Source organism: Chiloscyllium plagiosum, unplaced genomic scaffold (assembly GCF_037043375.1).
Source record: "Chiloscyllium plagiosum isolate Xiang-an unplaced genomic scaffold, Cpla_swu_hap1 HiC_scaffold_2, whole genome shotgun sequence".
Lineage (NCBI taxonomy): Eukaryota > Metazoa > Chordata > Chondrichthyes > Orectolobiformes > Hemiscylliidae > Chiloscyllium > Chiloscyllium plagiosum.
Window position 1 is genome coordinate 107,894,753 of NW_028270140.1, and position 545,524 is coordinate 108,440,276.

At 39.6% G+C, this 545,524-nt stretch overlaps 1 protein-coding gene and 2 long non-coding RNA genes across 15 annotated transcripts; 1 reads left to right on the forward strand and 2 right to left on the reverse strand.

Annotated features, from left to right (window-relative positions):
- Window positions 1-31,236: 31,236 nt before the first annotated feature.
- LOC148151958 (uncharacterized) lies at window positions 31,237-38,851 on the reverse strand. Its single transcript, XR_015759168.1, has 4 exons — window positions 38,764-38,851; window positions 35,322-35,421; window positions 33,904-33,975; window positions 31,237-32,480 (listed from the first exon to the last, which is right to left on the reverse strand). It is a non-coding gene; the product is annotated as an uncharacterized LOC148151958 (long non-coding RNA).
- A 141,692-nt stretch (window positions 38,852-180,543) lies between these two features.
- mef2cb (myocyte enhancer factor 2cb) lies at window positions 180,544-483,435 on the forward strand. 13 transcript variants are annotated; one of them, XM_043708885.2, is made up of 12 exons: window positions 243,810-243,989; window positions 248,428-248,522; window positions 353,155-353,338; window positions 393,178-393,381; window positions 417,653-417,796; window positions 435,073-435,259; window positions 443,729-443,779; window positions 466,042-466,211; window positions 467,074-467,097; window positions 468,236-468,365; window positions 476,513-476,648; window positions 479,514-483,435. In XM_043708885.2, exons 3-12 carry the CDS (start codon window positions 353,285-353,287, stop codon window positions 479,833-479,835), a joined length of 1,422 nt encoding a protein of 473 aa, XP_043564820.1. In that variant the 5' UTR covers window positions 243,810-243,989; window positions 248,428-248,522; window positions 353,155-353,284; the 3' UTR covers window positions 479,836-483,435. The 13 variants fall into 13 exon arrangements, with proteins under 13 accessions (XP_087855522.1, XP_087855536.1, XP_087855565.1 ...); XM_043708890.2 differs by lacking the exon at window positions 243,810-243,989 and adding an exon at window positions 247,260-247,551; XM_043708877.2 differs by lacking the exon at window positions 243,810-243,989 and adding an exon at window positions 247,906-248,062.
- Window positions 216,850-250,229, reverse strand: LOC122559479 (uncharacterized). The gene is made up of 3 exons (XR_006314431.2): window positions 250,086-250,229; window positions 223,012-223,101; window positions 216,850-217,278 (listed from the first exon to the last, which is right to left on the reverse strand). It is a non-coding gene; the product is annotated as an uncharacterized LOC122559479 (long non-coding RNA).
- Window positions 483,436-545,524: the final 62,089 nt, after the last annotated feature.

Consider the following 545,524-nt stretch of genomic DNA (forward strand, 5'->3'; position numbering starts at 1 on the left):
ACTTGGTCCATATCCCTCTAAACCCTTCTTATTCATATACCTATTCATATGCCTTTTAAATGCTGCGATTGTACCAGCCTCTGCCACTTCCTCTGGCAACTCATTCCATTCACGTAACACCCTCTGTGAGAAAATGTTGCCTCTTAGATCCCTTTTATACCTTGCCCCTCTCACCCTAAACCTATACCCTCCAGACTGGACTCCCCCACCCCAGGGAAATGACCTTGCCTACTTATTCTATCCATGCTCCTCATGATTGTATTAACCTCCATAAGGTCACCCCTCAGTCTCCGATTCTCCAGGGAAAACAGCCCCACCCTATTCAGCCTGTCCCTTTAGCTCAAGTCCTCCAACCCCGGCAATATCTTTGTAAATCTTTTCTGAACCCTTTCAGGTTTCACAACATCCTTCTGATAGAAAGGAGACCAGAAATACATGCAACTTATCTTGCCCGGGGCTCTATATTTTTGATCTAAACTTCTGATTAAGCCTCTTCAGAAATGCAAAGTATACCTGTTCAGGAAGCCTTCCTGTGCAGCACAGGATCAGCAGTGGGGGACAAATCATGCCCTCTTTGCACAGCAGTAACTGCTGTATTCCAAGGCTTTAAGATCCAAAACCTCTTTGACAAGGACTAAAGGTAAGTGGGTGAGGGAGGAGGGTGGCACATCAGAGAATGAGGGGTAGAGTGGCAGGATAGGAAATTGCAGAGTGGCGATCGGAATGTTGATGGGCAGTGTGCTAGTAAGTTATGGGTAAAACGCTAGTTGAGTGAGGGCACAGGTTGTCAAGTGAACAAAGAGGTGGTGTGGCAAATGGGTAAGTAGCTAGGGTGGCAGGTAAGTAACAGGGTCAGGTGACATGTGTGCAGTAGAATAAAAGTGAAGTCACCATGGTGTGTCTGGACCTTAAGGCTACACTCTCATTAAGGAGAGATGTTTATTGGTGGTTTAATCTGAGGGTCACCACACCTCAGGTGAGGTGAGAGTTTGAGATGGAGAGTCCTTCATCATGGTAACCTTAACTTGTGTGGGAGTTTAACCCATGCTGTTGCAATGGTTCACATTGCAATACAGACGTGCAGCCAACTGAGGGGAATAATGTGGCAGGCAAAATAGATGACAGATTATAGGTGACAGACAAATGGCTGAGAGGCTAGATTGGGTCAGCTGTAAGTGAGGATTGGATCACGATAGAAGTTCATCAGGTAAAGGAAGTTATTGTGACTGAATTTGGGTGGCTATTGGGGTCAGTAAAATAGTTAGCCAGGAGTTGGAGCAGACTTGAATTTTTCTAACTTTTCTTAAGTTATCATTAATGTGAATGACTCAGCACCCTCCAAAGTATTTGATTCTAACTCAGATTGGGATAATTTTAGAAGGTTTCAGATGAAAGGTTATCACTCACCAGAATTTTAAAATTCTGGGCAATTATTACAAAAGGTAATGTCTCAGTCTTTTCCCAGGATTCCATTGCACTCATGTTAGGTCAGTCTCATCTCTGGCTATTCAGAGATGACAGCACCTGGGCCAATAGGAAATCTGGTTTAAAAGCAAAATTTTGCAGATGCTGGAGGGCTGAGATAAAAACAGAAAGTGCTGGAGAACTCAACAAGTCTGACAGCATCTGAAGAGAAAAAACAGGTTAATATTTCGGGTTAAATATAGCTCTTCTTTGGAATTTTGGGGTATTAGTGTGGCTCTTAATTTATCTATGATAATTTGAATAATTGACATATGACTTAAAAAAAGAAAATCCAGTAGCAAAATGGACTCATTATAGAACATTCTTTGTGTCTTTTTTTATATTTTTTTATCTGTGATGTGGGAACCTGAAGCAGTTAGAAAGATAAGCTATATGAAACACATGGCTAATATATTACTTAATTGAACAAAAAGATGCACATTAGAATAGTGCATAAACATTCAGCGATATAAATGTGAGCAATAAAATTTGAACCGTAGTTAATTTCATAAGAAGCATGCTTTGTCTGTCATTTTATGATACCAGTTCAGTTTTCTATCTCCAGGAGTCTAGTCTACCTTCCAAAGTCAGGTATACAGGACAATTTCAAGACAGCATCATGGTAACTTAGAGACTTGATTATACACCCTGCAAAATGTAAATAAAACGTAACAGGTAAATGGTTTAAAATCACTCAACTTCAGTTGTCAATATTCTAAGAAAATAACATCTGATTACTTCAAGTTTGATGCTTCACAATATTTCAAACATGGCAACAACACCCACTGCAATTCACCTATAGGTTATTGTTCCCTTATCAGTGTGTTATGTTTTGGATTAAGCTGCATTCCGTTATTAAAATTACATAAGTACATAAGAAATAGGAGCAGAAGACCCAATATTATCTTTGAGCCTAGTCCACTGTTTTGTATGATCATGACAGATCTTGGATTTCAATTCCACTTTTGTGCCTACTTCCCATATCCCTTGATTCCCTGTGTGATCATAAAACTGTCTCTCTGCATCAAACGTATTTATATTCAATATATTAAATGATGGCTCCGCGACAATCCAACCTGATCCCATCTGACGCTTGATCCAAACTAGCCTCTCATTCACTTACTTACAATTAGTCCATTTGCCAGCCTTGCTTGAAAATAAGTTGGGAAAAAGAAGCACACTTCTCGGACTTTTGTAAAAGCAAAGAGCTACCACATAATACAAACGTAGATTTGCCCTCACATTTCACTATGTCCACATACGTAAAGATTTAACAAGGTGCACAAAATGATGTACCTTTATGCCATATCATAAATAGAACTATTTCTGCAGAATATGAACTGGCCAAATGGTTGGGTGAATTGCTGTAACTAGTTTTGTACAGGTTTACCACATTTGCTGAGAATAATTCCCTCAAATTTGCCATGTCTGTACAGGACTTATACTTCGATAGCAATGCAGTGTTCATGTTTTCTTTGCTTATCTATCCCAAATGTACAATTCAAGGAAGTCATACATATTTGTACTACAACACTATACCATATCTGATCTGAGGCCAATGTGTGAATCAATATTAATTTAGCTTACGAACTTAACAGCTTGTGCAGTTGAGTGCAGTTTTAACAAAATGGTGTTTGCCCAAGTAAATGGTGTTGCCAACGTATCCTCACTAGGCTCAGCCCTCACAATTATCTTTGCTGGGTTCGGTGAGAAATGTATCTTTGATGCAATGACACCTAATCTCTCAGCAATTACATATTTTCAAAATATTCGCTCTTTTTGAATCCGCAGCTGCATGCAAGAATTTCCTTACAAGTCTTAATGGGCTGCATCCTGTGCTCATATTCATCTTTGAAACAGAGCAGTCAAATTCCTCACCTTGATGTTCCATTGTAAAAGCTCACTAGGGCTCCCTACTACTATCTATCCCAAAAAATATCTTCCCTGGTAAAGAAATGCTTTGAAATTCTACAGTGTCATGCATAATAAGATTGCCATTTGTTTTCTGTGCAAGCTTAATGTTAAAATGAAATGCATCAGAATCATCTTGCAGGTTAATGGTTACCTCAATCAGATAATTCTTAGCTACATATCAAAGAAAATGATACATCATCTTTGGTCCTCAAAAAGTGCTCAGTCTATGTCATATAAGATTCTGAAAAGTTTGAGCGACAGAGTAAGTTGGCTGGTTCACACCACTGCTACACAATAGCCACATGAATGGTGTTTGCCACTTTTAGAATTTGTTGTCAAGCCAAAAAGCTGTTCGTCCCACCACACAAAAAAAGTAATGTGGTCTACGAATTTCACACATACCTGCATGATGTTAGGTATGTGGACTGAATGTCTCAAAGACTGGTGGATTGAACCAAATTGCATATCCCTTCAGCTGTTTGAAATAAGCAAAGTACTAACTCTATCCATCCAGCTTACAATTACAAAACTCATAACAGTAATTCCACAATTGGCAATATTTGTTACATAATCATGAGTGTGCAAAAAATCGTGCTGACAGCCAAATTAGGATGGTCAGTCAGGCTCACCATAAAGTGCCCTTATGTGTACTTCCCATAATCCCTTATCAGAAGCTCTTTTCTGGTCTTATCTACAACAAGACTACAACAACAGATTCTTTGTCCTTACGCTTCATATTCCTCGCCTGCTCAGTCCCGAAACTAGGCATGAAGCTGGTAACACAGTCTTCTGAATTCATGCTCTCAATTGCAGAGAACTGAGCCTATTTCACTGACAATACTGTTATCCATGACATTAGATTTCTATTTGCTTTTTCCTCTTGAAAAACCTCCTGCTCGATAATATCATGGTTAGTTCATACTCCCACCTTACAACATATACATGCTGCAAGAACCTCAAACCTGTTGTAAATTAGCTAAGGATTGTCAATTTTTATCTTTTGTATTGCCACAACTGCTTCAGTTGCAAACATATGCCCTCTCTCTTTGACCTCAAACCAAATCATAAATGCTATACAATGGTTCAAAATCCTGGAACTCCCTCTCTAATAGCATGTGGGATTTGGACTCAAACCTATCACAAAGGAAGGTGTTTGTGGTTGCTGGACATCAATCATCTCAGCTCCAGAACACCTCAACAGGAGTTCCTCAGGGTAGTGTCCTTGATCCAACTATCTTCAGTTGCTTCATCAATGACCTTCCCTCCATCATCAGGTCAGAAGTGGAGTTGTTCGCTGATGACTGCACAATGTTCAGCACTATTCACAACTCCTCAGATACCAAAGCAGTTCTTCTCCAAATGCAACAAGACCTGGACAACACACTGACAAGTACAACTAACATTTGTGCCTCAGAACTGCTAGACAATGACCATCTTCAACAAGCAAAAATCTAACCATATTTCTTTGCATTCAATGGCATTACCATTACTGAATCACCCACTATCAACATCTTGGGCTTTTCCATGAATCAGAGACTGAAGTGAACTAGCCATATAAATACTGTGGCTATAAGAACAGGTCAGAGTGTAGAAATTCTGCAGTGTGTAACTCACCCCCTGACTCCCAAAGCCTGTTCACAATCTGCAAAGTAAAAGTCAGGACTGTGATGGAATATTTTCACTTCCCTGGAAAAGTGCAGATAAACAACACTCAAGAAACTTGACGATTCAGCCCAAAGTAGCCCACTTGATTAGCACAACATCCACAAATATCCATTTATTCCACTACAAAGTGTATTACCTACAAGATGCACCATAGAAATTCAACAAAACCCCCTAGATAGCACCTTGCAAACCCATGACCACTTGCATCTAAAAGGACAGGGCAGCAAATACAAGGGAATCACCACCTGAAAAATACCCCTCTATCCCGCTCACCAACCAGATTTGGAAGTGTATTGCTTCACTATTGCTGGGTCAAAATCCAAAACGTTCTCCATCGTGATGTGGGTCTACCTACACTAACTGGACTGTAGCATTGAAGAAGGCCTCTCCCTACCACATTCACAAGCAAAAATAGGTTGTCCAAGAAATGCTGGCCCAGTCAGTGATGGTCTACATCCCAATTTTGCCCTTCAGTGAATCAAATGGGTTTTTACAACAACCATTACATCGTCATTATTAGACTTTGAATTTCAGATTTTTAGTGAATTCAATTTTCATCATTAGCAGAGGTGAGATTCAAATCCTCATCGCGAGATCTTTACTTGGGTCTCTGGATTACTCGTGACACCATTACATCATCACCCCAATGTTGTAAATGGCTGAGCCCAGAAATGTCCCTGAGAGCCTGCCATCTTCAAAATGCTCATTCATTATATTATCCTTACTTCCTTCCCTCATCCATTATCTATGCTAAAATATCAACCCAAATTGCATCAGCTCTTACCCAAAGATGGGTAAAATGGTGGCAATCCTGAGCCAGAGCTGATCCACTCCATCCATTTCTCTTCTTTTTTCTCACTTTTCTCTCTTTTTTCAAATTATCTTTTTCATTTTAGTTTCTATCCTCAGGTCGCATCAGCAATGTCCAGGGTGAAAGACAACACAGACTTCCGATCTCAGCATGGACTCAAAATCCCAGCCTTAGTGTGAACTTGAACTCCTGGCCTCAGCATGGACTTGAATCCCGGCCTCGGCGTGGACTTGAATCCCGGCCTCAGTATGGACTCGAATTCCCAGCCTCAGTGTGGACTCAGACTCCCGGCCTCAATATAGATTTGGACTCACAGCCTCAGCATGGACTCGGACTCCCGGCCTCAGCGAGGACTAGGGCTCCTGGCCGCAGTGTGGACTCTGATTCCCAGCCTCATTGTAGACTCGGACTCTTCGCCTCAGTGTGGACTCAGAACCCTGGCCTCAGCGTGCACTTGGACTCCCAGCCTCAGCGTGGACTCGAACTCTCAGCCTCAGTGTGAACTTGAATCCCGGCCTCAGCGTGGACTCGAACTCTCAACCTCAGTGTGGACTCGAACTCCCAACCTCAGTGTGGTCTCGGACTCCCAGCCTCAGTGTGAACTTGAACTCCTAGCCTCAGGGTGGACTCGGACTCCCAGCCTCAGTGTGGATTTGGACTCACAGCCTCAGTGTGGACTCGGACTCTTTGCCGCAGTGTGAACTCTGATTCCCAGCCTCAGCATGGACTTGGACTCCTGGCCTCAACGTGGACTCAGACTCCAGGCCTTAGTGTGGACTCGGACTCCCGGCCTCAGTGCGGACTCGGACTCCCGGCCTCAGTGTGGACTCGGACTCCCGGCCTCATTGTGTACTCGGACTCTTTGCCTCAGTGTGAACCCGGACTCCCAGCCTCAGTGTGGACCCGGACTCCCGGCCTCAGTGTGGACTCGGACTCCCGGCCTCAGTGTGGACTCGGACTCCCGGCCTCATTGTGGACTCGGACTCCCAGCCTCAGTGTAGACTCGGACTCCCGGCCTCAGTGTGGACTCGGACTCCCGGCCTCATTGTGGACTCGGACTCTTTGCCTCATTGTGGACTCAGACTCCCAGCCTCAGTGTGGACTCAGACTCCCAGCCTCAGCGTGGACTCGGACTCCCAGCCTCAGTGTGGATTTGGACTCCCGGCCTCAATGTGAACTCGGACTCCCAGCCTCAGTGTGGACCCGGACTCCCGGCCTCAGTGCGGACTCGGACTCCCGGCCTCAGTGTGGACTCGGACTCCCGGCCTCATTGTGGACTCGGACTCTTTGCCTCATTGTGGACTCAGACTCCCAGCCTCAGTGTGGACTCAGACTCCCAGCCTCAGCGTGGACTCGGACTCCCAGCCTCAGTGTGGACCCGGACTCCCGGCCTCATTGTGGACTCGGACCCCGGCCTCATTGTGGACTTAGACTCCCAGCCTCAACGTGGACTCAGACTCCCGGCCTTAGTGTGGTCTCGGACTCCCGGCCTCATTGTGGACTCGGACTCTTTGCCTCATTGTGGACTCAGACTCCCAGCCTCAGTGTGGACTCGGACTCCCTGCCTCAGTGTGGACCCGGACTCCCGGCCTCATTGTGGACTCGGACTCCCGGCCTCATTGTGGACTCGGACTCCCGGCCTCAGTGCGGACTCGGCCTCCCAGCCTCAGTGCGGACTCGGACTCCCGGCCTCATTGTGGACCCAGACTCCTAGCCTCAGTGCGGACTCGGACTCCCAGCCTCAGTGCGGACTCGGACTCCCAGCCTCATTGTGGACTCGGACTCCCGGCCTCAGTGAGGACTCGGCCTCCCAGCCTCAGTGCGGACTCGGACTCCCAGCCTCATTGTGGACCCAGACTCCTAGCCTCAGTGCGGACTCGGACTCCCTGCCTCATTGTGGTCTCGGACTCCCAGCCTCATTGTGGACTCGGACTCCCAGCCTCATTGTGGACTCGAACTCCCAGCCTCATTGTGGACTCGGACTTCCAGCCTCATTGTGGACTCGGACTCCTGGCCTCAGTGCGGACTCGGACTCCCGGCCTCATTGTGGACCCAGACTCCTAGCCTCAGTGCGGACTCGGACTCCCAGCCTCAGTGCGGACTCGGACTCCCTGCCTCATTGTGGACTCGGACTCCCAGCCTCATTGTGGACTCGGACTCTCAGCCTCATTGTGGACTTGGACTCCCAGCTTCATTGTGGACTCAGACCCCCAGCCTCATTGTGGACTCGGACTCCTGGCCTCAGTGTGGACTCGGACTCCCGGCCTCAGTGTGGACTCAGACTCCCAGCCTCAGCATGGACTTGGACTCCCGGGCTCAGTGTGGACCCGGATTCCCGGCCTCATTGTGGACTCAGACTCCCGGCTTCAGTATGGACTTGAAATCCCAGCCTCAGCATGGACTCAGACTCTTGACCTCAGTGTGGACCCGAACTCCCAGTCTCAGCATGGACTCAGACTCCTGGTATTCCTAGCCTTGAGATGAAGCCTGTGTGGTCTGCGATGGAATAACTTATTCTAAACTCTTATTTCTTTACTTTTCTAAATTATTGCTGAAATTTTTATTTCTTCATATTTCTAGTATTTTTCCCTCAGAATGTGTACTTAAGAGTTTGTACCTAGAAACCTTGGTACCGAAGGTGGCGCCTTAATTGGTGACTTGTATTCTTTTTATTGTACTCATGTGAGTACATGTTCCAATAAAGCTAATTCTAATTCTAAATCCATATTGTAGCTTCAGTTATTTGTTAAATTATCCCAGGATTTTTGCTTTCCCTGTAAATCCACAACTGAAAACTCTTTGAACAATGAACATTCTCACCGATCATTTCGAGAACAGTCCTGTGAGCTGTAACCAATGAAACAAAGCAACAGGATGATTGACCATACCGATCCTATTCCTAATTCAAGCTACCCTATGCTGACACCAGTTCTTTCTTTATCACCGGTGTGCTGTTTACATTTGGGATTCATTACTGATCAGCTTATTATCAGCTTCTCGGCTGTGTGTTTCAAAGCTGATGTTTACTTCAGATGCAAGTGACACAAAATGCTTTCATGACACTTAAGTGTGAAGACCCAGCCTTTCCTTGCAAAACTGCAACCAGGCTGAGAAAATAGCCTTTTCACTGTGAATTTTCAGCATATGGCTGTGGGAGAGCAGCTTATTTGTCTAAAGATGTGATCTGTGGCTGTGAGAGAGCAACCCACTTTGTTCAAAGGTGTGATGTATGGCTGTGAGAGAGCAGCCTCTGTGTGAAGGTGTGGTCTGTGGTCTGCAATAACAGTGTCTTCAAACAAGTACAACGTCTTCTTCTGTGCCTTGACTTCCTTCTGTCAAAGAACAGATGGCACATTGTTAGTAATGTGATTAGATAACATAAAAAGCAGCAACACTGCCAGAATTGGTTGGATGATGCAAAGCTATTCTATCATAGATTAAGTGTTTCTTACAGTGACTAATGCTATCAACACAGTGTTAGAAAATTGTAGCGCAGGATCTTATAGTATCATCTTCTCCAAAATTCCTTTCTGTCGCTTACTGACTAATTATTGAATAGTAATACAGAGCCAAACAGAGAAGACAGCACTGAATGTATGTTGAGGTTCCTTCCTTCAGCAACTTCCTTTGAATTAACCTATAAATTAATAGGCCCAAAACAAAGCAAAGACAAAGGAAGATTGGTGGCAGCAAACTATCTCAAACAACCCTTACTCAGTACCATTTCCTGATAATTGGGGCAAATACCACAAAGCACCAGGAGTGCAAATCTGGAAAAGTACCATATGAAGCAGATCTCTTTTAGTCTTTATCCTGACAGCATGACATAGTGTTGTTTCACTCTGCTACTTTCATTTCTAATATACCTAATGTTTTTTGGTCATGTGTTTGCTCTTACAGAATCTAATGTATTATTACAATCTCACATAATTTCAAAAACTGAGAGTGGATCATGTTTTCTTTACATTTGTTCTTACGATATAATTTGCATGGTTCTGAGCAGCATATATTGCACGTGCATTGTTATCAATAACATTTTCCCTTTTTGCCTAGTTTATACAATTTCTCTGGATCATAGCTGAAACACAGTGCATACCACAAAAAGCATTCAATACTGATGTGTTAATTAACTAACAAGTGACCCCAACATCTTGACTTGTGTTATATTGCAACGTATCACAGAGTAACTCTTCAGGAAAAAAAAATAAAATAGATTTCTCGCTGCATTTTCACTTTATAAAATAAACACTTATTGGCCATTGGGTTATTCTTGAAGGCAAAAAGAACAAAGCATGAAATGTTCTGAAATCTGTCGCTCTGATGTTCTGGCACATGCAATCAATTTATTAATCATGAATGTTCGTGCTTTGAGTCCAGCCAGGCACATACTGCTCAGAATGCAAAATATTAAGATGTTCCCACAATCACTTACCAACAAAACAAATAGGATTCACCTTGACCCAAAAAGAGGGTTCTTTGCAGAAATAGGAGAGATTAACTGGTCAATCCTTCCTTTTCATTTCCCCAACTAATTCCAAACACCACTTTATCCAGTCACTATTCAAATTACAACAGTAAGGTTCTACAGCAAAGCAAGCAGTTATCATTAGTCACCACAATTTCTTGGAAGCCTTCTTTTAAAAAATATTCAATGTGCACAATGATCTTTCAAGAAACAACTCCAGCCATTTTCGCATTCCTGAAACAAACCCAATTTTTCACAGATTTTAAAACTTAAGCCTTCCAAGAAATATTAAACGTATTATCGCAGAAGAATGATGAAGGCTGTGGAGGGCACATGATCTCCTTTGGTATCAGAGGGTGGAATCTTCCCAGCCTCTAAATAACATGGACTATGGACAGAAATTTGAGTGAGAGGTTCAGCAAATCCCTCTCAATGCTGTTTTCCTTGATATTGGGACAAAGTTTTCTCTAGTGAGCAATGAGAGGTCTATTAACAGGAATTATTGCTCATTATCACCCTCATTATTACTAAATCTCACCTTACTAAAATGCACTCTTCCATTCTTCCGCCTACCAAATATAACCTTGATGCTGAGAAGTCCTGACATGAAAGTCAGAGCTTTAAAATGGCAATTAGGAATGACCAGCAAATGTCCAACCCAACAATATCCACGTGCCATTTTTTGTTTCTTTGTAAAGAAACTCCAGCTCACTGCTTGCTCTTCCAGAAACCCACCTCGGGTGTCAGTCATAGAGTCATAGAGTCAGAGATGTACAGCATGGAATCAGACCCTTCGGTCCAACTCGTCCATGCCGACCAGATATCCCAACCCAATCTAGTCCCACCTGCCAACACCTGGCCCATATCCCTCCAAACCCTTCCTATTCATATACCCATCCAGATGCCTTTTAAATTTTGCAATTGTACCAGCCTCCATCACTTCCTCTGGCAGCTCATTCCATACACATACCACCCTCTGCATGAAAAAGTTGCCTCTTAGGTCTCTTTTACATCTTTCCCCTCTCACCCTAAACCTATGCCCTCTAGTTCTGGACTTCCCCACCCCAGGGAAAAGACTATGTCTATTCATCCTTTCCATGCCCCTCATAATTTTATAAACATCTATAATGTCACCCCTCGGCCTCTGATGCTCCAGGGAAAACAGCCCCTGGCCTATTTAACTTCTCCCTATACCTCAAATCCTCCAACCCTGGCAACATCCTTGAAAATCTTTTCTGAACCCTTTCAAGTTTCACAACATCTTTCTGATAGGAAAGAGACCAGAATTGCACGTAATTTTCTAACAGTGGCCGAACTAATGTCCTGTGCAGCTGCAACATGACCTCCCAACTCCTGTACTCAATACTCTGACTAATAAAGGAAAGCACACCAAACACCTCCTTCACTATCCTATCTAACTGCGACTCCACTTTCAGGGAGCTATGAACCTGCACTCCAAGGTCTCTTTGTTCAGCAACACTCCCTAGGACCTCACCATTAAGTGTATAAGTCCTGCTAAGGTTTGCTTTCCCAAAATGCAGCACCTCATATTTATCTAAATTAAATTCCATCTGCCACTTCTCAGCTCATTGGCCCATCTGATCAAGATCCCATTGTAATCTGAGGTCATTAGGTATCTCAGGGCATTTTCCATCACCAGCAACTGCACGTAGCTATGACCATTGGCATTTCATGTATATTAGTCTCAAAATATCATCATTGCACATCTCCAAAGCACTTACAGTATGCTTCTGTCATTCAGTTTGCACTTTGTAGTACACGGGCAGCTGACAAACCTGTATGCTGCTCCTCTACACAAACATCCATGCTAACAAATTCTCTAATAGCTGACACCATGGATAGGATCATCTGACTGGGGCTAAGCAGATGCCTGGGCTCTGACAGTCAGCAGCTTGAATTGTTTGCCCAGCTCCGGAGGTGTGGCAGTGTCAGGGCTCCAGGCTCTAACTTAGCCAGTGAGGTGTTCATATCTAAGCTGGTGGTGGTGGACAGGAGGAAACCTTGCTGCTGATTCCTCTGAGGTGGAGGAGGTGATGTCTTCTGAGGAAGCCCTCTTGGCCGCAGAGACTGGGAAAATCCCACGGGCTCCTGCAGGAAACCAGAGAATGTACAGGTCAAGGAGTAGAAGCTGTGGTATGATGATAATGTATTCACGGGGGAGAGCACCAAACTAATAGAGGTTTCAGTATGAGTGGCACCGGTCCTTGTTGGCTAGGGTCATGATCCTCTCCTTGTAAGGGCTGAAGAGATGAATATCTGGCACCATGCCACCCATCCAGGCTCTTTTCACCCTATTACGGCATGTTTTCTCCTCAAATGAAGCAAAGACAGGGATTGATTGAGTGAGTGGCTTTGCTGTTAGTGCTGATAGAGTGGTAGGGGTGGAGGGTTGTAGAAAGTTGATGATAGTGGGGTGTTGGAATAATAATCATTATTCCTGAAGCCCGATACATTGATTCTCCTGCTTCTTGGATGCCCCTTGACCTGCTGTGCTTTTCCAGTACCCCACTCTCGACTCTGATCTCAGGCATCTGCAGTCCTCACTTTCTCCTGGTTGTCAAAAGTTGGTGAGGTATTCTAGGGAAATGAGTACACAGCACAGAAACCTTGCAGGGTTTGTAGTCTGATGGGATCCATAGGCAAGTGTTAGTGAGGAAAGATTTTGCATGCAACAGTGAGAAAGATATAGCTCTGGTTGGAGTGGATGAGTATCAGAGATTGAGTGAGTGGGAGAAAGCAGAGAGTAGATCATGGCACTTATCCTGGCAGAGCAGAAAAGGTCACTAACTTTTTTTCAACATTGCTTGTGTTTCTCTAAATGGTGGACACTGACCTGGGACTAGGCTGGCAGGATTTGATCTCAAGGTCTTCTCCATCAGTTATGGGGGGAGACTCTGCCATCTATCAGTCCCTCCAGGCCCTTGTTCACAAAGCTGAGGTCATTTTCCCTTGTCTGCAATGTTTCGGGTGAACGTATGCAACCCAGCAAGGCAGCTGTGGACTGCCATCGCTTAACCATAACACAATGGCCTTTTAAATAGGGAACTGGGGCCTGCAAGGTCAAGATATACCAAGCAACAGCAATTGTAACACTTTCAGCAAGTGGCAGCTTTGGGCTAGCATTAACTGAAGGGGACACTATAGGGATAAGGCCCATTGTTAATGATGATCAATCGTATGAGGAAACTCACTCGGCCTTGTGGAGAGAAACCCTCCATGAAAGTAATCTTAATCCTCTCTTAATCTTAAGCTTTCAATGGCCAAATAAGTTTATGGTGTCACCTTTAAATTGCATCTGTGTAAATAGCATATTTTATATCACCTAAGGCCTGGATCTTGAGACATAAAGTACAGAGGACATTACTTCCAACATGCTTGCTTAGGGCAAGAGGTATCTATTGCCTCCTTAAATGAAATAAAATTGTTGACCTTTTTGCTCCATGCTGCATCTGTGTTTGATTTGTCACTCAGATGGAATCTGTGGTGTAAATCATGGAAAAGGTATTGCTGTGGACTAAGTCACATTATAACAGGGTAAGAAAATCATCTTTGCAAGGTTGTTTTGTCCTTGTGTAAGTATTAGGTTAGATTACTTACAGTGTGGAAACAGGCCCTTCGACCCATCAAGTCCACACTGACCCTCCGAAGAGCAACCCACCCAGACCCATTCCCCTACACCTAACACTACGGACAATTTAGCATGGCCAATTCACCTAACCTGGACATTTTTGGACTGTGGGAGGAAACCAGAGCACCCGGAGGAAACCCACACAGACACGGGGAGAATGTGCAAACTCCACACAGACAGTTGCCTGAGGTGGGAATTGAACGTGGGTTTCTGGTGTTGTGAGGCAGCAGTGCTAACCACTGTGCCACCGTGCCGCCCACAAAGTTTGCAAAGTTAATTTAGGTATTTTGCTTTGTCTGCAACAAAATGGCCACCTGCCTTTGTTATTTCCCACTTGCTAAGATTAAAATCCCATTGAGACATCCATCTCCAACCTAGTTGGCACAGTTTACCCATAATCCTTATTCACAAAGAAGATATCTTGAGGGTCTTATAGTTGTAGGATTACTTTATGCCATAATTATGGCTCTGAAAGTAAAAGAATCCCGACTCTGTGGCTTGAGTCCACCCGTATAAAGCTTTTAAAGAAGAACTAAATGCACATCATAAATCATGACCACACCAGAGGACAGGTGTTATGAGTCTGAACAGCTGAGCATGATGCCTCTGGTTTTATCCAGCTAATGGCAATCATGTCCAACCACCTGCAGGCAGAGGGCAAGGAAAAAGATGGTGGTTTTAATTAACCTTTCTAACCAACTCATGTCCATTTTAGGCTTGAGGACATTTGCATTGGGAACCTTTGAGTAATACTTTGCTTTGTCTCCAAAGAACATTTTCTTGGAAACAATGAATTCTTAATCCTTTGTTCAGCATTTTAACACTGATGGAAGTACTTCGATAATCTAGAATTGTTCACTAACACATTTCTATCAGTAGGCTCCTACAAAAATAATATATATAGCAATGACCTTCTCATGGCCTTGTTAACGTCTCAAACAAAATGTTTCCTTTTTAATAATCATTCCCATTAAACAAATTGCATCAAATGTGCATTATTTGGTCATTTATCCTGAGCAGATAAAGCAGAATGAACATTTAACTGGAATTGTCTCTTCATTTCCTCAGGCCTGGCTTTCTTTCCTAGCAACATGAGGACAGCATGAGTTAAGCTGAATTCAGAGTGTTGTATTTAAGAAAGATTTCAAGGCCTTATACAGGATACTGAAGTAGTTTATACGAACGGTAGTAAGTATCGGGGACTTCAGTTTATTATATTGTTTTCTTTATAGCAAAGAAGGTTTGGAGGAAATTTGACGGAGACTAATTTTGGTGGAGGAGCTGTTTCCACTGGAAGCAGGATCAGCAGTCCAAGGACACAGATTTACAATTTTGGTAAAACAAAACACATAGGTGACTGGAGAAAATATTTTTTCTCCGGATGAGATGTTGGGATGAGGAATGCACTGCATGAAATGGCAACAGATGTGAATTCAGTTGTAACTTTGAAAGGGAAATAGATGATACCAAGGAGGAAAGAAATTGGGCAATGCTAAAAGATAAAACTGCTAATTGGACAGAGGTAATTCTATGAAATATTCACACAGGCATGATGTGCTGAATGGCCTCCTTCTATGTTGTAGTATTCTATGGTACAACTAAACCACATATTCTCACCCTGCTGCCTTGCCCCCTCCTTAGCATAATATCTCCAGTGTCCCAGTGCTTATCGTCCCCTTGTTTATCAAGAGTCTTTCTGGCTCTGCATTAAAAATATTCAAAGTCTTTGATTCCATCACCATTTCCGGAAGACAGTTTCAAAATCACACACTCATCTGTGAAAAATGAATTCTTTACATCTCTGCCTTTATTGGACCACGCTGTTAGTTTAAATGGTGACCTAGATTTTCTTATGAGTTAACATCCTTTTCACATGTCTCTGTCAAGACCCCTTGGGATCTTACATGTTTCAATCAATTCAGCTTTTACTCTTTTAATCTCCAGGGGAGATTAATCTAGCCTGTCCAATCCTTCCTCATAAGACAACCCATTCATTCTAGGAATGTCTAATAAACCCTTTCCCAACTGCTTCCAACACATTGACATTTTTGAAAAATAAACAGACCAGTACTGTTACAATATTCCTGAAGTGCTCTCATCAATTCCATGTGTAATTGAACCTTGTTATATTTGTATTCGATTCCCCTCAAATAAACAATATTATCCTATTATCTTTCTTAATTACTTGCTGTATCTGCATATTAACCATAAATGATTCATATACTGGGACACATGTCTCAGAGCTCCACAATGTATCATATTTTGATAACTTGTTCAATCTATATTCTTAACTTAACCAATCTATATTCCTTTCTAGCTTCCGTATGTCATATTCATGACTTATTTCATACCTGTTTTGTGTTACCAGTACATTTAGCAATCATACTTCAGTCCCTTCACCAAAGTAATTTAAAAAAATTTGAAACCTAAGCACCAATCCTCATGGCACACCACTTAATGTGACTTGCTCGGCAGAAAAGAAGCATTTAAAACTGTTCTGTTTCCTGTTGTTGATCCAATCTTCAATCCATGCTGGCGTGATACCTTCGACATCATAAGCTTTCATTTTCTGCAATAGTCTTTGATGTGGCATCTTATCAAATGTTTACAAGTCTAAGTCTGATTTCTAACTACAAAGCTGAACTGAAAAAAAACACGCTAAGATAGCATTCAAGGGAATGTTGGGTAAGGGCCCAGGGTCACATCAAAGAGGTTTTCATTCTTGTAACTTTACTTCCACTGTCTTCATCAAACACACCACCTGTCCTCTCTCTATAAATATTGATGGCTCTATTCCTCCTTCCAAATACTACCAGGGAGTTCCTGTAACATTCTACTAGTGAAACCTAGTCGCCACATGCACAGGAGGAAGTCCAGGTTCAAAAACATTCACTGTGTCAGAGAGATATGCCAATGAAAAGGATTAGATTATTCAGATGAGCGTATGTTGCTGTCTAAAAAAAAATACATTTGTAATATATTTACTGTAGTTGTCCTCAATTGTACTGGCGCTGAAAAGAAAAATATAGTGGAATATGATGAATGTTTATTAGTCTGTCAACAAACTGCTTGTTAAGTAGCAACTGCATAAAGTCTATGAAACTAGTTTATGAGAGGACATTTCTCTGCATGCTATGGCGAAGAGGAAGATTAACTACACCCTTTGAAACACAGAAATAGATTCAGTTAAAAGCTGGAGAATATTATAATAAGTCTTTGTCTAGTACAGACAGGAAATTAGGCCAAGGGGTTGGAAGATTTGAATTTTCCTGCAGAATTTTTTGTAAGTGCTAATCTTGTACCTGAAAAAAGTCTCCATAATTAAAGTGTTTTCAACCAATTTTCCGGCTTTTTTTTGCATGATTAATATTTCTTCCTTATTGTTATAAGCTTTATTTTCTGACAGATGGACAAACTAGTGACTTATTTTCAGGTCTATGTCCATGTTGCTCAGAATCAACCACTAGAGGACATTCTAATTCTTCCTCCCTCACTCCTCAGGGAGAGCAGCTCCGGTGCATTCACACCTCTCGAGGTGAAAATTGGGAAATCATCATGTTAAGAATCACAGGAAAGAACTGGTTTCCTGTCAGTCCACATTGTGCATCAATATAGAAATCTGCAGACATCAAAGAAATCATCAAAAGAAGAAATGCCTTCAGACAATCACACCTTCTTCTTCTACAGTGCTAGCATCTTTCTATACATTTCACCCAGAATATTTCATCACTTGAACAAAGGCTTTCCAGAGATTTGTCTTTGTCCCTTAAATATAATTCATACAAAATGCTAAAGTATGGACTTTGGGATCAGAGGTAAAATAATATTTTTTGTCACTGCTCGGATGCTGCTCACAAAACTCCAGACACCCCACTTGTCCACAGCTGCTTCAACTTGGTGCCATAGGATTTCTAGGTATACAGAAAGCAATGCTGTCAGCAAACAGGGTAAACACCCAATTTCATTGATACATTCTCACAGATAGCAAATTAGGGCATTGAAAGTGCTTAGTATATTTTTCACTTATACCATAAATGCTCAGATACCAAGATTAAAAATGAATATGATTGGACTTAAATATAAATTGTTCAAGATTTATTGTTTGAAAGAATTTATTTTAATATAAATGGAAAAAATTGACATTCCATGGATATAAAACTGACTTCTCAAAGCCAATGAGACTGCTTGGCTGTATGCAGAAATTAGAAGCCTGTTAAAAAGTCTGTTCACCCCATCCAACAAAGTGCAACTTTTTAAAGTGCTTTTACAGCATCGCCAATGGCATTTAAGTGGAGAGTTCTTTCAAAGAGCCAACTCACAGGCATGATGATCCACTGGCCTTCATTTATACTGTATAAATCCAGAGGACCTCAATCAGCACTGTCTCTGCAGGAGCACAGAGTCACTGATAGAAACTTCTGAATGCTGGCTTTAGTCCTTTAGTCTGGGCATGTGCAAATTCCCAAAGATGCTGTCAGTTTCAGGCAAACACTGACAGTTTTGTCATCATTACCACCAAAAAATGAGGTCCTATGTATTGAACTTTACATTTTGCATTATTCAATCTTTGCTCTAACTTCATGCCAATCGTATCAGTTTAGAAATAGTATATTCCACCAACTAATGGCTTTCTGAGTTACAGGTAGGCATGTAAATAGGATCCCTTTGGAGTCAAGTTTCTTCCACTGTGGCAGACTGTTACAGGTACATAATATTCCAGGACACTGTTGATTAATTACCAGTTAGCTTGACTTATCAAGAGGCTATAGAATGGTACAGCTGTTACTGCAAGCTACTGCACTAATGAGTAGGATGGGCCTCATTGCACAAGCAGCAGGAGCTTTGTGATTGTAGCTGTACATTAATAGGTTCAAATCCAGCAGTTTTTCTATGTATGCCAGGATGGCCTTTACTGCTTAGCTTTTGCAAACCTGTACCTTAATTTTCTGGGCTGAAATAAGCAGCACATTCACCTTTTATCAAGCTCATATGTACATACTTCCTCCTTCATTTTCAGGATGTGTGTACCCCATGTTTTCCTGAGATGGGAGTGATACATCATTTTTGAATGATTGCAGTCCATGTGCTACTTTCACAAATGCTCATTACGACTGAATAGTTTTCAAGGTAATTTCAAAGGTCAATTAAAAGTCAACCACATTGATATGAGAATTCAATCACATTAAGGAACCATTCTTGTTCATCCTACTCTTCATACTTACCTACTTCATGATCACACGATACCTGCAATTTGTTACTTTTTAAAATTGAATTGGAATTTTCAAACTGCTTTGGTGTGATTCAGATTCACAAGTCTGCACTATAGCTTGGAGATGGGTTGTGTGTGTTGTTGGGGGGTGTCATTGTGAGGCTGAGAAACCAAGAAAAGTTTCAGAATGTCTTGCGGAATCCAATCACGTGACTTCTTTTAATTTCTTTTCTCTGGGTACTTTGCACCCATAGCCAACCTGATTAGAAGGTTACAGACCTTTCAACATGAAGGTTGGAAACCTTTGAGGACATGTATCAGTGTTGGGTAAGCTGATGGCTTTGGATTCAGCTTACTATGGGGAGATGGTACTCAGATCTTGGGGGTTGTGCGGCATGGGGGAAACGTTTCAAAACTCAGTGGGGTCCAGATTGTAGGGAGGATCTCAATTGATGGACTGGGTTGTCTAAAGGTGATTATGAAGTGAAATGAGTGGTGATATGATCATAGTCAGGGTGGGACATTGCAAATAGTGGTTATGGAGGCAGCTGATGATCTTTGCGAGATGGAGCAGATGTTTGTTGCAGTTTGCATCGTTATGGGTATGATGGTAATTGGAGGAGAGAAGACAGGTTGCAGGGTCAAAGAATGCATAGCTTACTGAGTAGATTGTTAGTCTTAAAAGAACCATTCCTGATCATTCAGACCCTGTTTCCCATCAACATGCATGGTTTAAATACAAAAGAGGGCAGACAGAGTCTCAGTTTATTGGGTACAGTAGCATGATGGCTATGTTGCTAGGCTATTAATCTAGAGGCCGAGACAAATGATCAACAGGGACATGTCATGAAATCCCATGAAAAGTGGAGAATTTAATTAAATTGGTTAAGTAAAATCTATAATTAAAAGTTATTCACAATGATGGTAATCAAACTACTGCACAGTCATAAAAACCCATCTGGAAGGAAATCTGCATATATACTTGACGTTTACTTCAGACCGAAATAAATATTATCAATTATGAAAAGTCATTCATTTATATTCGAGGAGGGTTCTCAAGAGAATTCAGGAATAAATATAAGTCTGACTAGTGATATGAACATCTTGTGAATGACTAAAAACAGTTTCATGTTTTATCGGAAAGGTGGCACCGAAGAGTGAGCTCTGTACTGAATGAAACTGTCGGACTAGGTTATGTGGGCAAGTGGAATGAGCCATGAGAATGTGCTTTTCTCTTCTAACTTATCATTGGTGCCATTTGAATCCCTGTTCGAAATAGCTTGCAGTTCTGGATTAGTAGTCCAGTGATATTGCAGCTACAACATGTGAATTCCGCATGTGTTTCATAAATTGCTGCTTGCACATGTTGGAATACTTAGAGTATGTAAATAACACCGTTTGCCTGGGACAGGTATGAACTGCATGGCATTCCTAATTGGAGCAGACTACAGTGAGCTGCTACTTGACCAACGTGATGATAATCACTGGATGTGGCTGGAAATCTCAAAGAAAAATAATCAAGGTGATGGAGACTTTTGACAGTTAGTTAGCAGTGTTTTTTTTGCCTTGGAGAACTGGGGTATAGATCATCAGCCAGAAGTTGACATGTCAGATATCTCACCAGAGGTCTCTGTGGAACTGGAATTGTGAAGCGGGACAATTAGTATGAGAGCTAGCTGGTACGGGACAAGATTTGAGTTTGAGATTGATTTGACATGTTGTCACATGTACCAAGATACAGTGAAAAATAGAACATAGAACATAGAACATTGCAGCGCAGTACAGGCTCTTTGGCCCTTGATGTTGTGCCGACCTGTGAATCCGACCTGAAGCCCACCTAACCTGCACTGTTCCATTTTCATCCATATGTCTATCCAATGACCATTTAAATACCCTTAAAGTTGGCAAATCTACTACTGTTGCAGGCAGTGCATTCCACGCCCCTACTACTCTCTCACTAAAGAAACTACCTCGGACATCTGTCCTACATCTATCACCTTTCAATTTAAAGCTATACCCCCTCGTGCTAGTCATCACCATGGGCAAAAGGCTCTCCTTGACCACCTTATCTAACCCTCTGATTATCTTACATGTCTCAATTAAGTCACCTCTCAACTTTCTTCTCTCAAATGAAAATAGCCACATTTCCCTCAGCTTTTCCTCATAAGACCTTCCCTCCATACCAGACAACATCCTAGTAAATCTCTTCTGAACCCTTTCCAAAGTTTCCACATCTTTCTGATAATGCAGTGACCAGAATTGCATATAACATACCAAGTGCAGTCGCACCAGAGTTTTGTACAGCTGCAGTGTGACCTCATGATTCCAAAATTCAATCTCTCTACCAATAAAATCTAACACACCGGATGCCTTTTTAACAACCCAATCAACCTGGGTGGCAACTTTCAGGGATCTATGTACATGGACAACGAGATCTCTCTGCTCACTTACACTATCAGGAATCTTACTATTCGCCCAGCACTCTTCATTCCTGTTACTCCTTAAGTGAATCACCTCACGCTTTTCCGCATTAAACTCATTTGCCACCTTTCAGCCCAGCTCTGCAACTTATCTATGTCCCTCTGTAGCCTGCAACATCCTTCGGCACTGTCCTCAACTCTACCAATCTTAGTATCATCTGCAAATTTATTAACCCATCCTTCTACGCCCTCATGTAGGTCATTTATAAAAATAACAAACAGCAGTGGCCCTAAAACAGATCCTTGTGGTACACCACTGGTAACTGAGATTCAGGATGAACATTTCCCATCAATTACCACCCTCTGTCTTCTTTCAGCTAGCCAATTTCTGATACAAACTGCGAAATCATCTTCAATCCAGAATCTCCATATTTTGTGCAATAACCTACCATGTGGAATCTTATCCAATGCCTTATTGAAATCCATATACACCACATCGACCACTTTACCATCATCTGCCTGTTTGGTCACCATCTCAAAGAACTAATAACGTTTGTGAGACAGGACCTAGCCTTCACAAAACCATGTTGACTATTCCTAATCAACTTATTCTTTTCTAAATGACTATAAATCCTACCTCTTATAACGTTTTCCAACACTTTACCCACAACCAAAGAAAGGCTCACTGGTCTATAATTACCAGGGTTGTCTTTAGTCTCCTTCTTGAACAAGGGAACAACATTTGCTATCCTCCAGTTTTCTGGCACTATTCCTGTAGACAATGATGACATAAAGATCAAAGTGAAAGGCTCGGCAATCTCCTCCCTGGCTTCCCAGAAAATCCTAGGATAAATCCCATCCGGCCCAGGGGACTTCTCTATTTTCACACTTTCCAGAATTGCTAACACCTCCTTCTTGTGAACCTCCCATCTTGTCTAGTAGTTGTATCTCAGTATTTTCCTCAACAACATTGTCTTTTTCTAGTGTGAATACTGATGAAAAATACTCATTTAGCACTTCCCCATCTCCTCTGACTCCATGCACACCTTCCCACTACTATGCTTGATTTACCCGAATCTTACTATCGTCATTCTTTTATTCGTGACATACCTACAGAAAGTCTTAGGGTTTTCCTTGATCCTATCCACCAATGACTTCTCATGTCCCCACCTGGATCCTCTTAGCTCACTCTTTCGGTCTTTCCCTGCTAACCTGTAACTCTCAAGCACCTTAACCAAGCTTTCACATCTCATCCTAACACAAGTCTTCTTCTTCCTCTTGACAAGAGATTCCACTTTCTTAATAAACCACTGCTCCTGCGCTCGACAACGTCCTCCCTGCTTGACAAGTGTATACTTACCAAGGATCCACAGTAGCTGTTCCTTGAATACGCTCCACATTTCAATTGTGCCCAGTCCCTGCAGTTTCCTTCCCCATTCTGTGCATCCTAAATCTTGCCTAATCGCATTGTAATTGCTTCTACCCAGTTTTAACTCTTGCCCTACGGTATATACTTATCCCTTTCTACCGCTAAAATTAAACATAACTGAACTGTGGTCACTATCACCAAAATGCTCACCTACCTCCAAATCTAAACCTGGCTGGGTTCATTGCTCAGTATCACATCTAATACTGTGCAGGAACCCCTCCCCCCCTGCACATATTGGACAAAAACTGAACCATCTAAAGTACTCGAATTATAGTATTCCCAGTCAATATTTGGAAAGTTAAAGGCCCCGCAACAACTACCCTGCCACTCTCGCTCCTATCGATAATCACCTTTGCTATCCTTTCCTCTATATCTCTGGAATTATTCAGAGGCTGATAGAGAACTCCCAACAAGGTGACCTCTCCTTTCCTGTTTCTCACCACAGCCCATACTACCTCAGTAGATGAGTCCTCAAACATCTTTCTGCAACCGTGATACTGTCCTTGACTAACAATGCCACCTCAACGACCCCACCCCCTTTTACCACCCCCTCTGTTCTTACTGTAATATCTAAATCCCGGAACCTGCAACAGCCATTCCTGTCCCTGCTCTACCCATGTCTCTGAAATGGCCACAATATCGAAATCCAAGGTACCGACTCATGCAGCAAGTTCACCCACCTTATTCCGGATGTTCCTGGTGTTGAAGTAGACACACTTCAAACCAACTTCTTGCTTGCCAGTGCCCTCTTGCAACCTTGAAACCTTATTTCTGATCACACAACTCTCAACCTCCTGTATACTTTAACTACAATTTAGGTTCCCATCCCCCCCGATGAATTAATTTCAACCCAGCCGAAGAGCATTAGCAAATCTCCCCGCCAGGATATTGAAACTCTTCTGGTTAAAGTGAAGACCATCCTATTTGTAGAGGTCCCACCTACCCCAGAAAGAGTCTCATTTATTTAGGAATCCAAAAACCCTCCCTCCTGCACCATCCCTGTAGCCACGTGTTCAACTCCTCTCTCTCCCTATTCCTCACATCGCTAGCACGTGGCACGGGCAACAAACCAGAGACAACAACTCTGTTTGTTCTAGCTCTAAGCTTCCATCCTAGCTCCCTGAATTTCTGCCTTCAATCCCCATCTCTCTTCCTACCTATGTCAGTAGTGCCTCTGTAAACCACGACTTGGGGCTGCTCCCCCTTCCGCTTAAAGATCCCCCCCAAAAAAAAGATCAGAGGCACCACGAACCCTGGCACCTGGGAAGCAACACACCAACCGTGAGTCTCTCTTATTCCCACAGAACCTCGTATCTGTCCTCCTAACTATGAAGTCCCAATAACTAATGCTCTGCTCCTCTTCCCCCTTCCCTTCTGAGCAACAGGGACAGACTCTGTGCCCGAGACCTGTTCTCCATTACTTACCCCTGGTAAGTCATCCCCCCCAACAGTATCCAAAACAGTTTACTTGTTTTGGAAGGGAATGGCGACAGGGGATCCTTGAACTGCCTGCCAGTTCCCTTTCCACCCCCTAACTGTAATCCATCTACCTTCCTCTTGTACCTGTAACTCCTCTTAATAACTCCTCCGCCTCCGGTATGATCTGAAGTTCATCCAGCTCCAGCTCCAGTTCCCTAAGGTGATTTTTGAGGAGCTGGAGTTTGGTGAAGTCAGCAGGAACATTAGTGGTGACCCTTACCTCCCACATTCTGCAGGAGGAACATTCAACTGCCCTAACCTCCATTCCCACGATTCTAAATACCCAATGAGACCACTCAAAACTAAAAAAACTAGTCACCTTACCAATCTGGCACATACATCCTTTTTGTTTGGTTAAAGGAGGAGGATGGGTGGGAGACACTACTAAAGTAGTGTTTTCGGTAAAACAACTGCCCAAATATAAAGCTTCATTTACCCAACAATCCCATGTCCACTTTTGCTCAGCATGCATTTCATCTATACACAAGGTAAGTTTTTATACTTTAAAAAAATTATCTTCCCGTCAGGCCCCTGGTCCTCGCTGTCACTCCTCCCAGGGTAGCTGCCGCCAAACAAATGAAGACCGCTGAACACTCAAGATAAGTTTTTATACTTTAAAAATATTTTTTTAAATGTTGTTTTGCCTGCTAGACAGGTAAATCATATCGTGCAAAATATATTAGGTCAGCAGAACAGAGTGCAGAATACAGTTTTACTGCATCAGAGCAGGTGCAGAGAGAGAGAGATCAACATTTGAGAGGTCTGTTTAACATTTTGATAATAGCAGAGAAGAAGGTGTTCTTGAATCTGTTCATACTTGCTTTATAACTTTTATATCTTCTGCTCGACAGAAGAGGATGGAAGAGAGTATAGCTGAGATGGGAGGGGTCTTTGATTCTGTTGGTTGCTTTCCAAAGGCAGAGGAAAGTATAAGTGGAGTCAATAGAAGGAAGGCTGGTTTGCGTGTTGGACTGGGCTGTGTTCACAACTGTCTATAGTTTCTTGCTGTCTTAGGAACAGCAATTGTCATACTACACTATGACGTATCCAGATACGATGCTTTTAATAGTCCATCTATAAAAATTGCTAAGAGTCTTTGTGGACATGCAAAATTTCCTTAGCTCCTGAGGAAGTAGAGACATCATTTGGCTTTCTTGACAGTTGTGTTGATGTGGGCGGACCAGGACAGATTGTTGGTGATCATCACTCCCAGGAACATGACACTCTCAACCATTTCCACTTCAGCACCATTGATGCAGACAGGGGCATGCCCTCCACTTTGCTTCCTGACCTCAATTACCAACTCCTTCATTTTGCTGATGTTATTGGAGAGATTGTTATCTTTATATCATGCTGCTAAACACTCAAGCTGTTTCCTGTATTCTGCATCATCGTTGTTTGAGCCCTGATCTACAATGGTGGTGCCGTTAACAAACTTAGGGTGGAATTTGGGCACACAGTCGTGACTGTCTAATGAGTATAGTATGGAGCTGAGTATGTAGCCTTGTGTGGCACCAGTGTTGAGAACTATGATGGAGGGAAGTGTTGTCACCTATTCTTACTGATTGTGGTCTATGCATCAGGATGTCGAGGTTACGGGGAACAGTTTAGAGATGAGTTTATTTGGAATTATGGTGTTGAAGATGAAGCTGTTATCAATACGTAGGAGCCTGACTTAGGTATCCTTGTTATCCAGATGTTATGGGGATCAGTGTAGATCCAGGGAGATGGACATGCTGTGGACATGTTGTGCCTTTGGTGAATTGCAAAGGATTAAAGCAATTTTGCATGACTGAGGTACTGGCATGCTGAGTAAGACTCTTTTGGACTCTGAATGAGTACTTGGAACAAATGTCATGCTTTAACATGTTACTCAGACCTTCACTTTTTTGTCACTTATGTGCGTGTGTTTATTGCCAATTAAGAGTCAACCACATCGTTGTGGGTCCAGAGTCACATGTAACCAGGCCAAGAAAGGATTGCCTAAAGGGCATTTGTGAATCAGATGTGTTTTTCCAACTATCAACAATGGTGTCAGGGCCATCTGTGGACCCTTAATTACAGATTCTTCATTGAATTCAAATTCCTCTGTTGGCCAGGGTGGGATTTGAATACAGGTTCCCAGAACATTAGCTGAGTTTCTGGATTAATGGTCTATCAATAATACCACTGGGGCATTGCATCCCTTAGAGCCCACGTAATCTGGAATGTTGTGTTCAGTTCTGCGCAAGGCACCTCAGAAAGTGCCGTTTTTTCCTTTGGGTTGAGAAGATAATATAATTTTGGATGTAGGTTTGCTCGCTGAGCTGGAAGGTTCATTTCCAGACATTTTGTCACCCTACTAGGTAACATCTTCAGTCGGCCTCCGGGCAAAGCACTGTTGATAATTCCCTCTTTCTATTTATATGTTTGGGTTTCTTTGAGTTTGGTGATGCCATTTCCTGTGGTGATGTTATTTCCTGTTCTTTTATTCAGGGGGTGGTAGATGGGGTCTAACTCAATGTCTTTGTTGATAGAGTTCCGGTTGGAGCACCATGCTTCTAGGAATTCTCATGCGTGTCTGTTTGGCTTGTCCCAGAATGGATGTGTTGTCCCAGTCGAAGTGGTGTCCTTCCTCATATGTACGTAAGGATACTAATGAGAGAGGTTATGTCGTTTCGTGCTAGTTGATGTTCATGTATCTTGGTGGCTAATTTTCTGCCTGTTTGTCCAATGTAGTGTTTGTTACAGTCCTTGCACGGTATTTTGTAAATAACATTGATTTTGCTTGTTATCTGTATGGGGTCTTTCAAGTTCATTAGCTGCTGTTTTAGTGTGTTGGTGGGTTTGTGGGCTACCATGATGCCAAGGGGTTAAATAGACAATCACAATGCTGAAAGAAATATAATCAGCTTGAGTAGGTAGTACTGGCTGAAGAAGTCTAAATGGTGTGATGGCTGAAAAACAAACACCAATTTCTTGGAGGAGCAAAATTGTATCATCCTTAGAATTGGGCTTGGGAATATTTGTTCCATAAACATGCTAGTTAACAGAGACCTGAATGGAACCATTCACAGGAATCACTTACATGTATGCAACATGTCCTAGAAGATTTTTGTAGAAGTGTTGAAAGAATCTGACTGGTGGATTGATCCCATTATGAATGTTCAGAGTCTGTTTGCCAATCTACCACAGGTAAACTGGCAATTTCTATGCCAAAGGTTTAATTGGTAGGGATGCTGAACATGATGTGAATGTATTTCTTGAATATAACAGCAGTTTGAGCAAAGGCCTTGTGCTCAATTAAAGAATAAACCTGCCAATTGACTTTAATAGCCGGCATTTACAGATTTCTTTAGTTCCATTCAAAATCATGGATTTATTGAGGAAGAAGTCAATGGCAATGAGCATGAAGATTAGGCAAAGTTGAAGCTGTTGTCAGACAGAACATCATGCTGCATCTCAATAGAGATGAAAGTTGGACTAGAAAATTACAAAATCTGTGGCATGTCACTGAATTTGTTACAATGATATTGCATTAAAGTCTGCAAGAAGGCAAAAGACACCAGCATCCCACTAACAAGGGGTGGCACAGTGGCTAGCACTGCTGCCTCACAGCGCCAAGGACCTGGGTTTGATTCCACCCTCAGGTGATTGCCTGTGTGGAGCTTGCATGTTCTCCTCGTGTCTTCCATGTGCTCTGGTTTCCTCTCAGTCCAAAGATGTGCAGGTTAAGTGGATTGGCCATAGGAAATGCAGGGTTACAGGGATAGGGTAGTGAATCTGGGTGGGATGCTATTCAGAGGGTTGGTATGGACTCGATGGGCCTATGGCCAGCTTTCATGCTGTAGTAAATCTATGAACTGTCCTTAATAACCCGCAGTCATACTTAGTTATCTTGCAGGGAAATCTTACAGTTTTGAACATTTTCTGCAGTCAGCACTAAAAATTCCCAAACTCACAGGTGTTGGCTGACCTCAACGTGGTGCAATTTTCCAGGGGGAGGCCAGTTAATAGGTGGGTAGCTCTGGCTGCATTGATGCTTCTTCCAACAAGACTACCTGGAGATGGGATCACGTAGGGAGCTAATTGGATGTGTTGTTTTCAAAGTTTAGTGCTGCTTCTAACACTGCCTCTGTGAGACTGATAAGAATTTTCCCAATGTGTGCAATCCCCCAGCACAGACGAAATACCAGGGTAAAATAGGTTGCCATCACTAAAAACCAGGAAAACATCCATATGGTGCACACTTGTCCAACTTAAGCAGTACACTTCAAAATGAAGCTCCAGTATGACCAATACATTCACTTTGATGTAGTACCCGTCTTTGTTTTTTACTAGTTTTGTCCTGAGAGATCACACAAAGTAAGAAAATAATAGTTAGCACTGAATTTGTACTAAACAGTGAGAATGTGGAGAATATATTGTGACTGTAAAGAGTGAAAATTCATAACAATTGCGAAAGTATTTCTCAAAAAAAAACATTTCCTGGATTTACTTTATTCTGTGCTTGTCGATAATGGGCGAATGAAGTAGTTAATTTAAATCTTGAGAGCATCTGGTACATTATTCGTAGGATTTTACCTCCTTATAGGAATTGCAACTCTAAACTTAGGTTTGTCTGGTTGGTAGTGCAGCAGAAAAACGAAGCAGGATTCCTGTGGTGCCAACTATTATCTTTGCCAGTCCTTTCTTGATATATCCTCCCCTTCTAAATATAGAACCAATGGTATATTAAAACCAATTCCAAGTGTAGTCCATTTCCTGTCAGCCAGAATTCAGTGAGACAAACTGGGCACCTCAACAACTGAAGATCTGGCTTATGTGCAAATTCCAGTTTAAATACACAATGCAAATACATTGGATAGAGTTTCTAATTTATAAGATGATGTGCTTCTTTTCAATGAAAAATCAAATCAATAATTACCACCAGAACTAAGTAAACAAAATGCTTCACAACCTGCACTCTATCTCAACATTTGTCTGGCAATTTTAGAAAATATATAGAACAGGTTGGATACTTAAGCAGTACATGTTTTAATTATTGCCAGTGCAAGTTCAAGGCTAATATTTGAGCTATACAATAGGCAAGGAATATTTCTTTCCTTGTAAATATACCTGGGTATGTATGTTTATCTTTGCCATTTGGGCTTCGGCCATTGTTTAGGTAGACTGCAAAGTGAACATGTTGGTAGGATTGCTTGCCAATATTAGATCCTATCTGACATTCCTTTCACTGAAATGTATGGGTAAAATAATTAGATTATTGAGAGATGTTCACTTCTACCTATGAAATTTTACACTCTGCACTCCACCCTTCAATACAAGATATCCATGTAGCATATTCCAAATTTTAACATACTGCCTCCGAGAAGTTAAATGCATGAGAACTCAAGACAAGCAGAGAACATTCTGCCCTCTAACACATTAGAAAACTTAGAACCAGCAGCAGCAATTGCATTTTAACTCAGTTTTCATATTAAGTTGTACACAATTGTACAAAATTAAAATGTACACAAGTAATTTGCACTTTTAGATGCTTTATCATTTTATTCAAAGAAAATTAATACTAATGTTCAAATTCGCAGTGATATTTGCATGTTTATTTCAAGTTGTTGTATAACTCAACCTTTGTATATAAATAGCTTTGAATTCTCTGGTGCAGACAGTGTGTACCTGAAAGTTATGTGAGTTTTATTTTGTTTTCAGAATCCTGAAGAGAAACTGCATTATATATAATAGTAACATTGTACTGTCACAACTAATTAAGATTGTCATGCAGAATGGCAAAACAGGAATGCAGGCAAGTTAAAGAATGACCTTATTATGTCACTACAGTTTCCACTATACACTATATTGACTGTTAGGAATCAGACCAGAACCAAATTCACTCATTAAATTGAAAAATATCAGATCCATTGTTGTGGAAAATGAATAGCATTAATTACAGGAATGTGCCATGTTTCCTGATAACTTAGGAAAATTAACTCACTACCTGACCTCAATACAGCTTTGGACTCAAGAGTTGAACTCAAAAAATGAAACCAGTGGGGATATTGGGAATTCATACCTTCAGTTATGGTCAGGTCCACGCCCCCCTACAACCCGACAACCCTACAACCCACCCTCCCATCCTGGCACCTTCCCCTGCCACCGCAGGAATTGCAAAACCTGCACCCTCACCTCCATCCAAGGCCCTAAAGGAGCCTTCCACATCCATCAACGTTTTACCTGTACATCCACCAATATAATTTATTGTATCCGTTGCTCCCGATTCGGTCTCCTCTACATTGGGGAGACTGGACGCCTCCTAGCAGAGTGCTTTAGGGAACATCTCCGGGACACCTGCATCAATCAACCACACTGCCCTGTGGCCCAACATTTCAACTCCACCTCCCACTCTGCCGAGGACATGGAGGTCCTGGGCCTCCTTCACCGCCGCTCCCTCACCACTAGACACCTGGAGGAAGAATGACTCATCTTCCACCTCGGAACACTTCAACCCCAGGGCATCAATGTGGACTTCAACAGTTTCCTCATTTCCCCTTCCCCCACTTCACCCTAGTTCCAAACTTCCAGCTCAGCACTGTCCCCATGACTTGTCCTACCTGCCTATCTTCTTTTCCACCTATCCACTCCACCCTCCCCCGCAACCTATCACCTTCATCCCCTCCCCCACTCATCTATTTTACTCTATTCTACTTTCTCCCCACCCCCACCCTCCTCTAGCTTATCTCTCCACCCTTCAGGCTCTTTGCCTTTATTCCTGATGAAGGGCTTTTGCCCGAAACGTCAATTTTACTGCTCCTCAGATGCTGCCTGAACTGCTGTGCTTTTCCAGCACCACTCTAATCTTGAATCTGGTTTCCAGCATCTGCAGTCATTGTTTTTACCTTGTTCATATGAGTGCCCACACTGGATAGACTTAGAGTTATAGAGTCATAGAGATACACAGCATGGAAACAGATCCTTTGGTCTAATTCACCCATGCCAACCAGACATTCGAAATTAATCTAGTCCCATTTGCCAGCCTTTGGTCCATATCCCTCTAAACCCTTCCAATTCATATACCCATCCAGATGCCTTTTAAATGCTGCAAATGTACCAGCCTCCATCACTTCCTCTGGCAACTCATCTCAAACACTCCACCCTCTGCTTGATAAAGGTGCTCCTTAGGTCCCTTTTAAATTTTTCCCCTCTCGTGTTAAACCTATGCCCTCTGGTTTTGGACACCCCCACTCGAGGAAAAAGACTGTCTATTTACCCTATGCAAACCCTTCATGATTTTATAAACCTCTATAAGGTCACCCCTCAGACTCTGACTCTACATGGAAAATAGCCCCAGTTTATTTAGCCTCTCCCGCTTAGGTCAAACCCTCCAATATTGGCAACATCCTTGTAAATCTTTACAGAACTATTACATTCTTCCTGTAGCAGGGAGACTAAAATTGCACATAAAATGCTAATACTTTAGCAGTTAAGGAAGGCAGCTCACTATTACCCTCTCAAGACCAATTACTGTTGGGCAATAAAGGCTGGCCTTCAGTTTGCCCAGATTCCATGAATGAGAGAAAGTAATATAGTCTTAAAATCCTGTTTCTCAATACTAGTTAGGGACTATTGCTGAAAGAATGTACATGAAAACTAGTGAAGATGTAATCAATCTTTTCTGAGATTGTGAGGCTGCAATAATTCACCCATACTCATGGGCTAGAAATTTCCAGCAGGAGACAGGAAGCAGGAATTCAGATTAATTCTGACTCCGCAATCCCTTATCCCATCTTGGCAGTGAGACTTTAACCTCCTGGAGGGACCAACCACAGGTGGAGACCAAGCACAAACAGTGGAAGGAGCATGCAAAAACCTGAGCATTCTAGCCACCTGCCTCCTTAAATACAACCTGCTGCGCTAAAGGCAAAGTGTACGGATCCAAGATCGGATTGTTTAGTCCCACCAGGATCCACAGCTCCAGTCATCATCAGTCTCAAGGGAATGCCTAAGAAGAAGAGGAAGACAGTCACTGAACTGCTTGGACACTCTGTTTTGTTTTATGAACATAGAACATAGAACATTACAGCTCAGTACAGGCCCTTCGGCCCTCGATGTTGCACCGACCTGTCATACCAATCTGAAGCCCATCTAACCTACACTATTCCATGTACATCCATATGCTTGTCCAATGATGACTTAAATGCACTTAAAGTTGGCGAATCTACTACCGTTGCAGGCAAAGCATTCCATACCCTTACTATTCTGAGTAAAGAAACTACCTCTGACATCTGTCCTATATCTATCACCCCTCAATTTAAAGCTATGCCCCCTCACACTCGCTGTCACCATAATTGGAAAAATGCTCTCCCTGTCCACTCTATCTAACCCTCTGATTATCTTATATGTCTCTATTAAGTCACTTCTCAACCTTCTTCTCTCCAACAAAAACAGCCTCAAGTCCCTCAGCCTTTCCTTGTAAGGCCTCCCCTCCATACCAGGCAACATCCTAGTAAATCTCCTCTGCACCCTTTCCAAAGCTTCCACATCCTTCTTATAACGTGGTGACCAGAATTGTACACAATACTCCAAGTGCGGCCGCACTAGAGTTTTGTACAGCTGCAGCATAAACTCATGGTTCTGGAACTCGATCCCTCTATTAATAAAAGCTAAAAGCCTTCTTAACAACCCTGTCAATCTGGATGGTAACTTTCAAGGATCTGTGTACATGGACACCAAGGTCTCTCTGCTCACCTACACTACCAAGAATCTTACCATTAACCCAGTACTTTGCATTCCGGTTACTCCAACCAAAGTGAATCACCTCACACTTGTCCACGTTAAACTGCAAATGCCACCTCTAAGCCCAGCTCTGCAGCTTATCTATGTCTCTCTGTAACGTACAACATCCTTCGTCACTATCCACAACTCCACTGACCTTAGTGTCGTCTGCGAATGTACTAACCCACCTTCTACGCCCTCATCCAGGTCATTTATAAAAATGACGAATAGCAGTGAACCCAACACCGACCCTTGAGGTACACCACTAGTAACTGCACTCCAGGATGAACATTTCCCATCAACCACCACCCTCTGCCTTCTTTTAGGAAGCCAATTACTGATCCAAACTGCTATATCTCCCACAATCCCATTCCTCCGCATTTTGTACAATAGCCTAGTGTGGGGAACCTTATTGAATGCTTTGCTGAAATCCATATACACCACACCAACCGGTTTACTCTCATCTACCTGTTTGGTCAACTTCACAAAGAACTCAATAAGGTTTGTGAGGCACGACCTACCCTTCACAAAATTGTGCTGACTATCCTTAATCAAATTATTCTTTTCTGGATGATTTTAAATCCTATCTCTTATAACCTTTTTCAACACTTTACCAACAACTGAAGTAAGGCTCACTGGTCTATAATTACCTGGGTTGTCTCTACTCCCCTTCTTGAACAGGGGAACCACATTTGCTATCCTCCAGTCTTCTGGCACTATTCCTGTAGGCAATGACGATTTAAAGATCAATGTCAAAGGCTCAGTAATCTCCTCCCTGGTTTCCCAGAGGATCCTAGAATAAATCTCATCCGGCCCAGGGGACTTATCTATTTTCACACTCTGCAGGATTTCTAATACCTCTTCCTTGTGAACCTCAATCCCACCTAGTCCAGTGGCCTGTATCCCAGTATTCTCCTCGACAACATTGTCATTTTCTAGAGTGAATACTATCAAAAAATATTCATTTAGTGCTTCCCCTATCTCCTCTGACTCCACACACAACTTCCCACAACTATCCTTGATTGGTCCTAATCTTACTCTCGTCATTCTTTTATTCCTTAAATACCGATAGAAAGCCTTAGGGTTTACCCTGATCCTATCCTCCAACAACTTCTCATGTCTCCTCCTGGCTCTTCTGAGCTCTCTTTAGGTCTTTTCTGGCTACCTTGTAATCCTCAAGCGCCCTAACTGAGCCTTCACATCTCATCCTAAAATAAGCCTTCTTCTTCCTCTTGAAGAGAGATTCCACTTCCTTCGTAAACCATGGCTCCCGCACTCTACAGCTTCCTCCCTGCCTGACAGGTACATACTTATCTAGGACACTCAGGAGCTTTTCCTTGAAAAAGCTCCACATTTCTAATGTGCCCATCCCATCCTCTGCTTCCTAAATCTTGCCTAATCACATCGTAATTGCCTTCCCCCTAGCTGAAACTCTTGCCCAGTGGTATACACATATCCCTTTCTATCACTAAAGTAAACATAACAGAATTGTGATTGCTATCACCAAAGTGCTCTCTTACTTCCAAGTCTAATACCTGGCCAGGCTCATTACACTGTACCAAGTCTAATGTGGTTTCGCCCTTTGTTGGCCTGTCTACATACTGTGTCAGGAAGTCCTCCTGCACACACTGGACAAAAACTGACCCATCTGTAGTACTTGTACTATCATGCTCCCGGTCAATATTTGGAAAGTTGAAGCCCCTCATGACAACTACCCTGTCTCTCTCACTCCTATCAAGAATCATCTTTGCTATCATTTCCTCTACATCTTAGGAACTATTCGGAGGCCACTAGAAAACTCCCAACAGGGTGACGTCTCCTTTCCTGTTCTAACCTCAACCCATACTACCTCAGTTGATGAGTCCTCTAACATCCTTTCTGCAATTGCAATACTGTCCTTGACCAACAATGCCACACCTCCCCCTCTTTTAGCATCTTTTCTGTTCTTACTGAAACATCTAAATCCTGGAACCTGCAACAGCCATTCCTGTCCCTGCTCTAGCCATGTCTCCAAAATGGCCACAACATTGAAGTCCCAGGTACCAACCCATGCTGCAAGTTCACCCACCTTATTCCAGATGCTCCTGGTGTTGAAGTACACACACTTCAAACCAACTTCTTGCTTGCCGGTGCCATCTTGCGTCCCTGAAACTTGATTTTGGACCTCCCTACTATGAAGAATGAAAGGTACGGTTAATGATTATGTCAGTTAACCAATTATCCATTAATGATTTAGACACAAGAGAGAATTTTCTCTTGTTGGCAGGAGTCTTTTCTGCCCGTTGGAGAGTTCAGAAAGTGAAATGTGTAGTTTGCAACCATGCAGCTCTGATGACACTAAAATGCCTCCCTTCAATGCATTATCTGAGCTGAGATGGCACCTATTGTTAAAAGTCATCTTGAGAATATAACTTAAAAAAAGTTCTGGGATTTACATATAAAGGAACTGAAACTAACATGATCATTCTAAAAGATGAAAAACTCAAACTAAATTTGTTTCATATTACATTCCATGACACTGCAATCCTGTTGCTGTAAATTCTGGGTTGTACAATTCTGCTTGACAAGCACCTGATAAAGGAGCAGCACTCAGAAAGCTAGTGCCTTCAAATAAACCCATTAGATTATAACCTGGTGTTTGTGTGATTTTTAACTACACCTCCCTCTGGTATTCAGTATCCAGAGACAGATTTCCCACCCAACAGGAACTGCTAAACAATCAAAGTTTGGCATCTCCTGCACTTAATAATGCCACAGATGAGGCCCTCTCACAGATGAGTTACTCCTAGACCAGGGTAGAGGGACCTGGACAGTTGGAAGTAAGGGCAAGTGGGTGGCTGAAAGCAAGCTCCCCTTACCTGATGTACACACCCTCAACCAGACACTGAGTTCATTCAGTTGAGGATCTTCCACACCAAGGTGACAAGCAGCTTGCACTCTGCTTCCAGGAATGCCTTATGATGACTTGGCCTGCTACATCTGGGATAATCCCAACAGCAGTGGGACGACGCCCTTAAGTGGCCATTATTTGGCCAATTTCTGGCTTCAATTGGCAACAGGATGGGAAGGTAAACAATGAACATTCCTGCATCGAACTTAACTCCAGGGAGGCAAGACCACAACAAGGAGCAGGGACCCTCCTAACTCATCCAATTAAATGACCTTCCAGTCTGCAGCCTCTCTGCCTCTGGAAGCACACGTTTCCTCCCCCCGTTCAAGTCTTATCATTGCAGCTGGTTAATTTAATTCAAATAATCAAAAATAATCTGGAACAAAAATGGTTTTATCAGCAATGTTGTCTGTCATAAACAAAACACCTGGCTAATTATAATGACAGAAAGAGCCAGTGTTCTGTGAGAAGGACAATATGGACAGAGAAATCAGGGAGAAGAATTGTGATATACTTCAAGGAATTAGCATAGACAAACAGGAGCTTCTGAGTGGTCTCCCAGGCTTAAAAGTGGATAAATCTCCAGGGCTGGAAGTAATGTATGCCAGGCTGTTGAGTGAGGCAAAGGAGGAAATAACATGGGCGCTTGCACTTAATCTCTGGCCACATGACAGGTGCCAGGGAACTGGAGGACAGCCAGTGCATACTGTTATTCAAGAAGGGAGGAAGGTTGATCCAGGAAACCTGTCAGCATAGTGGTTGGCATCCCTGCCTGCCATGTGGGAAAACCAGGTTTCAATTCCCTGATAGGAAGTGGCTGATCTCTTTGTGATGGGCTGTGTAGAAATCAGGATGTGCATTTTGGGCTCTTGTGGCTCAGTGGTAGTGTCCCTATATCTGAGCAAGGAGATCTAACTTCAAGTCCCATCTGCTCCAAGAGTTTGTAATGACATCTCTGAACAGGTTGATGAGACTATACCAATCCTCAGTAACTCCTGCAGGAATATACTGGAGCTGAGAAGACTAGCTACCACAGCCATTTCCTTTTAAGAGAGGTGTGAGTGCAAGTTCAAAAGGGATGTGAGGAAAATAAAATCATCCAGAGGGGGGTAGGAATCTGTAACACTCTGTCTGTATGGGTGGCAGAAGCAAAACCCCCCATAACTTTCAAGTAGTATTTTGACGTGCACTTGCATTGCCAAGGCATGCAAGGCCACGAGCTGAGTGCTGGAAAATGGGATAGAAATAGGTAGGTGGTTGTTTATGACCAGTGCAAACCTGATGGACCAAAAGGCTTTTTCCTGTTCTGTAGACATTTATGACGATATACTGGCTCACTGATTCTGTTGATGGAAGGAAAATACCATTTTTCCCCCGGTCTGATCTGTATGTGATTCCAAACTGACAGCAATGTTCTTGAATCCTAACTGCCCTCTGAAATGGCCAAGCAAGTTATTCTGGATTCAACACGGCTGTTCACCAGGACCTTTCCAAAAGCAATAAGGGATGAGTAATATATGCCGCCCTTGCTAGCAGCATCCATATCTTGAATGAAGAGTTAAAACATGAATTGAAAAGGAGAAGTGCCTGGTCTGTTTAGAACAGTTTGTTTCGAAACAGATATAAAGACTCAGGCAGAGAGTGGTCTACAGCAGCAGTGTAAAATGATCTTGAACAAAAAGGCAGCTGCTTTTGCACCATGCCAGTTTTTTATTTTTCATTGACATAGAAAATACTGCCAAGATTAAGTGACAGTGAGCCTTGGAAATTAGACTCCAAAAAGTATTTGAGCTATTGTACTGAGAATTTTATTGAAAACAAAGGTTGAGGGGAATGAAAACTCAACCACTGATTCATTCAAGCCCATTTCACATAATTGTCATAGACCAATTTCATCTCCTAAATTCTAAAGGCTTCCTAAATATAAGTTGATGAGGCAACAAGATTTCACTTTGTTATGTTCTTGACAGACTGACACAAAAGTTAGGGAATTACTATGCCAGGGATGGGGAATGTTGACAGAGACTCAGCAGACATGTGAATGGCAGCAATATGTAGGAGAAAGGATTATAGTCAAGTACTGTAAGTTGACTCACTTTAGTGTTAGCTTTTTTTAAAGCATTTAAGTGGCAATAAAGCTGAAACACTATTTTCAGTGCCGTGTTCCTCACCTGTAACTAAATGTGGTACAATCTGAAATGCTGGACAGTAGCTGGAATTCAGACTCCTGCTATTATCAGCACAGCTGCCTCACTTCACACCTCTGAAGGATGCCAGCAATAACTGGAGGTTGAGTTTTCTCTGCCATGTTGTGCTTTGCCTCGTTCCATTCTGAGCTTCAGACACTCTACACTTAACCACTTCAGTACATGTTACAAGCACCTTTTGCCTTTTGGTTTTTTTTTTCAAATTCTAACAAATAAATCAGCACTGAATGTGTCTCTGCAAAGAAAACAGAATTTAAAACCACAAGGTAACAGAATCTGCATTAGGAAATATGTACGCATTACTTCATAAGAATAATTGAAATGAGATACACTGAAAGGGTTTGTCATTCATTGTTTTATCACAAAACAATGCATCTTTTAACAAATCAATAACCAGGAAAATCACCACCCACCTTCAGAAATTTGGTTCCACAGAACTGAAAGTCTGAACAGCGATATTTTAAAAAGTTCTATTCATTATGTCTGAGACTTCCATTGGTGCTTTTGAAATGTTCTTGCTACATACACAGGGAATATAAATTTTGCTTAAACTCCTCCTCACAGGCTTCTATAAAGCTGCAACATTCTTTAATTAGTAGCAAATGATAAGCCCTCTATGATCCTCCCTTTGGAAATAAGTGTGATTTCTAAAAATACAGAGATATTGTTGGAAGCTGAGGAGAATTCTAACAGTACTTAAAATTCATTAATCACAACTGATTTTATTTTTGCTATGCTTAGTACAGTCAGATTTTGAAGACAGAAGCAACCTTATACATTAAATCGGGATGTACCAACAGTAAATGACTTACTGGGGAAAATATGTTTCAGTTAATTAGAATAGCTTCCAAATTGTGAACAAGAACACAAAAACAGAACAGGCTTAATTCTTGATTCACTCAATATAATATGTACAAATACAGGTTGATATACTGAAGTACTGCATCTATATTTAAGTTCCTTCTCAGACTCTTGCTCCTTCGTATGAATGCAGACCTCAATGGCTGATGCCTTGGAGGTATATAAATGAAAGGAAATTCTTTGAAACTATTTTGCATCAATGAAGGTTAAGATTGTGAAATGTACTAGTAAGTTCATACTAACCGGAATGTTTTATTTAAGAAAAAAATGTCGCTACATTATGAGCTGGGAGGGACCTGAGAAAGGCATATTAATATCAACATATAAGACACATTTCTATTTTTTTTGAGAGATTTTTAATGACACATATTGGAAATTTTCCAATAATGTAGAAATGAAGTAGTAATTATAAAATTATTAAGTTAATTTCTCTAATCTTTGAGCGAGTGATATTAATAAATTGATTTTTGAGGGAAGATTTATGGACAATAAAAGCACGTGTTATTGAATCATGTGTTCAAATTCTAACAATTCCATGGAAGACTTTGGGTATGAATTTCTTTAGGTTTTCCCACCCTGCCACAACAGCTTTATATAAACATTAATAATAAGGTTTCTGCTGAAATTCTGCTAACATATGATTGTGGTAGAGGAGAAATCACAGTAACTTCATGAATATTAGTCCAGGGGATTGAATACTGTCTCTGTGCAATTTGTTAATTTGCCCTACAAAGTTGATAGAGATAGCATGACATTTGCCATTGCCTGTCCAGTCTTGTTTATGAGTAAGCAGTTGAGAAATTTCTAAAATGTAACTCAAACACAGAGACGTTCAGAATGAGGGTTTGGGATGCTAGAGGACATTGTCATTTTGGTGTATATCACCTAATACAGGAATTATTTGAACAGGAAAGCTTGAATGGAAACAGTCTTCAGCCACCACCCTCATCCATGAATTAATTGTAAGTTCTTGAACAGTGGTCTGCTTATCAGTTGTCTCATTTGCAGATTTTTGAGGCAGGAATTGATGGCATAGCAGCTTTCAGCTTCGTGGGTGTGTGCTGCTAACATACTCAGGATAGTTTTTTTATTGGGTTACATAAAGCCTGGCAGCTGTGACAAACAGCAGTAAAGTGTTCCTGACACAGGTGAACCAAGTGATCTTCAAATACAGATTTCTGCAGCTGGGAAAACATGATATAGAGGCTTCCTATTTGCTTCTCAGCCTGCACCTGCACTTCTTTTTGATGCATCTCATAGGGCCAGATTTGTAGAAACAGATTTCAGAATCCTCCATCCCTTAACCACAGTTAGGGACTTCATAGCAACAGGATGTAAAATGCTGCTTGGCCTTATATGAAATTATTACAGGGGAGCAACATGTTAGGATTCAAAAAAAGGCCTAGGCAAGATGCACCACACCACATGCTATTACTGAAGTCTGTCTTGTATGAAAGAAAGCTAATTTTTAATTTGCTCCCCATCACCAAGTCGATACACCTCCAACATTCAAATAAAACCAGTACCATTCTGACACATCATAAGGCATTGTTACTCTTTCAACACAAAGTAATAATCTTTACCTCAGTGAAAATATCAGTAATAAAGATGTGCACTCTTTCCTTTATGTCTCTACTGGTATAACTCAATGTCAAAGCATCAAGTCAGCACCTATTCCATTCCAAAATGTACATTATCAGCTTAATATCCCTTTACACTATGCTTTCGCCCAGTGCCTACATGTGCCTTTTTTTTTAAACCTGTCCTACTGATTATTTTAGATGGTAAGGCTATATTTGGAAAAGGTGATAGTCTGCTCATGCTGGTGAAATTGAGGTGCTCCTTTAGCATCCCATGATAGCGTGGAGTTGTCTTCTGTGTCCCGCTGGTATGGTTTTCTGAGGCAGGCAGATTGAGGCTTGCTTGAGAAATAGAAATGGCACCCAGCTGAAATTCCTGAATGGCTTGATTTTCATTATTCTCTCCTTCATCCACCCCTGTCACTTATTGCTGTGGCTGATCTGCCACATTAAGTAATGCAGAAGCCAAGAATCGGTGAATGTCATCTTCTTGAATTTATTAGGCAACATTTCATGCCTCCTTCTACTCTACCAGAAAGAGTGGATGAGTTGACTGTTTAATGGGGTGGAAAGCCACCTCTGTTACTTAGCCAGCTGCCAGCAGGAGCCCCATCAGACCAGGTAAACCCTAGGGGGATATGTCTTTGACCAGGTGGAGAAGTACCTTCTATTTCACATTCCCTGTCCAAAGAAGAGAGCTGCTGAAGGTGTTTCTCCCCCCACTTGCTCGAAACAGCAAGCTTTCTCTGCCTGCCTCACTATGGCTGTCCTCTCTGGCCCCAGTGAAACTGCCTCATTTACACTATTCCTGGGGTTCTGGCAATGATCCATCATTTAGGCTATCAGCTGTTCTTGCAAGTGGCCACTGCTCCTGGTAGCAGTACTGGAGCGCTCTCCTGGTCATCTAACCATCACCAGGCTTTCATAGAACATAGAACAATACAGCGCAGAACAGGCCCTTCGGCCCTCGATGTTGCGTCGACCTGTGAGCTATTCTCAGCTTGTCCACCTACACTATCCGAAAATCATCCATGTGCTTATATAAGGATTATTTAAATCTCCCTCATGTGAGTTGACTACATTAGCAGGAAGGGCATTCCACGCCCTTACCACTCTCTGTGTAAAGAACCTGTCTCTGACATCTGTCTAAAATCTATCACCCCTCAATTTGTAGTTATGCCCCCTTGTACACGCTGACGTCATCACCCTGGAAAAAGACTTTCAGTGTCTACCCTACCTAATCCTCTGATCATCTTGTATGTTTCTATCAAATCACTCTTAGCCTTCTTCTTGCCAATGGGAACAGGCTCAAGTCTCTCAGCCTTTCCTCATAAGACCTTCCCTCCAGACCAGGCAACATTCTAGTAAATCTCCTCTGCACCTTTTCCAATGCTTCTACATCCTTTCCAAAATATGGGGACCAGAACTGTACACAATATTCCAAGTGTGGCCGCACCAGCGTTTTGTATAGTTGCAGCATGATATTGCGGCTCCGGAACTCAATCCCTCTACGAATGAAACCTAACACACTGTATGCCTTCTTAACAGCACTATCCACCTGAGTGGCAACTTTCAGGGATCTATGTACATGGATTCCAAGATCCCTCTGCAAATCCACACTACCAAGAATCTTTCCATTGACCCAGTACTCTGCCTTCTTGTTATGCTTCCCAAAGTGCATCACCTCACATTTAGCTGCATTGAACTCCATTTGCCACCTCTCAGCCCAATTCTGCAGTTTCTCCAAGTCCCCCTGCAACCTGTAACGTTCTTCCACACTGTCCATCGACTTTAGTGTTGTCTGCAAATTTACTAATCCATCCACCTATGCCTGCGTCCAAGTCATTTATAAAAATGACAACAGCAGTGGTCCCAAAACAGATCCTTGTGGCACACCAGTAGTAACCAGACTCCAGGCTGAATATTTTCCATCAAGCACCACTCGCTGCCTTTTTTAAGAAAGCCAGTTTCTAATCCAAACTGCGAAATCACCCTCAATTCCATGCCTTTGCATTTTCTCCAACAGCCTACCATGTAGAACCTTATCAAAGGCTTTACTGAAGTCTATATATACCACGTCAACTGCCCTTCCCTCATCTACATGCTTTGTCACCTTCTCAAAAAACTCAATGAGGTTTGTGAGATATGACCTGCCCTTGACGAAACCATGTTGACTATCTAAAATCAAATTGTTGCTTGCGAGATGATTATAAATCTTATCTCTTATAATCCTTTCCAAAAACTTTCCTACAACAGAAGTAAAGCTCAATGGTCTATAATTACCTGGGTCATCTCGACTGCCCTTCTTGAACAAGGGCACAACATTTTGCAAACCTCCAGTTCTCTGGTACCAAACCTGTAGACAACGACGACTCAAATATCAAAGCCAAAGGCTCTGCTATCTCCTCCCTAGCTTCCCAGAGGATCCTCAGATAAACCGCATGCAGCCCAGGGGACTTGTCTACTTTCACTCCTTCTAGAATTGATAACACCTTCTCGTAATTAACCTCGATCCTTTCTAGTCTAATATCTCGTACCTCATTCTTCTCCTCTACAATATTCTCCTTTACCTGAGTGAAAACCAATGAGAAATGTTCGTTTAGCACCTCTCCAATCTCCACAGGGTCCACACTCAACTTCTCACTTCTGTCTTTGATTGGCCCTATTCCTACCCTAATCATCCTTTTACTCCTCACACACCTATAGAAAGCTTTAGGGTTCTCCTTTATTCTATTTGCTAGAGACTGCTCGTATCCTCTATTTGCTCTTCCAAGCTCTCTCTTTAAATCCTTCCTAGCTGATCTGTAACTCTCCATCACCTCATCTGAACCATCTTGCCTCATCAACACATAAGCATCCTTCTTCTTCGTAACAAGAGATGCAATTTCTGTTGTAAACCACGGTTCCCTTACCTTATCACTTCCTCCCTGCCTGACAGGGACATACGTATCAAGGACACACAATATCTGTTCCTTAAACTAGCTCCACATTTCTATTGTCTGCATCCCCTGCATTTTGCTACCCCATTCTATGCATCCTAATTCTTGCCTAATTGCATTATAATTGTCCTTGTCCCATCGATAACTCTTGACCTGTGGCATGTACCTATTCATTTCCATCGCTAAACTAAACATAACTGAATTATGGTTACTCTCTCCAAAGTACTCACCTCCAACTAAATCAAACACCTGGCCTGGTTCATTGCCAAGCACCAGATCCAGTGTGGCCTCCCCTCTTGTTGGCTCTTCGACATACTGTGTTAGGAAACCCTCCTGTACACATTGGACAAAAACTGATCCATCCGACGTACTAGAGTTATAGCATTTCCAGTCAATGTTGGGGAAGTTAAAGACCCCCATAATGACCACCCTGTTCCTTTCCCTCCTACCCGGAATGATTTTGCTAATCCTCTCTTCCACCCTCCCTGGAACTCTGCTGAGGCCTATTAAAACTCCAAGCAGTGTGAACTCTCCTCTCCTGTTTTAACCTCAGCCCACACTACCTCAGAAGTCGAGTCCTCATCATTTGTTCTCCCAGCCACCGTTATACTATCCTTGACTAACAAGGCCATGCCTCCCCCTCTTTTTACCACCTTGCCTATTCTTAATGAATAATCTAAATCCTGCAACCCGCAACATCCATTCCTCACCCTGCCCTATCCATGTTTCCGAAATGGCCACAACATCGAAGTCCCAGGTACCTATCCATGCTGCAAGCTCACCTATCTTATTTCGGATACTTCTGGCGTTGAAGTCGACACTCTACAAACCACTTCGCTGTCTGCCAGCACATTCCTGTGACCCTGAAATCCTGTCCTTGTCCTTCCTACCCTCATCCTCCTATGCACTGCAACTACACCTCCGGTTCCCATCCCCCTGCTGAGCTAGTTTAAACCCACCCAAATAGCACCAGCAAATTTCCCACCCAGGATATTAGTACCCCACTGGTTCAAGTGAAGACTGTCCTGTTTGTACAAGTCCCACCTTCCCTAGAATGAGCTCCAATTATCCAAGAACCTGAAACCCTCCCTTCTGCACCATCCTTGCAGCCACGTGTTCAGCTGATATCTCTCCCGATTCCTTGCCTCGCTATCACATGGCACGGGTAACAAACCAGAGATAGCAACTCTGTTCTAGCTCTCAGCTTCCACCCTAGCTTTCCCTGAAATCCTGCCTTACATCCCTAACCCTCTTTCTACCTATGTCGTTGGTATCTACATTGACAATGACTTGAGGCTGGTCACCCTCTCCCTTCAGGACCCCAAAGATACGATCTGAGACATCACGGACCCTGGCACCTGGGAGGCAACACACCAACCGCGAGACTCGTTCGTTCCCATCAAACCTTCTATCTGAACCTCTAACTATCGAGTCCCCAATGACTAACACTCTCCTTTCCTTCCGTGCAACAGGAACAGGCTCTGTGCCAGAGACCTGGGCTCCACTGCATACCCCTGGTAAGTCATCCCCCTCAACAGTATCCAAAACGATATACATGTTTTTCAGGTGAACGACCACAGGGGATCCCTCCACTGACTGTGTTTTCCCCCTTCGAACAGTCACCCAGCTTTCTTCATGCCCAGGAGTAACTACTTCCCTGTAACTCTTATCTATCATAGCCTCTGCCTCCCAAAAGATCCGAAGTTCATCCAGCTCCTGCTTCAGTTCCCTAATGGTCTTAGAGGAGCAAGAGTTGGGTGCACTTCCTGCAGATGTACTTGGATGGGACACTAATGGTGTCCCTCACCTCAAACATCATGCAGGAGGAACATTGCTCTCTCTGTACTGCCATCCCTGCTCATCCCCTAGTCACAAAGTAAAAAAGAAGAGATGCTTACCTGATATGTCCCTGGTTTTTGAGGTTATAGGAGGTGGTTGGGTGGGAGGCCCTACAAATGTAGGGTCTCGGGTTGAGAAAACACTGACTTATATAGCTGGACGGAAATATAAGTAAAAAGTCCCTCCTCTCCCAGAAACCTCTGCTCTCTGACTTCAAATTTAAATGCACAAATCAGTGACTCACCGCTCCCAGTAGGCCCCTGATGCAAGCTCCCACCTTTTGCGTTGCTGCTGCCGCTGAAAAACAGAAATGGAGGACTCCCGTGCTTGTGGTAAGTTTTTAAAGGTTCAAATCAGTGACTCACCACTCCCGACAGGCCCCTGGTCCAAACTCCTGTCCTTCGAGTTGCTGCTGCCACTGAAGACAGTCACCCTTCAATGGGGCTTGGAGGCTTGAGCTAAATTATTGTTTGGTGACTTAATTTCATTATGCCAACACTGTTTCCAGCTGGTGATGGGCCCACACTACAGGCATTAAATGTCACTTAAGAAATTAGTAAATGGATGAAATGTTATGATGGTCTGTATTCATGGGAGACCAGGACAAAAACATAGCAAATTAATTTGTAACCTAGCACTGACACAATGTGGCCTACATTTCTATGTTCCATAACAACAGCACTGCCTCTCCCCATCACAAATTGTACAACTATCAAAGGAGATGTGGTACTGACAATTGAGAAAACCTGCTGTGGATAACATGTCTCTACTTATCCTGCAGGAAGATGAGAGTTAGACTTGCAATCAAGGAGACTTTATCATTTTACTTAAACAAGCTGAGGTATGAGATTCTTAAATTAGAGGTTATTAGTCAAAGGAATTGTATTATTTTCTATGTATGTAGTGGTGAGAGCTAGATAACATAGGGTATGCTGAAGATAAACTACAAACCACCTATGAAGGGATGTATTTTCAAGTTAATCTGGCTCAGATACGATGAGTGGAATGACTTCTATCTATGCCATAACTTGCGTAGGGTTCTTAATAGATTACTTACAGTGTGGAAACAGGCCCTTCGGCCCAACAAGTCCACACCGACCCGCTGAAGTGCAACTCACCCAGACCATTCCCCTATATTTACTCCTTCACCTAACACTATGGGCAATTTAGCATGGCCAATTCACCTAACCCGCACATTTTTGGACTGTGGGAGGAAACCGGAGCACCCGGAGGAAACCCACGCAGACACGGGGAGAATGTGCAAACTCCACACAGACAGTCACCTGAGGTGGGAATTGAACCCGGGTCTCTGGCTCTGTGAGGCAGCAGTGCTAACCACTGTGCCACTGTGCTACCCACCACGGTTCTATGGTTCTAGAAAATGAAGAATGAGCCGGTGTATTGGCAGACCTGAAACAGAATGATGGATATGCAATGTCTTAGCACACCTGCACTGCTGAAGATTTGGAACTCATCTTCAATCTATGCAGTGAAAGAGTTGGTACTCGGTTGGTAGTATGACTAATATCTCTGTGTAGGTATGGTCACATCCAGAAAGTGAAAACAGAATGCTCTGCCTTCATTACCTGCTGAAAGAATTCCCCTTCAATGGCTTGGAGCCATTCCTTCTGCTTTTGTGTACACTTGGTGATTGAGTACAATTCTGTACAATCTTATTAAAAAGATTACTGACACTATTTTCATTCATTCATTGGATGCGCACATTGCTGTGGTGAACTGTTTTTTTGAGAAGGTGCAATTGTGGGAGTATAGGGACATCCACAATGCGTTAGAAAGGGAGATCTGAGATTTTGACTCAGTGACATTAAAGGAACAGTTATATAGATCCAAATCAAGTTGTTTGTGGCTTGGAGGCAATCTTGCAGGTGATATTCCTGTGTACATGCTGCTCTTATCCTTCTAGTTGGTAAATGTCATGAGTTTGGAAGATTCTGTTAAAAAATGCTTGGTGACTTTCTACAGTGTATCTTGTAGATTGTACACACTGGTCCGACTGTATAAATCTCAAATGTGTTGGATGGGGTGCTAATCAAGTAGATTGCTTTGTCTTGGGTGGTATCATACTTTGTGAGTGTTCTCAGAAATGCATTCAGCCAGACAAGTAGGAAGTGTTCCATCACACTGGCATTTTCATGGCATTATTATTACTTGCCACATATCAGTCCAGGTCATACTGCATTTGGACACAAACCATTTCAGCATCTGACGAGTCATGAACTGTGCTAAACTTGGTTCAGACATCAATGAATATCCCAACCCTGACCTTATGATAGGAGGAAGGTCATTGATGAAGCAGCTGAAGATGGTTGGGCTTAGACCATTACCCAGTAACATCCTAGAGATAATTGACTACCAATAACCACAACTATCTTTCTTTGCATGAAGCATGACTCTATCCAGTGTTCTCCCCCCGACTCCCATTGATTCCAATTTTGCTCCAACTTCTTGATGCCTTGATGTCAAGGACTTTTATTTCACCTTAATACATTGATATCTGTTGGTTTTCCTCTAGTCTGTAACTGAAGCATCAAGATCAAACATTATTTTTAAATGCTGCACAGACTTTTCCAGGCAGTCTAACTACTCTCACCCAAGTTACACAGGCTTGGACATCAATGGGACAGGAAATTCACAAGGTAACTCCCTCTGAAGGCCACCATATGCTGAATATTATTAAGGTGGTAAAAATGTCAGTGCAGAACTCGAGTTCAAAAATAGATTGATTTAATCCAGTATATAGAGCTATTATGGGCAAGTGTTAGTTATGTATTTTAGCCATTGTGAAAAGGAAATTCAAAAACATGCACAACTCCAGTCTCTGTCCCTGTTTTATACTATACCTGGTTTTACATTTCTTAAAAATGTTGGAGCGATTGTGATAGTGAGTAAGGAAATAGGAAGACAATCTCATTTCCCTCTCAAGAATTATGCTTAACCTCACATGATGAATCTAGAAAGCACTGGAATCTTTGCAAATGGATGCCAATGGCTTTAAATTCACCATGATAATAGAGTCATAGAGATGTACAGCATGGAAACAGACCCTTCGGTCCAACCTGTCCATGCCGACCAGATATCCAAAACCAATCTAGTCACACCTGCCAGCACCCGGCCCATATCCCTCCAAACCCTTCCTATTCATATAACCATCCAAATGCCTCTTACCACATCCTCTGGCAGCTCATTCCATACACGTATCACCCTCTGTGTGAAAAGGTTGCCCCTTAGGTCTCTTTTATATCTTTTCCCTCTCACCCTTGACCTATGCCCTCTAGTTCTGAACTCCCCGACCCCAGGGAAAAGACTTTGTCTATTTATCCTATCCATGCCCCTCATAATTTTGTAAACCTCTATAAGGTCACCCCTCAGCCTCCGATGCTCCAGGGAAAACAGCCCCAGCCCATTCAGCCTCTCCCTGTAACTCAGATCCTCCAACCCTGGCAACATCCTTGTAAATCTTTTCTGAACACTTTCAAGTTTCACAACATCTTTCCAATAGGAAGGAGACCAGAATTGCATGCAATATTCCAACAGTGGCCTAATCAATGTCCTGTACAGCCGCAACATGACATCCCAACTCCAGTACTCAATACTCTGACCAATAAAGGAAAGAATACCAAACGCCTTCTTCACTATCCTATCTACCTGCAATTCCACTTTCAAGGAGCTATGAACCTGCACTCCAAGATCTCTTTGTTCAGCAACACTCCCTAGGACCTTACCATTGTGTATAAGTCCTGCTAAGATTTGCTTTCCCAAAATGCAGCACCTCGCATTTATCTGAATTAAACTCCATCTGCCACTTCTCAACCCATTGGCCCATCTGGTCCAGATCCCATTGTAATCTGAGGTAACCCTCTTCGCTGTCCACTACACCTCCAATTTTGGTGTCATCTGCAAACTTACTAACTGTACCTCTTATGCTCGCATCCAAATCATTTATGTAAATAACAAAACGTAGAGGGCCCAGCACCGATCCTTGTGGCATTACTTTGATTTACACGTGCAAAATGTTTAAACTATTTTTAAAGATTATGTATACTCAACTTATCCTCAACGTAATTCCTCAATCATTTCTGTTTGTTTACTATTTTAAACAAATTGGAGAAACATGGCAGATCTGACAGAACAAATTACATTTCAAGTGCAATATGCCTCAACCTTTTTTAAATGTTTAATATCATTCTTAATGTGGAGTTGTATTGTTTCTGGAGCTATCAAAAAGGTAAGATTATCAATGCTGAAATATGAAAGAGAAACTTCTGAACATATCTATGTTTCATTTTCACCATCAGTACAAGAGAATTTTTGAAAGACTGAGAAAAAAAGAATAGGTTCATCAGCAGATTAAAAACTAGTCTCTGAATTATGTAATCTTGAATGATAAGGAAAACCTGTATCGGTCAGTGCTGCACTTGAGTTTTAGTCAGAGGTGAGTATCACACTTCAGTGAGGTCATGAAGGGTGAGATTATTGAAGATTTTGTCAGATTTCTGTTGCTTCTGCATTAATACTGAACAAGCTGTTTTTTTCACTGATGCACCAGAAACTTAAATGTGGGAGGACAAATTGTGGGTGAGGACTCCAAGTAAGCGTGAAAATGTTCACAAATGCATCTGAGCCAAGTCATTCAAAGCAAATGGCATTTTATTACAAAACATACAATTGAGTTTCAGTGGAATGCAGGAGAATAGAATTCTGTTCATTGTTGCAAACCTGTATAGTCAGGAGGCTTAAAGTAAAACAGAAAATGGCAGATTTTCTGGAATTAGAAGAGTATAGAGAGACAGCAGACAGGCTAACTAACAACCACACCCCACTGACCACATACAATTCTAGAAAAACAGATTGCCACATTTAGCCTTCTGAGTCAGCACGTGTGAGCTGCTTAATTATAACTCAAATACATTTAGATTTTAAAATTCATGATTGACTTTCTGTATTCTAATGGAATTTCATAACTGAAATCAGTTTTAAAGCTGAAAGGGTTCAGAAAAGATTTACAAGAATGTAGCCAGGGTTGGAGGATTTAAGCTATCGGGGGAGGTTGAACAGGCTGGGGCTGTTTTTCCTGGAGTGTCAGAGGCTGAGGGGGGTGACCTTATCGAGGTTTATAAAATCATGAGGGGCATGGAGAGGATAAATAGACAAAGTTTCTTCCCTGGGGTGGGGGAGTCCAGAACTAGAGGGCATAGGTTTAGGGTGAGAGGGGAGAGATAAAGAAGAGACCTAAGGAGTAACATTTTCACTCAGAGGGTGGTACAGGTATGGAATGAGCTGCCAGAGGAAGTGGTGGAGCCTGGTACAATTTCAACATTTAAAAGGCATCTGGATGGGTATATGAATAAGAAGGGTTTGGAGAGACATGGGGTGGCTGCGGGCAGGTGGGGCTAGATTGGGTTGGGATATCTGGTCGGCATGGACGAGTTGTACCGAAGGGTCTGCTTCCGTTCTGTACATCTCTATGACTGCGACTCTAAATCTGAGTGGGAAATTGAACATAATGCAACAGCTATTCAGTCTAGTGGTTGATGCATGCAGATTTAGAGTGGAGCAGAGCTAGACCTGTGCCTCACTTTTACAGCAACAATTGCCATAGTCCAATGTTTAAAAGTTCTAAAACCATTTTGACATTGACTGTGACAATTTAAGTGTGGTGTGAGTGATTGTCGGGGGAATGGGGGCTATAGTGCCAAAAAGATGAGTGGGATAGCATGTCTGGTGGGTGAGGAGTAGAGTGTCAGGTGGTTGAGATGTTATGGTGTCAAGGAGTTGGGTTTAGGCTGCCAACTAGATGGGGGCACTGAAAGATAAAGGATATAACATGAAGTGGATAAGAGGTAGTGTGGCAGGTGGGTAGGGGATGGAGTGAAATGTGAGTAACTGAGAGCTTAGGGTAGGTCAAGAGCATAGACTTGGGGTGGTTACTGTAGATGTTAGGGCAGGTCTGTTTGGGGATGGTGGCCTTGGGGGAGATTTCATTCAGATTTGGTCAGGAAGCGGAGAATTGAGGACAGGAATTGGTTGAGGTCAAAACCATAATGTGTCCATGGGGCAATCAGGTGCAGTTTGAGGGATGTTGGGAGAGGAGTGGTGAATTCAAGAGGTGGGAAGTTTGGTGCAGGGGGAAATCATGGGGGAGCTGGCTTCATGCACGTTGAGGGGATTCTTGGGGTAAAGTGTGGATATGGAGGGCAGGGCTGAGACCATGGGACCAGGACAGGTGATGGGGAGGGGGTGCTCAGGTTAGACATTGGGGGAGGAATGGGGACACTCTGTTTTTTATAGTTAGCTGGGAGTTACAGAAGCCTTTAGCTCCTTTAGTCTTCCTTTGGTCACTATTAAAAGAAGGAACATTCTAAAGCCTCCAACTCTGACTCAGAGTTGAGGATTTTGTGAAGGACTACAGATTCCAAGTAATTGCCCATTGGAAATACTGGGCAATGCCAGTGAATAATTCCAGACTACATTGCTGCAATGACCACTGTCCTATCGCAAGATATGGAGCATTACATAATTATGTCAAAGATAAAGCTCCAAAAGTGCAGAAGATCAGCCTGGCCTTTGAATACCGAGTTGATATCCAGCAGGACACTCACATTTAATAGAAGCTCAGTGGAGACACACTCTACAATCATATCAAACTAATCCTCCTTGTAGGGAGTTGTGAATCAAGCTAATTATCTGTCTATATTTTTAAAAATGATTTTATTACAAAAACAAGCAGGAGCACGATTTGCTGGATGTCAAGGTAACAGGGTTGCCTCATTTACTGCTCAGCTGAGAAGGGAGAAGCAGCTGCAGCAGAAGGAAGCAGAGAAGCAAGGATTTGGATAACCACAATTGTGATGAAAATACTTTCAAGGGCTGCACTAAGTATCCAATCTTCTCCTATGTTACATCTTTGATTGGTAGCTTGTTTTCCAGCCGGCAATGTTCATCCTTACTGTTAAAGCCATGGCATGACTTCCCACGTGCTAACAATTACAGACCACAACACACAATCTCTCTGTCGCCGCTCACCAGACTGTCCCGACATCAAATAATCAAACTCACCACCACCTATTAAATACTTTCTTTGAAGCATCTTTCTTTTTACTTGCTCCAGCTTCAGATCCTGACCTCTGTGACATCTCTCTGTGGTGTTTTCTAAAATTTTCCCCTGACCTCTTTTAATGGCTTGGGTCTTTCTATAATTAGTCTACTCCACTCTATAACTGGATAGGAGCTCAGACGTCAATGAGTACTAGTCACAGAATAAGGACATGATCTTACGTCAGCAAAGAAATGAATGAACTTTCAGCAAAGTAAATCCACTTAAAGATTTTTGAATCAAGCAGATAAAAAAGGACCTGGTTAGCTAAGAGTCAAATTTAACTTTTAAAAATTTTCATGAGATGTAGGCATTGCTGGCTAGGCTGACATTCATTGCTGATCTGTTTTCCAACTTATTACCCTGCTGTTGTAGTCACACAATTTATATGGCTAGTCAGGTTCAATTTCGGGTCAATGGTAACCCCACCCCCAAGGACGTTCACAGTGGGGATGTAATGGGGGTAATGCCATTGAATATCAAGGGATGATCATGGGATTCTTGCTTGTAGGAGACAGCGATTGTCTGCTACTGATCAGCCAGGGTCTGGATGTTGACAAGTAATCAATCGCAGTTTCAAATGGTGCAGAACATTATGGAATCGCCAGTGAATGTCCCAGCTTCAAACCTTATGATAGCAAAAGGAGAGGAGGCTATGGCCTCGTGGTATTACTAGACTATTAATTCAGGGATCTAGGCAATGGTTTGGGGACCAAGGTTCAAATTCCTGCATGGCAGATGGTGGAATTTGAATTCAACCATGAATCTGTGGTTGATTGTTGTAAAAGCACATCTGGTTCACTAATGTCATTTACAGAAGGAAATTCCATCCTTGGTCTAGCCTGCATGTGACTCCAGATCCACAGCAATGTCATTGACTCTTAATTGCCCTCTGGGGTGGGCAATAAATGCACTCATCCCGTGAATGAATTTTAAAAAAAGATCATGCTGAAGTAGCTGAAGCTGATTGGGATTAGAAAACCATCCTGAAGAATACCTCCAACAACCTCAATCATGTTTCTTTCTGTTAGGTATGACTCTAATCAAACTTTTTGACTGATTCTCATTCATACCAGTTTTGCTGTTGCTCTTTGTTGTCATATCCTATCAAATACTATCTTGAAGTTCCAACTTGGTGTAGTGTATAACCTGTAGCTGACACATCCCTTGGTCAATGGAACACTTCAAATTGACTCTGATTTCAGCTCGGACTGTAATGGACCAATAGTCTCTGCTCAGTTTGGAAGAGAGATTGTTTGATTGATTAATTGATTTATTGCTGCCACATGTACCAAGATACAGTGAAAAGTGTTGTTTTGCATACTATACAGACAGATTATACCATATAATGTGCAACAGGGCAGCAAAACAGAGTGCAGAATACAGTGTCACAGCTGCAGAGAAGGCGCAGAGAGAGAGAGATCAACATTAGCATCATGTAGGTCAGAGCCACTGGGCAGTAGTCATTGAGGCATACCGCATGATTTTTCTTTGGGACGGGGAAAATTGTGGTCTTCCTGAAGCAGATGGGGATTTCAGATCACAGTATGGAGAGGTTAAAAATGTCCGTGAATACTCCCTTCAGCTTGTTTGACTGCATGGTTAGGGACTCCACCTGGGCCAGTCACTTTCCATGGGTTCACTTTCAAGATACAATTCCTGAACTAATTAGTCCACTCCAAGAAGAAATTCTATGGATGTATGTGCTAAACCCCAGGATCAAATAGTCTGCTGACATTCATATGTAAAAATGAGCAAGCATTTGGTGTGGGGGTTGCAGTACTGCTGATACCAACAATACTGTAATTCAAATTAATAATTATTTTTGGGAAAGGATGGAAAGAGAGAAAACTGAAATCATTCTGTTCAACATTAGTAGCGAATAATAAAATTGATTCCATGCTGGCCAGTTCAACCAGTGTGGTGCTTGAAGGAATGCAATACATGAAATAATGGATCTTAGCACATGATTTTTCATGCAAATGAATGGACAGAAAGAAGCATTGAGCTGAATTTACACTCTAAGTCATATTTCTCTGTCTGGATACTGCTGATTAAGGAATTGATATTGATTGCCAGTATCAAGTGAAAAGAAAAACACGTGAAATATGAAAAAGGTTGATGGAAAATCAAACGATTGAAAAAGTTTTAAAAACTGACAAAAAAATAAAGTAGGAGAAAATAAACTTTGAAGGCAAACTAATGAGTAACATCAAAATGGTTCAGTAAGAGCTTATTTCAATGTATAAGAAGGAAGAAAGAGACAATAGCAAATGTAGGCCCCTTAGAGGATGAGACTGAGTAAATAATTGGGAGCCAGAAAATGGCAAAAAAGTTGAACAAATATTTTACATCAGTCTGCACACTAGAGGACACTAATTGTGTTTTAAAGATATTAAATAATCAAGGACCTAAATGAAGAGAAGAGCAAATAAGAACAGTTATCACAGGAGAAAAAGCAGTTGGATTACTAATAGGGCTAAAGGTCAACAAGCCGCCTGGATATGATGGAATGCATCCTCAAAGTTTTAGGAAATAGCTGCAGATGTAATGGATGCACTTATAATAATCTTACAAAAATTCTTTATTTCAAAGGGAATGAAATATTAAAATATGGAAATTTTGATAAAACCATACAACACCACAGCAGGAATACTGTGAGACCCCTTATCAAAGGAAACACATAGTGGTATTAGATGCAGTCCAGAACGGTTCAGTTAGTTGATTATAGGTATAGATGGATTTTGCTATGAGTAGACTGAGCTTGTATTCATTCGAGTTTCAAAGAAAAAGTGGAGACCTTATCAAATATGTAAGACTTTTAAGGTTCTAGGACCAGAGGACATGATCTCAGTGTAAGGAATCACCCATTTAAAACAGCAGTAAAGAGGAATTATTTTCTCTTAGTGGATGATAAATCTGTGAAGCTCTTTACCACAAAAAGCTGTCGAGGCTGGGTTGTTAAGTATACTGCAGGCTGAGATAGACAGGTTTCTAATAATTAAGAGAATCAAGGGTTATGGGGATAAAGTGAAGCCTGCCACTATCCTATTTTAAATGGTTTGGGAGCTGAATGTAAAGCTGATCCCACAACCCTGACTTATTTTAATTCACATACATTTTACATTAAGCATAAAGTAATTTAAAATTTCATCTTATAATTACAGGAGAATCATCGAAAGGCATTTCTCCAATACATGCTACAGTTAGAGAAGTTTGTGGGGAACTGGGTTACCATCTTCATAACTATTTCTCATGTGACTTTCTGAGTAAGTAGAATCTTTATTGTCTCCTATATTATATGGATTTTGTTTTAATTAGTTAGGTTCCAGCCTACCCCCATTCTTCATTTTTCAATCATTTAATGCTCCTGTTTAAGTTCCTTCCTCTGAAATCACACAGAAAAGCAACCTGTCTCCAGTTCTCTGCCAAATATTCTGCACAACTGGAATGAAGCATGTGTAATGTAGCCTGCGTTGTTCCAAATTTATGATCTGTTTTGATAGAAAGTACCTCATCTCTGCTCAGTTCTTTACCTTGACACATGGCAGAAATGGGGAAATCATTGTGATGACAATAAGAACATCTTGTTACTGCCTGGCACAGGATATATAAGTGGGGAGGTGAACAAAAAGATGTCTCCACTCTTCACTCCTTTGTACTGAATGTAAAAATGAATCACATTTGGCCACTGCTTCCTCAGGGCACCTTCATTAAAGGCTTGTTGATTCATCCTCTCCTGTTACACAGTACAAGACCTGGGATAGTTTACTAACTGGTTGGCTCAGAATGTATGAGTTCAAGAAACCATGCCAACAACATCCTGTAAATTCCTTATCTAAATTACCCATTTGATTTTTCTCATCTACAAGTTAATTAAAATTCCCCATGATTATTGCTGTGCCTATTAGCCAAGCTGTCTTGCTTTTTACTCTGTTTTGCTGTGTGGTTTCTGTTAGGAATACAATACTAACTGAATGCATCTTTCGTTTCTCATCTCTTCCTGAACTGCCTCGACATCCTGATTTCTCGAGCATTAGTCATCTGTCTCTAATGTAACATTAATTAACTGAGGTACACCTTCACCTTTTCCTACCTTCGTTCATTTCCTGCATATCATGTACCCAGCAATATTTAGTTCCCAATCCATGTGACCACGTTGCCATGTCTCTGTAATGGATATAAAATTGTAATTATTTATTTCTCTTTAAGCTCGGTTAAAACAAGCCTGAAGGAATGGGTAGTCTTTCTGCAGTCCCACTATTCCATTGCTCATAACATGTATTTGAATAATTTAGCAGTTACCAATACATCAATTGTATACCTTCTTTATATTAGGTTCAGAATGAAAGGACCCATCAATCTTGCTCCTTTAATTAAAAAAAAATTATTGATTTATTATGAAACAAGTATCCAGAGCAATGATAAGTAAGAAATGTTCCAGGTGGCTTTTGGTTAATGTCCTGGCACATTTATCCCATGTCACCAATGACAGTTGTTTGTTGTTGCTTGTTCAGGAATCATTGAGAGGAATCTTTTCAGCTGCTTAACGCAAAACAGCTGAATCAGGGTTTCATTTCACACATTGGATTCAGAATTAACATGGTTTCTCAGAAAGGTAGAAGGTGGTGTGTAGGTTGCAACCAACATCCCCTCTAAGCTGGTTTTGATGTTCTGAATGTGTTGCAGTAAAATGCAGATATCAGCAGATTAGAGGTGGCTTCCTAATGTGCCATTTTAACCAAAGGTGCAGCACTGAAGTGCAAATGTGTACTATAAATAGATTGCAGATGTGCCTCATTGGCCTTAGACACTGGCCATGACAGATGCTAATATGCTAAGGAGTTTATGCGGCTGGTGCCTCAAAAAGCATGAGATAGAGTCATAGAGTCATAGAGATATACAGCATGGAACCAACCCTTCAGGCCAACCCATCCATGCCAACCAGATATCCCAACCCAATCTAGTCCCACCTGCCAGCACCCCGCCCATATCCCTCCAAACCCTTCCTATTCATATACCCATCCAAATGCCTCTTAAATGTTGCAATTGTACCAGCCTCCACCACTTCCTCTGGCAGCTCATTCCATACACGTACCACCCTGTTGGTCTCTTTTATATCTTTCCCCTCTCACCCTAAATCTATGCCCTTTAGTTTCAGACTCCCCGACTCCACGGAAAAAACTTTGCCTATCTACCCTATCCATGCCCCTCATAATTTTATAAACATCTATAAGGTCACCCTCAGCCTCCGACACTCCAGGGAAAACAGCCCCAGCCTTTTCAGCCTCTCCTTATAGCTCAAATCCTCCAACCCTGGTAACATCCTTGTAAATCTTTTCTGAACCCTTTCAAGTTTCACAACATCTTTCTGATAGGAAGGAGACCAGAATTGCATGTAATATTCCAACAGTGGCCTAACCAATGTCCCGTACAGCTACAACATGACCTCCCAACTCCTGTACTCAATACTCTTACAAATAAAGGAAAGCATATCTAACGCCTTCTTCACTATCCTATCAACCTGAGACTCCAGTTTCAAGGAGCTAAGAACCTGCACTCCAAGATCTCTTTGTTCAGTTACACTCCCTAGGACCTTACAATTAAGTGTATAAGTCCTGCTAAGATTTGCTTTTCCAAAATGCAGCACCTTGCATTTATCTGAATTAAACTCCATCTGCCACTTCTCAGCCCATTGGCCCATCTGATCAAGATCCTGTTATAATCTGAGAAACCCTCTTCTCTGTCCAATACATCCAATTTTGGTGTCATCTGCAAACTTACTAACTGTACCTCTTATGCTCGCATCCAAACCATTTATGTAAATGACAAAAAGTAGAGGACTCAGCACCGATCCTTGTGGCACTCCACTGGTCACAGTCCTCCAGTCTGAAAAACAACTCTCCATCACCTCCCTCTGTCTTCTACCTTTCAGCCAGTTCTGTATCCAAATGGCTAGTCCTCCCTATTTTCCATGAGATCTAACCTTGCTATTCAGTCTCCCATGGGGAACCTTGTCGAACGCCTTACTGAAGTCCATATAGATCACATCTACCTCTCTGCCCTCATCAGTCCTCTTTTTACTTCCTCAAAAAACTCAATCAAGTTAGTGAGACATGATTTCCCACGCTCAAAGCCCTGTTGACTATCCCTAATCAGTCCTTGCCTTTCCAAATACATGTACATCCTGTCCCAGAAGATTCCTTCCAACATCTTGCCCACCACCGACATCAGGCTCATTGCTCTATAATTCCCTGGCTTGTCTTTACCACCCTTCTTAAACAGTGACACCACGTTAGCCAACCTCCAGTCTTCCAGCATCTCACCTGTGACTATCGATGATACAAATATCTCAGCAAGAGGCCCAGCAATCACTTCTCTAGCTTCCCACAGAGTTCTCAGGTACACCTGATCAGGTCCTGGGGATTTATCTACCTTTACCTGTTTAAAGACATCCAGCACTTCCTTCTCTGTAATAAGGACATTTTGCAAGATTTCACCATCTATTTCCCTACAGTCGATATCTTCCACAGTAAATATTGATGCAAAATACTCATTTAGTATCTCCCCCATTTTCTGCAGCTCCACATAAAGGCCATCTTGCTGATCTTTGAGGGGCCCTATTCTCTCCATAGTTGCCCTTTTGTCCTTAATGTATTTGTAAAGACTCTTTGATTCGTGGTTCCAACATTGAGATCCTTTGGAGCAAGCAACGACTTGATGTTGCCAGGTAACTGCTCCAACTTCTATATCGAGAACTCTGGACATCCAGTTTGCCCACAGTATAAAAAGCTGCCTATTAATGAGCTGTGATCTGAAGGTAATAACGTTGCTCACAAACAGTAATCCCTTTAATTGGGCAACTCACCACTATCTAGCAAGAATCTCACCTCACTGTCAAATCTAATTCAATGATGAAATGAGAAATGCCTCATTAAACTTTACTTGCAATTCTGCCACATTTCTCACCAAAGCCCATATCATTCACATCCCTATAAGATTCCACACTCATTTTCAGTTCGGTATACTGAATCCACAGAACTCCCCACAAGTTCTGAAGCAAGGACACAGATTTGAAACATTGACTCTGCTTCTCTTGCCACAGATGCTGATAGATCTGCTGAATATTTTCAACATTGTATGTTCTTATTAGGGAATATCTGTAGTCAGGATTATTAGATTACCATTAGATCTCCTTATAACCTGACGATCTACCTCATTTATTGTGTTTAGTATGACAAAGATCTGCTTTCTTTCGGAAGTTCAGCATTAGTTAAAAAAAATCAATTTAATGCAATTTCTTGCTGAAATATAACAATTACAGTACAGAACGTATTTAATTTCAGAATGTTGATTTGGTTTCAGCGGCAAGTGAAATATTGCCATTTTTATAATGATCACTTGCAATATATTCTGAACTTGCCATGACAGAAACCTCAGATAAGGTTCTCACATGCATCAGGAATCAGAGAAGGTTGCTGCTGCTGCTGACTTCTTCAAAGAACTGAGCAGTTTTCCCAGTACACCATCACAGAACTCAGGCAGACCATGCACCAGCTCAGGTTTTCACATTTCACTGCGGCCAGAATGAAAGATAATTGGGTTTTCACCTAGTAACTCCTGTTTCACAAATGTACATGGTTAGACTCTTACAAGAAGAAGCAAGTTGAAGGTGCTCTCTGTCATCAGCTTTTACCTCCCAGTATCACTGCCGTTCTCATGCAGTTTGCTCTTCCCTTGATGAAACTGTTGACCTGCTTTCCCACATTGCTTGAGAAGCTCACGACTGCTCTCTCTCTCTCTCTCTCTCTCTCTCTCTCTCTCTCCCTCCCCTGCCCTTTATGAAACTGCTGTCCCTTCTCTCATGCACTTCGTTAGGAAGCTGCTGTCCCCAGACGTCCTCATGCTGTTTCAGAAGTATAAGCTCCTCCTCCTTCTCTCTCATTCTCTCCCTCAGAGCAATGCTGTCTCGCTGTACATTCCTCCCACTCTGATTCAGTCATGCTGACTTGCTGCACACTCTTCCCTGTCCATTTCACAGCAATACTGACTCACTGACCACTCCTTTAAGGTCAAAGTGCTGAGCGGGCTTGAAAAAAGAGTTGAGCCCTCCAGCAGATCAATGATGATCATGTTGATTGAGGAACTAAATGACTGACTTCTGCTCCTATTACTTATGTTCTAATGTTCTTGTGAATACATTAATGACAGGGAGAAGTTCAGAGGTATATTTATTAAAACCTTAGGGAGCTGGTACAAATACATCTGCTCACTCCAAGGTTAGAGTAGAACTCCTTGTCTTCACTCACAGTCTGTGTAAAACTTTAATGGAGTGGATGGAGTAAGTGGATTTACCCTTCAGAAGCATTACCTTATACAATAACTAGCTGCATTGTGCTGGCAATGTCAAAAAAAATTCCCTGTAAGATTATAACTATGCAATGACCTGAAAATTATTAAAAGTTTTGCATTTGTATCCGTGATAAATTTTGTCTTAACTTAAAAAATTGAATGAGCTACTCACCACTCATATTGTTTGACCTGAAAACAGTGTGCTATTGTATATTGTTGATATCCAATATCATACAGGTTAAACTGTCTGAGTGTATCAGGTGACAAAGACATTCTGACATAAATACTACACAAAGCATAATCCACACTCATGTTACTTTAAGAAATTTTCTGCATGCTGATGGGAATAAATATTTAATGCAAGTTCTTTAAAACATTGTTAACTCTACTGTTTGGAACCATGTTCAGGTTTTGTTATTCTGCCAGAAGGAAGTTAGATAGCATTAAGTAATACACAGTACCACAGCTACATATTCTTATTCAGTCCAACAATGCTCAGTAAATTGTTTCACTTGAATCATGAAGAAGGGCTCATGCCCGAAACATCGATTCTCCTGCTCCTTGGATGCTGTCTGACCTGCTGCGCTTTTCCAGCAACACATTTTCAGTATTAACCATACTGACTTGGCAGGAAGGCTTTTGTTAACCGGACACCTAGGTCAGGTTATTGCTGGCCTCTGGGAGATAGAGTTCCTGGCAAAATTGAAAAGAAATGCATTAGGTCGACCGCTGTATGTAGGCATCTGCCAACACAGTTTAACAGAGGCAGGACTGAATTCAGAATGGCTGACCACTCCAAGGAAGTGGGCAGCCGATAATTAAAAGGCCAAGTAGAAGCTATTTTCCAAAAATGGTACAAATACCTGCTACCTGGGGAGGCTGCCTATTAAACAGAGGCAGCCTTTCATTGGTGATTGGTGGCATCAGGCTCAATGGCCCAGTAAAGGGCTCAAAAGCAGGAAAAGTATCAGCTCAATGAATCTTTTCTTTACTTACAACCAAACTCTCGGCAGCTCCTATATGCCTCAGCAACACCCATCTCTCCCAATATGCCATGAGGCTTCAGAACAACAGGCTGTCTGCTGGGCTGTATGTTTCAGCCTCCTGCCTGCCAACCTTATTTGGATGCTAGGCTCACAGGCAACAAATTAGGAGGCAGCACAATTGCCATTTTCGCAACAAGTTTTTAAAAATGTCTTCTGTCAATGAGCCAGCTACATTCAGACTTTAAACAGGAAGAGAATCAAAAGTTATGGGGAAAAGACACAAAGCTGGAGTTGAGGATTATTAGTTAGCCGTGATCTCATTGAATGGCAGAGTGTACATAAAGGCTAAATGGTCTACTTCTGCTCCTATGTCTTATGGTCTTATGCAGAATTGTCTTAGCGACATTTATATCCCTCACCAATGCACACAATTTGTATAGCTGAAAATGTGTTGCTGAAAAGCGCAGCAGGTCAGGCAGCATCCAAGGAGCAGGAGAATCGATGTTTCGGGCATGAGCCCTTCTTCAGGAATGAGGAAAGTGTGTCCAGCAGGCTAAGATAAAAGGTAGGGAGGAGGGACTTGGGGGAGGGGCGTTGGAAATGCGATAGGTGGAAGGAGATCAAGGTGAGGGTGATAGGCCGGAGTGGGGTGGGGGCGGAGAGGTCAGGAAGAAGATTGCAGGTTAGGAAGGTGGTGCTGAGTTCGAGGGATTTGACTGAGACAAGGTGGGGGGAGGGGAAATGAGGAAACTGGAGAAATCTGAGTTCATCCCTTGTGGATGGAGGGTTCCTAGGCGGAAGATGAGGCGTTCTTCCTCCAACCGTTATGTTGCTTGGTCTGGCGATGGAGGAGTCCAAGGACCTGCATGTCCTTGGTGGAGTGGGAGGGGGAGTTGAAGTGTTGAGCCACGGGGTGGTTGGGTTGGTTGGTGCAGGTGTCCCAGAGGTGTTCTCTGAAACGTTCCGCAAGTAGGCGGCCTGTCTCCCCAATATAGAGGAGGCCACATTGGGTGCAGCAGATGCAATAAATGATGTGTGTGGAGGTGCAGGTGAATTTGTGGCAGATATGGAAGGATCCCTTGGGGCCTTGGAGGGAAGTAAGGGGGGAGGTGTGGGTGCAAGATTTACATTTCTTGCGGTTTCAGGGGAAGGTGCCGGGAGTGGAGGTTGGGTTGGTGGGGTGCGTGGACCTGACGAGGGAGTCACGGAGGGAGTGGTCTTTTCAGAACGCTGATAGGGGAGGGGAGGGAAATATATCCCTGGTGGTGGGGTCCGTTTGGAGGTGGCAGAAATGACGGCGGATGATACGCTGTATATGGAGGTTGGTGGGGTGGTAGGTGAGGACCAGTGGGGTTCTGTCCTGGTGGCAGTTGGAGTGGCGGGGCTCAAGGGCGGTGGAGGGCATCGTCGATCACGTCTGGGGGGAAATTGCGGTCTTTGAAGAAGGAGGCCATCTGGGTTGTACGGTACTGGAACTGGTCCTCCTGGGAGCAGATGCGGCAGAGACGAAGGAATTGGGAATATGGGATGGCGTTTTACAGGGGGCAGAATGGGAGGAGGTGTAGTCTAGGTAGCTATGGGAGTCGGTCGGTTTATAGTAAATGTCCATGTTGATTCGGTCGCCCGAGATAGAAATGGAAAGGTCTAGGAAGGGGAGGGAGGAGTCTGAGACGGTCCAGGTGAATTTGAGGTCGGGGTGGAAGGTGTTGGTAAAGTGGATGAACTGTTCAACCTCCTCGTGGGAGCACGAGGCAGCGCCGATACAGTCATCGATGTAGCGGAGCAAAAGGTGGGGGGTGGTGCCAGTGTAGCTGCGGAAGATGGACTGTTCCACATATCCTACAAAGAGGTATAAATTTCATGTGACAGTACTCGAAAAATTATTGTATGTCAACTCACAGTTGGAATGAGGTCTATGACTCCATTGTTCCTGTTAAGAATTCAATATCTATTATACACATTGCTTCGTCCTTTGATTACTCTCTACTCATAACGTCATAGAATCATAGAATCATACAGCACGGAAACAAGCCCTTCAATCCAACTTGTCCATACCAACCAAGTTCCCCAAACTAAGGTAGTCCCATTTGCCTGCTCTTGGCACATATCCTTCTGAACCTTTCCTATTCATGTACTTGCACAAATATCTCTTAAATGTTGTAACTGTACCTGCATCTCCCACTTCCTCTAGTCATTCATTCCACATATGTACCACCCTCAGCATGAAAATGTTGTTCCTCAGGTCCCTTTGTATCTTTCTCCTCTCAACTTAAAATTATGTCCTCTAATTTTAAATTCTCCCACCCGAGGGAAAAGACCTTTGCTAATCACCTTATCTATGTCCCTCACGATTTCATAAACCTCTATAAGGTCATCCCTCAACCTCCTGTGTTCCAGTGAAAAACGTCCCAGCTTATCAAGTCTCTCCTTTTAACTCAAACTCTCCAATTCCGGTAACATTCTTTATATTAGATCTTTTATTTTATTTGTTTGTTCACAGAAATGGGTGTCACTGGTTAGGGCAAAACATATTGCCCAATCCTAAATTCCACTGAGAGATTGGTGGTGAGCTGACTTCTTTAATCACTGTAGTCTTTGGCATGTCGGGTTACCGATAGTGCTGTAGGGAACAGAATTCCAGGGCTTTGACTGAGACAGAGAAGGACGAGTGATATAGTTCCAAGTCAGAATAGTCTGAGGATTGATTAGTAACTTGCCGTTAGTAATGTTCCCGATTCAAGATGGTGGCAGAGTAGTACTCCTCGGCTGGAGCTTGTCTGCTCCATCCATTTCTTTTCTCTTTTTCCTTTTTTTCTCTCTTTTGTGTTTTGTTTCCCCTTTTTTTTCTTGAGGGTGGCCTGAACTTCCAGCCTCAGCATAGACTTGGACTCCCGGACTCAGCACGGACTTGTTTTCCCAGCCTCATGGCGGACTTGGAATCTTGGCCTTAACTTAGACCCAGCGTAGCAATCTCTCAGCCTGGCGTAGCTGTCTTCTGGCTCAGCATGGCTGTCTCCTGGCCCAGTGTGGTGGTCTCTTGGCCTGGCATGGTGGTACCCTGGCCCCGCATGGCTGTCTCCTGGCCCAGTGTGGTGGCCTCGTGGCCCAGTGTGACAGTCTCTCAGCCTGGCATGGTGGTCTCTCACTCTGGCATGTCTGTCTCCTTGCCCCGCATGGCTGTCTCCAGGCCCAGAATGGTCTCCCAGCATTGAGAAACTCAAGTTGAAGCCTGTCACAGTCTGGAGCCCACACCTGACATGGACTAAAGGCTAGGTGCATGGACTGGGTTGGAAGGACTGTTATTTTGAACTTTTATTTCTTTATTTCTCAAAAGTAAATTTTGTTTTAAGATTTTGCACTTAGGAATCCGTATCTAGGCTGCTTTGTACTAAGATGATACCATCAGTGATGACTTGTAAATTTTTCACTGTATTCACTTGAGTACATATGATAATAAAGTTAATTCTAATTACAACTTCACTGCCCATGTATCTCCTGCCATTTTCCTTTGAGATGGTAGAATTTGCCGATATGGAAGGTGCATTTGAAGGAGCCATGGTGAGTCACTGCAGTGTACCTTGCAGATGGTACACACTGCTGTTAATGTGCATTGATGGTGGAGGGAGTCAATGCTGAGGTTGGTGGACAGGCTATCAATCAAGTGAACTGATGTTTCCTAGATGGTGTGGTTGGAGTTACAGTCAGGTCGGTAAAAACAAGGACTGCAGATGCTGAAAACCAGATTCTAGATTAGAGTGGTACTGAAAAAGCACAGCAGTTCAGGCAGCATTCATGGAGCAGGAAAATCGACGTTTCGGGCAAAAGCCCTTCACCAGGAAAGGCCTGATGAAGGGCTTTTGCCCAAACCTCGATTTTCCTGCTTCTCGGATGCTGCCTGAACTGCTGTGCTTTTGCAGCACACTGTAATCTAGAATCTGGAGCTACAGTCATCAAGGCCAATGGAGAGTATTCCATCACACTCCTGACTTGTGCTTTGTAACTGAGGACCAGAATTTGAGGAGTCAGAAGGTATGTTACTTTTAGTGGAATTCCCAATCTCTGAGTTGCTCTCGTGGACACAGTATTTATACCACTGGTCCAGTTCATTTTCTTGCTGTTCCTTCTTACCCTTTGACTGCATGACAAGGCTGCAAAATAATTGTGTAACCAAAGTCATAAACCAGCACTGGGATTCCTGCAGCTGTGCTAGCCATCAGACATTTACCTCTTGCAGGCACTTTTTTGAATTAGTACCTGGAAGTGAAAGTAATAGGAATCAATAGATTGAGGAGAAGGGATAATGAAGATTACTTCTGGAAGTAACCAAAAATGCAATAAGAAACCAACAAGTGATTTCATGCAAGGAGTCATCAGAATTATTATATAAAAACTGAAAGAACTGCCGTTGCTGTAAATCAGAAACAAAAATAGGAGTTGCTGGAGAAGTTCAGCATGTCTGGCAGCATCTGTGCAGAGAAATCAGGGTAAACATTTCAGGTCCAATGACCCTTCCTCTGCTACCAGACCTGCTGAGCTTTTCCAGCAACTTTGGCTTGAGGTGATATTTTAAATGTAGCATAATTACTAGAGGAAGAGTAGAGTATAGTTAGAAAGAAGACCTAGCCATCTTTTTTAATACAAGGCATCTTTCTGTGTCAGAGTTTCAATGAACAAGTCAATACTATTTATATTCACAAGAATAAATAGTACAGGCATTGCACACTGCTTCAGGGAGCAGTCCTCCTGCAGTGCTTGTATCCATACATGAATGAGCTAGATTCTGTCTGTAATGTGAAGACAACTCACTTAAATTCACCTAAATTTAATTCATTGTTCTGGTGCTGAGAACATAAGAAAGCCATGGCCAGAAACTCAAATACTGACAATTGTAACTATTGAAGGCTGTTTGTGGAGCTTTGGCTGCTTTTTAATTTTGAACAGGACATAAGACCATGAGAACTAGGAGCAGCACTTGGCAATTCAGCCCCTTGAGTCTATCCCAAAATCTGATAAGATCATGGCTGATCTCATCTTGGCCTCAACTTTGCCAGTTCCTTTTATCATCTTACTTACCACAATTAAATCTCCTCCCATTCTTCTCAACTCCAGAAAGTATAGGCCTAATTTGTTCAATTTCTCTTCATGAGACAAACTCCTCACTGCTGGAATCAAACTAGTGAATCTTCTCTGAACTACCTCCAATGTAACCACATCCCTCCTCAGGTACAGGTACCAAAAATGAATGCAATACTCCACATGTGGTCTAAGTAATCTACTGTACAGTTACAGCAACACTTCCCTAGTTTGATATGCTGTTTCTTTGGCAATAAGTGTTAAAATTCCATTTGCCATTCTTATTACCTGATATTTTTACATACTGGGATTTTGCAATTCCTGCACGAGGACACCAAACCCCAGTGCACTGAAGCACTTTAATATTTCTCTCCATTTATAGATATCCTATTTCTTCACTGCAACTTACTTTCCCACCCATTTTATTATCATTTCCAATTTGGCAATAACATTCTCTCTCCCTGAATCTGAGTAATTAATATAAATTGTAAACAGTTGAGGACCAAAACCTATGGCATACCACTAGTTATATCCTGCTAACCAGAAAAAGACCCATTTATCCCAAATCTCAGTTTTGTTTTGGCTTGTTAATCTCAGCTAATAAATTACTCCTACGCCCATGTGATTTTACCTTATGTATTCATCTTTTGAGTATGACACTTTATCAGATACCCTCTGATAAGGTACCTTATCAGCTATAGCATCCCCATATCTGTCATGGTCTTTTGAAGTCAAAGGGCAGAAGAGAGCACAGCATCATGTTCCTTTAAACAGTTAGGGCTGTCCAAGCAAAATTATCTTTTTTGGACTCGCATCAGACATGAACTCCAATCATGTTATATAAATGTTTCCCTTGTAAGTTTTTGTGGAGCAGTGGTAATGTTCACGGCTCTGGACTAAAAGGGTCGGCTTTAAGTCCCTTTTTCCCCTGAGGTACGTCATACATTATCTGAATAGTTTGGTTCAAAATAACAAGAAATGCTCCTTAATGCATCTAATTCCTTTGAGCATAAGAAGCTTTGCACTGGTTGACTACAGTGGATGCACTGAATTTCATAGCTAGTATACTGGGGCAAGCAATTCATTATCAGCCACGCAGAGGCAACTGTACATTTATAATTCTGATGGAAGAAACATCAAAGGATGGCCCCATATAGACCTACCTTTATTGTTTTTATTCAGTATTTGATTTCGACGTTCATGCCACATGAAATAATTTTCAGTAAGTGAGACACACAGTTCTGCTGTCCTTTCAACTGATATTAGTGTCATTGTAGGTCTGGTGAACTAAGGTATTGCTAATGTAGCTGCTTATGAGCCAGAAACTCATAGAATTAGATGGCCAAGGAAAGTGCCTATGTAACATAGCTAAACAGGTTGAGTATCAACTTGTAAACCTTTTCGACTTAAATCAATGGCAGATGTCAAGAATACAAAAAATATCCTAGGTCAGCTATTTGATAGAAATAAATTTCAAGCCTTACCATTGTTATCCATAGCTCAGAACCACAAATGCATTGAAAAGTGAATTTTACCAGAGGAACTCAAATTCTTTGGGTATACTGGTAGGCCCAGGTGGCTGGATGAAATAATGTGGACCAATTTGGTGCCAACATCATGAGGTTTTATGTCTAATCTTGTGGGGTGGATTCAAAACCTCCTCCTTGCATGACCCATTGTGGAAGTCATTCTACCCGATATGTCAGATCTGTCTTTGGGCCCAGATCTGGTGAAGAAGAATAGATAATGTATTTTGCCATCTATGTGATTTTCAATGGAACCACAAGCTTCAATGACTTTCAATGCAGGGGGTCAATCGAACGATATATGGAGACAAGACAAATACATGGACACTCATCACAATGAAGGGACATAGAAAAAATTTACAAGAATAGTTTTACTTTTGTGCAACTGTGTGAAATGGGTTAAAGCCTGCCTACTTCTCTCAATCTTTACAAAGCTTAACTTTAGGGGAGATATTAGCATTTATTCAAATTATTGTCAGCAAGATTATTCCTCAGAATCTAATTGAATAGACGTTTAGCTTTTTCCCTTAGATATAAGCACGAACCCATAAATTATGAAGATTTGAAGTTGAAGCAACCATATGCAGTTGTACAACATCTGAATGGAAAACATAGTCCCAAACATCCTTTTACCTTCAATTTATATTTGTCTGTGATAATTCTAGAAAAAATAAACGTTATTTAGCAAGCAATGGTCGATGCAGAACAATAGAAGGAATTGTACATCTTTTAAAAATGCATGTGACTTCCTAGCTATGTCTTACAGAGTTCTAGTTGTATAAATACCATTTGATATCATGATCCATTGATATATTTTGCATAAAAGTGCATTAAACAGAAAGGCAACAAATGGTATGTCTGTTTGTGCATAGTCAGAATCTGCTTCGTTTTCCATTATACATCAGAATACAATTCTTGATGTTTCAGTTTGTGTAAAGACAAAATACCTATCTGGCTTCTGCTGCCACTTTTATTATTCACAATGCTGAGAGGTGAGCTGGCTCTCTAGGAACGACTGCACCTTCTCCCTTTCAGGTTGTGGTATTGAATCCTACCCTTGCCTTTCCTGGGAGCTAGCATATAACAGAAGTATTGCTCAGTTTCTACCAAACTCAGGGATATTGCACGTTGAAAACAGACTGCTCTACAGATCTGCAGGTCCAGAACAATCCACTTTGAATTCATTTTGTAGTTAGTATTGTCATGGGAAAGGTGTAAAGATGTAAGAGATTGTCATGAGCCCTTTTCGTATTTATGGAAAATTAAAAGTTGGTAAACCACCAGAACATGGCGCTATGATATCTTCAGCATGGTCAAAGGGATAATTAAATTGATTGCTCAGAAATGACAATTTTAAAAAAATGCTGTTATTACATGGTGTGTGTGCTAAAATACAGTTAAAGGATGAAATCGTATAAGGGCAATGAGAAATGTGCGTTATGACAAGATTTGTGGCAAATTGCTCGAGAGGTCCAATTTAAGCCTGTCTCAGTGTCAGGACAACTCACAACATCTTTTATGTATTTCCCAAGCGCAAGGCACATTTCTCACTAAACCAGTTAAATTGGATTATAGCTTGTGTAACACATCATTAATATTCAGCATTCTTTCCAAACATACCAAATCAGCTGATTCTCTGGAAGCTAGATCAGGAAGCTGTTGGCTTTTGTTCACTGTTGGTTGTGAGGACCCTCCATGATGCTCAGCACTAAACATCATTTCCTGGCGTGATCCCTGGGCACCAGCCACATGTGACTCCAATCGACATGTGACTCCGAACCCTTGCAATCGTCACAGCAACTCTATGATTCATTTGCAGGATGCGTAAGAAGCACAAGCCTGCACTGCAAGGCACACTGACAACAATCATGAAACTATCACAGCAGGGACACTGTCCAATCATGGTCAGGCACCCAGATTGCAGAGTGGACCAGGCTGCATGTTAAAGCTGCTCACTTACTCTCTTAGTGCTCACTCAGTTGGCACCTACTTGCATGTCTTGCCACATTTTGTCTTGCCAAGCCGAGCCAATTTGTGTGTTGACGTTTCAGCCAGAGCCACAGGTTACCATGCAGGGGTGGTAGATAATCAGTACTAGTAAGACCACATCTGGAGTAATATGAATGGTTTTGGTCCTTTTATTTAAGGGAAGATTTTTTATGAGCAAAGTATGGGACTCTATTATTCCTGTTGAAGGGCTTATGCCCGAAACATCGATTCTCCTGCTCCTCGGATGCTGCCTGACCTGCTGTCCTTTTCCAGTACCACCATCTCAACTCTACTATTGGTGTTTGGAAGAATGAGAAGTGATCTCATTGAAACACATAGGACTTCTTAAGGGGCTTGACAGCGTAAATGCTTATGGTCTTATCAGCCCAGCTCTTTTGCTGCTTGTCAGTAAGGATCTGTCTGGTGTTAGGGGATTGAAGGGTAACATCTTTATGAATGGCGCACTACGATGTCTATCTAACAATTACAACATGTACCATTTGCTTGCACAGCAAATACACTATATATTTATTCATCCAAATGACCATGTCTGAAACATAGTGGGGTATAGCACTCAGTCTGATCAAGAGGACTACTGTAGGTTGTGGTTGTCCTAATACTGCCAGATCCAGACATATTCCACACACAGTCCAGGGACGAGGCCACAGTTATTCATCATATTGTGCAGGAGGTTGAGGGGTGATCTTATAGAGATTTATAAAATCATGAAGGTTTTTGATACAGTGTATTTTCCCTAAGGTGGGGGATTTTCAACTAGGGGGCATATTTTTAAGGTGGGAAGAGAAAGATTTATAAAAGACATGAGGGACAATTTTTTTTTTACCTGGAAGGTGAATCGTGTGTGGAATGAATGTCCAGAGGAAGTGAATGGATGTGGGTACAGTTAGAATGTTTAAAAGACATTTAGGAAGTACATGAATAAGAAATGTTTGGAGGGATAGCGGCCAGGCACAGACAGGTGAGACTAGTTTAGTTTGGGATTACTGTCAGCATGGACTTGTTGGATCGAAGGGACTGTTTCCATGCTGTATGACTCTATGATTCTATAATCCCCTTGAAATAAGTGCCACCATTTTATTAGCCTTCCTGATTACCTGCTGCATCTGTGTGCCAGCTTTCTGTGTTTCGGGCACAAGTATCCCCAAGTTCCTTTGTGTTTCAGCTTTATGCAGTTTTCTCCATTTAGGTAATATTCTGTTCTTTTGTTTCCCTTCAGACTGATCCAGCTTCCTCAGAGCCAATTCTCAGAGTGACCAGAATCTCTGACACCTCTGTTTTTTTTTTGTTTTTTTTATTAACCCCCACACTACCGCCTAACTGCGGTAGTACTTATTTTTTCCACAGCACCCATGTTGTGTGTGTGCAGGTGGTGAGACACAGACACCTCTGTTTATATCTGTCAGCCAGGGCTCCCTGATTGGGGTTGTTAAACTGGTCCAATCAGGGAACTCATATTCTATTAGATTCACCTGGCTCTGCTTGTTACAATCACGACAAAGTGAAACAACTACATTACAATAGCTAAATGTTTCATGACACATATTTGATCTTTCACCACGACTATCTTGGGCAGGTACATTGCCGCCAATCTTTCTTCATGATGTTAGTTTAAGTTAGGGCAAGTTAGTCTATGTTACATCAAGTGTAGAAGGATGCTCACTCAAGAATTTCAGTGGAAGAGAAAGCTCAGCCTTGTTGACCAGGGTAGGGTTGTTTCATAATGCTTAATAGATGGTTAGATTGTGTCTGAGTTAAATGATAGTCTTCTGTAAACCTCATGCTAGACTTAAGAATAAGTACATATTACTGTTCAGCTCCATGGAACTTAGATCAACGACTGAATTGGTAACTGGTTAGCTCCTCCCAGCAACAATCTGTTGTATCCCAATTGGCAAAATATATCTTGTGATGCAAGTTAACCCTTGCAGGTAATATTTACCTTATACAGGTTATGATCTATGCATCCTTTAAAAATGTCTTTTTCTTTCCTGATGATATGTCATGTAGGTATCATTAAAAGGAGTAGCCAAATTTAGAAGTATCCGCAATAGCATTAGTTGATAATTTTAGTGTTATTCTGAGTTTGCACCTTATATAATTTTTAGCATAATGGCCGCATGCAAAAAAATTAACTAATTAATTATTATCAATAAAGCTCTTAACAATATCTGTATTTTCTATTTGTGAAATAAGTTCTCCACTGTTGCTCATTGAAAGATTGTTTGATTTGAATGATTGTTTTTTTCAGAATGGGAAAAGCCTGCTAATAAGCAACACAGCTGCCATAAATGTTGGACTGCAGAGCCATTGGAGACAGAGGGCAGAATAAGATCCAAATGGAACAGCAGTGTGCACAAATTCTGAGGATGGCCAGGAAGATTCCTATCATCTTTTACCATCTGCTGAACAGAAAGTTGGATTAAGGGTAGACCAAGTATTAGTCAGCTCTCACCTTCATAAACTGATCCAGGTAATGACAGTACTCAGTTTCCTTGCCACTTCCAAACAGTTGATGGAAACTTCCAAATGACATTGTGGTATTTCACAAGGCAGAGTTATACTTCTGTCCAAATACTGGTAGCTGATGCACTGTGTGTGTCAAACCCTACAACATTGTTTTTGGCATGAAGCAAGACATATAATCCCAAATGCTGCATCTGCAATTTAATTTTTGAAATTTTCCAGGTGTTAATGAATTTAGAATTCTGTACATATGTAAACGTTTTGCAGCAATGTCATGCCTTATGACAATTTTACACATTACACTCTTAATACACAGCTGATATGTGACCAGTAAATTAGAATAATGTAAGCTAATGTCAATTGGACTTACTTCACAAGTTTTACAAAGCTTTACCTGGGTCTTTCAAGAGTAAAGTCTGGTTGGCTGATGGAGATATGGATTACTTATAGCAGTTGTAACTCATGATGTTAATCTGTGTTCCAAACTAAATAAGTACTGAGGTACATATATAAACTAGGAGGAATATAAACTAACTACCTGGAATACCTTAATGGCTCCTTCGTTTATGATGCTGATTAAGTCACTCCATGCTGTTTAATACTGTCCTTGGCATCAGCAACTGTTCACTGATTCTCACCCTTAAAGGAAGAAACTTGTACCTATGTACAGCTGAGGTCATACCAGAAAGCTTCACAACCAATTAATTATTTTAAAAGTTTGACACTTTGATGTAGATGTGTGGAAGTCAGTATTCATAGCAAAGTCATACATAGAGCAATGAGATTTATTGAGTGTATATTCGTTCAAGCCCAAAGTGACCGAATGTGGATTAGGATAGAATCACAGAGCTGAATTTTATGTTTTATGCTGCATCCAGGTTTTTGCCATGTTTTTACACAACAAGACCTAATGAATTCTCTTGTCATACCTTACAAATACGCCATATTCGTTGTTTACCCTGCCACTATGGCATCTCTCATTTCCAACTCCAGCATTTCCTTAATATTTGCCATTCTGAACATTTGCCACTCAATGGATATCCACGAAAAGTATGGATTAGAGTGGTGCTGGAAAAGCACAGTAGGTCAGGCAGCATCCAAGGAGCAGGAAAATCGACATTTCGGGCAAAAGCCCTTCATCAGGATTAGAGGCAGAGTGCCTGCAGGGTGGAGAGATAAATGAGAGGGGGAGAAAGTAGCATAGAGTACAATAGGTGAAGGGGGGTGGGGATTGAGGTGATAGGTCAGAGAGGAGGCGGGGGAAGGTAGCAAAGAGTACAATGGGTGAATGGGGGTGGGGGTGAAAGTGATAGGTCAGAGAGGAGGGTGGAGTGGATAGGTGGAAAGGAAGATAGGCAGGTGACACAAGTCATAGGGACGGTGCTGAGCTGGAAGTTTCGAATTGGGGTAAGGTTGGCGGAGGGGAAATGAGGAAACTGGGGAAGTCCACATTGATGCCCTGGGGTTGAAGTGTTCCAAGGCGGAAGATGAGGCGTTCTTCCACCAGGCATTGGGTGGTGAGGGAGCGGCGGTGGAGGAGGCCCAGGACCTGCATGTCCTCGGCAGGGTGGGAGTGGGAGTTGAAATGTTGGGCCACAGGGGGGTGGGGTTGAATGGTGCAGGTGTCCTGGAGATGTCCCCTAAAGCGCTCTGCTAGGAGGCGTCCAGTCTCCCCAATGTAGAGGAGCAGCGGATACAATAAATGATATTGGTGGATGTGCAGGTAAAACTTTGATGGATGTGGAAGGTTCCTTTGGGGCCTTGGATGGAGGTGAGGGAGGAGGTGTGGGCGCAGGTTTTTCAATTCCTGCGGTGGCAGGGGAGGGTGCCAGGAAGGGAGGGTGGGTTGTTGGGGGCGTGGACCTGACCAGGTGGTCACGCAAGGAACGGTCTTTGTGGAAAGTGGGAAGGGGTGGGGAGGGAAATATATCTCTGATGGTGGGGTCTGTTTGGAGGTGGCGGAAATGTTGGCGGATGATGCAGTTTATGCAAAGGTTGGTAGGGTGGAAGGTGAGCACCAGGGGGGTTCTGTCTTTGTTACGGTTGGAGGGGTGGAGTTTGAGGGCGGAGGTGCCGGATGTGGATGAGATGTGTTGGAGGGCATCTTTAACCATGTGGGAAGGGAAATTGCGGTCTCTAAAGAAGGAGGCCATCTGTTGTGTTCTGTAGTGGAACTGGTCCTCCTGGGAGCAGATACGGTGGAGGCGGAGGATTTGGGAATACGGGATGGCATTTTTGTAGGAGGTAGAGTGGGCAGAGGTGTAATCCAGGAAGCTGTGGGTGTCGGTGGGTCTGTAAAAAAAGTCAGTGTCAAGTCGGTTGTCATTAATGGAGATGGAGATGTCCAGGAAGGGGAGGGAGGTATCAGAGATGGTTCAGGTGAATTTAAGGTCGGGGTGGAATGTGTTGGTGTAGTTGATGAATTGCTGAACCTCCTCATGGGAGCACGGGGTGGCGCCGATGCAGTCATCGATGTAGCGGAGGAAGAAGTGGGGAGTGATGCCGGCATAACTTCATATGATGGACTGTTCTACATAACCGACAAAGAGACAGGCATAGCTGGGGTCAATAGGGATTCCCATGGCTACCCCTTTGGTCTGGCATTTCATGTACATGGAACGTCTTTGAAAGGTCACTGTGCATCCAAATAGCATTGGCAATCCAGTACTGCCCATCAGCAGCAAGGTACAGCAGTCACAAAGCCACACTGCTGACATTACATATTAGTAACAGTTGCACATACATACAACCCCATTCCCTCACCCTCCTTAGTGTTCAACTACCGGGCACACGGTTTATCTGACTGTAGCTGCAAGTTATCTGATTATCCTCTCAAAATTAGCACTGTCCTGTCACCAGTGCCCACTGTAGACCCACAGCTTGATGTTATCCAGGAAGGGCACATCACATACAGGCAAGCAATCAACTAACTGCAAACAGAAGCATTTATTTACAGAAAGCAAATGGAAACATGAACAAAACTAACAGAGGCTGATGTTTGTCCCAACAATGCAAAGCAGATTTTATAATCATGACCAATAAATATTTTTCACTTTCCAATTGTCTGCTTTACCAAGCACTCATCTATTGGAAGTGGGACTCAGTGAGGTTCTGTCTGCCTTGTAGCCCCTGATGCAGCTGACTTCTGTCATCAGCTTTTTCCACCCTGATGTCTCCATGTCTGCTCTAATTGTGAATAGCACAGCACACCAGACTGATGTGGTGCATTCAGTCTGGAATTCCTTGCGGGACTCCCCACACCAGTCCAGGATATACAATCACATTTGCAGCAGTCTTACTGTCTGCTCCACCATGGCCCTGGTCAGAGCATTCTATCTGCGCTCTGTGTCAGTGAAGGGATTGTATGATGATGTCATGGACCATGGTAAAAGTGGTAACTTTGTCCCCCATCAGACAGCCTTGTAAAGCATCTGGACCTTCAAAAGCACCAATAAGCACAGGTGCTCTGTAGCATACAAGTTGTGCTAGCTGCTATGGTAGTGGGCATATACCTCCAAGGAATGATAATAGTGATCATGTAATCTGAAATTGATTGAATGGAGTCCTTTTATGTTGTGATATTGCCCTCTGAGTGTTACGTGTGTACAGCCAATGTACAGTCCTGCACCTAGGGGAAGCCAGTTACATTCCCAAACTTTACTGCCCAGGCTGTAGCACAGACCTCATCACTAGGAAACCAAATGAACTGGTGTGCTGGTTGCTGGTTTCATAGATGGCATTGGTCACTCCCCTAATGCATTGTGAGTGTATGAGATCCCACACAGATCATCCATCACACCCTGGAAAGAGCCAGTTGCATAGAAGTTTAAAACAACAGTGGAGTTACAAGGAGAGAATAGCCTGTTCCTCCTGCAGCCCTCAAGTTCTGCTCCAGTATCTGGTACAGTTCAATCACAGTGTCCAGAGTATTACAACTCTGTATTGACACTACACCCATTTCATGCAGGAAATGGAGCCAGAATTAGAATAATCTCAGTTCCCTTGCACACCTCACAAATTTGTAGTGGCTCTGCAGCTATGATGCTCCTTGAGCTGGGTGCCCCTCAACCTAAGCAGTGCCCTATGGCTTCTCCTCAGCTTGCCATCATTCATGCTCTTTGGCATCCATGTTTACCTTCTTAGGTAGGCAGCCACAGTGACCAACATATCTCTAGTGTCAGCCCTTGGTGGAATGAACCTAAAATGGGAACAGAAGGAGTGAAAAGCTTTCTTCAATCCCAGAAGCCTCAGTGATGGCAAATGCTGCAGATGAGAGCTGAGTCCATTTCTCCTTACTGTGAGAAATGCTGCAACTGGATAACAAGAGACTTTCTCCGCCATCCTTCTTTATTCCGTGTCAAATACATGCAGTGACTTGGTGAGCTGCACCACCAGCTAGTGATTACCCAATGTCAACGAGAAGAGAATGTCTAGAGTGCATTGAAATCCTTGCTACCCCAGATCCACATCAAGCTCAACCTCTCACTGTAGTCATTATAAACCATCTTAACAGTTATATAAACAATGAGAACATGTAACTTTGTAACTTTGAAGTAGGACAAATAGTGACTACCCTATAACCACCTCTATTGGCCTTTTGTAACATCAGTGCTGATAACTTTCCCATTATTGAGATGCCCAAGTTCAATTTTCAAGGACCAAGTGCATGATGCAAATTCTCTTTAACCAACCCCCACTAAGCATCTTCACTCTGTAAGATTAACAAATGTGCAATGAAATGACTTCAAATGGAATGTATCTGGGCTTTGATTCACTTATCTGTTGCTATAATGTTATAATACCCACCAAAAATAGATCCCATCCTCTTCCCAATCCAAATGACAATTATGCCACCCACCTCGGATGTTACCCCAGGCATTTTCTAGGAGAAATTCACATCTACAGAACGTCAAGTGGAGACAGGGAATACAGCTCACAGTGGACACTGTCAGTCCCAAGCCCTGCCTGGTTGACAGGTAATTTCCACTCCCACATCCTGTCACCCACCCCACTAACCCCCCACTCCACTCACCCCCGCTGCAAACCTCCATGGCCCCTGATGCCAATAGCCCATTTCCACCCATGCCCCCCATGTGGACACCTACTTCATTGAACCTCACCTCCAGGTGTCCTCTCTAGTCCAAACCCCAGCATCACACAATAATAATGATGTTGATGATGCCCTGTTCCTTTATACTATCCCCTATGGAGGTCACAGTGGTGATCACTGTTAATAAAAACCTCGTTGTTGATGCTATTCCATATAACGTCCATGCACCTTGAGCTTCCCCCATCAGCATAGTTATCATTCCCCTCTACAAATGCCTCTATATCTCCTTGTTCTCCCACCCTCAGCTGTGACTCCCCCCATCCCTTGTGACAATAATCTCCATGCTGCCCCTACAGGATCCATTATCACCTCCCAAACCCCGCCCGCCACTTCATGAACTGTCCTGAAAGAGTGACTAACAGACACCCAGGACTGCATAGGTTTTAAGGAAGAGTTCAATAGAGATGCAATAGCAGAGATTTAAGGGGATACTTCAGAATATCTAAAATTTATGCATTCCAATGAGTACAAAAAAACCAAGAAACAGACCCACCACTTAAAGTTAACTAAAAATATTTGGGAGAACAGTCATTCTGAACTTTGAGATCCACATTGTATTTTCCTTTTAAGAGCAGTTATAGGAGGCAGGCAGAAAAGTGGAGTTAAGGCCATAATCATTGATTGTATTGAAAGGTGGAGGAAGCTTCCAGATGGCCTACCCCTGATCCTACTTTGAAAACTGGGCAAATTTGTCAATGTGTAAAAAGACAGAAGATCTGCATGAGATGTTCAGAAAATAGTTTAACATGTTACAGAACCAGTTTACATCCCCAAGGGACAAGAGCTCCATTTGCAAAAAGACAGAATGCCAGATGTGACTTAACTGTGCAGAATGTGCAGAACAGATTATGTTCGGAAAAGAGGATAAATCAGCCCTTGGAAATTGATTATTGTAATATTGCCATTGGAAATACAGAACTGTGAGATATGTTGTACAATTTCTTTGTATGATTATTTACAGTAGAGGAAAAGGTTAGCATGTCAGACTAGTTTGGAAGGAGCCAAACAAATAAAATTTCGTGGCATAGCCATTTTCACAGGCCTTTGTTACACTGCTCTGAGCTTGCAATTGTGGCATATTTCAGTGATGACATTTTCACCAAGGCCCTATACAACTGCAGCAAGACATTCTTGTTCCTGCACTCAAATCCCCCACCCGGTCCAGAACTGAAATATCATTGATGTTAATAGAGGCATGGAGTTTGGGAGTGGAGGCTGCTGAGGATATCATACTAACTGTTGCATTGATGAACAAGAGAGAAATACCCCAGGCCACTGACAGTTATGAAAATAATTGATTTTGGAAATGAACAGTTGATTTGCACTGTTCATATTGTTGTCCTTTTGATTTCATTTTTGATTTGATTTATTGCAGTCAAATGTACCAAGCGCAGTGAAAAGAGTACAGGCAGATCATAGCAAACAAGGACATACAAATCATAGGTGCTCAGACAGAGTGAGGCACACAAAGTCACAGATGCATAGGAGATGCAGAAAATAAGATCAACATTATTTTAAGGTAGGAAGTGCATTCAGCCTGATAACGGCAGGGAAGAAGCTGTTCTTGAACCTATTAATGTGTGTGTTAAGCTTTTGTATCTTCTGCCTGATGGAAGAGGTTGGGAGAGAATATTACCAGGGTGGGCGGGGTCTTTGATGATGTTGGCAGCCTTTCCACAGCAGTGAGAAGTGTAGATGGAGTCCATGGATGGGACGTTGGCTTCTGTGATGGTCTAGGGTGCGTGCACAACTTTCTGTAGTTTCTTGCGGTCCTGGGCAGAGCAGTTGACGTATCAGGCCGTCATGCACACAGATGGAATGCTTTCTATGGTGCACCGGAAAGGTTGGTGACGGCCCCTATGGACATGCTGAATTCCTAAGCCACCTGAGGAAGAAGAGGCGTTGTTGTGCCTTCTCGACTGTCACATCGACGTAAGAGGTCCACGACAGGTTGTTGGTTTCTCTGTTAAGTTTGATGATCATTATGCCCTGCATCAACACTCCTTGGACAGTAATGAGAAAGTAACAATTGGGGGTCTACAGTGAGCAGCAATTTAATCATTTGAAGCGAGTGTAGCAATACATGTAGGTGACATTAAACTGCCTCTTCAATATTGTCAACTGTTCAGCTGACAGTGTGCACCAGAGTGTATATCTCAGTAAGTTCTTCAGCAGTCACAGTGCCAGAGGGGTGCAGCACACAAGGAGGGCCAGTGCCATAGGTTGGCCAGGGAATAAGCAATCTGCAAGTCTGTGTTGCAAATATATTATGTGCTTGTGGCCAGGTATGCTTTCCTTTATTGAGACATTGAGTATAGGAGTTAGGAAGTCATGTTCGGCTGTACAGGACATTGGTTAGGCCACTTTTGGAATATTGTGTGCAGTTCTGGTCTCGTTCCTATCGGAGGGATGTTGTTAAACTTGAAAAGGTTCAGAAAGGTTTTACAAGGATATTGCCAGGGTTGGAGGATTGGAGATACAGGGAGAGGCTGAATAGGCTGGGGATGTTTTCCCTGCAGCATCAGAGACTGAGGGGTGACCTCATAGAGGTTTATAAAAATCATGAGGGGCAATCATAGGATAAACAGACAAGGTCTTTTCTCTGGGGTTGGGGAGTCCAGAACTAGAGGGCATAGGTTTAGGGTGAGAAGGGAAAGATATAAAAGGGTCCTAAGGGGCAATGTTTTCACACAGAGGGTGGGACGTGTGTGGAATGAGCTGCCAGAGGAAGTGGTGGAGGCTAGTACAATTACAGTATTTAAAAGGCATCTGGATGGATATATGAATAGGAAGGGTTTAGAGCGATATGGGCCAAGTGCTGGCAATGGGCCTAGATTAGGTTAGGATATCTGATCGGCATGGACAAATTGGATCAAAGGGTCTGTTTCCATGTTGCACATCTCTCTGACTCTATGACTCTAAGTTTCTTCCCAATAAATGTCCAGAGACCACTTGCAGACACTGCCCCTTCCCCCACATGCAAGCCATCATGAGTGTGTTTGCAATTTTTCTGAACATTGTGTACTTTCCATATGCTTAATGATTGAAATGACGGTGAGCTATCCTCTCGCACTGCCTCTCAGGCTCAGTGCTAACCAGCCACTAAAATCACCTCTTTCCCTCCGTGATGATGCTGCCCCTTTAACAAGGTTATTTTGCCCTTGTTTTTTTTCGAGAGGGGTCGTAAAGGTAAAGGTGCCAATATATCTGAACTGGCTCCTTAATAATGGCTAACAGAAGCTGCCTGAGTCAACAGAGGAGGCCTTTTAGATTTTTTTTTAAACACTTTTTTTTTGCCAAGGGTGTGTTTATGGATGTTGCAGGAAATGTGTTTATGGGATGTTGCAGGAAATCAGAACAGCTCTTTGTTAAGTTGTGGGGCATATCATGTTGGTTGGGTTTTCAGATAGGTTAAGTTATTCTATGTTCTGTTTTCTTTTGCTTGTGCTTCATTTGGTCATCTCTAAATAAATTCTGCTTTGTTTAAAACTGAGTGGTTGGGCCAACTGCATACCTCCTGGAATATCTCCCTTACACTTGCTTAAAACAAGTGGAAACATTAGGGTTTGGGCTGCCTTCTTGAAATGTTTTGAGGGGGTCTGGCCTGGTTCATAACAGATCGGGGGCTCTGCGGGATTTATTCTTGTCCCAATATGGGATTAAGGTTGCTGGACTCAAAGGCAGCGAGTGGGATGTGTTAGTGTCTTTTGTTCTGGGTGTTGAGTTTGGTTGATTTAAACAGTCCTGGTGTAGTAATGGCTGTTTCAGACACTAAGGGTTTTCTGGGATGGAAGATGTGACTTCGTGAGTTTTACAAAAGGTGAACAAGAAAAAGCTGCTGGAGTTGGCAATCCGCTGGAGTTGGAAATGAGGGACAGAAATTGGGGAAAAGGGAAATTCTCACATGGTAAAGCAAAGGTAGATCTCAGTGAAGATCATTAGGATAACTCACCACAGGGTGAAAAGGAAAACCTTGAAGGGGAAAAAGAAGTTAAAAAGCCTCGGTGGGTTTTTACTGCAATAAAGTAGACCACATGAAATCACAGTGTTGGTAGGTTAGGAAAAACACTGGGAAGATAGATGTAGGAAAACAGGATAAGCCAGTGAATTTTGTTGAGTGGTAATGGAAAGCACAGTGGAGACTAAAAAGCTGTACCAGGACGTACAACTTTGTCATGCCATTTGTTATGAAAAATGCGCCAGCCACATTTTAAAAACACCCATTAAGGTCATTTCCGGATTACCCAATTACGTAGTTTATATTGACGACTTGGTGATTTTTTAGTCACACTTGGAAGGAACATTTGCAACATTTATCAGACTTGTTCAGTTGACTTCTGGAGGCAGACTTGGTAATAAACCTGGTTAAGAATGGATTTGCCAAAGCCCAACTCACCTTCCTGGGCCATGTTATTGGACATGGACAAATGGCCTCATGGAATGCAAAAACAAAGGTAATTAGGGAGTTTCTCACACCCTCGACAAAAAGAGCAGTTCTTGAACAGGTTTTATTGGAAATTTGTACCAAATTTTACCATTATGGCTGTTGCACTTATTGAATTTCTAAAGAAAGACAAGATGTTTCAAGGGACAGCAGACTGTCAAAAGGCATTTGACAGCTTGAAAGTGTCTTAACCCCTGCCCCAGTGTTAGCCGCAGTGCTAGCCACACCCAATTACGCGAAGCCATTCAAGGTGGCTATTGAGGCGAGTGATGTGGTTGTCGATGTGGCTGTGCTCTTACAGGAAAACAACAAGACCTACCGGGTATTTCTCCAGGAAATTGAATATTCAATAGCAGAAATATTCAACAGTTGAGAAGGAGACTTTGAACTTGGTATTGGTGTTGCAACATTTCAATGTTTATGTTACCAGTAATATATCTGAGGCAATCATATACAGATATCCCCCGCTTTTCACAAGTTCGCTTTACACTACTTTGCTTTTACGAAAGACTTACATTAGTACTTGTTTTCGATAATGGAAAGAAATCCGAAGAGGATTTTCGCTTTTACAAATAAAGATGAAATTTCTCCCAAATAAATTATTGCTTCTTCGCTTTACGCCATTTCAGCTGATGAAAGGTTTCATAGGAACGCTCTACTTTCGGATAGTAGGGGAATCCTGTACATTATTCATAACCCATTGAAGTTTGTGGAGAAATTTAAGTACAAAAATACAAAGATTGTGTAGATGGAGCTAGTTATTATAACCATCCAATTTGAAAAATTTGCATGTGCGGGACGAGAAAATGTGATTGCCGACGCATTGTCAAGACTTGGATGGAAATGGAGGCATTTGGTGCCAGGCGTATACAGACTGTAATAGAATGGAATAGAGCATGTTTTCCTGGTTATAGACAAAGTAATGTATATGTGTTGTGGTATACAAACAGTGTAAGACTAAAAAGTTTTAACATGAAGCCGTCTATGGATATTGATGTTTCATTTCTTTTTAAGGGAGAAGGTATGACGATGCGACCCCTTTAACAAGGTTATTTTGCCTTTGATTGTTTACAAGAGAGGTTGGAAAGGCAAAGGTGCCGATATATCTGAACAGGCTCCTTAATAATGGCTAACATATACTGCCTAAGTCAACAATCAGAGGAGGCCTTTTAGTTTTTTTTAAAACATGTGCACAATGAAAGGGCAGTGGCCAGTTCCTCCAGTTCAGGGTTGCTTCTAGTTTGGTTTTAGTTTTAGCTGGGAACCCAGAGAAGCTGCTGGAGTAAAAGAAGGGTCCTCTCTTTTTCTCTCTCTCTTTCTGACATTTCTGCTGTAAGAGCTTTTGTTTGATTTTACCTTTTTTGCCAAGATGTGTGTTTATGGGATGTTGCAGGAAATCAGAACAGCTCTTTGTTAAGTTGCGGGGGATATTGTGTCGATTGGTTTTCAGATAAGTTAAGTTACTCTATGTTCTGTTTTCCTTTACTTGCATTTCATTTAGTAGTCTGTAAATAAATTCTGCTTTGTTTAAAAATGAGTGGTTGCGCCAACTGCATCACTCCTGGAATATCCCCCTTACACCTACTTAAACCAACTAGAAAAGTTAGGGTTTGGCCTACCTTCTTGAAATGTTTTGAGGGGGTCTGGCCTGGTCCATAACACTTCCCACAGGCTTCACATTTCCTCAGGTCATCACTCAAATTGTGTACATGCATCTGTACCTTGCTACCTGAACCCCATCTACACCCACAGTGTCCCCTTGCTCCTTGGGCCAGGTGCTGGCATGTGGGACTAGACTGGATTGGGATATCTGGTCGGCATGGACAGGTTGGACTGAAGGTCTGTTTCCATGCTTTATATCTCTATGACTTAAGTGTGTGCAAATGCCACAGATGATGTTTTGGACCTTTAAGGTTACTCAGAATGCTGAGAAAATAGGCTGTGTACTTTGATGTTGTGTATCTTTTGCCTCCCATCTTACTATAGCCATTACTGAAGAGATGATAACACCAGGAACAGATAATGGGGATACTCCAACAATTAGAAAATAGCTAAAATGAAAAAAATTCAAAACGTTACGTCTAGCACTCTGCAGGACTAAAATGCAAAAACAAAATTAGAACATAGAACATAGAACATAGAAGAATACAGCGCAGTACAGGCCCTTCGGCCCTCGATGTTGCGCCGATCCAAGCCCACCTAACCTACACTAGCCCACTTTCCTCCATATGCCAATCCAATGCCCGCTTAAATGCCCATAATGAGGGAGAGTCCACCACTGCTACTGGCAGGGCATTCCATGAACTCACGACTCGCTGAGTAAAGAACCTACCCCTAACATCTGTCCTATACCTACCCCCCCTTAATTTAAAGCTATGCCCCCTTGTAATAGCTGACTCCATACGTGGAAAAAGATTCTCACTGTCGACCCTATCTAAACCCCTAATCATCTTGTACACCTCTATCAAGTCATCCCTAAACTTTCTTTTCTCCAATGAAAACAACCCCAAGTGCCTCAGCCTTTCCTCATACGATCTTTCTACCATACCAGGCAACATCCTGGTAAACCTCCTCTGCACCCGTTCCAGTGCCTCCACATCCTTCCTATAGTATGGCGACCAAAACTGCACACAATACTCCAGATGCGGCCGCACCAGAGTCTTATACAACTGCAACATGACCTCAGTACTCCGGAACTCAATTCCTCTACCAATAAAAGCCAGTACGCCATATGCCTTCTTCACCGCACTATTTACCTGGGTGGCAACTTTCAAAGATCTGTGTACATGGACACCAAGATCCCTCTGCTCATCCACACTACCAAGTATCCGACCATTAGCCCAGTACCCCATCTTTTTATTACTCTTACCAAAGTGAATCACCTCACACTTAGCTACATTGAACTCCATTTGCCACCTTTCTGCCCAGTTCTGCAGCTTATCTATATCCCGCTGTAACCTGCCACATCCTTCCTCACTGTCTACAACTCCTCCGACTTTCGTATCATCCGCAAACTTGCTCACCCAACCTTCTAACCCCTCCTCCAGGTCATTTATAAAAATGACAAACAGCAATGGTCCCAAAACAGATCCTTGCGGAACACCGCTAGTGACGGCACTCCAAGATGAACCTTTACCATCAACTACTACCCTCTGTCTTCTTCCAGCCAGCCAACTCCTAATCCAAACCTCCAACTCACCCTCAATGCCATACCTCCGTATTTTTTGCAGTAAGAGAAAACAATTTGTATAAAATGAAACAAGGGTGCTGATTGGTTGGGCTATGTTTGATAAGGATTTGTTGCAGGATCTGTTCACTGCCTTAATTAACTGGTTAAATTCAAACCATGCCAGTCAATTGGTCAGGACATTGCTATGGCAATGCAACAGGAATTCATCATCCCCAAGTCCTTTTCCCCATGAAAAAAGTGCAGTGTTTGAACATACTCTTTTTGTCAATGAAGAACAGGGCCCTGTCTGTGAAACAATGCAATTTACCTCATGAAGTCATCTTATTAAAACAGCAGAACATCACTAATCTCAACTTTGACTAAGGATTTAATTGGTAAACCAATTTAGTTAACAATAACGTGAATAGTAACAGCAATGCAACATACATTTCTGTATCTGTTACTGAACTTATCTCCTTGCATTAAACTATAACATAATCAGTATTCTCACATAATGATTCTTTCTATTTCTTCCTATGAATGGAAAATATCTGGCTTCACTATCTTTCATCGAAATCCTATAGAGTCATTGAGTCATACAGCACGGAAACAGAGCCATCGACCCAACTCATCTGCACTGACCAAACATCCCAATTTTAATGAACTCAAAAAGAAGTTGCTAATCAAGTACAATTAAAAAATCCCACAAAGTTTTTGTATTTCATTTGAATGGCTTAACCCCTGCAATCATGCACTCAGTGGGCATCTGAAGCCCTTTGAAAGCCAAGCACCTCATAGCAAAGACAAAATGGAATCCCAGTATATTGTTGCCTCTGTTCCTGTTGTCATGCTATGTCATACTTGTCTATTATGAATGATACACATGCATTCACTGTAGCTTATTTGCAATCTCTCTGCCTTGTCTGTCATTTAACTCTCTTCCTCAGGTATTCCATTTAAGTAAGGTCGAGGCTTACTATGGAGTACAGTTTGTGGCAAAAAAAAAATGAATAGAATATGGTAATGTGGGCAAGCTGTAGATACTTCACTGTTTTGATGTTGACCAAGATTGTCTACCACACATAGACTGACAGTAAGTATGTCTTTAGATAAATCAAAAAGAAGAGAGAAGTCAAAGTGAACAAAGGCCCCTTAGAGAATAAAGCTGGGAAAATCATAATGGGGAAATTGCAGGGGAATTGAATAAATCTTTTCCTTTATTCTTCACTTTAGAAGGCTCTAATGGCATTCTAAAATTACTAAAACATTCAAGGGGCAAAAGGAGGAAAGAAAATAAATACAGTAACTATCGCTAGAGAAAGAGTGCTAGGCAAACTAATGCTTAATAAGATAGTAATACGTAATAGGTCCGTAGTGTTGGAGTTAGTGTAATGGCATGGATAGAAGATTAATAGAAAGTCAGGGAGTTGGAATATTTTCAGGATGGAAACCTGTAACTAGTAGTGTACCACAGGGATCAGTGCTTCAGCCACAATTATTAACAACACATACTAATGATATAGATAAGGAAAGTAAATGTATTATTGCCAAATTTGCCACAAAATGGCACGGTGATACAAAAACAGGTGAGAAGGTAAGTGTTGAGGATTACACAAAGCATTTGAAAGGATAAAGGGATATAGTAAAATTTCAGCAGATAGGATATTGTGTGGGAAAATTTGAAGTTATGTGCTCTGGCAGGAAGATTAGAGGACGTAAATATTATTTAAACGGAGAAAGACTACAGAAAGCTGCAGAACACAAGATTTGTGAGTCTTCATCTATGACTCCCAGAAGACAAATGGAATTTTGGCTTTTATTTCAAAGGGAATGGAGTATAGAAGTAGAGAGGTTTTGCTAAAACTGTGCAAGGCACTAGTCAAACAACAGTGTGAATACTATGAACCTTTTTGGGTCCCTTCTCAAATAAAAGATATATTAGCATTGGAAGCAATCCAGAGAAGGTTCCCTGGGCTGATACCAGGCATGGAGGACTGTCTTATGAGAAGATGTTGGGTAGGTTGGGTTGAAAGGATTGCTATCTGAAAAGAGGCTGAGTTAACTGAGTCCACGATTTAACGAATTCAAAAGATGAAGAATGTTCATATTGAAATACAAGATTCTGAAAGGGCTTGACTGTGTCGGCATTGGTTGGTTACTTACCCTCGCTGGGAAATATAGAACAAGGGTTAAAGCCTCAGGATAACGTTGATCATTGAGAACTAAGGTGAGGAGATTTTTTTTTCACTGAGATGGATGTTAATATTTGGAATTGTCCATCCCAGTGAATCATAGATGTTCCAATGTTGAGTATATTTAAGACAGAGATAGACCAATTTTTGATCTCTCAGTGAAATAGGGATGAGGCAAGAATATGGAATTGGGGCAGAAGAGGACCCATAATAATGTTAAAGTGTAGAGCAGGCTCGAGGAGCTGTATGGGTTGTTGCTGCAAATATTTACCACTTCCTGAGAAAACTGGAATGGGAATTGTTGGGAGCATATTCTCCTCACAATATAATTTTCCTGGTTGGAAGTACACAGTTGATCCAATAGTCTAACATTGAGGAAAATCTGATGTTGACTCTTAATGACACTCTCCTTCTACAAAATAATGTTTTCTTTCTTTAGAAGATGTAACAACAGGAAGAGAGCCAGAAGGAAAAGTGCACGTAAGTCCTATGAAACAGTCTAGATAATCAATTAGAATAGATGTCTGGATAGAAAGTGAACAGTCAATCTTTATCATTAAGATTGTATTTAATCATTGTAATAGCAGTTATAAGGAGAGATGAAGCTGGCGAGGGATGCTCTCTTATGATCAAGATGCAAAGAACAAAATCAGAATTTTTATAAGATGCAGCACAATGACAAGCATAATGGAATGCAGATGTAGTAGAATATATGGCATATGAAATATGAAACATTTTATGCCATGTAGAATAGTGTCAGTTATTTAATTGGCACAGAGTGAAAGGTCAGGCAAGTGAAAGCAGTCACTGAATGATAGAAAGACAGAAAAGATGCTTGAAAATTGCCCCATATTGCTGATTTCTAAGAATAGATTTTACAAATTTGCAAACATGTTACAGAGCTTCATGCACCAAGCATTCATTTCGGGAATTCAGGCACAAAGGTTAGTGAGCCCCATAGGGTTTACAACCCATGAAAAAGTATCGGCTGGAAAACCATGTGGAGCCTGCTAACCCTTTGCATTCTAATTTTGAATATGTTCTTCTGACAAATTTGGAAACTCTAACCTACACTGTCAAACAAGGTGAGACTGATTTACAGAGAATAGTATGTTATCAGGTGTTTCGTAAAGAGATTATTATAAGACAAGAGTCAAACATGCCAAGTAGTGAGGAATTAAATATAATGCAAAACAAGAGATGAGGAACTGATCGTATTATGTCACACAGGTTTGTAATTTAAGAGTTAGTAATTTTACATGGCAAGACAGTGTCAGGATAAGAATGTGCTGTCATGAGAAAGTCACAAAAAATGCATCTTTTGGGAATTACTTCCATATTGGAATAGATCCTCCTGACATGAAGGGACTGTAAAGGGTTTACGTATGTCTACCAGTGTGCATTGTGTTGAGCATAATACAATGAGGAAGTATTGCCTAGCAGTAAGAACATTTAAGTACCAATTTTCCCACACCCCTGTAATTGTTTCTCCATCAAATATTTGTCCAATTACGCTCCAAAAGATACCATTGAAATATACCACCCTATCATATAGTGCATTCCAAATTCTAGACCTTGATTATTGTAAAATATTTTCTGCATGTTGCCTCCAATCCTTTCATCAGTCTCAAATGTACATTCTTTAGGGTGTACGTTTGCTCGCTGAGCTGGAGGTTTGATATCCAGACATTTCATTACCTGGCTAGGTAACATCATCAGTGGCGACCTCCAAGTGAAGTGAAGCTGTTGTCTCCTGCTTTCTATATAAATGTTTGTCCCGGATGGGGTTCCTGGGGTTTGTGGTGATGTCATTTCCTATTCATTTTCTGAGGGGTTGATAGATGGCATCTAGATCTATGTGCTTGTTCATTGCATTGTGGTTGGAGTCCCACAACGACTGGGACAACACATCTATCCTGGACAGGCTAAGCAAAGACATGCCAGAGAATTCCTAGAGGCCTGGCACTCCAACCACAACGCCATAAACAAGCACATAGATCTAGATGCCATCTATCAACCCCTCAGAAAATGAACAGGAAATGACATCACCACAAACCCCAGGAACCCCATCCAGGAGAAAGGTATAAATAGAAAGTAGGAGACAACAGCTTCGCTTCACTTGGAGGTCACCACTGATGATGTTACCTAGCCAGGTAATGAAACGTCTGGATATCAAACCTACAGCTCAGTGAGCAAACCTACACCCTAAACCTCAACCTAAGCTACAAACCTTCACAAACCTTGTGTACATTCTTTGGTTATCAACTTTTCATCCACTGGAAACAGTTACTTTTTTTTTACTAAACATTTAAATTTAAAATTATTCTACTGAATCTCCATTCAGCCTCCTCATGTAGAAGAGTCTCAAAAGATTAACACTTGGTCAGTGGGGGGGGGGGCGTTCAGAACTAAGGGACATAGGTTTCAGATGAGGCGAGAAAGACTTGAGAGGGATCTATGGAGCCAACGTTTTCATGCAGAGGTTGGCGCGTGTATAAAATGAATTGCCAGAGGAAGTGGTGAAGGTTGATACAATTACAACATTTGGGTGTATGAATAGGAAAGTTTCAAGAGATATGGGCTAAATGCTGGCAAATGGGCCTCGATTAATTTAGGATATCTGATTGGCATGAACAAGTTAGACCGAAGGGTCTGTTTCTATGCTGTACATCTCTATGATTCGACAAGTACAATAAGTACCATTCATTGTGATGATATCTTGAGGTTCTGCTGGGGGAAAAATGTAGGGACAGACCTAAGGCTAAGTCCTTTTATCAGTCTTTGTAGTAATTCAAAGCTGATCCTTATAACTTGTAAATAGTTACAGAGAGGCTACAATATACATGTTAATCATTCTGCAAGACTTTTCTCATGAAACTGGAAGGTTACTGCTCTCACAGACACGAGGCAACATAAGCCCTAGAAATATCCATCCGCATAGAGGATATGGATGGCAACAAACACAACATGGTGACCAGCATGGGATCTGATGAAGTGCCAGCTCCAACGAAGCGAACCCACTGGCAACCCAAGAGACTTCAAGGAAACCAGTTACTCCTGATTGTTAAGAGCAGTGGACCTGAAATACTTCATGGAAACACTCAATGGTTAGTGCAGGCTGCATGACAAGGAGGTGCTTTAAGTGGGTGGTCCTGAATCTAAATTCAGCCAGTGAGTGAAAAAATGTTGGAGAATATATGTGTCAAACTAAAAACCCTGTTACAAAGAGGAAACAAATGGCATAGGAATTCAGGCTGGAGGGACAAGAATTTTCTTTTTAATTTGCAACTCAGATTTGTTGTCACCACCATAGTGCCACAAGGCAGAACAAGAAAACAAACTGAACTCACAGAGTCGAGACTGAAACCTATACAATCTGTGAGCAAGAAGATGGTAATATTTTGAACTCAACCACTTAAAGCAGCTAAATGTATTGAAACATAAAGGAGTGAGCGATTCTTGTCTAACATAGGAAATGTTTTGGGAAATTCTCTCTAAAGTCGCACAAGACATGAAGACCTCTGTTATAACCACAAAAGGCATGAATCCTCCTTTAAAGTTGGAAAGGGCAGGATCCACTCCAGAAATTAGCAAAATGTGGGAAAACTGCCATTGCTGGAAAAAAACCCTGAAAATAAGATAAAATGCTGAACTATGTTAGGAAACCATGGCATTAGAAATAATATTGTCAGGAAGATTTCATTTCAGAGATAGGACAAGTAGAATACAAAATGTCATATCCCAGAGAAAACAATTCTTGAGAGGGTAGAATAATGTTTAAAGTGATACTAAGTCAGAAGTTGAACAAGTGAATACATTTCTGTGCATGGTTGGGAGCATAGAAGATGATGTTATTATTTGTCACAGGATAAAACTAGCAACAAAGACTCAAAGAGGTACTGAAAGCATTTGACAATTATTTTAGTGCCAGAACTAATAAAAGTCTGGAAAAGGCAAGATTTAACTAAAAAGCATAGTATCCAGGGGAATCAAAGGATAATACCATTAGTGATTGTTACAGACTAGTGAAGACACCCAACTACTGCAATTTAAAGTCATAATTCCTATGAGATTAAGTTGATGTACTCTGATGCATCTTTGTCAGATTATTGTTAAGTTATTTATAGTCACAGAAAATCTAACTCTAGAGGAGTCTGTTCAGATGATGACTGAATTAGTTATCAGAACCAACACAGATCAATCCTAAAGAGAGAAGATCAAACTTGGTATAGGAGCTTTTTAGAATCCATTTAGTTTGTAAGGTACAGAACTATTAAATACATACAAGATAAACCAATGCAACCATTACGGCAGACAGCAGGTGCCAACAGGCCTTGACAACACTGTGGAGCAAAGACACAAACTCACACCAGTAGCCATAACCTAACAGAGAAGTCAAATATGGAATCAGAATGGATTAGTAAATCTTGAAGAAGAATTTTGATTCCTACACAGCACTATTAAATTATAGATCCAGCACCATATGATTTATTGACGCACAGAAAGTTGAAGACTCAGTTTATTATCTTGCTTAAGAAACTGGCTTCATTCTGGTGATCTAATTATTGGCAAGCAGTACATTATAGAAAAACAAAACAATGAGAGCAGGAGTAGGCCATCTGGCACTTTGAGCCTGCTCTGCCATTCAAAATGGCGGATCATCCCACTCAGTACTCTGTTCTTGCTTTCTTCCCATGCCCTTTGATCCTTTTAACCCTAAAAACTATATCTAACTCCTTCTTGAAAACTATATCTAACTCCTTCGTGAAAGAATAAACCTATTATGTGCAGCAGGCCGCACATTAAAATCAATGTTACCATGTGAGAAGTTTGCCAAAGCTAGGAAGAGGACAACCTGTGTAGGACAGGGATTTTAACGGAAAATCTATGGATATGCAAATACTGGAGGTCATACATAATTCGTACTGCTAAAGGGGTTTGCACCTAATCCCATTAGGATTGAACTGTCTTCAGATTATTGATTGAGATGATATAAATGTCAAACCTGACAATGGATAACTATAATGGATAACCTGATAACTACAAAACTCAGACCATCAGGAGACAATCAAAGATAGCTTCTCTTTACCCAATAATCACCATTAATTAAAGTCCAAAGAGAGAACATTTAACAAGGATAGTAAAACCTCCAGAATGCTTGAATTTGTAGTAAAAGATTCAGGGGAGATTCAGTAATAGTAAATGTAATTTTATGAACACATGTAGGGCTCATGTAGTACAGTGGCCCTCCTACCTTTTGAACCAGAAGGCCAGGATTCACTTATCACCTGCTCCAGACCTGTGTCATAACAAAGCTGAGCAGAATCATTAAAATATTTACTACCCCAGGTATTCCAAAAGTCTGGGGAATATGTTATATGTGTGGTATACGTGTTTGTGTGTGTGTGTATATATATATATATATATATCTGAAAAGATGAATACTTGATTGGATCAAATAAGCATCACTCAATGTGATGATATCTGAAGGACCTGATAGGTGTGAAAAGGAGGATCTCATGGGAACATACCTGAGTCTAGGTCTTCCCTAGAATTTTGAGGTAATATACAGCTTATTCGTTTAACAAGTGAATGGTTGCAAAGGTACAAAAAACTACATCTTATGTGCTATACAGGATTCTTCTCAATAAACTGACAGGTAATTATCCTTACAGACACTCGGCCATGTAAGCCCTTAACAAGCCCATATCTTGGAAGATACAAATGACAGCATATTCCACACCTCTTCTGCTCAAAGGAGAAAGACATCATATTCTCCTTTTGCTTCTAAATGTTGTACTTTCTCATCTCTGGAATTATTCTAATAGACTTCTTTGTATTTCTTCGAAGCCTTCAAATTTTCTAAAAGCACATGGTATCCAAAGTTGGACACAATATTCCAGCTAAACTGGTGCCTGAAATATACCATGTGCTGAATTCTTCTTTGCAGTGTATTGAAAATTGCTTTATATATTTGAGTTACTTAAGGCTAACATACACATATACCATTAGAGGGAGTCTAGAAAGAGAATAAAGGAATCCATGTGTAAACAGTTTTGTGAAGTTATGATTCTGAATGCATCCTACTGTTTCTTCTCAAGAACTTATTATCAGTGACAAAGCTGGTCAGATCTATGAAACATTGCTTTCAGGTACTAACCTTTTTAAAGTTATTTTCACAGACAATGCCACATCTTAAATTGTAGATTTATGGAGCACATTTTGTTGTGTTAGACTCATGCATGAGTCACTCCAGTTTGTGAATAATAGAGAGGCCTACATGGTGTAAGTATTCACTGATCTTGCAAATAAATAACCATTCAAATGAAATAATAATGTCAGATCACCACAGAGCAATTTTTCTCTGAAAGGAACATGATCCTAGATCCCTGATCATAAATTTCACTGTATTGCTAATCAAGGTCTCATTGTTGATGTTCAGTCTACATGTTGATGTGCATTCTGAGTCAACACCCCTATTATCACATTGGCAAAAGTGGCTGCAAAGTTGCAAAGGCATGATGGCAGGTTTTGCAGTCCCAGAAGGTAAAAAGGAAAAAGTCCTGTTTTCTCCACTCTGGAGATAAAAAAATCATGTTGTTTTTGAGACATTTACACTGGAGCTAAATAATAATGATTGAATAAAAACTCATATCATGCACTAGAAAAATGCAATAAATAAAACAATTAACTTCGAATGCACTAAACAAGAAGTATTTGAGACATTAGGCCACTATTGATCCTCCAGCCACACAGGATCAATGTTAATTTCACTAGTTTCCTCATCATCCCTCCCTCCACCTTATCCCAGATCCAAACCTCCAACTCAACACTGCCCTCTTGAACTGGCCTATCTGTTCATCTTCCTTTCCATCTATCTACTTCACCCTCCACCCTGACCTATCACCATCACCCCCCACCTTCATCCACCTATTGCAATCCCAGCTACCTTCCCCCAGCCCCACTCCCACCCCCCCCATTTATCTTTCAGCCCTTTAGGCATCCCCTCCACACATTCCTGATGAAGGGCTTATGCCCAAAATGTCGATTTGCCTGCTCCTCGGATGTTGCCTGATATGCTGTGTTTTTCCAGCGTCACATTTTTTGACTCTCATCTCCAGCATCTGCAGTCCTCACTTTCTCCCAATATTGATTGCAATTTAGGTGGTGGTTTATCATTGGACTAACAATCGAGAACCTCAGGATTCACCCTCAAGTTCACCCATTGGGGTAGATAGTGATATCTGAGTTCAATAAAAAAGACTAAAAGCAAATTACTGCAGATGCTGGAATCTGAAACCAAAAAAGAGAAAATGCTGGAAAATCTTAGCAAGTCTGGCAGCATCTGTAAGGAGAGAAAAGAGCTGATGTTTCGAGTCTAACTGACCATTTGTCAAAGCTCTGACAAAGGGTCAGTTAGACTCAAAACGTCAGCTCTTTTCTCTCCTTACAGATGCTGCAAGACTTGCTGAGATTTTCCAGCATTTTCTCCTCTTTGGGTTGGATAAAAAAGAAATCTGGAATAGAGAGCTAGCAATCTAATAGCAATCACTGTTGATTCACATTAAAACCCATCTGATTCATTAACATCTGCTAGGGTGGGGAATCTTTGGCCAGCCTGTGATATCCATATTCCAAGAATAAAATTTTAAAAACAGCTAAATATCAGTGCAATAATGCTATGTCCTGCGAGTAATCAAAACATAAATGATGATGATTGGGTGTCTTGTCAACTAAACTATCATGGCCTCAAGAAAGACAGTGAGCTGTCATAGCTGCTGGAGATCACTATCTCTTTCAGAGCCCAGACTTGAGCTGAGGCTGTCAATATTAACTCTCTTACTCCAAGTTCAACCACAGTGAACTGTCCTCATCACAGATCTACCAGGAAACTACTTACATAATATCAGCAGCAGTTTCACAGAGTTGCAACTGTTCCAAAGAATTATGACTGTGTTTCTACACACCAAACAGAAGGTGCTGCAACTGGCAAAATGTCTAAAGCTGCAGTAGAAAGTCTACTGTAGAGAGTGACATTGCTAGCATTTGTCACTCATCTGCAAAATCAACTACTATGACTAATATCACTAGAAAGATCCCATCCCACCCATTAAACAACAGGGTGACAGAATGCAGCCAATGAAAAGACTGTGAATATACTTTTGTGCTCTATCTTGGGCACAGCAACCAGCCGTATGTGACACTGACTGTTGACTGCTTGGACATAGCTATATGCTCTCATAGATACAAGAACATATGTCAATGTCATGGGAGGCAATCCATTCAACAAGCACCAAAAGTTCTTTGCAAACCAGGGAATCTTTTCCCCTAACTTAGGGTGGCATGGTGGCTCAGTGATTAGCACTGCTGTCTCACAGCACCAGGGACCCAGATTCAATTCTTGCCTCAGGTAACTGTCTGTGTGGAGTTTGCACTTTCTCCCCGTGCCTGTGTGGGTGCTCCGGTTTCCTGCCACAATCCGAAGATGTGCAGGTCAGGTGAATTGGCCATGCTAAATTGCCCATCGTATTCGGTGCATTAGGGATAAATACAGGGTCGGGGAATGGGTCTGAGTGGGTTACTCTTCAGAGAGTCTGTGTGGACCTGTTGAGCCAAATGGCCTCTTTCCATACTGTAGGGAATCTAATCTAATCTAAAACAGTGACAGACCACTGAAATTTCTTGAGAACTTTGAAATATCTGCCCTTTCAAAGACACCTGAATGGATGGTGTAGTCTACACGATATCAAGAGAATCTAATATGCCAATCAGTTTCCACACAGCAACAAATCTGAAAATGATTGCTATATATTCCTACATAAATCAACAACTTTCCCAAATTGTATGCTGACTGTTGTGCTGTTATCAGCAAACTGAAGTGTTACATGAACAGGCTACATATAGGCTGAAATATGCCCCCAATTGCTTCAATGATTATGAATACAATTTCATGTCAGAAAGTGGACAATAAAGGAACTTCAACTTTGACTTGAAATTGACATGGTTGAAAACTCTGAGGATTCGCCTACCCCATGGATCTCACCCATTCAAGCCAGAATGGGATGTAAAGCAAGATATGGATTTAAATCTGTGGTGCTGCACACTTACCAAGCCAAGCCATACAGTGAGACTGACGCATTATACTGTCAGTGATATTATGAAGTACGTGATCCTCAAAGCTTTGCTGATCTTTGCACAAATTGATCTTGCAGAAGAATTGAGATGTTTTACAATATTCTCCACACACTCAGATTTTTAAATACAAGACCATTTCACTTTGGTGTCAAACCAGCAGGTGAAATAGTTCAGCCCATGATCCAGTCGGAACTGCAAGAACTTGAAGCCACTCTGAACATAAGTGATGACATTCCCATTGAAGTTTGCACTGAAATTAAACATGATCCATGCTTACATGTCTGTCTTCAATGGCTTAGAGATTGCAAACCTCACCTTGAAGAAAGAAAAGTGCCTGTACAATAAAATCAAAATAATATTATTTGATCATGGACTCATATATCACTTTATCCATGGAATGTTGAAGGGATTGCTAACACTTCAGGCTCTACAACTATACAGAAGGTCTGCAGAAAGGCTCATGGTATACTGTAGTTGCCTTATTCCTGACCTTGTTAAGTTAATTGCCACCTTACACAATCTGACAAAAGAGATGACAAAGCGGAAGTGAACATAATTATACAAATTAAGGTTTGAAGAGCAAATTGCTCAAATGTCTATTTTGACCCTGATTCCAAGTCTGTTTGGCTTATGTGCCATGCCCCTGTAGAATGACAAAACAGGTAACCCATCAGTTATTGTGATGGCAAGGAGATTATGGCATGCCTGCAGAGACTGAAATGTGGAGGGTGAGACAGAATTATATATGTATGTTGTGAGTTATAATTGAATTAGATTGTTGGTCAGCGATTGACAGAAGAGGTGTGAGGTGTGAGTTGTGTTTGAGGTTGGGGGTGAAATTTCAAGTATGGTTTTTGAAGATCAATTCACCGACCTTGACCAATCAAATAGGGCCATTGAACTTCTTGTGCCACTTGAATTCCGGTTCTTGGGCCTTGATTTCCTGCCATTGATCTCCAACACTATCTGTTCCACTATCTTCTGACAATTTATAAAGAGAATATCCTGATCCCTGAGGAGACAGCATATCTCACCTCCTCTGCTGGCCTTCTCAACCAAGATCTCAAATGCAGAAAATGTTGGAGCCTACACTTTCCCATGTTGTGCCATTGTTGTGTCTGTTTCACATCTGCTCTTGCTTCAGGCACAATATGTTTCCCCTTTGAGAGTTGCAGGTGAGATTCAGGTAATGCAACCCAACTTTAACTGATGCCAGCACTCAAAAATCTGGGACCCTTGTCAAAATGTACAGTCACTCAAATTCATAGGATCCCAGCAGAATCTTTGGAGCTTTTTGAATTCAACACTTATAGTATCAATTTAGTGTTGTTAGCCCAAATCGTCTGATCTTGGTTGGAATCCCTGTTTCCAGACTGGACCAGAATAAAAGTTCCTTACTTGCCTTGAGAAATTTCTGAAGAATTTCAAAGCTAGAAACCTTTCTAGCTGAAGCAATACAGTCAATCCAGGAATCCACTCAGGTAGCAACAGTGAGGATCAACATTGAAAACATGCTTCTTTTGCAATGATAGGTCTCAAATTCGGTGGTTTTAAAGGGGCTAACACAAATATTGACAGACACTAAGAGAAGATAAGTGGGTAAACTAGTTGAGATGGTGGGATAATGAATGGGTGAGAGGATAGGTTGCTAGGTGGGTGAGGGTACTGATGTCAGGTAGGTAGGTGAAAACTTAGGGTAGGTCAGGAAGGGATCACTTTGTTGTGGGCAAGGTTGTTGGGTGTTACTGGACAGATCTAGTGAGGTGTGGGGGTCATGCATATCGGGGGAAAGAGTTGGATCAGGTTTAGTCGGGGGGGAGTGTGGATGGAGACAGGGATGTTGTGGAGCCACAGTGATGGGCGGTCAGTGATCAGGAGTCGGGGGTAGGAATCGAAAGTTGCATATGAGAATTGGGGATTGAGAGTCATGGGTTTGGGGAGCAGTTAGGGTTTCAGTGGCTGAATCAGGGGATGGGAATTGTGAATGGAGTCAAGAACAGGAGTTAAAGAGGTTTCAGTCAAGAATATAAGAGTCAGGTCAGGTGGGGGAGTCAGGAGTTGGGAGTCAGATTTGGGGGAGGTAAGTGTGAATGGAAGGGGGATTCGGAGTTTGGGGTAGTAATCGGGGATAAGAATCAAGTGTGAGAGTTGGTAAGTGAGAGAAGGTGGAGAATTAGCAGTTGAGGAGTTTGTAGTTGAGGAGTTATGAGTTGTGATTAGGAGATGGGAGTTGCGGAGTGGGAATCTGGGAGTAGGGAGTCGGGCATACGATTTGGATCGGGTGGGCTGGGGGTTGGGAGATAGAGGGATTGGAGTCAGGTAGTCGGGATTTGGGAGCCAGGTTTTGAGGGGAAGTCAGTGTATGGGAGAGTCAGGGTGGTGAAAGGTGGGGTGTTTGGGATTAGGGACAGATAAAGGGTATAGGACTCTGTGGTTGGGGAATTGTGAACTGGGAGTCATAGGTGGGAGTTGAGATTCAGGGATAGGTGTGAGGGATACAACTCAGTGAGTGGGATTCAGATTGGGAAAGGAGTAAGTCTGGATGGGAGCTGGGATTCAGACAGTTTGGAGTCTGGGAGAACATGTCAGTATGGGGGGAAGGTCAGTGCAGTGGTGTGAAGGGTCAGGGGTTGGAGAAACGATGCTACAGAATTCAAGGGCTGGGTATTGGGGCAGGGGAAATGGGCTAGAAGAGCAGTGGCTGTAGAGAATCAATGAGAAGCGAATCATTGTGTATGGGAGGTAAGAGTCGGAGAAGTTAAGTTGGGTCAGAGAGGCATTGAGCATATGGGAGTTGGAGAGATAGGAGTTGTGCTGGGTGAAAGTCAAGTTGCGGGAGTCAAGGGTTGGCAGTCGGATTTAGAGGTAAGTTAGTGTTCATAGGGGTCAGAGAATGGGTGTTGGCGGCCAAACCACAATAACTATTTATCAGCTCCAGTGAGTTGATTTTGTCATCTATTATGTTTCTCCTTATCTTCATATATCTTTTGTTACTCGAGTACCTTTAAAATACTGAACAACTTCTTTATATATAGTTTGATATTTTCATTTTAGTTTCCTCCTTGGTTTCTTTTATTAATTCACTTAATTCATTTTTTAAATTTCTTCCTAAGCTCCTTTGATTCCTATTGTTCTTTATTGATCATCTTGCTGTCTCTGTTGAATATCTTTGAAACTCTGATCTTAACAATTTTGATGATTAATCTGTCATAAATTTTCACATTTCCAAAGTAGTTGGCACAGTCTGGCACAATGCATTTCTAAATAAGTTATAAACATATGTGGTTCCCATCCAAAGCTATATTTATGGCTGCCTACTTTCATCTCAAATTGCTCTTTCATGCTGTAATCTTACTTCTGACATGTAAGCCAGACTGGGGAAGGATAGAGTCTTCCTTTCCCTGAAGAACATAGTTAAATAGTTGAGTTTTATAGGAAAATTAAAAGCCTTCCTGCTTAGAAGCCAGAAATTACTAGAATTATTGAAATTAATTTGATATCTTGCCTAAGTGGTGTTGTGCTGCTAGGAATATTGGTATAGTACAACACTATTGCAACACTATACTCTCAGGATCCTGCATTGCAATGGCTGCTTCTTTACACCTTCATCATGCCTTTCCATGGAGCAAATAAGAATGTTGTTTCTTACAAATCTTCAAAAGCACAACTTTTTTAATGCCTTTCACATGTATATCCAAGAGCTACCACATTTTACTTCTGACAGAAAGATCATAAACCTGAAAAGGAACACCAAATTTTGGAAATTTCCAGAAGCTTACTGTGCTTCATCGAAATTCAAGACCTGAGCCTCCAGGATCCATTTCTGCTTCATCAAACTAACCCTAAAAACATTAAGTAAAACCATACTGTAAGGATCATAAACTGAGTAAACAAGGCACACTCACTCATGGGGATATTTACTGTATGTCACTGCTGTCCCTGGTGTATCCTCAATTCCTCCATGTTGCTTGGATGTATTTTGAAAACATTTATGTACATGAGCTATTGGACGAAATTTCAAAACCTTATTTAGTTGATTCAAAACTAAATTTAATAAAATCTTCAACCGCGGTGAATGACGTTTGATAAGAAAGATATGTCCAAATGAAGCCATGTACAAAATATCATATGCATATACTTTCCAAATTTAACTGTTCTGTGTAATTTTCACAGATATTTTAAAAACTGTCTCTTTATATATTACTGCAATCTTCTTTGATTTAGTGTAATTTATACCGTATGAAGTTTATGTGAAGGTTGGAAGATGTAAAGCAGGATTTTGTGTAGGTTTGATTTTTGATAGTTCTTTACATTCAGCCTATTTATGCCTACTGAACATTTCTTGAAGCACTTAAATCTGCACAATCAGTGTATTGTTTAACTGGCAGCTGCACAAATACATTTCATGACGACCAGACATGAGCAACATTTTGTGATGCAAGGAGTTATGAAGCTAGACCATGAATAGAATGTTATTAATTACCAAAAACAGCAAAGAAGGCTTGGATTCTGGTAAAAAAAATTGTTTAAGATTTGATTCAGTTAAGACAAATTAGTTCTCCAAAATAGAATGGGCATATTAATTACCTGAACAGAACAATATCATATAAACAGACCAAAATTTGGCGAATAGTTTAAGCAATTGTGTGTGCATATATTTATGATTTTCATTTTGGTCTTGAGCTTCAAGAGACGCATTAACTTTAAATTGAATTATTTGCAATGTTCTGAGTATTGAGCATCAGTACTTTTGAATTCATGAATAAATCACAAAGAAATGCGAATCAATGACGACAGAAACTGTATAGTGAAGTAAAAGTTGTAATAAGAAACAATATTAAAATATACAAACACCTGCTGGAAATAGCAATTAGAATGAATCAATTTAAGTTTTCAACTAAGCCTTGACAACTATTGAAACAAATACTAATTTGCTCTCCCTCACCAAGAAAATCTAGTTGGCTGAGAATTATTGTGTACTAACTGTAAAGTTTTTTTATGTTCACTTTAGCATGATACTTAGTTAACAGGAGACAATAAAATGCTGAATGTAACGTGTGTGTGTGTTTGTATATGTGTGTGAGACAGAGAGTGTGTATGAGAGAGTGTGTGAGAGAGACAGAGAGAGACAGACAGAAATAGTGAGACAGAGCATGAAACAGAAAGCATTTCCTTGTTTAAACAGACATCTTTTATCCAATGAATTACATGCATCCACCAGCATTCTCTCTCAAAAATAGTCAGGAGACAATATTATTCCCTCAAAAACATACAATTTGATATATCTTGTAAATATCCCTTTTAAATATTAATTTTAAATTGTTTAATAAATGCCAATTCTCTGAAATTTGAGATTATTTTTGTTTTCCAATGCGCAAATAGCATAGAGCTGTATTTTAAAATTGATTTCACCCAGAAATGTAAAATACAATGGAGGTGAATGGATTTTGAGGATAAATGAATTGTTGCGAAGATATGGAGGAATTTCACAATAAGAAGGAACACTTGGGCCTATGTGCCCTGTATTGCCTTTCAGGACAACTATATGTGATGAAGTGTTTTACAGACAATTAAGTATTTTTAAAGAGTAATTAGTGCTGTAATGCAAGACACACAGCAGACAATTTGCGCATAGAAAGCTTAATGTGATAATGACCAGATAATCTGCTTTAGTGATTTTGGTTGAGAGATAAATATTGAGCAGAATAACAAGGATAACTCCACTGCTTTGCTTTCAAATACTGTCATGGGATCTTTTACATTCACTCAGTGCAGTCAGGGCACAATTTAATATCTGATTTAAAAGACAATGTCTCCAAGAAAAATATACCCACAGTATATCTGACTGATATACCCACAATATACCCACAATATATCGCTGTAATCAAAATGTTAACTCTGTTTTCTTTTCACATGTGCTACCAGGTCAACTGCATTTCTCCAGCAATTACTGCTTTCATTTATTTCATATCTCCAGCATCCATAGTTATTTGTTTTATTTTGCTATATCCTTGGTACCAAAGGAACTTCCATTTCTCATCATTTCTGAAGGATTTTCAATGTATTTTAACAGGTGCCATAATAATGTTGGAGGCAAAAGTGAGGACTGCAGGTGCTGGAGATTAGAGATGAGAGTGTGGTGCTGGAAAAGCACAGCAGGTCAGGAAGCATTTGAGGATGCTGATGTGGGTTTAGTTGAATTACCTTTATTGTTGCATGTACTCAAATGAGTACAGTGAAAAGTGTATAAATTGCCACTGAAAGAGCCACCTTAGGCACAAAGGTACCTAGAAACAATCCATACAATGCAGATATTATCAAAGTTTTAAATCTATGTAACAGACAGTTGTTACTTCCAGATATGTCCAAACAAAATGATGTCCTATATGACTGCATGAATGTAATGTTTAATTCACTAACTACTGCACTATATGTTTGGTATATGTTTTGATGAATGTGAGAGGTCTGGTGAAACAATGCAACTGTTAATATTTTAGAACTTCCTCAAAGGAGAAAAACAAACATTCAAAGCTGTAAACTCTCCGGGACGATTTCACAGTTGAGGCCAAATTGATTTCAACTAATGCTACCCTTTTAATAAATTAACAATAAAGATAAATTGTCTTTCCTAATAGCTGCAATATCATCATTTGATGCTCCATTATATGCACCACAATGCCTACAGATAATTCTGCTGCTTTATATGAATTATTGACAACCTTTATTGACCATAATTAAGATAAGAAAAACACTTATTTTGTTTTTTTTTCTCTTTTATTGTATTGTCAACTACAGCATATCACATCGTGCAGGTTATGATTATACTACAATTGATTGGTGGAATGAGTATCTTTTGTGGCTATATTATTATTCAATTAGCAATGCTGGAAACTGAAACTGTTTTCCTTGAGCAGATGGAATAGCCCAGGTAATCATTGGGCTAAATTCACAAAAAAACCCGGTATCTACACTATTATCCTGATAATTCTGCACCCGGCATGAAATCTTATCTTTCCTATTCATCTTGCTCATTTTATTCCCAGCTTGGAAAGCATACAGGAAATCAATACATTGTAATAATAAAACAATAACATTTTCATCATATTCCCAAAAGAATTACAAAACATGCCTTTAAAATTATTATTTTACCGAAGTACAATACATATTTATAAGAAGAAAGTTTTTTTAAGAGCAGCAGATTGATGTTTTGCGATACTGTGCTGGTAGTCTATAGTTCTATATATACAAGAGTTTTTGAAGAAAATTTCCCTATTTCATTGAATATTTTGTTGTACCAGTTTTTTCCGTCCTCTAATTGTTGGACTAACTTGTGGCTGTTTTTAAAGTGAGCCTTAGCAGTGTTGTGGGATATTTGCCAATGGGGACATAATAGCCAGGCCTGATTCTTTCCTCACCCCAAACTCTACATATATTCACTTTCTAGCACAAAACGGTGACCAAGAACATGGCATGGCAACACTGACTGAGCCCAGGGACACTGAGACCACATCTACTGAGACCACTGCTACTGCCGTACACATATAAGTCAGGCTTGGAATAGCAGATCTGCTTGATATACATGGTTCAGTGCAAGAACAGCCAGCTACCTCACCTAATTAAGTCACTAAAGAAATATTTAGTGTATTTCCAAGGAATAACATTAATGGATCACATTTGTTGGAAAACAAAATCTAGAGTGCAGGTAATTTAATACTGAACAGTTACATTGGAATAGAATGAAGATGTACAGAGAAAGCAGATATAACAAATGCATTAGTGTTTCAATGGCCTCTGGCCAAGTCAGATTCCTTTTGATCCATTAGGAGTGCCAGAACTTTGACATACTTTTGCATGCAGCAATTATTTACATGGATGTTGGACTTTAAAAGGCATAGTGTGGAACTGTACAGTAATGTGATTTCTACTGTGGATTTGCCAGCAGGCTTTACAATCACAAGATAGTTATTTACAAAATTTAAGATTCCAAACATTGGTGGGTATTGAGTGGTTGGGGAGAGGGGAGTTTAAAAAATTCCAACTGATTTTTCAGCCAGAGGAAGACGCTCCAAGATGTTATACCAACATGGTTTGGCATGTGCACTGTACAGAAATGTGTGTGTATTTTTTCCCATTGAAGTTAGCACATCAACTCATATCATATGTTCCCAAGAGCAAAACGCCTATCCATGAAAGACTATATAGAGGGTGGGATAATATTTGCTTGTACTTTTTTTTATTTGAAAAGCAGCTGTAGGAAGTTTGGTACCTATGTCACCCCATTCCAGTGCTTTTCCTACAGATGGCCCTGACTCGCTTCCTTCTTTCCCATTGTTGTTGTATTCCATTACTTTCTCACATAAGACAGAAAGTTGTGATTTCAAATTCAGTTCAAACACAAAAGCTAAGCTATTACAATATTACAGCTTTGAAGGAATGTTGCATTGTTACTGATATTTTCCATCATATGAGTTATTTTATTGTCTAAAATCGTTAGTTAAGTGTCAAAAATGCCACAATACCAATAAAGAAAAACAAAGAGCCTTCTGATGGTCTGTCCTACAATCAATGCAGTCAATAACTTTAACTAACCCTTCACCTAATTATTGTTTATGGAATGTTGAATGCATAAAATGATTCATTTTTAGAATCTAAGCATTTATTTGAAATGGTGAACTGTTCCAACATTTAAAGTTCTATTTTGAAGAACTCAAGAAGGTTAAGAGCTAAGCTAAAATACAATGGAGTGTTTTGTATTCTAATCTACCATAAAGGTATTGCAAATTTAATAAAAGCCTTCTCACAATCTTGCTTTATTAGAAAAAATGTTTTAAAACTCAAATAAAAAGAAATCAGAATTAGAAGCACACCATGTACTCCTCGGTTATTTTTGGGAATTTAGTTTTTGATGAATAGGAACATTAAATAAGATCCTGCTAATCAGCTCTGTTTATAGTCCTTCTGCCCCAAGTAATACTTTATATTTCTGGTGAAAAACAAAGTTGATTCCAGTAGAGTTTTATTTATTTACATCAATGGAAGATCAGCAATTTAATCTTTAGAGCTTGTATCTGCTCTTTGTTAATATAACAGACAAGGCAGAACATTCGCCCGATGTTAATACAGGCACCCAGAAAAATACTCAATTCTTCCCATTGTCATATCCAATTGTCCTTAAATGATACCAGAGTTTTTACTTACATTGCTTTTATCTGGATGTTTGCTCTGCATAACGTTCATTTCTTGTGTTCTAAGTTGATATTTAATTAGGTTGAACCTGTGTCCCATCTGTACTCTCAATTTATTTGTTAAACAAATTTAAGCATCTTAATAAAATAATGTCAGTTACATTGTTTTAGGTTAAAATGTCCAAATTCCTCTCATCATTCTTCATTACTTACACGTTAGACAAGCGGAGCTACATGTTGCTCTTATCTGCACCTCCTCCAGTGCTGAAACATCTCCTTGGCAACAAAACCTGGTTGAATTTTCCAGTTGCATCCGGTTTCATGAAAGCATTGGGAACATAATCACCACATTCTCTGATATTTTTAATTGCTGTATTGAATTTGTTGGTTGATACTGTCCGAGAGTTGGGTATGTTTGAATTCTTAGGTCTCAGAATTGGATTGCATCTGAATTTGGACTCAGTATCACATACATAACACAGGCTGCACACTGTTGAGGCAGGACCACACTGAAGTGGTCTGCCAACCTCCTTTTTTTATGCCTATCGAACAGACATAAACAGAAATTGATCCAATTTCTAGATTTCAGGTCTGTATCAATGACAGTTTAATCATGTAGCATTTACCACTTAGCTATATCATGCTTCGCCTGCTGTTCGGTCCACCTACATTTCTTATCCAATGTATTTTATCATTTCTGAACTGGCTCATCAGATCCCACTGTCCTCCCAGTTTGAGATCATCTGCAAATTTTATCACTTTACTCTGAACATCTAAATCTAGGTTATTTAAAAGAGAAGAACCATTGGTCTGAAATCTGAGCCCTCAAGCACCTCACCTCAGTGGGTAGAAGTCATCAACATTTTGGAGATGACAGAGATTTGGAATCCCTTACAAAATGACAGTGAAATATACCAGGAGAGGAGCCTGACATCTTCTGTTATGACTGAACCAGTTGTAAGTGATAAATTATACTGACTAAGTGGCTAATTAATAGTCACAACTTTACTATATAGAAACATATTGAAAGGTCATCATGATTTACTTGGTGGTCTTCCCATATAGCAGGATAGGCCCACACTACATGGGAAGATCATAAAGGAAACTGTGATGACCTTTCAATAGGTTTCTGATGGGGGTGGGCCTTTCTTAATGGCTCAGTCAAAGCTATGGCATTGCTGGGTGGAGAATTCACCACTTTGATCACCACTGCATGCCTATTTGGGACATGGATGTAACATGTTCACAGCGTCTTCCTCTCCCTGCAGTCTCAGCAGTAACTACCTCTATTGGCTGCTAGTGCTACTGATTCTTCTATTAGTCCAGCACCTCTGAATAACAGACCTCTATCCGAGACCAAATGGAATATTCTGCCTTGAGTCCTGACACCTGTCCAAATGGACTTGAATTCACTTTTGGTCCGAACAGAATAGATTCTATTCTATTTAGGGGAGCAAAATGGATTTGATGCATTAATCTATGAAAATTCATTGTTTCCTATCCATCAGCCAACCTCTTATGCATTGACAAAGCTTACTTTGAATCTCTGCTGTTTATTATTTTGTTTGGAACTTTACATCAAGCCTTTTGGAAGTCATGAGTACTTGCCATAGTTCATTTGAGCTGACGCTTCCTCGTGACTTTGTTGAATTTATAAACTGAGCAGATTAACTCTGATTGGTGTGGATACATATTCTTTGTGTTGATATACACTATGCCTGTTTCAACTTTACAAAATAGGTGACAGTGATTCGCTGGTTAATTTTTCAGCTTAAAATCCTGACCAATCAAATCAACCAATCCTGATTAAAATGCTTAAAAAGCTTAGCAGTTAACTATCAAACAGCATTAATGGTTATGTTCTTCATGGAAACGGCTCTACCAATCAGAGTCTATTTACCAACCAATCAAGACTTGCCCTTCATGAAGTATAAATGTTGGTTTTCTCTTTGAATTGGATTCGCTACAAATTGTCTTGATGATTGCAAGACTAAAACTTTCAACAAAATGTGTCTTTTTGCATGAATACTCAACCTCGGTCTTAATTTTCCTTTGTTACTCCATTGATGACAACAGTGTTCGTCCCTTTTCGATCTTCAGAGTGCTGATGAGCTGCTTTCTCAAACCACTATAGTCAATCTGATACGGGTACATACACAGTGCCTTTTGGAGGAGATTTCCAGGGTTCTCATCCAATGGCAGGGAGCAATAATAGTGTTCCAAATCAGCATGATGTGTATCTTCACATGCAACTGCTACCTTTGTCCTTCTAGTTGAGTAAGCTCTTGGATTTAGAATCTGCTATGGGAGGAGTCTTGTATATTTCTGCAGGGTAATTTGTAGATTGTACGCACCATTGCTATTATGCACCAAGGTGAGAGAGAGTGAATGTCTAAGGTGATAAATGGAGTGCCCATCAAGTGCACTACAAAGATTTGTACATGTTGTTGAATTCTCATCCAGACAAAAAAAGGAGTGACTTCCATCACATTTCTAACTTGTACCTTGCAGATAGTGGACAAGTATTGGGGAGTCAGGAAGTACCTGCCATAGTATTTCCAGAATTCACATGCCTTTATCATCAATGGATTTATATTGCTGCTCCTATCAAATTTCCAACCAACGTTAAACTCCAAAATATTGATGGCAATACTATAAAATGTCAGGAGGACATTGCAGTAAGAATTCCCTACTTTCATACTCCTTTTGTTTGCAATTAAGACAAAAATTTAGTATACTTACTTAATAATTTGATTTAACCACATTCTGACAATTTGTGATACAAGTGCAAGGACACCCACCATCCTGAATTGAATTAAGATTCTCTGGACTTCAGGAGGCTGAAGTGGATCATCTAATCTGCATTTGTGATTGAAGGTTGTTGCAAGTGCTTTAGCGCTGTCTTTTGCACTGACAATCTGAGCTCCCACATTATAGAGGGTGGGATGTTTATGGAACCTCCTCATGTCAGCACGGCAGTGCTTTGATCTGTTGCATTGATTGTGGGATTGCTTAGTTGTGTCTACTTCATGTTGCTTCAAGTGTTTGGCATGCATGTTGTCCAGTGATATTATATCACCAGATTGGTGTCTCATTTTCAGGCAGAGCTGGTTCTGCTCCTTGCATGCTCCTCTGCAGTCATTTTATTTGTTTGGTTTGTAGCTCATTGTCAACCTCAACAGGCAACTAGGAAAAGGCAATTAATGCTGGCCCACATTCCATGAATGAATAAAGAACAAACTCCTCATTGAATCCTTCTAGATGGTTGTGTGTTTGGAAAGTGTTGTCTAATGAGCACTGGTGAATTTCTGCAGTGCATCTTGTAGGTGGTACAAATTGCAGCTACAATGCATTGAAGGAGGAGGGAGTGAATGTTTATGGATATAGATTAGATTACTTACAGTGTGGAAACAGGCCCTTCGGCCCAACAAGTCCACACTGACCCGCCGAAGCACAATCTACCCAGACCCATTCCCCTACATTTACCCCTTCGCTTAACACTATGGGCAATTTAGCATGGCCAATTCACCTAACCTGCACATTTTTGGACTGTGGGAGGAAACCCACACAGACACGGGGAGAATATGCAAACTCCACACAGTCAGTCGCCTGAGGTGGGAATTGAACCTGGGTCTCTGGCGCTGTGAGGCAGCAGTGCTAACCACTGTGCCAGCCACATTCAGTGTAAATCAAATAGGGTATGTTTTCTTGGAGGATGCCAAGCTTCTCGAAAGTTGCTAGAGCTGCAATCATTCAAATAGCCTTTGTAAAATAGGTACCAAATTAACCTACTTCCCATTCAATGACAGTGCCAAAGTTTCCACTAATTTCTCATAATGGCATTGTGATTGACATTGACCTAGTCTCTAAAATTCACCAAGTTGTGCCATTTTTAAAATGATCATTGGAGTTGCCATAGCATCTTATAGAAATTTTCACGACATTAACAACGCAGGCTGGAAAAGTTATAGCAAATTAAACTCAAATATTGTAATAAGATTGTCAATACTAAGGAATTTTGAGAATAGAGAGATGAGTTATGAGTTGCAAATTGACACAAAATGCTGGATAACTTGAGCCAAAGCTGTACTATATTTATAAAGATTGGGTCTTTCCATCAACTTCCTCATAAATGACAAATCCTTGCAGATATCCTACAGTAAATGCAAACTAAATTAATTGCAGAAAGATTAAGCTTATCTGGAATAAGGACTCAATGATAAAAAATTAGGTTTCAGCAATGCGATGCAACTTCTCCAATGCAGAATGAGAACAGTTGAGTATCATTTCTGCTGGAAGTAAATCATTTTGAGAGAGTTTTAAAATCTTTAATCACAATTTATTTCCCTTAATTTTCTGATTTTAATTCTCCCCTAAATTCAATATTTATTGCTCTTTAGATTCCTAGTTTAAGGATAGTTCACATTCTGTCCTTCTCCATTTTTCCTCTATTTCTTCAATTATCTTCATCTCATTAGCTAGGTATACAAATTGCAGCATTAATCAAGTTCAAAGAGTCATTTTGACCTCACCACATTGTCATTGTAAGCCCATCCAGCAAATCAAATCACAAGTTTCTTTTTGAGGTGAATGGTAGAGTCTAATGGGTTACATGGCAAGCTGTCTTCCTCCAGAAAGTTTTGACTCAGGAAGATTCTTCCTAGTTTTTCAAGCAATTGTGTGCCCCAATGAAGAGTGGAGACTTGACAACTATTTCTGAGGTTCTTGAAAAAAAATGGATCACTACTTGTTACACAGGAATATCTTGGTACTGAAGGTTCAGTGAGCAGACAGTTCATCCTAAAGAGCTACTGCAGAATTTAGATGGAGGCAGTGTCAGCTAAAATCTATCTGTATGGGAAGTATGAACAAGTTTAACCATAAAGAGTTCAGCTAACAAAAATATTCTTCTGTCTATGGGTCATATTTAGAGTGAAAGCATGTTGCAGTTTTAATATTTCACACATCTATTCTGAAAACAGTATTTCTACTATGCTGAACCGGATCCTATTTGTATTTGTTTTTTGCAAATATGCATTTTCTTTGTCTTGTCTTGGTATATTGCTTATGCCTTCTTGCTTCTATGAAGATTGGAAAATTCAGATCATCATTTTAGACTTATTTCAGTATCTCATATATAGCAAAAATGTTTTGTTAGTATCCCTCAGTCATAGTACAATTTATCTCAGTATTCAGCCATGAAGGAGCACACTATATTGTCAAGATCTTGAACCTTTTTATGGGAATGACCATTGATCTTGAGGCTGAGAATATATCTAATAAAACATTCGTGATTTGGAGGTGCCAGCGCTGGACTGGGGTGTACGAAGTTAAAAATCACACAATACCGGGTTATAGTCCAATGGGTTGAATTGGAAGCACTAGCTTTCGGAGCACTGCTCCTTCATCAGGTGGTTGCGCCCACCACCTGATGAAGGAGTAGTTCTCCGAAAGCTAGTGCTTCCAATTAAATCCGTTGGACTATAACCTGGTTGTGTGTGATTTTTAACTTAATATAACATTGACAGCCAACAAAGTAAATATTGTTTAGATACTGCCATGTGTAGCAATCCATCTCTGAATTTATCAAATGAATAGTACTGATATATTCGCAAGGTCTATCTGCACCTATAAGACCAAATTAAATAGGAATAGGAGTAGGCTTTTGACCCCTTGAATCTACTCCGCCACTCAATAGGATTATGGCTGATCCAATATTCCTCATGTCCACTTTCTTGCCGTTTCCCTTTAACCCTTGATTTTCTGACTGATCAAGAATCTATTGATCTCAGCCTTGAATATATACAAGGCCTCTGCCTTCAGTGTTTTCTCTGGCAAGGCATTTCAAAGAAATTCCTGCTTATCTCAGTATTAATTTGATACTCTAAGACGATGCCCCCTTTGGTCCTAGCCTCTCCCATGAGGGGAAGCATCCTCTCAGCATTTACCTTGTGAAGCCCTTAAGAATCTTATATGACCCAATGAGATCAACTCTCATTCTTCCCCAGTGAGTAGAGTCCCTTCATACTTAGCTTTTGCTCATAAGACAATCCTCCAACCCAGGAATCACCCAAGTGAACCTTGTCTGAACTACCTCCAATGAAATTATCTTTACCCTTAAATGAAAGGACCAAAATGCTCACAGTCCTCCAGATTTGGTCTCACCAGCACTTTGGACAGCTGCAGTAAGACTTCTCTATTCTTATACTCAAAACTCCTTGAAATAAGGCCCAACATTACATTAGCCTTCCCAATTGCCCGCCGACCTATGTGCTAGATTTCTGTGCTTCAAGTACAAGCATCCCCAACTCCCTTTGTGATGCAACAGTCTGTAACTTTTCTCTATTTAACTATTACTCTGTTCTTTCTTCTCCCTTCCAAAATGAACAACTTCACATTTTCCCAGATTGTATCCAATTTACCAACTTCTTGCCCACTTATTTAACCTATCAATATCTCTCTGTAAACCTTTTGTATCCCTCTTACAACCTGCCTTTTCACCTATTTTTGTGTTCTCTTCAAATTTGGCTACAGTACATTCACTTCTTTCTTCTAAGCCATGACATTATATTGTAAACAGTTACAATTCCAGCACTGATCCCTGTGGAAGTCCACTGTTTATAGTTTGCCAACCTGAAAAAGAACCCTTTGTCCCCACTCATTTCCTGCCCATTGGCCAATTCTCCACCCAGACTAATTTACCACATCCAACACTATCAGCTCTCATCTTATCATTTAACTTTTGTGATGCACCTTGTTGAACACCTTCTGCAAATTCAAAAGCAATGCAACTACTGGTTCGCCTCTAACCACTCTGGTTGAGACTTCCTTGGAAAGCTCTACTAAATTAGTCAGACATGATTTTGTTTTTATGAAGCCATGCTGACTTTGCTTGATTAGATTATTATTATCCAATTGTACTGCTATTACTTCCTTAATGATTGATTCCAACATTTTTCCGACAACAAATGTTAGGCGAATTGGTCTATAGTGGCCTACTTTTTGCCTCCCTCTCTTTTTGAATAGGGACATCATAACTTCTGAAGAATCCAAAGATTTTTTTTGGAAAATTATAACCAACGCATGTACATTCTGTGGCTACCCCCTTTAGGATCCTGAGATGTAGGTCATCAGGGAACATATTTGCCTTTACCCTAATTTGTCCAACACTACGACTCAGGTTTTGGTGATGGTACTTAATTTCTCCCCTATAATCTTTCATGTTAATAGGATTTTTGAAGTATCTTCCACCATAAAGACTGATGCAAACTATCTGTTTAACTCCTCTGCCATTTCCTTGTTCCCCAGAACCATCTCTCCAGATTCATTTTCTAAGAGGCATATATTCACTGTGATCTCTCCATTCCTTGTTTACATATTTAAACAAGTTCTTATTGTCAATTTTTATATCTCACACTCATTTGCTCTTGTAGTTTAGTTTCTCTGCCTTTACCATCTTTTTAGCCCTCCTTTGCTGGATTCTGAATTTATCCCAATCTTCTGAGCACTGACTCCTGCTTCCTTATATGCCTTTTCTTTCAATGTTATACTGTCCTTAACTTTCTTAATTAGCCATTGTTAGTTTATCCCACTCTTAGAATTTTTCCTCCTTACTCGTATATAATTTTGCTGAGAGTCATGGATTGACTCCTTAAATGACTACCACTGGTTGCTTACTGTCTTTCCTGCTAATAGATCTGCCCAGTCCACTTTAGCTAACTCTATCCTCAATTCAGTGTAATCCTCTTTATTTAAGTTAAACAGAGTTGCTTCCAACCTAAGTATTTTGCATTCAAACCAAATATTAAATTCTAACATGTTATGATCACTACTTCCTGTGGGTCTTTTACTTTGAGATCATTTCCTAAACCTGCCTCATTATCCTTTACCAGATCCAGGAGAGCCTGTTCCTTGGCTGCATGACATCTTTCTCCAGAAAAACTAGCCCTAATGCACTCTTTAAATTTGTTTTCATCGCTACACTTTCCAATTTGGTTGACCCAATAAACATGAAAATTACAATCAGCCATAACTAAATTGCTCTCTTCATTTGTACACTTTCCTACATTGTTCTAGGACAGGTAGATACTTTTTCAATACACTGCAAAATAACTTTGCATTTTTCAAGTCAAGGAATATTGAATTTCAGTCCTGCAAAATAAAATATTCGATGCTGCCAATTGAAGGATTCCTGTACTTATTTCAAGCACTACAATCAAGGGTCTGAAAGTTGTTTTATTGACTGTGAAAGTGCAAGATAAAGTCAAGGAGAGGAAAATAAAAATAAACATTTAGTGTGGTTAATTATGTGTATATATAAAACATAATATTTTAAAGAATATATAATTCAAAAATTATAAAAAAAGGACATTGAAAGCTGCATCAGGTGTGAACTTTGTCCTTTCACCCAACCTGAATTATAAGATTAAATGTCAGCTCATCATTACCAGCTCCCAAATGAGAAGCTACCTGAGTTGTTAGCTTAATTTCTAATCAGATATGTAACACTGGAGGAGAGTCTGCACACCTTCAAAATATGTATAATTCCAACCCAGGTCTGATTTCCAGAGCATAGGAGTTTAATCAGATGAAGGGCTTTGGCCCAAAATGTCGATTCTCCTGCTCCTCGGATGCTGCCTGACCTGCTGTGCTTTTCCAGCAACGCACTCTCAACTCTGATCTCCAGCATCTGCAGACCTCACTTTTCCCAGTTTAATCTCTCAATTATGCAGTGAAGTGCTACCCAAGACTATAATCTGAAACTTGCTTTCGAGTAGGGTTGTGGGAAGGTACACGAAATCATTAAATCCCCATGCTCACCTCATCTGTCTCAGGAAAAATGCCCCCAAAAGTGGGATATTTGTTTAGTAGGTAGTGCTACAGTTGCTCAGCAGGATAGCTCACCGATTCTCTGGGATTTTGTTCCAGTGGTTTAAATTAATATTCGCCACCTAGAGCTCCCCCCTCAGACTCCAACTTTCCTCCAACCATTCTCCATGCACATTCAAGCCAACATGCCTGTTCATGTCCCACTCACCACCTCCTTGCCCACCCCCATTCCCGGCCCCCTTTAGTTTCTCTATCAATAATGCTAAATCTTGCCCTTTATTCACCAACTTGTGCCCTTGCATCAACTCTTGCAAACTCATCATAAGACCATACAATAAAAAAACTGATGTAGGTCATTCAGCCCATCAAGTCTGCTCTGCCATTCAATTAGATCATGGCTGATCTGATAATCCTCAACTTTACTTTCTTGTCTTTCTTCCTAATTTGCTTACTGCTTAAAATCCTGTCTATCTCAACCTTGAAAATACATAATGACGCAGTCTTAATCGCCCTCAACAGTAAAGAATTCCACAGATTCATTTTGTCTGAGAGAAAATCTTTTTCCTCATCATGCCTTAAAAGAGTGACCCCCTTATATTATGCAAAAGTGAGGACTGCAGATGCTGGCAATCAGAGTCAAGATTCGAGTGGTGCTGGAAAAGCACGGCAGGTCAGGCAGCATCCGAGGAGCAAGAAAATCGATCTTCCGCCCCTTCCTGAAGAAAGACTCTGGCCCGAAACATCGATTTTCCTGTTCCTCGGATGCTGCCTGACCTGCTGTGCTTTTCCAGCACCACTCTAATCTTGACCCTTATATTATGCCCTCTGACCCTAAACTGTCCACAAAATGAAAACATTTCCATATCTACCGTAACAAGCTCCTAAGAAATTTCTATGTTTCTATAAAGTCACTTCTCCTTCTTTGAAACTTCAATGAGGACAAGGCCAAACAACTCAATCTTTCCTCATAAGAAAATTGCTCCATATCCAGAATCAGCCTAGTAAACCCTCAATGCCAGTATATCTTATGTCAGAAGTCACATGACACCAGATTACAGTCCAACAGATTTATTTGAAATCACAAACTTTCATAGCACTGCTCCTTCGTCAGGTGAAGACTTGAACTATAACCTGGTGTCATGTGACTTCTGACATTGCCCCACCGCAGTCGAACACTGGCACCTCCACACCTTTCATCAATAAGGGAACCAACTCTGTTCTCCCAGTGCCTTTAGAAGCCATGTTAAAATTAAGTAAAAAGTTAAAAACTAATTTGAATAAATCCATTCAATACATTTGAAATCCCTTCAGTACTTAATCAATTAAAATGTTTGTCTTCATAATCCTACATCAATGACAGCTAATTCTTTTCGCACCCAGTGTAACAATTATATGTTAGGCAAAACAGTTGAGGATTAATGAGGCTGTAATGATAACATTTAGGGTTGTGTCAGTGAATACCTATTGCAAGTTCTAATCACAAAGACACAAGTGCAGGAATTTTATGTTTTTTTTGTAAACGGCATGCTATTTAAATAGTTTGACTTTTCTAGTGAATTTATTCAGTCTTCATTGGCATTTACACTCGCGTTAAAGAATTACAACTCACACACTTTGGAACAAGTCCCTTGCTCCAGCTAAAATTATGTTTATTTCAGCTCAAACCAGGTTCAACTGTCCAATGACCCTGCTGAGTTTGGGTCTTACTTATGTGTGAGTCACATCCCTCCCTGATTCCATTATGAGTTCATGTAGAATCTATTCGAAAAAATAGGGGTAGACCATCAAATCCATGTTCTGGCCCCCATTTCTAAAGGTCACAGGATTTTCCATGATTCTATGAAAATCAAGGTCTTTTTGTCCAAGTGTCTGAAGTGGAACACAAACCACAATCTCTGATTCTAAGGAGAAGTTGAAGTTTAAACCATGAGGTGGAACTTTCACAGCTCCGGAAGGAAATGGGAAAAGGGCCCAATGATCAGAACAATCCTCGCTAATTTCATATTCCCTCTGTACATGCTATTGAAGCTGAGCATTGACAGAATCCTCAGTATATGGCCTGGCAGGTGGCAAATACTGCAAGGGCTGGGAGGATTACAAAAATGCAAGAGAAAATAACATGCAGACCTGTCTAGAAGAAACGATTTTCCAAGCTACAGCATATCTTAATAGAAGGAAAGTGAAAATATTGAAAGGAATGCAGACATGAACTGAATGTAAAAAAAGAGAGGAATCAAACAAATTAACCATGTGACTGGAAGTAAAAAGACAAGGAGCAAGGAATCCAAAGAGAAAAATATGGAATGAAGCAATTAAAAAAAAAGCAAAACATTAATGCTAATTTGGATGAATATTACTAAAAAAGAAAGCAATGACTGGAACTTTTTTTAGTTGCAGCTGTTCCCTGATCCTCCCTCTGGAATTCCTCAGCAGTTTATCCATTGGAAACAAATCCAATGTCTCCAGTAGCAGATTGATGTCATATGTCCTTGGTCAGAGGCCTGGCTGGGTGCCAAAGGTTGATACATAAACAAAGTTCCACTAAAACGTTCAAGGCCAATCCAGCAAACTGCGACAGCTGGACTTAGAACCCTCTCTCACAATACAATGAAGCTTCACTTATGGAGGACAATATTAAATCAAAACCTCTGCTGAGTTACATTCTTCACCAGCCTATTGAAACAATGTCGAACTTGAATGGTCCACTTATTCAGCATTATGCCTGCCTGCACAATTTTGATAAGAGTGTCTGTGCAGGAAGTACTTGTTTTACCCTCTTCACAGAGACATTTCAGTGCACTGTAGTGTCAGTATTTAAAGATTGTAAGTTAAAGGGATAAATCATATAAATCAAATTAGTCTGTTTGCAAAACAATGCTGTTTTCAGCTAGACATCTTGAATAGCTTTACAAAACAGAAGTTGAATGCTATTTGGTATCAGCAAGACATAGCTATAAAGTCAAAGTTGTTGCTATCTTGGAATTACTCACTCCTCTGTGTCAGAATCTCTGGGCCACATAAACAAATTAATATTATCACTTTCTGTGGTTGACTACATCTCAAAGATAAAGGTCCAGCTATTTTTAAGGCTTGTGGATACAGTGGCATCTTTATTTCATGACTAAAATCAGGGGCAAATATTCACTCTCTTGCATACTTTTTAATTTGGTATGTCACTGAATGTTCATTAATGCCAAAACATAGAGGGAAACCCAGAATAGTTGTTTTATTTGCTTATTAAACATTCCTTCTTTAAGTGCCTCATTATTTTGTTCCATATTCATGCTTATTTCTTCAGCCAATAGGATAGAGCATTCTAGACCATCACTTTCTGCATGTCTAATATAAATGATTCCTATTATTGACTGGAAGGAGGTAATAGCTTGTCGCTTTATTCTTAGGAAACCAATCTATTTTTATAAATTGCAGTTTTATTGTTTTTGTTAACTAGACAGCAGAGGGAAATTGATTGTGTGAGTTATGAAAACTACATATTGCTCCAAACCATTGTTGATATATTCACAGAGGCAGATGTGCAAATGGGTCTTCGGCCAAACATCTGCAAGACACAAATCCTTGACCATCTTGCTGCCACCACACAACATAGTGTCCTGATTATAAAGATCAATGATGGGCCACTGAACAACATGGATTAATTCCTAAATCTCTGACTCCTTCTGTTGATTAGGGCAGATATTGACAAAGAAATTCAACATCACCTGCAGTGTGCCAATGCACCTTTTGGTCAATTGAAGAAAAAAACTCAAATCCTGCCTAAGCTCATGGTCTACAAGGCAGTAGTGTGATTTGCTTTCCTGCCTATGCGTCAGGAACACGGACAATGTACAGCATTCATCTCAAATCCCTGCAGATGTATCATCAGTGAATTCTGCAAAATGCTGCAAATTCAGTGGCATTATAGATTCTCCAATATCAGTGTCTTTTCTCAGGCCTTGATCCCATTATTCAGACATTGGTTACTATATATCAGCTGCTTTGGGTGAGTAACAACATTTACATGGCTGACACAAGGCTTCAAAAACAAGCTGTCTATTCTGAGCTTTGTCACAGGAAGCAGTTACCAGGTCAGCAGTGTGACATCAAAGCCTCCCTGAAAAAAATGCAATAAACCCAACAATTCATGGGAACCTTTTTCTCAAGTTCACTCAAACAGAAGAAGAAGCATCCATGAAGCTGCTAACCGTCTCAAGCATCTGTAACAGGACCCCAGGAGAAGGCCAAATGCAAACAGGAGAAAACCTGAGCAGCTCACCCCCATTTCTCTTCAAACATCACCTGCTCCACCTGTGACACAATGCATGGCTGCATCATCAAATGGTTTTCTAGTGATCCACACTCTGGAGTGAACAAAATTCATTCTCGGTCTCAAGGAACTGACTAACAAGAAGAAGCATATTGTCTCTTCTTGAGGTTTATAAAGATGATACAGTGAATGGTCTATAACTGTGTCTGCCTTGATAAATAGTTTATTTTTAGTTTTATTTCAGTAAACAGCAGAGAGTTCATGTGGCAGTACATAATATAGCTAGTATATATAATTGTTTCAATCTCTGCAGCATGCTGTTGTTTAGCTAGATATTTTGCAAAGGAATTACCCTGGAGATAATCATGCATATGAAATCCTGTTATGGAATGCACGTTAGCATCAAATCAGCCAATATGTAGGGGATAACTCAAAAGTTGGAACAGATTAGTTCAATTTTACCATAAATGTAATTTGTTTAGTTTCATGTTTAATCTTTCTTAACAGAATAGGGACTTTATTTTTTTTTGTGCTTCTGGTGAGGGTCTCTCCCACCAAAATTGCACATTCAAAATGTGTAAAGTTTAAATAAACCATTTGTTTGGAGACTCATGCCTACCAATTCTTGAGATTACTAATATCTTTTCTCAACAAGCAGTTTGGAAAAAGGGCATGCATATACAGAGAATGTCCCTCACATAAGCAATGCACTATCAGTAGGGTCAAAAGGTAGACAATCAGGTCATTCAGAAACAATGGATTACCTTCACTGAAATTCTAATGATATAGCAAAGATCAAAATATCAACAATTGAATTTACTTTTTTTTGTTGAAATTCGACTTCAGAACCTGATTGTAAAGATTGGGTTTAATTAATATGTAGGTGGGCCTACATGGTCAACTTTAATGCAACAGTGACCTTAGTGGTTACATGCTCAAACTTCATTAGAAGGCTAGAACCTATACAGCACAGAGCATGATGATCTGTAGCCTTACCATCACGTGCAGCCTGCTAATAGACACAGTTTAAACTGATTTCACTTGGAGTACTATGAGTAGACCTGGGTACCAAACCTTAGGAAGGATTTATTGACCTTGGAGGGATACAACATAGTCAACAATGATGATTCCTGGACTTCAGGGGTTATGTTTGATGAGAGATTATACAAATTGTTTTCACTAGAATTTAAATGATTAAGGCCTGATCTGATTGAAGTCTTCAAGATATTAACAGGAAAATACATGATAAATAAAGATAAACAACTTCCACTAATTAGGGATTCTAGAATTAGGGAATCTTAAAACTGAGGTCAGACCATTCAGAGAAAATTTCAGGAAACACTTCCAAACACAAAGGGTGGTAGATGTATGGAACACTCTTCCAAAAATGACAGTGAATGCTAAATCAGTTGTTAATTTTACATGTCAGATTTTTTTTGTTATGCAAATATATTGAGGGAAATTGGCCAATGGAATATGTGGAGGTATATGGAGTTAGGTCACAGACCAGCCATGATCTTATTGTATGGTGGAATGGGCTTGAGGGACTGAATGGCCTACTCCTGTTGCTATGTTACAAAGTATGGCCTGAGCTTTTGTGAATATCCCATGAAACCATTCTAGAATACTAAGCTGATCATATTTATGTTATTCCTATCTTATTGTTTTTGACCTTGTTGCCAAGGAAGCAAGCTCTGAAATTCCCTTTCCAGAGATCTCCACCTCTCTTTTGCTGTTTCCTCTTTAAAGATACACCATAATACCTACATATTTGACCAAGCTTTTGACAACCCGCCCTCATACATGACTCACTGTCAAACCTTGTTTTATAATATTTTCATGAAGTGCTCTGAGATGGGTAATCATGTCAAAAGTGCCATATAACTACAACCTGGAGTTTTGATAATGCTTACCTTGTAGAATCATTATAAATCACTTAGATCTTGCCAAGATTACTTTTTATAACAGGTTCCCAAGATATACATGTGCTAAGTTAAAGGCATGTGATAGTGCCCAAGGTTATTAGATTAGATTAGATTTTTTTTTATTAGATTAGATTACAGTGTGGAAACAGGCCCTTCGGCCCAACAAGTCCACACCGACCCGCCGAAGCGAAACCCACCCATACCCCTACATTTACCCTTACCTAACACTACAGGCAATTTAGTATGGCCAATTCACCTGACCCTGCACATCTTTGGATGGTGGGAGGAAACCGGAGCACCCGGAAGAAACCCACGCAGATACGGGGAGAACGTGCAAACTCCACACAGTCAATCGCCTGAGGCGGGAATTGAACCCGGGTCTCTGGCGCTGTGAGGCAGCAGTGCTAACCACTGTGCCACCGTGCCGCCCACAACTGTTATACTCCAACTGTTTAAAAGTTGAATAAAGATCACCTAATTTTAAATCAAGCAATATTAATTGTTCATTAAGTAACTATAGATATGTTTAACCATCCACTCTCCTCGACAAAAATAAAAAAAACCTGCAGATACTGGAAATCTGAAACAAAAACAGAAATTGCTGGAAAACCTCAGCAAGTCTGGCAGCATCTGTGGAGAGAAAGCAGAGTTAACATTTCAAGTCCGGTGACCCTTCTTCAGAAGTGAATTTTTTTTTTGTTTTTGTTTCCATTCTCTGAGTTCCACCCTTGTTTACTTATGTATATTCTCTGATCACTATATTCCATATTGATAACCACAACTGTTTTTTTATGATTCTCTTTAATTTATGCAGTATCATTTAATGCATTAAACATGAGAAAAATCAATCTCTTGTTTCCTGTTATTGTATCCTGAAAAAATAATGTCTCTATTACCCATGGCAATATTTCTCTTTCAGGCCTGCTGCAGTGCTCCAGTGAAGCTCAATGCACATTGGAGGGATACCTACACCTCATTTTCTACTTGGCTACCTTAGGATCAACATTGAATTTCAGAGCATGAACAATTTTATCTTTATTCATTTCCAAGCCTACACCCCTAGGTCCTTTGCTGAATGCATTTCTCCCAGCACAGCTCGGTCATTTTCAACAATTCACACATCCTATTAGCACCCACTCAACGTTTATCACACACCTGGCTTATCATCAACAACCCCCCATTTTGTCTGTTTCTCCATTTTCCTGCCTCTGTGGGACATCATATCAACATATTCAACTCACTCCTATTCCTCCACCAGAATCTTCCGGCCCCGACCCCATCATCAGCATAAATACCACCAACTCCCAGCTGCTTTCATTTCTGATGAAGGGTCACTGGACCCAATGTATTAACTCTGCTTTTCTCTCCACAGATGCTATGAGAAAGTGAGCGCCTAAGCCCAAAATGTCGACTCTCCTGCTCCTCAATGCTGCCTGGCCTGCTGTGCTTCTCCAGCACCACACTCTCAACCCTCCACAGATGCTGCGAAACCTGCTGAGATTCTCCAGTAAGTTGTGTTCTGTTTCAGATCTCCAGCGTTCACAGTTCTTGTTTTATTCCACTTTACCTGCTCTTTTATCTTAAGCCATTTTAACTCTGTAATGTAATTGATGTAAAATGTAATTGATTGCAATATAGATTCACAGAACAGAAAAATAGAATTGAACCATCATGCAGATGTTGCCCCTTTCAAAGACCTGACAATTTCACCACACCCTCCTGTTTTCCCCAGTTCCACTGAAAATTAGTCCTCTACAAAGACAAATTAGATTGTCTTTTAAAAGATTCAATCATCATTTTAGATATCATGTTTCAGATGACAACTCACTTTATGAAATAATATATGCTCCTTTTTCTCTAATTCATTTGCCAGTTGTTTTAAATCTATGGCATTTGGTTTTAAACACACTTACTGGAGAAAACAGTTTCTTCCTACTTAGAGTCATAGATCAGATTACTTACAGTGTGGAAACAGGCACTTTGGCCCAACATGTCCACACCGACTTGCAACCCACCCAGACCCATTCCCCTAACACTACGGGCAATTTAGAATGGCCAATTCACCTAACCTGTACATTTTTGGACTGTGGGAGGAAACCGGAGTAGACCCACGGAGACACGGGGCAGAATGTGCAAACTCCACACAGACAATCACCTGAGGCAGGAATTGAACCCGAGTCTCTGGGACTGGGAGGCAGCAGTGTTAACCACTGAGCCACCGTGCCGCCAACACATACAGCACACTTCGGTGCAACTTGTCCATGCCGACCAGCTATCCCAACTCAATCTAGTCCCACCAGCCAGCACCTGGCCCATATCCCTCTAAACCCTTCCTATTCATATACCGATCCAGATGCCTTTTAAATGTTGCAATTGTACCAGTCTTTACTACTTCCTCTGGCAGCGCATTCCATACATGTACCACCCTCTGTGTGAAAATGTTGCCCCTAATGTCTCTTTTATATCTTTCCCCCCTCACCCTAAATCTATGCCATCTAGTTCTGGATTCCCCACCCCACGGAAAAGACTTTGTCTGTTTTTCCTATCCGCGCCCCTCATAATTTATAAACCTCTATAAGCTCACCCCTCAGCCATCGAGGCTCCAGGGAAAATAGTCCCAGCCTCCTCAGCCTCTCCCGATAGCTCAAATCCTCCAACTCTGGCAACATCCTTGTAAACCTTTACTGAATACTTTCAAGTTTCACAACATCCATCTGATAGGAAGGAGACCAGAATTGCATACAATATTCCAACAGTGGCCTAAGCAATGTCCTATACAGCCACAGCATGACCTCCCAACTCCTATACTCAGTACTCTGACCAATAAAGGAAAGCATGTCTAATGCCTTCTTCACTATCCTATCTACCTGCAATTCCACTTTCAAGGAGCAATGAACCTGCATTCAAAGGTCTCTTTGTTCAGCAGCACTCCCTAGGACCTTACCATTAAGTGTATAAGTCCTGCTAAAATTTGCTTTCCCAAAATGCAGCACCTCGCATTTATTTAAATTAAACTCCATCTGCCACTTCTCAGCCCATTGGCCCATCTCATCAGGATCCTGTTGTAACCTGAGGTAACCCTCTTCGCTATCCACTACGCCTCCAATTTTGGTATCATCTGCAAACTTACTAACTATTCCTCTTAGGCTCACATCCAAATCATTTATATAAATGATGAAAAGTAGTGGACCCAGCACCGATTCTTGTGGCACTCCATTGGTCACATGCTTCCAGTGTGAAAAACAACCCTCCACCACCACTCTCTGTCTTCTACCTTCAAGCCAGTTCTGTATTCAAGTGGCTAGTTCTCCATGTATTCCATGAGATCTAACCTTGCTAACCAGTCTCCCATGAGGAATCTTGTCGAACGCCTTACTGAAGTCCATATAGATCATGTCCACCGCACTGACCTCATCAATCACCTTTGTTACTTTTTCAAAAAACTCAATCAAGTTTGTGAGATATGATTTCCTATGCACAAAGCCGTGTTGATGATCCCTAATCAGTCATTGCCTTTCCAAAATCATGTAAATTTTGTCTCTCAGGATTCCCTCCAAAAACTTGCCCACCATCTACATCACGGTCACCGCTCTATAGTTCCCTGGCTTGCCCTTACCAGATTTCTTAAATAATGGTACCATGTTAGCCAACCTCCAATCTTCTGACACCTCACCTGTGACTATCAATGACACAAATATTTCAGCAAGGGGCCCAGCAATCACTTCCCTTGCTTTCCACAGCGTTTAGGGTACACCTGATCAGATCCTGGGGATTTGTCCACCTTTACACATTTCAGCACCTCCTCCTCTGTAATATAGACATTTTTTGAGATGTCAACATCAATTTCCCCCCATTCTATATTTTCCATGTCCTTCTCCACAGTAAACACTGATACTCGTTTAGTATCTCCCCCATCTTCTGCAGCTCCACACAAAGGCCGCTTTGCTGACCTTTGAGGGACCCTATTCTCTGAGGAGAAAGTGAGGTCCGCAGATGCTGGAGATCAGAGCTGAAAATGTGTTGCTGGAAAAGCGCAGCAGGTCAGGCAGCATCCAGGGAACAGGAGAATCGACGTTTCCTGAAGAAGGGCTTATGCCCAAAACGTCGATTCTCCTGTTCCCTGGATGCTGCCTGACCTGCTGCGCTTTTCCAGGGACCCTATTCTCTCCCAAGTTACCCTTTTGTCCTTAATATATTTGTAAAAACACTTTAGATTCTCCTTAGCTCTATTTTCCAAAGCTATCTCATATCCCCTTTTTGCCCTCCTCATTTCCCTCTTAAGTATACTCCTACCGCCTTCACATTCTTCTAAGGATTCACTCGATCTATCCTGTCTACACCTGACATACGCTTCTTTCTTTTTCTTAAGCAAACTCTCAAATTATCCAGTCATCCAGCATTCCCTACACCTACCAGTCTTTCCTTTCACCCTAATATGAATATACTGTCTCTGGACTCTCGTTTCTGAAGACTTCCCATTTTCCAGCTGTCCCTTTGCCTGCGAACATCTGCACTCAGTCAGCTTTTGAAAGTTCTTGAGTCAAAAGTGCAGTGCTGGAAAAGCACAGCAGGTCAGGCAGCATCCGAGGAACAGGAAAATCAACGCGTCGGGCAAAAGCCCTTCATCAGGAAGTTTGTGCCTCATACCACCAAAATTAGCCTTCCTCTAATTTAGAACTTCAACTGTTAGATCTGGCCTATCATTTTCCATCACTATTTTAAAATTAATAGACTTATGGTCGCTGGCCCCAAAGTGCTTCTCTACATACACCTCAGTCACCTGCCCTGCCTTATTTCCCAAGAGTAGATCAAGTTTTGCACCTTGTCTACTAAGTACATCCACATACTGAATCAGAAAATTTTCTTCTACACACTTAACAAATTCATCTCCGTCTAAAGCCTTAACACTATGGCAGTCCCAGTCTATGTTTGGAAAGTTAAAATCCCTTACCATAACCACCCTATTATTCTTACCGATAACTAAAATCTTCTTACAAATTTGTTTCTCATTTTCCCGCTGACTATTAGGGGGTCTATAATACAATAGACAATAGACAATAGACAATAGGTGCAGGAGTAGGCCATTCAGCCCTTCCAGCCTGCACCGCCATTCAATATGATCATGGCTGATCATTCCTAATCAGCATCCTCTTCCTGCCTTATCTCCATAACCCTTGATTCCACTATCTTTGAGAGCTCTATCCAACTCTTTCTTAAATGAATCCAGAGACTGGGTCTCCACTGCCCTCTGGGACAGAGCATTCCACACAGCCACCACTCTCTGGGTGAAGATGTTTCTCCTCATCTTCATATGATCCCCATAAGATGATCATCCCTTTCTTATATTTCATTTCTACCTAAAAACTTCCCTGGATGTATTTCCAGGAATATCCTCCTCACTACAGCTGTAATGCAATCCTTTAGCAAAAATGCCACTCCCCCTCCTGGAGTCACAGAGTCATAGAGATGTACAGCATGGAAACAGACCCTTCGGTCCAACCCATCCACGCCCACCAGATGTCCCAACCCAATCTAGTCCCACCTGCCAGCACCCGGCCCATATTCCTCCAAACCCTTCCTATTCATATACGCATCTTAAATGTTGCAATTGTACCAGCCTCCACCACAACCTCTGGCAACTCATTCCATACACGTACCACCCTCTGTGTGAAAAAGTTGCCCTTTATGTTTCTTTTATATCTTTCCCCTCTCACCCTAAACCTATGCCCTCTAGTTCTGAACTCCCCGACCCCAGGGAAAAGACTTTGCCTATTTATCCGATCCATGCCCTTCATAATTTTGTAAACCTCTATAAGGTCACCCCTCAGCCTCCGACGGTCCAAGGAAAACAGCCCCAGCCTGTTCAGCCTCTCCCTGTAGCTCAGATCCTCAAACCCTGGCAACATCCTTGTAAATCTTTTCTGAACTCTTTCAAGTTTCACAACATCTTTCCGATAGGAAGGAGACCAACATTGCATGCAATATTCCAAAAGTGGCCTAATCAATGTCCTGTACAGCCCCACGTGACATCCCAACTCCTGTACTCAATACTCTGACCAATACTCATACCAAACGCCGCCTTCACTATCCTATCTACCTGCAACTCCACTTTCAAGGAGCTATGAACCTGCACTCCAAGGTCTCTTTGTTCAGCAACACTGTCTAGGGCCTTACCATTAAGTGTATAAGGAGAGAGTGAGGTCTGCAGATGCTGGAGATCAGAGCTGAAAATGTGTTGCTGGAAAAGCGCAGCAGGTCAGGCAGCATCCAGGGAACAGGAGAATCGACGTTTCGGGCATTAAGTGTATAAGTCCTGCTAAGATTTGCTTTCCCAACATGTAGCACCTTGCATTTATCTGAATTAAACTCCATCTGCCACTTCTCAGCCCATCAGCCCATCTGGTCCAGATCCTGTTGTAATCTGAGGTAACCTTCTTCGCTGTCCACTACACCTCCAATTTTGGTGTCATCTGCAAACTTACTAACTGTACTTCTTATGCTCACATCCAAATCATTTATGTAAATGACAAAAAGAAGAGGGCCCAGCATCCGATCCTTGTGGCACTCCACTGGTCACAGGCCTCCAGTCTGAAAAACAACTCTCCACCACCACCCTCTGTCTTCTACCTTCGAGCCAGTTCTGTATCCAAATGGCTAGTTCTCCCTGTATTCTGTGAGATCTAACCTTGCTAATCAGTCTCCCATGGGGAACCTTATCGAACGCCTTACTGAAGTCCATTTAGATCACATCTACTGCTCTGCCCTCATCAAACTTCTTTGTTACTTCTTCAAAAAGCTCAATCAAGTTTGTGAGACATGATTTCCCACGCACAAAGCCATGTTGACTATCCCGAATCAGTCCTTGCCTTTCCAAATACATGTACATCCTGTTCCTCAGGATTCCCTCCAACAACTTGTCCACCACTGAGGTCAGGCTCACCGGTCTATAGTTCCCTAGCTTGAATTTACCGCCCTTCTTAAACAGTGGCACCACGTTTGCTAACCTCCAGTCCTCCGGCACCTCACCTGTGACTATCGATGATACAAATATCTCAGCAAGAGGCCCAGCAATCACTTCTCTAGCTTCTCACAGAGTTCTCGGGTACATCTGATCAGGTCCTGGGGATTTATCCACTTTTAACCATTTCAAGACATCCAGCACTTCCTCCTCTGTAATCTGGACATTTTGCAAGATGTCACCATCTATTTCCCTACAGTCTATATCTTCCATATCCTTTTCCACAGTAAATACTGATATAAAATATTCATTCAGTATCTCCCCCATTTTCTGTGGCTCCACACAACGGCCGCCTTGCTGATCTTTGAGGGGCCATATTCTCTTCCTAGTTACCTTTTTGTCCTTAATATATTTGTAAAGACCCTTTGGATTCTCCTTAATTCTATTTGCTAAAGTTATCTCATGTCCCCGTTTTTCCCTCCTTATTTCCCTCTTAAGTATACTCCTACTTTTTTTATACTCTTCTAAGGATTCACTCGATCTATCCTGTCTGTACCTGACATATGCTTCCTTCTTTTGCTTAACCAAACCCTCAATTTCTTTAGTCATCCAGCATTCCCTATACCTACCAGCCTTCCCTTTCACCCTGACAGGAATATACTTTCTCTGGATTCTTGTTATCTCATTTCTGAAGGCTTCCCATTTTCCAGCCATCCCTTTACCTGCGAACATCTGCCTCCAATCAGATTTCAAAAGTTCTTGTCTAATACCATCAAAATTGGCCTTTCTCCAATTTAGAACTTCAACTTTTAGATCTGGTCTATCCTTCTCCATCACTGTTTTAAAACGAATAGAATTATAGTCTCTTGCCCCAAAGTGCTTCCCCACTGACACCTCAGTCACCTGCCCTGCCTTATTTCCCATGAATAGGTCAAGTTTTGCACCTTCTCTAGTTGGTACATCCACATACTGAATCAGAAAATTATCTTGTACACACTTAGGAAATTCCTCTCCATCTAAACATTTAACACTATGGCAGTCCCAGTCAATGTTTGGAAAGTTAAAATCCCCTACCATAACTAACCTATTATTCTTACAGATAGCTGACATCTCCACACAAGTTTGTTTCTCAATTTCCCTCTGACTCCCCTCTTGCCTCCCTTTCTATCCTTTCTATAGCATTTGTATCCTGGAATATTAAGCTGCCAGTCCTGTCCATCCTTGAGCCATGTTTCTGAAATTGCGATGATATCCCAGTCCTTTGATACTAACCATGCCCTGAGTTCATCTGCCTTCCCTATTAGGCCCCTTGCATTGAAATAAATGCAGTTTAATTTATCAGTCCTACTTTGTTCTCTGCTTTATTCCTGCCCGCCTTGAATGTTTGACTTGCTTATTTTCTCAACTGTACCAGTCTCAGAATGATCTCTTTCCTCAGTAGCACCCAGGGTCCCACCTCCACCCACCCCCGCCACCTTACTAGTTTAAATCCTCCTGAGCAGCTCTAGCAAATCTCCAAGACCGTATATTAGTTCCCTCCCAATTCAGGTGCAATTCATCCTTCTTGTATAGATCACTTCTACCCCAGAAAAGATTCCAATGATCCAAAAATTTGAATCCTTCTCCCATTCACCAGCCCTTCAGCCACACATGCATCTGCTCTATCCTCCTATTCCTACCCTCACTAGCTTGTAGTACCAGGAGTAGTCCAGATATGACTACCCTCGAAGACCTCTTTTTAAAATTCCTGCCTAACTTTCTGTATTCTCCCTGCAGAATCTCATCCTTTTCCCATCCTATTCCATTGGTACCAATGTGTACAATGACCTCCTGCTGGTCCCTCTCCAGTTTAAGAACATTCTGCACTCTCTCTGAGACATCCTTGATCCTGGCACCAGGCAGACAATACACCATTCTGATTCTTCACTGCCGGCCGCAGAAATATCTGTCTGTGCCCCTGACTAGAGAGTCCTCTGACACAATCGATTGCTTGGAACTCGATGTACCCCTCATTACATTAGAATCAGTCTTGATACCAGAACGTGGCTATTTATGCTACATTCCTCTGAAAGTCCATCACCTCCTACATTTTCATACTTGTTTGAAATTGGGATAGCCACAGGAGACTCCTTTACTACCCTCCTACCTCTCCAACCTTTCTTGGAGTTAATCCATCTACCTGACTATATCTGTAGCTTTTCTCCCTTCCTATAACTGCCATCATCACACCCCACTAGCTCCTGTAATTTCCTCATTTCCCTTAACTGTTGCTCCAACTGATCCATTTGACTTGGCAGGATTCACAACCAATGATATTTATTGCAGATATAATCCTCAGGAACTCTTAAACTCTCCTGAAACCTCCACATCCGACAAGAAGAGCATATTATTTTACTAAAGGCCATTTTGCTCCTTCCAATCTACAAACCCAGAAAATAGCACCATCTTATTGCTCTACAAAACACTGCTCCAGGCTAACTTAATACTTATGGCTTATATTTTTAAAATTTAATCAAGAGACACATCCAAATAAAAGCATATAACCACGAAAGAGCCCACTCTCCTCACTATTGTAGATTTGCAGCATGGCTATACTTAAAACTATTTACTTATCTGTTTCTGTGTTGTGACATCTCCCAAACAGGTTCCTCCAAGATCAATTGTGAATTTTGCTGTTTGTTAAGTTTTCCTAGACACACTCCGATGTCCAGCAATTCATGAACTCAAATTGTAAAGGCAGTTACTGCGCAGATTCACTGCTGTGTCAGTTAGCAGTGTGGGGTTCTTTCTCTCTCTCCCTTACAGATCATGTGCTTGCTGCCTTTGTCTCTCTCCTTTTTAAAAGTGCTGCTGTTTTGACTTTTTTTTTCAAAGTTCCAAAACAATTGCAACACCATATAAAACTGTAATTGCTGGTCCTGAAATTCAACAGCTTTCATAAATTTGAATGCCTCTAATACGTTTCTCCTTGACCTTTTCAGCTTCAAAGTCAAAACATTCAGCTACTCTTCTCTTTCCACGTAACTGCCTACCCTTACTCATATTCTCATTCTGTTAATATCTTCTCTAAGGCCTCAAGATTTTTCCTAAAGTGTGAAGACCTGAACTGCACACAATAATTCTGTTGAAGTCTAGTCAGTCATTTGTAAACATTGAAGCTGTCCTTCTGTGTTTTTGTATTCAATGGCCTGGTTTTGTAACAGACTGCGGGAAAACATCAATGGACTGGTCAGGTGGTTGGAGAAATAAAGTGGTTCGAGCACAGAAGGAGACTATTCAGCTTGTCATACCTGTACACATTTGAAAAAGAAATTGGTTATGCTCATTTATATTTTTGTATTTTTCTGTCGTTGTTTGCCTGTGCCTTATCAACTTTCCCTGCTATCATTAAGAATTTTTGTAAATGCATTCAAGGAACACCTGTACTTGCTTCTACACAAAGACCCCTCAAGTTATAACATGTAGTTTGAACAACCACTCCATACAATTTATTCAAATATATATCACTTGACACGTATCCACATTGCATCTGCCATGACTCTGCTCATTTCACCAATTGTTTACATTCTCTTGAAGTTTATTACTATCCAGTTCAATATTGTCATGTCAATTTTTGCATCTTCTGCAAACAGTCAGTTTGTCTACCCTGTATCTGTCTATATAAAGTTAAAAACCTGGTTCAAATACCAACTCCATTGCAAATTTCCCTTCTATCGGAACTTTTGATGAAAATTCATCAATCTGCAAGTTTAGATCTGTTTCTCCCTCTACAGATACAACTTGATCTGTTGAGCATGTCCCGTATTTATTTCAGTTCTTTAGCATCTGCAGCATTTTATCCTGAAGACTGAAAGATTTAGTTTTGTGCTTCTGCTGTGTCCACTTTAACTTCCTCCAGGAATATTGGGTGCATCCCGTTTCTGCCAAGCGACTTGATTTAAGTTATTAACATTGAATGATGCCATACCATTCATCAATAGTGACTGAAACAGGTAAACTACCTCTTTACATTTTTGCTACGATTATGATCAAGGCTGGAAGTACAGTGTTGAATTGCACTTATCCACATTAAATCATGATGTTTTTCCCAGTTAGCAATTTGGTTAGTGAAATACCTTATCTCTATTAGATTTTAAAGTTAAAAATCTATCAACTAAGTTTGTTTAATACATGCAATTATTAGCCTATTATCAAAGTTAAGCTTATTCAAGGAAGACATAATAGTTGGTTAACAGTCTATTATATGGATGTCTAAATGTTTATCCATCTAATTAACGTAAAATGTGTGTGCATGTACACACACAAAGATTTTTTAAAAATTTCTCTTTCTAGGTATTAGGATTATTATTAAAGACAAAAGGGATAAAGCAGAGAATGTTCTGACGTTCCTTGCTCTGATGTTCTGGCACATGTGATCAAGTCACTAATCATGCACAATCGTCTCTGGTGTTTCAGCAGGCATAGAATCACAGAATTATAGAATCCCTACAGTGTAGAAACAGGCCATTAGACACATTGAGTCTGCAGCAACCTTCCCAGAGCATCCCACCCACATCAAACATCCCACCCTAGCCCACATAACCCTGCACTTGTTATGGATAATCCACCTAACCTGCACATCCTGACTCTACACAGCAATTAAACATAGCAAATTACAGTCCTAGAGATATACAGCATGGAAACAGACCCTTCGGTCGAACCCATCCATGCCGACCAGATATCCCAACCCAATCTAGTCCCACCTGCCAGCACCTGGCCCATATCCCTCCAAACCCTTCCTATTCATATACCCATACAAATGCCTCTTAAATGTTGCAATTGTACCAGCCTCCACCACATCCTCTGGCAGCTCATTCAATACACGTACCACGCTCTGCGTGAAAACATTGCCCCTGAGGTCTCTTTTATATCTTTCCCCTCTCACCCTAAACCTATGCTCTCTAGTTCTGGACTCCCCGACCCCAGAGAAAAGACTTTGCCTATTTATCCTATCCATGCCCCTCATAATTTTATAAACCTCCATAAGGTCACTCCTCAGCCTCCGATGCTCCAGGGAAAACAGCCCCAGCCTGTTCAGCCTCTCCCTGTAGCTCAAATCCTCCAACCCTGGCAACATCCTCGTAGATCTTTTCTGAATCCTTTCAAGTTTCACAACATCTTTCCAATAGGAAGGAGACCAGAATTGCACGCAATATTCTAACAGTGGCCTAACCAATGTCCTGTACAGCCACAACATGACCTCCCAACTCCTGTACTCTGACCAATAAAGGAAAGCATACCAAACACCTTCTTCACTATCCTATCTACCTGCGACTCCATTTTCAACGAGCTATGAACCTGCACTCCAAGTTCTCTTTGTTCAGCAATGCTCCCTAGGACATTACCATTAAGTGTATAAGTCCTGCTAAAATTTGCTTTCTCAAAATGCAGCACCTCGCATTTATCTAAATTAAACTCCATCTGCCACTTCTCAGCCCATTGGCCCATCTGGCCAAGATCCTGTTGTAATCTGAGGTAAGTCTCTTCGCTGTCCACTACGCCTCCAATTTTGGTGTCATTTGCAAACTTACTAACTGTACCTCTTATGCTCGCATCCAAATCATTTAGATTAGATTAGATTAGATTAGATTAGATTAGATTAGATTAGATTAGATTAGATTAGATTAGATTAGATTAGATTACTTACAGTGTGGAAACAGGCCCTTCGGCCCAACAAGTCCACACCGACCCGCCGAAGCGCAACCCACCCATACCCCTACATTTACCCCTTACCTAACACTACGGACAATTTAGCATGGCCAATTCACCTGGCCTGCACATCTTTGGACTGTGGGAGGAAACCGGAGCACCCGGAGGAAACCCACGTAGACACGGGGAGAACGTGCAAACTCCATACAGTCAGTCGGCTGAGGCGGGAACTGAACCCGGGTCTCTGGCGCTGTGAGGCAGCAGTGCTAACCACTGTGCCACCGTGCCGCCCATTTATGTAAATGACAAAAGATAGAGGGCCCAGTACCGATCCTTGTGGCACTCTACTGGTCACAGGCCTCCAGTCTGAAAAACAACCCTCCACCACCACCCTCTGTGTTCGACCTTTGAGCCAGTTCTGTATCCAAATGGCTAGTTCTCCCTGTATTTCATGAGATCTAACCTTGCTAACCAGTCTCCCATGTGGAACCTTGTCGAACGCCTTACTGAACTCCATATTGATCACATCTACTGCTCTGTCCAATCCATCTGACTTATATATCTTTGGACTTTGGGAGGAAACTGGAGCACCTAACAGAAACCCACACAGACCGGGAAGAACTTGCAAACTCCACATGGCAGTCACCCAAGGCTGGATTCAAACCTGAGTCCCTGGCACTGTAAGACAGTAATGCTAAGTTTCTCAAAATGAAGAAGTTCTTTCAGAAGAACAAATAGGTTTCATCCTAAGATGAACAAGTGGCTTCTTTTCAGAATTATGAGAGATTAGTTGGGCAGTCCTTCCACATCGGCTTCTTTCTCTCCAGCTAATTCCAAAATACCAAAGCACTGTCCTTCCAGTTCCTGTTCAAACAGCCTCAGCAGACGTCTACAGCAGAGAAAGCAGTAATCACTGGTCACATGATTTTTAGTAAGCCTTGTTTGAAAAAAGTCTCCAGTGTCCACAATTATCTATTTTAAAAAAACATTTGCAGCTTGAAATAAATCAAGTTTTTCAGAATTAATCAAATCATAAATTTGAACATAGGGAGCACAATTGATAAATTTTCAGATGACACAAAAATTGGCTGTGTAGTGACTAGTGTACAGGATTGCTGAAAGTTCCAGTATGATATAGATATGTTGGTGAGCTGGCAGGAAAATGGCAAATAGAAAGCAACTTGATAAGTGTGAGGTAATGTATTTAGGTGGTCAAACAGTAAAAGGAAATACACAATAAATGGGAACAAACTGAGAGGGGTAGATGAAGTGAAAGATCTTGGAAGTACAGGTAGATTGTAAAGAAATCATATGGAATTGTCTACTTCATTGGCATAGGTATAGAATACAATTAGGGATATAATGGTGAAGCTGTATTAGATACTGGTGAGGCCACAACTGGAATATTGTATGTATTTCTGGTCTTCAAATTGTAGGAAGGATATAACTGTTCTGGATAGGGTACAAAGAAGATTTACTAGAATGCTGTTAGGGCTGGAGAATTGTAGGTATGAGGAGAGATTGGAGAGGTTGGTTGTTTTCCTTGTAAAAGAGAAGGCTGAGGGGTAAAATGATTGAGATATGTAAACTTGTTCGGGGTAAGATAGAGTAGGCAGAAGGAACCTGTTGCCCTTGGCAAAAAAGGGTAATTGATTCAAGCTAAGTGGCAGGAAGATTAGAGGGGACATGAGGACAAACATCCTTTTTACACAAAAGGTGGTGGGTATCTAAAATTCACCGTCTGAGTTGGTAGTAGACAAGCAGGAAGCTGGAAGAACACAGCAAGCCAGGCAGCATCAGGAAGTGGAGAGATCAACATTTCAGGTTGTCTACCTTGGAAGCCAGCTTCTGCAGTTTTTTTGTCTAAGTTGGTGGTGGAGGCAGAGACCCTAAAGTCTTTCAAAAAGTACCTGGGTCTTCACCTTAAGTACTGCAGGCTACAAGGCTACGTACCATATGCAGGAAGATGGGATTAAAAAGGGCATCTGGGTGTCTTTGGGTTGGCATGGACAACATGGGCTGAATGGCCCTCTACTGTGATGTTTCATTTCTATCATTCTAAGGTTCTAAAAAGTATTAATGACCAAGTATCTTTGTTAAACTGTTTGCGAGACCTGTATACAAATCGGTTGTCACAGTTGCCAAAAATGAGTGACCACACAATTAAATTAATGGCTTGTCAATTGCTTCAGGGAATATTAAGGGCATTAAGATTGTTCATGTGCATATACATTGTGGTGATGTCCGTCTCCAATGAAAGAAGTTTCCATTGTGAAGAGAAGAATTTATATTCATAAGGACAGTGCAATAATTACTCATACCAATGTTTAGATCATAAGACCATAACATATGGAGCAGAATAAAGCTATTCGGTCCATTGAGTTTAGCCCACCATTCAATCATGACTGATATGTTCCTCAACCCCATTCTCCTTCATTCTCCCTATAACCCTCAGTCCCCTTACTAATGCATGTACAGTTACAACATTTAAAAGATAGTTAGACAAGTGCATGAATGGGAAAGGTTTCGAGGGATATGGGCCAAACACAGCCAAGTGGGATTAGTTTAGTTTGGAAAATTTGGTCAACACGGACGAGTTGGACTGAAGGGTCTGTTTCCATGCTGTATTACTCCATGTCTCTATAATCAATAAGTGATCTATCTCTTTCATAAATGCATTTGGTGACTTGGCCTCCACAACGTTCTGCAGCAATAGGTTTCATAGATTCACCACCTGCTGTCTGAATAAATTCGTCCGTCATCTCAGTACTAAAGTGTCATTCCTTCAGTGAGATCGTGCCCACAGGTCCTAATGTCTCCTACTAGCAGAAACATGTTCTCCATGTCCATTTTAGCCAGGCTGCTCAGTATTCTATAAGTTTCAATGAGATCTCCCCTTCTAAACTCCGGTGTGTACAGACCCAGAGACCTCAACTGCTCCTCATATGACAAGCTTTTCATCCTCAGATCATTCTTGTAAACCTCCTCTGGCTCCCCCTCCAAGGCCAGCACATCCTTCCTTAGATACAGGGCTCAAACCTGCTCACTATATTTCAAATGCAGTCTGACCATAGCCTTATACAGCCTCAGCAGTACATCTCTGTTCTTGTATTCTAGCATACTTGACATGAAGGTCAACGTTACATTTGCCTTCTTAAGTGCCAACTGAACTTTCATATTAACATTAAGAGAATCCTGAACTAGATCTCCCAAGTCCCTTTGTGCTTCAGATGTCTGAAGCCTTTTCCCATTTAGAAAATAATCTATGTCGCTATACTTCCAACCAAAGTACATCACATCGCATTTTTCCATTTTGTATTCCATCTGCCACTTCTTTGCCCACTCTCCTAGCCTGTCCAAGTTCTTCTAAAGCCTTCTTGCTTTCTCAACACTACTTGTCCCTCCACCTCTCTTTGTGACAACTTTGCAATAATGCTCCCAGTTCTTTGTCCAGACTAGTGTGGTCCCTGTAGAACTCCACTAGGCACCAGCTGCCATCCTGATAAAAACCCATTTATTCCCACTCTCTGCCTTCTGTCAGTCAGCCAATCCTCTATCCATGCCAGTACATTGCCCCTAAAATTATAGATTTCCACAGGCAGAAGTTACATTTAGGCTGGATAATATTTAGGCTGATGAGGGCAAGGTCATGTAGGTCACTTCTGTTGATTGCTTCACAATCTGATACACATTTGATATAGTATCTAAAAACTGGAAGAACTGAGGATGCTGTAAATTAGAAACAAAATCAATAGTTGTTGGAAAAGCTCAGCAGGTCTGGTAAAATCTGTGCAGAGAAATCAGAGTTAATGTTTCAGACCCGGAGACCATTCCTCAGAATAATATGGTATCTATGTCTTTAACAGGCTGCCAATTCAGTCAATGCTGGTATTAAAGGGTCATAAGGTTGAATTGTACAATATGGTGGCTCAGTGGTTAGCACTACTACCTCACAGCATTAAGGTCCCAGGTTCAATTCCAGCCTCAGGTGACTGTGTGAAGTTTACACATTCTCTGTGTGAGTGTGCTCCAGTTTCCTCCCACAATCCAAACATGTGCAGGTCAGGTGAATTAGCCATGCTAAATTGCCTGTAGTGTTAGGTGCACTAATCAGAAGGAAATGGGTCTGGGTGGGTTACTCATCGGAGGGTCAGTGTGGACTTGTTGGGCCAAAGGGCCTGTTTCCACACTGTAGGGAGTCTATTAATTTATTTGGTGGTGTCTGTTTCGTTGATTTTCACAAAGGATTTCTTGCAGCAGGGCTTAAGGAGTTTTCTTGCAATATCCGAAACTCACCACGTTAATGGTGTACCCCACCTTGATGACACTTCTCTTGTCCAACTCTAGCCCCATTCTACCATTCACTGTGACCAGAACAATTTGCTCCTGCCGAGGTATCCCAGAAAGGACTAACATCCTGGTATCAGTGCCTTCTTTAAAAGGCCATTATGCACCTGACAGTCCAGACCTGACTTGAATGGTTCTTGGCATTTGCACTAAATATGGCAAAGAAGAAATAATTGGCACCCCACTGTGTGGAGAAAGTGAGGACTGCAGATGCTGGAGATCAGAGCTGAAAATGTGTTGCTGGAAAAGCGCAGCAGGTCAGGCAGCATCCAAGGAGCAGGAGAATCAACGTTTCGGGCATGAGATTCCTGAAGAAGGGCTCATGCCCGAAACATCAATTCTCCTGCTCCTTGGATGCTGCCTGACCTACTGCGCTTTTCCAGCAACACATTTTCAACTCCACTGTGTGGGCAGGGATCTGGAGGTCTTGATGGATGAGGTGGTATAGAGATGGGATAACCTTTTCCCCAGACCAATGGTGGAGGCCATTACACTCACACTCACACACATTCACACACACACACTCTCCCAGACACTCATACCCAACTCCCCCACCCCACACACACATATGTTTCTGGGGTGAATTTGTGCTTGCAGAATTACATTTTATTTTGCTCAAAAACTGCATGAATCCACGTCAGATTCTGTAAATCTCTTTTTTAGAAACAGAATCAGTCTGAACATTGGGGCACAGACAACCTCACACAGGGCACCTCAAACATTCAGTGCATTATCTGGGCCAACGTGGCACCTATTGTTAAAGTTCACTTGTGAATGTAACTTTAAAAGAAAAGTTCTGGAATTTACATATGAAAGAACTGAAACCAATATGGTCATTCGAAAAGATGAGACTTAACAAACAATACTGGTCTTTTTCAATATCTAATTTCAGTTACATCACTGCAAACTTTTGTTATAAATTCTGTATCTTACAATCTTATACTCCACAACTACCTGATAAAGGAGCAGCGCTCTGAAAGCTAGTGCTTCCAAATAAATCTGTTGGACTATAACCTGGTGTTGTGTGATTTTTAACTTTGTCCACTCCAGTCCAATACTGGCACCTCCAAATCTCTCTGATACATCACACTCACTCTGAATACTGTACCTTCCTCCCACCAAGAGTCATACTCTTCTACTTTCACTATTACTTGCAATATCTTTCCTCATTCACTATCAGCCACCCAACACCACTAACCTTACATGCTTAAAGACTGCAAAGAAAAGTATAAGGAGAACCTATTCATCTTCATTTTGCAGATTAACTAGTGATGTCTAAATGTGTTACACTTTGAGATTGGCTGCAGACTTACACATTCCTGATGAAGGGCTAATGCCCAAAACGTCAACCCTACTGTTCCTCGGATGCTGCCTAACCTGCTGTGTTTTTCTAGTGCCACACTTTTTGACTTTTTCAATACTCAAAGTAGAGTTGACTTTTCATTACAATCTTTGTTATACCATTCCTACAACATATGCTGTGCCTGTTATCATATTATCAGACTACCATCAAGAAGGAGAAGTTGCAGAATGTATACCTAGTCACTGGTCTACAAAACCTGTGTGTGGTCCTGTTTTACAATTCAACTGTCGGCCTGCCATTATTCAGTGTGACAGCTTCTACTGATTGCAAAGTCTCCTGACTGTGTCAGTATCTTAAACTGCTCTGAAAGGAGATAATGGCAGATGACTCCTGCATTATCTTTATTATCTCAGATACAAAGTGGTGTACTGTCAAAAACAGAAACATAAATGCCACGATGCCAATGCTAAATAAGAGGCAAATGCTGGAACGTTGAGAGTCATTCTGAAATTGTTAATTGTCTATGACTCTACAATTCTAATTCCTTACTACTATCTGTTTTTTTTTAATTCACTCTTACTTTTGCGTGCTTGTCAATGTGAGGGATGTTACAAAAATAAAGCAAGGAATTGCAGATACTGGAGATCTGGAGCAAAAGCAGAAATTGTTTGGGACACTCAGCAGGGCAGCAACTGTGGAGAGATAGCAGAGTTAATGTTTCATGTCTGGTGAAGAATCCAATGAAGAGTTATTGGATTTGTAACATTACCTCTACTTTTTCCATACAAATGCTTGCAGACCTGATGAATTTCCCAAGCAATTTCAGTTTTTGTATGAGGGATGTCTTTCCTGGGATTTGAAACTTAGCTAAACCTAATCCCCACCATCTCACCAGCTCTACCATCTCACCAGCATCCCGTTCCTCTGCTGAGGTACAGCAAAGAGTCCAAGCAGATTAAAGTCTTACATCCTAGTAATATTCATTAACCCAGCCACAGGTGAGTATATTAACTATTCTTAGGTCAATTCTAAGTAAGAATATCAATTTAATACCAATTAACAATGGGCTATGTGCTTTAAATATAGCCCACTCTGCAAAGCACTGATGAGACAAGACAAACTCATCATGATTCATACAATGGCAAAAGGGAAATAGAATTTTCATCTTAACAGCTTGAATTGAATTGAAAGCCGTTTAATAATGTTACAAGTATTGATTTCAATTTTCCTTTACTATTTGCACATAAAATAACTGCAGTCACACTGTTACCTAACAAATAACTTGATCTTACATTGATTGATTTCAAATCTTGTTTGATAATATTCTATAAAGCATCTTGGGATGTTTTACTACATTGAAGTTGCTATATAAATAGTTTTTGTTGATGCTGTATACAACATTCAAAACTACAACTTGCTTAGAATATTGTATTCTATTCACCATAAAGGAGTGAGAGTTTATCAATCTTGAATGTTATTTCACTGGTTTGTTTCTGAATATTTCAACCTCTAGGCAGAATTTAACCTGAGCAATGTGAGTCTCGAGAATTGATGAAAGCACTTACCTAACAATGCTAGGCCTTCAGTAAAATGAAGAAGCCTGTGGGCTGAAATGCATTCATAGTCTGGCAGCTGCTTATTGCCTTCAGGAAGATGGGGGAATGCTGGCTGCTGCTAGGAATATGCACACCAGCATCAGCAAGGGACCCAGGCAACAACTTGGTGTGGGTGGAATGGATTTTCTTGCTAGGGTCTGGCAGGTGAGGACTGGAAAAAAAGATCATGAGGTGGTTCTCAAAAGGACCCCTCTCTCCTGATGCTGGCTCCCTAATTCAGGCACAGAGTGCATGACAATATGAGATCCCCTCTAGGAGGCAACGAACAAAATTCCATTTGAAGCCCCCGTGTAGTGACTGCTCCACCTGCCAATCTCGAGACTGGGAGAGAGGTGAGTGGGCAGAGGAAACGATGTGGTGGCGTTCGCACCTCCAGACCGATCAAATACCCTTCCCACTTCCTGCCACAGCTCAGGCCACAGCATTAAATAACACCCTATGTGTATCCAATTGCTTCCTTTCTTCATATTTGCTACAACAAATTTAAGTACTATATCTATATTCACAGAGTCAGTACTTCCTATAGAATGAGTGTGCCTTTTGTTAAATAAAACTTTCCCAAACATAACAATCAAAGTTGTGTAACTGCTCTCCAACTGAGCATAGCCCATTCTTTCCATGATGAAACCATAATGCTAAATAGCTTCACTCTTTAAACAATGTTGAAACGAATCCGGACATCTAATTCAAAATGCTGGATGCTGTTCAACTCTGCAGGATATCTATGAACAGGATATCGGAGAGTTTGCTTCTTATTTAAGCTGAAATGCAATTAAAATTTACAGCTTCAAGTTGTTCAAAATGTTAGCTATAAAAAATTAACCCAAAATTTGCACAAGCTGATAAAAGTGAATCTTTCAATCAGCTGAGAAAGCTGTATTGAATTGTGTCAAACGTGGAAATGCCCAATTCAACCATATTACTTCTCAAGCCTCATACTACAATGGAAACACATGTACATCTGCTTCATTGTTCTTATTAACAATCATCAAATGCTATTGTCTTCATTTCTTTCATGTTCAAGGGGAAACAAATAGAAATTCAGGTGCAAGCAACCTTGGTCTGTTTCTATATGCAAACTTGCTTTTATTACGCTGTGGTGAAAATATTCAGAGAAAATCATGCAAATGACTGTGCATTTGCACGCACAATTCACTGTCATTGTTATGTTGTAGACAGTGTAACTAAGCTCAAAAGCTAACATTTCCCTTTCCCTTTAATTCCATCTTGTTTTCTAAAACTTGGCTTATTTTTTAATTTGTTTATAGGATGGCCACATTTATTACCCAAAGGGCACTTAAACCACACTAATATGGGTCGGGAGTTATGTGTAATCCATATAAGGATGGCAGATTTCCATTGCTAAGGAAGATTTAATAAACCAGATAGGTTTTTGTGACAATTGACGGTGACTACCATAAGGCTAGCTTTATTTTTAAATTAAATTTAAATGTCACCATTTGCCCTGGTGAGATTCAAACTCATGTTCTCAGTACATTAGCCTGGGGATCTGAATTATTAGCCCAGTGACATTACCATAGTGTTGCTGCCTCCCGACTGCCATGAGCATGGTGACATGTTAGGCACTGGCAAACAAATTAGCTTTTTTAACCCAGTGACATTTTTCTGCAGTTCCAATCGAGGATCCTGTTTACAATCAGGAGAATAATGTTCCATTTTAAAAGGCACAATACATTTTTGTCTTTGTGTTTGCCACATTCTATCCTTTTCTATTAGGAATAGGGAGAAGAAAGAATAAAATTTAGGCAAATAAAATGTTTCCATTGATATGAGGCGATAAAAGTCTGAGGTTGTATTCATTTGAGTGGGTCAATCCAAAGTTTGTGATCTTTAGAAATAGTAGCTGTAATTTTCTTCACCACAATCAAACTGTAACAAGGTCAGCCAAATGGACCTGACAGAATATGAATTCTCCGATTGGGGCTGTTAATCTGGTCCAATCAGGGAGCCCTGGCTGACAAGTATAAGCAGGGTGTCTCACTGTGTCTCACACCTGCACACACACACACCATGGGTGCTGGGGAAAAAATAAGCACTACCGCACTTAGGTGGTAGTGTGGGGGTTAAAAAAGAAAAAAAGAAAAGAAAAAAAGAAAAGAAAAGTAAAAAAAACAGGTGTGCTTAAAAAAAAACAGGAGTGTAAGGGCAGAAAAAAAAAAAGCAGGGTGTCAGGGATTCTGTTCACTCTGTGAGGTGGCTCTGATTAAGCTGGATCAATGTCAAAGATTTTCCATGCATAAGTAATGGGTGACTTGGTGATGGGATACCGGTCTCTGTGGAGTTATTTCAAAACTACTGGATCAGAAAAGGAAAAAAAGAATGCACAAGCATACTCCACATTTGGAGTACCATGTGCAGTTCTGGTCACCGCACTGTAGGACACAATTGTATGTAAAGGGGGTGCAAAGGAGATTCACCAGGATGTTCCCTGGGAGAGAGCATTTCAGCTCTGAAGAAAGGCTCAATAAACTCAGATTCTTTTCTGTAGAGCAAGGAAGATTGAGGGGGGAATCTAAAGTGATGTATAACATTATGAGGGGCTTGGACAGGTTGGATAATACAGACATTTTCCTGAATTAAAGAGTCAATAACAAGTCGGCATTATTTTAAAGTGAAAGGTAGGAGGTTTAGAGGAGATTTGAGGAAAAATGTTTTCATGCAAAGGTGACAGGAATCTAGAATGCGCTGCCTGGGAGGATAGTTAAGGCAGGAAACCTCATACAATTAAAAAGTTTTTGGATGAACACTTAATGTATCGTATTATTTAAGGTGATGGGCCTAGCGCAGGAACATGGGACTAGTGTAGGTAGCAGTGTATTTTTGGTGTCTCAGACTCAATGACCCGAAGGGCCTCTTCTGTACTGTATGAATCTATGATTATATGAGCATCACCATTCTGATCATAAGACACTCAGTCCTCCTCGAAGTAGACAAGTGTGAAATCACAAAATGAATACAAATGGAAGAAATTATTAATTCATCCATTCACAAAGGCTCTACTGACCATTCACTTGAGCATGCAACAATTTCTTAAACAACTCCAGGATTTCAGCTCTATTTTTGTGTTTTAAGCCTACTTACTGAACATCCTCATTGTGTCCTGTATTAGCATGCACCATTATTTTATTTTACTTAAAGTAAGTTTCTGACATGCTACTTCACTTTTTACCTTATACTTCATTCTGAGGCTGAAGACGTCAAGTTTTTTTTTGGTTTGTAATTGTGCTTTCATTCCTCATGTAACTTCGCACTGAACTGCCTGCAGAACTTTAGAGCCAAGTTTTAAAAATCTTTCCAGGTCTGCTCAATTAGATGGAGACAATGTGTCTCAGAGGCCTATGTGCAAAAAAATACTATTTTGGAGCACTAACAATATTTCACAATTATGTCAACCTTTACAGATGCACTGCACAAGGTTGAAGAACGACTGAAGAAGTCAGTTTCTAGCATAAGTGTCATGATGTCTGTGGTTTGATGTCCTTATTTATGGAAAGGGTGGAATGCATCAGTTGTGGAAGGCAATCAAGTGCATATTGGTTTTCATCAATAGCTTGCGAACTCAAGACTATTTTCTTTAGCAGGGTTGAGGTCTTAGCCATTCAGTATCTCAAGTGAAGTAAGGTTCTCTCCAGCTATTGGTTAGCAGGAAAGTGCTACTCAGCTATGAGAGGAAAGCTGGAAAAGGCGATTCTACTTGATTTGTTTTCATTTTTGAGGCCTTGCCCTTCGCAGTTCCCACTTCCAGAGTTCCACTTGCTACCTCGTGTTCCTAAAGGTGATACAATCCAAAAGACACTGGCAGCTGAAGAGGAATATGAGAAGCCTGCATCTAACTCTGCTCAAGCCACTTGTTATGCAACTCATGTGAGTTGTACATAGAAGAAAACAAAGGATTTGTAATTTCTTAAGGATATTCATTCAGGTGTTTCACAATGTTTTAAAGTGATATGTTTCAGTTTAATGCTTTTCAGCCAAATACTTTATTTCAAAATTCCACTGCCATCTGCCAAATGACCTTTAAACACAAGCAGCAGGTGTCTGTAAGAGGAATGGATTGTTGCTTCTGGGATTATTTCATGCTAGTGTGTTAGGTGATTGCATTGCCTCACAGTGACTGAAACATGCCTGCATCAGTCTGCAAGAGTCAACCCTGGCAGCTGAGTGTGCGATTGCAGGTGCGCTCACCACAAAAGGCTCATTCTCCTCTTTCGCCTCCTGTTGCTCTTTTTTGGAAGATCTGTTTGGGAGGAGCCAAGAAACAGCAAGGGTCACAAAATATTGGTGAGAATTAATTATAGATACTCCACACCAAGGCAGATAGTAAATCAAAAAATTAGTGGTGCATGTAAAAAAGATACAACAATCAATGTGGAAACAAATTTGCTGTAATGGTGTGGAGGGTGACTTATGAAATGCACCCATGTTAATTTTCTCAATAATAATCTTGAGGACAGGTTATTTTAGGTCCAATATTGTGCAATGAGAAAGGCTTGATGAAGGGTGAGCTAAATTAGACTTCATGGATTAAAAGGGATTATCTTTGATATGAAATTGGTTGAGTAACAGAAAATAAAGTAAGTATTAGTTAGCATATTTTTCAGGCTAGGGGAAGGTTTATAGTGGAGTTCCCCAGAGATCAGCATTAGGACCTTTACTTTACCTTATATGTGTTAATAATGTAGACCTTCAGAGCATTATTTCCAAATTTATGACAATAAATAACTTGGAAACATTGCTAATTATGAGGAGGATAGTATAGAACCTTGAAAGAACATAAAAAACTGGTGGAGTGGTTAGCCATGTGGTAATGAAGTTCAATGCAGACAAATGCAGAGTGATACATTTTGGTGGAAAGAACATAAAAGATACAACTATAAAGGAGTGGCTGGTGCAGAGGGACTGGATGTATATTTCATAAGACATTAAAGGTGGCAGAGCTGAAAATGTGTTGCTGGAAAAGCGCAGCAGGTCAGGCAGCATCCAGGAACAGGAGAATCGACGTTTCGGGCATAAGCCCCCGAAACGTCGATTCTCCTGTTCCCTGGATGCTGCCTGACCTGCTGCGCTTTTCCAGCAACACATTTTCAGCTCTGATCTCCAGCATCTGCAGACCTCACTTTCTCCATTAAAGGTGGCAGAACAAGTTGAAAGAGTAGTTAATAAACCATACAGTATTGTAGGCCTTATTAATAGGGGCATAGGGTACAAGAACAAAGAGGATTTGTTGAATTATGTATGGTACACCCCTGCAGACTCAGCTGGAGTCTTGCATCTAGTGCTGGGCACTGCACTCAAGGCATTGAGGACAGTGCAGAAAAGACTTATGGGAAAGATTTCAGGGATGAGAATTTTCAGTTATGAAGGAGTGGCACAGTGGCTCATGGTTAACACTGCCACCTTGCAGTGCCAGGAACCCAAGTTTGATGCCAGCCAAGGGCAACTGTCTGTATGGAGTTTGCATGTTCTCCACATGTCTGCATGGATTTCTGCTGGGTGGTCTGGTTTCTTCTTACAGAACAAAGATATGCATTTTAGGTGGATTTGTCATGCTAAAAATTGCCCATAGCATTTAGGGATGTGCAGAGTGAGGGGATTAGCCATGGGAAATGCAGGGTTAAAGGGATAAGATAATGGGTGGGTCTAGGTATGGTGCTGTTTGGATGTTTGGTGAGGACTCGATGGGCCAAATGGCCTGCTTCCACACTGTAGCGATTCTATGATTCTATATCGGACTGTGCTCCTTCAAGGAGAGGAAGCTGCAGGGAGATCTGATGAAATATTCAAAAACATGAAGGATCTGAACAGAAAATATTCCCCACTTTAAAAAGGTCAAGATCGAGAGTGGCACAGATCTGAGATTGTATTTTTGGGCACCAATTCTGTTTGATGGAACAATGAACAAACATACACAGAAAGACAACATTGCAGGGCAACATTTTATTCCAATTATTTAATTCAGTCTTGCTTTAATCTAAAAGCTGAAATTAGTTGAAAGTTTATTCATCATTATTATAGCGTATTCCGTTATTGTACTTCATTCGTGTACTCTCAACCTGATACAGCAATTTTTTAAACTGTGTCCGCTGTCCAAGTCCATATTGTTTATGCAAGTAGTAAATAATGCTGTTCAAAGCATTGACAGCATCTTGAGGAATACCAGTTCATGCATTCCACAAATCCGAGAAAGTAAGTTTAAATTCTAGTCTTTATTTCCTGTTTTGTAGCCAGCTCGCTTTCCATTTTGCTGTATTCTTATGAGTTAATTGTTGTTTTCCCATCGCTCACAGTGTCTGTTCCCCAGAAGTGAAAATAACTTAATGCTGGCATGATGTCATAGATGTATTTACACATACATTCAGGATCATGGCTGCCATTTTTGCATTGGCAGTAAATACTCTGTTAAAGAAATGAGTTAGAAAAAGAAGCAAAAGTGGTTTGAGGAAACACTTATTTTATGCAGAGTGGTTAGGGTCCGGAATACACAGCCAGAAAGTGTGGTGGAGGCAGATTCAATCGAGGCAATTAAAATGGAATGAGATGGTTATTTAGAAAAAAAAAATGAACAAGATTAGTGCAGAAGGCTAGAGAACTACAGAAAGCTACTCCCTCACTTGGAGAGCTTTCATAGAAACAATGGGCTGAATAGACCCTTTCTGGATATTTTTCCAATCAACCTGTTCAGGGATGTTATGACACACCCCTGGAGCAGGTCGAACTTGAACCTAGGCTTCCCGGCTCAGTGGTAGTGATAGAACCTGTGCCTTTGTAATAAGCATATTGTAAAAGAGCCTCTGGGGAAAAGTTGCCATATTAAGCTGTAATTTTCTATCAAGTCAACATGATATAATTAAATCAAAACTAGAATTTTAAACTCAACAAAGCAAAATGCATCCAAACAGGGACAAGTTAGCCATGTTGAACTTGGAGACTGCAATAAAAGATATGATAGTAGACAAGCTATGGACAGCATCTAAAGAATAACTACATAATTTGAAACAAATATACATTCCTTTAAGACACAAAATCATGGCAAACAATGAGTTGCAATAATATTAGATCAAAGGAAGAAGTTTATGATGTTGCCAAAGTGTATAGTAATGCTGAGGATTGGGGGAGCTTTAGATTTCAACAAAGGAGGGCCAAGAATTGGTTAAGGCAAATGTTCTGATCTCAGTAAAGATGAATGATTTTGTTTTAGCATTCAAAAACTCAGATAAGAATGAATTCACAGGATTAATGGTATAATTCAAAAAATGTTTGCTACACAATAAAGTACATGAATATTAATGACTATACCTTAAATAATCATTAACTTCAAAGATATTAAAAATAAGATGAACACGTGCATGTACACTTTTAACAAAAATGCTTAACCCACCTTACCTTCCATTAGTGAGTGGTGTTATGGTGATGATGGTGTTTGAAGCCCAGGCTAATACTCTGGAGATGTGGGTTCAAATCCCACCATGACAGCTACTGGGGTTTAAATCCAATTAATAACGTTGGAATTTAAAGGTAATCCATTGATAATGATCTGAAACTATTGCCAATTGTCATAAAATTCCATCTGATAGCAAATGCCTCTTCAGAAAGGACATATGCTATTACAACATGTTTGGCCTCGATATGACTTCAGACTAACAAAAAAGTGATTGACTATTAAATGCCATCTGGTATTTAAAAATGCCACATATTGTTTTAAAATTGCAAAACAATGCTACAGAAAAGTCAATAAGGAATGAAACCAGACAGGCCACCCAGCATCAACATAGACACCGGAAATGACATCAGCATATCTACTCCCGTTGATCCTGTGAAGTCCTCCTTCGTACCATCTAGAGTCTTGTGCCAAATTTTGACAACCGTCCCACAAACTAGTTGAACAATAGCCTGACATAGTCTGAACTACAGAATTGTACCTTGAAGAGAATGCCCCTGACGTCACCATCACCATCACCAGTGGATATGTACTGTCCCATGTGCAGGGCTGACCCGCCAGAGGTAACAGCACAGTGGTAAACAGTTATATATTACCATACAGTCAGGAGTTAGCTTGAAGTCTTCAACCTTGTGTCCAGATCCATGAAGTTTCATGGCATCAGGTCAGACATGAACAAGTGCCAAAATTAGTGAGAAAAATAGCTTCTACTGAATGCTTATTTGTTGATCAATTTGCCTGTTAAATAGATAAATTTATACTTGCTATGTAAAGTTTATATTAAATAAATAGCTTAATGCTACACCTCCAAATTTAAGTTTAACTAATGTAGCCTTTTTAAATTATCAAATTGTTTTGGAGGTAGCTAAAGTACGGTGGGTGGCACGGTGGCACAGTTGTTAGCACTGCTGCCTTGCAGCACCAGAGACCCGGGTTCAATTCCCGCCTCAGGCGACTGACTGTGTGGAGTTTGTACGTTCTCCCCGTGTCTGCGTGGGTTTCCTCCGGGTGCTCCGGTTTCCTCCCACAGTCCAAATATGTGCAGGTCAGGTGAATTGGCCATGCTAACTTGCCCGTAGTGTTAGGTAAGGGGTAAATGTAGGGGCATGGGTGGGTTGCGCTTCGGCGGGGCGGTGTGGACTTGTTGGGCCGAAGGGCCTGTTTCCACGCTGTAAGTAATCTAATCTAAAGTAATAATTTTGACTGTGCCTTCGCTTTTTAAAATTTATGTACTTTTCACATTTTACATAATTTTGTCCCTGCCATGCAACCTTTCTCAGGAAAGATATTGTTGAAACTTTATTGCTGGAACAGCACAGCAGGTCAGGCAGCATCCAGGGAACAGGAGATTCGACGTTTCGGGCACAGGCCCTTCTTCAGGAATGCCCGAAGGAGGGCCTGTGCCCGAAACGTCGAATCTCCTGTTCCCTGGATGCTGCCTGACCTGCTGTGCTGTTCCAGCAATAAAGTTTCAACTTTGATCTCCAGCATCTGCAGACCTCACTTTCTCCAGGAAAGATATTGATCAAATGAGGATCAAATTAACCAACTATGAGGAAGTATGCAACAATGGCCCAACATTTTGCATTTCCCTCCCTTTTCATAGAGAAATGATTTATCTCCCTTCAGTTTCATTTCTTGGTTACCTAATGTAATGCCCATATTGTTAAAAGTTCAGCAAGAGGAGGTATTAGGAGAATTGTGATAATGAATTTAAGTCCTGCCAAATTGTCATATTAATTCCAGTGTATATTGCATTTTAAAATTATTTGAAAGATATCCTTCACATGGCAAATTTGAAGTGTTAGTGCTCAAACGTATTTAAAATGATTTCTTTTCCCCTGACATCTCTACTGACATGCTTCAAATATTAGCAAATACATCATAGACCATTTGGTGGTGGAAGAAATATGTAAATAGATTTATTGTTATATTGAACATGCTTTTGATCAATTATTAGTAACAGATATTTGCACATTGTTTTAGGTTCAATTGCGTACAGTAAATGTGTATTCATATTTTCATTATCCCCATTAAACAACTTACATTTATGTTGCAACACTTAAATAGCACAGCTCAGAGCATTTCATGAGAGTGTTATCAAATAAACATTTGTCTCTGAATTACTGAAGGACAGAGGAGTAAAGTAAGTTATAAGGAGCATCTTGGAGTAGCAGAGAGAGGTAAAGAGCTGGAGAGGTTTATAGAAGAAGTTTTAGGATTCAAGGTTATGGAGACAGTGGATATGATATGAATATTAGTGGGATGAAAACAGTCTATTAACAAGAGGCCAGAATTTGGAGGAATGCAGAGAACCCAAAGAATTTAAGGACTGAAGGTGGTTTCAGAATTGGAAAAGGCATGGCCATGGAAGAATTTGTAAAGAGGGTGAAAACTTTAGAAAGTGTTACCAGTCTGGGAGCCATTGGCAAAAATTTTAGAGCTCTACCAGCACGTTCGAAGGGTTGGCATATGAAATAGATTTGAGTGGGTGATCAACTATGTTCTCAATCACTCACAGAATCATTGCCCATAATATGGAAGGTGGGTAGTGTTTCCACTAGCCCTCCCACTCTCAAGCATATGTGAGCCATTAAATGACCAGTTAAGTGACAATTAAGAGCCTCAATTTGCTTCCACAAATATAATGTAAGCTGAGTAATGTCAGGCAGGAAAGGGTGGTAAGGCCATTTTCCACCAAAGTTGAAGAAAGGTGTAATGTCGGGGTGGAGGGATTACACTTTTGAAGATTGCCCTTTTCATTTGAAGTGCACCGTCCACACCTTTGTGTTTCCTTTACTGGCCTCTTAAACCTGTGCACCCATATCCCTTGCCTTCCCTCCCCCAAATATGTCCGCTGCCTCTTCATCATGAATCCTTGTACCCACCTCTTTCATGTCCATGACACTTCTTTGTTGGCCTCCTCACAGTCCATTCACGCCATTCTGGCACTGCTAGGAATGCGAGAGCTCTCGTCAACCAAGCTGGCTGGCTAGCAGCTCTCAATAGCAGAACATCCTTTCACTGAAAGGTGGAAGACTAACCATCAGCTTATAACCTCAGACCATAAGACCTTAAGACATAGGAGCAGAAATTAGGCAATTCAGCCCAATGGGTCTGCTCTGCTATTCAGTCATGGCTGATAAGTTTCTCAACCCCATTGTCCCACTTTCTCCCCGTAACCCTTGATCCCCTTGATATTCAAGAACCTACAGCATATTATCAATGCACAGTGGCCTTTGTTAACACTGGTCAGTCTGTGACTGACTTTTCCCCTGGGGGGTAAGGAGACAATGAATGTGCAATATGCCCCCTCAAAAGATCTAGCCCACTATATATCAGATAAGCACAAGAGTAATGGGTAAACAGGACCTGATGCAAGGTAAGGCATTGACAGTAGAGGTTTTGATGCATTTCAGCAAGAGTGAAAATTGCAAAGGCACTAGTCATATTTTCCAATCTTCCTTCGACACAGAGATGGTGCCTGGAGACTGGAGAATTGTAAATGTTCAAAATGTGAAATAATAACACAGGACAAAACCTAATGGTAAAAGTGGATCAACTAAGGAATTCCAGCACAGATTTGTTAAGTATAAATGATGCTTAAGTAACTTGCTTGGGCTTTTTGATGAGATAATGGAGGGGATGAATGGGGATTGTATTGTGCACATTGGCTTCTAATAGGCATTTAATAAATTTCTACTCAACAGACCAGTGAGTAGATTTGGAGGGGATGGAATAAAAGGGACTTAGGAACATCAATTCTAAATTATTTGAGTGACAAGAAATGGGAACTACTGGTGAATGACTGCTTTTCAGATTGGAAGAAATTCATAGTGGAGTTCCTATGCGATTGATTTTAGGATGGCTACTCTTCCTGACATATATTGATGGTGATCTTGGTATACAATTTCAGATTTGAGGACAATTTAAATCTTAGAAGAATTGTAAACTTGAAGGAAGCAGCAGTTATTATTAGAGGTTAATTTCAGTGGGTAGTCACTGCTAATTATGATCCTGTTCCAGTGAAGTGTTTGATTGTGGACTGGACAGTTAGCCTCTGCTCATGACTGGCAAGTGAGGTATAAATGGCCTGACTTCAGTTCAATAGGGTTATGGCAGATTTATGTTCTGCTACTGGAGTTGGGCCACACAATTTTTGCTAATTGAAGCAAGATGGTTTGGTTAAAGGAGGCCACAATATCTGTCAGCAAAGATTGGAAGGGAGATAATGTACAGGGGATTTAATATTTGCTTTAACTGCCTGAAGTGTTCCAGTGTTCCTATCTTGATTGAGGGACTGACCAAATGGTCATTGATTTGTTTTGTATATTTTAAATTATTTGTCAATTCAGTGTTTCTTTGGCCATCATATTTTTTACATTTTTAGCCTCTGGGGATCTATAGATACTGAAAACACCTTTTGTATGGGGCAGGTTAGGAAATTAGCCACAATGCTCATCCTGGTGTTTGGAAGGATAATTTCTTACTGGAGTAGATAACGCAGATTGTTTGTGACCTTTTATCATTCACGGGAGGATGTTTTATTTACAATATTTTATCATGTGACTGCTCTACTGAGGAAATACTTCCTGAATACTTTCTGATCACTGATTTTTTTAAAAAAAACTTTGTTCTGCTCATTTGCATGTACCTTAAGTGCATTATTTTCTATGAAATTAATACTTTAGTCTTTCTTAAGGCAAATAGAGTTCTGTCAAGTAACATTGCATGCTGCAATTGCAATCTTTCAAAAAATAAAATACTGTTCAAGTATAATTTCTAATGCAGCAATGATTTTTGCAACAAAAAAATTAACAAAGAAACAATTGAATCTTAATACTGACTGATAATGTTCCTCCTCAGCTCTTCAATAGCACTGAATTAATGAATTCTTTCTTCACATCCCATTTAGAAATTAAAATTGTGACACTTTGAACTTTCTTTAAGAGAAGTTTTCCTCTACTGTCTTTTAAGAAATGCTGTGCTACCAGCAAACGAAAACTGGGAAACAGAGAATCACTAATTGTAAAGATGGAATGTGCGCCATAATTAGAAGTGATAATGAAACTTTCACTGGTGAAAGTAGACTCTGGTAAGTGGCCTGTGTGGTGATAATAGGAGTCTGCTAATTGCTAAGGGAAAAAGAAAGGTTCATTTCACATTTTTCACATCCCACTTAGAATTTATCAATTTCACATACAGGTAAGACTGTACCTCACACTTACATTTTACAGCCTGATATAACCATACACAGATAATTTACAACATGGTCTTGTGCTGTAACACAGAATTCATAATTTTCTGCAGCATCTACAGGTTTACTTTCTCAAAGTAATAGGTTATTGAGAACCATTATGCATAGAAGCAAATAATTGTTGCCCTTCTATATGACAATAATTTATTCCATGGAAAGTAATTGACATCCATGTACAATAAGAAGGTTAAGAAGTTAAGGTGTAATTATTTTGCTGTTTACATTTGTTTCAATTATTTTCCAAAACCTGATTACTTCATCAAGTTCAGGAAATATATTGAACCATTCAAGACGGATTAAAATTTGTTTATCTTTTCCCATCCTTATATTCACTAGACCCTCCATTGTGTTGTGTGGTACCAAAATTATGCCAAATGGGATAGCTTTCCAACAAGGATGGGGGCATGGATTGGGCATGTTCAAGAAAAATAAAAACAAATTACTATTGATGTTGGAGGTCTGAAATAAAAGCAAGGTAGTACTGGAGAAACACAACAGGTCCAGCAGCATCAGTTCTGAACAGAAATATTGTTGGATTTGAAACATTAATTGTTTTTTTCTCCATGGATGCTGCCAGTTTGATGAGGAAAGGGAAGTGGATATAGATGAGAGTCTTCATGTATAATGGAATCAAAGTGTTTTTTTTTCAGGACAAAGGTGATAACAATAGATATAAAGGAAAGAGGAACAACATCTGAAGAGAATTGTTAACAATAGTGTCTAATATATGATCCGGAGGAGAAATTGAGTAATCACCGGTTAATGAAAGTAAGATTGAGAAAGCACGAGATAGATCTCAAAGAGCAGATTAGCTTAGAGTAGGCATAGGAGGAGATGAAAGAAAAACTGGAGAACGAGGAGGCATTTGATTAATCTACTATGTACCATAAAGAGGCAAGAGAGAAGGGAGGAAAAGGAACCATTTCCTTTCTCCACATGAAATATTACTGTGGAGAAAGAAGTGGAGACTAGAGAATGCAGAGAAATACACGTCGATGTTTTTAAAAACAGTTCACATTACTGAAGAGGAAATTTGGCAGGTCTTACAGAATATTAAGGTGGATAAATCTCTGAGACCTGATATAATGTATCCCAGAATGTTGTCAGAAGTAAGGGAAGAAATTTGCTTGGGATATTGGCATCATTTATCACTACGGGTGAGTTATCTGATGACTGGAGGGTGGCTGATGTCATACATTTGTTTCAGAAAAGTTGTAACGAGAAACCGGGGAACTACAGACCTGTGAGTCTGACATCAATTGTGGGTAAATTGTTGGAGGTGATTATAAAAGATAGGATTTATGGCTATTTAGAGAGGCAAAAATTGATTAGGGATAGCCAGCAAGTAAAATTGCAAGTAAAATTGTGTCTCATAAACTTGATTGAGTTTTTTTGAGGAAGTTAGTAAAAAGATTGACGAGGGCAGAGCGATAGACATTGTTTACTTGTACTTTAATAAAGCCTTCGACAAGATTCCGCTCGGAAGACTAATTAGTAAAGGTAGGTCACATGGGATTCAGGGTGAGCTTGCTCATTGGACACATAATTGGCTTAATGGCAGGAGACGGAGTGGTGATGAAGGGTAGTTTTTCAGATTGGAGGCCTGTCAGCAGTAGTGTTCCCTAGGGATCGGACTGGGTCCTCTTTTGTTTTTCATTTTTATAAATGATTTTGATGAGAATACAGAAGGCATAGTTAGTTAGTTTGTGGACAACACCAAAATTAGTGAGATAGTAGACAATGAAGAAGGTTTTCTAAGATTACAAAGGGATCTTGATCAAATGGACTGAAAAATGGCCCATCTGGATAAATGAGAGGTATTGCATTTTGATACAACAAGCAAGGGCATACAATTAATGGTAGGCCCTTGGATAATGTTGTAGAACAGAGGGACTTAGGGGTTCAGGTGCATAATTCTTTGAAGTTTGCATCACATATAGACAAGGTGGTTAAAGGGGCATTTGGCATGCTTGCCTTCATTGCTCAGCCCTTTGAGTATAGGAGGTAGGAATTTATGTTGAGGTTGTACAAGACATTGGTGAAGCCTCTTCAGGAATACAGTATCCAGTTCTGGTCACCCAGTTATACGAAGGATATTATTAACCTGGAGAGGTTTAAAAGAGATTTACCAGGATGTTGCTAGGTATGGAATGTTTGAGTTATAAAGAAAGGCTGGATAGACTGGAACTGTTTTCACTGGAGAGTAAGAAGTTGAGAGGTGACCGTAGAGAAGTTTATAAAATAATGAGAGGTATAGATAGAGTTAATGGTTGTTGTCTTTTCCCTAGATGGAGGTTTTCAAGACTGGGGGCATATTTTAAGGTGAGAGGAGAGAGATTTAAAAAAGACACGAGGGGCAATTTCTTTACACTGAGGTTGGTTCGTGTGAGGAATGAACTTCCTGAGGATGTGATGGATACAGGTACAATTGCAATGTTTAAAAGACATTTGGATAAGTATGAATAGGAAAAGCTTGGAGGGATATAGGCCAGATACAGGCAGGTGGGGAGTAGTTTAGTTTGGGATTACGCTCAGCATGGACTGATTGGACTGAAGGGTCTGTTTCCGTGCTCTATGACTCTATGTGCCTAAGTATATGTTGAATGAGAGATACCTTGTTTGGTAACATGAAGAAACCACGATGAAACTCATGATCCTGAGCAAATGTCATCTTTGAATGAAGGCACGGCCATCCAGTCTATCATGAAAATGAAACTATATTTATGAGAGTCCTTTAATCCCCGAATTTATTGTCACAATGCTGACATCTGAAATCTATTATCACATTTGTATATTGCTAAAAAATGACACATTGTATCAAGTGTTTTCATCTTGTACTCTACAGGACAATTTGCAAGAATATCAATTTTAGGGGAAAATCAACATCAACTCAAAATCAAAATTATATCTATTCATTGGTTCATTACTCAGGGCAATGCTTTGACCAATCAAATTTTGAACAAATTCTGGCAGTTTTGCCATTAATCATCATTAACTGATGTATTCTCCTTGGCAATATCTCCACTAATCAGAGTCTACTTGCTAACCAATCTGTAATCTCATCTTTTACAGTATAAATGTTTTTTCCACACAAATTGGTATTCTTGTGAACTGTTCTGATGTGTGCAAGACAAAAAACTTCCACAAAGTATTTATTTTTTCAGTAATACTCAAGTTCTGATCTTACGAATGACTTTTGCATATAATTAGTGGATCTCTCAAGACAGTTTTTATAACAACTTTAATGATGTCGTGTTGTTTTATGTTATTTAATACATATTATATCATCCTTACATCCAGAAAGAGGGGAATATATAATGGGGAGCAAACAGATGGTGACCAATTAAGTACACATTTTGGTTCTAGCTTTACAAAGGAGGATACAAATTATCAAAAATGTTATGAAACACAGGAAATCAGGATCCTCGGGAACTAGTGTTGGGGAAATTGATAGAATTAAAGATTAATGTTTCCCTCAGGCTCAAAAATCTACACCCCAGAGTACTTAAGAAAGTGGCCCTAGAAATACTAGATGCATTGGTGGTCAATGATCAAGATTTCATAGACTCTGGAACAATTCCAATGGATTGGAAGGTAGCTAATGTAACCCCATAATAAAGGGAGCCAGAGAGAAAACAGGGAAATATGGACTGGTTAGCCTAATATCGATAGCAGAGAAACAGCTACAACATATTATAAATGACTAAATAAAGGAGCACATGGAAAATAATGACAGGATCCGATAGTGGTGGCATGGATTTAGGAAAGGAAAATCACGATTGAAAATCTATGGGAAATTTTCAAGGGTGTAACTCACAGAGGTAAGAAGGGGAAGCCATTGGATATGGCTTACTCGAACTTTCAGAAGATTTGCAATAAAATCACACATAAGAGATTAAAGCTAATGTTAAAGTAGCCTTTGTCCTACTGGACTATAGAGATGCTTGTTTATTAAAGAGAGACAACTGGTGGTGGTTTAATCTGAGGTTCAGATTAGCATATAAATTACATTACATACAATTTAGGTAGTTTACTGACATGGAAAGAGAATTGATTAGCAGACAGGAAACAAAGAGTAGGAATATATACATTATTTTTGAAGTGGTGGGCAGTGATTGATGGCATAGCACATTAGTTTTGGACTCCAGTTATTCACAAAATATATCAATGATTTAGATGAGGGAAATAAATGTAATGCCTTCATGTTTATGATAACACAAATCTGAGCTCTGAAGAGGATATAGAGATGCCTCAGTGTGTTTTGGACAACCTGAATGAGTTGGCAAATGCTAAACAGATGAATTATAATGTGGGGAAATATATAGTTATTGACTTGAGTAGGAAAAACAGAATGACAGATTATTATCTGATGATAAATTAAGAAAGAGGGAGGTACAACAACACCATGGTCCCCTTGCTTAAGCTAAGATATTGATTTACAGGAGGTAGTTTTGAGATTGTTCACTTGGATGTCAGCTGTATGGAGGCATTGAACAAAGGTTTGTACTTTACTCAACAGAGAGATAAATGGACCTAAGGTTTTGAGCCTGGCATAACTTTGCTTCAGAACATGCTTTTAGACAAGGGAAACCTTATTTTTATAATCGGACTTTCAGAGAAGAAGGGCCAGGGATATGTCTGACATAATTAAAGGGCCTATTAGCTACATTGGAGCAAATCCTCATTTGAAGATAAAGGAGGTCAAGTCAGAGACACCCCAATGGAAGGTGGCATTATCAGAACAGATGTGATGCAGATGGAGTAACCAAATGAATGAAATGGAATCTATGCCAGAAGTAGGATGTAAGAAAATTTATTCAAGGTAACCAGGAATCAATGGACTTGATGAATATTTTGGTCATCCTGCCCCCACATATGGAAACAGTGATGTCAAGGAAGGGAAAAAGACATAGTGATTGACCAGATGGCAAATGGGAATTAGAATCAAAACTGACTTTCCGCTGTTGCTCAAAAGCTGGAAGCAGTGCTAATGATTCCATTGATATATCTGTGCAAGAATTGTGGGTGGAAACCCACGAGTAAGACTGGAACAAAGAATATTTCACATACTCACAAAGAGATGAGCATCTCTGGGACCTATGTGACTACCCATTGCCACACATTTGACTTGTAGAAAGTAGTGAAACTGAGCCTAGCCAGGGAAAGGAGGGTGGTGGTAGACAGACCTATTCAAATCCCTTTTTCAAGGAAGAACTGGAGAGTCTACAGACTTTCCTGGTAAGGAGTGAATATGTGGAACAAAAAATATAAATCAGAAGAAACTGAATAAGAAGGTGGAGCATTGGAAATAGAGTTAAGATAGGAAAAAATTGTTTAAGTGTTTCAGGAACATTCTAAAACAATGAATTTGCCAGTGCAGTTCTAGTGCTGTTTGTGGATTTTGGAAAGGAGGTAGAAGCGGGCTATTTAGGTTTGGAGGACTAAGACGTGGGAAGTTATAGTCCTGGAAATAACAGCCTGGTGTTCAGGGATGGGGTGTTCATAACCTGGTGAAAATAGGAGGTGATGTCTGAGAGTGATGCTCAGTGTCTGCAAGGTAGAGATTGACACGCCAGGCGACAACAGCATCCCTCTTATCAGCAAGTTTGATAACAAAGACAGGATTAGACCTGAGCTCCTGTTTCCAGAATGTTTGCCTTTATTCCAATGGGAATAAAGAATGAAAGTAGGGAAGTCTTGCTATAATTTTGCATGACATTGCTGAGAACATATCTAGACTACTTCATATTTGTAACCATATTAAAGTGCAAAATATACTGAAATATGAAATTGCTGTTAAATAGCCCAAGAATCATAAATGCAGCATCACGTACTTTGGTAGTACTGGGAGACTGATTCATTTGTCTGGGAGCAGCAGGATGAAGGTAACGGGTAATGTAGGAAATGTGAATTGTTGGGATCTAGAATCTTTGGGGAGTCCTTGTTTTTGAGAAATGTGGAAAAGATTTTAGAATTTGTGATTCTTAGGAATGATTAGTTGAATTAGATGTACTGGAAATAATGAGAGAAGGGTCATAGAGAACCTACACAAAACAAAATGGTACAGTACAGAGTTTATAAAAGTTCATGAGTACTCAAATTGTAATAACATTGTACGTACGCATTGAGAAGCTACTGAGTGTGGAAGCACTGTAAGAGAGATTTCCGAAGATTAAAAAACAATTAAAGGATTTCAAAGTACTCTGTAGGATATCTGCAGGATGTCTGCATCACTTCAGTCCCCTGTCTGTTATCAGGCCTAATCAAATTTTTAGACACCATGTTTTATCTGCCAGTTATCACTGAAAGTGATAAAAAAATTAAAGGATTGCAAAGTGGTCTATAGTACAACTCAGAGAAATGGAAGGTTGTAGAGATTTGAAAACATTGAACATGTTCTAAAGCTGGCAGTATTGGGTGAGAGGTAGAAGATTTGAAATTAGGAGCTGCTTAGAAAAGTACTGAAAATATATAGGAGGGTCTAGAATACCTGGGAGTCATGTGATAACAGAGAATTGAAGTGATGCAGGCAGAAACAAGCCATGTTAATGTCACATCTCACTAATTTAAGCCCAGCACTGAACCTGACGCTGACTAGCTGCATTCTCAACAGTGATCCCAAGAGCACATATGGTTAGCATGAGTTGCAGCTAGCCTGCATATCTCAAAGACTACCCAGTCCTCTTAAAGAGAGTGTGCATTAAGGCTGCACCAACTGCTGGAAGTCTCCAAAATTGTTTCAGAAGTGGAATAAAATGACCAATGAGGCAGCGGGTCAGGTTGAGATAGCAATGAAAGCCTTAGTCGAGGAAATAGAGAGGGCAAGCGACGTTAAGTATCTGCAAGGAACTAAGAACCTCATCAAGAATACTTAATTAAGGATAGGAGCAGGTAACCATGGAGACCAATTCAAGGAGTCCAACCATGAGCATCAGCTGTTTTGCTGCAAAACTTTCAGAGACGTCACCAGTATAGTCCAAGTTAATGAATGCATATGCACATGATATTTCTGAACCCTGACACCACCAACCTCACACATTGTGCAACATACCACAATCAAATTCTCAGCAATGTCTAAAATTCAGATGCTCCATCTCAGTCACACAGTGACCAAAACTGCCAGCTTAACTCCACATCTTGAACTTCCATTTTCTTCCAGCTATTCTTCTGTGACAGACACTGACATCCAACACCATGTAGCATTCTCATTGACATTCCTCACTCTCCTTTGCAGGACAGGGTTACACATAACAGCAGTGAATCACTATTGAGCAGCCAGATCTGCATCTCTTTGCCCTATAAAAGAGACTTGGGGAAATGTTGACAAAGCATTAATATACTATTGCACTGGTGTTGTAATCCAGAGATCTAAACTAATGTCCTCAAGGCACAGAATCAAATTGCACCACAGTAGCTAGTGGAATTTAAATTCAAATAATAAATCTGGAATATAAAGCTCATCTCAATCATGGTGAGAATGAAACCATTGTTGGTTGATGTAAAACAAAGGATCTGGTTCACTAATTCCCAGAAGGGGAGAAAATCAGCCATCCACATCCTCATATGGCCTACATACGACCTCCAGCTCTACAGTAATTATTTTGACTGATAACTGCTATGTAAAATAGCCCAGTAATCTACTCAGTGCAATGGCAATTAAAGTTGCTCAATAAATGCTGGCCTTACCAATGATGTCCACCTTTCATGAAAGATAATAGATTGAGCTATAAATTAATGATTTGGCAGTGAGTGAGAATATTTCAATCAGTGTTGCCAAGAATATCAGAGATGACAGTTTGTTTATATCTTGTTCACTTTCCCAAGTCTCACTTTACCCTCATTCTGCTGTCTGGCACAAGGTTTAGCTGTAGATGGTGTAACAATGAATCCTTTGCTTTCCACCTAAGACCCCTTGCCTTCCTCTTCTGCATTTTTGCTTTCAAATACACAAGAGTTGTTGACTGGCCAGCCTGGTAGCTACATCATGCAAGGTATGAGCAAGAACAAGTGCTTGATAAAGAGTAATCATTACCTGATCTGATATTCGCACTAGACATGCGTTAGAGGGTACAATAAGGATGGAGATTACAAGTGTGGTGCTGGAAAAGCACAGTCAGTCAGGTAGCATTGGAGGAGCAGGAGAATTGACGTTTCAAGCAAAAGCTCTTCATTAGGAATGAGGCTTATGGGCCAAGCAGGCTGAGAAATAAATGGTAGAGTGGTGGGACTGGGGGGAAGGTAACTGAGAGTGCAATAGGTAGATGAAGGTGGGGGTTGAAGGCGATAGGTTTGGAGAGGAGGATGGAGAGGATAGGTGGGAAGGAAGATGGGCAGGTAGGACAGGTCAAGATGGCAGTGCCAAGTTCGAAGATTGGATCTGGGATAAGGCAGGGGGACAGGAAATGTGGAAACTGGTGAAATCCACATTGATGCTATGTGGTTGGAGGGTCCCAAGGCAGAAGATGAGGTGTTCTTCTTCCAGGCGTCGGGTGGTAAGGGTTTGGCAATGGAGGAGGCCCAGGACCTGCATGTGTTTTTGGCTACGGGGTGGTGGGTTGGTTGATACGTGTGTCCCGGAGATGTTCTCTGAAGCGTTCTGCAGATAGGCGTCCTATCTCTCCAATGTAGAGGAGACCACATCGGGAGCAACGGATACAGTTAATGATTTGTGTGAAGGTGTAGGTAAAACTCTGACAGATGTGGAAGGTTTCTTGGACAGAGGTAAGGGTGGAGGTGTGGGCATAGGTTTTGCAGTTCTTGTGGAGACAAGGGAAGGTGCGGGGAGGAGACGGTAGGTTGATGGGGGTGTGGACCTGACAAAAAAGTCCAGGAGGGAATGGTCTTTATGGAATGCAGATAGGGGTTGGAGGGAAATATATCACTGGAGCTGGGATCTGTTTGGAGATGGTGGAATGCTTGCATTGGCAGAATAAGTGTCAGCATATGATGAGTCACTGAAAAGATAGCCCTGTGCCAGTTTCTTGAAGGGCAAAGTTACAGGTGATTATGCTGTTGTTGACAATTACATAGGCTAAAAAGGATGCGTGGTGCAGGCAAAGCTGACCTGCTGTCATTGTCAAAGAGCATGGAGGTGCCTGGCTGTAACTTGGTACACGGCTTTGCGCAGAGCTGGGAGACTGGACTTTCCAATGCGCTAGCACTGGCCAACAGTACTTCTGGGTCCAGGAAAGATCCAATGTCTAATTTTTGATGTCTCAAATTCTATCATAGCACAGGGAGAATCCATTCAACATCTGCCGGCTGCAGTCAAAGCTCAGACATGTGGCCATGCAGGCTCAGACTGTTTCTATCAATACCCAATTGGACATGCAGTCTCTCACAACAGTCCAGCAACCAAAATGCATCTCAACCTCTGTCCCTTCTTTTCCCCCATTTCTCCTTCCTCTTTTGATGTTCTTCACTGAAAGCCTGGTAATAAGAGCAATAAATGTGTTGCTGGAAAAGCGCAGCAGGTCAGGCAGCATCCAAGGAACAGGAGAATCGACGTTTCGGGCATAAGCCATTCTTCAGGATCTGCAGCCCTCACTTTCTAATAAGAGCAATGTGTTCATAACAGCCAGATTGTGTGGTATATGGCAGGCCAATACAAATTTGAAGATGTGCTCCAGTATGAGTTGTAGCTGCTACCCCAAGAATCCCAGGCAGAAGAACCATTTGAAATGCCAATAGTTTGCTTCATGGCATCTTTATGTTACATTTTACACAGGTTATTAACATTGTGTAGATGATGCAGGGCATTCATGAAACATCTGTAGAATGGGTAGACATTGTCATAAAGCATGCAGTGTCTGGTTTGCCATGCCATTTCAAATATGGTAGCAATGGTTGCCTGACTCAAAATGAAAACACTGTGGCTATTTTAGATAGCAAGCATTATTCGACATATGTGTATGAATGCTCCAACTGTATTTTATGGTTGAAATACACTTTGCATTTCTAGTACATCTCTTGATGAGATGTGATACCTGTGGAGTCACATGCTCCCTGTAGCAAAACAAACTTGTTAACCAGGCAAAGCCCAGTATCCACTCCTCCTGCATTTCTGTGGTTTGAGAATGGACTAAAGTTATCCTAATACAAGGGCTCTGTTACCTGCCTGATACAGCAATGCAAAAATTATGAGATGTTAGCAAACATCATTGAGAAAACCTGGATGCGTACAGGTCCAGAGAAATGGAGGCATTAATGGTCTTGAAAGCCATTGATGAAGGAGGCTTTGTCCATTTCTGAGAGAACAAGCCCAACTGGAATGGTAGCAGATTTCAATTATGACCCTGATAGAGGATTGCAACATTTTGATACTGTTTCTGACTGAGCTAGAAGTGAGAGAGGTGCTCCCTGGTTGTATTGGTGACCATAAGACCATAATACAAGTTGTCCATTCATCTTGAACTTTAAGTGTGATTCTAGGGAGTTGCATTATCAGTGCAAACAATGTCTCTGTGGCTATATTAGATTAGATTACTTACAGTGTGGAAACAGGCCCTTCGGCCCAACAAGTCCACACCGCCCCGCCGAAGCGCAACCCACCCATACCCCTACATTTACCACTTACCTAACACTACGGACAATTTAGCATGGCCAATTCACCTGACCTGCACATCTTTGGACTGTGGGAGGAAACCGGAGCACCCGGAGGAAACCCACGCAGACACGGGGAGAACGTGCAAACTCCACACAGTCAGTCGCCTGAGGCGGGTATTGAACCCGGGTCTCTGGCGCTGTGAGGCAGCAGTGCTAACCACTGTGCCACCGTGCCACCCACTATATATTTTAATATCCAAGGATGCATCCAATCAAGTCCAGGGAACTTATTGCCCTTTAGCCCCATTAGTTATTCTAGACTTTTTATTCTAGTGCTAGTTATTTAATTAGTTCACCTCCTCTTTTAGTCACTTGATTTTCTTTTGTATATTTGGAATGCTATTGTGAGGACTGATTCAAATCTATTTATTCAACTCCTGGGCAATTTTATGGTTCCCCTTTATTATTTTCTCATGCTCATTGTCTAAGGGGACTGTGTTCCCTTTGCTCTCTCTCTCTCTCTTCCTTCTTATATATTAAAGAAGCTCTTGCTCTCTGTTTTGATACTACTTGCAAGTTTAGCCTCAAAACTTCATCTTTTTCTACTTTTTTAAACATCTTTTGTTGGCTTTTAATTTTTTTTTCAATTCTCTGGGTTACTATTAGTCTTTGCCATGTTTTATGATTTTTTTTCTTTTAGCCTGATGCTATCCTTAACTTCTCTGGTGAACTATGTTTGGCTTATCCCCTTCATATAACCCTCTTTCTCACTGGGATATACCTTTGATGTGAGCCATGAACAATTTTCTCAAATCTTTGCCAATTTTCCTCAACTATTATTTGCTGGTTTCCCAATCCCAAACCCCAATGCTTTCCCACCCTCATTTCTTTCCAATTACCTTTATTTTAAATTAATATGGTTTTTTTTCTGACCAAAGTTCTTCCCATAACATTACTCATGAAAATTACTTCATATTCACCGAGGTCGTATGACTGAGGAGGTTCATCTGCAATTTAATTTATTAAAGAGATCCAAAATAAGCCACAATCATGTCTTGTTCGATAGCTTTCAGTTCTGAATCTAGCTGTCAGAGTCACTATATGTGGCTTTGCCTATAGCAGGAGACCAATATACTCCAGTTTATTCTATCAATGGTTCATTTTTACACGTCTGCTGGAGGAAATGCAGTACAGGTGAGAGGAAAGAGGAATGAGGCAGATGAAGAAGATTCTTCCTTCAAGACATTAACATCACCAACCCTACAAAACCTAAAGTGCCATGGATATGACATGAGTATTTCACAGAGAAACAATAATTTATTGGAGAAAACTACAGTCAATGAAATAAGCAACATTGGAGATATGCTACTTGCCATTGGTATTCAAAATCACTTACTTCAACAACTCCATACTAGTCAATTTTTAGGACATAGAACATAGAACAGTACAGCATAGAACAGGCCCTTTAGCCCACGATATTGTGCCGACCATTGATCCTCATGTATGCACCCTCAGATTTCCGTGACCATATGCATGTCCAGCAGTCTCTTAAATGTCCCCAATGACCTTGCTTCCACAACTGCTGCTGGCAACGGATTCCATGCTCTCACAACTCTCTGGGTAAAGAACCCGCCTCTGACATCCCCTCCATACTTTCCTCCAACCAGCTTAAAACTATGACCCCTCATGTTAGCCATTTCTGCCCTGGGAAATAGTCTCTGGCTATTGACTCTATCTATGCCTCTCATTATCTTGTATACCTCAATTAGGTCCCCTCTCCTCCTCCTTTTCTCCAATGAAAAAAGTCCGAGCTCAGTCAACCTCTCTTCATAAGATAAGCCCTCCGGTCCACGCAGCATCCTGGTAAACCTCCTCTGAACCCTCTCCAAAGCATCCACAGCGTTCCTATAATAGGGCGACCAGAACTGGACACAGTATTCCAAGTGCGGACTAACTAAAGTTTTATAGAGCTGCAACAAGATCTCACGACTCTTAAACTCAATCCCCTTGTTAATGAAAGCCAAAACACCATATGCTTTCTTAACAACCCTGTCCACTTGGGTGGCTATTTTAAGGGATCTATGTACCTGCACCCCAAGATCCCTCTGTTCCTCCACACTGCTAAGAATCTTATCCTTAATCCTGTACTCAGCTTTCAAATTCGATCTTCCAAAATGCATCACCTCACATTTATCCAGGTTGAACTCCATCTGCCACCTCTCAGCCCATCTCTGCATCCTGTCAATGTCCCGCTGCAGCCTACAACAGCCCTCTAACGACACCTCCAACCTTTGTGTCATGTGCAAACTTGCTGACCCATCCTTCAATCCCCTCATCCAAGTCATTAATAAAAATTACAAACAGTAGAGGCCCAAGGACAGAGCCCTGTGGAACACCACTCACCACTGACTTCCAAGCAGAATATTTTCCTTCTACTACCACTCGCTGTCTTCTGTTGGCCAGCCATTTCTGCATCCAGACAGCTAGGTTCCCCTGTATCCCATTCCTCCTGACCTTCTGAATGAGTCTACCATGGGGAACCTTATCAAATGCCTTGCTGAAGTCCATACACACCACATCCACAGCTCGATCCTCATCAACGTTTCTAGTCACATCCTCAAAGAACCCGATAATATTGGTATTGGCACAGTACCATGGCTTAAAAATGTGTTGCTGGAAAAGCGCAGCAGGTCAGGCAGCATCAAAGGAGCAGGAGAATCGATGTTTCAGGGATAAGCCCTTCTTCAGGAATTTTCAGATTTATTGTAGGTACTGGTTGTCCTGGTTGGGTCCAAATTTTGTTGGTCTGAACGTAGTCCGGAGTCCATGGGGATCAGTCGGTTCCATAGACAGTTGCTGAGGAAGGAGATGTGGCTGTGGTAGCAAGTCTGTTTGAGGACGTGGCTGAAGAGCTTCAGGGCAGAGGAGATGACCTGGGGGGTGCAGTGAGAGAGGGACTCACTGAGATGCTTGTAGAGGGAGGAGGAGACCTTCTTCAAGGAAGGCATCCTTGCAAGAGGATTCACAGTAGGTTAAAATCAACTAGGAGAAAGTGAGGACTGCAGATGCTGGAGATCAGAGCTTAAAAATGTGTTGCTGGAAAAGCACAACAGGTCAGGCAGCATCAAAGGAGCAGGAGAATCGACGTTTAGGGCGTAAGCCCTTCTTCAGGACACAGTACCAACTAGGATGTGGTCATGGAATGCTCTTGTTCAGCAACTATTACATATTTTATTAAAGTTGGAAAATGTGTTCTGTTCAGCATGATAGTACAATAGCAATGTGATTAAACCATGTAGCGTAATGATGAAGTTTAATGCAATAAAGTATGAAGTGATATCATTTCTTGAGGAGGAATGAGAAGAGGCAATATTAAATAAGTGATGCAGTTTAAACAAGACAAAGGGGCAAGAAAAGATAGAGGTCATTACATAAACTATCGAGGGCCTGAAAGCTTTGAATTAACATGTAGGATCCTTGGTTTTATGGACAAATGTGGACAATACTACAACAAGGATATGATGCTAAACCTTTCTAAGCACTGGTCAGGCCTCAGTCAAATTATTTTAATGATCAATTCTGGGTGCCACATTTTAGGAAGGATGTCAAGACACTGAAGATGGTGAAAAAGAGTTTAGCAGAATTACACCAGGAATGAGGAACTTCAGTTTTGTTGAAATTCTAGAGAACTTGGAATTGTTTTCCTTACAACAAAATATGTTCAGGGAAATTTGGATAGCTGTGTTCCTACAGCTATTTGTGGGATTTTAACAGAGCAAATAAGAAAAAAATGTTTTTTAATTAATAGGAGAGTCAGTAACTGAGGGATACAGATTTACAATAATTGAGATAAGAACCAGACGGGAGTTCTTTTTAAACAAATAAAATTCTAAGGAATGTGAGAAAGAATAGGCCGTTCAGCTTTTCGAGTCTGTGCCATCATGGCAGACCCACACACCCAAATGCACTTTCCTGCCTAATCTCTCGATCTATTGATTTACTTAAAGTCCAAAAGTGTATTGAGCTCAGCCTCGAATATGCGTCATGACTGAATTGTTTTGCAGTGAGTTGCCATGACCTGGAAATTACTGTCTGAAGAGTTTCTAAGGCACTTCACATGAATATCATCCGATTTTGTATAACTATAAGTGCCTATAGACTTTCAAAAAGATTGAAGATAAAAACATAAAGCTGCTGGACTCAAGCATTCAGTGAGTATTGAATAATTGAAAGGAAAGACACTGACACAAGTTTGGGATTACACATATAACAGTTTAGTTCCAAATAAGAGAAAGCATGCTGTTGGAAATCTGAAGCAGTTTATACAGCAATGGTCCTTTTGGGGCTTCATTATTTTAAAAACAGTAACACCTTACTTTTGGAGAAATCATGAAAAATGGTGAATCATTTTACTTTTTATCAATGGCTTTTGCAGTTATCATTCATTATTAATTTTTGCTGACTTCTGTTAGCATTAACGTTTTTATTCAGGTAAGTACAAGGTGATATATTTTAGTACAAAGAACAGAAGGAGACAATACAAAATAAAAGATACTATTCTACATGGTATGCAGGAGCAAATAGGCCTGAGTGTATGGGTACCTAAGTCATTATAGGTGGCACGTCAAGTTGAGAGAGTTGTTAATAGAGCTTCTAATAAGTATTCTAAGCTTCATAAATAGGGACATAGATTTCAAGAGCAGGGATGTTATGGTGAACTTATGTGAGACTCTGGGGGTTAGAGTTCAACTGCAATATTGTGTATAGTTTTGGGCACCACACTGCAGAAAGGATGTGAGTGCATTATAGAGTGTGTAGAAGAATTTTACAAAAATGGTTTCAGGGGTGAGACACTTCAATTATGAGGAAAAACTGGAGAATTATGACTGTTTTCCCTGGAGATGAGAAAGCTAAAAGGATGATCAAAGCTTTCAAAACCCTGAGGAGTGTGGTAGAACTGTTAGGGAGAAGCTGTTCCTGCTCATACACAGATTGATAACTAGTTTATGGGACTGTGATCTTTTGAAGCATTTTGCAAAGGAAGCAAATGTGAGGTGAGGACAAACTTTTTCACACTGCAAGTAGTTAGTCCAGAATGCACTGTCTGGAAGTGTGGTGAAAGGAGGTTCAATTGATGCATTCAAAAGTGCATCAGATGATTACAGAAATAGAAACAATGTGCAGGTTTACACGGAGAAAAGACAAGAAATTGGAGAAACAGTACAGACACATTAGGCTGAATGATCTCCTCCTGGCATAACAATTCTGTAATTCTGAGATTCTATTCTATTTTAATAGTTATTTCATTCATAAAGAAAAAAAACATGTCTTGTGTTTTGTACTGAACCAATTCAAAGAGAATGGTATTTTAGGAAAAAATTACAGTTCAGCAAATTATTACAACTGAGATAATTGTTAATCGTATTAGTTAGACTCATTTATAAAAACAGATCACAGAAAAGGTAAGTCTTTGGACAGTAGGGGACAAGATCTGCTTTAGGAACGCTTATGAGACAAAGGGTGATTTGGTAAAAATAAAACAAATCGAAAAACTGGCATCATGGCAAGGATTCTGAGATTTACTTATATTGAACGTCTTGGAAACCTTAATAATTCTGTTCATGAAATAAAAGAATAATCACAAAAAGTGTATTTTAAGTGAAATTCAGTATCAGGTGGACATCTTAATTTTTGGACCATTAATTGAAAGCCTTGATTGTCCAGTTCAAAATGGACATGAACACATTGTACATTCTATACAAGGTCACCACATATAATTTGGCAAGATGATAGGAAAATTTCCATGTGGAAATTTGAAACATCAGAAATTGACCTTCAACTTCCAGATACACAAGATCAGAAGTGAAATTCACATTGTATACTCAGTGTGAGCAAAGTTCAACAGCAAAAATAAAAGGCACAGGAATTGCAAGAGGAGATTACCTGAAGAATGTTGCCTCCAATGCAAACAGCAGGCTAACTTTCGTACTCCCTGTTAATTTAAGGTTAAGTGTTAAGATTTGAGGCTTGGACTGGGGATGGGAGTGGACGTGGTGATGTCAGTAGCTGAGTAATCCAACAACCCAGACTGATGTATTCGGCACATGGATTCAAATGCCAATATGGCAAATGGTACTTGACATTAATTAAAAAAAAATGAAATTTAAAAATAGAACAATGGTGACCATGTAATCTATGTCATTTCTTGTAAAACCCATCAGATTCATTAATGTCCTTTAGGGAAACAAATCTGCCCTTCTTACCTTGACTGGTTTTCATGTGACTCCAGATGCACTGCAACATGCTTGAACCTTAATTGCTGTCGGGAATGGACAGACATGTCAGTCAGTTGTACCAAGCTGTGACAAAGGAATAAATGAAGGAATACAATTTGACAGACTACCTGAAATGTCAACAGCAAGCACAGCCCTGTCGATCTTGCAAAGTCTTCCTTACTAACATTTGGACTTGTGCTAAAGATTGGAGAGCTGTCCCACAGAATAGCCAGACAAAATTATACACAGAATTGAATTGAATTGAATTGAATTTATTGTCACGTGGTCTGAGGCACAGTGAAAAGCTTTGTCTTGTGAGCAATGCAGGCAGATCACATGGTTAAGTAGCATCGATAGTAAATAATAGGTAAACAGCAGCAAAAGCAAAACACAACTACAGGCGAATGTTAAGAGTTTGTGAGTCGATTCAGTATTCTAACGACAGTTGGATAGAAACTGTTGTGAAACTGGCTGGTGTGTGTTCAGGCTTCTATACATTCTCCCTGATGGTAGAGGTTGTAGAAAAATATTGCCAAGGGTGGGATGGATCTTTGAGAATGCTGGCAGCATTTCCTTGACAGTGGGCCTGGTAGATGGATTCTATAGATGGGAGGTTGGTCTTTGTGATTGTCTGGGTTAAGTTCACCACTCTCTGTAACCATTTATGATCTTGAAAGGTCCTTCAGGGAAGCAAATCTGCCCTTCTTACTTTGACTTGTTTTCATGTGACTCCAGATGCACTGCAACATGCTTGAATCTTAATTGCTGTCAGAAACGGACAGCATGTCAGTCAGTTGTACCAAGCTGTGAACAAAACCATTCAGAAAATGCCCCAGACATCACTGTCACATCGCTGGCTGACATATCCTGTTCCACCGGCAGGAAGACCACAAGATATGGTAGCACAATAGCATATAGTCAGGAATGAGTGCATCAGGTAAAACATGGGCAAGGAAATCTGTTGATTACCACTTCTTGTGCTCCCCCTTGACTGATATATCAGTAGTCCTCCGAATTGTGTCCAATTTAGGGTGCTATCAGCACAAAATGTATTCTGATTGGGGGGACTTCAATGTCTATCAGCAAGCATGGTTCAGAAGTACTGCTACTGTCCAAGCTAGTCAAGTTCGAGAGGACATAGTTCCTTGACTGGTTCTATGGCAGATGGTGAGCGAACCACCAAGAGAAAATATTTACTTAACTGCATCTTTACCAGTCTACCTATTGGATACGTGTTCATCCATAACATTGTCAGTAGTAACCATTGCACAGTCATTATGATCCTGTCTTCATGTTGAGGCCACCCTGCATTGTGTTGTGTGGCACTGCTTCTATGTTTAGTGGAACAAACTTTGAACAGATCTAATAATGAAAGCTGACTATCCATGAGTTTCTGTGGGCCATCAGAAGTAGCCAAATGATATTCAACCACAATCTAAAACATCATTGACTGGCAACACTCCACTCTACCATTACCATCAAATCAAGAGATCAACCCTGGTTTAATGAAAAGTGTAAGATGACATATCAAGATCTGTACCTGGTATGACTAAAGATGAGATGGCAACCTGCTGAAGCTACAACACATGACTATATGTATGCTAAACAGCAGAAGCAGCATGCAATAGATGGAGCTAAACAATCTCACTCCCCAAGCCACCAGATCTAAGCTCTGCAACCTTTCCTTTGGCAATGAATGGTGGACAATTTAAAAATTAACATGAGTTGAAGGCTTCACCTTAGATGGTGCTGAGGTGGAGATGGCCGAGAGTGTCAAGTTCCTGGGAGTGATGATCACCAACAATCTGCTTTGGTCCATTCATGTCAGCGCAACGGTCAAGAAAGCATGACAATGTCTCTACTTCCTCAGGGAGCTCAGGAAATTCGGCATGTCAACGAGGACTGTTACTATTTTTATAGCTGCACCATAGAAAGCATTCTACCTGCATGCATCACAGCATGGTTTGGCAACCGCTCATCCCAAGACCTCACAAACCTACAGAGAATCATTAACACAGCCCAGTCCATCACGCAAACCAGCTCTCCATCCACTGACTCCATCTATATTTCCAGCCTGCATTGGGAAAGCAACTAATGTAATCAAAGGCCCCTCCCACATGGGTTATACCCTTTTCAATCCTCTTCCATCAGGCAGAAGAAATAAAAATTTGTATACACATATGACTATGTGCAAGACTAACTTCTTCACCACTGTTGTTAGACTTCTGAATGGACCTCTCAAATTTTAAACTTAATATTGATCTCACTCTCTGTGTGCCTTCGCTGTAGCCTCAACATTGTATTCTTCACTCTGTTCTATTGCCCTAATGCTCTTTGTATGTTATGTTCTGCCAATACTGCACACAGAAACAAGAGTTTTCACTTTACCTAGGTACATGAGACAATAGTAAATCAAATCAAATCAAAAACATCCCCATCCTCAATGATGGAGGTTCCAGAACTGGTCCAGGTTGAAGTATGTGCATCAATCTTCAGCCAGAAGTGCCAAGTTGCTGATCCATCTCAGCCTCCTCCTGTGTTCTCCAGCATCACAGATACCAGTCTTCAGAGAATTCAATTCACTCTACGTGATACAAAGAAATGGCGATGACACTATATACTGCAAAGGCTCTGGGCAACATTCCAACAATAGAGCTGAAGACTTGTGCTCCAGAAGTATATGCACTCCTAGCCAAGCTGTTCTGGTACAGCTACAACACTGGTCCCTACCCGTCAATTTGGAGCTGGTAAGCCAAAAGGAATTGTAAAACAGTGAGGATGTGATGAGCAGAAAGAAGGATTCGATACAGAAACAATATCACATTTTTGTTTCAAATCACAAATAACAGTGTCCTTTAGTTATGGTTTCCAATACCTTAAGTATCATATATTTTATCCAAACAAGAATAGGAAACCCTAACGTTCTACTATTGTTTCAGTTCTATTTTCGGTCCTATGAAATGATCTTACAAAGGCATAGCCCACTGTTGAAATCTTGTTGAGCACCAGTGGGACCACTTGAATCCTGACTTCATTACAGCCCTCATCCAGACATGTACAAATAAGCTGAACTCCAGAGGTGAAATATGTGTGACCGTTTTTGACAAAAGACATCAATCGACTGAATATGGCAATAAGGAACTCCAGTAATATTGAAATCAATGAAGATCAGGAGAAGAATACTCTCCTGGTTTGGGTCATATCTATCAAAAAGGAAGATGGTTGTGGTTGTTGGAGGTCAATCCAGGAAAGATCTGGATGATGTCAGAGCTTGGGCAGTGCATTGAATATAGTGACAAGTAGCATTCATTCCACACAAATCGCAGGCAATGGGCATCTCCAACAGGAGTGAATCTAACCATCACTCTTTAACATTCAGCAGCATTACCATTGCTGGGTCTATTACTATCAACATCCTGGAGACTACCATTGACCATTGACCAGAAACTGAACTGAACTAGCCATATAAATACTATGGTTCCATGAGCAGGTTAGGGGCTAGGAATTCTGCAGTGAGTAACTCAATCTCTGTGTCTCCACTGCCTGTTGACCATTCACAGAACGCAGTATGATAAAATTGTCTCCAGTTGCCCTGGTTAAGTACAGCTCTAACAACAAACAAGAGGCTTGACACCATCCAAGACAAAGCAGTCCAGTTGATTGACCACACCATCCATCACCAACAAAATTCATTGTCTTCAGAACTGATGTAGTGGCAGCAGTGTACAACTTCTGTAAGATGCACTGCTGTAGCACACCAAGCCTCTCTTAACAGCATTTTACAAACCCTTGACTTCTATTAACTAGCAAGTCAGCAGATGAATTGGAAATCCACTAACTGAGTATTTCCCTCCAAGTTGCAAACAATAATATCTGAGAACTACATTATTATACCTTCACTATCACTGAGTCGAAATCCTAGAACTCTATTCCTAACTGCACAGTGGATGTCCCTACACCCAAAGACAGCAATGATTCAAGAAGGTAGCTCACCATGCTTTTTTAAGTATAATTAGGGATACAAAATAATTGCTAGCCTAGCCAGTGATTCCCAAATCCCAAAAAGGCTCTTAATCTGCTGCTGAGTGACTGCATGCCTCTTTAGTGGGATCAAGTTCATGCAAGTCTAGCATCTCATCCTTCACCTGTGCGTTTTAGCTTGCACAGTGCCTTAAAGAGTTTGTCAAAGGGAGTTTACACAGAAAGGCGAATGAGTTATGACATGCCAGAGCTGATAAATTATTTTAATGGTCTCTAGCAATACAGTAGAAACCTTGCTTGATGAGGTAGAGAAATGAGCAGAAATTATCTTATCACATTTGGGGCAAAACTTGATAGACGCCATAAATAGGAATGAGGATTGTAACATGTGATTGACTGACTCATGTTGTTTTCATTAGACAATAGACGATCTCCAAGCTTCCAGATAATTTGTCAAATTGCTACTTTAACATTCAACATGTTGTGAAGTGGCTACACAACTCAGCAGAAGCCTCAAAGATATTGGAACCAGACACCACTGGTAACTAATACAACAATTGATATTTGAGAACATGGATGCAGCTTCACAAAAACTCTAACTTGAATAATCTTCATATCTCATTTTTCATATACTAAAACCCATTAACCTCTCAACCCATCACTCATCCACTAATAATTTTCACCAATCATGTCTCATACTTAACATTGCTAGCTTCACCTTACCCTCACACGCTGATCACTATTTCATGCCTAATTTCCAAATCTCACAAATTGCACACATATACCAGCCATTCAACCATGACAGCCACGGTCACCAAACAAACTGCATCCCACTCATAGACATACTAGCCCCTCTCTCATGAAATGGTGTGACACTGAAAGCAATAGGACCGTAGGACCGAAACAGTAGTAGACTGATTGGGCTTCCTATCCTTATTATCATAAAATATATGGTACTCAAGATATTGGAAACCATAGCTAAAGGACATTGTTATTTGTGATCTGATAAAAAATGTGATATTGTTTCTATACCAAATCCTTTTTTCTGCTCAACACATTCCCACTGTCTTACAATTCCTTTTGGTTCACAGTTCCAGACAGTGTAAGCATGCACCTCTTGCTTTCTGCCACTATCACAACCCCACCACTATTCTCCTCCACTACTGTCCTCCATAAAGCCACCCAATGTCAGTCACCTTCCAAGAACTTCCATCTGGCCAGGTAATAATGGAAGAACAAGTGGTGGAGAAGTAAAAAGATACTATAACTTGCTTTAACATTTGGAATCACAGAATCACAATGGTGCAGATGGAGGCAATTCAGCCCATTGAGTCTGCATTGTCCCTCTGAAGTGCATCTCACCAGACCCAGCCCCCCCATTGATCAGTGCAACTCCACACTTATCATGGATAATCATGGCTATGCAACTTGCACATCCCTCGCCACTAAGGGACAACTTAGCATGATCCATCCATCTAACCGGCACATTTGTGTCTGTATGGGGAAACTGGAGCACCAAAGGAAACTCACACAAACTGGGGAGAACGTGTAAACTCCACACAGTCATCCAAGGATGAAGGAGCAGCGCTCCAAAACCTAGTGCTTCCAAATAAACCTGTTGGACTATAATATGAGGTTGTGTGATTTTTAACTTCATCCAAGGATGGTATCAAACCTGGGTCCCTGGTTCTGTGAGGCAGCAGTGCTAACTGCTGTATCACCATGCTGACCTACTTGGTATGATCAACTTAGATCCTGACATTGCACATCATTTAGAGGGTAGTTTAGAGGCAAGATTGTTTTGTGCCTATGTGGCTAAAATTGTCCTTTGTTCTGTGCCTCATCTAAATAAGTAGTTGTTGCTATTGGAGAAGCAATATTCACATTGCTGACCCTTTTGCTGTTTTTGGTGTTTGTTTTTCCACCAACAACTTTCAGTTAGACTAATGATAACATGTCACAGGGCAGTTAAGGGATCAGAAACATGCTAACCTATTTGGAATTGCACCAATTTAATGAACTTGACTTTGCTGCAGATTTGGAAACACAACTGTGAAATTATAAACCTATCAGAAATTGCTAACTTTTATCCACAATGGATACCTTAGTAATATGCCTAACACTGTTGTTTCCAAATGTTGTTAAACCATCAGGAACATTACCAGAAGCTAGAAAAAATATCCCATAATTACTGTGACACAAACCACTCTGCTTGGATCATATTCTGATACTAAGAAAATAAATTGCTAAATTGGAATGACGTGAACTAACAATTTCAAGGGAAATACTGCACTCATTTTTCTTTACATGCTGACAAGGAAGGTATTAATAACCTATATTTACCTGCCAATTTTGGCAGGAGTTTACAGCAAGGTATTGCAGAAATCTTCATTAACTATAACATCAGTTGAAGACAAAGTATTTTTTGTAATAATACCATTTGACAAACGTTGCAGTTGCTCTCGCATCGCTGTTAAAAACGTAGGCGGAAGAAAGAAATTAAAGTTTTTTTTACTAGACATAGGTTGACGTCACCTATCTCTGGTAGAAGATTACATTTTCCATTTGATACCATTTTGTTCAACAATACAAATGAGCTAAAGTTGTGGGACTACATCAATTATGTTAAATGTACTTCCACAATCCCCTGACATTACGTTAATGACAACTGAATTTGTATGATGTTACAAGGCAATTGAGCTGAAAATTGTGCAGGGGGTGGCAGAATGTAAAAGATAAATAGATTTAGTACATAAAATCCAACCTGTAATGTTTCTTTTCGATTCAGATACAATGAATGCTCTAACTGCTGGATACTAGAATATTTGGCAGAATCACTTAAGGCATGAGGCAGAGGTTCCTGCTCTTATCAGATTTTATTCCTATATACAGCACAAAATATGCTGGAATGTTTATGATGATTATTATCACACAGATTCTAACATTGAGCTCCAACAGTTGTTCTTGTTCTTAAAACGCATGTATTTGTAATATATTAACACTGACTCCGTCGACCATGTAAGATTCAATTCATTATTTATTGAATTAAAAATCAATGTCAGGCAATGCAGTTTTTTTTAGTGCTATAGCTAAAAGTTCATTAAGGGAATAAGGTGATCCATCACAGTGATAAGTACTGTAAGATTCCGGGTCATTGTGTCAATCAATGTTTGACACTTGGCATGAAATTATACCCTGGGATAATGTATTTTCAGGGCTTCGAGAAAACGAATTTTAGTACAGTGTTTCTGATATGGTTACCTTTTTTCTCAGACCAGGAGTTTTCCAACCATTGTGATTGTCAGGGCTCTCAACCATGTCCAACCCTTTCCTATGCATTTGTTCTCACCCCTTCCCCTACTTTACTTCACCCCACCCCAGAATCACATAAGGATATTTGTTGTCCACACTTTCCAACCAATCCAACAGCTTCCATATACAAAGGATCAACCTCACCATTTCCATTATCTCAAGCACAATGTCACCACGAAAAACATCTTCCCCTATCAGCCATCTTCCATCCACCTTTCCCTTAAATCACAGGAGATGTAATACCCACCCTTTTATTTCTTCTTAATTCAGCTTATTTATTCTTTATTATTATTTATTATTCCCTTATTTATTCTTTCTTCAACATCAATGGCCTCAATGATCCTTCCAGATCAGGTGACAATTTACTTTCACTTCTTTCGTTAGTTTATTGTATTAACAGTGTACAATGAGACTTCTACTATATATCGAGGGAGACAATATTAAGAATATATGACACCTTTGCAGTCCACAGTATGACATAGAAATTCCAGTTGCTTGGCATATTAATCCACCATCATGCTCTCACACTCACATTTCTGTCCTCATCTTTCTGAAAATAAACACAATGCAAGCTAGAGGAACGGCATGTCAAATTTTGATTCAGCTTTCTGAGCACAACATCAATTTCAACAAATTCAGACTACGAACTCTTTTCCGATTTTGATTCTGTGTACCTATTTGATGTGTGTCAACTGAACCTTGTCTTTTCTTTGTTGCTTTAAGACAGAAATGTTCATTATTCTGGCCTTAAGACTCTGTCGGAGTAAACAGGAGTAAGACTAGCCTTCAAGCTTGCTCTGCCATTCGGTATGATCATGGCTGACCATCCAATGTAGTACGCTGATCCCATTTTCTCTCCAGACCTTTTGATCTCTTTAGAACTAAGAACTTTGTTTGACTCCCTTGTGAAAACAGTTCAATTTTTTAACTTTAACTGTTTTCTGTGGCAGAGAATTCCATAGGCTTAAACACTCTCTGGTGAAGAAATTTCTCCTTATTTCAGTCCTATATGGCCTACCCCACATCCTTAAACTGTAGTTCCTCATTCTGGACTTCCCGATCATTGGGAATATCCTTCTTATATTTATCCTGTTTAGTTCTGTTGGAAGTTTATAGGTTTCTGTGAGAATCCCTCCTCATCTTCTAAACTCTAGTGAATAAAGTCCTAACCAATCCAGTCTCTTCATAAGTCAGCCCTTCCATCCAAGGAATAAATCTGGTAAACCTTTGTTGCACCCCCTTCACATCCTTCATCAAATAAGGAGACCAAAACTGCACACAATAGTCGAGTTGTGACCCACCAAGGCCCTATACAATTCCATTAAGGTGCTCCTGCTCCTATGCTTGAATCCTAGGAGTTTGCACATTCTCCCTGTGTCTGCGTGGGTTTCCTCCAGGTGCTCCGGTTTCCTCCCACAATCCAAAGATGTGCAGGGCAGGTGAATTAGCCATGCAAAATTGCCCATAGTATTCGATGCATTAGTCAGAGGGAAATGGGTCTGGGTGGGTTACTCGTTGGAGGGTTGGTGTGGACTTGTTGGCCGAACGGCCTGTTTCCATACTGTAGGGAATTTAATCTAATCTAAAAAAAACCTCTTGCTATGAAGACCAACATACCATTTATCTTTCACCACCAGTACCTGAATGCTTAGTGTTTTTCTTTGAATTATACAGTAACGTGTTAAGCATTCATTTGCTAGTAACTTGCAGCAACAAAATCAAAGTAAATATCATTTTTTAGTAAATGTGGCATTTTTCAATCACAGATCATTAAAGATATTTTAATGACTTTATACAGGATCCAATGATTCAAAGCATTAGTATTTCCAGAAAAACTCACTGTCACATTAATAGTAAACCCTGAAACCTTGTCTATGAAATTAGAGGTAATACTCTGGTAGATAAATTGCTTCGAATCTTATATGAAGTATGGTGGAGACTTAACTGTAAGATTCAAGATGTCTGTCTTGCAGTTCCCTATATTTTTAATGTTTCATAAAACATTTTAGCATTAATGACTGACAGGGAAAGCATTGCTGTAATACATTGCATTTCATGTTAATCATTAGTCTGGTACTGACGATGAATATTTCACTGTAAGATAAGAAGTGATTCAATCACAGATTGAATGGAGGCAATCTATTTTTGCAATTATTAGATTGAAATAAACTAGAGTAGCTCAAAAAAATGCTATGTGCTGTTTAAATATGTTGTTTGAAATAATGGCACTAAAATCCTGATTGCAGTAATGGTGTTGCTAAGAGCCATGGAAGATGCAGGGTTAACATTTTAATCACATAGGGCACAATTTTCAGCACATAAACATAAGGTGTGGCACCATTAACTGGCAGAATTGTGCAGCAATGTCAGTTATTTCCTGAAGGAAGGGAACATGTGAGAATTTAGATTATTTTGTCTAGCAGCTGCTGCCTGTACTGCAAAACTAGCACAGCAGCCGATGACAAGGGCATATGGAACTTGACACCTCTGTTGGCGTTGATCCAAAAGTACAGAATTTTTTCAAAGAAATGGCAACAACTAAAGGTATGTGTGTGTGTATCCTTGTGAGTATGTAAAAATATATTATACATGATATGTGCATAAGTATATACAAATAATATATGTTTTTCTCTAACAGAATAATGATGCAATCTAAGCAGACTAAACTTATTTAACGACTTAAACCTGAATCAAAATGCTTACATTTAATGGAAGATGATCCTTTTTAAAAAAGATACGAACTGGAGACAGAAAACAAATCATTAAGCATAACACAGTGAAATCTGGAGTTAAAGGCCTCAAAACCTAGGACTATGCAGGTCATCATTTGAGATGTTGATGATGTAATCATTTATTTATCATCTAATTTGATATAAACCAAGACTGTTTGGTAACTGAATGAATTAAACCAAAGTAATTTATTCTACTTCTTATCAAAAGTCAATCTTATTTATTTGCAATTTACTAATTTCAAAAATACATTGCCTCCATTTAATCTGTGGCGTAATTAGAACACATTTTGTCTGGCAATGAAAAATTCTTTGCCAACATAAGATTAATGATTGATGTTAAATGCAGTGTATTAAAGCAATTTATTCTCTATCATTTATGAATACTAACATCTAGTATAAAACTAAATCACAATAAACTGCAAAAACAAAGTTGATATACTTAAGTCTTTAACCAATATTTCGAATACATTTCATTTTTACTCTGCAGGTGGTCACATTTTTTATTACAGTTACATTCGAGTTCTCAATAATACAAGACTGATCAATTAAAAATTGCACGCTTATAAATGTTTCTGTAGCTTGGCACTACTTACACCCGTGGATTGGATATAATTGTAAGAATGAATTGAGTTGGTTATTTATAAAAATATTGCCATCAAGTATGTATTAATAATACTTTTAATGGAGAAATGTATTTTCTGTTTAATATGCCAATGAACATTTGGATAGTGATCTGGCCCAATATGTTTTACTTGAGGAGATGAACTAGAACTGACATCAGTTCCACAGGCAGCAGGTCAATGTCATTTTGCAAGAAGGCGTACGCTAATAGTCATATGTTCACATTGCAATCCAACAGAATTTACAATCCATAATTCTACCCTAATGCTTGTTTGGCAATGTCAGAACCAAAATGTTCCCTTCATACATTTTACCTCTCATTTTTCCACCTAATTCCTCCTCCAATATGTCCTTTCTTGGAAATTTTAAATCATAGGAAAATACAGTTTTATTATCATTAGACTGTTTACGTGGCTATTATTATGTCTGGATAATAATATGGCATCATACTATGTCCAGCTTTGTTCTTTTTTGATATCCACGCTCATGGACTTCCAGGAAATCTTCTTCAACAGCCACATAAAGGGACCTTGCAACAAGTTGTGAACTCAGGGATGTTCAGCTGATGTTAGGAAAGTTGCCATCAACAAAATAGACATTTACTTCCTGAGCGCGCAGAAGCTAGATGATATGCTGAATATTTCCAACATTTTCTCTTTTTATTACATAGAACAATTCTGCACAGATTACCTTGTATAGTCAATTTAGTAATGAAATTATTGAAATTTGAATTGAAAGGTATAGATCAAGTCTGGGGAGGATGGATTGTCTTCTTAGTTCAGTGGAGAGGATCTGTGAAATGTAGAAGATTCCATGGAGAAGGAAAAAACTTAAGGTAATCATTGTGAATCAGCTGTGAACTGAAATTGCCTCTAAATAACCTGCAAAATACAAAACTTGAGGGAAAAAAAACAGGTTTTCCTTAGATTTCAACGTAGGAAGAAAGGACAATTGAAAAATAACAAGAATAAATAACTGAATTATTATACTAAAATAAAATATTGTATGTGAGGTGACTGCATGATAACAGTGCATCCATTCTGCTTTACATCAAGGCAGGTGGCATTTCCCTTCAAAAAAGAAACTGATAAACACATGGAATGGATTTCAATATCCTTTGTTACAACATTGATTTGAGCCAAAGATGGAATGTATTTCATTAAAAGTCTAAAACAGATTTCAAAAATGTGATTAAAGCATAGCTTACCTTATCAGTTAATACCATCACAACATACATTACTTAAAATTTTTAATGGCATTCATTCACATTCTTACCCAAATATAGTAACCATAATTGTGCAGCTTAGCACCATGAAAAATAAATGCGAGGAAGCCTAAGGCATCAGTAATTTTCAGCATCAAAGTTTCAGTAAAATTTCTTAACTTGTTGTAAATGTTGTTATAGAAACCAGAGTTTTGTCTTAATTTTAGGATAAAATTTGAGAGCTGCTGCATTACAATCTTCACTTTGGTTTAACTGGCGCTTTATAGAAAACAGAAAATTAGCAAAACAGGAATAGGAGCAGACCATTCAGCCGATCAAGTCTGTTCAGCATTCAACATGATTATCGCTGATCCTCTACCTCAATGCCATAATCCCGTGTTCTCCCCACATCCCTTGACAACTACAGCTTCAAGAAATCTAGCTATATCATTCTTTAACATATTCAGTGTCCTGGCTTCCACCGCCTTTTGTGGCACTGAATTCCACAGATTCACTAACCTGAGTCTCAGTCTACAATGGCCTACGGAGTATTCTGAGACCCTAACCACTTCTTCCCTTGTCAAGGAAAATTATAGTTTTGGTTTGCACCCTGTCCAGTCTGTTAGAATCTTAGATGCTATATGAGTTCACATATTCTTCCAAACTCTAGTTGGCAAGAAGGAACTTTTCCCCTTGCTGGACGGAGCAATGACCATGCGGCATAGATTTAAGAGGAAGGAGGTTTAGAGAGGATATAAGGAAAAGAAAATTCATGCAAATGGTGGTTGAAATCTGAAATTCACTGCCTTTAAGGATGGTAGCGACAAAAACCCAAATAACAATGTAAGAAGTATTTAGACATGCACTTGTAAAGCCAAGGCATATAAGGCTAAGGGCTAACTGCTGGAAAATGGGACTGGAGTAATTAAGTGGCTTTCTCTGTGCAGTAGATCTTTATGACTATAGATCTTTCCTCATATAACAAGTTTGCCATATGACAGCTTTGATCTTTTGTTTAAGTCTCCATCAACATTTCACAATCTATGATCTCCCAAAGTGCTTTATAACTGGATTAATGTTAATGTACATTTATGTTTCTTGCACACACAAATGCAATAACTAATTTTGTGTACAGTAAATAATAAATGTACAATAGCTGGATCATTAATTTATACTGGTCGCAGAATGAATGTTATTGAAATATCTCCTTTCCTCCTCAACGCTTAGTGAATTCTTTACATCCATCTGAACATATAGGGGAATGGATTTTCATCAAGTCAGGTAGTCTCAGGTGCCTTTTAAAAATAGTGATCGGATACCTAAACCCATTCACAGAATTTATGACTTTTAGACATGCCTTTCAAGGGCATGGGTTAGTTTAGGCTGAGAACCCACACCTAGCACTCTAGACCTGGCTGGATCCATTATTTGGTTCACAGAAGCTCAAAAAGGTAAATTCAAAAGGTTTTTCTCATGCCCCCTGCCAGAATATGTCCCTTCTTCCACCTCATTTGGCCTATTATGTGCTCAAACAAGTTTTGGCTTATATATGGCCATTCACCCACTATACACTGTGTCGAAGCAATGAATCACATAGTGAAGGTTGTATGTGTGCAAAGAAAGCTTTTAAATGAATGATTCATTTATAACTTTCCACTGTGTTAAAAGTAACTCGATGAGTGTCAATCATATATTTTCTAATTAACGTCCTTAGAAATTTAAATCCAGGTTCCTGGCTCAAAGGTAGGGACACAACCCTTGCACTACAAGAGCCCATAAGTGTCAATCATCCATAATCTTCCAAGTTTAAATACCTGAAGTGGTAAAACATTTGAAACCAATTAGATAGAACAATACAGCACAGAACAGGCCCTTCGGCCCACGATGTTGTGCCGAACTTCTAACCTAGATTAACTACCCATCCATGTACCTATCCAAATGCCGCTTAAAGGTCGCCAATGATTCCGACTCTACCACTCCCACGGGCAGCGCATTCCATGCCCCCACCACTCTCTGGGTAAAGAACCCACCCCTGACATCTCCCCTATACCTTCCACCCTTCACCTTAAATTTATGTCCCCTTGTAACACTCTGTTGTACCCGGGGAAAAAGTTTCTGACTGTCTACTCTATCTAATCCTCTGATCATCTTATAAACCTCTATCAAGTCACCCCTCATCCTTCGCCGTTCCTACGAGAAAAGGCCGAGAACTCTCAACCTATCCTCGTACGACTTCCTCTCCATTCCAGGCAACATCCTGGTAAATCTTCTCTGCACCCTCTCCAAAGCTTCCACATCTTTCCTAAAGTGAGGCAACCAGAACTGCACACAGTACTCCAACTGTGGCCTAACCAAAGTCCTGTACAGCTGCAACATCACTTCACGACTCTTGAATTCAATCCCTCTGCTAATGAACGATAATACTCCATAGGCCTTCTTACAAACTCTATCCATCTGAGTGGCAACCTTCAAAGATCTATGTACATAGACCCCAAGATCCCTCTGTTCCTCCACCTGACTAAGAACCCTACCATTAACCCTGTATTCCGCATTCTTATTTGTTCTTCCAAAATGGACAACCTCAAACTTGGCAGGGTTGAACTCCATCTGCCACTCCTCAGCCCAGCTCTGCATCATATCTAAGTCTCTCTGCAGCCGACAACAGCCCTCCTCACTGTCCACAACTCCACCTATCTTCGTATCATCTGCAAATTTACTGACCCACCCTTCGACTCCCTCATCTAAGTCATTAATAAAAATTACAAACAGCAGAGGACCCAGAACTGATCCCTGCGGAACTCCACTTGTAACTGGGCTCCAGGCTGAATATTTACCATCTACCACCACTCTCTGCCTTCGACCGGTTAGCCAGTTTTCTATCCAATTGGCCAAATTTCCCTCTATCCCATGCCTCCTGACTTTCCGCATAAGCCTACCATGGGGAACCTTATCAAATGCCTTACTAAAATCCATGTACATTACATCCACTGCTCTACCCTCATCCACATGCTTGGTCACCTCCTCGAAGAATTCAATAAGACTTGTAAGGCAAGACCTACCCTTCACAAATCCGTGCTGGCTGTCCCTAATCAAGCAGTGTCTTTCCAGATACTCATAAATCCTATCCCTCAGTACCCTTTCCATTACTTTGCCTACCACAGAAGTAAGACTAACAGGCCTGTAATTCCCGGGGTTATCCCTATTCCCTTTTTTGAACAGGGGCACAACATTCGCTACTCTCCAGTCCCCTGGTACCATCCCCGTTGCCAGTGAAGACGAGAAGATCATTGCCAACGGTACTGCAATTTCCTCTCTTGCTTCCCACATAATCCTAGGATATATCCCGTCAGGCCCGGGGGACTTGTCTATCCTCAAGTTGTTCAAAATGTCCAACACATCTTCCTTCCTAACAGGTATCTCTTCTAGCTTACCAGTCCATTTCACACTCTCCTCTTCTACAATACGGTCCCTCTCGTTCGTAAATACTGAAGAGAAGTACTTGTTCAAGACCTCTCCTATCTCTTCCGACTCAATACACAGTCTCCCACTACTGTCCTTGATCGGACCTACCCTCGTTCTCGTCATTCTCAGGTTTCTCACATGCGCATAAAATGCCTTGGGGTTATCCTTGATCCTATCCGCCAACGATTTTTCATGCCTCTCTTAGTTCTCCTAATCCCTTTCTTCAGGTCCCTTCTGGCTATCCTGTATCCCTCCACTGCTCTGTCTGAATCCTGTTTCCTCAACCTTATGTAAGCCTCCTTCTTCCTCTTTACCAGACATTCAACCTCTCTCGTCAACCAAGGCTCCCTCACACGACCATTTCTTTCCTGCCTGATAGGTACATACATATCATGGACACGTCGTATCTGCTCTTTGAAAAAGTTCCACCTTTCCACCACATCCTTCCCTGACAGCCTATGCTCCCAACGTATGCTCCTCAAATCCTGCCTTACAGCATCGTAATTTCCCTTCCCCCAATTATAAAATCTACCTTGTTGTGCGCACCTATCTCTCTCCATAACCAAGGTGAAAGTCACAGAATTGTGGTCACCATCACCAAAATGTTCACCCACTAACAAGCCCACCACTTGTCCCGGTTCATTACCGAGTACCAAATCCAATATGGCCTCCCCTCTGGTTGGACAATCTACATACTGCGTTAGAAAAGCTTCCTGGACACACTGCACAAACACCGCCCCATCCAATCTACTTGATCTAAAGAGCTTCCAATCAATATTTGGGAAGTTGAAGTCGCCCATGACTACGACCCTGTGGCTTCTGCACCTTTCCAAAATCTGTTTCCCAATCTGTTTCTCCACATCTCTGCTGCTATTGGGGGGGCTATAGTAAACACCCAACAAGGTGACTGCACCTTTCCTATTTCTGACTTCAGCCCATACTACCTCCAGAGGCAGATCCCCCTCAAACTTCCTTTCTGCAGCCGTTATACCATTTCTAATTAGCAATGCCACCCCCCTCCTTTTTTCCCACCCTCCCTAATCTTACTGAAACACCTGTAACCAGGAACCTCCAACAGCCATTCCTGTCCCTCATCTATCCACGTTTCCGTGATGGCCACAACATCGTAGTCCCAGGTACCGATCCACGCCTAATTAATTTGTATAAATAACTGTAATGAAAAGAGTTCTTGTTGTGCAGTGATAGTGTCCCTGTTTCTGAGCCAGTCCAATTTGCTCTACAGGTGTACCCTAAGTGAACAGGTTGATGAGGGAAAATACCTAACCTGAAGAACTGCTGCAGTTCTGAGACTGAGATTATTGACCAAAAACAACAACTAACAATTGTGAAATAATTCTTGTGACACAGTGATAATGTCCCTTCCTTTGGGCCAGAAGGCCTTGGTTCAAGTTCCACTTGCTCAAGAATTGTGTCATAATGTAACTGGACAGGTTGATTTAAAACAAAAGCTAAAATAGAACATACAAATGAGCTTTATCAAAAAGGAAAAATTAACAATCTAAAATTAATGTGCATTCATTTGTACATCAAACGTTCCATACACTTCCCTTTAAAAGAACTGTGAAATTAAGAGCAAAAATCATACAACGAAAGCTGTCAAACAAGTAGGGTTCAGATGATTAAATACTCTAATCAATGTCTGCGCTCTCAGCTCAGAATATTGAATGTGATGGAAATTGTGGAACATATATTTCATTTCAATTATTGTAAATTGCAATTCTGGTCTTTGAATTAGAATCATAGAATCCCTATATTGTGGAAGCAGGCCATTCAGCCCATCAAGTCCACACTGACGCTGCAAAGAGCATCCCAGCCAGGCCCGCACCCTGTGACCTTACGTTTGCTATGGCTAATCCACTTAGTGTGCATCTCCCTGGACACTATGGGTAATTTAGCACAGCCAACCCACCTAACGTGCAAATCTTGGGAAACCAGAGCTCATGGAGGAAACTCACACAGCTAACTGCTGAGCTACCATGCTGCCCCTGTAATGGTTGGGTGTGAAGTTAATAATCAACTTGGAATTGTATTTGTAGCCATGGTGATTTATTTAATAAAAACTTTTGATGCCTGGCTTTAGAGTCAATGAATTTTGTTTATTTTAGATTATTTTGCATCCCAGTAAGGTAAATAAGGCTCAAGGTTTGTTTGAGAGTTCTGGAATTTGAAATTTTTTAAGCTTGAGGGAAACACCCTGAGCTGAGAGAGGGAAACATTTAGTTTTACTTTGACTTTGAATTGTCTGTAGTTATCTGAATTCTTTGGTGTAGGATAGTTGAACTGATGCATGGTCCCAATAAGAGAATAGAATTAGTCAATTAAGTTAACTTAGAATGAAGATTTGGAAATGCTGGTGTTGGACTGGGGTGTACAAAGTTAAAAATCACACAACACCAGGTTATAGTCCAACAGGTTTAATTGGAAGTACACTAGCTTTCGGAGCAACGTTGCTCTGAAAGCTAGTGTACTTCCAATTAAACCTGTTGGACTATAACCTGGTGTTGTGTGATTTTTAACTTAGAATGAAGAGTTAGTGTTAGTCCCAGTCCTGAAATGTTCTGATAAGACCCTTGAAAGCTTACCCAAATCTGAAATAAAAGTGAAAGACCATGGTTGCTGTATCTAAAACTAACACAAAATGCTGGAGAAACTCAACGAGTCTGGTAGTTTATGTGGAGAGAGAAACAGAAATAATCCTTTGTGTCTGACAGAGTATTCTGGAGAAATTCATCAGCTCTCGGTGTGGCAATAACTGTGAAGAGAGAAACAGAATTTATGTTTCAAGTCCAACGTGATTCTTCTTCAGAACTTAATCAATTCAGCTTGTATTAGTCTCACTTAAACTTGTTAGATGTAACATACATTCATTATCAGGCATCTATTTTCTGCAAACAACAAGGATATCATAGAATCATACAGCATAAAGGAGGCTGTTTGGCCCATTAAATCTGTACCATCAAAAATGCACTAGTCCCACTTTGCTGCACATGGCTTATAGCTTTGTTATGAAACGTCAAATGTATTTTTTAAGAGTTGTGAGATTACCCACCCTCAATATGATTATCAAATGGCCTCTTTCTGTACTGTAAAATTCTATGATTCTATGTTCAAACCTTGTGCATTTCTTGAATTATTTTGGAGTTTGTGGAATCTTTAGTTGCCTGTCATGTTTCCTGTGGCAAAATCTTGGCCAATCAGACTTCAGCTGCATATAAATTGTTACGATTGTTTGAAATCTGGCACTGCCCTCATAAGTACAAGCCAAAATGCTTCAGCAACATCCCTCTTTTCAGCAATGATGAACTTCTTATTTGGCAATGGTTTGAATGGGATGTTTTCCAATTTACTAAAGGAAGTAAGAGTTTAAATTGTGGAACTCGATCCATAGTTTTTCAGTTCTCTTTAGATGTGGGAATGGAGATAGAGCAGTTAATAATTATGAAAGATACAGTCCTGTTTGAAAGAGGAGAAAGGGATAAACACACCAACTAGAGGAAAGTCAGATAACGTTAGTAATGAGGAAACTTTTACAACTAATAATCTGGGACAAAATTATTTGGCATCTTGAAAAGTATGAGCTTATGTGTCAAAGTCAGCATGAATTTATTAAAGGAAAATCTTGTTTCCCTAACTTCATTGAGATCTTTGATGAAGTTACAATGAGAGTTAAGGAGAGTAGTATAGTTGATATTGTGTATATAGATTTTCAAAGGCATTCGACAAAACACAACATAGCAGGAGAAATAAATAGAGAAGTGGCACTCCATCCCCCAATCAGACTTAATATCTCCTGCCCATTCAGACATACCCTAAACAGTTTATCACTTACTTGACCGTCTCAGCTTCTTCCACCATAGCAACCTCCCACCTGGCACTTTACCTACCTGACACTCTACCCCGACCCCTCAACCTTACACTTATGTATGTATCCTTTCACAGAAGCTGAAAAAGTGTCTATCTGATCCTGGGCCTCAAATCCCAGAAAATGGCAACTGACTGCTATGAAAATTGGGACATGGTTTGCCTTCTCCCATTTCTCTTCCACTACAAGGGACCCAACAGATTTAAATTATAGCCTTGATTGGAACCTGCTGTCAAAAGTACAGAGCCCCTTCTAAATATGAGAAGGAGAAGTGAAGTGGCAGTCTGCATATAATTTCAACTCCTTTGAATTTCTACTAAAAACCATCCATTATGGATTGTAACCATAACCATTTGCAGGGAATTCTTCACATAGACTTCCCATACCAGGGCAGTTATTGCAAACTTATTTTTCCTCATTGTCTCATGGCATAAGGGCTTTGTGGGTTGGGACAGCATTTATTGCTCATTTGTATTTGCCCTTATAAGGTGGTGATGAGCTGCCTTCTTGAGCTGTTGCAGTTTGTTTGGTATAGGTGCACCCACAATATCTATAGGGAGGGAGCTCCAGTATTTTAACCAAGTTATGATGATGAGTACTTTGGAGGGGAACTTGCAGGTGGTGGAGTTCGCATTTATCTGTAGCCTTTGTTCTTTTAGATGTTACTAGTTTTGATTTGGAAGATGTTGCAAAGGAGCTTTGGTGAACTTCTGCAGTGCATCTTGGAGATGGCACATACTGCTACTATTGAGTGTTGTTGAAGGAGGGAGTAAATGTTTTTGGATGAAATATCAATGAAGCAGGCTGTTTTGTTCTTGATGGTGTCAAGCTTCTTCAGTGTTGTTGGAGCTGCACATCTCCAGGCCAGTGGTGAGTGTTTCCTCGCATTTCTGACCTGTGCCTTGTAGATGGCAGACAGGCTTTGAGGAGTCAAAAGCTGTGGGATTACTAGCCTCTGACCTGCTTTTGTAACCATTCCATTTATATGTCTAGACTAGTTGAGTTCAATTTATGGTCAGTGGTAACTTCAAGGATATTGATAGTGGAAGATTCAATAATACTAATTCCATTGAATGTCTAGGGTAATGGTTAGATTCTATCCTTTGGAAAAAATCATTGCCCTGCACTTGTGTTGCATAAATATTACTTACTAACTGTCATCCCAATTGTTCTGGATATTGTCCATATTTTGCTGCATTTCAAGTCTTGTTTCAGTATATGCAGAGTCACAAATATTGCTAAAATTTGGGCAATTATCAGAGAGCATCCCAACTTTTGACCTTATGATGCAGGGAAGGATGTTGATGAATGAATTGAGATGGTTGTGCTGAGGATACTATCCTAAAGAACTCCTGCAATGGTGTCCTTGTACTGAGATGACTGACCTCCAACAACCACAGCATTTGCCTTTGTGCTAGGTATGATTCCAACCAGCAGAGAGGTTTCCCCAAGTTCCTATTTAATCTAGTTTTGCTGGGGGTCCTTGATGCCATGGGCAGTAACTTTTACCTCACCTCACTCTGTCATGATGATATAAAGCATAAAGTTTAATCTTTAAACCACATCAACTAACATAAGAAAACATTGGACTTTGTATTGACAGAAAAATGATAAATTTGAACATGGAATACTTTAAAATAACTGTTAAAGTCACCTGACCTGAAAATAGCCAAGTTGAATAGGAACTTGCCACGTCTAAATAATATTACTGATGCTCTCTAACACATCCTGAAAAGGCTACCTAAGGGTTTTGTGGACATTAAAATTTACCATCTGGAACGTATGATTACATCTCCAAATATCCCTGGAATGGGCCAACTTGATTACAAGTATTGCTGGAACAAAGACTTAAATTCACAACTCATGATGGAAAAAGGAGTATTGAAACTCCCTATCTATGTCAAAACATAACAGTGTAACATAAAATTGAACTGGTAAAGCTCCGACAGGTATTTGCAAAGGAAATGTTGGGCTAGGCGATATGGCAGTACACTGGTAAACTATTTCAAGATGCGTGCTAACTGGGGAATTCCCCCATATCACATTGTCACCTGCCATATCCAACAGTTCAGTAGAATATATGTGTAGATTATCAAATCAATTATCTTTAAGTGTTGAGCAAAGAAACAAACTTTTCACATTGTATGACTGCATTTTATACAAACCAATGGAGAAAGGTCTACTATTGCTATCACAACTTATACTAATGTGGTGAGTCTAAATTATCTTACCCAGCAACCAATTGTCTAATCATTCTGAAATGTAGGGCATTCTTCATCAAAGGCATTGAGACTGAAAGAAATACATGACAAGTGAATAGATAGACAACTGGACTGAAGTGTGAATTGGAAATATAAAGACAAATATTTGGATACCAGCAAAGTTTGCTTGAATATGCAATCAATGCAGGTCATACAGAATCCTTATGAATGATGGTGCTTCACCGTGCTGGAACAGAAGCAGGCCCAGAACAATGTATGTCACAAAAGTCGCATACAAGGAAAGTGATTAGGAACACTGATGATGATGATTGTGCAATGATGTTGACTGATAGAAACTAGCTTCTGGATCAGTGGTGCTGGAAGAGCACAGCAATTCAGGCAGCATCCGATGAGCAGCAAAATCGACGTTTCGGGCAAAAGCCCTTCATCAGGAAGGGCTTTTGCCCGAAACGTCGATTTTGCTGCTCGTCGGATGCTGCCTGAATTGCTGTGCTCTTCCAGCACCACTGATCCAGAATCTGGTTTCCAGCATCTGCAGTCATTGTTTTTACCTGATAGAAACTAGCAGCAAGACAACCAAGTTATACGCCATACAATTTTGTCACGGCAGACGCTGCAAGACATGTCAGAGTGTCGACATGAATACCACCATTACACATGGGAACACTACCCACCATGAACGTGGCAGGTACTTATGTGACTCGGCCAATGTAGTCTATCTCATACGCTGCAGGCAAGGATGCCCTGAGGCATGGTACATTGGTGAGACTGAGCAGAAGCTATGGCAACAGATGAATGGACACCACACAATAATTAACAGACAGGAATGTTCCATGCCAGTCAGAGAACACTTCAGCAGTCTGGGACATTTGACCTCGGACCTTTGGGTGACCATCCTCCAAGGCGGACTTCGGGACAGGCAACAATGAAAAGCAGGAGAAAGTGAGGTCTGCAGATGCTGGAGATCAGAGCTGGAAATGTGTTGCTGGAAAAGCGCAGCAGGTCAGGCAGCATCCAGGGAACAGGAGAATCGACGGAAGGGCTTATGCCCGAAACGTCGATTCTCCTGTTCCCTGGATGCTGCCTGACCTGCTGCGCTTTTCCAGCAACACATTTACAACAATGAAAAACAGCCAAGCAGAGGCTGATAGTCAAGTTTGGTACCCATGGGGTTGGGCTTCAACAGGGACCTTGGGTTCATGTCACACTACAGGTGACCTCATTGCACTACACACACACACAAAGACCCTCTCTCATGCACAAGCTCTCTCTCATACACTCATACATACACTCCCACATCACACATACCCTCTCTCAGACTTATACCCCTTTACACTCACACTCACACACATACACATACACGTACTCAATTCTCTCACAGACACTCCTACCCCACTCCCACACACACACACACATAAGTTTGTGGGGTGAATTTGTACTTACAGAATTACATTTTATTTTCTCAAAAAACTGCGTGAATCCATGTAAGATTCCTTTTTTAGATTAGAATCAGTCTGAACACTGAAGCACAGACAGTCTCACACAGAGCACTTCACATCTTCAATTCATTATCTGGGCCAACATGGCACCTATTGTTAAAGTTCACTTGAGAATTTAACTTTAAACATTTCTGGGATTTACATATGAAAGAACTGAAACCAACATGCCCATTCTAAAAGATGAGAGACTTAACAAACAATCCAGGTCTTTTTCAATATATAGTTTCAGTTACATCACACTGTACAATTTTGCTATAAATTCTGTGTCCTACAATATTATACTCCACAACCACATGATGAAGGAGCAGCGCTCAGAAAGCTAGTGCTTCCAAATAAACCTGTTGAACTATAATCTGGTGTTGTGTGATTTTTAACTTTAAAGTTATCAAACAAGTGTAACAGAGAACAAAGCCTACTTCCCAGATGGATTTTTGATCACCAGATCAGCATGAGTTGTCAAATCTCCAAAATAGTATGTTAAAGTTTTAACAGTTATTCTTCTCAACTCTGTTTTACCTGTTTGTACAATTATCAAACTGACAACATGTGCCTATATATAACAATTTATATCTGTTTGGAAAAGGAGGGACATTATGGTATATTTCACAATCAGTATGTCAATATAACTTTAAGAAACTTTCTTGTGATATCATCATGGTTTCATACCATGTTAACTGAAAACACATTGTATTTTAACCTGGATCACCTGAAGCCTGACACTATGTTGGAAGCAAGGTATTTTCTTGTAAACTAATAGCTTAATATTGTTCCAAATACTTATGTGTCCAATGAATATAATATGTGTACTTAATTGTAGTAAACGTCTGTTGGATTCTTCAATAACTCAATGTCCATTCCCGAATCTTATGTTACAGGAGATAACATATATATTCCCCATGTGTTGGAAGTAACCTCACAATGTCCCCATTGTGCACCATCTACCACATTATAATCTTCCTCTTGTGAGAAGTCTTGATTGTAAACTTGTTTTTTGTGACAGAAAACAGTAACATCCAGTAACATTAAGAAGGAGGGCTCTTAACAATATAAGGACTTGCTCTCTCTCTCCCTCTCTGTCTCTCTCTCTCTCTCTCTCTCTGGAAGTGGCATGCCTAATTCAGCAAAAGATGAACATCCATTGTAGAACCAAGATTTTGTAAAACATGCAAATCTACCCCAATCAAATACAACCAGGCCAACCCCAAAACAGCACCAGAACCTCAAGACCAATATCAGAAATGAAATTCCTTCATCTAACTTTTAAAAGTTCCACCTCCTCACATTCTTTGCTTTGCTCTGTTTGTGTATCTGTTAGTGTATATGCATACTGTGGAATTGAGGATGGGTTTTTATCCTTCTAAAAGGTTTAATATCTGGCTTGAGTGAATTTAATCACTTTGTTTTGAGCAACTAAAAGGGAGCTGTTTAGCACACACTTCATAGCGTTAACTATACCCTCAGATTATGGAAAAATCCCAAAGGATTGGAAAACTGCCAATATAATACTTCCATTTAAAAGAGGAAGGAGAGAAAAACAAGTAACTATATGCTAGTAGGCTTAAAATCTGTTATTGGGAAAATGTTAAAATCTATTATAAAGGATGTAATAGCAGAGCGTTTATAAATTTAGAAATATGATCAAGCAGAGTCAGCCCAACAAATCTACTAGAATTATTTGAAGAGGTAAGAGACAGGATCAATCTGATAAAGTAGTGCATGTAATATATTTGGATTATCAGAAGACACTTGATAAAGTACCACACATTAGGCACCTAAAATGATCAGACTCCATGGTGTTGGAGTTCATGTATTTGCCTGGACGGAGGATTGACTAAGTTATACAAGCAGAGAGTTAGGATAAGGGAGGCATTTTCAGGATGGCAATCTGCAGTTAGTGGGATGTCACAGGATTCAGTGCTGGGACCACAATTATTTGCTGTATATTTTAGTGAAGTGGATGAGGAAAGTGAATGGTCTTTAGCCAACTTTGCAGATGAAACAAAAATTGTTAGTCAGGCAAGTAGTGAGAATGATACAAAGAGCCTGCAGAGTGATATATATATAGATTAAGTGAGTAGGCAAAAATTTAGCAGATGGAATATAATATAGGGAAATGTGAAGATTTGGCAGCAAGAATAGAGGGGCTGAATAGAGGCTGCAGAAAGCTATAGAAGTGAGAAATTTGGGAGTCTTTCTGCATTAATCACGAAGACCCAGCCTCCAGGTTCAGCAGCTAATAACAAAAGCCAACATTTATTGCCCATCCTTAGATGCCCTTAAGAAGGTGGTGGTGAGCTGCCTTCTTGAAATGCTGCAGTCCATGACCCACAATGCCATGAGGGAAATAATTCCAATCTTTTGACCCAATAACTCTGAATCAACAGCATTATATTTTTATGTCAGGGTGGTGAGTGGCTTGGAGAAGTTGCATGTGGTAGTGTTCCCATATTTTGCTACCCTTATTCATCTGGATGGAAATGGTTATAGGCTTGGAGGGTGCTGTCTCAGGATCTTTGGTGAATTCCTGCAGTGCATCTTGTAGATAGCATACATTGCTGCTACTGAGTGTCAGTGGTGGAGGAAATGAATGTTTGAGGATGTGCAGCCAATCAAACAGGTTGCTTAACCCTGAATGATGTCAAACTTCTCAAGTGTTGTTGGAGCTGCACCAATTCAGGCAACTGGAGAGTATTCCATCATACTCCTGACTTGTGTCTTGCAGTTAGTGAACAGGCTTTGGGAAGTCAGGAGGTGAGTTACCTCCTGCAGCATTCCTAGCCCCTGACCAATTCTTGCCACCATTATATTTGTATGGCGATTCCAATTGAGCTTCTGGTCAATGGTAACCCACAGGATGTTGGTGGTAGATATTTCAATGATGGTAATGCCATTGAATGGCAAGTGATTATCTCTGATTTCAGATGGTCAATGCCTAGTATTCAAATGCTGCAAATGTTACTTGCTGTTTCTCTGCCCAATGCTCCTGGGATATTGTCCTGGTCTTGTTGCGTTTGAATACAGACTGTTTCAGTATCTGAGGTGTTATACATGGTGTTGAAAATCTTACAATCATCAGTGAACATCTCCACTTCTGAGCTTATGTTGTAGGGAAGGTCATGATGAAGCAGCTGAAGATAGTTGGGCCTCGGACACCATCTTCAACTTCTTCATCAATGATCTTCCTTCTGTAGAATTCTTTATAACAGAGAGCTGCCAAGATTGTGTCGTTAAGTATATTCAAGGCTGAGATAGACTGGTTTTTATTTAGTAATCAAGGGTTATGGGAAAGGAGTTAAGGATTATTAGATCAGTCATGATTTCATTGAATGGTGGCGCAGACTTGATGGGCTGAATGGCCTACTTCTCCTTTTTTATGGTAAGATATTGCCAAGTATTTATTGAATTGAAACTTAGAATTATTTTAAAAATTGTGACTCAGTCCTACTTTTCTCAAGAGTGGAAAGAGAAGAATTTATTCATCCTTCCAGCCCTGGTTGTAGTTACTATTATTGCGTAAAATTCCTGGATTGCCTTTTCCAACAATCCAGTGAGTACACCTCACCCCTTCACTCCACTAAACTACCCACCCCAATCTCCATGAACTGCAGTGATTTCTCTGTAGGAACTGGCATGGTCTTGGTTCTATTGACCTCTCTCAGTGTCATAAATTACACTGTAACTATGTTGGAGTTCACAAATTAAGAATGATTACATCAGGGATTCAGATGAAAAACACCAGGATATCATTGACTATTTCCCTAAATTCATGATAATATGATCCCAGCAGATTCATGCCAGAATGACAATTTGTAAAGTCTCCTTTCGGATGTCAGATCAAAAACACCTTAGTCTCAAAAGGTGATTGTCATAGCAGTTCAATTGCCTTAATTACAAGACTATAATCATACTGACACTGATGGACAATATTTTCTCTGCGCAGGTTTAACGTTGCACAATGAAACTGATCTGGAAGTGAAATTAAACTAAAATTTCACTTGGATGGGTAGAAAATTGAAAATGCTCAGACTATATTTTGAAACAGTAGTGATGGGGCTGTGTGGTCTGAGGCTGTACTCCAGTACATACTTATGCTTTTATATCATGTGTTTAGAACATCTTATCAGTAATTTATTCCAGAATTAGAATTTTAAAGTTCTCTACTGGTATGGATATTTGTAATCAAATGATCAAAACAACTAAGACTGAAACATCTCTAACCAGAAGTTTATAGCATAGTTGGTGAGCTCAGCAGTATTCTTGAAATTATTTTGACCTTACAGACTACAATAAAGAAAGACTAATTGAAAAAGAACAAGTGAGCAAATGGCCATTGCTGGTGGAAATAAAAACACAGATTCTGAAGTCTTTCGTGTTTACATAGCAGCTTGACTCTCAGCAGCAGGTCATATCCAGGGAAACTAGAGCTGTTTGAAATATCATGCAGAGCCCGCAAATGTTGGAATGCGCTTTGTGCTGCCAGGAGTGCCCCACATGTTCTGGATCAGCCAGCAATCGTGAGGCCTTGATGAATTTCATACATTTCTGAGCATGGTGTTTGGCCCAAGTCTGGTTCTGTGCAAGGGGAACAGAACAAGCACAGTCTGCATATTTCACCCCGAGCTCATACAACCACTGTGCGGAATCTATCTGAAGCATGCTGCATTATTAAGTACTTGCAAGAAATTAAATTCAATCTTGGACATAAGAGCCAAACTGGATACTTTACAAATGTTCTTAACATTTCTGCTATAGATTTGCTTTTCATTATTTAAAGATGCTTTCACCACAAGAAGATCATTTTTAATATATAAACATCACAGTGGATACAAAACCCTTTCCAAAATATTCCTATTTTTCCTAATATTCTGGCTTCTATTACACAAGTCTGTAATGTGTATTTTCTAAGCTGTCTAAAAACTGTAAAATTGGTCAATAATTAGAGATTTGTAAACCAGGCACAGCCGCTGATATGAAGTTGTTTGAGCTTTGTGTTAATGCAACTGGTGTGCATTATGATTCATACATAAATTCAATGGATTAGAGTTAACTTGTGGTGTGAGATCACTCAAGTCTTATAATTCAGTCAACTCAAAAACAGGCAGTTATTTCAAAGTTAAAGAATCTGATAAAAGTGTTTAAACTTAAAAGATTTTTCATTTTAATGTGTGCATAAAACCAATGAGGTATTGAAATCATTAACATTAACATGTAACTATCAATTGACTTTGAGTACACAGAGCTCCATTGATATTGTTCACCCTGACTATGGAAAACTGCTCAGTTGACAATCAAACTCTAATGCAGAGGTCTCTCACCAAACAAAACGGAATCTATGATATAATGGTATTTTTAATATTTCTCAGATAAATAGTTTGGGATCACTCAAAGTCAGCAAGTTAACTAAGCCAGCTGGGATGCACCCTCAATTGTGGAAGGAAACAATGGTAAAGATAATTAATTTCTAATTGCTATCTTTAATTTGTGAGGATAAGATAATTTGAAATATTTCACTTGATTCAATAAAAGGAAGAGCGATAAGCTTGCTACTGTCAGTGGAAGAAAACTTCAGGACACTGTTGTCAAAAACTAATTCTCTTTTGAAGATACATGAGTTAATAAAGGTACAGTCTGCATGAATTCATTAAAAACAAGTCATGTTTACTAACCTAAATAAACTCTTTGAAGAAATGATAGAGAGGTTCGATAAATGTAACAAAGGAGTTATGGTACTGTACATATGTGCAGTGGAATTTGCTCCTCCCAGATGTGGAAGGAGTAATGGCAAGCCAGATGACTAAATAGGCTGAAAATAAAAAAAGTTAGATACTTGACATTGAGTAAACGTTGCCCAATTTACCTTTCAAGTTTTAATTGGCAATTGTCGTCTTCCCCTTGAGTGGCAACTAGCTTATTTCCATGCATTTGCATCTCATTATTAGCCCAGCTTGCCTTGTTAAAATTGCACTTTCAATTTTCCGCTCCTTTTGTGAAAATGCAGCAGAGTTAAAACAGAGCGGGTGCCTGGCAACTTTTCTCCTCAGCATCTATTGCAGCTCTTTGAATACCTGTGCTAGCTATGCATCTTCACTTTACATGCAGGCACTTTTTTCTACACATCTCTGCATGGTCCATGGCTAGGAGTCTGCACTACCCTTCATCCATTTTACTCGTGCATTGGCAAACTGTGAGCCACATCACATCATCATGATTGCTCTCCTACCAATTCAGCCGTCACTTTACAATTTCAACCATCTCCTCTGGAGCTAGGACTTGCATGCTTTTGTGAAGTTGCTTTGCATGCAGGGACAGCCAGGATCTGGACAGGAGGCTTTTGTACTGTGGGGCTGGAAAAGCACAGCAGGTCAGGCAGCATCTGAGGAGCAGGAGAATCAACTTTTCAGGCATAAGTTCTTCACCAGGAATAAGCCCCTGATGAAACATCAATTCTCCCACTCCTTGGATGCTGCTTGACCTGCTGTCCTTTTCTAGCACCACACTCTCGACTCTGATCTCCAGCATCTGGAGTCCTCACTTACCCCTAGGCTTTTGTACTGACATGGACACAGGCATCTTATTGCTACTAGCTTGCATTCTTATCCCATACTGATTTTCATAGAACCATCATCATCATCATCATCATAGAATCCCGACAGTGTGGAAGCAGGCCGTTCAGCCCATCAAGTCCATACCGTGGAGTCATATGTAGATAGGATAGTGAAGGCATTTGGTATGCTTTCCTTTATCGGTCAGAGTATTGAGTACAAGAGTTGAGAGGTCATATTGCGGCTGTACAGGACATTGGTTAGGCCACTGTCGAAATATTACGTGCAATTCTAGTCTCCTTACTATCGGAAAGATGTTGTGAAACTTGAAAGGGTTCAGAAAAGATTTACAAGGATGTTGCCAGGGTTGGAGGATTTGAGCTATAGAGAGAGGTTGAATAGGGTAGGGCTGTTTTCCCTGGAGCGTCAGAGGCTGAGGATGACCTTATAGAGGTTTATAAAATCATGGATAGGATAAATAGACAAAAGTCTTTTCCCTGGGGTGGGGGAGTCCAGAACTAGAGGGCATAGGTTTGGGGTGAGAGGGGAAAGATATAAAAGACACCTAAGGGGCAACGTTTTCACTCAGAAGGTGGTATATGTATGGAATGAGCTGCCAGAGGAAGTGGTGGAGGCTGGTACAATTGCAACATTTAAAAGGTATCTGGATGGGTATATGAATAGGAAGGGTTTGGAGGGAAATGGTCCAGGTGCTGGCATGTGGGACTAGATTGGGTTGGGATATCTGGTCAGCATGGACGAGTTGGATTGAAGGGTCTGTTTCCGTGCTGTACATCTCTATGATTTTATGACCCTCGGAAGAGCATCCCATTGACCCCCCTAAATCTATCCTGTAGCTCTGCATTTACCATTGTTAATCCACCTAGCCTGCACATCCCTGGACACTATGGCAATTTAACATGACCAATCCACCTAACCTGCACATCTTTGGACTTTAGCGTTGACTTGGAGACATCCAACTACAGTGTGTGGCATTGCTTTTTGAATGCACGTGTCTTCAACATTGAATTACACGCTGACAGCATCTTTGTTTTAGCTTCATAACACAGAGGATGGGGCAGGTAGCTCATATTGGAAAGAAGCACTATAGGGATAGCCATCCCAGCTGGCTTAGTTAATTTGTTGACTTTGGGTGATCCCAAACTATGTATCTGAGAAATATTAAAAATACCATTATATTATAGATTCCAGTTTGAGACCAATATCTGTTTGGTGAGAGATCTCTGCATGACAGTTTCATTGTTGACTGTGCAGTTTTTCTACAGCCAGGGTGAACAATATCAATGGAGCTCTGCATACGAGAAGTCAATTGTTAGTTACATGTTAATGTTAACGAGTTCAATACTTCATTGGTTTTATACACACTGAGTCTTGGAGGGAATAGACACAATGAGAAGGGGCAATTGCCAATAGTATGTTGGAACCTCATAGTTAACAGAAGAGGACTGGAGGGTCATTGTCAAAGGAGGGTGGTTCAGGTAGGTTACAGTTATTCTAGCCTCAATGTGGGAAGAGGTAGTGCCAACATGGTCTGGGAATCTAAAGAGCCTTGGCTCTGGGAGTAAAGTGGGCACATTAACGGTGATATAAGGGGGTTCAACCAAAATGGAAGAAGCAGCACCAGAAAAGGGAACATGAAAAGTGAGGGGAAATTGGTCATGGGCAGAGCATGCAAGTCACTCCTAGGAAGATGCAATTGAGACCTTGCCGTATAGAATTGAAAATAAACTGTGCAGCATCCTAAAATGGCCACTTGCAAAGTGCATGAAGTAAGTTACTTCTTTATTCATCAGAATAATGAATTTGCTTTAGAAGCCATCCTGGGCCAATAGCAGCAATTATGCCTTTTTTTAAATGTATATACATCTGGAAGTGCTACCACATACAACTAAATGGCTTTTCCCATCACCAAATCACCTGTGGCAATTTTCCACCACCATTACTATCGCTAAATCACCATTACTATCATGTTCTCTTATTGATTAATCTACATGCAAAACCCATTAAATGCAAGGCTAACTACCAAAGGCGAGGGAGAGGTAGGTAGTTCCCACCTCTCTCTGAAGGTATCAAAAGTAATCATGCATTCATTCGTCCAATAAAACCACCCACTTGCCTTCAATTTACAATTGTTTGGATGGTCAGTAAGAATGCAGAATTGAAATTATGGTCTCAAGCAATCATGAACATTGCATTTTGCATAATGATAGTCTCTTTGTCGTGTGAGTTCAACAATTTTAATGATAACAAGGAACTTGAAAATATCGCCTGAAGTTCCTATTTGTCAGCCATATTCTATGGCATGTGCTAGAAGGCAACACATTGTAGCTGTCATGTTCTCACAGTGAAATGTAGGTATGAAAGGACATGGGTCGGGTTCTTGTGATGCGGTGGAAGTATTCCAGTCTCTGGGCCAGAAGACCCAGGTTACTCCAGAGGCATCTAATAATATCTCTGAACTGGTCAATTAGAAATATCAGAAAGGACATGGACTATGATTTGAAAGGAGCCTTTGCTTTTTTAAGACATTGACAGTTTCAAGGTGGCTTATGAACAAAAATCTGTAGAACATACACATTGGCTGGCAACTGTGTCATCTGAAATGGTCAAATTATTAAATCGCTTTATTGATGCATAACAATACCGTCCTTGGGAAGCCTCTATGCCACTCTGTGTGACAGCATAATATTATGCTTAATTGTTATGGATGCAAGGGATCAGGAATTCTCTCAATGAAATAGCATTATCTTTCTGATAATCTCCACAGATTATCTGCTCATGGAAGTCACATGGAGAAAGTCTTCATTGGAGTCGTGGTGGCCTTGATAAAACTCAGAAGACAATGCAGAGGGAGACAGTGATTAGAAAATCTTTAAAAGCCCAGCATTAATGATAACCTTAAATGGTTGCTGCACTGAGTCGAGAGGGAGAAGCTGCAGGACTAAATCCATTAAGGAGAATCAGGAAGCAGACAAATGAGGAGACTCACAATTCATAGGCCTCATGTAATTTTCTTTCACTGTTTGAAAGACGGGGCTGGTAATGAGTAATGATGTCCAACCCCATCATCTCTGATCTACCTCACCTGCTGGACAATGATTAGCACTCACAAGGATTGGGTGGCAAGTCCATATGGTGGATGCCAAGGTTGCAGCTGCCCTGATGACATGTGTGATGTCTCCTAAACCTCAACTCACAAGTGCGTTCCGGATGTTGCTAATGTGTTTATCCTCATCAGACAGCCCTTTGTACCCTTACCTGTGATGAGAAGAGTCAAGCAGTTCAGGCACTGAGATTCTCCACTATCACTGGCATCCCCCACGAGCTGGGCACCATTGACTGCACTCAGGTTGTTTTTCGAGCTCGCTATCACCATCCTCCGATATTTGTGAACAGAAAAAACTTCAACTCTCTCAATGCTCAAATAATTTATGGCTATTGACGCCAAACTTTGAAGGCCTTTGCCAGATATCCTGGGAGCTGCCATGATCTTTACATACTGGAGAGCTCATAGGTGCCTGCTTCCTCCTAAGGTCATTGGCCCAACCAAAGATGTCTGCTGGGTAGACAATGGGTAGCCTCTCCAAACATGGCTGATGACATCATTAAGACACCCTTAGACTGAGAGAGAACAAAGGTACAATGCAGGGCATGCTTCAACCAGGACCAAACTTGAAAGACCAAAGGCTTCCAGAAGATAGATTTTGATGTTTTGTACCACATTGGTCCTGCATCATTGTTGCATGTTGTGCCTTTCCACACTTGGAGGGGTCAAAAGGAGGGGCGATATCTTGCATCGTCTGGAATGAGGGTTTGACAGCAATTTTCTGCACATGAAAATGATCCAGTTGATCAAAACATTAAGCAACAGGGAGGTCTTTCAGGCTAGGATAGCACAAAGTGTAGCGGAGCGCATGGAGCCTGAACCTCTCACTACTTGCTTCCAGGATGAAAGAGCTATGCTCAGTCTATGTATTACTGTTTGTGATTCTTTTGCTCATCTGGCAAGTAGCCCCTGCAGATTACAAATGAAACTTTGTTATTTTTGCAGCCTTTCACCATTTGTGTTGCTAAATAGATGTCTTGCTATCCATGTTATTTTACATGTGCTATCATCAGATGCACAGCATGCAAATAGATCCTTCTGTCCAACTCGTCCATGCCAAACAGATATCCTAAATATATCTAGCCCCATTTGCCAGCATTTGGCCCATATCCCTCTAAATCATTCCTATTCATATACCTGTCCAGGTGCCTTTTAAATATTGTAATTGTACCAACCTCCACCACTTCCTCTGGCAGCTCATTCCATACATGCACTAACTTCTGCATGAAAAAGTTACTTCTTAGGTCTCTCTTAAATCTTTCCTCTCTCACCTAAACCTATGCCTTCTAGTTTTGGACTCCCCCACCCAAGAGAAAAGACCTTGTCTATTCACCCTATCCATGCCCCTCATGATTTTATAAATCTCTAGAAGGTCGCCTCTCAGCCTCTAATGCTCCAGGAAAATAGTCCCAGTCTATTCAGCCTCTCCTTATAGCTCAAACCCTGGCAACTTCTTCTAAATCTTTTTCAAACCCTTTCAAGTTTCACAACATCCTTTCTATAGCAGGGACACCAGAATTGCATGCTGTATTCCAAAAGTGGCCTAATCAATGTCCTGTACAGCCACAACATGACTTCCCAATGCCTGTACTCAATGCACTGACCTATAAAAGCAAGCATACCAAATGCCTTCTTAACTATCCTATGTACCTACGACTCCACTTTCAAGGAACTATGAACCTGCACTCCAAGGTCTCTTTCTTCAGCAACACTTCCCAGGACCTTACCATTAAGTGTATAAGTTCTGCCCTGATTTGCCGTTTCAAAATTTAGCACCTCACATTTATCTAAATTAAACTCTATCTGCCACGCCTCAGCCCATTGGCCCATTTAATCAAGATCCCATTGTAATCTGAGGTAACCTACTTCACTGTCCACTACACCTCCAGTTTTGGTGTCTAATGGACAATAAAGAGGAATGTTATCTGTGGAGGACCAAGTCTAATCTTGATAAAGTACCTACTGAGGTGAAAGTCTTTGTGCTGGTAGTGGGTGTAGATTATCACCTTGCTGATGCATTATTTTTAGGTTACACCGGCTTCTCCCTCAGGGCTGAAGATGGAGCTGAGAGTGATTGGCACTGGCCTCTTCGTTGTTCAGGTTGACTGGGTTCTGCTAATGCCTGTATGAGACAAAAGAGGAAATTAGCAGGAGAAGTATAAAACTATGCAGATCAAGAATGAGTTAGTGCTCTTGGTCAGTAACAGGAGAGCAGGAGAGCTGTTCTGTAACCTGTCAAGCTGCAGCAGAGGTTTTGAGTAAAAGTTGAAGGAGAGGACTTGGTCCCCATATCTTCACAGAATTCAGATTTTTTTTCTTATGATTTCCAAGCTTGAGGCTTGGGCAATTGTCAGCACTTTTCTCTCTATGTCTTTTCATGGGTTTGAGATTCACTGGTAAAGTCAGCATCTGTTGTCTTTCCATAATTGCCCTTGAACTGAATGATTAAAACTGGTCTTCTGCATTATTTGAACTCTGACACTCTCTTTCATGTTTGTGATGGATAAAGTTCTTGGTGGCCTCAATTTCCAGTCTGTCCTTGTATATCTGTGCAATATATTCAGTTTTAGTTTGACATTCAGGGAGAACCCTGCAGACCAGATAGTGTTTTAGCTCTCTTGTTGCAATTTAATTTGAAAGTCAAATCAGAAAAGTGCTAACTTTTTCTGTGCATAAGTATGGAACCTTGAGCACTTCATTACCAAGGAAGGCAATATTACTGATAATAAGAAAATCTGAGTGGTAAAGGCATAACCCTGGACTAAGACAGGGAAGGAACATGGGATGTTTTAAATATTTTCCTTGATTGGCCAATGCCTAGAGGAAAAGTGTAGGTAGGTTATGCCAGTGTTGTATAAAATACCATCAAGGCTGTACCTAGAAAACAGTGTCACCTCTGATCACAACAGAACAGAAAGGGTGTCAAAACCTTAATCAAAATTTTGTTGAGATTCATAAGTATATGGTCAGGAATGGAGAACTTCAGTGATGAGGAAAAATTGGATGGCCTTAAGGTCATAAGTCATAGAGGTGTACAGCATGGAAACAGACCTTTCGGTCCAACTCATCCATGCTGACCAAATATCCCAACCTAATCTAGTCCCACCTGCCAGCTCCCAGCCTATATCTCTTCAAACCCTCCCTATTCATGTACCATCCAAATGCCTCTTAAATGTTGCAATCGTACCAGCTCCACCTCTTCCTCTGGCAGCTCATCCCATACACATACCACCCTCTGTGTGAAAAAGTTGGCTCTTAGGTCTCTTTTGTATCTTTCCCCTCTCACCCCAAACCTATGCCCTCTAGTTCTGGACTCCCCCACCTCAGGAAAAAGGCTTAGTCTATTAATCCTATCCATGCCCCTCATGACTTTATAAACCTCTATAAGGTCATCCCTCAGCCTCCGACTCTCTGGGGAAAACAGCCCTAGCCTATTCAACTCTCCCTATTGCTCAAATCCTTCAACCCTGGCAACATCCCTGTAAATCTTTTCTGAACCCTTTCAGGTTTCACAACATCTTTCTGATAGGAAGGAGACCAGAATTGCACACAATATTCTAACAGTGGCCTAACTAATGTCCTGTACAGCCACAACATGACCTCCCAACTCCTATACTCAATGAAGGAAAGCATATCAAATGCCGCCTTCACTATCCTATCTACCTGCGACTCCACTTTCAAGGAGCTATGAACCTGCACTCCAAGGTCTCTTTGCTCAGCAACCTTACCATTAAGTGTATCAGTCCTGCTGTAATTTGCTTTCCCAAAATGCAGCATCTTGCATTTATCTGAATTAAACTCCATCTGGCACTTATCAGCCCATAGGCCCATATGATCAAGATCTCGGTGCAATCTGAGGTAAACTTCTTCGCTGTCCAGTTCACCTCAAATTTTGGTGTCATCTGCAAACTTACTAACTATACTCTCATGCTAACATCCAAATTATTTCTATAAATGATGAAAAGTAGTGGAGCCAGCACCGATCCTTGTGGCACTCCACTGGTCACAGGCCTCCATTCTGAAAAACAACCCTCCACCATTACCCTCTGTCTCCAACCTTTGAGCCAGTTCTGGATCCAAATGACTATGTTTTCTTTGAAATAGGGAAACTGAGGCGAGATGTATTGAGGTGAATTAAATTATGAGGAGCATGGGTTAAATGAATATGAAGAACTATTTCTGTTGGCAATGAAGTCAGTTAGCAGAGAAAACAATGTTAAGTGATTGGAGAAAAGATTAGAGAGATGGTGAAGAGAAATTATTTCACCCAGAGTGGAGTGGAGGGCTCAAATCCACTACTTGAAAAAATGCTAGAGGCAGAAATTCTTTTTGCATTTCAAAAGCACTTGGATATCCAATTTTTTTTAGACGACATTCCCTATAGTGTGCAAACAGGCCCTTAGGCCACCATTGCCCTTCTGAACATTAACCCACCCAGACCCATTCCCCTAACTTATATTTACCCCATACTAATGCACCTAACACTTAGGCAATTTAGCATGGCCAATTCACCTGACTTGCACATCTTTGGATTTTGGGAGGAGACCAGAGCAAACCCTCACAGAATAGGAGAGAATGTGCAAACTCCACACTGACAGTCACCAGAGGCAGGAATCAAACTCATGTCTCCAGCACTGTGAGGCAGCAGTGCTAACCACTGAGCTACCATGCCACCCTTTGAGATGTCATAATCAATAGAGCTGCAAAGTACTGTAAGGCAGGATGGACAAGATAGCTCCTGTTTGTACAGATACAATGGGCAAAAAGGCATCATCCTTCTGTTTAGTTAATCTTTCTATGGCCAGAATTTCAGCACATGAGTGTCAGCTGGAATTGCTCCCCTTCGGGCACAGGGAAACTCCATTGAAGTATTCAGAATTATGAATGGTTTTGTTAAGGTACCTGTAATTAGAGAGAAACTATTTTCCTTTGCTAAATGTGTTGATGACCAGGCAACAAATATTTAGAATGGCAATCAATAAAATTCTTCTTATACAGGGATTTGGTAAGATCTGGAATGCATTACCTAAAAACGTAGTGAGGTCAGATTAAATAGAAACTTTTAAAAGACAATTCAACTGTGTAATTTACAGGGTTTTAGTGAAAAAATGAGGTGTGGAACCAAATTGGACATTTTTTCAAAGAGCTAGTGCAAGCACAACAGTCAATTGCCTCTTTTATTGCTTTAGTATTAAATACCACAATAAAAATGCAGCATTTCTGATCCATTTTCACATTCAATGATTTTATAGCAAAATTGTTTGACATGGAATCAAGGCATTTGTTTCATTGTAGCCTTTCTGAGTCTCAAAGTTCCTTTTTTCTCATTTAATGGAAAACTTGTCAGTGTTAAATTTCAGTTAGAAATGTTGACTAGTTGTCTAGCGGAATCAAGGGTTATCGAGAAAACACAAGAAAGTGGATTTGAGAATGTCAGATTTGGCATGAATTAGATCAGAGGGCAGGCTCTGGGGCTGAATAATCCACTCTTAGTTCACATTTTTTTATAGTTTATGGTCTATGGTTTGGGAATGCATTAGAAACAAAAGAGATAAATGTAAACTTTTTCTTTTTTGTCACTAACTATTTTCAGATAAGTTATTTATGATAGTTGATAAATTCCTTGTTACTTATGATACTCTCTCGTGCCTTAATCATACCTGAACAATTTTATGTTTTTCTCAATGCATTTTGTTTGCCCCAAACTTGTTTTAAAAACGTTAAGGGTTTACCAGCTGCTCAGAAATCTCAGCAGATAAATGGTTAATGCACATTATGGCAAAGGGTAGTTGAAAAAAACAGATGACAGTCTTCAGTGAACTGTGAGGAAATAAAGTACACAACATGTGATAGAGTCATGACCCTGTGTTATTGCACATTTCTGGGCTGAACAGATATGGCTTGTCAGGTAATCTGTCATGCAGTTCAGTAGTGAACAGCAGTACAAGTCAGCTCAGACACATTTGAAAATTACACAAATACTAGGGTGGAAAGGTATAATTGAAAATGGCAAAAGACTAAACGGAAGACAGCTGAAATTGTTGCAGTGCCTTATTAAATGCAGTGGACTAGGAGACACGGCTTCAGTGTGTTAAATGGTTGCAGTCAGTGACTTTACACCAGAAGAAACCAATTAGAATGTCTTTGGGAACTGCATAGAAGATATTAAATCATATGTACAGCTGCAAACAAGTTTTGACATCAGTCAAGGGGAAAATTTCAAATCAGTTATCAACACATGATTTCACAGTGGCATGAGTAGTATATCTCCTAATACTGGCAATTTCAAGGTGAAATAAAATGATTGTTTTAATGATTCTTTCACTTTTTAGCTTTGATTCTAAATGTATGATTGTTATCTTTGGTTATAATTGTAGCATACAGTACATAAGTTAGAAATGTTTCATTTTCTTAAAATAAATATGTAAATCTATTATGCTTTCCACTAGTAAGTGGTGATCATGTGAGTTCACTTATAATCTGCAATGTCACTTCTAAAAAATCAATGCACAGTTATCACTTTAAAAGTGAGAGGTGTTCTGTGGCTTTGGTATCATTAAAAATGTAATCGAGCCGCAAAGAAGATGTCCCATAAGGGATTCATTACCGGACATTCCTACGGCAAGTGCATGTAAAAGCCTCCACATTCATTTCCAGCAAGTATTAGCTGAGGCAAAACGCATTCTTTGAAGTCTAAGTGATGTCAAGGAGGTTCCATGAATGACCTTGAATTTGCTGAGGCAAAGCCAATTGTTGCTAATAGACCAAACGATATTCCCCTGATGTTCAACTATAGATTATCTATCATCAAGACATGTAAGCACAAGCTGTCCATAATCCACATGGACTGCTTTCTGTGATGCAATGAGAAAAGAAAAACTGCTCGGAGACAATATGCTGGAAGTTACTGTGTCATGCAAAAAAATCATTATAACTTAAACTCCGTGAGATCGGTAGGGCTAAGGATCAAGAAGATTCACCTAAGAGAGGCTCAGTTGATGATGCCAAAAGGGTTACATAAATGTAAAGCTGAATGCAACAATAAATCTAGGAAAATTACACAATTTGTCATTGCTCAATGGGTCTATAGGGATTTTTCTTCTCACCTGCTTAAGTTGCTTGAAGATGGTTACATTTAATACACCATTTTCTGTTACAACCTAGTTTGCAACAAACATCCAAAATCATTTAATATTTGGAAGAAGAATTATCAGTCTTATTATTCTTAAATGAAATTGTTTCTTGAGAGTGGTTTTAGCAGTGTCAACTGTTAATGGCGACAGAGGACAAAACCATATTAATACCAATGATAAATCTGGATTTCTAAAATTTGGCACCTCTCAACTTTCTTTACTCAGTTCACCTTTTTCAGGTATTTTAAAAGATACACTTGCTTCTCATTCTGAAAATGCACTACTAATTACTCTCACTGATGTATTTATCATTTGGTAGCTCAGATTATTTGTTATTGATTCACCTTATTTGAAAGAAAGCCAATCTATTTTGAACCACTTCCATTTATACTGCCCCAATCACCATAACGTTACCTGCTCAATGGTGAATTGGATAAATTGAGATTTCCCATGAATTCTGCTTCTTAGGAGTGCCAACAGTCTGCAAATCTTTTTGAAGTGATCATGACCTCTCCTTTATTTCATCTCTGATAAGTATTCTGTTGAACTTTGTGAATATTTTTAAGGAAATAATATATAGTCTGTATATAGGGATCCCACAGACATTAACAAGTAGAGTTTAAATATATCCTGGATATTTGGACTCCATCTCCCTTGTGTGTCCAATTTAATTGGTATCAGAAATAAAAATATACAAAATTTCATATTACACAAATGAGAAAATTATGTAAACATATTAAATACATTCAAAAACTCAAATTAAAAAAATCAAGACCAAAAGAACTGTGGATGCTGGAATCAGAAACAAAAATGGAACTTGTTGAAAAAGCTCAGAAGGTCTGGCAGCATCTGTGGAGAGAACACAGAGTTAATATTTTGGGTCTACTACTCTTCCTCAGAACAGGACTTGAACTGTTAACTGTGCTTTCTGTCCACAGATACTGCCATACTGGCTGAGCTTTTCCAGCAATTTCTGTTTTTTGTTTGTGATTAAAAAATCAAGGTGCATCAAATGATAAGTTTGATTTACTAATATTCTGACACCAAATTCATTTTACAAATTTAGATCTAAACCAGGTCTAAATTAATGCATTTCAATGTAAAATGCACTTTGTTACTCATGGACAAAAAAAACAGTTTTTTTTGTACTTGTTTTCATTTTAGTTCCCTTTCCTGTAATCCTTTAAAAATTCCTCTCTAATTTCTTTCTTTGGCACTCGTTTTTCTCTCCCTTTCTGAATGGCTATGATACTTTCTTTTTATTGTGATGCATGTATATGCATATATTTTTATTGCTTTTGGTTTCTCACACTTCAGTAGACCTTCTGCAAATTTCCTATTTCTGAGTCCTTAATTTGTAAGTATTTCAAGGAGACTCTCAAACTCTATCCTTTACCAGTTTACTCAAAACTGGTTTTGATTTTAATTTTAATTTTCTAATCAACCTGTTAAGAGATGTTGTTATACTTCCCAGCTAAGGTAAAGCCACTATCACAGTACCATGGGAGCTCCTCCCCAAAATGTATATCTTTGGAGTGAAATTAAGTTCAAGTGCTACATAGCATTTTAAGGTTGTAAAAGAGCATGTAGCACGTACACTCAGGGTAAGGCAAACATCATGCATGGTAAAAGGGATAGTGGATGCATACTAATGTCCACTAGAATTATGTGGAGTAGGTAAATCATGACGAGTAAACAACAGTGATTTGACACCAGGACTAGTAGTTTGGAGTACTATGCTCCAGACGGTACTTTCTTTTAAAATTGCACAGCTGGATATGATGTTAACCAGGATGAGGAAACCTTTCCATCAGTAATATTTGAAGGGATCAACTACCTACAGGTTAGTGGTCAGATTTCCATTGGGATCAATAAACTCAAAATAAATTATCAAAACAATCTCAATAAGAAAACCAATGTACAAGATTATTTTATAACTTTAACAGTGAAATGCAATCAAAATCAGTGTAAATTTACCAGGAATTAGTAGGCAAAATACAGGCACTATAAATTATGAATTAAATGGGCTACACCAAATTGGCACATACCTGCAGAAACTTCCTCAACTCTAATCATGATGGTCTTGATGGCGTGATTCCAGTAATGTTAAATACGTAGCAGAAGTGGCTGCAGCAATTTTGTATTTGCCTTTATTCAGACCCTCTATGCTGCACTACTGGAATCTAAGGTTAGGGGACTCTTTGTCTTTACACAATTTTAACCTAAAATTTCCATGTCCATCGTTGTTTTAGTTTTAGTTTTCGCTTTTGTTTTAGAAGGTTCAATTTCCTTTTCAGCATGGATCTGATCTAGACAGAGAGCATGTTCTTAAATTACAGATTCCATCGTATTAGCCACTGGCTGATTCCTTTGCTTGAAATCTACTTGGGTCAATATATTTTTGATTTACAATTACTATGACACTAAATGCCTTTGGTATATTTTGGCAATCATTTTCAATTCTTTAAGTTTAAGAAATTTCAATTTTTAAAGATCTGCAGGTGGCCTGGGTGCTGAAGAACTTTATGCTGACTTAAAGGCTTTTGCGCAAGACAATTTTCCCAAGCATCAGAGGAAACTAGCAGGCTTTTCTTTTAGAACAAAACATAACTGGGAAAATGATCAAGGGCACACAGATCAGGCCAAACTTCTTGGAGACGGAAGAGGAGTGAGGAAAGGCTTTCATTGTGAAGTCCTATATATCCGGGGCAATTAGGCAACAATTGTCCTGAAAGCTGTTGAAAGATATTGGATGTTGGTATGAGTTATGATTGAGAGAGCTTATTGTTAGGTGTATGCTGTGATACTTGGTAAACGTAGCAGTGTGTGTAAAGGCAGTGGTACAGAGAATAAGATATAATTTTAGAAGATTGACCTTGACCACCTATGTGTGTGATCATTTAACATTTTTAACATCTAGACAAGGAACTTCAGTGCAAAATTATAAAATCTGTGAGTAACTCTCTGCCATATGCCATGAGTAAATGTTTCCTAACACTTTGAGAATGACTTGTAGCATTTACTTATGCACTCCCTTTCACAATATATGCACTTGCTTTCAGGAACGTGTGCTGGGAACTTTGATGAGATGCCGCAATTCATGTTGTTTTGGTACACAGTGATGTCACTGTGCACAAGTGGTGAAAGATTACAGAGAGTTAGGCAGGAATTTAAAAAGGAGGTCCTCAAGAGTAGTAATATCTGGATTACTCCCGGTGCTATTAGCTAGTGAGAGCAGGGATAGGAGGATACATCAGATGAATGCATGGCTGAGGAGTTGGTGTATGGGAGAAGGATTCACATTTTTGAACCATTGGAAGCTCTTTTGGGAAAGAAGTGACCTGTACAAGGTGCACGGATTGCACCTAAATTGGAAGGGGACTAATATACTGGCGGAGAGATTTGCTACAGCTGCTTGGGAGGATTTAAACTAGTAAATGGGGGGATGGAACCCAGGGAGATAATGAGGAAAGAGATCAATCTGAGACTGGAACAGTTGAGAACAAAGGTGAGTCAAACAGTCAGAGCAGGCAGGGACAAAACAGAGAACAAGGTAGGACTGACAAATTAAACTGCATTTACTTCAATACAAGGGGCCTAACAGGGAAGGCACAAGAACTCACGGCATGGTTAGGAACATGGGACTGGGATATCACAGCAAATACAGAAACATGGCTCAGGGATGGACGGGACCGGCAGTTTAATGTTCCAGGATACAAATGCTGCAGGAAGGACTGAAAGGGAGGCAAGAGAGGAGGGGGAGTGGTGTATTTGATAAGGGATAGCATTACAGCTGTACTGAAGGAGGACATTCCTGGAAATACAGGGAGGTTATTAGGGTGGAACTGAAAAATAAGAAAGGGATGATCACCTTATTGTGATTATATTATCGACCCCCTAATAGTCAATGGGAAATTGAGAAATAAATTTGTAAGGAGATCTCAGTTATCTGCAAGAATAATAGCGTGGTTATGGTAAGGCATTTTAACTTTCCAAACATAGACTGGGACTGCCATAACGTTAAGGGTTTAGATGGAGTGGAATTTGTTAAGTATGTACAAGAAAATTTTCTGATTCAATATGTAGATATACCTGCTAGAGAAGCTGCAAAACTTGATCTACTCTTGGGAAATAAGACAGGGCTGGTGACTGAGATGTCAGTGGGGGAGCAGTTTGGAGCCAGTGATCATAATTCCATTAGTTTTAAAGTAGTGATGGAAAAGGATAGACCAGATCTAAAAGTTGAAGTTCTAAATTGGAGAAAGGCCAATTTCTATGGTATTAGGCAAGAACTTTCAAAAGCTGATTGGGGGCAGATGTTCGCAAGTAAAGGAATGGCTGGAAAATGGGAAGCCTTCAGAAATGAGATTAAGAGAATCCAGAGAAAGTATATTCCTGTCAGGGTGAAAGGAAAGGCTGATATATATAGGGAATGTCGGACGACGAAAGAAATTGAGGGTTTGGTTAAGAAAAAGAAAGAAGCAATATCAGGTACAGACAGGGTAGATCGAGTGAATCCTTAGAAGAGTATAAAGGCAGTAGGAGTACACTTAAGAGAGACAAAAAGGGGACATGAGATGGCTTTGGCAAATAGAGTTAAGGAGAATCCAAAGGGTTTTTACAAATACATTAAGGACAAAAGGGTAACTAGGGAAAGATAGGGCTCCTCAAAGATCAGCAAGGTAGCCTTTATATGGAGCCACAGGAGATGGCGGAGATACTAAACAAGTATTTTGCATCACTGTATTTTGCATCCACCATTTACTGTGGAAAGGACATGGAAGATATAGAATGTAAGGAAATAGATGGTGACATCTCGAAAAATGTCCATATTACAGAGGAGGAAGTGCTGGATGTCTTGAAATGCAAAGAAGTGGATAAATCCCCAGGACCTGATCAGATCCCCAGAACTCTGTGGGAAGCTAGGGATGTGATTGCTGGGCCCCTTGCTGAGATATTTGTATCATCGATAGTCACTGGTGAGGTGCCGGAAGACTGGAGGTTGGCTAACTTGGTGCCACTGTTTAAGAAGGGCGATAAAGACAAGCAAGGGAACTATAGACCGGTGAGCCTGACGTCGGTAGTGGGCAAGTTGTTGGAGGGAATCTTGAGGGACAGGATGTACATGTATTTGGAAAGGCAAGGACTGATTCGGGATTATCAACATTGCTTTGTGTATGGGAAATCATGTCTCACAAATTTGATTGAGTTTTTTGAAGAAGTAACAAAGAGGACTGATGAGGTCAGAGCAGTAGATGTGATCTATATGGACTTCAGTAAGGCATGCAACAAGGTACCTCATGGGAGACTGGTGAGCAAGTTTAGATCTCATGGAATACAGGGAGAACTAGCCATTTGGATACAGAACTATCTCAAAGGTCGAACACAGAGGGTGATGGTGGAGAGTTGTTTTTCAGAATGGAGGCCTGTGACCAGAGGAGTGCCACAAAGATCGGTGCTGGGTCCACTACTTTTCCTCATTTAAATAAATGTTTTGGATGTGAGCATTAGAGGTACAGTTAGTAAGTTTGCAGATGACACCAAAATTGGAGGTGTAGTGGACAGCGAAGAGGGTTACCTCAGATTACAATGGGATCTTGATTAGATAGGCCTGTGGGCTGAGAAGTGGCAGATGGAGTTTAATTTAGATAAACGTGAGGTGCTGCATTTTGAGAAAGCAAATCTTAGCAGGACTTATACACTTAATTGTAAGGTCCTAGGGAGTGTTGCTGAACAAAGAGACCTTGGAGTGCAGGTTCATAGCTCCATGAAGGTGGATTTTGGACATAAGGCACTTATCACAGAATTCCATGCATTTGACCTGCGTTTGTAGCCATATCAGTACTCACATGTGTTTCCCTTGTAGTAATGTCATTTTATCCTGTTCACTCTTATTTACTGTGTTTATTTGGGTACTTCCATATTTTTCATTGGCAGGACATTTCATAAAATGTGCGTGTGCAAAACTTTCCACATGCACAAACTGAACTTTTCAGGGGTGTCAGGAGGCAAATGCCAAATATACACATTCCTGGTCTAGTTCAGTTTCTGGTCAGTTATGATTGACTATTGATGGTCAAATCTATTGATGGTAGGCAATTCAGTGATGATAATGCCATTGTGTGTCAAAAGGAGGTAGTTATATTCTCTCTTGCTGGATATGTTAGTTGACTTGCATTTGGCTGGCAAGAGTACTACTCACCACTTACCAACCAAGCCTGAATTCTGACCATGTCTTGATGCATACATTACATATTCCTTTATAATCTGAGGAGGTATGAATGGAACTGAACAATCCGCAACCATTAGTAAAAACTTCCGCAATAGACAATTTTAGAAGTAGAATATCCTTTATTGTCATGTGTAGTCAAGTACAGAAGTACAGGAATACAGTGAAAAGTTTACAATGTCGCCCCATAGGCTGCCATCTTAGGTACAAAGTACCTATTTTAGATATAAAGTACAGAAATAAAGGGAAACGAAAGGAACAAAAGTTACATTATTTACAGTTGTTCATCATACAAATTAGAAAAATTAGAATAAAGTTAAAAAGATAAGCATTATAGTCTTTCAGTAGATCAGGGTGAGGGGCTTCCACACATGGTCTGCCTCAGCTTGCAGGCCTGCACTGGTCTCCAGTCCAACAACTGTCCCTCATTGCTCAGGCCTCCAAGTCACAGCCCATCCCCACTCCACTCAGGGCCCACTGGTCATCTCCACTTTGTTCGGGCCTCTAGGCCTCTCTGCTCCATACTTCCAGCCCGCACTACCTCAGGAGAGAACACCAAGTGTGAAAAAAGGAGAAAAAAAAGAAGAAAATGAGAAATAAACAGAAAGAGCAGAGGAGCTTCCTATTCCACCAGCATTTTGACCACCAGTAAACTCTTAATTCCCATATTGATGAAAAATCTATCTCAGTCTTGAATATACTTCATGACCCAACCTCGATACCTTCTATGGTAAAGAAATCCACAAAATACTATCTTCTGCGAGAAGAAAATCTTCCTCCACTTCCGGTTGTCTCACTCATGTGAGAAGGCCATTAGTGAAGGCAGATAAAAATGGTTGAGCCTAGGATAGTGAACTGCAGCAATGCCCTAGAGGTGAGGTTATTCACTTCCAACAATTAGAACCATATTCTTTGTGCTAGATATGATTCAAAACAGGGAAATTTTAATTTTTGCTGATTCTAAATAATTTCAACTTTACTGACTGTTGTGTATTATTTGTTTCAAATCTATTTGGTTCATGTCTATTTTCAATTTACTGAAATTAACTCTCTTTCAGAGGGATATTGACACTTTTGATTACTCCTTGTGCCTATTTGTAACTAATCTAAATTTAATAATCAATTGATCTAGCAACATTTGCAAAGGAGAAACAAAGTTGATCACAAAGCCATCTCCAATTATTTTCATTCTCCTGCCCACATCCAATCAAACTCATTCTTGTGTCTTCCCTTCCAATAAATATTTCTGCGAAACATAAAGCCTGACTTCCAAACTCTCAACTATCTAAATCTTCTTGAAATCTATTTGCTACTATTGCGGTTGTTGATTTATTCACTCTGTACTTTCACCTTTAATGCCCTTGTTCCCTGTAATGTCTTTACTGTTTCCTATACACACCAAAATGAAGTTAATGCCTTTCTCAGGGTATACTCCACAGGCACCACCCTATATCCTCAGGTAATGGCATCCAACATGTGCCAGCCTCTAAGAACTCCCATGGTGCATCTCTGGTCCACTTACAGTATACTACTGCACTTCAATGCTGCACCTTGGATTTCAAAGGCAACTATTGTAATGCACCTGCGAGAATATTGTGTGCTGGGGCGTCCCACCTGATTAATGGACTGGACCAGGCTGCATCTCTGGGCTGTTCACTTGTTCTCTTAGTGGTCACTCACTTTGAACCTACCTGGATGCTCACAGCATTACATGGCCCCTCAGCCAGAGATTCTAGACTCAAAAGTATTGCCACATTTCTGTACCATACAGGCACAAAGCCAGGAAGCTTGTCATGGTTGTGAGCAGTCCTCAGTCAAGTCAAGGAAGATAGCGTTCACTCAGGGGGACTCAGCACAGTCAGTCAAGGACAGCTTTGGACTACAGGCAAGGGCCTTGGAATGGTCAGTCAGCCACTTGGGGTAATCAGAGCTCTCCCAATAAGAAGCGATGATCTGAACGTCAGACAGCTAACCTCTCATCTTGATTCTTTCTGCCCTAATAAGGACTTGTTTTCCTCCTGGAATGTAGGAGAGGCACGTTTTATGGGAGATTAAAGTGGGTATCACAGCTGCCAACCTGATGCAGGTAGGAAGACTTCCCAAGTGAGTCAGTAGGCCACACAAGAGGGTGTACAGGGTTAGTGGCGTCAGAGATTAGGTTGGGTGTGGGCAGGTGGTAAGGTGTTGCAAGCAATAATGAGAGTTAAAGCACATGAACCTTGGTGGAAGGTGAATGCAACCCACAGAGATAGAGTGACTTTGAGGTAGCAGAAAGAAAATGGTGGTGCTTAAGCTGATGAGTGGAGAACAATATTAACATTCTTAGCCCAAAAGAAATAGGAACAGGAGTAGACTGCTTGATCCCTTGAGCCTTCTCTGCCATTCAATAGGATCATGGCTGATCTCACATTCCTCATGTTCATTTACTCTGTTTTCTTCGTAGCTTTTGATCAAAAATCAAGAGATTTCAGACTTAAATATACACTAGGACTCTGCCCCATAGCTCTCTGTGACAAGGAGTTTCAGAAGCTCACAAACCTCTCAGGGAAGAAATTCTTCCTCACCTCAGTCTTAAATTGGCACCCTTCTATTCTGAGACTATGACCTCTGGTTCTGGACTCTCCCATGAGGGGAAGCATCCTGTTAGCATTTACCCTGTCAAGTCTCTTAAGAATCCTGTATGTTTCAAAGCAATTATCTTTCATTCTTTTATACTCCAATGAGTAGATTCCCACCCTGTTTAACCTTTGCTTATGAGATAATCCTCCATACCAGGGATTATCCTAGTAAACCTTCTCTGAACTCCAGTGAAACAATATCTTTCCTTAAATAAAAGGACCAAAACTGCTCACAGTATCTTATACTCCAAACCCCATGAAATAAAGGTTAATGTTCCTTCTTTTTTCTGGTAACCAACCTTCCTGATTACCTGCTGCATCTGTGTGTTAGCATTCTGTATTTTGTGCACAAGTAGCTCCAAGTCTCTTCGTGTTGCAGCTTTCTGCAGTTTTCTCCATTTAAATAATACTTTGTTGTTTCATTCTCCATTTCAAAATGACCAACTACATAGCAACATTTTGCCCACTTATTTAACCTATCAATATCTCTCTGTAAACTATTTCTGTCATTCTTGGAAACTTAGTTTTCCAACTGTGTTTGTATTGTTTGCAAAGTTGGCTACTATACAAATCTTTCTCCATTTGGGCTTTTTTTTGACAGTAAGGGCAACAGACTCATATGCTGCAGGTTGTCTTTCTTCTCCGATATTGGTTCCGAAGCACTCAGAGCTTTGTATCCCCATACAATGTCTCTTCCTTGTTCACAGCATAGGACTTCTTCCTACACTGCTGGGCGTTTCTCTAAATGGCTGCAACTGTACAGACCAAGATAGAAACCTCAGCTAAGTCTGGCATGATCTGATGTTGTGGCTTCCACTTTGGTCCTGGGAAAGAGGAGATCCTGTCTGTGCACGAACCTGTCCAGCAGGATCTCTAGGTCCCTGCATGCAAAGTCAGTTGCTAACTTTTCCTTTTCTTTTCTAGCTGAGGTAAATATCAGGAACTATACAGGGTAACTCTGGACAAAAAGTGTTTGTCTAGGTATATAACTAGCTTTTGAAGGTGGCACCAGGAACAAGGATCCAGCCAATTTTGGGATATCCTAGCAGCTGTGTTTTATTGAGTAAATGGGTTGGTAAATGGGAATAGAGAGAAGGCATAGGTTGGGGAATTTAGTTAATCTTTGGTAAGATATGGTTAGAAACCAGGCTAGGTCTCACAGTGAAGATTCCTTCAAACAGTGCAATGCCACTGACACTTAGCTAAAGAAAAAAAAATTCAACCCATTGGCAACACCTAAAATCACAAGTAATTTTCTTAATATTCTTCACCAGTTTTGTTTAGTCCATCTTACAAGTAATCCAATTTCAAATAAATGAAAATGGCTTTTAAGAATTACTGAATTGCTGATTAAAGGAGGATATAGATAGATTGGTCAAATGGCTGATCAGTGGCAAATGGGATTCGGATAAGTATGAGATGATACTGAAAACAAAAAATGCTGGAAATCACAGAGGGTCAGGCAGCATCACAGAGAGAGTGGAAGATAACATTTTTAATCTAGATGATTATTTGGGGGATACTTTGCTTTATTAGCCAAGGTATAAAGTTTAATAGTAGGGAGGTTATGCTGGAACTATATAAAAAGTTAGTTAGGCCGCAACTCAAGCATTGTGTGCAGTTCTGGAATCTACATTACAGAAGAGATGTGATTGCACTGGAGAGGGTACAGAGAAGATTTACCAGGATGTTGCCTGGGCTGCAGACTTTAAGTTATGAAGGAAGATTCAATAGACAGGGGTTGTTTTCCTTGGATTAGAGTAGACTGAGGAGAGACATGATTGAGATAAAATTATGAGGGGCATGCACAGAATAGACAGGCAGAAACATTTTCCCTTGATGGAGGGGTCAATGACAAGGTGCATAGATTTAAGGTAAGAGTGGTAGAGGTAGAAGAACACAAGAAGCATTTAGATATACATTTGCAATACCAAGGCATAGGAGGCTGTTGGCCAAGAGCTAGAAACTGGAATTAGCATAGATATGTGATTGTATTTGACTGACACAGACATAATGAGCTGAAGGGCCTTTTTTCCTGTGTTTAGACTCTAAGATTCATTGTGACGCACAATTGTCAGCATGCGTAATTTAAGAGCTGCCGAAAAGCTTACATACTGGTGCAATTAACATTACTTCACAATGGTGATTAGCTCAAATGGGACATAGTCAGGTTTGTGGGTCGGTGATGCTTTTTGAAGAACTGTAAGATCACGCAAACCCGATTTGCAGGTGAATGCAATTTGTGTTTGAAATCCTATAATTATTTAAACTGGTTTTGATGTTTTTTTTAGTGAATTTTGGTCAAACAAACAATACATATTAACAGGAACTCTTGTTTTTAAAGATCTATAAAATTTGTCTTAGGCATCAATGTTATTGGCAAAACTTCATTTATTGCCTTGTCAGCTGTTCCTCAGAATATACTGATGGGCATACTTCTTAAAATACTACATCTTAATGATCATGGCATTCTCATAATGGGATTAGCAAGAAGCTTTTTTTTTAAAAAAAGAACCAGCAAATAAAATTTTATGTCTGAAAACAAGCTGATATGTGACATGAAGCAGAACTTGGAGGAGATGATGTTTTAAATTTAATCCTATACAGTAGTTGAGTAAGGCAGTGATGTCCAAGTAAGCTTATGAGTTGTTACAGTGCATTCAGTAGATCTTTTAAAACTGTTGAACTGTTACACAGTGATGGAGGAGTTACTATTGAGTTGGTGATAGAGATGTCAGTCATGAAACCTATCTGAACTTTAAATGTATGATACATAAACAACAATTGTCAAGCATTTGGTAATACACTGATCACGTAGTCTGTTGTTTTTATCTGAACATAATTCTGTCTGAACAGCACTTCCTACAGATTTATTGGAGAGTTACAGGCAGAAGTCATTGGTTAATGATACAAATAAATTCCCTGCAATAAATTCTGCTCTGTCACTATTAAAATTCAGATTGAAATTTGAAATGGTCAGCTTGAAACGGTGTTTAATTATTGGGAGATTCAATGGTTTAATAGTAATGTCTAGACTAGTAAGCCAGGGATCCAGATGACTGCTTTGGGACCTGGGCTCAAATCCCACCATGATAGCTAATGGAATTTAAGCTCAACTAATTAATGTGGAATACAGAGTTATTTGCAGTAGTTCTGACCATAATGGCGATCATTATTTCTTGTTGAAACCCATCTGGCTCATTAACATTCTTCAGGGAAGGAAATTCACCAGAATAACCAAGTCTGTCCAAAATATGACTCCATACTCACAGTAATTTCCTGAAAACCCCTTTCAGTTTAAGGATAGTTAGGGATGCACAACAAAAATTAGCCTTGCAAGTAATGCCCAGATCCCGTGAATGAATATTAAAAAAAAGTTCACTAATCCATTCACTAAGGCCATAAGAAGCTTGTGTTTTCCTAAACTGCTGAACCTTTGTATAAAGATCTGTTTAAACTAGTTGTTCACACGATTAGGAAATGAGTTGCATAGTGACGCACAGTCAAGAACTTTCTTTGCTCTTAGCATTTTACTAAAAAGTAAACCCAATTTCTTTTATAGGATTATTGAATAAAAGCTGTCACTGGCTCAATATGGGGCTTCAGAATTCAAACAAAACTGACTAAATGTTATAATAAGTGAAGTGCTTACTTTGTTGCCATGGTGACTTGGTGATGCATATTTGGTCTATGTTTTACCTAAAAATGGTTCTCCTGTGGAGATAGATGTCTTAGTGAATACCTGTTTACATCCATAGAAAAGAATAAAAAGGTTGTTTATTTTTGAAAGTGCAAGAACACACTGAAGACTTCAGATCTGAACATATTAAGACAATGAAAATCATTAAGTTAAACCAAAAACAATGTAACTAAACTAAACAGTTTCACTGTAATAAATTTCATACATGCAAGTGAAACATTTGAATCTCTGATTACTTATAATTAATGTAACTTGGTACATGCTTGGCCTTAGCTTCAAAGACTGTATGTAAGTATCATTTTATAAATGAATGTGGCATTTTATTTATGAAAGTGATATCTTTACTACTGTTGCAATATATTTACCAACTCTATTTTAAATTACTCCAATGACTTATTTTGGCAGTTTATTAACTTATTATATCCCTCTGAAAAGATTATTTAATAATTTTCCTATCTGACCTTGCTTTTAACCAGAACTTCAGTACTCTATCAGTTAGTTAGTTATTATCACCTCCAAGAAGCACCTCAGTAGATCTTATTATGTTACTTAATACTGCTATAAAAGTGAAAATTATTGTTGGTAAAATAAATCTTTGGACATTAATGAGGGACCAAATAGAAGGTCAAAGATACTTGTTATCTAATCTAGCACTATTCTGAGGAATTATATATCTATGAATCAGATATTGCTGTTCATTCATCTATGAAACATCTTCTTCAGATTCAGGATTGCTTTAGTTTTGTCAACACAAGAAATTATATAATGGAATACCATTCAGCCCATTTAATCCACTCTGACCTCAGACTTAAATGATCACACCATATCGATGTAATCACCTAAGACGTTACCACAGAGAAGACTTGCAAGCAGACAGAACAATGCACAGTATTCTGACTCCTGAAAGTAATAATGAAAATGTAAGTACAAAATAGTAATATTTAATAATACCAATATTGATCAGCAGAAATTATTTTTATAGTTTCAAAATCAAAGGAAACAGAGCACGTTTTGAATAATATCATTTGTCATACTTCTCCTTATAGTGTTTGATTCTGTTATATAAGGTAATGATTATGAAAAGATTAATATATAAGACTGCATTAAGCTCCAACCAATCTGATAATATCATATAAGATCCCAGCAGAGACAGATGTGTCATTATTGCTACTCTATTATTTTCAGATACCACCACCTTCACTGGTATGTTGTATTCTGGTTTAGGTAGTTTGTCAGCAGTCTTATTTCTCTGCACTGAGTTGAATGCCACTTAATTATCAGTGATAGAGGTTAGACCACTGGTGAGTCTAAATAGAGGAGACAATTGTCTTTCATAACCTGTTAGTTCACTACATGATAGCAATAGATACAGGTTAAATTTACAGGGCATAATTATTGAGGACTCTTGGGAGCTGCACAGTGCACATCTACTCACTTTGATTATTCATGCAGCACTCAACTGTTCCCATCTAAAGGATGGGTGGAGCTTAACGCAACATAAACTCTTAGCCTTTGAGAACCATTGCCTTATAGCTCAAAGCTTTGTTTCCCATAGTTAACCATTATACACTCAAGTATAAAGCTATTTTTACATTTACCACTAATCCATTCAGCCCCCACCCCGCCATGTCTCTGATTTCAGAAATTCAGGCAAAATGCATGCTTCACAGTGTTCCCAGAATGTACTCTGTTTGGAATTGGAAGAATAGTGAATCTTTTGCTTGAGGGCCATTGACCTATATTCTGAACTTTTACAAATCAATTCTCCACTGAAGGACCTTTTATCTCTTGGATAGCCTTCACAAAGAATGTAATGTCTCGTAGATTAAGTTGTTGGCCCATTATCTAAGCTAGTGTACCTATACTCCCTTAGTTATTTTCATAGAGGATCTCTTCCCTGCTATCTCAGGTAATTGTACCATAAAATCTTTAAGGGGACCTTTAATGACAACTGACTTGCATTTGGTTGGCAAGAATGCATTATGCAACTTTTCAGCCAAGCCTAATTGTTGACAATGTCTTGATGCAGAGCTTTGACCTAAAACGTCGATTTTCCTGCTCCTTGGATGCTGCCTGACCTGCTGTGCATTTCCAGCACTACTCTAACCTTGACTCTAATCTCCAACATCTGCAGTACCCACTTTCGCCATGTCTTGATGCATCCGTGCTCAGATTCCTTTATTATCTAAAGAGGTGTGAATAAAACTAAACAGTGTGCAACTATTGGTAATTGTCCCATGATGGAGTGAAGGCCACTAATGAAGCAAATAAAGATAACTCTTCCTAGAACACAGATCTCGAGATCAATCTTCTAGAGCTGAAGGACAAATGACAACCTACATACTTGAAGCTATGTGGTCCAGATCAAATAACTCTCAAGGTTAAAGTAATGCTACATGTAATACCACAATATAAAGATTGTCAGATAGTAGAGAATGCTTACGAATTCAAAACAAAAATAACTCATTCTTGAGCAGGAAAGCATGTTTTGCCCTTAACTTTGTTCTAAAAATCTAAGACTCTGAACAACATAGGAATAAGTGTTCCTTTGACAAGGGGTCCTCTAAATTGTTCATAGAACTAGGAAAGCTCACCACTGAATACAGCATCACATTAAGTAAGGATGCAAGATCATCATGTGCATCCAGGAAGATTTCATTTCCATTAATGAATCACAGCTTGACAAAACGATTAGAAGGGGGGCACCTATGTGGTGAACAAAACCAAAAGAGGTATGTTTGAAATCTATCCAACTTTGCAATGGCACTACCACCATGGATAGATGGGATTGATTTCAAACATATGAATATACAAATCAGGAGCAGAAATATATCATTCAACCTCTTGAACCTGCTCCCCCATTAATTAAGATCATGACTGATCTGTTTGTGTTTTAAATTCCACATTCCCATCTACCCCAATAACCCATGGCCTCCCTGCATATCAAGAATCCATTCACTTCTGGCTTAAATTTATTCAATGGCTTTCCCTCCACTATCTTCTGAGGCAGAGAGTTGTATGTTGCAAAACTCTCTGAGAGAAAAATGAAATTCTGCTCATCTCTGATCTGAAAGGGCAATTTCTAATTTTAAAACAGTGCCCTCTGGTTCTAGTCTTACCCATAAGAGGAAACAACCATCTTGTCAAGATAATGTTGAATCTTATATAATTCAAAGAAGTCACCCCTTACTCTTCCAAACTAAAATGGAAATAACCTTTACGCAGAAAGTTGTAAATGCATTGCCAGCTGTGGTGATGGAAGCAGAGTCCTTGGGGACATTTAGACTACTTACAGTGTGTAAACAGGCTCTTCGGCCCAACAGGTCTACACCGACCCACCGAAGCACAACCCACCCAGACCCATTACCCTACATTTACCCCTTCACCTAACATTACAGGCAATTCAGCATGGCCAATTCACATAACCCACACTTTTTTTTTGGACTGTGGGAGGAAACCGGAGCATCGGAGGAAACCCACGCAGACACGGGGAGAATGTGCAAACGCCACACAGTCAGTCGTCTGAGGCGGGAATTGAACCCAGGTCTCTGGCACTGTGAGGCAGCAGTGCTAACCACTGTGCCACTGTGCCGTAAGTGACTGCTGCATATGCACATGGATAGCGGGGAGTTGAGGGGTGTGTAGGTTAGGTTACTATATTTTACATTAGGATTAAATCTCGGCGCAACATTGTGGGCCAAAGGGCCTGTTCTGTGCTGTACTTTTCTATGTTCTAACGTCTCTTACGCACCATCATAAAAGAATCTGTTCATTCCAGGTATGAGCCAGTAAACATCCTTAGAATCATCTCTAAAGCATTTACATCCTTTGTTACATAAGGAGACCAAAACGCCACACATTATTTGGGATGTGATCTCACTAATGCCCTGTATAACTGAATAGATCTAGCAATTCAAAATTGAGCATCTATTTTTGGCCATGAACAGTAGCAGAATTGTATTCCAACTCAATCTGAAACCTCGTGCAGAGCTGGTATACTTGATGAAATGTGGCAGGCAAAAGAGCCCATAGGAATCAGGGAAAAATGATTCACTGGTTAAAATCATTATTTACACAAAGGAATATGGTTGAGGCTATCGGTGGAATTGGCTATTTTGGCTCCAGAACAAACCTGCAGGAGATCCTCAGAGTAATATTCTATGTCCAACTATCTTCAGCTGCTTCATGAATAACCTTCACTCCACCATAAGGTCAGAAATGGAATGTTTATTGATGGCGTAGTGGTCATAGATCTCCAAGGCAATTGAGGACCGCATAGCTACTGTAAAATTTGTCTGAGCAGTGAGAGCTTCTGATCTGCATTACTTTCCTTAGGAAAACAAAGGAACAAGTGAGAACCAGCATATTGATGTTGAACAGACAATCTTACCTTGTTGCTGTCATCCATTTCACATTGGACACAAGTGTAAATGCTATATACCACCACCACAGAAGGAGTTGACAGGTTCATGTATGAAATACACCTCTTACCATGGAATATCTGGCGTGTTTGTGTTAGTCGGACAACCGACTGCAGTTTGCAAATGATTCAGCTATTTTGCAGCCTCTTTTGGACCTTTACATGTTAGTCACCTGAATACCCACAATAAAAATGGGGCAACTGCACATGGAGGCCAGGTAGTCAAATCCCTTTTAGTGAAAATGTTAAATTTTACATGGCCTGGTTAAATTACTGGTTCACTCCACATGAATTAGCATTAGAATTGCTGATGGGGAGAAAACTGAAGGCTCATGTTTCTAGCCAACTGGAGGTGTTGACTCCTCAGCTGAAACAAAAAGACGACAAAAATGTTTCTCTGAAAGAACAGTCTTATCAGAAGCACCAGCTTCTGTTGTTATACATATCATCATAGGCAAAAATGAATGCACGAATTATTAGAAATAAGAAGGATGAGCTTGAGGCTCTTTTGGAAATTGGCAGCTACCATATTGTGGGGATAACTGAGACGTGGCTTCAAGCGGACAGGGCTTGGGAAATGAATATTCAAGGCTATACGTGCTATCGTAAGGACAGACTGACAGGCAGAGGGGGTGGGGTGACCCTGTTGGTAAGGGATGATATTCAGTCCCTTGCGCGGGGGGACCTAGAATCTGGAGATGTAGAGTCAGTATGGATAGAGCTGAGGAATTCTAAGGGTAGAAAGACTCTCTTGGGAGTTATCTACAGGCCCCCAAACAGTAGTATGGATGTAGGGTGTAAGTTGAATAAGGAGCTGAAATTGGCCTGTCACAAAGATGTTACTACAGTTGTTATGGGGAATTTCAACATGCAGGTAGACTGGGAGAATCAGGATGGTATTGGACCTCAAGAAAGAGATTTTGTGGAGTGCCTCAGAGATGGAATCTTAGAATAGCTGGTGCTGGAGCCTACCAGGGAGAAGGCAATTCTGGATCTGGTATTGTGCAATGAACCAGAATTTATCAGGGACCTCGAAGTGAAGGAGCCATTTGGAGGTAGTGACCATAATACAATAAGCTTCAATCTGCAATTTGAAAGGGAGAGGGTACAATCAGTAGTGACAATATTTCAGTTGAATAAAGGGAACTATGGAGCTATGAGGGAGGAGCCGGTCAAAGTTCAGTGGTGCAATACCTTAGCAGGGATGACAGTGGGGGAACAATGGCAGATATTTCTGGGTATAATGCAGAAGATGCAGGATCAGTTCATTCCGAAAAGGAAGAAAGATCCTATGAGAAGGCAGAGGTGGCCGTGGCTGACGAGGGAATTTAAGAAACATATAAAGTTAAAAGAGAAAAAGTATAACATAGTAAAGATGAGTGGGAAAATGGAGGACTGGGAAGATTTTAAAGAACAACAGAGGATTACTAAGAAGGAAATACACAGAGAAAAAAATGAGGTACGAAGGTAAACTGGCCAAAAATATAAAGGAGGAGAGTAAAAGCTTTTTTAGGTAAGTGAAAGGGAAAAAAATGGTTAAGACTAAAATTGGGCCCTTGAAGACAGAAACAGGGGAATATATTACGGGGAACAAAGAAATGGCAGAAGAGTTGAATTGGTACTTCAGATCTGTGTTCACTGGGGAAGACACAAGCAATCTCCTGAGGTAACAGTGGCTGAAGGACCTGAACTGAAGGGAATTTATATTTGCCAGGAATTGGTGTTGGAGAGACTGTTAGGTCTGAAGGCTGATAAGTCTCCGGGGCCTGATGGTCTACATCCCAGGGTATTGAAGGAGGTGGCTCTAGAAATCGTGGATGCGTTGGTGATTATTTTCCAGAGTTCGATAGATTCAGGATCAGTTCCTGCGGATTGGAGGGTGGCTAATGTGGTACCACTTTTAAGAAAGGAGCAAGAGAGAAAGCTGGAAAATATAGACCAGTTAGTCTGACCTCAGTGGTGGGAAAGATGCTGGAGTCTATTATAAAGGATGAAATTACGACACATCTGGATAGCAGTAACAGGATAGGTCAGAGTCAGCATGGATTTATGAAGGGGAAATCATGCTTGAATAATCTTCTGGAATCTTTTGAGGGTGTAACTCTGAAGATGAACAAGGGAGATCCAGTGGATGTAGTGTACCTGGACTTTCAGAAAGTCTTTGATAAAGTCCCACATAGGAGGTTAGTGAGCAAACTTAGGGTGCATGGTATTGGGGGCAAAGTACTGACTTGGATTGAAAGTTGGTTGGCTGACAGGAAACAAAGAGTAGTGATAAACGGCTCCCTTTCGGAATGGCAGGCGGTGACCAGTGGGGTACCGCAGGGATCAGTGCTGGGACCGCAGCTTTTTACAATATATATTAATGATATAGAACATGGTATTAATAGTAACATTATCAAATTTGCTGATGATACTAAGCTGGGTGGCAGGGTGAAGTGTGAGGAGGATGTTAGGAGATTACAGGGTGACCTGGACAGGTTAGGTGAGTGGACAGATGCATGGCAGATGCAGTTTAATGTGGATAAATGAATGGTTATCCACTTTGGTGGCAAGAACAGGAAGGCATATTACTACCTAAATGGAGTCAAGTTAGGTAAAGGGGCAGTACAAAGAGATCTGGGTGTTCTTGTACACCAGTTAATGAAGGCAAGCATGCAGGTACAGCAGGTAGTGAAGAAGGCTAATAGCATGCTGGCTTTCATAACAAGAGGGATTAAGTATAGAAGCAAAGAGGTTCTTCTGCAACTGTACAGGGCCCTAGTGAGACCACACCTGGAATATTGTATGCAGTTCTGGTCTCCAAATTTGAGGAAAGACATTCTGGCTCTTGAGGGAGTGCAGCGTAGGTTCACAAGGTCAATTCATGGAATGGCGGGACTATCTTATGTTGAAAGATTGGAGTGACTGGGGATTGTATACCCTTGAGTTTAGAAGACTGAGATGGGATCTGATTGAGACATATAAGATTTTTAAAGGATTGGACAATCTGGAGGCAGGAAACCTGTTTCCGCTGATGGGTGAGTCCCGAACCAGAGGACACAGCTTAAAAATAAGGGGTAGGCCATTTAGGACAGAGATGAGGAGAAACTTCTTCACCCAGAGAGTGGTGGGTGTGTGGAATGCTCTGCCCCAGAAGACAGTGGAGGCCCAGTCTCTGGATTCATTTAACAAAGAGTTGGATAGAGCTCTCAAGGATAGTGGAATCAAGGGTGATGGAGATAAGGCAGGAACAGGAAACGAATTGAGGATGATCAGCCATGATCATAATGAATGGTGGTGCAGGCTCGAAGGGCAGAATGGCCTACTCCTGCACCTATTGTCTATTGTCTGTAAAATGTGTACTGCAGATGCTAAAATTAGTCGAGAGTACGGTGCTAGAAAAGCACAGCAGATCGGGCAGCATCCGAGAAGCAGGAAAATCGACGTTTCGGGCAAAAGCCCTTCATCAAGAATGAGGCTGAGAGCCTCGGGGTGGACAAATAAATGGGAGGGGGTGCGGCTGGGGGGGGAAGGTAGCTGAGAATGCAATAGGTGGATGGACATGGGGGAAGGTGATATGTTGGAGGGGAGGGTGGGAGCAGATAGGTGGGAAGGAAGATGAACAGTTGGGACAGGTCAAGAGGACAGTGCTAAGCTGGAAGGTTAGAATTGGGGTAAGGTGGGGGAGGGGAAATGAGGAAACTGGTGAAATCCACATTGACGCCATTTTATTGGACTGTCCTGAGGCGGACGTTGTGGCGTTCTTCCTCCAGGTGTCGGGTGGTAAAGGAGTGGCGATGGAGGAGGCCCAGAACCTGCATGTCCTCAGCAGAGTGGGATGGGGAGTTGAAGTGTTTAGCACGGGACAGTAGGGTTGATTGGTGCGTGTGTACTGGAGATGTTCTCTGAAGCGCTCTGTGAGTAGGCATCCTGTCACCTCAATGTAGAGGAGACCACATCGAGAGCAACGGATCCAGTAAATGACATGTGTGAAGATGCATGTGAAACTTTGATGGATGTGGATGGCTCCTTTAGGGCCTTGGACGGAAGTGAGGGGGGAGTGTGAGCACAGGTTTTGCAATTCCTGCAACGGCCCTCCCACATGGTGGATCTCATCCACATCCTGTATCTCTGCCCTCGAACCACACCCCTCCAACCGCAACAAGGACAGTACCCTCCTGTTCCTCACCTCCACCCCACCAACCTCCATATACATTGCACCATCCTCCGCCATGATAAATAGAAACCCTAATGTACAAATCTTAACATGAGGGAAATAGCTTAACACCAAAGTTAATGATGTTATCTGGTCTTGGGTGGAAATAAAAGGTGAAAATGTGTTGCTGGGAAAGCGCAGCATGTCAGGCAGCATCCAAGGAGCAGGAGAATCGACGTTTCGGGCATAAGCCCTTCTTCAGGAAGGGCTGAAGAAGGGCTTATGCCTGAAATGTCGATTCTCCTGTTCCTTGGATGCTGCCTGACCTGCTGCATTTTTCCAGCAACACATTTTCAGCTCTGATCTCCAGCATCTGCAGCCCTCACTTTCTCCTGGAAATAAAAGGTGCCTGAAATGTCAATTTTCCTGCTCCTCGGATGCTGCCTGACCTGCTGTGCTTTTCCAGCACTATTCTAATCTTGACTCTTTGCTCCTATGTCCAGACAGTCAATGTAACTTGTACCTATTGCTATCATTCAGAAAGTGATATCATGTCAAAACATGATGCTTTATGATTCATGGTGGTTCACTCTCTACCAAAATTAAACAAATAGGTCCTCAGACCTAGTATAGGATAATTAATAATATTTTAATTTACATTTTATAAGTTTCTATTCTAAGTTTCTGTTAACTTATTGATTTTATTGATCTTGTGTAAAGATTGCATATTAAAATGAGTAGAAAAGAGGATTGGTGGCAACATTTTAATCATTAACTGATCTTGTTAGTTTTGTTGCCCATACAATAATTCCATATTCAGATCTGGACCTTTTTTTACTGGAGATATTGACTTCTTTTGTTACCAGTATTACTTTATATTCTGCAAGCAGAAAGTTGAAATCCCCAGCCTAAAATTTGTGTGTCCTAGTTCATTAGAAGAAGTAGGTCATTTGGCCAATCGAGTCCACACCAACCCACCAGACAGCATCCCACCCACACCCACTATGCCTGTAACCCTGCACCTCCCTGAACACTACTGGCAATTTAGCATGGCCAATCCACCTAACTTGCACACCTTTGGACTGTGGGAGGTAACCGGAGCATCCAGACAAAATCCAAGCACACATGGACAGAATGTGCAAACTCCACACAGTCACCCAAGGGTGCAATTGAACCCGGGTCCCTAGCACTGTGAGGAAGTAGTGCTAACCACTGAGCCACTGTGCCACACCACATTTTAAATGAAGCAACTTCATTGCTTCATGATAATTCATGTTTTTCAAAAAATTATATATACATAGCATCTTTTAAAACATTAGGCTTTTCCAAAGTGCTTCCAAGCTGATCAAGTTCTCCTAAAGTGCCAAATAATGTGGGAAGTTTTCAACATTTTAAATTCTGGGTTTTTGTCCTCTCAGTCTACCAGTAAAACAATTTCACTTTGGTAAGTAAGTCCCTCCAACTTAAATCCTTAGTAATCCTGTTTGACTTTCTCTAAACACCTCCCCACCCCAAGCATTTTGAAGACATGGTAGCTTGAAATGTAACACATTCCAAATGTGTGTTCACCAGTTATGGAAGGATTTAAATAATCTTATGATCAAATGATTTCCAGATGCATTCCAGTATTTGATTCACATTGTAGAAAAGTTTCAAGTCACTGGTTGTTTTTCTCAATTGTTACGTTCTGGTGTTGCCTGTGATTGATTCCAATATGTCATTATACTGTTTCCTGTCCAAATGTATTGAATTCCTGTGGAAATCTAGGGCAAGTACAGGACACAAGGTGCACAGGTGATGTTCAACTTATTTTTTAAACAGTCTATACTATGGTAGAGGAGTCAGTCTACAATGACATGAAGAGCACATCATTGTATCCTTATTCACATGAAGCGATCTGGAATAACGAGCATTTCTTATACTCAGAATCATATCACAAAAACGTGTAGTTGAATCAAAAACAAAATACCGAGCTGCTGGAAATCCAGAATAAAAAAGAAAGTACTGGAAATACTTGTGCAGCATCTTTGGAGAGAGAAAGATGAGTTAATAGCTGAACTATTGTGCCTTCCTCTACGGCAAGTTTAGAGAAGGGGGCCATTTAGTCAGATGTGAGGTTGGGGATCCAACCCTGTCTGCCAAAATTAAGTTAATGGGGAAAGTCTATGGATAGCCTTCATACCTGGCCACTAATGGAAACCTGTAAATGTTAAATTAATGCCAACAATTGAGGTGTGTTACCTGTGAACACACCCTCCTAATTCATCCCCATGCATATCCTAGAAATCCTTTGGCAATATAAAGTGAACAGTGACGTGATGTAATGATTACCATACTTTTTTTCCCAAGATCCCATTGCAGTTGGTAATTGACCTCGGTTATGATGTAAATCTTGAAAGGGCTATATTTTAAAATTGCTGCAAACACAACTTACGTAGCATATTAACACAGCAAACAACAAAATATATTTTGCAAATGGGCAAGAGAGTCTGAATGGAAATAGAAACGTTAGGACATATAACATAAAGTTCCTGGTGCCGGGAGGTCTGAAGGATCACCTGCAGGGTAAAAAGAGAGGAGGAAACATAACTTTAATCCTTCAGCTCAATCATAAGACCATAAGACATAGGAACAGAATTTAGGCCATTCAGCCCATCTGGTCTGCTCCTCCATTCAATAATGGCTGATGAGTTTCTCAACCCCATTGTCTCACTTTCTCCCTGTAATCCTTGATCCCTGTTACAATCAAGAACCTATCTAACTCCATTTTAAATGTACTCAATGACCTGGCCTCCATAGCCTTCTGTGGCAGTGAATCCCATAGATTCACCGCAGTCTGGCTTAAGAAGTTTCTCCTTATCTCTGTTCTAAAAGGTCTTCCCTCTACTTGAAGGCTGTGCCCTCAAGTCCTAGTCTCTTGTACCAATGGAGTCATCTTCCCAACTTCCATTCTGTCCAGGTCATTCAGCATTCTGTAAGTTCCAATTAGATCACCTCTCACCCTTCTAAACTCCATCAAGTATAGACCCAGAGTTCCTCATATGTTAAGCTGTTTATTCCTGGGAACATTCTCATGAATCTCCTCTGAACATGCTCTAGGGCCAGTACATCTTTCCTGAGATACGGGGCCCTAAAACTGCACACAGTACTCCAAATGTGGCCGGATCAGAGCCTTATTGAGTGTCAGAAGTACATCCTTGCTTTTAAATTCAAGTCCTCTCAAAATAAATGCCATCATTGAATTTGCCTTCCGAACTACTGACTCAACCTGCAAGTTTGCCCTGAGAGAGTCCTGGACTAGAACACCCAAGTCTATTCAGACTATTGAATTTTCTCTCCATTTAGAAAATAATCCATGCCTCTATACTTCCTACCAACGTCCGTGACCTCACATTTTCCCACATTGTACTCCATCTGCCACTTCTTTTCCCATTCTCCTAACCTGTCCAAATCCTTCTGCAGTCTCCTTGCCTTCTCAACGCTACCTGTCCCTCTACCTATCTTTGTATCATCTGCAAAATTCGCCAGAATGCCTTCAGTTCCTTCATCGAGATTGTTAATGTATAAAGTGAAAAGTTGTGGCCCCAACACTAAGCCTTGCAAAACATCACATGTCACTGGCTGCCACTCTGAGAAGAGCCTTTTGATTCCCACTGTCTGCTTTCTGCCAGACAGCCAGGCTTCTATCCATGCTAACACCTTGCCTGTAACACCATGGGCCCTTATCTTACTCAGTAGCCTCCTGTGTGGCACCTTATCAGAGGCCTTCTTGATGGTCAGGTAGATAACATCCATTGGTTTTCCTTAGTCTAATGTGCTTTTAAATTTGAAGTCAGAGAGCAGAGGTTTCTGGGAAAGGAGGGACTTCTTACTTTGATTTCCATCCAGCTATACGTCAATGTTTCGTCAACCTGAGACCCTACATTTGTATGGTCTCCCACCCAACTAACTTCCTAACCTTAAAGACCAGGGACATATCAGGTAAGCGTCTCTTCTTTTTTATTTTGTGATAAGGGGACTAGCAGGGATGGCAGTGCAGGGAGAGCAATGTTCCTCCTGAATGCTGTTTGAGGTGAGGGATGCCATTAGTGTCCCATCCAAGTACATCTGCAGGAAGTGCACCCAACTCTCGCTCCTCTAAGACCATTAGGGAACTGAAGCAGGAGCTGGATGAACTTCGGATCATTTGGGAGGCAAAGGCTGTGATAGATAAGAGTTACAGGGAAGTAGTTACTCCGAGGCACGAAAAAAGCTGGGTGACTGTTCGAAGGGGGAAAACACAGTCAGTGGAGGGATCCCCTGTGGTCGTTCCCCTGAAAAACATGTATATCGTTTTGGATACTGTTGAGGGGGATGACTTACCAGGGGTATGCAGTGGGGACCAGGTCTCTGGTACAGAGCCTGTCCCTGTTGCACAGAAAGAAAGGAGAGTGTTAGTCATTGGGGACTCGATAGTTAGAGGCTCAGATAGGTTTGTTGGGAACAAACGAGACTCATGGTTGGAATGTTGCCTCCCAGATGCCAGGGTCCGTGATGTCTTGAATCGTATCTTTGGGTCCTGAAGGGAGAGGGTGACCAGCCTCAAGTCATTGTCCATGTAGATGCCAACGGCATAGGTAGAAAGAGGGTTAGGGATGTAAGGCAGGATTTCAGGGAAAGCTAGGGTGGAAGCTGAGAGCTAGAACAGAGTTGCTATCTCTGGTTTGTTACCCATGCCATGTGATAGCGAGGCAAGGAATAGGGAGAGCTATCAGCTGAACACGTGGCTGCAAGGATGGTGCAGGAGGGAGGATTTCAGGTTCTTGGATAATTGGGGCTTATTCTGGGAAAGGTGGGACTTGTACAAACAGGACAGACTTCACTAGAACCAGAGGGGTACTAATATCCTGGGTGGGAAATTTGCTGGTGCTGTTCGGGTGGGTTTAAACTAGCTCAGCAGGGGGATGGGAACAGGAGGTGTAGTTGCAGTACACAGAAGGATGAGATTAGGAAGGACAGGGACAGGATTTCAGGGTCACAGGAATGTGCTGGCAGACAGTGAAGTGGTTTGAAGTGTATCCACTTCAACGCCAGAAGTATCCGAAAAAAAAGTAGGTGAGCTTGCAGCATGGATAGGTACCTAGGACTTCGATGTTGTGGCCATTTTGGGGACATGGATAGAGCAGGGTGAGGAATGGATGTTGCAGGTTCCAGGGTTTAGATCTTCCATTAAGAACAGGCAAGGTGGTCGAAGAGGGGGAGGCCTGGCCTTGTTAGTCAAGGATAGTATAACGGTGGCTGAGAGAACTTTTGATGAGGACTCAACTTCTGAGGAAATGTGGACTGAGGTTAGAAACAGGAGAGGAGAGGTCACACTGCTTGGAGTTTTTATAAGCCTTCGCAGAGTTCCAGGGAGGCTGGAAGAGAGGATTAGCAAAAGTATTCTGGGTAAGAGTGAAAGGAACAAGGTGGTCATTATGGGGGTCTTTAACTTCCCCAACATTGACTGGGAATGATATAGTCTAGTACATCAGATGGATCAGTTTTTGTCCAATGTGTACAGGAGGGTTTCCTGACACAGTATGTCGAAGGGCCAACAAGAGGGGAGGCCACACTGGATCTGGTGCTTGGCAATGAACCAGGCCAGGTGTTTGATTTAGTTGGAGGTGAGTACTTTGGAGAGAGTAACCATAATTCAGTTATGTTTAGTTTAGCGATGGAAATGAATAGGTACATGCCACAGGTCAAGAGTTATCGATGGGATAAGGACAATTATAATGCGATTAGGCAAGAATTAGGATGCATAGAATGGGGTAGCAAAATGCAGGGATGCAGACAATAGAAATGTGGAGCTGGTTTAAGGAACAGATATTGCGTGTCCTTGATACATATGTCCCTGTCAGGCAGGGAGGAAGTGATAAGGTAAGGGAACCGTGGTTTACTACAGAAATTGCATCTCTTGTTAAGAAGAAGGATGCTTATGTGTTGATGAGGCAAGATGGTTCAGATGAGGCGTTTGAAAGTTATAGATCAGCGAGGAAGGATTTAAAGAGAGAGTTAAGGAGAGCAAAGAGAGGACACGAGCAGTCTTTAACAAATAGAATAAAGGAGAACCCTAAAGCTTTCTATAGGTATGTGAGGAATAAAAGGATGATTAGGGTAGGAATAGGGCCAGTCAAAGGCAGAAGTGGGAAGTTGAGTGTGGACCCTGTGGAGTTTGGAGAGGTGCTAAACGAACATTTCTCATTGGTTTTCACTCAGAAAAAGGAGAATATTGTAGAGGAGAAGAATGAGGTACGAGATATCAGACTAGAAGGATCGAGGTTAGTTATGAACAGGTGTTATCAATTCTAGAAGGAGTGAAAGTAGACAAGTCCCCTGGGCCAGATGGGATTTATCTGAGGATTCTCAGGGAACCTAGGGAGGACAAAGCAGAGCCCTTGGTTCTGATATTTGAGTCGTCATTGTCTACAGGTTTGGTACCAGAGGACTGGAGGATTGCAAATGTTGTGCCCTTGTTCAAGAAGGGCAGTCGAGATGACCCAGGTAATTATAGATCAGTGAGCTTTACTTCTGTTGTAGGAAAGGTTTTGGAAAGGATTATAAGAGATAAGATTTATAATCATCTAGCAAGCAACAATTTGATTTCAGATAGTCAACGTGGTTTTGTCAAGGGCAGGTCGTGTCTCACAAACCTCATTGAGTTTTTTGAGAAGGTGACCAAGCATGTAGATGAGGGTAGGGCAGTTGACGTAGTATACATGGACTTCAGTAAAGCCTTTGATAAGGTTCTACATGGTAGGCTGTTGGAGAAAATGCAGAGGCATGGAATTGAGGGTGATTTAGCAGTTTGGATTAGAAACTGGCTTTCTGAAAAAAGGCAGCGAGTGGTGCTTGATGGAAAATATTCAGCCTGGAGTCTGGTTACTACTGGTGTGCCACAAGGATCTGTTTTGGGACCACTGCTGTTTGTCATTTTTATAAATTACTTGGTCGCAGGCATAGGTGGATGGATTAGTAACTTTGCAGACAACACAAAAGTATGTGGAGTAGTGGACAGTCTGGAAGAATGTCGCAGGTTGCAGGGGGACTTGGATAAACTGCAGAATTGGGCTGAGAGGTGGCAAATGGAGTTCAATGCAGCTAAATGTGAGGTGATATACTTTGGGAACAATAACAGGAAGGCAGAGTACTGGGTCAATTGAAAGATTCTTGGTAGTGTGGATGTGCAGAGGGATCTTGGAATCCATGTACACAGATCCCTGAAAGTTGCCACTCAGGTGGATAGTGCTGTTAAGAAGGCATACAGTGTGTTAGGTTTCATTCGTAGAGGGATTGAGTTCCGGAGCCGCAATATCATGCTGCAACTATACAAAACGCTGATGCGGCCACAATTGGAATATTGTGTACAGTTCTGGTCCCCATATTTTGGAAAGAATGTAGAAGCATTGGAAAAGGTGCAGAGGAGATTTACTAGAATGTTGCCTGGTCTGGAGGGAAGGTCTTATGAGGAAAGGCTGAGAGACTTGAGCCTGTTCCCATTGGCAAGAAGAAGGCTAAGAGTGGATTTGATAGAAACATACAAGATGATCAGAGGATTAGGTAGGGTAGACACTGAAAGTCTTTTTCCTCGGATGATGACGTCAGCGTGTACAAGGGGACATAACTACAAATTGAGGGGTGATAGATTTAAGACAGATGTCAGAGGCAGATTCTTTACGCAGAGAGTGGTAAGGGTGTGGAATGCCCTACCTGCTAATGTAGTCAACTCAGCCACTTTAGGGAGATTTAAACACATGGATGATTTTGAGATAGTGTTGGGGGATGAGCTGAGAATAGTTCACAGATTGGCACAACATCGAGGGCCAAAGGGCCTGTTCTGTGCTGTATTGTTCTATGTTCTACTTCCAAGTATTCAGAAATCTCATCCTCCATGATGGAATCTTACCCATGACCAAGGTAAGGCTAATTGGTCTGTAGTTTTCCATATTCTGCCTTACTCCCTTTTGAAATGTTAGATTGTCCAGTCCTCTGGAGCTCTCCCTGATTCTAGTGATTCCTGAAAAAGCATCACTAATGCATCCCCTATCTCTTCAGCAACCTCCCTTAGAACTCTGGGGTGTAGTCCATCTAGTCCAGGTCATTTATCCACCCACAGGCCATTCAGTTTTTATAGCACCTTCTCCTTGGTGATGACCACCAAACTCAGTTCTGCCTCCCTCTCTCTCTTGAATTTTGGGAAATTATTCGTGTCTTCCACTGTGAAGACTGACACAAAGTAATTATTCAGTTCCTCAGACATTTCTTTGTTCCCCACCACTATCTCTCCTGCGTCATTTTCCAACAGCCCAATGTCTACTTTTGTCTCCCTTTTGCCCTTTATATATCCAAAGAAACTGTTCCAGTCTTCCTTTATATTACTGGCTAGCTTACCCTCATATTTAATCTTCCTTTCTTATTTTTTTTGCTGCCTTTTGTAAGTTTCCCAATTGTCTGGTTTCTCATTGTTCTTTACTACTTTATATGCTATCTCTTTTGCTTTCATGCCATCCCTGACTTCCTTAGTCATACATGGTTGCCTCATCCTCCCTGTATCATGCTTCTTCTTCCTTGGGATGAATCTCTGCTGTGTCTCTAGTTTTCCCAATCTACCCATCTTCAGCAAAGCAACAAGAAGCCAAACTTTTATCCTGGATTTACTGAGAGAGTAGAATTTTCACCTCAAACTTCTGAGAAGACTGTGAATTGCTGGGGGAGGTAAGCAATAAAATTCAAAATATATTATGGCCATAGTGGTTGATGATATAAGAGGGAAGAGAAGAATTTGCAGAAGGCAAGACCATAGGACAAGGATTAATTGTGGGTTAGAACAGTCTGCATATGTGGGGTGCATTTAGCTGTGGAAGCATTTGTAAATGAAGAAAGGTATTTTGAATTTAAGTTATGGTGAGCTGGAGAACCAGTGTATTTTGGTATATCTAGGGGTCGTGGACAATTGGGATTAAATGCAAGATGTGGAACATTGCCTCATTTGATGGATTAGAAATTACATAGAACATTGGCATTCAGTGAATATTTAATAAAATGGATAAAGATCAACAAAGGGTAAGTTAAAGTTAGAGGCAATCAGTGCTGCAAAGATGGAAATAAACAATCATGCTAAGGGATGTAGTAACAGGCAGAATTAAATGCCGACCCCTATGGCAAAGTTGCTTACGGGTAACAGCTAATCACGTGATAGGTTGACTTGTAGTGGTTCCACAGCCATGCTTCCACTTCATGTAGGTCTGTGGTGGTGACATGAATGGTCTTTCCATCTACAACAGTCAATGGCGAGCCTTAAGTAGACAATTACAGCTCATGAGGGTATGAACTTGCTGCCATTAGTACCAGTGACAGCTAAGGATGCTCACTTTGCTGGGAACATGACAAATAAACTCATGTGGAGCTGCTTACGAGTTCCCAGGGGTTTGTTTTTTTTTTGTTCAATGTCCTGATGGGGGGGGGGGGGGGGGGCACCTTACTCACCTGAGGCTTGGTGTTCTGTGACAATTCTACATTTTAGGTGGATGTTATATTGGCAACAGTCACTATATTTTCAGAGGTGCTGCTGTTCAACAGAGCTGCTTGCCTCCAATTCGAGGTGGGTGGGTTTTCTGTCTGCCACTCTCCAGTTAAGTGTCTGATTAATCATGGGTTAGAGCAGCCAATAGATGTGGGGCTAATTAGGCTGTGGAAAAATTTGTAACTGAAGAAAAAGAGTTTGAATTCAAGTTATGATGGGATAGAGAACCAATGGATTTTGATATGTATTGGGAACCTGGACATATGGGATTAAGTGTAAGATGTGGAACACTGCAACATTCGGTGGATTAGAATTTGCATGGAGCAGAACATTGGAGTTCAGTAAGAATTTGGTAATGTGAATAAGAATTAGCAAAAGGTGAGGTAAACTCAGAGGCAGCCAGCACTTCAAAGTCTGTAGAGACAGCAAGTATCCCCTAAAAGAGGTGACTTACGGCTCTCACTCATTCTCCAGGGAATACAGAAGACACCTATTCAGTCCACTGAATATTATAACAGTGTTTGAAAATCAACTCTGGATCAAATAGATCATTAAAGCAACACTTAAATGAACTATGCCAGTAGAATTTGGCTTAAAATGTCAGTATCTTGAATTTTGTTTTCATACTGGAACAGAAAATGTTAAAACTCTCAAGTTGTAGGACATTTTTATTCAACTGTCCTATGAGGCATATTTCCTGTCATGCATATTTGAATAATATCATTTGACGCACTTAGTGAAGTTCCTCAGTTATGTTTGTCAAATTGACAGAAGAATAATAAGACTGCAGCTTCATTTCAGCCCCATAGCATAACTGTGTCGGCTTAAATATCTTAGTTATTTCTCTTTCGATATAACACATTATCTGAACATGAAATTGTTATCATTATTCAGAAGCTGATACCAACTTAAATCACCATTTTGCCAAAAGTTATTACAATATTAAGTGCCAATATTATTTGGTGTCTGTCACCAAATAACTTGCCAAGAGCAAGTGATTTGAGTTAAATAATTCTCGTATTAGATTACATTAACGTAGATGTCTACAAATTTTTGTGACCCAGACTGAACACAAAGCAAGGAGTTGCCATTTTCAAAAACAGCTTTGTTTATACATTTAAAAGTACAAAGGAGACATTGTTACAATGGTAGTCTTCAAAATAAAACTTCCGAATGGTAAAGGCAATGATGAGATCATTGTGTTTGCACTGGCTGGACATGAGCACCTCAGAGCTGGTAATGGCCATAGTGTTTGCCAAAATGATGTTATTGCTATATTGATGTGAAGTTTGCTCCAGTAAAATTGTTACTTTTGAACCAAAACTATCATCATTGCATTTCCATGGATTAGGGGGTTTGATTTTAATGTCACATAGAAATGGGCTTGTCCGGTAATAGACTGGTTGTCAGTGAATATGACTATGGAACACAAAACTACTCTTGACTCACAGTTTAATAATAGTGCACTCAGTTTTATGAAGCAACTCTGAAACTGTGCTGGTGCTACTGTGCCTTCAAATGTAGACAGATTCACAAACAGATTCATATGAGTAATCTGGTTCAAAGTTCACTTCAGTGTACATCAGTTTGAGAGTTAAAAGTGTTAGCTACTATTTCATAGTATCATTCATTATATATGTATGTTATTTATTGATACATTGCACATTACAGGTAGCTTTATTAGTGCTATTCATAAATGATGCACGGTTTATTGCTAATGATAAAACATTATTCAGGTGGTATGATAATACATGCAATTTTAGCTTAGAAGTAATTTTCTTCCTGTTTAGGAAATACAAACCAAGAAACCATCCACCCATGTCTTAGGAGAACTTAAGTAAGAGGAAACCTTTGTGAACACAAGGCATATTTTTGCTTTCTTTGATATTATAGGTCTCTATCATAAGAAAAACATTCTTACTATAGAAGTTAAAACAGTACATTTGGCATGGCTTATTTATTGAAAATAAATGATGTAGTTCAGATTGTATCCAAATTTCATGGCTGTAACACACTTGTTTTGTTCCTGCGATAATAACCCTTAATTTATATCTTCAAAAAACACAAATTTCATAACCATACAGTAAGTATAAGATGTTACTTTTTGCTTCAATTATGTTAACTCTTCACTATTTCTCTGATACTCATGATGGAGAATTACATTATGAGCTTTAATTAGTGAGCTACAACTGAATAACTATTGATATGCTGAAGACAAAGTTTTCCATGTTTTAAAAAGGAAAAACTGTGACAGATTTTTTCTTCTGCAACAAATCCAACTTAGCAAGCAATGTTACCTTATGTCAACCCACAAGTTATAATGAATTAGCTACTAAATATAGTTTGCTGCTGTAAGACAGAATAATTTTCTGTTAAAAGTAAAACATTACTTTTTCGCATATGTAAGTAATTTAATTGGCAAAAAGAAATGATTTTTGGATAAGAATCGTGATTTCATTTTTCCATCTGAACCCTGTTCATGCTTACTTGGGCAGTATTCCTACTTCTCTTGCCAGAACTGACAAAGGTCTGACTGTTAGTGATACCTTCCATGGCTAAATTTACCCAGGAGTGACAGAGGCAGGTGGACCAGGGCAACCAACCACTTGTTCAAAGCATCATGCAACTATAGGTCAACATCGAAAGGGGAAAGACTCCGTCTTCTGTGTGGAAACAGACCGAAGCAAGCTCATCCCGAAGAGGGGGGGTTTCTCTTCAAAGCCAGCTGGTCTGGCTTTTTCTTCAGGATTTTTATTTTACCTGCAGCGTTTGATCATCCAAGCCTGCAGCAGGTGCTGCAGAGCGTAGAAGAAGGAAAGAGGACATTGGTGAGTTTTTGGACCAAAAAGTAACAAAACATCAAAAACTACATGTAAAAACTCTATTGCAATGTTGGCATAGAACCTTTGCCTCAGCGCAAAGAAAATTGTAGGAGCCTATTTAATAAATGAAATGTTATTAAGTTGTTCTTTAATATGTTGTATAAGAGTTATTATTGTGGAGTAGTAAAGTACAACTACTTAACGTTTTGAGGGTGCTGTCTGTTGCTGTACATGGTGAACAAGTCTGAAATCAGTTCACAATACCTCTAAGTTACACTAGCAAATATAATGTTTAAGACAAAAATTTCCAGTTTAAAAAAAAACCCTCTTGATGCACTTGCAATAACTATATTGTATTAGTTATGTTGATCGTGTTTTCTTTTAAAGCATCTGGTTAAAGCTCAATTTTCTAGTTATAAGCCCATTCAATCAAGCTGTAGGTGAAATTATCTTAAGTATTAACCCATGTTATACAGTGCTTCCTAAGAAGAGTTTTTGTTCTATAAAATCATAAAGTTTTCTTATGCTGATCCCGTTAGTACTGTGATAACCGATTAGTGAATTAAGGCAAGAGTTATAAATGCCCAACTTTTCACAAACAAGTATTCAATACTATAAATTTTTATTGAATATAAATTTCTATAAGTTCAAACTTTCAGTTTCACAGTTAAATCAGTTGTGACAGATGCCAACATGGCTAGATACTGGTATTAATATATGATCTGAGTAAATCTAACAGCTGGTTATCATATGCAGATGCCATTGCAATATATTAAAGCTTATGTTTTGATGTTTTTATCAAATTACATTTTTCATATATTGGTCAAAAATATTATGTTTATTAAATGGCAACTGCTAAGATATCACCAGTGAGTTGTTTAAATCAGTCCTATATAGACTGAATTCCAAAAAGCGGTTGACATAATCTTGACTTTGACATACATAATTTACAGCTGTCCTCTAGGTCACTCTTTAATGTAGGTTTCAGCAACACCCAGTTCTGTAGATACATTGCAAATAAGAAATTGATGTTTCATCGAGTTACATTGGAAGAGGGATCAATAAATAGGCTATATTCGAAATTTAGTAGAAATTTGAAATGAATGCATTTAATTATTTGAATAAAAAATCATCATTGAGATTAGAATACAAATACCTGCATCTTACACAGACTTTAACATTGCTTGCAAGGTCAACAACTGAAATGGCATACAGAGAAATGACTGGGTGGTGAATTGATAGATAACAGACTGGATTTTTTTCCTCCTTGGCCAATCAACTTGATTGTGAGGCCGCATGAAGGGGGAACATAATTCAACCACCTTATTGATCTCTATAGGCTGAGTCTGAATCTAAGGCTTCACATCAGAAACTGATGTTGCAACTCTAAATATTATATATGAAATCAGAAATCAATCTTTCACAAAAATAAATGTAATGGGTTTTACTATTTGATTAGGCATATGATTATTTTCGCAGATATTTATTTTGCTTTTCTATGATTTTACCATGTGATTTTGAGTTTGGTTACAAAGTAGCCAAATTATTATATAACTTCATGATTAATAACATATATAATAGCAATAAGCAATATCAAAGGCAGGTTTGCAAACATATTTGATCTCCCACACACGCACTTAATTACAGTGTTATACAATTCCATTATAAATGTGGGGCTTTTTTACGAGTGCGTTTCCACATGAGAAACAGAAAACATAATACAAGTGTTCCAGAGAGTCTATTTGTTTTGGTTTTGTTATAGAAATGGTTAAATTATAAAAAACGGTATTCCCTCTGGGTAGAAGTACTGCGTTCACTATTAATGGGAAAGGATAGACTAGTCGTGTACATTACCAGAAACTCTGGAAAAGTCCCTTGTTATTGTGCAATATATCTAAATTTGATGAAGTTAGCCACTACACAGCATTGGTGTTTGGTAGGGTGAAATATTTTCAAAACCATTATAAAAATTGGAGAATAACTTATCTGTGGATTTTTTTCCCCTAAGTGTTAACTGTTCCCCGTAATTTGGCTGTTGCCTCGTGATACATTCTGTCATGTACTTGATTTTTCTTTTTCTCGATGTCTTTTAATGTTCACAGCAGCCAGTGTCAAATGTATATGTCATCTGCCCTTCTTACATGTTTCCAGCTCCCCTAGTTTAGCTATTTGATATGCAAAGAACTAAAGAGGCAGGGATCCTGTGTCAGGATGTATGGTAGACTTTTTTTCAAAAGGTTATATAACGAATAACTGATAACCCTTTATACCAGGATAGGGATTTCGAAAATATTTTTCACTTCTTTAGACATGTTAATGTTATAGCCCCGTTAATAGTTTCGCAAATTAATTTCTTGCTTAGACGCTAAAATTAAAACGTATCTCTGATTTACCCATCAGTTACATTAAGCCCCAAAAGTGACAAGTAATATTTAGTATCTCCCAATAACTCTTCCATATACATGTAATTAAATACCGCTTAACATTTTGAGAAGTTCTAGTTATCTGGTTACGACCGTTATTGTTTTAAATTGAATTTGTCGAGCTCTAAAAAGAAATAAACTCTTGCCATATATCGTACTATTCTGTTTACCCCTATTTATAAAGCTGACGTGCTCATACCATATACAAGCATGTGGGCGACCACTGTATCTTGCGCATTGTGGGAATGTATTTCACAAAGAGCAAACGAGTAAATCAAGTCGAGTTGAAGAGGCTTTAAAAAAGCAGCGACATGTTTTGTATTTAACATGGATTCGCAAATAATGTGATTGGTGTGTGTGGGGAGCTGTTGCCTTGCTCTTAAGATTTCCAGGATCATATTGATGAGATTGAGTCAAAACTTGCGCGTTTTTTTTTTGCTTGATTCATATAACTGTGTAAGATTAAAATAGATGAAAATGAGGATTTTTTGAGTCAACGACTTCTACGCCTCCCTTCCCCGTACGTCACCTCGCCACACTCATTAGGGGGGAGAGAAACAAAGAGAAGAGCTTAATACACTCAAGTTAAATCTGTCCTGCACAGATATTAAAAGTAACAGTTTTGTTGTGATTGATCGGCTGTGAAATCTTTGCTGCTGCTGCGGTGGTGGTGGCGGCGATGGGAGGAATGGCAGCAGCAACAGCAACCAAGGTGCAGCTCCAGCTTCCACTTTCTGTACAACTTGTCTTTGATTGGCAGCTCGCTCCCTCCCTCCACGCGCTGACAGCCCGCCCGGGCACTGACGTCAATGGGGAGGGGTGGCGGGCGAGGTGAATCCGGGCACCGGCAGCAGGGAGGCCACTTGGACAGGCAGGAGGCCCCAATATTGTTCGCACCATCATGAAGATGAAACCACGCATTTAGTGCGCCGCTTCAAACTTAACTGCATCCGGGGGTGCATTGGCATATTTATTTTACATACACAGATCCCAATATATAACATTCCAACATTTTAACAGTTAATTCCCATCCTCGACAAACACCCTGCTCAAAGCCGCGTCAGTTTATATTCAAAACGCTTCGCCATTGACAACCGAAGCCGGTCTATTTTTTTAAAAAGAAACATACAGAAACACGCAAATAGGTAATTAGTAATAGAAGCAATTCCATAAATGGCGCCAAGGGGGACACGACTGTACCTGACCAGCCCCCTGCCGAGAAAAAAAGGACAGCGCGGGACTCTTTGCGAGTTGGGCGGCGGATGGTTACGCGGCCTCTCCTGGGTGTTGTGAGGCGGAAACGTCGCGGAGCGTGGTGCCGTGGCCGGGTGAATCCTTGCGCCGGCGCGCGCCCGCCCGCCCTCCCACACGCTCGTTCGCGCGAGCGCGCGCGTGTTTGTGACGTTCGTTTTCCGACGCGAGCGAGCTCAACGCCGGCCCCGCCTCCTCTCGCTGGAGCTGCTCCTCCGCTAAATATAGAAGCAGATACACACAGACAGGGAGACTGACTAAACCGAGCTGGGTTTTCTCTCTCTCTCTCACGGCGAAATGGCTCTATCTACAGTTCTGTATATGTCAGTTTTTTAAAGTATTGTTTTTTTAAAATTAATATATACAAATCTCAGTCCTCACAGTAGATTTGCCTTCATCTCACTGGTCAGTAAAAATAGAAACTTATTTTCTCCAAAAAAAAACACAGCAGCGCAATTTTAATGACTAGACTATATCAGTAATTGTTTAATGCTTCAAGCTATATGGCAAGCAAATTACGGCCTGCGCATGTTGCTCTGCTTTAAATTGGCTGGCTCCCCCTCCCCTCCTCCTTAAAACTTACGCTATACAAATCCGAGGAGGGAATTAAATGTTAATACTCTCTGTCATTGTTTCAGCCGTGGTTTTGTTTAATCTTTAATGTTCACATGGCTCGTAAACGTGTTGTTGTGGTGGTGAATGATGACGAGCTTTGCGCCGGCTGATTTGTTTGTAACATGGTCGATTCTCTGTTCTGCTTTTAATCCAAGGTGTCAAAGAAGTTGGGGCTTTTAAAGTAACTTTAATTCGTCTTCAAGAGGGGAAAAAATTAAGTCGAGAACACAGCATCGTCGAGGTTTTTGCGGTAAGTGATTTTTCAGTCCTACTGTGCGTATACTTTTCTCCTGTTCTGTGTTCTGTTTTGACATGTGCGGTTCGTGCGAAAGTACAGAAATCATACAGTGACTAAAATGGAGTTAGTATGCAATGTACCCTAGTGATGCCAAGGCGACAATGGACAGTAGCTCTTTTTCACTTTTAATTAACCGTTTTTATACTTGGTGCTTTCACTAATATTGTTACACGATGCAGTTCATGTTTTGGGTGGGTTTCCTTCCATCGTGATGAAAGTGGCAGTAAATATTTATTAGAGTTGGTTCAATTTTGAAATTGTATTGTAGACAGCACTAATACACTAATTTGATCAATGAATACTTCAAGTGCTGAGTCTTGCTCTCATTTTACTGAGTACTGTAATAGCAATAATACTGTACATACAAATCTGACTTTTCGTATGTTATAGTTTCATATTTGATAGTTTGTAGTGATGTGTCCGTGACAGTTCACTCTGAAAGTGGACACGATGCTGTGCATACTTTCCGCGCACTTAATGAGTGACTTTCATTCTGCATTTCATCTTATGTGAGAGTCATGTTACTTGAATTATGTTGGAACTGTGGCTGAGATTAGTCGTAATGGTAAAGTTGAGGAAATAAACAATCTTTATCTGTAGTGATTTACACTTCCTGTGTTGATGCTATCCGGAGAATTTGAAGTCTATCCTGCCTGGGAGAAGCTGCTTGTTTTAATTTCCAAATAGCTGTTCGGTCTAACAGGATTGTTTTAATATGGGCCGGAGTCTTGGCGCAGTCGGAAACACTCAGACGGTGGAATGTGTAGAACTGCTTTCCAAGTTAGACTGCTGCGCACTATACTGAACCATGTGAAGTCTCAATGTCTCTTCGTGCATCTACATCCCAACTGATCGTCATAGACAACCCTACCTTTATTCCGTAACTCCTTCTGCAAGTCACGGATATTCTTCTTCCTATCTCATCCCCACAGTTATTCCTTCTTTTCAAGTTTCTTCCCCATCGAAGCTTTTTTTTAGATTTTGATACACTCCCATTCATTTGGTTCATCGATGTTTTCTTTAAGTTTTTTTTAAATAGACACCCGATCACCCCACACCCTCTTTATTTTCTAGTCTTTCCCTGTAGTGCGAAGTGCTTGCAAAATTTCAGGCAGTTGATTGTAAAGGTGTCGGGGCATTTTGTGTTGATCTAATTCAGACTGAAGAACAGTGGCTTGGTTCTGGATTCGTGACAACACTAGAACAATAGTTTTACCGGTATAACACTCGAGATTGTAGTGTGCTTGGTATTATTTTCCTAGTTTCCTGAGAAAAGGCATTTTTATAAGCTTAACGAGGCTATGGGTATTCTACTGAAGGAGGGGGCAGTTATTTTCTGTCTTCCGTCCCTGTAGATTTTTAATGTATCATACTAATGGCTGTAATACATTACATTGTACGCCAAGTTACAGAAATAGTGCCAACGTGCTGTCAGACAAGGTCATGCTCAATATTACATTATCAAAACAAAATATGACAAATCTCTCACAATATAGACATGGAGGCGATACATACCTATTATGCAGAGTAAATGAAAGTGTGTTGTATCAAGGTGAAAAGGAGTGCAGTCAGCTTGTTTATCCCATGATGAGAATCAGTCGTGGTTAGTCATGTGTTATAAAGGAGTAAATATGTTTTCTGTCTTGTCTGGTGGCACGGTATTTGTTTTAGGAAAATGAAGATTTGATCCCGCCCCTTTGTTCAAGAATGAAACTGATAATAGATAAAACTGGTTTAGGATTGTGGGAGAATAATGGCCCTTTAACCTGTTCTTCCCTGCGCTGAGTGGTCTAAAGTAATATGTAGTGATTTTGTTTTAAATCAGTAGCAAATTTTCCAGAGTTCAGATTTTTACCAGCGGAATGCACCGAGAGTGGTCGATCAAGTAAGTTGGAATCCGAGCGCAGCACGTTAATCAGGTCCAGAGCAGTGAGATGGTAATTTAGCAGCCAAGGTTCAATCGCGTGCACACCTTCTGTTTGGAGAAGTTTTTAACCACGGGAGATTGTAAAGTGAGTGAAACTTCGTCAGCAATTAACTTACATTTTGTGTCCAGATATTTAACGTTGGTTTGATTTTCTCCAATTCTTCATGATTGTCACTTGCAAGCTAGTTGTAAACTTTACTTCGCTCCACGGTCTTGACATAGGCATTGTAAACTGTTGCGACCAGTTGTCAATATTAAGTTTTTTTGTGTGTGTTTAGGCGTTGTTGAGGTCGCGTTGTTTGTAAGATGAAACCTGTTACTTTGTGATGTCTGATATGTGGTGTTGTTCATTACATCCGAAATGTTTTGACCTTGTAGTGTGTGCTCCGTGTTCTCTATTTGACGTTAACATAAATGAACAAGATATTGGCCCTTTGTACTTGGTATTTCTTCTTCCGAAAGATTGACATCTACTTTCATGACCTGCTTTTTTTCAAAACCTTCTTTTTGTCAGGAAGAGAATTGACCGTGTAATACGCGCGTGCTCCCAACTAGTTTAGAAACGCCCACTACAAATCACTCCAATATTTGAATAAAACACACCATATCAGAAATATCTTTTTTACATTCAGTGACCAAAATCGAAATACACACATACTATGACTCGTCAGAGGTCGGAGTATTGGCTAAAAGCCAATATTTGGGTCTGCGTATAATTTGACTAGGTGGAGTGAGCATTTTGTCATGACAAACTTGAAGAATTATTCCTTGGCGTTGATTTTGGTTTTGAGGTTACTTCTATTTCCTGGTGTCCCTGAGTACATAGGTGAGCAGAAGCCCTGGCATGCCAGCCTGGGAAATGACTACTACAGTTTGTTTTTGCTGGCAGCATTTGTTGGATAGAGGAACGTTGCAAAAGAAAGATATTCATGTGGAGAGGAAATGCACTTTCTGTTTGTTCAGTGGAGCATCTTCAAGCTTATCTGCACATATATTCATGCAAATTAACTTTTTAAAACAATATTTTGATAGTTCTTGGTTTGTGTTGTCATATTTTGCTATTTACTTTCAGATACTTACTTAAAAACAACTTTCACACATTAATTTTCATAATGTTTCCTTTCTTTACTATTTTAGTTTGCACCAAATAATTTTTAATTTGATTTCCCTCCTCCCACCACCCAGTCTCCCCATTTTCTACCTGTGTCTGTACATTGAAGACATTTCTGGATTGACAATACAGTGGAGTTTGCACTAAAAAAAGGGATCAAACAACTTCTCGTCTGATTAACTCATAAAAAAATCCTTTGTTTCATTTAAGGCCAACAAAAAAAAACAGTAAACACGTACCCAGCAGACAAATGCTGTTTAGGGTTAATCAAGAAAGGAATTCACTAAACCATATAGAACAAACATGCATATGTATGTGACCTTTTTGATATTAGCATCAGATAGTTATATGAACATGAATATTGTATGCAGTGATGTTTTCTTCTATTGGAACAGTGCGGTGGAAGATTATTTTAATTCTTATAGTGGTAAATATTTTGATCAAAATCTAAAATAAAATTAGAACAAAATATATTTTCATGCATTTTTTAAAAATATAGCAATGTTGAATGATGGTAGCATCCTTGATTACAATTTATGTTTTGTCAGTACAAAATAAGTCAGTGGGTAACCAAAAAGCATGACTAGATAAACAAGATGCTGCTGATTGTTTGTTTGATACAGTGCAATTTGGTATCAATGTTCATAAGGTGGTATTTCAAAGTTGACATATACTTATTATTTAGATATTTGTTATGTAGTTCAAGAGCTTCAACATTTATCAAATAAAATCTCAACATTGAGAAATTATTTTATGAATCTGACAATACTTCCTGACAATCAAATTTTGATTTAACTGTTCACTATGGGCAAATTAAAATAAAATGCTAGTGTGCAGCATAATCTCAGCTGCACTGAGCATGAACTATTTGGTTTTATGTTGCAGCAGTTATATCTAGACTTTTTTATTGGATCAGGTAGGATATATTAATTTTAATAATTGCTTATTGCTTCTGTAGGATTAAATCCTAATCTGCTATGGCCTAAGGCAAATTTATAATGTGGACATGTGATTAGAGATCTATTCATTAGTACTTTAATCTTGTAGTCACACAGGCATTTGCACAATGGACAGCAAACATTCAGTGTGGCTGTCATCTTCAAGAAATCAGGCAGGCTTTCACAGGCAATTCATGAAAAACCAGCAGTGACAACAGAGTCTTGTGTATCGTACAAAGAAAGGATTAGGCAGTTCACGTGTCATCCTGATTGGCCAGAGACCAGAACCAATTGTTGGGGTATGGCAAGACACACTCCAGTTTCAATTGATTATCATGTGAGGAGATAGTATCCCTGCTGGTTGGCCTACATAGTTTGTAATCTAAAACTGCTAAAATCAAATCTATGCTGTACCTTCTTCAGTTTGCTCCAACTATTTTTCTGAATTTGATGCTTAAGTATCAAGCTAATGGATACAAAATTTTCTCGTGTCATATTATTCTAAATTGTTCTGTGACGAAAACTGATATATTAAAAATTTTTGAAACACATAGTCCAAAATAGACAATTGCAATGCATATTTAAATATTTGAATTTTAAGCTATTTTGCAATATGTTTTAAGTACAATTAAAATTAATTGCTTTATTTTATTTGAAATAGTTATCTGTGTGTGAAGAAGAATGCTCATGTGATTGCTAGCATTATTCCATTACAGACTTATGGCAGATACATTTGTACATTATGTTGGACAGACGCAATCCATATATATTATGTTGGAAAGCAGAATTATTTACTATTTCATTTTGACTTCAGCATAAACAAATCATTTTGCATGCATAGACATAAACTCAAAACTGCTCTTTGCATGGTCAGTAGAATCCAAATCATTATTTTAATGCTTAAAATAGAAATTATATGTAGGATCTCAGGAAACACTGAACAAACTCAAGATTTAGCAGAATCATTCAGAGAGTTAATGTACATGTAAGTTGTGATTTGTACTGTACAGCATAGAAAAACAGTTGGTGCAATACATTTTTTGAAGCTTCATGTTATTTTTAACATTTTCAAAGATATTTTACTTTTTGCATATTTATTCTAACAATCACGCTTTCTTATAATGGTACAATATGTAAAGCTTTCTCTGATTATTACAATTTTTTTTTCATTTATATTATGATGTGGCCTTTGTACTTACGCAGTTATCTAAGTTTGGCAGTTTAAATTGAAACTTGACATTTTCAATGGGTTGTTTGTTGGTGTGGGATACATAAAATCATTAACATTTCATACATGTTTTTCATCAGTATTAATGCGGATATATAGAACTTCATTGCAAAGTTGTAACTAATCAAACTGATTTTACTAATAATTTGCTGTCTTGTCTGTGATTAGTTTTATTATTCATGTGATCTGTAGAATAAAAACTTGAGATGAAACATATTATTTAAAATCCCATTTGACTCTCATTGTTATTCATTGTAATAGTCAATACCAGAATATCTGTTGTTAATATGGTCTTTCTATTGATTGACAAGCCAAAATCATTTTTATACAATGCATTTCAATTCTCTAACAGAGCTTACAAACTTCACCGCGACAATTCGGATACAAGTATTTTAAAAATTATTTTCCAAGGGAGAATAAATACCATTTGTGTCAAGGGCCAGAAAATTCTGTGTCTTTTCAACTGAACAGACAGCTTACTTTGAGGTGAATTACTGTTGTTTACCTTTGTAAGTTTTGTGATGTTTTCTTCTCCCTCCATATAGGCCTCCTTGAGTTATTTATGCCGTAGTTGAATGATATTAATTGGAATTCATCACCCAAGGTCCATCAGCCTAGGAACCATTTGCAAAAAAGAGACCATATATTACTGAAAATTCAATCTAGTAAAATGAATGACATGAAAAATTTATCTTTATTGGCATGATTCATTAGTTTTAAAATACTAAAGTATACTTTAAAGAAAGAAAGGCTGAAATGTTTCTTCCGATTTTTAACATCGCAAAGTTCATTGCTGCAGATAACCACTCTTCTCTTTAAGATAGTGCTTTGAGATCTTTCACATCCACCTGAGCAGAGAGAGAAATCCTCAGATTAATACCGCATTTAAGAGACAGCATCTCCTGCAATGCAGCACTCCATCAGTACTGCACTAGAAAGTCAGCCTGTATTTTTGTGTTCAGTCCTTAGAACTGAACTTAAACCTGGAACCTTATGATTTAGAGGCAAGTGTGCTACCAACTAAGTTGCAATGTAAAGTGTTCTGGTTCTGTGTTAGCTGGGCTCTGTATTGGCTCTTTCTTTTCTTAGTCAGTTTGAGCACAGGAATTACAAGGAAAAATAGAATAGCTGGTTTTGTAAATTTTTAGTTTTTATTTTAATATTTTGGGACTAGTTGCATGCAATAAAATGAAGGATTAATGTACTCAAATTATGCACAGCTTTGTAGTATTATCTAAAGTCATTGTTAGAAAGTGCTCCAGAAGCAAACTAAATATTTGAAACGTTGTTGCATTGTATGCATGATATACTATGATCTTTGTGTTGATCAGCACATTGACTGATCCTTCTCGTTCCTTCTAACTTTGCTACTTGTGACCAGCTTGTTGCATTGTGTGCTACCTTTAAGATTGGCACATGCGTGCACCTTAAAGGAACATTTCTGTGTGACACACTCCTGATTGCTGTGCGGTTGCCCATTCGTTCCCCTCCTCTATTTTAAGGAGGTCACAATGTATATGTCTTTTTGTTCAATAGCTATCCATACACATATCTGACAATGCTACTAACAAGCACAGAAACAGAAGCTGACTTTGTTTTTCTTAATCTGGCAGCAAGACCAATCTTAGTGCCCCTAATACTGCTCCAAATTTCAGTCAAATCTGTATGGACTACAGTCAAGACTGTGGTGCTGGAAAAGCACAGCATGTCAGGCAGCATCCAAGAAGCAGGAAATTTGACGTTTTGGCAAAAGCCCTTCATCAGATCTCCAGGTCAATTCTGGGACTTTCATCTGTAATGTTTAGCAACTTTCCATAGAAACTGGCTAAGCCATTAAGGGTTACAATTATTATACCACTTAAAGAAGAAGGAGGCTTTTGGATCAGAAGCCTTTATCTCTCTATCACTGTTCATATACCAAGGGAAAAATGGCATCATTGATGATTACTTAAGTTTAAAATCAACACTTTGGACAATGAACATAAGAACATTAAAACATAAGAAATAGAAAGAGGAATAGACTATCCAGCTGTTCAAGCTCACTCTGCTATTCAATAAGATCCAGGTGATCTATACCAAGCCTCAATTTCTCTTTCGTGCCAACTCATCATTGCCGTCAACTGCCTGATATTACAAATTCTATTGGCTCTATCTACTCCTGTTTGCTCGTATTCAAATGAAATCCAGTCCCAGTCAGTCTAACAAAAATGCTTAAGTGTTGTTTTTGTATGATTCTTAATATTTGCAGATTTATGTGCTAACTTTTATCTTGCTGAAATACTATAGGCTCATTATAAGGTTAAGAACACATAAAGGTATAGACCATGCTCTAATTTTTCAATAATAATTTGCAATTATAAGGCACAAACTGCATTGTTCATATGAATAATAATATTTATGAATAATAAGTAAATTATTTGCACAGCATTTGCAGAAATTCCAAATTCAAAGTGTACAACATTCCTGTCTCGTAACCTAATCACTAATCTCATCACTTGAGCAGATTTTTAAATTTAGATTTTGAGGAGTGTTCTGCTAATTGACTTTTATACAATAAATTTCAATGCTGTCATTGAAATGCTTTATATGGGTATCATAGAATACCATTTGGTCCATTATATTGGTGGCAATTCCCTGTAAGAGTAACACAGCTAGTAGAATTATTCTGTTCTTTACCAGTGGTGCTGCAATTTCATTTTTCTTCAGGTGCTTATCCAATTCCCTTTGAAAGTCAAGTTTGAATCATTCTCTCAGGAAGTGCTTTTTCAGATTTTATCTACTTGCTGTGTAAAAGGTACAGGAATACAATTTCCAAGTACTCTTTTTCAGATATTTTTAAAAAAGCTAGATAGTAAGCAGAGAATAAGATGTCAGATCTCCAAAACAGCATAATAACACAGCAATCAAGTGCTTTGTAGGACCTCATATCTTTGGTAACAAAAGTTAGAAACCTATAGGGGTCCTATTTTACTTCTGAAAATGGATGGATGTTGAAAAATTCAAAATCTCATTCCAAATCTGAATATATTAATATGATGTTGACTTCTCACTGACTTCAGTTCTACTATTCAATTTGTCTATTTTCAGTCAATGCCAAACTATTGCACACTAAGTTGTTCGCTTGTTTTTGGCTTACTCCTATGGTAGACAATTTTACCATTTCAAGAGCTACCAAATCCGAGATTAATGAAATCCTAGTTTGGCCCTGGCTAATTTATCAAATGATAGGACTGTACAGTTTACGGTGTTTCTTTCTGGATGTTACTGAACAGTAATATTACTATATTTTAAAGGCAAAAATGTTTCCATAACCACATCCATTTCATAACATTTTTAACAATAAAAAGTAATAGAAGTAATTTTGACAATGCAAACTTCAGTAGGATAATGTTCCTTCTCCTTTTCTGCCATTAAAAATGCTAATCTGCTGATTGTTTAAAAAGACTAGTTTACAGTCACTATTGATCAGCTACTGAATGCAAGGGCATAGTTTACATAAATGCCTTTTTATGGTTTTCTTGTCCCTTGTTTTTGGTCATTTTGATTTCCTTCATCAAGCGGCTTCTCTATTTATGGCCAACAGAGGAGGCATGCAATCTTGATTCTGCCAACTCTGCTCTTATCTGACTGCTAAGGCGTATGAGAGAATGGAGTGCAATCATCTTTCTGTTTATCCCTCCTTCTGTACCTGTGAAAAGTCCAGCCTGGGAGAGATTGAGATTTCAGCATGTGTAAACTGATACTTCATTTTGATGTATTGTTGTGCTGCCTTCCATTAATGATGTATGCATTTACAATGTGATACAGTAGCATAGTGACTATGATACTGGGCTAACATAAAAGTTGAGAGTTTAAATCCACATGGTAAGTGTAAATTTGAATTCAGTAAATCTGATATTTCATCAGAACAAATAAAATAAATATTGAAAGCTGATGGCTAGTCGTAAAATTTCTGTTGATTCATTAATGAGGAGAGAATTTTGCACCCTACCTGTTGGGAGTTACACGTGACTCTGGTGATTGATTCTGAAGTGTAAGTAAATAATACTACTTCAAAAGGTCCATCGTCATTGTGTCAGGGCAATCAGAATATGCTGAAACTAGTAAATACTGTGGTTGAATGCCAAAGCTGTTATATTAGAAACTTAGTGATAAAATGTTGTACAAATTCCATACAGGGAAGGCAAAAATAAACTACCTGCTGAATAGACTGTTATATACAACTGAATATTTATAATATTATATTTGAACAACTAGCTAAAATTTCACTGACTTTTTGGAAAAAAGCACTTTCTTTTTTGATATACTGTGCCCAATTACACTGTTGTCATTTAAAATCAACTTTACAAATCCTGTACATTCTGACCGTATATTTTAAAAATGTAATGCTATGTTGTAAGTACAATATAAAAGTATAATATTTTGCAACCTTTTGACAATAACTTACACTGTGCATTTTTCAAATAATTACACTACATAAATAGAATCATAGAAATGTACAGCATGGAAACAGACCTTTCGGTCCAACTTGTCCATGACGACCAGATATCCTAACATAATCTAGCACTTAGCCCATATCCCTCTCAACCCTTCCTATTCATATACCCATCCAGGTGCCTTTTTAAATGCTGTAATTGTACCAGCCTCCAACACCTTCTCTGGCAGTTCATTCTAAACATGCACCACCCTCTGCATGAAAAAAATTCCCTTTGGTCCCTTTTATCTCTTTCCCCTCACACTCTAAACCAATGCCCTCTAGTTCTGGACAACCCCCTCCCCCCCAAAAAAAGGGAAAAGACTTTGTCTATTTATCCTATCCATGCCCCTCATGATTTTATAAACTTTGATAAGGTCACCCCTCAGACTCCGATACTTTAGGGAAAACAGTTCCAGACTATTCAGCTCAAATCCTCCAACCCTGCAACATGTTGTAAATCTTTTTTGAACTATTTCAAGTTTCACAGCATCCTTCTGATAGGAAGGAGACCAGAATTGTATACAATATTCCAAATGTGACCTAACCAATATCCTGTACAGCCACAACATGACCTCCCAACTCCTACACTCAATGCTCTGACCAATAAAAGAAAGTATACTAAACACCTTCTTCACTATTCTACCTACCTGCAACTCTACTTTCAAGGAGCTATGAACCGGCACTCCGTGTCTTTTTTCAGCAACACTACCTAGCACCTTACCATTAAGTCCTGCTGTGATTAAGAAGTAATGTGCATGAAGTTACTATATAATGCTTTGGATAAGTGAGGTTTCATATGATAGCGTGAACTGTGGTTTAAAATTTGAACCATTTGTGTGCAATGAAATGTTTTGTCATTCTCTGTAATCTATACAAATTCAGCTATTTTTAAAAACTTGTGGTGCTGTCAGAGATTTTTAAATAGTTTATAAACTGTATACGAATAAATGCGCAGAACATTTGTGACCTATATGAACAGTATGATAAACTGTTGTACTTAACAATCGTTTGTTTTTTTGTGCTAACTGGATAATTACTGCATTTGTGTATTATATTATTAATATTCATAATGTATGACCAACTAGAAAGAATGCATTTTATGCAATAGGGAATCAGTTTTCAAAATCAATTAGTTTGTGTTAATTGGACACTTGAACTACTAACCTAAATTCTTGTGCAATATCTATGCTTTCTGTGTAATAATAATTCAGCAGCAAATGTTTTGCTTATTGTTCAGAATAGAAGAATTGTTGAATGCTAATTTTGTTTCATGGTACAAATTCAACTTTTTATTACTCAAAACATAGGTAACAACAAGCTTGATTTATTGACATTTACTTCAGAACTACCAAACAATGAGGAGCTGCAGGCTAAAAGATTGTGTTATACTGAGATGTCCAGAGTCTGCTGCTGGAAAAGCATAGCAGGTTAGGCAGCCTCCAAGAAGCAAGAGAATCGATGTTTCGGGCATAAGCCCTTCAGCAGGAACTCCTGCTCCTCAAATGCTGCCTGAACTGCTGTGCTTTTCCAGCACCACACTCTCAACTCTGATCTCCAGCATCTGCAGTCCTCACCTTTCTCCTTCTACTTAAATGTATGAGATAATACAAATAATGTAGGTAGTTAGTATATAACATTTCAAATAATAAAGAACTAAAACACTTCTTTACAAATCTGGTACAAGAATTAAAGTATGTTGTAAATACTCAATAGGTTAGGTACCATCTGCAGAGAGAAAGAACTGGAGAAAGATTTCTTGTTTCACATCAAGATGACCTGGTGGCTCAGTGATTAGTACTGCTCCCTTACAGTTCTGGAGACCAAGGTTAGAGTCCAGCCTTTGCTGACTGTCTGTGTGGAGTTTGCACATTCTCCCTGGGTCTGCATGGGTTTCCTCAGTCCAAAGATGTGCATGTTTGGCGGTTTGGCTATGCTAAATAGCTTATAGTGTCTCAGGATTTGTAGGCTAGGTGGATAGCCATGGGAAATGCAGAGGGAGGGTGGGTCTGTTTGGGATGCTCTTCAGAGGATTGGTGTGGATTTGATGAGCCGGATGATCTGCTACTACATGGTAAGGAATATGAGTTAGTTTGGAAATTCATCCAAATCTGAAACATTAAGCAGATGCTGTCTGACTTGTTGAGTATCTTAGCATTTTCTGTTTGCATTTCATCACTTAAAATAAGTATTGAAGAATCATGGATTCTGTGTAATATAATTTCTTTTTAATGAGTGAACAGATGTTCCTTGACCTATTGTCTAATTATTGCATTTACTGAGAATATTATACATAAATTGGGGGCTGTCAGTTAGCTTAGTTGGCTAGATGACTAGAGTGATGTACAGAATAAAGTCAACAATGCTAATTCAGTCCTCATACCAGTTGTGGTTGTTCATGGAAGTCTGCCTCTTTGCCTTACCCCACGCTTGTGGAGTGATTACCCTCAAGCTTTACGTAACCAATTACCTTTCCATAATGAAGAAAGATGTCTGTAGTCCTTTGTTGACTATGATTCCTTATTATACAATAATAATTGATGAACATATAAAGGGAAGAAGAACAGTTTCTGTCAATCTCTTTTCATTCAAATAAAATGTCAATATTTTTTCTTTATTCAATCCAATTAGAGGTGAGCAAATGATCTTCTGCACAAGCTGAACTGTATCCAAACTGCAACACTGCTGTTTTTCATCTACCAACTTGATGATAAATTGAAATCTTAGTATTTCCTTGTCAGGAAAGAAGTCTAGCATGAACGAAGCAAACTCTATTAAACCAAGTTCAAAATAACCTCAAATTTAAGCTTGACCCATCCCAGTTCTAATATTTAATTATCAGTGCAAACAGATGTGATAGTTATTGCGTGTGCAGTGAACATACGTGATACACCTACGGATTCTCATAATCATGTTTCATGTAGAGATTAAAATATAAGTCCACATTGACTTCTAAACAGTCCTCTAGGCATACACATTTTTCTGATGTGCTTGGGATGCTGATACTTTCAGTTCCTTGCAGAAACTGTTTCTTAGCATCACTTATTATTTATGCCATAATAATCCATATAATAGCATTTCTTATTGTTTGAGTTTAATTCCACTTTAAAACTGGTATGTTTTAGATGATCTTGCAAAGCTGTGACTTCCTGCAAGATCATTTATTAAGATTAACTTCAATACTAATGAGTATATTTGTACTCCTGTGTAATAATGGAAGCGTATCAAGAGATTAACCTTTTGGGAAATTGAATGCAGTTGCTCTGTACCATCTCCAATTAGCAGAATAGTGTAGCAGATGAGATGAAGCTTCAGCAACCATTTTGTTCTTTGTAATGTTATTAGTTCATCATTTGTTTGATCATATGTTCACAAAAGTGATATTTTAAATAAATAAGTTTGAGTAGAATAGATTTAATAAAACATGTGGCAAACATTGAGGTTCAACTGTCAAATTTTTCTTGCACTTTGAAAATGTTATTCCATAACGGTGATTATTAAATCTAGAACAACCTATATTAGATTTTAAGATTTTTGTCAATATGTTTTGCAGTGATTTTTCAAAAAAAGTGGAAGATATATCTGGGGACTAGTTTAATAAGACCACATGGTGATGTTTTGTAGCATCTGTTATGTAACAGAAGGGCATTCCAACTTGTGAATTTGTTTATTTAGAACTTGGTATGAATAAATTCTTTGTGAATATATTTAAAATAAAACATCAAACTGAACTGCCAGTCGACAAAATCCTTCCTTGTTTTTAGTCACATGAAATCACATTCGGCTATGAGACAAGTTTATTTAAATTAATTTCAGCACTCTTGGTAAAGACTTCAACTCTGTCTTTGTTAAGCAGTAAAAATCATTGATATGAGTTTAAATACAACACTCAATGTGAAATAAGGACAGAAGGAAAGTGCCTTGGTTCCTTTTAGTTAGTTTTTACCTGAACTCTAGAAATACTGGGCAGCATTTAATGTAGATAAGAGGAGAGCTGCACAAGAGGGGAGCTGGAGAGCTGATATCAGTTCCCTACCATCTCACTCAGGGGATGCCCACTGAAGTATGTGCCAGCAAGACAATTAACTAGGTCTTGATGGGCCTTTCCCTAATTCAAGAAAGAGAGTTGAAGGGTTAGCAGCTGCTTATTGTTTGGAGGAACCACCAGTGAAATAATGTCTGTTCCAGTATCACATCCACTTAAAGTCCAGGATTGCCATGGATCCAGGCACAAGTGAGTGTTGGTGGGAAGGATTCATTCAAACAGATGTACAGGTGGAAAGGGAGTTCGAGGAAAGAGCAGGGTATTAGTTCTCAGGCCTTTCCTGATGTTGGATTCCTCAATCTGGCAGGGCGGTGCCTCTGAATAAAGGAAATCATCCTGAAAGTTACCCTGCAAGCAAATACGCTAGTATGTATATTTCCTGCTTTCTGTCTTGTAGCTCCCTGTTTGCATCTGGGTCAATTCATCTGAATTTGGAGCAGGACAAGAAGTCCATCCATGAGTCACAGGTTCACTGAATTGTTTTGGTGTAGAAGGAGGCCATTTGGCTCAGCATGCCTGCAATGGCGCTCTGTGACTCTGGGGCAGATTTTACCAGAAATTGGTTGTCAGTTTCTGGGAATTTCTTGGAAGGTTTCTGTCTGTGAGCATTAGCTTTCCTTATTAGCTATACACCATGCCTTTATGGTGCCCTGCTGAAGCTATCATCATCTTCTTGCCGGCAGCTGAAATATTTGCTACAGTCAGACCTTCTGGAATTTCTGGTATCAGCATCATAATTAAAATGCAGTCATGTACCAGGTCAAATGCTGTCAGTTCAGAGTGCCCTTGCATGGTTACAAGCTCACTTTGCTGACAGGGTCTGGAGGATGGGGTGATGCGGAGGAGGGCCATCCTCTTTCCTCAAGACTGCCAGAGGAGAGCACAACACCATCAGGTCTTGCCAGCCTTTTCAACTGTGTCAGTGCTGTTTCCAAAACCTGAAGAAGTGCCAAACAATGTTGCAAGAATAATAATGACCTTCTACATTCTGTGAGGGTAAGTGCTACCATCTACATTTTGCCACTTCACACTCACTGTGACTCTGTTACTGCAGCCACTTCCCACCAAGGTTCATGTTCTACCACAGTCCCTATTCTGTACATCATCTGCCGTTACACAGTCACTCACTCACCTCACTGTCCTTGCTTGCATCGAAGCTGTCTACTCACTTACTCAGGACACCACTTTTCCCCATTTTACACTGACAGCAACAACTGCAGCAGCCACTTGCATCTTGCACAATCACTCCTTCTACCTCATTTCATGGAAAAATTTGTCAACGTTAAGGCAGGGAACCTAGACGGTTGATGAGATGATCGACATCCATCTCCTCACTCCCTACAAGGACAGAATCCTTGCCTTGGTGCGAGGAAATAGAGACCACTCATTATGCCGAAACTTCCATGTTCCAGGGACCAAGGAACAGTATTTCCAAGTTTTGCCTTGCTCTCTCCACTGTGAATACCTTGTTAACATGCTCAAATTTCAACTCCTATCTTACAACTCTGTGTCTTCTGTCTCCTGCAGGTAGTAGTGGCACCTGCAGAGTTGCTATCTTCAAGAGAACAGCCCTGCAAGATGTCTCATCCTGCATCTCTGAAGAAGGAGCCATATATCCCTCCGAGGATACACCAGCATGGCTGCCTATTGCACTTGCCACAAGCTCAGATACTGATACCTTGATGGGTATTTTCGTTAGCTTAGAGTCGGGGACACATGCTGGTGAGCACATCACTGCTACATCTCCTCACATCGTCAAGGGACTAACGTCCAAGGTCACTCGCATTCAGAAGACTGCAATAAACCAGCCACCTGCTCAGCCTCCTGCGGGAGATGACCTTATCCTGTCAGCCATTAACAACTTCCTCCAAATGCACTGGCAGTCATGGGAGCATTTGACTGGCTTTTTGAAGGCACTAGGCAAACAGATGCAAATTGTATACCACAGTGGTGTTTGTACTATGCTGCATCTGGCATGTGAGCAAATCGATGCCACGGAGAGCGTGGTTCCAGCGTGCTCGGTGTCTGCTGGATATGCACACAGACTTATACAAGGCAAGGCAAAGCAATGTGAATGGGGGAGTTAATGGGAGGACTTTGACCTGACCCCCGAATGGCCCTTCTTCACAAGGAGACATGGTGGTGCAACTAAGCATCAAGTACAGCACCTCTCCCTACCCAGCTGTCTCCTGTTCAGATACTCTAGAGGAGGCTGGGCTTTCCACCTTCACCTACCTGCCACACTGAGCCTTGTGCGGGCATTAAAGTCAACGAGGATGAAGTTGCATCTGGGAAGATCATACTCCTCATTTCTGGGCCCTCTAGTCACCTCTCAGGGTCACCTGCCCAAAACTCCAAGGTCAAACAACTCCACAATAGGGCAGGCTGCCTCCACCCCAGCAGTGGACCATGAGATTGCACTTAGACATAGTGGGAGGTAAAGGGAAAAGAAGACCTTACAAGGTCAAATGAGTGATACTTCATTGTAAATGCATGATCATATTTGTAAATATATTTTTACTTTTAATCATCGGCTGTGTGTGAGCAAATGTCATTTTAGCTAGAACAGCAAGAATGAAAGTAGATGGGCTATGACGCCGGTGTTGGACCAGAGGACAAAGTCAGGAGTCACATGACACCAGGTTATAGTCCAACAGGTTTATTTGAAATCACAAGCTTTCAGAGAGCAGCCCCTTTGTCAGGTGAAGTGAAGTCACCTGTCATAACCTGGTGGCATGTGACTTCTGCCTTTTGTAGATAGGCTAGTTATCCTTTTCATAATACCCATACCAGCTTGAAACTTCATCCTAATTGAATGATGGAACATTGAATGTTGTGAAAATTTTCATTCATTAAACAGCATGGACCACATTGGATGATCAATTCGTTTAACTGCAGTTGCAGTTGAGATGATACAGCAGACGCTGCCCTCCGCAGCAACAAGATGTTTGCAGTCAGTAAAATAAAATTACTTCATGCACCTCACTTCCAATGAATAAAGTGCACAAAGAAGTTCTGTCTGTATTCATTTGGCCGAATCCGCTGCACTGAAGGATGGTGAAAGTGCTGTTTCTTCTGAAGAACATCCTCATCTTCTTACTCAGCACAATGTGACAGCTCTCACTGATTATCATTATCATTCCATAACCTCTGATTTTTATCTATTTGTTTAGAGCAGTGGATCAAGTGGCATCCTCTATCTAGATGGTATAGCAATGAGGCCCCAGCCTGGACTGGCACAGAAACCTATTCTCAGTAGGTGATCCTTGGCCTCTTCTTGGCCCTATTGGAAGGGAGGTTTGCTTTCGAGGCACTTTGGACAGCACTACATGACTTTTTTTGGCCTCCCATCTCTAGACAGACTGTAGCACTACTGCCTCTCCCTCATCTGCCAGCATTCATGGAAAATGAGTGTCTCTGGCTGTCCTGAACTTTTGCTGAATGATGAAGGTATCTGTGCTAACTCCACAGCAGGGATCAGCTCCTCAACAGCTGCATGTTGATGCTAGTCCTTGGCTTGTGGAAGTGCCGGGTGATCACAAATTATCAATTTGATGGAATTTTCAAAGATGTGACCACATGTGTAGATAAGGGCAGTTCAAATGATAAAATTCATATGGATTTCAGCAAAGCCTTTGATAATGTCTTACAAGGTAAAAGTACCTGGCATCCAGAGTACTTTTGCAAGTTGGTTCTAAAATTAGTTGAGTGATAGGAGAAAGAGGGTGATGGTAGAAGGTTGCTTGTGTTACTGGATGCTGGTACCACAGTGATCAGTGCTGGGTTCTTTGATATATAATTAAACAATATAGATGAGAATGTGCTGGTGGATGATAATTTTGTTGATGATACTAGATTGGCTGGGTGGTCAACAGTGAGGAAGAAGGTCTCCCATTACAGGAGGTTATAAACAGATTGGGCAGATCAATGGCAGTTGGAGTTTAACCCTTAAAAGTTTGAGATGATGCACATTGACTAGTCCATCTTGTTTTTCCAATGACAGGACATTAGGAAGCTCAGAAAACAAAACATGATTCGGAGATGCCGGTGTTGGACTGGGGTGTACAAAGTTAAAAATCACACAACACCAGGTTATAGTCCAACAGGTTTAATTGGAAGCACACTAGTTTTCGGAGCGATGCTCCTTCATCAGGTGATAGTGGAGGGCTCAATCCTAACACAGAATTTATAGCAAAAATTTACAGTGTGATGTAAGTGAAATTATACATTGAAAAATTGATAAAAAACAGGTTTCAAAGTGCTTGCCCAAAGGTCCATTTAACATGGTAGGGCAGGTTAACAGGGTGATTTTTTTTTTCCTTTATCAATTGTAGCACAGATTATAAGAGCAGGGAGATTATTTTGGAGTTGTACATGATTTTAGTTCGAAACTGGAATACCACATTCTGAGTATAGGAAGGGATTACACTAGAGGTGGTGGAGGACAGATTCACCAAACTATTGCCTGAGATGGAACACTGTAGCTATGAAAAGAGGCTGGATAAGCTTAGGCTATTTTCTTCAAAGCAGAGAATGCTGAAACGGGGGACCTGATTGAGATGCATAAGATTATAAAGGGGCAGGAACAAGATGGATGGAAATCAGCTGTTCCCCTTTATTGAAGAGTTAGTAAAAAGGGGGTATAATTTTAAGATGAAAGGCAGAAGGTTTAGAGGGGATTTGAGGAAACCTTGTTCATTCCTGAGGTTGGTGGGAATCTGGAATGCACATCCTGAAGGGCAGTTGGGTCAGGAAACCTCATAACCCTTAAAAAGTGGGATGAGAACTTGAAATTTCACAACAGTTAAGGATATGGGTTTAGTGCTGGAAAGTGGAGCTAGTGTAGATTTAGTAGTTTTTTGGTGCAAACATGATGGGCCAACTGGCTTCTTCTGTAATATAAGATTTTATGACTGAGACTGCATTCACTAGCGTTTAGAATGATGAGAAGAGATCTGATTGCAATGTATAAAATTCTGACTAGATGCACAAATTGTTACCCTGACTGGGGGCTCCAAAACCCAGAGTCACATGCAGAGTCGGCCATTTAGGACTAAGATGTGGAAGCATCTTTTCACTCAGAGTGGTCAACCTGCGGAATTCAGTACCACAGAACGATGTGGAGGCCAGGTCAGTAAATTCAAGAGAGAGATACATTTTTAGATATTAAAGGTATTGAGGGGTATGGAGGAAAAACAGACATTGATAGAAGATTAGCTATGATTATATTGAAGGTGGTGTAGGCTCAAAGGGCCGAATGGCCTACTGCTCCTCGTTTCCATGAAATGGGTGCTTATCTTGTGTGTCAGCTGTACTGGCAGGAGCTCTACAATGAAAGGTGTCCATGTTCTTCAAAATGTTGCAATGGGTCAAATGGACTGTTCTGTGCTGTACGATTCTATGACTCAATGTAGTATTGGAGTGTTAATTGTATTGTAAGTGGGTTAGAGATATGCTATGGTGATGTGGTGAGGCTGATACATATCCAATGCCAACCTCCATCAACGGGGCTGTGGCCTGTCCATGCCCATGGTGTGTACCTTGAGATTTTGGTGACTGCTGTTCAAGATGGAAGCTCAGAGGAGGAAATGGCAAGCTGGAGTCACCAAGTACCCAGCCTGACTTTCACATCGACAAATGTTGCTGTCAAGTTTCTGTTTGGCATTTGAGAGAATAGGAAAATGCGTAATAATGAAGCAAATTAGATATTAGGATGTTAGAATGCAAATAGGTTTCTTATCATTCATGAGCGAGATACTCCTCTCATCATTTCGCACTTATGTACTGTTTCGGACTGTTTTCTCTTGATGCTGAGAATCTCATTCCTACTCCTCTTGCCATATTTTCCTAACTAAATTGCCATTGCCCACATCATTCAGGAGCTGGGCAAAATCTGCTCTCTGCATCTGTCCACCGCTGACTTGCCCAACTGCCTTTCTCTGGTTAACAAGGTCCTAGACCTGCCGCTCACCATCTCCCTGTGGCTGAACTCATCACAAGCCGCGGCGTTAAATTCTTCGCTTATGGTAGGTTTTTAGAGGACATCTTATCTACTGTCATGGAGAGTGTTATCAGAGTCCTGAATTGGCATGCAAAGCAAAACTTTTCTTCTTGATTGAATTATTGGACATAATGAAGCAAGCAAGATGACTGACCTTAATCAAAGGATTAGCATAAAAAGATGTACATGTGAAAAAATATCAGTCACTTCAGATCAAAGCTTATTTTAAAACAAACCAATTTGGTTTTTTAGTGTTATTCCTCTCTTTTTGAAAAGTCCTTTGCTACTTAATAGTGAAAATTACTAAAGAACATGACATCCATCTGATAAATGCAAAATATGTACTTTACGTAGATGTAAACGCAGATGTGTTTGGCCTAGTTCATTATATTGTAATCTCTCAGACAAGATGTGGTGGGGCAGAGGGCACGGATTGGAAAAGGGATGTTCTGTGCATTAGCCACCATAATCTTGGAAAAGCTATTCCTTCCAACCACTTCTGGTCATTATTTTTTGGAGAGGCTGATGGAATAAAACCACTCATATAACAAGTGTTTTTTCTGTTGGATTTTGTTTCTCAGTGATTTTAAAATCAAGACCTAATTACTTTCAACTGGAAAAAAGATTTACAACTGTACAATAAGGAAAACGATATTGAATTCTGAGCTGTTTACCATCACTATTCTACGTTTTATTTCTATTTCTATGCAAGCCACAGAGGTAATATATTCATAATGTCATAATGAATCTAGAGGTGTTAACACAATCTCTGGGTTAGCATCTAATCTAGTTCGTCATCCAAGACCTTTATTTTACACACTGTGCACTGGTATTGTGAACTATTTAATGGAAGGGTTATGTAAATCTCACTGTTTGGAAGATGTAGTGGACGTTGTAATCCTTAGTTTGAAGTTATTTTGGACATTGTAAACCATGTGTGATTACCTCATACATTACATAGTAACCTCTGTCTGACACAAATCATTAAATGTGAAACTTTCAAAACAAAATGCTGTACTCTGTTCCAGTTTGTAATTCATGTATCTTACTATAGGTTCAAAGGTAAAAGAAGTTTCATTTTTACACTTGTAATCGCATGATGTGGAGGTGCCAGTGTTGAACTGGGATGGACAAAGTCAGAAGACATATGACACCAGGTCATAGTTCAGTAGGTTTATTTGAAATCACACGCTTTTGGAGTGCAGCTTCTCTGTCAGATGAAGACTTCACCTAATGAAGTAGTAGCGTTTTGAAAGTTTGTGATTTCAAATAAATCTGGTGGTCATGTGATTTCTGACTGTCACACTTGTAAAGAACATATCAATTTACTTTCGGCATTTTTTAATTGCAGATTAAAATGGAAAAGATTGTTTTTAAAAAATACAATGGAAGGAAATGCAGCACTTTAAAGAAACAAGTTACTAAAACTCATTGTATGTTGTGTTTGCAGTAGATTGATTGATTTGCTTTGGTGGGCAGCACTGTGGCTCAGTGGTGACCACTGCTGCCTCATAGATCCAGGGACCCGGGTTTGATTCCATCCTTAGGTGACTGTCTTGTGTGTGTTTATACATTCTCCCTGTGTCTGCATGGGTGAATTGGCCACAGGAAATTGCTTATAGTATCCAGGGATGTGCAGGCTAGGTGGATTACCATTGGAAATGCAAGGGTTACAGGGATAGGTTAGGAGGGTAGACCTGGGTGGATGCTCTTCAGTTAGTTGGTGTGAAGTCGATGGGCTAAATGGTCTGCTTCCACATTTGTAGGGATTCTATTCTATGAGTGTTGTATCATTATGTTAAGTGACAACATGATAGTTAAATGATCAAGGCAAAAGTAAGGATATGAATTTAACTGTGTTAGTGTGATTTCTATACAAATTCAAACATTCAATTTTCATAACTTCATAAATGAGAATAGCAATTTATCAAATAAATAATTTGATTTCAGATATTTGAACAGATTTTGAATCAATTAAAGACTAGCTAATAAAGGCAGAATTCTGTTTCTTTGTGTAGATTTTTCATGAAGTTTCATTTAATATATAATTTCAACGGTGGGATGTATGCAGATACACTTTTTTTAAATATTAAAAATATGATTATATTGCCACCACAATCAAGAAAGTGTTTAAATATTATTAGATTGTTTGCTCATAGCTTTGTAGTATAAAGTATTGGCATTCAGTATAGCATTAACTAAGATGTTTGTATAATCACAAAAAAGCAATGGAATGAAAATTAAATTTAAAAGGAATGCTAAGCATATATCTGTATCTACAATATGTTGAACCAGAAAGACAAGAAAATAATTTACTGTCATCCAGCTCTTTCCCAGCAGATGTATGCAATCTGCTCTGCTGTCACTAACAGGGCTTACTTTGTGAAAAGAACATGTCAGAACATGCCGTTGTGTTTCCTCTTAGAAGCTTTTAAAATGGTGACCGGAGTTGAATATAAGTTGGCCTACTTTCAGTGTCATCATATCGTAGAATAATTGATTACACTTTAAGATAGCTTTTATCTTGATAACCTCTTCATAATTTGGCAGGCCTGACATATCCCTTTCCTGTCAGGAAAATAGGTGTTCAAAGCTGTCATATTCTTTGTACTAACCTAATCAGTTTTGCCCCTCCTCCATTCATTGATAGAGAATTCAACAACTCATTTTGACTCCCAATCTGTTGACATTGTTAATGATTCCATGTGCTCGGGAACTAATCTATTTCTATTCAAAGTCTCAGTGTTCAAATGGATTCATCCAGTCTGATTGAAGATCAGCCCATTTAGAATCCTCCTTCCTGCTACACAATCCTTAAGTGTATGGTCTGTAACCCCTCCCCACCCCCAATCTACATTGTGACCATTTTTCAAAACTCCACACTCATTTTGTATTGTTCCTGCTCTGTTGATAGTGTTAAGACTGCTCAAATAAAATCCCTGAGTTGACATTGTCTGTGATTATAGTGGCTTTCTTTTGTGCTCCTCTATCTCTTTGCATCATTTGACAAAGGGGTATCATTTTCCATTCTATAGCTTTGTTCCACTTCAATGTATCTGAAACTAACCAGCTTACCTACTGCAGTGGTTCCACTTTTGGGCCCAGCCACATAAATATCATCTTTTGGTTTCTTTTCTTTCCTCGCTGACATGCAGCCCTTCACTAACAGTAACAGTGACTGCAGGGAAGGGACTATAGCGTCACAGGCGTACAGCATAGAGAAAAGAACTTCAGGTAATTGAATTTGCGCTCATCAAAAACAAACACTTAATCACTTAAGTTGGGTCTGCCCAACCTTAACTCACCACCATTTCCTTTGACCTTATCAATTAGCTCTGTGCTATCAGATTTTCAATGTAATGCTAAGACAACATATTTTTTGCAACTAAATTTTGAAAAATAAATTATTGCTTTAGACCTGCCATGAAGTCTATTCCTTTATCAATGGTTCCATTGCCTTCTTTAGCAGCTTGCTCAGGCTAAACCCATAGCATCCCACTTGATTCAGAATTCCACATTTGCGACAGTGCCTACTTTCACTTATGCTATATTAATCACCTCACCCCAACTCAATCCACAAGCTGCTGACTTGCATATACAAAATACTCTTACCATGTGCAATATTTTCTATGCCTAGCTTCTATTGTTCATACATTTAAACTTACTCAAATTCAACTGCCAGATATTTACCTCTGCCGCAAGTTCTGCTCAAATAGCACTCTGCAAACTTGCATCAGCTCCCTGACCTCCACTGTATTTGAACTTATTGACCTCACTTTTGTCTTAAGACTCTCCACAGTCTCTCTTTAGCCTAAACTATCTCTGCTATGTTCTCCAACTTTATATCCCTTAACATATTCTTACTTTTGAGTTTTTTTTTTGTTTTCCCCTACTCTTCCCTGCCTCTGGTCTCAGTTCCTTGGCTTTACTCGCCAGAATTCCCTCCATAAAGCAATTCTTTCTCAACTTTGGAAGCATTTTGAAGACTCACCTTTTTAGCTAAATTCTCAGTCATTCCATCTGACTCTCCAACCATAGCTTGTTTCTCTTCATTAAGCATTTTACTTATTTATCCTACCCCACATTCTGCAAAGCAGCAGGGGCATTTTTCATGCTAAGAGAAGTTAAAGGATAGCTGGAGACAGAAAGAAAAGTGGCCAGATTAGCAATGGTGTCACCTTAAGGAAACAATTGTTTTCTGTAGGTTAGTCATTCTGTCTCATTGCATACAGAGGGACATTGAGTTTGGCACAAATATATAACTACTGAAAGCCTTTAATTTTTCATGAGATGAAACACTGCCTACCAAACAGTTTTTCAATTAACAGCTCAAAATTGACCAATGATGGAAGCATGTTACTTACAGGCTTTGAACTTGTCACCTTTTGCTTTGGTAACTGAGTGCTTAAACTGCAATGTTAATCTTGCCATGATATGCCATAAAGAATCAGATTCTGATTCTTTAACTTTTATTTCAGAGGGTAGAAATTTAAATCTGATTGAATTTGGTGACTTTCATTAAAGACTACAATCTATTTAGGCTCAGATTTTCTGTTAGCCAGACAGTTATTGATCCAGTGTAGTTGTGCATGGGGACCCTGCAGACTCCCTATCTTATCAGATTCTGATTGAAATGGATGTTTCTCCTGGGCAATTCCTTTGCATTTGGAATCTTCAAAAGGCTTCATTTAAATTGGAAAATTTGGAAGGTTCTGCAGAAGTCAAATAATTACACAAGAAAAGTTGGACTATTAAATACATAATCAAACTCCTGAAATATTATTCAGTTAACACCTTGCTTTCCAAACTAAATCTCCTTATGACTGAACCCTCTCATCCCTTGTTCCACTGTGGACCTTATCTGCTTCTGCTCACTCCCTGAATCCAGTCCTCTCTTTCCCCTGCTCTGAACTCCAATCTGCAACTTCCTTTTTCATGGACTAACAAGTCACACCCTCACTCCTTCTCCCCCACTCCCCACCAACCAGACAAGAATGGACATTCATCTTCTGCAAAAAGCTAGACCCAGTATCTCTAACCCACCCTGGCCAGCCTTATCTGCATCTATTACCTGACCCCTTCATCACCATGCATCCTGACATTTTATCTACCTGGCATCCTATTCCTTAATCTGTTGGCATCCTACTGACCTTGCATTGATCACCACTGCCTATTTCCTGCTTACTGTGGACTTTAGTCCATCTATACGCTACTCCAATGTACTTATTCACCATTCCCCTCTTGTCATCCTACATCTGGTACATAGCCCTTTATCACAGCATCCCACCCACCTATCACCATCCCTCTAAGAATGTGGCACCCTATCCCTTGTACTCTACTTTCTACCCACTTGGCACCCTACCCATATCCCACCTGGCACCCATTCCATATGGCACTCCATCCTGAAACCTTTCTTTTGTACTTACCATTTAGCAACAGCTGTCCAAGTCCCTGTCTGTTATTCTGGACCTTTACATTTTAGAATATGGCACCTGACTGCTGTGAGAAAGTGTAGTTTGCCTTCTCCTAAAGCCAGTGAAGGGAGAATTAGAACAGTTATTTTGTAATTATAAAATAATACATTGAACCATCAAACCAAAACACAAAGTAGAATTCTGCACTGCGAGAGAACTGCCAGAATTGAAGTACCACTCTGCCCTGATTAGAATCTCCTGTCAGAAATCTGCTTGTAGTTGCCACTGCTTCGAACGTTCAAAAGGTAATTTTTATTAAGTATTCAATCAATATTTTAAAACACTAAACCTGCAATTTTGAATCTTTGTCATGCATTGCTTTGCTGGGAAAAAATACTAAAATCTAGTGCTTTGTTAGAATATGTTTCTGGGTTACTGATGCATCAGGGTGTTGCATTCATGATTGGCAAATTGTCTTGTATAGAACATTAGAGTTGTTAAAAATAAAACCTGCATATCCAGAGAATGTATTTGGAACAAAGTTTGGTACTGATGGGTTTCTGTCTATTGGTCCATTGGTTTGTGAATATCAAAGCCATTTGTTTTGTCGTGGCAACTTTGGTGTTAGATCCTGTAAGGGAGTAGTACGTTCACACCAATTAATTTGCTGTCTATTTATAGTGTTTTTCTTTGTCTGCAAAAATAACAGGTTAAAAGTAGCATTTTATTTTGCCCAGGGACATTATCAAAAAGCAATGCTCAATCATGTGAATTGCATTGTAGTGGACCATTCTAATTGTTTAGTAATGGTGTCAGTTCTATTACATGTTAGAGCATCCTGATGATTTAACATAAAACCCAAACCCTTTGTGGCATAGAGCCTGTCAGACCAAAAAGATCTCCGGTTTAATTAAACAACCTAACAATATTCGCTTTCTGGACTCAAACTTGGTCAAGATGTCACAGTATTGACACAGTACAGTACCTGCGGAACCATCCTCAAGTAAGCATGTGTCACTAGTTTAAGGAGAGGAGTGAAAAGAGGAAATTCGTTATTGTGTACTGTTTGCACAGGAAAAGTTTAAAACTACTTAAACTTTAGAGTGCTTGTTTTTGCAATTTACATAGTCTGAAAATGTTATATTAAATAATTCTTACGTCCGAGATTGACATAAAGCATATCTTTCATCATTTATAATACTCACATCCATTTAACTTTTCTCCTGTTAACTTTTCTCCTGTTAACTTTTCAGAGCTTGTGTTAACTTTGGCTCCGTACTCTAGAAATACTGAAAATTGGCTTTGCCTTTTCTTTATTTTAGTGAAATGGTAGCTTGGTACTATCACAATACGTCCGCACATGTTAAATGAACAAATAAATGTTTATTTCTCCCACAAACTGCTGTTGTCGAAAGGTGCTTCCTAAAAATAATTAATTTAAATATTGTAAGAAGAGCAGGTTATTAGCTTAGTGTTTGGAACTACACCTATTTCTCCAAACTCATTTTTGTAAAATGATTCTTACATTTTTTCCAGTATATTTCCTTAAACTATGAATGTTAAGACGTATACAAATTTGCAGTTATTATTTGTGAAACCGGTTGTCTAACACACATTTTAACCAAAACCAGAGAAGGGAGAAATAAGGACTAATTTTTTAAATCATAAAACAATATTTTAAACCACCAAATTAAAATTCAAAGCGAAGTCTAGAACATTCAATCGCTATGGATTTCAGAAAATCTGTCTTAATACTAAATACTTCCTTATGAATAATGCTTGGTCAGGTGTTAAGGCATGCATTATAATGTTAGAAACTTGCAATTAATTGTGTGATGAATATTGAGAAAAAAAATCTTATCACCAACTATAAATGTCAATAGATCTACTTCAAGCAGTCTTTGGCAGTGGTTTTGCAACAGCTAGCCTTGAAGAATGTTTGTCCTTGAAATGGTTGTTGAAAGAACAATGCCAGAAAAGAGCCAGGAGAATTTTAGCAGAATACACACTGTACTATGTAAGGGAAATTTTATGAAACACAATTAATGTCCTTTAACATAGAAAAGCAAAAAGGTTTAATTAAAATATATTGCAATTTAGTGCTAAGTACACCAAATGGTTACAACCTCAAACTGAAAAAAATTAAGAGTTAAATGCAAGTTGAAACTATGATCAACATTTTCCATCCATGATTTTAAGTAGCAAATAGTAAACATACTTCTACAATGAACGTAACTAAAAATATTTTCAAAATTACCTTGAAATGCATGTTAAGGCTGAGAGAAGTGAAGAATTGCACTGTGTAAGTTAATTTGCCTATGTTCTTTTTAGAGAATATTTACTCTGCAGCAGCTTGTCTTATATCAGTAGTTATAGAATTAGTTACAGACAGTCCCAGCCTCATAGATACAGTCTGGCTCCAGTTTCAATATTCAGCAGTGTTGTGTGTGCATGCATGCATGCATGCTTATATGGATGTACAGTGCTTTGCTTCTAGCTATTAAATTTTAATGTTTTCAGAGCATGCTGGGAATGTCTGCTTTGAGAACATTTAGAGCAACTCGGAAAGTTTATAAAATTCCCAGGAGGTCCCTGAGCAATTTTTAAACCAGGTTTGACGCAGCACTGGAGTTGTATCTCGAGCATCATCAAACCCGAGAAGCTCAAGACTGAATCAGATTCAGGTCCAGCTCTGAAGTCAAATTGTCATTTTTACATCACTGCAAATTGAAAATCACAAAAACAGCAGTGTAATTGGACTCATAATGTAGGTCATGAAAAAAGAACATGGGTTCATGACCAATGCAGTGAAGTTCTAGTTAAAGTGCAGATTGTATTCATAGGATAACCCATTAACAATGCATATCTATTTGTGCAAAATCTTGGGTCTGTTTCAGTTAGAATACCATGTTATTTTTCTTGTCATATTGTTGAGCCTTTTGAAGTGTGCAGAGGAGAGCCACAAGTTAACCGCCCCCAGTCTAAAACAGCTTACTTAATCTGATGGGCTCAAACATCTTGATTCATAGTCTTTTAAAAAGTAGATGGGATTCTGTGGTGTGGAGGTGGACAGTTTATTTGCAAAATTAAAGGCCCATTTAAAAACTATTTTACTAATTAGTTGCTGCACAAACTTTCAGGCATTAATTACCCACTTAAGTGTCCCAGTTGATGTCAGGACAGGATGTCTGTCCATGGGTCTTCCCATCACAGACCATTTTAGAGGTGAAGGTAGGAAGTTGGCAGTGTCACCACTCATCAGCCTCCTGCCTGATTAAATGCCTATCATCATCAATCTCACCATGACGGTGGGATGAACATTCTGCCCCATAGGTTTATAGGACAGGCTAGATGGACTGTTGTATTTATTTTAATGTTTAATATGTTTTGAACAGTTTATAACCTATATAACTGTATAAATACTTTGTGTAATTGCACGTGTTTTATTGAGAAAACTTTATTGTGGGTGGTCAGTTTGTTGGACCTGTAGCTGGCAATGAAATAGATTGCTGAAAGTTAGCACGATAAAGATTATTTAAAAACAAGTATTTTGTTTAATGTGGCACAAGGAGCAGGAGTGCTTTCCAAGTTTCACATTAAAATTGCAGGCTGCTGTCAGACATTGTTTCGTTCGCCATCCAGTTTTCTCCCCTGTACGCTCACTGAGATTCAGTACCATTGTTGTCCTGCTCAACTTGCCCTTTGTCAGGGCTGTGAATGGGGAAGGGGGAATTTTGTATGTGGATTAGATATGTCTGTGAAGCGGGGGTGTTGTTGGAATATTTGAACAGTCTTGTTGATTTATTGGCAAACTCCTCCGCATACATCGCTGTTGCTGGGCCTTTGTAATCTGACAGAACACCTATCATGTTCTGATGATGTGAAAGGCCAAGTCTGATGATGTCTTGTGCCTCATTTCAGCCACAGCAGTTATTGCTGTCACTGGTTCACTTTTTGGTGTTCTGGCCCAATATACCAACACATTTCATTAATAAAATCAAGTATTTTATGAATACTGTGTGATTAAGTTCGGTCAATTATTGTTAAATATCATTTAATTACTGAACCAAGTGTCTGATTATGATTTTTGTGAGTTCTGCTGTGGCTCCACAGTGCAAGCATTTTTGCAGTATTCTTCTTTGGTGTACTAGGATGTGTAGCACAGTCAGTGACATGGGAGCATGCTACATAGCATTGTTTTCTAGTCAATCCTAACCTTTGACATCCTAACACAAAGTTAATGCTTTCTGGAATTTCTTTTCCTTCTTCTTTCAGTCTAATTTTGTTTCCCAGCCTTGGAAGTAGTTCCAAAGACACGAATATTTCAGTGAGAGATGTATGAATATTTTGTGATATAACCTATTTATAAAAAGAAGCATGGACTATTGGGGAAATTTCCCTCTTAACAGCAAAATTTGTGTTTTTCCAACTTCCTCCTCACTGCAGAGACCAAAGATTCTTCGATAGCCTATTTCATAGAAGTTGCTATGTAGTATTACAGCATTAAAGGGCCTATTTAGCCCATTATATTTTTCCATTATGTTATAGGAGTGAACATGTGTCATATGTAATTAAGAGGGAAGTGATACATTTTGGTGGAAAGATAAGAGGCAATGTAAAATGAAGGATACGTTATAAGAAAGTATATATGCAAACATCGTCAAAGATATTAGGGCACGTTAAGAATGCAGTTAATGAGGTACATCAGTAGAGTACAAAAGGAAGGAATTTATATATTGATTATTAATAAAAATATTAGTTTGACCTCAATTGGAACATTTTGATCAATTCACACATCAAGAAGACTGAGGCCTGGGAGTTGATGCAAAAAACATTAATGGGAACCATTCCATGGATGAGGGACTTCAGTTATATTGATAGATTAGAGAAGTTGCAGCTGTTCTCCTTAGAGAAGAAAAGGTTGAGTGGAGATTCTGATAGAGACAGTTTGAAATACCAAGGGTTTCCAAAGGTGATAAAGTTGAGATTCACAGGACACTGGTTTAAGGTGATTGGAAAAAGAATGAAGGGCTACATTTGGAAAACATTTTTGAGCTGTAAGTTGATGAAATTTGGAGTGCACTGTTTCAAACTCTGGTGGAAACAGATTCAACTGTAGCTTCCAAAAAAGAATTTATTGATTATGTGAAGACAAATAAAACAGAAAGACACAGGAGTCAGACATGCTAATTCTCTCTTGCAGAGTGCTTGCATGGACATGACAGGCCAGATGGCCTCCTTTAGTATTGTAACCATTTTCCAATAGCATGATTATTTGCTACAGTAATTCAAAACTAATCCTGCTGTCATGTTCTTTACCCAGTGTTGATTGCATTCATCCACATTCTCCTGCAAGATACAGTGGTTTCGGCCTCAACTATTCCCAATAACAAAGCATTTAATGCTCCAATAACTTTCTGTACAACAGTTTTTTTTCTCCTAACCCTTCTCATCACTCTTTTAACGACATTATTAAAAATTGTGATCTCCATCTATAGAGATTGCTTTTGCCTTGTCCATCAAATACGTCCATAATGTAAAAGACTCCTGTTAGACATGGCTGTAGCTTGCTCTGCTCCAATGAAAGTAATCTTAATTTCTAAAATCTCTTTAGTATATTAATGGTTTCCATTGCTGGAATCATCCTGTATTAGTCTTGTTTCTCTTGTAAGGCACTCAGGAATGCATTCAACACTCATAACTACTGCCTAATAAATATATTGTACATGTTTTTCTACCTCTAGTCTTGCATTCTATTCTCATATTTATAAAATCTTTTTTTCAGTCTTTAGCAAACAGCTGTCATATTTGCACGGAATTATCTATGTCAGTGCCTGAATCCCAGCTGGTAATCCAACTCTTCAGCTTTTGATTTACTCAAATATGTCCTAAAAAACCCCTCTCATTTCTCCCCTTTAAATTGCTTCACCTTTATGTTTTTTCATTCCAAATAATGCAAAGACATTCCTGAGGATGTTTTGAGACATAGCTTGCTAAATCCAAGTGAAAGATCACGGCAGAAGATAGTGGTTGTGGAAGATGATGAGAAAAATTTATGGGAAAAATGGAGAAAGAAAATGGTTTCAATAAGAATTTTCATGGCAGCAAGAAAGCTAGCAAGCTGATGCAGTTTTGAGAAAGCATTCCTGATCACATGCATTCTATTTAAATGATCAGCCTCTGATTGTTCAGTGGAAAGGAAGCAGCAATTTGATGTTCGAGGAGCACAGGATTAGTTCACGACACAAACTCAGGGAAGAGTGATCAGAAAATATCAAGTAAGTTAAGGGTAAGGATCCTGACACCAGTTTTTTTTCAAATTTGGGATGTACTTTGAGTTTAACAGAACTGGAGTGGCTAGAGTGCAGGTCTGTAAAGCCTATGTTATTTGGAAGTTCTGAGGAATGCAGATGGCAAAGAAAGCATTAGAGACTAATTGATTAGATGTCAGATACATGTATTAGATTCAGCATTGCAGGAAAAAGAAAGAGATAATTTATTAGCCATTCTGCAATTAAAATATATGCAATAACATCTCATCCCTCTCTGTTAGAGGTTCTCTATTTTCAGTTGATCTTTCTTCTCTCATTCAACAGACCTTAGTGGCCACTGCAATAAATTGACTTCTCAGGGATACCTAAGCATGTACTATTGTCAATTTTAACTGGAGTTCAAGGTTGAATTGTTAATACTTTTATCTCTCAATGTGCAGGAAAACTTCATTTAACATGCACACTTAATAGTTAAATAACCTTGTATACTTTTAGCACTGTTTAATGTGTTGCAGATATCAAAAATTGATGCAAATATCTGACAGGAAAATGAGAAACACTTCTCCTAGAATTATACAGTCATACAGCACAGAAACAGACTCTTCGGTCTAACAAATCCTTGCCAACCAAGTTTCCCAAACTAAACTAGTCCCATTCGTTTACATTTGGCTCATATCCCTCCAAACATTTCTTATTCATGTACCTATTCAAATGTCTTTTTAAATGTTGTAACTGTACTTGCATCTACCACGTCCTCTGGCAGTTCATTCCACATACGAGTCAGCCTCTTTATGAAAAACTACCCCTCGGGACTCTTTCAATTATTTGGCGTCTCACTTTAAAAATATGCTCCCCTAGTTTTGAACTCTCCCACCATAGGAAAAAGACCCTTGCTATTCATCTTATCTATACTCCTCATGATTCTATAAACCTCTATAAGGTCACCCTTCAATCCCCTATGGTCCAGTGAAAAAAGGTCCCAGTCTATCCTTATAACACAAACCCTCCAGTCCTGCCAAAATCCTGGTAAGTCATTTCTGAACCCTCCCCAATTTAATAGTATCCTTCCTATAGTAGGTTGACCAGAACTGTACGCAGAACAGCAAAAGTTACCTTGCCAACATCCTGTACAACCTCAGTCTGATATCCCAACTCCTATACTTAATGATCTGAGCAAAGAGGACAAACAAATTGCAGTAGACTGTTCACAGTTAAAGGGATGACTGACAAGTAAGAGACTTTCAAAAGAGAGATAATGAGAGTTCAGAGGCAGTATGTTCCTGTTAAAGTGAAGGGTAAAGTAGGGAACAATAGATGAATAAAAATATTGAGGCTCTGGTCAAGAATAAGAATGAGTCATACATTAGATATAAACAACTGGGATCAAGTGAATTTCTTGAAGAGTGTAAGGGGTGTTATACTTAAGAGGGAAATCAGGAAGGCAAAAAGGGGATATTAGATCACCTTGGCAGATAAGGTTAAGGATAATCCAAAGAGATTTTACAAGTACATTTAAGAACCAAAAAATATAACTGGGGAGAGAGTAGGGCCTCTTAAAAATCAACAAGATCATCTATGTGTAGAACTACAAGAGGTGGGAGAGATATTAAATGAATATTTAATGTCAATTTTTTACTGTTGTTTATTTGGATTTTAGTAAAACCTCTTACAAGGTTCCACATAGTAAACTAATTAGTAAAGGTGGTTCACATGGGATTTAGGGTGAGCTTGTCAATTGTATACATAATTAGCTTATTGGCTAGAGGCAGAGTAATGGTGGAGGGTTGCTTTACGGAATGAAGGCCAGTGACCAGCAGTGTTCCACAGGATCGGTTCTGGGTCCTCTTTTGTTTGTCATTTTTATAAATGAGTTGGATGACAATATAGAAAGCATGGTTAGTAAGTTTGTGGATGACACTAAAATTGGTGGCATAGTAGACAGTTATGAAGGTTTTCTAAGACTACAAAGGGATTTGATTGAATCTTGAAACAAACACAGAGAATGCTTCATAAACTGAGCATGTCTGGTAGCATCTGAGAAGAGGAGAAAGTGAGGTCTGCAGATGCTGGAGATCAGAGCTGAAACTGTGTTGCTGGAACAGCGCAGCAGGTCAGGCAGCATCCAGGGAACAGGAGAATCGACGTTTCGGGCAAGGGCTTATGCCCGAAACGTCGATTCTCCTGTTCCCTGGATGCTGCCTGACCTGCTGCGCTGTTCCAGCAACACATTTTCAGCATCTAAGAGACAAACGGAGTTAATGTTTTGGCTTGGTATGACTCTTCAGAGAGTGAAGAAGATCATACCAGACTTGAAACATTAAATCTGTTTCCATGTTTGTTAACTATGTGGCTGTGCAATATTAAATGTGACTATGTAGGGTAAAAAACTAAGGTTGGAGTTCATTCAAGCATTATATCTGTGTTGTGCTTCATCAAGATGTAAGGAGTAATGATGGAAGGTGATTGACGAGAAGGCATCTTGAATGATTGTCCCACAAAGTGAGTAACAGTTGATGTATCTGTGGTGGGTATGGAAGTTCTTGTACTGCTTGAAGTCGCATGTCTTTTCCTTAGTGGAGGGACATTTGAAATTCTGTGAAGATCCAGACTAGATTTGAAAATGGGAATTGAGATCTTAATCAGGAACTGTATTGATGGTGAATTAACCTGTGAATCTGACTTCAGATGATAAATAGTGATTTTCTTTTGTTTCTGAATAGTACTGTATCCCAAAATGAAATATGAATTTGTTTATCATTCTATCTTATTCTGCAGTGGGCATTTGGTTCTGTTTTGATATCCCTTTGAGTGTTTTGCTGAATATTTGTCCTTTTTGTTATTTTCCTGACCTTGTGCCTTGAAAATGGCTCTATCATTTAAATTTTTAAAAATATTTTGTTTCTTAACTGGGTGACAGTGACTGGGTAACTGGCTAAGTGACTGATTTAATCTAAACTTCAAACAGTGGTTTACAAGATAGTATTTTACTACTTGGGGAAGGGGTGGTGGAGGTGATTGTTGCACGACTACATTCTCAAGGTCAACAAATGCAGTCAGTGGCATCCCATGAACTAATGAAAAATAACACAACCTCTTATCATATACAATTCAGGACCATATCTGGTGCACCTTAAATGGGTGTTGGCTTAAGTAATCACACCATCACACACAAATGCAGTCAAGAGGTCCAGACCAATGTCATGGTCAGTCCTGATTTGAACTCTGACAAATTCTAACAGATGAGGCCAGTGCTGGAATTGGGGGCTGCTAGGTAATGGTGGTGATCCTCCATGGATTCAGGCCAGGAAGATGATGAAAATTGAGAAAGTGCATAGAAAATCTGGCAACTGGCTAGAAGATTTTTGTGGAGCCAGCTAGGAGAAGAATTCATTGCTACTTCCAAGTAGACAAAAGTCCCTTTTAAAACTTACTACCAATATTTCTGAAGTGGCATCCAGTGGTTGCATATGAACCTCTCTCATATATGACCACTTTATAGCTAGTACCAATTAGTGGAGAGTGCACAGTTTTATCTACATATTATTATTTAAAAATAAGACGCAAATCAAGTTTTCTGCTTAGAGCTCTGACTATTCAGCAAGCTTTACGTAGACATTGAAAATAAGATTTATTGTCTGAAGAAAAACACTCCCAATTGCTCCATTATTTGTAATGAATGGCAAAAGATTTGGGCAAATGTAAGCATCCTTTCCACGTCACTTCCTGCCCACGTCTTATGCCAAATACATTTGCACATAATTTTGAAAAACAGAACTGCTAAACACTTCTGTTGAGGTAAGGTTGATGATAAAAAATGTTGAAAATGTGTTGCTGGAAAAGCGCAGCAGGTCAGGCAGCATCCAAGGAGCAGGAGAATCGGCGTTTCGGGCATGAGCCCTTCTTCAGGAGCGATTTCCTGAAGAAGGGCTCATGCCCGAAACGTCGATTCTCCTGCTTCTTGGATGCTGCCTGACCTGCTGCACTTTTCCAGCAACATGTTTTCAGCTCTGATCTCCAGCATCTGCAGTCCTCACTTTTTCCTAATAAAAAATGTTGGTAGACTATCCCAGAGTTTTAAAGGGAGTTGGTGGGAACCATAATTTTCCAGACTCTTTCTTTCATATGCAAAGTATACTTGTAATTTCTTTTTAAGAAAGGCAGGAAAGGAAAGCCAAGGAATTACAGATTCGTTTACTTCAAAATCTATTTTTCAGAAGTTATTAGATTCTGTAATCAAGGAGAAAGTGAGTGAACACTGTGAAACATTTCAGCTGATCAGATGGAGCCAGCATAGATTTGTAATGAGAACCTGAATGTCACATTTAGATACTTTGTCAAAAAAAACACAATGTCAATAGTTGTTGTTTATGTGGAATTTCAGGAGAATTGAATATAATCCCTCATAAGAGATTGTCAGCTTAAGTTGAAGCTCATGGAACAAAAGACAAATTATTGATCATGTTCGGAAGTTGGTTAAATGTTAGAAGACAGATGATAGGAACAATATGCAAGCACTCTAATTGGTGGGATATGACTGGAGGTGTCCTGCAATCTTCTGTGTTGGGGCCTCAATGATTGTATACACCATATTGATTAAATATTCAGATGATAGGATAGAAAACCACATCATCATTTTGTCACAGCACAAAACTAAGTGGCATTGCAAGTTGTGTAAATGGAAGCATAACACTATGGATGCAATAGTTGTAAAGCATTATGCACTGGTAATATTGTTACCTAATATAAAGTTATTGGCTGCAGTGTACAGTTAGTAATTAGATATTGCTACCTGTGATGTTGAGGCTGCAAATATGACCCCAAGTTTCCAGTCCCCTGTTATCTTGGTTCTCTGCTGTATTCCGGCTGTGACCCCTCTATCTCAATTAATTTTACTGTAAGCTGGAAGAACATCATCTCCTTTTAGTTGCTTTATAATCTTTTGAACTCAGTAATTTCAGATCATTATGCTGGCACCATTTTTTTCCCTCAGACGGCAATTGACATTAATGATTCTTCTAGGTTCATCATTGGTTTGTTCATTTGCACCATTAACTTGCCAGTTATGATTTTCCCCTATTTCCCTTTCCCTGCCTCAATTTTTGCTTAAAACTGGTTGCATCTTTGAGCTTTTCCAGTTCTGACAGAATATCATTGACCTGGACACTCCATATGTCTTTCTTCACAGATGCTGCTTGGCCTGCTGAATATTTCCAACCTTTTCTGCCTTTGTTTCAGAGATATAGCATCCAAGTAAATTTGCTTTCATATCACTTTGAAATATTTTTTCTTTCTTTTTGTGGTCCTTTTGCTTTTAAAAGCAAACTTTATCAGATAAATGATCACAACCAAACTGAGGTTTCTTTCAAATGGCAGAGGTTTTGATTTTTAACAGCTGTGTTAGGCCTTTAATCATATATTATCTTTTAGAACCGTTTCCGAGCATATTTTAATTGGCTCTTTTCTGTGACAAATTATGAGCACTTACTTTGATGAGGTTCAACTGTGATCATGTTGGAGTCAAATAAGAAGACTTTCCAGCCCCTGCTGGTTCCCCAAACCACTACAAACCGCTGCACGTCACCGTAGTGCTGAGTAGTGACAGGATTTGGCCTGATCTGATTTATGTACAGATTTTCCACAAGATGTCTACAGTCTTTTAATATTAGAATCATGATCTCTTTTTCTTTTGTTCTGTAAAACATGATTCATTCTGACAAATGTCTTCAAGTTCATGTGTGAAATATGATGGTGTTTTATACTTCCTTGTCCAAAATGTTATCTGGACAAGTGAAATTAACAACAGTTGTACTTGCATTGTGCCTTTAATGCAAAAAGTCCTAACATGCTTCACAGGAACTTTATAAAAAACATTTACAATATGTGAATCAAGGATGTTATGACTGACCAAAGGCTTCATCCAACAGGTACATTTTAAGGAGTGCCTTGACGTTGTAAAGACAGACACGAACAGAGATTTGGGGAGGAAATTCAAGAGCTTAGGGCCTTTTTGTTTTCCATTAATAATGTGTGAGCATTTGTTGACTATCCCTACTTGTAGCTTACAAGGTGTTAGTGAGCAAACGTCATGAATTACTGCAATCCATATAATTTAGATTCACCCACAGGGAGGGAAATCTAGGCTTTGACCCTTCACCCATGGAGGTATAGTGTTATATTTTAATGTTGGGCTGGCGTATGACCTGAAAGGGAACATGAGTGTGCTGACGTTTCCCATCTGTCCTTTTAAGGTAATAGTGGTTGTGATTTTAGATGGTATTATTGAGGCAGGATTAGTGAATTTCTGCCCTGTATCTTGTGCACACTACAATTGACTTGAGGCTCATTGATGGGAGGTCAAGGGTTATGTGAGGTAAGCAAGAAAGTGGAATTATGGCCACAATCTGATCAGCCATGATTTTATTGAAGAGAGTAGGCTTGATGGGCCAAATGGTCTTCTCCTGTTCCTATTTCTTATGTTGTTCTGCCTCGTGAATGGAAGACAGACTTTAAGAACTCAGATGATATGTTATTCACTGTAAATTTCCAAACCTCTGACTTCATCATGCAGCCACAATATATATAGTTGTCCAGTTATTTTTCCGGTCCATAGTAACCCTCATTGATATTAAAGAATTCAGTGTGTTATTGCCATTGAAGGTTACTGGGCTTTTATTCTTAGCTTCACATTTGTTGAATATGATCATTGCCCTTGGCACGTTGTGGTATGAATGTTACTCGCCATTTGCCAGAAACATTTACCATTGACCAGAAACTGAACTGGACTAGCCATATAAATACAGTAGAAGAGCAGGTCAGAGGCTAAGAATCCTGCAGTCACCCCCTGACTTCTGAAGCTGGTCCATCATATTCAAGGCCCTTCCTGAAGAAGGGCCTGTGCCCGAAACGTCGAATCTCCTGTTCCCTGGATGCTGCCTGACCTGCTGTGCTGTTCCAGCAATAAAGTTTCAACATCATATTCAAGGGACAGGTCAGGAACATATGGATGAGTGCAGCTCCACCAACGTGTAAGCTTGACACAATTCAGGACAGTGCCACCTGTTTGATTGTTTTTGGATGTGATGCCATTCACTCCCTCCACCACCAATGCTCAGGTGCAGTAGTATGTATGAGTTTCAAAATACAATGCAGAATTTCACCAAAGCATCTTCCAAATTCATAACCACTTCCATCTCAAAGGAGAAAGGAAGCAGACACATGGGAACACCATCAGCAACTTCCTCTGTAAGCCACCTACCATCTAGACTTGGAAATATAATGCCATTCCTTCAGTTTCTTTATATCAAAATGCTGGAAATTCCTCCTAATAGTATTGAAGGTCTATCTACAGCATATGGACTCCAGTGATTCAAGAAGGCAGCTCACCACCACCCTTCTCAAGGGCAACCCAGGGATGGACAATAAATGCTATATTTGTGTATGTGATTTTTCTGTTTATTCATACATGTAGCTTCCAATCCATGGAACTGCTCCATCCTGCAAGCTGAACTGCCTACCCTAAATTTAGTTGCCATCATGGTAGTCATGTACTCTGGATTATTTAGCAAATGCAGTTGTGGAATCACATCTAACTGAAACTCAGATGGTTCGGTGGCATCTGTGAAGAGAAATAGAGTTAGTGTTTCAAGTTGAACATGATGACTCATCACATTGTAATAATGTTGGTTTGTTGTCTGGGTTATTTCTCAGGGTGATGCCTTGGCCAATCAAAATCCGCCTACCTGTTTTAAAACTCAAACAAAACTTGATCATTAACTATTTGTCATCATAAATTTGTACATTCTCCATGGGCAATGCCTCTACCAATCAGAGTCCCTTGGCCAGCCATTTTCCTCTCATATATAGTATGACTCTTGTTTTCCCTTTACATTGGTATTTCTTACAAGTTGACTTGAGTGCAAGATTAATAGTGTCGACATTCTTTTTTCAGTAATATTTCAAGTTCTTTATAACTAAGCAACTATGATAGTGTTTGAAGAAGAACAGGAATTTCTTAAGGCTAACATTCTTCCCTTAACCGATGCCACCGTAAAACCCCATCTTAAGTAGCCATTAACTACTTCTCACTTGATATTTGTCACAGTAACTGTACTCAAAAAGTAACACATTAGATGTGAATTGTTTTGGTATGCTCTGATAAATAAAGTATGAAATAAAGGCACATTCGTTCATTATACTGAAAATGAAAGAATGCGTATATCCAAAGCATTTATAAAATGATATTTAGTACATTGTGTACTGTAGACACCTGAAAAAGTTTCTATGCATGTTGGTAAAGTATGCAGGAATATTATGTATTCAATGTGTTTTTTCACATAGTAAAACCTTCTCTTCCTGTTAGTTTTGGCCCAATAATACTTTCGCTTATCACTCATAAGGTTGTTGGTTCAAGTCTCACTCCAGTAATTCAGTACACAATCTAAGTTGACAGTCAGTTCACGAAGGTGAATTGCTGGACTACTGGGGACTATTCTAGCTGAGATATTAGAATATTAGAATTCCCTATCTGTCTGGATTTACAAAATCCTACAGTATTATTTTGAAGCAGTGAAGGGAGCTTTTGCTTAACATTTTTCCTCAATTAACAATACTACAAGAAATTATCCACTTATTGAGCTTATTGCTATTCATTGTTACATTCTTGAGTGCAAATGAACTCATTTGTTTACCTACCTCATAACAGTGACTATATATCAAAAGTACAGGTGAGTGTCAACATGTCAAATCCATTCAAGGCATTTTATTGTTTTAATCTTTTGGTTTTTTGCTGTATCCTCATGATTAATGAACAACCACTTTTGAATTGAATATTATTAGAGCAGGTTTCGTATTTTGTGTTTTCTTTAATACACATTGTTTCTGTTTTGTTTACCAGTCCATAAAATCATCAGTTACCGGAAATATCTGTGTGAAGTTCCACACAGTTACAATTTCCTTTTGAATTCCTCTAATAAGGAGAAATGGCCAAAATATTCTGATATGGAGAGCAGCAAATGACTCAACTTAAGTTGCTGATGCAGTTTGGGACTTTGAGGATGCTCTGACACATGCACATGTGCAGTACTTATTACGAAGTTTAATCCTCCAATTATCCATTTTATGATGCCTGGATTGCTGCATGATTCCAGACGATAGTTGGATTAGGTAGCCAGAATGATGGAGACATGGGCTGTTTGTTCTATACTTACTCTGCATTAACACACATTTTGCTTAGAGCTTTTCCTAGCAACTGTGGAGCATGCTCAGAAGCACAACTTGAAGTAAATTAGCTCAGAAACCAGTGAAACCCAGCAATGCTCCCCTCCTGTTTGTCCACATGTAATGTCCACCACCTCGTGCCAGCAAACCGCGCCCCCACCCCATCCCAAATGCCACAATAGTGAAAATCAGTTCACCCCTCCTCCCCAAACAAGGTTCACTCCCTAATTCTGACAATATTCATCCTGCTTGTTATTCTCATTCCAGACTTCCAGGGTCCTGTCAGTTCGATGTCAGAAGATTTAGGCTTGTTGAAGGGTGGAATAATAAATTTTTTGGGGGATATATGTTGGAATGGTAGTGGAAGATGGGGGTTAGTGAGAGGGGATGAGAATGTTGGGAGTTGAGTGGTATCAGGAGACTGAGGGAGGGGCTGAGCACTGATTTGTTGTTGGGGGCGAGAGGACTTAGCATTTTTCAAGGGATGAACAGTGTCAGGAGGTAGATGGGTGATAAGTATCTTCAAGGAGTGAGGGAGTGGGGTGAGCACTGTTGTGTTTGAAGAATGATGTACGTACTCTGGGAACAATAGACATTGGGAGTGAGCATGGGGTTAATCATTGTCAGAATGTAAGATTGCTGTTAGATGGCAAAAGGGATGTGCAATCTCGAGTTGGGGAAGAGAGTATCATGTGGGCAAGGTTTGTTAACCTTTTCCTGGCATGGGTGGATGCAGTGAGCATAAAGTGTGTGTGTGTGTGCGCGCAGGTCAAGAGCTTTAAAAAATTGCTGGATGGTGATAAGGGAAGGATGAACATTGTTGGGGGGGCTTGATAGGGTGAGCTTTGGAGAGCAGTGAGGCTTCAGAAACCAAAACAGAAATGGCTGGAAAATCTCAACTGAAGAAGAGTCAGTGGACACGAAACATTAACTCTGTAGATTTTCCACAGATGCTGCCAGACCTGCTGAGATTTTCCAACAATTTCTGGTTTTGTTTACGATTTCTAGCATCCACAGTTCTCTTGTTTAGCGAGGTTACAGAGTTTGAGGTTGATCCACTTTAAAAACTCTGCAAATGATTGAAGTGGAGATGTGTTTGTAGCTCATGTCAAAAAGGAGTTGTAGTTCCACCAAAATTTTGGTTATTATTTGGTCTTCTCGTCTACTTCACTGGCCACTGAGTGTACCTGCTGCACCTGCTAACCAGAACTACTGGAATGCTAAGCTGAATGCTAAGCTTACTCCTATTGCATTTTATGTGACTGATGTCCTTGTTACCTCAGTGTCTCAAATAAGTAATTACAGTTGCTCACGAAAGGGCTTGGTTTTCAACTATATTGTTGATTCTGAAATTTCAAGTTAATCAGATTCCTTTTTAACATATAGTATCGCCTTTTTTTTTGATCCTCATTTTCTCCAGACTATCAGGCACCAAAACACCTTGAAGAATAACACTTTCAGCCAGAGGGTTGTGGGTATCTAGAACTCATACCTTGAATAAAGTGTGAAGAGACAGGAATCATCACAACGTTTATGAATTGTTTAGATACACACTTGAAAAACCAAAGACTTTAATGCTTCAGGCCAAGTGCTAGAAAATGGACAAAAGTAGATGGGTGTTTAATGAATGGCTTGAATACAACAAACTGAAGGGCCTCTTTCCGTGCTACAATACTTTATGTACCTGTGAGTATTTATGATTGAGACTTCTCATGAGCTAATTTAGTGAGGCTTCACTCCTAACACTGTAAGCCTTTGATCAAAGAAGCACCTTGGTTATGAAGGAGATGAGCAACTGAAGAAATTTGTACTTTTTGGAACATGGAGAATGAATTTATCCCAGCAGATACATGCCCTATATTCAGATATGTGAACGAATGTGTTTCCCATTTTTGTCTGTGGGCACAATTCCAGTGGGCTGGAGTGTTCATGATAATTCATGAGATGCTAATGAATGCAAAACAAGTTACTGACACGAAGGTCATGAAACCCAACCAGCCTGAAATGTTCTGAGAACTAAATAGCGAAACTTTAACCTGTTGTTGAGAAACTTTTTACCTCCTACCCAATTAAGTTCTCTTTGCCTGCTAAAAGCTTTGATCTGGTTTGGAAAGTTCTGTCCATTATCCAATACCAGCAGATCTTTGCTGTTTAAAGATAATATTATGCTGTCCAAGGATCTGATCCAAAATATTTTGTTCTTTCTACACATTAGCATTTCTAAAATAGCTTGGATTTGCTGCATTTAAAATAGAAGAATAATGCGCTGTTGGCTTTGTTTAGTGCTGTACCAGCACAGGCATCAACAACAACATTCAGACATTTATGGGCAAAGAGAAATTTTGAAAGAAAAATTCCCAGTTTTGTTGCAGTTGTAAAAGTCTTTGGAACAGACAACATTTTCAGTCTTTGCATGTAATACCATACCTGACATTGGATGTCTCTCTCTCTCACTGTTTTATACCAGTAATAAAAAAACCTTTCATCAAGATCACTATGAACACAATACAAGCTTATATTTTCTGAATTGCCATTTTATTTTTGATAATAGCAGACTTGATCTTACCTGTTTTAGTTCCCATAACTACAGCAGTGCTTTTTGCTCAGATGAGACTTTACAGATTGGTCATAAAGAAAATTCCAAACAACAATGTCATGCATTGTTAGTTTTCAGGGGAAAAAAGGATCTTGTATTTGTCATCTTCAAGCATATGCCTGTTTCCTTTATTGCCATGTTTCATTTGTGTATGAGTTGGTTTATCAGGCAACAAATGCATACACCATATGGGATTTACCCTTGAGTTGGTTGACTTTCAGTTAGCCTCTGACTAAATTCTCGTATCATATCTGAATCTATTCTGCTTAAGCGTTTGTTGTAAAAAGGTCTAAATTCCAATGAAAAGGTTGTGGTCATTCCATTCAGCTCATTATAGGCACCAATCATTATCTGCTTTTGCAAATGCTGGGAACCAGAAATAAAAACTGAAATGGTGGTAAAAGTTCTCTCCAGGTGGAGCAGCATCTTTAATAAGAGAAACAGTTATACTTCAATTAAAAGCTTTTTGTCAATGCTGGGAGAATGTAGAGGTGTCAATGACCTGAAACCTATGAGGTGGGAGCTAATTAAACTCTAAGAAATTTAAGTGCTTTCAAAGGATCTTCCATTTAGTTTTCTGATGACAGTATTGCATGGTGTAAAATACTTGGCAACAGGTGGGTGACACAGCTCCAGCAGGTTCAAGCTAAAGACCCCCTTGTATGGGAGTTCTTTGACACCATCCCTAGACATTGGGTTACTTTTTAATTTACAGTTTGGAAAACATAGTTGAAATGGCAATGCCATTTTGGACTGCCATGCCAGTTAGTTACCTTTTACCGTAGTGTGCTATTCCTATTAAGCTTAAAGGCTGGCCCTTCACCTGTGCTGACTTTCATGTTTCAAGAGTCCATATTCCACCCTTAATTGGATAGAGAACCTATTTCCATCCCAATATGGGGATGCTCTGGCCAAACGTCCACGCTAAGGGTGGTGCAGTGTGGTTTGGGATCCAAAACAGGTTGGAGTCCTGTTACCTGCATAAAGGCAATATTTAAACTCCACGATTATCCTATTGTCTCCATTTTCCAGTTACTACAAAGTATTTTAGCCTACTCCTGAGCATATTTGTTCTTTCTTTGAAATGACTCTTATAAAGTATGACTTTTTGTATGCTTTTGCACCTTACAAGCAGTCAATGTTATTACTTTTCATTGTATTGCACTTAATGCCATCATGGAAAAGAATCTATAAGGGCAAAGTATAATGCAAACAGAACTCTTCATCATTACTACTGTTTGGAATGTTATGTCATAGCTCATATAATTTAACAGGCAACAAAGAGAATTAAAGAACATTCAGAAATGTTTCTCATAAGGAAAAACTATGTTTTCTAATCAAATTTATTTCTGGTACTTGAGGATACCACAGTATTTCATACTTAGATGTTTCTGTTATTGTAACATCAGCAACAAGTAAGGAACCAACCAAACAATGGTGCTTATCTGACGGACTTGCTAAAATTGTCATGTATTTGACGGACTTACTGAAATTGTCAGATGACACTCATTTTTGTCAGAAATTACTTACACAATATTACTTACCAATCTGAACTCAAGGCAGTTGATGAAGTATGAAACTCAACACAGTTTTATTAATAATGGGTTTATCCACAAAATGAAACATTACAAATGCTTGCTTCTGACCTACCAATCCAGTGGCCCAGCAGACTCTCTTTGAATTATTTTTAATCAACCTATATGCATAAGTTATGACGCACCATCAGGCCGGGTGGGACTTGAACCCAAATATTCCAGCCAAGGAATATGACCACTGCACCACAAGAGCCTTAGCATACTCTCCTTGTATTACTTTGATTGAAATAATCAAACCAAATTAAACTAAATGAACAGGTAACAGCCTCTAAAATGGGCATTGTAATGAAGTAAAAGCCCGAAAGGAGACTTAAAAAATTTAAATTAAAATTTGCTTGTGAGATTTGATTATGCATGCCAGCCCAGTTTCCCGTCGTAAGTGCTTTAAGTACTTAATTAAATAATGCCCTTCACCTTCGTATCTTAGCAATATAATTAATGGACATTGACACAATGTTGTAAGACTGCAAAATTTCACAACTTGAAAAAAAGGATATATTTACATCTTTTCATATTTGTTAATTTAATTTTCTTACACAATCTTTTTGATTTTTGTTTTGTTTGTATAAACAGATTGTGAAAATATAATACATCAGTACTGGCATTAACCAAATGAGGCTCATTCTTCAAAATGACTGAGGTCTCAAGCAACAAGCTCTAGTAATTGGCACATGCATGCCTCCCATTGTCTGCTCCAAGTGTGCCCAAAATTAAAAACATCCTCCAACTGTGTAATTTTTTTTCTCCACCTATGAAGTGATTTACTTAGAAATACAGGATGTCACTTTAACATTACAGTCTAATTATTCAGCTTAAACCAGTTACATTGCACAGACAACATTCCCAAGGTCCCGCAGATTTATACTAAAGTATTCCGAAGAGTATTTGATCATCTATGTCAATACTTATCTTTTTAATCATCAGTATCAAATCCTAACCAGATAATTGGCCAGCTTCTTATTGAATGAGTTAATCAGCAGATCACTAATTGCTTTAGGTGGGTGTCCATATCACAGGGCTGCCAATATGCAGTAATAGAGAGTATGCTACTCTCTCGGCTCTTTTTTGCATTTGTGCAGAAAGAAATGTTCTCACTCAATAATGAGATGCCTACTCATTTTACTGCTTTAGTAAGACTCCTGATGCACAGGTAAGATCACCATGATCATGAGACATGGAATTATAGAATATAAAGTTTCAGCAGTTGATGAAAGACTGATAAATGTTTATCAGAATTTTTTATTGATGAAACACAAATTCTGCTAGTCTTATACAGCTTTGCTAATGTGTAGGAACTGCACTGCGAACCACCTTCTGTACCAATCTTAATAACTTTGTTTACCCAGAAGTTAGAGTAAAGAAAGGGTGACAATAAAAGGGTTACCCGTCTGGGTTCATTAATTCTAAATGGATGCATCATGTGTGGAGGGCCAACCTGATACTCGCATCAAATTATGGGTCAGCCCTCAGTTTCATCATTTTTTGGGTGCTTTAATAAGCCATGTGTAATAGGACCTGTGCCAGATGATACAAGGTATTCCTCCATGTAAGTCATAAGACAAATGAAAATTCTTGCAGGCGCTCAAATTGAAATGGAAAAAGCAGTATATAGAATGTGCATGCAACTTGTTTTGCTTTTTAAAATTATCACATACATGTACTTCAATATGATAGTATTCCATAGGGTAATTTCCAACTAATCTCTAAATACTTTCCTAATTATTTTAGCTCAGCAATAATAGTTTAACTTAAAGTATGCATGCCTCTCTTTTTTAAAAAAAAACTTTGATCTTGTTTAATCTTTGTCATCTGTGCAAAATTATCCTTGTCAGTATTCCCATTTACTTTGTCCAAGTTATTCATAACCTTGAATGTGAAGCGATGTACCATTCTAATATGAACCTTCTGATTACTTATTACTTTTGACAACATTGCATGCCCTCAAGAATTAACTGAGTTCTTATTGCCAAAAACTCTGGTGCTTGTTTCCCCTCTCTTCTCTGAGTCACACTCATCCATAACCAAAGTCGTCCCTGAATTGCATTGCTTTCCAGTACCATGGTGCTTCAAATTTGAAATTCTCATGTACCCATTTAAATTGCTTCACAACCTTATCTCTCCCTATTTCTGCAACTACATTCAGACATTGCTTCCCAGAATTCTGTTGCAGTGACATCTTGCACATCCCCACTCCACTGTGCACCTCCTTCCAAAATCATAGCTGATAGTGCCTTAGGCACCTACGGCCCACACTTGGCATTCTTTTGATGCCCTAAGCTCCTTCTCCTCTCCAGCTCATTTTTATTCTTTAAAATTCTGTTGAAAATTCAAATTTTTAACCAAACATTTGTTCAAGCTGAATATTTCCTAATTTGTTACATCATTCATTTCATTGTACCTTTGAAGTGTTTTAGGATATCTGTTACATTCAAGGTGATATGTACGTTGTTCCTGAAATGTAAAACCAATGTTTAAATTGTCTGAATTTGCACAGATGTTTAATTTTCGGTGATCTTGTTTGAATGTTAGCAGCTCTCTCCTTTGCTAACCTTGAATATCACTTAGTGCCATTTAATCACCTTATGCTAACCAATATAAACCTGTGCATCATTCTACTTGATCTTCCTTTTCAATAAGCCAAAATAAAGTTTCATGCATTAACAATGGCCACTAAAATAAGAGTGCAATATGATAGGATATGAAGGATGATAATGAAAAGAAGAGAATCGCTAAGTGCTAATCAATGTATTATTGTGGCAACATGCACCGTACATTGATATTTCATCATTGGTGGTGATTCAAGGGTGTTGCCACATAGACGGTGTGCAGGTCACCATGTTTCTGAGATTACAACACCTCTGAAAATATTATCACATCTTGTTGGTCTGAATAATTTTTATACCTCTCATTTTAACTGTAATTGCTATTTTAAATACATTTATTTTGAAAAATAAGTGTGAAGATATCCAGTGTAGCATAAAAATAAATATTAATTGTCAGATTTACATTTTCTAGTTTGTGCCTTCTATTGTGTTGTAAATTATATGCCATATTATCATTAATGTGCTACAAAATAAGCAGACTATTGTGAAGATGAACCATATGATAGAATTTAAAGTTCCACTCTAAAATTACTCTGACCTTAGCAACATGTAAATACTGATGCATTTTGGCTGACAACTTAATGCTATCAATCCAAGATTGCATTAGTGTGACTCAGGGCATCAACATTACATTTGACGAATCACTAACTGCTGGAGGCATCTTTAGTCAAGCTCATTTTGATTACTATGACTTGAACTAGAGTGACCTGATTTGTATAAAAATGTGTTTTACAATGGTGCCAAGTAGCATGCACTTTAGATTTACTGCTTCTGTTCATTGTAGATGATTTACTTTTTTAAAAAAAAGATGCTTAATGAGCCACTGTTACATCAATTCTTTGTGTTCTTCACAGCAATAGAGGGCGATTTGACTTTACAGGCAGGTGTTGAGAGTTCAGAATAAAGAGAGCCAGATGCGAATAGGAGTTACTGCATTCTCATGAGGATGTTTTAATTCATCTGTGCCCCTGGGTTAGCACAAATTCACTGTGCTCTAAATCCTGGGGCTACTTGGCTGACTTAGAGTTCTACCTCATTTGGTGACATGGGATAATTCTTTTCTAATTTACCATTCAACTTATATGAGGAAATTAGAGCAGAAATGAAGGGTACAAAGGTTAGCTCCATACTTTTGTTTCCTGCACACACATTCCAATGCCAACAGTACACACAACCAGCAATCCCCTGTCCACTTCAACACCTCCCTCTCCACTTCAACACCTCCACCCATCCTCAACACCCTCTCCCCTCCTCAGCACCTCCTCCTGTCCTCCATACCCCCCCCGAAACTATTTTCTTTAAATAATGAAGTTTTCATGCTCAGGAAACAAAACACACTTCTCAACATCACATTCTATTTTTAATTGGTTTATACTTCAGAACTATTTTTGATGCCCAAATTGTTGCTTAACACTAATCAGTGAATTAAAAAAAGTGCCAGTTGTGCAAAGTTGAACACATTATTCAGGTCGAGCAGTATCTGATAAAACTGTATTTTTCCAATGAACAATGTTCTGTTAGATCAGTCTCAATCTGATGCATTTAATAGTTTAAAGGTGTCTTGTCAAAGATTATTTGTTAAATACACAAGATTGGTGACTAAATAGGCCCATTCAGATTTATGGGAGTCCTTCTTAATATTTCTGTTCTGAGGCATCATAAATGCTTAATGATGGATTCTCGGTAGAGCTGGAATCTTGTTGCTCTCTTTTACAGTGCCTTAAACTGATGATAGTCGTGACTGTCAAGTAAAAATGTTTTGTTAATAACTCCTATGTAACTGGATGCTGTTGGATATCTGTAGAGTTATTACTTTGTCTGCATGTCTGTCTTCTAAAGGCATATGGAAACAACCTTAATAATACCAGAGCAGTTTTTTGAAAGTTCCTTCCATTTTGCTTCTGGCAAAATTATGTTCTCAATGGGCAAGATCCCAGTCACATATTTAATAACACTATATTAAAAGGTATCATCACAGAAGATGAGTTAAGTACCTACAGATTATATGTTAACCTTAGCAAACAATATACAGTCACCTCGTAAGACTGAAATACTGAAGTAAAATGCTGAGGAGCCTGGACACCTTTCTGGAGGGCCATACATGATTCATCTATTTTTATAAACACTTAGTAGATCTCAAGAAAGGGAAGAGTCTATTGAGATAAGAAGGAATATGGAAGTATAAACCCAGTATAATCATGGCAATCCAATCCAAATATTATTCCAAACAAGATTGACAAGATCTTAAAAGCCCCAGACAAAAAGTTAATTAGCTTGATATTTGCTCACCGAGATATAGTGTGGAGAGAAATTAGGCAGCCACTCGACCAATATCTAAACCTGTACTTAAAAACATTTGAAGATGTTTGGATATCCCTAGCCAAAGAAATCAGGAATACTTCAAATCAGATCTGCTGATCTTTGCTGCATCTTCAATTGTAATTTCAGAACACAAAGGACTGTTTTTGGATTCCCAGTATTTGAAACTTAAACTAGCATTGCATGCACGCAGTTAATCATTCTGGAATAAGGCAATATTTGCAAACAAGGTGACAGTTGTGAACTTTGGTTGAAATTTGGCTTAACCTTATTCCAAAATTGGAACACAATCTTGATTATATTCCAGTGCAGTTCTGAGGATGAACTATTTTTTTCACATGCTCTTTCTCAGATGATATTAAATGGATGTCATGTCTGTCTGTTCCATTGGATTAGGTAATGTTAAAGACTTTATAGACGTATCAAAAAGCTGTCAAGGGAATCCTACATTCTAGCCAACACTCCTCCCTTAATTAACATAACCAAAGACAGTTAATTTGCTAATGGATTTCATTTACTTTTTGTAGGATTTTATTATGTGCAAATTGGCTGCTTCATTTACCTACGTTAAGTGCATCAAAGTAATTCATTGTTAGAGAGGCATTTTAGTCATCCTGGGGGCATTTTAAGGTTTATAATTTCAAGGTATTTCAATTCTTTTTAAGCAAGAAGTTAATATCTGGTTTGACCAGTAAATTAGGTAGCACGTGTAAACAAATTAGTGAATGAAGCAGTGAAATTGACTTAGTTGTTTTGCTTGGTAAGTTAGGTGACATTGTGCCTGTATACAAATTATGCCACAGAGTACTGTCAGTGACCAATGAAATTTTTAAAAAGTGATACATTCAGTGGATTTTGTGTCCTGTAAGCCTTGTGACTTAATTGGGGCCAGTTGGGAGCATTTAGTAATTGCTGTCAGAAGATCAAATTTAATTCGCGTTTTCATCAAACTGCTGCAGGGTAGAGTTAAACAAATTGTCATCTGAGGTTTAAAAATGAGCAAAGGTTTAATAAGGCTGATTAGGATGCTCAAAAGGTGAGGTGAAGTAATCAGATTTAACTTTCAGTGCAGAGGTTTATGATCTTCTATAATGATAACACCCTGTCTAAAAATATCAATTTTTAAAGAATGTTTAACAATGATGCATTACTTACTTTTAAAATATTTGTTATGAAGCAATCCATGCATAAGTGACCCACTAAAAATGTGCACGATCTTTAAGACTCGACATAACATTTTAAAGTTCTGTGACTGAAGTGGCAAACTAGTTCACTGCTAAACAAACCTAACTTCTCTTTATTCTGTTTTTTTTTCTTCTGTTCAGCCAGCACAGTCCCATTACCTCTTTGTCTGCCTTGTTAGAACATAGAACAGCACAGCACAGTACAGGCCCTTCGGCCCAGGATGTTGCGCCGAGCATTTATCTTAATCTAAGATCAACCTAACCTAAACACCCCTTAGTTTACTGTCATCCATGTGCTTGTCCAGCAGTCACTTAAATGTCCCTAATGTCTCTGACTCAACTAGCACTGCTGGCAGTGCATTTCATGCACCCACCATTCTTTGCATAAAGAACCTACCTCTGACATCTCCCCTATACCTTCCTCCAATCACCTTAAAGTTATGACCCCTCATCACAGCCATTTCTGCCCTTGGGAAAAGTCTCTATCTATGCCACTCAATACCTTGTATACCTCTATCAAGTCACCACTCTTCCTTCTTCTCTTCAGTGTGTAAAGCCCTAGCTCACTCAGTCTCTCTTCGTAAGACATGCCCTCCAGTCCAGGCAGCATCCTGGTAAATCTCTCGAAAGCATCTACATCCTTCCTAAGTTGAGGCAACCTGAACTGGACACAATATTCCAAGTGTGGTCTAACCAGTGTTTTATAGAGCTGCAGCAAAACCCCATGGCCCTTTAATTCAATCCCCCTTTTTAATGAAAGACAAAACACGTGGCAAATTTGAGGGATCTACATATGTGGACCCCAAGATTCCGCTGTTCCTCCGCGCTTCCAAGAATCCTGTCTTTAAGCCTGTATTCAGCATTCAAATTTGACCTTTCAAAATAAATCACTTCTCATTTATCCAGGTTGAACTCCATCTGCCATTTCTCAGCCCAGCTCTGCATCCTGTCAACAGCCCTTGACACAATCTACAACACCACCGACCTTTGACAAACTTACTAACCCACCCTTCCATTTCTTCAAAAAACTGCAAAGAGCCGAGGCTCAAGAACAGATCCCTGTGGGACACCACTGGTGACCTCCAGGCGGAATACTTTCCATCCAGTATCACTCGCTGTCTTTTTTCGGCCAGCCAATTCTGTATCCAGACAGCCAAATTTCCCTGTATCCCATATCTCCTAACTTTCTGAATTTCTGAATTCTAGTTGTTTGTGAATTTTTAAAAGACACTTTTCAATCCAGCTCCTGACTATAATCCAGATTTCCGCTGATTGAACATTAGAATCAATCCTTGAGTAGAGATGCATAGGAACGTCCAATATGCAGTACTAGAAAGGAACATTGCAGTCCATTTGGCACATCTGAGTGGTATAAAGCATCAAGATTTAAAATTATCAGTGCAAACTGAGACAATGGTCTGAAAGGAGAACTATTCTTTTAACTATTATCAAGCTGGAGAAGTGGTTGGAGAGACTAGAACCAGGTTACATCAGCTGCTAAGAAGGTAATACTAGGGTGTAGGTTTGCTCGCTGAGCTGTAGGTTTGATATCCAGACGTTTCATTACCTGGCTTGGTAACATCGTCAGTGGCGACCTCCACGTGAAGCGAAGCTGTTGTCTCCTGCTTTCTATTTATATGTTTGTCCTGGATGGGGTTCCTGAGGTTTGTGGTGATGTCATTTCCTATTCGTTTTCTGAGGGGTTGATAGATAATATCTAGATCTGTGTGTTTATTTATGGCGCTGTGGTTGGAGTGCCAGACCTCTAGGAATTCTCTGGCATGTCTTTGCTTAGCCTGTCCCAGGATAGATGTGTTGTCCCAGTCAAAATGGTGTTTTTCTTTCATTCTTGTGTAGGGCTACGAGGGAGGGAGGGTCGTGTCTTTTTGTGGCTAGCTGGTGTTCGTGTATCCTGGTGGCTAACTTTCTTCCTGTTTGTCCTACGTAGTGTTTGTGGCAGTCCTTGCATGCTACAAACCTTGCAAAAAAAAGGTAATACTAGGATGGTTTTGCTGCCAGCTGTACTGGCTTTGGTAAACTTGGGAATAATGGAAATCTGAAGTGGGTTGGGGAGGTGGGGGCAACTGTGGGGAGCAGGTCTGATTTGTGTCTAAGACTAAAATCATGGCCCTAATTTGAGGCCTCAAACATTGTCTTGAATTTGTTCTCTGTGCATGTATATTTTAAACTAGTCTGGGTAAAGTAATATTTTAATATTATTCAATTTCTGTTCATTTTTCTCTTTATCATTATTATGGGTTTCATGTTGTTAATTCCCATTGTTGTAATTCCTTCATTCTTCTCCTTTACTCAGGATAATGTAATAATGTAGAGCATGCTTTCTGCAAAGTTCAACAGTTACCATTAGGAGAGCATTATTATCATCAATAATATCAATCAATTACACAAAAAGAATCCCAAGCCATTTTACAGAGACATCACTAAATAAGATGAATATTGAGTGAAAGAACGGAGCTTCAGCAGAGATGGTCAAAAACTTGATCAAAATTACATTAGAATTTTGAACTGTAGAAATGTAAGGGCATGAGGCTGAATCATGTGATTGCACAGTTGCTAATAGAAGGATGGGGTTTTGTTTAGCTCAGTACGCTGGATGGTTGGTTTGAAAAGTAGTGTGATGCTAATGGTGTTCAATTCCTGCACCACCTGAGATTTACCATGAAAGACTGTCCTTCACAACCTCTCCCCTCACCTGAGATGTGGTGGTCCTCCGGTTGAATCATCACGAGTCAATTCTCTCTTTCTAATAAGAGAGCAACCCTATGGTCTGGTAATGCTATGACTTGACTTGAATGAAGAACAAAGATGCAGATACAAAAATGGCCATGATCAGAAATGGAAAGTTTATGTGAGAGCTTGTGGAGGTTAGAGGGATAGTTAAATTTGAAATAGCGAGTCCTTGAAAGAACATATTTGAAGGATAAGAATTTACATTGGGTGGCACTGAGCGAGGAGGAATCAACAAGCAGCGTGCCAAGCAAATCAGCCAGCAGATTATTGGATGGCAGGATGATAGGATAATGAGCAGCAACGAATATTGCTGATCCTGTGTCTGTAGATTATGTTATCCTGAAACAGTATATGGATGAAGAAGAGCATGGTTAAGTGGGATCAGGGGTAGGCATGTAAAGGTGAAGAAATTATAGTATATGTGTTGGAACACAAATTCTGCATGTGCTGTGGCTGTACAATATGTGTATCGAGGTCCATGTATACACCAAGATCTGGCCAACAACATGCTTAGGCTGATTTGAGTAGCTACTTGCTACTTAAATTCCAGGAAGTGAGAATTTAATCATTTTCTCTGATATTTAGTGGCACTACCACCACTGAATCCCCCAACAGCAATAGTTTGGTGGATATCTTTGGCCAGAAACTGGACTTGACTAACCTTATCAATACAGTGGCTTCACTAGCAAATCAGAGGCTAGGAATTTTGCAGTAAGCATCTCACCCCCTGACTTCCCTATTCCTATCCACCATCTACAAGGCACAAGTCAGGAGTGTGATCGAATACTCTCCACTTGCCTGGATGAACGCATCTCCAACACCACTAAAAAAAAAGTCCTACCTTGGACAAAGTAGCCTGCTTGGTTTGCATTGTATTCACCACCTTTAACATTCCTTTCCTTCACTACCAACGTACCAGGGCAGCATCGTATACCATCCACAAGATGCTGTACCACAACTCATCACAGCTCTTTTGACAGCATCTTCTAAACCCACAAATCTACCACCTAGTATGTCAAGAGGAGTAACATGGTAGCACCATCACCTGCAAGTTCCTATCCAAACCACACACTACCTCAGCTGAAGTATAACTTATGTCTCACCTTCGGGCTTTTGCCCGAAACGTCAATTTCGAAGCTCCTTGGATGCTGCCTGAACTGCTGTGCTCTTCCAGGACCACTAATCCAGAATCTGGTTTCCAGCATCTGCAGTCATTGTTTTTACCTCACTTAGGTTCAGCATAACCTCTACTCTTTCTCTTTGTCACTCTTAATAAAGCTCAGGAAACTTTATGTTCTTTAACTGACTTGTCACCTTTAACGACTGTTGCACTGTATACCTAGGTCTTTCTGTTCTTGTACACCCTTTAGATAAGTACCCTTTGCCTTATACTGTCTGCATTTTCTTTCAAAATATATAACTTCACACTTATCTGACCTTTATCTTTAGCAAACTTGATTTGCCACTTCTCTGGTCACATCAACAACTTCTTAATGGTCTTTTCAAGTTCTACATTGTCCCCCTCACAGTCTGTAATGCCTACAAGTTTATATCATCCACAAATTTTGAAACTATGAGCCCTGCACTTTCAGATCTAGATCATTAAAATACATCAGAGAATGCAGGTGTACTGATAACAACCCTTGTGGAGCTCTGCGATAAACCTTCCTCCAGTCTGAAAAATACCCATTACTCAAAGAACTGCAGATGCTGGAAATCTGAAACAAAAACAGCATTTCATTTTCTGCTTGGGGATTTTGCCGCCTTCAGGACTCCATTAAATTCAATAATTTTTGGGCCTGAGCACCGACTTCCATGTCCTTCCCCCACCCCCACACATCAGGCCTTGTCATTACATGGACTGCTCCTACTACAGCCATTTTCACCCACTCATGGTCACCATTAGCTGCTTTTTTCTCTCCCCAGCTCACCATTATCCAATCCTTTGTCTGCCCAACTGCTGTTCTCTCTTTCTGGGCTCAATCTCCACCTATTGTTTACTCATTGCTGTCTACAATTGGTTCTGAAGAAGGGTCACTGGACCTGAAATGTTGACCATCCTTTCTCTCCACAGATACCACCAGACATACTGAGGTTCTCCAGCTACAAACACCCATATCCTCATCAGCCCTCTCTGTTATCTCTTCAAAGAATTCCAGCACATTAGTTTAGCATGATTTTCCCTTAAGAATCCATGCTGGTGTTGCTTAATACAGAACATTTTTCCATCTGCCTATTTGTTGCCAGTTATTGTTTGTAAAGGTTTCCCTCCTGCTGAAGTAAAACTGATTTATCTGTAATTGCTGAGCTTATCCTTACAACATTCACTAAATGAAATGATAATGTTTGCAATTTTCCAGTCTTCTGACACCACTACCTTAGTCCAGGAAAAGCTGAAAGGTTACAGCCAGTGCCTCTGCAATTTCCACTTTTGCTTCATATTCTTTCATTTCCCTTTGATTTATATCTTTTTATGTAGGGAGCTTTGGATTTGTTTGCCTTAGCTTTCCCTTTGAGGGAATATACCTTCATTGTGTTGAATTGTCTTCTTTCAAGATAGCCCATTATTCATCTATGGTATCTCTTGTCAGATTCAGGTTCCAGTCTATCTGGCCTAACTTGACACTTGACCTATTTTACCCATTTTGTTCCCAAGAACCAGGTCGAGGAGCCTCCTTTCTCATTTGTCTGGACACATACTGTTGCAGAAAATTAGACTGAACACAATCGAGGAACACTTGTCCTTCTCTGCTTTTAACATACCACTATCCCAGATTATATTCTAATAATTTAAGAAAAGCTCCTATTCTATGATGTTTGTACCTCTCTGGGTAATTTCCTTACAGATTTATTCTTCCTCAACTTTCCCACTTCAATCATGGAATTCTTACATACAGAAAGAGGCCATTTGGCTCATTGAGTCTGCACAGACCCTCCGAAGAGCATCCTACTCAGTCCCAGCCCCCCACCTTATCCTCATAACCTCGCATTTACTGTCGCTAATCTACCTAGCCTGCACATCCCTGGACAGTACAGGGCAATTTAGCACCTACCTTCACAGCCAGTTGTGGTCTGTAGACTATACCAAGGAATATAATTGCATCCATCTTGTTCTTTAGCTGCAGCCAAAGTGGTTCTGTCTTTCAACACACAGTCATCTACTATCTCCAGTAATGCAGTGGTTCTCCTTTACCAATGCTGCTGTCTCTCTCCTGTTCTATCTTTTTCCTGAACATCATGTAACCAGGAATTTTTAACACCTTCTCCTTTGCTTCCATCAGTCATCTCTCTCTTCTTACCTTTATTGTTTGCACAAAAGTCAACTTTCTTCTCTCCTGTACAGCTGGCCACCAATGGTGTGATATTCCTCATGCTTGCTGGAATGCTCAGAGGAGCTGTCATCCTTATCAGCAAAGAGAATAGAAAACCAATTCTTGATAACTGATAGTATGATTATAGTTCTGGCTGTTTTAGTGCTTTGGCAAGAATTGAAGTTTGATTGAAAAAGATTTAATTCAGGGTCAGGATAGAAACGGGTGTTGATTTGAGAGGTGACAAAATATTTAATGAATTAGAAAAGAAGGAATGTTAGCCTTTACTGAAAGAGGATTTGAATACAGGTAGTTTTTCTACAACACGATTGTTGCATTCTTGTGCAACCCTGTGTTATAGAAAAATTGCCGCGATAGAAACAGTGCTTCAAGTGTTGGCAATGTAATCACGTTACAGCTAATACATGCTTTAAAAGTTCACACATTAAAAACCGTGTCCCCAATTCGATAATCACGTTATAGCAAATTCACATTAACGAAATGTATTATAGCAAAACAGGAGTTATGCGGTCTTGTATTAGTTACGTAAGAACTTGGTTAGACTGCGCTTGTAGGTAATGTCCAATTTTGGTCTCCATATCTCCATATTACTGTGGAGCGAGTGCAATGAAGGTTCACCAGACATTTTCTGGAATGCAGGACTGTCCAATGAAGAGTGTGCAAACTGGGACTATATTCTCTCGTGTTTTGAAGAAAAAATAGTTGATCTCATTGCAACTTTTACAGTATGCAAAGGGATAGCAAGGTACATGCAGTTAAGACCTTTCCCCAAACTTAGGAGTCTAGAATCACTGTGGACAACTTGAGAATAAGGTGGATGCTATGATCTGCAATGAGAACTTTTTTTTGACACATAGGGTTGTGAACATTTGAATTTCTCTACCACAGAGGTCTGGGGAAGCTCAGTCTATATGTTTGTTCAAGGTAAAGATTGATAGAGTTTTTATTACGAGTGCTGTCCAGGGGTATGGTGATAGGTAGGAGAAAAACATTGAACTGATTGGTCAGCCATGGTTATACTAGATGGCAGGGCATATCAGACAGGCCGAATGATCTACTTCTGTTCTTGTGAAAATTGGAGGTGCTCAGTATTGGAAAGAAGGTATTGAGGGTGGAAGTTATTTTTGAAATGGGCGATGACTTAATTTTGAAATTAAGGGCATAGCGCCCAAGAAGATCGAATAACTTATAATGTCAGCTGGCATGTAGATCAAGAATAGAAGTTAGTAGCCAGCAGACTAATGAGAATGAGAAGCAGGAGATGCATCTCATTGAACAAGATTGATGTGAAGTATTTGGTGGTGTGAGGAAAAAGAAGCAATCATGCAGGGTAAGGATTAGATGTAGTCAGGGTGTGGCAGCCAGTAAATGGTTTGGCTTGATAAATGATACTCAATTTAGTGAAATCCATAATGTCCTTACTTGTTGGAGATGACAATGAGGTTGGGGGGAGATAAGTGTTATGGAGCCGGCTGGCACTGGAGAGAAAAAAAAGCTTCACCATTTCGAATAGTGCTTCACCAGTCAGGCTAGTGAGGAGTTAATATAACTCAGCAATTGCATTAAATTTGGAAAACAATTGAAAGAAGAATCAGAGTTTGATGTCTTAACTGAAAATTTGATGTTCTTTGGACAAAGTTACCAGACAAGACTGTTGAGCCATCACTGCATTTGGGATAAAATTAAACAGAGTTTTTACTTTTAGTTTATAAATGTGGGCAATGCAAAACAGTGACTTTTGTACCATTGACAATAAATGACATTGATCATTTAACGCTTTTGCTTCCATTGATATGAATAGCTCTTTTATCAAATCATGGGCATCAATGAATATCAGAACAGATCTGTCTGTAGAAACATAGAAAATATGAGCAGGAGTGAGCCATTTGGCCCTTTGAGCATGCTCTGCAATTCATTATGATTATAGCTGATCATCCACCTCAATAGCCTGTTTATCACTTTCCTCCATGTCCTTTGACCTCTTTAGCCCCAAGTTCTATATCTAATTCCTTCATGAGGTCATAGTATGTCTTGGTCTTGCCTGCTTTCTGTGGTAGTGAGTTCCACAGGCTCACCAATCTCTTGGTGAGACATTTCTCCTCATTTCAGTTGTAAAAGCTTTATCCCATTTCCTTTGACTGTGATCCCTGGTTATGGACTTCTCCAATATCGAGAACAGCCTTCCTGCTTCTACCCTATCTATTTCTGTTAGAATTTAGCAAGAATGTCCTTTCTTGTGTAAGGAGACCAAAACAGCACACAATATTCCAGGTATTGTCTCACCAAGGCCATGTACAATTGCAGCAAGACATCGGGGCTCCTGTACTCAAATCCTCTTGCTATGAAAGTCACCGTAGCCTTTGCTTCCATGTGCTTAGCTCATATCATGTGTGAGGACATCCAGGTCTCATTGCACATTCCCCTCTCTCAATTTATGACCATTTTGATAATAATCCACCTTTCCGTTTTTGTTCCCAAAGTAGATAACCTCACTTATCTGTATTATAACAGCATCTGCCATGCATTTGCTTACTCAACCAGCTTGTCCAAATCACACTGAAGCATCTCTGCTTCCTCCCCCCAGCTGCCCTGGAACCTAGCTTTGTGTCACATGCAAATTTTGAGATATTACATTTAACTCCCTCATCCAAATTATTTGTATATATATTGAATAGCTGGGATCCTAGTACTGGTTCCTGTTGTAATCCGTTATCGTCTGTCCACCATTTGGAAAAAGAGTCCTTTAATCCTACTTTTTGTTTCCTGTCTACCAGTGAATTTTCTATCCATTTCAACGTGCTTTGATTTTACATGCTAACCTCTTACGAGGGACTTTGTCGAAAGGCTTCTGAAAGTCCAAATAAACCACATCCACTGGATCCTCCTCATGAACTGAGTTACATCCTGAAAAAAGTGCAATTGATTTACCAAGTGTGATTTCCCTTTCATATATCAATGCCGACTCTGTCTGATCCTACTACTGTTTTCTAAATGCTGAACTATTAAATCTTTTATAATTAACTCTCATTTTCCCTGCTGCTAGCATCAGTCTGACTAGTCTATAATTCCCAGTTTTTCTCTCTGCTTCCCTTTATTAATAGTAGAGTTTCATTAACTATCTTCCGATCCATAGGAACTGTTACAGACTCCATAGAACCTTAGAGGATGACCATCGATACATCCATTATTTCTAAGGCCACTTCCGTAAGTACTCTGGGATGTTGACTATCAGGCTCTGGGGATCTTACTGTCTTAAATTTTCCCACAAACACTAATTTTCTTCAGTTCCTGTTTCTGACTAAACCTTGTGTTCCCCAACATTTCTGGTATGTTACTTGTGTTTACTTTGTGAACTTAGAACCAATGTATCTATTTAGTTGGTCAACCATTTCATTGTTCCCCATTATCAATTTCTCACTGTCAGGGGCATACATATGTCTTCACCAATCCCTTCCCCACTTACTGAAACTTGTGCAGTCCGTTTTTATGCTCCATGCAAGCTTTCTCTCCTCTCTGTTTTCTATTTTTATTCAATTCCTTAGTCCTCCTTTGCTGAATTCTAAGCTGCCCTTGCTCCTCCATTGTGTTTTTTTTTCTGGCCAGTTTGTGTGCATCATCCTTGGATCTAATTTCTTATGTAAGCCATGACTTGGCCAGCTTTCCCATTTTACTTTTCCATCAGATAGGAATGAACAATTGTTGCAGTTCATCCTGTATTCTTTGAGTGTTTATTAATGTCTTGTCCCGATCATCCATTTGAATATTGTCCCCCAATCTATCATCGCCAACTTGCACCTCAAAACATCGTAATTTCCTGTCTTTTGATTCAGAAACCTAGTCTCAATCAACTACATCGTTGTCTATCTTGATGAGGAATTCTAATTTGTTATGGTCGCTCATCCCCAAGGAGCCTCGCATAAGTAAATTGCCAATTATTCCTTTCTCATTACACAATATGCAGGCTAGGATGGTCTGTTCTCTAGTTGGTTCCTCAATGTATTGGTTTAGAAAACTATTTGATATGCACTCCAGGAATTCCTCTTATACAGTATTGCTATTAATATGAATTTCCTAATCTATAAGTCACCTGTAATTACAGATGTTCCTTCATTGCATGCATCTTTAATTTCCAATTTAGTGCCTTCCCCAACATCACCCCTACAGTTGGGGGTGTCTATACATAAACCCCACTAATTATTTTTGCTGTTAGTGTTTCTCAGCTCTACCCATTCATATTTGATATCGTCGGAGCTATTGCAATAATTTCCTCTTTTGCCAATAATGCAAGTCCACTGCCTTTTCCTTTTTGTCTGTCCTTCCTAAATGGTGAACACCCTGCATATTCAGTTCCTGTTGCTCGAGTCATGTCTCCATATTCCTGACTGTATCTACCAGTTTTGATCTATTTACATGATTAATTCATCCATTTTATTGTGAGTGATCTGCATATTAAGGCATAAGGCCTTAAGGTTTGTCTTTTTAGTATTACTTGTCCCATTCCCATTATTTTTCACCATATTTCTGTTTTGATCTATGCACTTGATTTTCCTGCCTCAGTTTTCTTATTCACCTTTCTGTCTATCACTCTTCTCCTTGATTCCCCTTCCTCTGACTCCTCGCACAGAGTCCCATCCCCTGCTATTTTAAGTCCTCCCGAACCACTCTAGTAAATACTCTGGCTAGGACATAACCACTGGTCCCATCTCCTCCAGAACCAGTCCCAGTCCCCAGGAATCTAAAATACTCCCCTTGCAACACCTTTTCAGCCTCCTGTTTATCAGTGTATCCTACTCTTTTTGCTCTGACTAGCACATAGTACTGGTAGTAATTCTGAGATCACTACTTTTTGAGGTCCTAATTTTTTGCTTACATCCTCATTCCTTATATTCTGTTTTAAGAACCTCACCCCTTTATCTTTGTAACCCTCCATCTTCCAAGTGATGGAAACATCCCCTGAGATTCTTGCAGTAAAAAGAAAATACATTGTTAGTGAAACGTTTTTGTGTCACTTTAATATAGGGTGTGATTTGTGATTGCAAGAGTCAGTGGAGCATTCCCATATATGTGGAAACCACCTGTAACTGAGCTTGGCCTCAGTAGTCAGGATGCTGTTTTCTTGTGGCTTATTGAGCAGTAGCAGATTGTCAATAGGTTTACCTCTGCGGTAACCAACCCCATGCTAGCCGAAACATAGCTACATGGTATTCATAATAAAAACATAATTAGCCATGAGCTTTGCGACAGCAACATACACATTCTGGAGACTGAATATAGCAGAAAATAGGCACCAATATAGCAAGCTAATGTTGAGTGCTGGTTTTAACTGTGTTGCATCAGTTGCTTCCAATTTTAGGTGCAGTGGTTCTTACGGACAACAGGAAATGTAAAAACTGCAGTGTGCACCTTGTATTTGTAAGTGGTCAGAAATATGTGAAATGTATCTCCTGTCAGTACCTATAATGCACCTAATTTTGAAAATATTGCTTGATTGATATTTTTGAGAATGATGTGAAAGGTGTAAAAATGTAAAACTATACATTGTATATAATTGAACTGTACCAAATATTATGGAAAACAAAAATAAGCTTTAATCAATGGAAATAAAGGAGGATGTGTTCCAAATTTAGATTTAATTATTTTGTTGTACTTTAATAGGAAGTTTCCAAATATTTACAAAATTACCAACCAAGAAAGGTTGTACCTCAGTACTTGAAGGAGTGGGATAAATATTGATAATATATCTTGTATGAAATGGAATCTGCCTTTGCATAATATACAATAGATATAACAATATGTGACCCTCTTCATTTATCTCCTTTTGAAACAATGTATTTGGAACGAATACAGCTACATAGACAAAATTGCAATAGTTTCATAAATAAAACAGTTTTCATCATCAATTACGTGAACCTTTTGCACAATCTTTTGTGTTTAAAATTCTTGAACTGTTCCTCCTCTAACAAATCCCATACACAAAATCAAATTATATATCATTCTTTAAAGATTAAAATTTGAAGCTGACAGTTTGCATTTAAGAAAACTTCAAACATTTGTCCTTGAGAAAAGTTTGATTTGTGATGGGAAATGTTGATGCACAATTTTCAGCAGTCACCGTCACCAGTAAAATTGATATACACCCTTCTGCCCCGCATTTTCAGACTTGCAGCTGTCACCACACAGGGGAGTAACAGTATGAGAGCCACCTACAGAGGCTTAGGAAAATAATAAATGTTTTTTTCCAGTGATGTAATCAGAAAATATTAGGAGTGCCTGTTGACATGGACTGGGAATGAACAACAATCTCTGCACCAGAACAGAGAGGCCCAAAATACACATGATATTGGTTTCTGACATCATTTAAACATTTGAGCTGCTGCTTTGAGAAAGAATCAGGGCTTCAGGGTGCCTTTGAGACCCCCACGACTTTGCGGCTATTTCACTACAGCTCTGGCCACCTGATGACTGTAAAGTGGTTAGTCCTCCAGAATGGTGACCCAAAAGTTATGGCCATTGTTTTTCTTTCAAAATAGTGAGATGTATCTCCCTCCATCTCCCTTCCTTACAATGGCAGATTGCAGCATCTTTCATGCTGAAATGGGCACTGTTGCCTTCAACATCAACAGCAGGCTGCCTTCCTTATTTGGATGGCATGTATGCCTTCAGCCAACTAACTGGCTAATTCGGGGAAAATCAATACCAATTGACTGCTCCTGACACAGTGCAGGGTCAGGGACCCTATTTAACCCGAATGTCAGAGCCCCTATTCAAAATACAAAAGCCTTTACCTATGTTTCAGCATTTACTAATATGGCCTTGACATGCCTCTTATCATCCTGTTAGACCCTTCGGTAATGTTTTCTGTCAATCTCTTTTTCTACATTTAATCAGTTTTGATTTTATAATTTTTCTATTTTTGTATTGCCAAAGTTGATATAATCATCTATCTTAAGCCAATTTAAAAATGCTTATTCTCTTCTGTCGAGCTATAAATATGTATACTATAAACCAAAACAGAAACATGGCAGCCATTTTGCTGTTACCACAGATGAAAAAGAAAGTGTTTCATTCATGTTAGCTTGATAATGTAGTGCTAAATATTGAGTTTGGGAGGGTAGCCAGGAATATTTTGGAAAAATATTTTGGTCCAGTGATACTGTTTAGATAGTACAAATGAAGAATGTCATAAGACATTAATTTGAGATACATGTGACACAGTTATGAACTTATGTTACTGATTGGGAAAAAAAAGCAACTTTACTGTGTAGTTAAAAACTAGAGATGAAATAATTTATACTTTGTACTGCTTTATTTGGCATTGTTTTTGAGTCCCTTTTATTACATGATTTGGAATCAGTAAAGTGAAAGGGAATGGTTAAGACCTGCTTTTATTTATTCGTTTGTGAGATGCGGATGTCACTGGCTGGCCACCATTTATTGCCTGTGCCTATGTGGATGATATAAAAATGAATTGTCATTGGAAATGAGAAAGCGAGCTGGAAGTTGATATTAGTATACTGGTAGAATAGGAAAAAAGATGGTAAATGGAATTTCTGTCTGGAGAGACATACCATACAGCATTTGGTGCAGGAAATACATAATAAATGACAGCTACTAAAAAATGAGAGTAACAAAGTGACATGACTTGCAAGAAGGTAGTAGAATAGGTTGATGAGGCATAGCTTACAGATCAAAATTTAAATTGATGCCAATTTTCAAATTTAAAGCCAGCCCAGACATAAAGTTCCTCGAAAAATATGTGGCTGGGAAGTCATGCAGGATACTTTTCTTTAATACACAAAGCATAAAAATTGAAAAACAACAAGGTTATGGTGTAACTGCATAAAACATGAGTTGGGCCCCCTACAGTATTGAGTATATTTCTGGTCTCAGCATTACAGGAACTGTGTGATTGCACTAAAGAACCTCCAGAAGAGTTGTATGAGAATGTTGACAGAAAAGGCAAGCTTGAGCTGCAGCAAAAAAATTAGCTGGTGGAGGTTGCTTTCCTTGGAACAGATGAGTTGAAGAGATATTTCACTGAGATGCATATAATTATAAAAGGCCGGGGTTTAGTGGATCAAAAAGACCTATTTTCATCTACAGAAAAATCAATAATCTGAGGGTTTAGATTTAATGTACCACAGATCCCACTGCAAAAGGGAACCTTTGAATCCTCCAAAAATCTTTTTGAAAATACACGCAGAGGGTGGTACATGTATGGAATGAGCTGCTAGAGGAAGTGGTGGAGGCTAGTACAATTGCAACATTTAAAAGGCATCTGGATGCGTATATTAATAGGAAGGGTTTGGAGAGATATGGGCCAGGTGCTGGCAGGTGGGACTAGATTAAGTTGGGATATCTGGTCGGCATGGACAAGTTGGACCGAAGGGTCTGCTTCCGTGCTGTACATCTCTGGGACTCTGTGACATGTAGATTTAAGTACCAAATTTAGGATGCGAGCCACCCATGTAGGTGGTTGCCATTCTGAAATTTTAAAAAATACAATCATTCCTATTAAACTAATGTGACATAGTTTATTGAATTAGTTGTATAAAAGTAGGTTTAACTATAATCAACCATGAGCAAAAACTGTCAAATTCATTGTCTTAGGATTCCAAAGACTTTCATGAACTCTTTACATTCTGTGTCGCTGTGGCTGTGGTACTATCATAAGGATCACACACGGGATCTGATAAGGAGCTTCCACTTTCATCACTGCACAACAGATCAACTTCCTCCCGTTCCAGTGAATTTTTGAATGGTCTGATAGATCTCGTACACTGACACCATACCTTGATGAAGCCACACAATGGATCAAGCAGGCCTGTTAACATATTTCCACTTCTTATACAGTTCTTTCTCTTCAATGGTCTGCTTCCATTCACGGAGAATGTGATCCTTGGATGACTTGTTGAGGCATTCGTTGAAAGGTTGACCTGTGTGTGTTAGCAAGATACAACCATTAGAATCCTTGGCAAACTGCAATGTGACTGTTACTTCTGCACAATGACCTCTTTATGGGATCTGAAAATACCGCAAATGAGTAAGCTATGCCACTGGGATACCTATTTCACACAATATTGATTCATATCACTCCACCCTCATCCATATAGCTCTTCTTCAGAACTTGCTCCAAAACCTCTGCAAGGAATGTTTGACATGGAACGTTTGAAAATTGCCATAAACCTAAACTTCTGTCAACTGAGCAGCCTTGTACATGGCAAAACATGTCTTCTCATATTCTGTCATTTTCATCAGAATTGCTTTTAAACCCTTCAACTCCACAGTTTGGTTTCAGAGCATCTCAAGATTCATGGGTATTTCATATGTATTCCTGATGTGCGTTAATGTTAACTTGTCACTTGAGTTTCTGGAAATTGATAATTTTGGCATTAAGGCTTTTTCATAGTCTATAAGTAATCTTCATCTTCTACTGCAATATCAGATGTTTATGTTACATAAAATAGCAAAACCAACTAGCTATTGTTTTGGAATCTTTGCTGGGCTCAGAGTTCAATGTAGCCTGCTAAAGTGAATATCGCTGTATTGCATTTTGAATGATTTAATCATTTTAAGGACTTACTTCAGTACATGCTTCTTAAAATCAAGCCACTGATCAGTCTCTGGTCTCCTACTGTATTGGTCTTGAACACTTTCTTCATGGCAGATTCTTCATTCACATCTAATTCTCTTGCAGCAGCACAGTTACGTGACATTAGCTAATGTTATGACATTTAACTTGAAAGCAACTTTATACTTCATTCGTTTTTCTGGAGGATCCATTTTTGTTCATCACTTAGTATGTTGTAAGTGGTCTGCTCTGATTGGTTTATCTTAAATTTCTGTACATCATCTTTGCAACATGTCCTATGGAAGAATAAAGAATACAGGATATCAGTGTTGCTGGCAAGACCGCATTTCTTGCCTATTGCTAGTTGTACTTGATTTGAGTGGATTGTTAAGGCTCATTCAGAGGGCAGTTAAGAGTCAGCCACATTGTTTGGGCCTGGATTCACATGAAAGCCAGATTGGGTAACGATGGCAAATGCCCTTTGTAGAGGGGTGATTAGCTAATAGAAAACAGAGTTGGGATAGGGGAACAATTTCAAGTTGGCAGTCTGTAACTAGTGGTGCGCCACAGGGATCAGTCTGGGGCTACAGTTATTCATAAAGTACTAAAGACTTGGATGAAGTCATTTCTAGGTAAGTTTGCAGATGGCACAAAAACAGTTGGGAAGGCAAGTCATGCCAATGACGGAGGATCTATAGATGAACGTTCACAGGTTAAGTGAGTGTGTAAATATTTGGCAGATGGAATATAATATGGGAAAATATGAGGTTACACACTTTGTCATGAAGAAATTTGTTTAAATGAGAAAACAAAATAGAGAAAACTGGAACTGAGGGATTTAGAAGCACTTGTCCATAAATCATAAAAAGCTAGAACCCAAGTTCAATGAGTAATATGGAAGGCAAAAGAAATGCTGGTCTTTGTTTCAAAGAGAATGGAGTATAAAAGTAGGGATGTTCTTGCTACAACTATGCAATCCTATGCAGCTGGAATACGAAGAACTATTTTGGATCCCTTATCTAAGGAAAGAAATACTGGCACTGGAGACAATGCAGAGAAGGTTTACCTTAATCCAGTGATTTAAGTAATGTTCTGGGAATCTGGGTTCAAATTCTGGTAGAATTTGCATTCCATAATTAATCTAGAATTTAGAGTCCAGTGATGACCATGAAACTGTTGCTGATTGTAAGAAAAACCTGTCTGGTTTACTAATATCCTTTACGGAAGTAAATCTGCTGTCCTTGCTTGGTCTGGCCTACATGTGACTCTCGACCCATTGCAATGTGGTTGACTCTTAACATTATCTGGGCAAATTAGGGAAAGGCAATATATGCTGGCCTAGCCAGCAATGTCCACATCCTGTGAATGACGTTTTTTTTCAAAAAAGGCTGATGCCAGGTATGGAGGGACTATTTAATGAGACAAAGTTGAATAGATTGGGTCTATATTCATTGCAATTCAAAAGAATGAGAGGCGTTCTTGTTGAAACATGCAAATATTTTAGGGGGGTTTACAGGATAAATTTCGAAAGGTTGTTTCCCCTTGTGTGAGAGTGTAGGAACAGAGGGCATAATCTCCAAATAAGGAATCACATATATTTAAGACAGATGAGGAATTTCTTCTCTCAGCGGGTGGTGAATCTGTAGAATTCTTTACCATAAGAGCTGTCAAGGTTAGGTCATTAAGTATATTTGAGGCTGAGTTAAACAGATTTTTAATCCATGTGGTGAATCCAGGGTTATGGGTGAAAAGCAGGAATGCAGAATTATCAGATCAACTTTAATCTCATTGAATGACAGAGCAGACTCAGTGTGCTGAATGGCCTACCTCTGCCCCAATGTTTTATGATATTAAAGGTTATGAGTGAGTCAGATAGGTTTTTGTATTGATCAGTGGTAGTTGTCATGGTCACTAACACTGACCTTGTATTCCAAAATTATTGATCACATTTAAAATCCAATAGTTGCCACAGTAGAGTGTGAATCCACGTACAGCTTATTAGCTTGTGCCTTTATAATAACTTCCATTACGGGACTTGAAATACCTGTTTACTTTCTACAGCGGCTACCAGACCTGCTGTGCTTCATCTGCACTCTGTTTTTGTTTCACATTTCCAGCATCCACAGTTCTTTGTGTTTATTTCCTTTGTTTTACTAGTCTGGTGACATGCCACCATCTCTCATATTACACGTGTACAGTAATTCTGTGTGCCAACTTTAGTTAAACAATATTTATGGGGTGATGATTTGAGGCTGGCTTATACTGTGGGTATAGAATTTTGAGGGTGAGTTGACTTGCATGCTAGGCATTTGCAAAAGCATAACTTGTAGACCATAAGACCTCTTTGCTATCTTCTCCCCAGCACCCCCTCCACCCCATTTATCTCTCCTCCCTGGATGCTCCCTGCCTCCATTCCTGATGAAGGGCTTTTGCCCGAAACATCAATTTTCCTGCTCCTCGGATGCTGCCTGACCTGCTGTGCTTTTCCAGCACCACTCTACTCTAAATACTTACAAAAGAGCAGAGTTAGGTTATTCAGCAATTGATCTACTTTGCCATTAGATCATGCTTGATATATCTCTCAACATCATTCTCCTGCCTTCTCTCCATAGTTGCATCTGTTTTCTTTGAAGAGAAGCCTGAGAGGAGATTTGATAAATGCATTCAAAATCATGAGAGGGCTGGACAATGTATTTAGGAAAGAACTGATCACACTCTTGAGAATTGAGGACAAGAAGACACAGTAATTGAAGTAATTATTAAAAGAAAACAAAGTGATCTGAGAAAATGCTTTTTCACGCAGTGAGTGGTTGAAGTTCCAAATACATTGCCTGAGTATGTGGTGGAAGCTCAATAGAGGCATTTAAAAAGGTATTAGACTTTATTTGAAAAGGGACAATATGCAATATTATGGGAGTGGGGACATGTGGATGGAAGAATAATAATAAGTTAAATGCTCATTTAAACAGTCGGTGCAGACATATTCAACCTCTTTATTACACAATTCTATATTTTGGGATAACAAAAATGGAACTATCTTACATGCTAGATTTTGCTTTTATTGTCTTAATGCAATCATATTCTCTTATGTGATATAATCTGTGACAGTTGAAAGAATAAATAAAGTGGAATTGAGGTGAAATTTTTACATTCGTTGTTGGAGATCAGCATATCAAAGACTGAAAAGGTAGAAACAATCATTGCATTTAAAGAAAATACTTGAGTATCGATTTGAAATGGTGTGACGCAGAGGTGAATTTTGCAGAGGCACCTAATTATGTGGCCACCTCCAAGAGCTCAATTTATATGGAAAGAAACCAAGTTTGCAAGAATGGAGGGTCAATAAGAGGGCCAGTAGGAATCTACAGAAATCTACCATCAAAGGTAGAAGATGCAAGTTGGAGACATGCGTCTGAAGTGTTTTGAATTTTTTTTTAAACAGTTGAGATAAAGGCCACAGCTGCCAGTTTATGCTGATGGAGGGACAACCTCTCTATTAGGTATCCAGTGGCTCAAGTCTACAATGGCCCACCAGGGAAAGTATTTTCATTAGGGGCTGGAATGCTTTCATAGCCTGCAACCCTTATATAGGTTACAGTGTCAATGGGAAGCTTGCATGCAGACAGGACAATTCCTGTCGATGTAGGGATTAGCCTTACAGGCCTTTTCACTTCCCTACTAGGCTAAGTCATAGGTAGGCTTCACCAGCTGCCATCCCCCTTCCCCTACTCTGATCTGCCCAAATGAAAAATTACCTGGAGATGAGATCATGAGGGGTTCGCTGGTCAGTAGCAATAATTTGCAGACCTGTCTTATCCCAATACAGATTGCAAAATAATTAGCTTTAAATTTGCAAACTTTATGCAAAATCATGAATTTATTACTATTTTGTCTTTTATTTCTAACATATTTGCAAAAGTAAAGTCTCTGAACTCCATTTTTGGGAATTGCCATGATGTTAATAAATCAAGTAAATTGCTTAGCTTCAGAGAGTTTTAAGAAAATGTACTGCTTGATATTTTAAGCTAGTCGGTTAATGTTCCAGCAAAATGTTCCTATTGTGGTAAGGTAGAGGCTGGTCATAGTAGAATTGTGTTTTAAAGAAAATTGTAGGAAGAAACTGCCTAATAATGGTCCAGTTGTTGTAGTAACAGGGCATTTAATAGCATCTGTCAATAACTAAACATGCCTCTGACCCTTCAGATCAAATCATTGTTACTCATAATTGTTGAATATATGAACAGGGAAATATAGCACCTGGCACCTGAGTGATTTGGGCAATCAACAGGATATCCCCAACTCCACTGAAATTTTAAAATTGGAAAATTAACAGGGAAAAATCTGAGGAGGAGAATGAATAAGAGATGATGAATTTATTGTCAAATCAGACAGAGAAAACATAAAGGAAAGGAAATAAAAATTGAAATACAGAGAAAAAAGACAAAGAAGTAGGAAGAATTTTTTTTAAAGTTTGACACTTGCCTTTCTAAAAATTCTGAAGGAATGAGAGTCTGCTTTTGCAAGAGCTTAGTTTTTAATTCCAAAGTGACTGGTACTTATTTCCAATTATCACATTGTTCAGTGACTGTGGGTGTCACTGAGTAGGCTAGGATTTATTGCCCACCTCTAGTGTCCTGGATAAGGTGTACGTAATGCACTGCCTTCTTGAATCATGTCAGATTTGGGATTTGGAGTGCTGCTGAGAAGGGAGTTCCAGGATTTGACCCTGTGACAATGAAGGAGTAATGATATAATTCCAAGTCAGGATGATGAACGTTCAGAGGACTTTCAAGTGCTGTGCTCCCAAGTATTTGCGGTCTTTGTCCTTGGTGGTGAAAGGTGCTGTTGAAGAAGTTTTGATGGTTTATTGCAGTGTATCTTTAGATGGTACACAATACTGCCACTGTCTCGATTAGAGTGGCGCTGGAAAAGCACAGCAGGTCAAGCAGCATCCAAGGAGCAGGAAAATCGGCGTTTAGGGCAAAAGCCCTTCATCAGTAATGAGAATTGTTCAGGGAATGTGGGTTCTCATTCCTGATAAAGGGCTTTTGCCCGAAATGTCGATTTTCCTGTTCCTTGGATGCTGCCTGACCTGCTGTGCTTTTCCAGCACCACTCTAAACCAGACTCTGATCTCCAGCATCTGCAGTCCTCACTTCCGCTTAATACTGCCACTGTGTCAGTAGCGAAGGGAGTAAATGTTAAGGGAGGTGGATGGGGCTCCAGTCTACTGGGCTGCTTTGTTATGGATGGTGTCAAACTTCTTGAATGTTGTCAAAGCTGTACATATCCAGGCAAGTTGAGAGGATTACATCGCATTCATGACTTGTGTCTTGTAGATGGTGGCATTGGGGAAACAGGAGGTGAGACACCACAAAATGTCTAGCTCCTTACCTGCTCTTGTAATCACAACCCTTTACATTGGTGATTCAGTTCAGTTTCTGATCAATGATAACCCTTGGGATGTTGATGGTGGGGTTTTCAGTAATGCCATTGAACTTCAGTGGTAGTTGCCAATGGATTAGATAGCTCCCTGTTGATGATGGTCATCTCCTGGCACCTGTGTGGTAAGAATATTACTTGCCGCTTATCAGCCCAAATCTGAATGTTATTTGGGTCTTGCTGCAGTTGGGCACAGAATACTTCAGTATCTGAGGATTGGCTAATGGTGCTGAACATTGTGCAATCATCAGCAAACGTCCCAGCTTCTGACCTTATGATGGACAGTAGCTTATTGATAAAGCAGCTGAAGATGATTGGTTCAAGGAAACTAACCCGAGGAACTCAATCTTTGAGTTGAGATGTTGGACATCCATCTACCTTTTATGCTAGATATGACCAAACAGCAAAGATCTTTGTCCCTGATTCCATTTGACTCCAGATTTACGAGGACTTGGAGCCGTGTTCAGTCGAATGTCATATTGATGTCAAGGGCATCTCACTTCTGCACTTTTGAATCAAGGCTGTAATGACGTCAGAAGTTGAGTGGTCCTGCAGAATTCAAATTGAGCTTCAATGCACAGTTATTTCCTTTGCAATTCCACTCAGTGGCATAGTGATGACCACTTCCATCACTTTGCTGATGATCGAGAGTAGGCATGGGCAGTAATTGTTTGCAAAACTGAAAGAACTGCAGATGCTGGAAATCAGAAAGGTCACTGGACCTGAACATTTAACTCTGATTTCTCTCTACAGATGCTGTCAGATCTGCTGAGTTTTCCAGAAACTTTTGTTCTTGTTGCTGTAATTAGTTGGGTTGATTTGCACTATTGTTTTGGGGGCAGGCCATCCTTGAGCAACTTTCCACGTTTCAGATAAATGCCAATGTTGTAATTGTACTAGAATAGCTTGGCTAGGGTTACGGCTAGTTCTTGAGCACATATCTTCATTACTGTTGTTGGAAAGTTGTTAGGGTCCAAAGCCTTTCCAGTATCCACTGCCTTTTTTCATTATTTGATATCCAGTGAAGGTGTGAAATGAAATTCATTGAAAGCTGACATCTGTGATGCTTGGGACCTTAAGATCACCCCTTTAGCATTTCAGGTTGAAGATCATCTGATGCATTTGCATCTATGTTTTGCTCTGATGTGCTGGGCTCTCCATTGTTGAGAATGGGAATATTTGTGGAGTCTCCTCCTTTTGAGTTGTGTAATTGTCCACCACTATTCACTACCGGATGTTGCAGGACTGCAAAGCTTAGATCTGATCCATTGGTTGTTGGATTGCTTATATTGCAAGCTGCATCGGCTATTTGGCATGCAAGTGTTGTCGCTTTATTTCATTTTCTATTATGTATGATGTTGCTTTTGGCATGTCCTCTGCACTCTTTGTTAAACTAGCTATCTGGTTAACTAACTGGTTATAGTAATAGTAGAGTTGAGGATATGCTGAGCCTGAAGTTACAGATTTCAGTTGAGCAGGATTTTGCTGCTGCTGGTGGCCCTCAGCACCTTTTATGGATTTATTCAAAATCTCTAGATTTATTCAAAATCTCTCCATTTAATGCAATGTTAGTACCCATAATATGGTGATTCTCAACATGAACATGGGACATCGACTCTGGGATGGTCACTGCTAATAATATTATTGTGAACAGATGTATCAGCAACAAGTCGAGCACAACGTCCCTCACCACTCAGTGCAAGTTGAGTCTAGTAGCTTGTTACTTTCATTAACCACTAGTGCTAAATATCCATGAAGGGTTGCATTAGCTCTGTACTCTTATAATTTCATTTAATTCAAGTAAATGGTAGGTAGAGAAATACCTTCTTTACGAAGCCAATGGTGAAGTCATGAAACTCAGTCAGCTATTGACTATTTGAATTCCTTCTCGTTATGTGTCTCTTTGCCTGAATTTGCTGTATTATTATAAGTTATAATAAAAAACCTATAACCCTCAATTAAAGTTTGTCATGATATTAACCTGATTATCCTGGACATAGTATTTGGGACCAGTAGAAGACACCTGCACTAAGAATGTACCTCTTGCTGCAAACATAATTTCAGCTTGTTTAGTTGTATGATTGAGGATAAATCAGTTTAATGTAGCACATATAAAAGAATTCAGTCATGTGGTTTGAGGCAAAGAGATTCAGGATTGGATAAGTCCATTAATAAGGCATACAGTTTCAGGTCTTGATAAGTGAGTGACCTTTTTTTTCTTTGATAGAAAGTAGTGTAAATGGATACTGCTACATTGAAGTCTCCCATTTCTGTCTTCTCATTTACCAAGAGACTGTAAAGCTCTGTCATTAATAAAGGGATAATGAGCACTAAGATAAGGTCCTTCGAAGGTCACATTTTAACATCATAGCTTATATCCCATAATTATTTGATCATTCATAATCATTCATGCTGACTTAGGTTAGCTTCAGCAGATCGAAGCAGTAACTTTACTTAGCTTTAATATACTGATGCTATTTTATACGATCCCTACTATAAAGGTGCTCAATGTAGTGACTTTTATAAACCTGTGCATCAGTGAACATATAAATAAGTGCCACATCGTTTTAACAAAAGCATTCGTAATTTTATATACATTTTAAAATTTTAATACATTTGCATTTTTATTAATTGTGTGCATTAAGATAATGAGCTCATTTAACAAAATATAGATCACATGAATGACCAATGATAAAAATTACAATTTTCATTTTCACTTTTCAAGTTTTGAAATTGGACTGTTTTAACTTCAGTTCAATCGAATGATCCAATTCTACCTTTGCCTTAGGCCATATGTTGCTGAAACTCTCATTCTTTTGTTACTTCTCGAGGTGACTATAACAATTCAGTGTTTAGATTAGAGTGGTGCTGGAAAAGCACAGCAGGTCAGGCAGCATCAGAGGGGCAGGAAAATCGACGTTTCGGGCAAAAGCCTTTCATCAGGAATCACTTTTGCTTATAACAATTCAGTCCTGTCTCACCTTCCATTTCCCACTATCTGTAATCTTGTAGCCATCTTTAATATTCCTGACCATGTCTCAAAGCTTCATAGATATATACAGAACAAAAGGACGTTACTTAGCCTTTAGTGTCCACAAAGATCTAAATATACTAATTCCATTGTGCAGCCTTGGAACATGTAGCAATGCAAATTAATATCTAAACACTTAAATGTTACAAGAGTTTTTGATTCAAACTAATCTTCAGGGAATGAGTTCAGAACTCCCATCGCTTTCTGGATGAAAATATTTCTCCTCAACTCCTCTCTTAGCCTTCTACTATTTACTTGGTAGAATTCCTTCTACCAAGTAAATGGCCTCTGACTATTCACATTTTGATAATGGAAAAAAATGCCTTCCTGACCACTTTATGTTCCTCATAATTGTAGACGTCTTTATCAGGTCCCCTTTCACCCTTTGCTGCTTCAAAGAAAACAATTCCAGCCTTTCCAATCTTTCTTCATAGCTCAGAACATCCAACCCAGGCAGCATCTTTGTAAATCTGCTTTACACGTACTCTACTCTAATTACATCCTTCTTCTAATGTGATGACCAGAACTAAATGCAGTATTCCAGTTGGATCAAAGTTTTTTTACCGTTCCAGTATAACCTCCTGGTTCTTGTATTCTATGCCTTGGCTATTAAAAGCAAGTATCCTACACACCCTGTTAATCTCCTTAACCACCTACCCTGCTAGGTTCTGGGATCTGTAGATATGCAGACCAAGGTCCCTCTGATCTTCCATACTTTCTAGTATCCTACAATTCAAAATATAATCCCTTGCATTATTAACTGTCCCCAAGTGTATTACCTCTCACTCTGCTGTGTTGAATTTCATTTGCCATTGTTCTGCCAATCTGACCAGTCTGTCAATATTCTACAGCAGTTTATTGCTATCCTCCTCACTATTTACCACTCTACCAATTTTTGTGTCATCCGTGAACGTCTTGATCATATCCCCTACATTTAAGTTCCAATCACTAATGTGTACCACAGTTAGTAAGGAAGAATTTCCAGGATGTCGTGACTTCCTAAAGCTATTCATATCTAAGGAAGCTCATTCCGAAGCATTATCGTGAAATGAAATATAGAATCCAATTTTGACACATCAAAGCCCCAAAAGAATAAATGAGATAAGTGGCCAAATGGCCTGTTTGTTGATGTTGACTGATAGATTTGGTCAGCACACCAGAAATAAAACCTTGCTCTTATTTGAAAAGGGCTATGACATCATTTTACATCCATTTAGGAAGGCATACAAAACTTCAGTTTAGTTTCACCCAAAGGGTGGCACCATCAAAAGTAGTCCTTCAATATTGCATAGATGTACCAGCTCAATTGTGAACTTGATATTTTGGTGTGGGACTTGACTTCGCATACTTCTGACTGCATGCACCAGTGTAATCAGTAAGTCACATTTGACATCTAATAGAAAAATTATCTTAAACCAAAATATAACGCTCTATAAACCAGCACTTCAAATGTTATCTACCCTTTGCACAAATGAAAATGAAGATTGTAAAATGCCAGGATCAGAATGCACTTCTTTCTCCTTCCAGGAAATAATTGAAAGGGTGAGATATTCTAATGAAAATTGTTCATGTGTCGATCATTTAAGAATCCGATGCTTTCCATGTCAATTATTTCTCCAAGGTAATTGGGTTTGCATGCTAAACTACTTTCAAATTGACATCTGATTTCTGCTGGCTTTATTTGCATTAGTAGTTGCAATCTAAAGAGGAAAATCAAAGTGTATCAGTAAAACTTTATTTCCATTCCCTTGTCTGATCTTTGTCATCTGGGAGGGGTGAAGAAAATAACTGACTAGCTATGACAAAACTGATGTCACAAACATAATGTCGACAAGGTTTCTTTCATCAGCTTTAAGCATGCTCAGTTAGGAAATTGACCCTTGTTTTCCAAATTCACTTTTGGCCCCACTTCTAATGTAAATATAGAAATGAATTATTTTGCACATTAAAAGAAAGACCAAATCAATCAGCCATTGAAAACACAATTGGTGCTAATATGGTTAAGAGTTGTGTTGATTTTCTTTCTTTGCAGGAACAAACTTATTTCGATTTTTGTTCCTGAAATTGAAAATAATGCAATTAAATTGCAATATTTAATCATTGTAGCGCAAATCCTGTTTACAAATTATTTGTGCTGGTAACTTGCAACAGTGATGCAACCCAACAATTTAAAGAGGCAATCTGCATTTGATCACGAAGATAGGTATGGTAATGATAATTCCTCAGCCACTGTTAATTCCAACATTATGAAATTCTTTGAGGAATTTCAGAGTCAACCCACAAACATTTGGCAGGTTATTTGTGACATTAGATTTCTGATATTCTGTCTGTTGCCAGTTTCCTGCAATAAGATGATGACACTGATTTCAGATTGTCCTTGCTAACATTTGGTGCGAAAAGCCAACTTTAACTGACATAATAACTTTTATTTGTATAGCTTCCTTAGTATAATGTGACAGTCGTTCTTGGAGGCATTATAAAAGGGAGCACGACCATGAGCCATACTAGAAGAGAGGGTGGAAGAGCACAAGTCTTATCAAACAAGTAGATTTTAAGAATTATTTAAATAAATAGAGAAAGTGAGTTAACGTACAGATGGCGGGAATTCTAGTGCCTAGACAATGAAAGCACATGATTAATATTGGAGTGATTAAAATGATGGTTACTAAGGAACTCAAACGAGAGGACAGAGAGATTTGAAAATAAGCAGAAGAATTTGAAAGTGGGCGTTTACAGTAGCTGAGAACCAATGCAGATCAGGTAACTAGGCCAGGACGTTCCAGATGGCCTCCTAATTCAAGGACCGCTATTTCCCCTCCAACATGGTCAACAATGCCCTCCAGCACATCTCACTTCCCACACACCTCTGCCCTTGAACTTCATCCCTCCAACCGCAACAAAGATAGAACACCCCTTTTCCCCCCCCCCCACCCCCAACAAACCCATTCCTCACCTTCTACCCAACGAATCTCCGAATACAACACCACTAATCTCCGGATACAGCACATTATCCTCTACCATTTCCACCACCTATAATTAGAACCCACACCAGAGATATATTTCCCTCCCCACGCTTTCAGCATTTCAAAGAGACCATTCCCTCCCGACTCCCTTGTTAGGTCCACGCCGCCCCCACCAACCCACTCTCCACTCCTGGCACCTTCCCTTGCCGCTGCAAGTATAAAACCTGCACCCACACCTCCCCTCTCACTTCCGTCCAATGCTCCAAAGAATCCTTCCATGTTCGGCAGAGATTTTCCTGCACATCCAAACACCTCATCCACTGTGTCTATTGCTCTTGATGTGGTTTCCTCTACAATGGAGAGGCAGGATGCCAGCTTGCGGAATGTTTCAGGGAACATCTTTGGGACACACGCACCAAACAACATCACCACACTGTGGCCGACCACTTCAACTCCCCTTCCCAATCCACCAAGGACATGCCAAATCCTCCACTGCCAAATCCAAGCCACCCAAAGCCTGGTGGAAGAACACCTCTACTTCCACCTTGGACCCTCGTACCATACAGCATCAATGTTGATTTCACCAGTTTTCTCATCTCCCCTCCCTTCACCTCATCCCAGATCCAACCCTCCAACTTGTACCATCCTCTTGAACTGTCTAACTGTCCAACTGTCCATCTTGCTTCCCACCTATCCGCTCCATCCTCCCCTCCGACCTATCACCGTTACCCTCACCTTCATCTACCTATTGTCTTCCCATCTACCTTCCCCCCCCCCCCCCCCCACCCCCACTTTCTATTTATGTCTCAGCCCCCTTATCCGTCCCCACGTTCCTGATGAAGGGCTTATGCCCAAAACGTTGATTCTCCTACACCTGGGATGCTGCCTGAGCTGTTGTGCATTTCCAGCGCTGTACTTTTTGACTTTGATGTGAATGAGGACAGTTAGCAGAGTTTTGAATGATCTCACATCTATGAATTGTGGAATATTGGAGACCAACCAGAAGCATAACAGAATAGCTTAAGAGGTAACAAGGGTATGTGTGAGGGTTTCAACAGCAGAAGAGCTGAGACAGGTTGGACTTGTGCAATTTTATACATATGCAAATATGTCGGCTTGGTGACTTGATTTGATTCTCTACAGTGTGGAATCAGGCCATTTGGCCCAACAGGTCCGAAGAGTAACCCACCCAGACACATTTCCCTCTGACTAATACAACTAGCACTATGGGCAATTCACCTGACCTGCGTGTCTTTGTACTGTGGGAGGAAACCGGAGCACCCGGAGGAAACTCACGCAGGCACAGAGAGAATGTGCAAACTCCACACAGATAGTCGCCCAAGGCTGGAATTGAACCCTGGTCTCTGGCGCTGTGAAGCAGCAGTGCTCACTAATGAGCCACCATGTCACTTTGTAGGTGCAAGCTTATCTCTACATCAAATGTGATACTGAATGTCAGGCCTCATTCCTGAAGAAGGGCTTATGCCCGAAACGTCGATTCTCCTGTTCCCTGGATGCTGCCTGACCTGCGCTTTTCCAGCAACACATTTTCAGCTCTGATCTCCAGCATCTGCAGACCTCACTTTCTCCTCAAAGATTTCAACCTACTGCGAATCCTCTTACAAGGATGCCTTCCTTGAAGAAGCTCTCTTCCTCCCTCTACAAAGATTTCAGTGAGTCCCTCTCTCACTGCACCCCCCAGGTCATCTCCTCTGCACAGAAGCTCTTCAGCCACATTCTCAAAGAGACTCGCTACCACAGCCATATCTCCTTCCTCAGCACCTGCCTACGGAACCGACTTATCCCGCACGGACTCCGGACTATGTTCCGACCAACAAAACTTGGACCCAACCAGGACAACCAGTACCTACAACAAATCCGAAGCCTCCAGCAACAGACCTCCCTCCGGATCCTCCGCTTGCCTCATTCCTAAAGAATGGCTTATGCCCAAAACGTCGATTCTCCTGTTCCCTGGATGCTGCCTGACCTGCTGCTCTTTTCCAGCAACACATTTTCAGCTCTGAATTTGTAAATAGACTTGCACAGGCTAAGACAATAGCTGTGGAGAGAAGGTGGATGGAGTGGTGAGATTGCATACTTTGTAATAGGGACCAAAAAGACAATGGCTTCAATCTTCCCAGCATTTAATTGGAGTACGTTTCTGCTCATCTGGTATTAGATGTTGGACAAGTAGTCTGGGGGAAGAAAGCTGGTGTTGATGGAGAGCTAAGTGGTCTTAGTGTGTGTGAGAAATTGATGTGTTCACAAATAGTGTCACTGGTATTCAGTCTATCGATGACAAATAGTTGGAGCTAACGATAGTTCCTTTGGAAGCACCAAGGTACTTCTGTGGGAATGGAATGGAACAAAAATGTTGGTGACGATTCTCCACTTTTGATTCTATAGATAAGAATAGAATGAGGTCAGTTTACTTTCAACCAGTTGCACGATGATCAAAAGGATTTGCAGGAGGGTAGTATGATCAATTGTCTCCAAAGCTGCAGAAAGTTGAAAAGAGTGAGCAGGGATTGTTCAACTTTACCTTCAGATGAAGATGTGATTCCAATACTGTTATTTTTTTAAAAGTTCTGAAAGTCTAATGTACACCATGCATAAAAGAATTGGTTTAGATATTTGAAACATGAAGATTCAATTCTAATTGTTTTGGGTTATTTGCCTATGCAAGGTCGAGATACAGTACTACAGATCTGATATTTACAGTAGATACAGTAGATAGATATTGTAAAGTATGACCGACAATAAACAATGATAGTGTGTAATATTCTTTTGTTCTGTTGCCCTCTGTTGTCACTCATTTTGGAATGAAATGAGTCAGCAGGCCGATAAAAGATCTGATACAGTGCTCTGTCAGACTAACATTGCCTTGGCAAGAACACAAACACTGAAGTATTGCTTTAAAGGTCAGAATGATAGCTAGCACCAAACAGTCACAGATCATAAATTTCTCCTTCAGTATAAGTTCTTCCTTTCTCAAAAGATATTTGAACTTAAAATTAGATCCAAAACTAAAGTTAGATTAAAAAAAAAATCCGTTTTTGAGCAATCCAGTAAACATCTCTGGGACTGTCCTTTTACATAACAAATACAGTTAATTTATGTTATAATTATTTGATTTCTAAATTGGCAGCAATGGATGAACTTGCAGTCATGCATGAACCATGCCCATCATGGTCAGGCAATAGCTGCATTTTGTATTTTGTTTTCTTTAGCTGTTGGTGGCTAATTCATAGCTTAGGAACCTGTTAATTAATAACTGTTGAAATTTTGGCACTAAGAGAGAAACTTTGGAATTGTTAACCAAACATGGAGAATGCATAGAGCTTTGTAGTATGAATTGTAGGGTACAAAAATTTTTGCACAATTTCATCTTTTTGAGACTAAGGTCACGATTTTCCTTTTCTTGGGATCAAGTGTGTGAGTAGGAGAGTTAGGTGACTAACAAGTCATCCCCTGAGAAATCTTGAGCCATCAGGCACCAAACCAGCTCGTTGAGAGCTGACTGGCAAACTTTGGCAAGTTTCTTGACCTATTGCAGATCTGGACAATGGCTTTCTAGGTTGCAAGCAATTGCAGACCAAATGGAGGCCTATTCCTCTGGGGATCCAATGTTGTGAGGGTAAGTTTTTTTGATCTAGACACAGGCTGAGGTTCACGGAGAGAGAGAAAGTTCAGAATGGATGGGCAATACAGAGCTGTGGCTTCTAAAAACTATCCATCCCAGTCTCCGATTGCCCCTAGATTGCGGAAATTGGAGCCACTGCCAACCAGCAGGCAGGTCACTCTGGTTACCCAGTAAGGAAACGAACTACAGACCAATAATCAGCCTGCTGGTAAGGTGGTGAGTGAAAGCCTTTAAGTGGTTGTTAATTGATTACGTAAGAGCTTTAATTGTCACAGGTCCAGAAAGAAGCCGGTGAACGTTCTGACCTGGAGCTTAATGAGATGACAAGATAGCAAGTATCTTGTGAGGGCCACTTTGAACAATTATTTCTCTGCCTTGTCACCTTTCTTCCCACTTTAATGGTGGGTAAAATTATGCTTCACGTGTGGAATTAGCTATATTCAGAGTTGAGTAGCTCGCCGTCCCACTGCTGACAAAACTTGACTGATCATGTGTTCGTCAACTTGTTAAAAGAGGATCGGCAAACTTTAGCAAATGTCTTGGTATACTGCAGGCCTTGGCCATAAGATTCCAGCTCGCTGGAAACTGCCAGCCAATCAGCTGTCGGCAACCTCTCAGGCCCTAAAGCCTATCGATGGAGATCTACTTGATATGGGATTCAAAGTCGAGATAGTGGGTGTTTTTCTTTTGCTTCTTCTGGGGTCAATTGTTGAAGGCAATTGCAGGGACTTGGCTTTCAGAGACTATCTTGCTCTCTCCTATCAAATTGGGACAATTGGAGGTCTCTCCTCAAAACTGATAGGCATGCTGCCCAGTTAGGAAACCAGCCACTTTCTCCCAATTACTCACCCTCCTTATCACATCCAGCAAGAGGTAAGTTTTGCCCCTTGACTTGTGTAGAGTTGCCTGACAAAATTCAGTTTAAAAGTTTGATGTTTACACAGTGATAACCTTATTCCTGCAGCAGCAGGGAAAACATCTTAAACACAGGTTGGTGTTTTACAAGCATTGAAAATTATTCAGATATGTTGCACATGGAATTATTTTGTTTTTTTTACAGCAGTCGCGGTTGTTCAAACACATTTGTCCTTGAGAGATTGCATTCCACTTCTGAAGTCCAGTTTATTCTATATTGTTCAAGCCTACCTCAGGTGTTCTTAAAATAACAATTTTTCAGTTCTTTCACAATGTGGGAACTGTTGGGAAGGCCAGCACTTATTGTCCATCTCAGACTGCCTTGCAATGGTGGTGGTGAGCTGCCTTGTTGAGTCACTGCAGTGCATCTGATGAAGGGACATCCACATGACTGCTTAGTAGGGAGTTCCAAGATTTTGATCTCACGACAGTAAAGGAATAACAATGTTATCACTGGTCAGGAATGTGTGCAGTTTGGAGAGGAACTTGCAGGTGATGTTTTCATGTGTCTACTGCTGTGGTCTCTCCAGATATTTGAAGGCTGTGTCAAAAGAGCTTAAGTGAGTATGTATGTTGTATTTAGTGCACATAGCTGCACCTGTATGTTGTCAGTGGAGAGAAATAATGCTTTAACTGATGAATGAAAGGCTGATCAACTGGATGTCTTTGTCCTGGATAGTGTTAAGTTGCTTGAGTATTGGAGCTGCATCCATCCAGGCAAGTGGAGATTATTCTGCATTCCTGACTTAACCATTGTAATGATGAACAGGCACTGAGGAGACATGAGATGAATTCCTTGCCTCAGAATTCCCAGCTCTGACCTGCTGTTATTGCCATAATATACAAATGGTTGGTCTAGTTCAATTCTAGTCAATGATAAGTCCTAGCCTACTGTCCCACCAGGCCTCACTGGAAGGCTACCAGGTTTCACCTGACGTTCTCACCACATGACAGAGGATCCTCCCAATTTGGAAAAAAATGTCACAAGAGTTAATGGACCCTTTTGTTGGGCATTCAAGTGACTCACCTGACCTGTGCCTGAGTGACCAACATACCTATTTCTGGGAAAATGACAGAATGGCAAGAAGACACTGACTCTCCCAATAACATCTCATATCCTAGCCTGTTCCCAAAGTTCCCAGAAATTGTTTTTTTTATTCTTTCTTGGGAAGGAGGTGTTGCTGAGCATTTGTTGCTCATTCCTAAGTCCCTTTGAACTGAATAACTGGGAGGAGCCATTTCAGAGGACAGTTAAGGGTCACTCAGATTGTCATGGTCTGGAGTCTCAAGTAGGCTCAACCAGGTAAGGATGGAAGATTTATTTTCCTGCAGGACATTAACGAACTAGATTTTTATTTTACAGCCATCGATGATAGTTTCATGGTCACCATTCCAGAGACTTTTTTTATTATTCTAGATCAGTTAATGGAATTTGAGCTCCTAACCCCAGAGTATTAGGCAAAAGTGAGGACTGCAGATGCTGGAGATGAGAGTCGAGAGTGTGGTGCTGGAAAAGCACCAAGGTCAGGCAGCATCTAAGAAGGAGGAGAATTGACGTTTCGGATAAAAGCACTTCATCGAGAATGAGGCTATGGGCCTCCCCCTTGGCTCACAGCCTCATTCCTGAAGAAGGGCTTTTGCCCGAAACATCGATTTTCCTGCTCCTCGGATACTGCCTGACTGGCTGTGCTTTTCCAGCACCACACTCGACCCCAAAGTATTCGCCTAGGCCTATGGCCATCACTACACCATCACTTCCACTCTGACTTTGGGCTGTATATATCAGACAGAAAGCACATTCCATCTCTCATTTGGAAGTCCAAAGCTAAATGTGACTATGTTTCGACATCCTCAGATTAAAAAGGAAGAAACAAATATATCAGCCACAATCTCAATGCTGAAATGTGGCAAAGTTTAAATATTTAGTGAAGATCAGATGTCAGGTAAAAACTGAGTTGTTGGCTTGTGCAACATGGGCATACAGATTGACAGGAGTTACTACATAAACCCATACACAAAGAATGGTCAAGTGAATTATTAGAATGATAATGTGTTCTATTTCAGTACGAGTCGTAAAATTGAAAAAGTGGGAAAATATATTACTTGTCATATGTCTGGCCCATCCACATTGCTAATGGGGCAGACCTAACACTTCAAAACTAAGCAGCAATGGACATAGCAGCAGCAGCAATATTGTATCTGGAATGATTCCTGATGAAGGGCTAATGCCTGAAACATCGATTATCCTGCTCCTCGGATGCTGCCTGACCTTTAGTGCTTTTCCAGCACCACACTCTCGACTCTGATCTCCAGCATCTGCAGTCCTCACTTTCTACCTGCAGTTAGACAGGTGCTTGGTCCAACCAGAGTCCAGGCATCTGTGTTTTTGCAGTTCGAGAATTGGGCAGTGAAGGGTTCTGCACGTCCAGTGAAGCTGTAGAAGGATTCAAGTAATGTGGAGACAGTGGTTAGGCCAGTTTTGCTGACAATGAGACAATGGGAGAAATTAATACATGGAAGTCGTTAATGGTGACGCATAAAGGTGGCGAGGTGTCCTCAGTGAGTGAGTAAAAGTACAGAAAGAGAAAAGGATTAGTAGTTAAGGAGGTTGAGGTGGGCAAAGGCTGTTGAATGGACAATGCATGTAGTAATGACATTTGTCCATGAGATGCCTGTGCATTAGCAAAGTCAGAATAAAGGGTATCCTTTTGAGTCTAAGGTAACATGGAATGGATGGAGTCCTTTACTCGTATGGAATATAGAAGTTTATTGAGCTTCTTTCTGTGGAAGTGGGAGTCCCAATTTACTTTGGATACCCCACTGCCCCAGGTGGCAATTTGGGTCAAGACTGGCTTGTCCTGATGGTGTGGCCCCATATGGCAGTCCACAGGAAAATGTACTCCCTCCACTTGATCATCCCATACATTATAACCTCCTGTTCCCTGCCCACGAAGCAGGGTATAAGCTTTTTTTTGTTCCCTCTGGATCATGGCCTTAGTGATAGCACTTGAAATACTTGGTCATTTTCTGCTTTCAGCATTTGAAATGGTGTCCAGTTGGGACCTGGCTACAGCATTATGGTATGAAGACAGGAAAGTCCCAGCAGTGATGGGCATTTCCACCTCTTTGACCATGCAATTCCCCAAGGAAGGTTTTCAAAAGACTCATAGGATATGTAATGTGGTGAACAGTGAACAATTGGATGAGAAAAGCTGCTGTGAACCAAAGCAGACCTTAATCAACAAAATCTTTTTAACTGAAAATGTGAAGGCCCTATCTATGTTTTGCAAATACTGCTTTACAAAAGTTTTCCAATGTTTGTTATGCCACATGAAAAATATTGTAACCGTTCCAGTTGGTAAACATTTTTTTTTCCTTCATTTGCTTAGTAAGTATAAATTAATGGCAAATAATAAAACAGATATTGGAATCTTAGTTATTGCTTAATGCTTATCTTAGCAGTTAATAATGGTTGTAGGATTTTTTTTGTATGTTACAGTTTCATTTGAAGCTTTCCTTATTCACTGTCCCTTCAGTGACTTTGTCAGAAGACTGTTTGTGTGGGGTACTGTAGTAAAATAGATTCAGACAGTTTCTGCTATGAGAAGGAAGTGGAGAGTTTTGGTTCCCATTTTGCACTTCTGGAACAGTTTAAGGAAGGAAGCACCTTTACACCTTTTATTGTTAGTGGTTGCTGACATCACATCCTTCCTCGACCACTCTCTGCGTGTTTCCTGCCATTCTGTCAGACCTTTGCAATGCAGTGAAGCGAGAGAGACCAAGAGGGAGGGAGAGAGAGAGAAATCTACAGCAGCTGCCCAAGTGCCTTCTTCCTAATTCACATTCAAATCACCCTTCCTGCAGCATGTTCTCTGTGCCAAATCATACAGTGATGTTAAGCCCGCCAAAACCAAGTTCCTTTTTCTCATTCAGCTACAGTACCAGATTTTTAAATTCCCATCTTGTGCCAATATGCTGTGTCTGTATGGACTGAACTATTTTTCCACATTACAAGCAGTTAACTCCTTCTCAAAAAAGAAACCCATCTCCCATGAGAAATATATTGGAGAAAGGCAAAGTCTGAGGGTTTACAATCAAAACTATTTCCAATTCAGATGACTAATTATTGGCATACACAATTAAATATACTTCTCCATACACTAAGCTTATTTTATTGTTTGTATTTGTATTGTAATCATAATCAATTATGCTGGTAGGTGCCTGTATGAAATGTGCAATTGGATTATTCTGAACAGTTTTATATTGCTCCTGTAGTTTAATATGTTTTTTCTGTGCTCTTCTGCGATGGAGAATGCGCTGTGCAAAGTCAATAAAATCTTCAGCAGAGGATAACTTGTTGTAATTTCTTTTTAAATTGCGTGTATAAGATCTGGAATTTTATGTTTGAATACTTGTCAAATTTGATATTCACACCCTGCCAAAATATAATTCCATCCTAAATAGATACCTTTTTCCTGTAGAAAATAAAGGAAATGGAATGATGGAAGGGTTTATTATGTTCTAAATATGGTATGGTGCAGTGTTACAGAACTTATGGTCTTATGTTCTTAATAGCACTGATCTAAAGCATGACCCCACGATATATTTGCTATCCAATCCTTAAAGAATTGTGCTCTTGTTAAAAAATAGAGTACTATTAAACATGGTATATTATTGTACCATCTGTTGGCTGATTCTGTGGTTTCAACAAAAAACTGTTCCAGTAAAAGCAGAAGAGGGTGTCTTTATAGCTTTATGCTGATCTGACTTCTTGCAGTATGGTAGAATCCAGCAAAGTAAACAAATCTTTTGCTTGGATCACAGTGGTTGTTATTGTATCTATGAATTCAGGAATGAAGTAAAGCTGTTTTGAGACCACAGCTCTTCAATTGGTTGCTTTCAGTGCTAGTGGCAGCACTTACTGTTCCCCACATTGTAAATGTGGCTGGCAACACAAGTTCAGGAACTATTCAACTGTTCATCATTAGAACTAATACAGCTTTATGTGTATTTTTCCACTTTGATATTAAGAAACTGTATAAAGATTTTCCATAAAATGAAATCCTAATTCAGAGTAAAATTATAATAGCTTGTAGCTGAGCATTTTTTTTTCTCTAAGTCACAGGGGATCTGAAACTCCTGGGGGCCCACTTCATTGTCAAATTGCAACGTGGCAAGCCTTGGTCTCGTCCCCAAATTGTCTGAAGGCAATTTACATAAAGGGGCAGTTGGTCCCATTGTTTACTGTTTTTATGGGGTTTGGGGTTGGGACAGAGATGTTGCTGATGCTGGTGGGACTTGAGGACAACTCTTGTTGTTCAGTGAAGGTCTTGGCCTTTCTGCCTAAAACTACTAGTCGTGAAGAAATAATTTTCAGTATGCAGTAGATGCTTTACAAATTGAACTCAATGATTCTGCTTTGGATTTGTGTTAATGTTTTGGGGCCCTACTCTCACCACGTAATGAGGCTTTTTGAATGGAAGAAGTTTGGTTTATTAATGTATTTCCTGCATCCTGCCTCCGCAGCATATACTGGGAGGAGACAGTTGATGAAATATCTGATCCCTTCTACTCCATGTTGTGATTGGAGCAAGATTCTGGCATAGATAGAGGATTGGCTGTCTGACAGAAGGCAGGCAGTGGGGATAAAAGGGTATTTTTCAGGATGGTAGTCAGTGACTAGTAGAGTTCTCCAAAGGTCAGTGTTGGGACCGCAACTGTTCACCTGTACATTAATGATATGGTTGAAGAAACTGAGGGCATCGTTGCTAAGTTTGCAGATGACATAAAGATTGATGGAGGAGCAAATAGTTTTGAGGAATCAGGGAGATAACAGAAAGAGTTGAACAGGTGAGGAGAGTGGGCAGAGAAGTGGCAGAAGAAATACAGTGTGGGAAAGAATAAGGTTATGCCCTTTGGTAGGAAGAAGAGAGGCATAGACTATTTTCTAAATGGGGAAAGGCTTTAGAAATCTGAAACGCAAAGGGACTTGGGAGTTCTCTTAATGTTAAAATACAGGTTCAGTTGGCTGTTAAGGTGGCAAATGAAATGTTAGCATTCATTTTAAAAGTGCTAGAATACAAGAACAGATTGTACTGCTGAGACTATAAGATTCTCATCAGATCGTGTTTGGAATTTTGTGAGCAGTTTTGGGCCCCATATCTAAGGAACGATATGCTGATATTGGAACAGTCTAGAAGATGTTGACAAGAATGATCCTGGGGATAAAGTGCTTGTCATATGAGGAGCTGTTGAGGACTCTCTGTCTGTATTCGATGGAGTTTAGAAGTATGAGGGAGGGATCTCATTGGACCTTACAGAATACTGAGAAGCCTGGGTAGAATCAATGTGGCGAAGATGTTTCCACTATTAGGAGAGACTAGAACCCAAGGGCGCAGCCTCAGACTGAAGGAACTTTAGAACTGAGATGAGGAGGAATTTCTTCAGCCAGAGGTTACTCTGGGGAACTAAGGCATTCTTAGACAGCTGTGGAGGCCTAATCATTGAGCATGTTTAAGACAGAAATAGATAGTTTTATGATTGGTAAATGGATCAAGGGTTACGGGGAAAAGGCGGAGAATGAGATTAAGAAATATATCAGCCAAGATTGAATGGTAGAGCAGACTCGATGGGCTGAATGGCTTATTTCTGCTCCTGTATCTTATGTTCTCATGGTAACACATTTTACAACCTTACATCAGGCAGAATTGTTTTTAGAGTCAATGAAGCAGTTTTAAAATGTACTCTGTTCCAGTGTAAGAGCAAGAGGAGATAATTTGGCCCTTTTCAATATGATCATAGCTGATCATCTGACTTAATCTCCTGTTTCTGCTTTCTCCCCATATCCTTTGATTCCTTTTACTCCTAAAAACTATATCAATGTCTTTTTTGAAAGGCTTCAATATTTTGGCGTCAACATTTGGGTAGAGAATTTCATAGGCTTACCGCTCTCTGGATGAAGAAATTCCTCCTCATCTCTGTCCTAAAAGACCTATTGCATATTTTTAGATTGCAACTCCTGATTTGGACACACTGGTCGTCATGCATATCTTCCTACATTTACCCAGTCTAATCCTGTTAGAATGTTTTAGATTTCTATGAGATGCCCCTCATTCTTCCAAACTGTAGCGAATATCATGTCCATCAATCCAATCTTTCTCTGGATGTAATTCCTGCCATCCGAGGTATCCGGCTGATAAACCTTCTTTGTACTCCCTCAGGTAAGGAGGCCAAAACTGTGCATAGTACTCCAGGTGTCACCTCGCAAAGGGCTCTGTACAGTCACAACAAGACATCCTGGCTTCTGTCCTCAAATCTTCTTATTAAGTAGGCCAACAGGCTTACCAACTTTCAGAGATTGGTGAACGAGGGCACCCAGATCTCAATGCATTTTTCCCTCTCCTAATCTGATGCCATTTAGATGATAATTTGCCTGCTTGTTTTTGCTACTAAAGTGGATAACCTTGCACTTATGCACATTATACTGCATCTGTTATGTATTTGCCCACTTATCTAATTTGTCCAAAATAACAAGTAACATGATAGATAACATAATGGTCAATAAATGCATACCAATTCCTATAAACAACAATGATGCAAATTAACAGATAATCTGTAGTGGCCATGTTGGTTAAGGGATAAATTTTGGCCAGGATATGTAAAAATGTAAGCAAGAAGAACAGTTGTAGACCATATGCCTCTTAAATCTAGTCTGCCATTCAGTATCATGATCGAGTTTAGAAGAGTGAAAGGGTACTAGATTGAAGCGTATAAACCCTGAATGGCTTTGACAAAGTGGATGTGGAAGGAATGGAAAGAATCTCTTGTGGGTTAGTCCAGAGGAAAGTGCACTGCTTTAGATTTGGGGTCACCCAATCAGGACAGAGATGAGGAGAATTTTGTTTTCCTCTGAGGGTGTGTCTCTTTGGAAACTTCTGCCCCAGAAGACAGAGGAGGCAGAATAATTAAAAACTGTTTAAAGCAGAGGTGGATAGGATTTTGTAAGGCAGGGAAACCAAGGAATTTTGGAAATGGAAGTGGGTTTGTGGAGGGAAGAGGGATGAAAGTAATATGAAAAAATGATCAGATGATTTTATATGATTATCACAATCATGTGAGATGACAAACTCAAATCATGACCATGAGTCTGTTCTGGTGAATGTATAAAGAGGGAGATATTATTCAAGCACAGGATAGAACTTATCTTCAAGGAGAGAAAGCATGATGAGTAGAGAGGAAGTTTGAAATCACTTAGGCTTTGAAGTAGCTCATTATTGAGGCTAACAGAGGAAACTAAGAAAACATCTTGGTGAGAAAATTGTCATGTTTGAATGGAATTTGTTATCTTTTCAACTCCAGTAAATACGGATCCATTCTACACAATTTCTCTGAACAAGACATAACTCCCACCCCAGGGAGTAATCTAGTGAAACTTTATATTGCATCCTTTTTCGGAAAAGCATATTCTATTCTACGGAATGAGACTAAAGTGTGTACACAAAGTAGTATAGAACTGTAGAACTTATAAAAGTTACAGCACAGAAGGGAGCCATTCAGTCCATCATGTCTGCTCCTGCTGGATAAACTAGCGAACCATTTTGATCCCAGTTTCAGCATCTGATCTGTAGCTTTAGAGATTATACTGGACTAACCCACAAGAGATTCTTTTCATTCCTTCCACATCCACTTTGTCAAAGCCATTGTAAACTTCAATCTAGTACCCTTTCACTCTTCTAAACTCGATCATGATACTGAATGGCAGACTAGATTTAAGAGGCATATGGTCTACAACTGTTCTTCTTGCTTACATTTTTACATATTCTGGCCAAAATTTATCCCTTAACCAGATCAAAATTCTTTTTAAATGGGCTAAGATCTTGTGCCTCAACCCCAAACAGGGAGGCAAATTAGATACTTTTTCATCTGAAGCATTGTGAGTATGTTCCCCCTCACCCTTTGATTAATCACCTTAAATCTGTGTCCCTTGTAATTGATCACCCCATTACGGGAACAGTTCTTTCTTGTCTGGTGTATCCAAGTCCCTTTATGACTTTCAGTTAAGTCACCCACTTGGCTTCCTCTGACCTTAAGATAAAATAATCCTAGCCTATCCAATCTTTCCTCACAGCTGCAATTTTCAGGTCCAGAAACATTTCTGTAAGTCTCCTCTGTTCTCTCTCTGGAGCAGTTATGTTCTCCCTGTAATATGGTGACCAGAACCGTGCAGAAATACATTCCTGCCCCTGTATTCAACACCTCAGCAAATGAAGGAAAGCATCCCATGTGCCGCCTTAATATCTTCTAAATATTCAGGGATAGGCATCTTATCCAAAAGACAGGCAGATGGGCAGAGAGAGTGTGATTGCCTTATTAGTGAGGAATGAAATTAAATCAATAGCAAGGAGCAACGTAGGACAAATGATGTAGAATCTGTGTGGGTAGAGTTGAGGAACCACAAAGTAATAAAACTATAATGGGAGCCATGTACAGGCCTCCAAACAGTATTCAGGATATGAGGCAAAAGAAACAGGAGATAGAAGAAGAGTGTCAAAAAGACAAGTATTTGAGGGATTTCAATATGCAAGTAGACTGGGAAAATCAGGTTGGTGGTGGATTGCAAGAAAGGGAATTTGTGGGATGTCTAAGAGATGGCTTTTTGGAGCTGCTTGTGGTAGAGTCCACTAGGCAACAGGCAATTCTGAATTTAGTGATGTGCAATGACACAGACTTAGAGCCATAAAATGATAGAGATGTACAGCACGGAAACAGACCCTTTGGTCCAACCTGTCCATGCTGACCAGATACCCCAACCCAATCTAGTCCCACCTGCCAGCACCCTGTCCATATCCCTCCAAACCCTTCCTATTCATATACCCATCCAGCTGCCTTTTAAATGTTGTAATTGTACCAGCCTCTACCACTTCCTCTGTAGATCATTCCATACATGTAGTACCTTCTGCGTGAAAACGTTGCCCCTTAGGTCTCTTTTATGTCTTTCCTCTCTCACCCTAAACCTATGCCCTCTTGTTCTGGACTCCCCCACCCCAAGGATAAAACTTCGTCTATTTATCCTATCCATGCCTCTCATGATTTTATAAACCTCTATAAGGTCACCTCTCAGCCTCCGACGCTCCAGGGAAAACAGCCTTCCGATAGCTCAAATGCACCAACCCTTGAAAAATCCTTGTAAATCTTTTCTGAACCCTTTCAAGTTTCACAACATGCCCCCGATAGGAAGGAGACCAGAACTGCACACAATATTCCAACAGTGGCCTAACCAATGTCCTGTAGAGCCGTAACATGACTTCCCAACTCCTGTACTCAATACTTTGGCCATTAAAGGAAAACGTACCGAACACCTTTTCACTATCCTATCTACCTGCGACTCCACTTCCAAGGAGCTATGAACCTGAACTCCAAGGTCTCTGTTCAGCAACACTCTCTAGGACCTTAACGTTAAGTGTATAAGTCCTGCTAAGACTTCCTTTCCCAAAATGCAGCACCTCGCATTTATCGGAATTAAACTCCATCTGCCACTTCTCAGCCCATTGGCCCATCTGGTCAAGATCCCGTTGTAATCTGAGGTAACCTTCTTCGCTCTCCACTACACCTTCAATTTGGTGTCATCTGCAAACTTACTAACTATACCTCTTATGCTCATATCCAGATCATTTACATAAATGATGAAAAGTAGTTGACCCAGCACCGATCCTTTTGGCACTCCACTGGTCACAGACCTCCAGTTTGAAACCCTCCACACTATCCTCTGTCTTCTACCTTTGAGCCAGTTCTGTATCCAAATGGCTAGTTCTCACTGTATTCCATGAGATCTCACCTTGCTAACCAGTCTCCCATGGGGAACCTCGTCAAATGCCTTACTGAAGTCCAAATAGATCACATCTACCGCTCTGCCCTCATCAATCCTCTAATCAGTCCTTGCCTTTCCAAATACCTTGATAAGGGAGCTTAATGTGAAGGAATCCTTAGGAGACAGTGACCATAATATAATAGTATTTACTCTGCAATTTGAGAGGGAGAAGGTGCATTCACATGTAATGGTATTACAGTTGAAGAAAGGTGACCACTGAGGCATGAGGGAAAAGGTAAGCAGAATTGACTGAGGGAAGAGCCACCAAGAAAGATAGTGGAACAGCAATGGCAGGAGTTTCTGGGAGTAATTCAGGAAACACAGTAAAAATTCATCTCTCAGAAAATGAAGCATATTAAAGGGAGGGTGAGGCAACCATGACTTACTAGTGAAGTCAGGAACAGCATAAAAGCAAAAGAGAAAGCATATAATGCAGCGAAGGGCAATGAGAAGGCAGAGAATTGGGAAGCCTACAAAGACCAAAAGAGGAGGACAAAAAAAGAAATCAGGAGGGAGAAGATTAAATATGAGAGAGAGCTAGCCAATAATATAAAAAGATTGCAGGAGCTTCTTTAGATGTATAAAGGGCAGAAGAGAGGTAGAAGTCAATATTGGGCTGCTGGAAAAATGATGCTGGAGAAATAATAATGGGAAATGGCTGAGGTACTGAACAACTACTTGTGTGTCAGTCTTCACGGTGGAAGACATGAGTACTATCCCAGAAATTCCCAGAGAGTTAAGTCGTGAATGTGGTAGCCATCACCAAGGAGAAGGTGTGGGAAAACTGAAAGGATAAATCACCTGATCCTGATGGACTCCACCTCCTGAAGGGGAAATAGCTGAAGAGATCTTCCTGGAATCACTGGAGTCAGGGAGGGTCCCAGAAGACTGGAAAATCACTAATATCTCCCCTGTTGAAAAAGGAAGTAAGGCAAAGATGGAAAATTACAGGCTGATTAGCTTAACCTCAATTGTTGGTAAGATTTTGGGTCAATTGTGAAGGATGAGATTTCTGAATACTTGGAAGTGCATGGTAAAATAGGGCAAAGTCAACATGATTTCATCAAGGAGAGTTCATGCTTGATAAATCCATTAAAACTTTTTTGAGATGGTAATGAGCAGGTTAGACCAAGGAGAGTCAAAGGATGTTATTTACTTGGACTTCCAGAAGGCCTTTGGCAAGGTGCCATACATGTTGCTGCTGAGTAAGATAAGGACCCATGATGTTAGAAGCAAAGTATTAGCATGGTTAGAATATTTGGCTGTCTTGCACAAAGCAGAGAGTGGGGATAAAAGGGTCCTTCTCAGGATGGCAGCTTGTAACTAGTGGTGTTCCGCAAGGGTCTGTGTTAGGACCATAACTTTTCATTTTATACATTAATGATCTACAGGAAGGAACTGAGGACATTCTGGCTATGTTTGGGATGATACAAAGATAATTGGAGGGATCGGTAGTATTGAGGAGGCGGGGAGGCAGCAGAAGGATTTAGGTTAGGAGAGTGGGCAAAAAAAGTGGCAGATAGAATACAACATGGGAAAGTGTGTGGTCAAATGCTTTGGTAGGAAGAATAGAGGCAGAGACTATTTCTAAATGGGGAAAAAAATTCAAAAGTCTGAAGTGCAAAGGGACTTGGGATTCTTATTCCAGGATTACCTTAAGGTCAACTTGCAGGTTGAGTCGGTAGTTAGAAAAGCAAATGCAATGTTGGCATTTATTTCAAGAGGACTAGAATATAAAAATAGGATGTATTTCTGAGGCTTTACAAAGCTCTGGTCAGGCTACATTTAGAGTAATGTGAGCATGTTTGGACCCCATACCCTAGCCCTGGTGCGCGTCCAGGGGAGGTTCATAAGAATAATACCAGGAATGAAAGGCTTAACATATGAGGAAAGTTTGAGGACTCGATGGAGGTTAAAAGGATGAGAGGGATCTAATTGAAACTTACAAGATACTGAATGGCCTTGACACAGTGGACATTGTGAGATGTTTCCATTAGCTGGTGAGACTAGGAACGAGGCCACAACCTTCTACAGATACCAGCCTTCCTCTTCCCTCTCAAACAGCCAATTTTCAAGTAATTTTGTTAATTTTGCAATCATGCCTTGCACATTTAACTCTTAAATCCTTAGAATATACCATAAACAGCAAGGGACCTAGAACTGAGCCTTCAGGAACGCCCTACTGGAAACAACTTTCATTCACAAAAGCATCAGTTGACCATTACCCTTTATTTCCTGTCACTGGATCCAACTCAGCACATTTTTCCATTTCCCATGGGCATTAATGTTTCTAAATAGTCAATCATGTGGGACCTTGTTAAATGCAGAATAAAACCCATATAGATAACATTCACTACACTCATCAACCCTCCTCACAGCCTCCTCAAAAAATACAGTTAAGTAAGACATGATCTTCCCTAACAAAACCATGCTAACCATCCCTGATTAATCTATCCCTTTCCATGTAGCATTTAATTTGGACACTCAATATTGGTTCGAATAATCTGCCCACCTCCAAAGTCGGCCTAAGCTGCCTAAAATTATTTGGTTGTCCCTTGCATCCTTTGAATAATGGAATATGTTTGCAGACCTCTGATGAATCTACCAAAGTTCTATTATTTGGGAAAATCCTCCTTACCTGGGTCTCTGGAAAAGAGTGTAAAAGTAATGTTCTGGGGACCTGAGTTTGAATCCCACCATGACTGATGGTGGAATTTGAATTCAGTAATGACCTGAAAATAAAATTAATGATGACTATGGAACTATTTTTAATTGTCTAGAAAAACCCAACTGGTTCATTAATGTCCTTTAGGGAAGGAAATTGTCATTCTTACTTGGTCTGGCCTACATGTGACATCAGACGCACAGCAATGTAGTTGACTGTTAATTGTCCTCTAGGCAGTTAGGGATGGGCAATAAATTTTGGCCTAGCTAGTGAAGGCCACATCCCATTAATGAATGGGAAGAAAATACAAAAGGCTAAAATACCAATTCCTTTCCTAACTTAGTTGGTGTACCTAAATGTTAACTTACAGTGATTTACAGACAAGGACCCTATCTGAATTTATTAGACTGTCACCATTTTAAAAAAATATTTTCCTTTTTTCTTCAACCAAAGTGGATAATTTCATGTTTCACCACATTATTCTCTATCTGCCTCCTTTTGCATATTCTCAGACACTGTCCAAATCCCATTGAATTATCTATGTCTGTTGTTCTTGGCTTGCTCGCTCACCAAATTTGTGTCATCAGCAAACTTGCATTATCTGTTCTCTTCATTTAAGTCTAAGCACTGATACTCACTGGTCCACTAATCACAAAGTGTTAACCTGAAAATGGATTGCCAACCTGAAAATAGCTGAATTATTTTTCCTGTTTGTTGTCTGCTCATTAAGTGAGTTCATTAATCCAGTTTATGGTTTGATGGGCAAAAAAAGTCAGTAAATGATTTCAATTTTAGATCATTCCTCAGACTCATCATTGAAAGAGAAGGCAGAGGAGCAAGATGAAGTGGTTTAAGAAGAAAGTTAGTAATTGAAGTCGACTCCCACAGCTACCTGGACTACACCTCCTCCCACCCTGCCCCCTGTAAAAACGCCATCCCATTCTCCCAATTCCTTCGTCTCCGCCGCATCTGCTCCCAGGAGGACCAGTTCCAAAAACGTACAACCCAGATGGCCTCCTTTTTCAAGAACCGCAATTTCCCCCCTGACGTGGTCGACGATGCCCTCCACCGCATCTCTTCCACTTCCCGCTCCTCCGCCCTTGAGCCCCGCCCCTCCAACCACCACTAGGACAGAACCCCACTGGTCCTCACCTACCACCCCACCAATCTCCATGTACAGCGTATCATCCGCCGTCATTTCCGCCACCTCCAAATGGACCCCACCACCAAGGATATATTTCCCTCCCCTCCCCTATCAGCATTCCATAAAGACCACTCCCTCTGTGACTCCCTCGTCAGATCCACACCCCCCACCAACCCAACCTCCACTCCCGGCACCTTCCCCTGCAACCGCAGGAGGTGCAAGACTTGCGCCCACACCTCCCCCCTCACCTCTCTCCAAGGCCCCAAAGGAAACTTCCATATCCGCCACAAATTCACCTGCACCTCCACACACATCATCTATTGCATCCTCTGCACCCGATATGGCCTCCTCTATATTGGGGAGACAGGCCGCCTACTTGCGGAGCGTTTCAGAGAACACCTCTAGGACACCCGGACCGACCAACCAACCCAACCACCCTGTGGCTCAACACTTCAACTCCCCCTCCCACTCCACCAAGGATATGCAGGTCTTTGGACTCCTCCATCGCCAGACCACAACAACACGACGGTTGGAGGAAGAGCGCCTCATCTTCCGCCTAGGAACCCTCCAACCACAAGGGATGAACTCTGATTTCACCAGTTTCCTCATTTCCCCTCCCCCCACCTTGTCTCAGTCAAATCCATCGAACTCCGCACCACCTTCCTAACCTGCAATCTTCTTCCTGACCTCTCCGCCCCCACCCCAGTCTGACCTATCACTCTCACCTTGACCTCTTTCCACCTATCGCATTTCCAACGCTCCTCCCCCACGTCCCTCCTCCCTACCTTTTATCTTAGCCTGCTGGACACACTTTCCTCATTCCTGAAGAAGGGCTTATGCCCGAAACGTCGATTCTCCTGTTCCCTGGATGCTGCCTGACCTGCTGCGCTTTTCCAGCAACACATTTTCAGCTCTGATCTCCAGCATCTGCAGACCTCACTTTCTCCTCCTCGTAACTGAAGTGACCTATGTTAATTAAATGTGTTTTTTTCTCATGGAGAAAATAAAATAATAAAGTAATGTTTATATTTTTAAAAAATAGATATTTGGTTTTGTTCCTTGTTTAGTTGTGTTCTGTTTTTAATACAGTCTTTCTACTTTTTTAAAAGAGTAATGGAACCTAATTATACCAATCACTAAGTTTTGCGAATAAACCAACTCTGTTTTATTCCAAAAGTTCTTCTCTATACTCCTCTCTTGAAGGACTTAACGTGCGCTCTAATTGTACTCTCACCACTTAATTTGAGGTATCTCACCTCCGTGTCCATTTTTGTTTGAGCATTGGGGAATGGTGGGCTATTTAACTCAACGAACTATCACATAAAGCATAATACTAACTTTTCATGATATCCATACTGAGCGGATATGGGAGTTATCATATAGGTTTTATTAGAAATAAGAACCCTTACCAGGTTTGTCTCCCGAATTATTTATTGTTGAAAGTAGATATATGCCCTCAGTGGCAACCCTAGCTGAGACTAACTAAATCTCCCAGTTAATCCTGGGATTTTCCTGGGTGTACAGCTCATCTACTCATTTGGATAAATTTGCTTAGTCATCAAGGCAGGACAAGGATGCAGTTTAATTGAAGTATTATGGTGATGTCACAAACCACTAGAGCAAAGCGTACATAGTTTATAACCATTAATTCAGCTGTGATGAAAGATTATAGCTTTGTATTCTGTTGGCATGCTGTATTACTTATATCCTTCTGTAATTTCTCTGTTGAATTGTTCCATCCCATGGAAAGTGTTCATTTCCATGTCACAAAATATTTATAAAAGGAACTAATGAGAAATGTTTTAATATTCAGAATATATTTTTGTTCATTAAGATGTCTTTATTTCCAGTATCTAGCATTTTTGTTTGTATGATACTGTTGGAAGATAGTTGAGAATTGTTGCTGATGTTAACTGGCTTCTTTTTCTTTGAGGATTTTATAATTAGTTAAGGCTTTATGTTAAAATAAAGTCCTCAATTTGCATTATGTTTTATACAGCATTATGCTTTGTACATGTGACATTCAAGTAAATTGCAGCAGCCAGTGAAACTATAGCAAAGTTTAGTGAGTTTTGTTTTATGAAGTATTGTTTTTCTCTGAGCAGCAGAGTGTGTTCCAATGTAAGGGTAGCATATGTAATTTAATGGTTTGCATACATTTAATGTGGTTTTGTATGCCAGTGCAGTTTTATAGTGTGTAATTCCATCCATGTTATAAGTACTTTGATGAGTAGTTGTTGATATGGAACAATAATTATTTTATAAAGAAATTTGCAAAGATTAGAATCTATGCATCAGAAAGAAAAAAGAAAATTGAACACATTAATAGTGTCAAAAAAATTGAAAATATGCAATTCTTAATAGAATTAGTGCCCAAAATGTCCTACCAAGACAAAGCAACAATTATTAACTAATAGATTCTTGAACATTAGTTCCTCTGACTTGTATTCTAATGTTAAAATTACACAGTACAAATGGCACCTCGAGTCTTCAATTCTGGTCATAGATTCAAGTGGTGACATTGAAGAATGGGATGTTCTTCATGCAACAAATAATCAAATAAGATACCAATTGGATGTTCTGTGACTTTATATTTCAGGGTCAGTCTATCTCGAAGAACTAGGATTATAAAATGGCTTCTATCATCTTTAATTATCTTATGATCCTGAGGAAGTCAACTTACAGCCAACCATCATATTCATCTTGTTCAGTAGTAGTGAAATTCAGTGACGATATTGCAGTAAGATGTCTTACAGCTGAATTTGCTATTTCTTATGTTTCCACAATGGCATTGTCCAAAAAAAAACATCATTTTCTCCTTCACTCCAATTATCCCTACTTCACCTTCATCATATCTTTAATCTTCAACTGTCTCAAAAATATCAGTCTGCTTATCTGACAACTGTACTGGAAAAGCAGATATTTTCTGCATTCTCCATCCTTCTCCCTGCCAACTGACTGAGGTTGAACCAGACAGTTTGCAACTATACTGTCTTTTCTCTATTTTTGGAAAGGCATGTAAGCATATGTAGAAAGACCAATATTTGTTGCACATCCCTAATTGCCCTTGATTGGCTCGGTGTGCTATTTGAAAGGGCATTTAAGAGTTGATTGCATTGCTGTGGATCCAGCATTACATATACACCAAAATTGAGTAAGATCAGCAGATATCCTTCACTGAAGAACAATACTAGTCCAGATGGGTTTTTATGACAATTAATGGAAATTTTATGATACCATTCCAGAGCTAATCTTACATTTTCTGATTTTTTTATTCATTGAATTTGAATTCCATCAGAAGCATGTTCTCAGAGTAATATTCTGGGTATTTGGATTACATTACCACTATGCTACTGCCTTTCAATTTTATTTGTCACCAAGGTCAGTTTGAGACCACGTACCTGCATCCTCTCTATTACAAACTATTTTCAACTTGTTTGTAGTGTCTGACATTGCCCTTGCCTCAGCTCACTGATGTGGACACCTTCATCCATACTGTTGTTATGTCTAACCTATTCAAATACACTGTTGGCTAGCCTTCCAAATTCTACATGCTGTATATTTTAGATGACACAAAACTGCCCATATCTTTACTTGCACCAAGTGCTATTTATCCACCTATTTATATTGACTGATTATATTATTCACTGATTTGCATTGGTTCCTAGTCAAGCAATGAATTTATTTTAAACTTACCATCTTTTTGAAATACCTCCATGCTGACAGAAGTCCCAAAATAGTTCACAAAGGTGTTGTTTCATTTTAAAAAAAACTGAAAGGGAACAATTGGGAGGGGAAGCAAATGAGCCAACTGTCATCTTCATCTGCAATTAGGATGAGATTTGTGAAAGTTCAGGTTTGTCTGCCAGACATCATATTCACCTCATTCAATAATTATGTACCTTCAATAGACCTGGTTTTGCTGTCAAAATAATGGTGAGGTGCTTTCAACAACTTGCTATGCAAAATGTTATAAAACTTAATTGCAGGGCAAAACGTAACAAATGCCAGATGCCATTATCTACCCCGCTTATTAATTGTTATTTTCTGCTTTATAGCATACATAAACAATGCCTGAGCAGAGTGGACGTAAGCGGAAGAGACATACCAGGTTAAAGAGGGACACATACCAGTATCTAGTCCCAAACCCAATACAAATAGTTATCCTAGAAATTTCTTTTGTAGAGAAAGCAACTAGATAAATAAAACAGAAGTTACAGGGAACCACCTAAATTGAAGAGAGAAGTGAAAATATAATTTAATGACATTATTCTTTGGAGGCAAAGACAAATGTTGCTCATTTTTAGGCAAAACTTACCCAAAATATACTATAGGATATTTAAAAAATAAATAACATTCTTGTGAAAACAGGAAGACTCAGTTATCTTGTAACTTTTGGTTCCTCAGAGTATTCATATTCAAATTATATTTTGCCTTGATACAATTTTATTAAAATTTCAAAGCTAAAATGTCTTGTTGCTGCAGAATTACGCTATTTGCCTAAGTGGAACATGTCATTATCTATAATGTCACGTCAAAAAAAGACAATGTTTTCCTTCCTACTTAGGGAACATTGTGATTTCATTAACTGTGATACAATTGTTACTTTACATATGCTGCAATAGCTGGTTATCTCTCAAACAATGGATGGAATTCAGTGTCCCACGGAAGTGCACAGAGAGATGGGGAGGCCCTAAAATAGAGTTAAAATCTCAAGATGAAGAGCTTGTTGTCTTCTCCAATCTCCCAATTATGACTGGGGCTAGAAGGTTATCTTGCCTGGAGTCCCTTAAGTGGTGGGTGATGGGGGGAGTGTGTGCAAGAAGAGAACACGTCAAGTGACAAACTTTCATGTCTTGCCAGGCAGCTGAGATCCCTCCTGCTCAAGTATTTGTGCTCACTCCCCACTGGGAGATCCATTCTTGCCCTTCAAACTGATTTCCCATTTCTCATGCCAGTGGCTGTGCTGGTAATGATAGTCTGCTGGCCTTTGACTAGCAGCAATTGAAAGTGGAAAACTCCCCCTGCAGTGTTCTGCAGCCTAACCTTGATCAGGTTCATACTTGATGTCTTAAAAATAATTGCGTGAAGGTGCTTGGGAATGGCCCCTGGCAGAGTTGCTACCATACCTCCAACCTTTCACCATGATTATTAAACCTGGCCTGGTTTCTGAACTTACAATATGGTAAATATGCCCCTTTCATATGCAAAAACCCTAACATGATACTAAATTTTATAATTGAGAACCATTATCATATACCTTCCTCAAGCAATTTTTCTTTGGATCATGCAACCAGTCTACATACAGATCAGATGGGAGATCTGAGCAATTTAGACAGTTTTCCAGAAAGTGATAAAAATCATGCGACCTGATATTGCCCCAGGCAGGTATAATTTGTCGCGGGTTTGCGGAACTACGAGAACATAGTACAGTCTTCTTAATTTGCTACATATGTCCCTCTTCAAAATAAGTCTCTGTACTATTATGTAATTTTATATGTTCAAAAGTAACATAATTGTTGGCACTACACGCACATTTTTTGCTTTTGACATCATTTGTTTTGGATTGTTAGTTTATACCAATAAAAGGTCAATTCTACCATGCCTGTCCAGCAGTCTCTGGAAGGTCTAAGGTGGTAATAGGAAGGAGATGGTGTGACATTACCAAGCCCACTATTTTAACTAATTTGTTTTCAGGCACAGGACGGTCCCAACTAAGTGAAGGTTTAATTTAAATAACAAACATACATCTTGATGCAATCATGGAGACCATTTTGATCATGGGCCGACTAAGCTATGCCACAGTGTGGGGCTTGCCAGCAGTATTTCAGTGACATCAAGCAGCTTGACCATTGGAGGTTTAGTTGAGACGCTCTTTTGAAAAGCTTTTTAAAGATTCTTTCTGCTTGTTCTACCAACATTAGGAGACCTTTGGCCATTCTCCAGCCTGGGATTGCTTCCTCCCCATAATTGAGTCCCCTGATTCTGCTTTTATTCCTGTCTTTCATTGCCAGGCTGCAAAAAGCATATATTAACGAGGACAGACATAATATTTTCTGTCTCCAAAATTTGGTGATGGAAGGTGGGAGGTTAGGTAGATGCCCTTCTCCCCTTAAATCATACCCTCCCCTCAGGTCACAATATCTGCATCAAGTAAACATCACAGGATGGATTTTTGCAGAATCAGAAAGACTTAGCAGACCTTTAGAAATAACATGCGGAACACCGACGCAGAAGTGTTTGCTCCATTTCCAACATATCCAATTGTTACGGGTAGGTAAAAGAGAGTGGGAATTCTTCTTAAATTCTGCCTGAAGTCAAGTCTGATCTACAGCATTGTGGTCTCTGCCATGGTCAGGGGAAAAAAGGCAGATTGTGAATTCACCAGAATGGAGTTCGAGCCTTAACTTTGACTTAAATGTGATCCAACAACAACCATCCAGCTTGGCCCCAAAAGAGTCTGAATTACTACTGTTTTACATGAATATTATAGTCTGCAGCTATGGGTAGTAATGGCAGAGGCTCTAATTTTGTTCCATCAAATGGCAAACCAGAAATCTCTTCCACTGTCACTGCTTGACATTACCATATATTGGAAAGACTTACAAGTTGATGCTCAACCTGTCTGGTCAGATGTTGGACATCGGGTCCTTGAGTGGAAGTTGAAACTGGCATTTCATGCTCGCAGGTGTCTATTATTTTGGTGGGATATCTGAATTTAGCAGGGTTATTTGAACTTGTTGCTGATCAGAAAAGAAAATAGCATCTGATCGTCCAGTTTCAATCGAGTTTTGTGTTAGCATTTCCCCAAGGGTTAGCATTATCCTTGTGAATGTATGGCTGAATTTCAAAAACAAATGATCTCAACACGAGGTTCACATTCACACTTTGACACAATTGACAGATTACCTGAATACTGAATAAACATTTGTTTCTCTTTATTAGAGACTAACAAGTTGAAGAAGTTTAAAATGGATTTTTGATGGATTTTATAGATCCATTTGTGATTTGTTTCTTTAAGATAAATTTGTTCATATTTCTTCAGGGTCTGACCTTTGTCTCTGGTTAACCACCTCACTTCCTTTCATTTATTTCCGGTCACGATTGAGCCAGTGAAATTGGAATGCTTAACATAAGTTGCTGCTTCCCAGACCTTTTGCCCACCTGCTCCACCATCACCCCTTTTTGGAGGTTCAGCCCTTTAGATCTGTAAAACAAAATCTCCTGCAAATGAAAGACCTGTATAAAAGCTATTGAATTTTGGTCCCATACATTTTACCTTGCTTTATAGTTGAGGGTATACTGTTTAACATAAATTGATTTATTTTTTATTAACAGGGACAGATGCAAGAATCTGTGAACTGAACGAAGTGAGGAGTGAGAAGAAAGTCTGATATTGAGAAAACGGAAGTGAGTTAAGGTCAAAAGTACAGGACTTAAAAGTGAGGAGAGAAGAGAAAAAGCAAGGATGGGGAGGAAAAAGATTCAAATCACGCGGATTGTGGATGAACGAAACAGACAGGTGAGGCTTGAATACAGATAGTTGCTATCAATCATTAGAGTGAATCTGTGTGGATCCTGTTTCAATTTGACTGATTTATTTGTTGCTTTGACTTTGTGGAGCAACTACATTTTTTATTCATCATTAGCAGTAAGCAGTGACCATTGCAACCAACTTCCAATGCCCTAAATACATTGAAGTGTTAGTTTTAACTTTATATTTTCAATTACCTAATGAGTATAGTCAGTTCTTCTATAACGTGATGGTTGCATTCTTGTGCAACCCCGAATTATGGAAAAATCAAGCTTTAGAAACATCGCTTAAAGTGTTGGTACTGTAATCGTGTTACAGCCAACACATGTTTTGAACATTTGTGTTATAGAAACAGCGTCCCTAATTCGTCAATCACCTGAAAGCGAATTTGCATTGATGAAGTGTACGTTATAACAGAACGACCGGTACAGAGAAACCTCAATTATCCGGCATTCGATTATCCAAATATCGGATTATCTGGCAAGATCGCAAGGTCCCGATGCTCGGCTAAACTGTGTTATCCGGCATTCGATTATCTGGAATTTGATTAGCCGAACAAAATACTCTCTGTCCGTGTCCTTTTGGATAATCGAGGTTCCTCTGTATATTGACATTTATCACTGCTGGCCCAAGAAACATAATGGTTTGCCACTGAACTGGTTATGGGAATTGATACTGATCAAAATAGTGCCTTCTCTCAGTTTCTGAAATCTGCATCCCAAATATCTGTCTTGAATATGGTTGTATGCACTAAACAAAATAACTGCTTTTTGATTGCTTAATGAATTTACTTAAGCCGTAACTTTTTTTCCAAATAAAGATATGGGCGGTAATATTTTATGCCAATGCAAATGGAAGTCTTCAGAACATATTAAAAATCATAAAGCTGTTCAATTTCCTGGCACCCTTCAATGGATTCCATTGAATTATATTAGTTTCAACATGCTGTAATTGTATTTGTGGATATCAGAGTAAATTGGAAGGGTAGACAATCAAACTACTCTCCAATAAGTCTTTTATGTTTTAATTAAAATTCTTTTTCTCCATTTTATTTTCATTTACTTGATCTCCCTGATGTTATAATTTTTATCTCTGTATCCTTGAGAACATTGTTTTGAAAGAAACCAATCAAAGCACAAATTTCAGTTCCATGTGTGCAATGATTCACACTGTTGGCTTAATAAAGCGGCACTTTTCTATTGGGATTAAATGACTCTGCAGGAAAAGTTATGCTGAAAGATCAAACCAACCTAGTATTTATGATGGATACATTTTATGTTTTTCCCTGTAGACTGGTATTCCTTGAAGCCAAGTCAGAAAGTAATAATGCTGCCATTATCTAGCTACCTCCTTGCTTTCTTTAAATAGTTTACAGTTTGAAGCTGAAATGGTGGTCTTTAATGCTAGTTTATAAATCATTACTTCTTTCCCATTGTGTGCAAGAATTTGGAGCTCAAACATGTATCTACTAGAAGTTATAGTGAAAAGAATTTGTGTTTATTTAGAAACTTTCCACATGTTCCTGTCAATGCAATAGCTGTTAGGTATCCGCATGAAGTTTGCACATAAAAATTGTATTTGGAATACAGGAGCTGTAGTTTATCTAAATATCATAGTGGTTTAGGATTTCATGGAATTCATTTTTATTGGTAGTAAATTCTGGAGCAAATGCAAACATAAAGAGCAAATTCATATTTTAAGATTATTCATCAAACAGCTTTGGGAGTTCTTATCCTTTATTGATAGTTTTGCCTCAATTTTATCTAATTGTTCACAATAGTTTTAGGTTTTTATGTCATGGGAGGTATTCCTGCCACATACAAACAATCCTGTTCTAAAAAATTAAAAGGTATAAAAACAAAATCAGGAATGAGTAACTTATAGACTTGGCACACTGTCTACACCTTGACTTCAAATCCAATCTAATTTACTGAGGGGAAAGTCTTGTCAGTCTACCTGTTACAAAGATCATCTGTTAAAAAAAAAAAAATGAAAATTTGGTCAACCAAGTTCATGGAATTACACCATTAGTGTATTTTCATTTATTTGTGAACTATTCATATGATCTCATTTTCCTCAATTCTCTATTAATTGGCAATCTGTCTCAACAAGTTACATGGATAATTCCATGCAAAAATTCATAATAGTGTCATGATCTACTGCAGGGAGTTTATGAAGGAAAATCATTGGGTCAGTGTTATATGGCTTTATTTCCAAGCACTTTGCACTGTACATCAATTTAAGTGCCTGATTGTGGGTAGCAGGCCATTACTGATCAAAACCATTTTTTTTTGCAATCCCACAAAAAATGATGCTTCCATCTTTGTATCATACGAACTTGACAAATTTCAGTCATGATTGAAGCAACATTTTGTGAATCCATGAACAAAGCCTGGATTTTTTTTCACTATGGCATTTTTAACAATGGGATTTGTTAGAAATTTTTAAAACTGCTGCAATTTTAATAGAGGCAGTAACGATTTACTCTGAAGTCTCTACACCAAGTCTGCTAACTCTGTTTCTTGGGAACCCTGAATAAATTTCTATGCTTCCAAAAACAACCGTTGGTTGGATGCAGAGAGTCTTAACATAGCCCAGGAATGATCTAAAAACAAAAATTAACTGTAGCTAAGTTTCCGTTTTTATCGATTCTCTATGTTCTTCTTCTGGTCTTCGAATTGTTGTGCTCTAGGCTTGCAGATGCATTCCTGTTCCCATCTCCTTGACTCTCATTTGCAATAAAAAGAATTGTTAGAGAATGGGCTTGCATTTTTTTCCCCTTTTATTCTTTCACGGAATCTGAATGTCACCATCAAAACCAGCAGTTTTTGGCCATAAATTACCCTTGAACCGAATGGCTTCCAAAGAGTGAGAAAATCGGAATTGCTGACCAATTAGCCTAACAACAGCAGTGGAGAGTATTGTAAAAGAAGTGATAACAGAACATATGGACAGTTTTAATGTGACTGGAGAAAGCCAACATAGGTTTATGAATGGCAGATCATGTTGAACAAATCTACTGGTGTTTTTTGAGGATTTAAGAAATAAATAAGGCGGAACCAATTAGTTTGGTGTATTTGGATTTTTAGAAGCCTTTGATCAGGTCCCTCATAAAAGGTTAGTGGACAAAATTAAAGTACATGGAATCAATAGGCTAGCAGAATGGGAAAGTTAGGGGAAGATGGAATTCAATACAATTCAGCAGAAGGTACAGGGAGAGGCTATATAAACTTAATGGCACAATTTAAAGAATTTTCAGGGAGAGAAGGACACAATGGGCTGAATAATGACCTTTGCTGTAAATGACTTACTGTATTAGAACTTAGTTGAAGGATAATAAGGTGGAAGAACCTAATGAGAGTAAATGGATTTATGTTGAACTTGTAAATAACATTGATTAGACCTCAGTTAATATATACAGTTCTGGGAGGCACCCTTTAGGAAAGGTGTGAATGTGGTGAAAAGGATGTTGAAGATCTTTGCAAATGATTCCAGAGTATGACGATAGATTTGAGAAGTTGGGGCTGCTTTTCTTGGAGAGGAGAAAACTAACAGCAGGTTCGATAGACATTTTCAAATTCATGAGTCCAGACAAAATAGGGAGAAAGTGTTCCCATGTAAAAAGCACAGTTTTAAAGTGATTTGCAAAAGAAGCAAATGTGTGGTGAGAAAAGCAAGTGGACTACACAGCAAATTGAATGGGTTTAGAATGTACTGCCTGCAAGTGTAGTGGAGTTTCAAATAAGGCATTCAAGGGTGTATTAGATGATTATTTAAATGACAAGAACTTACAAATATGGGGTAAAAAGCATGTGTTTGGCCCTAAACTAAAATTCTTTGCGCAGACACAGTCAGCCGAATGGCCGCCTTCTGCACTGTAACAGTTTTGTGATTCTGATACAATATTTTTCCCAGAACCTTAGAAAATAAATTTGAAATAAAATATTATATAGACTATAATCAAATGCTGAATAGGATGTAACATATCCTTTAAAATTATTACAAGGCAGTATTTGGGAGTGACTGATAGGAACATTAAGAATTAAGCACAGGAGTCGAATTCTCCAGACAAAACCACAGGATTGTTTCATTTGGATGTCTGAGAGTATAGGCCTGAAAACAGTTGGAATTCAGGTATGCTGATTTCCTACTTTAGCTTGGAATTTCTTCTAGGTATTGTAAGGAGTGAAGGAGGAATAAACTCCTTATGCCAGGATTCAAGCTATTAATAGACCATGCTCCACAACAGAAACTGTTTTTGTTTCCCCTGTAAAATCAAGCCTCTAGAGATTCTAGGTGGTCCCCACCATTTTATGACTTGCCGTCTAGCATAGAGGTGCTTGAAAGGGGAAGAAGCCTGGCAAACCACATACCTGCCATCAGTGTTAGAGGCTAGAATTCTAGCAGCAAGGGGTACAGATCATTGAGACATGAGAACTAACTTGTGCCTTTCTCAGACCCTGTAAACTCTGGAGGAGCCAAGACTGGAGGGCACCAACATGTGAAATCTAGGCATTGTTCAGAGGATTGCAGTCCACACAGCTTCTGGGCCAAGTATGTTATAACATTCATCTCAGCCATGAGATTCCATCCTTGAAGTCACTTGTTAGTGTCTTTTATCATTTATAGTAGACAATGTTTCCACTTTTTGTCAAGATCCTGTGCTATTTTTGTCAGCCTTACTGCAAACTACCAGTATGGCCCATGAACTTGATGCTAGATGCTGTTGATGCAGGGCTGAATGTCCATAGTTCTTCTAGTACAATTACACCATGACCCTAGCAGGTGTTCATTAGAAAATTCAGTAATTGGGGTGTAAGACAGATATATCTAACCTATGCTCTTCCAATGTGGAGCTTTCTAGCTGCTTAGCACAACATGTCCAGTAGCTGGTTGAGGTCAGGTATACTGACTGCTGAACAGTGAATTTGACACATAACCTTTCAAAAAGTTATGTATGTCACGTTATATTTTTAAAGTACCACATATCCAAGAGAGCAATTTTTTTTTGTCTGGCACAGCATGCTGCTGTTTCTTTCTCTCTACAGCAGGCTAGCATCTTCCTAGAACAAAGAACAATACAACGCAGAACAGGTCCTTCGACCCTCGATCTTGCACCGACCTGTAAACTATTCTCACCTCATCCCCTACACTCTCCCATCATCATCCACGTGCTTATCCAAGTTTTGTTTAAATCTCCCTAATGTGGCTGAGTTGACTACATTAGCAGGTAGGGCATTCCACGCCCTTACCACTCTCTGCGTAAAGAACCTGCCTCTGACATCTGTCTTTAAATCTATCACCCCTCAATTTGTAATTATGCCCCCTCGTACACGCTGATGTCATCATCCTAGGAAAAAGAGTTTCACTGTCTACCCTATCTAATCCTCTGCTCATCTTGTATGTCTCTGTCAAATCCCCTCTTAGCCTTCTTTCCTCATAAGACCTTCCCTCCAGACCAGGCAATATCCTGGTAAATCTGCTCTGCACCTTTTCCAATGCTTCCACATCCTTCCCGAAATATGGCGACCAGAACTGTATACAATATTCCAAGTGCGGCCGCACTAGCGTTTTGTATAGTTGCAGCATGATATTGCGGCTCTGGAACTCAATCCCTCTACTAATGAAACCTAAAAAACCATATGCCTCCTTAACAACACTATTAACCTGGGTGGCACCTTTCAGGAATCTATGTACATGGACTCCAAGATCCCTCTGCACACTACCAAGAATCTTTCCATTGATGCAGTACTCTGTCTTCCTGTTATGCTTCCCAAAGTGCATTACCACACATTTAGCTGCATTGAACTCCATTTGCCACCTCTCATCCCAATTCTGCAGTTTATCCAAGTCCCCCTGCAACCTGTAACATTCTTCCAAACTGTCCACTACTCCACCTACTTTAGTGTCATCTGCAAATTTACTAATCCATCCACCAATGCCTGCGTCTAAGCCATTTATAAAAATGACAAACAGCGTGGTCCCAAAATAGATTCTTGTGGCACACCACTAGTAACTGGACTCCAGGCTGAATATTTTCCAACAACCACCACTCACTGCTTTCTTTCAGAAAGCCAGTTTCTAATCCAAACTGCTAAATCACCTTCAATCCCATGCCTCTGCAGTTTCTCCAACATCCTACCATGTGCAACCTTATCAAAGGCTTTACCCCTGAAGTCCATATATACCATGTCAACTGCCCTACCCTCATCTACATCCTTGGTCACCTTCTCAAAAAACTCAATGAGGTTTGTGACACATGACCTGCTTTTGACGAAACCACGTTGACTATCTGAAATCAAATTGTTGCTTGCTAGATGATTATAAATCTTATCTCGTATAATCCTTTCCAAAACCTTTCCTACAACAGAAGTAAGGCTCACTGGTCTATAATTACCTGGGTTATCTCTACTGCCCTCCTTGAACAAGGGCACAACATTTGCAATCCTCCAGTTCTCTGGTACTAAACCTGTAGACAATGACAACTCAAATATCAAAGCCAAAGGCTTTACTATCTCCTCCCTAGCTTCCCAGAGAATCCTCGGATAAATCTCATCTGACCCATGCAACTTGTCTAATTGCTCAAATGTCTGATCAGATGTCCAGATATCCAAGTTCCAGGTGTTTACATACACTGATCAAATTTCCTTAGTTTCTGAGAATGCCTCTTAATTTCTCTTGACATAATCACTTCAAACAATCTATTGGTCTGATGTTGTGCCTTAACTAATCCTAAACACCTGGATCAGATCCTCTCTAAGTCTGGACTGTTATTCAAGTATAAGTCAAAAGAATCCAAAATTCCTGGGAATCTGTTGCACGTATGCAATGATAGTAGAGCAGAATGACCACCTTTGGTAGCCAGAGGTAAGAGACTTCATCCCAGATTCTAGAAATAAGATCGTCTTCATAGTAATGCTGAGCTACCAATGTCTGCAGGCCTGCATCAATGACACCTTATGAAGCTGACTGGAATGTCAAAGCAGTGTCATATGTTGTTCCTACTTTGATTAGTTTTTGAGATCTTTGTAATGAAGTAGACCTCTTGGGAAAGGTTAATTAAGCTTCTCCAGCCATGATTACTTTTCCCTTGTGGAGGTTTGGAGCATTAAAGTCATTCATGGCTCATCAGGTGTACTTTCACCTCTAAATTGGAATCTCAATCAAGACATTTATTTGAGCACATAAGCTTTACTGACAGTTTAATGCAGTGCCTTGAGAGTGCTGCACTGTCAGAGATGCAGTCCTTCAGATAAGATTTGATTTGGTTTGGATGAAGAAGAGTAAGATCAAAAAGGAAAATGAGGTTACTTAATAGGTGCCCAGTACCTTTTGTATCTAGGTCTGCAGTTTTCTTCCTAATCTTAATTACTGCTCATGACAAACTCTAGAAATAAAAGTTGTTACTAGTGACATATTTGGAGGTCAAGTGATTGTCTATAGTGTGTCAACTTTGGAGGAACCGAAATGAACAGCAGTGTTAAGCCTGCTAAAAACTTGTAATGTGGTTTCCTTTGGTGGTAATTTTTCCTTTCCTCTGGAACTATGGGTTGATTCTTAAAGAGTGATGATGTGAGTTGTGGCCCAATGTGTGGTAGAATCAGATGAGAACTCTGGCAAGGCTCATCTCAATGTCAGGAGCAACTCATACCATCTTTTATGCTTTTTTAAAGCAGCATGGTGAGTTTCTCATTGGGCAGTGGTAAGTTGCCAACTAAGGGGAATTATTTCTTGTTAAACGTTTTGGTCCAATTTACCTAACTACTATTCAGCTTTCTAACTGAACAAACTCGACAAACAAGCTCGATGTGGACAACTCAAAATGGAAACCAGAGATAGTACATTGCAAAGTTATCTCACTGCTTGCCTAAGTGACCTCCATGTTGGACATTGGGTGCCAGTATCTCAGTGTATAATCCATGGGCACCAGCCACATTCAAACCACGTACACAGACATTTGCATCCAGAATCTGATGGTGTCTCAAAGCATGGCACACCTTTGATCCACCTACAGGACACTTGAGGATGTCAGTGCACCTCTGGTGCACTGGCGACTATCATTATAATGCTGCACCAAGGACATTGTGCACTCGGGGGAATTCACCCAATTCACAGATTGGACAAGGTTGCATTTCTGGGCTCTTTACTTGGTGCTGTAGCACACACTCTCAGCACACTTAATGCTCACAGCATCCCTGGCATGCCTTGCCTTGTTGTTTTACACCCTCAGCCAGAGATAGGAGGCTTATGTTTCTGCTGTCTTGGCTTTGTTGTTCAGATCAGACACAAATGTAGGAAGCTTCTCACTGTTATCAGAGGCCTCCGTGAATGCAAGAGTAACAGCCTTCACTCAGGAGGTCCTGGCACAGCAAGTGAATGGCAGCATCCAATCCCAATACATGGCTAGGACATCATCCAACAGCCATTCAGGGCAGTCAGAGTCCAGATGCTTTCCATATAAGGAGTGAAGATTTGTATGTTGGGTAACCCCACCTATCATCTTGAATCTTTATGCTGTATTGGTGGGTGGAATGAGAGAGAGAGGGCAAGTTATGAAATGAAAGTGGGTGGCACAGTGGTTATTTTTGGTACAGATGAGGAGGTATCCCATGTGAGTATGTTGGCAGCAAAAAAGGGTTTGCAGGAATGGAGGTGTCAAGGGTTGGGCTAGTTGATAACAAGTAAAGGAAGATGTTGCATGCAATAGTGAGAGTGACAGAGTGTGAGCTTGATGGGAAGTGCGTACATTAGCAGATATCAAATGAATGTGAGGTATCGGTGAGAAGATTGTGGCACTTAAGCTAATTGAGGAAGATCTCCAAGTTCCTCTCCACAATAAGTGATGCCAATCTTTTTTGTCACTGTCTGCTATGTCCGGGACAAGTAGCATAAGGTATGCAGGGCAGCTTCAGACTGGCAGATTGTTATGTAGATGCACTATGGGTTTTTGAAGATGGCATGTTAGTGAATTCTGAGATATTCACTGACTGGCGAGTTGTTCTGTGAGCAGCGTGCGGAAAGATGGGACCAGACTCAGATGTGAGAGATGCCACGAAGGAGAAGTAGATAGTTAATGAGGTGAGTTTGGTAAGATATGGTGAGAAACTTGCTAGGCTTCATGTGAAACGTCCTCCAAAAAGCACAACGCAACTCAGACTTCGCCAAAGAAATCGTAAGTGTCAACCCAATAACTTTCTAGTTTTCACTATTACTCTCTCACTGTTACTTGATGACTATTTCTGTTCCTTTCCTATACTACTACTGCTACTCTCTCAGTGCAATAAACAAAAGGATAGTTAGAAGTCAAAGGTGGAAACAACGAGGTGGAAACAAAAATCAAAAACAACTTCAGAAAATCCAAATAATGGGGAAGAACAGAGTATGGTTAGGTTGAGTTTATGAGACATTAAAAACAACAGTTCAAGTTGATGAGACTTTTAAAAGAAAATTGAATATTAAGTTTTATACCAACTATAGAATATAAAAGCTGAGAAAAAAATGATGGTTCAATGTAAACCTTTTGCAAAGTACCAAAATAATCTGAACAGTTTTGGTCATCACAAGTTCATAGAAGGAAGCTTTTTGGAATGAAAAAAATAGAATATACCAAAAAAATGTGAAAGAACATAACTATTTTTATTAGAACAGAGCAAATTACTGGTTGCTTTGATACAAGTATTTTAAATTATAAGGGAATACAAAAGAATCAACAGAAGTAATTTTTTTCCAATTTAAAAAGAGAATGACTGTAAGGTTGTGGAACCTTCTCCCTCGCTTAGTGATTGAAGCAGAGACTGTCACACTTAGGAATATATTAGGTACAAATGATGAATAAACCCATAAGGTAACATGGTATATGGGGAGGCAATGGCCTAGTGGTATTATCGCTGGACTGTTAATCCAGAGATGCAGATAATGTTCTGGGGATCTGAGTTCGAATCCCACAATGGCAGACAATGGAATTTGAATTTAATAAAAATCTGGAATTGAGAGTCTAATGATGACCATAATTCTATTGTCAATTTATTGTTGGAAAAACTGATCTGGATCGCTAATGTCCAGCTGCCATCCTTATTTGATCTCGTCTACATTGGACTCCAGACCCACAGCAATGTGGTTAACTCTCAACTGCCTTCTGGGCGATTAGGGATGGGCAATAAAATGCTGCCTAGCCAGCAACACCCTCATCCTAAAACCAAACAACATCCAAAATAGAAATTGTTGGAAAATATCATCAGGTCTGGTGGTACCACCCTTCTTCAGAACTATATGTACGTGTAATAACTGCATTTACTCCAGTGATGTATAGAAGTAAAACTAGAGTTGGAGGAGAATGTTACTTTTATGGTACAGCCAACTGTGAGTGACATCAACTGACAAAAGTAAAGATCAACTGTAATATAACCCTTACAGAAGGGAAAGCCATTCACCGTATAGGATCAAGGACATCATGTCCTTTAGGTCATGTCCTGGAAAACAGGCAAAAGTCGGGATAATGTGTCATTTGCATTGATTGGGAACATTTGAAAAAAAGCATGGGATATTTTGTAGGGACAATTTTAGTGTATGTGAATCATTGCATTTGTTTTATGCATGATCTGGAAAACCCAGATTTGTGTGTTCTAATGTTTTACTTATGCCATCTTCCAAAGTTGGTGGGGCATGTGATGAAGGGTAAAATTATTTGTATAGCAGCAAGTTTTGCTGAGAACAAACACCAGCATCTGAGTGCCACATCATCTTCCTTCCTCCCAAGTGGGTATTCAAAGTGCCTCTGGTATTTCAACATCACTGTGATTACAGAGATACAATGGACTCAAAGACTTTTGCTTCCAAAAGCTGAACCAGTGAGTAACCCAAAAATTATTGGATGTGCCTAGCAAACATTACAATCACAATGTTCATTATGGAAACTTGGGAATTCAGGGGAACAAAAATTATCATTGTGGTCTTTCTGACCTTTCCTGGAGTTCAAGACTTATCACGCTATGCTCTGTTTCTCATATCCCTTCCTTTCCTGCTTAAACAAAATGTAAATTTTCTGCATGGTTTGTTTCTTCCATTCATTGATCATGTCCAATAGTTAATAAAAATTGTATAAGCTTGAAAATTGATTTATTTTATCTGTACTCTTTTTTTTTAGCAGTACAATGATTAGGACCCTTCTCAGTTTTCTTAACCCACTTGTGGTAAATATAAATCACACAACACCAAGTTATACATAATCTAGATTATGTAAATCGTCTTTTTAGAAGTAGAATCAGCCTGAACATTGGGGCACAGACAGCCTCACACAGGGCACCTCACCCCTTCACTGCATTATCTGGACTGACATGGCACCTATTGTTAAAGTTCCCTTGAGAATGTAACTTTAAAAATTTCTGGGATTTACATATGAAAGAACTGAAACCAACATGCCCATTCTAAAAGATGAGAGACTTACAAACAATCCAGGTCTTTTTCAATATATAATTTCAGTTACATCACACTGGAAACTTTTGCTCTAAATTCTGTGTCTTACAATCTTATATTCCACAACTACCTGATGAAGGAGCAGCACTCTGAAAGCTAGTGCTTCCAAATAAATCTGTTGGACTATAACCTGGTGTTGTGTGATTTTTAACTTTGTACACCCCAATCCAACATTGGCACCTCCAAATTGTGATAAATAGTAATGTTTATATTGGAAATTGCTTCACTTGATTATGTTTCTCTGTTGTATGGAAATATTAGCTCATTTGAAGTTGATAGGTGATACTTCAATTCAAATGGAAGATGGGGAACGTTGTGAAAGACATTAAACATTTGTATACTAATATCAGAAATAACTTTGCTTTGGCGTTTGGTACAGGGATTCCCCATCTCCATCTGCTGGTGAACTTGTGCTCTGCGTGAATGACTGCATCAATGGGCACTGGTTTGTTTATACTGTGACAGAAAAATTCAGTTTTATACAGTGACAATAAATATTACTCTCCTTTTTTACTAGAAGGCTTATGTATGATACATGTATTATAACACATGCAGCACAACTTATTCCCACATGGTTAAAACATTTTCCTTATAATTCATATGTCCCAAAAGTGTAATTTCATTTAATTTGTTTTGGAGCTTATAAATGCATTTTGCTAATGCGTCAATAATGTTATGTACATATTACACTTAACCATTAGCACTCCAGCCTGAAAGAAGCTCTGATACAGCATAAGGAGAAACAGGAAAACATGTCTTTGCTACTATTTTGCATAAAGTATCAATGCAACAGATTATAGTTGCATATATAATTCCCTATTGGTTCGCTCCTGTGTAGTGAATGAATAGTGGTAGGATTCATTTCAGGATTCTGAAAAATTCTTTACAGCTGACTTCAACTGTTCATTATTCTAAATTTGCACAGACAAAACCAGCAAGTGGAACATCATTTTATGACTGATGAAGAACACAAGCCTTATTGCATGTTTGACACGTCTTTTATTCATTTGGCTGTGTTTGTGATAATTATAAAATAATTACCTTTTATGAGCATATCCTGTGTTTTGTTTCTTCTTTTATCAAGTAGCATCTCTCCAGTATATCTCATGAGCCACTATGAAATCTGAAGATTATCTGACTTGAGAAAAGATACTATTTATTTATTTCTGGACATTCTTGGCAGTGGAGAAAAACACTGCAAAAGGAAATCAGAAGCTCAAAGAAACAAAAAGAAAGAGCTGAGACATAATTTGCAGCTAATGTGGCTAAGCAAACGCTAAACAAAATGTTGTGGATGCTGGAAATCTGAAATAAAAATTTAAGATGCTAGAAACACTTCGGGGGTTTGGGAGTATTTGTTTATCTCTTCATGGATACTTATGACCTGAAAATTTCCAGTATTTTCTCTTTTCTCACTACTGACTAAACTAATGTTAGGCTTTTAGAGATTTTATCTTCAGAATTGATTGCCTTCATATATGCTATCAAAGATATTGAGTGACTGTCTTTTACACAACTGCTATAGTCATTTTGCACTTTATGTAAAAGATAAATAAAAACAAAATTATAATGTTTGTTTTGTATTATAAGTTGTATTTATTGGTTACATTAAGTTTAAGTCAGTTGAACAATCCTGGTTACATTATGAGTGTGCTAACCAAGGCTCTTATTTGCCAGAAAGAATAATATGCTGCACAATTTGCTCTGTTCAGAACAAGATCCTTTCAATCCTAGGATAACAGCAATTCACATTTATCTAACCTTTTTAGTATAAAACGAATTCTTAGTGTTTCAAAGAGAATTAAGGAACATGTGTTTTATTCTTCATTCATGAGGTATGGGTATCATTGGCTGGGTCAGCACTTATCACCCACCCTAATTGCCATTGAGAAGGTGGTGGTGAGCTGCTTTCTTAAATGGCCTAATGAAGGAGAGGGGCTCCGAAAGCTTGCGGTTTCAAATAAGCCTGTTGAACTAAACCCGATGTTGTGGTTTTTGACTTTGTCCACCCCAGTCCAACACTGGGATTGAGGGCGATTTAGTGGGTTGAATCAGAAATTGGCTAGCTGAAAGAACACAGAGGGTGGTGATTGATGGGAAATGTTCATCCTGGAGTTCAGTTACTGTTCAGTGGTGTACCACAAGGATCTGTTTTGAGTCCACTGCTGTTTGTCATTTTTATAAGTGACCTGGATGAGGGTGGAGAAGGGATGAGTTAGTAAATTTGTGGACGACACTAAGGTTGATACAGTTGTGGATAGTACCGAAGGCTGTTGTAGGTTACAGAGGGATTTGGATAAACTGCAGAACTGGGCTGAGAGGTGGCCGATGGACAATGCAGAAACATGTGAGGCGATTCACTTTGGAAGGAGTAACAGGAATGCAGAGTACTGGGGGAATGGTAAGATTCTTGGAGCATTGTGTGCAGTTCTCATCACCGCATTATAGGAAGGATGTGGAAGCTTTGGAAAGGGTTCAGAGGAGACTTATGAGGATGTTGCCTGGTACGGAGAGAAGGTCTTATGAAGAAAGATTGAGGGACTTCAGGCTGTTTTTATTCGAGAGAAGAAGGTTGAGAGGTGACTTAAGTAAGACATATAAGATAATCAGAGGGTTAGATTGGGTGGACAGTGAGAGCCTTTTTTTGGATGGTGATGGCTAGCACGAGGGGATGTAGCTTTAAATTGAGGGGTGAAAGATACAGAACAGATGTCAGAGGTAGTGTCTTTACTCAGAGTAATAAGGGCATGGAACGCACTGCCTGTAACAGTTGTAGACTCGCCAACTCTAGGGACATTTAAATGGTCATTGGATAGACATATGAATGAAAATTGACTAGTATAGGTTAGATGGGCTTCAGATTGATTTCACAGGGTGGAAAAAGTGAGGACTGCAGATGCTGGAGATCAGAGCTGAAAATGTGTTGCTGAAAAAGCGCAGCAGGTCAGGCAGCATCCAAGGAACAGAAGAATTGACATTTCGGGCATAAGCCCTTCACAGGGTGGCACAACATCGAGGACCGACGTACTGTGCTGTTATGTTCTATGTTCACCTCCACATCATTCTTAAATGGCTGCAGTCTCTTTACTATACGGAGGTCCACAATGCCATTAGGGAGGAATTTCCAGGATTTTGGCCAACAACACTTAAAGAATAGTATTGTATTTCCAAGTCAGGATAATAAGTGACTTGGAGGGGATCTTGCGTGTAGTGGTATTCCTATGTATCTGCTGCCTTTGGTAGTGGCTATGGGTTTGGAAGGTGCTGTCTAAGAAGCTTTCGGTGAGTTTTTACAGTGCATATTGCAGATGGTATACACTTGCTGCTATTGATCATCGATGATGGAGGGAATGGATATTTCTGGATGTGGTGCTAATCAAGCAGGCTGCTTTGTCCTGAATGTTTCAAGCTTCTTGAGTTTTGTTGGAGCTACACTCACCCAGGCAAGTGGGTAGTATTCCCTCATGTTTCTGACTTGTGCCTTATAGATAATGGACAGATACTGGAGAGTTCCTTTTTGGGAGTTCACTTACTCACAGAGGGATTTCTAGCCTCTGACCTGTTCTTGTGGTCACAATATTTATATTGTTAGTCCAGTTCAGTTTCTGTTCTTGTGGTCACAATATTTATATTGCTAGTCCAGGATGTTGATGGTGGGGGTTTCAGTGATAGTAATGCCATTAAATATCAAGGGATGATTGCTAGTTTTCCTCCTGTTGGAGATAGCCATAGATTGGCACCAGTGTGGTTTAATTTTCCTTTCCAAGCTGCACTTGGACATGAACGGCTTTAGTATCTGAGGAATCACAAATGGTGCTGACCATTGTGCACTCATCAGGGAACCTCACCAGTTCTGACCTTTAGATAGAGGGAAGATTATTGATGACGCAACTGAAGATAGCTGAACTAAGAATATTATCCTGACAAACTTCTGCAGAAATGTCTTGGATCTGAGATGACTAACCTTCGACAACCAGAGAAAGATTCATGATCGAAGTGCGGAAGGAAATTCCTATAGATTGAAAGCTTTTCAGTTTTATCTTTAGTAGGGCCAGAAAAGGAACTTTGGGAGATCTGTAGTTTAGTGGAAATCATGCAAATAACTACAAAAGGTTTCATAGAGAAGATGGGCTCAAAGAAGGTATGAAATTAAATGCGAGAGAAATGAGAGAGAACACATGTTCAGAACTAGGGAAGGAATGAAATCATTGGGGATATAAGGCAAGGCGGAGTGGAGAAACAGCAGAGGGAACTGAGAGATGGTTGTTGCACTCTCTGTGCCAAAGACATCTTTGAACTAACTGCACCTGGAGTGACAGTACAGGAATTTAATAAGACAGTTAGTGGCAGAGTCTGCATTTAAACAGAGGATTCAGAGGGTTCCAATGAAATTAAATAGTTACACAGAAAACTTTAGACAGTTAATTCGTTAGTCTAACTCTCAAGTAGCTATTCTATTGACCCCATACACTCCTCCACACCATGACCTGACACTCCTGGAATCCAACCTGCTCTGGACCCAAAATCTAACCCTTTCCTACCCTGGACCTGACTCCTTTCACCCACTCTAGACTTGTTGCCCCTTCCCCTGCTTCTCCCTTTCCCCATTCCAGATCAAACTGTCTCTTCAACCACTTCTTCTGGGAAGGATGTTGGGTATTAGGGTTAAGGGCCAGAGGGATAGAAGATAATGAACTTGATGATTAGTGTAATCGCTGAGTAGGGTGTCAGGAGTAGGAAGCCAGATAAGTGGCGGGGGGGGGGTAGGTGTCAGGTGGATAGATGCTGTTGGAAGAGCATACAGTGCCAATTTAAGAGGATGTCAGGTGCAAAGTGGCAAGGTAAATGCAGGTGTTTACAGAAGGTCAGGAAAGGTGAGAGAAATCATGGCGAGCGGGTGTCAGGTCTGGGGGTTTCGTGACTGGGAAGGGGTTCAGTTCATAACCAATGGACTCTGAGTGTGCAGTGGATTGGGTTGGCTCTGTGGAATGGGGGATTTTGGTTATGCAGAATGGGATGGGACTGGTGGCATGTGGTGAGCTTGATTCCAAAAACTCAGAACCCTTTGAGAGAGAAAAATGTTTCCTCATCTCTGTCTCAAATGGACTACTCCCTATTTTTAAGCTGTGACCTCGAGTTTAAAGTTCTTCTACAAGAAGCAACATCCTTTGGACATCCACCTGTCAAGACCCCTCAAGATCATAAAAGTTTTAGCTGAATCACCTCTGACTTTTCTAAATTCCACAAGATACAGGCCTAGTCTGTTGAACCTTTCCTTGTAAGACAGTCTGCTCATTACAGGTATTAGATTTGTAAACTTATCTGAACTGCTTCATGCATGAATATCCTTCTGTAAATATGATACCAGCATTGTACACAGTACTCTAGATGCAGTCTGACTAATGTCCTGTATAACTGAAGCATCAACTTCTCACTCTTGCATTCAATTACCCCATAATAAAATATATCATTCAATTTGTTTGTCTGCTCATTTTTTGAAGGCAAAGAGAATACCTCAGTGGTGTCATCATATCCTTTTTGCTCCAAAATTCCAATCAAATGGATTCTGTCTTTTTCTTCTCCAGGTTTTCCTGCAGGCAAGTGTGCAGTATGGCTAAAATGAGCAAAGACTTTACTTAAATACTTAGACCCATAGTCCTAAATTTATTTTTCCTAGTCAAAATTTTTGGTGTCAAGTTCCAACAGTTAATTCCATTTCTTCAGAAGCCTTGGAAACAGTTCTCAAAGGGACTGCTTGTGGATACTCTAAAATGATCCAAAAACTTGTAAGATTATGGTGAATTTGAAAGAATAGGAATAATGCATCTAGTCCCAGAAAACATGTACCAGCAGCTTTCCACTTTCCCCTCCATTCCAAATCATCCCTAACTCTGGGCTTCAATGCAGTGCTGGTAGTTGATATTTAACAGATAACATTTGTTCTGATGAGAAGTTTCAGAATGTAGTTGCATATAGAACTGTAGCGCCCAATTTGAAAGCTAAGGAATTTAGGCCTCAATGTCTCTTCTCGAAAGAGTGAAATCAGAAAACTGCAAACTTAATGTAGGAAGCAACTATTAATTGATTAATATAGTTGAATCAGAATACAATATATTTCAAATTATGTTTTCAGGAATAAGCTGTCCATTTACATTCTAATGATTTCTTTTCATAACCCTTCTGCATAGTAACACAATAGTTCAATTTGCAGTACACTTTTATTGCATACAGTGATTATGAATTGTAAAATAGAGGTTTTGCAGACTATAAGTTACTCTTGGTTTTTAACATCATATTTTATACAAATTTCTGACATGAAAAATTTTAAACCCTTATCCATTATTATTGCCAACAATAGATTCAAGTCTTAAATTATCTTGGAATATTGGCACAGGAAAACAAAAACTTTAACCATTTTTTTTAACCTTGAGAATTAAAGATACAGTTGAAATGTATTACAGGAAATTGTAAAAGCTAAAACTGAACCAAAAATAAATAGTTTTCCTTTCCGTACTTTATAAAATGTGATTGACATTTGCATTCACTGTCATATGATCATTTATCATTACTAAAGGGCACCAGTCAAGTTGTTATAACTGAAACTGAAGTGATAAGCTACTCTAGGGTGAAGGGGAAGTACCCCGATCAGAAATGACCAGCGACAGGAAGATCTTGAGGGGTTCTGCTGATCCCCGATACCTTCTGCTGCTGGTTTCAGAACTAAATTCAGTGTTTTCTGCATCTATTTATATCTGAAAACAACTTCTACTTTAAAGGAATTAACGGTTCTTTTAGTGATAGCTGTTTAATCAGCAGTCTCATGTTCTTTGTGAATTTTGATAGAACTGTTTAAAATTAGCTCCACAACTAATGAGAGCCTTTGAATCATCTTGTCTGTTCTCCCACTTTTCTCCCACTTCGAACTGTTTCTTTTTCTTTACTGAAATCAAAATTTGCATTATTAATTTATAATATTGTGGCATTCTAACAACTTGCCAATGACTTTCTTCATTGGTCATTCATTTAGTGTCTTGCAATCCAACATGTTAATTGCAGAGATGGTAGCCCAACTGAAGTCTGATGGATTTTTTTGTTTTAATTATGTATGGTTATACATAGAAATATTTGGCACTTATAACAAAAAAACAAGTCCAAATAGGCCATGTTGTCATTTACTTCTCTATAAGTAAATATAGTCCTAATTATCTTTTGCTATTCATTCATGAGATGTGGGAATCACAGGCACAGCTAGCATTTCATCCTGGAAGAAGTAGAAATGTTTTTGGTGCTAAACTTATCTCTATAACAATGGAGCATTCAGTATCATTTAATTGTGCCTTGAAACTGGCTGATAGTTTTTGAGAGTGAGTTACTCACTGCATGATTTCCAACATCTGACCTTCTCTGACCTCTGTAGCTAAAATAGCTGTATTGTTGATTCAGTTATATATTTGGTTGATGGTGACCTACCAGGATGATGATGATGAGGGCTTCAGCGTTGATAGTGCAGTTGAATATCAAGGGGAGTTGCTTAGATTCTCCCTTGATGGAGATAGTCATTACCTGACACTTGAGTGGCATGACTGATAGTTCCCACTTGATCTTGTTGTAATTGGGAATGCACTTTATTTACTGAGGAGCTATGAATAGAACACAACATTGTGCAATCATCCATGAATATTCTGATCTTGTACTGGAGGGAATGTCTTTGGGACAACTGAAGATAGAAAAGGCCTAGCAGACTACTTCAGGGAATTCTTGCAGTAATGTCCTAGGCTGAGATTGGGCTGAAGCAACCAGAATCATCATCAAGTATGCTAACTGTGACTCCATGGAAATTCCTCCTGATTCCAGTAGACTTCAGTTGGACTCAGACTGTTTGATGGTGCACTTGGTCAAATGCTGCCCTGATGTTAAGGGCAATTGCTCCTCCCTTACCTCTTGAGTTCAGCTCTTTTGTCCATGTTTGGACCAAAGCTGTTTTGAGTTCTAGAGCTCAGTGGTTCTGGCAGAATCCAAACTAAACATCAGGGAGCTAAATACTGTTGGGTAAGTGCTGCTTGGTAGCCCAGCTGATGACAATACTTTGGTAAAGATTGAGGGGGACCGAATGGACAGTAAATAGCCAATTGACTTTTTATGGCTATTTGTGAATAGGATGTACCTGGACTTTTTTTTTCACCTTGTCAGGTAAATGCTAGTGTTGTAGCTATTCTGAAACAATATGGCCAGATAGACAGCTAGTTTTGAAGCACAGATCTTAAGCAGTAAAACCTAAGTTTTGATAGGTCCTATTGCCTTTACTGTATCCAGTGTGTAGTCATTTCTTGATATCATCTGAAACTAATTGAATGAGCTAAAAACTAGAATCTGAGGACTTCAAGAGGAGGAGAGATCCATCATCCACTCTGCACTCCTGGCTAAGAAACAAATAAAACAGCTTCAGCCTTTGATCTCACACTGATTTTACACTGACTTCACCATCAGTTTGGGGAAATTCATGAAGAGTCCTCCTGCCATTAATTATTTAAGTATCCATTGTGTTTCCAATTACCCACCCTGTTTCAATACACCTTCATTTCTTTTCCCTTTATCCAATAATCCAGTCCAGTACTAAAGGCTGACGCAACTTGTGTCTCAACTTCAAAACCCAGTTATGAATTCCACAGCATCCCTCTTCTTTATAGCAATAAGCAGCATTTAATGGTAGTGATAGAAGCCTTGCCTGTCAGCTCAAGAGCCCACAAAAGCTATTCTGCATGGCTGCTGCTTTAGATATCAATCAGGCAGTTTGCCTAGTAGCAGGAGAATCTTTCCCAGGATCAGGGATTTTGGAGAGGGCTGAATCTCTGCCCAACGGGATTGCCCACTTTTTGGAGGCCAACAGCTCTTCGTTGTTTAGCAGTGCCATGGGAAGGCAGTGTCTTCTGCTGATAATGCACCTACTGGAACATAAGAGGGAACTATTCCACAGGTGAGTGGTTGCTTGGAGGGGTGTCAGCAGTAAGGACAGGATGGATAGCTCCCAGCACCTATATATACTCATGTATGATAAAACCAGAAGCTGCAATACATGGTTAACAAAGGATAAATATAAGAAATTCAAAACGTGGAGTAAAAGAAACACATTTGAAATCTACCGTCCTCCCCTGTGTGAGTTTGGAGGTGGGTGATACATTTAATTAGACAGAAAGGTGTTCCGTGGGAACCTGCCAACTTCTCATATCTGCCTTGATTAACTCTGTGTGGTAGGAAGGCTTGTGAAGCCTTCCTGACCCACTGCATCCCCATTTCTCGATTCTGGATTCCTTGTTCATAGAGATGGAGAAGATAAGAGCAGGAGATGGCTATTTGACCCTTTGAGCCTAATTCAGCATTCAATGTAATAAGGGCTGATCATCAAGCTCAGTCCCCTTTTCTGGCTTTCTTCCAATACCCTTTGATCCCTTTACTCTTAAGATACTGAGAGCCTTTAAATGAGGCATTCTTTCCCTCTTTCCTCCCTACAGAAAGACTCCTGCCAAGTATTTAACCTTTTTGATCTTGTTGTACTCCATCTACTGGTTTTACTCGAGTGTACAACTGCAAGCAGTCAAGGGAAAAAAAGACTTTTATGATTTGTTTTCACCACAGCCACACACTTAGAAAATCATACATGTGACTAAATGTATGTTCCTGGAATTCCCTCTCTAAACCTCTCCGCAGGCCTGTGACCAGTGGAGTGCCACAAGGATCAGTGCTGGGCCCTCTACTTTTTGTCATTTACATAAATGATTTGGATGCGAGCATAAGAGGTAGAGTTAGTAAGTTTGCAGATGACACCAAAATTGGAGGTGTAGTGGACAGCGAAGAGGTTACCTCTGATTACAACAGGATCTGGACCAGATGGGCCAATGGGCTGAGAAGTGGCAGATAGAGTTTAATTCCGATAAATGCGAGGTGCTGCATTTTGGGAAAGCAAATTTTAACAGGACTTATACACTTAATGGTAAGGTCCTAGGGAGTGTTGCTGAACAAAGAGACCTTGGAATGCTGGTTCTTAGCTCCTTGAAAGTGGAGTCGCAGATAGATAGGATAGTGAAGAAGGCGTTTGTTATGCTTTTCTTTATTGGTTAGAGTATTGAGTACAGGAGTTGGGAGGTCATGTTGCAGCTGTACAGGACATTGGTTAGGTCACTGATGGAATATTGCGTGCAATTCTGGTCTCCTTCCTATCGGAAAGATGTTGTGAAACTTGAAAGTGTTCAGAAAAGATTTACAAGGCTGTTGCCAGGATTGGAGGATCTGAGCTACAGGGAGAGGCTGAACAGGCTGGGGCTGTTTTCCCTGGAGCGTTGGAGGCTGAGGGGGTGACCTTTATAGAGGTTTATAAAATTATGAGGGGCATGGATAGCATAAATAGATAAAGTATTTTCCCTGGGGTTGGGGAGTCCAGAACTAGTGGGCATAGGTTTAGGGTGAGAGGGGAAAGATATAAAAGAGACCTCAGGGGCAACCTTTTCACACAGATGGTAGTACGTGTATGGAATGAGCTGCCAGAGGATGTGGTGAAGGCTGGTACAATTGCAACATTTAAGAGGCATTTGGATGGGTATATGAATAGGAAGGGTTTGGAGGGATATGGGCCGGGTGCTGGCAGGTGGGACTAGATTTGGTAGGGATATCTGGTCGGCATGGACGGGTTGGACCGAAGGGTCTGTTTCCATGCTGTACATCTCTATGACTCTATGACTCTGTTTAATATGTTCCTTAAAGTCTCTGTCTTTGTCTAAGCTTTCATCACCTGTTCTGGTATATTCTTACATGGCCAGTTTAGGGCTCCAAGAACACAGGACAATGGACAAGTTTGCCCCTGAAAGTCACTTGAATGCCAAGGAAATTTCAATCACGGGGCTGACCAATTAGAAAAAAAACCTCTGTCAGTAGAATAGACAAAATTGATTTTCTCTTGAGTTTACTATTGCAAGTCAGTGGTGGTGAAGTAGTTGTATTAGGTAATTTTCTGAAAGGGCTAATGTTAATGTTTCATTGGCTCATCTCATTCTACTGATGTACAGTTTGTGGGTAGAAACGAGGGTTTCTGTTTCTTTTTTGTTTTTCGGGGGAGCAGATGTATCTAGCAGTTCCCTAATTACTGCCCTCTGGGGGATGGGAGTCCCCGTGCCTTTCTATTGATACGATGTGCCTTTTGCTGGAGATGATAGTTCATGCCTTTTTCAGGAGATCAGTGGGGCTGTCTGTTAGGGGGTAAAAGCAGCTGCAAGAAGGGTGGAGGGGGAAGAGACAGAGTGGAGAGGCTGAACGAGGGTTGGTTGAGGGGAACGCTGAGAATTTTGGAAAGGGAGAAGTAGCTTTTTCCCTTGTAGTAGAATATGAATCAATTCCTACAGGGTGAAAAATTGGGAACAAAATCTCTTCCCATCATTACCTAATTGCCTTATCAAATAGCCAGCACTTTCTTCAAAATTGCACTCAGTAAGAGTATATCAGTTATTTTGAAATACTCACTTATTGTCATTTTACATCTATGTCTTATATTAAGTACAGTAGTGTCCAGGAGATTGTTGTGTTAAATTAAATTTACTTGTGTTAAATTTAATTTAACTTAAGTTAAATGGGAGTTTGACAGTTATTGAGGATATTGATGAATTCTTCAAATTCTGCTTCTATGTGATTCCAGTTACTCCATATGTCAACACAAATTGAAAAGGTATTGTTATTCCGTGATTACATCACACAAAAATTTAAAATGAAAAATGGCAGCCCTTGAGAAAATCTCATGAACAGTCCTCAAAAATAAATATTTTGTGCACTGGCAGAGTCAAGTAATCAACAATATTGTAGAATTCCAGTGTCAAAATCTAGATTGTCATTTGGTGGTTCCAAATGCTGAATTAGGCTCAAAGGGTCAAATTTTTACTTCTATTTGTGACTTTTTGGTTGCAAATGTGGAATGATTAGTGGGAATGGGAAATAGCATAGGAAGATCTTTCATTGATTTGGCATTATCCAAAGACTGCAATATGGTTGTCTTATATGCACAATAGATTGCATCAATACAGTTTGCTTAAATGTACCTTTCAGGAAGGTTGCTGAACTTGCCCCCTAATTCTTATCCACTAATTTCAAGCTTGTAAGAGAGGTGAAGGCTCAATTTCTTCCATATTGACTGATCTTTGTATCTGTTGTGTGTTATTTTCTCCTTTAAAAACAATGGATGAGTAACTTGTATTCATATACAGTAGCCTATATAAGCCTGATTAATTGATATGAATGGGCAGCCAGCAGGAGGACTGACTGCACCTTTTCATTTCCTTTTCTTGCTGGGAATGCATCCCATCTGTTTGCCATTTCCTCAAGAGTTATCTGTGTTTTTTGTTTGGTATTCCCTTCTTTTGCACTGCAAAACTGCTAGGCCTCGGACACCATTAGTTTTCCATTTTTGTTGACTGGAAAATGTCTGTTATCTGTTTGACATGTCCCCATTTTTATATGTCATGCATCAATAATTCCTTGCATGGAATAGGCCTACTAGTCTGTGTTGTTTTTAATTGTTAAACATTTTCTGTATAGTGGCTTTTCACATTATATTTCGAAATGTAATTTGTTGTACCTATAAAATTTCCAAAATTAAAATAAAAAGCTTTATGCTCACTAGCTAGCTTCACAATTGAGGATGCTGTCTTATCACTTCCAAGGTTGACTCACTGAAACATATGTTTCTGTGCTCAACCTTGGTTCTCTCTGCGACCCATTGTTTTTAAAGGAACATGTGGGTGGAAGGCTCTGAGCCTATATGCAGTGCCAAAAGATCAAGTATTTCAACATCTCAGAAGTTTTAAGAAGATAGCAAGGTATAAATATTAACAGTACAGATGTAGGAATACATTTGAGTGCGTAAGGATAAGGCAGTTACAACATTTTATCTGAGAATATATTTATATAAGATGTTACAAGGGCTTTATTCTACCTGTAATGCCCAAATAAGTTTTGAGTGTGCTTTTTGTCAATTATGTTTCTGTTCAATGTAACTATGTACTGAAAAAGACACCTGAGTGACTCTTTGTTTTCTTTCCATTTAAAAAATGGAATGAATGTACTAGAGATTATCTTAATGAGCCCAGAGTGTATATCATTGTCAAAAACTCAAGAATATAGCTATATACCTTTATGATACAGAAAATAGATTACTATTGTATTTTATCCAGCATTGTAAGTTGAAATAATTTATACCATATGTATAGATCAAAACTGTATTTGTTTTTAGGATGACAATTATATGGGTAATAACTTCTTAATTGTGTAAAGCACCTTACATTTATATCATAGAGATGTACAGCACGGAAACAGGCCCCTTAGTCCAACTCATCAATGCTGACCAGATATCTTAAATTAACTTAGTCGCATTTGCCATCACTTGGCCCATATCCCTCTCAACCCTTCTATTCATATGCCCATCTGGATGTCTTTTAAATGTTGTAATTGTACCAGCCTCCACCACTTCCTCTGACAGCTTATTCCATACACTCACCACCTTTTGCATGAAAATGTTGCCCCTTAGTTCTCTTTTAAATCTTTTTCCCCTCACCCTAAACCTGTGCCCTCTAATTCTGGACTACCCCAACTCGGGGAGAAGATTTACCCTATCCATGCCCCTCATGTAGTGCCTTTCATGATTTCAAGGCACTTAATGAACTGTAGACACTATTGAAATGAAGGAAACACATGAGTAATATTGTGACTTATTTTGCTAGTAAGTTGTCTGATGCAAGTTGAAATGTATCATCACCTTTACTACTATATAATCTCCATTCACCTACAAGAACTATGTTCTCATTATGTTAGTGCACATTTTCATGTCATAGAGCTTAGGTAAAGGGTAACAGAACAAGGTTTATGAATTCCTAGGTTTATAAATATAGTGTAGCCAACAGCAGTGGTGCAGAGACTGGCAAGCTTGACTTTGTGTATCTGACCAGCCATTACTCTATTTATTCACTGGGGCACTGACTTAGTCGCTTATCTGGAGTTAAGTGGAAAGATTACCGGCCCCCAGCAATCTATCTCTAGATTCTAATAAGCTATACTGTCTAGTCAATCATTAACAGTGCTTTGGAAAGCTATGATGATTCTACTTCAGGTATTAGTATGAAAGTAGATTTAAGTTAGACTACTCTTTGCTGAGCAAAGATTAGTTCCATCTGTTGCATGGTATATACAGTAAAGTGAAAACGGCTTTAAAACATACTATACAAAAAAACTTTAAAATTTTACATATTCAAGAAAGGATTGTGACCTCGAAGTTAAATCTATTCATTTGCTTACAGTCTGTTTTTAATGGAAATAATTATTCAGTTGTATAAAATAATGCTGTGTTTAAAAATTAATGCAGCTTTTATTCTATGAAAATCAATATCACTGTAGAATTAGGTGTAGATTAAAGCCATTTCATAGAGTCATAGAATGGTTACAGCATGGGAGGAGGCCAATTTGCCCAACCTGTCTGTGCTATTTCTCTAAAGTGCCACCCTCTCCCTTTTCTCTGTAGCCCTGTGAACCTTTCCTTTTCAGAAAGTTGTTGAATTCCCTTTATGAAAGCCAACATTGACCTTGTCTTTTCAATAGTCCCAAACAATCCGTTCCAGACCCTAACCACTTGGAAAAGTTTTTTTTCTTATGTCACCATTACTCCTTTTGCCAGTTACTTTAAACATGTACTCCCTGGTTCTCGATCCACCAATAGGAGCAATTTGTCTCTGTCTACTCAGTCCAAATCCTACTTGATGTTGAATATTTATGTGAAATCGCTTCTTGAACTTCTCCAAGGAGAACAGTCCCAATTCCCTAATACTTACGTAGTGTTTATTGGATCAAGTGTAGGCCATTATGTCCCTTGTCCTGTTCTTTAGATGGATCATGATTGATGTGTGTCTTAAATTAATCTATCCAACTTGATTAAATAATCATTGAAACCCTACTATTTTGAAATGTTCAATTGACTTAGCTCCAGCAACTTTTTGTGGGGAGAAAATTCCAGGTTTCTATTATCCCTTGTGTAACCATATAGATTTTTACATCATTCTGAATAACCTAACTCTAATGCTAACATTCTGCCTCTTCTTCCGAGCCTGTTCGTCCAAAGCTTTGATTGTGTTAAAAGGATAGAGGAATATGCTTGATATGTGAGCAGAAAGAGGAAAGACCCAGTTTTTGAGAATTTGAAACAAAAAGAGAAACACTTAGTAATTTCTGGAAAATCTGTGGAGAAAACAAGTAAAACCAGGCATCTTTAAAGGGTTGGATAGGGAAAATTAAACTGGAAGTTGAGGAATACAGAATTAGGAGTCACAGTCTAAGGTAAGCCATTTAGGACAGAGATGAGGAGAAACTCTTCACCCAGATGGGTGAACCTGTGGAATTTTCTTCCATAGAAGGTTGTTGAGGCCAAAATATTGAATGTTTTCAAGAAGGACTTAGATACAACTCTTAGGACTAGAGGGATCAAAGCCGGAACTAAGTAGGGATGATCAGCCATGTTCATATTGAATGGAACATCAAAGTGCCAAATGGCCTGCTCTTATTCCTATTTTCTGTGTTTTTGTGGAATTTGGTTCTTAGTCATTTCTTTCTCATCATGGACAAATGAAATTGCAGACTGTTATGCCACCAACCTGAAGCTTGCTGGAGTCCTCTTTAATTGTGGCATCCTGAGCACTCGCTCAAGGTAATCTAAGGCCTAAGCAATAGAGCTCGACCATAAAACTAGAAGACAGGGTTGTGGTCATTTCCCAGCCAAGAGAACCTGCAAGAAAAGGCAACTCTGAGAGATACAGCAAAATAAGATGGGTTATGATTTTTTTTGTTTTCTTCTCTGGGTCAGAAATATCAAGAGTTTTTTTTTTGACACTTCACACAGAAACTTCCTGTACCTCGTCCCTCATTCAACTGGAATTCCCCTCCCTTTACAACTTTAGTTCCATCCCAGAGAATTAATTTTGTCAATCTCGACCTCTCTGGAAACACTTCCTTGTTCTTAGAATAATTTCCCTGGATTCCATGGCAGGAATTTATAGATTACATGGCTTTGAGTCCAAAGGATCTATGCCTAAAATGTTAACTACATTAATTTGTGTTAATGGGATTGCCAATGCTCGGTGCAACTAGAAAACTGTGACACTAAAAAACTTTTAAAAACATTTATTGGGCAACAGTAAGCTTTTGGTTGATCATTATTCAAAATTTATTTACTTATGTATACTCTCACAGCCTTCTTTATATTAAAACTTGACATTTTGATGTTGCTCTTAATTTGGGAGCAGGCTAAAGCCACCTTTTCAATCTCTTTTTGGAAAAATCACACCAATACCCTCATTCCTGAGCCAGAAATTGAGCTTTTAAACTCCTTTCTAATTTATTACCAATGCAGCATGCTTCTACTTGCAAAATATCACTATCTCTATTTCTACAACATCCTCCCCACCTCACTTCTAATCTCTTACCACTTCCATGTTTGACATTTGATTGTGTTATTTTCATTAGACTACACATCTGTGACCCCCCCCCCCAGAAATGTAATAATTTGCAATGTATGAAAAAAATGAAAAAAAGATTCTTCTTAACAACTGAGCTTTAGCAGCATTGTCTTTTTATTAAAGCTGTATTAGTTGTCAAATGTTTTGTTAGATCAAAGAGATTAAAATGTGTTACACTGTGAAATCTTAGCAGCCATGCAGTCACACTTCACATATAACTTCTATCAGTTGGTAGCAGACTCCACATACTCCTAATACTACAACTTCTTTCAGGAAGCCCTCAGGGATTGAGAGAGGCGGGAAGCAGAGCTAAAGCCATTGTCGAGGGGAAGAAGTTACATTCTTCCTGTTATGACAGGAAATGCAGACAAATGTGCTTCCTGTCCATTTGTTCAGGAGGGAATGAGATCTTCTTTGACCTTTAGCAAAGGTACAACGTGTCTTTTGTTGCCTTAGTAAACATGTTTTCCCCTAATGATTCCTATAATATATACCTGTCAATATTATATTTAAAAGAAAGAAATCGGAAAGTTCTATGGCCAGTTCATGATAGGTGGTCTGGAATGCTTCGTTGGTAAACACAGCAAATGGTACTTTGTGGTATTTCTTGGCTCCCAGTTTCAGTGTAGTTCTGCCATATAGGAAAACTCGTGAAAGCAATAAAATCTTCATTGGAGTAGGAAAACATGACAATTTTCAAAATTGTACCTAAATATAAAAAGAAGACTGATTAAAATTAATGCTTGAGAATTAACTAGCATTTTATTTTCTGATGATTAATATTGTAGGGTGGGATGTCATGATATTCACGTAATGAAATTGTCCTGCTGCTTGATAAACATTGGATTATTTTTTCTGAGCAAAATACGGACAAATAGATACAGTTTCTGAAGTTGTAGGGAGCTTGTAACATCTGCCAGCTGTACAACTTTGACCTTCAATGCATTGGCAGTACATTATGTTATTTTGCAAAAGTTCAAGTATCACTGAGGCACATAAATGGATAGAAATGAATATTCATTTGCACCAAAATAATTGATTTTGAAAACCCAAGTTCTTTGGTCTTCCAATAAAGTTAAGCAAGAATGTTGACAAGTCTAGATTGCTGGTTAGTCAGAGGCAAGTGTGGTATATCATAAAGGTATTAACCAACAAACATCAGAGTGATAGATTTTTTTTCAGCAAGTTAAACATAGAATTGCTGTTCAGGACTATATGTTAGATTTATAATAATGAGTATTGCCACTGATCCTGTTGAGCATATTTAACAGGAAATGTGAAACACAAAAATCAGCGTTCTTTAACACTGTGCAATTTGCTACTTGAGTTATGCACTTAATTTATCACCTCAAATTGCTCCAACCATCATGACAGACCTGTGTGTAAGTATTTCATTTCAGTGTTATGCAGCAGAAATTGTTCAAATAGCTTACCTATTCATTTGAAAAACAAAGTTTATATTTTTATTGCTGGATATTTTTGAAATTTAAAGTCGTAATAATATGAAGATTTCACTTCCTCACTCGTATACTTTACTGACGTCATAGTGATTTCAGCTATTCAGGCCTTAGATGCTGAAATTACCCGCATAAATATTATTGCATCTTGACCTCCCCTGCTCCACCTTTTGGAGCTAACTTACTCTTCTTCCACCAAGCTTTGATCACCCCTTATAATCTTTTTTGATTCACTGTCTATCCCTTCTTACCTTCCATTGAAGGGTATTGTAACATTTTACTCTGTTAAAACATCCAGTTGATTACAAATTGTTGCTGTACTTTCATTAACTTTGTAGATTGTTAAGTATTGTCACAGAATAGAATAGCAATTGCTTTTTGGTGGATTTACAAGGAGGTGGAATGAATAAATGATTCTCCTGGGATGTGCTCAGTTTCCAGGCTCTATGTAAAGGAAATGAATTATTAGAGCTGATAGGAATATATTTCTATCCATTTGTGAGTTCCCAATTCAGAAATGTTGCCTTTATATTTTATTGTTTTCTGCTCAGCCCTATCTTCCACATGACATAGTGTTCCTGCACTAAAAGGATACACAGGGAGCCTGCTTTCAGGCTGTCGACACTGCCAGTCTGGAATTGGTTGGAGGGAGGTGTGTACGAGTACAGTATTCTACTTTGGCTAGTCTGATTTTTTTTTTGTGATTCTCTTCCATTTAGTGATTCTCTCCCAAGTCCATAGTTAAAATAAAGACTTCAGTGTAATCAATTTAAAAATTTGCTGAAGCTTAAAGACCTTTTTTTGGTTCATTGTAAAATACGAACTTAGGATAAGAATTATCATCATATATTTCATTTTTGTCTGAAAAGATGTTTTTTGCAGAAATGTATAGCTTCTTTCTTCAAATGCAACTTGAATGGATTATTTATTTATGTATTATTAAAATGTTTAAGGTGCAATAATTCATCAGGGTAGTGCTATTTCAGTATTTATGGGTTGTTAGACACACAGCTTATTTGATTTAGCACTGGTTTGCGGTTTAAAAAAACCTACAACTGCTCAGTCACAACTGTTTTTTTAATACAGTAACAAAGGGTTCTGTACAGTAGGCAGCAATATTTTATTTTATTTGGTTTTGGTTGCTAATTTAGTGCAGAATAATGTAGTGTAAGCAAAAGTGTGAACTGAAAATAGATTGCAAGTCAAGTAATGAAATTTGAGCGAAACTGTTCATTTATAAAGTTATTGTAATAAGCAACCTAATTTATTGCTTCCTTGAATAAAAATTTATGCATACCTCTTGATAATGTAATTTTAAAAATTTCTGGTTATGCTTTCCCCTAAAGAAGCTCATTTCACTCAGTCTTGCTTTCTCAGTCTCGGGACAAAACATTCTGGAGATACCAGTAATACTGTTGTAATTATAAACAGCAAACCATCTGCACTAAGGCATTGCTTGTTCTGTGTATTTTTCTTTACTACCCTAACTCCAACAAAGCTCTCCCCAGAAGTTGGGTGAGGAATGGCAGATGGAGTTTAATTTAGATAAATGTGAGGTGCTATATTTTGGAAAAGCAAATCAGAGTAGCACTTATACACTTAATGTTAATGCCCTGAGGAGTGTTGCTGAACAAAGAGACCTTGGAGTGCAGGTTCATAGTTCTTTAAAAGTAGAGCCACAAGTAAATAGGATAGTGAAGAAGGCGTCTGGTATGCTTTCCGTCATTGGTCTGAGTATTGAATATAGAAGTTGGAAGGTTATGTAGCAGCTGTACAGAACATTGGTTAGGTCACTTTCGAATATTGCATGCAATTCTGGTCTCCCTCATATTGGATGTTGTGAAACTTGAAAGGGTTCAGAAAAGATTTGCAAGGATATTTCCACAGATGGAGCATACAGAGAGAGGCTGGGGTTGTTTTCCCTGGAGCTTTGGAGACAGGGATGACCTTATAGGGATTTATAAAATCATGAGGGGCATGAATAGGATAATTAGACAAGGTATTTTGCCTGGGGTGGGGGAATCTAGAACTAGAGGGCATAGGTTCAGGGTGAGAGGGGAAAGATATAAAAGAGACCTCAGGGGCAACTTCTTCACGCAGAGGGTGGTACGTGTATGGAATGACTTGACAGAGGAAATGGTGGAGGTTGGTACAACTACAGCATTTAAAAGGCATCTGGATGGGTATATGAATAGGAAAAGTTTAGATGGATATGGGCCAAGTACTGGCAAATGGGACTAGATTAGGTTAGGATATCTGGTTGGCAGGGAGTGAAGGGTCTGTTTTGGTGCTGTACATGCCTATGACTCTAAATAAATTACTGTAAAGAGTCTGTTGAGAACAAGCTGAATGTTACTGCAAAAGCAACTTATTACCGATGCTGCGATTCTCAAATCAAAATGGGCAACCTGGAAACACTCAATTGCTTAGGCAGCATCTTGTGAGGAGAAAAACATATTTAAAGGATGGAATCGGATAAGGATCTGAGTGACATAGGCTGCAGTGAGATTTGTGGTAGATTTAGACAAGAAGTCCAGTGAGGGTTATCGTGACATCAGGGGCCTCTTGCTCCATCTTTTCTGTTTTTGCCAAGTGGTGAAGTAAATTTCTTGTCTGGCAGTGGCAAGTTGCTAAATAAGGTGAATTATAGCTTGCTAAATGCCTTGTTAATACTGCAACTCATCTCATTAATAGCCGGCTTCCTATCTTACCAAACATGCCAAACAAGCTAAACGTCGAGTCTTCTCAGCATGGAAGTCAGAGCCAGTACCTGGAAGCATGAGCTTGCTGCTAGCTCCATCCAGCTGCCATGTTTGTCAGCACAAAATAGCATCTCTGAGTATGATCCGTGGGCACCAGCTGCATGCACTGCTTGTTCACAGACATTGGCATCTGATATTTGCCGATCACTCTCAACCATTGTGGCACCTCTCTGATATATACGCAGACCATTCACAATGCTCAGAGTTGCATTGCAGGGTGCAGCAGCGAATAGCATTGAGAGACTGCTGCAAGGATACATTTTTGTGCAGGCACAGGTGCCAGGCTGTCAGATTGAATCATGGAGCGTTTCTGGGCTGCTCAGCCCGTAAGTGAGGGATTGCAACCTACATGTAGAAGTCTTCCCATGTTCTTGTTTGGGAGTCCTCTGAGATCGCGAAGTAGGTCACAGTCAGTCCGATGGCTCCATAGCAATCAGTCCAGGGGGAAGGGTCCATGTGGTCAGAGGTCTGGCCACTCAGGGTGGACCGTTATCAATTCATTTACTCCATCCACAGAAACAAAGTTTGATTGAAGGCTCGGAATAAGGCATGGCGAGGTGGGGGCGGATTCCAGAGAAGGCAATTCAGGAACCTATTCTTTGGGATTGGGTGATGGAAGCTGTGTGGGTCAGGGTGAAGACAATAGAGCATTGATTGGAAGTGGCTTATGCAAAAGAAGGTTCGGCCATTTAAGGAGTACCCTGGCTGCAAGATGGTTAGTGTATTCATACGCAGCATGCTGATGCGACATATAAGCAGGTGTAGGCTTGTGTCGACAGGTTGGGTCGGGCTTCAGGGAAGTGTTTAATCCATGGAGTTTACAGGCAGGAATACCGGAAAGGTCTGGATGTTTGGGGCCTCAGCAATGTGTAGAGACAGGTGCTGGAAGCCACTTGCCGAAGAGCACTCACGTCATGCTTCATTGTCCTGGAAATCCAAAGTATGCAACAGGAAAAGAAAATGGCTGCACCCACACCCAAAGTGAGCAGGGTAAGTGATTTAATCTGTGAGGGAGGGGTCTGCAGGAACCACTGATGTGAGGCCCTTTAAAGGAAATCAAGATTACACATGTATGTGAGAACAGGATGCAATCCAGCAAAGTTCCTAATCCTTGAATGTCCTAATGCATTGGCTCCTTGTTTGCTGGAAACCTTCATTTCCAGACATCATTGAAAATATCGTTCACACTTGCACTTTTGCACACAAGGCAGAGAAGGAATAGGAATGTGATAAGATGTGTGACAATGGAGTCAGCAGGAATGCCCTATCTGTGCATTAGTTCATTTCACTTTCAAGTACTGCAGCAACCTCTCAATACACATCAATCCACAGTCCATCCTGTCTACATGTGAAGATTGGCGTCAGGGCTTCACAGACTCTAACAAACAGATGTAGAGACAAAACAATGAAATATAGTCAAATGTGACAATTCATGTACAGTGCATCAAAGTGCACTCAATTGGTTGTTTACTTTCTCTCTTTCTCATGAAATCTTAGTGCAGTCTCTGGTTCTACAGTTAGGGTGGAGGAACTCTTTTTAGCACTGGAGGCCAGAGGTTTAATGAGACAAACCTGGGTGTGGGGATTCTGGATGGCCCAATCATTCTGAGGGCTAAGGGCTTTTGCCCGAAACGTCGATTTTACTGCTCCTCGGATGCTGCCTGAACTGCTGTGCTCTTCCAGCATCACTAATCCAGAATCATTCTGAGGGTCAGCTTGGAAGGCAAGTGTACCCTCCTCAGCTTGAATTTCCAAGAGTTAGAGGAGATAGAGTATTCTGAGATGCCTCTGTGTGGTTCCTTCTCAAGCTGGGTGTCTTGTGACATTACCCTGACTCCTCATAAAGAAGGATGGATGGTTAGAACAAAGAAACAGTACAAGACAGGCCATTTAGCCCACCACAACTACATCAACATATGATGCTTTTCTAAACTAAAAACTTGTTGCTTCTTTGTGGTCTGTCTCCCCTATTTCCTGCCTATTCGTATGTCTGTCAAGATGCCTATTAAACATTGCTAGTATATCTGCCTGCGCATTCCAGGCACTGACCACCATCTGTGTGAAAAAAGACTGACAACATCTCCTTCAAACTCAGTCCCTTTTTACTTTAAACCTATATCCCCCTAGTAATTGACACTTCTATCCTGGAGAAAGACTCTGACCATCTATACTAGGCATGCCTCTCATAATTTGGTACACTTCTGAAGTGTTTTGAGGGAGTGATTACACAGCATGGACAGCGTGTCCTCCAGGATGCCCCTTTTTTTTTCATTATCTTCTCAAGTATGACTCTAAGTAGAACCTCAAATAGATCCTGTCTGAGAATTGCAGCACCATCTTGCCTTTGTCAGATACGTGTTCAGGTTCCATCCTTGACCGAGCAAGACTGTTTCAGGTGCTCATACAGTTGTGCAGTGGTCTTTTAAATATGGCACGGGTGTCCAAGGTTGCTGCTCTTTTGATAGCTATCTTGTGAATGGCAAGTTGTTCTAAGAATACCTCTGGCAGCTTATGCCAGAGGATGGAACTTAGTGTTCTGCCAGCAATCTACCAGGATCCCAATGCAGTGATGAGCTTGGTTAGTATATGTAGAGCTATTCAATTTTTTTTGTAAAAATCACAAAACCCAAGATCTAATCTAGTCCTCACTGATGAATAGCACATTTCAGTATAGAATTAGTAGGTCTTAGAACCATTCAACAAAAGAAGTAGTTCAGAGTTAGTAATGGTCCTTGTGATAAACTGAAGTTGCGTGTAAATATTTTCTCTATATAACAAACCTTTGCTGTTTACAAAGTTAAGATGAACACAGCTAAGGTATGGTTCAGAATAAAAGCTATATCTGGTAGTTTGCAGCAACAACAACTTGTATCATGTTTTTAATGAAATGAACATCACAAAGCCCTTCACAGAAGCACAACTTTCTATATTTTGGACAGAAATTTTGACAATTTAATGATGATACGGATTTGGGAAAGGTGCTGATGAAGCAGAGCTGGCTGTCATCAGTACACGTTTGAAACTGTGATTGTTTTTGAATAATGGCAGAAGAATGTGTGTAAATGAGAATGGGTTATGGTAGTGGATAAAGAGAAATTCTTTAGAATAGCAGAAATAATGATGTTGGAATGCAGAGAGAATCTGGTGAAGTCATTCGCAATTATGATCAAAAGGCTAAAAATTGACCCAGGTGAGTTCATCCATACTCAGCAGGATGATGAGGAGAGGCATTGGAGGAAGGTTATGTAAACTTTTGTCAAAATCATAGAGAGTTTGAGAAAGGCGAGTTAGCCTATAGTATAATCACATGGGATGTCAGTTATGACTTGGTGATAGCCATTTTGGTACTGTGGCAGAAATCTGAATGAAGGAGTTGAAACACAGAATTCTAGGAAAGGGGAGCATGAGTTTGGAAAACAACAACACATTTAAGGACTTTAAAACTTAAATGAAGTTTGGAAGTGGTATTGCAGTTTGCAAGGAAGAAGGTTAGGTCCGAGCAGTCCCAGTGGGGAAAGATTTGCAAGTCAGTCTGTGAATCAAAATCAGTACTTCAAGTTTGCATTATTCTCTGTTACAGTTTGATTCCAAGAAGGACTATCCTAGAGGGGTTTTCTTGAGTAAAAGAAAAAGTAATTTTATTACTTGCCAACATCAAGAAAAATAATAATACATAACATCAAATAGACAAACAAGCACAGATATAAAGTTTAAAAAAGAGGAGCATGTCTAGTCTTAAAAAAGATCAAGAATATGCAGTTTAAAACACTTAAAAGTCCCTGAGACTTCTGGCCTTAACCTAGGACCAGGGTTGTTTAATAAATGACTTGTATCCTACACTGGAGTGAAATTTGCAGATATATTGAAGTTCTCAATGAATCAATGTTTCTCCAATGTACTTTTCATTGGGCCGTGTCTTTAAAGAGGCTAAGCAAAAGGTAGGGGAGAGGAAACAAAACTTTCAAATCTGCTTTGACAAATTCATTATTCTTTTTCCCTGTCTCTGCTCAAAAGCAGTTGCCTGTAATCCAGTTCCTTGGTTTATTCACGTTTGGCTTTATTTACAAGCTGAATAATCAGAAGGTGAGTCTTCCATCCTAATTAGGTGAAACTTCCAGAAAGTCAAAAATTGATAGGTCATTTTTACCACTAAAATAACTCATGAAAATTCAAAAAGACATTTTGTCTCAGGAGATAAAATGGATGGATTGAAGCCTTACCAATGAGTTATCTATGTATTAACTTGATAAGCCATTTCTCATTCCTTGTTTTTTTTTACTTTATCTTACTATCAGAGACAATAATGGAAACTGCGTTGAGTAATTAAAATTGGTTCAGTCCAGTAATTACTCCTCCTTCCTTGTTGAAAAGTAGTCCAGAAAATTATTAATAATTATGATATTTTAGACAAAGTTATTTATTTATTTATTATTTACTACATTACAATAATAAGACTTTTTGATCCGGGAAATATATCTTAACTGCTGAAACTCATTATAGCACCATATGGCTCAAATGCATAGACAGTCATCATGGGCATACCATGTTGTATCCATCTATCCGTCACTTAATGTCATTGTGCACCTAATTAAAGAGTGGTTTGATAGCTTGTTCTGCTGATTAGCCAACTCCTATCCGAAAGAAAGTGCAAGTAACAGAAAACAGAACAGGCTTAAGTTAATTTCTGTCAATTAATTGGAGGTTTACAAATGTAAGCAAATGTTTTCTGCTGAGTTGTAACATTACAGGAATATTAACTTTAGAATTCTGATGCGCTCATCTTTTTATTTTAATCATTTTTTTCTGTAGACAAAGAATAGATTTAGTCAAATGAGAATGTGTAAACACTTGTAATTCAAAGGTTCTTTAATGATTTATCATTTTTGAAAAAAGTGTTTACAGTCTGTAGTAGCTATAACATTTATTGATTCAAGTAGTGCAAAGTAGTGCTTCTACATCATGTGCCTGTAACTTTTGATAACCATTCAAAAAAGCACAGGAAAATTAAAATAATATCCAGATTCATGAAAGTTTAGTTAATTGCTTTTCCTTTTTTATTTCCCTTCCCTGTCACGTTATTTACAATGTAAACAGTAAAATCCACTGTTTACTTTTCCAAAAATCTGGTTTATTTCCTGAAGATTAATTTTTTTTATCACTATTTTTCAAGTTACTGACTAATATATGCTGGATGATAGTCAATTACTTTTGTTAAGAATAAATGATAATGAATACAATCTATACTGCAGGCAGGAATTTTCAGATATTCTTTGAAGTTCATTTATATTGTCCTAGAAGTCACCTGTTTACAAAGTATGCTCTTTTAAGTTAACAAAGGCCAAGTTAATTGGATTAAATTCATTAAATATTGTGCACTGTCTCATTCAATGAGACCTAAATTGAATAGCTTCCAAAACAGATATGGTGGGAACTTGCCTTCATGACTCCCTACAAAAAATAGCCTTCTTACCTGGAAGTCAATTGAGAACATTAAGTCATCACTTGAAGGCATCCTGTCACTCCTTTTGGTATTCAACTAGTGGTAAGTGAGTGTGCCGTTATGTGAGCAACCTGCCAGGAAACTCTGGCAAGTATGACTGCAATCTTGTTTGATTCCCTTCCCTTGGGCAGCCCGTGCCCAAATTGATGTACTACCTCAAGACACCTCACTGGAGCTGTTCCATGCTCCACTAGCAATCTACCCACTTGCTGTACCAGTTGTGCTACTGCTTCCAGTGGGCCCAACCCCAACTGGATAAATGATGGAATGATGTTAAAATTTGTTGTGGTGGGTTGGGAATGCAGTGTGGAGACTAAATAACCGTGGGAGGGTTGATACACACTGTCAACCAGTGGATAGACCCATTACCAGCTCATTAGAGACTTGGAGAGCTACGACACAGAAAAAGGCCCTTCAGCCCATCATGCCTATGTCAGTCAAAAATGATCATCAAACTATTCTATTCCCATTTCGTAGCAATTGGCCGATAGTTGTGTATTCACTGAATTCACAAGTGCAGATCTAAATACTTCTTATTGTTACGAGGGTTTTTGCCTCTTGCCATCATTGCAGGCAGTGAGCTCCAGATTCCTACCACCCTCTTAATAAAAAGGTTTTTCCTCACTTCCCCGTTAAACCTTCTTTCTCCTTACCTGAAATCTGTGCTCCCTGGCCATTTGTCCCTCCACCAAGGGGGAAAGTTACTTCCTGTCTAACCTGTCTCTCATAAGTTTATAAATCTCAATGATGCCTGCCATCAGTCTCCTCTGCTCCAAGGAAAAGAACCCTAGTCTATCCGTTCTCTCTTCATAACTCAAATTCTCTAGCCCAGGCAACATCCTGGTTAATCTCCTGTGCATCCACACCAGTGTTATGGCATCCCTCCTATAAAATGGATTCCAGAACTACACACAATACTCTAACTGTAGCCTAATCAACATTTTATACAGTTCTAATGTAACCTCCCTGCTGTTAAACTCAATGCCCTGGTTAATAAAAACAAGTATACCATTTGCCTTCTTAACCACCTGTCCTGATACAGATTGGTGTACATGCAGACCAAGGTCCCTCTGATCCTTAGTGATTCACAGGGTCCTGCAGTTCATCACATATTCTATTGCCTTGTTTGTCCTGTTCAAGCGCATCACCTCACATTTATCCAAATTGAATTCCATCTGCCACTAATAGAAGCTGGAGTTGCTCTCCTTGGAGAAAGGATTTAACAGGCATTCAAAATCATGAGAGGCAGTCATGACAGATTAGATGGGGAGAACCAATCATTATTGGTGGAGGGATTGAGAACGAGAGACAACACTTTAAAATGATCAGCAAAAAAATGAAATGGCAACACATGGAAAAAAAATGCATCAAGTGGTAATGATCTAGAATACATATGAATTCAGTTGTAGCTTTCTAAAGAGAACTAGATATTTATCTGAATAGAAAAGAAAATTCATGGCTAATAAGAAAAGCTGGGATATGGAGCTGGTTGTTTTGTTCTATGGAGAGTCGGCATGAGTACAATAGGTTGAGAGTGGGCTCCTTCCGTGCTGTCACCATTCTTTGGCTCCAAGTGTTGAGCTCCAAAGTGACAGTGCTCATTACATGCTGTTTGTCATCATGATTTAATTTGACCTGCACTGTGACTGGCTGATGTCCTTACCAAATCAGATTCTGGTTTGTTTGTCTAGTATACGCACAAGATGTAAAAGCTATTTTGGAGATTTGAGGGCTGTTTTAGCATCCAGTTAATTCTAACTTCATGCCTAAATAGATTATTGCTCAGTCAACTGTAAGGAAAAATAATATCCTGATTAAAAGAAAATTAGGCCTATGGTTCAAGAATATTGTCTGTAACAGATCTGAGTGTAAAAGTATAAGGATACGCAGAAACAACATTCAGCATCACAGCTGTTGTATGTGATTTTCAATCATTGTTCAACAATGGACTAGCTTTTTCTAGGATGTATTTAACTAGTACAAAATAGTGCTAGCTTTCTGGAATTGCCTAGTTATGTATATATAGTGGTTTGAGAACCTATAATTATGATAACTTTGAACATGTATGTTCTCAGACTTCATCTGCTTTTTATGTCTTCTGCAGGTGACATTTACCAAGAGGAAGTTTGGGTTAATGAAGAAGGCTTATGAGCTAAGTGTACTATGCGACTGTGAGATTGCTCTGATCATCTTCAACAGCACTAATAAACTGTTCCAGTATGCCAGCACCGATATGGACAAAGTATTGTTGAAATACACAGAGTACAATGAACCGCATGAGAGTCGAACAAATTCAGATATTGTTGAGGTAGGATTCATCCTGAGATATTTCTTAATCAGTTGAATTAAAAATCTTATGTGACAAAATGTAGCAAAAGACTTTCTAAAGTTGACGAAGGAATTAGATCTGTGGATAGAACTGTTAAGTATGAAGTTGATTCAATGTAATTCAAAAGTTGTTCAATCGCAAAAATTGGTATGGAAGCAACGTGTTCAGATTTGCAAATTTATCTTATATGGTCCAGTCACACATTAAACTCATAATTAATTGCCCCCATGTTATTTTTGAATTTGGAGCACCAAATCATATCACTGCCTCTAAAATCTGATCTAAGTTTGATGGGTTTCATTTGTGTGCTACATAATCATATTATCACACGTTAAACAAAACAGTTTCATTCACTCAGAGACAAGCAAATGATGTTAATATTATTTCCAAGGCGGACTAAAATTTGTAGCATTATTAAGATATATCCTTTACCAGCCTTACTCAAGTCTACTCATTAGGACATGAACCAACAAAAACCTCATTGACAATTGAGAGATCCATTTCAATTCTAAGGTTACCACTTAAGATGAGAGTTCAATTTTTGGGATATACAGACTGAATTGATCCTGCATTGATCTCTTTTATACACCACCTTTAGTGTCACAGCAAAATGGAAACTGCTTTGTTGCTCTACTAAGAATGGAAGGTAAAATATACCCCTATATAAATTCCAGCATTATTTTTTCAGTATTTTTGAACTCTGTTTATGCACTTGGGAGCTCCTGAAAGCAACAAGACATAATTTTGCTTCATGTCAAAGTATTTCAGGCTGTAGAGAAGATTGCGATGCTTTTCCTGTTGAATACCTCATCATAATGTTCATCACTTAGAGAAGACTATGGCTATAATGCTTTATTTGAATTCTTTTGAACATAGTTTCCTAAAATGATATAATAAATATCACATTCTCTTTGTGAGAACAGAAAAAGCATAAAATATGAAACAGTATCTGAAGGAGAAAGATTAGTTAGCCTTTTGGATTATATCAATTTCATCCGGAACTATTCAACCAGAACCTTCTTCCACATTCAGATATTGATTGCCTGGCAACAAAATGCCATAAGTTTCAGTTCTTAGTTTCATGTTCCAGGCTTTGTTTGCTTCATTTTACTTATTTTCATCTATACAATAATATTAGGATTGCTAGTAGATACAGCTGAACAGACTGTTTGCTAAAGTGCTCACACAAGTAATAAAAGAAGTTTCAGTAATTAACAACAAAATTCAATTCACTGCTGCATTAATAGAGTGATGCTGTTTATGAAGTTTTCTTTTTTTAAACTGTAAGAAATAGATCTTTATTCTTTAACTGATTTGAGTGCAGTTTTCTTGTAAAACAGGCTTCTTCAGGTTCACAGCCAAAGACAGCATAGTTTCATGCCTGGAGGAAATAGCTCTGCAGTTGTGTGGGTGTTGAAAGCGGGTCTTTACACTAGCTGATGCTCTATGTAATTAGCATGTCTTTGCTTGATAATTAGTGGTGTGGCTACAATGGTGCATAGCCCCATGGAAGCTTCTCAGGCATGTTTAGACAGATTGAAAAAGTTTGTACTCTGGGGAACCTTACAGTCACAAAAATGCCACTTTGTACCAATTCCCACACTGAAGTTTAGAAATGTGACATTTAGGGGATGCAGCTTTCCAGAGTACTTAAATTAAAAAATGGCATTTATTTGAGTAGAAATGAGTGAAATTCACATTTTGCCTTTTCTCATAAACTTAGAACATTACTTGGTACTTGACAGGTGACTAAATATTTAAAAAAACAATATTGTCATAGAGCAGCCAAAATGTACAGCAAATTACCTCAAATAACAAGGAAGAATAGAATTATCAGAACTGTTCTAGTTATTGTTTGAGGGATAAATGTTGGCATGGATGTCAGGAAAATACTTGCTCTTTTTGAAAATAATAGGAAGAGAATTTCCATGTGCATCCACATACAGACATAGCCTTGACTGTGCATCTCATTTGAACGATGGCACCTTTACTAATGCAGCATTCCCTCATCTCTGTGCTGAAGTGTCAATTTAGATGATGTCTGAAATCCTAGGGGTGGGTCTTAAACCCGTGTCCTTCTAACTTAGAGGTGAGTTCACTTTCTCTGATATTAATAATAAAATAGTTCTCAAGCAACTTCAAAAATACACATAAAGAACATTCACAAAGGGACAGGAAGCTAGCCAAATTTTGTTAAAGAGAAAAATGTTTGAAGAGACTGAAGGGGTTAGAAAGGGAATTCTAGATCTTGTACGCTGAAGGCTTTCCTACCAAGTCAAGGTGACAAAAGCCAATGTCAAGGATTGAACGTTTTCAGGAAAACACAATGTGACAGGTAATGATCATAGGATCATGGTTTATAAAATGGGATTCTTGGAGAATTATGTAAAAAGATTAATTGGGCAAGAATATATATTTGATACATGGAGGGGCTGGTATAGAATTTAGGTATATGTAAAAAGCAGAGTTTAATGTGGGATAGCATGTAGATAGCAAAGTTTTGGACATGTTATTATCAGAGAATAGTACATTGAAGACCAGCAGGAAGAATGTTAGAATTCGGTTGGAGGTGGTGAAAGTATTAAGGGTTTCAGTATTGCTGGTGTTGAGGTAGGGGTTAAACAGGCAGGCTTGGTGCACCAGTAGAACTAAATTGTCTTTGTGACAGAATATAGGGAATCTGATACCTTAATGTCAAGCATTAAGATTAAGTTGCAAACAATTAGGTTAAGAATGAGTGTAAGGGAATTGAATTAATGACAAGAAAAGTAAAGGTGCCATCGTTCAAATGAGATGCACAGTCAAGGCTATGTCTGTACCTGGATGCACATGGAAATTCTCTTCCTATTATTGTTGTGGTTCTGTTCGCCGAGCTGGAAGTTTTTGTTGCATCTGTTCGCTGAGCTGGAAGTTTTTGTTGCAAACTTTGATCTTCCTATTATTTTCAAAAAGACCAAGTATTTTCCTGACATCCATGCCAACATTTATCCCTCAAACAATAACTAAAACAGTTCTGATAATTCTATTCTTCCTAGTTATTTGAGGTAATTTGCTGTACATTTTGGCTGCTCTATGGCAGTATTGTTTTTTAAATATTTAGTCACCTGTCAAGTACCAAGTAATGTTCTAAGTTTATGAGAAAAGGCAAAATGTAAATTTCACATTATTACTGGGGCCTGGAGATGATGACTTTGGTTTTCTCAGTATCGAGTTGCTCATGCATAGATAGTAATATAGTAGTATTTACAATAAAATATTACCTTCTTAAAGTTAATTTAGTTAGAGTTTGTTCTAAATATGTGCTATGTCTCCTACTTTATTGTCAACCTTTAAAACTTTACTGTTAGATGATTATTTGTTGAAGATATCAAGGACATCCTTAAATTGCATAACCATTGGAGCCATTCCACCACTCCCTTTTCTCTTGATTCTTTACAAAATTCCAAATAGGGAGAGCAGTAATTTTGTTAAAATAACAGCAAAGTGACAGACTGTCTAACTATTCCAATAGTAAATTAGAATCATCATGGTCATGTAAACTAAAAAACGTTGATTGCATTAACAGAATCAGAATGTCGACAATATCTCATACACCAAGCTACTTAAAACGATTTGCAAAATTACTGCAAGGAATCAAAAACACATCATCTTGTAGTTAAAAATAACATCAGTGAATGAACAGTGATAAGTAAGTCTTGCTATGTAAAACATTGATATTCTTGCCATTTACGTATTTAAATTAAACTTGCAGTCAGGATTCAGCAGTGCGTAACATTCTATGATACTGAGCACAATTACACAGGTTAGCATCATATGCATAGAGCAAAAAATCAATCAGTGTGTTGACCACTCACCTTGCTCCTCCCCCACTTCTACCTAAACATAGATATAGACCCACAAATGAACAAGTGTCATGGACACTTATATATGCAAGCAATAAGACTGATTGATTGATTCCCAACTGACCTTACTGCAGTACTATGTGATTAAAATATTTATTTCAAACTTCAATTAATATGTGATTAACATGTAAGATTGAGCTTTTAAAATAGTATCCTGAGTAACTTTTAGTTAGTGAAATAAATGATCAGACAAGTCAATAGACCTGAAATTCACAGACTTCATGTGAAAAGATGGAACTACACACTTACTCTGCTTGTAGTCAGAATGTCAGTTCTGACAGATTAGCAGGACAACTGCTCCAATTTTATAGTATAAGAGATAGAAATTCTTATCTATTAATCCATCTGGAAACATAGCCAGTTAAAATGCATATTAAAGCTTAAGCATTTTCAAGAAGCTAATCCTTATACTTATGAATAAATGTAGTAATGTTACATCGTGTACAAATTTTAAACTAATCTGCGATTTACAGTAAGGGCAACAAGATACTCTAATGGTAGTCGATCATAACTGTTTGATTTTGCCTTTTAGCATCATCTGAAATGATGCACTTGCAATTCCCCGATTTTCATGTATAATTACATTCATAAATGCTTGCTCTTGAGAACCTTTGAATATTGTTCAGAATGGCATTACTCCCATGTGTCTCCTGATTACAAAACAAAGGTACTGATATCAATGAAGCTCCTGTTTATAGTTGTTGGTTTAGGCTGTTATTTAAGATCAGAATGTACAGTACTTAATGTTATTCATGACTAAATGTAAAAACCACCATTTATGAAGAACATAATCTTTTCTCAAAGCATAAGTGGGTGGGGGATGCTACTTAGTGCTGGAACATTGCACTGTATATAGTATTAAACTGCATTTTTAATTTTATTCATACCCCTGCAAACCATGAATTGAAGATGATCAGTAAAGTCGTTTTAAACAGGAAATGTACACAGTAAATGATAATCCTGAAAATAAGTTTCTATATGGAGAATACCACAGCTTAACTTTGTGTGAACATGAGAATGATTTTCTTTTAAGTACTTGAAGATTGATTGTGTTACAGAAAATACAGGTTGCTCATACATGATATGCCAAATGAATAGTGTTTAGAACTGAGAGAAAACCAACAATCCCATCATCCTGATTCTCAGCCTGTATAATACCAGTCAAAGCTAGCAGCCCAGTGGTTTGCCTTATATCGTGGTCCAACTCAGTCATCTGGTAAGAACTTCTGAATGAGATTAAAGAAATCTCTGTTAATTATTTGTAAAGGTCAAAATGCTAATGGCTTGCTACTGGGGTAGCCTGTTAATGCCTGTTAGAGCTCTAAACTTCTTTTCCCCAGCGACTTTCAGCTTTGTTTATTAAAAATACACAGTTCTAAAGTGTTTGAATTTAAGTCATTGTCTCAAAAGTCAAAATAATCTGAAAGACCTGTTGTGACTATTTTGACACTGGAATTTTTCATTTATTTTTGGAAGTACTGGAAGATTAAGACAGCTATACAGTAAATAAGATTGTTGACTGTAGTGCATGTACTGTCAGACAGTTAGAAAGGGTGCAAAATGAATGTAAGCAATCAACCAAAAGTTGGGTCTATTGAATTCTTAAGTCACTTTTTATGAGCCTGTAAGGTACTGTAGGAATAATAGACATGGTAAAAACTCCAATTCTCAATATTCTTAACCATAAAAATGGCAAGTGGGGTTACATATGTTGAAAATGCACATTAAAAGGTAATGATGAATCTGAACAACACTATCATAGAGAATTTCAAGTAATCAATTCTAAAGTAACTATTGAAGCAAAACATTGCACTAAGTAGAATGATTCGAATGATACCAGAGCTAAGAGAATACACACATGAGAGATGTGCAACTGTATCTACGAAAACAGAGAGTTAAGGAAGATGTCATGAAAGTGTTAAGAGACTTTGAACATATTAATGAAAATTATTAAAACCACAAGTGATTTAGCAGCCATTAAATATACACTATGATATACTAATACTGAATGTATTGGAAGAGGATATTGAAGGAAATCTTTTAATGCAAAGATTTGTTAGATCATTTTATATATTATAACAAATGATGTTGCACCATTCAATCACAGCATGATCGTTAAATGGTATGGATATCTAGGGGAAAAACATCCAAGAGTATGATAGCAAAGCAGAGAATTTAAATTTTACTGAAAAGCTCCAGTGTAGAGCTCACAATAGCACTGTATAATGAATCAATTGGCCTCCTTCAGGTGCTGAGATTTCTATGATTCTGTAATTTGTTCCAAGGTCACTAGGACATGGAATGTTTCACTGTACGTTCTTTGAAACAGAGATGACAAGATTATTTCTAAGGATAAGTATTTAAAAGGAAAGAATTTAAAACTATTAGGAAAAAGGGCAGAGAGATCATTCACAGCTCTATTTTATAATTTGGCAATAACATAGACACAGTACAAATTTCTCTTTGTAGTTTTAAAATGATATATATATGTAGAAATATCTATCTAATCTATCGATCTATCTATATATATTAGTATGGCACTAAGAATTGGTAAAGAGACTGTTTTAAAAAAAAGCAGAATTATATCAATTGTTCAGCTCTAGTTATGCGATGTGTGTATATAGGAAAAGGAGCTACGTTATTTGTAATAGAAGACAAAGGGGATGGATTTGTAAAGGTTTAAAAACAGACTTGCATAATTAAAAAATTGAGCCTTTTGAACAGCATCAATACGCTGTTCGATATCTTTATAAAGTGTACTGGAGCCATCTAGTGCACAGCAACCAATTGCCGTTTGTTAAGAGTAAAATAATCAATTTAGATGTTAATTCATCATTATTTTTGTGTAATTTCTTCTTGAAAATAAATGCAATTTCATAAATTCCACAATATCTACAATATATGCTACCCTTCAGATCATAACTAATTGCTTAGTTTTGGTTAGGAGAGGTTAAGTGTTAACGTTTTACTGATGTAGACACTTCTGGATGCAACATATTCATCATGTTCAAAGATGATGTTCTTTTCTACAATTTGAGTGGAAATGAATTAAGCAGGATTATGCATTGAATCAGCTTTTGTGTGACTAAGGAGGTTTATCTTCAGTCATTAGTATTACATATTTCTTGGCTATTACACTAAGAGATTTAGGAGATATTTTGTTTTGGAGTAAGTGCTCATCTTGGGTTTAATTTTCCTCAGCTAGAGTTAAAATAAAAAACATCATACAATCAACCTTCGCAAAAATGGCTATCAGATACTTTCAACATTTATGTTTAAAATAATTGGGCACTACGTTTCTCTCAAATGTACAATACATAAAGATTTAAGAGAATTGAAACCTCCAGTGAGAAAAAAAAATCTTCCTACATCAGAAATCAAGCATGCAAGAATATTTTAAACAACTTATAATTATATCTTGCATCTTAGAGTTTTCTGCGATGCCCAAGTAGAGTCAGTTCTTTGTTTTCTAGTTGCTATTTCACACAGTACAAGCTTGTCGTTTTCAGTATTTTTGGCCAACCTGCCAGAGGGCAAGTTTATTTTTAAATCTCTGAACTCTGAATAGTCTTTATTTTTCTAAGATTGGAAGCAGATGAAGTGCCTGGAGTTAACAGATCGTAGGCTTGTTTTAAATTATGAGAATGGGAGTTCTCCCCCTTTTGTATTTTTATTCTTTTGCTAAGAAATGCCTCATAACCGGTAGTATCCTAAAAATAGGATCTGGTGCAGCTAAAATTAGTGAGCTGTGTGCTTTGCCAAGGAGAGTGGAAAGGAATGGGCGTGGAGTAGCAGTTTCTCTGATCCTGCTCTATTCATTCAGCGATTCCTCTGAGAATGTAGGCAATGATAAAGTGCCCTTGAAAAAAGCCACAGTCTCCAACTCCACTCTTCAGACTTCTGGGTGCCAATAAGTCTTTTAGCCCAAGGATACACTTTTTTTTAAATTTAACAACACAGCAGTAAAACACAGATTCTAGATTCAGAAAGGGCAGTAGATAAAACAAATACAATAAGCTTTTGTGCATAAAATGATTACTTTTGAGCAGCACAAATAAAATTACAGAAAACTGCTGTACTGCTTTGTATGTGCTCAAATAATGTTTTACCATTACCCCTGTAATGCACACAATATATATTCTGTCAAAGGTACAGTTGCCTTCTACGTAAATACACTGAACTATATTTTAAACAAGCATATCATTCATAATCTGGACTTTGATTATGCCAATTAATCTTTGAAATGGAACAGTTGATTTATAATGGGAGCACTGTCAGTTCACAATTCTTCCTCACACCATACTGAAACATTGACAATATCCTTAGTATTTAAGAAATTCGGTATGTTTAATTTGTTCTCTGTGTCTCCCCTCTTGTTTTCTTTATTCTGGTTCTTGTTTCTTCACTTACTTTCAAAAGCAGATATTATGAAATAATCTAGCAAAACTAATAAACTCCAAGACTTCTATGTAGCATGTACTTTAGTGCAAGTTTTCACCTTATTTTAGAACAATTGCAAGCTCAGTAAACTCCCTAATGTCGGAAGATATCTTGCTTATATTGCTTATATTCTTTGCTATTTAGAAAAGTACTGAATAGATTATTCTGTTATGTAGATACCCTTAATATTTGCAATTGAATTGTTAATCTCTACTATGTCATAAAGAAAGAGCAAACCAAATATAAATGGTGGGAAAGTATAGATCTAATTGCCAAGTTGAATTATGATTTCTGATAAATGGTCCAGCTAGAATACAGTGTATAGTTTTGATCCTGACCACACTATCAGAAGAATGTGATTTCAGTGGAGGGGTACAGAGGGGATTTACCAGGTTCTTGCCTGGATGAAACATTTTAGCTATGAAGAAAGGCTGGATAAGCTCAGGCTGTTTTCTTCATAGCAGCGAAGGTTGAGAAGGGGCCTAATTAAGTTATTTAAGATTATGAGGGGCATACCTAGACAGGATGTACAGAAAGCAGCTGTTCCTCTGAGTTGGAGTCAATAACAGGGGGCATAATTGTAAGGTGAAAGGTAGGAGGTTTAAAGGTGTTTTGAGGTAACTTTTGAGGTTTTACCCATAGGATGATGGGAATACCATGTCTATGAAGATAGTTGTGGCAGGAAACTTCACTCCTAAAAAATACTTGGATGAGCACTAGATATGTCATAACGTTCAAAGCTGTGGGCCAAGTGCTGGAAAATGGGACTGGTTAGACTTAGAGTAGATTAGTTAAAGTAGAGGTAAAGGTTCAAAGAGCTGAAGGTCCTCTTCAGCAATGTTTGATTCTATCATTCTGTTATATAAAATGGCACTATTTAAGGGTAAACTTTATCAAGTTTATTGTCCTGCCTGCTCGGAGAGTTAATGGAGTACAGCATGTAAGAAACCTAACAAAAATGAACAGACAAAAGAGATATGATTAGAAAAAGGTATAAGTGGTGCAGAACATTTCCATCAAAAATGATGAATATAAATATTGAGAAAGTAAGCTGAAATAATTATTCAAAATTGTTTTCCAGTTATTTAAAACAAATTAACCTCAAAAAAACATTTTTTGGAAGTTTCTCAGAGGTGAATATTAGCACAAAATTGCTAAAAAGGACTATATTAGTTAAATAGATTGAGAAAGATAAGTAGTTTTAAACATTACTTTACGTTTATATTAAATTGTGAGTAACTAAGCATTCTTGCAGTCGGGGTTGTTGAGTGTGTAAATGTCACTGTAGTTCAGAGGGTCACATGTATCAGTATTCTTGCCTTTAGTTGTCGATCTTTCCTGTGGGGCATTTGTGATAAGGCTTCAGGGACAAAGCCAATAATTGATGTGGAGTGCCATAGAAAGAACTGTGGACCTTATGTCTGTGTGCCTGGGCCCCACTAGTCTGTTTCCGAACCATCTGAAGTATTTGGCCCCCCTGCTGCTCTTTGTAATGAAATAGACCTCAAGCGATTTCTTTATCCTATATACTGGACTTTATTGTGTTAGTGTAGTGTATTCACAACTATTCAGAAATGAATACCAATACTGTTTCCTTGTCACGAGACCTCCAAGCAATTATATATTCAGTCTTTAAATAAGTGCAAAAGATTTCAATTAAATGCATTTTGATATTACCTTATTGTAAAATTGTTTGAATTTTAATCCTTTTATTTCAGAACAGACAGTCTCTAGAATAAAGGGGAATTCCACATGCTTTCATTAATCAGTTATCTCTTTATTTTTGCTTTTTCAATTTTAACCTTTTATACAATATTCTCATCATTTTGTCTTTGTTCCAGTTCTATTCAAACATTAATGGCTTTCTTCAAATCAGTAGTAATCCAAATAGCTCTGGTGTAAATGACTAGGTTAGGAAATGTGGAGGGAGGGAGAGTGCTGGACAACAGTCTTGTTTGTGCTGCTCATTGCTATCCAGTGATCCAGTGAGTATGAGACTCAGCTATCCAGAAATATGAAAACAGATTGTAAGAGCTTCTAAAAATGTTTAAAGAAGAAAGAGTTAACAAAGCAAGCATTGATTCTACAGAATTGTTGAAGTGGAGAATTAATGATGGACAATAAGGAAATGGCAGATGCTTTGAGCACATATTTTGTACCTGTCCTTAATATAGAAATCATATGAAGGAATTGAAGGGAAGGGTCATCTTAGGAAAATTGCAATCACCAGGTACTGAGTAAATTGTTCGGCCTACAAGCTGATAATGAATATAATTCCTTTATTCAAAAAGAGAGGGAGATAGAAAACAGGACACAGAACTGCAAGCCACTTAACATCCATAATAAGAAAAATGTTTGAAGTTATCATTAAAGAAGAAGTTATTGCATGTCACTTGGATAAGTGCAAAGTAATCAGGCAGAGTCAACATGGTTTTGTGATTGAGAAATCACATTAGACCAGTTTGATGGAGTTCTTTGAAGTAGTAAAGCATGATGCAGATAAACGGGATCCAATGTATGTAATGTACTAAGATTTCTCGAAGACGTGATACGATGTCACACCACTTTATTACAGAAATAAAAACTCATGCTGTATGGGGTAGCATTGGTAGAAGATTGGCTGGCTAACAGAAAACTGAGAGTAGGTGTAAATGGGTCTTTTTCAGATTGACAAGATTGAATGAGTAGTATACCCTAGGGATAGTGCTATGATCTAAACGGTTTACAATTTATATCAGTGTCTTAGTTAAAGCGAAAGGAAGTATGGTTGCCAAATGTGCTGATGACACAAAGATAGGCATGGAAGTAAATTATGATGAGGACATAAACAGATTACAAAAAGATATTGATAGGTTAAGTGAATGGACAATGATGTGCAATGGAAAGTGTGAAATAGTTAATTGTGGCAGATAGAATAAAAAAGAACCGTATTATTTAAATGGCATAAAACTGCAGAGCTGTGAAATGCAGATGCATCTGGATGTCCTACTGTACAAATTGCAAAATGTTAGTACATAGTTGCAGCAAATAATTAAGGAACCTGATACAGTATGAGAAGAACTGAATACAGAAGTATAAAGGCTATAGTTAAGTTATACAGGACACTGGTGAGACCACATGTGGAATACTATGCACTGTAATGATCACCTTTAATTGTGAGAGGGTGTAAGTATATTGGAAGCAGTTTATGAGAGTAATACCAGGAATGGATAGGTTGCCTTATGAGGAAAGGGTGGGCAGGGTACACTTGTATTCAGTTGAGTTTAGAAGAGTAAGGGACAACTTGATTGATATAAAATATCCTGCGGGGTCTTGATAGGGTAGATATTGAGAGAACATTTCCTTTTATAGGTCAAAGTCACATGACACCAGGTTATAGTCAAAAAGGATTATTCAAAATCTCGAACTCTGCCCTTTGACAGGTAAAGCCTCTTATGGGAATATCTAGAATTAGGGATCACTGTACTTCAATTCAGGAATCAGCAATTTGGTTTTTTTTTCTCTCTGCATGTCATGAGTCTTTGGAATTTTCTTCCTGAAAAGATGGTGAAAGCAGTGTTCTTGAATAATTTTAAGCCAATGGTAGATAGACTCTTGTCAAACATAGGGTTGAAAGTAATGATTGTTGGTATGACATTACAGTCAGATCAGCCATAATGTTATTGAATGGTGGAGCTGGCTGAAGGGGCTGAATGGCCTGTTCCTGATTCGTATATTCTTAAACTGTACTTCAACTTAATTTTAAAAATTGGCAAACTAAAGATTGGTCTAGAAAAGTCCTTTTGACACACTTTCTAAAAAAAAGTGATGATAATGGTAAACAAGATTTGTCATCCATTTTAGAATGCCCTCTGGGATTTGATGATCCAGTGCTAGATTCCATTCAATGAAGGTAATAATAACTACTAGAATGTGTTTCATATTAAAAGTTTTGAGATTTCCTGTTGTATTCTTAAATCTTGTACAAGCATTCTATAACACCTTGTTCCTCATGCCTATACTTTAGGTAATGGAGAATAGGTATATGTTTATTTAATTTTGTACCGAGCTATTTTAATCAAAATAAATGACTTACAGATGAAAAGTCTATATGTTTCTTCTAAGTAACAGACTGAGATAGCTTTAGTGAAATTTGAATTAATATATATATAAATGCTGCCAAATGTACAGCCCCTAATGTCCTGTGTGCACTGTCATTACTGTAACAGAACAAATGTGCAACAGATATTGATGTTCTTGATAGAAACCAATTCTTAACTGTTACTGCTCCTAAATTTGAGTTAGTGTCTGGCTTTAGTGTATCAAAGCCAGTGTCATTAATGATAGTGTTTTACTTTTATTCTCATCTAGTTTTAATACGTATTTTCCTTTATATTTAATACTTTTCAATGTTTGGAAAGTAAAATAAACAACAGTTAGATAACTACTGATTAAAACAAAACATCAAAACCTTTCCATTATAACCGTGAATACCTGCAAAATAAAGGACTATGCATTTGAAGCAGAATAGGAATTTGTAATGTAATGTTCCAAAAAGGGTTAATAAGTTAATGAGTTCAGTCCCATAACAGGAAGCTGATGGAATATTTGCCATGAATGGTGAGGTTTGGCTTCGGTTGACATGAAATAAATGAGCTATACATTTAGGATAATACATGCTACCAGCACTTAGAAATCCTGAACTGAAAAATACAGATGATATGGATTAAATCAGAAGTCACACGACACCAGGTTATAGTCCAACAGATTTATTTGAAATCATAAACTTTTGAAAGCTGCTCCTTCATCAGGTGAATAGGACTTCATCTGATGAAGGAGCAGCACTTCAAAAACTTGTGATTTCAAGTAAACCTATTGGACTATAACCTGTGCCATGTGATTTTTTTCCACTCCATTGCAGCACCAGCATCTCCACATCATGCATTCAGATTGATACAGGACACTGCCCTGACAAGGGACGTCACGTGAGCCAAACACAACATAGACATGTTCATCAAATCAGATCTCAGAAAAAGAATGAGAAGAAGCAAAATTCAACCCGTTTATGACAACATACCAAACAAGTTTATTTTCCTCGCTCACTGTGTCTTTGTTCAATTTTTTTTCTTTTTTTTTGTATTTTTACAAGTATTGTGTATTTCAACATTCCATTTCCACTTTTTAGGTAAATACCTGTACATTTACCAAGCATAGCAACTTTCATTTATTAGTAAAAGAAATAAAGTGGTATGGTAGTGCTTAGATTAATGTAGATTCTTAGTATTATCTAACATAACAGCAGAAATCAAACAGAATACTTAATTCTTCAAATACATGTGTATTTTCTTTTTCTAAATGCAGGTGCAAAGTATTGCTGTACTCTTTGCAGTAGCAATTGATTTTGATGGGAGGGAAATTTCAGATACAAATTACTCCATGAGGCTGAACTCCTAAACAATTTATTATGCTGTATTCAGATGTTCAGCATAACTTCATATAACCCAAGCCTAACCTTTCAGGTAACAAGTCCTTCATTATGTTTATCCCCTGGTTAATTAATACGCCCACAGTGGCTTCATCTATGGGATAAATATAATCGAGAGAAGAGTGTTCTTTGATTTTTAAGCTGAGTGCAATTATTGTAACTGAAACAGCCTGCTTGATGGTTTCAGTTTACTTATTTTGTATTAGCTGATATGCCTATAGGAATGCACCTGGCAACATTGAAAACACTGCTGCCTCTGAGTCAGGAGATAGTAGATCTCTGAACGCTGTGTTGTTATCAAACATAATATCCATGTCTTAGGGAAGCAGACTGGCACATCAGGCTAATGACTCGTCCATGTAAAAAGAGGTTCAGTTACGAAAACAGCCTGGAGCAGTGGGAAAAAAATGGGCTGCCTTAAATTGGACAGAGAAGAGGAAGAAGATGTCTGACTATAAAATCAGAGATAAATTTAAGTCATTCATTGTCAGAGACAGAAGATTTGATATTGATTTTGTTTTCAAATGGGTAAATTTACTAATGAATTAAACTTTATTCATTAGCTATGAAATAATCCACAAGAAAGGATAGTGATTAGTCATTCAGAGGTTTCCATTCTCCACATAGTATTTCATGCTTAATTTTTTAAAAAAAGGCTTATTCTAAGCTAAATTGTGCAATTTAAGTCTGTACAATGGTTTAATTTCATGGATGAAAGAGCAATGAAGGATGCCAACATGTAATGCAGTGAGATCTTTAAATTATTGTTTGTGTTTTAACAGGCAGGCAAACTAGGTTGAAGTATAAATCTTAGAATTTTTTAATTTACCTCTTTTGTCTGTTTTGGTTGGAAATTTCAACATAGTTTCTTGTCAGTAATAGATATTCTACATTATCTGAAATTGTAAACTGTGATGAAAGTGGGAGAAATAATCTTTAGCTTGATATGAACTGCTACAGACTGTGCAGTAAGTGATTGAGAAACGGATCATTAGTTTCTAATATGTTGAAGTATATTAGCACACTTCACAAACATTTGATGCTCTATGATAATCTTTAAATCTTTTTAGAGACTAAAATCTTTCATACATTTTTTATAGATAGCCCGTTTGAGTTATTATTATGAGTATTTAACTGAAGAGGCAGAAAGTTTGTAGAGAGGTGCTTACCAAATGATATTTGATTGAGGATTAGAAATGTCAGAAGAACTCTATTTTTGTTGTAAGATTCATTGAAAGTGAAATTAATGCTTTTTCATTTTACACCTTGTAATAAATGAGAAAAAATACTAAATGCTTTTTAATAAAATGTGTTCCCTATTAACAGATACACACATACAAATACAGTAGGATCAGTTTCTTGAATTTTTTTGTCACCTGATGATAACGTGCTTAATTTATAATTTACTTTTATGTTCTTTTTCCAGTAGTGTGAAATCCAGGTTTCCTTTCTATGGCTATTTCACAGATTGGCCTAAAAGAATTCTGCTGTTATGTACTAGAATTTAGTATGATCATTCCTCATTAATAATGGTTTTAGTTGAGATTATATTTGGTAGTTAATTTTTAAAAATACACTTACAGCTAGCATCACCAAATACAAGCAGATTATTTAACTGTTTAAAAATTGTATAAATTAAATTATAGCCTCTTTGTGGTCAGATATTTGTATATTATGCAAGATTGATTTTATGGTGGGTGCTGTAGGTGTGTGAAACAGCATGTCTGCAATGGAGTGATAGAATGTAGCTTCACACCTTCAGTCTCCTCACCTGTCTAACAACAATTTGGTTTGGCAGTGTCATTAAATAGAATCATCAAGCATAGAGCTGTGTCTCGCAGGAAAGAGGTAAAACCTTTGACACTTGATTAAAAGGGACATTGGCATGATTGTAGTAACTGACTGAAGTGTGGAAATTATCGTTTTGCAAAGTTTGCAGATGGGCAGTGTTAGAACAATCTCAACATACTGGCACTTGCTTAAATAAATTTAGAGGCACTAAATACCTGTCTATTTCTTATTTACTTTTATCAGCTGAAAATAATGCCAAAGCATAATTTTCCGAAAGCAGCCTTTCTTTACATTGACAGGGATTGACAGGTTCTATTATTAAGTGGGAGTTATAGCAAGAGACCAGGCAGTCTCTCTCGGTGCAGCAATTGAAGCAATCATTTTTATTTTTATCCATATTTGTATTTGCGTATGCTCTGTGTATGCATGCATGAATGAATGCCTGTGTCGATTAGAAACACATATTGGTTATGGAGAAATGATCACTCAGGCCTGAATTTTGCAGAGTAAAAGTTGACTCCAGAGCCATTTATGAATTCAACGATTCACATACCATTTCTAGTAGTAGTAATTCTCATGAGTGTGGAATAGATAGCAAGCTTGCACCCAGCACACTGGACTGGATAGTTCAATTACAGAGGTAGACATCTCCTGTCCCTGCAGTTTTTGTGGAGTCAGGTCAACTTCTCTATTTTTCATGGTTCTTGACCACTTAGAGGAGTTGTGAAACTTAGCTCTTGTTTTATTAGAGACAGTAAGGGTCTCACCCTCTTCTCCCAGCTGCGTCTTTTTTAGAAAAAGTCCACTGAATTAACGTCACTCAGGCACTTGAATGGCCAGCAGTGGCATTTCCCAGGTTCAAGAGCCCCAGAAATAGAGCTTGAAACCACTGAGAGCTGCCAGCCCAGTCACAGGTTATAGGTAGGACCCCTCTTTCTGATACCAGCTCACTTGATCAGACTGAGTGACTTGGAATGAGAAAGGCCCCTAAGATCTTATAACAAACTGTACACAGGTTTGCTTATCGTGGTGTCCATTTTACAAGCCCTTTCCCTCCACCAGTGAGTTCAAGCCAGTGGTGGTTGAATGAGTCCTCTAAGTTGGCATTTATTGCTGACCTCAATTAATGTTATAGTTGGATGGTTCGGTTCCCAACATTTATCCAAAATGTGGTAGGCAAGGAATGGAGGTCATACTGGGCAGTGCAATGTAGAGGCAGGAGTGTCTCTTTCTCCAGGATCACTAGTAGAGATCATGACATGAGACGTGACAACTTGGTCCAAGATTGCTACCCAGTTAAAGCTGTGCTACCCATCTGAAGGAGTTCCCAGAACCATCAGAGGAATTACCTTTTCTACTCCACTGGTTTAAGTGCCACCACCATCTCTCTGATACCTTACTTACTCTGTCTCTGCTGCTGCATCCAACTTTCACCATGGTTCACATTCTACCACGCTCACAGTTGCCTGCAACATCTTCTCCACTTGTTGTTACCTACCATCATCCCAATACCACTAATATTGTAGTTGCTTAAAATCTGAAATAAACACAAGGAATGCTGGAGAAAAAAAACTCAGGTCTAGCAGCATTTGTGGAAAGAGAAACAGAGAAAAGAGTGAAGTTGAGGTTTATCAGATCAGCCATGATCTCATTGAATAGCAGAGCAGAATAAGTTTGCCAAATGGCCGACCTCTAATGGTTTTATGGCCGCAATCAGTTTTCTCCTCAACCTTGCAGCCTCCACTTGCATTCAAATAAGCCGAGATAACCTCCATACCTATTGGACAATTGCAGACACTGACACTCCAGCCATTTGGGTCCCCTGAGTACCCTGTCTTAGTAACCATCAGACCGTCCTATCCTTGACCAAATCAGAAGTCCGAAGTGGTGTGACTGCCACCTGGTACAAAGAATCCAGGTAACTTGATACAATGTAGGGTCTGTAGTGAAACCTCACCTCATAAATCCTGAGTTAAGGCTGCTTAAACTTCAAATACTTTCTGTAGATATGTTTGGGTGGTGTCTAGGAACTCCCAAATGATGCAGCCTACCCACTATCAAGTCAAGGATTAGTCAGATTAATGTTATATGCTAACCATTGGTCAAAGTTAGATTAAAAACATATTCAAAATAATGCCTTTATTTGGCAACACATAACTTGTGCAATAATGATTCAGACCGGAACAGAAAAAAACATGTGAAAAGTATGTAAAAACATTTCAATTTTAACCAAACATTATCAAATACAATATTTTATTAATCGTGGAAAATCTAAATTCTTTAGGATAACTGTGCAAACTATTTGTAAAAGAAAATATGAAGCCAGATTTTTATCCTTGAGACATGTAGGTGGGGGGAAGGAAAGTTCTGTGCTTTCTGGGTGTATTTCAGGAATTAACAAGCCCAGATTGTTATCGTTGGGATGCTGGTTGAAGTCAGGCCATCTGACCCTGGAAATGTTTCAGATATAAACTGGAGCTGTTGGCTGCAGAGGTGGGCTGCTTAAAAAGTTTGCCTTGGTATTGTGGAACTTCACCTCAACTGTAAAAGTGAAATCACTGCAAACCTCACCCCTCACAGTTGGCATGCCCCCATCCTGCCCGTTACTAGCAGCATGTTAACACAGCGGTTAGCACTACTGCCTCACAGTTCCAAGGACCTAGGTTTGATTCCAACCTTTGGTGACTGTTTGTATGGAGCTTGCACATCGTCCTCGTGTCTCCTTGGGTTTCTACCTTGCACTTCAGTTTTCTTCCACGATCCTAAGAATTGCAGGATAGGTGGATGGGCCGTGCAAAATGTGGGGTAACGGGGATAGGGTGGGGTTGATGGTTCAGTGTGGGATGCTGTTTGGAAGGTTGATGGGACCTGATGGGCTGAATGGACTCGAACTGCACTGTAGGGATTCTATGGTTCTGTGCCCCTATGATTTCTTCCCCTTCATCCCAACCCAATGTCATATCATGAACCCCTGCAAATCATTGGCATTTCCATGTCTGTTCAATCATTGCACTCTGTAGAAATATGGAAGCCTACAGTAGTAATTATATGTGTAAAAACAAAAGCTTTAAAAAGAGATTATTTCATAAATTCTGAATCTATTAAAACCACATGTTTAAAAAAAGTTCCATTCACTGCAGCCTAAGAAAAATGTCAGTCATATGAACTCTTAATATTACACTGCCTGAAATCGCAAGGCATTTAAGACCACTTGAGTTTCAATAAAAATTGTGACATAGTCCAAATCAGACAATCAGAGTAGTGGATCAAGCAGGGGCCCTGGTGTTTCAACAGAACACCTAATCAGACTTGTCTGAGAGCTGAGACAAATATTAGAAAGTTGTGAGTTTACTTTTTAACAGGTTACCTCATGCACACTATGGTTCACCACATCTCTGAGAAGCTATGAACCAAGACTTCCTTACAGAGCTAGCCTGACTCAGGAATGCTGAATGCATGCTCATGACTCAAACTAATGTAGATCTTTAAAAGGCACTCCTGACAACTGAAAGGCCTGGAATAGGGTTGGCAATCCAGAATTCAGGTCACTGCCACCATTTTTAAAAGGCTCCTCAGTCAACCCAACATAGCAAAACTCAGGCTCATGGTTTACTGATGGTTTTTGTGCCTATAAATCATTTTTTTTTTCTTCAGTGTCATCACATTTGATATCAGTATTTTAATTTCTTAGCTTTTCATGCAAATAATAAATATAATATAGGATGAATCCATACAATAACAGAATATGCCTTTGCAACCATATCCATGGTTCAGTAAAAGCTAGCAAAGTGTCACCTGTCCTGCCATCTGAAAGCTCTCATTCATTCCCTAAATGTAATTTACACTTTACAATGATAAGATCAGATTTCAAATTCGAACTAATTGACATAATGAAACAGAAATCAGAATGGCACAAGAAGCAGTTTAGATACATTAGTAAAAGACTCGATTCTGCATGGTTGATTATTTCTCTTCCCATTTATCATTACCAGTCCCCATCCACCACCACCACTGCAGAAAATTGAAATATGATTGGCTTTCAATTCAAAAGATAAGGTTTGAAGCATTTCCAACCACCTTCAGCCAGAAGTGCAAATTGGATTTAGTTTTTTTTGTTTCTGGTTCATGGGCATTGCTGGCTGGCCAACTTTATTGCCCGTCCCTCGTAGCCTTTGAGTTGCCTTGTTTGACCTGCTGATGCACTGTGGATTGACTCACTCTGCAGTTGCGGAGGGAGTTACAGGATTTCAATCCAATAACAGAATGATTTATCTCAGCCTGTTCCAAAAGTCCTCAAAACCACAGATGACAGTCAGTCTTCAAGCAATTTGAGTGGTATCTGTATAACATCAAGAAAAGACGAAAAGCCTTGGATACACCAAAGCTAATGTTCTTCATCTGCTTCAACAATGGCCTTTCCTATATCATAAGGTCCGATATTATGATCGCTAATGGTTAACTTGAAACTTCCCAGAAATTGAAGTAGTCTCTGTCCATGTGATGAGAGTCTTGGATCATATTCAGGTTGTGCTGATAAGTATAATGCAACATACATTCTATATGAGTGCCAGGTCATGATTATCTCCAGTAAGAAAGAACCTAACCACCTCCATTGACATTTAATGGCATTACATTGCTGAACCCTAGCAATATTCTGGGAACTACCATTGTTCAAAAATTAACAGGAGCAGCCGTATGAATACTCTCACTGCAAGATCAAGTCAGAAGTTGAGAGTTTTGTAATGTGTAATGTATTTCCTGACACCTAAAATCCTGTCCACCATCTACAAGGCTCAAACCAGGAGTGGGAAAGAGCATTCTTTATTTACTTGCATTAGTCAGATGCAACAACCAATTTTAAAAAAAGAGACCCTACCCAAAATAAAACAACCTAATTGATCAGCATCCCATCCACAATCTCCAGCATTCACTTCCTTCACCACTGGATCACAAGGATAGCAATGTAAAGATATTGTTAAAAGATACAGTGCTCTAAACTCATGAGATCTACTAACCAGGAGGGTATGGGAATGCCACCACCTGCAAACTCTCCTTCACATTACATACTATCCTGACTTGGATCTTCCTTCTTTGTCACTGGACTACACTCCTGAATCTCCATTCCTCAGCACATTATGGGTGTACTACACCACATGGACTGCAGCAGTTCAAGAAGATGGTTCATTACCACCTTCTCGAGGGTCGTGAGGTATAGGCAAATGTTCTGGGCATGTCTGTGATACTCGCTTCTGAAGAACTAATAAAAACCTTTTCATCCATTTTTTCAGAAAAACTAGAAATGCTGGCTTTTATATAAAATGATTTGTGACTTTTGTGAACAAATATCACAATGAGGGTATAAAAGCTGTACAGTTGTGGGCACTCCCATCTCACTCATACCTATAAATAAATATCTTTTAACTTAAACTTGAACTTAAAAGACTTGAAGTACTTTTAAATTATGAATATTTTATGGTAATATAATTTAAATGAGAGAGATCTGTGATGACTAATCCATTTGAAAGGTGTCCTTCAAACAATAAAGTTGGGAACCCCTGATGTAAGTACTTACACTCTAGATAGTTGTATGTGATTTGCTTTTAGCAATATCTAATTTATATGATAGGATGCAAAGTAAACACAACTTTCTTCTGAAATGAAAAGGACTTAACATAGTTTATTTCCAAAAGATTTATATGCAAGTTCATTGAACCTATTTGAGGCTGTCCTAAAACTGAAATTTAGATAATTGAATTTCGTGTCTCTGTTATGAAGAGGAAATACTGTATGAAAAGCACTAACTTTTTTTTAAATCATGCACTTAAAAATGGGTTGCATTTTGAAAAAAATCTCAAATAGCATTTATGCATTAATCAATAGGGAAAAGAAAACACATGAGACAAGAAATCAGTTGTTACTTATTTGTGGCTGAACTAAAAGATTAGAACATATTTGGTAGGCTGGGAGAAAGTGTTTTTAACAATGTTCAAATGACAAAGCTGCAGTCAGGTTCTTTTGAAATTTACAGGGATAGTGATTGGAGACATCACAGACATAGAACCATCTATGGCCATGTCTCTGAACCGTTAGTTCTGATTGGCTGTTGTCAAGTGATCTTCCCCAGACGACAGGTGCAGATTTGCTGACAGGTGTGGATATCTTGGATGAGTAAAATTGCTGATGGCTAATAATGTAGCCACGTGTTAGATTGTAAAATGCTGAGCGCTGACAGAACACAAAGCCAACTTGCATGCTTTCAGATCATTTGATGCTAGAGTCAGCCATCCCCCACGGCCCCATATGAATTCTTGGGTGGCAAGGTCCAAGCTCTTACTAAACCCTGTGAAAATGGTATCTGTGTGTTATAGTAATGGCTAGGAAATGTAATCCTGTCAGTTGGAAGATGGTATAAGAATTCCAAGCCGTTTGTCTACTAGGGATTTACTGGAAACTTGCTGTAGCTCAGCTTCAGTTCAACAGTCCCTAACGTATTGACTGCTGTGTTTTTGTTACTCTTTGAGAGATATGAGATTTGTTTCCACAAATGTGTGGTTTGAAATTTTAAGTTCATTGAAGAAGATTGTGCATTTGTCTCCAAACAAAATAATACATGGGTCCTTCATACATGAAAATTTACTTAAGAAGTAAATATCTGCATGTACAATTATTGAAGAGAACTCTATCATAAAAGTGACACACTGGTTTACAATGCATCATGTTTATCTGAAGGGCATAAGTGGTTGTGATGACTTACATACAGTTATAAAGTTGCTCACTTTTTTTGTAAAACTCAGAAACATCTCTTTCATTAAAACTGTCCATCATAGGCAGCTTTTTGGTTGTATATTTATTCTTTGAAAAAATCACTACTGTGACATTTGCACCTGTCAACTATGGAATATTGCTGGACAGCTGGCAGTGTCAGCAAAGGGGACACTAGCAGAGCAGCTGAAAGAACATTGGCAGACAAGAACAGAAGCAAACTGACAAATCAGTGTGTGGCCATCAGATGGTAGAGACTAGAAATTGCCATTCTTTCTGTATTGTCTTGTAGATGGATCTTGCCAAATATACTGATATTATCAATAGCTTTATAGTTAAAAGCTATTAATGTACATTTTTCTCAGTTCAGCAATAGCTATAGTATTTGCTAAGTTCCTTGGGTTATGAGCCTAATAGTTATACATTGTCTGTGCCTGTTAATACTCTTCATCACTGACTGCCCTGGAATTTGCAGGGTCAGTGGAAGGACACATAATTTATTTGAATCACTTGGGTGCAAATGACACTTTAGACACATCTCTGGAATCTGCCTTCCTGAGGCTGTCATAAACTCTGGCAACCCCTATCCCACCTGCAAGTCAATAGGGAGGGAAGGGTTTTTACTGATCCCATCCCTCAACTCTGCTAATGTTCATATGAGAGCCTTGAGCAAAGGGGATGATCTGACTGTTTTTAAAATTCTTTTCTCTAAGTCCCAGCAGTTTGTCTGCAGTATATAACATCAGAGACAATTGGAATTTCAAGGCTAGTGTTTCTGCTTAAAGTCGTTACAGCATTTTTTTTATTGTCTACTTTCGGCATATATGCTATGCATATCTGTGTATAAGTATGTTTATATGGATGTAAAATACATGCATACTGGACAAACTGAACTGAATCCCATTTTTAAGCATAGGGATTCTGATGCTGATAAAACCATGAAGTAGTAAGTAATCTGCATCTCAGCAGTAGAAGTGAGACATTTGCCATACCCTTATGGTCTTTTTTTTTCTAATTGTGGACGTCAAATACTAAAAAGCTTGTACAAAAGCAAAATACTGCATATTTATTATTTTTGAAAAGTATGCCTATGTAACAAGATTTCTGCCAAACTTTCACCAAACTCCAGGTCCATAATTTTAAAATGTGGTGGTATTCATTTGATGAATAGCATTGTATAACAAGAGATTATCTGTTCTTAACTTTGCTACAATGATCAGGAATATTTGGTGAAATATGAGTTGCAAAACTGACTGTGAACTAAGATTGGAATTGATGAGATCAGTATATTTCTATTATAAATGCAAATACCTGTTGCAAAAGAACTCATTGAAATCAAAGAATAAACGCATTGTAAAATAGTGAGAATTCATGACTTAGTTACATATAAATAATGGACTTAAACCTTTTTGGTATCAACACCTTTCTGAACCAAAACCAAAAACCTAACAGAAGTATAGTTTCATTTACTATTTAAAACAAAGGAACATTAGCATATTTAGTTTGCTTTTAGCACATTTGTTTATAATATTATAAACATTCTCAATTTTTGAAGCTGTTGATAAGAAAAAAGGCTTTTTTTATCCCTCAATGATTAATTAAACAGCAATTGCAAAAATTTGATATCAGAAAGGCTATTTCAATTAGTTGAATTGATGTTTCAGAAAAATAGGACAGTATTATTGTAAATAGTAATGAATATAATCACACTATGCATATGGATCTTTTTGATATTTGTGGGTTTTTTGTCATTTACTATTTATTAATCAGTTTTGATCTTAAATGAGCTACAGTTTTGATTAAAGTACCTCAGTGGTTAGACATCCTTTATTATCCAGTGTGTCCTTGTGATCTGTGTAGAAGTTTGAACTTTACAAATTGTGTATTTCAGACGTTGAGAAAGAAGGGACTTAATGGCTGTGACAGCCCAGACCCAGATGCAGACGATTCAGTGGGTCACAGCCCTGAGTCTGACGAGAAGTGCAGAAAAATAAATGAAGATATTGATCTAATGATCAGCAGGCAAAGATTGTGTGTAAGTACGAGGGCCCTCCTTTATTTTTACTTTTGATATTTCTCTGAACCTGGCAGGCATTGAACAAGAAAGAAAACAAAGGCTGTGACAGCCCTGATCCTGACTCCTCTTACGCTCTCACCCCACGCACTGAAGAAAAATACAAAAAAATTAATGAAGAGTTTGATAATATGATCAGGAATCATAAAATACCTGTAAGTACCATGAGTTAGATGGCTGCTGTGCTAATGACTGCTGCAGTAAACTACTTTACCCTTTCAGTGCAGGTTTCTTTTGCATTAAAATATATTTCAGGCAGTTTTACCCGTAGTTTGCAAAAACCACATTATCAAATAGGATGAAAAAAAGTCCTCATTTAAAATCCTTATTTAATTCACCTATATATATATAATATATATAGGTGAATTAAATAAGGATTTTAAATGAGGACTTTTTTTCATCCTATATATATATATATTATATATATATAATTCAGCTTATATTCATTTTTGTTTCGAATAAATACCAACATTTTCTTTCAGAAAGTAGTTAATACAAATACAATCACAATTGCTTTTTAAAGTTGAAATTACAAACAAAAATTGTTCGGAGATTTTCAATTACTTTGAAACTCAGTGTCCCTGTAAAATGGTTTGTTGTCATCCCCTCAAAGCAGCTTTTAGATACTTTCTGAATTGTTAATTTACATATGATTGACTGATATTTCAATTAGTAAACCTGAGAGTCTAAAATTAACAGTAAATGATTTCAAATGCAATCTAAAAGAGAAAGTCTGTCCACAAAACCCTGAACAGTATGTAACTTATAAATAAGATAATAAATAAGATTTTTAATAAATCCACAGAGGAGATGACAGGTGTGGAATTGTGCATTCTTTTTATTAGTCAGAAAACACTGATTTGCAAGTGAACCATACCTTCCAAAATGGAACATTCACTACCATGTAGTATATGTTAAGCACATTGTCTTATATTTCATGAAATAATGTTTAGGTGAAAAGATTTAAGACAAATATTTAAAACAGTTTTATTCACAATTTTAAAAAGGAGTAGAAATGATCCCTCTTAAATATTCTGTCCTCTCTGTGTACTCTAACAATCCTGAACCCTTCATGAAGCAATATTCTTAACAAATTTGAGATAAGCAGCAAAAAAGTGCAAGATGCAACAGTTTGATGATCCTGCAAATTTGTTGCATATAATTTTGATCTGTTGACAAATCTGAACTTGTTTCATTTTGTTGAGAAACTAGGATTTTTGGTACTAAAGTATCAATGAATTACATGAAAATGCATTGTAATTGTAGAAATTACACTTGACTTTGCAAATAGTTGATTTTTAACATTCCCTCCTCTCAAAATTAATCATTTCTGCTTCAATTGTCTAAACCCATTTATTTTTCTCAAAAGTTTATTTTAATTTGTTTTTTTTTATGCCTATATCCCAAATGTAAAAAAAAACTCTAAGTAGAACAGATTTAAGCTCACTTAACATTTCACTCAATGATCCACTGGAGTTGGTAGAAAATTTGTGCTGTAATACTTGGGCAGAGTGTCAAAATTTGCAAGTTTCGCTGCTGGTTTCTGTAGCCAGTGTGACTATTTTACTTGCCTATTCCACGTCCTTATGACTTGTATTCATGTTTTAGCCAAATTAAGCTTGAATGTGCCAGATATCCATGTAATGTCAAATGATACCATAAATCAGTTTCGATCAATTTGGCACTACTGTATGATTATTAACCTGAATATCCATTGGAAAAAACATTTTTTCAATTTTCTGACCTAGATTCAATCCCAGATACCCTTGATGAAAAGACAATGTTGTACTACAATGTACTTCCTTGTCTTTATTTATCACTCACCTGGTCATTTATTGTGCATGTTTGTAAAGAAACATTGTCAATATTACAAAAACCAACCAGAAGGGTATATTTTCCATGTATTCTCACACTATTAACCACATAGATTTATTTACCAAATGTTTGTTCACTTAACAGGAAAAATAGATGTTTCAAGCAGCAATTTTGTAACAAGCACTTAGGCATAAATATACTTTTATGTGATAATGGTATTAAAAGTAAAGTATATATTTTTGCATAATACATGCAATGCCTCATCAATGACTGTCAGTTATAAAGAATATCTGCTTTTTCAATATAATTTGGGGTAAACTATAAAAAACTTAGAAACAGCTATCATAATTGTTTATTATTAAAAAGATTTCAATATAGTTTCTTAATATTAAAAGTAATGCACATATTATTTCAAAATGCAGCATATGTTAAAAATTAAACTTGATACCTGTACTCAAAGGGTTAAAGCTAACTGCTTGCTGTAGAAAGTCAGTTTGCATGAAATCCTGTTGATGAAATTCAAACACATTGTGTGCTGGGGTGATTTAACAGGATTACAAAAATTGCTTTGCGTCCCGTCAAGAACATTTTATTTTTCTGCCTTAACACTAAGCTATTTCGTTGACAACTAAACCAAAACCCCAACACTCACAATCATTCATATGCCAGCCAGAAAACTGAGAGAAATAAAATAACTTCTGCATGTGCTTATCATTGCATGAGTAATAAGCTCACCGTAGTGATTACTCTATAATACTGTGTGATTTGCTAAGTTGGGTTTATTTATTCTTTATTGTTTAATTAAGAATAGTTTTTTTCCCTAACACAGTAATATGAGTATAGCTGTTGTTCCAAACATTTAAATTTGTGTTTGTCTTTTGATGCAATATGGGATGTGATATATAAGTAAATGTTTCAGTTTAGATTTATTGGAATAGTTTCACAAAATAAATAAAACATATATTACTGTCTCTAGCTAAAGCTTGTGACAGTTCAAACTGTGGTCAGTGTGGTTAAAAAGAGCAGGGTGTCCAGATTCAAGTTTTGAATGCCGTCATCTCACACAGGAAGGATGGCACCATCAAAATGACAGCCTGCTAAAAGCCCACACATGTATGGCATAGTACCACCATTTCAAATCACCTCACCCAGTAGACCACAAAATAAGGGTGGAAAGGACATTACTGAGGAAATTTGAAATGGCGGATCCTAGAAAAGACATGGTCAGAAAATAAAAACAAAGAGCTATTGAAGACCTAACTTAATGTGGGTATCCTGAATGAACTCTGGACACAGCCTCTAATCCAAAACTTGCCATCAAAAAAACATCAACACACCCAAAATAAATTTAGCCCATTTACAACAGTCCTGCCTGTAAAAGATATATCGCAAAATTTCCACAGTATATTAATGTGGAAAGCCATTGAGATAGTATGAATTATTAATAATATTAAGCACTTTTATGTGCACATTGATGAACAATAAGCTGCTTGCATTAAAGCAGTTTAAAACAAAGGTATATAGGTTATTTAAAAAAACAATCAAAACAGCTGCTGATGCTGTAAATCAGAAACAAAAACAGGAGATGCTGGAAAAGCTCACCAAGTCTGGCAGCATCTGTGAAGAGAAACCAGAGTTAATGTTTCAAGTCTGGTGACTGTTCCTCAGAACTTAATTATTTAAATTTTGGTGTGTCAAGCACAATTTCAAAGTTTGCAGATTTGGAAACTTTGTAAGCTGAGAGGACAGTGAAGAACCGCAAAAGGACATTGACAATTTGGTGTTGTGGACAGATGAACTTCAAAGTGAAATCTGTGAGTTGATACATTTTGATACTAAGAACATGGAGAGACTGTACGAAACTTATCGATGACTGAGAGCCTGGATAGAGTGATGTGATCTTCCTCCAGTAGGAGAGGCTAGGGCCTGAGGGCACAGCTTCCTAGTAAGGGGATGATCTTTTATGAGGAGGAATTTCTTCAGCCAGAGGGTGGGACTCATTGCCACAAAGGGCTAAGTGGAGATCAAGTCATTGAGTGCATTTAAGACAGAGATATGTAGGTTCTTGATTGGTAAAGGGATCTAGGGTTATGGTGGGATTGGGGTTCAGAGGAAGGGTCATGGACCCGAAAGGTTAACTCTGATTTCTCTTCACAGATGCTGCCACACCTGCTGAGCTTTTTCAGCAACTTCTGTTTTTGTTTGTATATATAGGTTATTGTCCGGTTGATCAGTAATAAATTAAAGATAAACAATAAATTACAAATGGTAACTTCTCACAGCTGATAATTAAAATCGTAGAACAGAATAAAGACTTATTTTACTTGGTGTATAGGACGCAGCACGGTGGCTCACTGTTGCCTCACAGTGCTTGGGCTCGAGTCCATTTCCATCCTTAGGCGAATGTCTGTGTGGAGTTTGCATGGTCTCCCCATGTATGTGTTCCCCTTGTATACCTGGGTTTCCTCCCACAGTGCAAAAATGTGAAGGTTAGGTGGATTGGCCATGCTAAATTGCCCATAGTGTCCAGGGAAGTGCAAGTTAAGTGGATTAGCTACGGGGAATGTAGGGTTGCAAGGATAGGGTTGGGGAGTACCTCTGGCTAGGATCCTTTTCAGAGCGTTATTGGGAACTCAATGGGCCGAATAGCCTGCTTCTACACTGTCAGGATTCTATGTTTCTATGAGAATTATATAAACTGTAATACAAGAATTATTTAAAAATAGACTTAGTCTCCCACTGTTGCCCCAGCAATCAACCACAAGCCCAGACTCCTTTTCTGTTAATCTCCTGTGGACGTAAACAGCTGATAGCCAAGAGTAGAATTGCATCATGGTCTGAGCCCTTTGCTAATTTTGCTTTGAAACAGTCAATAATGAAAAATAAAATTGGCTATAACTGTTATGGTATATTGTCCATCTTACATTTCTGTTTTATCCCCCAGTACCAACCAAGAAAGTGTAATGAAAAAGGTTTATGATTTTTAACTGTTTGTGCTCCAATTCTGTGAGCCACCATACCATATTTAGCTAATTCAGAGAAGCTTGCTGTCTGCTTTTTGATCATGAACTATAATATCTCATTTCCCTTTGAGTTTTGGGTGAATGACAATTTACCAAACTTGAATCTTCCATGAAATATTGCAGAACTGACAACCTGATGCTAATGTTCTTACATCCTTACCTAATCTGTCAGTTTTACTTATAGATATTCTATGCTCAAGAAAAATCTCTCTCACATACTATCATACCCTATTTGTTTCTAGTCAAGTGAAATTTTTTTTCAGAAATTAAACCTGCATAACTTGTTCTTATTGTGGGTGGACAAAATTGAGCTCCTTAATGTTGCAGCACTCCCCTTGCTTCTGATCACCTCCAGCATTGGCCTTATGATGCCCTTTGCAAGGGCACAGTGCTGACATGCTGTCCATATGCCAGAAGCGTCAGGAGAGATGGTATCATGATATCAGACAGCTGTTATGGCTGATTTGATATTTGTTTCAGGAACTTCATCTGTTTATACCCAAATGATCACACTGAACAAGCATTCAGTAGCAGAAGCCACACCCGCCCCCTCCACCCACTGCATGAACACTGTTTAAAGGAGTAAGGTCAAACTTGCAGGTGAGATGCTTTTGACTGATTTCTGCTTAAACCAAGTTAGTGAAGTTCTATCTTCTGATCTTGAAGGTGTTTTGGGTAGCTGCTACTAAAATAAGGGAAGAGATAGGTTGGTAGCTGAAGCATTTGGGTGCTGAGGTTGCAGCACCTCCTGGTCTTTAACATGACCCTTAAAAGACGCAAGGGCTGCAGAGAGATGAAACTTGCGAATTAAAAGTGTGGGGAGCTCCCTAAGAAGGTTCAACTCACCAGAAACAACGCCTGAAGTGAGCTGATTCCTGAACTTTGAGAAAGTTGACAATGTAACCTGAGGCTTTGCACCAGGTTATTCCATTCCAAGCTTTGGCAGATTGCTTGCATCTTATGTTTTATTGTGACCTGTAGCCTGCTTTGTGTGATGGGATTGCTCTTTATCATGTATGGCTTGGTATTTATGAAGGTGTAATATCGAACTAACTGCTTTAGTGTAATAGGGAGTAGAGCCTTTAGCTTCCTGTCCATCAGTAGCTTTCTTGCTACTATACCACATCAGTGTTGTGTAGATCTATAATTGAACAGTGTTGTGTGGAAATCAGAATTTTTTTTCAAGGCAAACTTAATGGATCTGACTCCATATTTGGCCTCCCTGTTGGATTGTGCATACCATGGTGAACTTGAGATATGCACAAAGCTGGACCTGGCTTTGAAGTGACTGAAGCACCCATTTGTGACCCATTGCAAAAACCTCATGTAAGACTCTCATATCTGCTTCTGTTATCATCCACCATTTCCCAACTTAAAGCCCTCAATTGATGATGACGAGGTAAGACTTTCCATTGAAAACAAGCAACGTTTACTCCTCTAAAGTCAGTTGGGGAACTTGGCTATTAAAAAAGTACTCATTGTTCTGACTTTTGAGGGCACACATCTGACAACTGGCACTAAATCCCTCAATCTCAGGCCACAATACTGATGACGGGGCTGTGGTTGATTCTGAACTATCTTCAGGCACTTTGCACCAAAATATCCTTTCTAGGTAAAGTTGGACTGACCAGTCATTCAACATGCACTAGAATGTCATTTACAATAGTAAAATATTTCCTATTTTCAAAATACGTTTTCATCTTGACACAGTTGGGCTTTCGATGTAGCCAACCCATGGTGTAATATCGGTAGATAGTTAGACATTCCTGGACTGCCATTTGTTCCTTATGAATCCAGCTAAACCGATTGTGACTTGCTGGCCATTGTGCCACAGAGGACCAATATATAACTCAGTTTCTTGAATGAAGTTTACATCATGACTGGTAAAATTGTGAACCATCGCTCCAAAGAATGCACCTGTCATAATCGGCGGTTTCCCTTGCACATAGACTACTTTGTAAATAAGTTCCATGAAGCAAAGTCAATATTCTTTATATTCTTTGAGGCATTCTTACAAGTTCCTACTTCTCCAATAGAAAAAGTAAAAGTTTGCAATTTTATTCGGTGACCACTTTCAGTCCTAAGTTGTAGTCTGCAAATCTCTCACAAGCCAATGTAACTGAGAGCTTCCTTCTGAATCATGGCTTATTACGTTTATATACCAGATAATGTTCTTGATGCATCATAGACCAGGTTGTGACACTGATCCTGGAAGAGTAATGCTCCAAAGGCTTTACCTGAGGCATTTGCTGTTACTATCATTGCAAATGAAGGACTGTACTGCAGTAAGATATCTAGAAAGATCAATATTTCTTTACCATTCAAAAAGCAGTCTCTTAATGAAGATTTCAAAACCATGCTTGTGTCTTCTTGTGAAATTGTCTCAAGCATTTTGTAATAGTTACTAAGTTAAGCAAAAATTTTAGCAACTGATTTATCATACCTAAGAATCTTTAAAGATTCTGGACTGACTTTGGAATTGGGAATTCCATGATGGTTTTAGTTTTCTTATACCTTCACTGTACAAACAAATAAGCAGACTAGGAGCAGGAGTAAGCCACTCAGCCTTTTGAACCTGTTCCACCATCGAATAAGATTGTGGCTGATCTGATCATTTCAAATTCCAATCTACCCTGATAACCTTTCATTTTTTCCTTAGGAAGAATCCATCCACTCTGCCTTAAAAAATATTCATAGACTCTTGTTTTACCACCTGTTGACAATGTGTCCCAAGAAATGAATGGATTCTTTAGAAAATTCACACATCATTAATTGTGAGCCTTCCTGTTGTGAACATCCTGATGCGACACAATCGGATCATGTTTTTCAGCTATTCCCCCATTGATCAAAATTTGATTCATGTGGCAAATTACTATACAAAGACTTTGTGAAATTGTTGACATCATTCATTGGAAAATCTCTTTGAGCTGATACAAATCCAATGGAGCAACCTTACCATGCTGTTTATGCAATGGCACTTGCCAGAATCTGCTATTTGTGTTGAGTTTCATGAAAACTTTGTTAGACTGTTGTCAAATGTGGACATTGGTTAAATTTCTCCTGCTGCCACCTTGTTGATTTGTATATGGTCACTGCAAATCAGAGAGTCATAGAGTTTTATCATTACATATGAATCTGGTAATCACGCCTGAACACCACTCTGTTGGTTTTGTAGCAAGGGAATTGGTTCCTATTTCGTGCCATCTGTATAAATTTGAGTCTCAACTTATTTCATTAAGAAATGTGGTATATTCCTGGGTGTATATAGGCATGAGAGTCTTCAGAGTCATGTAGTATTTGATTAGTAAACTTCCTAACTTTTTAAAATAAGCTTATATATTCCATCAGACCACAAGGGTAGGCCATTTGGTTGGTAGACTTTGCTCAATAATTCATGATCAATAATGCCATGGCTATCTGATCATCCTCATCTGCCAGTTCCTGCCTTATCCCCATAAACCCTTGATTCTCTTGCTTATTAGAAATCCGTCTATCTCAATCTTGAATAATGATCTAGCCTCTACATCCCTCTGCAGTAAAGAAGTCCTCAAAATGACTTCTCTAGAAGGAAAAAAAATCCTCTTCACCTTTGTCTGGATTGGGTGATCCTTTACTCTACGATTATGCCGTCTGATCCTTAAGTCTCCCAGTAAGAGAAAAAAACCTTTCTGCATCTCCCCTGTAAAGCTCACTAACAATCTTATATCTCAATAATGTCTCCTCTCATTCTTCTCAACTTCAGTGTGTACAAGCCCAATTTACTCCACCTCTCCTCTCCAGAATCAAATAAATGAGCCTTCTCTGGAATGCCTCCAATGCTGGTATGTTATTTTTTCACTAAGGGGCCAAAACTGTTCTTAATGTTCCAAAAATAGTCTGACTAGTGCCTTGTATACACAAACACAAATTGTTGAAAAAACTCAGCAGGTCTGGCAGCATCTGACATTAACTCTACTTTCTCTCTACAGATGCTGCTGAGTTTTTCCAGCAATTTCTGTTTGTGTTTCTGATTTACAGCACCTGCAGTTCTTTGTTTTGTTTAGTGTCTTGTATAGTTTTAGCAAGACATCGCTATTTTTATACTCCATTCTCTTTGAAGTAAAAGCCAATATTTCATTTGCATTCCCTGTAACATGAACAATGAACTTGGATGTTAAGTTCTGATTCATTCACTGAGGCCCCAAAATACTCAGTGCTACAGCTTCTTGCAGTCTTTCCCCACTTAAATGAAGTTCCACTCTTCTTCCCACCAAAGTGCATAATTTCAGATTTTTCCATATTATATTCCAATTGCTGAATTCTTACCCTCTCACTTAACCTATCCATATCGCCCTGTAGACTCCTTGTGTCGTCTTCACTGTTTGCATTCCCACCTATTTTTGTGTCATCCACAAAATTGACAAGAGTGCATTCACTTCTGTCATCCAAGTCATTACCATGTATTGCAGATAATTGTGGCCCAACACTACTCTCTATGGCAGTAGTTACAGATTGCTATCCTGAAAATTCCACTTTTATCCCACCTTTATCTTCTTTAGTTACCAATCCTCTATTCATTCTAAAGTCCTGAGCTGTTATCTTCTCAAGTATCCTTATTGGAGTACCGTACATAAGTGCCTTTTCGATATCTAAATGTATTGCATCGATTTGTTCCTCTTTATCTATCCTGCTTGTTATCTCCTCAAAGAATTTTAATAAATTATTGCCTAACTTCTTTGGCCTTTGGAATGCGATTGTGATCATTGAAATCTCCCTATTTGGGAGAGAGAAGTTTTGTTTGTAAAACACACACAGTTTTTTTGGTATTTTGGTACCTCATATGTTGAAGAGGAATGTTGCTTGTAGCAACTTAAATACATTCATTCCTGGATCAGTTAACCAGCTACAGGCTGTGTTTTGTCAACCAAGGCTTGCCATCTTATAATACTGTGACATCAGCCTCAAACCCAGCCTCTGGCAAACTCCACATATCTCCAGCTATTCAGGTATGATTGGCACTGCCATTGCTCCCATGTTTAACTTCAAATTTGTGAGATATCCATTGTCATAAATGCCTGCATACCAAATTGTTAGATGTGATTTTTAAATGGCTGCTCTTTCAGCATGATGTACACCATCATTTAATGTTTCTACTTCTGTGCAAGAGATTTTTGGTTTTAACTCATGAGGTCCTCAATCTCTGCTCAGCTCAAATCATACTCTGGGCCACTGTCACAGGCCACTGCCTCCCAATGCAGCCTATACCTCTGCCTTGAAGTTGCATGTTTCTTCTGTACCTATATGTCTTCTGTCAGGACTGCAGTGCTTACCATGTCATTCTCTGAAACATTTTGTGTTGAGTGTTATCATGAGGTTTGAAGGGTTCGCTGTCATCAGCAATCAGCAATATCTGGTAGTCTTGAAGACTTCTGCATTTGCAACATGGTTCTTCACTACTTTTGATCTTGCAGCCCTGAAGCTTAATATCTCCTGGATTGCACTTTTTAAATGATAGTACTGGTCATCACTGCTCACTATGTTGTGACAGACCCCACTGTTGTTGATCCTCTTGCCCACCAAATCGCTGTTCGTTACATTGTCCATTGGTTCCTTCAACATCAATGTAATCTGTCATAGATTTGGATATCCAGCATTCTAGAATAACGAGAAGAATCTTGTTGAGTAAACGCAATGACTTTTGTTGGATTACTGCAACTATTTACAGAGATATGAATAATACCTAAATTACTAAAAAGACTGTTGAGATCACGCTAGCCCTAGGCCTGTCTCCCCCAAGCTCGCTCTTTTACGCCAACCTGATCCATGCACTGTCATTACTGTGTGTGGTGTTAACTGCACACCATCAAATATTAACTCTTTCAGACCCAGACACATTATATGCCTCTATTGTACTCAATTGATGTAGGTCCACCTGACCCCAGCAGTTTTCTACTGTTGCTTTCTGTTATGAGTCACATTGTTTGACTAAACCAAGTAAGGAGGTTTACTGATAGTGTTGTATATTGTTTGGGTAACTGTATTCCAGTAATCGTAGTGCCCATCATAACTGAATAGCTGGAGATATGTGAAGGCTGCCAGAGGCTGATATCACATGAAGGTACACTATGTGAATGCTAGAGATGTGACCTGGTCACAACTGGTTGAGTGATTGAGCAGCATGAGGTACAAAAACAGAGATATGCAGCAAGTCTGGCAGTTGCTATGAAGAGAAAAACCGAGGCAACGTTTAATAGAAACACAGGAAAAAAAGAGCAGAGCTTTGAAGCCTGCTTTGCCATCGATTATGATCATGGTTGATCATCCAACTCAATGGCCTGTTCCCACCTTTACCACATACCCTTTTCAAGTCCAATATGACGCTTCTAAAGAACTGGAAAGGGATTGGAAAATTGTGGGGTTTTTTATACTGCAGACAGAGGGGGAGGAGAAGCAAACAGAACAGATTTTAAGAGTGCCCAGAACAAAAGACAAAGTGGGTTGTTAATGGTGGTAAAGGGAGAGATTGATGATTAAGTGATTGTGAGATGTTAATTAATCTTTAGCCCTTTTTTCTTAAACGAAGTGAGCATAATGCAGAACTTTATGTAGGAACTATCTCATCTGCACCATGGATTGAATACTGAAGCACCAATAACAGTATGCACCATGATTGTCTTTAATAGCTTGATGACCTAAGAATGCTATATGGGGCAACAATGGGAAAGCCTTTTGGCCTGTACAGCCATGAAGTCATTGTTTATATTTGCTGCTGACAGCAACCATATTTGTCAGACAATTAATTTAAGAAAAGCAGGGTTTTAAAAGAATTATTCAGGAAAAAGTATTTCCATGCATAAAAATATTTTACTCTTAAATTTATTCTTAGAGAAAAAAACACAACATGAAGTTTTGTAATTTGTAGATACTCAAAGTTTTGTCAACAATGGTGTCACACACATCGTCAATGGTTTTGTGATTGAGCAGTTTCTTCAAAGAGTACATTATCTTCACTGTCATCTGGGATCTAGGGCAGTGCTGATCCCACATTTCTTGAATGCCTTCACTAGTGTCTCACGTTTCACAAATTGCCATGATTTTCTTTCACCCAGAAACCCCTATAAAATAGTACTTTCTTCAGTCACTGCCCTGGTGTCAAGTTGTTATTTGGCACTTGCATCCATTCAGTTTGACCTCACAGTTGAATGCTATAAATGGTTATTTATCTAAATGTAAAAGGAATGTAGTTGGCTAGTAAGATGGCCTGTAATCGCAATTGACAGTATCTTCAATCCTTCAACCTTTTCCATGGCCTCAGTCATATTGCCTGTAACCAATGAAATTAACAGTGGGTTTTTTTTTTCAGAAGGCCACTTGGACTCTTCAGCCACACTGTCTCAAGCCAAAATTGTAATACTGTTTATTCATCCATTCCTTAGGATGAATATGAACAAAAGTTTCATGTGGAATCTTAAATTTTTCACTTAAAGATCATTAATGCTGTCAGTTTTTGCCACTGGGAAAATCTATGGCTACACATTTATAGGTGTAATTTTAACACTTTTTAAATACAATTTTGTGTAATGGAACATTATAAGCTAAGGGAATTGTCCAGTTCAAAATATGTTCTTATTTCCTTGATTAATCATGGACTTGTGAATTTCAAATGCCATTTCTTTGTTTTGTTCACATATTTTGTGCTATCCAGGCAGTAGTGTACTGGCTCAGCCGATAGCATTCAAAATCAGTATTGTCCTTCTTATCAATACTCTCCTTGTTTTGCACACAATTATTTTGTAGATACAGAGATTCAAATACTTATGTCATTTTCTATCAAATGTTCACCTTTTGTTCCAGCTGTGGCAGTTTTACATCATGCCCATGAAAAGTGTCCTTGGTCCTTCCAAATTCTTTCTGTTGTCTCTTCTATTTCTGTGTCATTTCTTCAGTTGGAGAAGAACCAAAATATCTTTCAATCTGTCCCTGCTCTTTAGTATGCCTTACCGCTCAGTTTGAATTCTATGGTATAAGGTAACTTTTCAGTTTTGTAACTGTTGAGTTCGTACCAGATTTTACAAAATACCCACAACAAACCAATGGCATCAATATTACTGTGTAACTCCAAGACTCGTGCTAATGATCTGTGCCATCTTTCTGACCATAAACCAGATGGCAATTTTAGGCAATGTTTTGCATCTTATGGTTCAGCAAATATTGTACTTTTGAACTATGGATATGCTGCTTTTGGCTGAGCTGGAAGCAATCACTAAGTGAATTCTCTGCTCTGCCAGAAGCTGTAATGACACCTCATTTACCTTGCAACCTGAAGGTAAAATGCCAACAATGTAAGGTAAGTGGCAGGAATAAATTATAGAGCATATTGCTTTGAGATTTGACTGGGCAAATTAATTCTTGCTGTTCTCTCACACTAAAGTGTGACACAGAGAAGACAGCAGAACCAATGACAGACCCTGCCACTCAATTGTACGATATATAGGATGAAATAATAAATAGTTCCTTTGCTCTTAGAAGAAGAAGTATTACTTGGATAATTGGAATTTAAAATTCCTGGAAAGAGAGGGTTTGGATTTACAAAACACCCAAAAGCACTTTACTGCTAATCAATTGCTTCCATAATGTAATCACTATTGTAACGTAGGAAATTTGACAAGACAATTTACACACAGTAAACTCTCACAAACAGCAGTATATTTTTTTTAATTTTGTTGATTGAGGGAAAATATTGCCAAAGTTTTGAAGAATAATTCCCTTTTCTTACTTCAGAATAATGCAATGAAATTTTTATGTCTACCTAAGAGAGTAGATATGGCCTTGGTTTAAATTCTCATCAGAAAGATCCCACCTCTGACCATGTTGCATTCCTGTGGTGCACATTCCTCTAACCGTGGCAATATGTGTGAGAATATTCCCATACATTCCTTGTGGAGACAAAGTCACGTTCTAACACTGAGGAAGTCTTCCATGTTGTATTGCAACTCCATCTTGCTAAATGTGATTGATTCAGAACAGATCTAGCAACTCAAAATTGAATCCATGAGATCCTGTGGGTCATTCATTGTAGCAGAATTGCTCTCTTCCAGAATCTGTGAACTTACGACATATCTCTCACTCTGCTAAGCCAAAGATCCTCAGTGATGGAGGCAGCACATCAGTTGAAAAGACAAGGCTGAAGTATTTGCATCTATCTTCAGCCATAGATGATCAATTTTGGCCTCCTCCTGAGACCCCCAACATTAGAAATGCCAGTCTTCAACTACTTTGAAGAGCCATTCCATGAGTTATGAAGAAATGGCTGAGGGTGCTGGAAATTGCAAAGACTATGGGTTCAGTACTATTCCAGCAATAGTACTGAATCTGTGCTCCAGAAATAACCGCACCTCTGCCAAGTTGTTCAAGTGCAACTGTAACACTTAAAAGTGCAGAAAATTACCCAGGCATGAACTGTCCACAAAAAGTAGGACAAATATAACCTGGCCAATTACTGACCTGCTGATCTATTCTCTAACATCAGCAAAGTGATTGAAGAGACAATTAACAGTGCTTTCAAGTGGCACTTGCAAAGGAATAACCTGATTCACGATGCTCCATTTGGGATCCACTAGACCCTGTCAGCTCCTGACCTCATTACAGCTTGCTGCAAATAGGACAGAAAAGTTGAATTCCAGAGGTAAGGAAAAGTGAGAATAATAGCCCTTAACTTCAAAACACTGTTTGACCAAGCGTGACATCAAGATGCCTCGCAAAACTGGAGTCAGTAGAAAGCTGGGGGAAAACTGTCTGCTGGTTGGAGTCATACCTAGCAGAAGTGATGGCTGTGATTGTTGGAGAGCAATCATCTCAGCCTTAGGAAAAATCTGCAGGAGTTCCTCAGGATAGTGCCCTTGAACCAACTGCCTTCAGTTGCTTCAGCAACGACTTTCCCTCCATCCTCATATCTGAAGGAGGAATGTTAGCTGATGATTCTATGAAATTCAGTACCATTCAAGATTCCTCAGATACTGAAGCACGTAGTGACTGTCTCCAGGAGAGAATCTAATCATCATCTCTTGATATTCAATGGCACTACTATCACTGTATCCAAACTATTGGCAACCTGAGAATTCCTGAGCAGAAATTGGATCGACTCTATAAGTACTGTGGCTACAACAGCAGATCAGTACTAGGAATTCTGCAGCTAGTAACTCACCTCCTGTCTTCCCAGTCCACGCCCACAATCTATAAAGCGCAAGTCAGGATGGAATGATCTCCAGTTCTGGAGTCTTATTGGATTCGAAACATTAATTCTGTTTCTCTTGCCACAGATGCTGCCAGATTTGCTGCATTTCTCCAGTATTCTCGATTTGTTTCAGAATTCCAGCAGCTGCAGTATTTTGCTTTTGTTATAGAATAATCTGTATTTGTTTGCATAGTGTAGTTCCAACAGCAGACTAGAAGCTCAACATTTCAGGACATTGTTGTCTGCTTGGTTGGTGCCCAAAGCACTAACTTCCTACCTTCAACATCCACTTCCTTCTCTACTGAAACATAGTGTATTCCATCTACAAGATGCACTATGACAATTCACGATGTCTCTTTCAACAGAATCATCCAAACCCGTGACCTCTGCAACCTAGAAGGGACAACAAATGTATGGGAGCACAATCACCCACAAGCTCCATTTCAAACTACACACCATCTTGACGTGGAACTGTAAGACTATTCTTTTGTGGCCGGGTCACATATCTGAAACTCCCTTCCTAATAGCACTTTGGGTGCCCCTACACCTCAGGGTCTACAATGGTTCAAGAATGAAGCTGAGCACTACCTTCTACAAGGCAATTAGGGATGAGCAATACATGTTGGCCTAACCAGCAGCCTCCCCATCCATGAATATAAAAAAGGCAGTTGTCTTAGTATCAGCCCCTGTCAATTATAAATCTTCATCCAATCCAAAAATAAACCAAACCACAATTCTATATTTCTTATTTCTCAACCAGCTTTTTATTCATGCTACCACTAACCCTTTTTTCATATCTTCAAAGAATTGCACAGAATCCTAACAGTGTGGAAACAGGCCATTCATCCCAACTGGTCCACACTGATCCTCCAAAGAGGCATCCCCCTACCTTATATTTCCTTTGACTAACACACCTAGCCTGCATATCACTGAACACAATGGGCAATTTAGCATGGCCAATCCACCTAATGTGCATATCTTTGGACTGTGGAGTGAAACCAGGGCAGCTGGCAGAAACCCACACAGACACGGAGAATATGCAAACTCCACACAGACAGCTGCCCAAGGGTGGAATCGAATCTGGGTCCCTGGGGATGGAAGACAGCAGTGCTAACTACTGAGCCATAGTGCTGCCTTTTATTCCATGGACATGAGCTTTACTGGCAAGTTTATTATGTAGCATTTTATCAACACCTTTTGCAAATCCATATATGCAGCATCCATCACGTAACCATCCCTGTTACCACTTAAATATTCCCTCACTCCAACACCAGTGCTGCTTAGCTACATTGATTACCATTTACATAATAAATTACAGTAACTTGCAAAAGCTTCTTTTAGAACATCTGTGGTTTCCATTTTCTTGAAAGTCAAGGACAGCAGATGTATGGGAATCACCCCATTTAGGTTTCCCTTCAAGTTATCCGCCTTCTGACTTGAAAATTTATCACTGTTTCATCATCAACTCTGAGTCAAAATCTTAGAATTCTCTCCTTAAGCAGGAGCAACACCACAGCGAACTTCTCATCACTGCCTTCTGAACAACATTATAGATAGCCAATAAATGGTGACCTGCCATTTATTTCTATATCCCAAAAAAGGCTAATAGTTTAACATGACTATATGTAAAATGAATAGACCAACTGGTTAATCATCCTGATGTACACTAGCACCTCTTTCCCCTGGCCAGTGGAAATTAGCAGTCTCCTGGGGGAACAAATCCGTAATTAATTTAGAATGAAAATCTCACCAAACTGCAATGGAAAGCAAATAAGTTCCAAAAGATGACCTCCTGATTTGCTTCTATAATTTTGTTTTTCTCAGGAGCTCCTCCAGCTCCCTTTGAAATCATTGATATTTTTAAATATATTACCTTCATAATATAAATTGGAATGTTAACTAATGTAGAATTTGTTTTTTATTGGAAGTTAATTTCATTAAAGTTGATGTACTAGTTCTGCTTGTTTAAAGTTTTTGAACATTTTGGAAATACTTTATGGCATTTATGTAATATGTTTTAATTAATGCTTTTATTGCATAAAATTGCTTTCTAATCAATACAAGTCATTGAAGTTTTTTGTGAGGCCTAAACATTACTGCATGATCAGATTTGAATTCAGGCTTGTTTGTAACTTAACTATTCCTCCCCTATTTTGGTCTTTTTTCTGCTCTTTCCTATTCCGTAGGCTGTTCCACCACCTAACTTTGAGATGCCAGTTTCTATCCCAGTGTCCAACCAAAACAGCCTGGTATACAGTAGCCCAGGAAACTCACTGGGCAATCACAACTTAATGCCACTGGGGCATCCTTCTCTGCAGAGGAACAGTATGTCTCCTGGAGTAACACAACGGCCACCAAGTGCAGGAAACGGAGGTAAAATTCACTGTCTTTCGTATTGAGTAAATTTTGCATAAATGCAGTCAGAATTATGTTTCTTAGAAGCTTCAAAATGTGTTCATATAGTTTATATTTCTTCTTAAAAAGAGTGCCCCACGTTTTGTAAGTGATGGGAAAGACCAGCAGAGACAATGTTCTAAGACATTGGTGGTTGTGTTTATTGGCCAATTAATAGCACGCTTAGGTGTATTTCTTTTACTGAAAACCCTAGGTGAAAGGCTGAGGCAAATGATACAGAACATCTTTCTCAAAGTTAAAAAGAGTGAAGGGGAGAAAAATCATGATGGTAAATTAAAATTACTGGAAACATTGAGAAACAATCATGCATTTTAGGCTCACACTCATCATTTAAAATAGAAAATATTTCAGGCAAATAGACAAATTTTAAAGTCAAAGATGTAGTGCTGGAAAAGCACAGTAGGTCAGGCAGCATCCGAGGAGCTAGAGAGTCAACGTTTCAGGCATAAGCCCATTCCTGATGAAGGGGTTATGTCTGAAACATCGACTCTCCTTCTCAGATGCTGCCTGACCTGCTGTGCTTTTCCAGCACTACACTTTTAACTTTGATCTTCAGCATCTGCTGTCCTCACTTTCTCCTAAACAAATTTTAAAAGTAACTAAACTACAGAAATGAAAAAGGAAAGGTGAGAAAAAAAATTGAATGATCTGTAAGTTAAATGGCAATGTTACCAGCAGGAGATAATTGGAAACATAACAAAATCAAGAAACAAAGGACATAAATGCCAACTCTGGAAGTATTCGTTTACAGCTAACGGCAAAGTGAAAAAGAGAGGTGAATAAATATAAACATGAAAATCTTTTAAAGTTTAGCAGACTCCAGGTTTCTTGTAGAAAAGCATGGAGATCAAAATGAATGATCTAGACCAGCCCAATTCACCATTTCCTTTCTTCACTGTAAAAAAGAATTGAGATTATCAAGTAATGAATATCACTGAGAAAATAGACAGGCTGCATCAGGGTGTCGTCTTGCGTTCATCAGAACACAATTATAAGAATACCAAAATCTCAAAGAGAATAAAAATTTGTACTGAATGAATAGCATGGTTGGCAAATTGACTCTGGTTAGTAGAGGGTTTGTCATGGGGAATGCACAAGGGAATAGTTATCTGTTAAACTTTTGTTTAAATTCAAAGAAGGCACTTTGACTCTGGTCAAGGCATTGTCCTGGGGAATGCACAAGGAAATAGTTGTCCCTAAAGCTCCTGTTTATTGGAAAAGACACAATACATGGAGACTTTTTTTCCTGTTTTCAAAGAATAGGGTCCTACGTGTGAATATAAGTGGCTTCAAGGATGCGTAATTTCAAGCCTGACTCAGAATTGTATAACAAATGTCATCCATTCACATCGATTATTGAGCACAATGATTTGAGTTTTGCAAGCAATGGATTGATTGAGTATAGTCAGTACTCTACAAGTTACAAGCAAGTGAAAGGATACTGGCAGCACAACACTAAAATTCAGACAGCACGTTGCTAATTTGTGTGGTAGGCAGACTATCTTTTAGTTAGACAGTGGACAAAATCAGTTGTATTGTTTCTGTAGTAGCTTCACCTGTTACTCAAATTTTTGAAACACCATGTTCTTCCAAAGTAATTTGCGGTAGACTGGGTACTTTTCAGGACATGAGCTTGCAATGAACAACAATCTGATCATGTTCCCAGGATTGCTTTGGTGTTCCCTTATCTTAGCATCAAGTTTGCACAATGAGCAAATTGTTCAAGTCCTATATATGATGTTGCCATCAAGCCCAAGGAATCCCAATGATTACATGCAACACTTCAACCAATCACCATCCACCTGCCAACCAATCAGCACCCTTTTCTCATGCAGTAAGAATTGTTGTTCCTTTTGGATTTTGGTATTCTTGTAATTTTGTCCTGATGAGTGCAGAATAAAAACTTTAACAGCACATTGTTTTTCAGAAATACTCAAGTTTTATGTTGCCAAGCAACTGGATCTTAATAATTATTATATAACACTCAGCTTTGTTTTTAAAAGCTTGTTGGTTCTTGGAATCACATAAAGATAGGCAAGCTTATAAAATAAATAACATTTAAACAGTTGCTAATCCTGCCTGCAACAAACATTCCAAAATCCTTCATATGCAATAGAATATTGTGTGGTGCAGTCTTTTGTCCTTACATGTGTGAGCACATCTTCCATCTTGCACACATCAGCTGAATGACTAGTTAATACATTTTTTTTGAAGTGTCGAATGTCGGTAGTATGTTATTAGACAGGGCATTGGGAAAGCCATTTTAATACTATTTTCAGATCTTTCACATCTACCATTTCATCTGATGGCTTTGACAGTAGAAAAAAATGACTTGCTTTATTATACTTAAGACTTGATCATGACACATGTGAAGGAGGGTCATATTAATCATCATAGAACATAAAATGAGACAGGGTGTAAAACAATCAACTGATATAATCTATAACTTTTCCACTAATTGGGTTAGGTTAAAAATCTGTTTTATTTTTCACATGAAGTAGTGGTGCTGAGTGAATACTGCACTAATTTTGAAAACAATAGAAATGTGAGTAACTGTAAAACTCTTTACTCAGAGAAGCAGACCATTGTGTTGCTTATTTGTCTTCACATGCTTCTGTTTTTTATCAGTGGAGACAGATGTCTTACATAAACTGTTTTGCTGCCCTCTAGTGCTCTCATTGATTTCAATGGAGGGAAATCATTCTTCTGTCTGTCTATCCATTACTCAAGACAAGGCAGTAACATAACCCGCCCCCCCCCCCCCGGAGTATTAGCTTGTATTTGTAACCTGACAATGAAACTTTAAAAACTGCACTGTTCTGTTATTAAAGTCTTTCTATTTCTATTTATTAAAGTTGTAAATTTCAAATGAGTTACTATTTGCTCAGAGTTCTTGTGAATGCATATTACAAAAAAATATATTTTGACCATGTGACTACAAAGGTGATTACATATTTATATTTGTTTAGGCTAGTCAATACCTTGCGTATTATAGATATCGAAGTAGTGCTTGCTCAGTGCATCATTTGCTTTAAAGCTGTAAGTCATGTCACTCAGCTGTGGCCGAAATTGCGTAGATGTTGTTGACATAATAATTGTATTCTATTAGAATTAGCATCAACTAGGCACTGAATCAGTCTTCATGTCCTGACAAGAGATGCTGAGGATATGTTTAAGAAAGCAAAGACAGAAACATTTCAGCTAATACACTGCATAGCATATGTTGTTCAGGTCTTCCCAATGGAGAGAAGTGCTTATTCAGATGCAGGCATGGTAGACTCAACTTGGTGTTTTCAGTCAAGCTGCTGTTATTTCACACTCTAGTATTCAGCTTGAATATGACAATGTCCAGAATGGACCAACCATCTAAAAGTATTGTAGCCAAAATACAAACTCAATAGCTGTGAATTCTTGATGCTTCTTAACTAACCACCTGACCCCCCACCGATGCCTGTCTTCCATCTACGAGACACAAGTCGGAAGTATGATGGAACACTCTTCACTTGCCTGGATGAGTGCAGCTTCAATAACATTTAAGACGTTTGATAAAATCTATGACAAATCATCTAACTAGATTGGCATCCAATCCACTATATTAGCTTCAAGTTTAACTGCTACCACCACCAGCACAGCCTTGTATATTCTCTAAATGATACAATCCAGCAATTCACCAAGGCTCCTTCTACAGGACCTTCTAAGTCAACAACATCTGTAAGAACAGTAAGACATGCACTTGCATGAATGAATGCATTAAAAAAAAGTAGAAGTACATACACCAGATTGACTCTATTTGTTCAATAAGGTGGCTCAGCACTAAATATGAAATATTTTGCTTTTAGGAAAGTGCAACATGGGCAATTATTTTTCCCATCATGTTCAGTAAGGTGATGCCATAAACGTTACTGCAATTTCTGCTGGTGCCCTTGTTCTTATGCAAAGGCAAAATCTTTATTTTATGCACATCCAGAGACAGAGAAGTCTATGCAGATTCCATAGAAATGACAGTTTCCCATGCTTGGTGACTTCAGGTGGCATAACATTAACGTCAGCAGCTTCGCTATTGACAAGTGATTCAATAACTTTGCTAATCTACAAGTTTAATCTCCAGATTTACCATGACAGGCATGCTTCCTTTGCTGTTTAGTGCTTCCCCATTGATGGTGTTCTCCCTCAAGTACAATTCAAGGGAGTGTTCCACTTGTCTCTCGAACCGTATATTGCAGTTGGCAATGACCTTCCCTGCATTTGTTTTATTTACCCATCGACTTGTTACCTTCTGATGCCTTCCTACATGTCCCTATCATTCCCTATCTGGACGAATATCTGGCTAAGCTGTAACTAAGTAGTCATTAGTGCACTGCCTAGCAGTTTGATATACATTATTATGAGTGGCCCTTCGTATATTCTCACTCACATCTCTTCTAATTAATGAAAGCAGACCATTTGACTTAATGGTCCTTAACAAAATTCTTAAATGGCTAGACAGGATAGATGCAGGAAGCATCATTCACCTGGCTAAGGAGGGAGAGGTCAAGAACTAGGGGACACTATCAGAATAAGGATTGAGCTGTTTAAGACTTATACACTTAATGGTAAGGTCCGAGGGAGTGTTGCTGAACAAAGAGACCTTGGAGTGCAGGTTCATAGCTCCTTAAAAGTGGAGTCGCAGGTAGATAGGATAGTGAAGAAGGCGTTTGATATGTTTTCCTTTATTGGTCAGAGTATTGAGTACAGGAGTTGGGAGGTCATGTTGCGGCTGTACAGGACATTGGTTAGGCCACTGTTGGAATATTGTGTGCAATTCTGGTCTACTTCCTATCGGAAAGATGTTGTGAAACTTGAACGGGTTCAGAAAAGATTCACAAGGGTGTTGCCAGGCTTGGAGGATTTGAGCTATAGGGAGAGACTGAACAGGCTGGGGCTGTTTTCCCTGGAGCGTTGGAGGCTGAGGGGTGACCTTATAGAGGTTTACAAAACTATGAGGGACATGGATAGGGTAAATAGGCAAAGTCTTTTCCCTAGGATCGGGGAGTCCAGACCTAGAGGACATAGGTTTTGGGTGAGAGGGGAAAGATATAAAAGAGACCTAAGGGGAAATGTTTTCACACACAGGGTGGTATGGGTATAGAATGAGTTGCCAGAAGAAGTGGTGGAGGCTGGTACAATTGCAACATTTAAGAGGCATTTGGATGGGTATATGAATAGGAAGGATTTGTAGGGATATGAGCCGGTTGCTGGCTGGGTGAGACAAGATTGGGTTGGGATATCTGGTTGGCATGGACGAGTTCGACCAAAGGGTCTGTTTCCATGCTGTACATCTCTATGACTCTATGATTGAGAAGAAAAGGAATATCTTTGCGAAGGTGTTAATCCTTTGGAATTCTCTGCCTTAGAGAGTAACGGAAGTACAGTCATTGTGTATATTCAAGATGAGGTCAATAGATTTCTAGACATCAATAGCAAAAAGCATTAGGGAATTAGCATGAAAAAGTGGTACTGAGTTAGATGATTAGCTGTGATCTAGTTGAATGATGGAGCATGCTCGACAGGCAGAATGACCTCCTCCTCCTCCTGTGTTCCATAGAAGTGATGCTCAAATCAGTCAGCATTTTCCCAATCTTGTTCCTATTGGTGCAATTAAATTAAATCTTCAGACAATCGCTGATGGCGCCATGGTGAATGAAATGGTTGGACCCAAAGTTACCATAAGGCTGAGTTGCTGCCACCATCTTAATTTTCAGTTGAGATATACAGGGCTTAATCTGTCTAATTTGGTAGAGAAAAACCACTAGCTAGTCTAATGAAAAGAGGCTTTTATCTTAAACAAGATGTAGTTTATTGCACGTTAACAATTAGGTATGTGATGCTCACCATCTAAGAAGCTTTTTTCTGAAATCAGATCTTGGACTGGAATAAATCTGACAAAGTTTAGTCAACATTCTGACAAAAATTCTGTCCTTTGAGTTCTGATTTCAAAGCTCCATTGGCACAATTTCCCATAAATCTGAAGAGGTCATTTATGAAATTATCGATGGATTTCACTTGGGCATTGAATCTTTCTGTTAAATCTTACCCTTTCATAAATGTTGTTTGTTCCAAGATTAACATTTATGCCAAAAGCTCATGGAACTTCCATCAAATTTATCATCTTTAAAATGTCACCAGCTATAGTCCCAATTCAATACAAAAGTGTGTTCACTGTTCAGCTGCAAATGTAGTGTCATGTTTGGAAAATATTCTGTTTTCTCCAAGACGTCTAGTTTGTGATCTGTCTGGCCTGTCTCTGTACTGAAGACTTATTTCGGCTGGCATTTTCCAAATGTGATTATTTATTCTTCTTGCCTTAAGTTTTATAATTCTGCAGTGCGTCAACAATGCTTTACTGTCTGTGCTTTAAAGTCTTTTTAATCCTGCATTATATCAATGTTGACGTCTACATCTACTGTATCACAACCTTATCAAATTTCCTTATCTTAACTACTTTTAACAGTGCAGTATAGCCGTGCTGCTTCCCTGAAGGGGTTGCATCTAAAATGAAGGATTCCCATCTTCCACAGCCTATTAAATGATCCCCATTCTTCTCATAGCTTTACTGAATGAAGATTCCCATTTGCTTTAACAGCTTCTCCAAAGAAATCTTGGTTTCAGTGACCTTAATATTTTTTTCCTGCCATAACCATGACTTCAGTTAAGGAACGCTCACTCTTATTGTAGTATTACTAGTCTCCTTACATTCTTTCATTGGACCCTACCTGCTTAGGCTTCCAAATTGTCCCCTTTTCACTTTAATTCCTACTTGGCAATGTTTCCAGTGGTGCAACCTCCATTTAAATTACTTACATTGCCCTTGATTTCTCTTATGTAGCTGTGCCTCATGGTGTCCACTTGCTATACAGCAACGCTCACTCAGAGCTGTGAGCTATTAGCTTTCATCTGCCTTTCCTGGCCTGTAAATATGCTATTTTTAAGATATACTCAGTCCCTTCCAAGAATTTCAACATTTTCATGGAACCTCTGATGTCCAGTTACTTTCTGGCTGAAATCTACTTGGTAGCATTTCTACAGTTGATTGGCAAATGATACAACCAGTGATTGAACTGCTAGATCTGATTAGTGTTTCAGATCAATGTAGCTTTTACCTCAAAGTGCTTCTGCACTTCTTTGAAAGTTGAAGACTGGCTATAGTTTCACCCTTGTTTAATCTTGCCATAGATTTGTCTGCGAGGCCATTGGATTATTAGTTCCTACTGATTGTCATTTTTAAAGCTATGACTGGAGATTTCTTCTAATTTTCCTGTAATTTCTTCTGTACAGCAAAACCAAATTCCAGTTTATATCACTGCTTACCATGTGGATAATTAAATTCTGTGGAGGCTGTAGCATTAAGGTCATCCTACCCCTTGCTCAAGCTTTTCCTCTGAATTCTTCCCCTTGCTGGATGTATGCATAATATTCATCTGTCAGTGATCAGTTCTTGGCAAGTCTGGTCTCTTGTAGGGAATCTATGTTAGTATTCAGCCTGTCATGTTCCATAGTGTCCCATATATGGTTTCAATCAGCTACAAGTTATTATCAGTCCTATCAGTGCATGTACGTCCTGACACTGCAGCTTTCAATTTGAAAAATTGGTGTTTTCATTCTTTTCATTTGTTTGCCTGGTGTTTTGAATTCTGTTCACTGGTTGAAGCACCAAGCAGTTATTGAGAAGATGGACCATGGCAGGTCAGCTTTTTATTAACCAGGGTCTGCCTGACTTGAGATGGATGGGAATTGACACAGTGGTCTCTGTCACTATCAAAGATGCATATATTCCATCCACTGCTCTGTTGTTGGAGTTGGAATTGGAGTTGGGCCTGTCACTTGCCACTGGAATCTCCCCTGCTGTATTAATGCTCTGCAGTGAAATCAGTGTGTTCTCTCCAGGGCACTCTCCTAAGGTATCCACAAGAGAATCAATTTATCCACCCATAGCGAGGTGTTTGGTTCATGTATGCCAGGGCATGCCTACATGTTGGTGGGCCTAACCACTGCATGTCTGGGAGCTAGTCATCAAGTACCTCTGAAGCTTTAGCCTTGGACCACGAGGGATCCAGATTTCTGGTATCACTATAAGGAAGCATAACAGAGGATTTACAGAAGGAGAGTTAGTGTACTGATGGGGAGCGACTTTTCTATTTGGCTGTGTTTTTGTATTGATGCTAGCTAGTGTAAGTTGAAAATGAGAAGCAAACTAGCATTCAAAAGTGGAAAACATGCTAAATCTCTTTATTCATACATCAGACTTATATCATCAGCCTGTTGGAGACATACCATTTTAACTCTGGCTTTATATTATTAAGTTTCTCTATTAATAGTATTCACCCTAGGTCTGCTGTGTTTTTTTTTCCTGTCATTGTTCCTAATCAAAACGTATGTTTTCAATTTTAGGTGGCCTGTTGGGTGGGGACCTCGCAACAACTGGTGCAGGCACCAGTGCAGGTACAACACTGTTTAATTATCTTAGCACTTAATTCATCTGAAGTTTTGACAGTTTTATTTTTAGCAATTCTGTTTTCAGGGAAATGCATGTAATTAGAATTTGACTTTATGCTTCAGAATACCAAGACATTTGCAGCACGGTAGTATGGTACAACAAAGCCTTGCGCTCTGGGCAGTTAGGGACGGACAATAAATGCTCCTAGCCAGCGATACCCTCAACCTGTGAATTAATTTTTTTAAAAATCCAAATGCACAGCACTGCAAAGAAGCAATAAAAAAAACACCACAGCTTAAGCAGCAAATCATAGCTAAGCAATCCTACAATCAAACAGATCAGATCTCAGCTCTGTAGTCCTGCCACATGCAGTGGTGGTGGACCATTAAACAACTCATTGGAAGAGGAATCTCCACAAATAACCCATCCCCAATGCCCAACACATCAATGCAAAAGACAAGGTTGAAGCATTTCCAGCAATCTTCAGCCAGAAGTGCCGAGCAGATGATCTATCTCGGCCTCCTGCAGTCCCCAGAATCACAGACACCAGTCTTTAGCCAATTCAATTCACTCCATGGGAAATGAAGAAATGGTTGGAGCCATTGAATGCTATAAAGGATATGGGCCCTGACAACATTCTGGCAATAGTACTGAAGACTTGAGCTCCAGAGCTTGCTGCTTCCCTAGCCAGGCTGATCTAGTACAATTATTGCACGAGCATCTACCCAGTAATGTAGAAAGTTGCCCAGGTATGTCCTGTACACATAAAGGAGGACAAATCCTAGAGTGATGGAAGGTGACATCAACAGAGCTAACAACGAGCAAGTCCTCAGAAGTAATCTGCTCACTGATGCCCAGTTTGGGTCCACCAGGACCATTTACTCCAGACTCAATATAACCTGAGTTCAAATGTGGAGAAAAGAGCTGAATACTAGAGATAAGATGACAGCGACAGCCTTTAACATCAAGGCTGCATTTGAGTGAGTGTGGCATCAAGCAGCCCGAGCAAAACTTGAATCGAAATGTAGCAGGGTCAAACTCTGTCCGTTGGTTGAAATCATACTTGGCACATAGGGAGATGGTTGTGGTTGTTGGAGGTCAGTCATCTCAGCTCCAGGACAGTTTCTGCAGGCATTTCTCAGGGTCGTGTCCGAAGCCCAACCACCACCAGCTGCTTCATCAATGATCTTCCCTCTACCAGAAGGTCAGAAGTGGTGATGTTCACCGATGATTGTGCAATGTTCAGCACCATTCATGACTCCTCATGACTACTGAAGCAGTTCAACATTTTCTGGACAATATCCAGGGTTGGACTGACAAGTGGCAAGTAACTTACATGTGACACAAATGCCAGGCTATGATGATCACCGATAAGAGATAATCTAACAACTACCCCTTTGCATTCAATGGTATTACCTCTCTATCGACATCCTGGGGAGTTACCATTGAATGGAAACTCAACTGGACTCACCACATAAACACACTGGTTATAAAAGCAGGTTGGAGGCTCAGAATACTGCAGCGAGTTACTCACCACCTGACTCCCCAAACCCTGTCCACAATCTACAAGACATAATTCAAAAGCATGGTGGAATATTTCCCACTTACCTGGTGAATAAAGTTACAACAATGCTCAAGAACACCCATCCGGGATAAAGCACTAAACCCATAAGCATTCATTCCTCCATCACCAATGCTCAGTAGTAACAGTGTGTACTGTGTACAAGATGCACTGGTCCTTAGTCAACAAATTCCAAACCCACAACAACTTGTATCTAGAAGGCCAGGGGCAGAAGGTAAACAGGAACATCTTCACCTGCAAGTTCCCTCCAAGCCACTCACCATCCTAACTTGAAAATATTTCACTGTTTCTTCACTGCCACTGGTCAATATCCTCAATTCCTTCCCTGAGAGCATGGTGGATCCAATTACTGAGCATTGACTCCAGCAGTTCAAGAAGGCAGCTCATCACCACTTCCTCAAGGGCAACTAGGGATGGGCAATAAATATTGGCCAGCCAATGATGCCCCCATCCCACAATTGAACTTTTTAAAAAATGGGCTGAAGATTTGAACTCAGTTCTGCTAATTTACTAATCTCAAACATATTGCGAACAGAAACCATTGAATGAAGCACTGTCCCAGAGCTGGCAATTGCCATTCGTTTCTAATGTGGTTCACTTATTTTGATGGAAGAAGATGGCATGTTTTGATGTATGTCATCAGAAATTCTATTGCATATGTGCAAAAGCATTTTTAATCTTTGTTTCATTTTTCTATCATAAATCTCAATCACAGCATTTTCAACATGTTCACAAATCTGGGCATTTTTCCAATGGTGGGAGGGTGGGAACATTGGCAAGACAGCTGACCCTGGGCTATTTTCACATGCCTCCTCTTAACTGGCTCAGGGCAGTGTTGGTAGGCAGCAGAGACAACTTGCATATTTGTGTTCTTGGCTGCATCTAATATGTGCTGGGATGACCAAAAAAGAGAAAAATTTTGATGAGAAAAGTATACCATAAATATCCTTTTACAGTTAAATGTTTGAAATATAAAAGTAATGAACAATGGTGCTATAGGATTTAGAACTGTTTCTGCAATGAAAAGTACAGTAAAATATTTCCATTGTTAAGTTGTATTTCTGCCTAGTCTGTAAACTAGGTGGTGCTTTCTTGCCTTTACCACAAAAGTTCACATGTATTGTCTACAGTTTTGTATCATAGATTATAAAACACAATGAATCACAACCATGAGCCAATAAAAACAATAGGTTTACAAGAGTGTTTTTTGTTAACAAATATTAGCTTAACAAGTCTGTTACATTTTTTCTTCATATAACATGTATTTTGATTAAAGGCCGTGTCAACTTTTGACATTAGGCAATGTATTATGGATTGAAGAGAATTACAACGCTACAAGATGGAGATAAACTCTTATTTTACACAAGCGCCAGCTCAAACTATAAACTTTTTCGCACATTCAGCGTAAACCTACAGTCAGACATAATAAAAAGCTATCTGGAAATGAGTGAAGTCCCTGAAAACATAATTAAAGTTGATTATTAATGTATTGTTTCTCATTAAATATGTATTGGAAAATAACAGCAGTTTAATTTTAAAAATCTAGTGGAATAGCCAAATGAGACTTACTTGTATTGCCTGCAGTGTCAAAGGGCAGAAAGGGCTGTGGGAGTGAATGGTCCTCAGGGGACTTCACTGTCTGCTCTGATGTCACGTTAAGAGAATGTAAAATTTTCAATCAGTCTTGTGTCCACGAGTTTTCAACAGGAAGCATGAAAAGTAATCTTTCTTCTTCATTTGTCTTTTAAAACAGAATGTGCTCAGTACTTGTTATTATTTAGCTTTAAAATTGTTTGACGAGTAAAGTCAAATGAACAGTGCATTTTGTTTGTTAAAAGCAGTTTAGAGAATTTGCTTGTTATGATTAATGGAAATTCTAACATCCATTTTACATTTTATTTAAATTAGTGCTTTATTGCTAATGCCTACTGTATGTTGGCAGTCTGCATTGATAGAACCATTTTCTTTGGCAGAACACCATAGTTTTAACTTGGAAAGTATGTTCTTTTCAGTTATTGGCATGTGATGTGCTAACTCCAATCTTGGTACATTGATTTTAGAAAAGGAAAACCTTATTCATAGTTCTTGTCGACTTTCAATTTATAAAACCAGATAGCATTTTATTTGCCATATTAAAGTCAGCTTTACCAAAAGAAATAGCAGTTTGTGAAGAAATTGATGATTTGAACAAGTTAAAACTTGAAGAATAGGTGAACTGCAAAGACGAAAATAGTATAAAGATAGACTGTTTCATATTTACTATTTTAACAATATATAAATTAGATTCTTAATGTTAGTGAAACAGTGACAAATAACTTAAATAGAATACAAAGGTACTTGGTTCAGCAGATTCAATGCTTTATACATAATTTCCTTTATATTGAATAATTGATTATTTCTCTTATTTCAATTTGTTACAAGTAGCTATCATGAAATCCTTATATATGTGGCAAATAATTTGCCAGCGGACCTCATGATCTTACATCATTGAATTTTATGCTGACAAGTTTATGAAAAAATTAGGCTCGAACCTTGGTATATTTTTTATCATCTGATTGGTCAAATAGTATCACATGATGTAAGCTGTTTGCCAAAGAATTGGTCCGTGATTCCTGTTTTTAAAGGGTTATAGTGGTGTTAAAATAACACATTCATGAGATTAGATCTTTAATTCTTTTTAAGTGTGGGAAACTATAGGGCCTGTTTGGACTATTGTGGTAAAGGATAACCATCTCATTAACTACAAGTCTCTTGTAGTTAATGAGAGAGAGAGTTTATTGCAAATTAACAACTAGTTACAGGTTTCATTGATAGAATAGACATTATTACAGAGACTTAGAGGTGTGACTTCACAGAAAAGATATGTTATTCTACCTTCAAATCCATTGACGTTGTCAAGTAGGTGGTGTTTATGGCATTCCGAAGTTTCGTATCCACAAATAACATTTTGTCAAAGCTTTTTCCAAATATTATTACTATACATTTGTGCAAATAATTTCATTTATCACAACCTTATCTCTCCCCACCCCACCTCCCAACCCACCCCCAAGTCTTTGTGTTTACAAACAGAGGTGATCTGGAGCTTTTATTATTTTTCCAGAGCACATTTTCTTTAAATTTGGAAGTTTATTAATCTCTGGTTTGAATTGCTTCATAATATTCTGAGGTACATAGGATCCTTTTAAATTGGACGATGTTTAAACATTTGTGTTTCCTTTGGAGAGAGCATCTTTCCTGCTGAAACAGACAATTACTTCTTTTCAGTACTAAAAGGGCCTTTAACCTCTTTGAATTCCTTCACAAGATGTCTTTCCTGCTGAAACGGGCAGTTCCTTCCTTGCAATAGAATAGGTTTTTGGACATTGGTCATTCAGAGAAACACAGAAGATCGGAACAGGAGTAAACCATTTGGCCCACCAAGCCTGCTCCGCCTTTCAGTTTGATTATGCTAATTATCAAGTTCAAACCCAATCCTGGCTTCTCCCCATATTCCCTTGAACCCTTTAGTCAGAAGAGTTATATTTACCACCTCCTTGACAGCACATAATGACCTCATTCACTTTCTGTGGTAGTGAATTTCACAGGCACACTGCTCTGGCTGAAGAAATTTCTCCTCATCTCAGTCATGTTATCCTTAAACTATGAGCCATTGTTTAGGATTCTGCCACCATTGGGAAAATCATTCCTGCTCCTAATTTATAGGTTTCTATGAGATCCCACTCATTCGCTTAAACTCCAATGAATACAGTCCTAACTAATTCAATGTTTTCTCATACACTAGTCCTGCCATCCCAGAAATCAATTTGGTGAACTTTTCTGGCACTCTGTAAAGCAAGGACATCCTTCCTCAGATAAGGAGGTCAAAACTGTTCACCATATTCCAGGTGTGGCCTGTCCAATGTCCTGTATAATTACAGCAAGACATCCTTGTTCCTTTATTGAAATCCTTTCACTGTTAAGATCAACAAACTGTCTACCCCACCTGCGCACTTACTTTAAGTGACTGATGCACCAGAACACCCAGATCTCATTAAACATTCCTCTCTCTCAGTTTAACTGTAATAATCTGCCATCCTATTATTGCTACCAAAGTGGACAACTTCACATTTATCCACATAAAACTGCATCAGCCATGCATTTTCCTGCTCATTCAGACTGTCCGAATTATATTGCAACATTTCTCATTCTTGTTACAGCTCACCCTTCCACCCAGCTTTGTGTCGTCTGCAAATTTTGAAATATTACATTATCCCTTCTCAGTGGTGGCCTTCTTTGTTGTATGGATAGCATCTTCAGTTTGTGTCAACAGTTTTGTTTTATTCTCGATCTGCTTGTACGTTTTTGATGAAGCATTTTGAGCTTTTACTTCAACATGTTGATTTGGACTCTTACTTTCAAATATTGCATTATTGGTGATACCAACTTGTTCTCTACCTCAATTCTGTTATTTGAGGATTGCCCTGGCTTGACATGATCTCTGTCAGTTCTTGATGATTCATTCTGGGAAAATAAGGAAGTAAAATATTCTGCTTGAACTCACCTTTTCTAAGTTACCTCAGCACGTAACATCAGCCATGATCATATTGAATGGTGGTGCAGGCTCAAAGGGCAGAATGGCCTACTCCTGCACCTATTGTCTATTGTCTAATCTGTCATATCTATTTGTTCACCATACCTTTGCACAGTGAGTTGCATCAGTTATAGATTTGGCAATTGTAGTCATTCTTTGAAATTCTGACCAGGTTTGTGATGTGAAAATGTACTCATGACATTAAGAATATCCAACTTTATTGAGACACTTGCACCCAGCAAAGTAGTTATCATCAGTTTAGGCTAGACTCAATTCCATACCTAGACATGAAAAAACAGTTTGCTCAGCCATTTCATCATGTTATTGGAATCTATAATTGAGGATAAAGCATCTGAATACTCAAGAGTAATTTGAATTGATTAGAGAGTGACAACGTGGATTTGTAAAGGATAGATCATACCTAATGATTTATAATTGAATGTTTCAAGGAAGTAACTAAAGGACATAGGATAAGATTATGGATGTAGATTATATGAACATGTAGAAACAATTTGGAATGATTCAACACAATAGGCAGTTAATTAAAATTAAAGATCATGGAAATAAAGACATATTTGAGAATTGTTTTATTGTCTTGCTTTCATCGGGACATTTGTGAGGCATGCAAATGTAAAGGGACACTTATAGTATATCAGAGAAGAATGATATATGATTTACAAGGGGGCTGTGGTAGAAATATTGTCAAGGAGAGTGTACTCATAATTACTGACCAGCAGTTAACTAACAAGCTTTGTTTAAAATTTAAACTCGGCAGGTTGACTCTGGTTGGTCAAGGTATTCTCCTAAGAAAAGAACCACAGAATACTGTCAAAGGTTTTGTTGAGTTTGAACAGAAGTAGCTCATGGAAATGCTCTTTTTGTCTGTCTTGACCAATCAGAATTAACTTGTCCAGTTGAAAATTTAATATTTAAACAAAGCTTGGTAGATAACCATCAGCTATCATTTCTGTGGGAAGAGATTGCTGGGCCCTTTGCTGAAATATTTCTATCATTGATAGCCACAGGTGTGGTACCAGATGACTGGAGGTTGGCCAACATTGTGCCAGTATTTAAAAAAGGTAAGGAAAAGCCAGGGAACTATAGACCGTTGAGCCTGACATCAGTGGTAGGCAAGTTGTTGGAGGGAATCCTGAGGAACAGGATGTGCATGTATTTGGAAAGGCAAGGACTGATTAGGGATAGTCAAAATGGCTTTGTGTGTGGGAAATTGTATCCCACTAACTTGACTAAGTTTTTTGAAGAAGTAACAAAGAGGATTGATGAGGACAGAGTAGTGGATGTGATCTATATGGACTTCAATAAGGATTTCAACAACGTTCCTCATAGTAGACTGATTACCATGGTTAGGTCACACAGAATAATGGGAGAACTATCTGTTTGAATACAGAACTGGCTCAAAGGTAGAAGAGAAAGGATGTTGGTGGATGGTTGCTTTTTAGACTGGAGGCCTGTGACCAGTGTTGTGCCACAAGGATCGGTGCTGGGCCCACTGCTTTTTGTCATTGATATAAATAATTTGGATTTGAACATAGGAAGTACGGTTAGTAAGTTTGCAAATGACACTACAATTAGAGGTGTAGTGGACAGCAAAGAAGGTTACCTCCGAGTACAACGGACTTTGATCAGATGGCCAGTGGGCCGATGAGTGGCAGATGGCGTTTAATTTAGATAAATGTAAGGTGCTGCATTTTGGGAAAGTAAATATCGGCAGGACTTATACACTTAATGGTAAGGTCCAGGGGAGTATTGCTGAACAAAGAGACCTTGGAGTGCAGGTTCATAGCTCCTTGAAAGTGAAGTCACAGGTAGATAGGATGATGAAGAAGGCATTTGATATGCTTGCATTTATTGGTCAGTGCATTAAGCATAGGAGCTGGGAGGTCATGTTGCAGCTGTACAGGACATGGTTAGGCCATTTTTTGGAATATTACATGCAGTTCTGGTCTCCTCCTATCGTAAGGATGTTAAGAAACTTGAAAGGGTTCAGAAAAGGTTTAAGGGACTGTTGTCAGGGTTGGAGAATTTGAACTATAGCCATAGACTGATTAGACTTGGGCTATTTTCCTGGAGAGTTGGAGGCTGAGGAGTGACCTTATAGACATTTTTAAGAATCATAGAGTTCAAAACTAGAGGGCATAGATTTAAGGTGAGAGGAAAGATGTAAAAGAGACCTAAAGGGCAACTTTTTCACGTAGATGGTGATGGGTGTATGGAACGAGCAGCCAGAGAAGGTGGTGGAGGCTGGTTCAATTACAACATTTAAAGGGCATCTGGATGGGTATATGAATAGGAAGGGTTTAGAGGGATATTGGCCAAACACTAGCAAATGGGATTAGATTTATTTAGGATATCTGTTTATTTAGGACAAGTTGGATTGGATCTGTTTCCATGCTGTATATCTCTATGACTCTATCTTGTACATTTTCTGTTGCAACACCTCTACCAGTTAGTCTACTTGCTCACCAGACACCATTCTCCTCTCATACAATATAAATGTTGTTTTCCCTTTACATTTGTATTGATTTGATGAGTGCTGAAAAATGTGTTGCTGGAAAAGCGCAGCAGGTCAGGCAGCATCAAAGGAGCAGGGAATCGACGTTTCGGGCATAAGCCCTTCTTCAGGAATCAATTGATTTGATGAGAGCAAGGTGAAAAATTTGGACAATTTTTTTCAGCAATACTAATTTAAAGACATTGTTGAACTGGTAAGGAATAGTCGGTAGAAGACAGAGAACAGGAGTAATGTGTTCTCATTCAAATTCAAAGGTGTTGATTAGTAGTGGTGCCTCACAAGGATTTATGTTTTCAGTTCAACTAGTCACTATCTTATCAAAGTCATTAATAATTATAATGAAGAGTCTTGTCTTGAATGCTGTTGACACAAAGATTGATGGCTTGGTAAGCAGTGTAGATGGGTACACAACATTAATAAAATATATTGATGTAGTAAATGTGTTGTCAAACACTCTATCAGATGGCTGTCAATGTCCAAAGTGTGAGATCATCTAAATTGAATTAGAAGTGGGATAAATCCAAGAACTTTTCATATCATTAAAATCCAGCAACAGTGAAGGTCTAAAGATATCTCAAGATTCACATACAAGGGTGACAGACATCAATAGGTTAGATAATGAGCCATCTTCACTGCCAATTTTGTTAGGTGTTGAGCTTGTAGACTCTTATTCACTGAACTTGCAGTAACCCACATTAAGTGGTGATGAGCCTTCTGTTATTGTAAATCTTAGCGCACAGATATTACAGGACTCGAGAAGTTTATAAACACCATCGTATTTCTGTTTTCTTACTATGTTATTCAGTCTCGGGATTGTATTTCTGGGCAAGAATAGTACAAATCTAAATTCATGTAAATCGCTATGTATGCATGTGATAGGCATGATACAGTTCTTATGAGTTTTGATTTAGTACATTGTAATTTAACTACTTATGTTGAAATTCATCTGAATAACTGTATTTTGTATTAAAGGTAGACATTAATGTCATACATTGTGACATGAAAGCTCAAGCATTTTGAACATTTTGCTTGCTTGGTTTCAGTTAAATTTACTTGCTTGGATTATTTTTGTCACCTAATAATATTTAGAGAGAAAAATTAATTTGGTAAATTTGAACAGTCTCACTATTTTCTCGGTCTGGTGAGGAGAATGATAGTGGATTGAAAAGGTCATAAAACTGATTTGGCCTAATGTTTATAGCATCATGGAACCAAGCTTTTTAAGTAGCCAATTGCCAATTTATGATATATGGAATTATTCAGTCATTGATTGCTGGCTATTTCTTAATAAAGTTGCAATCATGAAATTACATTGGTTAGTTTTGATGATCACAAAAATGAGTGCTGCTCTCAATAGACGGGATTCAGAGGTGGGAATGTTGGGGAGGTTGAAATTTGACTAAAAGTATCTGTGCCTGATCCCTTCATTAAGTATATAGGAATGAGCTTAGGTACGATGCCTCAATGGGCAAGTACTATTCTGTAAATGCTCGACTTAATTTTAAATGCTATCATTGATGCTAACTGGATGGATAACCCAGAAGTCAGATGCTGAAAAAGTAACTATGGAATTCCCAATGACAGACATGCTGCCTGTGTTTTCAGGTTTCCCACATGCTGTAAGTGGAGGCGAGGGTCTTGTGGCACAGTACGCCAGTAGATTTGGCTTTGAGGCCCACCTGTACCATAGGTATATAGTATTGCATCTGGACAGGTGATTAAAACAACTCTAAGGGAAGACATGGATGTAGTGATGTTGTCACTGGATCAGTAGTCCAGAGACATGTTTACTGGTGACCTGAGTTCAAATTGGTGGAAATTGATTCACTAAAATCTGGGACTACCTGATGACCATGAAATCATTGTCAATTGTCATAAGAACCCACCTGGTTCACTATTCCCCTTTGGGAAACGGAATCTGCCATTGTTACCCTGCCTGATCTCCAGGTGACTCCAGACCCACAGCAATGTGCTTGACTTTTAACTGCCCTTCGAAAGAGCCTGGTAAACCAATTGGGTGGATCAATTGCTAACAAGTCTCAAAGAAGGAATGAAACCAGTTGGACACCAGGCAATGATGTAGGTACCAGAAATGACAACAGAAAACACAGCTCTGTCAATCCTGGAAAATACTCTTAATCAACTCCCAAAATTGGTAAAGCCATCTCACAGAGTAGTCAAACAACTGCCTGAGTTAGTCATACTCACAGAATTCTACTTTACACGCCAACAGGGAGAAAGTGAGGACTGCAGATGCTGGAGATCAGAGCTTAAAAATGTGTTGCTGGAAAAACGCAGCAGGTCAGGCAGCATCAAAGGAGAAGGAGAATCGATGTTCTTCAGGGCTTATGCCCGAAACGTCGATTCTCCTTCTCCTTTGATGCTGGCTGACCTGCTGCGCTTTTCCAGCAACACATTTTTAAGCTTTACACGCCAACACCCCAGACAACACCATTATCACCCCTGATATCTCTTGTCTCCCCAGCTCACCAGATACAGCTCAGGTGACAGCATTATAATATACAGTCCTCAATATCAACTCTGGACCTCCTGAAGTCTCATGGCATCAGATCATGACCAGAAACTGAACTGAACTGGATCCGCTGTATAAATACAGTGGTTACAAGAACAGGTCAGAGGCTAGAAATACTGCACTAAATAACTCCTTTTCTGATTCCCCAGAGCCTGTTCACCATAAGTCATAAGGCATAAGTCAGGAGTCTGATGAAAGAACCCCCATTTGCCTGGATGATATGCAGCTCCAGCAACACTCAAGAAGCTTGCCACCATTCAGGACAAAGTAGCCCACTTAATTGGCACTACATCCTCAAATAATCACTTCCTGTACCACTGCCACACAGCAACAGCACCGTGGGTAGGCTCATTTGCAACTCCTTTGAAACCTACGGCCGCTATCACCTAGAATGACCAGGGCAGCAAATACATGGAAACACCACCAAATTGATTATCCTTTCCATGGGAGTGAACACACTAATTTGGAAATGTAAGTTCATAATGTGTCGGAGCCCATTTGGCCCATTGAGACTGCTCCGCCATTCAATCATGACTGATATGCTCGTCACCCCAATTTTCCTGCCTTCTCCCCATAATCCTTCAACCCATTACCAATTAAACATCTGTCTAACTCTTCCTCAAATTTACTCACTCTCGCAACATCCACAGAATTTTCGGGTAGCGAATTCCACAAATTCACAACCCTTTGGGAGTAGTTTCTCCTCAACTCTGTTGTAAATTTGCTATTCCTTATCCTAAGACTTATGACCTCTTGTCGTAGAATGCTCCACATGAGGAAGCATCACTACACATTTATTTTATCGATATATTTTATCATCTTGAATACCTCAATTCGATCTCCCCTCAGTTTTCTAAATTCCAGAGGATATAGGCATAAACTGTTCAATCTCTCTTTGTATGACAAACCCATCATCTCTGGGATCAATCTAGTGAACCTCCTCTGAACTGCCTCTAATGCCACTATACTCTTCCTCAAATAAGGGGACCAAAATTGTGCACAAAACTCCAGGTGTACTCTCATAACATTGTTCTTTCCTGCCACTGTGTTAACATCCTTGAACTCCCTCCCTAATGACATTCTAGGTCTACCTGCACCAAATGGACTGCAATGGTTCGAGAAGAAAGCTCACAACCACTTTGTCAAGGGCAATTAGGGATGGCAATAATTGCAAGCCCAGCCAAGGAAGCTTACATCCCATGAATGAATAGCTGCAATATTCCAGCTGAGAACTAGCCCGTGATTTGCAAAGATTTGGCATAACTAACTTGTTTTTGTACTCTTACACTGCTATTTATAATGTTAATTTTCCTGTCTGTTTATTTTTTTTTTTAAAAAAGCCTAATCAACTGGCTTTTTTGCCTTCAAACATTTGTGTTTATGAGCCTAGACATCTCTGCTTCTGCATCCCCTTTTTGCACCAATATTTCCAAAGTACATTGGTTTTTGGCTTTTCTTGTATTATTATTTTTCTGTAATATACTATTGTGAATATAAAAAAAGAAAAAAAATATACTCAGGGCTGTGCTGCTGCCATTCTTGATATCTAGAATACACAAGAATTTAGCATAGCATGAGTTTTCTTTTTGTTTTTTGCCTCCAAATTCGTAGGGTTGTGTCTGGACTGTTCTTGTCACCTCCCTAGTGGAACTTGCAGGATCAGGAACTCACTGTGTGCGGAATCGTGACTCCAAACCCACATCCTACCACTCTGGCACAGGAAGATATAGGCGTATTAAAAGCATGTGGACTCCGCTACAGTTAGTTCTCTGTGACTGAACACAACTTATTTAGTGGTTTGTTTTTCAGACTATTACACATTCCCAAAGTGTTTATTAAAACAAAATGTTCATTGTTTGACTGATGTCATTCCCCACCCTGTTTTGCTCTACTCAATGCAATGATACATAAGTAGTGTTGCTTTTGCCAGCTTATCAAAGATATTAGAGTTTAATATACTAGCTTAGTATTCACATAATTTGCAAATCACACCTATAAATGTTGTAATTTTTGGAGACCTGTTTGAAATTTGTAAAATATTTAAAACCACTTCACATAACCAGTCACTGATAAGACTTTACTGTAAAAGCCAAAATGTGTGATATTTTCTCTGTTTGAGAAACACAACTTGTACAAGTCGAACAGACATTCACTCTCAGAAACCAATAGCTGACAGCATTATTATTTTACCTTTGGTAACCATTAATGACAATGATATTAGCAGAGAAAAAAATTGACCATGGGTTATATTTGTGACCACTAGAACTGATGAAGTTCTTCAAGTAGTACAGTTTCATGCTACATTCTTGAGAACTGCACAATTTCCATTGCATCAGTTACAAATTTGTTTGGCCACACCCTTTATTCCTCATCTAATATTTTAGATAGAAGATCCCTCTAATAACTGTAAGTTGCAAGTACACTAATTTATACTTGAGGGAAATTGAAATTCATGACTTTAATTTAAGGCACTTATAAACATAAATACTGTACTTTAGTTTTAATTGAAATCACTGCTGTATATTTTGCTGAAACTATATTATCATTAATAGTCATCCATATTATATACAGTGACTAATGTCTTTGATCTCTAGCAATAAAAGTCTAAGACCATGAGTCAGTAGTTAAAACCTAAGGTATTAGATCAATTCTTGGCTATCTCCTGTTTCTTATTTGCTTGCTGCTTCTCACAGTTGTCATCTGAAAGTTCAACATTGGTTTTTACACACGGTTTGAGAACTTCCAGTTTCATCTCACTGTCAGCTCTTTTAACCCATCAGCCCTCTTTAAATTGTCACACTGCTTGTTTGACATCCATTTACTAGCTACTGTTACCATCCCTCTCCCTAGCAATTATGAAACTGCCAGATGCCTTACAACCTTGACACTATATTCGAAGCCAAGGAGTATCTGTCCCAATGCTAAGACAACCTATTCCACTTCTGCAACGTCACTTGACTATGCCCTGCCTCAGCTTATCTGCTCTTGAAAACCTAATCTATACTTGATTGTTCCTACACTCCTGGTCAGTCTTGCATTTTACAATCTCTGTAACTGTAAAGTCATCTAAAACTTGACTACTCATGTTCAAAGTCATACCAAGACCTATTCAGCTATCACTCATGGACTTGTTGACCTTGATTGATTCCTATTTAAACATCTTAATTTTAAAATCTTCATTCTTGTCCATAACAATTTTTGGAATCTCTTCCAGCTCACGTGCCTCTAATTTTGACCTTTTGAGCCCCTAAGTTTACTTGTTCTGATGTTGGTCATCAGGATGTGAAAGTCCAACCTTTGGCCAATTGCCCTATTATCTTTATCATCGCTCATTGACATTTTTTGCCTGTTAGCAACTTTTTTATTTGTTCACTGTATGTGAGCATTGCTGGCATTTACAGCCCTTACTAACAGACCTTCAGATATTTTTACCATTTTAACAATGTGACAGAAATCAACATTTGTACAGATATTATTTCACAGCATTTTTTTCAGAAAGAAACCTTTGTGCAATCATTGACTTTTGGAGCAGCTTCTAAACTTTTTAAAAGCACACAGAGTTGTTCTCACCTTTTGTCATCTTTGTATTTTACTCATGAAACTTAACTTGTACCCTTGATTCATTTGTTTTTCTTACATTTTTTCCCCACTAGTTTTCTTCTCATTTCTTTTCTCAAGGTATTAATTCCTTGCAGTGGTATGGGTCCATAGATTCTGACTGTCCTTCCACTTCAGCCAACTGGCTGTCATCAGTCATAAGTGAGCTTTGGCACTGTGTTTTGGCAAGCTAGTCAAACAGATATCACAGCCAAACCTCATCCTGTCACCTGATGACCGCAGTCACACTCAATTACACACGCACACACACGCACGCGCGCACACACACACACACACACACACTGCAGTTTGCTAGATGGAAAGCACAAGGAAAAACTTGGCTGATTTTGTTTTCCTTTTCCATTCACTACCTGAAGTTATTAAAGTCAAAGGCCATACCATTGAGATTAGGTAAATAGCAAGCACAGTCCAAGCATCAAAACTGATGACCTTCCTGTTCTTTTTAGCTCGAATTCCCATTGGATAAACTGGCTGATCTATTGGGGAAGCCACATGCCCCTGAAAACATAATGAAAAACCAGGGCACTCTACTTCTGGTAGCTACAAAAATGTTTTATTACTGAAGGTATCAGATTTTAACTTATCAAAGTCATTATTTAGACCACGTTGAGTGGGCAGATAGGTATTGCTGATGGATGAACTTCACACTGAGGTTTATCCTTAATAGTTTCCTGATTTCACATCAGGACTTGAATATTTGCAGCTTGTGCACAAACCACATTTTATGCAAAAAAATTAATCATTACAAGCTGTTATGCAGTTCAGTAAATCTTCAATTTTATCAAGTAAAACAAATGGCATGTGCTGTGCAATATTAAATTAAGTATTACTGATAAATAAAGAATTTAAAATTAAAACAATTGTTTAGTAATAAACCTTTTTATAAAGTACTTCCATTAGCATCATGTAGAAAATGTAATCATGAGACTTTAAGATCTGAATTTATATAAAGAAAAACATGTGTTCCTCATTTTTCTGTAATTGTCCGGAAGTATGTCTAGTTTAGATGTATAATTTTTTATGCTTTATAGTGGGTAAACAATTCTAATACTATGCTTATGGATGTATTGCAGATTATAATTTTCATGATCCACCATAATTTTAAACTAGCTGAGAAGGAAAGTTTTAATCTGTACATTAAAAGCTTGGGAAAGCTTTCTGCTTCTAGATCAAACTAAGTCATTCTGTTTTATTGATTATCTTGAGGAGGAACACCAAGCCTCAAAATAGGCCACAATAGTCTGAGTAAGAAGGATGCGGTTTGCATAGTTGATGAAATGCAAAAGGAAACTTTGTCAACTACCACATACATGTAGTTTTCATTTATTTTCTTTGAATTCTGTGAAGGGAGTTTGCAGAATTGATTCATAATCCATAACCATGTGTTCTGAGTGCTCTTTCTAAATGTTGCTATGCCGAAAGGCTGAAAATATTTGAATTAAATTGCTGAATGCAGACATGTTCCTTTAGTAGTTTCTGAAATTTGAATGGAATGTATTCTTGAAAATGTAAGAAGAAACATTGCAGTGCAAATGTCAGATTATTTTGTTTTTTAATGGTCTATTAGAACAGTGTAATGCATTTCTCATGTTGACATACAATTTGTACTGTAGCTGCTGTGAAGAAATTGTGTCAAACTTCACACCAGTTGCAGCATGAGAGGTGGATGTTTGCTCATTTTAAAATGTAACTTTATCCTGATTGAAGTTCTCAACATAAGAAGTAGGAACAAGAGTAGGCAATTCAACTCCTTGAGTGCACTATACCATTTGATACAAATATGGCTAATCTCATTTTGACCTGAGCTCCACTTTCCTGCCTGGTCCCCATAACTCTTCAACCCATCTCAAACTTAAAATCTGTCTCTTCTCCTCCTTATATTTATTCAATGTTCCAGCATCCAAATGTAGGGCTTATGCCCGAAACATTGACTCTCCTGCTCTTCGGATGCTGCCTGACCTGCTGTGCTTTTCCAGCACCACGCTTTTCGACTCTGATCTCCTGCATCTGCAGTCCTCACTTTCTCTCAGCATCCAGTGCATTCATGGATAGTGAATTCCCAAGATTCATGACCCTTTGAGAGAAGTAATTTCTCCTCATCTCTGTTTTAAATCTGAGAGTCACTGGGGACACTTCACCATCTATCCCATTCAGACATGACCACCAAGTGCTCTTGGACCAACCTCCATAATTCGCAATCCCTCCCTTTATCTCACTGCAGGAAAATAGCCCTCCCCTAGCTGCCACATCTACACCTTCCCCCAGATAGAGGTCTTAACAATGCTACAAGCTGATTGAGTGAATCTGAGGTGTGCTTGCACTTGACTTCCAGGGTGTCCCTCGTCATGTCTCAGTGGAACCCCCTTGATTGACTGTGGAAGTACTGATTGAATGACCTTCATTCCCCTTCGCCCAAGAAAGGACTGTTCTCCTTTAACTTTCACAGTGCCATTTCTTTGAAGCACATGAAATATATTTGACATCTAAGCTGCTGCCACATGCTGCAAATGTGATATAGCACAATGCCTTACAGGGACCTGTCTACTCGCTGTCTAAGTAAGAATTCAGTGCTAACCACTGTCACAAGCTGTCTGCCACTTTCCTGCGCTAATAAAGCAAACTTACCCACAGAGTTTGACAGACTGTAACTCAGCATTAAAGTCAATGAACGTAACAAAAGTAAGCTAAGATGTTTGTATCGATGTTAGCATACGAGATGGCTAGCTGTCCCTACTTGCAAAGTGTAGCAGAGTGTGCATGTTAAGTGACCCTGAGCTCCAAGTGTTAGTGGCCTGAAATCATAGAATCCCTACAGTGTAGAAGCAGGCCATTCTGCCCATCAAATCCACACTGACCCTCCAAAGAGCATCCCATCTAGACCCCTACCCTATCCCTGTAATCCTGCATTTCCCACAGCTAATCCACCTAACCTGTACATCTTCGTGATTGTGGGAAGAAACCGGAGCACCAGAAGGAAATCCACGCATACACGAAGAGAATGTGCAAACTCCACACAGACAGGCACCCAAACTTGGGTCCCTGATGCTGTGAGGCAGCAGTGCCAACCACTGAGTCACTGTGCCACCCAGGTCGCTAAGTTGGTCCAAAAGCAGGCATAATGATATGGTCAAGCTAGTGGTTTGCTGATACACAGTTGTTTGGATGAAGGATCAACGTAACATTGGACCATGTAGGGATGCTGTGCAGAAGAAGCAGTGACATAATGGCCAGCACAAGCTTTCAGCAGCCTAAGCCACCTGTTACATGATCTGTTTTACCTGTCATAATTTGCACCTCTAGTTTCTCAGTAGAGGAGAAGAGAATTGTAAATGGCGCATAAATTGAGTGAGTTGTGACTTGCAGCACATTCAGATGCGTGGAAATGAAATAGTCACTACTCGAGTGAGACCCCAATGTTTCTGCTTAACATTTGAGGGGATAATCAGGGCATTTATTTTCAACATCAAGAATCTGATTTTTCATTTTCATCCTTCTTTTTCACCATACTCATCTCACAGGGAGGGGAAAATTCCACCTTATGTGTAGAAAATTTACCATTAACCTTCAGGTACATCATTATCTGGAAATACCTGACCAACTGTAGAACCAGGAAGAGGAGCCCAATTTCAACAAGTCATCCTTTGAATTATAGAGGTTACAGCACAGAAGGAGGGCTGGAGCAGCGATCCATCATGAAAAATCTCCTCAGTATCCTCCATCTTTCTCTGCTTCAAATATTTACATATTTTTCTTTTAAAAGATGAGTCTGCACAAATACTGTCTCCACCAAACATTCTGTACACCACCAATGCTCAGCAGAGAGATGTTTTTTCTGAGCCTGCTTCTTCAGTCTTTGAATCCCTGAACACAGGGATTTTCTTTCTCCATTCACTAAAATATTTTTAATAAATCGATTAAATCTCTTCACAGTTTTCTCTGTCTCACTGAAAATAATCTCAGTTTATCAAATCTTTCCACTTACCAGTAGTTTTCCTTTACTGGTATCATTCTGAGTAATCTGCACAGCATTACCTTCTCTGTCTTTAAAATCCTCTCTATCATCGATACTACTAATTGCACACGACACATAGTTTAATCTTTGTCTAGTACAAACTTGTCATTACATCCTGGCTATTGTACTTTATGTCTCTGTTGATGAAACCTAAATTTTAATTAGTCTTCACACTGACCCCTGAAGGGAGGCACCAACTCGCAGACATCTCCTTCTACTGCCCCCTCAACCATGACCTCACCTGCTATCACCAAACTATTGTCTCCAAAACCATCTACAATCTTATCACCTCTGGGGATCTCCCAGCCAGAGCCTCCAACCTCATCATCCACGAACCCGCACTGCCCGATTCTACCTCCTACCGAGGATTCACAAACCTGACTTCCCCAGTCGACCCATTGTCCCAACCTGCTCCTGTCCCACTGAACTCATCTCTGTATATCTTGACACTGTCCTGTCCCCCTCAGTCCAGAAACTCCACCTACGTTCAGGACACCACTCACGCCCTTCACCTCCTCCAAGACTTTCATTTCCCCGGCCCCGAACACCTCATTTTCACCAGAGACATCCAATCCCTGTACACATCCATCTGCCACACGAAGGTCTCCAAGCCCTCCATTTCTTCCCCTTCCAATGAGTACCCTTCCATTGACACCCTCATCTGCCTGGCTGAACTGGTCCTCACTCTTAACAACTTCTCTTTGCAATCCTCCCACTTCCTCCAAACCAAAGGGATAACCATGGGCACCCACGTAGAGTTCGACTATGCTTGCCTCTTTGTTGGGTAGGTGAAACAGTCCAGCTTCTGCAGTGACACCAGCACCACCCCCCACCTATTCCTCCATTAAGTCAATGATTGTATCGGTGCTACCTCGTGCTCCCACAAGGAGGTTGAACAGTTCATCAACTTCACTAACACCTTTCACCCCAACCTCAAATTCACCTGGACCATCTCGGAAACCTCCCTCCCCTTCTTGGACCTCTCCATCTCTGGTGACCGATTAACCATGGACATTTACTACAAGCTCACCGACTCCCACAGCGACCTAGACTACACTTTCTCCCACCCTACCTCCTGTAAAAATGCCATCCCTTATTCCAAATTCTTCTGCCTCCACCACATCTGTTCCCAGGATGACCAATTCTACCTTAAAAATTCCCAGATGGCTTCCTTCTTGCAAGATCGCAATTTCCCTTTCCACATGGTCGACGATGCCCTCCAGCACGTCTCCTCCACTTCCCACTCTTCTGTCCCCAAACCCCACCCCTCCCAACGCAACCAGGACAGAACCCCCTCAGTCCTCTCCTTCCACTCTACCAACCTCTGTATGCATCGTGTCATCAACCGCCATTCTGCACCTACAAATGGACCCAACCACTGGAGATATATTTCCCTCCCTTGCCCTATCAGTGTTCCGAAGAGACCATTCCCTCCGTGACCCCCTCGTCAGATCTACACCCGACTCCCAGCACCTTCCCCTACCACTGCAGGAAGTGCAAACCTTCACCCACAGCCCCCCCCCCCCCCCCACCCCCATACCCACCCTCACCTCCATCCAAGGCCCCAAAGGATCCTTCCACATCCGACAGAAATTACCTGAACTTCCACAGATGTCATCTACTGTGTCCGTTGCACCTGATGTGGTCTCCTGTACATCGGGGAGACAGGATGCCAACTTGCGGATCGTTTCAGAGAACATCTCTGGGACACCCGCACCAACCAACCCCATTGTCCCGTGGCTGACACTTCAACTCCCCCTCCCACTTCGCAATGGACTGCCTCCATTGCCAAACCCTTATCACCCGACGCCTGGCGGAAGAACGCCTAATATTCCCCCTTGGGACCCTGCAACCACACTGGATAAATGTGGATTTCACCAGTTTCCTCATTTCTCCTCACCCCACATTATCCCAGTCCCAAGCCTCCAACTCAGCACCGTCCTCTTGACCTGTCCTTTGCCTTTCCCATCTATCCACTCCACCCTCCTCTCCAACCTATCACCTTCTCCCCCTCCTTAATTTACTTATTGCATTCTCAGCTACCTTCCACACCCCCCCCCCTTCACATTTATCTCTCAGCCCCTTGGCTGACAAGCCTCATTCCTGATGAAGTGTATATGCCTGAAACATCGATTCTCTTGCTCCTCGGATGCTGCCTGACCTGCTGTGCATTTCAGGCACCACGCTCTCGACTTGTCACAACTTTGTTTGCAATGCCATTTGTATTTGAATGCTTATGCTTATTCACCCCTTTGGTCTGCATTCATTAAGCATATGCTCCAAATTGTTCCTTCTTCTTCCACCTTATTTACAATGGATTACACCTGTCATTTGCGTGACCGTTTGCTACCCCATCTTTGTGGTTTTGAATTTATTTAAATCCTTTGCTCCAGTGTCCTTTGAAAATGAAACATTGGACTTTTAAACTGTGCCAAACTTGTGTATTTGAAAACTTCCAGTTGCATTAGTTTAAATTTTTCAGGCTTTTACTTCAGTTCAAGTCAGTCCCTAACAAACACAGTACTGATGTAACGGATTATTTAAAATGTCAGTCGTGTCTGAACTAATTGTTGCCCTTTGATTTTCAACAAATGCTTGCAACTACAATTTTTCCTTGAGACAGGCGAATTTCTCTGAAGTGTTTATTTTTATTATATGCAGTGTGGTGATGCGCTATTGTTTTCCTCATTATTAGATTCATTTATCATATCATTCACTTATCAGTTAACTAAGTGAAGTGATACTCCTTTCTTTCAGAGAACCTGTTTTGTATTAATAAATCATTCACATTAATGCTCCTTTAATTATACTTATTTGTTTCTATTGTATTTTTGTTTAAGCAGAGTTCTGATGTCCTCATCATAGGCTGCTAGCTTTCAAAGGTTTAATAGATGGTGTAGAGATACCTAATTACCCAGAAAGATATAATTATTAGTGTTTCACTATTTCCATTTCAACTATGACCATTAATTCAGCACCTTCATGCATCAGGTAGGAAGTAATCCAAATTACTTGCTCTTGATCTCATCATCACACTATTGGAAACTCACTTTTTAAAAGGGGGAATTTGCTGGGGATTTGTCATTTAATCATTCATCTTTTCCTTAGAACAATGAATAAAACGGATTCTGAGCTGCTTTGAAATTGTTGTTTCAAACATGATAATTGCTCAGATATTGAAAATGCAAAGAGACCAATAACATCATTTCATTTGAGTATTCCATTGAAACAATTTCTCCGCACAATGAATGTTTTCTACGATCTTAAGGAAATTAACAGATGATGAATAAACATTTTTTTGAGTATATTTCCTGTAAATATTTGAAGATTAGCTGCTGATTGCTTATTCCTTATTTGTCATGATTACTATGTCACATATTAAATACATTGTTGCTCATAATGAATCTTTAATGCAACAGGAAATGGGTATGGAAATCCCCGCAATTCGCCAGGTCTGCTGGTCTCGCCTGGCAGTATGAACAAGAACATGCAAACCAAGTCACCCCCTCCCATGAATTTGGGAATGAACAACCGCAAACCTGACCTCCGGGTTCTCATTCCACCAGGTTCAAAGAATATGCCATCAGTGGTAAGTGGATGCTTGTCTAAAATATTCTAAAATAGAAAAAATATATATACAACAGAATACTTTTGATAATATTAATCATTTTTACTTCATATCAGGCATTTGGGAGTGGATTTTAGTGTGAGAAGCAAAATACTTTGCTTATATCGTAGAAATTGACAGCATGATGATGTATAATAAACCTACATATTTCTGTCACACAAAGTAGGTTTAAAACACAGGTGAAATAATATTTAAGTTCTCCTTTTAGTGTTGTATGTGTAAAAATACAATGAAGTAACCATAAAAAGAACTTAAATTCAGTTTCACTTTAAATTCAATGTGCCACAAAATGTTGTCATGTATACCTGCAATGCTTTTTAAATTTGCGAAGTTAATTTTTATTGTTCCATTAATGAAATGTGTTGTACAAATGCTGGCATTGCCACATAATAAATAAAATAAAGCTAATTCCCAGTATTCTGTCACCTTCTGTTTAGCACCAGGCTCTGTGCTTATTGGTTGAAACCTAGTTGCAGGTTGCAAGTGAAGCCATATTAGAGCAAAAGGTGCATAACCTAGGGAGATGTAGGAAAAAGGCTTTCAATATGTACAATTGATTTAAAATATTCTGAATTATACATGCAGTCTGCAGTGATTTTATAGATGAATTTATTTATTGATTGGAGCCCCAGGTGAGTAACAATCCTACTTTATAGTCTTCCCAAAAATCAAGCCTCATCATAGGTCCAAACTCAAATGCTGCAGTTTCTGGAAATCTTTAACTTAGACAGATAATTCTGGAAGTGCTCAACAGGTCAGCTGAGAGGAAAAACATTAATATTTCAGCTAACAGTTATTCATTGCTCCTTTTATATGCTGTCAGTCGGAGGATGTTGATTTGTTACAGGTAAGTGAGAGTTCTGCTGATGCCTTCAAACTATGCCCAAATCATCAGATAATAGTGACTTCTTGTTTTTTTGATTACTAAATGATAGCATTCACCTACACCCCCTTTTCACTGATACAATTACCCCACTATTGCTGAAAAATAAGACACAAAATCAAAGCTTTTTGTCTTGCACTCATCAGGACAGAATCACAGAATTGGCAAATTTCAAAGAGAATAATAATTTATACTGCATTGTTGTTCCCTTTGAAATGTGCTATCTTGCATTTCTGTCCTGATGAATGCAAGACAAAAGCTTTGACATTGTTTCTCTTTTTAGCAGTGTTAAAAATCTTCAGGTTAATATTATTTTTGAACAAGGCAGGATAGGCAGTACCATACTGTTTAACAAAAAGATGTGACTATTTATTTTCTATCTTGAACATTGTTTTCAGAAAAAGTATAGTTACGAACTTTCAGAGTTTCATATCTATGATTTTCATAAAATTTAAAAGCTAGATTTAGGTGGGTTGAAATTGCAGGCAAATAACATTAACTGAATACATTTCTAAAACTGCAAAATTGAACATTATTCGCTTAATAGTCAATTACTTACTTTGGTCTGATATTTCTGGTATTAAATGGGAAATGGTATACACAACTGAAAATGTGTTTTCTTCATAAGAATGTTACAGCCCGAGAACTGTGAACCAAAAGAAACATAGCACCACCTACTGGTTATGTAAAATATTTAGATTTCTCGCCTCTTCTTACAATTAAGATAAAACTAGTCATTTCTTTGTAAAGTATGACTGAGATCCACTACTTTAGATTTTTTTCAATAAAAGTGCAATAACTGACATGTGCATTTTTTTGTTTTCTATCTGGTCTTTTTCCTGCTACAAAAACACAATCTTTTACTGGTGACTAGGCTGGTTGCTATGGAGATACTGATGTAATTGGTTACCTTGGGAACATCTCGTCTCCTGAAGTGTTGTAAATGATAGGTTTGGAAGAGTTCTTAAAAGCTAATTATGTCAAATGATTCAGTTTATTAAAAATGTCTGGTCTACATTTCATTTATTTCTGCAACTACTATTAAAAAGACATACAAAGCATATTAAAAAAATAAAAATCACAATTTTTTGATTTTCTGTAGAATCAGAGAATAAACAACTCACAAGCTGCACAGTCATTGGCTACGCCGGTGGTTTCTGTGGCAACCCCTACTTTGCCTGGGCACGGAATGGGAGGATACCCTTCAGCCATTTCTACCACATACGGTACTGGTAGGTAACTCCCATCACCTTAGAGTCCATTATGAAGTTTCACAAAATCAATCTGCTGTGACTACCAATGCTAGCTCATATTTCTGAAATAATGATATTCTTGCCATAACATTGTTTCTAAAAGACGTGCTACATTCTGCATCAACAAACCGATTGTCAAATGTTATTGGTTGCAGTTGATGCATAAGCACTGCAATAAAATATACGTATTGTTAGATATGCAAATAACTGTGCTTCTTCCTACGTCTTTGCATCTGACCCTCTTGCTTCTGTGCAAGAATGTATGATTTTCATTTGTTGTCCGTTGATTCCGATTAAAATGGTCTGACACCAAATAGAAATTGCAGAAGTTAAGTCTCTGAATTAGGAGAAAGCCATTTTCAATATCATTTGATAGGATCTGGCAAACATAGACTGGAGCAACTATTTGCAGGTAAGTCTACATCTGGAAAGTGGTGGTAGTCTTTTACAAGTTGTATAGTGGGAATTCAGATCTAGCATGCTCCTCTAAGAGTGACGGGTAAGAGCAGCAAGTCCTGGGAACCGTGGAGATCGAGGGATGTTGAGAGTTTGATTTGAAAAAGGAGGTAACATAATGGTAGTTCCCCTGCCAATGCAATAAGTGCACACACCTCCCCCCCCTCACCTCCGTCCAAGGACCCAACGGATCCTTCCACATCCGACAGAAATTTGCCTGTATTTCCACACATGTCATCTACTCTGTCCATTGCACCCGATGTGGTCTCCTCTACATCAGAAAGGTAGGACGCCAACTTGCCGATCGTTTCAGAGAACATCCCTGGGACACCCACACCAACCAAACCCACTACCCCATGGCCAAACACACTTCCTTCCCATCCCACTCCACCGAGAACATGCAGGTCCTAGGCCGTTTCTATAGCCAAACCTTAACCACCCCACGCCTGGAGGAAGAACGCCTCATCTTCCGCCTTGGGACCCTGCAACCACACAGAATCAATGAGGATTTCACCAGTTTCCTCATTTCTCCTGCCCCCACCTGATCCCAGTCCCAAGCCTCCAACTTGGCACAAATTTCTTAACCTATCCATCTTCCTTCCCACCTATCCTCTCCACTCTTCTGTCTGACATATTACCTTCGCCCCCACCGTTCATCTGCTTATCACATTCCCAGCTACTTTGCCCCCAGCCCCACTCCCTCTCATTTATCTCTCAGCCCCCTGGCTCACAAGCCTCATTCCTGAAAGCTTATGCCCAAAACTGAATTCTCCTGCTCCTCAGATGCTGCCTGACCGGCTGTGCTTTTCCAGCACCACACACTCGATTCTGATCTCCAGCATCTGCAGTCCTCACTTTCTCCGAGGCAGTAACATTTGCCAGATACAGTGCATTTAAAACTGGAGAGGCGTGCAACATTAATGAGTGCAGGAGGTTGCTGAAAATGGAAATTAGGGGGGCAAGGAGGGCCGACAACATGCCTTTGGTGGATGGGATCAAGGAAAATCCCAAGGCATTTTTATAAGTATATTAAGAGTAAGAGGCTTACCAGGGAAAGAATGGGACCTGTTAGATACCAAAGGGGCAATCTGTGTGTAGAACCAGTGAACATGGATGAGATCTATGTATTGAACCTCAGGTGATGGGAGAGATGCTAAATGAATATTTTGCATTAGTTTTTACTGTTGAGTAAGAAATGGAGGCTAGAGAACTCTGGGAAGTAAATGGTGATGTTTGGAAAAAAGGTTCACATAACCGAAGAGAAAATTTGGAGGTCTTAGAAAATGTAAAGGTGGATAAATCTCTAGGAGCTAATCAAGTGTATCCCAGGACGTTGTAGGAAGCCATGGAAGAAATTGTAGGGCCCCTAGTAGAAATATTTATATCATATATAACCATGGGTGAAGTGCTGGAGGACTGGAGGGTGACTAATGCTATGCCTTTATTTAAGAAGGACTGTGAGGAGAAGCCTGGGAACTATAGACCTATGAGCCTGACATCAGTGGTGGATAAGTTATTGAAGGTGATTCTGAAAGTTAGGATTAACATGTATTTGGAGAGGCAATGACATGTTTTGGGATCGTCAGCATTGCTCAGACCTTTGGAATGTCATAGGAGTATGGGAGTTGAGATTGTACAGGACATTGATGAGGTCTGTTCTGGAGTATTGTGTGCAGTTCTTGTCACACTGCTGTGAGGATGATACTTAATTGGAGAGTGTTCAGAAAATATTACCAGGTTATTGCTGGGACCTTTTTCACTGGAGTATAGGAGGTTGAGGGGTGCCTTTATCGAGGTTTATAAAATCATGATAAGGTGAATAGATAGATAAGGTGAATGACAAGGGTCTTTTCCCTCAGATGGGAGTGTTTTTACGTCGAGAGGAGAAAGTTTTGAAAAGGACATGAGCAACATTTTTGCAGAGTGTGGTTCATGTGTGGAATGAGCTGCCAGAAGTAATGGTGGATGCAGGTACAGTTCCAACATTTAAAAGACATTTGAATAAGTACATGTATAGGAAAGGCTTGAAGGGATATGGACCAGACACAGGCAAGTGGGTCTAGTTTAGTTTGGGTACCTGGTCGGCATGGACTAGTTGGACTAAAGGGTCTGTTTCCATACTTTACGATTCTATGACTCTTAAAATTAATATTTCTCATCTATATTCGCAGAGGAGAAAGCCATTGTAGCTGAGAATATCAATTGGGATGGTCAGGTTCTAAACAAGTTAAGATTAACAAGGAGGATGTATTAGATGCTTTAGCAGGCATAAGGATTCATAAATCCCCAGGGCCTGAAGAGATTTATCCCAGGCTGCTTTGGGAGGCAAGGGTGGAGATTGCAGGGCCCTGGCAGAAATAATTAGTACTCAGTGGCTACAGTTAAAATGCCAGATGACTGGAGGATTGTTAATATAGTGCCTTATTTCAGAAGGGCAGCAGAGCTACACCAGGTACAAAACAATCTCGATTATCCGAACAAGACAGGCGGGGAGTATTTTGTTTGGATAACTGATAATGTTTTTACGGGACCTTGAGATCTTGTTCAGATAATCCGAAATTCGGATAATTGATGTTCAGATAACTGAGGTTGTTCTGTAATTACAGACCAGTTAGTCTGATCTCAGTGGTAGAGAAATTATTGGAAAGGTTCTGAAGGACAGGATTAATCAATACTTGGAAAGACAGGTATTGATCAGGGATAGACTCTAGATTAGAGTGGTGCTGGAAAAGCACAGCAGATCAGGCAGCATCCAAGGAGCAGGTAGTCAGCACAGATTTGTTGAAGGGAGATCCTGTCTGATGAATTCAGTTGAATTTTTTGAGAAGTTGACTAAATATATTCATGAGGATAGTTCAGATAGTGTAGTTTACATGGACTTCAATAAGGCCTTCGATAGGGTCCCACATGGAAGGCTCTTCCAAACCTAAGAGCCCACAGAATCCAATGCAAGTTGACAAACTGAATCCAAAATTGGGTTACAAATTGGAGGCAAAGGGTGATGGTGGAGGATTGTTTTATAACTGGAAACCTGTGACTAGTAGTGTACCACAGTAATCTGTTCTGTAACCCTTGCTTTTTATAATGTAAACATTAACAACTTGGATGTAAATGTAGAAGGTCTAATTAAGAAGTTTGCAAATTACAAAAGTTGGGGGTGTTCTGGATAGGTCTCAGGCTGCAGTCTGACATTGATCAACTGGTAAACTGAGCAGAACAATGGCAGATGGAATTTAACCCTAATAAATGCAGGGTGATGTATTTTGAGAGATCGAAGAAAGGAAGGATTATACAGAATGAATGATAGATTCCTAGGGAGTACTGAAGAACAAAGGGACCTTGGTGTACAAGTCTATAGATCCCTGAAGGTGGTGAAGAAGACATACAGGATGCTTGTTGTTATTAACCAGGGCATAGAATATAAGAGCGAGGAATACTGTGTGCATTTTTGGTCACCACACTATCGGAAGGACATGATTGCACTAGAGAGGGTGCAGAGGAGATTCACCAGGATGTTGCCTGGGATGGAAAGTGTCAGTTATGAGAAGAGATTGGATAGGCTAGATTTGTTTTCCTTGGAGCAGAAAAGGCTGAGGGGGGGATCTGATTGAGACTTATAAAGTTATGAGAGGCATAGACAGGGTAGATCATGAGAATCTGTTCCCGATGGCAGTTGTGCCTAAGATCAGAGGCCTTAGGTGAGAGGAAATCTGAAAATTATGGTGGATATATGGAACATGTTGTCTCAGAGGGTGGCGGAGGAGGAAGGTACTCTTGCAACATTCAAAAAGCATCTGATTGTACATTTTATAATGCCAGGGCATAACAGGATGTGGACCAAGTGCAGGTCAATGAGATTAGTGTAGTTTGGTATTTGTTGGTAAGAGCAGACATGGTGGACTGAAAGACCTTTTTCTGTGCTCTGAGTGAACCAGATTGTTTTTTGTTTAATAATGGTGTTTACTATTAGGCTAGCTTTGTTTTTTTCTAAATTCAAGAATTTTATTGAACTCAAATATTGCCATCTGCCATAGTATAATTTGTGCTGATGTATTTAGAACATCAATGTGAGGTTTAGGATTACTTGTGCGGTGACTGTACAGCTACTCCTCCATCCACACATCATGTCACCATATTAGTGGTTTCATCAGTATCAGACTCTTAGACATCTTTTGATGTGAAATCCTGTGGAATTTATGGGAGCAGTGGAAAAGCACCATCTTAACACAGGCTGTAACAGGTGTCAGTACGACTATGCACATGTCTCTGGTGATTACATGCCCATGCATTGGAAATTTTTATTTTTATATGTGTCCATTTGTTTCTTTAATTATGTTCCTATGAATTATCTTGGACCATTTTACTACTTTAAAGTTGCTATATGAATGCAAGTTGTGTGTATGTTAGTAAGAGCAATCTATCCTGAGCCACATGTTTTAAAGGAACATGTAATTCTAAACAAATTGTGTTCCAGAGTTCTTTGTATTGTATTTATTGATCATAATTCCACAACTTTAATGCAAAAGATGGCAAAGTGTTGCCCATGAAAAAAGTAATGCTGATCAATTCTGCATCAGTCAGTGTCCTGCTGGGTTAAACTTTCTGAATTGCACATTTTGTTAGCATCCTTCAGTTTTGATTGTCATCTCTATCTTGCATTCAGTAATATAGTACGAATCTAATTGAAAGCAATTTTCCAAGTATAATACTTCCAAAGCAATTTACCTTAATTGTTTAGATGCACCTTGAATAAATAAACCCATTTCAGCTAAGAAATACAACACATTTTAATAGCATAATTTTGAAAGCTTTTTACTGCTCGTTAACTTTTGAATTGAATTTTGCTAAATTACCTTTAATTATTTCATGAAGGATGCTGCTTAAAATTCAAAAAAATTTGCTCAAAATATAATTTTATTTGAGGAACTTTTATTTAAAGATCCATTCACATGTGTCTTAATATGTTTAATCATTTCAAGCAACTTATAACTGGAGCTTTTAGTAAGAAAACAACTTTGAAGAACTTTAGGAAGCACATATGACTTTCTGCTACTTTAGTTAGCAAGCTCCTATTTTAAGTCTATTTCAGCTGTTTATGTTGATAAGTAAAGCAAGAATAGCAATGAAAATTGCAACAATTTTGTAACTGAATGAAGTGAGTGATTTAAATAGTATATGTTCAGAAAGAAATAACTCTGAGGGAAAGATTTTGTGAGGTGTAGTATGCTACAACAAAGTATGGTCAAGGAGTGTTCCAGTTTGTCATAATGAACATATTGATATTGAAACACTTGCTACTGTTCTAGTATGCTGCAAATATGACGCCATGTTCTTCATTAATTAAAAAAAAGAACCATTTCCAGACCTGATGATTGCTTCCCGTGATTTGAAGTCAAAAGAAATGAAACCCCTGAATGGAAGGATTCTGTAGAAATTAGAAATGTAATTTTTGTTCAATAATTAACATTCTTTTTGCAGCAGTCCATAGGAGATGTTTTCAATCAGATCCACTGTTAGATCTAAGCTGGGAAATTAAATGAAACAGCTAAGGAAAGCAATACACTTTCATAATTGTTTGAATACATTTTACTACTCATTAACTTTTGATTTAAACTTTATTAAATTATCACTGATGGCTAAAAAATTTGAAATGACAAGTCTAATAATGACCATGAAATTGTTATTGATTGTTGTACAAACTCATCTAGTTCACTACTGTCCTTTATGGAAGGAAATCTGCCATCTCTACCTGGTTTGGCCTTCATGTGACTCAAGATACACAGTAGTATGCTTGACTCTTAACTACCCTCTAAAATGACCTAACAACTCATTTATTTGTAACAACTGTTAAAAAGTTGTCAATGTAATGGAACTGAATGGACCATCCAGCATCGACCTAAGCATTGGAAATAACAGCAGTAAACTCAGCCTTACCAAGTCAAAACTGAAAATGCTGGAGAAATTCAGCAGGTTTGGCACCATCTGTGGAGAGAGAGAGAGAGAGAGAGAGAGACAGAGTTAATGTTCTGAGTCCATTATGACTCATCTTCATAACTTCAGTTGAGTTTCTCCAGTATTTCCTGTTTCTATTTCAGATTTCAGCAACCGTATTATTTTACTTTTATTTCAGACCTGTCTTCCCCAGACTTCTTAATAGCATCTAGGGATTAGTACTAAAATGGGAAGAGCCATCTGACAGTAGATTAGATTCCCTACAGTGTGGAAACAGGCCCTTCAGCCCAACAAGTCCACACCGACCCTCCGAAGAGTAACCCACCCAGACCCATTTCCCTACCCTGTACTTACCCCTGACTAATGCACCTAACATTTCCCTACCCTGTATTTACCCCTGACTAATGCACCTAACACTATGGGCAATTTAGCATGGCCAATTCACCTAACCTGCACATCTTTGGACTGTGGGAGGAAACCAGAGAACCCGGGGAAACCCACGCAGATAAGGGGAGAATGTGCAAACTCCACACGGACGGTTACCCGAGGCAGGAATTGAACCCGGGTCCCTGGCACTGTGAAGCAGCAGTGCTCACCACTGAGCCACTGTGCTGCCTTGTAGTCAGGCAACGACCTGATGTATTCATTCTCGTGGAATCATATGTTTCTTGAGAATGTCCCAGGCACCACCATCATCATCCCTGGGTGTAATCTGTTCAATCGGCAGGATAGACCTAACAGTGGTATATATTCAAGAGGGAGTTGCTCTGGGAGTACTCAACATTGACTCCCATGAAACCTCCATCTGGAGTTCAGGCATGTTAACATGCAACAGCATGAAGGTTGATGTACAGAAAACAAAAGGTTGAGCTTATTGTTTGTAACTCTACTTATTGGTTGAAGGTGGTGGAAGCAGGTTGCTGTATTAAGAAATTTTTGCTTTTTGCACAGATGAGTTCAACTTCAATGTATGAAGTACATCTACTGGTAACACAAAGATAGTGCTTTTTCAAAGAGCAAGTCAGTGAAAGATTCAGAAAGTGTAGTTTAGGTATATTTTTAACATTAAAAATCAAGGGCGAAAAGAATGATTTGGCACATATACTCAGTGGAAAGATGCTGAAGGGGTTTGTTATGAAAAAAACCTTGTCTTTCAAGCACTATTTTCCCGGTGCAAAAATATTAAAATAATTTTTTTATGTTAGCTATTTTTTTCTGCCTGGGAATTGAGTGGTAGAGAGTGCAGAGATCAGGTGGAAAGAACTTCAGTATGCCAAGAGTTAGGCATATGGAATATTTTGTCACAAGGAGTAGTTTACATTGAAACAATTGCGTGTTGGAATTAAGAAATGAATAGCTATTAGAAGCAGATAGAGGTGCATTGCCAAGATTGAAGAGAAAGACTAATATTAGTTTTGGATTGTTCTAGAGTTGGTATAACACAATAAGTGAAAGCTCCTTCCGTTTTGTAATTGTTCTGGCTCTGTAGTTTCGTGATTCTTTTCAATACTGCATTACCAAAAATTTAGATCTTTTATTATACTTTCAAATTAAAGATTTCATGCTAAAGTGCCCAAAACGTATTGAAGGTGATTCAGACATTGAAAGTGAATTGTTTCATTTGGAATCTTAAAGATAAGATTTGAATACCATTATGTTTGCTTAATTTTGATGTTTCTTCTTCCTCTTATCCCATCCCTGTCAACATCGCAATAAAGAATATTCCCTTAGTAGTGCTGACTTGTCATCTCTCACTGGGTTTAATACTACCAATGCTCTCCACCTTGGCTCAATGACTGGCTGGCAGCAACATCAGCTACAGAATATGCAACATTCAGCCCTCAGCCAACTGGGGTAAGTATGTTTAACTGAACAGTGAATTATTCTTCTTTGTATGATTTATTCATTAAATCTCTTCATTCTCAATGTACCATAGTAAATGCATGTGTCTTAGTCATGAATTGAGTTACTGTACAGTGTGAACCAGGAGCAAATGCCCATAAACAAACTTTATTCCAACTCATTGTGAACCTATATTTGGAGTAATATACTACAAAAGTGATACTATATATTGTCAATTTGGCTTTTTTTGTTTTACTTATTGAGATGTTGATGGTTGTTACTGGGGAAAGGCAAACTTTGTTGACAGAGAGCACTCATAGCTCAGCAAGTGGAATACTGTTTCCCTATTCCAACTCAAACCATATACCTCAAACCTAACTTTGGAAGAGCACCCACTACTATACAATTGTCACACATCTGTGTTACTCCGCATCAGTTTCCTTAAGTTCATTCAGTGGAGACCCTTGCAACAGAAGAGAAATGGTTACTCTTCACATCATCAGACTAGAGTGGTTTCTATAAATTCTGAAGCTGAGAGAACTGTTATTTGATTCCAGCCATACCTGGTGGGTCCCAGATCTTGTTCCATGCATCCACTTCTTTATTTCAAAGGATAACTACATGGGTAATCATATGTTTTCAATATTAGAGAATAATTTTAGAATTTGAGTGTTGTAATACATTTTAAATGTCAATTAAATGGTTTTAATGTCTTGTCTACCTTCTCTTCTCCATTGACTGTTTAAGGAAAAATGATAATAAGAATATTTCAAGTCTTGCACTTATTTTTGAATTACTATGAAGCATTTGGAGAGGGTGCCTGTGGTTCCTTGTTGATCTTGTCATGACAAAGCCTTGACCATTCAGTCAACATGCCAATCAAAAACACCTTTTTCTCCTGTAGTAAAAATTGTTATGACTGTTTGAAATTTGGCTTGCAGTATTTATCCTGATGTGCATGAGACAGAAAACTCAAGCCACATGTCTCTCTTTTCAGCAAAAAAAGAAAATCATAGAGCATCTGAGTGCAGATCTTTTAACTTTTAAAGAAGTAGCTTGGCAATGATTGGCCACTTGGGGGCATTGCGGTATTTTCATTGCATGCACTGCTATATATCAACCAAATGGATGAAATATAATTGAGGGATGGATCAAAGAAATTGGGCCATGATTATTTTATACTTGAAACATAAAAAAATGAATTACTAGAAATTTTAACATCGCACTTAGGTTAAGAAGTTTTGGATAATTTTTTTTGTGTCTCCGTATGTATTAAAAATATTTTTTCAATATGCAGTGAACATCATCTCCACAGATATGTTTTTATGATATTTCATCTTGCTGACAATGAGCCATGTCAAGTCTAGGATCAAAGGGATATCATAGTCAGTGTAATTGAAGTGAGTTTGAAATCATTTAGATGTCCATAAAACTCTAAACTTTTAGAATATCCGACTCATCAATAACATTCTAAACAAATGCCACAGAAATGTACCAAGATATAATATCTCTGGAAACCCTAAATATCCATTGCTGGTTAAAATGAAAATCCACTCACAGAAATTGATCTCATACTCAATCCATCCCTTGTCTTGATCACCTTCTTCCCCCACAGTTGACTAAGCACACCCAGTAGATATCTGCAGCTCACCAATTCATATGATGCACAATTTTCATTACATGACTATGCAACAAAGTTCCTACAATTCCAAGTACACCTGCAAAAAAAGGTACAACAACTTGATTTCAGAATGATGCCAAACGATTATGATTTATATTTTATTTTTATTCAAAGGTAAAATATCAAAAACAAAGAAAGTATCAGTCTTCATATCATGTTAACTCTAAATCTAAATTACTGTATCCATGCATCCAAAGTTTAAAAACATCAATGTAACATCTGCATTTTTTGTCCTGCTCTAATTAGCCTGGTGATACTACCACTGTGCCACCATCTCCCCCGAACTTTGAAGAACTGTAGTTGTTTGTCAGCAGAATACAATCAACCAGTGAATTCAGACAAAATTCTGAACCACCAAGTGCCACCAGAATAATTGTTTATGCCTTGCAAAAGCTTTCTATTGCTAATTGCCGTCAGACTACTATTGACACCTCAGGTAAACCTTTAACTTACCCTTTAGCGAAGGAAATCTGCTGACGTTACCTCGTCTGGCCTCTGTGTGATTCCAGACCCACAGCATGTTACCTGCCTTCTGAAATATCTGAGCAAGGTACTCAATAGGGATGGGTGACAATCACTGACCTTGTCAGTGATGCCGAGCTCATACAAGAATAAGAAAAAAAGTCCTAAATCCTTTAACTCTGCATTCTAAAGATCAATAACATTTTAATTCCATTAACTTAAAAATCAATAGTACTCATTATGTCCTTTGCTGTATAAAAAAATTAGTGCACTCTGTGAAAAACTATCTTTGAGCATTGTATCAATGAGCAGTCTCTGAGCAAACTAAAACGTGTTTAGTTGATAACATGAAACAGGAGCTCTAAACTTATTTGTTTACCATTAACTCGGGCTTCATATGGAAATAGTTTGAAGCTTTGCACTCCTTTGTTGCCTGCTTATAAATCTAATCAGCAGTTTCTTTATGCCCATTAAATACACAAATGTGTGATTGCAAGCAATATTGATACTGAAGCTTTCAGATACTTTTGACACTGTTGCATTCTAGGCCAGCAAGAAGTGGTAATTCATCAATGTAGCTCTAAAGATTTGCTACTGGTAGTATAGTTATTTCTGATCAAAACACTTCAGAGCCTTAACATATATATGCAGTGAGTGTCCATGCATGTTTGTATGTATGCAGGTGGGGGCAATTGCCCTCTTCATTCTGTAACTGGTTTCCTTTCCTTCTACAGAGTTTGTACTAGCACTCACTTATCTCAGAATTCAAATCTCTCCCTGCCTTCTACTCAAAGCCTCAACATCAAGTCAGAACCTGTTTCTCCTCCTAGAGACCGCACCCACACACCCTTGGGATACCCGCAACACTCAAGGCTCGATGCAGGGCGATCTCCAGTGGATAGTCTGAGCAGCTGTAGCAGTTCCTATGATGGAAGTGACCGAGAGGATCACAGGAATGACTTCCACTCTCCCATCGGACTTACAAGGCCTTCGCCAGATGAAAGGGAAAGTCCATCTGTCAAGCGGATGAGGCTGTCTGAAGGATGGGCAACATGATAAGATTCTTCAGTCATTTTTTTTCTTGCAGTGTGTGTGTGCGCTACATTACAGGGCAAGGGAGGGAGGGGGGAATTCAACATTATATGTGCCGTGTGTGGAAAATAAGTCAGGTACTCTGTTTTGTAAAAGTACTTTTAACTTGCCTCAGTGATATAAAGTAACGTAAATTGCTGAGATAACAGCTTTAGCACTTGAGTTGTACAAAGAAAACCCTTGTACAATGTAGATTTAACTGCTAACTCTTTTACATTGCTGTGCTCCCTTGCAAAATGTATGTTACAATAGATAGTGTCATGTTGCAGGTTCAACGTATTTACATGTAAATAGCAGATTAAAAGGAAACATTTACCAGAACTGGCGGATCTTTGCTGAGAAAGAAAGTGCAGCTGTTATGCAACAAAAACAAAAAAAAAATTATATATGTATAGGTGGTTGACAGGCCCAGAAATATGGGTGACCATTTTCAAAAAAGCAAACTGGTCAACTGACATCTCTGAACATATTAAAGTAAAAAGGCATATCAGCAGAGTATGGCACTCAATGAAATGAATCAGTCATTTAAATGAGGACCATACTTTGACAAAATAATAAAATATCATTAATATGTGGAAAAGTCCAAATTCTGGGTCTGTTTAACATTTTAAGTGGATTTTAAAAAGATGTACATTACATTTTGCTTATATTTTCATATGGAAGCAAGAAAAGACATTTGCAAAGCATTTGTGGCTTTTTGTAGTTACCTAAGCCAAAATGTTTTTTTCCTGATAGCTTTGCTGGTATTTTAAACAGTCCTAAAAATAATGGAATTGGGCTCTTCGTAAGGAAGCACTACCCTAAACCATGAAAAAAACTCCACGCTTTGCTAACCAAGATAACTGTTTTCTCTTTGTAGAGGTTTTGTTTTTGAATTGTGTATTTCTAATTATATAAAATAATATTAAGAAAATCTTTTAAAATCTGTGAAATTAACATGCTTGTGTATAGCTTTCTAATATATATTAATTATGGTCATAGCAAACATTGTTTTGGTTATCTTATTAGTGGGGGGAGGGGAGAATGTATTTGTGCATATGCACGTTTAAGTAACTAAATTCTTTAGATCTTTTCTGCACACCTTTTTGCAGAATCAGAGTTGGCTATGTTCAGTATAATGAGGTTAACCAGTTGGGAGGACGGGTTTAGTATGTATTCTAAATTTTGTTACTGTTAAGGAATTAAAACATGAAAAGGAGTAGGGCTGCCTGTCATTTGGGTACTGGGGTAATTTCAGAAGTACTTTGGGTTCAAGAGTAGTTTTCCTCAGTACATTCAAATTGCCAATTTGTGATTCTGAGCATGGTGGTGAAATGCTATAATATTCTTAATCCAATGTGATCACTTGGCAAAATGTATTTGTTCACTTTACTTGCATTTGTATGTTTTCTAAACAGGAGTTTTTGAATCTAAAGAATTACCAGTGGATATTTAGTCAATTAAATGCTGCAAAGTTTTTTTTTAAAATGCGTTCTTAAAAATTGTTAAAGAAAACATAACTTTTCTCAATCATAGCCCCCCGACCACAACCTGAATAAGAATTCATCTGTGTGTGTATATGAATGTGTTCTCAATCTGTTCTGTAATAGATCAATTTGATGCTAAATGGATTTCAAAGCTAATTTATATTTAAAGCTTCAATCCCAGTTAATTTTTATGTCTTCACAGTTTCATTGTAATATGTTTACATGTTACTAAAAAGCAATTCTCAGTAATGACTCAATCAATAAATGAACATCAGGCAGCCACAGACTCCTAACTCTATTTTAATTCAACAACCTTTTGCAAATTAAGTAATCGATTTCTTTGTAGATTGAGCTACTAGCAAAATATCATAACAGCAAATCAATATCCACAGTTTTTAAAAATCAATTGAGAAGCACAACCTAATTCATAATGGGTCACTCCTTTCTGTACCTACAACCCTCTACTTATTATTGTCCAAGTGTTATAATTTCGCTGTATGTTTGACCACAGAGTTAATTCTGAGTTAGCATATAATGATACAGTACTATGGTTTTAAGAATTATTGGGGCAGAGCCCCTTGTATATTCTCATTTACTCACAAAACCATTGGCTAACAGATTTAGGCAATGTTCTTTACTGCAAGGCAAAAAATAGCAGTGGCACTTTCCTGGGGGCACTTAAGTTATTTTCTGTTTCATAAAACTCATGAACATCAAAATAAAGCTTGTTACTATTCTGCGCAGAAGTGAGAGCAAAGTCACTTACTGATATCTTGATGTTTGCAATGCATTACTGCTGCCAGTAACTTGAGTTGACATATCAGTGCCAGCAGATGTCATATAGTAAGAGCTGAGATAGTGAAAATATCAGCAAACCAGATCAGCTTTGACCGAATATTCTGCAAAATCCACTATTCTACCTCTAAAAGACAGAGTTTATGATAAATGGGATATCCCAATGTTGCCCCAAATGAAATATTTTAATAGCCCTAGAAAATAGTTGCACCATCAAAATATACAGCATTCAGGAAAACGTATTCTTTAGAAAAAAAAATCAGCTAGCTATCTCAATTCAGTATCATACTTCTTTAAAGTTTATTTTTAAAAGTTTGACAATATATTTATTTATAGTTGACCATTGAAATAGTCTTTTTTTAAAATGGAAACCTAAAGCAAGAAGTAGAATTTTTATGCATACAAATGTTTCCCAACCCCTGTAAAGTATGCCTTGAAGGTTTGGCTTTACAAGAAACACAATTAACAACTAAAATCAACAGTGTTCCATAAAACCACTTTGCTCGAAGAAGAATTGCCTAAGAAATAAATTATGAGTGCTTCAACTGTTACTATTTGTGCCATCCGCTGTGTAGAATGTGGCATCTTGATTCTAATGCTGGTTTCCTGCCACTACAGAGTTCTGGAAAGACTGATCAAATAATGTTTATTTTAGAGTGCTTCAAGTGTAGGGTAATGATAAAGGCTTTTGTTAATATTTTAACCAAAGATGTGGAGCAATCCAGGCAGTTAGCCACAGTTTTGCAAATATGTTTCTCTAATTGTTTTGTTTTATTTTGTGTTCAGGTTATTATACGTATTCTACTTGCCCTGTTCATACCTCAAATTCATCCATACCTCAAAAGAGTTTAAAGAGATCAGTTGATTAAGCAATTAAATATGGTACCGGTGCTCTTATGAAGGAACTGTTATCAACTGTAGCCCTGGATTGCTTTGGAAGGACTATTGTTATTGACCTAAAACATACTTGGATTGCTCCAGCTGGTTTGCTGTTATTTTTTTTTTCTGAGGATTTGTTTCCATTATACAATAGTAATACAAAATGATTGCTTGTAAATGGGGAAATGTGGACGTTTGCAGCAAAAATAAAGAGGCTCACAGCGGCATAAGCTGGACTTTGTCGCCACTTGATGACAAAAAGATGTTAATAACTAAGTTAAACTACATCTGTGTATCTCAAGGGACTTAATTCAGCTGTCTGTAGTGAAAATTTTTATGAGAAAATTCAAGTTTCTCTCGCTGGAAATAAGGTATAATTTGTATTTTGCAGACAAATCAGTAAAGTTACTGGCTTTCATAGTGACTTGATGTCTTTGTGTGTTTTTTTTTTCTCTTTCACATGCAAATAGTGGGTGGAATTTAATGCAGGTGAGGTATATCTCGCCTGTCAGCTGGAGAGTTGACAAGAGTCCTGCATCACAGCCTTTCAGGGAACCCTGCTGAACTCAGTGCTAGTGGCCAACAGCTGTGGTGGCAGGCAACACACCTGGGATCAGAATGCTCAGGATCACTAAGACTCCTCTACTGGAGGAGAGTGATGGCAGTTTAAGGGCGAGTACAGATTGTAAGTCTTGGGGGAGGCAGATTGATATCAAAAGCAAGTGGATTATTGTTGGCTCTCACGGTGTCCCCTTTCACAATAATGGTCTCCTCGATCAAGCACTGAGTGTCTTTGACCAAGACACCCTCTGGAAAGCCTGCAGTACGTTTTCTGTCCTCCACTAAGTGGATACCAATGATGGTAGCTTCCTAAGGTCCTCAGTTGGTGGGCAGGCTTTCCAAGGCTGTTGATGAGAGTAATACTGTTGATATGGAATACATAGACTTGCAAAGGACTCAATACAGAGCCACCCAACAGACTTCTGAAAAAAATTATATGTAATGCAATAAAGGGAAAATGGAATATGAATAGAAAATTGACTGAGGGGGATCAAAGGGCAATAGTTCATGGATATTTAGTAGTGGAGTTTCCCATTGAGCAGTTTGGGACCTTTATATATCATAATGATTTAGACCTTGGTCTGCAGGAGATAATTTCCAAGGTTCCAGATGAAACAATACTTTGAAGCATTGTAAACTGGGAAAAAAGACAGTACAAAGTGACAAATGCTTTGGGAAAGTGTGAGGTGATATAGTATGGTAGTGAGAACGTGGAGATTCAGTATAAAATAAAAAGTGTTACCCTAAAGGCTGTACAAAAATAAAGAGATCTGAATGCTTATGTGCATAAGTCTTTAAAGGTGAAAGAATACATAGTCTGAGTACTTAATAAAGCATACAGGATCCTAGGTTTTATTAATAGGGATATAGAGTACAGGAGTCCAAGTGTGGTTTTGGAAAAGCACAGCAAGTCAGGCAGCATCTGAGGACCAGGAGTTGATGTTTCAGTCAGGTCCAAATTGTGATGGTCTAAATGTAGTCTGGAGTCCATATGGGATAAGTCGGTAGTGTAGGCAGGTTCTGAGGAAGGAGATGTAGCTGTAGTAGTGGGTTTGCTTCAGGACATTGCTGAAGAGCTTCAAGGCGAAGGAGATGACTTGTGGGATGCAGTGAGAGAGAGAGAGAGAGAATCACTGAGATCCTTGTGGATAGAGGAGAACTTCTTCAAGGTGGGTATCCTTGGAAGAGGTTTCACAGTAAGGTTACAGCGACTGAGAGAAAGTGAAGACTACAGATGCTGGAGAGTCAGAGTCAAAAAGTGTGGTGCTGGAAAAGCACAGCAGGTAAGACAGTATCCGAGGAGCAGGAGAGTCGACGTTTTGGGCATAAGCCCTTCATCCATTGAGTACAGGAGTAAGATGGTTGCACTGAACCAGCATAAGATTTTACCTGTACCTCAACTAGAGTATTATAATAATTCTGGACACCACTTTAGAAAGGATGCAATCACATTGGAAAGTTTTCAGAGAGGTTTATGAGAATGGTTCTGGATGTAAAACTTCCAACGACAAAAATTGTTTGAACAACTTGGGGTTTTCCTTAGAAATGAGAAGGCTAAGCGGAGATTTGATAGAAGTTTTAAAAATCATGAATGGGTCTGGATAGAGATGGGGAAGAAACTGCTTTCCTACAAAGGGATTGAGAACAAGAAGGTATACATATTGGTTAATTTGCATATGAAATGTGGTATGATAAAAGTACATTTTCATACAGTGGATAGTTAGGGACTGGAATGCATTGCCTACAGTGCAGTGGAGGTAGATTCAATTGAGACATTCAAGTAGGCATTATAAGACTGTAGGAAAAGGAATAGGCTATTTGGCCCCTTGAGTCTGCCCCACTCATTCAATAGGATCATGGCAGGCCAACATTCCTCATATTGACTTTCCTGACTATTCCTTGTAACCCTTGACTCCCCCACTGACCAAGAATCTATCTAACTCAGCCTTAAATGTACATCAGGAATCTGGCCCCACAGATCTCTGAGACAAGGAGCTCCCAAGTCTCATAACCCGATGAGAGAAGAAATTCCTCCTCATTTCAGCCTTAAATTGGAGCCCCTTTATTCTGAGACTATGCCGCCTTGTCCTAGAGTTTCCCATGAGGGGAAACATTCTCTCAGCATTTACCCTGTCAAGCCCCTTGTGAATCCTGTCTGTCTCAATTAGATCACCTCACATTATTCTAAATTCTCATGAGTAGAATCTCACCCTGCTTAATATTTGCTCATAAGTCAATCCCTTCATACTGGGGATCATCCTAGTATGCTTTCTCCGAACTGCCACCAATGAAAGGATATCTTTCCTTAGAGGAACAAAACTGTTCAAAATTCTCCAGATGTGGTCTCACCAGCACCTTGTACAGTTGTGTCCTTATCTCTGATACTCCAACCCCCTTGAAATAGGGGTCAACGTTCCTTCCAGTTTTCCTGGTTGCCTAGATTAGATGGATATTTAAATAGAAACAATATTCATGGTTGTGGTAATAAGACAGGTGATTGGAAAAAATGATTCATAATACTCTTTCAGACACAATTAGGTTTAACAGCCTCCTTTTGCAGCATAACAATTCTGCGATTCCGAGGGAACTTGGTCTCGAGAGAAGACATTCAATTATCCATTCATGAACAGACATTGAATCAGATAGCTTTGAAAGGATTCCAAGGTTGGGTCTTTGAAAGTGAAGAATTGGACTCACTTGCAAGGAAGTCACTGGTTTAACATTATTTGGTGACCTGTAGTGTTACTAATATGTAGGTGAGATATATCTTGATTGTATCACCCACGTAAAATGTTTTGTAGAATGTTCAGATTAGGGTAGTGCTGGAACACTCCGGGACACCAGCACCAATCAACTCCACCGCCCTATGGCCCAACATTTCAATTCCTCCTCCCACTTTGCCGAGGACATACAGGTCCTGGGCCTCCTCCACCGCCGCTCCGTCACCATCCAACACCTGGAGGAAGAACGCCTCATCTTCTGCCTCGGAACACTTCAACCCCAGGGCATCAGTGTGGACTTCACCAGTTTCCTCATTTCCCCTTACCCCACCTTACCCCAATTCCAAACTTCCAGCTCAGCACCATCCTCATGACCTGTCCTACCTGCCAATCTCCCTTCCCACCTATCTGCTCCACCCTCCTCTCTGAACTATCACCTTCATCCCCACCTCCATCCACCTATTGTACACTTTGTTACCTTCCCCCATCCTCCTCTCTGATCTATCATCTCCATCCCCACCCCCATATACCTATTGTACTCTTTGCTACCTTCTCACCAGCCCCACCTGCTCCCCCCCCCCCCCACCCCCACCCCCACCCCCACCATTTATCTCTCCACCCTGGAGGCTCCCTGCCTCCATTCCTGATGAAGGGCTTTTGTCCAAAATGTCGATTTTCCTGCTCCTCGGATGCTGCCTGACCTGCTGTGTTTTTCCAGCACCACTCTAATCTAGACTCTGGTTTCCAACATCTGAAGTCCTCACTTTTGCCTTGTAGAATGTTCAATCCATCTTTTTTTCTTTAATTCCTATTTATTTCATGTTAATCTTGGATTTTTATTACTGGGCCTACAGCACAGAAATCCCAGTTCCATGAGCTTGATGTTTAAATCTCAAGCTGGGAGAGATTTGCACTGAACATTTTTTTTTCCCTGAGATACCCAGAAAGAGTTGTCAAGAGAATTTGGAACGTTCACTGCATCCAAACATTTATATAAAAGAATAAATTATCAAATATTTCACCAGTGCTCACCAATCACAACCCTATGTACTATCCATGGTGACCTTATAGAGATTTATAAAATCATGAGGGCATGATAGGATAAATAGAGAAGATGTTTTTCCCTCTAGAACTAGAGGGTTTTGGTTTAGGATGAGAGGTGAAATATTTAAAAGGGATCTAAGGGGGAACTTTTTTATGCAGAGTTTGGTCCATGTATAGAATGAGCTGCCAGAGGAAGTGGTGGAGGCTGGTAAAATTACAACTTTTAAAAGGTATCTGGATGGGTATATGAAAAGGAAGGATTTAGCGGGATATGGGCCAAGTGTTGGCAAATGGGACTAAATTAAGTTGGGATATCTGGTTGGCATAGACAAGTTGTACCGAAGAGTCTGTTTCCCTGCTGTACATCTCTATGACTCTATGACATAGCAACATAAGCCCGTCTACCAATTCCCCAAAATACCCCATATCTTCTAGACCATCCTATGCTCCTCCACCATCCACCCATGTTCATTCATATCCCTGATACCAACTGAGTGCCAGGCATGCTAACCCTTAGGTCTGCCCTTTCCTCCTTCTAACTCATGTAATATCTATTGGTACCTATGCAAAAGAGGAAAATCTACTCTGCCCAAGACTGCAAGAAGTTACAGAGAGTGGTGAACACAGCCCAGTCCATCAAGAAAATCAGCCTTCCTTCCATTGACTCCATCTCCACTTCCTGCTACCTTGGGAAAGCAGCCAACATAATTAAAGACTCATCCCATCCTGGTTATACTCTCTTCCACCCTCTTTCATTGAACAGAAGATACAAAAGTTTGAAAATTAGTACCAACAGATTTAAGAACAGCTTCTTCCCCACTGTTATCGGACTCAGGAATGGACCTCTTGTACATTAAAGTTGATTTTTCCCTGTAGCTGGAACATGGTAGTTAGCATTCTGGTCTATCACCCTGATGTACCTATGTAAGGCTTAATGTATCTGGTCAGCACGCAAAGCAATATTTTTCATTGTATCTCAGTACATGTAACAATAATAAATTGAATCCAATAAAAAAAACTTAAAATTCTACTAAGGGTTCAGAAAAGATTTGCAAGGATGTTGCCAGGGTTGAAGGGTTTGAGCTGTAGGGAGAGGTTGAATACGCTAGAGCTGTTTTCCATGGAGCGTAGGAGGCTCCAGGGAAACCTTATGGAGGTTTATAAAATCATGAGGGGTGTGGATAGGATAAATAGACATGGTATTTTCCCTAGAGTGGGGGAGTCCAGAACTAAGGGGCAACTTTTTCATGCAGAGGGTGGTGTGTGTGAAATGAACTGCCAGTGGAAGTGGTGGAGGCTGGTACAATTGCAACATTTACAAGGCATCTGGATAGGTATATGAACAGGAAGGATGGGGATGGAAATGACCGGGCACTGGCAAGTGGGACTAAATTGGGTTAGGATAAATTGAAAAAGGAGCTTTCATTTGTAAATCCCCAATTATTGACAAAATATGGCACTTCTACACAGTTCTTGAAACTTCAGATGCTTCTTCAGTACATGACAGCTTTGACATTTCTTGACAAGTTTGATGCTTCTTCACATTTCTGGGAAGGTTTGTCAAATTTGACACTTATTTGACAGCTTCATAGATCCAAGGGTTAGGGACTTTATAGATACATTCCTCTTCATTGTTAAAAAATCTCAAAGGATAGCTGATCCTACTTCCCAATGCATCCTAAGGAACCTGGCTTTCTCCAGCATTGTCAGAACCCTAAAGTGTCCCAAGATCCTATACATAGGGGTACCTTACCTCTCCAAACTAGTACTGCAGTTATACAAATGTATCCTCAAAGCTCTTTGTCCATCTAATGTGCATATTTCAGTTCCACATTATTGGCAGACAAAACCTCATGGCAGTGAAGGCACCTAGTTATCTAAACGGCCTTTAAAACATGCATGTGCAAAATTTGGCCTGACTCCAGTCCTGCCTCCACAGAAATGAGAAGCACTGTGTTCAGGGGAGATACTTGCAAATTCAAGCCACTTCTGCCATTTTCCTTTTCATCATGGCAAAACATTTGGGCTCAAATTCTGTATAGTGTACATGGTTTATCTAACTTGATAAATTAGAATCACTATCTGAGTTTCTCTCTGTTAGCTATTTAATTATGTTTGTTCACGTTTGTAAAGTGACAATTGTTTGTGGTATTTCAATTCAACTCAGACTACTGGCATTTATTTTCTTACACATGTTTCTTTCTTGCATTCTATCTTTTAAAAGATATGGTTTATCAAGTTAGATAAGAACAAAAAAAAACTTGACCAGTATTCTTATAATTGGGATCATTATACAATGTTTCAGTAATTTCTTAATACTTCACGGTGGGAAATCTTTGACTGAAGACTAGCATCTGTGATGCTTATGACTTTGGGAGGAGGCTGAGCTAAATCTTCCACATGATACTTCTTGTTGAAGATGCTTGTAAATGCATCATCCTTCACTTTTGCACTGTTGTGGTGGGTTCGGCAAAAATTAAGAAGAAATATATTTGGAACCACCTCCAATTACTTGTCTAATTATTCACCATCATTTCTAATTGATAGGTTAGGTTTGATCTGATATGTGGGATTTTAAAAACTCTATCACATGCTGCTTCCACTGTTTAACACGTATGTAGTCCTGTGCAACAGCTTCAGCAGGTTGTCATCTTAGTTTTAGGTATACCTGTATTCAACTCTTGTCATGCTCTCCTGCACTCCCTATTGAACCAGGTTTATTCCTCTTCTATTCACCAACAAAGAAATTACAAGCAAAAGCATGTCTTTCAGCCTCTCAAGCCTGTCCCACCATTCAATATGTTCGCGGCTGATCTGATTCCTGGCTATCCACAATACCACTCACCCTCTGCTTAACAAAAATCTACTTCTGCCTTAAAAATATTCCATGATTCTGCTTCAACTGCCTTTTGAGGGAGAAGGCTCCAAAGACACATCACTCTGTGAGAAAACTTTGTCTTAAAATGGATGACTCCCTACTTTTAAAAAGGGATGATAATGGCAGTGAGGATAGGCCAGCAGGGATGTTGTAAAATGTAATTGAGTACAATTCTGCTCCTTTGTGTGAAAAGATTACTCCTCATTTCAGTCCTTTTATTCTGAAAATGTATCACCTGATTCTAAACCCAACAACCAGGGGAAATGTCCTTTCTGAACTTACTGTCTATTTCATTCACCCAATCTCACCCAATCAGGTGCTTCCTCTAACTTGGCAATTATTTTTGGCATCCTGACATCACCTCAGGAACCTTTGGATTCAGTGGCAGTTCTCCTCCGCTCCCGCTGCTGATCTGACTGTGTTTGATCTTGGCTTCACCTTTCAGTCTTTAATCCGGAAACTGCTGCTGATCATCCTCAGCTTCCCACCCTCTGTTCTGTGGTTTACTGCAGTCTTTCTCCTTTTAAATAATATTCAGCTCCTCAATGGTTCCTGCCAAAGTGTATAATAGCAAGTTCTCCCACATTTTAATCTATGTACTAATTTTTTTGTCCTTTCACTTAATCTGTCTATATCCCTCTGCAGCCTTTTTGTGTCAACCTCACCGCTTGTCTTCCCACCTATTTTTGTGTTGTCCAAAAACTTGGCTATAGTACATTCATTTTCCATATCCAAGTCATTATTATATGTTTTAATTAATTGTAATCCCAGCACTGATTCCTGTAGCACACCACTAGCATCATGAAAATGCTTTCCGTATCCTAACTCTCTGTCTTCTATTAGTTAGTTAATCCTCTGTCCATGCTGGCATACTACCTCCAACACCGTGTGCTTTTATCATATGAAGTAGTTTAATACATGGCATCTTATCAAACGCCTTCTGAAAATCCAAATACATTACATCCATCACTTTCCTTTATCTAACGTGCTTGTTACTTCCTCAAAAAATTGCATTAAATTCTTTCAGGCATGATTTCCCATTCAGAAAACCATCTGCTTAATCATATAAAGTGTTTTGAAATGCTTTGCTATATTCCATCAACCATGTTTTTGCTATCTCCACATTCTCTTGAAGCCTCTTTATATCTTCTTCACAAAATATATTTCCTACAAAGTTTTATATCACCCTCAAACTTAGACAGTTGACCCACATATCCAAAGCATTGATATAGATTATAAACAGATAATGTTCTGATACATTGGTCACAGCCAGAAAATTACCTGCTAATTCTTACTTTATGCTTTCTTCCTCTTAACCTATCCTCAATCCATGCTTGTACATTACCTCAGTTCCAGTTGCATTAAAATTGTTTCTTGAGCATTTTCATAAGCCTACTGAAAATCCAAATGAACCATATCCACAGAACTCCCTTCTATTGTTTCTACTAGTATCAAACATAATTTATCAAATTATCAAACATAATTTTATCAAACATAACTTTCACTTCATAAATCCATGTTGAATCTGTCCAATGGAATATTTATGAATATCCAGAAATCACTGGATGTGGGTTTGCTTGCTGAGCTGGAAGGTTCGTTTTCAGACGTTTCATCTCCATACTAGGTAACATCATCAGGGAGCCTCTGGATGAAGTGCTGGTGGCATGGCCCACTTTCTATTTATGTGTTTAGGTTTACTTAGGATGGTGTTGTCATTTCTTGTGGTGATGTCATTTCCTGCTACTAGTAATTCTCACATGTGTCTCTGTTTGGCTTGTCCTAGGATGGATGTATCATCCCAGTCGAAGTGGTGTCCTTCCTTAACTGTATGTAAGGATACTAGTGAGAGTGGGTCATGTGTTTTTGTGGCTAGTTGTAAATTGTTATTAGTGTCACTGATGTGCAGCCATTCGTAGTATAAATGACACATCTCTTAATCTTGTATTAATAAACACACAGGCATTCTAATAACCTTCAAAGAAAGATCAGATTATTACCAGGTATAAATATCAATCAAACACAGCTAGCATTCTCCTGTAATATCTGCCCATTATTACCCACAGAGTTGAGATAATTGAGCATTCTTGGATCTCAGCCAATCATTCATATTGAGACAGCCTGTCAACTACATCAACAGAAACAGTTTAAACTGGGGAGCAAGGGAGATGGGGTGGGGGCCATATGCTTATGTAGTTTGTGGTTTAGGCAATCAAACTTCAAACCTTATGTTTGAAGACATGATCTTTGACAATTCAGCCCTCCATCAGTCTTTTGTGTGTAATGTCTGGAGTTGAACGTGGACCCAAAACTCCATCTATAATTCTCACTGCTTAGGAAGCAGCTAACACGATTAAAGACTCCTCCCATTCCAGTTATAATCTTTTCCAACTTCTTCCATCAGGCAGAAGATACAAAAGCTTAAACACATGTACCAAAGAACAGCTATTTTCCCGCTTTTATTAGATTTCCAAATGGACCTCTCAAATTTTAAATTTAATATTGACCTTGCTCTTTGAGTGCCTTCTCTGAAGCCGTAACGTTATATTCGTTGTTCTGTTCTATTATCCTAATACATGTTGTATGGTATGATCTGCCTGTATCGCACGCAAAACAGACCTTTTCACTGTACCTAGGTACATGTGACAATAATAAATCATGATGTGGAGGTGCAAGTTTTGGACTAGGTGGGCAAAGTTAAAAATCACATAACATCAGGTTATAGTCCAACAGGTTTATTTGGAAGCACTAGCTTTCGGAGCGCTGGTCCTCCATCAGGTAGCTAGTGGAGCAGAATTTATCGCAGAATTTATAGATCTTATGCTATAAATTCTGTATCTTGTGATCCTGCTCTATTAGCTGCCTAACGAAGGAGGACTGCTCCGAAAGCTTGTACTTCCAAATAAACCTGTTGGTGTTTTGTGAATAATAAATCAAGTCAAATCAACAGCAGAAATGCCATTCATATTCACTGATCCACCTTTACAAATATGGTATTTTCTTTATGCCAAGTTTCTACATTTTTTAACCACAATTATAAAATGTAAATTGGCAAAAATTTGGAAGCCTTTTGCCATTCCTTTGAGTGTACTTGTTTTTATAGCAGGTTGAATACAATATTTCACACTTGAAATGGTACACAGTTAGACAAAGAATGTCAAATTTAGTATACAACATGCTAATCTACAGCACCCGGTGCACTGACCTAAAATTATTCAACTTGCTGTACAAATCAGCAGGACACAGCTTTGCCACGTGCTATATGGTTGTTTGTGATAAAATGCAACATTGTACAAATGTAACTCGCATTTTTCTGTAGCCAAGTGTCTCCTGCCATGGGGCACTGACTGGGGGCATTCATCTTGCAGCCAGATTCAATAAAGTCACAGTACAGGACAGACTTTTATGGAGAGTTGGCAATAAAGGTTATGCACAGCAAAGTTATGACATCAGGTGGCATGGTAAGTGGTTGGAATGACTGCCAGTTGACCTGCTGAAGACTCATTACCAGATTACAGTTCACTAGCAAGTTCCGAACTGCACACACATACATGAGAAAGCTGGCTAATGTATTACTCACAATGACTTCGTTTTCATTTCACTTCTTTTGACAACAACCTGAGTTCCACAACCAATGCCACCAGTTTGGTAAATTTCCTGCAGAGTAGGGGTCACTAACTGCTGTCAGAATGATGACAGAGGATTATGTCTGAAATGTTAATCACATTTTTTCTCCAAGTTTCTTATGGTTCTGGACTTTTACACTTAAAACCATTCAGCTGGAGGAAACCATTCTTTCTTATTAGTTCAAGTCTACACAACGAGACCAAATAATAATTTCAGACTTTCAGTCTGGAAAATATATCCCATGAGCCTCAAATTTGCATTTTAAATTGTTTTTCTAAGTATTAATTGTGTAACCAAAACGTATTAAAGCAATTTTTCTAGAAAATGCAATATTTAATGTACATGAACATGTTTTAACCAGCACTTCATAAATCGGCACTCTCCATAAACCGACAAAATTGTATACCTCAAATACCACAAAGTTTACTGTATTATTCTGTCCAATTATTACAGTTTTTAAAAATTATTTACCACAATGTATATATACTCATCATGTAATTGAATGGACTCACAAAATATCGACAATTGATTCAAGTTAATTTTTCCTCAAAAACCACAATGTCCAAGTAGTGAGTTGAGGGGCTAAGTGAGAAGGCTCTCTGCTGGTAAGTTTTATTTCAGGCAAAGTTGCATAACCTCCTGCGTTCCACTCCTATTACTTAGTGTGTTTTTATCTTGATTATGTGGACATCTTGATTATCTGGAATATTTAATCAACTGGCACATTCCTGGTCCCATAAATGCCAGATAATAAAAAGGTTTGCTGCATGTATTTTGCACAATTCAAAAAAGCAATAATCAATATGTTTCAGTCTTTCTCCATTTAAGTAATGTTCAGCTTCGCTATGGTTCCTGACAAAGTGCCTCACATTTTTCTACACTATATTCCATCTGCTAAATTTTGTTCACACACTTGTTTGTGTCCCTCTGAGGACTTTTTGTGTAATCCTCATTACAAGCCTTCCCACCTATTTTTATGTAATCTGCAAACCTGGCTGTAGTACATTCACTTACTCATCCAAATCATTAATATGTATTGTAAGTAATTGTGGCCACAGCACTGATCGCTTTGACATTGTTACAGGTTGCTACCTGGAAAATGGCCTAGTTATCCCAACTCTCTGTCTTCCAGTAGTTAGCTGATCCTCTATCCATGCTAATATAACTATGTCCAACACTTTGGACTCTTATTACAACAACTAATGTGTCGTACTTTGTCAGATACCCTCTGGAAACAGTACTTGTGACATCCTGTGGTCATAAAAGGCAATATATAAAATGTAAATCTTTCTTTGAAATTTAATCTTTCATCTGTTATGAAATTGCTTAATGGCATAAAACATGACAAAGATAGAACACTGATGAGAAAATGAACTTCTAAATTGACTCTGACTGCTGTGTTTGGAGATTAAAAAAAGTAGTGTTCTTGTCAGTTGCTACTTTCAGTCACTATGCAAGGAAAGGAAACTTAAAGACTATGAGGAATGTGTGATTTAATTTGAGAAGGTTATTGTTTCACTGTCTGTACAATCATCACATCATTAAAGTCAGTAGCCCTGAATTTCCTCTAATCTTTCAATGTCCAGACTCTGTAAATAACCTAATTACTTTTCCATGCTACCCAATTCATTGCATTAATATGGAGCTGGTCCTCCATGACTGTGACCATGAATCATCTGTCCTCGCTCTTCTTATATTCTCTAATGTTAGAGAAAAGCCTTACGATCTACCTTGGAATTTTTCTCCAAAAGATGGCTTTAACAGGTCTTCAAAGTATTGTCAGGGGCATATTAGAAAATCAAAGAGTAAATGGCAATTTACATGAACAAAACATATTTTACAAAAGAACAAGACGAGGTCAGAAATAGGCTGTCAAATTCAGCAATCCAGGTTCAAAGCTTGCAGGTTGTCTGGAGATAGAAAGAAAGAGAGAGCAAATGCACTCAGGGCTTGCAATGTCTTGGTTGCTTGTTCAGTTCTACAGAGGAAACAGTTCCTTGAGCATCCAAAGGACAAGTTCAATGGAGAATATTCTTACTTCTCCAATTGACCCATGAATCAAATCTGACCCACTGATAGTGTATATAGAAGGTGTTGCCTTTATTACATCATAAGATTATGTCTTAGCACATTTCTTTTAGAGTCATAGAGCCATACATGCCAACCAGATATCCTAACCCTAATTTAGTCCCATTTGCCAGCACTTGGCCCATATCCCTCTACACTCTGCCTATTCATATACCCATCCAGATGCCTTTTAAATGTTGTAATTATACCAGCTTCCACCACTTCCTCTGGGAGCTCTGCGTGAAAACATTGCCCCTTAGGTCCCTTTTAAATATTTTCCCCCTCACCCTAAATCTATGCCCTCTGGAATCCCCACCCCAGGGAAATGACCTTGTCCACTTACCCTATCCATGCCCCTCATGGTTTTATAAACCTCGATAAAGTCACCCCTCAGCCTCCCATGCTCCAGGGAAAATAGCTCCAGCCTATTCAGCCTCTCCCTGTAGCTCAAATCCTCTAACCCTGGCAACATCTTGTAAATCCTTGCTGAAAACTTTCAAGTTTCACAAGATCCTTCTGACAGGAAAGAGACCAGAATTGCACGCAATATTCCAAAATGCTCTGGTCCATAAAGGAAAGCATACCACATGCCTTATTCACTATCTATCTACCTGCAACTCCACTTTCAAGGAACTATAAACCTAGAACATAGAACATAGAACATAGAAGAATACAGCGCAGTACAGGCCTTTTGGCCCTCGATGTTGCGCCGATCCAAGCCCACCTATACTAACCCACTATCCTCCATATACCTATCCAATGCCCGCTTAAATGCCCATAAAGAGGGAGAGTCCACCACTGCTACTGGCAGGGCATTCCATGAACTTACGACTCGCTGAGTGAAGAACCTACCCCTAACTTCAGTCCTATATCTACCCCCCCTTAATTTAAAGCTATGCCCCCTTGTAATACCCGACTCCATACGCGGGAAAAGGTTCACACTGTCAACCCTATCTAACCCCCTAATCATCTTGTACACCTCAATCAAGTCACCCCTAAACCTTCTTTTCTCTAATGAAAACAGCCCCAAGTGTCTCAGTCTTTCCTCATACGATCTTCCTTCCATACCAGGCAACATCCTGGTAAACCTCCTCTGCACCCGTTCCAGTGCCTCCACATCCTTCCTATAGTATGGCGACCAAAACTGCACACACTAACCTGCACTCCAAGGTCTCTTTGTTCAGCAACACTCCCCAGCACCTTCCCATAAGTCCTGCTCTGATTTGCTTTCCCAAAATGCAAAACCTCACATTTATCTAAATTAAACTCCATCTGCCTCTCCTCAGCCCATTGGCCCATCTGATCAAGATCCCACTGTACTCTGAGGTTACCTTCTTCGCTGTCCACTACACCTCCAATTTTGGTGTCATCTGCAAACTTATTAACCATACCTCCTATGTTCACATCCAAATCGTTTATATAAATGACAAAAAAAACAGTGGACCCAGCACCGATCCTTGTGGCACACCACTGGTCACAGGCTTCCGGTGTAACAAACAACCCTCCATCACAAGCTTCTGTCTCCAATCTTCAAGCCAGTTCTGTGTCTAAGTAGTTAGTTCTCCCTGTATTCGATGAGATCTAACCTTGCTAACCAGTCTCCCACGAGGAACCTGTGTAAAGCCTTACTGAAGTCCATATACATCATGTCCAGCACTCTTTTGAAGAAGTAATGAAGAGAATTGATGAGGACAAGTTGGTGAAACATGATTTCCCATGCATAAACCCGATCTCACCATCATGTGAACATGACTAATGGTCAATCTTCATCCACTTGAATATTCGGGGGATTTTCCTGATGCTTTGCTAATGGTATGGAACATCGCATAATCACAAATTTATTATAGTTTTGAAGGAGGTTATTTGGCCCATTGTGACTGCACCAGCTGTCTGTGTATCTTAGCTTCATGATAATCTCCTGCTATTTTCTCATTATCCTGAACATTGTTTTGATTTAAACAATCATCTAATGCCCTCTTTAATTTATCAATTGAACCTACCACAACCAAAAAGTTTTTTTTTTCTTTTTCTCACTTTGCATTTGCTTTTTTTAAAACACTTTAAATCTGTGCCTACTTGTTCTCAATCCTCTTACCAGCAGGAGCAGATTCTCCCTGGCTGTTCTGTTCTAACCCCTCAGGAATTTTAATAGTTATATTTTCTCCAGAAGACCCTCAAGGACTAATCTCAGAAGGGAGTGGATTTAATCTTCCAGGAAAATTATGGCATCTAGTTTCGAGGACCTGGACATTGTGGCACATTACGTTTAATGACCACATTTGAGCGTTCAAGGTCAGTGAATGCTCCTCAACATTATATCTTCTACCCATTTTCCATTATCTCATTTTTCATGAATCATACCCCTTTCACACGCACTGTAGCACTTGCTGGCATTCCTGATAAATCAAACACCACATTGCCATTCACACACCTAACAGTATTGCTAGTCTGATTAATTTTGAGGTTTATGATCGCAGTATAGGCAGTTGACAATTTATGGCAATTTTATGATAGTTTCTCAAGCAGCGGTTTAGGTATAGTACATTAGTTAATTAGTCAAGAATAGGAAATATGTCACCCATGGCAAATGATTATTCTTTGCCAATACCAGAGCCATTCTGTGAAATGGAAGATTAGAGGCAGTGCATTCCCATGTCCCAATGGTTTTTTGGCTTTTTGTGGTGGCTGTTGGTAGTCTTTGTTGTTTCCTCAGGCTGTTATAGATGAACTTCTGGTCTTTCCCTGAAGGAAATGATGTGGCTCGTCACCATGGATCTTCTTGCATCTTCCTCAACCTCCTGTCCCTGTTAATACACCTTATTTTGGGAGCTTGCCAAAAATGTTATATCCATCTCACATCTAACCCTTTTGGGCCAATGGCCACAGCACAGCTAGTCATGACATCGGATGGCCATTGCCCCATTGCCCATCTTGATTTGAAGGTTAGTGTTCATTCCTTCTAATACTAAAACCTTCTGATTTTTTGATACATTGCATGGAGTATGATGGGCCTGATAAATCTTTGGTTTGAGTCAAGACTTTGATGGTGCTTATGACCATTGCTTGGTGGTCATGTAGAGATTTGTTTACTTTTGCAGAAGGCTAGTTACTCATGACACAGTTATATTCAGCAGATTCAGTTTCATGCTACACAGGATTTTCCAAATATGGAATGCTGAGTTCACACAGTTTTAAGGGGGCCACCAATTTTCAACAATGTCCATGTTAAAAATCACACAACACCAGGTTTCAAATAAACATGTTGGACTATAACCTGGTATTGTGTGATTTTTAACTCTATTTCTACCTTGTACCAATTCTCAACTTCCAGCTCACCTTCCTGCCTGATGGCAGAAAATCAGAAAAGAGATGATTGGTAGATTGGGAAGCATATAGCCCAGAACTTATTTCCCAGATTATTTCTTCATAATGTTAATTCATTCATATAGTGACATATCTGTCTCTGAACTGATTACTGTAAAAACAAATTGGTTGAAATAGGCAGTTTGTGCAATCAAATGGTGGGGCGGCATGGTGGCTCAGTGATTAGCACTGTTGCCTCACAGCACCAGGCCCCCAGGTTTGATTCCGGCCATGGTTGACTTTCTGTGTAGAGCTTGCACATTCTCCCTGTGTCTGCATGGGTTTCCTTTGAGTACTCTGGTTTCCTCCCAAATTCCAAAGATGTACAGAATAGGTAGATTAGCAATGCTAACTTGCCCATAGTAACCAGAGATGTATAGGTTAAGTGGGTTAACCATGGGAAATGTGGGGTTATGGGGATAGGGTGTGGGAGCTGATTCTGGGTGGCATGCTTTTCAGAAGGTTGATGTGGACGCAATGGGCTGAATTGTCCTGCTTCTGCACTGTAGTGATTCATCAAGTCATACAGCATGGAAACAGACCCATCAGTCCAACCAGCTCATGCTGAACATAATCCCAAACCAAACTAATCCCACATGCCTGCTCCTGGCCAATATCTCTCGAAACCTTCTTCTATTCATGTATCCATCCAAATGTATTTTAAACATTGTAATTATAATTCAATGAAATGTAAGCATCAACCACTCCTATGCATGGGCCACTGAATGTTTCCTGAACATTTTAGAAATTTATTTAGTGTCCCTCTGGTACTAATGTGTTGTTCCAGACTATTAATGCAAATGCAATCAATAATTTTTTTTCTGTTGTGATCCACATTTCAGCATTCTACAAGGTTTTAACGGATACGCCTCTTCTTTATTTGCTTGCTGTAAGTAAGCAACATCATCCATTGACATCAGACAAATTTGCAAGACAGGGTGAATTTCCTTATATATGCATAACAATAGCTCTTCAAATCAATGATACCTGTCAATTTGTCAACTATAGCACCATGCTCCATGTTGCTCACTAGTAAACAGTATCACAGGCATGTTCCGGCCACATACTCCCAAATTCCAAAGATGTGCCGATTAGACGAATTGGCAATGCTAAATTGCCCATAGTATCTAGGGATGTATAGCTCAAGTGGGTTAGCCATGGGAAATGTGGGGTTATGGGGATATGGTCATGGCTTCCTCATGACCATCATGACATTTCTCTGATACCTTGCAGGCCATGTCCGTAGCACAAGCTTGAATTCCAAGTACACCAACAATTAATATTGAAAAAGCCAAAGGGAGAAAAAGTGGAAGTGACATACGATTCCGATTATGGCATGGGGAATGACAATGCTGAAAGAAATCCCTGCCATAGAGTTTAGTGCAATGCAATGTGTTGAAAAGTATATTGAATTGAACCTTTGTTTTTTTTTTGTCATTGTTGGCTGATTTTGGCAGCTTATCACTGCTTCAAACATCCTGAAAGTTTGGTTCATGCAGTTATGGAGTTTTCTGGAGTGGTACTAGTTGAATCTCGCCATCAATGATCCATGCTAATTTGAGAAATGTAACCTTATATTGTTATGGAGTAATAATTTTATGCCATGCAGTGAAAAACAAGATTAAAGTATTTTCCAAGCTGATCATTACATGTCACCATCAGCTAATACATATGGTCACAACACATTAGCTATTACTGCAGTGTAAGCTGAGAAGGAGGGGAGCCATAATAATTGAGGATGCCAGCAATGATGTCCCTAGTGTTCTGAAGTTGAAGGCATGTACTGTACCTTTAAGAGAGAGTGTATGGTGTTCTGCATGGCGAGCTTACAAGAGCAGTCTCAGAGTGTAGTGGAAAATTGAAATTATATAACATTTGACTGTGAAATGGATACCTGAGTCGGTTGCTGTTTTGACAAAAATTCAAAATTAACCAATCAGTTTAAATTATGCCCCAGAATACTAAAACTCAATTGAGTTTGAATTTATCATTTTGCCAACATAGAACCAATGAGACGATCCGATGTTGGGGATATAAAAAGGCAGACATTTTGAAAATCAGTCACGGCAACTGCCATTGAGAGAGACCCAAGATATTAAAACACTCTCTATCAAAGTTACTTTTTCATATGAAACATCTTCACAGTAAAAAGAAAGAAGACAACCCAGGGAGATCCTCAGCCAGAAGAAGAAAGACACTGAGCACGACAACTGCTGTATGGTTTTTAAAGTAAATTTATGTAATTTTAATAAGTGTTTTATTGCATCAGTATATTGTTATAGAGTTGGAGGCAGGTAATAAGGGGTTAAGAGAAAGAGGGATTTAGAGTTGTGAATAGTTGTTGTTTAATGTTCACTTTCAGAGTTAGGGAATAAGTTGATTTTATTTTCTTTCAATAATAGAATTTAGGGAGTTCTCTGTCACTCATACTTTAACAGATTATGAGACGAGGTGAGCTTTTTTGGATGTTTGATTCAATTAACAGCGGAGTTTGCCACCGTGTTGTAACAGCTTGGAGCCTCAGGTCTGAGATTTGGACAGGTTTAGACAGATCCAGTCTGAGATTTGGACAGATTTAAACAGATTTTGGGTACGCAAGATCCCAGCAGATTTAAGCACTTGCCGATTCTTGTCCGAGAACTTTAAGTAAAATGAAGGTGAGACAATTCGTTTAATTTCAGTTACTTGTGGTAGGTTAAATTAAAATTAAGGGAAATGGCTCTGATCATTGCTAAAGAGGTTCTTGGGTTTGAAGATGTTTCCAAATTTGCCAAGAAAGTTTAGAAAGACAGAGGAAGGTCATACTTTTAGAATTAGCAAAAAGATTAGAATTGGGTTTAACCAGAGACAAAAGGGAAGCTGAAATTGTAATGGAGTTGGTCAAGCACTTAGGTGTATCACTGAAACAGACAAGTGCAATAGAGTTAGAATAATTTAAATTGCAATTGAGGCAAATTGAGAAAGAAGATAAAGAAGGAGAGAGAAAGAGAGCTGAGCAAAGAGAGAGAGAAGAAAGAGAAACTGAGAGAGAATTTGAACTTCAGAAGTTAAGAATTAGTCAGGAAAGTCAAGTTAACAGGATGGAGATGAAGAGAGAAGGTAGTGATGTATACAAATATATTAAAATATTGCCATGTTTTGATGACAAAGATGTTGAAGCCTTCTTTATTCCCCATTTGAATAATTGGCTAGGCAGACAGAGTGGTCAGTGAACTTGTGGGTAATGCTAGTTCAGATTAAGGTGGTAGACAGAGATCGTGAGGTATTTGCAGCGCTGTCAGATGAGGGGTCAAGAGATTATGCAGATGTCAAACAGACTGTTTTGAATGTTCATGAATTGGTACCAGAAGCGTATAGTCAGCTGTTCAGAAACATAAAGAAAAAACAGGTCAGATTTATGTTGAGTTCAAAAGAATTAAACATAGGAATTTTAACAGATGGATACAGGCCTTAAAGATAAATAAGATCAATGAGAGTCTGAAAGAGGTCATTCTGCTGGAGGAGTTTAAAAACTCACTTCCAGAGATGATAAGAATTCATGTGGATAGACAGAAGGTTCAAGAAGTAAGAAGAGTGGCAGAGAAGGCAGATGAATATACATTGGTGCATAAGACAAAATTTAGCTTACGGCAACAATTTCATCCTGTGAGGGATAAAAATTGGGAGAAGGCGAGATCCTGCAATGCTAAAGAAAGGGTAGAGTACACTGATAATAGTTTACTACTGGTGGGAAAAGAAGCCCGAGAGGGTGGAAAGGAGGTGAAAGGCCTTGGGTGTTTTCAATGTAATAGAGTGGGACAGAGAAAATTACAGTGCCGGTTGTTGAAGAAAGGAACAGGGAAAAGGTATTTTCACTGCCAGAAGGTTGGACACATAAATGCTGGTTGTTGAAGAAAGGCGCTGTGGGAAAAAAAAATGTGGTAAAAGATGTTAAGCCCATGGCATTAGTGCAAGTAGTAAAGGAAAACCCAAGAAAAGTTGAGGAGCTGCAGGAGAGTGCACAGCTTAGGCATGGGCTGGGTATTGAGTTAGTGCCCAATCTTTATAACGACTTCAGTTCTGTGGGTAAAGTTTACTCAGAAAGAACATGGGGAGAAGGGAAAGAAGTTATAATTTTGAGAGGTACAGGTTCTACTCAGTCTTTAATAGTAAGAGATGAATGTATTTGCACTCTTTCTGACCTGTTACCCGAGAGAGTGGTAATTTGTCGGATAGACCAACAGAAATTTAACATTCCCCTGTTAAGATCAGGTTGGAGAGCCAAATCAAGACTGGGGAATTTACTGTGGAAGCGATTGACAGAGTTTCAGTTCCAGGAATTCAGTTTGTTTTTGGGAATGATTTAGCAGGATCCAAGGTGGGAGTGACACCCTTTGTTGTGGAGAAACCAAAGGGAGACCAGGGAACTGAGGAGTTAGAAGAAAGTTACCCTGGAATTTTTCCAGACTGTGTAGTAACAAGATCCCACTATCATAAGTCACAGCAAAAAGCAAAAATTAAAGAGAAATATGAAGAAGTTGAGGTTCAATTCGCAGACACCCGCCAATGGTGCAGGACAAACCTGAACAGGCAGAGAGTGAGGCAGAAGTGTTTAGTCCAGATAGGCTAATGGACTTACAACAGAAAGTTTTAGAGAGAGAGAGAGAGAGATGCATACTCAGAAAAGGAGTAAGTATATATTCCCGAGGGTTATTATCTTAAAGATACAATCGTAAGACAAAAATGGAGACCACAGAAGACTAGTGCAGAGGTGAAAAAGGCAGAAGTGCACCAGATTGTATTGCCGGTAGCATACAGACAAGAAGTGTTACGGGTTGCACGTGAGTTACCAGTAGGAGGTCACCTAGGTTTGAGGAAGTCTCAGGCTAAGGTACAAAAGCACACCTATCGACCTGGACTGCACAAGGATGTGGTTAAAATGTGATGTATATGTCATGCATGCCAAATGGTAGTTAAGCCACAGACAGTAATAAAACCAGCACTTTTGTTTTCAAATCCCACATTCAACGAACCTTTCACGTCAGTTATGTTTGATTGTGTAGGTTCCCTCCCAAAAGCTAAAGGTGGGAACCAGTACTTGCTAACCATAATGGATGTGTCTAACAGATTTCCAGAGGCAATTCCATTCCAGAGTATTAAGGCAAAAAGGGTGGTAGAGGAGTTAGTAGCTTTCTTAATGTGATATGGGCTATTCAGAGAGATTTAGTCAGACCAAGGGTCTAATTTTACTGCTAGGCTGTTTAAGGAAGTCATGGGTAGCTTAGGCATACAGCACCTTAAATCAAGTGCATACCATCCTGAATCCCAGGGAGCTTTGGAGAAGGGGCATAGACCCTGAAGACCATGTTGAGAGCATACTGTCAGGATTACCCGAATGATTAGGATGAAGATATTCCATTCGTATTGTTCGCCATTCGCGATGCCTCAAATGAATCAACTCAGTTTACTTCCTTTGAGTTAATATTTGGTCATGAAGTGAGAGGGCCTTTGAAATTAATTAAAGAAAAATTGACAGGACCAAAGTCAGAGATCTCACACTTGGATTATGTATCTGAGGTGAAGGAGAGATTCGATCAGGTAGGTGAATTAGCTAAACAGCACCTGAAGAGGGCCCAGCATAGAATGAAGCAGGTGGCAGATAAAATTCTAAAACTCAGATGTTTTCCCATGGGGATGACATATTAGTATTGTTACAGGTGGTGGGAGATCCCTTCAAAGATATGTTTAGTGGTCCGTATCAAATTGAAAAGAGGTTAAATCAGGTAAACTATCTGGTAAAGATGCTGGATAGAAAAGAACTAAATCACGTTTGTCACGTGAATATATTGAAACCTTATTATAAAAGTGACAGGGAACTGGAGAAACAGGTGTTAGTTACTGCCCCACAGAGTGATGAATCAAATTCAGATGTTGTGGAGTTTGATGTGCTTCAAAATATATTAAGTAATGAGGAAGTCCTTGAGGAGTAGGATAGGTTAGTGAACTATCTGTCTCAGGAGCAAAGAACCCAGGTGAAAGGTTTGTTACAGCAGTATGAGGACATACGCAGGAATACGATAGGGAGGACTAATACTACTGTGCATGAGGTGAAAGTAGGGAATGCTGTTCTGATAAAACAACACCCCTACAGTCTTAATCCCCTCAAAGCCACACAGGTCCAGAAAGAAGTAGATGTGATGCTCAACAAAGATATCATTGAACCGAATCAGAGTGAGTGGAGTTCGTCGATCATGTTAGTTCTCAAACCTAACGGGACTCAATGATTTTGTGTGGACTACAGGAAGGTCAACACCATAACAAAATCAGAGTCATACCCAATACCTGGAATACTGTATAGAGAGAGTTGGACAAGCCAGTTACATAACAGAGTTGGACTTACTGCGTGGTTATTGGCAGGTACCTTTACCAGAAAAAGCGAAAGAAGTTTCTGCATTTGTAATCCCAAGTGGGCTATATCAATTCAAAGCGATGCCCTTTGAAATGAAGAATGCACCAGCCACATTCCAAAGACTCATGGACAGAGTTGTAGCTGGGTTAACAAACTGTTCAGTTTATCTGGATGATGTAGTATTCTTTAGTGAGTCATGGAAAGATAGCATGGTACAGTTGGCAGAGCTCTTTGAACAATTGTGAAAAGCAAAACCGGTAATAAGCTTCAAGAAAACAGAATTTTCAAAGGCAGAGGTGACGTTCTTGGGACATAACATCAGTCATGGAAGGTTGACCCCAAGGAATGCCAAGATGTAGGCCATCGAGGAATTTCCATGACTAACGTCGAAGAAAGAGGTGCTTCAATTTTTTGGCACAAAGCGGTTTCTGCCAAAAGATTGCTCCAAACTTCAGCAGCTAGTGGCACCACTAACAAATTTACTGAAGAAGAACACAAACTTTCAGTGGACAGAACAATGCCAAGAGGCATTGGAGAATTTAAAAGCAGTATCAACTACTGCACCAGTTTTAATTACAACAAATATTTTGAAACTCTTCAAAGTTGCATTCGATGCTAGTGATATAGGAGTTGGAGCTGTACTGCTACAGGAAGATGATGATGATGGAATTGAACGGCTAATTGGCAACTTTTCAAAGAAACTCAACACCCACCAGAGAAAATACTCTACCATCAAAAAAGAATTATTGAGTTTAATACTGGCCTTACAATATTTTAATGTTTATGTGACGAAAATTGTGTCAGACAAAAATATGACACTATTTTAACGACAAAAATATGGGACTATTTTGTTGGAGTTTTATGTTACACTCTTTTAATTTGCAAATTGTACATGTAGCAGGTTATAAAAATGTGATAGCAGGTGCATTATCGTAGATTTAAAGGAAAAGGTATGGATAAGATTGAACAGATTCCAATTTTTTAAATGTGTGTGTGTGCAGAAATTACTATGAACTTAGATTAATGATCTATGAATTTCATTGTAATAAGATTAAGAATTAGAAAAAAAGAAACCATCTTTTCATTATGATGGTTCCTTTTTTTCTTAAGAAGTGAGGTGTTATGAAATTGAAGGCATATACTGTACCTTTCAGAGACAGTTAATGCTGTTCTGTACTGAGAGCTTACAAGAGCAGTCTCAGAGTATACTGGAAAATTGAAAATACGTAACATTTGGCAGTGAAATAGATACCTGGGTTGATTGCTATTTCGACAACAATTTGAATTTAACCAACCAGTTTAAATTAACCTTGGAGAAAGTGAGGACTGCAATTTCTGGAGATCAGAGTCGAGAGTGTGGTGCTGGAAAAGTACAGCAGGTCAGGCAGCATCCGAGGAGCAGAGAATCAATGTTTCAGGCATAAGCCCTTCATCAGGAATTCCTCATTAAGGGATAATGCCCAAAACATCAATTCTCCTGCTCCTCAGATGCTGCTTGACCTGCTGTGCTTTTCCAGCACTACACTCTCGAGTTTAAATTATGCCCCAGGATACTAAAACTCAATCAAGTTTGAATACATTGTTTTTCCTACGTTGAACCAATGAGACAATTTGATATCTTGAATATTAAAAAGGCAGACATTTTGAAAATCAGACAGAGCAATTGCCATCGAAAGAGAGACCCAGGACATTGAAACATTCTCTATCAAAAGTACCCTTTCATATGAAACATCTTTACAATAAAAAGGAAGATCTTCTGCCAGAAGAAGACAGACACTGAAGACGACAGCTGCTGTATGGTTTTTAAATAAGTTTAATAAGTATTTTATTGGAACAGTATATTGTTACAGAGTTGGAGGCAGGTAATAAGCAACTAAGAGAAAGAGGGGCTTAGATTTGTGAATAGTTGTGATTTAATGTTCACTTTTACAGTTAAAGAATAAGTTAATATTATTTTCTTTAAATATTGGAATTTTGGAGTTCTCTGTCACTCACATTTTAATGGGTTACGAGACAAGATGAGCTTTTCTAGGTGTGTGGTTTAATTATCAGAGGGGTTCACTGTCACGTTGTAACACTAGGCTTTTCATTAATTTACAGGAGATGAGAGACAACTTTCATAAGGCCAGTATTTGTTGATGAATTCTAATTTTCTTTGAGATGGTAATAGTAAGCCATCTTCTTTTACTACTTCAATCCATTCAGTTATACCCACAATACTGTTAGTTAGGTAGTTCCAGAACTTTGACCCAGTGATCATGAAGGAATGGTGGGAGAATTCTATGTCAGGATAATGTGTGACTTGGAGGAGCATTTGCAGATGGTAGTGTTCCCAGTATCTGTAGTACACTGCGCCTGATGCTCTTGCCCTTCTTACTGTTGCTGGTTGTAGGTTTGTAAGGTATTGCCATAAGGATCATGGCATGCATCTTGTAGATGGGACACACTGAAGCCAAGATGGATGGTAGATGTGATGGTTAAGACAATTAGACCATTAGACATAGGAACAGGAGCAGGTACTTCAACCTATCCACTCTGCTCCATCATTCAATAAGGTCATGGCCGATCTGATATTCCTCAACTCTACTTTCCTGCCTTTTCCTAATAATCCTTCATTTCATAATTGATTAAAAGTCTGTCAATCTCAGCCAAATCAAGTGAACTACTTTTTCCTGGGCGGTGTTGATATACCTGAGTAACATGGGAGCTTCATTCATACAGCCAAGTGGGAATTATTCCCTCACACTATTGACACATGAAGTACTTTCAGGAATAAGAAGGCCTGACTTCATGGTAGAAGACAGAAATTATGAACTTGAAATGAGGGTATTCATGGAGCTAAGAAGAGTGAAGAAGTTAAGGTAATTAATATTACCAGAGATTTTTAAAAAAGCTTTCACTGACTAAAACCTGACAAATCCTCAGGAATTGGCAGTTTATCCTAGGGTTCTGAAAAAGGTAGCTACAGAGACAGTGGATGTGCTGGCTCTGATTTTTCCAAAACTTCTCCAATTCTACCATGGTCCCAGTGGATTGGAAGTTAGCAATGTAACACTGCTGTTCAATAAGGGAGGAAGAGTGAAAACAGGAAACTATAGGCAATTAACCTTACATCAGTTGTTGAGAAATTACGATATCTATTATCAGGGAAGTCCTAGCAATAGCCCAGTGTACAGTATGGTTCAGACTGAGATGAACACCACAGATTAAAACCCCGAGGCTGACGTGGGCTTGGAGTGTGGGCTTGGAGCGTGGGCTTGGAGCGTGGCCTTCCCCTGAGTAAAATCACTGTATAAACAATGACTTGACAAGCCTCCAATAATAGAAGATGTTACCTGAAGAAAGACAATTCAGGTAGAAAACCTTAGCATGATTAGACCGAACAGCAATTTTTTTTTATTAAGGAATATTGTCTTTGGCAAATTCATTCGAGTTATTTAAGAATGTGATTAGTGGAGTTGATAAAGATAAGCCAGTACATGCTTATAAAAGGAATTCAATAAGGAAGCAGAAAAAAGACAAGGTAATGAATTATGGTAGTAAGTGTTATATATTAGGTTGTATGCTGGACTGGAAGTAAGAGGGTAGGGATAGGTAGGGCATGTCAAACTGATATGCTGTAACTATAGGAGTATTTCAAGGAGAAATGCTGTGTCCTCAGCTGTTCACAATCTTTATTCATGCTTCCTTCAAGCAACTGAGGGTAATTTATCAAGATTGCTATGAAAAATAAATAGGTGGGAAATGTAAATTATGAGAAGGACAGTAAAAAGTTGCAAAGAGATATCAACAGGTTAATTGAATGGGGAGCAAGTTGGCAAATGGAGCATAATACGAGAAAGTGTGAGGTTATACACCTTGCCAGCAAAAATTGAAAAGGAAGACTTTTTTAAAATAGTTTAAAACTTCCAAATAATGCAAAGTATTTAGAAGTTTTAAAACTATTCCAAAAAAGTCTCTTTTGCAAAATAATGCTAAAGTATTTAGAAGTTTTAAACTATTTCAAAAATTTGAGAAATTATTTGATGCATTTGGAGAGAAAATGTGGAAAGTTAGCTTCTGGCAAGCAATAAGAAAGGCAAATGGCATGTTGGCCTTTATTGCAAGAAGGCTAGAATACAAGAAAAAGACATCCTGCTGTAATTGTCCAAGACTCTGGTGAGACCATATCTGTGCACAGTTGAGTCTCTCTATGAAAGGAGAAATACGCTTAAATTGAGATAGATTCATTAGATTGGACCCTGGGATGCGAGGGTTGAGAAGTTAAATAAATTGGGCGTATATTTTCAGGGATTTAGAAGAATGAAAGTTGATCTCATGAGAAAATACAAAATTCTGAAAGGATTTAACCTCATTAACAGGTTGCTTCACCTGGCTTGGGAATCCATAATATAAGAATATAATTCCATCATAAGGAATCAATCGTTTAAGACCAAGATAAGTAGACATGATTTGGAGATGCCGGTGTTGGACTGGGGTGTACAAAGTTAAAAGTCACACAACACCAGGTTATAGTCCAACAGGTTTAATTGGAAGCACTCTAGCTTTCGGAGCATCGCTCCTTCATCAGGTGGTAGTGGAGGGCTCAATCCTAACACACAGAATTTATATCAAAAATTTACAGTGTGATGTAACTGAAATTATACATTGAAAAATTGATTGTCTGTTAAGCCTTTCATCTGTTAAAATACCATGATAGTTTCACTTCTTTCATGTGTAAATCACAAAAACTTTTTTTTAAAAGTTGCATTCTCAGGTTAGCTGTTAACAATGGGTGATAGCTAGACAATATGTTGAAGGTGTTAGCCCCCTGTGTTCTCTGTCTATGCCATGACATTCAGATTGGTTCTAATCTAAAAAGTGAGATAACGGAGTTTTACATGAATTCATGCAGTTTTTGAGCTCAGAGTTCTACTTGAATGCATGCAGTTTTTGAGCAAAGTATGATGTAACCCTGCAAGGTAAGTAGAAATTTCTTCACCCAAAGGATCATAAATCTTTGAAATTCTCTACCTTCGTCACTTTTCTACCTTAGTTTCACCACTGAATATGTTTAATATTGAGTTTAACAGAGCTCTAGTCTCAGGGGAACAAAGTATGGGGAGTGAGCTGGAAAGTGGAATTGAGGCATTATATCAGCATTATTTGCATTGAAAGCAGAGTAGACTCAAGGAAACATTCCTGATGAAGGGCTTTTGCCCAAAACGTCAATTCTCCTGCTCCTTGAATGCTGTCTGACCTGCTGTGTTTTTCCAGCACACCACTCTTGACTCTAATCTCCAGCATCTGCAGTCCTCACTTTCTCAAGGAAACATAAAGTCTACTCTTTGCTCCTATTTCTTGCATTCTTATGTAATACACAATGCTGAATACTCAACCTCATTATTCTGTTATACTCATTGTACTCATAGTACTTCGGTAGCTAGGCTCAATGGGTTTCTGCTTAATGAGGTTCCATGATGTCAGTGGTAGCAGATTTAATATAAAGCTGATTAATGTCCAGAGAAAGGTATTAGATTATCCTTTGTTAGAGGTGAGAGCAGTTTAAGTTATTTGCCAATGTTTAAGCAGGTCATATAGTATGAGAGCATTTACTATTTGAGAATTTGAGAATTAACTGATTATTATGCAATCTCAATTCTAACTTTTTGATGGCAGTAAAGCCATTAATGACAGAGTTGAATGCAATATCCCTAAAATATTGCACGTACGAACTCCTATACTAATCTTCCAGGGCTATAAGATGATTGATCTCCAGCAACACAACCATCTTTCTCGGTGCTAGCTTCGACTCTAACTGGTGGAACTTTTGCCCCAGTTATCATTGATTTCACTTTTATTAGAGCTCTGAGATTTCATATTTAACCAAATGCTGTCTTCATATTGACAGTTGTCACTCCATACTTGTGCCGAGGCTACAATGTGATTGGGGGTGTGGACTGGTGGGGGGGGGCACAGTTGGTCCTGGCAGAATCCAAACCCGAGGATCACTGAGCAGGTTATTGATAACAAAGTGATGGTTGATAGTGCTATTGGTGATACTTTGCATTTGTTTGCTGAAGAGTAAACTAATGAGGTGATAATTGGAATGATTAATTTTGTCCTGATTTCTCTGCACAAAGCACCACGAGGCAAAATCCATATTTTGGGCTTGATACCAGTGTTGCACTGCACCAGAATATTTTGGCTAGAGGAACTCACTGTTTTCGAGCATGGGTTTCCAGTACTGAAAACTGCAACCAGGATTTTGTTGAGTGTCTGGTCAATCCAATGCGCTCATCCATTCAGAGTCATAGAGATGGACAGCATGGAAATAGACAATAGGGGCAGGAGTAGGCCATTCGGCCTTTGAGCCAGCACCACCATTCATTATGATCATGGCTGATCATCCACAATCCGTATCCTGTTCCTGCCTTATCCCCATAAACCTTGATTCCACTATTTTTAAGAGCTCTTTCCATCTCTTTCTTGAAAGTATCCAGAGACTTGGCCTTCACTGCCATCCTGGGCAGAGCATTCCATATATCCACCACTCGCTGAGTGAAGAAGTTTCTCCTCAACTCTGTTCTAAATAGCCTACCCCTTGTTTTTAAACTCTGTCCTCTGGTTCTGGAATCACCCATCGGTGGAAACATGCTTCCTGCCTCCAGAGTGTCCAATCCTTTAATAATCTCATACGTCTCAATCAGATCCCCTCTCATCCTTTTAAACTCAAGTGTATATAAGCCCAATTACTCAAATCTTTCAACATACGATAGTCCCGCCATTCTGGTAATTGACCTCGTGAACCTATGCTGAACTCCCACAATAGCCAGAATGTTCTTCCCCAATTATGGAGACCAAACTGCACACAATACTCCAGGTGCGGTCTCACCTGGGCGCCCGTACAGCTGCAGAAGGATCTCTTTGCTCCTATACTCAATTCCTCTTGTTATGAAGGCCAACATGCCATTAGCTTTCTTCACTGCCTGCTGTACCTGCATGCTTGCTTTCATTGACCGATGTACAAGAACACCTAGATCTCGTACTTCCTGACTCTATTTAGATAGTAATCTGCCTTCCTGTTCTTGCCACGAAACCACACATTTATTCACATTAAACTGCATCTGCAATGCATCCGTCCACTCACCTCGTCTGTCCAAGTCACCCAGTTTTCTCATAACATTTCACCCTGCCACACAACTTTGTGTCATCAGCAAATTTGCTAATATTACTTTTAATACTTTCATCTATATCATTAATGTATATTGTATTTTGGTCCCAGCACCAAACCTTGTGGTACCCCACTGGGGTCACTGCCTGTATTCCAAAAGGGACCCATTTATCACTACTCTTTGCTTCCTGTCAGTCAGCCAATTTCAATCCAAGTCAGTATTTTGCTCCCAATACCATGTGCCCTAATTTTACTCACTAATCACCTATGTGGGACTTTATCAAAGGCTTTCTGAAAGTCCAGGTACACTACCTCCACTGGCTCTTCCTTGTCCATCTTCATAGTTACACCTTCAAAAATTTCCAGAAGATTAGTCAAGCACAATTTGCCCTTCTTATATCCATGCTGAATCTGACCTATCCTGTTATTGCTATCCAAATTTCATCTTTTATAATTTACTCCAGCATCTTTCCCACCACTAACGTCAGGCTAACTGGTCTATAATTCCCTGTTTTCTCTCTCCCTTCTTTCTTGAAAAGTGGGACAACATCAGCCAACCTCCAATCCACAGGAATGGATCCTGACTATATAGAACATTGGAAAATGATTACCAATGCATCCATGATTTCTATAGCCACCTCCTTAAGTATCCTGGGATACAGACTATCAGGTACCAGGCACTTATCAGCCTTCAGACCTAACAGTCTATCCAACACCATTTCCTGCCTAATATAAATTCCCTTCAGTTCATCCATTACCCATGGTCCTTCAGCCACTATTACATCTGGGAGATTACTTGTGTCTTCCCCAGTGAAGACAGATCCAAAGTACCTATTCAACTCTTCTGCCATGTCCTTGTTCCCCATAATAAATTCACCCATTTCTGTCTTCAAGGGCCCAATTTTAGTCTTAAACAATGTTTTTCTTTTCACATACCTAAAAAAGCTTTTACTATCTTCCTTTATATTTTTGGCCAGTTTGCCTTTGTATCTCATTTTTTACTGTGTATATTGCCTTTTTAGTTTTCCTCTGCTGCTCTTTAAAAGTTTCCCAGTCCTCCGGCTTCCCACTCATCTTTGCTATGTTATACTTCTTCTCTTTTATCTTTATACAGTACTTAAGTTCCCTCATCAGCCACGGCCGCCCCTGCCTCCCCTTAGGATCTTTCTTCCTCTTTGAATGAACTGATCCACACCTTTTGCATTATATCCAGAAATACTGCCATTGTTGTTCCATTGCCATCCCTGCTAAGGTATTGAACCTTGAACTTTAGTCAGCTCCTCCTTCATAGCTCCATAGTTCCCTTTGTTCAACTGCAATTCTCGTTCTCCCTCTCAAATTGCAGATTAAAACTTATCATATTATGGTCACTACTTCCTAATGGCTTCTTTACTTCGAGGTCCCTGATTAAATCTGGTTCAGTGCACAACACCAGATCCAGAATTGCCTTCTCCCTGGTAGGCTCCAGGACAAGCTGTTCTAAGAATCATCTCGGAAGCAATCCAAAAACTCTCTTTCTTGGGGTCCAGTACCATCCTGAATCTCCCAGTCTATCATGTTGAAATCCTTCATAACAACTGTAGTAAAACCATTGCGACAGGCCAATTTCAACTCCTTATTCAACATACATCCTGCATCCAGACTACTATTTGGGGGCTGAAAATGTGTTGCTGGAAAAGCGCAGCAGGTCAGGCAGCATCCAAGGAGCAGGAGAATCGATGTTTAGGGCATGAGCCCTTCAGAAATTCCTGAAGAAGGGCTCATGCCTGAAACATCGAGTCTCCTGCTCCTTGGATGCTGCCTGACCTGCTGCGCTTTTCCAGCAACACATTTTCAGCTCTGATCTCCAGCATCTGCAGTCCTCACTTTCTCCTACTATTTGGGGGCCTGTAGATAACTCCCATTAGGGTCTTTCTACCCTTGGAACTTCTCAGCTCTATTCATACTAACTCTACATCTTCTGATTCCATGTCCTCCCTCGCAAGGGACTGAATATCATTCTTCACCAACAGGGCTACCCCACCCCCACTGCCCATCTGTCTGTCCTTTCAATAGCACGTATAGCCTTGAATATTCATTTCCAGGGCCCTATCCACTTGAGGTCACGTCTCAGTTATCCGTCCACCACTTCCTCTGGCAGCTCATTCCATACACACACCAATCTCTGTGTGAAAAAGTTGCCCCTTAAATTCCTTTAATATCTTTCCCCTCTCACTCTAAACCTATGCCCTCTAGTTATGGACTCACCCACTCCAGGGAAAAGACCTTGTCTGTTTACCCTATCCATGCCCCTCATGATTTTATAAACCTCTATAAGGTCACCCCTCAGCCTCTGACACTCCAGGGAAAACAGCCTCAGCCTATTCAGCCTCTCCCAATAGCTCAAATCCTCCAACCCTGTCAACATCCTTGTAAATCTTTCCTGAACCCTTCAAGATTGGCAATATCCTTACAATAGGAGGGAGACTCAAATTGTACACAATGTTCCAAATGTGGCCTAACCAATATCCTGTACAGTCGCAATATGACCTCCCAACTCCTATACTCAATGCTCTGACCAATAAAGGAAAGCATACCAAATACCTTCTTCACTAACCTATCCACCTGTGAATCGACTTCCAAGAAACTATGAACTTGCGCTCCAAGGTCTCTTTGTTTAGCAACACTCCCACGGATCTTATCACTAAGTGTATAAGTCCTGTTCAGATGTCTTTCCAAAAGGTAGAACCTCGCATTTATCTGAATTAAACTCCATTTGCCACTGAAGTGAATCCGGAGATCTGAAGTTTAATAAAAGTGAAGCTGGCACCTCAGGAGTAGACCAAGATAAATCATTCATTCAGCTTTTCAAGCTGAAGATGGTCATGAGAATTCTTGACTGACTTTCAAACTGATCAGCTTCCATTATTCTGTCTCCAGCAAATTTCTGCTTTTGTTTGTTTCACATCTCCAATATCTGCATTTCATTATTTTGTTTAAGTTAGGAAGGTGTGTTGGCCTTAATTGTGACAATGTTGGAATACAGAGCGAAGATACTTACTATAGCCATGCTTTGTTGAGACCAAATTCTGGAATATTGTATGCAGTTTTCACATCTTTACTTAAAAGAGTGCAGTGAAGGTTCACCAAACTGATTACTCTGTTGTCAAGTTTGCCCTTAAAGAAGAGATTGCATCAACTAGGCTTATACTTGCACATATTTAGGAGAGTAGATCTCTTATGACTAGATGTAGTGATGATGGTTCCCTGGCTTGGGACTCCAGAAGAAGGAGACATGGTTTTAAGATACAAACTAGGCTGTTTTGCACTGAGACAGGAAAAGTGCCCTCATTCAGAATGTGGTGAACCTTTGAAATTCTCTGCCACAGAAAAGCTATGGAGATCAATTAACTGCATACATTTAAAAATGAAACCATTAGATTTCTAGAGACAAATAGTGTCAAGGGATGTGGGAAGATAGCAGGAGTGTGGTGTTGAAATAGAGGATCAATCATGATCATGTTGAATGACAGAGCAGACTTTATGGTCCAAATGGCCTACTCTATTATTTTCAATGATTCTGTGTTTCTATGAAAATATCAGCTTGTTTCAGTGAGAGGAGGGCAGTCAGAGGGAAAAGACCCATAAAATGCACAGAGCATTAAAAACTAATCCGGAATTAAGAATCTACTGATGACCATGAAATCATTACCAATTGTCGGAAGAACCCATCTAGTTCATTAATGGCCTTCAAGGAAGGAAATAAGCAATTCCTCACCTGGTCTGGCCTACATGTGACTCCAGACCACAGCAATGTGATTGATTCTCAATTACCCTCTAAAATAGCCTAGTAACACACTCAGTTGTACCAGTTGCTGCAAAGTCTCAAAGAAATAAAACTGGACAGATTACCTGGCATTGGCCTAGGCACCCTGCAAAGTCCTCCTTACTAACAACAGCCTGACATAGTCATACTCACCGAAACATTACAGACAAGGCCCCAGACACCACTATCACATCCCTGGATATGTCCTGTCCATTGGCAGGACAGACCCAGTAGAGCTGGTGGTATAGTGGTATACCGTCAGGAGGGAGTTGCCCTTGGAGATCTTAACATTGACTCTGGACCCCATGAAGTCTCGTGGCTTCAGGTTAAATATGGACAAGGAAACCTTCTGCTGGTTACCACATACCTTGGCTGATGAATAGGTACGCCTCCATGTTGATCAACATGGCAAGGGCACCAAAGGTATTCTGGGAGGGGGATTTCAATGTCCACAATGAAGAGTGGCTCTACAGCAGTTTTACTGATTGAGCTGGTCGGATCCTAAAGGATATAGCTGCTAGACTGGGTCTGTGGCAGGTGGTGAGAGAACCAACAAGAGGGAAAAACAGATTTGACCTCATCCTTACCAATCTGCCGGCTACAGATGCATTTGTCCATGACAGAATTGGTAAGGGCAACCAATGCACTGTCCTTGTGCAGACAAAGTTCTACCTTCACATTGAAAATCACTTTCATCATGTTTTGTCACACTATCACTGTGTTAAATGGGATATACTTCAAACAGATCTAGCAACTCAAGACTGAGCATCCATGAGGTGCTGTGGCTCATCAAAGCAGCAGAATGGTACTCCAGCACAATCTGTAACCTCATGGGCTGGCATAGCCCCCACTCAACCATTACCAACAAGCCAGGGGATCTACCTGGTTCAATGGAGAGTGGAAGAGGGCATGACAGGAGCAGTACCAGGCATACCTGAAGATGAGATGTCAATGTGGTGAAGCCAGAACTACTTGCATGCCAAACAACATAAACACCAACAATAGATAGAACTAAGTGACTCCACAACCACTGGACCAGACCTATGCTCTGCAGTCCAGCCACATCCAGTCATGGATGGTGGTGGACAATTAAACAACTCACCGGAGGAGGAGCCTCCTCTATGAGGGCCCTGACAACATTCAAGCAATTCAACTGAAGACTTGTGCTCCAGAATTTAATACTCCCCTCACCAAACTGTTCCAGTACAGTTACAACACTGGCATCTACCTAACAATGTGGAAAATTGCCCAAGTATGTCCAGTAAATAAAAAGCAGGGCAAATCCAACCCAGCCAATTACTGCCCCATCAGTCTACTATCGACCAGTAAAATGATGGATGCTGTCATCAACAGTACCATCGGAAGTACCGGCTCAACTGTGCAGTGATGCTCAGTTTGGGTTCCACCAGGGCCAACTCTTGGACAAAAGAGCTGAATTCTTGAGATGATGTGAGAGTGACAGCCCTTGACATAAAGGCTGCATTCCTCGATTGAGTGTGGCATCAAGGAGCCCTAGCAAAACTGGAATCGAGGGGCAGCAGGGGCAAAGTCTCCAGTGGTTAGAGTCATACCTGACAAATTGGAAGATGGTCATGGTTGTTGGACATCAGTCATTTCAGCTCCAAGATACTTCTGCAGGAGTTCCTCAGGATGGTGTCCTAGGAACAACCATCTTCAGCTGCTTCATTAATGAACTTCCCTCCATCATAAGGAGAATGGATGTTCGCCAATGATTGCACAATGTTCAGCACCATTCATGACTCCTCAGATACTGAAGCAGTCCATGTCCAAATGCAACAAGATCTGAACAATATCCAGGCTTGAGCTGACAACTGGCAAGTAACATCACAAATGCCAGGCTTGACCATCAGCAAACAAAGACAATCTAATCGTCGCCCCTTGACATTCAATGGCATTACCATCACTGAATCCCCAAATAACAACATCCCACAAGTTATCATTGATCAGAAACTCAACTGGACTCACCACATAAACATAATGGCTACAAGAACAGGTCAGAGGCTAGCTATAGTGTGGTGAGTAACTCACCTCCTGACTACCCAAAGCCTGTCCACTACCTACAAGGCACAAGTCAGAAGTGTAATGAAATAGCGTGGTGGTGGAGGGTTGTTTTTCTGACTGGAGGCCTGTGACTGGCTATGTTTGAACAGTGCTGGGTCCACGGTCCACGGTTGTTTGTCAATTTTATAAAGAATTTGGATGAGAATGTAGAAATCATGGTTACTAAATTTGTGGATGTCACCAAAACTGGTGGTATAGCAGACAGTGAAGACGGTTATCTAAGAGTACAGAGGGATCTTGATCAATTGGGCCAATCAACCATGAAGTGACAGATGGAGTTTAATTTAGATAAATGTGAGGTGTTGCATTTTGGTAAGGCAAACAAGGGCAGGACTTACACAGTGTTGTTGAACGGAGAAACCTCAGGGTTCAGGTGCATAGTTCCTTGAATGTTATGTCACAGGTAAATAGGGTGGTAAAGAAGGCATTTGGCATGCTTGTCTTCATTGCTCAGATCATTGAGTATAGGAGTTGGGATATCATGTTACTGTTGTTCAGAAAATTGATGAGGCCACTTTTGGAATGCTATGTACAATTCTGGTTGTTTTGCTGTGGGAAAGATATTATTAAATTGGAGAGGGTGCAGAGAAGATTTAAAAGGATGTTACCAGGACTGGTAGGGGTTTGCGGAGAGGCTTGAAAGGCTGGGACGTTTTTCGCTGGTGTGTAGGAGGTTAACGGGTGCATCCATAGATGTTTTTAAAATCATGAGGGTCATATATATGTGAATTGCAAAACTCTTTTTCCTAGGGTAGGGGAGTTCAAAACTAGAGGGCATCACTAAGAAGGAAGATTTGATAAGGACCTGAGTAGCAATTTTTTTCACACAGAGGGTGTTTCGTAGGTGGAATGAACTGCCAGAAGTGCTAGATGCATGTACAATTTCAACATTTATAAGACATTTAATGAATAGGACAGGTTTATAGGGATATGGGCCAAACACAAACAAATGAGATTAGTTTAACTTGGGAAACCTGGTTGACATGGATGGGTTAGACTGAAGGATGTGTTTCCATGACTAAATGACTCCATGACTCTTTATGACTCTAAAACCATTGCAAATCAGTCTTACACAGTGTAAACTTCTTTGACTTTTGCATGTACAGTAATTAACTACTGTGTTATTTTGTTTAAAGTATATTGACAGTCTCTTTTGACTATACCGTATTCCATAAATGATCACCATAAACAAATCCTACAAATACCATTTATGACCTATCAGGTTTCAATCTCATATCTGGCTTGTGCAGCACTACCATCAGCTGGGATCCTAACAGCACTGCTTTCCATGTGATTCCACTTTACATCAGCATTGTACAAAGTACTGTTTGAATAGTGATATCTTAGCATTGCAACCAGTGAGATCATGGTTATGCTTGTTAACTGACTAATAATGTTATTGAGTGATGGTCTTCCTGACTTTAACTGCATTGCTTTGCCTTCCAGTTCTGGGAGTGAATTCAAGAATTTCAGCATAATTTCCTGAAAAATTGCAATCATCAGCAATTTCAATGCTGCTAGTCAATTTACAGCTGTCGGCAAGATTGTGTGAAAAGATGTTTAGGAAAAATACCATAGTCAAAGGCTTCACAGGCATGTGCAATATAGGTTAAAAACATTACTGGCTCATGTTTAGTACTTCATAGGAACATTTCCACTTTACTATGAGTGTGTCAGCAAGTATTAATAAAAACTTTAAGAATGAGTATTTTTATTTGATACAGTAACTAAGAAGGATATTGTGCAACTTTCACTTGCCAAATAAATTGTAAAGTAAATATTTCATTCAGGTCAGAACTGACAAGAATTAATAAAAAGGGAATATTATGAAATTTTACCACAGGAATAGGCAGAGATCCAGGAACAATGTGTTGGATAAATTCACTCAATGCAGTACAAAGTTGCACTTGAATATCACTGGAATACAGGCATTAAACTGTGATTTCCTTTTGACTTGATCCTCTATTTGGGAACACAAAATCACTGAATCAATTTTGTATGTTCTTTCCTTTACCAGGAATAACTCATGGAATATATGTTGAGAAAGAGGAGAAGGGCAAGCCAGAATAAAAACATGCTTCTAAATTTAGTAATATAAATCTTTAGGGACACTTGCCAATTGTTTGAAGCTGACACTATATTGATTGTTTTTTTATTCAATATAAGTAAGATTTAATGCAGTACAAGAGTTGAGCAGCATTTTGCAAGGCACAATTGAGTTACATTATCCCAGTGCTCCTTAGTAGAAACTCGACTGTGCTGGTCCACATTCTCTGTTCAATGTATCTTCCTGCACCCACCAGATGCTTGCCATTGATCTTTTTACACTGAAAGTGATTCCACTGAAGAATGGACATAGGAGAGCTAGAAGGGGGTATGCGAAAGTACCAGATGTGGGAGCATATCTTTTATGGCTGGTTAGGTAGAGTCTTCTTTCTTCGACCATTAAACCATTAGAAATAGGAGCAGAATTAGACCACTCAGCCCATTGAGTTTGCTATGTCATTTTGATCATAGCTGATGAGTTTCTTAACTGCATTCTCCTGCTTTCTCCCCATAACCTTTGATCCCCTTTTTAATCATGAACCTATCTGTTCTAAATATACTCGATACACTCGGCAGCCACAGTCTTCTGCAGCAATGAGTTCCACCCTCTGGCTGAAGAACTTCCTCTTCATCTCAGTTCTGAAAAATCGTCCTTTCTGAGGTTGTGTCCTTGAATCCTAGTCTATCCTACTAGCAGAAACATCTTCTCTATGTCCACTCTATCCAGGCCTCTCAGTATTCTTAAGTTTCAATCAGATCTCCCCATCCCCAACTCATTCTCCTAATTTTCGTCGCGTACAGACCCAGAGTCCTCAACTGCTCCTCATATGGCAAGCACTTCACTCCTAGCATCATTCATGTAAACTCTCTCTGGACCCCTTAAATGTCAACACTTCTCTTGTTGACATAGGGCTCAAAACTGCACACAATATTCCAAATGCAGTCTGACCAGAGCCTTGTACAGTCTCAGCAGATCATTTCTGCTCTTGTATTCTGCTCTTGAAATGAATGCCAACATTGTACTTGCTATCCTAACAGCCAACTGAAATTGCATGTTACCCTTAAGAGAATTCTGAAATGAAACTCCTAAGTCCATTTGTTGTGACTCCTGAGACCCTGCATTTATACCCCACAGAGCAGGGCACTGAGCAGGGATTCCATCCTCTGAGGAGTCTCACAACTGCCTCTATCCTTTGTAATTTTCCTGTGCAACACAAGCATGATCATCCCCATTTCCCCCCTTCTCTATTTGAGCACTAGACCTCACTGAGTTGATTAGAACTGTGTGATGGAGGTCCACTTCTGATGGTACTTCTACCAGCTCTGCTACTGCCATGTTTGGCCCAGTGATGGTGAAAGTCAGGGCTGGTCTTCATGCCTGGACATCTGCACCTCTGGTGGAGATGTGGATCCCAGGCGGGACCTCTCGGCTTCGAGGTCGGTTCTTGTTTTGTGTAGATCATTATCTCATGCTAGCAATTCAAGGTTAGTTCGAGTGGTCAATTAATGGTTCATAATTCATTTTAAGAAAACTCCATTGTTTGCGTTATCTTCTATTTCAGCTAATTCAGCAAAGCAGTAGTACAGGTTCACAAAGTCAAATCATAACTTGCAGCCATTTTGTTGTGTAATTTAAATTGAAAAGCCATTTTGTTGTTAATAAAAACTTACATATATTTGTTGCTTCTAACAACAGCCAGGATTCAAATTTTGAATCCTCACTGGTTGACACATGAACTAGCTTGGCAGTCAAAATCTGTGCTCAACTGAGGCTTCCCAATGCAACTCAATCTTTGTCATGCTGCTAATAGGATGGAGTGCAATCACCACCTTCCAGAATGTATTTCACTCTGTAATCACCGAGACATTAGGTTGGATTCCCGACAGAATGGAAACAGGCCATTTGGCCCAACAAGTCCACACTGACCCTCCGAAAAGTAACTCACCTAGACCCATTGCTCTACCCTATATTTACCCCTAACTAATGCACCTAACACTATGGGCAATTTAGCATGACCAATTCACCTGACCTGCACATCTTTGGATTGTGGGAGGAAGCCAAAGCTCCCGGAGGAAACCCACACAGGCATGGGGAGAATGGGCAAACTCCACACAGATCCCGAAGTGGGAATTGAACCTGGGTCCCTGGTGCTGTGAGGCAGCAGTGCTAACCACTGAGGCACTGTGCCACCCCTTTCATTAAAAATGACAAATGTAAGAGAGATTAGGCAGCTGCTCCTATTCATTAGATGCATGTTTTAGTTCTCAGCAGCACTATGGCATTGAGGGCTCAGTAAGTGCTCTTCACATACATTTCTCCCATGTTCAGGAGCTGCAGGTATCCTCAGGCTCTTCAGTTCTGAAGAGGGAATACAAAGAGCCTTCTCCTGAGGGAATGGTTTTCCATGCATTTTGGCATCAGGTCTTTGAACCTCTTCCTGTAGAAATCCCAGTTTCTATACTCATACCCTTTTTCTATTGACTGTGTCAGTTATTTCTATCTAGGCCTTCATGGTCTGTTTGGTGGTCTCCTTCTGCACTCTATAGAGGATCTTCCTTATGGATTCAAGGAGACCCTCCAGGAGCCCAATGAGAATCCTGCTTAACCTGGGTTTCAAGCCTCTTTTTTTTACCAAAAACATTGTTTAACTCTCTGCTCTTCTCTGCTCTTTCCAATTGAGGTTACAACAGTGAATAACTGCTGTTACCTGTTTCAATCAATTCTCACTTAAGTAACATTTATTTTGTTCCCAACCTTGTCATCGCTAATCTTTTTTTTATTCACTGTGAGACATGAGTATCACTGGCTGGCCAGCATTTATTGCTCGTCTCTAGTTGCCCTTGGGAAGGTGGTGCTGAGCTGCCTTCTTAAATGACTGCAGTCCACATACTGTGGGTTGACCCACAATGCCCTTAAGGAGGGAATTCCAGGATTTAGACCCAGGGACAGTGAATGACCAGCAATATATTTCCATGTCAGGGTGATGAATGGCTTGAAGGGGAACTTGAAACAGTGATGATCCCATGTATCTGCTGCCCTTGTGCTTTTGGATGGAAGAGATCATGGCTTTAGAAGGTGTCATCAAAAAGTTCTTTGATGAATTTCTGCAGTGCATCTTGGAGATAGATTTCACTGCTGCTACTGAGCATTAGTGGCGGAGGGAATAGTGGATGCTTGTGGGTGTGGTGTCAAACAAGCAAGCTGCTTTGTACTGGATGGTGTCAAGCTTTTTGAGTATTATTGGAGCTCTCCACCTTTCAGGTAAGTATTCCATCACACTCCTGACGTGCTTTGTAGATGGTGGACAGCATTTGGGGAGTCAGGAAGTGAGTTACTCTCCACAGTATTCTTTGCCTCTGACCTGCTTTTGCACTCATTGTGTTTACCTGGTGACTCCAGTTGAGTTTCTGGTTAATGGTGAGACCAACGTTTGTTGATAGTGGGGATTCAGTGATGGTAACACCGCTGAAAGGTAGTTAGATTGTCTCTTACTGGTGTTGGTCATCACCTTGCATTTGTGTGAAAGCACTTACCACATTACAACACAAACATGACCACCAGATTCACCTCCAGGCCAATTACAGGCAGTCTGATTAAACTCGGTATCAATTACTATTTGTCTTGAGGACAGTTTTGATATCCAGTTCAAACTTCTGTTCGTAAACCTACAGCAAAAATATTTTGTACTTAGGGACATGCTACCAGCTCATGGACTGAACCAGGCAGCAGCTCTGGGCTCATCTCTTACTTCCTTCATGCTCACACACTCTGAGCTTATCTGGATACTCATAGATTGCTTTTTTGCACATTGCCCTCTTGGCCAGAGATACCAACTTTATATTCCTGTCCTTTGATGCCAAAATCAGAGAAACACAGGCAGCAAACTTGTCATGGTTCTTGACAGGCCTCAGTCCAGACAAGAGGGATAGTCTTCACTCAGAGTATCCTGGAAAAGGCCGGCCTCTGATACTGATCCAGGCTCTGCTCGGGGTAGGCAGAGTCAGACACTGCTGGTAAGGGATCAGGAGCCGAGTGAGAAGCAACACATCACTTGTTTTGACTCTTTCTGCCCAACTGTGGGCTATTTTCCTCCTGGAGTGATTAAGAAACAAGTAATATGGAAAACAAAAGTGAATGACAAGTTGTTACTTTTGTGTGCAGGTGGGAAGGTTTCCCAAGCCAGTTAATAGGCCATGCAGTGAGTATGCAGGGTTAGTCGCAGGAAGGTGGGGTGTGGGGAAGCTGCTGAAGAAATAGTGAGAGAGATAAAGCATGAGTCTTGGTGGCAGAGATGTCCAGTAGATAAGATTAAACATGAGAGTAGTGGAGAGAAGATGGTGGCTCTTTGAGTGTTAAAGTGGAAAAGGACATTCTTCCGAAAGTGCTTAGCATTCCCCTGAGACTACTCAAACCTAGGTAGCAACCTCAGAGTAATCTGGCAACCTCTTGGGACATGGCTTCCACGACTGCTGCTGATGAGAAAGTGAGAGTCAAAAAAGCTGCAGATGCTGAAATCCGAAATACGCAGGCAGGAGGCTGTAAAAACGCAGTAAGCTAGGCAGCATCAGGAGATGGAGAAGTCGATGTTTCAGTTGTAACCCTTCTTCAGGAGTGGGTGTGGGGTGGGGTGTGAGGGGAGCTGCAAATAAAGGGGGAGGTGGGGGCAGGATGATGAAGATAGGTACAGGGTACAGCCTGGTTGGTCAGTGGGAGGAATGAATCCAGTTGGTGACAGGGAGCAGTGGAAGGGAGGGGAAGGTGCTGGGAAGGGAGTTGGGAGATTGGAGGGAGGTTATTTGAAATTGAAGAACTCAATGTTGAGTCCTCCGGGCTATAGGATGTTCAGGCTAAAAATGAGGTGTTATTCCTCCAATTTCCATTGTGGTTCATTTTGGCAATGGAGGAGACCAAGGATGGTCATTTTGGAAAGGGCGTGGTTAGGGGAATTGAAATGGGTGGTGACTGGGAGTTCCGGACAGCCCCTGCGGACTCGGCTGTGATTCTGGTTGGCCTTCCCTACATCGAGGAGACTGAACATAAACTTAGGGAACAGTTCACCAAGCATTGCAGCCGGGTCCACAGGGGCTAACCAGATCTCCAAGTCACCACCCATTTCAATTCCCCCAACAACTCCCTTTCCGGCATGACCATTCAGTAACCAAAATGAACTACAGCGCAAATTGGAGGAACATCACCTCATCTTCCGCCTGGGCAGCTGACAGCCCAAAGGGCACAACATTGAGTTCTCCAATTTCAAATACTCTCCCTCCCCATCCCCCAACTCCCTTCCCAGTCCCTCCCCATCCCTTCCTCTGCTCCCTGCCACCAACCAAATTCATTCTTCCCACTGACCAACCGGGTCGTACCATCTACCTGTATTCACCTATCCCCACTTCAACACCCTGACTGTGCCACCCCATTTATATGCAGCCCCCCCACACACACACCCCCAGTCCTGAAGAAGGGTAACACCCAAAACATCAACTTCTCCACCTCCTGATGCTGCCTGGCTTGCAGTGTTCTTCCAGCCTCTTGCCTGTGTATTGCTGTTGAGAAAGTACCATTCATACACCATCCCATTCACCACCTCCAGACCCCTGTTGACACAGTGTGATACCAATTTCCCCATGTTTGCCACATCTAGGACAAGACACAAGCAATCTCCCTGGGGTAGCAGTGGCTGAAGGACCTGAACTTAAGGGAATTTATATTTGCCAGGAATTGGTGTTGGAGAGACTGTCAGGTCTGAAGGTTGATAAGTCCCCAGGGCCTGATGGTCTACATCCCAGGGTACTGAAGGAGGTGGCCCGAGAAATCATGGATGCGTTGGTGATTATTTTCCAGAGTTCGATAGATTCAAGATCAGTTCCTGCGGATTGGAGGGTGGCTAATGTTGTACCACTTTTTAAGAAAGGTGGGAGAGAGAAAGCAGGAAATTATAGACCAGTTAGTCTGACCTCAGTGGTGGGAAAGATGCTGGAGTCTATTATAAAGGATGAAATTACGACACATCTGGATAGCAGTAACAGGATAGGTCAGAGTCAGCATAGATTTATGAAGGGGAAATCATGCTTGACTAATCTTCTGGAATTTTTTGAGGGTGTAACTCTGAAGATGGATGAGAGAGATTCAGCAGATGTAGTGTACCTGGGACTTGCAGAAAGCTTTTGATAAAGTCCCATACAGGAGGCTAGTGAGCAAAATTAGGGTGCATGGTACTAACTTGGATTGAAAGTTGGTTGGCTGACAGGAAACAAAGAGTAGTGATAAACAGCTCCATTTCAGAATAGCAGTCAGTGACCAGTGTGGTACCGCAGGGATCAGTGCTGGGACCGCAGCTTTTTACAATATATATTAATGATATAGAAGATGGTATTAGCAATAACATTAGCAAATTTGCTGATGATGCTAAGCTGGGTGGCAGGGTGAAATGTGAGGAGGATGTTAGGAGATTACAGGGTGATGTGGACAGGTTAGGTGAGTGGTCAGATGCATGGCAGATGCAGTTTAATGTGGATAAATGTATGGTTATTCACTTTGGTGGCAAGAACAGGAAGGCAGATTACTACCTAAATGGAATCAATTTTGGTAAAGGAGCAGTACAAAGAGATCTGGGTGTTCTTGTACACCAGTCAATGAAGGCAAGCATGCAGATACATCAGGTAGTGGAGAAGGCTAATAGCATGCTGGCCTTCATAATAAGAGGGATTGAGTATAGAAGCAAAGAGGTTCTTCTGCAACTAGGGCCCTGGTGAGACAACTGGTGTATTGTGTGTAGTTCTGGTCTCCAAATTTGAGGAAAGACATTCTGGCTCTTGAGGGAGTGCAGCGTAGGTTCACGAGGTCAATTCCTGGAATGGTGGGACTACCTTACGCTGAAAGACTGGAGCAACTGGGCTTGTATACCCTTGAGTTTAGAAGACTGAGAGGGGATCTGATTGATACATATAAGATTATTAAAGGATTGGACACTCTGGAGGCAGGAAACATGTTACCGCTGATGGGTGAGTGCCGAACCAGAGGACACAGCTTAAAAATACGGGGTAGACCATTTAGGACAGAGGTGAGGAGAAACTTCTTCACCCAGAGAGTGGTGGCTGTGTGGAATGCTCTGCCCCAGAGGGCAGTGGAAGCCCAGTCTCTGGATTCATTTAAGAAAGAGTTGGATAGAGCTCTCAAGGATAGTGGAATCAAGGGTTATGGAGATAAGACAGGAACAGGATACTGATTGAGGATGATCAGCCATGATCATATTGAATGGTGGTGCAGGCTCGAAGGGCAGAATGGCCTACTCCTGCACCTATTGTCTATTGTCTATTGTCTAATTCTGGGATCTCTGGCAAATTCCATGATGACAAAGGAGATAGAAGTTAACATTAGAAATAAACAGCGTGCAAATGGCAGCTGTATAGCAGAAAATATAGTTGAGAACTAACAGAAATACTGAAGGTTTAAAGGGGATAGGAAACAACAAATAAGAGAAGCAAAAAAGAATTATGAGAAAAGATTGGCAGCCAACATAAAGGGAATCCCAAAGGCATATAAATAGTAAAATAGAGATTAACGGAGGAGTAGAACTGATAAACGAAATTTACACAAGGAGGCAGGGGCATATCTGAGGTGGTAATTGAATATTTTACATCTGTATTTATAAAAAGAGGAGGATGCTGTTGTTATGAAGGTGTAAGGGGTACAGTACCTTTAAGAGAGTTAAAAGCTAGCAGAACTACCTGACACAGCACCAAGTGTTCTGAACAAAGTTACAATGTAACATTTGGTCGAACAGCTAGGATTTGCTGGATTACCTGGAGAGAAAAAAAAATTCAAATTCGGCCAATCAGTTTAAATTATGCTCCAAAATACCAAACTCAAAACAAATTTGAATTTAATATTTTGACAATATTAACACCAATGAAATGATCCGATGCATTGGGATGTAAAACTGAAATAAAAATTGAACAGTTAGTGGAGAACTGCCAAAAGACCAACAGATGTAGGCTGCTAGTATCAACTCTCTGAGAGGTGTCTGTCCAGAGAAGGAATTTGCACAGAGGAAAAACATCAACAATGACCTGGAGAGCAAATCTACAGAGGAAGATACAAAGAGAGCATTCAACGGCTGGCTGGTATTGAAATTTAAATTTTTCGCTAAATCTTATTCGGGGGTTTTATCAGACGAGTATTGCGGAGGGGAAGGTAATAAAGTTTAGAGAAATAAGTTGTAAATAGTTGTTAATTATTGTCTGATAGACTTTAAAAAATAACGTTGCTAATTTTTACTTTAATTAGTGACTTTTGGGAATGGTTCCTTGCCTGTTGAATTTTAAGAGATTACAGCATGAGTTAATTCATTCCTGTGCTGCAGGTTTAAATTAGCATGGGGGATTTACCCATGTTGTATGACTGTCTATGTCAGGGTGACAGAGGAGGGAACTGGCTTTGGATGTTCACAAAATTAATAAGGAATAATTCTTGGATAAATTGTTGACAAGGCACCGGGACCAGATGAGGTACATCCACGATATTTGAAAGATATTAGGTAGAAGTTATAGGGGGGCACGGACATCTTTCAGACTTCCCTAGACCAGGGAGGTGCCAGAAAACTGCAGAATTGTAAATATTATGCCCAGTGAACAAACATTTTAAGGATAATATAAACAATTACAGACCAGTCAGTTTACCTTCAATGGTGTGGAAGCTTTCAAAAACAATTTTTCAGGATAGAATTAGTAATCACATGGGAAAAGATGTATTGATTAGTAAGAGTCAGCATGAATTTCTGAATGGGAAATTGCGTTTAACTTAAATGACAAGGGTTTTTTGCAGACATCAGAAAGGCTCAATGAGGGTAACACTGTTGATGTAGTATCCAAAGATTTCCAGAAAATGCTTGATATAATACCACACAAAAACTTGTGAGGTGAGTTATATGTCAGGGACAGTATAATAGGGACAGTAGAATTGTGGACACAACATTGGCTGGGTGATAGAAAACAGAAAGTAATAGTCAATTGATACCTTCAGGCTGGAGGAAGGTTTGTGGTGGAGTGCCCTAGCATTGGGACTCTTGCTTTTGAAAATATGACCAGGGAACAATTTCAAGAAAACTTGGAAGAATTGTAAACTGTGAGGAAGACAGTGTGGAGCTCCAAAAGAACATTGAAAAATTGATGGCGTACAGGTGGCAGATAAGGTTCAATGCAGAGAAGTGTGAAGTGATGCACTTTGCTCAGAAGAACATGTAAAGACAACAGAACTCAGGGGTACAACTCTAAAGGGGGTTACAGTAGCAGAGGGACCTGGGTGCGTAAGTGCATGGGTCATTGAAGGTGACAGGAGAGGTGGAGAGAGCAGCTAATAAAGCATACAATGTCTTAAGTTTTATTCATAAAAGCACACAGTATAAGAGTAAGGAGGCAATGTTAAAATTGCACAAGACATTTGCTAGGCTTCAACTGCTGCATTGTGTAACATTTCTAGGTGCCTCATTAGAGGAAAGATATGAATGCATTGGAGAGAGTGCAGGAATAATTTTGGAAGAGTGGGAATATGTAACTACAGTTATAAGGCTGGACTGAGGAAATTGGGACTGACCTCCATTGGGAGAAGAAGGCTGACAGGAGATTTGATCGAGTTTTTAAAATCATGAGGAGGTGAGATAGTGTAGTTAGGGAGAAATTGTTCCTGCCCATGAAGGAAACAAGAATGAAAGGGCATAGATTAAAAATGATGTGAGAAAGAAGCAAGGGTCACATGAGAAAATAAAAATTACACAGTGCATTGTTAGGATATAGAATGCATTGTCTGGAAATGCAGTAGAGGCAGGTTCTATTGAGGCATTTATTTTTTATTATTGATTCACAGGATGTGGGTGTCGCTGTTTAGGCCAGCTTTTATTGCTCATCCCTAATTGGCCAAAGGGCAGTTAAGACTCAGCCGCCTTCAAGCAGGCATTGGGTGATTATTTGAATAGAATTATGAAACAGTGTGGGGAGAAAACAAGAGATTGACCCTAGGTAACGATGTTGAAAGTGTGTTGCTGGAAAAGCACAGCAGGTCAGGCAGCATCTGCGGAGCAGGAAAATCAACAGTTTGGGCCAGAGCCCTTCATCAGGAAATTGAAGGGCTCTGGCCTGAAACGTCGATTTCCTGCTCCTCAGATGCTGCCTGATCTGCTGTGCTTTTCCAGCAACACACTCTCAACTCTGATCTCCAGCATCTGTAGACCTCACTGTCTCCTTCTAGATAATGATGTTCATTTGAAGAGCCATGCAGGCAAAATGGGCTGAACAGCCTCCTTCTGCTACACAATAATTCAATGATTCGGAGTGGTGAATTGCTATGGGAATCATGATTGATAATATTGGGTAGAAATCAGGGGATGTGATACTCACTATAAGGGCTGAATCATCAATTAATGTGCTAAGTTTGGTAAGATACAATGTGAAAATGAGTTCAACCTTGAGGCAAAAATTAATTCATCAAACACAATGTGACTTGCATGCATCCAATAAGCCATAACTTTCAGTACCTGTCTAATGTTGAGCCAATAACCATTAGAATTGATCTCACAACTGAAACATGAAAGTACATTTGTATTTTAAAATCCATTTGTTATATTATTAGATGGATTTATGATGTCCCAAAATGAACCTATTAGTAATAACACCAGTCCATGCAGCTCATTTATTCATCACTTGGAAGATTTTCCATTTGGTGGCACTTTTCAAAGAAAGATTTATTGTCATCATGAGTGGACTACACAGTTTTGGTGTTTACAAAATTGCTTGACACTCGGGTAAATGTTGTGAGGCCCTGTGTCACCAGTGGGCCTTAAAAAAAATAATTCTCTGTTCTTTGGAATAGAAACTTGTATTGATAGAATTGCAGTCTGAGATAAACTCTGTACAGACAGAAAATGATTCAGTAGACTTGAAAAAAATTGGCAACACATTTTAAAATGGATGTGAAATGTAGTGGGGATATGATGCATTACAGCTTCACTTCCCTGCAATGTCACTTAATAGGATGGTAAAGCTCTCCAAAATGGGTTGACGTTGGCAAGTGGCAAAAACTGACTATTGTGCATTTTTAGACCACTGAAATAGACAGTTGCAAAATCAGTGAAGTCTGAATTATGCTGGCAGAATTCACTACATGAACTGATAATAGACAGCTAACACTCATGATGAACTGTCTGCTGAATCGTTTATTTTTTAAAAAAACAGACTCTTAATGCTTCCCAACATCTGTCATTGTTGCTAAGTCATCATATAGAGGACAACTGGGCAAATTGTCCCTTTGAAATGCTATATCGGCTGTTGTAAAGGTTTTATAACATTTTGTTTTGTTTCTGGTATCATTTTACTTTTGTGCTTGGGGATAATGGTAAAGGTACAATTTTAAAGGGGGTGCAAGAACAGAGGCTTCCTAAAGCCAAATCTTAGAAGGCAACAGGACAAATTAATAAAGCAATAGACCCTGGTATTTATAAACAGATGTAGAAATGAATCTCATCAACTCCAAGGTGGTGGATTTGATTGCGAGTGGAAATTGGGAGTAGTGCAACTTGGATTAACACCTTGATATGTTTGTTCCCAGGAGGTGAATTCCTTGCAGCCCTCCATGACAGACAGAAAATCGAAAGGACAATTAATTCTCAATTATACACAGCAATGGGATCATATGTAAGCTGCAAGGGTCTACAGCTTGAAGCACCTTCACAATGAATGGGACAATAACAGCTGTTGTCTATGCCACAATCAAAGAGCCTTGAGGCCGAAGGCAAAAGCTAAAATCATTCTTGTGAAGGCCAGCAGTAACCAATCTTATGACCTAGCCCAACCCCTCAAAACATTTTTAAACAGATAGCTCTAACTGTAACTTTGCTCTTTGTTTTAGGTAAATGTATTGTGGAGATTCCCAGAGTGAATTAGTTGATTCAACTACCAAGTTTTAAACAGACAGAATTTATTTACAAAATTACAGAATGAAACACAAAGAACAGAACATAGAATACCGGATAACTTATTCTAGCCAAACCCTGATGGACTATTCTGACTGAATGATGCTGTTCCGAAAATACTTGCGACAATTCCAATAAACACATCCCTTAACACAAAGAGTAAAAATCAAACAAACCAGGGCTTACAGAGAAAGAGAGAGAGGAGAGAGAGAGAGAGAGAGAGTACCAGGCTGCACTTGCCCCAGCAGCCTTTCTTCACACACACTGCTGCTAAACTGAATCAAAAACCTCTAAACTAAACGAGGATTAGCTATGCAGCTAGATGGCCACTCCCCTTTGATTATACCATTTTTAAAAAAATGTTATCTGTTAGGGGTAAACAAAAAGGGCCCCAATAAACCTTTCAAATCCAGCCTAGTTGGAGCCTGACCAACTACCCCCTCTCTGGAAAAATACTCAAGGGCATAGTAACCTTGTAAAAAGACCAAAATTGTGACACCTCCCCTCCAAAAAAAAGAACCATCAATATCCAAAGATGGCTTCATTTTTCAAAACTCCAAAAAGTAGTGGTCAGTACCCTAAAACACACATATACATCCACTGACTATAAACATGCAAACTACATTCGGATTCACTCTGTGGTTCTCTCACCACCGAATGCCTCCATCTCTCGTTCAAGTCTTGATAATGCATCGGCAGTCAAATTTTCTCAACCTGCCACATGCACAATTATCAAATTGAATGGCTGTAACAACAGGCTGCATTTAAACAATTTGACATTTTTGTCCTTACCTTTTTCCACAAATTTCAATCAGTTATGATCAGTTATACGATTGTCTCAGATATGTTACTGGTAAAATAAACACTGAAGTGTTGTAGCGCCAACACCAAGCTCAAAGTTTCTTTCTCAACTGTCGAATATTTCTGCTGATGAACATTCAACTTCCTGGAGTAATACCCAATATATCTTTCTAACCTCTCATTGCCTTCCTGCAGGAGCACAATACTGATACCCACATCACTTGTATCGATATCCACCTTGAAAGGCTTTGCATAATCAGCTAATACTAGGGCAGTGGTTAACACTGTTTTCAGGCTGTCAAATGCCTCCTGACAGTCTGTGTCCACTGAAACTTCCTGCCTTTCTTTAGCAATTCAGTTAGTGGAGCAGTCACACTGCTAAAATTCAGCACAAACTTTCAATAAAATCCACAATCCCAGGAACCATAGTACTATTCTTTTTGTCAATGGTATGGGAAATTCCCCAATTACTTTCATTTTCACATCACATGGGGCCATTTGTCCATGTCCAATAACATGGCACAGGAAGGTGACTTGGGCTTTGGCAAATTCACTTTTAGCTAAGTTTACCACCAAGCCAGCCTTCTGAAGTCGATCAAACACGCCAATAACTGTTGTAAATATTCCTTCCATGAGTGACTAAAAATCACCAGGTCATCAATGTACACAACACAGTTGGGTAATCCAGCAATGACCTTCTTAGTTAGTCTCTGAAATGTGGCCAAAGCTTCTTTCATACCAAATGGCATGACTTTAAACTGATACAGTCCATTTGCATCACAAAAGCCAAAATTGCCTTTGATCTTTCTGACAAAGGTACTTGCCAGTTGCCTCTGAGCAAGTCCAACTTAGAAATGTAAGTTGCTTGTCCCACATTTTCAACATAGTCTTCCAATCACGGAATTGGATATGCATCCATCTTTGTAACTGCATTGACTTTGCAATTGTCCACACATAACTGTTGGGTACCATGTAGCTTTGCTGAGCTCCAGTTACTGTAACTTACTTCGAGTATGTTGTTTTGTTGCATATGTTCAATCTCCTTCCGAACCTGTGCCAACCTTAGAATGTCATGTCTATACGGATGTTGCTTAATCAGAACAGCATCTCCTATATCTATATCATGCATAATTAGGTTAGTACTTCCCAGTTTATTTCTGCATTTCTCCCCATGTGATAGTGATAACTCTTTCAGGCCATTTTGATATTTCTCAGGAAGTTAACTCAATACGTTATTCCAATTTTTGACAACTTCCTCATTGCCTCTGAATACTCTGAATTTGGTTCTTACCGCTGTTTTGGAATTATTAACACCTTCTCCTATTGCTTTCCTTCCCTGTCAAAATAGTACATGACACACTCTGTGAGATTTCTTCCTGTCTGGAGTCCTTATCAAGTAGTTCACCTCACTTAATTTCCTTTTGATTTGATAATGTCCACTAAACCTTGCTTTTAAAGGTTCACCTATTACTGGAAGTAATGCTAATACCTTATCCCCGATAGCAAATCTGCGAATGTTTTCTTACTTATTCGTTTCCTGTTTCGCTGCTTGTTGCGATACTTTTAAATGCTGTCTAGCCAACTCCCCAGCTCTATTCAATCATTCTCTAAAATTTGACACACAGTCCAAATGCATAGTCTCTGAATTCTGACTTTATAACTTCTCCTTCATCAATTTTAATAGTCCTCTCACTTCATATCCAAAACCAAATTCAAATGAATTGATTTTGGTTGATTCATTTGGTGCATGTCTGATTGCAAGAAGGACAAATGGAATTCCCTTATCCCAATCTTTTGGTTGATCCTGACTCTAAGCCCTCAACATGGTCTTTAGTGTTTTATGTCACCTTTCTAATGCTCCCTGCGATTCTGGATGGTATGCGGTAGATTTTAATTATTCTATTCCTAAGTTGTCCATAATTTCTTTGAACAGTTTGGATGTGAATTTTGACCCTTGATCTGACTGTATCTCTATTGGTAGTCTGTATCTAGTAAAAAATTTGAGTAATTCCTCTACAATCTCTTTAGCTGTGATATTGCATAATGAGATGGCTTCTCGACATCTAGTTGATACATCCATTATTGTTAACAAATTATGATTCGCACTTTTTGTTTGAGGTAGGGGACCGATGCAATCAATTAAGACTCTTGTAAAAGGTTCCTCAAATGCTGGAATACGTATTAAAGGTGCAGGTTTTATTACTGCCTGTGGTTTTCCAATTACCTGACATATATGATACGTCTGGCAAAACTCAACTACATCCTTGTGCAGTCCAGGCCAGTATAAATGTCTTTGTATTTTAGCCTGTGTTTTCCTCCATCCTAAATGATCTCCAAGTGGTAGCTCATGTGCCACTCACAACACCTCCCTCTATACCCCACTGGAAAGACAATTTCTGCCCATTTCTCATCTGCTTGAATATGTAATGGTCTCTATTTCCTCATTAAGACATCATTTTCCAGGTACTAACATTCAGGGATAAATGCAGACTCTTTCTATGATAGAACTGCTTTAAATGTTCATCTTTCTGCTGTAACTCAATGAGTTTTGCAGAGCTAAATATATTTGCATGATTACCTAGTTGCTCCTGTTTTATCTCAACTATCTGTGATTGAACACAGTCTCTGCTAATGCCACTTCAGCTTCCTTATCTGTACCCTTTGATCTCTCCTGCTTCAATTGGTGTCTCTGTGGCCTCATTACTACACAATCAAGGAAGATTCCCAAATAAGAATCCTGCAGGGCTTTAGTTGCTTGAGTCTCCACTGGCTTTTCAACGACAGTAGGTAGCACACCTAGTGGTGAATCAGTGATATCATTTGCAAGGATAGATTGTATTCCTGGAGCAGAGAGTTTGTCCAGTACTCCTATCACAAATTCTCCACTCTTTTCGGGACTTTCTAGCCTCGCTTTACATAATTGAGTGCTTTTTCTCACCATGAATTCATGGTACCAGTACTTTTTCTGGTAATAGTCTCTCAGGAGTACATATCTCCTCATCCTTCAGCATCACAGACTGAGAGGATCCTGTGTCCCTCAATATTGTAACCTCTTTACCTGCTTCTCCTGGCCTATGTGAATAAACTTTACCTTTGTAGGTATTTTTTAAGCAGATCTGGCAACTTCAGGCGACTAACTGTGTGGAGTTTGCACGTTCTCCCCGTCTCTGCGTGGGTTTCCTCCGGGTGCTCCGGTTTCCTCCCACAGTCCAAAGATGTGCAGCTCAGGTGAATTGGCCATGCTAAATTGCCCGTAGTGTTAGGTAAGTGGTAAATGTAGGGGTATGGGTGGGTTGCGCTTCGGCGGGTCGGTGTGGACTTGTTGGGCCGAAGGGCCTGTTTCCACACTGTAATGTAATTTAATGTAAAATGTAACTTCTCCTTAACCAACCCCTGATCAGCTTGTACACTCTGATGCAGCTTTCTAGTGTGCTTTCCACTGTGCTTTCTATTACCATTCCAACAAAACTCCCAGGCTTGTCCTGTTTTCCTACTTCTGGCTTTTTACTAGCCAACCAACACTGTTATTTTATGTGGCCTACTTTATTGCAATGAAAACGCCGGAGCTTTTTACCTTCATTGTCCCCCTCAGGGGTTTCCTTTTTAACCCCTGGTAAGTTCTCCTTATGATCTTCACTGAAATCTGCCATTCCCTTCCCATGTGAGGATTTCTCTTTCCCCCAACTTCTGCCCCTCATGGATTGAAATAGATTCTGGAAGCCAAACGGTGGTTTATGGATCAACTCATAATCATCAACCACTTCAGCTGCTAACCTTGCCATTTTAACTCTCTGCTCTCCACATGAGTTTGCACTACTTCAGGCAGTGAATTTTTGAATTCCTCCAAAAGAATTGTCTCTTTAAGAGCATCGTAGGTTTGCTCTATTTTTAAAACTCTTATCCACCTATCAAAATTACTTTGTTTGATCCTTTCAAACTCAATGTAGGTTTTACCAGAATTCCTCCTTAGATTCCTGAAACATTGTTCTGGTACAAGCTCATAGGCACTTAAGACAGCTTTTCTCACCTCCTCATACTCCCCAGATACCTCCTCTGATGATGATGCAAATACCTTACTACCTACAACAAAACCCACATGGTCTCTGGCCACTGCATTTGTTTAGCCACTTTTTCAAATGAGATGAAAAAGGCTTCCATATCCTTCTCATCAAATCTAAGCAAGGTGTGAATATAGTTAAACAGTTTCTCACCAGACTTTTGACTGCCATGGGTTTGCTCATTTTCACTCTCTTCCTCACTAAGCCTACCTTCAGCCTTTATCTTCATCCTTTTAAGTTGACTTTCCTTTCTAAGTGTCATTTTCTGAAGTTCACATTCTCTCTCTTTTCCTTTCTCTTCTGCTTTTAATTGAAACTCAAACCATTTCACTTCTGCTTCCCTTTCCTTATCTCTTGTCTCTAACTCAAGCTGCATCATTTGCAATTGAATTTTTGCCATCTCTTCAGATCCTGATGGTGTTTCCAGCAAATTTAAATGTTGACCTACAGCTGTAATCATCTCATCTTTCTTCACATTAGGAGAAAGCTTCCACTCCAGCTTGTCTGCTAATTCCTACAGCTTGGCCTTAACTACCTTGTGTAAAACCCCCAAGGTCATTTCTTCCATGCCCAGAAAACTCTTAGTGACTGAAAGACACATTGCTATCTGAGCACTATTTAAAACAACCAAATCAACATCCGAAATAAAAGACACTAATACCTACCACTCACTATTTAAATCCCGGATGGGCCCCAAATCTGTTATGGACAAGGCCTGACCCCTCAAAACATTTTTAAGCAGGTGACTCAGACCGTAGCTTTGCTATTTGTTTTAAATAAGTGTATAGTGAATATTCCTCGAGTGAAATAGCTGATTCGACTGGCAAGTTTTAAGCAAATAGAATTTATTTACAAATTTACGGAATGAAACACAAAGAACAGAACATAGAATACCAGATAACTTATCCTATCCAAAATCCAACAGACTATCCTGACTTAATGAGGCTGTTCTGAAAATACTTGCAACAGTCTCAATAAACACATCCCTTAACACAAAGAGTAAAAATGAAACAAACCAGAGCTTATAGGTTTTAAGTCAGAGAGAGAGAGTACCAGGCTGGACTTGCCCCAGCAGCTTTCCTTCACACACACTGCTGTGAAACTGAATCATAAATCTCTAAATGAAAAAATCTAAATGAAGGTGAGCTACATTGCTGGCTGGCCACTCCCCTTTGATTATACCAGTTTTTTTAAAGACATGAAAGCCTTAGGCTGAAGGCATTATCTATTAGGGGTAAACAAAATGTGCCCCAATAAACCTTTCAAACCTAACCCAGTTGGAGCCTGGCCAAATACCCCCTCTCTGGAAAAAAACCTCAAGGGGATAGTAACCTTGTGAAAAGACCAGCGTTGTAACACCTGTAAGTCTCTGGGATTTCATCTTTCATAAATCCTGAGAGGTCATTCAACAGTGCCTCTACTTTGTGGCACTCTTTTGCGCTCTCCCTCTTTGTGAGCATTACCTGCATCTCCCAATGGGAATGTCTGTACAGCAGATGCTCCCAATGAGCCCTTTCCATCTATATCCCATCAATTCTGTGTAAAGGAACGCAGAAGTGATCTGATTTTTCTCCCACAGCCATTGCATGGTTGCATTGACACACACAGACTTTGAACCCATAAGTGGCCCTGACACCTCGGAATTTTCAGAATGAATAAAATTTCACTCATGGAGTTCAAGAACCAGGAAACTATTCTATTCTTTATAGAACACTAACTACACTAACTGAACACCAAATAGGGTATTATGTTAAGTTCTGGCCCCACATGTTAAAAGAGGCAAAACAAGTTTTGTTGAGAGTATAGATTTACTGGAATGGTCCTCAAGTTAGGAATTACATATCATTGAGATTTTCAGTTTTAATTATGATTTTTAACTTCTATCTTCTTATTTTACTTTCCAGAAATGTATTTAATTCCTATGAATTTAAGTTGAAAAACTTAAAAATGATCAGATTTTGCTTAGAAAATTATTTTCAATTGTTTAAAGATTGCGGGAATGCTATAAATGCAAGTAATGCTGTACTTTTAAACATTTCTCCCAAATTGGAGGAAAAATTGATTTTTTGCACAATTTTCCTATTTATCCTTTTCTTCTTACTTGTTTTCACATCCTTTCAACAAAATAGAGGATTCATACTTTTGTGTGGCTTCTCTGAGCTTCTTTCCTGATTTACATTTTTAAAAAGGGCTTCATGCTAGTCTTACATCTTAAAGGAATAATTTCAGTTGAATGATTTTTTTTCCCTTTATAACACTGATTTTTAGGAGAAAGTGAGGACTGCAGATGCTGGAGACCAGAGTTGAAAAATGTGGTGCTGGAAAAACACAGCAGGTCAGGCAGCATTTGAGGAGCAGGAGAATCGACATTTCGGGCATAAGCCCTTCTTCAGGAATGAGGCTGGTGTGCCAAGCAGGCTGAGATAAAAGGTAGGGGGAAGAGAATTTGGGGGAGGGGCGCTGGGACTACAATAGGTGGAAGGAGGTGAGGGTGAGGGTGATAGGCCGGAGAAGGGGTGGGGGCGGAGAGGTCGGGAAGAAGATTGCAGGTCAAGAGGGCGATGCTGAATCTGGGGGTTGGGACTGAGATAAGGTGGGGGGAGGGGAAATGAGGAAGCTGGAGAAATCTACACTCATCCTGTGAGGTTGGAGGGTTTCTAGGTGGAAGATGAGGCGCTCTTCCTCCAGGCATCGTGTGGTCAGGGTCAGGCGATGGAGGAGGCCAAGGACCTGCATGACATTGGCAGACTGGGAGGGGAACTTAAAATGTTCAGCCACAGGTTGGTTGGGTTGGTTGGTGCGGGTGTCCCAGAGGTGTTCCCTGAAACGTTCCGCAAGTAGGCGGCCTGTCTCCCCAATGTAGAGGAGACCACATCGGGTGCAGCGGATACAGTAAATGATGTGTGTGGAGGTGCAGGTGAATTTGCGGCGGATATGGAAGGATCCATTGGGGCCTTGGAGGTAGATGAGAGGGGAGGTGTGGGTGCAAGTTTTGCATTTCTTGCGGTTGCTGGGGAAGGTGCCGGGAGTGGAGGTTGGGTTGGTGGGGGGTGTGGACGTGACGAGGGAGTCACGGAGGGAGTGGTCTTTCTGGAACGCTGATAGGGGTGGGAAGTGCAAAACTTGCGCCCACACCTCCCCCCTCACCTCCCTCCAAGGCCCCAATGGATCCTTCCATATCCGTCGCAAATTCACCTGCACCTCCACACACATCATTTACTGCATCCGCTGCACCCGATGTGGTCTCTTCTACACTGGGGAGACAGGTCGCCTACTTGCAGAACATTTCAGGGAACACCTCTGGGACACCCGCACCAACAAACCCAACCGCCCTATGGCTGAACACTTTAACTCCCCCTCCCAGTCCGCCAGTGACATGCAGGTCCTTAGCCTCCTCCATTGCCAGACCCTGACCACACAACGCCTGGAGGAAGAGCGCCTCATCTTCCGCCTAGGAACCCTCCAACTACACGGAATGAGTGTAGATTTCTCCAGCTTCCTCATTTCCCCTCCTCTCACCTTATCTCAGTCCCAACCCCGGATTCAGCACCGCCCTCTTGACCTGCAATCTTCTTCCCGACCTCTCCGCCCCCAGCTCCTCTCCGGCCTATCACCCTCACCCTCACCTCTTTCCACCTATGGTAGTCCCAGCACCCCTCCCCCAAATTTCCCTCCCCCCTACCTTTTATCTCAGCCTGCTTGGCACACCAGCCTCATTTTTGAAGAAGGGCTTATGCCCGAAACGTCAATTCTCCTGCTCCTCGGATGCTGCCTGGCCGGCTGTGTTTTTCCAGCACCACATTTTTTAACACTGATTTTTAGTCAAATGTCCTTTTTGCCTTTCATCTTTCAGTCTATTTAGTTAAATTATACTGACTTTCTTAGTGTCGCCCAATACTTTTCCACAATGTTGGTTTGATTGATAGCTGCATAAGACGTTTGTTAGTTTCTCATTTTAATTTTTATTTCTGATCTTACAGAATATGTTTAACATTATTCATCTCCAAAATTGAGATATCAAAAAAGCAGTCGACAAGCACTCTGAAAATTCTCTTTTGTTACTAATCTTTCCATTTTTGTTACAGGGTACTATGGAAATGCTCACGAGGTGAGAAACAAACATTCTAATCAGGAGATCTATGGTGATATCTGATATTGTGCCTGTACAACCTAACTATGATACCGAATGCATTTCAATGAGAAATTAATTACACTAACTTACTGTCTATCTGCTCTTTATCATTGCTGTGATGAAATGTCTGTTTCACTAGTTTAGGGCAACAAATTGGGATGGAAAATGCAAGAAAGATAATGGCAGGTTAATAGTACATTTCTTTATTAATGTACAATTGTGCAAAGAATTGAATTGATTCAGAAATTAACAATAAGTTATGAATATCCAGAACTTGTTCTTTGATTTATACTGTTTACTTAGCACGAGAAGCATCTTGCCCTTAAGTGCCCAGGTCTTTCTCAGAACTTGATGGATCTGCACATAAATTGCCATTAAACTTACATTAAACAGTTAAGGCTGACAATCAACAGCACAAGATCCTTTGAACATGGCGATAATTCTCATGTTTGCGAATGAAACTCTATTTAAATATACCATTTAAACTGTGGAGTCTCATTTCTTCAATGAGTACTTTATTTGTAGGAATTTTAAAGATACTAAGCTTAACTTTCTCTTTATTTTCTTTTGTCTGTCTATCTTAATTGAATCCTTCTTTTCCTCTCTATTTTTGTTTCTTTATCTGATTTGACTAACTCATTGTGCTTCTCAGTCATTCCCCTTTTCTTTCTCAATTCTTAAATCTCACTGATTAAGGAGACATACATGTGTTCCCACTCTTCATTTGAGATCTCTGATGCTCCATTGCCCATGCCAAAACACACACTTTATTATGGCACAATAAAGTCTTGAATTAAGGAAATCAGAAAAATATCCGATGCATGGACATGTTATGAGATGAGATGTTATGAGATATCCATTACACCAAAGTTTGATCAGAAATGCTCAAACACAGTATCAGTTCATGCTTTCTACATTTAGTAACCTTTCTCAAAATGTTTATTTTAATTACATATTAGAGTTATTGGATTGCTGGAGCTGGATTAATGTCAGATTTTATCAGCAGTGCATTCTTATATAAACATGAGACCAATACATACGTATTATAAAACAAACACAGAAAACCTTGAGGGAACTCGACATGGTGTCAGACCTGCTGAGTTTCTTCAGAATTTTCTGTGTTTGTTGCATGTTTCTAGCGAAATCAGTATTTTGCTTTTATTCAAATGTTTTGCATTTCAATTCAGGTACATTTGTACAATACTGGGCTGAAACATTAAAATTGTTGTATAAGTAGAATGTGATGTTAATTAGCTCAGAGCAGAGGATCTTACATTCTAAAATGAAAAGCTGCTGAGTATTTAGATCTCAGACATCAATCTGAGCATACAATTCAAGAGTACTTCAGATTCGAAAGTTCCCAGCAGCCAATGATACTGCTAGAAATTTGCCAGTAAGGTTGAACATTTTGCAAAATGGTCTTAAATGTTTGAATATTCTTCCTAAAGTGGGAAATGCCTTTCAGTGCTGGTGGAGTTTGCATACTGTCACGTGAATGTACTTTGAATAAAGTAATATTGTAACAGTCTTAATAATGTATGAACATGGAAGGACTTCATGGAAATAAATCTCAGGAGAAAGGTTTGTATTCTGCACACACCTATATGGATTATCTCTCCAAGCTGAAATTGAACATGAGAGTGGTTCTTTCATTGTTTTGTTAGAACAATGTAAAGTGGAAATTAAATCTACTTTACATGTCAGAGAAATCCTTCCCAAATACATCTTGTGAAATGGAGTTGTGGAATGACCTATGTTAATGTTTGATAATATTTGGCTAAGTATGGAAATATGCAAGTTTGGTTTGCAACTCCAGACTGTAAATAAGAGGACTGTGGCTTATTGTGAATTCTTGGCTGTTTTGCTGTCCTTTTCTTAACTATGCAACCTCACATTCTCTTAGAAAGTTAAAAGTATCAATATTAATTTTCTTGTGAAAAAATGAAATACTGAGAAAATTCAGCAAGTTTGACAGTACCTGTTAAGAGAGGAAGAAAGTTAATTGGTTGAATGTAGTCATGATTTGGAGATGGGGTGTACAAAGTTAAAACTCACACAGGTTATAGTCCAACAGGTTTAATTGGAAGCACTAGCTTTTGGAGCGCTGCTTCTTCATCAGGTGGTTGTGGAGAGCACAATTGTAAGACACAGAATTTAAAGGAAAAGTTTACAATGTGATGTAACTGAAATTATACATTGAAAAATACCTTGATTGTTTGTTAAGTCTCTCATCTGTTAGAATGACCATGATAGTTTCACTTCTTTCATATGTAAATCACAAAAATGTTTAAAATGTGGCCGAGCAGAGGCTGATAGCTAAGTTCGGTACCCAACTGGGACCTTGGGTTCATGTCACATTACAGGTGACCACCATCGCACTATACACACACACTCCTACAGACACACACTCCTACAGACACACACACTCCCACACTGATACATGTACCCTCTCACAGACTGAGACCCCTTTACACACACACACATACACACATACACACAGCTTGAGGGGTGAATTTGTACTTGCAGAGTTACATTGTACTTTGCTCAAAAACTGCATGAATCCATGTAAGATTCTGTTAATTCATTTATTAGATTAGAATCAGTCTAAACATTGTGGCACAGACAGCATCACACAGGGGGCTTCAATACATTATCTGGGCTGACAGCAATTGTTAAAGTTAACCTGAGAATGTAACTTTTTTTAAAACGTTTTGTGATTTACATATGAAAGAAGTGAAACTAACATGGTCATTCTAACGGATGAGAGACTTAACAAACAATCAAGGTATTTTTCAATGTATAATTTCAGTTGTATCACACTGTAAACTTTTGCTATAAATTCTGTGTCTTACAATTGTGTACTCCACAACCACCTGATGAAGGAGCAGCGCTCCAAAAGCTAGTGCTTCCAATTAAACCGGTTGGACTATAACCTGGTGTTGCGTGATTTTTAACTTTGGCTGAATGGTAAGTTGGGCCATCACAATGAAAAACATGGCAACCTGGGCAATTTAGTCAGGGAGTCATACTGTATCAATCTGCACCACCAGCAATAATCACCCATGGATAATCAACAAATTAAGGAGCCAGTCAAGAGATAGTAGGAGGTGACATCAGTCACTGTCCTTCATCTTAAAGGGCTAATTGTGATCGATCATGCCCATGATTCATTAGAGGACAGAAGGGGCTGACCCAGGATTCCCAGCTGCTGACAGCAAGATGTCAAGGAGGTTCATTATCTAAGTTCTAAATTCAAATCCCAATGTTAATTTGTTCATTTGATGCTTTAATCAGTAAGGTAGCAGGAGATAGCCTAGTGCAGTAACACAGTGAAACTTTGCTTGCGATAATACTTATCAAAGCACAGCAGAAACCTTTTGGATAGTATTCCTCGCACTTTCCTGTCAGATTAGGTCAACATATGATTTCTGGTTTCTGGCCTCTCTCAAATGCTCATGGGCCTTCTTCATATTGGATGCAGGATTCTTTACTTTCAAACTTCTTGTATACCTTGGGGGCTAAAAGTTATTGCTTTTTTTCATTTACCTATTTCTTGAATCAATCTTTTCAGAGAGGTTGGGACATAAACCTGAGTCTCTTGACCCAGGGGTAGGGATACAACCCCTGCACCAGACGAGGACCCCCAAGCTGTTGCTTATTTAATCTTTCCAAGGCACATCCTATGGCATAGCAATTACATCATTACATACTGGTTGGCCAGGCCAGGCAAGTTTTATTGCTAATTGATTTAAGGTATGCATGATCGATCACAATTAGCCCTTTAAGATGAAGGACAGTGACTGATGTCACCTCCTACTATCTCTT

Excerpts from the sequence above, each read along its gene's own strand:
- mef2cb (XM_087999396.1), top strand. The coding sequence starts at position 180,559 with ATGGAACTTGACACCTCTGTTGGCGTTGATCCAAAAGTACAGAATTTT. Across the intron at positions 417,991-435,072 it reads TCAGGAATCATAAAATACCT|GCTGTTCCACCACCTAACTT; the intron begins GTAAGTACCATG and ends CCTATTCCGTAG. Across the intron at positions 467,098-468,235 it reads AGGATGTTGATTTGTTACAG|AATCAGAGAATAAACAACTC; the intron begins GTAAGTGAGAGT and ends GATTTTCTGTAG.